This window comes from Strix aluco, chromosome 6, assembly GCF_031877795.1.
Source record: "Strix aluco isolate bStrAlu1 chromosome 6, bStrAlu1.hap1, whole genome shotgun sequence".
In the NCBI taxonomy this organism is placed as follows: domain Eukaryota; kingdom Metazoa; phylum Chordata; class Aves; order Strigiformes; family Strigidae; genus Strix; species Strix aluco.
In genome coordinates, this window is record NC_133936.1 from 22831961 (window position 1) to 23247428 (window position 415468).

Here is a 415468-nt window from a genome sequence, read left to right on the forward strand (position 1 = left end):
AGTGGGTGTCAGAATAAGGAACCAGGAAATCCTTTCTACTCTTGCTGCTTCTTAGCAGTTTATGAGAAAACTAATCCAGTTCTCCAATACTGATTTTTGGAGTAACTGAAGCAGAATTTCAAGTAATGTTTTAAGACAGGCTCTCAATTTTAATGCAAAAATTTGCCTTCCTCCCTGCATCCCCTCATTCTAAAGACTGTGCTGTGAATTCCTCCTCATTCTCTACTATATGTATGTCTTTCTCAAACCAATTCCCTCCCCTTTCTGCTTTCCTCTCCTGCCTCCAGGAGCCACCCCTGTTTCTTTCTCACCACCACACCTTCATATGAAAAAGAAGGAAGTTGGCTAGTGTTGCTGCAGGAGTGTCCGCATAGATGCAATCACCAAAGAGCAGCTACTACGTGCTAACTTAACGTAGTGGGCTGAGAGGGTAGATTTGGTACAAACTCCAACTCTTCTTTCAGTCCTCTGAACTATAAACACCAAAGGCTGGTAAATCTTGAAATTCCTGAAGAGAAGTGACAAGCATTAATGTAAAGCCATGTCGAAGCGAAACAAACACTGTCTTAATAGTTGATTTTTTTTGTCAGATCTTTGAGTCTATGATGTAACTTCTTACTGTCTTTGTTAGGAGTTTGTCAACGTTTTTGCTATATAACCAGCTTTGTAATCAGTGTGTGTCTACAGTGGATTAGCAGAATTGCTGAAGCATGTCTTGACATTGTGATCCAGACAGTTGTTACTCTAAAGGAAAACAAACAGTTATGTCTTGAAAGCAAAAGAAAATACAGGAGTGTGAACAACTTAAGCAACCTTTCTAAGGGAAGAAAACTAGAAGTGTGTAGTGTTACTTTTTAGCAGAGTAGTTAGTGGAGCTGCTGTGGAGCTGATTTGGCTATTAACTACTTTTTCCTATGTTTTAGTATGAATTTTGCATTGCAGTGGTCATTTTACACAGAATTTATAGAAATGTTTCCCAAGCCCACATGGGGGTGGATGATAGAGCTCTTACTAAAGAGAGCTTATAGGAGTGAACCAAAGACTTGCATAGGGGACCTGTTCTGTCTGAACTCTGTATGACTTTGAAGAGGTTGTAGTCCTATTTTGGGAGACCATAGTAAGAAAGAGTTGGGAAATTAGGCTTAAGAGAATTTTATGGCAGCTTGGACAAAGGCTTCCTTGGTGCATTTATGTGCTATGCATGCCAGGTGCTTCAGAGTCTCATTTAAAATTGTTCGCAGTGTTCTTTCATTATTTTTTTACAGAGCTGACACACAAACTTGCTGAAGTATGTTTGCACTACTGAGCATATTCTTGCCAATACCACTGAAGCTCAAATAAGCATGTGAACAAACAAAAAAAACCCCTCAACTATATTGACTCTGCTGTAGAAGAGGGGGTAAAAAAATGAAAGCAGTCAGCAATAAAGCAATCCATAGAAATTGCTAAAAGATGTTACTAAGTTTTTAATTTAAAATCTCGAAAGGGACATTAGATCGAATTGTAGTTTGCAGTTGTGTGTGGTTATTTCAAAAGATGCACTTGTATACACTTTCATACGGATTTTTTTGTCACAGTTCAGAAAATTATTTGTATAAATTAAATGAGCTCTAATTCTTTCATAGCACGTTAAAAATTCATCTGAGTTGGTGGCACAGCTCATTTTCTTGTTTTTAGTATACTTTGTAAGAAGTTGGTTACTTTTAATTGCACTTGGTGGGATACACTCGATCTCTTTGTGAGTGCATGCATGCCTTGCCTGTATCGTATTTGATGGTAAATTGTTTTAGTGTCAATCACTTTGTTTAAACTGAAACAACAATCGCAGACTTGTAAGAGGGAGGATTTGCCAGATTTATGCTTTTCTTTATCAAACTGGAAATTGAGAATGCTGATGAAAATTCAGTGGGACTGAAGCACAGTCCCATGGACGGGACACCAAGATGTCCCCAAGCACCAGTGAGCTCTTGCCACTGTGTGAGTCACCGACTACTGCTCTTGCTGTCCTCCATCTATTTGTTCCCTCAGTGGCAGAGCTTTCCTGTGCCCACCTCACAGTAACCACCTTGTGCTGTAGTCGCCGTGTAGCTCAATGCTGTCTTTGACAGCTGTGTCACAAGCTTTTGGCTTAGAGAACTGAACTGGAAGCATATTTGAAAGCAATAGTTATATGTACCAGAGATAATCAGAACAATGCTCGTGGTCTGTCCTTGCAAATGGGGAAAAAAGTAGGACGTTTGGAGGACAGCTTTTTCTGTCTGTACCCCAGAACTGACCTTACTCCAGAGAATCTGAACCTCAAGACTCAAGGTAAAATGAGGGCAGGGAGTACTGGACTAACTCTGTAAGCATACATTTTAAGTGTATGTAGAGGCCTGAAATAATTTCCAAAGGTTAGACATGCATTCTCTGTTGTATTGACAATAGATACTGACATTTTACTAATACCATACAGCCTATATATACATGGAATGCTGAATTTAGTCTTGGCGGTAGCTTTCCAAACTTTGTCAGAAAGAGACCGTTATTTGATGTTGGATTTTCTGGGTACTGCCATCAACTCAGAAGCACAAATTCTTACCAGGGGTGGGTGGATACAATGTAAGGTTGTGTAGACACTATTGCCTGTAAAACATATGTTGCTGTCTGCTAATGCTTTGACACAGCCATAGTGTTTCAATTGTTGCTTTGGTTTGGGAGTGGTTTTTTTTTTTAAGAAAAGAAAAAAAACAAAAGGCGATGGTTACATTTTAACCCTTTGTTCTGTCTGTTTGTCAAGATTTTAACCTGAAACTTCTCACTTGCTACTAGAAATCCCACACTACAGACTTCTCTCGCAGTGGTCTTTGTCAGATGCCGTGAAGGATTTGCAGTGATCCCTAACAATGTCTAATTTGTAATAATGTCAGTCTGGAAAGTAGATTTTAGATTAATGTAAACATAGAAGAAGCAGTCCTTTAGCCACTTTTCCTGGAACTGTTGATCTGTTGTTGATTTACTGAAGCAAATAAAGTATTTTTTGACACACTTTCTAGGGGCATAGTAGATTCATTGCTTGTCTGACAAAAATGTATATCCCTGCTTTTAGGACTTTCCTTATAATAGAAGACATACTATGCTTTATCAAAGACCTCTCTTTCAAATCATCTATATATTCTCTCTCCAATGCTTGAACAACAACTTCGTGAGAAAACAGTAGTATTTTAGCAGCAGCCATGAGTTAATTTTTTTTTTTTAAACCTGGAGGATACCAGTGACAAAATTAATCTTCACGCTTCTAGAGTCATGATAGAAATATAAAGAACTGTTACTTGCACTTTCCTTCTTTTGCTGAAAATAGTAATTTTCCTAATGCAATATTTAACTATTCAAGAAAATGCACATCAAAGTCTGTGAACTCTGCATTTTGCAAAATTTGTATTTCATACAATTCTGCAGTTGCCTAGCATAAAACTTTAGCTTTCCGCTTTGTTGCATACATACTTTTAGTATAATTCTTATTTCTTACCCTTGAACAATTCATGTCATTAGGAACACCATTCTAACAAAACTTGAGTTGCATAAAAGCAAAATGTAATATTCACCTGCTTTTTTAAAAAAAAAAAAAAAAGAAAAAGCTATCATACCAAAATAAGTTTTCTGATTTTAGTATGAAATGTCGCAAAAGGAATAAATAAAAGTGGTGAGTTTAGATAGTAAACCTACATAAAAGTACATTTTGTTAAATAATTAGTGTCTTTACTTAATCATAGTCATTGTTCAAATGAAACTAATAGGGCAATTAGCGTAAGTTCAGAAGATGGATCTTAAAACTGCTAAATAGGGATATGATTGGTTTTAAATTTGTATTTGTATTCATAAAAGTTCTACCACTAACAATAACAGGACTAAATAAACTGAACTAATGCAGCACCCTGACTTTCAATTGAAATTTTGCAACATGCAAAGCACATAGGAAGCTTGCTGGTTTTGGCAGGAAGTTAGACATTTCTTCATATCCTGTACACATCCCTGTAACTGTATATAAAAAGTAGTCGGTGTGTGGCTTCAGCCATAGCTAATGAAAAGAAATGGTGGAAGGATTGAAAAGAAGTTAGGCCTATTTATGATCAGTGGTAGGAGAAAGTAGCTAACTGGTTTCTTTCACCAGCTAAAAGAATTGTGGTTAATTATACAGGCAGCATTGTGCATGTAGTATTCAGCAGAGTATTTGGAAACCTCAGTCTTTTGGCCATTTTGTAATTTATAGTTCCCAATGGGGAAGATGATCCAGTTGTCAGCTGGGAGAATGAGTTCTTGATATTAAATGTACAACTTGTGTATTAAAAGTACTTCTCAGAAATAAATGCTTTTTTGCATATTTGTTAGTGTATTCTGTATGTCTGTCATGTGTGCTTCTTGCAGTATTACTTAGCGTCTTCTTACAATAATACCCACTTCTGTGTCATATGGTGCAACCTGTGTGTGTAAACATGCTTGAGTGTCAATCTCCAGCCTTTTAAAGGGGTTGTACTGTTTGTACAGATTTACGAGGTATGGTGATTTGACGCCAGGACACTACCTTTTCAGTTAAACCAAGATCTAGCCATTTTTAGTGAAGATGTGAATAGTCACATTTTTATTCCCTGCTAAATTGGATGACTGTTGAGTTATAGATGGAATTAGAGTTTCTACCATAGAACAACCAATGACAGTCTATTCACTATCTATATATTGTAACACATAAAAATGCAGCTATGTAATGAAGATGATCTAGTGTCTTACCACTAATTTTTTTGCTAGTTGCAAACTTCAATCTTGTACTTACACAAATACAACAGTCTTTGTGTGCGTGTGAAGGAGAACATTTTTCCATAGTTACAGATGAACAACCCTTTTGATGATGTGAATTTCAGTGTTGTGGTAGGACAGCTTACAGTCAGAAACCTGAGTGGTAGATACAGAGTCTCGCTGCAGACATCTTTCCCTTAAAGGATTAAAGACTCAGCCAGTGCCACGACTTTCTCAAGACAGTATTCCTATCTTCCTTTGCATTCTCCAAAGTAAAAGTAAAAAACTATTGCAAAGATACACTTAACACAGACAAATTGTTACAGGCAAATGTTTTTAAACAGCTTACTCAGTTTTATTATTTGCTCAGTAAAATTTTTTTAAGCCGAAACAGAAGGTTTGAGTTAAGCCTGGAAGCCCAGCACTATTCGAGGAATACTGGTTAATTGATAGTTTGCCTCCAGTTGTTACTTCTCAACTTCCTAGACACTGAATCTACTGCTTTGTTCTGTAATAAAACTAGAGTAGTTACAGGTACAGTTGCAAGCTATGGTTGTAGCTATGGTACTTGTTTCTTGAGCTGAAGGTGAGTACAGGCAGGTTCTGGCAAATAGCATGCCTTGTAACTTGCTCCAGAGTTAGCTTCAGCTGTTAGGCACTGATAGGTTTTGCAGGCACATACAACTTGTAAGGAGGCAGTGGCTAGCTTCTTACTCCTTAGTAGGTACTTCTGTAGTTGTCAGATGTGTTTCTGAAGAAGAAAGAGACAGAGTTTAAGTCTTACTCTCTAATAGTAACTACAGTTAATTGTATACGCACTGATAGGTTGTAATTGAAACTAATGCAGAAAACCTTGTCCTATAGCAGTAATGTAATACTAAGCTTTACCAAAGATCGTCCAGTTTCTCCCTTGTCCACTATGGCACTTCACCAGTTGCTGGATTTGCATTTCCCAGGCCTGGGTAGTCTCATCTCTTTGATCCTGTCTCTACTCTGCTCAGTAACTATTGCTTGCTTCTTCCAGTACATGTTGCTGCTTTCTAACCTTTCCCCATTTTCCCTTTACATAGAAAAGTAAGACCAGGTGCTATTCCTTTGAGGGGGGCAATTGCTATTATGTTAAGAGATGTAATGTTGAATTTTATTGGACCTGCAGTTCTGATGTTCAAGCCCTTCAGTACATAATAGAATTGTGCATTTCTCTGAATAACGTATTGGAGATAAACTCAGGGAAGAAGAAAATGCCATGCTGGTTTATGCAAGACAGTATCAACCAGCTATGAACAACTATGCTTTAAGACTGCTTTCTAGAGTGTGGTTTAGGAGATTAGAGGGCAGGTTTGAATCATTTATGTATCCATTTCAGTATCTAGTTCTTAATGCCAAAGGCCATGATACACCAAAACAAAAAGCAGCTTAAGATTGTAGCGATGGCAGAGCAGGAGTGTAAAGGGAATGACTACATGCATTACAAGTTTAACAAAGCCCATAGCACAACTTCATTTATTTTAAATAAGAGAGAATTAAAGATAATTCCAAAGACATCTCATAATGGTCTCATCACACCTCTGGCCTTCACTTCAACTCCCTCTAAGTCTCAGCCTTCAGAAAGAAGGAGGTTTTTTGTGCTGGGGTTGTTTTGGGAGGTTTTTTTGAGAGCTACTTATAAGTAGCAAATTTTCCTTCTCAAAGATGCACTGCCAGAACAAGAAGGAAGATTCAGCATCAGAGACAAGGATGCACTGCCAGAACAAGAAGGAAGAGTACAGACTAGTTATAGCACTCTTCCATTCAAGAGATGCCAGAAAGGTGTAAGTTAATAATGGGCATCTGAAATAGTTTAGCTGTTGGAACAGAACAAATTATTTGACCTAACATGACCAGTGAGCTTTGAAAAAAATTTTTTCTTTTCTTTTTCAGGAGCATACTGGGACATGAAAATGTCCATCCTCAATAGGCTCATGATGCCATCTCTTCATGGGTAGTTTGTCTCCAGGTAGGTGTCCTCTTCAAACTTCCTCAGAGCTGAGCAGTAGCAGACTGTAATGTTAAAAAGAACCTGAACAGAATTAGTAACTCCAACCTGGAACACTACCTCACAGTGAAGAGCTGCACAGTCAGTTAACTCAAATTCCCTTAGGATATGAGGCATTTGAGAAAGCTTCTCTTCATTTCCTAGTTAGGAGTTGTATTAGAACCAAGACGACAGTCCTGTCTTACCACAGCTACACAGGTACCAGTTGTGTTACTGCTGGCAGATACCATGTCAGGCCCTGGAGGCCCACATGTTCAAACTTCAGTTGCTGCTCTACTTCAAGAGTTGGGTGACAGGCTTGGAAAAAATGCAGTTTGATTGAAGGGCTGTTTCAGGCCCTCTGAGAGTTGCCTTGCATTTCTAAGGCCTGGGCCTTCTAATAAGGCCAATACCTCTTATGTTTCTCATCTGCTACAACCTCCTGAAGCAGCACACTGAGAGGGTGCTTTCTTGAGCAAAAACAGTAGTTAACTAGTCAAATTATTTCTCAAAGCATATTCTAATTTGCTTGCTATTAATTAAAAATTCAGCTAATAACTAATACAAGTAGTGACACTAGGCATTGGGTTCTTCCAGGTCAGCAATTTCCCTTATCAGCAGCAGCTGATCTCCCTATATTTTGTCACCATCTTTAAATGGTAACTGAAAAGGACCTCTGGTGGTCAGCTAGACCAACCTCCTGCCTTCACAGGTGGCGATTCTACTGCCTCTGGCCATTCTGATCCAGTGTCATCACACTATGCTCCTGGTGAAGGTTTTCCTGATGTCACAATTTGTTCTATCAAAAGCCTGACTCTGCCAAGAAGAGTGTGGCTTTGCTGTATTTGTAACTACCCTTTAAGCAGCTGTAGGCTGTTAATTAGGTCACTCTTTAGTCTCCTAAGGAGTCTCCCTAGCCAGACTCAACAAGACCAGCTTTCTCTGTTTATCGCAGTCTGTTCAATAGCTTTCAACTGCTTCTACTTGCATAAGCAGCTGTTCTCTTAGCCTAGTCCCTGTCTTTTCTTCCTGTGTTCTTCAACATATCAATAGCGCTGAGGGATATGGTGTAGTTGAGAACTGTCAATGTTAGGCTAATGGTTGGACTAGATGATCTTCAAGGTCTTTGCCAACCTAGACGATTCTGTGATAAACAAACTGATTTTAGTCTTCTGTATTATTCCCACAAGCAACTTTCCATTCTTGCCTTTCATGCAAGACAACTGTAAAAGACAAACAAATGTTACAAAAATACTTTGTTACTGAAAATTTTAGAACCTCAAGTAATTCTTCATGTTCTTAAAATACTTGAGGGGTATTTTACCTAGTTTTATAGAGTATTACTAACTAGGGTTAGTCATTTAAAGCAAGCACACGAAGTATCTCAAACTCAGTGGAATAAAGCGACATCATGATTCATGCTGGTTTTTTTCATGCTGAATTTGGGTAACTAAATCCATATTTAGCCAATGTGCTTGAAAGTTACACAGGATTACTACTTCACTCTAAGAATACTGAAAGGAAGAGTTGTTTTCTGGTACTTGAGTTTGATATTTCTGTAGATGTTCAAAGTAAAAGGGATAAGGCCCATGGAAGCAGGCTGTAGACTTCAAATGCAGACATCCATAATCTGCGGAACAGGGCATTTCTTGAAGCTGAGTAGGCAATGAGACTGCAGTCCACCTTGCTTCTTGCTGCTGTGGAGGTAGACTAAAAACCCATTTAACTCACCAATTGCATGGTAGTGAGAATGTGCAAATATGCACTTAGGGATGCATTTGGAGCATTATCAAGCTCTGCAGATTTCAGCACCACTTCTGTTGTGGTCAATGCTTCTTCTCAAGGCTCCAGCTTCTGCGATCAAAAGGCTTTAATAGAAGTTTCCATTCTTTCTGCTTGCTGAAAAAAGCTTGAAGTAGTAAAAGGAGCACTGGCTCAGAGAGAAGGGAAATAAATTTTTCATTAGTGAACTAAGAAAAAAATGTATTTAGAGACTACTTCACAAGTTAATTGCCATGTCTCTTTTTTTAAAAAAAAAAGTAATTTCCAAAATCAATTATTCCAAGATCATTGGAGAGAACTCTGTGCCTTTTAGTTGATAGTGCAGTAACATTAGCATTTTAGTTTGTCAGAAGTGAGTTTTTGAAACAAGTCTCTTGATTGTTCCTACTTACTGCGTTTTGGTTCACGTTACAGAGCAATCACCAACTGGACCCCTTTTGGATGAAACTTAGGAAGAATGTGCTTCAACCAGCAATGGGCATTCAGCCCTGACACCAGGCTAGAGCTATTCTGGGCAAAACCTCTGAAACACATGCATCATGGGGGTCAAGTTCTCAGCAGCAACTTCCTCACTCCACAAAACAAGCCCCTTATGGGCCATGCTAACTGCCATGGGTGCAGAGAGCCAGTCAGCTCCACCCAGCCACGTCCTGCTGTCCAAAAACAGCCCAGCAGCCCAGACCACAGCAGGGCTGACCAACCAAGACAATACCCTGTCTGTGCTGGCTCTGAGGAGAGTTCTTGGCCCTGCCCCAAGGCAGGGCTTTGAGGGGCACGCGAGCTGTAACACTCCTGCACAATGCCAAGTGTTTGCCAAGTCCCTGAACAAGCTGGGGGCTCATGTACATTTGGCAAGGAGGAACATGGATGGTGTTACATCAATCATCCTTCCCCACTCCCACAATTTTTTTTGTAATACTGCATATGTATACACCCTACCACTCTTGCAGTTGTCCTAGTTAAGAGAGGCCCACATCTTGTTCCCTCCTTGGATGCCAGGAAAATAAAAGTTACATCCAGTAATGGCACTGATTCAGTTACTCACTGTCTTTATCGCTGAAATGCTCGATTGTTACAAAAAGCAGCCTCTTGCTGAGCATCATAGTCCAGATCTGCTTGCTTTTCCTGCCTTTTTTTTGCCTGCTTTTCAGCCTGATGAGGAAAAAGGATGTTAGTTGATACTTGTCAAATATCACCCATCCCCACTCCTCTCCCCTGCCATAGCCCCCAACAGAAAGGGTACATTGGATAGCTGAGCTAACATCAGCATTTGCTGCTCTTTGGTGACCTGCTCGGATGATACAAGAGAGCAGTAGTGACACAGTTGAAAAAAATGGCATAATGACACAGGATGGGATGTCATCTGTCGTTACTGATTGATCTCTTTCTTATTACCAGCCCTTCCAGGTAATCCTCCCCAACCATTACAGACCAAGTTGGCCTGGAAGAGGCTTCTGTTCCACTGCTCTGAGAGGAGGCTGGTCCCCAACATCAGCACCCGCAGTGCACACAGGTAAAAAAACAAACAAAACATGCCCATCACACCTGCAGCAAGCTTCCGCTCTCTCCCACCCAGGAGACAGAGCACTATGAGTTTAGATGCATGTTTCTTTCTGAAGGGGTTAACAGGGTACAGCTCTTCTATTTACCATTTGCTGGATCTGAATTTTCTGTACTTCCATGTTTGCATCACGTTGTTTTTGTTTCTTGGCTTTTTCCATTTCTAAGTAGATCCGATCTTCTGTCATCCATTGATTACGATCCTTCTCGTCCTCTGCTTTTTCCTCTCTCTCCTTTTCCACTTTCATCTTCATCTGTATTTTATGAAGTACACAAAAAGAAGTTAACCAAGGAGCTAGGGTGCTGTGCTGGAAGTCGTGTCTTTCAGCAGAAGCAGCCCTGTGTCAGTGCTCTGATAAGCACAGTCATTGGGGCTGGCTGGTGTCCAAGCCCAGGGTTTTCAGCAGCCCTGGCAGATGTGCGCCCAACACGGAAGTGGGAGAGGGAAAGAAGACCCCAGGAAAGGTGTCAGCGGACCTGATGAAGCACACCTGATGCATGGCACCAGAGCCACCAGCTCTGGGCCAGGCTCCTCGGTTGGAGTAAGAAGTGGAGAGTCTGGAAAACGTTTGCACAAATTACCAATAACTATAGGGCCTTCCAACTCTAATTTTTTGAGGGGATCATCACATGTACTGCTTTCAACTTTAAGGAGTTAGTTCTGAAACTACAGATGGTAAATATGAGAGGCAGCTGCTAAGTGAGAACTTGCATGTGTGCCTCACTTAAGATGGCTCTGCTAGAATCTATGGTGTTTCTAAAAGGTATTCAGAAGTACAAGTATATATGACAGAAAGAGGATTAAGAACAGGCTAGGTTTCTTACCACAGTGGCTCTGTGTTCAGCAATCGATTCAATGGCAGCCTTTTCTTTTGCTTCTTTCTCTTTGTTTTTTATTTGGTATTCGTGTTCTACCTCTGCAGCTCCTCTAGCAAGACGATCATCTTCAATCTTAAATACCTCATTCATCTGTGCAGTTAATTGTTCAAAAGCTTTGTCCTTATGCTTCTGTATTTGCCTGCACAAGAACAGGAACTACCATAGCATACCAGGATATCCACTCAGATTACCTGAGGCACTGCTCCTAACAAAGCCAGCAATCCCACCTGCGACAGCACCAATTACTAGTGAAACTGGTAGGCATTTCTTCTGGACTTTCTACTTCTTTTTCAAGTTTTAATTACAGAAAAATTGCTTGCAGCACAACATTCTGATTTTACTGATATAAAAATTCAGAGTAAAATTTATCAAAAAATTAAATTGCAAGTTTGAATCTTAATGCTGAAAACTGTAGTCCTAGACCCACCTATTAGTCTCCGCATCTTTTTCTCTTGACAGATCAGCCATCATTTCTTTTCCTTTAATATAAGCCTCAATCCGATCATCATCATCGTCTTCTTTTTGTTTCTCTTCAGCTTTAATTATTTTCTGCTCAGCTACATACTCCTGTTTAAATGGAAAAGTACTTTTTATGTAGAATGAGATTTTTGGAAACATGAACTGAAAAAAACTCTAGCAAACATTTCAGGCCTAGCCTATAGTAAGAGTTCTTTGGTTGTATCAGTGGAGGAGCTATAGAAGACAGAAACTCAGAGATGGAAGAGAATTTTCATGACCTACTTACCACAAACTACCACAAAAGTAAAATTAGTATGTGGCTGCAGCCTCAAGAACAGTATCTTTAAGTTATATTCTTTCCTCTACTTCCCCACTGGCTCCAGCTGTACTGCTCTTATTCTGTGTATCAGTCACACAGCACTGACTTTGAAGGGCTCAAACAGTAAGAGTCTGTAGAACCATAAAAATGTAAGGCACGAGGCATTTTGTAGAAATGGCAGTTATAAGTATATATAGCTTTTGTTGCTTACACAAGGTTGGGGGCAAATGGGGTAAGATTTGTATAACTGAGATGAGGAGTATGGGAGGAAGAAAACAAGCAGGGTTTCACTGGGAATTATCTCCTCTTACTCTCTCCTCACATACCAGTGAATCATTGCAGTACCTCCACCTCAGACTCCCTGCTCAAGCAGGCATGAGGAGGGAAACAGTAGGTGTGGTAAACAGGTCTTGACTAATTTTCTAAACATCTCCAGTCATAAAAGGAAAGACAAGTTAAAAAGATACTGTCATGTTCAGACTCAGACTACTCCCTCTTCCTGACAAAGGAAAATGGGCTTAAAACAGAGCAGGTATGTAGAACTTGAATCCAGTTCTCAAGTCAAGGATAATCTCTTTGCTGTCTATAGCAGACTTTTTCCATCATAGACCAGTCAAAGCTCAGATGCCACATTACAACTTCCAAGAGACCTTTCTCAAAAGCACAGAGGAAAGACATGGCCTGCAACTAGCAAGGCAGGCATATGAGCCAATGCTACAGAAGCTGTCAGCAAACCTCCTGTTGCCAGTAGGCCCATTTAGATATATGAATGCTATTGTTTTACTCCAGGCAGCCAAGGTGAAACAAGCATTTTGAACTGTCTGCTTTCCTATTACTTACATGATGCAGCCTCTGGCGTTCAACTTTTTCCTCCTGTTCCTTTTCTTTTCCTCTCTGAATTTCCAATTGGTACAATTGGTTCAATCTCTGTATTTGTTCCCCTTCTCTTTTGTTTTCTAGCTTGGCCAAATCTGCTTGATGCTTGTGCTCCTTTATTCTGAATCAGAAAAAGAGAGTTGAATAAATGGGCTAGGGACTGCATGAAGTAATGAACAGATATGGATTCTGCACATCTGCAGGTACTTTAACAGTAAAAAAACCTGACACTTTCAAGCGAAAGTAGAAAGTCAGAAATCAAAACAGAATCAGTTTTTAAAAGGTAACTGCAAATCCTTTGGACTAAGTTCAGTTCTAGTGCAAGGTTAAGCCTCTACTAGCAAAAGCAAACATGACCAGTATATGGACTTGAATATTAGATTGAATTTGATTAGCCTGTTTATCTGTTACCCCAATCCCTGTAAAAGCTAGGCATTTGCCAGCTAGCTGTCTTCCTGGCAGCACCATGACACAGTGCAAGACATGGCCGTGGTCATCAGCCGGTGCTAGCTGGATGTGTGAATGATTCTGGGCTGGGGGAAGCAGCAATAATAAAGAGTTTTGCCTTAGGGCAACAAGCCACTTGCTCTCGGTGCCAGAATCTAGACAGTCTTGTTTCATTTATCAGGACAGACATAACTACTGGCAGCAAGGGGCGTTTCTGAAGCTGGAGAATAGTTATGGAGGAACCAGAGGGTGCGGTGACAGGTTTTCAGCCCAACCACAGAGCCAGCATGATGGGAAACAATGGTTCAAAAGCAGTGACTCATGCAGGCCCAGGCACGGCACCGCGGCGGCGCGGGCGGAGCCCTGCTCCCCGCAGCGGGGCCCCCTCACTTAGGGTCGCCCCCAAAACCCCCCGGCGCGTCTGGGGTGCGCGGCGCACAGCCGGGGCCTGGCAGCACGGGCCTGCCCGGGGAAAGGTTTTTTAACCCAAATCCCCCTCCCCCCACGCCTGAAGGTCCCGCTGCCGCCGTCGGGCGGACCCCGCCGGACTCACTGCGCCAGCTGCTCCCGGGCCACGGCCCGGCGGTCCAAGTACCGGCCCCGCTCCACCTCGGCCTCCCGGCGGGCGGCATCCGGCCCCTCGCGGTCCATCGCCGGCCAGCCCCGCGCCCAGCGCCCGCCTCTCTGGGAAGCGGCGAGGTCTGCCGAGAGAAAAAGACGGATCCTTACCGACGGCCCGGCTGTCCCGGGGAGTTGGGGTTCTTTCTTCCGCCCCCAGAGAGGGAACAAAGGCGGCCGCGGAGAGCGGCGCCCGTGAGAGAGCCCCGGCCCCGAGCCGCCCCGCCCGCCCTGACGGGGAGAGCGGCATTACCTACTGGCGGGAACAGCGGGAAAGGCGGCAAGCTGTGGGCCGCGGCTGTTATAGCGGCTCGGCACAGCACAGCGCCCCGCCCCGCCCCGCCCCGCCCTGGGAGCTGCCGGCCGCCGCCTCCCGCTCTTTCAGGCAGGGAGGTCCGGCTCGGCTCGGCCCGGCGGCTGAGGCGCCCTCCTGGCCTTCCCCGGCCCGGTTCGGGCAGCGGTGGTCACCGCGGAGGCCGCGCGTGCCCCTCCGCAGCCGCTTCGTGAAATACCCGTTTCCCTGTAGCGACCCGCACCCGATAAGAGGCTGTCACGCCCCGCTCTGCCTCTGTCTGCGCCGTCCTGGGTGGCTTTTCTTCCCGCGGGGTTGCCTCTGCTCTGCGCGGCCGGTGGTGTGGCGGCTCGGCTCGGCCTGGCTCTGTGGGCCGCCGCGTCTCTCACATAGCCGTCCTCCCGCCAGGCCTGCCTGGAGCTGGGCTTGTGGAAACTCGCCTTTCCCCGTCAGCCGACCTTAAGAGGCGGCCCTGGGCGCCGTTTTCCCAGAGGAAGACCCTTGGCGGCCCTGGGAGATGGTTGAGGGAGGAGGTTGGTGTCCCCCCTCCATCCAGAAGTTCCTCCCTTGCCCTGCCTGGAAGAGACTCCGCGAGGGGATGACTTGCTGCACTTGGGAAGGAGTACATCCATTTTACATCTAGCTGTTCTACAGTGTAGGGGGGGTAAACCCAGCTCTGCTTGGCCCTCAGTTTGCAGGAGGGACCTTGCCTTTGGGGTAGCCTCACGCCTTGCTCAAAGTCCCATGCTTTCTTCAGAGCCTGTTGCTATCGGAAGCCGGGCTCAGAAACTTGAAGGCACAAAAAAGACCTGTTTTCCAAACTAAAATATTGGCAAGCATCCTTTGTATAAGACTCTCCTAATTTGGTTCTTTTTTTTTTAGAACTTGCGTCATTTTCTAGTTTGGCCAACAGAGACAGGCAGCTGAGGGGCTAAAACAGAAGGTTGTGTGCACCAGAGCAAATCTTCAAGTTTCTTGGACTTTGTTTCCAGTGGACCCCAGAATAGGGGGATACCCCATTTAGACCCCATGTAACTGGTGGAGGAAGTCATTATAGGAAACCATAACTGTCCAAGGCAGGAACATGATGGTAAAATTTCAGCAAACTAAGCTTAAGGAGTGAAATGTGTGTGTGACTTGGGTATTGGAGAGTATGTCAGCTGAGGAAACTGACAAACAAATTTAGATCCAGATCTATTTCCTGCAGATTGAATCCTTGTTAGTCTTTTTGAAAGAACAGTCCAACTATGTTGTTTCTTGTTGCCATGCTCTTTTTGTAGTAGCTATTTACAGCTATATTAGGACCTATTTGCCTCCTAGGTGACCTTTTAAGGGCTGTGATCAAATCATGTTTGTGTTTTCATATAATAAAACTAATTTATAGCATGACATTTGTTTTACAGAGGTAGTTGGAAAATGCTATAAAATCTGCAGTACCGTAACTTGTAACTTCTGCATGTATTAGGTTGTTTTTAATTCCCCTGTAGATTCTGCAATGTTGTTTTGCTTTTTTCTATTATGAAGAATAGTTTTTGCACTGGAAATTTGTATCCCAGACCAGAAAATCCTGGGATAGTGAATTTTTAGAACAGTGAATAATAAAAATATAACAGTAATAGTGAACTTTTGGCTGCAATGGGTTACACTGATGGTCAATTATATATCATGCATTCCTGTGTCAAGTTTAATAAACTGACTTTCATGAAATACAAGCTGGGGATTTTTGAGAATATAACCAGTTCTCTGACAGTCTTTTTTCTTTTTTTCAAATGGACTTCCAGATTCATAGTATATAAGATCATTTACAGTTTAACTCTGCCTGTAAAGTTCAAAAAGATAATTTTTTTAATCACATGAAAACTGCTTCTGCCTTTCCTTGCTGGATAGTCTCAGTGTTATTTCATGTTTTAACTTTTTGAGCAGTAGTACAGCTACTACAAGGTAACTGGGTCCCAGCACCATCCTGTGCTTGAAAACTAGTATGTATTCCTGCTCTTCCTCTGGAAAATGGCCCGTGTCCAAGTCCTCTTCTATCTTTGGACACTTTGAGAAGAGGGTAAAGATGATGTGTAGTCTTGGACTCTCTTTCAATTAATTGCTTTGCATAGCTCTGGAATTCACGCTCCTTACAAAGTGCAGTAACCTCGGTCTGAGCATCGTAGTCCAAGTCTGCTTCCTTTTCCTGCTGTTTTTTTGCCTGCTTTTCAGCCTGATGAAGAAAAGTGAATAATAAAGCTTAGTATTTCTTTCACAATGTAATTATCCCTTAAAACTTAGAGTAAAAGCTTACAGGAGATCTGCAGTGGAGTTAGTTGATACTTGTCAAATATCACTTGTCCCCACCCCTCTCCCCTGCCATACCCCCCACAGAAAGGGTACATTGGATAGCTGAGCGAACATCAGCATTAGCTGCTGCTCTTTGGTGACCTGCCCAGAAGATACAAGAGAGCAGCCTTGACTTGCACCACTGCTTTTGAGAGGAGGCTGGTCTCCAACACCAGCATATGCAGAGCATACATGATTTAAAAAAACCAAAACCAACTAACAAAAAACGCCAAACAAAACACAGCAAGCTTCCTCTCCCTCTCAGGCAGGAGCTAGTGCTGTTGGTTTAGATGCATGTTTCTTTCTGAAGAGCTTGACAGGATACAGCTCTTCTACTTACCATTTGCTGGATCTGAATTTTCTGTACTTCTATGTTTGCGTCACGTTGTCTTTCTTTCTTGGCTTTTTCCTCTTCCAGGTAGATGTGGATTTTTTCCATTAATGCATGAAGTTCTTTTTTACCCTCTGCTTTTTCCTCTCTCTCCTTTTCTGCTTTCATCTTCATCTGTATTTTATGAAGTACACAAAAAGAAGTTAACCAAGGAGCTAGGGTGCTGTGCTGGAAGTCGTGTCTTTCAGCAGAAGCAGCCCTGTGTCAGTGCTCTGATAAGCACAGTCATTGGGGCTGGCTGGTGTCCAAGCCCAGGGTTTTCAGCAGCCCTGGCAGATGTGCGCCCAACACGGAAGTGGGAGAGGGAAAGAAGACCCCAGGAAAGGTGTCAGCGGACCTGATGAAGCACACCTGATGCATGGCACCAGAGCCACCAGCTCTGGGCCAGGCTCCTCAGTTGGAGTAAGCAGGAATAAGAACAGGCTAGGTTTCTTACCACAGTGGCTCTGTGTTCAGCAATCGATTCAATGGCAGCCTTTTCTTTTGCTTCTTTCTCTTTGCGTTTTTTTTCTTGTTCAGCTTCTTTTTTTGCAATATCTCTAGCAAGACGATCATCTTCCTTCTTTAATGCCACATTCATTTGTTCAGCTAATTGGCTAATGAGTTTGTCCTGATGTTCCTGCTTTAGTCTGCAGAAGAACATGAGCTACTATAACATACCAGGGTACACACCTGGGTCTATGTGAAGCATTACTGCTACCAAACTCAGTCATCCTGCTCCTAGTCTTCTCTCCTCTTGCCACACAGACCAGCCCACCCACCCAACTCCTTGATCTCCTTGTGTTCCTCATTTTATTTTTTTTAAATTAATCTGATTTAGCAAATAAATGTTCCCTGTACTCTTGTAACACTAGCTTTCTGTTGCAATAATGAGCTGGGTCACTCGGTGAGGAGTCTACCTAGCATCTTGCCATTAGGGGAGAAATGTTGGGAATATTGGCCAGAAGCAGGAAGAGAAGGAAACTCATTAGATTCCTCAGTGGTATCGTCTTGCTGTACCCTCAATGTTAAATTGATAAACCATCTTCCCTTAATAATAACCCAATGTATTTAATTAATATAGGTGCCGAATCAAGAAGTCAAAGTATTTTTCTTTATCTGACTCTGGGAAGTATAGCTTATGTCTAAAAATACTTTCATCAAGGATTTGAATTGTCTTTAATTGTTGAGGAGGTGGAGGCTTGGCAGGCCATGTGGAAAAATCACTATTCACAACACACTGGTGTAGAACTTTGCACTTCTACAAGTCTTGGTACTTGGAAGGGCAGAGAGGTCACTCTCCCACACACCTATTACTGCAGAACCTTTGAAAGAATTTCCTTTTTCTCCTGAATTCCCTAGTCTCCCTATCAGTAGAATTTAATTTCTAGAATAACTGTGGTTTGTGTTACATCATCAGTGAAAGATTTGAAAATGACTATATAGTATAATTTTTAGTTTATTTACTATTTATACTCTAGCTTTGTACCTACCTACGCATTTCAGCTTCTTTCTTTTTTATCAGCTTGGCAATAGTTTCCTTTGCTTTTAAATGAGCTTTAATCCGATCATCTTCTTCCATTTGTTGTTGTTCCTCTACTGCTTTGATTATTTTCTGGTCAGCCACATGCTCCTGCGTGGGCAAAATGGTCCTGATATAACAGATGAAGTTTTGAAAGAAACACAGAGAGAACAGGGAGTGATTCTTTTAAGCTGCTACCCCCAGGCTCAGATTTTCTAAAAGAGAAGAGAGGAAAGGGATTCTCAGTACTTCCGCTTACTTCTGCCTCCCTGTGCAAACATGCATGAAGAGGAGATAGTAGATATGAGGAAGGAGAGGGGGAATTGAGCATGGACGAGCTGCTTCTCCAGCCTATTACACGCATTGCTGTGCAATGCAGTGAGCATTATCCCTTGCTCCCACTCACACACATGGGAGAGGGCGATGTTGAGAGGAATGGGACTGTGCAACCCCCACCAACACATACACAGACCACTCTGCTGCTGGCCCACCTCATCCAAAACTATCCCAGTCTAAGAGCTTCATTGAAATCATAGCTGAAGAGGAGTTTTCTATACTTTTATGCAAAAAAACAACTGTCTTTTGCATGCTGGCCAGAACTGCTCTGAGGCATTTCTAATTTCTGTTTAGCAAGGTGCCTTTAAAGATGAAGGGAGAAGGCAGCAGTCTTGAGTAAATTTCTAAAAGTCTCCAATCATAAAGGGAAAGTCAAATTAAAAAGATACTGTTGCGTTCAATCTCTGGCTATTCCCTCTTCCTAACAAAGAAAAATGGGCTTAAAACAGCAGGTATGTGGAACTTAAATCCAGTTCTCAAGTCAAGGAGAATATTCCTTGATGTCTACAGCAGACTTTTTAATCATAGACCAGTCAGAGCATCAGGTGCCAATGTCCCTTCAGACAAGAGATGGGACCTGCCTCCAAGAGACCTTTCTTAAAAGCACAGAGGAAAGACATGGCCTGCAACTGGCAAGGTAGGTCAACTGAAGCTGTCAGCAAACCTCCTGTTGCCAGTAGGCCCATTTAGATATATGAATGCTATTGTTTTACTCCAGGCAGCCAAGGTGAAACAAGCATTTTGAACTGTCTGCTTTCCTGTTACTCACATGATGCAGCCTCTGACGTTCAGCTTTTTCCTCCTGTTCCTTTTCCATTCTTCTCTGAATTTCCAGTTGGTACAATCGGTTCAATCTCTGTATTTGTTCTCCTTCTCTTTTTACTTCTAGCTTGGCCAGATCTGCCTGATGCTTGTGCTCCTTTATTCTGAATCGGAAAAAGGAGTTGAATAAATGGGCTAGGGACTGCATGAAGTAATGAACAGATACCGATTCTGCATAACCGTAGGTACCTTGCACTGAAGAATGTGATACTTTGAACTGAAGGCGGGTAGAATATCAGAGGTGAAAAATAGCATCATTGTTTGTAATGGTAGCCCTCAGTCCTCTGACGAGAAATGAGCTACGTGGTATGCTCACAGTCTACAGTCTAGTGCTAACAAGTTTTATCTGGATGTCTCATTAGCACCACTGCATTCATAATGTTCTGGCCCATCTCTGCAGCATCCTCAGGGAACAAGCTTTCCCCAGTAAGTCCCACCATATCTATGCTTCTCCTTCTGGCCGTGCAGGCAGCAGCTTAAGTCAGTAGGGTTCTATATTAAGTTCTGCAAGGATTTACGTGTTGGACCTGCAATAAGTGAGAGCAGACTTTTCACCCTTCCTCTGCCTCAGGGAATTTGATTCCTTCTATCAGACCACCAGGACCAGTCCTATAAATATCACTGGGGATCCCTCCATAAGGTTTCTGAGAGAGCTGAGAGAAAGAATGGGGGTGGTAGTGATGCATTCTCTGGAATCTAGTTATGGGCAAATGGAAAATCTGGTTTAACCTTTTCCTTTTCTGGAACCAAACCTGAGTTCAAATACACTTTCAGTAACAACTTTTGAATACTGATTTGACTAAAACCTATTGATGCCTGTCAGAGGTGATTTGTTGTGCAGACTGCTGGCAACTAAAAGACACTGCGTATCACAGCTTTTCCCTTTAGTGCAAGGTCTTTTGTGGCACTCTGTATTTTTCTTTTAAAGTGTCTCATTTGTGAGTCAAATTATTAGTAAGTTTCTGTGAAAACCTTATAGAATATATTTGTGAAAAGAGAGTTTAAGGAAATAATGAAGTAGGGTTACTTTTGATTATTACTTACTGTTCTAGCTGATCTCTGCGTAGTGCCTGTTGATTCATATAACGCTGATGTGCCTTTTCTTGCTCTCTGAGAATAGCTTCTTTACGTTCATGTTCCTTTTCTTCATCCTTCTTTTTGTTAACATCTGACTTTAACTTTTTAAATTCAACTTGAGCATCTCTTTCTTTTAGGACCTCAACAAGTAGAAGTGCACTCTGCAAGAGAACATTTAAAGTAATTTGCATGTTCAGAAGTGTTTAAAGGCATTCAGCACAATTTGAATTTAAAAATTAAAAGTTGTCAACAAACATGCAAGCCTTTCACTCTTTCAGTTTGATAGTATAGGTAGGTTTTTGCATTATTAATAGCCTCCTTCCGTTTTGCCACTTGGAACTGTTCTTCTTCCAAATCAAGTAACTTTCTTTCTTCCTCTTCCCTTTCTTTACGTAATTTTTTGGCTTTAAGTTTCTGTTGTGCCAGGCCCTACAGTGCAGATAAAATGAGAAATCACATTTAAAGCCCATGGATTAAAAATGTATAAACCATTCTGAAGGTGATGCACTTATTCAATGTTTGCTTTTTTTAATTTTGCATTTTATTTTTAATTAAAAAAATCTAAATGTTGATGTTAGATGTTAAGTGTATTTAAATGGGGTTTAGTTACAATACGTATTTAAAAGCAAGTATTAAACAACGGGAGTACACCAAGAAATGTTACTATGAATGGTTTTGCATATATGAAAATTAAGCTCCTTGTTTACAAATGTATCTTGTACTCACCATAATGGTATTGGGCCAGTCTTTTACAGCAGCTTTGGAGCGTAAGTGCATTTCTTCCCGTTCTTTCTTCTCAGCAAGGATGCGTGCTGCTTCCCTAGTGGTGCTGCTAAGATTATCCTGAATCCTTTCCCATTCTGCTTTTGGCAATACAATTACCTGACGAACATCTATTTCATTTGGAAGAAAATATCTATATAGAAAGTTATTTTCTTCCAAATGAGGTGGTGCTGTGCAGAGGGAAGAAAAGATACGGACGTTACTTGATATCAGAAAATCCTATGTTCAAACCTGTATCAGGATTTAAATTATTGCATAGTAACAATACTAAGTTATCCTTAGTTACTCTCCCCATCCTCGTACCCCAGAGCTAGGACAGGGTGTCTGTATCTGTAGTCTAACTATGGCCAGTGCGTGTACTTGGGCTGTGGAACAGAGTGGCTTAACTGTTTGTATGTCCCCTTGCCTGTTGGTGTTTGCAGGTTTGGCTTGTGGTAACTGACATTTTCCAGGCAGTACTTGGGCATGATTCTGAGGACAGCAGGGACTGAGGAGCATTCCCAAAAGGGAGAATATTGGTAAAGCCATTCCCCTGGCTGGCTGAGGCAGCAGTTTGGGCACAGGCTGTGCCTTACCACCCTTGTCCTGTGCACTCATCCTATTTACTAAACTAGATCTGTTGTAGAACAGTTTCGTGATTTGTTGGAAAGATTAGCATTTCTTTGTTGTATTAGGCTTACATACACATCTGCATGAATAAATATAGGTTTTCTAGGTGATTACTAGTTTTTGTGAAATGCCCTTCAAACTGTCACCAGTATTTTTGAAGGAAATGGCACTCTGAATAGAGTGGCGGCCTGTTAGAAATTCTTCTTGCTCGTCCAATTTGCAGCAGGCTGACATGCTGTGTCTGAAATGTAAGGAGGCCTTCTCTTACAGCAATACTGATGGCAAAGCCTGTTTTTCAGATGCAGTTGCTAATCGGTTTGTCTTATGATAGGGACCAGACCTGGTCTCCCTCTGTCCAAGGTGAAGGTAGCCTTGCCAAAAGTAAACGGACACGGACACGGCTGCTCCCTACAGATAGGGCGCTGCCAGGCACCCAGTCTTCTCTAACTTCAGCTGTGGGATGATACCTCCTCTGGTTTCAGGTTAGTTCTTTCTAGGTAATTCTTAGGGAGAAACAATCTGTCTTGCTGGCTGCAGCTGGGAGAGTAGGGGGGAGGTTTGGGGAGAGTCCCCCCGGACACGGGGACAGGGACCACCCCTACAGCCTCCCGGAGCCGTGTACAGCCGCTGCGGCTCCGAGCTTGGCTCTGCCCTCCCCGCACTGCCCGGTGCCCGCGGGGGGAGTCCCACTCACGGGCGGGCTGCTGCTGCCGCCGCCGCCTCCCGCGGGGAAGCACAGTACCGGGCCCCGCCGCCGCCATTGCTCCGAGTCGCCTGTGTACGCGCGCTGTTGCCGGGCAACCCGGCGGCGGCGAGTCACGTGATGACGTGGATTTGAGGCACGTGGCGGGCGGCGGCCGGGACTTACGCGGAGGGAGCCGGAAGTGGCGCGTGCGGAGGTGGGCCGGGGGCAGCGCGCGGCTCGCGGGTGGTGGCGGCGGCCCCGCCGGCTCCGTCCCTTTCCCTCACGGGCTTTCGGTCCGCTGCCGAGACCCCCCGTCTGGCCCGGCCCGCGCGTCCGAGGAGCCCTCGCCGGGGTGGCTGCTCTGCTTTACCTCTCGGCCCGGTCGTTGCGCTGCAGACGGGCGGCGGCTGGGAGGGGCTGCTTGGGCGGCCTGCCGGCGGGGCCGCCGGCCTGGGGGGCGTCTGGGCCTGAGGGAGCGGCGGCGCTCGTCTTACGGGTGAGAGGACTTGCCTGTGAGGGGCCGGCATTGAGTACCGGATGAGGTGTCCCCGGCTCGCAGGAATTTCCGTAGCTCAGAGGTGGGCTTGTAGGTACTGAAGTTGCAGGACTAGAGCAAGCACAATTTTTTCACATCCACAAATGGCAGTATTTCTTTTCGTTGGCTGCTTTGATTTGGTGTGTCCTTGTTAAAAAGACTGACTCCATCTGTTCAGTAGTAGTTTCCTTTTGAAATACCTCTTAAGGTGTTTTGCCAGGAGAATCGCAGTTCAGTTGCATTAACAAGTGATGGAGAAATTTAGAACTGTTGGTCAAACTGATGATGCATGAGTACTGGAAGATTGACTTTGTTAGCAAGTATTAGTAACTGTGCAGTATGAGTTTAGATGCTTTCGCACTATCTATTTTAAACTGAAGTTTGATACTGAACTAGAACTTTGACCTTTGCAGACTGCTTTTTTAGCTTCAGTACAACTTCCCACAGCTGTAGTGGCCATAAATAGTTTACTTTGTTTAGATATTTGTCCTAATGCTTCATTTTCTTGCAGAATTTTTCTCTTCTGAGCACAGATCAGGGTAGGAATTCAGTATTTTTGTTTAGATAAGTAATTCTCTTCTTTTGTTTGTTTGTTTTGGAAGCTATTTTCTGACAGCAATGAAATTTCTGTTGGTTTTTGATTTTGACCATACAATCGTAGATGAAAATAGCGATACCTGGATTGTGAAATGTGCTCCTGAGAAAAAACTTCCTAACGGGTTAAGAAACTCCTATCGACCAGGACATTGGACAGAGTATATGGGCAGAGTCTTTGTCTACTTGGGAGACAATGGTGTCAAAGAAGATGAGATGAAAAGAACTATGACAACAATTCCTTTCACTGCAGGAATGGTAGATCTTCTGGGTTTTATTGGCGAGAACAAAGAGTTGTTTGACTGCATAATTGCTTCAGATTCTAATACAGTATTTATTGACTGGATTTTGAAAGCTGCTGACTTCCATAAGGTGTTTGATGAAGTGTTTACAAACCCTGCAGCATTCAGCAGTACTGGCTATCTTACTGTGCAGAACTTCCATGCTCACCATTGTGCAAAGTGCCCCAAAAACCTTTGCAAAAGGAAAGTTTTAAAAGAATTTCTAGATAAACAGTTGGAGCGAGGAGTAAGTTACACACAAATTGTGTATATAGGTGATGGTGGGAATGACCTATGTCCAGTAATGTTTTTGAAGAAGGATGATATTGCTATGCCCAGGCAGGGGTATACCTTGGAGAAGAAGATTTCTCAACTGGCCCAAGATCTGAGTCCTGTAGAGTGTTCTGTTTTGGTTTGGTCATCTGCTGTTGACATTATGTCTTACCTGAAACTGCTTATAAAGAAATAATTCAAATGATAAAAGGAAACATATATTTTATCTTTCTGGGAGAGAAAAACTGCATCTGTTTAAAAGCACAAAATTGTAAAATTGGGCTGTTATCTGAACTTACGTTTTCTAAACACAATATTAAACTGTTTATGTTCAATCTTGGCAGTAGTGGGAAGTTAAAGTGGCTTTCCAACATATTACACATTCCAACGTAAGTGGAGAAGGGGGGTTGCAAGAGGAATTGCCATGATTCTTTGTCTTCCCTGCCCCCCCCACTTTACCAATGACATAATGAACCTTTTCTGTTCCACGCACTTAGGGGAAGGAGCAGGACTGGTGCACAAAACAATGGAATTATTTACTTACAAAACATTAGGAGCCAGGAACTGTGGTTCTGGAACTGTTGGCTTTTATACTTCTTTGATCAGGATAGATGTTTAATTTTGTAAATTACTTGGAATGCTTGTAATCTTGTTGGATCTGAAGACACATTTATATTTTCAATATACTAAATATTTTAGCAAATAAAACTACTTTTTAAGAGTTTGTATTATCTTGTAAAGACAATAAAAGTTATTGTCACTAACAAAAGCAACACACCTGATTTGTGTAATATATTCTGCTGGTCTGCATGTCATCAGGCACCTGTTCTTGTAAGGGCCTGGAGAGAGGGAACACAAGTGTAGGGGTCAGCCTTTGGGTAACACCTTCATTTATTTTGTCAGTCAGACCCCTTGTCTTCTGGGGAGCAGTAAGGACATTGTTGTTCTGCTTAAAAAAAGTCACTCTCCCATTCTCCTGACTACCACCCTGACAGTGTGCTGCTGCCACTCTGTGTAGAGCTAATGTTGGTTTGATCTTCCATGCTGACAGCTCTGAGTCAGCCAGGTGCTTTTTTTCTTGCTGGGTTTCTGCTGCAATGCACAGGCCCACAGAATGGTGCATATGTATACGTGCTTACACTGATATTACCTATTCACACTCATCCATATCTATAGCATAATCCTCTATTACAGGCTGGAAGGGAACATTTATGTCCATTTTAACTTTTTAACAGAATTGTTCTGTCTTTGAATAGTTTAAAGAATCGTTTGTGAACGTGCAGTTTTTCGCTTTACCACTCAGTGAGATGAGCCCCAAGAGTTGGCTATGTGTATAGAGAGATTAAAATAAGTCTCATTAAAGTTAAATGATGTATTTTCATGCCACATGTTTTCCTTCTTACAGTCCCACAAAAGGTCCAGAATGATGCTGTAGTCTGCTATTGAACAGATGACTGTTTTAGCTTAAGTGCCTTGAGAAATTAGTCTGACTTTTGCCACACTTCAGTTGCAGATGTCAGAGGTGTAGCTCAGCGGCCTACAGATGCTGTAGCTGTCTTCCTCTGCTTTCCATGTAGCATTGTTCTCGTTTTCTTACCGACATTTGATGTTGTCACCACCTCCTTTTTCTCAGTTGAAGATTTTTAGGAGCAGTCGTGCCTGTTTTCAGGCTCATAATGTATATAAAGTAAGATTTCCTTCAAATATTTTCTTGTAAATGGTGCTGCTCTTAGCCCTTCACCTACTTTCATGAATTGTAGAAGGTTGCTTTGAACACACTGTTGTCTGAGATATCCAGAATAATATTCTTGTGTTCTCAGGAGCATTGCTTTAATGATGGATATTTGATAGGTGCCTGAGATGTTTGTATTGGAGATCTTACCCTGTTGTCTTGTGCAAGGGCATGAAGACAGCATCTGACAATCTCAAGTTGGGCAGGTTTAAGTTGTCCAATTTACAGGTCATACAAAAGAATGGTAATGGCCGTTGCATTGAACAATTCTGTATGGTTACTTTTTTTTTAAGTTGTGTCTCCATTTTAGATGTGCTGCTGAATGTTCTAGATTCTGTGCAGGTCTCTTTTGTGCTTTTCAGAACTTAGTTGTGAGACAGATTGCTTCTTGTTTGTCCACGCATCTCAGTTACTGCTCACTTAAAAACAGACAAATGAAAAACTAGTATATAATTATTCAGCTTTTTCTTCCACTTATATTAACTATTGTTCTTTTAGCCTTAAAGAACCTACCTTGTAGTTTGCTGTGAAAGTTAGAAATTCATCTTCATGCTCAAAAATGGGTGCTTTTTGTGGTTTTGATGAAAGTACCGAAGCAGGAGTTGAGAGTAGATTAAGTGGACTACTTGAAATATTAGCAATTATGATCTAATCACTTCAAGTAGAGGGTAGAGCTGGTGCTATTTGCTAGACAAAGTGCATGTTGGAGACAGAAGAAATTTTTCAATTCCAGTAGGTAGGCCATTAAGGTATTAACATGAGGTCTTGGGGTTTTTTCCTTTTAATAAAAGAAAAGAGAGAACTTTCCTGAAGCCCCACAATTATCAATTTTTTCCACATTTGTGTATAAAGGAGGGGAGATGAACATCTCCAAAGGGTGAAGCTGGTTTAAGCTGGTAACCCAGCCAAAAGAGAAAGAGAGAAGCTCCTTGACAGGATGCATGTTCAGTGTGAGTGTTGCTGACCTCCAGACTTGCTGGCGGTTTAAATCAACATGCTGTCTGCGAGGGAGATGACTTTAGGTAAAGATGTTATGAAAAGAAATGTGTAGTGGAAGGCGTATGTGTGTATGGGAAATGTTCTAATGGTTCTGCTATCATACACCAGCTACTATGCAGAGTACTTAGCCTTAGTGTTATGTGTTAGTAGGATGGCTGAGACCTGGGAGAAGTTTCTGCTTGTCTGTAGGAAGCTGATGAAATGGAAAGTACAGACCCACAGCAAAACAAAGCTGTTGGCATGGGGATGTATAAACAGACTGAGGGCTGTACAAGGGAGTGCTCTGCAGAAAGAAATGGAGTGAGTAATGTAGCTGAGGGACAGGCCTGGGTCAGAGACAGTAGGGCTACTGCTAATTCCTGGGTTACACCACAAAACTCCAATTTCCTGGGCTGAGGAAAGCTATCAAGAGTGGTTGAAAAACTGAAGGCAAAGATGTGTGAAGGATTTGTGGCTTTTTGTTTGGATCAGCTTATTTGTGTCTTATGTTACTGTGTAAAAAGTTTGAGTCCTGTTGCAGGGTTAGCATGGGTCTGGTTTGAGCTCAGAGGGCGAGCGAGCATCATGCAGCTGCTCGCTCACCCCTTCGTCCCCAGTGCTGTGAAAGAGAAAATAAGGCAAAAGACTCAGTAATCGAGATGAGGACAGGGAGGGATGATGAACTCATTAAGGTCAGGGGCAAAAGGCAGGCTCGTTAGGGGAAGAAAAAGAACATCAATTTAATTTAAACACTAACAACACCACCACTTAACAGAGAGAGTGGGACAGTGAGAAGAATTGCCACATCTTAAAAACACCTTCCCTCACTCCTCCCTGGGCTCAATTTTGTTCTTGATCTCTTTACCTCCTCCACCCCAGCAGCACAGGGCAGGGAATGGGGGGGTGCAGTCAGTCCACTGCTTCTTCCTCCAAAGAGGGGGGAAGCACTCTTCTGCATTGATATTTGGGTTGACATAGCGCTGAGGATATGGTGTAGTTCCGAACTGTCAATGTTAGGTAAATGGTTGGACTAGGTGATCTTCAAGGTCTTTCCCAACCTAGATGATTCTGTGACTCTTCCCCCTGCTCCATGTGGCTCTCCTCCCACAGGAGACAGTCCTCCATGAACTCTCTCTTCCGTGAGGCCTCCCCATGGGATGCATTCTTCTGGAGATGCTCTGGTGTGGGTCACTTCCACATGACACAATTCTCCCAGTGCCAAACTACAGTAGTGGGGGCTGCTTCTTCCCCCAGAGTGCTGGGGGTCTCCCACAGGCTGCAGGTAGGTCTGTGCTCCTCCGGTGACCTCCATGGGTGGCAGGGGTGTGGCCCTGCCCTCTCACCATGGAATACAGGGGGGCTCTGCTCTGGTGCACCTCCCCCTCTTCCTCCTCCTTCCTTCCACTGACCTCACCGTTCACATAGGTGTCCTTGCAACTCCTCCTCACAACTCCTCTTCCTCCTCCTAGGTTTCCCTTCTTAAATACGTTATCACAGAGGCACAGCCACTGTTGCTAATTGGTTTGGCCGTGGCCAGAGGTGGGTCCGACTTGGAGCCCAGGAGCTTTGAGAAGCTTCTCACCGGGGCTGCTGCTGTAGCCCCCTCCCCTGCTACCAAAACCCCAACACACAAACCCAGCACAGCACGAGAGGAAGGATGGCGGAGGGGTATGTCCATATACACTTTCCAGTTCAGATTCCTTCTTTAGTTCGTGCTTCTGGTGGGCATCGTTGAGAAAGTACCACCAGTAATTAAGATGAAAAAAATTATGCTTTTTAATCTCTGTAGAGCAAGAGCTCTCCTAATTTCTCCTTTTGGGTATTGCTGGCACTTGGCTAATAATAACAAATACCCTCCTCCTTTTGGTAGGGGAAGCTGCTGCCAGAGCTTTCAATCCAGAAGAGCTCTGGCAGGGCAGGGGGAGCCTGGCTGCTGGATTTCAAGGATCCCAACCCCGGTGCAGGTGGCAGAGGGCACACAGCTGCTTAAACCCAGAGGGTGCTGTGCTTCAAACACTTCTAAAGGTCTCCATTTCGGAAAATGTTTTGCTAGCAGAGAAGAGAAAGACTTCTTAAATTGTGAACCACGTTCTCAGAAGTGGTAAAAGCCAGTATAACCTTCTTCCTGAATAATTTGCTTCTAGTTGGAGCCTGTTTGGCAGCATAGCTCGTGCCTGTCCGTTGCACCCTGCCAAGGTTCGGGTGTTTGAGGGGAGCTCTGGCCGCCCCCTCTCCAACCTGCCCTTCTGGGGTGGGGGAGCCGCTGGTGCTTGCTGCCCCTCCCAGCCTCTGCCCGAGCGGGGCGGCTTCTGGGGGGGCCCTGAGAGGGCCCCTCGCTTTGTCGTGTGCCGTCGGGCCACCGAGCTGGTGGCGCTCCCCAGGCACCTGCTTCTGCCCCTGATAGGGCCGGGCCTTCCGCCGCCCCGCAGTCGGCCGTTTCACCCCTGCCCCGGGCGGGGGGAGCCCCAGGGCAGCAGCGGCGGCTCAGGCCGGCGGGCGGGGGCTGGGGCTCGCTGACCGCGCGGAGGGGCCGGGCCGGGCAGGCGGCCGCGGTACCGAAACAGGAGCTGTCGCGCCGGCCCCGCCGCCTCCCGCGGGCAGCGGCTCTTCCAAAGATGGTGACGGGGTCGCCGCCGGCCCGGCAGCGCCTCTCGCCGTGGCGGCCGCGCTCCGCCCGGGCGTAAGTACCGCGCCGGGGAGGCCGCGGGGGCGCGGGGCGGGCCGGCAGGCGGGGGCGGCTCTCCGCTCCGCGGGCGGGGCGCGGACAAAGCGGCGGGGAGCCCGGCGGGGAGCCCGGCGCGGGGGGGCGGACGGGCCGGCGGTCCCCGCGGCGCGTCCCGGCTGCCCGCTTTGGGCGCGGGTCACGGCGATGGCTGTGGCCGGGCAGGAGGACTACGCGTACCTCTACGAGGACTCCTCTCACCCCGCCGGCTTCCTGGAGGCGTTCCGAGCGTTTTACCGGGACGGGCTGTTCACCGACATCACCCTGCAGTGCGCGTCGGGGGTCATCTTCCACTGCCACCGAGCTGCCTTAGCGGCTTGCAGCAGTTATTTTAAAGCCATGTTCACAGCCGACATGAAAGAGAAATCTAAAAACCAGATCAGACTCCCCGGGCTCAGCCATGCCGTACTGGAAGCCCTCGTGAATTATGCATATACATCACAGATCCAGATAACAAAGAGAAATGTCCAAAGCCTGCTCCAGGCTGCAGACCTCCTCCAGTTTGTGTCAGTAAAGAAAGCCTGCGAGCAGTTTCTGGTGAGGCACTTAGATACCGACAACTGCATAGGGATGCATTCCTTTGCCGAATATCATGATTGCTCGGAGTTAGAGAAAGAGTCCAGGAGAATATTGTTATGGCAGTTTGAAGAAGTGTGGCAGCAGGAAGAGTTTCTGGACATTGGCAAGGAGAAGCTCTCTTATATTCTCTCCAGAGAAAATCTCAATATTTGGAAAGAAGAGGCAGCCATTGAAGCTGTCGTTAAGTGGGTTGCACACAACGTGGAGGAAAGAATAGAAGACATCTGTGAACTGCTGAGCTGCATCAAAGTAGACTTAGATAACATGTATTTGAGGTCAGCTTTAAGCCTACAAAAAAAATGCCGACTTAATGACAATAAGATAAGGTCACTCATATACAATGCCCTGAACCTCAATCCCAAAGGTCTTTCCAGAAGACCCACAGCAGCCATGTATGTGATCGGAGGGTATTACTGGCACCCCTTATCAGAAGTGCACGTTTGGGATCCTCTAACCAACGCGTGGGTCCAGGGAACAGAGATGCCAGATCACACCAGAGAGAGCTATGGGGTCGCTAGCCTGGGACCAGATATATATGTGACAGGAGGTTATCGAACGGAGAGCATCGAAGCCCTTGACACTGTGTGGATATATAACAGTGAGAGAGATGAATGGACAGAAGGCTGCCCCATGCTTGACGCAAGGTATTACCACTGCGCCGTTTCCTTGAGCGGCTGCATCTATGCGTTGGGGGGTTACCGAAAGGGAGCTCCAGTGCAAGAAGCTGAGTTCTATGATCCTTTAAAAAAGAAATGGCTTCCTATTGCAAACATGATCAAAGGTAGGTAAGCTTTTTGTGTGGCAGGTGCCTCAAATGTCGATCCTTTTGTGTTTGACACTTTTAAGTGCCATGGACACGTTTAGGCTTTGATCCAAGTTCTAGTGAAGTCCATGGGAATCTCCTGTTAATGATGGTGGGCTTTGCTTTGGGTATTTACTAGCCAAACAACTGCAAACATCCAAATGCTGGGCTGTGCCACAGAACTCTAGGATGGAAAAGCAAGTGGTAGTCTCAGTTTAATTTTGCCTTCTTTCAGAAGTAAAATTTCTGTTCAAATTAGAAAGAAATCGGAGAACTACCTGGGATTAGAGTCCATTCAGTAGATGGTCAAAAAACAAGCTCCAGTAACATGATTGTATTATTTTAATGTAAAATGAGATTACTAGGATTTTCTGTGCAATCTTTTATAAAGGTGTCATCTTCATTTAAAACTTCTTGCATTCAGTTTCCTCAGATGCATTTCAGTGCATCATCAGTCAGGATCCTTAGTTTAGTGTGAGGATAATGAAAAGCACTAATACCTGTTTCTAGCAGACAAAATAGTGATCTTTTAAATATGTATGAATTTGGATCACAGTCTAAGTAAAGGGTATTATTTTGTTATAAAATTTATAAACAATTATATATTTTATCATGCACTTGTATAAGTCAGTGCAATTATTTGCAATTAATTATAACATTTTACTGTAAGTTGATTCAACATAGTATTTTCCTACATATATGAAAGTTTTTGGAGGTATCTGTAACAGGGGAAAACACTTACCATGCTCCTAGAACTTTCTTCATTGTTTGTGTATTTTCCTCAAGCATTGCTTTTATTCTCTTTTTATTTCTTTTAAAAGTAGAAATGCTATGCTAATACTGTGAGCAGTTACACATTTTGTGCAGTTGTTGTGTCCCGTTTTCTGTGGGAAACTCCTTAGATGCTTAAAAAAACCCACAGTAATTTTCTAATTTTGGTCCATTTTATCTTGCCAGATCCCTTGTTTTATTTTGTTTTGTTCTCCTAGAGACGGAGTTAACATGGCTCCATTCTGTTTGTGTCCTTGTTTATACAATAGCATAATTAATAATACCATGAGAAAGACTAAAAGTATCAGAAAAGATACCCTGAGACACTGAATGATCGCAAGTCTTTGTCCTTGCTGTATGAGTGACTTTTAAAAATCTCTTTAATTTAGTGAAATATTGAAAGTAATTCCCTATTCCAAAACCAATGTGACAATGTATCTTTAATTGCTGCATAAAAATTCTGTGAAATATTGTGTGGCTGTATTATATGCAATATGTATCAGTTACAGCAGTTTTATCTAATTGCTCTTGACTTATGCTGATAAAATAAGGTGTCTTGACAAGTTTATTTAATTTCACATTCAGTTAAATACTTGCAAGCATAATTTCACCCTAAAATATTAATTAACAAGTCATTTGAAATGGGATTATGGATGGAAGTGACTGTGGTTATTGTGTGCAGTCTGAAGGTGTGTTGTGACTTTCACACTGTGTACAGGTGTTGGAAATGCCACCGCTTGTGTCCTGCATGAAGTCATCTATGTAACTGGAGGTCACTATGGGTACAGGGGAAGTTGTACCTATGATAAAATCCAGAGATACCATTCAGGTAGCGATGAGTGGAGTATAGTCACCACAAGTCCGCATCCAGGTAAACAATAATTTCTGTAACGAGCATAGAGCTTGGTTTGATTACTTGTATCTGGGAGTCTTTAAGCCCACCTAAGAGTTTCTGTCATGTTCCTAATAAAAGGAGCAGTTCCTGTAGGGCAGCAAGGGCCAGAGTGGGATCATCTCCCATTTCCAGACTCTGAGAGGGGAAGGGGAGACCCTGTTCAAGCATCTGTTCTATATAAATCACTATATAAATATTGAACTAAGGAATGGCTGCATTCTAGTAAATAATATCATTAACTAACTTTCTATAAAATCTATCTATTCATAGGCATTTAGCAAAAATCATGAATTTTTAAAAGGGTTTTCTCTATGTTCTGCATTTGGTAACAGTAAGTTTTTAAAGCAATCCTCACTAAGTACTGGTGCTCATGTCTCTATCTTCTGTAATGCCTTGAGCTTGCTTTTTACCTGCACTTTTACCAAGTGTAGCAGAAAATCCTGAGGTGTCTCCTAAGCTCAGTGAAGAAACTCAGCCACTCTCAGTGGTGCTCAATGTTTGTCATGTAGTTGCAGTTTAAGTTAAGATTATCATGCTGAGTTGAACTGTATTCCTTTCTTCCTGAAGAATACGGATTGTGTTCAATTACATTACAAAACAAGATCTATTTTGTGGGTGGACAGACCACAATCACGGACTGCTATGACCCAGAGCAAAACGAGTGGAAGCAGATGGCTCACATGATGGAGAGAAGGATGGAGTGTGGCGCCGTGGTTATGAACGGGTGCATCTATGTGACAGGAGGATATTCCTATTCAAAAGGAACGTATCTGCAGAGCATTGAGAAATACAACCCTGAGCTGAATAAATGGGAAGCAGTAGGTAATCTTCCCAGCGCTATGCGGTCACATGGCTGTGTCTGTGTGTATAATGTGTGAACATTGAATTTTCATATTGTTGTTACAGAAAACAGCAGATGCAGTATTCATAATAGTACCGATTACCTCATGAATGAGATGTCTAATACAATCTCTTAGTGCACATCATTAAAAATTAGGTATAATTTCTCTTTATTTTAAACAATTCAGAAATATAAATGTGATAACAAGACTTCCATACGTTTTTCAGTCCAATTGTTCTTTGTCATGAAAGTTTTCAAATTATTCTCTTATAATACTTTGTGCAGCTGTGTAGGAACTACTGTGAAAAACAGGTTTGTTTTAATTAATCATTGAGTGGAACTATGATCTGGCGCTAAGGTGAGTAAAGCCAAACAAAATACTCTGCACTTCTATGGACTACTGAGCTTAAAATGAAATCTTTGATATTCCAAAGATAGCTATAGAAATGGTTCATTGCCACAAGCTAACTGTGTGGTACATATAGAGCAATATCACTTGGATAACTAGGTTATCACATCCAGAAATCATGGGCGCTTATAGGATGGTTCTAATTCTACCTTCAGATGGCAGAGCGGAGAAGAGCACGGGTTGGGAATGAGGAAAGAAATGTCATGCTGTAGCCCCAGAGCACAAGCCAAAAGCGTGCATGAATTTTCCAGAAGAGTGCTCTGCAGTATGAGGCAGTTTGAGAAAAGTGCTCACTTTGCCATTCTCACACTGGCAAGGCCCATGAGAAATAAAAAAAGACTCTGCATGGCTTGGGAATGGGCTCTCTGGCCAATGCACAGGTATTGGTGATTTTTTTTTTTCAAAGAAAAGTCTTACCTAACTATTTTTTAAAATCAAATTTAAGATGAGTGTCTTTGTGGAATGGAAGGAGGAAATGCGAGAGACTGGAAAATTGCTAACATCCCCCTGAGATACAAACTTCTCTATTTTGTGTCATACCATTCGGTCTTTTCTAAAAACTGTGACTTGAGCAAAGGTGACAACTGAAGAAACTTGTCAAAATGTTATGTGTGAAGAAATTGAATCCAAAGTGGTCCACTGGATTTATTTATTATTTCTTGTAATACGAGATCTTCAAATTCTGTCTAGAAAGCAATTTGAGATGGGCAGGAAGGTCATCATTTTGTTAGCTCTTCACTGGGAGACTCCCATGGCAGGCTGCCAGCACCAGCAGAAAGCAGAATCCGTGTGTAGTATTTAATTAGCTGGTGTTCTGACCCTGACATCCCCAGGCTTCTCCCCAGTCCTTGTTCTGCATCCTGCCACGTAGGTAGCAATACAAATGCATTTGATTGAATTGTTATTGTAGTGACTTCTTAGGATTTGTTTTCTCCTCATAGCTTGTATAGATAGTGTAATGTGGGGCTTGTTATGAGCCTGGTTCCCTCAGGGAGCAAGGTGCAACTGTGTTGTCTTTCTGTGCATGTGTAAGCTCCCCTCTAACACTGGACTTGCTTGTCTGGGTTCAGCCATGTTCTACAGGGATGTATAGGCCTTAAAATTACACTTTTTTTTTTTTCAGGTTTTATGAAAATTGGTAACAGGATAGAGGGGGGAGGGAGAGACTGAAAGGGAGTACATGAGTTGTGTGGAAAGTAGAAGATGGCAAAGCCTTCCCAGTGCCAAGGAGGTGGCTGTGAGGAGCATGCCTGCTCCTGCCTTTGCTGCCCCTCAGCTAGTCCCGCTTCAGCTGCTGTGGGGCTGCGCGGTCTGATAGCAGTGATCCAAAAAAGAAATGCCTTGGGGAGCAGAGAGGCTCTTTTAGCCCAGATCAGTTCACCAATCCAGCTGATAAAATGTCCGCAGAAATAGCTGTTAGTCATGGGCATGAGAGGCAGGAACAACACAGGGCTGCTGTGGGGTGTGGTGAGAACTTCCCACACCAGCACGGCCACCTAAAATAAAATTTTGGTTTGATTGGATTGATCAGATATGATGAAAGGAGGTTTCCAAGCAGATAAGCCCTGAGTTTATAATATTTCTTTTTCCTGGTTACAAGTCTGTTCGACCTTTTTTTGTTCCTTCACATTTTTATGCTATTTCTCACTTGCATTTGACTGCTGGTAGCAGGCAGCACTCAACTCTGAGCTTTGATGTGAAGATCTATGGTGTATATATAGTTCTTGTTTTGATCTCTTTGTGTGTCACCCTACCATGTCAGAAGCTCATGGGTGTGTGGGTTCAGTGTTTTCCTTCGTTACCCATCCCACTGAGAGCTATTTAAAGATCCAGTGTAATTTGTTTAAGATTCTAAATTGTGAAGGGGTGTGAGGAATTGAACTCTGACGCTGTTTGAAATGCGTGGGCTGGGCAGGTGGGCAAAAGAAATAAAGTGAATTTCTTTCTCCTGGAAATCTCCACAGCCAAGAATTGCTCAAAGGCAGCTGGAGATTTAAAGGACAACGTCACAAGAGCATGAAGGTGATGTGCGCATCGAATGAAACCACCGTGAACTCAATGTGTGTATGTAACTTTTCAGTGCAAAATATATACCTGTGAAGTTTCATGTTTGTTGAAAGACATGAACATAGAACAGCTGCTTGTGGCTGGCCCTGAGGTTCATTCTGGCCCGTATCCTGTCACTGACAGTCATAAGTCAGTGAAAGGATGCGAGAACAAGGCAAGGACTAACAAAACCTCCCAGCGTACACCTGTCCCTCCCCTGCTTCTAAACTAGGTGCTTCATGTTGGTGGAAGACAGTGCCCTTCCAGGGTTGGAGCACAGGCACTGGAAGCTGGAGTCCACTTTCTCCCAGTGGGCACCCTGCAGGTGAGCCCTACGCTGCTCCTTGGCCCCTGCCTAACTGCCAAGTGGAAAAAAGCCTTTAGTTCTCACACATAGGAGAGTGTGTGCTGATCTGGAGTAGACAAAAGGCAGTGAGGTGACTGCCTAGGGCTTCAGTTAAGTCCTAATTTTTTAGAGATTTTTGAATGCGTTAGGATAAATGGAGTGTAGGAGTTCAGACGCGTGGTTAAATTTTAACTGGTGCTATTTTTTACAATAACCTATAATGCCCTTTTAAATTAGCTCATGTCCATAGCACATCCAGAGAAGGCATTGTAGCAATTGGGTCTGGAGCGCAGGTGGGACTAGAATTCAGTCAGAGGAGTAGGGATTCAGGCTTCTGGTCAGTAGCTTGTGCATCCTGCGGCAGGTGGAGAGCTCGGAGCAGGGGATCTTTTAGCCATCTCTGTGATATGTTTTTAATAATAATAGTTGAATGTGAACACTTAAGTTATTGTGCTATTGGACCTGTGCTATGGTAGACAGTTTTACTGTTTCACATGTAAATTAGAAAATTAACTAATACAGAAGTTGAATCAGTTGATGAGTCAGTACTATTTATTAAAATTTTTATTTGTCATCCCCATGTTCGTAGTGCTGTAGATGCCTGCAACGCATCTATAGTACTTACGCGAATGTTTGTAATATTGAATAAATGTAAATATAGCATCAGTGTGCACATATAAGCTTTTAAGTTACTTTTTCTGTTAACTGTGCAAGAGCATGTGAACAAAACCGCTGCGCTCCCGGCCCGGCGGCTGCGGCAGAGGCAGCGGCCTGTCGGTGCGTGTAAGGCCCCATCGCCCGGCCAGCCCTTCCCGCTGCTGCTGCCCGCGCCTTCTCCGAGGCGGAGAATAAACACGAAGGCGCTTCCCCCGGATCGCTGCGGGCTCAGGGGCTCCTCTGGCCGCCTCGAGGAGCGCCCGCGGCGGCGGGGCTGCGGGCCCCGAGAGGAGCGGGAGGGGCTGCTTGGCCCGGGAGCAGGGACCTCACAGTGGGGCCAGGCCCCGCCACCGCCCGGCTGCGGGCTCAGCCGCCGGGCACACGCACCGCCGGCCGTGCCCGCGGCGGGGGGGGGGCGTGTCCATCGCCGCGCTCCCGCCCCTCCCCGGAAGTGGCGCCCACGTGAGGGGCGGGCGGGCGGCGGCTGTTGGGCCGCGCGGCGCCGAGTGCGGCCTTTAAAGCGGCGGAGCGGGGCCGCGTGGGGGTTTGTTCCCGGAGCTGCAGCAGGTTTGTGCTCGGGGCGGCCTCTCGCCCCTGCGCCGGGCGGCTGCACCTGGGGGACGGCGCCGCCGCTCGGGCGCGCTGAGCTCCGCCGGGCCGGGGCCGGCCCCTCTGAGGAGCGGCGGGCCGTGCCGGGGCAGGGCGGGTGGTGGGGACGCAGCGGGAGGGAGGGAGGGATCCCCGGGGCGGGGGAGCACGTGCTGCGCCTCTTCCCCCCGGCTCGGTCAGACGCGGGGCGCGGGCGGCACCGGCGCCGCCGCGGCCGTCCCTCACCGGAAGCGCTTCTCGCGGCGGTTGGCTGCGTGCGAGGCGCCGCCGGTTTGTTGCCGCCGCGTGGTGTGTCCCGCGCGCCCGGCGCTGCGGGCACGGGGACGCTGGCGGCACCGCTCCAGCGCGCGCGGCCGCCGGCGCGGCTCCCGGCCCCGCTGCGGGCGAGGGGCGGCGGGCAGGCCCGGCTCCCGGGAGCGGCCCGGAGCGGCGGGCGGAGGGCAGCGCTCCCGCTGCAGCCGGGCTGAGGGGTCGGCGGGGCGGGAACGTTGGCCACGGGGCTGGAGACTGCCGGAGGAGGCTGCGTTGCCGCTGTGGTAATATCAGTGTGTCCTAGAGCCAGCCGGTGGGCTCTTGGCACGGACGGGTAAGTTCCGTCACTTGAGTGATTTCCTGAGACATTCCTTCTTCCGTTGCACCGAGTCTACTCAAAAACCAACGGTAAAGTAAAAGCTGTGATAATGAGTGGCGGCAGTTAATCCTTACCTTAAATAAAAAGCTGCCATTTGACATAAGAACCTGGTCAGAAGGCTCAGACTCTTACAGGTGGGTTCCCGAACAATGCACTGCATGAGTAACAGTTCCATGTTACTTTACTGGGGAAACTTTTTTTTTTTTTAATGAAGCTTTTGACTCTGTTGTACTAACGGTAAAAGCAGTTAGCCTGTAACTAAGCTTTGTCCAGACATTGAAACTAAATGGCTGGTAAGATGAAAATGCACTTGAGATCTACCTAATACAGCGTGGGATCAAATCGTTATAGTTAAAGGGCTTGACTGTCATTTTCCATTTGTAATTTACATCTCAGGCCGATTTGCATTATTTTAACTTGTTTTCATTTTGAGTGGTACTGCTGGCACGCAGAAGGAACAAGTCAGTGTGGTCTACTAAGAAAGCACTTAACATAAAATCTGATGTAGTATTCCACATGCTGTTCAGACTGCGATCATTGTTCAGTGGAGTGAGCTTTTTATCAGTCTTTATTGCTGCACAGCAACTGAAAACTATTGATCTGGAAGTTGGATCCAGAAGACCAGCTTCTGCCAAATGACTGAGCTAAAGAGACTGAAGTGAGCATGTGCAGCAAGACTAGAATTTCTCTTAAATTAGAAGGCTACTTCTCCTCTTATTCTAAATAGGTTAGAGGTCGATTCAGTGTCTGAACTGAATTCCCCATACTGTAAGCTTGAGTCTTTCTCAGTCTTGTCTTCAGCTTGTTGTTACTTGCAGCTGAACAGGTGATTTTTAGAAAAACTTTTCCAGGTGTAAACTTAATCTGAAGGACTTGTCCCGGGTCTTGTGTTGTTTTACACTTCTGTACAGTTTGGGTTTTGCCTTGAAAATACTGCTGACGGAAAACTTTGGCTTTCATCTTTTCTTAGCAGTGGATCTGAGCCTTATTGTGTGGAAAGTGAGTTGCTGGTTCTGGGTATTTTGGAGTGAGGCAGACTGGGAGAGTGGTGCACTGTGAGAGCTGGGGAAGCGCAAGAAAGACAGCGTATTCAAGGATATAACAGGGCTGAAGGGCTTTAACTGGCAGCAGCTAGGTGAAGACCAAAGCGTATGTTCTTCCATTATGCTTCACGACACTATTAACTTGGCATTTCTTAATGGCTTCTTGGGTATCCAGCGGTAAAAAGAAGGCTGTCCTGCATATTTCGGACTGGTGTGGTTTTTGGTGAGGCTAGAATAGAGGCAGGCTGCTCTGGACAGATCAGGGGTGTGCGGGGTGTTTCTCTAATTGACAAAACCAAAGCAAAGTCAACAGCTCTATGTACAGATTCTCTCCTAACTGTACTGTCTCAGACATGCTGCTTCTGCATAATCCTCACCTCATTAACTGGGGTAGAACTGGTGATTCGGCAGCACGCAGCCAAACGGCCCCAAGTTTTATTTTAACAACAGCTTGGATTAAGGGAGAACTTGCTCCAAGAAATCCATGCACTAGTCAGTATGACAGGTAAACAGCAAAGACCACTGAAGGACCAAGCAGATAGAGCCTACTTGGTGGCTGGGCTGTATTTCACACTACAGAGGAGTACAAAGCAGCTGTCTCCACTCAGCTCTTTCTTAACAGTGTACTTGAGACTGGCTGACCAAATAGAAGGTGGTGAGGGAAAATTCCTCTATCCTGCTCAATCTGTATTTCAGTGTGCACCAGTTCTGGAGTTCCAGAACATATTGTTAATCCATTTTTATTAAAATGGGATACATGACTAAAATCCAAATTATTTTTTTTTTCCTCAGAATATGCAAGACAGCAAAATTTTTCCCATCTCTTAGCAAATTAGTATGTCGTCTTAAATCTTAATTGAGCTGTTCTGTGAAAAGCACCCATAAAAAATAGTTCACTTAAGTATGTTGCCTTATGCTGAAAAAAAATCTGCCACACCTGGAGAAGAGACTTTGCAATGTGAGTTAAATCACCAAGCTAAGGTTTGAGAATATGAAGATTCAAGTAGCTGCCCTTCAGTACTTTTTGACCCTGAGGATATAGTTTAATGTCAAACCTAACTTGCTACAACTGCTTGCTGCCACAGAAGGGTTTTTCTGATTTTTATTCTTGTGCTCCCTGCCCTAACAGCTCCATCACTAGTGTTTTCTACAAGCTGAATAAAGTCAGTGATAAATTTATATCTAATAGAACTGTTCTTCCCTTTCTTCATTGTGGGTTAACTTTCTGTTGGATCAGGTGTTACAGTAGCACACAAGGAATGTGGTCAGTTAGTTCATCCAATGGAAAAAGCTGAGACTGCTCCATAGACTGACATTAAATTACACTGAATTAGGTATAATGTAAATTAGAACACTGGTTTCTCTCCCAGGTCCAGTGTTTGGGACAACAGAGCAGGGGAGTGTTAAGATAGTGCCAGCACCTGAATGTGGTGGTAAACTAATCAAGTCTCCTGTAGTTAGGGTTGCTAATGTGAGACACCTCTAAAGTAACTGCAACTCTTAGCTTGTATACTTGTGGCCTGGAGTTTTGTAAAATGCTTTATAGATAAATGGATCACACTCTAAGCATGGCTGTCACCTAACACTTGCTGAAATGATGTTTTAAAGAATGTTACAATGTTGGGTACAAGTGTAAGTCCAGTAGTGGAGACCTGGATGCAAATTTTAAGGCTGTTAAGTGGCTAGATTAAAAAGAACTACAAGCAAGTCAAAAGATGCAATGTGGCCTTGAGATCAGGAAGAGGAAATGGGAATACTGCAGACTGCAGTAGGCTGAACAATGATTGGTGAATTAAACTACTGAAATAAAAATATGGGGCTGCCAAGCAGGTGTTCTGATGACGAACGTAATTTCCTGTGACAAGGGGGTCCCAGGGGAGTTTTCCCTGCTTCTATGTTGTCAATCATCTTGATGCTCTGAAAGATGTTACTGTCCTGTGAGTGGCAGAAGAGCAGAATATACATGCTTAAATCTCCCAATAAACCATGCAAGACACGAGTGCAAACCCATCTTCACCAGTAGTCTTAACGATCACTGATCTGTGAACTGGTGTAACTGAGGGCCATGAAACTGCTTCATCTTCTGTAGCTGGATTTAACAAGTGTGATGGTGCCCAGAGGGAGAAAGAAGAAATCTGTACTTCATAGTCCAAAATAGAATTCAAACTGATTTCTGACAGCTTTACAAAACTGCATTTTTCCTCAAGGATTACTCTTCACGATACCCTTATGTTAAGAGCAACTAGATAGACGTTTCCTGATCCCAGTTAACTTTCTGGCCAGTAGCTGCTTGGTTACCAACCTTCTAGTGCATGTGGTAGTGACTGCATCTGATGTATTGGAATTACGCGCTTAATGGCAGTTAAGGGAAGAAATTACTTTCAAGTTAAAACATCTTACCTCTTATCAAAGATGCTTGATTCGGTATTCATGCAAAACTGCAGTGAAGACAAGTTTGTAAAGGAGAAAACTAGGCATCTTTAGGATGTATTAGTAAATGCAGATGTTTTCTTTCCTTCCTCCAGTAAGTTTCTTGAACTTTCAAAGATTAATTAGGAAGCAGAAACTTCAGAGAAGTTTCTAATGATGCCTATTTAGGAATATTAAATAATTTTTGTTACAGATGTTTTGCCTTGTGATGAGAGGTTGGATTTGACTTAAAGAACAAATGTTGTTGGCTCTCAGGTTTGTTGTTTTTAGGTACCAACTGAGGATCCTACTGTGCCTAGAAAAAAATAAATAACAAATAATGCTGTAAAGTGCCAGCATTTTTTTTACTTATCTTGAATGTAGAATGCCAAATGCTGCCTTAACAACCAAAGTATTTTACTTGGGCTTTTTTTCCATTTTTTTCATAGTTTTTCCTTGGTGTTCTGCAGTCATGTTCAAAGTTGGCTCATAAGCATGAACGTATGCCTAAAGAACTTGTCTGTTATCTTGTTTAGATGAGGCTGCAGTACAATGCAACACTATATGAATATAAGTCTGTAGAAGATACTATGCAATACTTAGTGCCTTTGCTTTATATTTTCTTCAACACAGCTGGTGAAAATGGCTGAAAATGGAGATGGTGAAAACATGTCTATTTTGGAAAGCAAAATCTGTCAGCAAATTGAGGTAAGTTCAATTTACAGTTTGGGATCTGGACTGAGATGTAGTTTTGGAGACATTCATTGGTAGGGACTTGTCTAATGGGAAGTTAACTTCATAGGGAGTTAAGACTTGAATTTTCAGCTCTTTAAAAAATGCCTGTCACAGGACTATGACTGGTATAATACTTTTAAGATAACTCATAATTGTAGTCTGAGTTAGAAGTTATACTTGTCTGTAAGACCATGATTTAAAACCACAAAAGGTTTAAGTTGCTAGCATTTTAGGTGCTATAGCAAGTGAATGCATCATTAAACAATTTATTACTATGTTCATTGGGGTTATTCTATCTATGCAAATGGGAAGATGCATTTTAATTCTATATGACTTAATGTTTTTGGGGAAAAAAAATCCTCCTACTTGGGAATTTGTGCTGGTAATTAGCACATTACATAACTTGCTTTTATGATTTACTGCTTTGCATTTTATTGTTACAAATTACAACTAAACTTATGTACCTACTTTAGATTAACTACCTCTCACTCTAGAGGCTTGGAGGTTTGTCCTGCAATGGAAAACCAAGCACATCACTTAAATTGACATCTAGAACAAAACTGCTTTCCCGAAGGACAAAAATACAGCTCATGTGAATCTTCATTAGCATATGGAGCTGTAGCCATTATTTGTGGGGAAAAAACCCAACAACCAGAGATTGAGGAAAAATAGTTGACAAAGCTAGACTTGTAGTGAGTTTGAGGTATACTAGAGGGGAGGGTATTGTAAAACTTGCACTGACTTCCTGAAGCACAATGATATTGGTGGAAACAGTCCAACTCATCCTATGGCTTCAAGTATTTGACCCCAGTTAGATGACTGCTAGTAAGCAAATTAACTTGTCTATCTTTAACTAAATTGTTTTCCCATGCTGGACATGATCAAAATGAGAACATAGTAAACTAAAATAAAACCAATTTTTCTATCTTACAGTATTTTCTTGAATGAGACCTAAAACTCTTGTCTATGTGTATGATTTCTCAGTGGGGCAAATACAATATTCTTGCTTATGCATTCCTTAAATAAGGACTAAAACCTGAATCTGTTGGTGACAAATTTGACTTTTGACTCTGCAGGGCTTGATCAGGTTGATGAATAATTATGTTAACAGAATACGCTTCGTGCCTTTCCTAAACAAAACTGCAGTCTACCTTTGCCTCATTAGTCCTATTGGATGAGGTGCTGTTTGTTTTTACAGCTTATGTGTTGCAGCTGACTCTTGGAAAAGTATCATGTTAAAGCAGCAAGTAATAACTTCAGAATTTCTAATTGTTCAGATTAATGAATTTTGGTGTGTCTCAATCCACTGCAGTAAATTGTCAGATGAAAACGGAGTTTTTAAGACTGAACATTCAAAGACAAATCTCTCTCCCTGCCTCCCCCGCTTCTTTTTTGCAGTACTATTTTGGCAATCACAATCTACCAAGAGACAAGTTCCTAAAGGAACAGATCAAACTAGATGATGGCTGGGTGCCTTTAGAAGTAATGATCAAATTCAACAGGTAAAATAAAGCACAACTAACTGGATGGAAGGGTAACTTTCAGCTACATATCTCTATTTGGGGCTAAATGTCCCTGGTCTGCATGTACAGCTCCTGTTGCTGATTTAACATTTGGCTTCAGCTTTGCCTGTTGTAATAACTGTGTCTGCTTACTCAATAGGTTAAGTCGCCTTTCAAAAGATTTTAGTGTTATTGTAGAAGCACTAAGAAAATCCAAGACTGGTTTAATGGAAATAAATGAAGACAAAACTAAAATCAGAAGATCTCCAAACAAACCACTTCCTGAATTAAATGACCAGTATAAGGCTGCAATTAAAAACAGATCTGTATATGTTGTAAGTAAACTTCTTCCTTTGCCCTGTGCTGTTCTGCATGACTTTGACTGAAAACCACCTAAGTAAAGCTTGAACTAACTCATACTAGATAGGTTATCGGGTTATCATTTCTGACTGAGTACCAGTTTGTTGCTTATAATTGAAGCTTGTTGCTATCTTGCAGAAAGGCTTTCCACTAGATGCAACTCTTGACGATATCAAAGAATGGCTTGAGGATAAAGGTCCAGTTGAGAACATTCAAATGAGGAGAACACTGCAGAGAACGTTCAAGGTAGCTCTTGTGATGAACAGTTAGACCTGGAACAGGGATTCCCCCCTGGACAACATTCCGTTCGATTACTCTAACACTGAATGTCTCTTACCACTTAACAGGGCTCAATATTTGCAGTTTTTGATAGTGTTGAATCTGCTAAGAAGTTCACAGAGATCCCAAACCAAAAGTACAAAGACACAGACCTGATAATACTTTTCAAGTAAGTCCATTTAACTGAGGTATGAACTAATAATGGTCAAGGGTAGACTTAGACATGAACCTGGCTTGACCTGAGAAGTGTAAGTTTCTACACTGTTGTACAGGTATTAATAGCTGTACCTTTTGGAGACTGACATCTCAACTCTGAAAAATAATCTCAACTGTTTCTTGGCTACTGCTGTCTTATAAAATAATTATAATGGAATACTTCAAGTGGTATTAACTTAGCATATATTCTATTGAAGGGAGGAGTATTGTACAAAGAAGAATGAAGAAAGGAGACAAAACAAAGTAGAAGCTAAAGCAAGAGCTAAACAGTAAGTCATTATCAATTGAAGTGTCTGGTTTTGCTCACCTGACCAAATTTGAACCAACCTCTTAACTAATTTAACTTTTCTACAGGGAAAAAGAAGAAAAACAGAAACAAGCAGCAGATGCTGAAATGGTATGGGTTTCTTAAATCTCTATACTTGAAAACTATGCAATGCTTGCTTTTGTGTGGATTTTCAATCCGCACATAACAAACAAGCTCCTGCAGCTACATTTTGTAAAGCTAACATGGGATATTCAGAGTTTGAAATTCTAGAACGTACACTTTCTCTAAGAAAGTCACTTCAGCTTTTCCAACTAACCTACAGTAAGACTTTGTTTTGTCATGGTATTTAATCTTACTTTCAAGAGACTAATTTTGTTTAAAGGATTATATCCTGAATTTAAATTATTAGGCATGTTTACCTGTTCAGAAGTGATCCTAAATGCACCATTGAGATGATCCTTCTTCTATGGAATGTACAGGATCCAATAAGGATTTAATCGGTATTACATAGATTTTCAACCTGAGGTGTCAGCCTTCAGAAAACTGTCTTGTAGAATGTAAAGAGCATAACTGTCTTACAGGAACAAATGCATCATAATAAGGAAAGAAAATTTTAAAAGGAATAAAAAGGAGGGGATACCATGCAAGACTTGGACATCAGCATAAATAAGCTGTGTAGCAACAATGCTTGGGTTACTGATAGTGCTAAGGGGGGTATAACTTCAATTTCTTATTTATCACTATCATGTTTTAATAGTTTTGGGATTGAGGGGAAAAAAGAATATTCAAGCTTGACTCTTCAACAAAAATGTGGGGTTTTTTTATTTCATTTAGAAGTCTCTGGAAGAAAAGACAGGATGCCTTTTGAAGTTTTCTGGTGATCTAGATGATCAGACATGCAGAGAAGATCTCCATGATGTGTTCTCTGATCATGGAGAAATCAAATGGATACATTTTGTCAGAGGTGCGAAGGAGGTCAGTAGAATCTTAAGACAAGGAATTAAGATATCTGTATTAAAAGTTTGAAACTGAATGATTAACTGCTTGTTCTCTTATGTAATCAAGTAAGAAACTATTTGACTGGTGGAATTGCAGAATATTTAGAAAATTAAATTATTCCCTTAAATTCTTTCAAAAGAACATAAAGATTCCAGCCTTCTCGGTTGATAAGGTCAGAACTGAGACTGTTTCTTTGGACAGTGAGGGTTTTGCTTTAGACATTTTACATCATGCAGGAGTAATGAACTTGGTGAGGTACCTAACAGGTTATGTTGTTTGTCATTCTAGCTGAATGTTTTCACAGTAAGATTCAAATGCAAATGCCCCTTTTCTTTTTAAGGGAATTATCCTATTTAAGGATGTTGCAAAAGAAGCTCTGGAAAAAGCCAAAGAAGCACATAATGGAAACTTACAGCTTCGGAACAAGGATGTGACATGGGAAGTGCTAGAAGGAGATGCAGAGAAAGACGCTCTGAAAAAAATATTGGAAGATCAGCAAGAATTGCTGAAACAGAAAACAAAAGGTCCTCCTTTTATTGGTTTAAGCATTTATAATGTCCTAGAAGTGGCACTGTGTGAAAATAACTGTAAATAGTGAATGCATACTAAATGCTGGCTAACTAAAGCATTCTTTTGAGCTTGCCAGTTAAATGATACAAAGTTCCTGACATCTTATATCCCCACAGGACGAAAAATTAAAGGAAAAGGAAGAGGGGGAAAGATACCTCAAGGTGCACACAAGGGAAAAGTACAGTTTCAGGGCAAGAAAATAAAGTTTGAAAATGAAGAAGAAGGTGGTGAAAATGATAATACTAAAACAGGTATGTCATTCTGTGCACTGTATGCAGCTTCTTTAGTACATTGAGCTTTCTGGAGAAAGACTCGTGTTTCTTACATTTGATTCAGATTTGGCCCTATATTTTAGTATTTCTGTCCTCTTGTCAGTATCAGTAAAGTAACTTTTAAGGGTCGTGTGCTTGATGCCTTCCAGAACTGTCCAAAAAGCATATTAAAATAATTACTAGATAGCTGAGGCTGTACTGCAGGGTTATTCAAAGCATTATGCATTGAAAGATAGATGGTGGTTGTCTGCAACATTACACAACTGAGACCCAGTCTCTTGAGTGGTGATTTTTTTTTTTTTTTTTTTTCCTTGAGGATATGAGAAGACTAATAGTTCTGCATATTGGTATTTAGCTTGGAGAAGATGAAGAGCTAAGTTTCTGTTCACTAGATAGGGCACCTGCTTAAACAAAACCCAGTGAAACCTACTCCTGTTAGATTATTTTCCTTCATCCTCTTACCCTCCTGCTGTGAAGTTGATATTTTAGAACATTTAAAAGCTTTAAGTCACAGTAACAAGTAAACCCTCTAGCATAGCAGTGGCTGTGGATAAACTAGAACTCATGCTTGAACTTACATGGTAGGAAGGGTTTGTTTTTTCAGAATATTTCAGGTAATACTGGAATGCTTTCATTTACCATAAATGACTACTTATTCAATCTTGCAGAACCAGCAAGTCCCAAGAAAAGACCACTAGAGGAAATGGAAAAAGAAGAACCTGCACCAAAACAACTGAAAACAGAAAATGGAGATGGAGATCAGTAATACTGAAATAAATTTTAAAAAAATCATTTTTATTGTTCCATTTTCAATAGGTGTTAAAGACATGCCTCAGTTCAGGAGTTTCTTGGCAGAAAATCTAATGAAATCCACTTCAATGTCAACCTACAATGAGAGGAAAGCTTCATTTTGTTGGGTTACAGCCTTTTTTTTTTTTTAAAAAAAAAAGCATGCTTGCTCTTAACATACCACCCTGGAAGACTCTTTTATTTTTATAGTTTTGTTTATACTGTCAGGTCCTCTAAACTTCTCTGGCACCTCATACACGTGTAACGGGTTCTGGACTTTGTAATCTTGCGGTTATGTTGAATAGCAGCTGCCAATAAATTCAGAACTTAAAATTGCTTACTACTGAAGCCTGGATCTTAATGTAGTAGAGAGTTGTAACCGTGAAGTAGCAAAGCTGAAGGGGACTTCCATCATTTAAGTTCAAGTCACCAAGAGAATAAAACTTCTCAACATACCTAACAACCTTCAAATCTTGCTCAGTCTACTTCAGGATTCTCTCTACTTCCCCTGTGGTAATGGGATACATGCCTTCTAGGCCAGCATTCAGCACCCAGGAACTTGGCTGTGGGCTTAAGCTTCCATACATTAGCATCCTGACTAGATCTTCTATTGTGGGATGAAGTGCACAGCTTCCTCCTGCCTCCCCTAAGATGGTTCTGTGAGGGTTTTCACTGGCTGCAGTTACTTGCAGTGCAAAGCATAAAACACTGAAATAATGCTACAGCTGTAAAACCCTAGTTACTCTGGCCTTCATTACTGAATTCAGTCTAAGTTCCAGTTGCAGAGAGGATCGAGCAAATAACTATTCAAAGGTGAGTCAAGGAAGCTACCCCTAGCTTTTTCACTCCTACTTTCGGTGCTGACTTTAATCTTTGTGTATAGCTTTGATTTGCATTACAATGATTCTTTTCCCTGTTCAACTATAAAATGTAGTAACAGCAATCAAACTTGATGCCATCACAGTGAACTTCTCTCAAGTGCTGTGAGTGTTCTTCATCCAGTATATACAGCCCTAAAACTTAAATTTTCTTAAGTAAAATTTATTTACCTGCCCAGTACAAGACAGCATTTTCTCAGTTATGTTAGGTTTTATACTTACTGATTTCTTCTTATGGAACTTGTATGATGCTGGTAGGTCATATCTAAGTTCTGTGAACAGTACAAAGAATACTTCTAACACTTGAATGATTATTAGTCAATTGACTTACACCCTACACCCATGTTCTATTTCTTCTCTTGCCCACCTCTTTCCCCCTGTGTTTTGACCTCTGGACTAGATTATGACTGAACCTTTAAGCTGACCACAGTAAGCGGCTGGCTGAGATGCAGTTGTGTTTCAAGCACTTGTGCAATTTCCATGTCTCAAGTTGTATGACTAAAGCATCTAGCTGGTGATATTTAAGAACTCAGAAGATACGTGAACAACTGTCAGAAAAATATTTCAGTGACTATAAGGACAGGATGCTTTTTTGTGCGAGAACTGACCTGCACTTTGCTTTTGTTATTCAGCATCAATCTTTTGAAGCAGGAAGGTAGGTAACTTCTGCTTGAAGGTGAGATCTAGTCCAGGAAGAAATCCAATTCTAATTCTGCACAGAATATGTATTCCTCAGCTTTATCAAGTGCCTGCTTCTATTCTAGCCAGGTAGTAAGGTATTAGGAAAAAAAAAAGGGGGAGGGGGGCATGCTGCTTCAAAAAATATCTGTCATTGTCAGTGTTAAATCACACTCAAATTTACCTCAAGCTCTTAAGACTGGCTAGTAAAGTTTTAGGTACTAGCCCCCAACAAAGTGGGTGTTTTTTCTTTAACAGATTAATTTTACCTGCTATGACTTCCATCTTCACTTCCCATTCATCTGCTTTCTTTTGAATGTGCTACAATAAATAGATGAGGTAAATTTAAAAGCTTGTTTCTACACTGTCTTATAAACATTTATACCCCTCTACTTATTTAAGAAGTCTCCTGTGCTTCTGTTTTTCAAGCTGAAACATTAGATTACATACTTAACTGATCTCACATACATCAAGGTATTTGACATGATTAGTATTTACCCAAAGCAAGTTTCATACCCCATAAAGGTGTGAAAAAAACAGTGAAGCTATAGACATCATTATTAAATACCAGCTCTTTCATTGCCTGGTTAATGCTCGCCCTACTAAAATGAAGGACTTGCCTGCCGTGTTGAAGTTTTGTGAAGGGAATATACAGCGGTTTTTGCCATTTGTAAAGCAGTTTTCAGAAAAATCATATCCATTCCTAAAAAAGATGAAATTATTAGCACTGTTAAATGCAAGCTTAAACTAGAGGATTTAAAGATCTGCTTCATGCTTCAATTTTTCTGGAGTAACAGCTATTTGAGAAACAGCACTGAATACATTAAGGTACAGGAAAGTAACTCTAAAACTTACTCAATTGCTTTTAGTAAAAAAAGTGATGAAATAACTAGTTTTATTTCAAACCCAGTGATTGTTAGTTACAATGCTAAAGTTGTTAATCTGTACTTAGGAAACTGATTCCAGGTCAACAAAACTCTAGGTAATTACAATAGAAAATTGTCATAAAGGAGGGAGATGTTTCATTAAAAGTGTTTCCCTTGCTATTTGATTCCTAATAATTTCTGACTTTCAGAATTACCCACCTTTATTATGCTTGGTACCAAACGGAGGGTTCATAATAACTGTGTCAAAAGTCTCTGACATGCTGTCAGATAAAGAACAGACATCGCACTGAACCATGTTGATGTTCGTGAGCTCAAAGTCTTCAATATTGCTATTAAATATTTCCAGTGCATCTGCATCTATGTCAAACCCCACACACAATCTATTAAAAGAGAGTGCAACGTATTAGTTTCCTGCCAACTAAAATGGTGTTTAAATTCTGTAGTAAAGTTTTGAAAGGGATCTGTGTACACAACTTGCTTTACCTAGGAAATGTAACAAACATACACTATAAATCCAGTGCTGATAAAAACAGGAGTAGCTCTGTTGCCCTTTCTCAAATATCCTTTTGAAGATTGTGAAGGAGGTTTCACGTGTTCATTTAGTGCTTTGGGGAAAGCAAATATAACTTCCAAATTCATGGCAACTGTCCATCTTTTCTACTATTTGAATGGTTATTGACTTTCTAAACATATTTAATAGCCTTATTATGCACCAGATTAAATACCTAAAATCACTTTAGTTCCAGCATTGCTATGTTCTAATCTTATTTTTTATCTTCTATGCCAGAAAAAAATACAACCAGAACTTAGTATTACTTACCCTGCTCCTAACATTGCACTTCCAATGCTGAGCATGCCACAACCACATCCTAAATCTGCAATTGTTTTGTTTTCAATATCATCAAAAGTATTGTGAATTGTATAAAGCATACATGCTGGGGGAAAAAAAAAGTCACAAGTCAATAATATCAAATATGCATCTGATTAATCAGGAAAAGCTACTTCTGCCTTTAGGAAACTGAACTAAAGGTTTTTTGTCATGCAGAATTAAGCTGATGTTCTCACTGCCTGTAATTTTTCATTTGTATGTGAGAAGTCAAAAACATTTTGATGAGTTATAGAACTCTAGATCTCTGGTGGAGAGAGTACACGTACAGCTGGGAGTATTGTTTGTGGAAAAAGTATGCCTCTAAATTTGGGGAAAAACAATAGATGTAAAATACTGGAAAAAATTAAGGTATGGGTGAGTGTCTGTATATACACTTTTACTGGTTTTTGTGTGTCATGAAATAAATCCATTTAAGCTTTCTCATTTACAGATTAAGATGTTTCTATCACAAATTATCTTTTAAATCAATTTACTTGATTTTTGGATTGTACATTAAAGTATATTTCTAATTAAAAGAAGTTAACATCATAAAAAAATATTAATTACATTCCTGCTGGTTACATTTCTCAACTGATTTTAGTGTAAAGGCTTCAAAGGAGATAATACATTAGAAAGACTTAAAATTTATTTTAAACTGCTGCTGAAGAACTAGTAAAAGAGACAACAGTGCTGTAGGTAACCTCTACCTGCGATATGAGGTCTTGTTGGATACTGTTCAAGGAGCAGTTTTGGACTTTCAAAAGTATCAACTTGTTGAAGACAGCTTTCCAGTTCTTTAAGCTTCAATTTCTTCATGTTTATAGGTTAACTAAGGAAAACAACGTGTAGTCAGTTTCAATTATATAAACAAACTACATATTATCTTAAACGATTTTACACTTAAAATCCCGCTGTACTCGGCATCTCCCGGGTGTTTTCATGCGGCGGTTTTCGGGGATCCAGCTGACGGCGCACGGATGACGCGAGGCCGTTCCCGGCCCGCAGCAGCCCCTTTCCTCACGCACCGCCGGTAACCGGCTCCCGCTCCAGGCCAGGCGCTTCGGAGGCCCCGCGCCTACGGACAGGCCTCGCCCGCCGCCGAGAGAGGTGTCCAGCTCCAGGCGGAGCGGGCACCGAGCCCCAGGCGAGCACCTCCCCCAGCCACACCGGCCGCTCGTCCGACAGGGCCCTCTCCGCGCCCGCCGACCCGCCCCTTGACACCGCCCGCACTCACCGCGGCCCCGGCGGGGCGGGCTGAGGGGCTGGGCTGGGCCGGGCCGATCCGTGGCGCTGCCGCGCACTTCCGCCGCGCCGCCCGGCCCCTCGCCGCCAGCCAGCCCCCGACGCCGGGCCGGACCGGGCCGGGCCGAGCCGCGGAGCGCCAGGCCGCCGCGCCCCGCCCCCTGCCCGCCCCCCAGGCGCCGGCGGCCGCTGCCGGGCCTGCTGCAGGGCTTCCGCCCCGCTGCGGGCAGGCGCGGGAATGCGGTGCGGCCGCGCTTGCCGCTTAATTTAACTCACAGCGGTGAGCTCTGGCTATCGCGTATTACAGCCGTGATACACGTTATCCCAGCCCTACGCGTTACCGCTGTTCGGTGTTTTTGAAAGCCCGGTCTGTCCCCCAGCGCTTTGTGGTCGAGAGTGCTGTGAGGGACAGAAAGCAGGAAACGGGCTTCCACCTGTCTGGTGAAAAGGACGGTCAGTGGGAGAAAAGTAACAGGTTTACTTACTTTTCTCACACTTTGCTCCCTCTAATCCTGGAGGGAGCCATACTGCGCGGCATGCCTCATACTGCCTGCGCTCGAGGAGCCGCCACGCAGGTCACCCGAAGGCGGACAGCCATAGGAAACAGAGGGGCAAAGGCAGCAGAGGGGGGGTCGCCTTGGGGACCTGGGGTTTTGTTGCTGTCAGGTAAAAAGGTTACTTTCGTTTAGGGACATTTCTTTTAAGGTTTTCCATTACACAGTTGAAAATCTATCGAGCTTTAAAGCTGTCGATCAGCATGTAAGCTCTGTAACTCACATCCAAACACGTTCCTCGGGGCAGGAGCGTGCAGATGCACTCCGGCTCTTCAGGGCGCGGGGCCGTGGCTGGTCCGGACACCCCGGCCCGCCCGCCGGTCCAGCGGCCGCCCAGCCGCGGGAGCCGCCGCCGAAGCCCGGTGGTGCTCGGCCACCTCTAGCGGGGCTGCCGACCGGAGCGAGCGCGCGACCGCCGGCCTCAAGTCTCGGAGGCGCCTCCCGGGCCGCCCGCTGTGTCCCTGCCCTCGGAGCCGCCACCGCCTCGGCCCGGCGGGACCCCCGCGGCCCGGACACACCGACGGCAGCGCGGTGTCTTCACAGCAGCCGCTTCGCTGGGGGAGCGGCTGGGTAACAAAGAGAGCTCCGCCACCATCGCGGGCGCCGGCCTCCACAGGCGGCCTCTTCGGTCCTGATCAGAAGTTTGAGGCCGGCGGGGGCGGGCGGCGACATTTTGTGGGGCGGCGGCGCGGGCCGCGCACCTGCGCGCTGCCGGGGCGGCGCGGGCCGGCGGGGAGGGCAAAGGAAGAGGAGGGGTAATGTCAGGGGAGGGGAGAGGCAGTGTCAGGAGGAGGGAGCGGGCTGGGCGGCGGGGAGGGCGCCGGTTCCGCGGCTATCGCGAGAGGGAGGCGCCGCTGGGAGGGGAGAGAGGGCGGCGGGGGGAGCCCCAGAGCCGGGAGCCCGGCGCAGCCGTAACGGCTCCTCAGTTTCCCATCATGGCGGGGGCCGGCGCCAGCGGCCGGGATAAGCGGGCGACGGCGGCGCAGCTGAAGACGGCGCTGGGCAGCGAGAGCGGCGCGGCGGCGGCGAGCGAGCTGCGGGCGCTGCTGGAGCTGGTGCTTGCCCCGGCGGCGGGCCCGGGCGGCGGCGGCGGCGAGGCGGCGGCCGAGGCGCTGGAGTGGTGCCGCTGCCTGCTGTCGGGCGGGGAGGCGTGGGACAGCTTCGTGCAAGCCGTGCGGGCCTACGACCCCGCCACGCTGTGCGGCCTGGTGTGGACGGCCAACTTCGTGGCCTACCGGTGCCGGACGTGCGGGATCTCGCCCTGCATGAGCCTGTGCGCCGAGTGCTTCCACCAGGGCGAGCACGCCGGGCACGACTACAACATGTTCCGGAGCCAGGCGGGGGGCGCCTGCGACTGCGGCGACAGCAACGTCATGCGGGAGGCCGGGTGAGCGCCGGGCGGCCTCGGCGGGGCGGGCGGGCACCTGCCGGCGGGGGCGGCCCCGCGGGCGAAGCGGCCTCCCCGCCGGGCGGCAGAGGTGTGGCCGGAGCTCGGCGGCGGCGCGCAGTAAGTGGGGCACCTGCCTCCGCCCGGGCCGGCTCCCGCCCTCCCTGGCTGCGGGTCGCACGAGGCTCTGTGGACACGGCGCCCGGGCCGGGCTGAGAGGGGGGGTCAGCCCCGCCTTCCCGGCCGCCAGCGCCGGCGGGGGTCCGGCGAGGTGGCTTCCTCCTTTGTTGATGTGTGCCTTTTTTTAGGACGCTTATGCAAATCTCGTTGCCCTCGCACCGACTGCCTGCCTTCAGGGAAGTTGATGAGGCGGAGTGCAGGGGAGGCAGTACCTGGCAGCTCCCAGCTCGATGCCTTGGCCTAGCACAGCTAACCATCAAGTGTGTCCAAAGACTTTTGGACTTCATGTGAGCAGATATGTCGAGATGAACAGATTGGCTCGGAGGGAGCCATTTTTTTGTGTGTTACCAGTCTGCAGATCATCTTGCCTTCTGTTTTTGCTATTCTCAGCTTTAAATCAAGGAATTTGGTGATTCTTGGATGGGTACAACAGGGCAGGGTTCTGGGGAAGTCAAATGCCCTTCGTATTCTGTAAGCGTGCAGACCTACTGGAGGTGAGACTTAAGTACCTGGTCAGAAGAAGAGGAATGTGGTACCTCATTAAACCCCCCTTTGTTCCCTTTGTACTCAACTGTAAAAGAAAAGATCAGTCAACCACTTACTGGGTGGAGGTGATACCTAGCCAGTAAACTTCAGATTTCACAGCTGGCTATCTTTTTGGAGCTCCCTCTGTTGCTGTTCATTCACTGGAGAGATAAAGACTTCACCAGAAGACAGTTTGGAGTGCCTGAGTGAGGCTTGTCTTCTGACTAGCTTTCTAGAATAGCCTCTGTCTTGATTGTCTTAGCCTTGGTGAGGTGACATGCTTTCATAAGAGCCGTCTCATCTCTTTCTAATAAATCCTGGGTTGTGGCGTACCTAGCAGAAAACACTAGAAATGTTAAAACATTTTCTTTGGTTCCTTTCATGTTTTTAACATTTACAAAGTATAATTCTATATCACTTGCTCTCTATCTTAAGATTCCTTCTCTTTTTGCATTTCTATTTAGAGATTTCACTGATTCTGGGGTTTTTTTTTGTTGCTTGAAGGTTGTTGTCTCTGATTCTTTGTGTCTGTAGTCACCATTCTCTTGCTTTAGGCCTTGAGGTGGCTTCATTCTTTGTTTCTTATGTTTTCCCCCCCTTTGTTTCACAATCTGCCGTCGCCGTTTCTTCATTCTTACTTTTTGGTGGAATCGTCTTACTGGTAGATTCCCTCCAATGGAAGAATTTTTTTCCTCCCTTTGTTTTCATTGATCTTCAGTGGTTTCAAGGGGCTACTCTTGAAGTGATTCTTTCTTTATCAGTTCTTGTTCAATTTCTGGTGATTTGCTTTCCTCGGTATCACTGAAGTAACAATTCCCCTTGATCTTGAGAAGCAAGAAATAAAATGTAATGTCACATCTTCCAGTGCTCAGTGTGGGATAGATTTAGGGCTCCTCTTAGTGGTAGGATTTTAATAGAGCACAGACAAATGGAACTCCTTTAGGAAAATATTAAGATGATAGTGCTCTCATTCTGGAGTTCATAGCTTTCACACGTGTCTTTTCCTATTTTAAACAGTTTTCTTCTTGAAGAAAGCTGGTTTAATAAAGAAGAAATAAAAAATGCTGTTAAATTTGCAGTGTAAAGAGATGCGAACCATGAGGGAGTAAGAATATTCTCCCCATTTCTATTTACCCTACTTACTTACTTACTTTTAACAGTAGAATTCAAGAGTAAATTGTCTTGAGTGTGAGGTAGGTCCCTTCAGGAAGTTTCATCATTCTAGATAAAGAATTCCATAGTATCTGTTCAGAGGCAACACTCTTGGGCTGAGTGGTAGATTTTCCAGTCCTTGTGAATGTACAGGAGGACAATATATGGCAGTATATGGGGTGCCTACACTCAACGTAAGGTCAGCTGCTTAGCTGAAAAATTGTTGTTAAGCCAGTGCAATTAAGTGAACCGGAAACTTCGTTTGCTGTGCAAGACAAAGTAAATTAAGCTTAAACCAATGTAAAAATATTAATGTGTGCAAACATGCACACGGTTTTGCCTATTGACTTGAATTGCTTCAGTGTAGCATGTTTAGATTAACTTTGTATATACAAATCAATTGCACAATTGCAAAGGTAATGCTTTACAGGTTAAAGTTAGGAGGCCTTCATGGTAGGTTCAGGAAACCGGAGTGTGTCTAGCCCGATATAACCTTGGCCACCACAGCCTAGGCTTCTATTAATAGCAAGGGAATCAAATGTGGAGCCTACTTATGAACTTTATCTACCATCTGCCTGCTCAAATAAAATTTTGTGTTGATACTGTATGCGAATATTATAGTCACAGTAGTTTGTTGGTTCTTGTTACCTGGTCTCCATGTTCAGAGTTTTTTGATTTGATACATCTTGAAAAATACTGGTGAAGTCTTAGTTAACTGATCGGCTGTAAAGGAAATCTCTCCAGCTTACCATCTGGAGTATCTTTTCATTTCCTTTAGGGTGGCTAATGTAAATCTAGAGATGGTTTGGTCTGGGGTATAAGGATGTGTGCTTTAATCTTTTGTTACTAATTAAATCTATAATTTACTTTTTAGAGATAACTGAGTGTTAATTTCTTATTTCTGATGCCTTTATATAAGGAAGCTGGAATATAGCACAATAGATGAATGCTCATTTGCTTTAGGTACGTTGTGTAATTCTCATTTGCTTTAGAAAAATCAGATTATCACACTTTTGAACCTTTTGATTCCCTTGCAAATTTCAGTGTTTTTGATGATTAAGTTAATTGCAGTTGGTCTGATCTACTAAAATGTAATTTACACTTTAGAAAATACACAAGTTTGTAAATATAGCTGCTTGTCAAAGTATTAAAAAACTCTAGTTGTGGCAAGGTTTAATAGATTTTAAGATCCAGTGATATGTCGGTAGGTAACAAGTTTGTAGCTGTCTCCCGTATGGTACATAGCCATGGGGAAATGACATTTTGCAGCTCCATCAGAGATAATTAATAATGTTTTGAAGAAGGCAAAATCTTCAGTTCTAAAGCATTTATAGTAGACTTGTGTTCATAGTTCAGCAGGCGAGTTCATCTGTTGGAGGAAAAAAACCCCACGCAGTTCAACAGGGGGAAATTAGACTGGAGTATTTTTTGGTTGGTAGATGATCTTGTGTTATAATGAAACTTGATAGTTTATAAAATAAGCTTGAAGAAAGCAATATGCCATGTGGTTATAATGAGAATAAAACTAGTCAGTAATCTGTTACTGATGAGTACCATCTCGTTTCTGTGGCTGTCCTGTTCTGATTCCGCTTTAAGTCTGTAGACAATAACCTGATATACTAGAGAGCCTCTACACTTTGGCTATTTCATTCTCCCGTGTCCTGTTTCTGAGTATGCCTCACTGTGTGTTGACTTATTTGTTAAATTAATCATGTGGGAAGCAGATGTTTTAGTGCTGCATTACAGTACAAAGACAATAATATCTCCATCAAGGGTTGCATATCCTGAAAGGCAAAAAGCCAGGCTAAGAATTTCATTAAACAGGCTTTTTGCATCGATGTTTGCTGTGTATTTGGTGGTAGTTATGGCAACCAGTGGCTCCATTGACATAAAGCATTGCCTTCTCTTACGACTTCTATCAAAGGATCTAAGAAATTACCAATTTCCACTTGCGACAGCGGGCAATTTCTTTATCAGTAGGCATGTCTGAAGTAAAAAAACCCTATAGTTATAAGAAAAGTAACTGTTATAGATTGATGTTGTATGCCGTGTGTTCAAAAGCACCTTCAGGTACCTAGCTCTAAGCCTTCTGCAGTCCTGTCTCTAATGAGCCATGCTTATCTTTCCAATTAGCTCTGTCTTAGAGTGTATATCAGCGTAGGTTTCATGGAGATCCTATCTGAACTGCACACTAGATCAGACTTCTCTCTTTCCTTTTTTTTTTTTTTTTTTTCGTTATGTCTCCTTGGGGAATGATGTATCTGTTGGGTGTACCATGATCCCTTAAGAAAAGGCTGGAAAATTAACCTTGCCTCCCCTCGCTGCCAACAAGTATGAGTATAATCTTAGTTTCTAGCCTGCTTATTTTCTTCTGCTTCAATTTATTTAGAATTGTCTCTGTTTTTACAGTGCATTAATATGTTTGCACTCAGTAAGTATTATTGAATAGTTTTATTTTAATTTAAATTTTGGATAGTAGATACCTAGTATTGATGACCTTTGCCGCTCTGTCCCCATATACTTCTTTCCCTCCTTCTGACTTGATTCCTTATTTTATCCCTTTTCATTCATATAGAAATGGCCTTGCTGTTTGGTTTGGGAGCTATGGAGGAATATATTATATTTCTTTTACTTTCTGTTGCTACATAAGAGTAAAGGACCTTTTTCATATTCTAGATATGAAAAAAACTTTAACAAATAGAGTGACAATAAAAAAACAAGCTTACTGTTGAGAAACCTATTATTAATAGTTAGCTTTGGATGTTTTCTGTGCATGTTCATCAGGCAAGGTCTCTTGTATCATCTTGGGTTGTAGTAACTGTGATCCACTTAAGATCAGAAAAGTCAGATCTGCCTGTGGCTGGGTTCTGGGACATACAGCTAATAACTATGTTACTGGCGTTAAGTAGATTATGTAGTTATTTTATGGAGTGTCTTGCAACAGTGAATCTCATGTGTTTAACATACATATAGCATGTTGCTGCTTCAAGGTTGTCCCTTCCACTGTGACTCTATCAATTGTGTTCTTTAGCAGTAGACAAGAAGGTTTCAGTTCTCCAGGACCTAGGCTAGGTTTGGTAATGCAGCTGCAAGGAGGGAAGGGTGGTCTTCTGGACCTTTCTTCAAGAAGTTGCTGAAACAGATGCTTTATCAACAGCACGAGACCTTACACATTGTTAAGGAGTTTAGCCTCTGAGCATTATGAAACTGTGTAAAAACACCCTAGCGTTGAGGATTATTGAGTTGGTACAAATGGCGTTCTGTAGGATCTCTATCAACTCCATACAGCTTCTCTGCTTTTGAAGTCCTTTGGGCTAGCAAGGACTTCTGGCTGAAGGGACTGAGGAGAATTCTGAGCTGTACTGCCTGTTAGCCTGACATGAGAGTCTGAATAAACCCATGACCATCTACTTCTGGTGGGTGTGACTCTTCAGAACAAAAACTCCGCTATCTGATCTTCCGCATACAAGGTGCAGGAGTTCATACTGGGATTCACACTGACCACAACATTTCAAGGAGCCACAGTTACCATGCATTTATAAATAATTGATTCCCTCTGCCCTCCTCCTTGTCTCCCCCAGTAAGGCTTAATATTTTGTATCGCTGCACAGTAACATTCAGTAGTTTTTGCAGAGCTTTATATTAGGTCTCACCCATGGAAAGCAGAAAAGATTTCAGATCACTGTGTTGATGAAGTCCATTATGACATACAGTGAGCTCACAAACCTGCCTGTCTTGATTCTCTTAAGAATGTCTATAATTAGGACTACATCAGCCTCTAAATTAGTTGCTGTGATGTTTTCCAAATGGTTAACAGCCAAGTGATAATTTTGTATTACTGCTTTTAGAGCTGTGGCCTGACTAGATGCCATGTACTTTATACATGCCTCAGGAATAATGTGCAGTTGTTTCAAAGGCATCAGTAAGATACTTGAGCGTATCAGTATACATAACTTTAAACATTTAGATGCCTGAACTCTTGCTGTATTAGTCACTGAACAAACTTAAAATAAGTGATGGTTCTACCCCAAAGCTTTTGCTGATAGGTCCGATCTGGTTTGATGGACAGAACAGTACTCTGAAAATTGAGCTCACAAGATATTACTGCTGTATGTCTTGTCTTGGCTTATTTATGATATGACTTGACTATCACTTTGTAATATACTTTGGTATATATTCAATTTAAGAAGAACTGGTGTTTTGGAGGTCTCTGGAAACAGTCTTGTTTAGATTTGGGCTAACCAGCGTTGATTTTCAGTTCCTTTGCTTTGATCCCATCAACTTCTAAAGCTTCTTTTATCCCTTTTGTGAAACTATCAGATGTCCCAGGATTCTAAGTTTGCTATGTCAGGGTGGAGTGTTATTTATCTGGTACGCATCTGACCTACATGGAGCTGTCAATGGATCTGTTGGCAACAGAATAAACATGATTTTGGATGTATGTTTGGGGAACACATTCCTAAAGAACTTTGTCTCTTGGATCTTTCTTAATGACAATTACTATAGGTTGATTCAGAGTTCAGGCTGTTCTTCCTTTTAGCTTGCAGAATATCAGGAATTTTATATTTTAAAAAAATCCTGGAATGGTATCTGACAACTGTGGGTGATTTTAAATTATAGTATCCTAGGTGCCTTCCTTTATACAGGGTTCTCGTTGTAAACTTTGAAAATAATATGGTTTTTCTTTACATCGAAGTAATAGAGATAGGTGAGTATTACAATAACAAGGACTATATAATGAACTCTGTTGCCTTCATCAGGATGTATCTCTCTGTTTCTGCACAGTGCCTGCAGTGATAATAGCTCTGGCATGAAACACGTGGCATGAAAAACTTTCCAAGAAAACTGGAAATTACATATATCTGCACCTTGTCTGTAGGAGGCCTGACCAAAGTGATATCTTCAGCTTAAGTTGATAGCTTTTATTAAAATCCATACATCTTACTCAAATCTTGAAGAAATGAGGGTTGTTTTTACATTTGTCTAGCACTGTGCAGTCACTTAGAACTTTGTCAGATGAAGTATTTGGGCCAAAATATTACATGCATTGTATGTTTGGCCTGTTTAAATTTTCTTGGGAAAATTTTTTTAGCCAGAAAAATATTTTTAACTCTGTTTTGGAAACTTGATTTTTGTTCTTTAATTAGAAGATATACTGTCCATGTGCTTTAAGGTAGATAATTGATGGGACTCTGAAAGCAACTGGGCAGGGAGACTGTATGTGAAATAATGGTTTGGAAAGAGTGAGGACCAAGCAAAGATGGCTCTGATGAGCTGGGACCAGATATTCTGTTTGCTGATCTGCTTGTCTCTCAGACATACTTTTGAAGTCACCTGGGAATTCTGCTTTGTGAATGCTATGTAAGGCTAAGAACTCTGAAAAATCGGATCCTAAAAATTATGAAATTAAGCATTCAGAGCTAGAATACACATTGTAGCTTAATTTCTCTCTAGGTCTGTATTTGAAAAAAATAGATGATACCTTTAGACTCCATACTGCAAAAGAATATTGAATGTAAATATTTTTCTTGTGGGCTTTTTAAGTGTTAGCCTTCATGAAGATTGCTATTTAGAGTTGGATTTAAAGAGGATTCTTGTCAATGCCTTCTTCAGTACAGTGAAATACTAAATTAACTGCTAATTTAAGAAGTACTGTTCCTTTTCTCAACTGAAAAGGCTGTAGTTCCCGTTGGACAGAATGGTTAGAGACTGTATTCATACATGCAAATGGATAAATTAAGATAATTTTAATAATCTTAATATTGCCATTAATGCCATAACTGAGGCCCTTTTAACTTCTAAGGGCTTCACTTTGCAATCACTGTGATATCTGAAAAAGCTGCACAAAGAGAATGGGTATTATATTTGTAAGTTAGCTAGCCGTGTGTCTGTTATTGTACAAACACATTTTAAACGGTGTGTAAATTGAGGCTTTTCGATCAGACTAGGTAAATGCAAGCTGTGCTTAGATGGAATTACAGTGCATCCACCCTTTTTATAAAGAGAGTATTTTTGCAACAGAAGATTGTGTTACTCTTGAATTTCTCTGTTGTCTATCAAAATGCTCAAATTCAACAATATTGTGGGTCCATTCAAACATAGGGTCAGCATCAGCTCTACTCAGAAGTCCATTCCTTCTCATTCTCACTGTATTTCTAAGGTCTTGCAGTTGAAACTGCCAAATCTACTGTTCCTGATTGATAGTGGGTACTTGTACAGTAGATAAAACTACAGTCAGTTTCATTAGTGTACAAGATGTTTACATCTGAGGACTAACAGAGAATAATAGAAACGCTTTTCTGCAGAGCTTGTTTGTCTGCTTTTTCTTTGAACTGGACAGCTTGCGTGGCTAAAGGGTGCTCAATATAGCACTGAGCACCAAGAGAGCGTCTGGTGACTCACTGCCTCTCTTCCTGCTGTTCTGCAAGGATTGGAATAACTTCTAAGAGTCTAATCTGTGATTTCTATCCTTCTAGCCTGGCCAAACAGCTTTGTCATGAAGGCTTGGAGCCATGAAAGATGTCCTTTAAATGTGTTTTTTTTTTTCTTGAGAGGCCATTAATTCTTCTGCTGTGTTTCATTGTCCTCCACTATTGACTCTAGTGTCTCTACTTTCGAGCTTTCCTGGTTAGAAGGGTTAGCCTGACATCTTTCCAGTTGGCTTTGCTTCTTGTCGCAGTCCTTAATAGCAGAAATGCAAGTACTCAGTTTTGTCTCTCAACTCTTCTGTAGCTTGCAGCTTTCTTAAAGAGCAGAAGAGCTGTCATTCCTCAGACCAGGAAGTCAGTACCACATTGATTCACTTCTGAAAGCCTGTTTTGCAGGTGAAATGATTTTAACTATTGAAATTTAATTACTAGGGTGTGGGTGGGAAACACGCAAAACTTAATTTTCAGAGGAACAGTTAGTTTGTTTCTCTGCATTTCTTCACAGTTACCATTGTGTTTGTTGTTGGTTAGGGACGGTGGATTTACATAAAACAAGGCTACAATATATCAAAGACCTTTTTCATCAAGAGAATTTTCTAATCCTCGTTATGCAACTTATATTTTGTTCTGAATTAAGATTTGTTTTAATGTGAACTTGAAACGCAGGAAAAAACATGTAAACACTCTTTACCAGTATGTTCACAGGAACTCTGAGAGACAATTGTAGCACACAAAATATTGTGTGTCTTGCATCTATTTTGTAGATTCAGTGTATATAAGAAAAGTATTTGCATGTTAGTTTTACAGTGGGGACAACATGCATACTCTCTTTAAATTGTGTGTTCAATTCTTATAAAACTTACTAATTTTGTTTGAATGCTTTATCAAATGTTATATGATATTGTCAGTCATGTGGTATACAGTATGAAGTGTACGTAATGTCTTAAATAAAAGCTCAGTTTAGATACGACTTACTGAATTGAAGAGTCAAATAAAGGTTTACTTTCTTTGCTTAGGAATTGATTTCCAGCAGTTTTCATTTGGGTCCTGTCACTTGGGCCCCAGCTTCTTATCCCTCAAAGCTTCTGTCAGGATCAGATACTCTTAGGGCTGTAGTACTGTAAGACTTGTGAAAATGGGATGCCTTCTTTTGACAGCTTTATGATCCAGTTTGAAACAAATGACTTCTAAACATGGGGAGGCAGGAGACAAAATAGAGAAAAGTGAGGGTAAAAATAGTCCCTCTGTATGCGTGAACTTATGACAAGTTTCTGGAATGCAACTGAAACTTGAGACGCTGCTAGGTGTAGCGAAAGGCGGGCTGAGCAAATGTTCAAAAGCTGTAAAGGTGTAGTCTGGCTGGTACTGAAGGCATTTATCAGCTGCTGTAATAACTGGGGAAGTTTAAAAAATCTCCTTTGAAGGGGAGGAGTTGGCTTCACAGTGAACTTTGCATCTACCTGATGTGCTGGTTAGCTAGGACAGCACCCTCCTGCATTGTTGGGTTTTTGGTTTTTTGTTCTCTGTGTTTTGCTTCCTGTCAGGTGAACAAGGAAGGGGATGATGGCAGGATGATTCGAGGATTTCAGTGTGATTTCAAAGGAGGCAAGTCTGTGAGTGTTGGTGGATTTAAGTTGGCCCAATGACAATTTTCTAATGTTTTTTTAAGTAAATAAATTCTGCTAGCTTAGCTTCTGAACTGGTTTAACACAAGATCAATTGAGTACCAGTCGAGAAGGGTGAAGACAGAACTGTGGCAGGACTGACCTAGTTCAACTTAAGAAGTTGTGAAACTGTAGCCTAAAGGAAAGAAGTTATTTTACCTGAAGGCACTTCTGAAATACATTTTCTAAATTCCTGGTAGAATTATTAAAGATGGAAATAGTAGGAGAGAATGGAACAAATCTGGAAAGTCTAAAGTGAAGGTTGCTCAGATGTTAATGCTCTAATGTTAATAATGCATGGCATTCCTTACTCATGTAGATGTCAACAATGTTCTTCTACATCTTACAAATTCTATTAATGCAGCATAAGAAATCTTAGGAATTATATTTGAAGTCATGTGGACAAGATGGCTTGTTAAAGCTCTTTTTTTTATTTAATTGCAAGTCACTGTGTTATTCTCTCCTTTTGCTAAAATTAGCCTTGTCTTTTTGTGAAAAAGTAATTTCAAAGGTGCGAAACTGCATAGAAAACAAAAACCAGAACATACTTTTGAATCAGAGAAAAGAACAAGGAGAAAAGGTGATGATTTTTGTCTCCCTGTAGACCTGTACTTTTAGTACTTCCATGTTAGACCTTCAGTGAGATAGGGCTTGAATATCTCTGACTAATGAATTGTCACTCTCACTGAAATACTCTGATTCTGAAAGCTCACTGTAGTATAATAATAAAAATATTTACAAGGAAGACTGTATAGCACAAGAAATAAGAAGTACTAAAGATTAAATAGGAACTACAGGCTTGTTGGAGAAAGTATTTTGCACTATTGAAATAAGGGAAAAAAAACTTAGATCAAGGTGAGCTGTCAGTTATCTAGTCGGTCTTCCTCTCCACAGTTATTTTTATTTTTGAGCTTCTTCAGAAAAAATTATTTCTTATCTTCCACCTTTCATTACCCCCTGTTAGAGACTTCTGCCTGCTTCAAGTGGTGAATTTCCAAGACTCGATGTTACCAGGAGAGATTTTGAAAATGCTCCTTTTTGTTGCCCATTAAATCCCTATTTTGGTAGTCTCGGAAGCATTTTGAAATGTACATTTATGTAGACAGACAATTCTTTAACTGATGCTGTGGTAAGGAATCTCTTAAAAGTGTAAGGAACTGATTATGGAATAGCTTTATCTGCTGTCTGTCCAGTGACATGTAGCCCATTGGAGAAGTTTGTCACAGGTGTCTCTCTCTGCCTGTGTAGGAAGTTTCAGCTTGTTTCTTCCTTGGCACAGCTTGGGCTTCTGTCCCTTCTTTAGTTAAAACAGCTGTTGTTTTAACTCTGAAGATCTTCCAAGTCACTGTCTGGTCTTTTGGTCAATATTTGTACAAAGAGTTGCATAGCACTCTGTAAAGGCAACAGAACCTTGAGTAGAACAGAGTATTGGTATTTCAGGATTGTGGTGGTACCGTACGGTGGCAGGACTGTTCTTCCATAATTCAGCATGAGTCTCATTGGTGAATATGGTAAACTTGGGCTCAGTAAGATTTATTCAGCCCAATTTGTAAATAATAAAATCTAAGCATTGGCTTTCTGGATCATTGTGGCTTAGATTAATTCTTGCCCTTGAAATTCAGTATGGCCAATGGCTTGTCCAGCGGCAAGTCATGTCAGTAAGGACATATTCTGGGATCCTTAACCATTTCTAGCTGTTAGTTAAGAACAGCTACACTAGTATATTGATTTCAGACAATGCTTTAATACCACAGCCTTTGAACCATAAATAAAGAATATGGCTCATCTCATAAAATTATATTGGCATTCTTACTTTAAGGTTTAGGGCCTCGTATCTAGAAATTGTTCCCTGTTTGGAACTGCTGTAACTTTTGCATGTGACCATGAAAGGATGTTTCCTTACAGTGGATTGAATTTGAGTTCTTCCTTTATTTTTTGGAACCTGTATTAATATCGTAATAATAGGTTGCTTTGTAAGTTAATAGTGCTTTCCTGGGAATCTCAAGAGAAGGCATGACTCATAACCTTCAGCTACAGGATACAATAAATTTGGGATAATTAATCCATAGGCTGATTCACAAGTGGTATGCTGGCATAGGTTTCTTGGGGAGCAGAGCTTTTTAATTTCTGTGAAGGGAAGACTTAGCAGAAGCTGGGATTCAAAATTGCTTTATGTGTGAGTTTTGCTACCGTGGTCCCTTAGCTTGTGATCATAACCAGTGGAAATGTCTTTGGCTGAATGTAAAATACACAGAGGGGACCAGTAAAAGATTTTAAAACATACTGCATAGTAATTCTCTCTTTGTGTGACTTTCTTTATTTACTTGTGATCTCTTCTTATAAGTGTAGTGGTGAAAGAGAAACCAAATACCTTTTAAGATAATAAATGAAGTACCATATGGCAGCATAGATCAAACCAGATTTGTGATTTATGGCAATTTAGGTTTCTGTATGTGGATGAGACAAAGGTGAATGACAAAAGTTAAAAGGTTAATGACTTTTCATAACTTTTGTGAATGTCATTTGCAAAAGTGAACAACAAGAGTGAAGACCATATGTTTGTGCATGAGTTAACAGAAAGTTGTCAGTCATCACTGAGCACTTTCTGTCAGGCACTTTTTCCCTCCCCAGGGATAGATAGGCTGTATATACAAACTGCAAATCATCTGGCTGTTACTGTCCTTGTTTACCCTTTCTTAATAAAAAGTGTCATATCTAATGTGTAAGATCAAAGGAGAATCTCTTAGTCTTTAGTCTTGTGAAGATGCCATCTTAATTGCTGGACTTCTATCCTCTGTCTTTCTTCCCCCTCCCCCCCCCCCCCCCCCCCCCTATTTGGATACTTCTTTTTTTGTGGCTTTCTTTTATTTCCTTCTTCTCTTGAAGGTATTACTTTAATGGTCCTCAAAGAAGAAAGGCTTATGTTGTAGAAAGTAGCAGGCTTCTTCTGGAAAATATGGCATAGCAAATGTAGTGAAGACATGAATAAATTTAGAATTTTCATATTCAAAGCTGAATCCATTTCTGAATCTTTATGTTGAAAAATTACTGGTAAAATGTAGTGAATCTTTCCAGTGAAGTTTGCTCTTGTATGATGTGTTTGTAGGCTCTTTATTCCTTGTTGGCTTCTTTTGTGACATGGGTAAATAACTCTTTGATGTTGGTAAATGTCCTTTCTAAAAATAGATTGGGAGCAGAAAAGTATTCGGTGGTTCTCGAGTCAGGCTCATGTTAAGTCAGTGGGAAATCATTCTGTCTGCTCTAATGGGGTTTGGCTCAACCTCATGTCATTGTGCATTAGCCAAGCCTCAACTACTACCATACAGGAATTCTCCAAAGAACAAATTTTTTCTTTTCTTTTTAAATTAAACAACTTGCACAATTTTTGCAGGGTGTTTCTATCATCCTTTGACAAGTAAATCTTGTTGCTATACATTTGAAATAAATACTGATCATGCAAACTCTTACGCTTTTGGAAGTTGTTTTTATTAATGTCAAAAGACATTTAAAAAGTCATTATCTGAATGAGGACTTGAAGAATCAGGCCAGCCTCTGACTATTTCACAGAAAAGAGAGGAACTGTTTTAGTTAGATATTTTCAGTTAGGCTGTTTAGCAATTGGGAAGTATGTCTTGATAAAGAAGAATTCAATGTTCTTCTGATTGTTCAATGGAAGATGCTTCCAACATGTATGGGAAGAAACTGGGATATGTGAACTTTGAGAAGGGAAAAAAAATGGCAACTTTATAATTTGCTGAACTTGGAAACAAAATGGCTTTGAGTATAATAGTCGGAATTTCAGAATACCATTTCTGTACCACCTTTAATGTAAAAGTATATACTCCCTGAAAAATGGCAAAAGTAATGTTTTTCTTAGTATATGAAGTATATTTTCTTAGTATATATTGGCTAACATTTTTCTCTTCTGTTTTATAGGTTTTGTAAAAGACACCGGATTAAGTCAAATTCAAATGTTCCATGTGTCCCAAAAGACTTGTTGATGATGTCAGAATTAGTTCTTCCACAGTTCATCTTTAGTCTTATTCAGCACTTAAGAGAGGGGTATAATGAGCCTGGTATGTTTTAAATTTGCATGTATCTAGCATATCTTACCATGCTGCTATCTATTGCTTTGCAGTTTGTGGAGATACAGTATGTGAATGCTATCTATAGTTCATATTGAATTTTGTGCATCTTTTCCTAACCAACTTACTGTCTGGCTAGCTGATATGATTTTGTTCTCTGCTGAAGAGCTTCTTAAATATGGTTTAAAGGTTACCTAGCACTGTGTTGAGCTCTTCCAGAAAACTAAATCAGGATTAATTTGAAACTTCTACATGTGAATTTTAGAGCATTGTGAATATATAAATTAAATTATTTTGTGGTAGTCATAATTGTTCTGCCTTGTGAAGGTCTTGGCCAAATTACATTACATTTACACCAAAAGTTCTTGTTATGTGGTTTTCAGCTCTTGATCTGCCATCAGAGAAGGACCTTCATAAAATCCTCCAGGTTTTGGAGCCTCATGTTTCCTTTCTAGAAGACTTGACCAAAATGGGAGGAGCAATGCGATCAGTTCTTACCCAGGTTTTGACTAGCCAACAGTTCTACAAAGATCTTAGCTCTGGTATGTTTGTGTTATTTCTAATAATTAAACTTTCAAATTATGAAGAATTTAAGGGCATAAGTTTTGTTTATGACCTCAGTCTCTGCATGTGTTTATTTGACCTCTCAAAGCCCAGACAAATGCATGTTTTTAAGGATATTTTGTTGTTGATAGAAGTGGGGTGGGCTTCAGGAGTGACCAGAAACATTTGTTATTAAGACCTGTAAGACCAAACCTCTTATCTTCTGTGTTCCAGATAACTGCATAAAAATACATCGTTTCCAAAGAGTTTTTATAATAAATCCATTCTCTTTAAAGTGAAGTGAACACGACAGCTTAGTTCTTCCAAATAAGGCATATCAAGCTTATTCAAAGTAGAATATATCTAACTTATTTTGGGATCTGCTCTCACAGAGGTTACTGGAGGAGACCTGAATGACAAATTAATAGTTAATAGTCCTGCACTTCTGTGCAAAGCGTTTTTTCATTTTTTTCTTAAAAACATGCCCCCCCCCCCCCCCCCCCAAACACCCGCAATTATTTAATCCATCCTGCACCAAGTCACAATGAATCTGCAAATGTTGGGCAGACACTATTAACCCAAAACCACCTAGTATAAATTAACTCCATCTCATTTCCTTGTGATTACAAGGTGTCTTTTTTGAGTCCCTTGCATACCTCCTTTGCATAGATATGGAACAAATAGTAATTACTGTAGATTTTAGTTGCCATAACTGGATTGGGCAGCAGCTAGTTGAACAGGCAATTTCCAAATCTTTATTTGAAAGGAGAAACACTTAGGAAAGCTGCCTCAGGGACAGTTGTCTTTATTCTGTTTCCTTCCTCTCTTTCTCTCTTGTTTAATAATATTTGAATGGGAGAAATGTAATGACTTCTCTTTTCCTATATGTGATGGATTTCCTGAGATACAGAAGTGTAGAGGGAATGGGAAGTAAGACATTCTTATCTGGACTCTTGAAAGGGAGAATATATGTGTCTCAGTAGGTACAGTTTCTGGGTAGGGAAAGCAAAGAAAGGGATTTTAGAGCAAAACCTGCCCTTCTGACTTTGAATGCAAAAGGTGCACAGCTAAAAAGATGCTGTCATATTTTTCATGTTTTCTCTTCCTTAAACACTTGACACAATTTGCTCCTCTTAATGTTTGGTTTTTCCTTATATAACAAATGTTTTGGGTTTTTTTAGTCCATTTCTTTGTGAAAATTTTATATCCCAAGCATGCGGTGTGACTTTGCTTCATCAAATAGTTGAAATGATCATATCTTTCAGCTGTCAAAATTTGGAAATATCAAAACAAATCCTTTTCTTGCTGTAGTGTTAATGGTGGCAGTGCTGGTAAAATAGAAATGAAGTACATCCTTTAGAAGAAAACATTGTGTTCGAGGGGAAAATGGAGGTTTCTGCTGTTTTGGATTTCAATTCATCAGTTGGAAAAACTTTTTAGCTTCTACGTCTCCTAATTATACAGCTTATTAAAACATGTTTTAGATTGCTTGTATAGAATATCAGGTATAAACTGTGTAGCTGTTGTACTTTAATGCTGTTTTACGTATGTGTTTAAGGTGTTGGAGAGAATGCATGTGCAAAGAAAAGTCATGAAAAGTACCTCATTGCTTTGAAAGGCTCTGGACTGGCATTTCCTGAGGATAAACTTGCATGTGGTATGCAGGAACAAGGAGCTGGAACTAGCACATTAGCAGTTCAAGGTTTGTTCGAGGGAAGACTTGATTATTGCTGTTTTTTATATAAACTGTTCTTTTTTAAAAAAACAAATCTTAATGAAACTTAAGAAATTACCTGTTATTTAGTGCACCATCAAATTACAGAACTATTTTAATTCTATCAACAAAGCTAAACATATTAACTTTTTGTTGCTAATATACTAAACATCACTTTCCAGTCATAACGTTAGTGGAATTTGAGTAGGCAAGATGAAATTGCTCGTAGTGGAATTTTGTCACTGCAACTAAAGTTAAGCCACCTATTCTTACAAAAGTGCTGTGGATTTTTTTTTGATCACTGAAGGCCGTCAAAGTGTTTTTGCAATTTCTGAAAGAACACGTCTCTGTTAACTCAGTATGTTGAAGTTCTGCAATGGAACGTACTTGCAAATCCCTAATTTTCTATTGTTTGGAAATCTTACTCCAACTTCTCAGTCCACTGCTGTGTATCTTTCAAAGAAAGTTACTGTAGTGTTTCATTTCATACTGGCTCATTAAATATCATAAAAATACTCTCTTTTCAGTATAAGACTTATGAAAGGAATCTCTGAATTTTTTTATTTCAAAAGGTTTAGCAGGTGCTACGGCAACATCAGGACAAGGGGATTCTTCAGATGAGGTGAGACTGTTTTTAAAGATTATAATGAACTGCAACTGAATATTAAATGGAGAGAATGCTTGCAGCCAAATCCCACAAACTTAACTCTTCCATCTATCACATATTCTCTCCATTTTAATAATTAGAAATAATGGAGATATAAAGGAATAGATCTCATTCCTTTGATTTATGAAGGACCTCTTGAAAAATCCTTATTTTTGCTAATACTATTTCAGTTTAATTTATGTATGTAATGTAGAAGAAACTTGTGTAGGTAGTTCAAAAGTCACTATCAAGTAAATTGAGCTTGATTAAAACAAAATTAAAGCATGTGATGCTGTGAATGGTGTTAGCATTTCTTTTGCACTTGAGAATCCAGCTGAACTGGTGATAGCAGCAGTGAGAATTTCTTTGTAGATAAATTCCCATGTGTAGACTTGACCAAACACATTGAGTGGGAGTAAAAAGGAGGGAATCTCCTTTTATATTGAGCTGTAATAAGAAAGTTGAATTTCATGAGGAAAGTTAAATTCTAATTCTGGTGGAGTTACTTTATCAATTTATCTCCCCCCCCCCCCCCCCCCCCCCCCCCACTATTTAGCACCTAATTTCAACTAGTAAGCTTTAGCAGCTGTTCTGGTAGGGTAGTATAAAAAACTTTAAACAAAATATAATTTTTTGTAGGATTTTTGCTTACATTGAATTCTATGTAAACAAGTATTGAAGTAAAAACAATTGTTCGTGTATGTCTAAAACAGTAGTATGACATGTTTGCCTCTGTCATGAGTAACAACATCTATTAGGCTTTCAGCAGTGCTATTTATACTTTGGCATTTTTCGAAGTATTGCTTGTTGTTTTTTCACCATCGCTTGACAAACAAACAGAAAAAAAAATCCCTGCAAAAGACTGCTGACAGTATCACTTTTAAGGCCCATGAAAAAAGGAGGCAATTCAAATTAATGTTAATAACCTCAAGTAGTGTTTTCAAATAAACTTAAGATGGCGCAGCATGCTTCTTTCTCTGTTACCCCTATAAGTGATGAGGAGAGGGGAGTAAACTGAAGCTGTTCAGAGTCCAAAGAGAGATTGGATATCGCTGACGTTTCTTTTGGGAAAGAAGTCCAAGATAGAGGTAGAGACAGAGATGTATTTTAGGGAGAAGGAATTTTTTATCATAAAAAGATAGTTTTTTTTCAAGGAAAAGATAGTTTATAAACAAGGGAGGAATTATAGCTTGCATTATAGCATATTCTGCATTATAGCTTGCCGGTTAAAGATACCTGTTTTCTAGAGAGATTTTTCTTTCTGATCTCCAGGATATAAATATAGATGTAGGTATTTTATTATGTTACCACAGATGTGAATTTTTCTAAACGGAAATTCTGCATATACTCACATACCTGGGATCAATTTTTAAGATACATTTTAAAAAAGCACAAGACCTTGTTTTGAAAGCTGTATTTAGCATTTTTTTAAAAGAATGAGGAAGTAACATGCAGATAAAACAATAAGAACTCAAAATTTAAATGTTCTTTAGTATATGTTTTCAATTCTGAATTTTCCTTTCATAACTTTAATAAAATCACACTGATACAGTGTGGGATGCAATTAAAAATAATGTCAAAAGTTTCTTGATTTTTTTTTTTTTAAACAAAAAAGCTCTCCGTTAGTGGCATCTACAAAGAGAGTTAATTTTTTATTTTATAATTTTTTTCTTAATCATGGTCTGCTTGACAAATATGAATTGCTGAAAAGAATGTCCAGTCCGTTCATCCGAAAGCCAAAACAGAACTGTGCAGGTAGAAAGCTGGAATGCTTGTTACAAAAACGGTGTTACTAGTGAAATGCTTCCTAGTGGAATGGGGAAGAAGTTACCTTGGTTTATGACTTCTCTTCCTCTCCCCTGCCCTCCCCTGTAAGTTACAAAGGGCATTTACAGCTTTTTTTATGACTTATAATACTCTCTTACAGCAGAGTAAAACTATGTTCTAATTAACAAATGTGGCAAGAGTACATTTTTAACTGGATTTTCTTCCTCTTGTATTTAAGATGAAGCTCGAAAGATTAATGTTCTTTCTTACCAAGTGAGTCTTAAAGGTAGCGTTGTTTCACAGATGAAAGGCTAGATGACAAAATTTACACAGGCTACAAATTAGAGCAGTGCTTCTACAGGGAACTAAATAGCTTGATAAGTTTTGCATAGCTCAGTATTTAGTTTCACTTCTACAGTAGTTCTACAATAGTTCTAAAATGGTTCTAAGCTAAAACTGAATCTGAAGGATGCATGTGTCCTGAGATACGGGTCATGGTTTGGTTTGGTTTGTTCCTCTCCACCCCGAAACAGTACAGACTCACTTGTGCTTTACTTCTCAAATGGTCTGTGTTCCGTCCTGTGGTATTTTGGAGAGAACTCAGCATTAGTTCGCTTTATTAGCTTCTCTTTCACATGTTTTCCTTTGTGCAAAAGGAGAAAAAAAGGCCTTCTCTAAACCTGTCCTCCTATTTAAGAAGTTTTTATGTTCCAAGGAATCAAATAAAAGCCGGTCCATGAACACTTTTGCCAAGCTGACAAATAAACCTTTTTGTATTGGATATCTCAGTTTGGCTGCCCTTGTACTTTTATGAGCACTCAATGCCTTAATCCTTAGTTATATAGTTATTGACTCCAGTTGCTGTTTAATGTGTTTGTACAAAAATCTATGTATAGTATCTAATATTACATAAAGTTTATTGCCTAAATTACAACAGATGCGGCACACCTTAGGCATATTGCTGAATATTCTATTACATAAAGTAAATCTATGTAGCTCTTTGCTGTTATCCAGTATATTTACACAGCATTATCCAGTGGGTTAATGTAAGGTGTTCTATATTTGCTTATTCGTTCTCTTACTCTTTATCCCTGGGCTTGGGAGACACCATGAGACCTAGCACTCTCTATCTCAAAGCTGTTAAAACTCCCGCACTTGACATTAAGATTTAATCCTACCTTACTGCAGCAATGGAAACCAACTGTCTAACATTATTGAGAAAAAGAAAGGGTTCTTGAGAAAACATTTCTCATTAAGTTACTCATAAATTTTCTTCTTTTTAGTGAAATCACTTCAGAAGTTGCAATGAAAACTGTTACATGTTTCGATTTTTCTTATACTGTGAAAGGGGAAGTGCATTTTATTTGCCAGAGCAGTGGTGGTGGAGGCTAGAATCCAACACGTTAATCATGATCTGTATACCCAAATGCATTATTTTCTGATTAAGGCCCCTCTAGCAACTCTGGATTAACTGAGACCACTGAAGAGGTCTTGAGACCTCCATCTATCAGCTTGCTAGCTCCAGGAATTTAGATTCCTTTTCTTCAGGGCGGGAGACTTAGATTGCAGAGTCCTGCAGTTCATAGTAATATCTCAGCAGGTCTGAGTTGTGCTTTAGGGTACTTGGCCCCTCTGATGGGGGAGTGGGCAGTGGCAACATGCTGCGAAGTGACTGGCTCCTGATTGAAGTACAAAAGTAGCATGTGTTCACAAAGACAACAGACTCTTAAGAGTTCGAATCTTAAAATGTCCATCTTAAAATGAATTTTCAGATGGAGGTGCTGAAAGGATGGGAAAATTCAGACCTTTCATTAACATGATACTTCAGTCAGTTCTTAAATACAAAATATGTATAATCTTTCTCTCCAAAAAGCATAGTCACGTCTTGAGTACCAGGTTCTTTATCATTCCAGTGAAGTTTGGAAGTAAAATATGGCATTTGCTTAGAGAAGGATATTGGTTACTTATTTTTAACAGTAGATATCTGCATTAATTATCTCTTATTTTTAGACCTAGTAGGATTCTTTCTTTATTTTCACTATTTCATTAGGACTACCATTGTTAGTAAAGATCCATGCAGCATTTAGTATAGTCCTGTAATGTCACATTCTTTTTTAAGACCTAGTGTTAGATTTTGTAAAGTGGTGGTGATGATGTTTTTAACTTGCATTGCATTTTGGAACCTTTGCTGCTCTGTTTGCAGAGTGCCTGCGTAAAGTGTTCCCATTATTCTGTAAGGCACAAGCAATTAGAATTCAGCAGTTAAATTGGTCTCTTAAAGGTGTCAAAAATACCTTACTCTTGGATCAAAATGTTATATTAATTAGAAAATGTATAGCTAATTGTCTGTGTTGCCAACTTTAATAGCCAATACGTTGGCTGATATTTATTTTTTTAGGAAACAAAAAACCCCAAACCCTACAGATGAATAAGGTGAAACCCTGGATGTGCAACAGTTAGAAATTTTGTAGTGTTAAACATTTTTGTAGCAATCAGTTTCAGAAATCAAAGCAGGTAACCTTACAAAATTAATTAAATAGATGAAAATGTCTGAACTTGCAGATGATAATGTTGCCTGTAGGGGAAAAAAAGGCATTTTAAAGAATTGTTTTTTTCTAATGAGTTGCACGGAGTCCATGGTTCCTGTAAATGACAAAAGTATTTTTCTGGTAAGAGAGTATATTCAGGGCTTTTCTGTTTTAGCTTGATAGTTAAAACAGAATTTTGAGAGCATACTGTCTCTTGACAATAAAATTCTAAGTATACGATTATGAATTTTTTAAACTCTTCCCCTACCCCAGGAGGACCAGGATGGTAGCCAAGGTGTGGGCAAGCGCAAGAGGGTGAAACTAAGCAGCACCACCAAAGGTATTTATAAAGTACTGATCTCAGTTTATCATATTTGCTTTATGTCTATCTTAAAAATGATCTAGGGATATTCACTTCCCAAGCACTGTAGTGCTGCATGTGACAGGTATTAAACATAGCAAAGTCTAAAAAAGGATAGTGAGTGAAATTGTGGTAATTGGCAACTTTGATTTCCCTTGAGTTGAGTACCACTGTCTGGGCTTCTGACCAGTCATTTTGTCACATTCATGTCGTAAGTTGACCTCTAAAAATTCATTTCATTTGCACTGTGTGGCTGACAAGGTTGCAATACAGCTTGGCAAACAAGCTTTTTATGTATTTGTTCTTAACAATTTTTTTTCATTATGCCTCTGTACAGTATGATTGTGTTCTCAGATAGACAAGAATGGTTCTCGCTGGTTCTGGTTGGTCTTTCTGTACTGTTATAGTAATGTTTAAGAAAAGATACTTTAATGAAGTCTCCTTTGAAACCACTCCATTATTTTCCTAGATTGAAATTAGTCCTCTGTGCAATTTCTAGTCCAACATGAGCAGCACTCACATTGAGATCAGTGCAGATTTTAATCCAAGAATGAACATAGGCTACAGACAAGGTAGCTTGTCCGTAACATGTTTTTGTGCTAAAAAGTGTTTATTTAATAATAAGAGTTTAAATATTATTATTTAAAGAACACTTGTTATTTTTTTAAATATGAGTATGAGGAAACTGACATAGGAAGCACAAAGAAATTGCAAGCACTGAGAAGAAAACATAAGGGTGAAAAACTGTGGTGAAAGTTGGAATAAAATTTCTGGAATGACTTTGGAGTGAATGTTTGGAACCTGAATTTGAAATGCAAGTGTTCTTGAAGTCAGTAAAATGGTATAAAGGTGTTGTGAGGAGTATGGGAAAGTAAGATTGATTGTTTCTAGTGGTTTCAGATTGCAGAAAAAAGATCAGGGAAGCTGGAAAAGAAGAGAACTAAATGTTTTGGTGATGGTGTTAAGAGGTGGTCTTAGAAATGGTGTGTGAAGGGTTGTGGCAGAGAATAATAATGTGGAAGAGGTGGTAGTTTTAGAGGAATGCAGGAAATTTACAGATTATCGAGGAAAGCTCTCTTGAATTTTAGAGGCTCTTAGTTTGTCTAAAAGATAAGTTAGAGTCAGGTAATGCAAGAAAAAATGCTGCTTCTCTGATGCATAATAACTGATTGTGGGAAATAGGCAGGGAGAAAGCTCAGGTTGAGAAGCTGCCAGATCTGAAAACCAATATCAACAGTGACATTTCAGGAGAAGTGATACTTTAATTCAACATTTCATTTCCCCCCAGGGTTGTAGTCTTCCCCCTCTGAGGCATCCCAACATGGACTGTGCTCATGATGTTGATAGCTCCTAATATCAGCCCCAGAGGAGGGAGTCTGCCAATGGGGGAAGGGTAAGTATCTGTTTTTATTAAATATTGAATAGTTTTCTGAAGTTTTCAGTATTCATATTTTATGTCCAATAGGGTATAAAATAAGAGTATGAAAAGAAAATTTTAGAAAACTGAGTATTGAATAAAAACAGATTTACCTTTTCCTTATAAGCAGACTCCCTGTCCCATCCTAGGTCTTCAGGGGTACTGTTTTCATATTTATATACTGGGGATATCTTGGAATGCTAAGACTCATATTCCAGAGAGATGTTTACAACGGTCTTTTGTGGCACTAGGAAAGAATAAAAGGTTTCTTTAAAGAAAATACAGGTTTTGTGCTGAGGTTCATTGATACAGGTATGGGACTGAGTAATGAGAGAGTTTTTATTTTGACTCTGTTTTTAAACCTGCATCCTGCACCTGTCTGAAATACCTGATGTTTAAGACAATTTTAAACCCACAGGCACTATACTTTTTTTTAATTTGTTGAAAGAAATTTAAAATCATGTGCTTTTCACAAGAGTGGGAACATTAGTCCCAGTGTTCTTGACAAATTTTCCAAGTTGGGTAAGAGCATTCTGCCTACTTAAATTCTGTAGCAGGTATAAGTGGATATATATTCTCCTGTCCCTGCCTGAAACTGCTGTATAAAGAATTTGATACATACTGCTCAACTGTGATACATGTCAGAGAAAGCTGCACATCAGCGACAGACGAGGTGTTATGTCACTTGTCTTCGTGCCCAGTGTTCTCACTCAGGGGCATTTGGCATGTACCTAAACCTGTGCTGTCTGTTCTGTGGACAGAGGACTTCAGTCTGCATGGCTACCAAGCTCTTTCATTGGCAGTAAAATCACATGCACAATTTCTTAACAAGAGACGAGGAAGAGAACATAAATGATCATCATATGTTTGCTGCAGTAGGTGACGTGTAATGCTTTACAAAATATTTTAATATTAAAATGTCTTTCATGACTCTGTGAAGGTAATTTTTTATTTCAATGCTTGTAGATTATATTGAATAAAACATTCTTGTCTTTGCGTGGCTTGCTAAAGTCTTGAGGAGATCCCTAAAATTTAAATCATTTGTTATTTCTCATTATCTTTTGCAATTCCTGAGATGTTTTGTGCTGATTGGTCACTTGGCTGGGGAACTCTGACCTTTGGTAATGGTGGAAAATGGAAGTAATTCCTGCTTAGGAAAAGCATAAACAGCTGTCCTGCTTAGGATAGTCCCTAAAGCTGTCATACTTCAGTGGAGAGGAGAGTCTTCAAGGCTAGATGATGTTCAGCTTGTTTTTGAATCTGTGCTGATGGGAGCACTTCATACAGTCCCATTGGAATGTGGGATTTTGTGTGTGTAGGTGTATCCTCAGGCCTAGTTGATTTCTAGGTATAAAGAAGCATTATTATTATTTTCTTTAGTCCTTATATGTTAGGGGAGTGAACAATGCCTGTTGTAGTTTTAAATCATAAATAATCAACCTCTTGAAGAATGATGATAAAGAGTCTGATAATTTTTTTTTAATTGGGTTAATATGATTTACGCTCTATCAAGCCTTCATGAACACTTCATTCTAGCAGAGGTCAGTTTACGCAGATTTGCAGTCAGGAAACTGATCTGCTTGAAAACACAGCAGACAGAATGGAAAGATGACTTGATTCCTACATAGGTATCCCACAGGAATGTACTGTCAGCATGAGTAAGGGGGCAGAGTGAATGGCCGGGAGTTGAATGGGGAACGATGAGACTGTCTCTTCTGGTACCATCAGGAGCCTAGTGCCTGATTATCTGATTATGGTAATTTTTGTTTGTTTGGGGTTTTTAATATAAAAACTTTGTTGTTTTTCTATCAGTTACGTACATTGCTTTAAAAATAAGAATGATTGATACATTATTGCTTTTATTTAGCTTGTTTAGAACTTTGCAAACAGAATGTAAGTGTTCTTAGGTGATAGAACTCGTCACTTAATCATAAATTATATTTTGTTGTTTTGCTATTTTAAATTCAGCTAAGTAGCAGTCTACATTTACAGTTGCCTTCAATTAAGTGGCTGTTTAAAGATTTTGCAAATTGCTGTGGCTCATTACAATCAGTGGAGCTATTACAGTAAGGCGATACGATTCAATGCAATCAATGAAGATTGGACTCTCTGTAGTAGAATTGTCCTGAAAACTGTCACTGGCTTCTCTGGGAGGTCCTTTTTACTGTTACAGGCTCTGGCACTGTGCAGCGTTGGCCATGTTCAGTTTCTGAGTGTTTTTGAAAAAAATATTATTTACAGAGCACACTAAGATGTTCTTAAATTTTTGTCACTGAATTTTATATGAGTGCAACTGCACTATCATTATTTTTAATAATTATTACATGATACATCCCCTCCTCCAACCTTTTATGCAGATCAGTCTATCATGGATGTTTTGAAGCATAAATGTTTTCTAGAAGAATTATTATTTTGGACAATAAAATATGAATTTCCACAGAAGATGGTGACTTTCTTACTCAACATGCTGCCAGATCAAGATTATAAGGTACTTGACTTACTTCATGCAAACTTAAATGTCTTTTCTTATTCACATACTTACTGTGTATTATGCCTTGCATGAGACCACATATGTTTATATTTGAATAATAAGAAGATCTTTTACCTTGTTTTGAGTATTTGGTTAGAAGGTCTAAAGTATTTGAAGAGATGTGGACAAAACAAGATGGGTAATTCTGGAGCAGCAGTATTAATTTTATGGTTTGCTTTTTTCCTTTTTGGCTGTTAGTGCTTATTTACATGTATTGAATTTTGGTTTGGTTTATTTTACTTTGTAAATTGGATTTTTATCAGTTAAAACATGTGGATCAGCACTAAATGATTCTGTGGTGTGGTATGACTAGTAAATAATTGCACTGACTTGATTTCTGTTGCAACTGTTGTAGTAGGCAGTGGTTTCTCCATACAGGCCATTACAGTATGAGTGTTCTTGCTGCAGCTATGCCCTAGGTGATTTTGGCAGCCTTCCAGCTGCTTCCTTACAGAGTTTTGCAGTTGTCCATACCAAGCGTCTCCTGGCCTGGAGTCATGGAGACTGGATGTCATCTTCCTCTTTTAAATCTTGGTGTGCAGCCAGGTTTGGTTGTTTGCTCTACATGTTCCAAGACCAAGTATACATAGCAATCAGGCTTAACATTTTGCTCTGATCATGTCATACCTTTGAGCCATGCAAATATTTTGGACCTTCTCAATCCCTTCTGGGAGGCAAAGATCAAGAAATCCTGAAGTCCAGCCATGCAGATTTCTTAAAAAATGACTGTTTATAACGGGACAGCCCTGTATTTGTGCCCCCTTAAAAACCCTGCTGTATCAAAGCAAAGGATATGAAGATAACTTGCAAGGAAGAAAAAGAGAAGATACGGGCTCTCAGCAGCACTCTGTCCATATCAAGACAGCGTTTTGGTTTGGGATACCAGCATAGATTCGTCTTGGTCTCAGATTCAGCTAATACATGAGGAGAAATGAAGACTTCTTGACTGATGATCCCTTGCCATGAAGCTTGAATTCTTCTTGATGTTTAGAGACCCATGTGGACATTCAGTTCTCCTGATCCATTGCCAGCTAAACTCCTGCCTGTAAAAACACCCAACTGCTAGCAGCACATGGAGGAATCTGGTAAGTGTTGCTAAGTTTACCTTTTTACTATACCATGTAATAACAGCTTTTAATGGTCATGGAATCTTTTTTGCTTTGACAAGAAGCCACAGTCTTCAGCAGCTTTCTTCCCTGTGTTCATAATCTTTCTTCACTGTGTACTCAGAATGGAGACCATGGTAAATTGGTTTCCCTACTGGCTGCCACCATTATCTGGAAGTAGTCCATCTTCCACCTACCAATACTGTATGTTCAGACAAACTGATTATTTAAACGTTCCTTTTTGCTTTTTTTTCTACCAGTTTCGTATTGTGTTTGATTAAACAGTTGATTCCTATGTACAAACTTTATTACTAGCACAAATCCTAAGTACTGGAAATCTTTTAGAATCTGTATTTAATTTAATTGCTGTGATTGTCTAAAAGGTATATTTCAGACGTAAGGAACTTGGAGCAGGAAATGTATCACACAGTAACACTAGGGAGGCAGTAGCACTATTTTTTCCCAAGATACCTGTGCTTTGTTGTAAAACTGTGTCCATGATGCATGGATTTTAACATGTCTGACAATTGTGGCTAATTTACAGGGAGTGTCTCTGCCTTTTCCATGTGTACAGAGAGAACATACTGTTTTGGGATAAATTATAAGAATGTTTTTTCTTTCAAGCTTCCATTTAGCTTTTATGAAGGAAAAGCTTGTTTGCTGTTTAATCACATTGTATTCTCAAACACTAGGAACACCTGTAGGGATATAAATGGTTCCAAGTGATCTTTCATCTTTATGCTGAAAGATTTTCTCCCATCTACACCACATGTACTGTCTGTATTTTTTCCATCTCTGCTGTTGTGCAATTTGTCTGATTCTTCATGAGCTGATTTAGCTCATTAAATTACCAGAATTCTGATATAGGTTGGTGTTCTGAGTGAGCTAGCCAGAGCACAGAGCTGGCTATTTGTGCATGCTCTGAAACTGTTGAAATCTCTGACCTCCAGTGTAAGTGTGGTAGAGCTGACTGAATCCACCATGCCCTATGCAGCAGTCAGCAACCAGCAATCTCTGTTTCACAGATTAATTTTTAAATAGGAAAGCAAACTTCTGTTTTAGGATTCCCAGTATAGAAGAAAGTTATTGAAAGGGGTTAAATCGCCCTTCTTTTCTTTCCCCACCCCCCCCACCCCCCCCCACTTTTGCACATGAGAGAGATGGTACAACAAACAGTGTGGTCTTTGCCTTACAGGATTTGTGCCTGAGGCATCCCTTCCAGCACTCTATGACATTTGAAGCTTGGAAGACTTGCAGGTGAAGAAAACAGGAGAGAAATTTACCAGAGCTTCGAAGAAATTAGAGGTGTTATGGTGTGGACAACTTTTCTGCAAGAGGAAAAACAAAAGGCCAGAGAAATAGGACTAACATTCCTGTGACCAAGGAGAAGGCAGAGGAGGGGTTGGCAATAAAGAGGAAGCTGATAGAAGAGTGTAAATCATCCAAGAGCAGAGCCTTGCTCAAATCTGGAATACAGGAAGTAGAGAAATGCAAAAGCATCTGATAGAGATAATGAATCAACAAACATAATTACCAGAAATGCTGTGCCTCCTCAGGCACCTCTCGTAGTGAATGTTGAGGCAGTTATTACAGCAGTAGGACTTCACTAACCCTGTATATGCTGTTCTACAAATTCTGTAGAACAGTTTTTCTACTGGAAACTTAATTTTAGCACAGCTTTCACCTGGCAGAATGATCTTTTTCTTTGCATTGAAAAGATAAACATGGAGGATGCAAGTTCTAACTGAAACATGAGGTTGATGTTAGGCTCCTAAAAGTTCTGGAATTGTTAAGTGGTGACCAAGAGGAAAGGCCAGATGAAAAAATTAATTTTGTTTTTGCATAGGCTAGAAATTGAGAAGCTGCACAAGATTATAGAGAGTAAGTCAGTGAAGGTAATTGGATATACAGAAAACATGTCTGTCTTAGGAAGCCACTTCTTGCAAATGGTTAGAAGCTGAGTAAGTATTTGGAGAGATGTGTTATGTCAGCATCTGCATTATTGCTCCAATCTGTATTTTTCCTCAGTTGTGTATACAGCTTTGGCCACTCAACGACAGGATACTGAGCTGGATGGACTGATTTGACCTACTATGGCTGTTTTTATGTACTACGGACTGCAGTTTACCGCAGTATTTCAGCATTTTAAGTTCTGGAAATGAGTTTATTTTCTTCCTATCAAAATTGGAAAGGGTTGTATTTGTTTAACTTCCAAGTGAATGTAAAGCTGATGTATTTTCTTTATTTAAGTGTATTACAGAATTTCTATCATTACACTGTATTAATAGTGAATCTACAGTACTTTCAGAAATTCGTTATTGTATATGGGTGAGGCACAAAAAGTTTTGATGCATGCTGATTTCAAATAAATTAAAAAATCCAAAATTTGTCCATAAAGGAGGACCATGTTTTTGCAATCAGCTTGAATTGAGTGTGCTGTGTAAAACAAGTAAAACGTAGTTCCTACATCACAGAACCTGAGAATCCTATTTAAGCATAGTACAATGTGAAGAAGTAATATATAAATATACTTTTTTTTACTAGCAGCATTAATATAATAACTTCTTAAAATATCAGGTGCGTCATTTGTGTCTGAGGCTTAACATTAATAGTGTAAAAGTCTTGATGTTTGTTATAAGTGTTATTGCCAGTGATTAAAGTTGTATCAAGCTTTAATTTAAAGGTAATTATGATAGGTTGTTCTGCCTTGGAATACCAGAATGATATTGTATTAACTCTGTGCAAGTATTGCGAATATGTTGTTCCAAAAAGGCTTTAGCTGAGAACAATTACCATTGTGCTGGCTTCTGTATATAGAAGACACTTGCAATTATTATACAGGTTTCCATCACTGTGAACCAGCTAAAGGAAGGCAAGTTAAGTAGTGTTTCCTGCAGTGACATCCCCATCCCGGTCCATTTTTTTGCATAAGCAACTTTATTTTTGAGGATATTTGCTGGAAGAAGCAATCTTTGTGCCCAACAGCAGCGTTACAGCATTATGACATGTTTAGAAATATTTTCTAAATGAGATTAACATGGTAGTGCAATAATAAAAACATGGGAGCGCTGAGTCTGAGGCAGGTAAAAAGTAGTGATTTGTATACAATCTGGTGAAGACACAGCTGCCTGAGGGTGGTTTTAAGATTCTAATTTTATGCTTATGAAAGATTAATACTTCCAGAAGGAATAGACAGGGGGTTTTAGACTTTGAGCTGAAAATTTTCATCACTGCACAGCTCGTATTATCTCTTTTTAATAAGCCAAGGAAGTCCAGATGGTGTTAATTCAGAACTTAAAGTACTAAGTGAGAAGTGATTTCAGAGCTGGCAGATATGCACACATGTATATGTAGGGCAGAAGGTTGGTTTACAATGCAATTTGAGGCTAATGGAGTGGGACAAGACATTATACTAAGATTTATATGTATCAATACATTTAAATACTGATCTGGTTTAAAAACCCCCAAACAGTTGTCTGAAGAATAGCAAAGCTTGCTAATTATTTTAATTATTTAGGAGAAAGTGCTAAAGATTTATTAAAAAAACATAGGATGTTGTGATATCAGATCAATTCAGTGTTGAAATGTCATCCTTGACAAATGAATGAAAACCTTACTCCATGGGTGGACGAGTGCAAGTAATAAGTTGAGGCAGCTTTATTGGACACCACTAATCTCATTCTTCATAGTGTATCATTTTGGGACATTGGTCCCTCTTTTAGGACGTAAAAAATTTAGGATAAATTCACTATTAGAACTTTCATGCTTTCACAGGTGTGCTGAAATCTTATATTCCTTGTTTCAACATTTCTGAGGGGTTTTTTTAGTGTGGAAAGTCTAGAATGAGAAGATTAGATTTTGGTATAAGGTAATAAAATTAGAGGCATAAGTTACCCCTCTCCATAGACAGGTTTTTTCATGTGGACTGTTTCTAGAAACAACATGGGATGAATAGACCATTCAATTTTGGTTTGTTATGGCACCTGGTGTTTCCTAGGATATGTTGATTATACTTTTGTAAAGAAATATTTTATAATGAAAGAAAGTTATAATTTTTGTGTGGTGCTTGTTAACATCAAAATTTCTTTATAATTTGCAGATTGCTTTTACCAAAACTTTTGTTCAGCATTATGCTTTTATTATGAAAACACTGAAGAAAAGCCATGAATCAGACACAATGTCTAATAGAATTGTGCATATCAGTGTTCAGTTGTTCAGCAATGAAGAACTAGCACGCCAAGTTACAGAAGAATGTCAGCTGCTGGATATTATGGTCACTGTTCTGTTATATATGATGGAAAGTTGCCTTATTAAAAGTGAATTGCAAGGTAGGTTGATTTGTTTGTTTGCTTGCTTGTTTCCATGGATTATAAATTGATTATAGAGGAAATTTAATCTCTTTGGTAGTCAATCTATCCCCTGACCCCTTCCCAAAAATGGACAGGATCTAGCAATATATGGTAGAGGCCAAGTTTCAAAATTTCCTAGAAATGTAAAGATAGTTATCAAGAGTGATACTGATGTTTTATCCTTTGGTTTGTAGGGTTTTCTTTTGTAGGAATGTTATCTAGTTTATACTACAGCGTGTTATCTTGCAGCTACTTCATTTGTTGGGTAAAGTGCATAAACACTATTTGTGAAGCTCATTTGAATGAAAAATTATATATGCAAATTGAGACCTTTATTTTAAAAATATTTTCAAAGTATTTCACAAGCTATTTGAAGTATTTAAAGTTGTTTTAATTTTTCTCCCGGTGATTGCCTTTTTAAAACTTGATATAATTAGAGGAGAATGTTTTAATACTTTGTAAATATAAACATTTGATCAAGCTTTTGGTTGACAGAGTGGCAATTTGAACTAGTGTACACTGTGTAACTCTTGCAGTGAAAACAGCTGTCCTATTTCTACCCTTGTTTTACCTGTCCTTATCTGAAAATGGAGGCATAATGAATCTTGCTGACACGTTTTTCACAGTTTCAAGTACCTAACAGACCAGACCTCTCAGCCCTCTTTATCCTAGTTTGAATTTGAAAATACTCTCTATATAGGCTGACTGCTGCTGCCAAATAAGTACTGTCAACTTCTGCATAAAATTGTAATTTTTCTTTTCTGAAGGATTGTATCCTTTGTCTCTGAGTCCAGTCACGTATAGCCTAATACAGAATGACTGTACTGAAATGGGAAATCCTCAGTCATCTAGCTATAAAAAGTGCTCTCATTCAGCTGCACTTCAACATAAGAAATTTTTCTGTTGCCCTACATAGATTGCTTTACAGAATTCAAAGAAAAATGTTGAATCTTTCTCTTTAACAGTTTATACATCAAGTGACTTTTTGCTAAACTAATGCCATATTGGTGGAATGTCATGTAAAACTATTTTTAAGTAGTTGTTTTTACTTGTTGGTCAGTATGGGATATTACTAGCATAGTGGTAAGGATCTGTAATGTATCAGAATTTGCAGCCAAACAGAAAAAGGCTGTGACTGTGATTAGACAGTCTCTGAAGAAATTTCCTGGTAATTAATTATGTAAGATGGAGCTGGTAAGTTAAATAACATCAGATATATTTGTCATAGATTTGTGAGAAAAGACTTAACCCCTGGAGCAGCTATCCCAAGACCTGAAGTTACCCGTTTCCCTTCTCCAGCGCCAATGATTTGTCTTCTTTAAGATTCCACTATGGAATCTGTCCAGTGCTTTTCAATGTTTTCACAACATTTCCTCCTCGCCGCTTTATATATGAGCGGCTGGGCATACTGTAAATTGGCAGAAAAATGTTAACAAAATACTTTATTGGGGTTTTTCCCCTCATATTCTTATTGGCCGCCTTTTCAGTTCTATGGGCTTGTATTTGTGTTCAGTTCAACGTATCTCTTGTGATGATGGAAACAGTGAGAAGTCTGTTAGAAATCTGTGCTTGTGAGATAAATTGAGAAGAATTCTGTTTGTGCAGCTAGTGCAAACAAGTAGATTGTTTAGTATCTGAATGAGACAAAGTTTACAAATCCAGCCAATGGACAGATAGAGAAAACATATTGGAGAGGAGCAAGGAGAACGTGGAGCAGGAGTTTTATCTGCTAGGGCACATTTGCATTGCTCACAGATCCTAATTGTCTTTTGGACAGCTGACACTTGTTGAAAGTACAGAGTTCATTAAGGTTGTTGGTGGATGCCAAGTCACAAACTGTGTTCCTGAAACAGAAGATGGTATCCACAGACCTCTAAAGTGTTACTAGTTCAGCTTGTCTCTCTCACACATGGTGTGAAAGGAGGAGGAGGAGAAATATGGGTGCAGAGGATAGAACTGTCTCCCTAGGAAGATTTATGTCCCTATGCTCTTAGAGACTTTTTCCTTTTTATCAACACTTTCCTCCTACTGAACTTTTCATGGGAGAAGAATTTATACCTCAAAGAGAAAGTTTTAGTAATGGTTCAACCTTTAAAAAAACCCCAAAAAACCTGCAAACAAACAAACAAAACCCCAAAAATCACCAAAGCCCCCCTACCAAAACCCCAAACCAACTCTTTCCTTTGGCTGACCTCACACTAACACTGGCTTGTAGAGTACTCTGAATAAGAGGCAATGCCACTGCCATTTGGAAGTAACTCTGGATTTGTCTGATCTATACTGGGGCAGAGAATCAGCAACATGTGACTGTTGGCTCTTTGCGGAGTTCTTCAGCGGCTTCAGGCAGAGCCAGCTGAAATGTTATCCCATTCTTGCATAGGCTGTGTGAGCACATGGGAACCAGGGAGCTGAGCAACAAGACCTAGTTTCCTTTCTTTGCTGATGTACCACATAACAAGAGAGAGATTAAAGAGTATTTGATCAACTGTGGCAGAGAAGTTTGAGAAGCTCTGCAGGGCACTTCTGGCTTCCTGTTCCTTCTGGTGCTTCAGTGTAATAGATAGGAGTCAGTCTTAAGAAATGGAGCTCTATATAACTTATGGTAACAAGAAGGTATCTGTTCATAGTTGTGTGCAACTCAAGCAGCATATTTTTCAGGATGAAATCTGATTAATTTTTCTGACTGTGCTGTGTTCTTGGGAAATACAACTTGTCAAGATCAAAATATTGTATGACTTCAAGTTAGAGAACCCGTTGACATAACAGGCAAGAAAGTAATTTTTTTTTCCTGGTACCAATCAACAAAATAAACAACATCAGAGAAAAAGAAAAAAAGTATTTTCTTCAGTAGTTACAACAAAGGGGAGGGGAAAAAAGCTTACAAAGGGAATCACTCCAGATACAGCATGCCTTATCAGCTGAACACTGGAGTCTCTTAATACCTGTGGTTTTTTTAGCTGTGTCTGTGCTGTACTGTTTATGACCCTTTCACTGTGTAAAGGATGACTACAAGGGTCCTTCAGTGCATTTGAACTGGACAAGAGCTGTCCGTGAGGCTGATCATCAGATGCAAGGTTTTCTTCTTCTGTTCACTTGAAATAAAATAGCAAATGACAGATGGGTGCTGGAAGTTATTCCCCTTGGATCATGAATCCAGGACCAATCCTGTTTCCCTTCTGGTCTTTCCAGGGGTGCCTCTTATGAAAATCAAATAAAAAGATTTATTTGACAGCTGTAGACAATGTACTTCTGTGATATAGGGAGGAGACTTCACACACACACATACACACACACCTACACCCACCCACCCTGATTTCTTCTCCCCTTCTTTTGGGAACCTTCTCCTGCCTTAGTCTCAGGAAGGCTGCCTAAACCCCTCTCTGTCCCTGATTCAGAGTGGAAATGCTTTTCTCTACTGTCCTTCTCAGACTCAACATGCCAGTGTAGGTTTTGATCAGCAGATTCCTGTTTGCATGCTGTAAGGTAACTTGCTCTGTAGAAGTGTGTTGTATTCAAAATAGATTTCAGATGTTCATAATAGAAATTGTATTGTTTGGTCTTTTTATACTTCTCAAGAATATTCAAAAAAGGCATAACTATGATGGTTTTACTAATGCACTGCTTTTCAAAGGTTGCAATATTGTTCAAATTATTTGTCTCCTACTGAGTGGGATCTCTGTTGATGAGTCTGTGATGAGAAAACAGCCTCAGGTACCACAAAATAACTGTTGTTCTTTTCTGCAGTTTTCTCTCTTGTGTGATTGCGATATTACAGTAAACACTAATTTTTATTTTTGCATTATCTTGTAACTTTATTTAAAAATTACAAGAAGAAAAAAATACTACTTTTTTAACTTTTTTTTTTCTTTTTTAAATCCAGATGAAGAAAATAGTTTACATGTTGTTGTGAATTGTGGGGAAGCACTACTGAAGAATAATACTTACTGGCCCCTGGTTAGTGATTTTATTAACATACTTTCACACCAAAGTGTGGCAAAGAAATTTTTGGAAGATCATGGTCTTTTGGTGACATGGATGAATTTTGTATCATTCTTTCAAGGTATGTGAATTTTATAATCAGTACTAATCCAAGGATGTTAAGACAGCTTAATGTTTGCAGTAGCAAAATCCTTACCCTGCTGTATGTAAATATTTAATTAATTAATATTCTTGTAAGTTTGTATTCCTGGAAGGGAACGGTATATTCTAGAAAACAAGTAGATTTGAAAATGATCTAATGGATCTTTGTCTTGTGTGGACTAGTTGAAGAGCAATTGCATCACACTTGACTGAGATTCATGGTGCCAAAATTCTCAGGTTGTACGTAAAGTACAAATCATAACTTGTGCTAGAAGTGTTTTACTGGTGAAGTTCTAAATTTAAATATTGGGTAAATTAATCTGATAAGTCTGGATCTCTTTCTAAGTGTTGCTGTGAAGAAACTATTATTTAAGAAAATCTTTAAATATTGTGAACTTTCCAATACTGATAAATGTTCTTCCTAGAAAGAGGACCAGATCTTTTCCATCCAAATGTTCTCATTGACTAAGTGAAGTTCAAAGTAGAAGGGCTGCTGTACGTGTTAATGTCATCTTAACAGCAGGACTGCAGTTACTAGCCAACCTAGAGATACTGTTCTTTTCTGCTCTATTTCCGTTCAAACTTTGATGCCTGTTCTGGTACTTTATCTTTTTTTCCACTGCTAGATAAGATACATTGTTACACTTTGTGCTTTTTGTTTTAATAGGTGTGTGAATGCATAACACTAAAAATACTGCATTGCACTTAGTCTTAGTTTAGTAATTGATTGTATAACTCTGCTTAAATCTTTGAAGGTATGAATTTAAATAAACGAGAATTAAATGAGCATGTGGAGTTTGAATCGCAGACATACTATGCTGCCTTTGCTGCTGAGCTGGAAGCCTGTGCCCAGCCAATGTGGGGTCTTCTGTCACACTGCAAAGTTAGGGTAAGACTAACGGTTTTCTCTGTTGTTGTTCTTGGGTTTATTCCTGATTTTTTTCTAGAGTTCTCAAATCTGAAAGGTCTGTCTGTTTTGTGTTTGAAAGGACTTGGGTTTTGCTGGGTTTGTCTACCATATATATAAAATTGTGATGAACTTGGATTCTGTGTGTAGTGAGTACAGGATTCATGCTTTTATCTATTGTCTCCAGAACTGGGACTACAAGTTCAGGATGTGTACAGTCATTCTGTATGACTATACATATGGATTAATTTCTAATCTGATGAAGAACTTGATAAATGTCTCTGAATCATTCTGTGGGAAAGGAGATACATACGTTGTCCCTAATGTGATTGTAATGTTGATTGTGTCTGCAAATAGACACTTCATTATGATGGGGGATGGAGTAATTTATGGTTCTGTGTTGTTTTCCTGACAGCCTGAGGTGAAAGCCTCTTAGGTTCTGATATCTCATGGGCTCCTAACTAGAGCAAAGAGTTGTTACTATTCGCTAGACTGTAGATTATATTAAGTTATAGTAGAATTCTAATCCGTCAGTTTATAGAAATACTTAACATGTGAAAAAGCTTTTTATGGGTTATTTTTTATGAAATAAATACTTATCTTTGAAATTAGCTTGTTCAGATATGTAATAGTGTCCACAAGATACTATACCTGAATTGAACTGTGCACTGAAAAAATGTGCACGAGCATACCCTGCAATTTTAAAAGTTTAAATTAGGCAGTTGCAAAAGCCTTTTTGTGATGTAAATTATACTGATACATTATGAATATATCAATTTAGGAGTCTAAATTATATTTTGAAAACTGAATTACTACTTACAGCTTTTTGAAGTATTCCTTCCTTTTTAATTTAGGGATGGGAAGGTCTCCCTTTTGTTTAAGGCCTGTATGATTCCTTGCTCTGCCTGTCGGCGTTATCAGTCATATTTTCACACCCATGTTTGAGCCCTTTAGTCATCCTCAATAAATCTGAAAGAGTTTTAGAAATCTCATAGCTTAATTGTTGTACTTGTTTAGTGAAACCTGATGGGTGAGAAGTGATTCCCGCTTGTGTCCCACAGGAGAGGGAAAGCCAGCGGAGCATGGCCACTGTAGAGGGTGGAGCAGCAGGGTGAGAGTGTGGCTGTTGTGTTTCCTGATGAGAAAAGGTGTCTGGCAGAGCCAGTCACCACTTGCACAGCTTCTGGCTGGCCAAAGCACTGCTGGCTTTTGCACAGATGTCCTAAGAGTGTGAGGCAGGTCTGGAATCTGTGTTTAGGGGGAAGGGAAGATTAAAGGAAAAGTCAGTTAAGAAATGAGGCTTTGTAAGTTCGGTTGATCACAGAGCAATTTGGTTTAGCTCCCCTCCTTTATATACCACAGCTTTGCTGCTGGAGGGCAATGCACATCTCTAGTTTTGAAATGCATGATTTAATCTGAAATATATTATAGTTTTAGGGCATTTTTATAGAGTTATATCATAAAATCATAACAAGGTTTGCTTATTCTTAAAATTATGCAGTATTGTGTTATAATTGCATTTCGAGTGAATTGTGTTAGCAAACTGTAAGGACCTTTCCATAGCTAAAACTTAGAGGACATTAGCCATTCCTTTTGATTGCATGGAAAGACTTTTTTTTTTATGCTTACATCTCTAAATTTTTGGTAAAAATAAATAGATAAATTAAACAACAGTAGGCACTAGGACCAGCTGACCATTCTGAAGGTACCTTAATTCTCACCATTTAAATTATCATCTTCAGAGTAACAATTAAAGCATCCTAATACTTATTAATTTCCATGTGATAATGGCATAAATTATGTGCTGTAACAATATTATTGAAATAATAATATTTATTTGTAGTAGGAAAACAGTGACACTTAAAACTGTGTTGGCTCGTGTAGTGCACTGGTTTCTGTTACTGCAGGAAACACAGGAATACACACGAAATGTTGTCAGATACTGCCTTGAAGCACTTCAGGACTGGTTTGATGCTATCAACTTTGTAGATGAGGTAAATACCCGTAGTGAATTTAAGCGAAGTACTGTGAAAATCTGATTAAACTTCAAAGGTGATACACTTACCCTCCAGCCACCTCACCCCCCCACCCCCCACCCCCATTAAATCATTGTTGTAGGTACTGATTGAAAAAAGGATTGCCTTGCTGAAATTGGAGTTTGTAGTTAATAGTTGGAATGTTACGTCCTAGGATCGTTTATTTGTAGACTCCTGATGATTTACATTTGCTGGTGCAATCTTAAGCTGTGTGAGTCTTAAAAGCAGTGCCATTAATATACTCCTGTTCACTGATGTCCTCTTCTGATATGGTAGTGGGGAGCAGCTTTACCACCTTAGCAAGCAAGACTCTCAATCAATTCAGAGTGTCATTAGCTACTGGAGGTTTAATAAGAGATTAACTACAGCAGTCTGAATCATTGGAAGGTGCAGGGGAATGAAGTAGCACTAGGTTAGTGAAAATTAAATCCATTGAATGAAGACATGCAAGATACAGTTCTTTGTGGTTGTGACAAAGACATTTGTAGGTTTGCTTTTTTAATATTATGATATTAAAATACCTTTATTTTACTTTCAGCCAGCTCCTAACCAAGTTACTTTTCATTTGCCGCTGCACCGTTACTTTGCCATGTTTTTAAGTAAGGTAAGCACATGTTTTAGTCATACAGAAAATGGAAATTCCCTGTTGAGTGTGATTGTTCAGTACAGTGTGTGCTTGCTTTGTTTCTAGGCTGTCAAATGCCAAGAACTAGATCTGGATACTATCTTGCCAGATCAGGAGATGCTGATGAAACTAATGATTCACCCACTACAGATTCAGGTACGGGCAGACTTATGACTTTGATGCAGATGTAGAGATATACCACAAAAAAAAGTTGCTGTCTGATTCTTTTAACCCCAGTCATCTAAATATATTTAGAAGTATTTAACAAGGGGGAGTATGTCTTAATTGTGGAATATGAAAATAAGCAATATGTGACAATAATAACTAGAATGTACTGAGTAGTTAGGATAAACTCTTTTTCTTTTTCCTTCCTATTTCCAAAATTAAAATATGTGGCATTAATTATACTCTGAGAAGTACGAGAATAATATTCACTATAGCACTGGTAGGAGGAACCAGCCCTTTGAAAACATGGAATTGCATGTTTGTGGAATAGCTACCAATGGAGCACAAGTTGAGAAGAAACCTGAATCTGAAAATTTCATATTTTAAATTGAGAATGAGTTCAAGAATGGGTGCATCCTGCAACATTTTCTTTATTTACAAATTTGTATTTATTTGTATGTAAGTGGTAGTGAACAGTATTTGTAGTCACTGCTTTTGTATCTAACTTCGTTTTAACCATGATGCCTTCATCTTTGGAGTACTTTTCAATATTTTAATAAATACATAGATTAATAATTTCATTGGCTTTGATCACTTTCATTGTCTGAAATATGCTCTCATATGGAATGGTATCTGTTTCATAAACTTGCTGTGGTTCCCTTTCATCCCTCACTCCTCAGAAGTATAGAGAAGTACACTTTTAGTACTTATTTAAAGGTGTAGTGTGTATGTATCTATATGTGTGATAAGGTATTGATGATCTGCTAATGTTGAACTGGATAGCTGAATATCCCTGAAATGTTTGTAAATTTTTATTTTATTTTATTTTCCCTGAACAGGCAAGTCTTTCTGAAATTCACAGCAACATGTGGGTTAGAAATGGCCTACAAATTAAAGGACAGGCCATGACTTATGTGCAGTCTCACTTCTGCAATTCAATGATTGATCCTGACATTTATCTCCTGCAAGTAAGTTATGTTTTCTGAGAAGCCAAACCAATGCTTGTTTACAAAAAAACTACTGAATCATATGAATTTATTCTATTTCCACAGGTGTGTGCTTCTAGGCTGGACCCAGATTATTTTATTTCATCCGTTTTTGAAAGGTAGGGTTAAAAGATGAATGCTCTTGTTCAGTGTTGTGCTAACTGTTGACTAATTTATGCCATGTAAGAGAAAAGGTGCATATCTGATATACATCTTCAGTGGTACAACTCTGCCTAGCCAAAACTAACACCTAAGGCCTCAACCAGAATAGGTATCTCAAGATATATCCTTGATTTTATACAGGATTGGCTTTTGATTTACAGTGCAGTTGTGAAGCTTCAGACATTTATTTTCTGAGCATCTTCAGGTTTTTTTAAGTTTTGCAAATGGTCATATGCAAGCTTTCAGGATATGCTAGCCTGAAGAAGTAGATAAATAGAGATAAGTAGAACTGCAATAGCAAGACACACAGAAAGGATATCTGCTTTTCTGGATAGAATAAAATCAGGGCTTGAAAACAGATTAATTGGCATTAGCTTTTATATGTTCATAAACATAAGGTGTTTTCATGTGGAGTAAATATCACTGGAGCGCATTCCATTGGTAGTTAAATAAAAATCCAAATTTCAAAATAAGATTTTCATGTATGTTTGCATATTACTGTGTTATATGCGTTTAATTTTGTATTCATTTTGGGTTCTTGTGAATGCTATCCTGAGTTTATCAGTACACTTCACATTGGTGTTTTAATGTTGGAAAATGGTGTTTCTGACTTTACTCTTTGCTATGTAGATTTAAGGTGGTAGATCTGTTAACGATGGCATCACAGCACCAAAATACAGTTCTTGATTCAGAGCATGAAAGGTCCATGTTGGAAGGAGCCTTAACGTTTTTGGTCCTTCTGTTAAGTCTTCGTTTACATTTAGGTAAGAATCACTGCCTTTAGGAGTACTTGTATGTAAATAACATGTCTGTTCATTTATATTCAGTGTTTAGCAGGTAACAAAGCTGATTAGTCATATAGTAACTTAAAGCATTCAAAGTTTGGTTTCATTTTTGCCAGTTACTGTACTGAATTTTAATCCCTTATGAATTAGAAATAGACGTAATACATAGAAATGGAGAAAAATAGCTTTAATGGAAGTGCCTGAATTGCGTATGTGATCTCATTAAGATTCTGTATCTTTTCCAGGAAGGCAGCAGTTTTAGTTTGTACCTGCCTTTTCTGATTGAGATTGTATCTCATAACATTTGCGTGCCCCACCCCACCCCCCCTTTTTGCTGTTTTATAGCATTGTATCATTACTTAATGTTTGTATCAAGTTTAACTTGTTTTTAGTGACTAATGTATGCTGAATGTGTGTTTTAAAAGCATGCTATTTTAACGGCTTTTTAAATTTTATTGTTCTAGGAATGACAGATGATGAGATCCTCAGAGCAGAAATGGTAGCCCAACTCTGTATGAATGACAGGACACACAGTTCATTATTGGATCTCATATCCTTGGAAAATATGAACTTATATGCGTGAGTGGGAATGACAGGTACCTGGATAGTAGTGGGATTTTGGAGCTTGAACGTGTTTTCAGCTTATGTAGTTACAACAAATTGTGTAAAGGTATGTTTGCATATACTTATTAGCAAAGGCATTTGCTCCAGCTTTGTTTTTTCTTACAAAATATGCAGTACTTTGTAATAGTTTTAAATTAGTTTTGATCAAAATGCTTAACTGACTTTTTATTATTTTTTTAACACTACAAAAGTCTTTCAGGTGTGAAATGAAAAGTCTGTTTCCAGGGATGTTGTAGAAAGTTTAGCCAAGCGTCACCTTTGTCTGGATTTGAGCCTTTGTTTATTGCTAGTTTTATGCCAGTGTAAGAAGAAGCCATTCTATGCTGCATTGGCTTTTGCTATCAATAGCTGAAAATGCAAATAATACCAATTCTGAATGGTACTTTGAAATTAGAGTGAAATGCATGTGTTATGCGGGGAAGTGTCTTGAAGAATAGCAAACTCTAGGAAGTCTTTGTGCCATGTTCATGTCCAGACAACTGAATACAAATATGCTGGTTTTACTGCTATCGGTGTATTAAGCTGTGTAGGCGAATCAGATAGCTTGTGGTGATCACCCAAAGGAGCTTGCAATCCAGGGGTAGGCATTGAGCAAAAATATTACGAATTTATAAAGATAGGAAAGGAGGAGATTGTGAGTTACAAATATGTAATAAGAATTATTAATTACTACAATGTGACCTAGTAATTCAGTCACTTTAAGTATGTAAAATAAGCAAATCACTTAACTGTGTAAAGTAAGTAATTCAGTCACTTTAAGTATGTAAAATAAGCAAATCACTTAACTGTGTAAAGTAAGTTAATCATTTATGCAAGCAATCACTTACCACTAAGCAGAAGTTTCTGTATTTGTCATAGCTACTTGTGATTTGGGGTAATGTCAGTAAGTCAATTAACTATCAGTACCAAAAATGAGAAACAGCCAATCCAAGATGCAGAATTACTTATTGTGTGTGGATCCCAAGCTAGTTACTGCTTTTTCTGCACTTAGCAAGAATATTTTGCATTTACAGTTTATGAGGAGAGCCAGTATTAGTAAATAAAGGCAAGTACTAAATCTTTACATACACTACAGATAGTAGTTTTTATTTCTCGTTTAATGCCTACCTCTTGAGCCAAGCATGTATCAATTGGCTTGCTTTAAAAAGTTTAATGTCCTGGCTAGGAGGCTTTGATTCCACTTAAGTAATAGTTATTGTTCCATAGCAGCTGGAGCGTACAGACCTCTTGTGGTAAACACAGAGCACTGCCAAAATGTAGCCTCTGAAAATGTCGAGAAGGAAGTAAAATGCTGTGTCCTGCAACTAAGTTAACTTTGCTTTCCTTAACACAAACATTACATTCCAGAAAACCCCAATCCTAAAAGTGGTATTATTCCAGGAAGCTTAAGCTTTGAATCAGTCTTATCAGCAGTTGCTGATTTTAAAGCTCCTGTTTTTGAGCCTGGAGGTTCCATGCAACAAGGAATGTATACGCCTAAAGGTATGGTAATCGGTGTCTTCTTATAACATACTCGGTGGTAAGATGCTTAACCAGAGTTTTTTTCTTAAAAAAAACCCCTAAAACAACAAACCAACCAACCCATGAAACAATGATAGAAACTCCACCCCACCCTCCCCCCTGCCAAAAACTCGACACCAAACCACCACCACTAAAACCCCATAAAACTTGTTTGACTGTTTCAGTATAGTCTATTGCTTATATTTAAGAGTATTGCTAAAGACTGTTAATAGTCTTCAATAAATTTATTTTCATCTAGAGTGAAAATGAGCTTCTCATATTAATCAGGTATTCTTAGAAAGCAAGGGGAAAATGCAGAACTGAAGAATTGTTATTTATATTTCACTGATCTGGATGCTTAATCATTAAAGTGATTTTAAAAAATCTGATGTGTGTTCAGTAGAGTTTAGAACTTTTTGCACTAGTGAAGTGTCAGTTGCAAAGATACTTTCTTTGAACTTCTTCACATTTTGATTATTAAAGATACCATGATACATAATTCTTTCTTTTATATTGCTTAACTATCTTAGTAGCCTGTAACATTTTTCCCAGTCAATAGTGAGGGTCTAAGAACAAAGTTCAGGCTAGACTGGTTGTAGAATATTGTTCTATAATTCTGCAATGCATACAGTGCAAAAATTACAAGTTTCTTGCCCTGACCAGCTTGTCATCTAAATTGGACTCCACACAGTGTTGGTATATCAAAGGAGAGGAAGAATTTAAGAACTCAGTGTTCCATTACTGTTTCCTACCACTGAGCAGATAAGCCTGTAGGAATTTGAAATGCTCCATGTGCTCTGGTTGTGCTTCAGCTCAGGCAAAGCTGAGGAGGTGTTAACTCCTTCTTCCCCCATGTACCTCCCTTGAGAACTGTCAGGGTTGGGGTCTGCCAGTTTTGAAACCATTTGGTTTTTGCTGTGTTCTTCTGTGAATTTTTTTGTTGTTAAAGTAGGAACTAATACTGTACTAACTTGTTTGCCAGTTTTTGTACTGGGAGGTTGATGAGTCAGTGAAGTTCCTTTGTACAAATTAACAGCCAGTGAAGTAATTTTGTGAAACCAGAGTTTTGAGAATTGATTCGTTCTGGTTCCTTGATGTGTAATTAGGCTTCTTAACACCTATGTATTTAAAATAACTTTATTTTACTGTTATGTAAACTGCATTTCCTGGTTTCCATGTCTGGTTTCTGGAACTTGTGACATACTGGTCTTTTTCATAACACAGTGTGAAGTTAAAAAAACTATAGATTATGGTATTTTTAATTATAACACTTTATATTTAGGTAATCTGATGCTAGATTATAGTGTTTTGGGGTTTTTTTAACATAGTTTACCTCTGGTATAGATTGTCGACATAGCGCTTAGGGATATGGTGTAGTTGGGAACTGTTAATGTTAGGTTAAGGGTTGGACTAGGTGATCTTCAAGGTCTTTTCCAACCTAGATGATTCTGTGATTCTGTTTATCTTGAAGATTTTTTTTTTAAGTATCTCATCTATAACAGTGAAATAAATTACTGAAGTAATTTGTTACACTGTACAGAATCCCTTTTTCTTAAAGTAATAAAAAACTGAAAAACTGCAGTCAGCATGGTTTTCTCATGTACTATAGCCTTTTAAGTGTTTATAATCTTTATAAGACTTTATAGGCTCTCAAAAAGAATGGGGAGATTCCAGTTGCTTATAAGAATTGTAGTTTGTGGCCTGTCACAGTTTAAGCAAGCATGTTGAGATCCATTCCCCCTAATCCCTTGTTTCCCTAAATTTAGGGGGGAAAAAAAGTCTATTTCATGATTGCAGAAACCCCAGATTTTGCTTTCCATTTGGTTAAAAAAACTCCAAAAGAAACAAACGAACTTCCAAAACCAGGACATAGTTCTTCTGGTTCTCTGTGGATTTGTGTGCTGAAGATGAGCTCTGTGTGCATTTCTGATACTCCTTGTATGGCTCCCTCACTTAGTCCTTTTTTCCTCATTGTGCATTAGCAGCCCAAACAAGCTTGGTCTGTGTTTCAGGCTGCAGTAGTAAACTCTGTCCAGAAAGAATGGATTTTTCTCAAGCTAAGTTTGATCATATTTCATACATAATGGAAACTATGCTGTGTTCTCTCTCAGCAGCATATGAGGGTATCTGTAGAACTGTTAACATTAGCAGGGGTTAATAGGAGTATAGACCACTTGTCTTCCCACCTGGGGGAAGTTAATCTCAGAAGCATGGTAAAGCTGCCTACTTTTGCCTGGGAAAACTTTAAAGAATGTTGTAAGTGCTTGTGTTGTGTTATGCCTGGTGGTGGAGCTAAAATTCTGTATCCGCTGGGTTTCTTCTTCCTTTGATGGGGCCATTGAATCTTGCCTTCATATTATTGTGTTACGAGAGCTGAATACTTCCAAACAATTAATAGAATGAACATCTTCATTTGGCTTTAGATTGGAAACTTAGTTTTGTTTTTTAAGAGGAGTAGCAGTTAAATGGGATTTTTTTTTTTTTTTTTTTTTGTAGTATGTTTAGACTTTTCTATTTGTGATTGTTCTGAAAAGCCACTCTGGATGTTACTTTAGAGCTACTAAATTAAACAGAGATAACTAAGATTTTAATGCCAAAATAAGTCATAGATATAAGTTATTAAAAAAAAGGCATGTTTGTAAAGGATTGATCACAAATGTTACTTGATAAGAAACTTAGTAATTTTCAAGACTGAACAAAAAATAGTTGTAGTCATTTGATTGCATCGATTTGCAATGACTGATTGCACTTAGTCATTAAATATCACCTACCTGCTAACCACTCTGCAGTCTTTATTTCCCATTTTCAAGAGGGCTCGTGCTTATCTTGCTTATCGTGCTTATTTTACCAAGTGAAAAACAATGTAAACCTTTTCTTACATATACTTGGAAATTAAAAAGAGCAAAACAAGATGCATATGGAAAAGTGGTTTTGGGGCTGCCTTTGTGTATTTACAATTGGATAAATAAATTTACTTAGATTTAAAAAAAAATAATTGGGAATTTTTTTAAAACTTTCCTCAGCATGTGTTACAACTGCTATTTTATCAGAAATGAATGATTTTTCTTTTTGTCTTTTATCCCACATTGTAAACTATTCTGTAACAGAAAAGAAAGCTAGAAGGCCCTGAAATAAAGCTTGTTAATAGAAAAGATCTGTTGCCTTAATGGATTGTTAATTTTTTGTTTTGGAACTAAGAAAAGTATTTTTGGTGAAATTTTGATACCTTGATAAGTAGCAGTATTTATTAGTATAGTAAGTATTATTGGTAAGAATTAGTAAAAAGTACTGCACTTCACAAAAAAATTATGTACTAGAAAATTACATAATTAAAGCTAGTTAAAAAGAGAATCTAGAATAAGTTGTAAGGTCTTTAAAGATAATTTTAATGTGTGACTTCTTTTAAACAACAGCTGAAGTTTGGGATAAGGAATTTGACCCTGTCATGGTAATACTTCGAACGGTTTACCGTAGAGATGTGCAGTCCGCAATGGACAGATATACAGCATTGTAAGTTGAATCATTTTTAGAAATGTAACATCATATTGTTGCTCATTGCACAATAATTTTTTTGTTTTCACTGTCTGGTAATGCTAATCATGTTATTGATGTTTTCAGGCTCCAGATTTGCCCTTGATTAAATAGTTTATATAAATTTACAGGCAGTATCAGGGTTTTGGTTAGCTTAGTCTATTACTCTTCCATAAATGTTTGAAAATGCATCTGAAGTGCCTCGGACAAAGTAGTGAATGTCATCACAGATAAAATACTTAACCAAAAGTTAGTGTTTAAAGATCAGTTACGAATTACTTAAAGAAAGCAGCCTTATCTATATTTATTTTACATTTACGTACATGAATCACAGTATTAGTGTTCTGTATTTTGAAATTATATTGAAGACAATGTGGGTTTTTCTATATATTCACCCATTACAGAAACCATGAGTGAATTAAATTCTGATTTAAATACAGGAAAAAACACTTGTGGTTTTAAGTTCTAAGAAACAAGATGATTTGGTCTTAATTCTGTCCCTTAACATTTCATCCCTCACAGCTTCTTACCCTTACAGATTCTTATTTCAGCTAATTTGATTTGGTTGTCTTTTATTTCACACCTTGGGAGTAAAAATCAAGTTAAAAAACCCTTATAATAAACTTAGTGAAATAATCCTTTGCCCCTGTGCTCATTCCATTAAGTCAAAGGGTCATCGTAAATGTATAATGTAAGCGATTTTGAGCAAGGTAGGATTCTATTAAGTAATTCCGTTGTCTACTGCACTGGGTTGCAGCTCATTATTAGAAATGTGGCTCCATGTTGAACTTAACACTTAATTTTTAAGTTCATAGATATGATAGCACTGGTACTGTCAACTATAGCTAAGTATATCTAGCGTTTCCTGGTGTTACCTGTAATTCATTCCTACAGGTGTGAGATTTTTATGTTGGATGTCTGACTAATATGTGGATTTGGGTGAAATGGAAAGTTTTCTACCTCTTCTATGTACCTCTTAGAATGAAAATGGAATTCTTAAATTCATAGCTTAAATTCGTAGCAGTAATTAAAAATTCACTTAACTATATAACGGTCATTTAAATCAGTGATAATCCACAGAAAAAAAAGACTGGATTCAGTTTGTGTATACATTCCAATTTTTTTGAATGCTACTTAAATAAATTAAATGGCTTAGATATACTCATCAATTCTAAAGTTATTCTAAATGAAAAGCATGCAGGATAGTTATCTGTAACAGTGGCAGTTGTCTACATTATTGTAGTGTTTAACGTAAGTCTCATTTGTTTCAACAGTTTAAAGCAAAGTGGTAAATTCCCTGGGAACCCATGGCCTCCTTACAAGAAGAGAACACCACTACACCCAAGTTACAAAGGTCTCATAAAGCTTTTACACTGTAAAACCTTGCACATCGTGCTGTTCACACTTCTTTACAAGGTATGGTCGTAATTCTCATTAAGTCCGGTATTTTACTTCCACTTTTTTAGAACACGAGTTCTTCAGAACATAATTTTTTAATAGGTTATTTAGAGTAGTCCGGTTCAAATTTGAATGTTTTTATTTTTTATTTCCTAACTCTAGTATGATGATGTTTTTCTTCCATTTCCATTATTTCAGAAATGATTATTTCATACATATGTACACTAAGTCAGGTACTCAAGTGGATGAACAGGCCTACTCGGAGAAACACTATCTTAACCATCAGAGTTGCCTTTTGAATTGTTGTTCTGTCATGGTTACAGTGAGCTTGGTGGTGTGAGTGGTGTTCCTTTGGCTCCCACTGCAGAGTTTTAAGGCATTGGCAGCCTGTTCAGATACATGCAACCTTGATGGTTTGGGGTCCTCAATGGCAAATATGTCTCATAACTGCAGTTGGTTCTAACATCACTTCCCAGATACATTCTGTTTTTTGATAATGCTACAGCACTTGTTTTTCAGGACTAATTGATATCTTTAAATTGTGTTTGGTTTTGTCTTTGATAGTTGTCTGCCCTCTTTAAGAGGAGTGCATCCATTTTGAAGAGTACATTCATCAGAAAATGCAACTTTGAATCTATCCTTGTACTTGGAAAGTGCTGTCAAAGTAGAGAGACAGATGAGGGACTATAAGAAGTGGTTTGACTGAGTAGTGCTTTTCCTGGGCAGACTTTCCTTTTGTGCTATTCTAAGTGCTCCTAGCTCCCCTAAAGCTCATGTTCTGTTTCACTGTTAAACTTCTGTTGAATAGAGAATATCTGTTGTTAAGTATAATAATAACTGTGGTATTCACAAAGAGCCATGCTTATTCCCACAGAGTTGTTTCAGCTGATTTCTTTCTCTAATGAAGTATTGTGTAAGTTGTCAGTATATTGTTAAAATGAATGAAGACTTAAGATTTTACCTGAATTCATTCAATAGATTTCACCCTTATGACAGAAAGTAACTTTTTCTCAAAAGCTTCATCAAATTAATGACTTCAGTAAACTATATGTTTTGTTGTGTAATTAGTGTAGTTTCAATAATTACTTTAAAAAATACAAAAATGTTACTGTTTTACTACTAATTCTTCCTTCTCCATAACATGTCTCATTCTATTATGCATAAGACTGAATTTCATGTGCAGAGACTATTGAATGAAAGTGTACCTTTTGTAAACTGAATAGTACATCTAATGGTTCAATTCAACTAATGACTGACATTTTTCATGCTGAATTGTCTGTTCCGGCATGAGTTTTCAAGACTGAAGCAAGGACAAAACACATCCACTTTCCCATGTTTTAAACATTCTTTTATCAAGATTCTGGATCTTAATTTAGCCAAACTCTAGACTTTGTGAAGTTAGGTTGTGTGCATCTTCAGTGACTGTTTATTTAATTCGGTTAACTGTTGCAAGTCCCAAGAAAGTCAGCCCCAGACCAGGCATGCCCCACACCAGAGCTGTCGAGAACTTTGCCTCAAGTGGCAGTAACTTGTTTCCCAGGGACTTCTGTAATTTTGGCCAGAGAAGCTGCTATGTTCAGTATGTTTAACCTTGCTTAGCCCTGGCCTGCTGCAGGAGCTGGGCTGCCTGATTACTGAAGGGTAAAGAATGAGGCTGAGATGTGGTAGTATGTAGTGGAGACTGGGGAAGGAGCGTACCTGGAGAAGGCACTAGACAAGAGATTTACATACAGGAAGGCTGCTGAAGGAAAGGAGAGCTTGGGATTGTTTAGAAGATAAAATAATGTTTTCACATGGAACAAAAATGGAGAATGTAGGGAATTAATGCATCATCTTTTACTGTCTTTTATTTTTTTTTTTGGTCTTTTTTTCTCTTACGCAGTTAACAAGCTTCAAGGACTTAAATCTTGAGAATCTTAAAATTTCTGGGTTGCTGTTTTAGCTGGAATGCCAAATATGTTTCTACCAGATTTATGGATGGTATAAATTACGTAGTGACTGCTTTTATGGGTTGCCTTAAATGGTGTTTTGTCTATTTGTGAAATTTTGCCAATTCATGACAGCCTTTATATCTCTTGACTTCTGGGACTGCCTGCAGAAGAACAGTAAGCTACATTTGATGTAGCTTTTCAGAAGTGCTAGTCAACACGACTTTTGATTCTGACTGGTACAACTCCACGTGCTTTTCATACTAATGTAATACTAAGTGCCCTTTTTAATTAAATAATCGCTGTAATCTCATATTTGATTGGGTTTGATTAAATCAGCTGCTCAAGCATAATTTAGAAAAGTTATTTTGAAACAATATTTGTTTTAAAAACTTTATGTCTCTGTTTCTAATGGGTGTATCTTCTTAGGAAATTTGGCTCATTCTAAACCAAGTCATATTTAAAACTTTACTAGGCTACACTCTAAAAATATTCATTTCTATAGTAGTCTGTCTAGAGTGAAATTTTAAACATATTTTCTCATCCACTTTTTTGGTAACTGGCAGGTTCTTGCCATTTTCTTCCCTTTAAATCAGAATATTCTTAAGAGGAAAGTTGGCCTGGTTTTTAATTTCAGCAGCACTGGTTCTTCCTGTAATGCATTGAAATCTGTGTTAGAAGAAACATATGGGCATTTATTAATTTAAAGATAAGTTTATTTATTATTTGTAATTAAAAAAGGTTATGTGAAGATGGTCGTGAACAAAATTCTGGCATTCCCAGTTATCCAGGTATCGCTTGTAGGACTAGGACCTCATGAGGCTTTGTGGTGACTGATACGTGAAAAAGGGAGGGAAGGCTAGGTGCAGCTCTCTGCTTGTAGCTGACAGTAGTGGTATCTGTGCAGCTTTACCTGGCACTTTGGTGTTAAGTAAATGGCAGCTTGAACTAGTAAAAATTTTAAGGTACAAGTTTGTTGACTGGTAAGAAGTAAAATTAAATTTTGCTTTTGAGGTGATGCTCAAAGGTTATTTTTTCCTAAACCTCAAAATAGTTTTTAGTCATCTTAAAAAGATTAAATAAGAACTGAAGAGTCCAAAGTGTATTATCCAGAACACTCTTTTTGTAAGTTTAGATATACTGAAGTCTTAATAGTCTGAGTGGAATAATTATTTCCTGTCTTTTAAATACAACACTCCTGTTGATCTATCACATCCAAAATTAAACATCTTATTTTGTAGTAGTGTTCCATTACTCTTATTGGAGAGCTATATTAATGTTATTGGTACTCTTCTTGGCCTATTTGGAACTTTTTTTTTATCTTATAGCATAATCACTAATCAGGTGTTTTGTTGGAGCATTCAGTCATAACAAGAGTGCAGTTTAAAATATCTTGCTGATGTTTCAGAGTAGGTATTCCAGGAACTTGAATAGGCAATTCACTGCTCTTGAAAACAATTTTTTTATAACCATATTTTTATGCATATGGTAGGACTTTGAAAGTGTTACAGTGCAACAAAAAGAAAACTGTTTTAAATGTTAAAATTGGTGCTCAGTGTATGCCAAAAATACGCTAGGGTAGCTAGTGCTTGTTACGGTGTTCTGCCTTTCTAGCCTTTTCTTTTTAACTGATAATCATATCTCATGATACAGCTCTTGCAATCACAGTGTTTAATTAAGAAAAAAAAATAAAACCAAAAAAACCCAGGCAAAAATCATGTATGTGGCTCAAGACTTTCTACCCTTCCTAGTGTGGCTAACCTGGAAGGTCATGCTTGGAGATAAAATTTGTAGCTATATCTTGAGCTTCTTCATACAAGACTGCTGGCTACTTTCTTTACCTTCCAGTTTAGGTTAGAGAAGTCCGTCAGTTTTTTGGAAGTTTATGGTTTTTTGTAATAGAGATTGTGAGAGTATCAAAGATAAAACCTTCTAAGGTTTTCTGCCTTCTTTTTCTTCCTAGATATTAATGGATCATCAGAATTTATCAGAACATGTGCTTTGCATGGTTTTGTATTTGATTGAGCTGGGGTTGGAAAATTCTCCAGAACAAGAGTCAGATGAAGAGGTAAGAATAAATACCATCTTTTTCATTGAAATGCAAATATATTGACTAATGATTCAATATTCTTTTAAAATAGATGTTTATTAAAATTATAGTCTTACCATAGAAACAAGAATAAAACATCTTTATTTACTTAAGCAGGGATCAACTAAGAAAAAAAAAAGAAAATTACATACTGTTGTGGAGTAGGGTATCTTGTTACATTTTTCAACAGTTTCTGTATACGTAACCTTGCAACACAGATTTTGTTAGATCTTTGCTACTGTGTAAATTAGTACTTGAAATTGGGTGCAAAAAAAAAGTAAATGTTTCAATCTAAAACGTGCATAAATTTCTAGATTTTCAACTGAAACTTTTATCACTGAGCATTTTATTGCTAAACCTCTGTATCTTCTAAAATATGTGAATTAGCCAAAATATTAATTGTGCTTTTGATGAGAAATTGGCATTAAAGAGCCATTATATTCATGATTCCAGTCCCTTATATGGTATATGAGTTTCATAATTTTTCCTAGTTTTCAACATTGCTTATATGACTAAGGATCTGCCACTCTTTTTTTCAGAGATTGACTTTTGTATAGTTTGAATTTTTTATATTAATATTAGATTGGATTACTCTGAATAGTTCCTTTTACTTCTGATAGATAGGACTGATGGCTGTATTTGATTATATTTAAATCAAATGTGTAGATTTATGTATTAGACCTGTAGTCCTCACTCATATCACAATTTTTAAGAGGTGTATCAGCTTGAGTGAGGTACATACTGTTCCTGTCTCATGGAGAGCTGATGACCTCTGTAACACAGTTATAAAAGCAACATGAATTACAATAGTAACACATAAGAGAAAGTATACTAATTTTTTTGTTGTTATTTTAGGAATCTGCAGGTGGACAAGAGCGTTGTCATGATAGTTGGTTTCCAGGTAGTAACTTGGTTTCTAATATGCGTCACTTCATTAACTATGTCCGAGTAAGAGTACCAGAAACTGCTCCAGAGGTGAAGAGGGAACCACCTGCAAGTACAAGTTCTGATGGTTTAGCTTCATCACAAGTAAGTATATACAAATACCAGTCCTTTTCCTAGATTAGTTTTTAAGTTATTGCCTGTTTTGGCTTGTTTTTTAGGATTTTTTTTTTTTACCATTTTGCTTGATTTCTTAGGGTATTTTTTTCTCCTCCAGTAATCTTTCCTAAGTGTACTGATAAAAAAATACAAGTTATTTAAAATGATACCTCCTTCTAAATGATGTATTTAATAACTTTTTTTGTCCTCAATCTACCAGAGTTCAAGGCGGAAGAGCCTCCAGAGAGAGGTAGATCTGTGTGCAGTTTGTTCTCTGAAGCGATTAACTAGCAATGTGGCTTTAATTGTGCTCACCTTAACATTCAGTGAAATCTTCTAATTTTCCTAAACTTCCTTTTAATTCATCTTGCAAGGGCTCATGCTTTTTTCATATTCTTGATTGTAATCTTAGGTAGTAGAATTTTAAGCAACGAAATGCCCTTACACTTTTAATATGTATTTTGAAATAAAAGCTTTCTATCAAATATAAAATGTCATTGATAGCTTACTGCTTGAGCTTTGTGTTTAGGCCTGTTTTGTCTTGCCAAGATACTACTAACATTTAATATGTAGAGTAGTCTTATCTTTCTCAAATCTAGGTAAGGTTTATCCTTACATTGAAAGTGCAATTGAAATTACTTAATGGAAAGTTTATTTGGGCTTTTTGGAAAAACAAAATTAATGTGTAAATGGTGGGATCCTGAAAGATTTATAGCCAGTAGGTAATATAATCTGTGTGTCAGGATTGCTTTTGTATCTTTTGTATACAGCACTTCAGATTACTGTATGCCAGATGTAGTGAAGTACAATGGATAGTTCTTTTGCATGTTAGTGTTAGAAAAATAGATCAAAATTTAAGGTAGGTGAGATGAAGTAGATTAAAACATAAAGAAAGTAGGTGAGGTGATTGTCAGAATCCCGTTTTTATATTTGATCTCTGAAGTATTTGGTATCTCCTGGCTGCCCAGCCTTCTGAGAGAGGGTAAAATATTAAAGCGTTCTGAATTTCATGTTCAAAATATTCAGGAAACATCTCTGCTATGGATTTCGGTATATGCAAGTTGCTTCCATGTATCCTTGATTTGGGACTGAAAGCAAGGGTAGCATAGAATAGAAACATCTGAATCGGCTCTGTCTTAAGTGTAACTGCACTCATATGCTCATGTGACCTGAATAGCAAGCTCTGCTTGCAGATATGGGTATGTGGCTTCTGGATGTTAGTTAATAAATCCACACAAAATGGACAATGCCTGTGGGCATGTGCGGGCTCACCTGTGTTCATCTGTGTGGGATTATGAGTTATGTTGTGCAACAGTGCTCAGTAGACTTTAATAAAGACATTTAAATGACATAAAAGTAAGGAAATGTTACTTGGAGAAGAGAATTCTAAATTTGACTAGAGCAAAGCCAGTTGTAGGTTGTTTTGATATGGGTGTTATTTTCATTTTGTACTTGGCTTTTTATGCAGCTGTGTATAACTGATTTGTATAAAAATGACATGCAGGCTTAGTATTTTGCTATACCAAATTTCAATATATTTTGGAAGGGGAGAGAAAACTTAAAATGTTTCACGCTTTTCCTCCTAGCTTAAAATATTTTCTATAGTTTTATAAATGTATGTTGTTTACATTTGTACTTTTGAAAATTAAACATCGTAATTTTTTCTTCCCAAGAACTCGGGGACAGCTCAAGTGTTCAGTTTGGTCGCAGAACGTAGAAAGAAATTTCAGGAGATCATCAATCGGAACACCAGTGAGGCAAATCAGGTGGTTCGGCCCAAAACATCGATGAAATGGTCAGCACCTGGTGCAACTCCACAGCTAACTACAGCCATTCTAGAAGTCAAGGAAAGCATACTGTCCTTGCTGATTAAATTGCATCACAAACTCTCAGGAAAACAAAACTCTTACTATCCTCCGTGGTTGGATGATGTGGATGTTTTAATCCACCCAGAAATTCCAAGATACTCTCACGGTGATGGAATGACAGCAGTAGAAAGAATTTTATTGAAAGCTGCTGTACAGAGCAGACTGAATAAACGTATAATTGAAGAGATATGCAGAAAGGTGACACCTCCTGTACCACCAAAAAAGATTAGTTCTGCAGAGAAGAAAACTTTGGATAAAGAAGAAAGGTAACATTAATAACAAAGTAGAGGCACTGTAGAAGGGCAGTGTGTGTTGTGCATCTGTTGATTGATCTGTCTCTAGGTCTTTGCATGAAGTACTTACTAAAAGAGTAAGTCTTAATTCTACACTTCTCATCTTTATCCACTTTGAATATATATGATTTACATGGGTGTTGAGGAAGAACCTGCACCTTGCTAATTTAGATCTTTAAATTATGTTGCCACCAGCTTGGAATGGACAAGAATACTCTTGAGTATTTGTCTGTGCAGTATTTTGATGTATTAATGGTTTATGTAACCAGACTATATGATAATGGTTCTAGAAATTTGGGAAGAAACATGCAGCCATCTGACTCAGTTGGTTTCTGGATTACTTTTATTTATCCTGCTATTTTTATTTGAAAATAAATTTTTCATTAAATTCTCTCTGATATGTCCAAGACCAACACTGTACTTTAAAATTAAACATAAAAAAACCCCCCCAGATTTAATAAGTTACATACTTTACAAAGTAAAATTATTTTTTTCTTGCAAGTGTTCAGTCAATGGTTTAATTTTCAAAATCCTTTGTAATAGTTCAGTAAATGAGAAAAATAGTCAAGATTTAGCATGTAAAATTGTCTTTCAGAAAATGCCGGACTGAATGGCTGCTTTAGATAGAACACAGCTATATCTTGGATACCTACTTGTTATTGTGGTATTCAGTAGTACTAGATTTATGCATGGGAGAGGCACAGGAATCTATGAATCAAGTAACTTTTCATATAGAAAAGGGTAAGATCATTCCTTTCCCCCTATGAAGGATATGATCTTTCCAAGGATCTGTTGTGGACACTTTTTAAGTTTTCAGTTAAGTTCTGGGGTTAACATAATGATGAAAATAAATGTTTCCACTTCTTTGTTGTTCTGAGTGACTATTTCCTTCTCCCCAGATCCATAATAGGATTGGGGACCCATAAAGTTTATTAATGGACAGTGTGATAACTTAAATGACTAATCTTATAGACTGACAGTGCTCATACATAGTCAGGCTGCAATTTTTACTTTCTTTTTTGATTGTATTTTTTTTCCCCCCAAGTCCAGTTGTATTAGTGAAGACTGAGCAGATTGTGAACGTTCCGTGATAACCCTTTTTGGTTAATTCAACATATAATGACACACTTGGCATCACTCAGGCAATGGGTTGTCACCATAGAAACAGAAATACAGAACTAAAAGAGAGCTTGAGCTGCTTGCAGTATTTTTTCAATTGCAGTGTCATACTCCCATGGGCCATCATGGAAAATTACTGAGCTGTACTGAATCTGTCAGAGTTAGTTTATGTCTTCTTATTAAAGGCCTCTATTTACAGTCATTCTGCTCTTAGTCAAGGAGTATATTGAGAAATTCCCAGGGAGAAATAAATAAAAACAGGTTTAATGAATGCCCTGGTATGATCCTCAGAATAATGAATCTTAGGATTGTTGTAAATAGAAGTTATTTTGAGAAATGGTAGCTGTACAATGTGACAGATAAATGGGCAGAGATATTGGGGTTTTTAAGGTGCCTTTAAGAAAACAAGTTAGAAGCTTTGACTTACAAACAGGCCACCTAAGGATAACAGGTTAAAGTATATTAGCTGCTTTGGGACTGTGCATGCCTGTTCCTGTGCCAGGACAGTGATAATCAGACAGTGCTGGAGATTAAAGAGGACTCACCCATCAGCACATTAGATGCCAAGTGATGATTTTAAATCCCTTGTTAGTTATCTGAATCATCTCTGAGCCAGGGAAAAGAATTCATTGTAAGTGCTGATGCACTGAGTTTGTAGCTATGATAGAGCTTCCCTGGCTGCACTGGGTAGGTGCTGTGTAAAACCCCCAGCCTTGGGGCACGTAGGTCTTTGCATGTGCCATGTGGTGAGCAGCTGTGATGTGAGTTTTGTTTGATTTTCCCACTTGTGCTCTCCCATTTCCTCTACTTGTAAACTCTGGTCAAAGTAAAGATCCTTGGTACCTCAGGAAGAGGAAAATCAATGTCTATTTTCTTTATCTTTTACATCCATCAGTATTCCTGTACCTGCTGCAGTATGTATATGTAGGGAGTTACGGAATAGCTGGTCATGTGGCCTTGTACAGATCACTAATATAGATTAAATAGAAGGATAAACAAGAATGAATCTCTAATGTCTTGCATTTGTAAATCCAGAGCTGTGTTAAACGATGAGGAAAAAGTCAGTGAAGTCAGCTTGGCTCCAGGGAGATAAGGGCCTTCAATCTGGAAGCAATCTCAAACTTCTTTAAGTCCAGGTATAAAAGCTGTTGGTGACCAGTATCTTGGGTGGAGATGGGGGAGAAGGAACCAGTATGAGGAGCCTGAGCTAGAAAATAAATTATTCATAATTGTTTCCCTTGGCATCAAGCTTGATATTAAAAGTGAGTGAGGTAGGCTTTAATTATTAACTTGTAAACATTGGTTCCTCTCAGGAGTACTTGTTTTTGTACAACAGTTGATACTTCACTGTGTTATTCTTCCCTTATGTAACAAAAAAAACTTCCAAGAATAATGCCTTGGGTTCTCTTCCTTATGATGCTGTGTCCTAATCTGTTAAAAGATCCTTTGGTTTTCTGAAGAGTTTTTTAGAACAGGATTTTATTCCTTCAGACTCAAAAGAGAATAACTCTTACTTCTTAAAAAAACTCTATTTTTAAAGCAAGAGACTTCCTTTTTAGGCTTGAAAATTAATCTTTTATTTAGAGGAATTTTGAATGATATTATTAAAGGTGGCAACTGTAGTCAGCCTGACACTATAAAGTATTTTTTTTCCTCCATTATATATACTCTTTTTTTTTTCTTTTCTTTCTTCCCCCTTCTTCTTTCACTCAGACGACAGAAGGCCAGAGAAAGGCAACAGAAATTGTTGGCTGAATTTGCCTCAAGGCAGAAAAGCTTCATGGAAACTGCCATGGATGTTGGTAAGTTTTTGTGTCATTGACTGCTTGCTTATTTTTATTTGTTATTTCCACATTAGTATTAGGGTTTTTACTCAAACATTTTAAAAACAACAAACCCAAAATAAACCCTCAAAAAAAAATCCCTCCCCTCAGATCCCACTACTGTATCCACTTGTTCACTAAATACTTCTTAAGAGGTTTAAAGTTGTGTTTTCTAGGACAGATAATACTGAATACATAATTGCTAAAGAATAGATTAAATGGTCTTGAAAATATTTAAAAGAGAACACATTATCCGGGGACATAATTTTATTCCTATTTTCTTCTTAATACACAGCAGATGAAATGATTAAATGTGTGTGATGTGTTTTAAAGTATTTACCTTTTAATATAAAATGTCCCAAAGTTAGTATGTCTTTTAAAGATTGCATTTTCTTTAATCTGTAATAATAAAATTTAAGATTATTTCTTCGTAGAGCCTCAAATTTTAATAAGGTAAAAGTTTTGCATTTTAAATTTATGTATAGAATTAAGGAATGCATCATTTTTAGATCATCTCAGTTGCTATAAGTGATAACATTGTATTCTATTTCATGTACAGGCTTTACAGCAGAATTGGCTCTTGTTTTTCCTGAGAATAAGTTCTTTCAGGTTCTGCTGTGTAGAAGCACATAATCTTGATTAGTTTGCTTGTTAACTGAGGAATGGAAAATACCTTCATCATCTGGATTACTTCATTGAAAATTAGCACTATTGAAAGATAAGAAAAAGCAGGAATCTATTTTCTTTTTTCCCCCTCTTTCAGTCAAATATCATCTGCTGTGTAGTTTTGATCTGAGTTTAAGCACTGGTTAGAAATATTTTGACAACTGTTTCTGCTGAAAAAGTCTGATTTTTTTGAAATTGTAAAATTCCCTTCAGTTCTTAGGTTGCTGAGATTTATCGCTTTATGCTTATGAAGGTCTTGGATACAGCAGTCATTTAAATTTCTTTAGCAAATAATTGACTATGTATATGGTGTTATGTTTGGAGGGTGTGCAATACAACACAAAGTTCACAGATAAAAATGGGATTAAGTCATGCTTATTAAATGGGTAGCTATTTCTTTTTAATCTATTTGTTGAAGTAAGGAAGAAGGCAGGAAGAAACATGCATTATACTTATTAAAAATTAAGTCTTTTTACAGTCGTTGCTAATTGAAAGTAACTGGGAAACTTTGATTCTGCAGTCACCTATATTTTGAATTCTTCATATTGCAACTTTAAAGTTGATGTTTTTATATATGAAATCACATGTATCTCTATATATTTACCTAATATATATATGCTAATACAGCTATATGTATGCATAAATACTTGCATGCTTGAGTTTTACAAGCTGTGCTTAAAGTAACTGCTTTGATTTGTGGATGAAGCATACTAGTTAAATCAATAAATTACACAGCATTTATTTGTGTGGAGTACTAGGAACAGTTAGCTTTTACTTAACTATGTATGTCAAATATTTTAAAGAACCCTTAATTTCTGTAACAGGCAGACCTGGTCCGTTGTGCTTAAGATTGTGCATTAAAAAGCTCTTGAGCATGCAACACTTAAATTGTTTGTTTCTGAGTATTTAAACAATGAATAACTTCAGATATCTCAACATAAAAATAGTGTTTGTTTTCAATTACACCAGGTCATGCACAGCGGTAGATAGAATCAACTTAATGGACTACATTTTCATAAAGTTGTTCTGCATGAAGACATTTCTTGGCAACAATTTAACAGAACTCCAGACATTTTGTTAGCTGATTAATTGCTTTGCTTTTTTACTGACTTTTTTCAGTGTCTTCTAGGTTGCCATACTGTTTTCTGAGTTCTCAAGGAAAATTCACTGAATTTGTACTATAGTCCAGTATTAACTAGCCTTTATTTTCTAACTGGCATTAAAATAGCTTGCAGAAAGGAAGTACATATTCCATTGTAGTGTGTAGGATTTATTTAAAAACCTAGATTGTTTGCCAGGAATATTTTCTTCAGTTTGCTCTCTTTTTTTTTTTTTTTTAACTTGAAGTAATCTGTGCAGCTGTGAATGCAGTCTCTATATGTTATAGCAAATTATTGCAAAAGTGGCAAAACTATTGTTACTCTAATTTTAAAACACAAGACATGGTAAGAATTCTGAAACTAGTCTTTCTGGAGTGATTCAATTTAAAACTACTGTAAGTATTTAATAGGCTTACCCTGAATTGTATCATAGCTGTGATGAAATAGTACATTTTAAAACAAAAATGTTTTCAAATGAAAACAAAAATTCATACTAAAATTAGTCAGTTAAAACGTGTTCCACTCTCACACATTCAAACGTTGTTACCTGTTAATTCTGTTATAGGTTGAAATTCAGCAATAGGTTTATTTCTTAATTTTGATTGTTGTAATAGTAATAACACTGTCAGAATGCAGGATGGTGAGGCTTCAGCTCCCCTGGCTTTGTCACTGATTTTGTTGGTGTCACTTGAGTAAATTATTATTAGTAATATCATCATCATAACCATCATCATCATCTTTTAAAACTTCTCTGTCTGTGAAATGTGGATGTGATTCAGTGGTAAAATGTGAGAACTGGTGTAATTGGTTTTGGGTATAACACTTAAAAAATTTCATAATAGCTTTCTCTTGACAATGTAGAAGACAGAAAATACTCTGAAAATAAATGTGTCTAGAAGATGATAGGAATAATAGAGAATAGCCAAAGCTTAAAGGTTATTTTATTAAAACCCCATAAACTTAATAGTTTCCAAACTGTTTATTAAAGTGCACAGAGCTACTGTTAATCCCCTGAAGCATTCCTCTTCTTTGATTTTTGGGGTGGTGCAATGAAACATGGCTTAAAAGGAACTTACCCAATTATATGTTCATTTTTCAATATTAAATGTGTCTCATTTTACCAGCAAAAAGTATTTATTTGAACTGAAATTCACAAATTCATCTGAGATTCTGAAAGTAAAGGTTGGCATTTTCTTGCATATAATCACTGTAGAAAAAATTCCGATTATGTAGCCCTTTCCATTTGTGCCCCCTGTTACTTTCTATTTATATTCTGTGACATCTGCAGAATTGCATTGCCGTTCAAGCTTGCCTGGAAGTAATTAAGTGAAATTTAGAAACAGTTATGTTAATGAACTAGGATGGAACAGAATCCACTGTGCTGTCTTTAGCTGTTTGACTGCAGGACAAACGTAAAAAGTAGAAAAATAAACCAAGAAACATCATTATAAGAGCAGCAGATAGAGCTCTTCAAATATCTGAGGAGAATGTCCAGTGAGTCAAAAATGTGTTGTCATCTAATCACATACAGTGTCAACTCCATAGGCCTTCCAGTCTCCTAGTAATCGCTACCTTTACATCTTTGTTTTGAGGGCACTTACCCAGTGAGGCTATGGTTTATATGTTGTGTTGTGGAACTCCATGCAAGAGATTTTTGAAACTTCACTGCTTTTCAGGCGGGACTTGATAAGAACAAAAACAAATCCCTCTGCTCCAGTTTAGTAGTAGCCTTTAATAAATTACAGTGATACTTGTAAAGATCTGTCTTAAGTTTTATAATCATGAAATACTATGGTCTATTACAGGCAAGATGCTGAACTACTTAATCAAATATATTTTAGTGAAAATTTGTAAATTGGTTAATTTGTGAATTATAAATATTAAGACATCTTGCATTCCTTCAATATTTTTGCTGTCTCTGAAGTGCCCAGTATGATTTTTTTTTTTATTTTGATGCCTCATGATAAGTATGCAGTATGATCTTTGTGTTTCTTTGCTATGATGTGAGTCTTGACAGGATGTAATTTTGTCCTTCAAGCGAATGTTCCCTAGCTAGACTTAAAAAAGTGCAGAGTTTTAATGCGAGGTGACATACATTTCCTAATGCTCAATCTTCTGAACCCCAGATAGAAAAATAAATTAGGTACTGATCTCTTGAGAATATATATGCTGGGTCAGGGCAAAGAATATTAGCATACTAATGGTTGCTTTGATGCCAAGGGGCCACTTTGACACACAATGTATACAGCAGAAAAAATGTTGACTACAGTCAACAGAGACTGTAAACTTTATTTACTGTGTTTATAAAGCCCTTTCAGTTCTGGGGTTTTGCTGGATAGGGGAAAGAAAGGGAGTGAATCTTTAACTCTGAAGAATAGAAAAGAAATAAAATTCAGGCAGCAATGCATTCTGTGATAAAACAGTATACTAGATTTTAGCAGACTCATCAGTATTTGCTAGGAGGTAGGAGATGCTAGGATTTTGTAACTTTGGGTCTCTCATTTGTCTTGGTACAAAACTAAACAAAGAGCTAAATAATTAACTTTTTGAAAACCCATGGGAATGATAGTGTTTGACATTACCCTGGATTTCTGTCACAGTTTAAATGTTTTCATTCTCCTTCAGTGTTTTTATCTTTGTTTTCAACGAGGTTCATATTTATCCAGATTTTGGAAATAAATCACAAGAACAAAGTCCCAGACCCCACTATAAGGGGGTGGAGTGTGTTACAACATTAGACAAACCTCATGAAAGAAACTTGGTGAATTGATACCAATACCATGTGTCTTATCTTGTATTTTCCATCTGCTCCTTCACACGCATTGACATCATCAGGATGAGTCTCTGTGAAATCAATTAGGTTAAATCTTTGGAGTCAGAGTTTTAATATGTAAGCATCCTTGGTTGTATTCCAAAGAATGCTTGACATAAAATACATTTGCTGTCTCGTATGACTGCTGCCTGACTAGCAAAGTCATGCTTCAGCCTAGCAATTAAGCCACCTTGATCTTCCTTGCTCTCCTGTTGCTGCTACCTACTTTCTGAATCTCCAGTGGAGTGACGAGATGTCTTGTTTTGGGTGTCAGTGGTTTTCACACAGAACAAAACTGCAGGCTCCTACAAAACCTGTTAGAAAAGTGGAGGAATAATTTGCCTTGAGATCAGTATCTTAGCAAATAGCTTGCAAAGGATTCCTTTGGCACTCAATAAGGCAGTGTTGTTCTGGGACATAACACACAAGTGCTATTTTTCATGGAAATATCTTCCTAGCATTGGCAAAAAATGTTGGGAGTTTGTGCACCAGTGGAAGCAAAATAAGGAGATTTAGATTATTCTTCACCTTTTAGTTGCAACTGATGTGGCTTTGTTCACGTGACAGTTCTTGGTGATTTGTCTGGGGTTTTTAGCCAGAATGGAAGGAATTTTATGTTATATTACAATCAGTGTTTAACTATAAAGACTTTTCATTAATATAAAAGGACATTTAATAAAACTATTTCTATTAAGCTATCTTTTTATAACTGCATCCTGGGAGCTAGGAAATGTTAGCTCATGCTTTAAAAGTTGGTAAGAACCTATATTTTCTAAATCAGATTAATAAAATGGCATTATAACTCCAGAATTTTAAATAAATGTTTCACAAGTTGCCATGGAAAACACAAAGCAATTCTGTACTTTTGTTTATATGACATGGAGAAAAAATTTTAAAAAAGGTGCGGAGCTACAACATTCTGGGGATTTTAAGCTTCCATATGAGTACTATTGCAGTAAAATGCAGTTTAGTTTTATTTTACCCCATGTGAAATAGGAAATAAGTAGCTGAAAGTGAAGTAGAATGGAGACATGCCAATTACTTTATAATCAAAAGTATCAGTGCATTAATGAAATATTTTAGAAGGCAGTTTGCAGGAAAGAGTGTCTCATTTTCAACAGTATTTGGAGTTTAAACATGAGGAGAAACATGTCCTTGACGGTGTAGGTAGATCATGTATCTGGTGAGGCAGGGTCTGTTGCTTCCACAGGAGCTCCACAGAGGCAAAACTCAGGGAAGCAAGACAGACAAGACTGAGATCATTGCTATATGCATAACTAATGTCTTTTTTCTGGACTGTTAACTGATATCTTTTCACACCAGCAATTATGCTGCCAAAAATGTACTCTCTCAAACAAACCATAGCCCAAGGCATCTCTTCCAAAGAAGCTAACAACTAGTTTAAGCCAGTAATCAAGGTTTATCATAGTCCATTCAAAAAGAATTGGGAGGTTTTGGTTGGTTGGGTTTTTTTGGTCTGCTTAATTATTTGACATTTTAAATTCTTGCCAGTTTTTCTTATCCATGGATTTTGTGTAAGTTGATTTTGTTTTCTCTCACTAGCTTTGGGGGAAATTATTTTATTAGGAAGTTTTCCTTGGTGCTAGAAGTTTAGTTCCCTTGAGATTTTATTGTTTGCCACAGCAGCCTAGCACTAGATCTGAGTAGTTATGAAGGAAACACACATTTGATCATTGAGTTCTAAAATTAAATTAGCCTGATTTTTATGTGCCTGTTGCACATAGGCAATAGAAGTATAGCTTGCATATACTGAATTGCTTTGAAACACCTTTTAAATACTAAGATCTGTATTTTTTTCCTTAAGGTTTAAAATAAGCAGTTTATGATGAAGAAATGGTATTTTGTAAATTAAATGTTGACTGATTTTGAGGACTTTCATTGAGTTGTTCAAAATCAGATTGCCACACCAGATTCACTTACTACACTTAAAAATATTGAATAGATGCATATTTTATGTTGTATTGACAATATTTTAGAAAAAGATCAATAAGAAGGCTGGAACTCTAGTCGTGTCATGTGCTTCTGATACACAGGTATCATACATGAGTGTGTGTTACACAATTATGAGGTGATGCTAAATATGAAAAATAGCTTTAGTATTTACTTCCTTCTGTGCTACAGCTGCTTCTAGGTTTTCTGGATGTTTGGACTTAAAAATATTTGCAGTTGATTAATTATTTTTCTTTCATCGTACATCTGTCTGCCACTAGATGGTGATAGACGTGTGTTCAATATTAACAACTGCATGTCAATGAAGATCGGAGTTCATTTTCATATGACCTTCAATAACTGACTGGGAAAACAATAGTTACTAAAACAGTGTAATTTTGATTCTGCCCTGTGAGTGAGAGCATTGTATGGGGCTTTTCATAGCAAAGAAAGATGTCGCCTAGCCTCCAACACGCTCTCCTTGTAGCAGCAGGCCTCCTGTGCTGAACTTGTAGTGGACTTTCAGAAGAGAGCAGCTCTCCTAAAAGCAGTTCTGCTGGTTTTTGGATTCTCTATCCAGTACCTTGGCCTACTTAATCAAGGAGATAAAAGACATGGTTGAAGGTAGGGAGGAGGTGTTTTCCTTCGGAAAAATTGTCTTCTAAGAAATAATGCACCCTTATATTCTAGGTCAAGAGGCTGACTGTATGTGTTTCTGAGCAGTCGCAGAATCACAGAGTCAGGAGAGGCTCATTCAGTCCTAAGGTGTTTTTCTTTCAAGCCAATAAAGAAGTCTTACCTTTGATTGTAACATAACATAAAATTGCTTCTGTTTTGGTTAGCCTCCTGCTCTGAAACCACCACCACCGTCATGTGAACAAAGCTACATAAGTGCATTTGCTTCACTACGTTGAAGCTGGTCCTTAGCCTTGAACACTTCTGTCTGTGCACCTAGGAAATAATAATGTGGACCATTAAAAAACCAGATCTTTGATACATCTTGTGTACAGTAAATGTTAAACTAAACATCTGCTGCATAGCAGCAGGTTACTTTCTTAATGCACCCCAAATTATTAAAGATTGTCCGAGTTTCATATTAAAAAAATTTTTTTCATTTTTAGTTGTACGTTTCATTCACCTTGTCTAAGCATCTTTAAATTATTTCTAAGGTCTTCAGATTAATTTTTTCCTTCTAATTGTTGTTAAGAGTCAGTTATGAGCAAATCTGGTTTTAGTAGCAATTCATATCCATTGCCCTTAATCTCTCTCTGTTCAGAGTTTTCAATATAATGAAATAGAAGTTAGATCTCTGCTTTATAGAAGTTTTAAAGAGATAAAGTTTAATACAAAACTCAAACTAAACGTTTAATTCCACTGGGAATAATTTTGAATACGGTAAAACTTGTACTTCATTGTGTAGGTGTCTTTCTGTTTGAAGCAGCAAGGTAAGTTTTAAGCAAGGGTCAATGTTTTAGTTGTAGATAAACTAGAGAGATTATTTCGGAGTTTTTTGTCACTAACTCAATGCAGATGCAATTGGATTTCTTTCCCTCTGTTTAATATCAAATTTCTTATCCTTTTTTAGAATCGCCAGATGCTGATATTGCAATGGAGGTAGCTACATCAGAACAGCACGTTTCTGAGGCAATATACGATTGTGTTATTTGTGGACAAAGTGGTCCTTCTACTGAAGACAGACCTACGGGTCTAGTTGTACTGTTACAAGCATCCTCAGGTATGAATGTGTGACTTGGACAAGCAGTGTTTCTGCAGCTTTTAATATGTGTGCATAAATACTGTTGTGTCTCCTGGAAAGACACAGTCTTCCCTTTTCTGTGGATGGTCCTCCATGAGGTACATGTGTAGGTCTAAGGGTACTGAGAAAATTTTTAAATGTTTGGGAAAAGAGTGAACAGTTTAATTCCCTCCTAGTTCCTGTTAGCTTTTGCAAGCCCAGCAGTATATAATAGACCTGCAGGAAAATAGGTGTTGAAAGAAAATAAAATAGCCATCAGTGTATCAATATGTATGTGTATGTATATATACACTTTATGTACAAGTGCAAAAGCACAACTTTCAGTATTTAGTTTCTTTAATAATTTTTTTTTTTACGGTTTAACATCATCAAAGCACATTGTAGTTACAAACCAGGATTTCCTGATTGTTTTCTTAATTATTTAGCATATTGTTATCCATTGCATTCTTTATTGCTTCTTTTCTTAATACAGTCTTGGGACAATGCCGCAATAGCACTGAGCCAAAGAAATTACCAACTACTGAAGAAGAGCAAATATACCCTTGGGATACCTGTGCAGCACTGCATGATGTGAGGCTTACAACTTTACAGCGATACTTTAAAGATGTAAGTATTTCACCTGAACAATACTACCACTTACAAAAAATTCATGTAAAAAGGTAGATGAAATGACAACTCAAGAGTCCTCCTAGTTTAATTTCTGTGTTTAGTGAACACTTTGTCATGTTGCGGTAGTTATGAAGTGTTTGCATTTGAAAGGGTCCTTGTTTTTAAATAGCACCTGGCTTTTCCCTAGTTCTATTTCTGACATAGGCATCTAGTATATCTACAGGCTATATAGTCATTAAATACTGATGCAGATGTTCTCTAGAAGAAGGTATTTCACAATTCAGCATGACCACACAATTGAGATGTGATTTTGCTGTCTTATGCGTCACTTACATAACACCAGTTTTCTTGTGGCTGTTCAGAAAACCTGATCAAGGAATTACTCTTAATCAGTTAAAAGTATTTTTGGGAGCACAGAGTGGAAAGAGTTGTGCTAATCTGTAACAGTTTTCTGAGCCACTGCAGAGAAGGGGAGGATGAATGGATGGGAAGGAGGGACTAGCAGAAGACTTAATCCTCTTCTGCTGAATCCTCAACTCTGCACAATATTACTGAAGTTCAATTTTACATTAATTGGTATGTTATTTTCTATTTTGCACTTCTGTTAGCTGTTCCAAGCAGAGTTTTGCATTGCTTCACAAAGCCATATTACAGTTTTTTATATTTAATTTTGAGAGTCAAGTCTTGTTGCTTAACAAGACTTTTTCAGTTGTAGACCTTTGTGGAAGTGCTGCCTGTGACCTTCCTTGCTAGTGTGTAAAACACCCATGTGAGATAATATATAACTGTTCTGAGAAATCATTGTGGGGGTGAAGAACGTGTAACCTATGACCCTAAAGTAGCTCCTATAGACTAGTCCCAGGTGACATACCAGCTCTTAGGCAGATCTAAGTAATCAGCCTTTAGGAGCTTTACAGAGGAAAAACTGGCAATTTTTACTCTGACATGATTGCTACCTTTCTTGTAATCTGTCACAACAGATAACTGAAATTTGCCAACTGCAACCAAGTTTGCTTATGTAGAGTAGATTAATTTAGAGTAAATTTCATAATTGTTTTTATATAGTTTTAAAAATTGGGCAATGTTTTTGGAAAAATGCCTTCTCCTGAGGCAAGTATTATATATTTCCTTGCTAGAAAGTAAAACTTTTAAAGACATAAGCAGGAAATTATTTCCAAACAAAACATAATTTAGTTCAGAAAGAAGCTCTGGGAAAGCTTTTCTTCTTTTGACATTGATGGTGTTTGTTTATTGTTTCAGATAGTTAATATTTTTTTCCTACTGAAGTGATTAAAAGTGAAGCAATACTGTAGCTTTATTTTCACATTTGCATACTACAAGTGGAAGGAGTTCCAAGGAAAATGTTACTCAAAAACTTGATCTCTCTGAAGTGTGTATTTCCCTTTCTGTTCAGTAACGCTACTAACAGATTAGTCTAAAATATACTGTAATGCAATGAGCAAATGGATCCTTGCTTTCAAAAATTCCAGTCCTGATTCAAACATTAGTTTGAGTTAGCTATTTTTGCTTTCAAGTTTCCAGGTCGCTACTGTGCTAAAAAATGTCTCTGCATGAAAGAACTAATCCTTAAATTTCTTTTGGCATAAAAATGGAAACATCTGTTAGTGTCTCAAGCATCTTGTTCAGCTGAGCTAAACAATAAGAAGTCCTTTTGTTTATCAACTGTGTCCTTCCCAGTAAGTGTCCTTCATCTAATAACAGATTTCAGGAGGCAAGAGAATAACGTCACTTAGGTATGAAAATTTATGTTATGAAACATGATCTAGCTTATTCTATTGGAAGAAAAAAAACATATTCAGAAGCTACATGCCATATACCAATTGGGCAAAACAGGCCAATTCCCTCCATAGAGGGAATTGGGCTGAAATTTGATGCTTGCTGTCAGTCAGGGAGTAGCATTCTTGCCCATTAAAGGAAAAATCACTGCAAGTGATTATTTTTAATATGGAGCAGTATGACTGAGGATTAAGAGGTAAAACTTCATATACTAGAATGATAGGACTGTTTTCAGAATCACGTAGTACTCTAACCAATAACTTGATATAGGTGTGCTCCATCCCAAGCCTATGGCTTTCTTGGGAATCTCTTTTATTTCTGAACTCAAGAATAATAGAGTAAAACCTTTCTGCAAAGACTTTGGAGTTGGTTTTTTTTCTTATGCAAATGCTACTAAGTAGCCTTGTTAAACACATGCAATAAATACTGCTTTTCCTGAGTGAAACATTTGTCCTGTGGGGCTTATCGATGTATATCTTATGACTGTGCCTTACTAATAGTGCAGTCTATTAAATTATGCAGGAACTAGTAGGAAAAAAAGTTTTTCTTGTTCTGTGGCCTGAGAGGGTGATAGAACATTGCGAATGTCAGGTTGAGGCAAGGTAAATAGGAGCACATCTTGTGGCTAGAACTGTAATTCTATTTTGATTTCCTGCTCATATGCAGGAAAAAAAGTGAGATGCTAGGACTTCCTTGGAAAATGCAAATATCAGGGTTGGTTATTCACAGTACACTGGTTTTGCATCATACATTAAGACCACTTTAGGGTGAGTCTACACTAAAAATGGTTTTCAAAGTCTGGTACCCATAAATATTTTTCTGTTCTTCAAATGTATAACTGGAATGTACATTTCAATTTGTATATGAAATTATTTTTTGGGGAAATTGAGATTTAATAATTAAACTGACTATAGCTAGGTGTTGTGCAAGAGAATTTTCTACAGTTCCTTATCATAAGTTTGCCAGTGGTGACTTTTTTTTTCAGTTCATTATTTTCTGAGAACTACCAGTGAGGGAACTTTATTTTTGACATGGGGGCTATAAGTGCAGTCTTTGAGTAAGGCCAATGTTTTCAAAACAATCCTAGCATAAGACTCGATTCACTAAACAAGAATTTTTTCTCTTTTTCCTGTATGATGTGTTATATACAACAGTGCATTAAAAGCCTTAAGTGTTTACACTGAATTATGATAACAGATTGGGGTTTTATTATATAACTGTGATCTTGTTATTTTGGTTACATACAAAACTGAATGAAATGTATTGGAACAGATTATTGCTGTTGGACATGGGATAACTAGTACTGTTGGAACAGATGGTAGGGTTAGAGCCATCTTCATGCTGTAATACAAGAGGTTCTTTAAAGAAGTCATTATCTTAAGTGACAAGAATTGCAGAAGTTTATCTTAAGTGTTTGGAACTCTGCTGGAAAGAATAGCATAATGGCAGCCATGTAAGTTAGCAGAAGTAAGTACTTTATAAAATAGAATTTTTCTTGATTTCCACAGCATATCTTTTAATTAGATAGCATGTAAACAAAAATCTCTATATTTTTTAAAATCTTAAAATAAGTTGTGGTAAATACCTTTATACCTTTATATGTATATTGTTCTTTTTTCCTTAATGTTTTTGCTTTGTCTTAGAGTTCCTGTCTGCAGGCAGTGTCAATAGGTTGGGAAGGAGGTGTTTATGTACAAACTTGTGGTCACACTTTACATATAGATTGTCACAAATCTTACATGGAATCTTTACGGGTAAGTAAAACTAAAGATAATCTTTATTTGGATCTGAACTGTTCGTAGTGAAGTCAATTGGATTTATGCTGTTCATTTCAGAGAAAGAAAGATTGGGTTTACATGAATGGACAAGATGTTTTTATTATGTTTCAAGAACTGTAGATAATAAATAATCTTACTACATCTTGATATTATTAATAAAATTACTTTGGTTTCAATTATTCTGATATATCAGAAAAAATACTAGACTAAATGAATCCTGTTCTTAAAAAAAATAAATCACTGGGTTTTGATGGGGGTTTTTTCTGATGTGCATATTCAGGTAAAGCATTTCTTACACTTCTGATTTCTGTTTCATAGATTCTTATTTTGATATTTAATGTGTGTTGGAAATTACAGAGAAACTGAAGAAAAATTTACATTTACATGACAATTTTAAATGGAGGGGAATTTTACAAATATACTCTTGTGCTTTTGGTTAATTCCTAATATGAAAATTCAGTTACAAAAAGTTAGATTTTTATCTCTAGTTATGTATAGTATGTATTATGTATATGCATACAGTTTAGAGAAATAAGTTAAAACAGCTTAACTCTTGTGAATTATGCTTTTTTTTTTTTTTCCTTGGAAAATACTGTTGGGAAATTACTGCTGTATATGGTTTTAAAATACAGTTTGTTAGTCAAGCTTCAGAAATTGTTGGCTACAGTCCTTATTTTCACATGGTCTCAGTAAACAGGGTAGTGTTCCACCAGTGTTGCTGGCCTCCTTCACCCCCCTCGACCTCTTGCAGCCCAATTGCAGATCTTTTGAATGGCACTGCAGAATGTTAACACAAGCTCAGCATTGGTAGAAGTCATCAGATTTTATGCAATAATTTCTTTATGTATTATTTAGTATAACAAAGACTAAATGATGATTACTCAAGTCACAAGTGGTGTTCCTCAGGGCTTGGTGTTGGGACCATTTCTGTTCGACATCTTTATTGATGATCTTGATAAGGACATAGAGTGTATCATCAGTAAGTTCGCAGATGACACCAAGTTAAGCAGGAGTGTCGATCTGCATGAGGATAGGGAGGCTCTACAGAGGGACTTGGATAGATTGGATCAGTGGGCCAACGTTAACGGGATGAGTTTCAACAAGGCCAAGTGCCAGGTCCTGCACTTGGGCCACAACAACCCCCTGCATCGCTACAGGCTTGGGGAGGTGTGGCTGGAGAGCTGTCTGGAAGAGAAGGATCTGGGGGTTCTAATTGACAAGCAGCTGAACATGAGCCAGCAGTGTGCCCAGGTGGCCAAGAAAGCCAACGGCATCCTGGCTTGTATTAGAAATAGTGTGACCAGCAGAAGTAGGGAGGTGATAGTCCCCCTGTACTCTGCACTGGTGAGGCCACACCTGGAGTATTGTGTCTAGTTTTGGGCACCTCAATACAAGAGAGATATCGAGGTGCTGGAGCGAGTGCAGAGGAGGGCAACGAAGCTGGTGAAGGGCCTGGAGAATAAATCTTATGAGGAGCGATTGAAGGAGCTGGGACTCTTCAGTTTGAGGAAGAGAAGGCTGAGGGGAGACCTCATCACTCTTTACACCTACCTGAAAGGACATTGTAGAGAGGTTGGTGCTGGTCTCTTCTCACAGGTCATTAGTGAGAAACCTCCCCTGCAACAGGGGAGGTTTAGACTGGTTTAGACTGGACATTAGGAAAAAATTTTTCACAGAAAGAGTGGTCAGACAGTGGAATAGGCTGCCCAGGGAGGTGGTGGAGTCACCATCCCTGGATGTGTTTAAGGGTCATTTAGATGAGATGATGGGGAATATGATGTAGGGGAGAACTTGTGGAGTAGGGCTGATGGTTGGACTCGATGATCCCAAGGGTCTTTTCCAACCTGAATGATTCTGTGGCTCTCAAACTTTATTGGGATTTGCTAGAAAGAGACAACACATGTGAAATGTTCAAAATACCCTGTTGAAGTATTTCTAGTTTATTATGGGGATATTATTGACAATGAAGAGTAGTTAAAAATTAGGAAAATTAGTTGACTTGGAGGATTGTAAGATAGTCTTTAGCTTAGTAGTTAAGACCTTTTTCACTGAAATGTAGAACTATTCCAATTATTCTTTCTTTACAGTTTTTTGGCTTTAGATTTGGTTCTTTAGTTATACACCTGAAATGTCAAATTAAAAATTATAATCTATAAATTTCTTTATTTTGTTTTAGAATGACCAGGTCCTCCAGGGTTTTTCAGTGGACAAAGGAGAATTTACCTGTCCCCTCTGTAGGCAGTTTGCTAACAGTGTTCTTCCTTGTTATCCTGGAAACGATGTGGAAAGAAGCCTCTGGCAAAGTCATAGTAACAAGTGTATGCAAGATCTTGTACAAGAGGTGGAAGATCTTCAAGAACAGCTGGGAACTTTCCCAGTAAGCATCAGTGTAAGGCAGAAAGATCCTTGTTAATTTGCCTGTATCTTTCAGTTTTTACATTATTTTTCATTTGTGACCTCTGAGAAACTCGACAGCCTGGGAAACTTCATTTTATTCTGATATGGAAGATAGCATACTATTTTTTTCGTATGAAGAAATTTAAAATATTTACAGCACTTACTGAATTACCTACTAAAAAAAAAAAAACCAATTAGAAAGCTATGAGAAAATGTGATTAATACAGTTTTTTATGGAGTACATTTTTACTTCTCTCCACAGTAATTCACATAGAATTGAGTCATGTAATATAAAATTCATTTAGCATTTCTTTACAATGTAAAAACACCAGTATCCTTGTAACTGGAAGCTATTTAAAGGATGTCTATGAAGAGCATTTTAAGGTATAGATTACTTGTTTTACAGAAAGAGCAGTTTGGAGATGCTCATGTATTACAGAGCTTCATGAACTCTTTCTGTATGATAGAATTAATTCTATTAAATTTTGCTAGCCTTCCAGTCTTGATGGAGATACTTTGTGTTATTTTCATGTACTTGTGCAATGCAAATATACTTTAAAATAATGCAAGCAGTGAGATTCTTGATCTCAGCAGATGGACAGAACGGTGATGTTTTCATATTCAGAACAAATCAGAACCACTTTCAGAATATTATAACACTTCCGTGAGACAGAATACTGGCTTTTAATGCGTATTTGTTTCATAACCTGCAAATGTGTTTCTATAAATATGAAAGTGCTACGCTTTGCGATCAGCTATTGCATTTCTTCAGGTAGAATTAACTAATCTTCTTTTTTGTCTTTGTTCATAGTCTGAAACCAATCTCAGTAAAGAAATGGAATCTGTAATGAAAGATATAAAAAGTACCACACAGAAGAAGTACACAGATTATAGTAAGAGTCCTGGATCACCTGACAATGATTTTCTGTTTATGTACTCAGTAGCCAGGTGGGTATGTTTTTTCTTTTTATATTTTTTCTTTTGTGTTTCTCACTAATAGTATTATTGACCAGATAGTTTTCTTCAGTAAAAATAAAATAAAAAATTCCATCCTTTCCACAAAGTACTTTTTGAGTACTTAATACATCAAGGTTACATTTTCTTATTTTCTTATGCAGGCATACGCAAGATGTGCCTTTTGGTTCATTTTTAGTACATGCAGCAGTAGCACAAAACCTGGAGAACATTTTGACTTCTGCTTATTTAGTTTTCTTCTTTATTCAAGTTTTTGCTTTCCATATAACAAAATTTTATGTTGAATTTCTTCTTCTACCTTTTTTTCCCAAACTGTCAAATCTTCTCTACTACTATTTAGCGAATGAAATTATTTCTGTATCACTGCTATATTGCTGGCTTTTAAATCACAGGGAGTTTTTAATCTCTCAGTCAGACATTAGTTTTATTTATTTAAATGGGGATCACAGATGCAGTTTTGTAAACTCCAGTTGCTATGTGTCTTTAGTATATGAACAGTGGAAATATTCAAGACTTGGCTCAGCAGGACTCTGGATAATCAAATCTAAGGTTCAGCTTTTGACAGAAGGTTGGACCATCTGATCTCCAGAATTCTCTTCCGACCTAGATTATTGTATAATTCTATTAAAAGAAATAATACTATTAAATAATACAGATATCTTAACTGTGATATAAAAGTATGATTACTTGTAACTGTAACTTGACATGCCATTTAAAGTAGAAAAATGGTGTTATAATTTATTTCTGGGTGTAATGTTATATAATTTAAAAAACGCTAGCTAAACATACTTTAAATATATCTATATTTTATTGGTTTTATATTAACACCCTAAGCCCAAGATTTTTGTTTTCATTCCAAGAATTCAAAAATACTTCAAACAAGAACAGCATTTCATTGCTGCTTGCACTGCTGGAGAGAGAAATCATGGTTGACCACTAAAATTAGGATTTGCCACTTGTACTCATTGTGACCTCTTCTTGTTAGGTTAGACTGGTGTCAGCAATTTTCCATTTGTCCATGGCTGAAGGATTCAGGTGTTGGATCCAGCCTTGCCTATTGTTACTGTAACTCATAAGGTCACTTATGAGGGTGCCTGGCAGATCAGCTACAAAACGGTTTATTTCAGTTGCCTTTCAGTTCAGCAATCCAGATTTACAGGCTTCTACTACTTGATAATTGCATAGGAACTACAGGTTATAAAAAAAAAATAAAAATCAAAGTTTTAAGAAGATATTTTAATATAACCTTACAGTTTGTATTTATGGAAATAAATATGTAAGTGAGCTTGTCATCTCCCAGACTCTGTATGATTTAACATGTATTGTTTAAGTATGCAAACAGTGGACTATCCACAATTTAAATTACAGACTGAAGTAGCTTGCTTTCTGGAAGTTATTCCTGTCATTCAGCCTGTTTCTTCCTTATTTCCATGCAGTTCTTTCTGAGGTAATGATATGCTTGTGTTCCTTACCAACTAGTTACCTTTGAGCATTTCTAGTTTCATGTATTTTGAAACATTTCATTGCTTTTGTTCAGACCATCTACAGCTGTTACTCATTTCTTCCTGGTGTTTAATCTAGCATACAGGTAAAGTGGTTGGGATGATAAGTAGTCCCTGTTTAAAGAAGTATTTGAATGCAACGATATTTATATTGATTCCATATATTTGCAAGTGAATTAAACACTCTTAATCTTCTTAAGTCATGTTCCATTTTCAATCAGAAAATGACATCATCATCAGTCTTCTTAAAAGATGATAGTTTACAGCTAGAGGCCATCTTTGAAGTGGATTTCTGCATGCTGGAATTGGAATGTTACTGGTTAAACAAGATGTAGCCACTTGCTGCAGCTTATCCTTTCTGCTTCAGGAAAACGGGAACTTTCCTTACTTTACTTTTGCTTACCCAGACAGATGTCACTGGTAACGGAGAAGAGAAATTACAAGCAAACTTTCTACCACCTAGTGGGAGAACTAGTCCCTGTCTGTGTTCCTAGCAAGAGAGGCACTCAGGGTCTTGGCATCCTGATTTCCATGCACAGCTGGGAGAGCAGCTCATTAGCTCCCCCTCCCCCGCCCTTTCCCTGCAGTCTTACCTTGTTAAATTTATGCCCTCTTTGTATGCATGCCTCCTTGTCTTTGCTGACATTTGTGAGATTAGTAAAGTGTGTCACTCAAATCCTGTGTGCCTAGCTTTAATTTTAATAGCCCCACATTCATAGCACGGATGGCTGTCATTTGTGGCAGTAACTTGGAGGACTGTTTCTGTATTGCGTAGCAATAGTCTCGTGCTTGTTGGCCGTATAAACAAAGCTTTTGATTTTGCTGTCGGTTATGTATAGAGCAATATAGGAACCTTGTGTTCTTTCCTTCAAGTCTGTGTCTCGGTATCTGTTTGTTTTCATATATGTGTTTTCTTTGTAAAGTGAAGTGAAAAAAATGGTAGTGCTTAACTTGAATTTTCTGCCCCAGTAGAAAGAGGAGGTCCATCCAATTATGTTCTCTTTCTTGAAAAAGGCATTGCATTTGTACTTCTCCCTACTCTGTCCTGATATGAATTCTGAGAAATATGCAGTCACCCTCCCTACTTCCAGTATGTTCCTTTAGTGAAATCCCCCAAGAATGGATGAAGTAGGACTGGTTTTTAATGAAGAGTCTGTATAGCTGAGCAAAATCCATCTTCTCATTTCTTTTTTCTGTGAGTGAGGAAGATAAAGCTAGTGTTCTACAAAATTTGTTGCTCCAATGAATGATGCAAAGATTTCTAGATAGAGGAAACAGTCACTCATATAGATTTTCTTTCTCCCTCTCATTCCTTCATGTTGAGGGGGCTGAGATAGCAAAAGATGCTTTCAGAGACCACTCTGTGTTCTACTGTTCTATCAGATGCCCCAAGCTTTTCGTCATTGATGAGAGCTCTGCTTTTCTTCAGTAGAGGGCAGATGGTACTCAGATCCTCAAGGCTGAAGAGAGCTTGAATTAGGGAGAAGATACACTAGTCTCCTTCAAAAATTATTTAGGGCTGTATCTGATGTAGAACATTTTATAAAGGAAGTGTTCTGTTTCACAGAAGATGCTTTCTCTACTGTGCACCGTTATGTGAAAGTTTAGGTATGTTTTGAAAGAGGTGTCTTAGAGGAAAAGGCTAATATTTATGTTTCCAAGAAAGCTGAACTATAAGCTGCTGTCTTTGAGGAGCTGGTGGCAATGAAGTAGTGTGAGAGGTGAGAGTTAGTATATGTGTGATGGAGTATATGTTTCCAGAAATCTCTCTCCTTACATTCCTTACAGCAAAAACTACTATATAACACCTCATATGTATCACAAAGAGTTTTTTTCAGAATTGTCTCTGAGGTTTGTTTTATAAAATTGTACATATTTCTTGCTGAAAGGGAGATTTGAAATTCTAGATCTAGAAGGTTGTTCTTAGACATTCAGGTAGCGGTTTTGATTTAAATCTTAATTATTTTGGTTTTAATGGAAGGCTGCCATTAATTTTGTTTTACAAATTAGTTATCAGAAGCTTTGTAGAAATAAAACATACCGGTTTCCTTTATATTTCCATGATGAACTAGCACATACTGATCTACAGTTGCTATTTTGTCCACTAATATGAAATCCCTGTCCCTGCCTCCTTGCTGGTAGATTTTTTAGAAGTTCAGTGAGCACTGCAAATCGCCCGAAGAGTGGAAAATTCCCCTGTCACACAGATGCCCTTATCAGCAGCAACCAGATGGAGCTCTGAGCAGGCACATTATCAATGTTAAATTGCCTTTTCTGAGTAGAGAGGATTAAAGCATTCCTTCAGAAATGGGTGGCATAAGCTGCAAACTTAGGGATAGTAATATTCTGAAATGTTACTATTTAAAAAACATATAAAAGTATCTTAACAAACACTGCATATCACAAATGTATTATTCTTTCAAGCTGATGGAGCTGAAATTCTTAAAAAATAATTTGTTTCCAATAAAATAGTCATCCAGTAGTTTCTTCTTAAATATATGTGGGTGGGTGGGTTGGTGGGCGTTCTTAGCTTAGATATATTATGTGCCTAAAATTCTAGAATAGATTTTAATATGTATTCAGTCACATTATATTGAACCTAAAATTGTTTGATTTTTAGTTAAAGGACAAAATATGTTAGACTGAGCTTTGCAGTTTGGATTAAATTAACAAAACAACATTTCAGAATAATAGAATTATATTCGTTTATTTTAATTAAAGAAATCTATGCTTATTAAAACAAGCTCTCAGAGAACATAACATAAATTGTTTGCTCCAAGTCTTGGGGGTAAAAGATAATGCAGTACTGAAACATCCAATTCCAAAGTTAAACAAAGCTATTGAATTTGGCCTAAACAATTGATGCCTACGTATCAGATTACAATAAACTAAGAAAGAAAGCATCAATGTGGCATGCAGAGATTTAGTGACACAACACCTGTTTCATACTAATGAGCTGCAGTGAATAACAGTGTTTCATTCAGAATTAACCTCCAAGGCTTTTATTAACTTATCTATAAAGGTCAGTGCTTCCATTATAATTTAGACTGTTTTCATACTTAGTTAGTTGATGGCATATCCATTGTACTGCCTGTTTGTTTAAAACAAAACAAAAGCCCTGCCAATAAAGAGAACATTTTTCAGACATATCTGATTGATTGAAATTTAGCCCATCTGTGTATTGTCTTTTCAGATTTGCACATAAATTCCCTTATTATTAAGAAGTTGTGTGTTCATACAGAAAAAAGCCTCAGAATTAACATTTTTTACAGTCACAACTGTAGCAGCTCTCTTAATACAGTACTTGTTAATCAAGCCACTTAAAATCACATATGGCAATATCTTGATAAAGTTTGTTTTATTCTGAGTCATATTTTGTCAGTATCTCACACTAGAGATCAGTTCACAGCTTTCTTTTATTTAGTGTATGCTGGGAGTTTGTGGTGACTCTTTCATGTCTGTAGAAGCTTGAATAATGCTGTTCCATTCAACACTTATGTTTTTCTTGCAGAACAAACTTGGAACTTGAGTTGGTCCATCGAGGAGGCAACTTATGTTCAGGAGGTGCAAGCACAGCTGGGAAAAGATCATGTTTAAGTAAGTTTTCTGTTATGAAGTGCAGTGTAAATTACTAAAATATTTAATAAAGATGTCTAATTCTTTCTAACATTTTCTAAATTATGTCAACTTTCTTCTTTTAAGTAACTTTTTTTTTCCATAATGAGTCTTTGTTTTTTGTTCCAATTTGAGAAATCTGAAATCTATTTTGTACAAATTATTCATTAGAGCTGTTCATGTGTTGTGGGTATAATCTATTTAGAAATCAATGGTCATGTTATCCATGTAATATTTTTTAATAATTTGCCATTTTTATGAGTAAAATTAGAAGTATTTTAAGGGTAAAGCAGGAGAGCTTTGTTTCACCCTGGCTGTTGCTAATAGTAGTAAAGAAATTGGTTTCTCTGAGTGCTAATGTAGCTCATGACTATGTCTCATATTTAGAAATCTTCAGCTACCATTTCCCATGTCTTTAATTTCCCTAATTCTTTCTCTGACAGGAGAGTATTGCAAATTTTCTTTTTTAGAAACTCTCAAATCTTCATTGTTCTGAAACCTCTAATATTTGGCAAATAAAGCACTTATGATGGACAGAAGTGCTTTTTTTCTTAACATAAAATCTTTTAATCTTTTACTGGAATATAAACTGTTGGGAATGGACATTTTCTTTTGTCAGGAAAAATTGGAAAGCCTGCTGGAGTACTACTACTACTAATGCTTGTTTAAATCAGGCTCACGCAGCAGTAGCAGCAGAGTCAGTAGTAAAAATGTCAGAAAGCTTGGAGCCACCTCTGCCTTTCCGTACCTGATTTGTGGGCGATGCTTTCCCTATCATTTGAGGTGATGAGCCGCTAAAGAAATCCCATCATGTGCTATGCTGTCCACATCCCCTCTAGGATAAGAGCCTTCTGTTACTGCCAGGAAATCTAGTTCAATTGATTTCATTCATGTGTTGTGATTTGTGAAAAGTAGTTTTAAATCCTACTGCACATTGTCTCCCCTCACCATCATTACCTCCCTTTCCCAGCATAGCAAAGTACCTGAAAAATGCATGTGTTAAAAGAACATCGCTAGATCGCTGTTTGCAAATTGGGAGCGTTTAATAAAATCAGGCCTCTACGGATAATTTCTATTTGGATTACGATACATTTTTACTTGTATGCTCACCTAGTAAGATGGACAGTTCCTTTCTGAATTTAAGCAACTTACTGGACACGTTACCTAGTTCACAGGCATGTTATTTGGAAGACCATGATGAGCAGCCTAGGGCGGAGATTTCAGCTTAAAATTGAAAAGCCTTTGAAATACCTAAGTGAAAAAATTTATAATAATGTTACACATAATGAGAGTGTACCCCTGTTTTCACATGACTTTATTAGCCATGCAATATCTTTGTAAGTCTTGACATTTTAAAGTTTAGAGAAATGTGTGCAGGGAAGTGGCCTGTAATCTGTAAGGTCATAATTTTATCTCGTGGATAGTTTTTCACAGTCAGGAGATGTCGGCTTCTTTATATATATATATATTTTTTTTTTTTTAACCTAAAAATGGAATAAAATACATTCATTGCATCTTAAAAAACTGGGAAATGATTGATGTTATATCAGTATCGAATTTGTGTTGCATGTACCTATTGAAAAGCTTAATGTGCGTGTGTATATATATATAAAAGATAATGTTTTTTCTCATGGTGCTTCATCACCAACTAATGTCAGTAAGTGCTGGAAGATTATGACTTTGCAGAGAATGGTTGAACCACCAGAGTGCTGGGCAGCTTCCTCAGTGTACATCTCTATAGCTTCTATTTGAACTGTATCAGTTGACACCAAGGGCGGAACTACCTCAAAGTTGGTTTTGTTTGTTTGGGGTTTTTTAAAGAAAAAAAAATCCACCAAGCTGAGGCCTGATAGCTGACACTAACTGGTTTGTATAATACATTATTTAATTTTTTTCTTATACTTACCACACCATCTATTCAACCTCATCTTGTCCTTGTAAGGAGGACTCTCACATACTTGGGACCTGACTTTAAAATAAAGCATACTTCTTCATGACAGACAGTGAAAAGATCATTCAGGATTTTTAATGCATATTCCTCAAGTCTTGAAATACATGGAGAATACTGTAATCATTGCAGAAATTACTTTTTGGAGAATTACAAAATTGGAAACGGTACATGGGGAACGTATTTCCACTGGAGAATTGTCTTACGGTGGATTGTTGCTTCATCAAGACAAGACAAAATTAAGTCCTCGTTAAATTCATACATCATACTTACCTATTTTTCTAGCACTTTTACTATTCTGCCATTAACTCGGTATGTCTCAGAAAATGAACCAATTTTGTCTGGTCATCAAAATAGATTACTGGAACAAACTGAATTTATAGAAAGTTGATGATACTTCTCACACTTGAAGTATAGAAATTGTCTTCTCAACGAGAAACTTTAAGACTGTATCAACTATTGTTTTTAAAAATATGTGTTAGTTTACAAAATCTAAAATGTTAATGAAATACATCACTTTTTGGTAGCAGCAGATGTGCTGTTAAACTGTGCATTAGCTGTCTATATAAAGAGTAAAATAGCCCAGTAAGGAAAACTGTTTTAAATCCTTGTCTTCAGAATTGTACATATATTTAGAGAGAAGATTTTTCCCCCCCCCCCCCCATGATGTGATTTAGCTGTTTTCGTGTACTTACACACAAGGACTTAATCTGAAATTGGTAGAGTATTTCCTGTAATTGAAAATTGTGTTGATGGTTATTTTTTTAACATAATAACATTTCTTGATTTTGTTTTGTTTTGTTTCTACTTACAATACACTGCATTTTGTTTATTGTAATATTTTTCTGTTCCTTTCTTAAACTGTTATGTAATTTTGTTTGAGTGTGATGTACATGGAATTAGCTCTTTTTCCTTTAGCAGTGGCATTACTTTTAAGGATTCTAGTGCATATTTCTGATGAAGGGGTAGGGACAGCATTTAAACACAATGCATTTGCTTTCTTCCACACTTTTGGGTAGAATGGTAAATTTTCTTATTTAGATCCAGATCAGTCATGTTGGTGTCTTCAATCTTTCTGAAGTGCAAGATAGATATTAAAGAAGGCCTTGAAAGCTTTCAGGTGAAAGGCACCATGTATATGAATGTGTTGTTGCTTTAAACAGCATGGAGACATAAATGTCATAGATTCATTGTTAAAATGGTCACATGCTGTTTATGTTCTGCATTGGCACTTATTTTGTAAAATTGTTACATAGCAAACTAGTCATATTTAATCTTGCATTCGAATAGACTCATTTCATATGTAGGGTAATGGGGTTGTCCTAGAACAGACCTGTACAGTGCTTCTACTTAGTATTATTATATTTAGTATTGGACATTAGGCTAACTATGACTAGTGGGAGCAGAATTACTTTTCCATATATAGCAGGGTTTGTTTTAACTAAACCATTATGTGGGTTTCCTTCATTACCCCTTCCATGTTGGTGCATTTAGAGATAAAAAAATTACAGTTCTTTAGATAGACATTCTACAGTAGATTTTACTATCCTTTCATACTCATTTCTTTTTCCAAGAGGTAGTCCTGTTTTTAAAGTTTCGCTTAGAATGTACCTTCAGCTTTTTCATTATCTTACACAGGGAGAAAAGAATAATTTTAAAAATCCATACCCTATCTAGAACTTGAATACTGTTTTGTTAGTCTTGCTTACACAGTACTGAAACTGCTGTTGTTTTTTAAACATCATTCATGTAAGGTCCAGCAGAAACAATCTAAAACATAACTCATTTTTGTTTTTCTTACATATGAGATAATGAGGTGTCTCTCTTGTGATTAAGCATACCACTCTGTATTAGTCTTGTAACAACTGTAAAGTTTGGTGATTAGATAGTGCAGAAAACAGAATATGTTGTCCCAAGTGAGCTGTTACAGCAGCAAGTGTCAGGGAAGATGGTGGGAACAAATAGGTCAAGAGCTGTTTTAGTAGATTGCACCATGAGGGCAGCTGCTCTTGGGAAGTAAAATTAAGAATGATTAATGTAGCTGTTAGTGTTGGTGATAGAGTCTGTGCGAGAAGAATGATGAAGATAATGTGGCTGTAAAATTGCCATTTTAAGGTTTAAACTTTTTTCTGTGTGTTTGCATGAGTGTATGTTACTAAAAATGCAACCAAAAATTCAAATAGAGTCCTATTTATTTATTACTTAAAAATCATATCCTATTTTAAGGACCACAATACAGTTTTAGAGTCTATGGCCTTGAAAAGTCTCTTGCATTTAGGGGATAATTACGATATATAACAATTGTACAGGTCATATTTCTCTGTTTTACAAAGTTTAAGAGATCTTGCTTTTTGTTTGCATTGTTTTGTATTTATACAACAGCTTCAGAACACAATATTAAGGCTGCATAATTAGGACTTCTCTGTACGACTTTTGTATCTCTAATTTGTGTATACGTGTTTTTTCTCTGTTGTTACTGTGGTAATCTTGCAATAGTGGGTGAACAATTCCACAAAATTTAAGTTATCTATAAACGAATTTGTAATCTAGTCCTTTCTTTTAACTTTTAAATAGTTCTTCTTTGTTTCTTTCTGGCTACTTTCTTTTCTTTTTTCCTTTTACCTTTGTGATAAGGATAGGATTAAAGTTTTTTGGGGAAGGATTAAATATTCTATCACCTTGTCCTCTGGCTGCAGTTTCCCTGTATAGGAGCTCGTTATCCTTATGCTTCCCACAGATAGCGGAGTTTGGCATTTCAGCATCAACTGCATTAATTGGAAGGGATGTTAATTTACAAGTGGACATCAAAAAAGTCTTTAAGACTTGTGTAAGCTCGCCTTAAATAAAATGTCCAGCTCCTTCATAATTTCTGTGATGGTTCTAACCATTGAGAAACTGTATTGTTCCACTGTGGTTTTTTTGTTTGTGGGTTTTTTTTTTCCTCCTCCTGTTCATTTGAAGCCTGTGTTTTGCATTTGTAGATGGCTCAGCTGTGTCATCTGTCTTGATTATGATGTTAATATCAATTTAATCAGTGCTTTTAGTGCTTATGAGCACAAAAAGGTCATTTTTGACATGAAGCATTTTCTAAGCTCTTCATACTCCTTCTGTATCAAATTCTTCAACCATGTTGATAGTAATGGCTGTCTCCCTTTTATCAGTGTGGACAGTCATATTTGGAACCACTAAGTACAGTTTATTCCTGTAGGAAGAAAAATCTAATTCTTTTATGAATTGCTCAGTTGCAACTGTCTCCTTCCTGTAATCTAGTAATGTGAATATGGTTGCAAAGAATCCTATCCAGCTCTGTGCAGCCACTGAAAGTAAAAAAAGTAGTTTCCAGGAATGCTTTTTGCCTTGGTACACCGGGCTTCTGTGGTTGGTTGGTTTGGGCTTTTTGGTTTGGTTTTGTGGTGTTTTGTTTTGTTTTGTTTTTTAGTTAGAAGCTGGCAGTCTGCAGGTCTTTGGTACCTATCCACTCATGCTAACTTTGAAAAAACAGTTTTTCTCACCAACGGATGATCCTAACTATTTCCTAAAAACCTAGGTATGCCATTCATACCTAACATGGGAGAGGCAAAGATAGATACTGTTAGAACTCTAGTGCTAAAGTTGATGTCGTACACTAGCAAGTTTGTTATTGAGGATAATTAGCTGCTTCATCAGCAATTAAGGCTTAAGATTTTGTAAAGACTATTCACATCTTAATGCCTTAATAGGCTTTTCCTGACCTTCATGGGTTTTTTTTTTCACTGATTCCAATCTACTGGATCAGTGATGAATGGGAAGATGCTGTCAGCAGGTCTTTGCAGCTGCTGTTGCTACATGGACTATATCAATCTCTACAAGGAGAAAAAAATTCCTCAATCTCCTTATTAACAATCAAGTCCCATCTGGTTCTATCAAGGTTTTTTTGTTATAATCTACATTCTTCTTGATAGTCCCAGGAAACTTTGGGAAAAGAAGGGCATAACGTCTCTAAGTCTGGTAAGATCTTCACAGAGTAGTTGAGGCAAGGATGTTTTCAATTCCACTTGTGGTGAACTACTGTGTCACTGTTTTGTGATCTTTTGACATTGTAAATATGAATACTAATTTACAGAATGAAAGAAGACTGGATTAAAAGAGCAAAGTAGAGATTTTCATGACAGCAGTATGTGTTGTTTATGTCTTCCTAAAACATAAATATGAGAGTGACTAGGGAATAAACACATAATCTAGACTTTTGCAAGCAAAATAAAGCCAGTGAATCCCATAATTTTCTTTGTCATCATTATTACAGCACATTTCTATACATTGTGGACATGGAATTAATAACAGAAAAAATCTTCTGATTTCAGCTTTGGTAATTTGAGAGTTTACTTTACAGTCAAGAGACCAGAAAAGAGAAAGAAGAAAAAAAAGGCAGCAAAACTCATGTAGAAATTTGAGATCACTTTGGCAAAGACCAAACCAAGATTACTAGTGAGACCAAAAATAACACCTGCATGTAACTTTCTGAATTATTTGTGTCAGTTCAGCACTGCATTTTTGTAAGTTCTGTTATTCATCTATCAAATCCTTGTTAATTTCTCTGAATTTAGTCTTGTGCTATGCATACTATGCCAGACCTGAAAAGAGCTCTGAAATCACCTTTATAGACTCCTGCTTTATGCACTTTGGCATAGCAGAATATTTTGAAGAGCTTTGTCAACATCTGTAAAATCAGTGTGCTTTAATACTAGAAGTAGTAAAGAATGCAACTGCAGGTGCTAATGCAGACAGTGTGGATATGTAGACAAAATACCCATTATCTTTGGGGTTTTTATGAGAGGAGCAGCATTAAAACACTTCCTCTAATAGCTTCAGTCCCAGTGCAAAGACAGGGTCTTATCCTTTGAGCTGCTCTTTTGAAAGTACCAATTCCAACTGAGTTTATCGTTCCTCTCTCACAACAGGATAAGCCTGAGAAGTAGAGCTGGTGTAGGAGGAGTTGAAGAGAATGTACCCAGAGCAGCAGTGTATGAAACAATAGATTTATTTTTGTAATTTTTAGAAATGGAATTAGGAAGGCTAACATGAATCAAAGTTAAAGCTAATGTCTAACTGCTAATCTAGATGATTCTATTAAGTGTATTATATAAGCTTTATATGTATTCTGTGAAAACAAAGACCATCTAAATAAGTTGGGAGAATTAAGACAGTGCTGCTTCAATGTAGGTAATATTTGAGTCATATGAACATGTTTTAAAGCCAGTAATAATCTTGCCCACTTAAATGTCTTAATCTTGGAATCCTGACAAGTACCTGATGACTTGCAGCAATAAGTTACATTGTGCATTCAAATTTTGTGATTTTTCTATTTATTCAATTCAACTGGATGCAGCTTGTCTCAAATATTATGAAATTATTAGGAGAGGAGGACCATATTGAAATTCTTTTCACTGTTTACCTCTCATGATTTGTTATCAATAAATCCGTAATTCTCATTTTGTTGTGACTTCATAATTACAATTATCTAATTTTATTGCTGCTGTGCTTTCTAAAATTAATATTCTTCTACCAAATTTTGTTAAGAATGTTATTTTGGCGACTCTGAGCTACACTTAGATTCTGTCTTTCCCACTTAAAAAGGTGGGCTGTCCTAGAGAAAATTGGTCATAAAACACCCTGTGAATGGTGGAGGGGTTTGGGATGCCTGGTGGGGTTATGGCCACCTTTTCCGTTCTTCACGAGACTAGGCAAAGTTGTTTTTTGAGTGTCATTGTCATGTTAATGTTTTGCTGATACTTGATTAAAAATTTTTTTGAAAGTGTATTTTAAAGCTTCTAAGTAGGGTATAAGAAAATGGGAGGCTATTCTGTATTTTTATGTTTACATTTCAGAATGATGTATTCACATGAATACACAGGGGAAAAAAAACCTCTGGTATTCGTTTGGCCCAAGGTATATTTCTGCCAATCCCTCAAGGGGGAGCAGTAAGACTGGTGGAACACTAGGCACTTTGTGCACAAAGTAGTTCCCAGTTCTAGTTTTCAGTGTTCTGGTGTTTTCCTTGGCTTTCTCCAGTAGCCCATAATCATAGTAAATTTGAGGTAAAGCAATTGGAGCCACTGTGATGTAAAACAGAAAAATGTTTGTGAAGAAATAAACCTTTGTATCTTCCTCTGTCTAGTGCTTAGTTTTTGCTAATTGTTAGAAATACCAGAAATGCAACTGCAGAAGCAATGGACAAATCAGAATGCGATTTTACTGCCTTGGCAGGTGGCAGCCATCGGGCCCCTTCTGCTGCAGCGTTCCCATTGGGGGGGGCAGTGTTGTTCCTTGCTTAACCCGGGTCTGGAAACAAGCATGGCTGTGCTGCGTTGACTTGGGAATAGCTTAATATTTTTAAGTCAATTCATAAAAAATAATAAAAGGTCATTGTAACCATATCTTACTACCTGCTTCCTACCTTTACTGTTACATGCTAAACACATTTTCTTGCAAAGGAGCAATAACTGCCCTAATCACAAACAAAAACTATTGTGTTACGGGACTGCTAAACTGAATTTTTCTGTTCAGATTCAGTCGGTGTTAGAATATATCTTGATTCCGTAAATCTTACACATTTGGAGATTACAAATAAATTCTCCAGTGCTAGCCTTTGATGCTCGCCTGCTTAATTTCATATCAGTAAAAGCTCAGGAAAATAGCTATTAGAGGAACAAAGGGTTAATTAATTATGGTAAGCATTTTTTTTTTATTGCATAGTTGCCCATTTCTGTTTGAGGCAAGAAGCAGTTTAGAAAATAATGGCATTCCTTTTAGTAGCAGAGAGGCAAGAGGGAAGGCTCGGATACCTTCATGGGTTTCATACCAAATAAAACTATACTGTGAGGGCTTTTTATTATTATTTTGATGAAATATCGGTATATTTTCAGGGCTTTGAAGTTTGTCAGCAGAGCAATATTTTGCTAGAATCTCTTGGCAGAAGAAAAGATGACTTATTTTGTCCTCATTGACTGTTTTTATTCAGAAAGCAGGTGACAGCAATCAATTTCAATGCCATCTACATCTCCAATTATTTTACAAACCCCGGGAGCTAATTACAGCCCTCAGGCTCTGGCAGTCAGCTGACTTCATCATGAGACTCTTTTGGCCATTGCGTACCTCTGAGTAATTGTCTATTTATGGAAAATAAATTAATAGCTGCTATTTCTGCTTAAAAAAGGGACCTGTGAGTGAGTGTAGGTTTAGCAAGTGGGTTGTGAAGAGAAGGGAGAGAGATTAAGAGAGTAGGAGGCAAAGGGATCAACTGAAAGAATAAAAGAGGGGTGGGGGGAAAGATGATGGCAAGATACTAATGGAAAAAGTTAAAATGAAAGGGAGGAAGGAAGCAGGACCCCAGAAAATTGAACAGGAGAAGCAAACGTGGCAGCAAATAGCAAGATAGTGTGTGACAGGAGGGAAAAAGTGAGCAAAATCGTGGGAAATAGTATTTTTAAAAAATGATTTTAATACATACCTCTGAAGATAAAAAGGATTCATTTTTCCCAAACTGTAACTATTATAAACATAGAAAAATTAGTGAAGTCTGAGATTCTTATTGCACATACCTCTCGAAAATGCTGTCAACATAGATGCTGTCTGCCTTCTTGGCTTGCTTAAGGGGAGAAATGCTTAGATGCTATCTCTATTTGTGTTGATCATATGATTCATAGAGAAATGAAAACTGCATTTTAATATATGATACTGCAATAACGTGCATGAATAATAAACTAAGCATCCTTTGTTCAAAAGGTTCTAGAAGTTTTTTGTGAATGCTGTTTTTGACACAGTGGCTGTACAGAAGGTTTTGAATTGATGAATATCAGCAAACTCCCTGCAGGTTATATAGGCAAATCTATGTCATTATAAAGACCCTTGCTACTTCAGTGTCATTGTGGTGTGGTCAGAAATTTGGGGTTTCTTCTATTCCAAAAATTACCTACAAAATAACCTTATGAAGGCAGAAAGAGTAATAACCTTTTAAGGATGAAGAGCTGCTGTGGGCCAGAAATTCTGGCAATTTTAGGTTAATTTGAAATATGTTGTGCACAGAGCTTAACTGTGAGAGAGAGGAATAAAAGCTGTGTGTTAAAAGTTTATCAGTCTCTTTTAGAAGAGATGTTTAGGAAATCACAGCTTCTGGTATAAGCTGGAGAGGGAAGTGAAGGGACCATGCAACCTTAGCAACATAACAGCATATGAAACAGGATTTTTAAAATGACCTGTAATTAAGTATGTGGAGCTGCTCTTTTACAAGCACTAAAACAACAGATCTGGTTGAAGGTTTCTAAACAGCCTTTTTCGCTTTCAGAATTTCAGGACAGAAAAAAAAAAAATTGTAATAAATGCATATGTTCTTCTATTGAAATCTTACTTCAAAATCTTTTTTAAAAAATAATAACAAAAAGATGCTTGTTAGGGTACCAGCTTATTTGGAATGAGATGACAGATTTTTTAGAATCTTGTAAAATAAATGATGACAACTTAATGTAAAATACTTTGTATTATTGTACATAATAATCAGCAATCTATCTTCTTCACCTTTCAGATCAGCTGTTCCACGTGCTGGCCATGCACATGCGCCTCTACAGTATAGACTCTGCATACAATCCCTGGAGAAAACTAACCCAGCCAATGCAGGATAAAAATTCAGAGCAAGTATTTTAATTTACCAAATATCAGTTTTACGTTATGAAAGGAACATCCTTGCAGAGGGCCTTGGGGTAACTCTGTATTAATTTAAATTCTCTGTGAGGTAGGCTGATGAACTTAACATCTAAAAATTGTATGTATGTATTTGTAAAAATAAATTTGCAAATTTCTTTTACATAAAATCTGACACATTCCAGTTTTGAGTTGAAGCTTAAATGCACCACTTCCAAGCTTAAGCACATGCAAATTTAATAGTATTGGGTAAGTGGGGAGGTGCACTGTTGTTCTTGGTACGGATGCTAGACAAAATTTACATCAAGATGAAGTTCATAAATCGTTTATTGAAAGTTGAGCAATGACTAATAACTGTTACAGAAATAACATTAGTTGAAGCTAAAAATTTTCATAATGCTTGTTATTTTAAACAAATTATTTAACTGAGTTTGCTTTTAAAACATTAGCCTTACATATACAGCTGTACAAGGATTAAAAATATAATAAATGGAGCCATGTATCTGTGTTCTGCAAGGACTCATCTCTCAATTTAAGACCCTTCACTTTTCAGATTCTACCCTGATGGTGGGAAGAAAGGGTTTCTTGCCTAAAACCAGATGATTAATTTTTCTCATAAGAGGAAAACATATGGTTTATTTTGTCTTGTACCTTGAGCATCATCTTCATAGCTACATCTTCTTCATAGCTTGCAGTAATGTTGGAAAGACTGCTTTTTTAGTGCCTATTCAGCTGTGTATTTGTCAGTGTGTTTCAAGGAGCCTGACGTAGAAAGCATCATGGGATTTCAAAAATTTATCTAGGATAGGGATGCCCCAATCCTAATCTGCAAATTAGGAAAAATTATTAAAAAGTTTGTGCTTGCTTCTAGTTTGAGATTTTACTGTGTGTCCTCTTGGACCCGGGTCTTCTTTTGCAGTCAACATTAGGTTATTGCAGGAATTAGACCAGATTAACAGATTAGTTTTTATAAACCATTAGCAGAACAAAGCATCAAAAGTTTTATAACCTGAAAAGCTATGTTATTCAGCGTGCATTCAAATCTCTTTGAGAGTATGTTTTTGTGTGATTCTGCCCTGGCCTAGATTGAGCAGTGGAGCAGTATTAATAAATTTGGTCTATGGTTGACTGAGTTATACCAGGCAAAATTAAGATCATGTTGATAAGCTCTTGACAGTCAGAATGGCTGTGTGTCTGATCATGCACTTCTCATTTTGATATTTGAAGAGCTTGGTGGCTTTGGCAGCAGCTGTTAACAGACGGGTTGCTGTTTCTGCACAGGCAACTTGTTTTTGCCCTTACAGGCTTGATGGAATTCACCATGCATTGGTCATATCAACGTTAGATTGCTGCAAGTTAGATTTCGTGAGGCAGTATTTTGAATCACCTAGAAAGGAACAGTACTGTAGACCATAACGACCTGCTTTGCAGGAGGTGTTGCGGATTGGGAATGCATTTGAGCAGTTCTCTCGTTTTCTGCACTGGTTCTCAAGATTTCTTGGTAGACTTGCTGATGTTGGTTTGGCACTAAGTCATAACTGGTTTAGGAAGCTGTAACTGAGAAATCATCTATTTTGCCATGATACAGTTTACTGCTGAAATGCACATATGCAATCAAGCTGGAATTTTTTTGCTCACTCCTTGGAATGTTTTTTCCTACCTGTCTGCAGGCCCCAGAAAGCTGCAGAGGAGGCAACTTGGGGCATGTGTTTTAATGCATAAATTAGAGTATAAGATGAATATCCGTAACTATATATTAGAAATTTGGAGTAGTAGTTTCACTGGAAGATGGCATTTCTATGATTGGTGTATATGATATAATTGCACACTTTCTTAGAGTCACACAGCCTTTTGAGAAATCCAGAATAGCAAATTTTTTCAGGCACAGGAAGGAATGCTCAGAGCAGTTAGAAGGTGTTACACTGCTGTAAACTGAAGGAGATTAAGAGGGTGGTGGAGAAATACCACTGCAGAAGTCAAGCAAATTGTTCTACTGGGGACAGATCTGGTTTCAGTGGTGATCAAATAAACAATTATTGTGGTGTAAGTGGGGAATAATAGCTTCTGGCAGGGGGCAGAGAAGGAGCAGCTGGAGGCAGTAATTGTTAAACCCAGATGTGAATATAATGGACTAGTCCAAATAGCCAGAGTTTCAGGAACAGCAAACCTGAAATAAAAGGATATACAGTTTTTTTTAATCTAAATCTCTACAAAGGCTGAAATTTTTGTATCTCTTGACAGACAAAATGTGTCGGCAAAGAATGATTCGGTAAAGCATGAAGGATCTTTGCAGTAGAAGCAATTGCAGGGGGGGGAACTGCCTGATAAACAGAAATGCTGAAATATACTGGGTTATTTTTACTACAGTTTTTTGCTGTTGGTTTGTTCTAAGCAAGATCGCTTCAGTGATTGTTTATAGTGTCATACTGGGGCAACAAACTGCAGCACAAGGATGGGAATGAGCAGCTGCGAGTGGGAACCTCTTAAGTCACATCTCCATCACAGAAACTGTTGTGAAATGGGAAAAATAAAACAGTTTTTATGAAGATAGTCCAAGGTAGACAGAGAATAGGCTGATGGGACAATGGGGTTTAGTTAAAGTTTGTGCAAGAGGTGGTATATACATACACATGCTGCAACAGGATTTACGTGATCTATTCAGTAAACACACAAATCCGGCCTGAAACACCAGTGTCTCAGGACACGTGTTATGATACGGAGGTTTTGACAGTAATGCCAGCTTCAGGAGTACTTGCTCTTGGCTGTTTCTTCCTTCCTTTGTACCATCATCTTCAGCTGTGCTGATGTAACTTGAGCAGGCTGCATCATGAACAAAGTCAATGAACTAATCCATGCTTTTGAAAAGGTTAATTTGAATAAGTTTGGGAACAGGTGACAAGGGGGTGCTGGGGGCACAGTGGTGAAAGAGAGAATGGGAGATGCCTAATGTTAATACCGTTAGTGAAAGCCTGTGTTGTATAATGAGAAAAACTGATCTGCTGTAAAATCTGCTGTGACGCAATGAAGAGCAAATATGAAATTGTGATTATATCCTAGAGTGTAGCCAGAATAAATAGTAGAATTCTACTTTCTTATCATGAACATCAGAAGCTCTGTATTACTCTGACCTTTCTGCAGGCTGGGATTTGTGGGCTGTATTTCTCATCCTGCAAATACTGAAGAGAATATAAATTTGCCCTAGTTGATTAAGCCTTTGTTTAGCTGTATCCATATTCCTGTGTCTCAGGTTTTCTGTATCTGACAACTTGAAGAGGTGTGAGGCTCAAAACTTCCACTTTATTTATTGAATTTCGAGCTTTATAATCAGGTGGAGTTAGCACCAAACAAACATTCTAAGTGTCTCTAGCTGAGAGGAGGGGAAAGAGAGCCTATATGTAAGGAAAGGCCTTAAGCAAATGCTGCTCGTTTCGGAGTAGAACAGAATTTTCTGTTCCTCTGTATCCATTCCCAAAGAAGTGATTCCTGTATAACCTCTGTCAGGAGGAGGATGCAGAATACAGAGGCAGAGTTGCTTAGCTGTCAGCTGATGGACAGCTCTGGTATTGGCACAGAGAGAGGTGCAGCCCAATTACCTTGGTCTGGAGGAGAGGTCAGTTCCAGAGTGAAAGTCGAGCAATACATTTTTTCATTTTGGTACGTGTTTATATTGCACCATGCAGTTTATTTCCACTTCCCCCCCCACCCCTTTTTTTTTTTTTTTTTTAAATGGATACAGTATACAACTATAATACATTTCAATCATTTTATATTACTTTGGTCCCATCTGAAATTGTACTTGCTCTTATTTTATTCGGTGCTTCTTGAGGCACAATTTTTTTGTAAAGTGAGATTTATCAAGCTTTCACATATGCATTGAGGATTAACAGGATGAGCAATTTCCATAAAACACATTTCTAAACACATTTTATAAATTCAGCTTCAGTGTCATAATGGAGAAGTTGCTTAGGCTCTTAACAAATGACAGAGCAGTTTTTAAGTGCTTCATATGCTGCAGTACTTGACGTAAACGGAAGCAGCTTATCTAAAACCCTGACATTTAATATAGCTTTACTTCTCCAGTTCACATGAAATGCATAAATTAGACAAAGAATTCAGTTGGTCCTGCATGTGAAAACGGGTTCATTTATTTGTCATGTTGCCAGCCAAGCACAGTATTCTGTATATGTAAGAATACTTCCTAATTTTGTCAGAACTGATATTTGACTGAACTGTTACATCACTGTTAAATGATATTGATGTTGATATCCCTGTCAGAAAGACGTGTTCAACTAAATGTGACCAGAGGTAGTTGATCTTTTTTTTTGTCTTAATGTTATTCCCAATATTTTTTTTCCCGAATTTATGTGTAAATTAAAAATTCAAGGTGAGAAGTAATTTTAAGAGATGTCCATAGCTTTAAATCATTACATAATGAGGGTTATTTTAAAACTCAGTGTCATAGATCATCAAATAGAACTAACCACAGGTAAAAGTACAATTGAGACACTTAGTCAGATTAGCATCTTCATTGCCTGTATAATTTTGAAAATGAGACTTGGTAGTGTGATACCAATTTTTGTCCCCTTTGTCGTCTTTAGAATTCAATATACTGATTTTTAGAATATTTGGTTTTTGTTTAGGATGCTGCCATATAGAAATACCTATATATTTATGTATGTTTCAGTGTTTTAAAACAATAATTTTCTGAAATGATTGATCATAGCAGACAGCTTTATGGATAGTGTTTATTCTGTAGCTGTTTGGGTTCATTAATTCAGAAGGACCAGTTAGACCATGTTTTCTGTGGCTTCATTTATGTGACTGATCAACCAATCCATTTGTGCTCATTCTCACAATTGAGAGTGGTGCAAAAAATGACCAGAAACTTTAACCATTTATTAAAATTATTGCTTCAGAGTAACATGCCTTACTGAGCTAGGAGAGAGGGGAAGGAGAATAGTTAGAAAATATGTAGTTGGATAACACACTTAGTAGGACCAAAAGTGTTCTTTTAATCCTCCTCTTATATGACTGCTTTTGCATGTTAGAATTTGTATCACAGATGACTTCTAGCAGTGCCTTTTGTAGAGAGAAGTCTGAGTTTTCATGAAATCAATAGCTATATAGGGGGCTCCTTCCAAAAGCAGCATCATGTTTATGTGCCTCAGAGATGATGAACTGGTTGGATCCCCAAAGCTTTTAGAAGGCACTAAGGATCTTGTGCATGCATCCACATCGCACTGCCCGTTGCCAGCCTTTTCCAGTACCTGGTCTGCAAGAGCTCAGTTTGTCAGCTGTGTGTGATAGATGGCACCAAGGGGTTTTGTTGCCTCCATGAAGAGAGGCTTTAACTAAGCTAATGGAGTAGCCAGTGCCAGCTGAGTTGGGTCAGAGGAAGAGTTTGGTGCTCTTGAAAGAGACACAGTAATTGGATCCAACAACAGTTCACCAGTTGTGCTCTGAAAGGGCAGAGCTGGGACAGAAGAGGACTTAAATGTCTTGTCTGTAAGTTTCTTTCCTCAATCTGATTCTGTTTGTATAGAAACCCTCTATGCTGCAGGGGTTAGAAAGCCTCACTGGAAAGCTCTACAGTCCACAATGTCTTGCAGAACAACCAAAAGGAGGAGAGTGAGGCTGTGCTTTTGTGGGTAGATCTTAATAAGCATATATGTATATTTTCAATACAACTATCTAGCACTTCATCAGTTGTGGTTTACCTGCAGCGCAGTTAAGACTGCTGGAACAAAGCATGATGCTAACCTTGAAACTCTAGGAGGTAGATGGATTTTGATTTCCTGACATTCTCAGGTGGTTTTTATGGCAGGCCCAGTGAAGTGCCACATGGCTTAGAGGGCTATAGCTGCCCTAAGTAAGGGAAGCTCCTACCAGGAAAGGGAGAATTTCTTTTCCTGCAGTTTCTGACCAGTGAGAAGAATTACAAAAGAGGAGTTAAAAAAGATGAAAAGGCCTAAGGAGTGATGGAAAGAAAATGCCCTTCCGGAAGGGCAGCATTTTAATCTCAGGGCAATTGCAAGGAACTCAATAGCATGTGATGCCTTCCTTTGCCACATTTGCATCCGTTTGTAAGAAGCTGTTGAAGACTTTCTTTTCCGTGGGAGATTCAGGGTCAGTTATAGTAGGGCCTCACGATATAGCTCCTGTAGTAGTAATACAGATAAATACCTCGAGCAAACATCTCCTCCTCAGTTACTCCATTGGCATTCAACAGCCGACCAGCTAGCACCACCAGTGTTTGGGAATGGGAATAAGAACCCAAGCAGCACTTTCTTCTGTGCATGTTGCTGAAGGGGAAAAGTGATGATGGAGGATGCATATCACATTGTACCAGCCTCTCCTGCTTGAGATCTGCTTTGCACTCTGTATCAATTAAAGAGAGAAAGGAGAATGATTTTTTTTTTTTCACGGTTTTGATTTTTCACAATTTTGACTCAGCTGTTGAACTGACAGAATATTGTTGGTTCGAGTACTGTTGGATATGGCTACACAAAGCTAGAAAAATACTACCTTGTACCTGCAAACATTTTCTGCTTTTAAGTATAAGACTACAAGGTAATGTTATGTCATTCAGTGAATCTGAATAGTTCAAAAGTTTGCAGTATCTCTTTATGTGTTTATTTTCTGTCCTTCTAGCCATATGGGGTTTTTAATAAAAACTGTGTGTAAGATTGCATAATCCCACCTGTGGTGGCTGCTTGAGTCTTCATTTCCTTACATAAAGGAAAACAATACTTTTTCTAAGGTCTCAGTGTTTTCCCATAGGAGCAATGCCTGTGACATGAATGTAATTTGAGGATTCATTGTTGTTACAGCATGGATATATGTATACTTGTGAAATGCCAGCATGTTACTATGCAGTATATCTTCTTATTTTAGAACATAAATTCTAAAAGGGAAATACCGAATGTTCCTTGAGTCTTTTCATAGAAATAACTAGTTCAGGCAGTTTTGGAAAGTTATAAAATACTTTAAGAATCGGGTACCCAAATGGTAACTTCCTCATGAGTTATTACAATCCATTAAACATTAAATGATTTTAAAATCCAGATCTGTTAGCAAATTGTCAGGTTCAGCTTCTGCAAGCTTGATATCAAATATAATACTATTTAAAATAAAATGCAAAATAAAATACAGAAATGAGAAATGGTTTTAGAGTATCAGAAGTGATTTTCTTTGGGTTTTCTTTCCAGGCTGGTAAGTGAAGAGCTGCCAGAAGTTCCTGTGCTTTACAGAGATGTCTCATCCCTTTTGCTTATACAGATTTTAACCATGCCTCAACCATTGCACAAAGGTATGTTACAAAAATATGTATATTTAGATGATTATGTATATAAGGCTGCATTCATGGTGATTTCCAGGATGGTAAATCATAGCTGGTCTACTGTGTATTCTAAAATAATGTTTCTGACTTATCTACAGAAGGTGGCATTGAACAGAAGTTTTTTTTGTGGGTTGACAGGCTTATCTGTGTCCCCTGTCTTCTCACCTTATCAGTCAGCCTATTCAGTAAAGATACAAGAGCTGAGCAAAACCTATTAAGTACTTTTACTGAAGGAAAGGAGTCCTTTGTTTGACCTTCATCTCTTTGCTTAGAGGGGCAGCTCAATACTTCAAGTTGAACTGAGCCTAAGGGTGGAAGATTGTAATTTAGTTTGAATTTCAGAGTTTAAATTGCAGCAGTCTTACGTAATAGGAGGTCATGTAAGAAGATGGTAATTGCTGTAGTGCAGAAACTTCAGTGGAGACATCATATAGTATAATTTGGAATAAATATTAAATAGGTATTTAAGAACTAGATTTTTCATTACTAAAATCAAAACTGTTTTAAAACCTACATGTCTTTGTTTGTATAAAGGAACAGCTGAACCTGTTCCATCTTGCTAATAGACAGTGTATGTTCGAGCAGATGGGGTAGTTCAGACCCTCTGGTCTCTGGCTTGATTATTTATAGCTATGCTTTTATTTTAAACTAAGAACAAACAAGTATCTTTTTACTGCTTCACTGACAGTGAACAGAGTATCTGCGTTGGGGTCTGTGTGACAATTTTGAGTTTTGGTAACTTGTGAATAGTTAAATACAGGGACTGTTCTGCTCTTGATGCATACACCTAACTTGTGAAGTACAGTAGAAACTCTGTTTTCCCTTTCCCTTGTTCAGTCCTCACTATTGAATGTTCAGATTCAGCTCATGTGACTCTCTCTGTATCTGCTAACATTGTGGGTTGTGGTTTTTTGATTCAGTGTATATGTTTGCGGATTAAATATGTCCAATAAAATATTAGAATATGAAAATACCAGGAGAATAAAGTATTTTTGAATAGGAAGCCTATTGTCAAAACTAAATCTCTTCTTCTTTTTTTACTACAGTTTAACTTAACTTTTATTGCAAGAACTTCATAAAAGCAGTAAACAAAAGCTAATGTCTTCTGAAATACAGGGAAGGGAGTGGTGAATCCAAACTGTGGTCTTTTTGTAGTTTATATTCAAGCATTGAAAAACATCATTTATGAAAGTATACCTTATCCTAGGAAAGGCAACATTCAATTGCTAGTAAGGCATCCTGTGGAGAATTCTGTAAAATACCACATATCAGCAGCATGTTTTGCCTTTGCTCTTAGGTTTCATGTATGTTGCAGTTGAAAGGGAAATGGCAAGTGGGAGGAAGAAGATGAATGTAACCACTTCAAATCTATGAAGCATTAAATTGGAAATAAATTGCCATTTATCTTTCTAATTTTTGTTTCATCAAAATGGTTAGGCAGAATAAAAAGAAAGTCTTCATGATTTCTTTGTCCTGAGGTGTAGAATGCAGTTCAGAAAAATAGTTAAAAACAAATTTGTTTAGAACTTTTGTAATGGGTATGTAGGTCACAGAGTTGAATTCGATATCATTAATTCTTGGTGGAGACTGAGGCATGAAAAGGTGAAATGGCTTGTGCAGGGTCACATGGCAGGTCAGTGATAGGGGTGAACAAAATCTACATTTGACCCTACTGCCTCCTGAATTTTCTGTGCTGCTTCGGTGCTATTGCAGCATGCAGGAGCCGTGGACTTGGCTGGATGTCAGTATGCAGACAGAAGGTTGATGTCTGTGTCCACTGACAGGTGTTTTCAGTATATTCCTTTAACGGTAGACTTAACTACGTTGCAGAAGAGGTGGTGTTGCAGTCTGGTGTAGAATGCCACAGTAATGGTCTTAGAACACTAATAATGAAGGGAGAATCTGTAGGGTTTAGAATCCATGAAAGATTTTCTTCCTCTTTTAGCATGGACATTCTCCTGTAATGGTACTGGTTTTGCAGTATCATTTATTAGGTATGTTGATGTATTCAGAGAAATCATATTTGTATCCTTACAGGAAACTAAAACTGTTCATCAAGTATTAAATCTTTGTGTTCATACTCAAAATCCTTTTTGTTTACACAGTGTTTTTTAAAAACACTGAGTGGTCTGTAAGGAGGACCCAAACTTCATCTCTTACCCTCCAGATATAGCACGAGGAATCACATTAACTACCCTATTATCTGTTGGATGGGTGTTGGTATCTTTTTTCAATCCAACATCGATTAAAGCAATAAAAATGCCATTACTGTTCAGCCTCTGAATGAAGATTCAGAGAGGAAAATTGATCTGAACACATCACAAAGAAAGAACACTACAGATTAAATCTTTTTTTTTTTTTGTTAATGGGGGAAACTTTGTGGTTGGAGGTCAGAGCATCTACAAGCACTTACCAATTTACAAAGAAGGGAATGAGGAAGATAGTGTGTACCTCCTGTATAGTATAACCAGGAAAGTAAACACTGTGTTCAAGATACTAAAACCATTTGTGAATATGTTGTTGTTGTTGTTTGACACTAGAACATGGGCAGAGCTTTTATAGGATTCACATACTCAGCATTTTGAAATTGTGCAAGACTAAATACATAATAATCCACGTAGTCATTTCTGGTTTAATTCTGTGGCAGTTGTGCAGAGGATGGACAATGAGGATTTTGTTTCTAGAACCTCTAGCTCGTTTCTCACAGAAATAGAAAATGGTGTTGCATATGAAGAAAGGTGGTACAGAAATGGAGACAGTGGCTCAGTAGGTAACAAAACTTAAATCTGTTCTCATAAATTGAATTCAATACCCTCCACCACCCCTTTCTGCAGCACAATTTCTGTATACTGAACAAGTAATTTAATTCAAATTGGACATTGTTCTTTGTTACCACCAATTGTAAAAAAATTTATTTTCCCGGTACCTGGCTTGGGACCCCTGTGGCCAGATTTCTAGAAGTGCAGAGTGCTCATAGCTTCCAGTGATTTGTTTCTGCTTTGCATGTAAAAAATATCATACTCTTGCAAAGTATTTAAAAACTGGGGTCTGGATGAGCAGCGGTGAGCCTGAGCTTAGTAGATGCATGGAATTTGGTGGTCAACTGGCCAGCAGTGGCCTGGTGCTGTGCTTGGTGCCACACATGCAAGGAGGGCCATGCAAGTAGCATGGGGGTTTGCCAGCATGCTGTTACACAGCCAGGCACTGCTCTGGCATAGGCCACAGTGCTGCTTTTACAAGATCCATGATTTGGGAGTGATGGATGTGCTCTAACTTGAAAGCTGGTTTTGAGAGTTTAACGCAACCTCTGTGGACTGTGGGAAAGGTTTTCTTCTCTCATGTGTAACACCTAAATCCAGCCTCTTTTTTTTGCAATTCTGATAGGGCCCAGATGCTGAAGAACCTGACCTGGATGTTCTGACACATTCTTTTTCTATTAAGTTTCAATGACATGCAACAAAAATACAGCAAGCAGCGCTCGGGCGAACACTAGCACTTTTCTTTAATGACTGGATAAGGATCTTGACTAAATATAGAATGAATGTAATCAACTTGAATGGTATCCAGTTTCAACGTGGAAGCTGAAATATTTATCTGTATCCTGGAACTTTCAGTATACCTTTCATGGATTATCTGAAGTTCAGTGCTGTCTCACTTTGTTCTGAAGTTATTTTTTCAAATAACTGTTCAACCTTTAGATCGAGAAGAGTATTTTTAAAGGTTATTTATATAAAGATGCCCTTCAGAATCCAATAAAAAGGGTCCTAGGTCCTTAATTTTGCTTTTGGTTTGCTTTGTGGATTCTTTCTGCAGCCATTGCCTGGCAGCATATATCACCTAATTTAATACTGAAATTAAAAGATGTATAGTTAGTAATACACTTATTCATCTGCATATTTCTTGCACTAATGTTAAAATTAGATTTCTAGAAGTCTTTCTTGTATAAACTTCATTTTTAAGGGAGTTTGTTTAATGCATATAATGGGATGGGATGCTGTGAAGTAATTTGGTTCCAAAAAGTTTTGTTTAAAAAAGTTCTAAAAAATAGGAATGTAAAAGCATTTCTCAATATTATTCAAAAATAAGTACAAAAATTCTGCATTAACCTGTTTTGATTATAATGGCCTAGCCATAACAATACAACTTTTAGACTGTCAGAATATCAGATTAGGGTTTTTATGTACAAACACAGAAGTCCTAACTGCATTTTAGCGCAGCACGTTGCATAGTATATCATCTGCAACAGAAGGGAATGACAGCATTTACATAGTTTACTCCACAGCATACAAATATACTAGCAATCTTTAGAATTATTAAATTGAAAAGATGATATAGCAAAACCACAGCCTCCACCAGGGGGGCAGCAGGAACACACCATGCAGGCCCCACACGCGTGTTGTGGAAAGGCAAATAAAATCGCTCTTTGCAGTAGACGAGAACGTAACAGCTCTAGTGTTACGGATACCTACAGCTGTCAAATATTTTGCATTTTACAAATAAGAGGTGACACATAGTAATGAAATGATAATTGATCCTCTGACTGGTGTGTTTAGTATGTGTCCCATGGGATGTTTTTGTGACTATAAAATACTTGTTTTCAAAGCCTTGGCACTCATTACACAGCATGCCGCCTCTAAGCTGCTCCCATGATATTTTCCTAAAAAAAAAAAGAAGAAAGATGGATGAAGTTTGTGTGGAAGTCAGGAATTCTTAAGGGTGACTCAGATGTGGTAGTGTGTGTTTTTTGTCCAATTCTGGATTCTCCAAAAATGTAATTCATAGTCATGAGTCACATACATGTAACGTTATGTAATACAAGAACGTTAGTTTATTTTAAAGAACATAATATACACTAGAGATAACATTTCTGGTGAATTGAACAATTAGTATGAAGGTGGGGATACGGTCAAGGAATAATTATATTTAACATAAACCAGATTTTTAAAAATGTAACAGGGTGCTAAGACACCCAGTGTTGAGCACTGTGTCATCACCTCAGCAGAACTGAATGAGAACTAAAAGATGAAGTGGGCTATGGCAGATTGGCGAGTGTTGACCAGTGGTCTCGTTTTGCTGCTGTAAGTGCAGTGGTTTTCATTCATGCTTTCACAGTGTAAAATTGATCTCTATTGCTTGTACCTGCTATTGATGGAGATAGAGCGCAGTGCCTGAGTTCAGTTCTAGCTACGGTTATAGACTGTAGCTCAGGCCAAAGAGGCAATTTTTACAATTCTGTGAGTGCATGTGGTTTAATCTTGTAGATCTCAGTCCCAGAAAATTTACTGAATGCTAGCCTGCTATTATTCCTCAGGAGGAGGATTGCTAAGAAAATGGGGGCTTCAGCAGAGGAAAAAAGTAGGGCCTAGACATCTAATGGGATCTGGTGAATTCTCCTTCTGGGGAAATGTGGAGAAGAAAAATCATTATAATGCTACCTGCTCTAGAATGGAGCGGATGAAGTATAGCAGCATTTGTTTTCATGTTTAACATAAGCTCCATAGGAAGATAATATAGAAACCGGTACACTTTTAATTACATAGTTACAAATGATCATTTAGGTACCTAAATTGTGCTTATTGTATATACTCAGTAACATTAAAAAGTTTCAAAATCCATGTCTGCATTGATTTATAAACAGTTGTTACATAAAAAAAGCAATTGTTATTTCACAAATTTAATTATGTACTCAAGTCCTGGCTGTGTTTCTTTTAGAACACAGTGGTGGATTTTGATATTAGATACAAGAAAGGAGAAGCAAGGAGTTTCATCTCCCTTACCTCCTTTTCATTTTCACATACGAAGCTTGTTTAAATCCTTTGGGAAGAAGGAATGAATTTAACCCAATTTTTGTGAGGTGCTTATGTAAATAAAATCATTTTGTCTGACTTCAAAGCCTGAGAGGACTTTTTAAAACCCTCATTTTTGTATACATTGTTTTAGATATATATTATGGTTATATTTGTGCTTAAGGAATGGTGTAAGTGATGATAGAAACTTCTTTGATCTGCCTAGATTGAACAAAAAAGAGATTGTTTGGGATAGGAAATACAACCTAAAGTAAAAAGAGAAAAAAGGACTGCTATGACATCTTCATTTCAGAGAATGATCACATTCTCCATTTTTCCTGTTCCAATTTTAGGAAGTCTTATTTTGCCTCTCTTGCTAGATTCCCCAAAGAGAATTCAAAGCCTTTTTCCTGCAGCCTATATGTAGGAGATAATAGTCCCTTAACTATTACAAAAAATTGTTTACAATAAAGATATTTCAAAAGAAGGTAAGTTCTAAAATGACAGTCTGTCTTTTGTCCTCCTGTATTCACGAGAGGTCCAATAAGTAAGTACTCGCTAAAGAATGATTTGCAGCAAGTCTTGTATGACTAGATCCATATCTGGAAGTGAAGTATGCTAAGCATTCTTCTTGCAGTGATTTCTTTGGAAACTTAGCTTTTCCAGTATTTGTATGAATGTAACTTACCCCACATGGTTTAATCATTGCCAGAAGAGATGGTAGGATATGCATTTGCTTACATCTACAGCACCCAATTAGTTGTAGCTATCAGTAATCAGTAGCTTACCTTGATGTAACGTTTGGACAAAATAGAATTTTGTAATATCACCAGGTCCCTAGGAAGTCACTGCTGATCAGGATTAAGATGGACATATGGAGCAGTGGAAAATTACTTGCCCTGTACTTGTTCCATTCACTATGGCTGCCAAGTAATTTCTGAAAGCCAGTAAATATATTATGTTGTTTTATATGTTTTGGGGGTTTGTACTTTTTATGTAGCACTTGCTTTTCATTTGAGAAGCATCATTTTCATAACTAGAGACTCTGTAATCAGTATATTTGCCAAAAATACCAAGTGATTAAAAATTACTTTCGTTGTTTTACAGAACACTTCACCTGCATTATAAAAGTGCTGTTCACTTTATTGTATACTCAAGCCTTGGCGGCACTTTCTGTTAAATGCAGTGCTGAAGATAGGATGGCATGGAAAGAGTCAGGAGCTCTCAAAAAGGTTGGTTAATTTATTAAAACATTTATGAAGTTTTGCTTATGTATTTCTGGTAGGAATGTAACAGATACTTCTGCTTTGCATATAATAATTTGCTTCTGCTTCACAAAAATCCAGTTTTTGCATGTGCAATTTTTGCAGGTTTTGGTATGTGATGAGACTTAAAAGCTTCACAATGAATATCTAGTTCCAGAACTGAGTTTCAGATTTGAGGCTGTATCTCTATAGTTTCAGTCTTGAGTTTGTTGCAATGGTATCAAGTAAATGCAGCTTTCCTTCCTGTGAAATTGAAGCCTTCCTAGAGAAGCCATGGGTTGATCTGATGCACTCCTTTACAGGAAAAGCAGGCAAGCTTGTTGGTGGGGAAAAAAACCTCTTGTCTTTTTCTTATTTGTTCATGCTAGTTGTGGCTAGCCTATAAATTTCTCCCAATAACGTGGTCTAGAGTGCTCATGTGATGAAGAGGCAGAGAAGGAAATTTGTATACTAGGCAGGTAGATATTTCAATATCGTTGCCTTGCCTTTTGGTAGTATTTACAAATAAAGTGAAGGCACATCTTGCTATTTCAGTTCAGCTGATTGAATGCCAGTTCCCACCAAAAGACACAGTTCCCTGCACTGGCATTCATTTAATCCTTCAGTTAGTTTTCTGCTCCATGGATTGATTCCCCAGAAGGTCAGAAGAGTGCCAGTGCCAGACCAAGGGAAAGGATGGAAGTGTCAGGGCCAGGAGAGGAAATGGGTGGAGGAATACCCCTTTTTACAACAGCTGGGCCTTAGATTATGTTGGCTGTAAAATGAAATGCACGCTGAGAAGCATGACCTGCTTTTCACATATAAGTTAGATTTGTCGTACTGGTCAGTCACAACTCCAAGGTATTAAGGACAAATTGTCTGCTGGAGAAACTGCTACTACGTGGGATTTTTTTTTCCCTGGACTTGGATTAAACATTTGAGATCACTGGGTGGTAGTGCATTTTGTTAGCTCCCTCTCCACCCCCTTCTTTCAATATATTGTCATTTCCTTAGAATTTCAAGAACATTTGCTTGAGATTGTTGCTGATGAGGGTTTTTTTCCATTTTTCTGTTTACTTGTTTCCCAAGTGACAGATAATTTTGTAGTTTAAAGTTTGTGGTAGAAAGCATATAAATAGATTGAAGTGTAACCAGCTTATATTCTTTCATAGTCCATATGATAAGCATGGACTGCCTTTTTCTTAGTAGCAAAGGTTGGAGTTTATCTGAACGTATATTTACAATGCTTTATTTTCTGTCTACAGTGAGAGATTTTATTGTATGAAAATAGACTTAGGGCATGTGCTTGGTGGGCTTGATACCTATTAGTACTAATATGTTTTCTTATAGAAGCATGTGAAAGCATTTGCTTCACATAAAGCACTTTGTACTTGAGGCTTGCAAATTGTGATCATGGATCAGATAATGGATTTCTGAAGTAGCCGTCTCTCTTGGTATTAGGGACAGTCCATTTTAGTGGAATTTTCACTAGTGGTCTTGGCTTTGGATGATAAGACCGAGTGGGAAATAGTTGCACATTAAACAGTATGTTACTGTGAAAGGATGTTGTGATTTGGTGTAATTTAAATAACACAACAGATTAACTTCTGTCAGTTTGAGAATTTTGACTTTTCTTCTGCAAAAAGCCCGTTGAAGGTTGACAGTTTTCCAAGTAGGAGAGCAAAAGAGGTAGGAGGTAGCTACGAACACTGCTCCCTGCTGCATATGTGCTGTACTCCCTTGAAAACATCCTCCTTCTTCTTGTCCGTCTCGTGTAGATCATCTGGGTACAAAGGTCCAAGTTCTGACAGCAGCTTGGCAGAGTGTGCTTGGGGTGATCTCTGCATGATCCTCAGGCTGTCAGGGACTCCTACACTTGCTTCCTTCTTGGCTCCCATCCCACCCCAGGGATAATCCACCCAAAGCGCAGAGGCTTTGCGGAAGTCCCGCGTGCAAGTTTGCCCTACCCTGGATGTCTTTCCATTTTCCTCCTTCTCCTGCATAGTATTGTTGCCTGGACCCTGCGTGTGTGCAGGAGACCTCTGAGCACTGAGGACCAGCCGGTGGCAATTGCACAGCTCCCTGTTCTTCTCTCCCAGCCCTTTGGCAGCTCTTTTCTTCTTGAGCATAGCCACAGTCCTCCGATGAATTCTTTCTCTTTGCATGTCACGAGGGAAGCTGGTTTTCAGTTCAGGAATCCAAGTTCTGTGTTTAAAGTTTCCTGAGGCCCAAATGGTTTAAAATGTATGGTTCTGGCTGGCTTTTTCTTATGTGCTGATAATATTGACCTTTTGATCCCAGGATGACTATGCAGATCACACCTTATTTAACTTTTGTCTGTGGATAATGTCAAGAGAATCTATTTCAGTTGTATTCCAGACATGAAACACGAGCAGAAGTCTTTCCTCTATATTCCTGCCAAATGATTAAACAACATTAAGAGTTTAATTTCTCAGCAGGGCGGAGAGGTGGATATTCTACTTTTAATTCCCAACTTCAGTTTCGTTATCTTTGCAAGGTGCCTTATGGTGTCATAGGAAGCACACTGTAAACTTCCAGGAGTAATGTAGACAGAAGGTTTGTCCTAACTGCCAATTTAAGTATGTGCTGCCTTCTGGTTCTTAGACTATGAGCATAAACAGCAAGTCTGCCTTCCCGATGCCCAAAGGTGAAGACACCATCTATTTAAATTAACAATAATAATTGATGTAAAAATGCACTAAAGAAACCAGCTGATGAATTATATACATTGTTATGTATTGAAATCTTTATATATTTAATCTCACCTAGTTGCTTTGGAATTTTTTTTTTAAAATCCCAGCAATGTTCTACTCCTTCATGGTTTATTATGTTGATGATATACTAATAGAGCTCAAAATTCACATCTAATTATGTTTTTCCTGGGTAGAATTTATTATGACTTAGAAGAAAAATATTTATGGGATTACTGCTTTCTATTTCTGATGGCTTTCTATAATCATTGCCTTTAAATGCAAATGCTGTGGCACAATGCTAAGTGGATATGTATTCTTTCCACTAAATATTTTTTTCCATCTGCAGTAGATATTGTTCTTTCCAAACACAACCTTCCATTTTTTAATAGACTCATTTCAACTTAAAATACATAGCAAGTGTTTTGTAACTCATTCTGGTTGGTACATTTTAGAAAATGACTATATATTTTTTTAATTAGTTGTATTAGAATTCGAATTCTGTTGGTACACAATGTATCCATAAAGTGATTCTTCCTAATTTTAAAATAAGCATTTTTATACTCAAGAAAAAACATGGGAAATGCCACATTATAACAGTGTTTTCATATAACACTCAGTTTAGACATACGTAATTGAAGTAGCAATTCAGATTTCACTCTGAGCTAAATGCAGTCCCTTTCTGTAGAATTATACATTTTTTTTAAACAATGTGTATCCTTGTAGGTCAAAATTCGTGTGTTGATCAAAAGGAAATATACTTCATTGCTGTTACTTTTGCAGGAACTTTTTCTCCTTTTCATGACCAGTGCATTTTGGATTTCTTTCCTCCTTATTTACAGAATACATCAAGTGGAGAAAAATCTTGGGAAGTATTGCTGGGCCATGTGATTAGTGAGCTGTCTAAGGGGAAGATATATGAAGAAGGAGAGACTGAAGAAATAACAGTGGTATTGGCAGATCTCTTGAGACTTTATTCAGCATGTCCCCTTTCTGTCTCTTAAGTTTTTCATCCTCGCTGTTATAATGATTTTTCTCTGATCTTGCTAAAGACTGCAGTACAAATCTTTATTTTTCTAGATCAAAGCACATCCCTTTGGGACAGTTTGCCTGTGCAAATCTTTCTTTTACTAATATCATATGTGGCCACTGCTGTGTTGAGAAAGTTATTGACAAATACTTCTTATAATTGTGGGTTTTAATCACATGTATGAAAGACCTTTCTGAAACTTGGAAAACTGAATATTTAAGTAGAAAAAACATTTGTCGAGGGGGAAAGAAAACCCACAGAGTTCTTTCAGATTATTAGTGAAATATTTGCCTTTGGAATGTATTTTGATGCAGTGGTTTATATAGTATGCTTAAAAACCATTTGGTTCATACTGGAGTTTCTTACATGGGAGACAATTATCTGGGGCAGAATTTAGAAATTGCTTCCTTTCCCTGTAGGTAAATCCTGACTCTGTAGAGTGCTATCTGCAGCAGTTCTGCCTGCCTTTCCTCAGGATCACAAGCCTTCTTCAACACCATCTTTTTGGAGGGGATTTACCTAGTTGCCAGGTACAGGTTGAGGGGGCCATGCTCAAATGTTACCGTTTAAAAGCTAGAGATCAAAAATTAGACTTTTAAGCTGTCTTTTTCATGGTATGTATTTTCTATCCTAAGATTGTTTTCTTAAAAATCATATTTTATAGCATTGCTCTGCAGCATTGTTTGTCTTCTATAAATTTGTTTTCAAGGCAGTTTCCCTGAAAAATGGTACTATATTCTTAAAATTCAGCAAATACATGCTTATTTTATCAAGTCATAGATGCCTGTCTCATAAAATACCAACATACTTTTAAAACTTGTCTGGCATTTGCAGAGATGGCATAATCTCTGGAATTCAATCCTGATTTTGTTTAATACCTGTTAATATTTGGAATTTCTTCTGAGACATTGCATCAGTTTAAGTTCCATGACTGATTTAAGTAGTCTGCTGCACGTCAGCTCCCTCATTTCCTTGCCTCAAAATCATTTTAGCTCTAAAACAGCTACAAGCCAATTTGGGGTGCTAAACAGGAAGAAAATTATTGGGGATTGTGGGTTTTCCTTTTTTTGTTTGTGTGTTTTGGATCTGTGATTTTGTTTGGGTTTTGGAGGTTGTTTTCTGACCAGTTTTCTTGTATTTTGAGGATCCTGTTTGAGGTAATCTTGGAAAAAATTGAAGCTTTTCTGTGTCTCTGAACATAACTGTTAGCATCATTGTACTAGAATGTCTTTACTTCTTTTATTGGAATAGATAAATTTTTAATAACCTATTTAAAAATTCAAAGTGTATGTATTAATCTAAACTTCCTTGATTTCATACCTAAAAGGAAGATGAAGAATTCACAGTTCTTGCAAGCTGCCTGGGTCTATTACCATCTTTTCAGTCGGCTCATCAGTTCACCAGTGCCTCTTGTCTCGATTGGCCAGTGCCAGCATTTGACATGATATCACAGTGGTGCTCAGAATTGGCTTCATTTGCAGATAGAAATCCAGATCAAGTAAAGGTATGTAGCAAAATTACTTCTTCCAAAACAGTCCTGATGTGGAAGCAGCTATTTATGGCTTGATTCACTATGCACATACACTGTCGTTTTGGATAATGATCTGAGAACCTGACATGTAAATGAGAACTTGTAATCAGAAATATTAGTTAGTGGATGTGGCTTGAATTGGTTAAAAACAGGAACAAGAAAACCTATCTGGTTTTTATATGATTCGTGGAGACAGAAAATAGAAACACTATCCTCAGATGAGACTAAGTGTACCCATATCTTCTGCACCTGAAGCCTGTCAAGGGCATGTAATAGAAACTTTGTCTTTTACAAAAATACTTACCAGAAGTTTTTCTTGCCTGCTAGACATTATTGGTATTTTTGAGCATCTTCAGTTGCAATGCTGAAAAAGATCAAAAGGATAAAAGCTGTTTAATAGTTGATTGATAAAAGATAGTACATCTTCTCTGAAGGTTAAAGAAACAATACCAACACTTGAATCAATGCAATTGGAACATCAGTTGTGAAATAGAAATGTTTCAACATTACTGCACTGTTTTTATGAAGAAGCTGCATCTCAACAATTCAGGTCCCTCTCTCCTAAGTTTATGGTGTCAAAGAGGCAAGCCAGATGCATTCTTCCCTCTGCAACATGATCTGCACCTGCCTTTGTATGTTTGCAGGCATTCATTAGACTATTGTGAATGAAAATTTGAATACTCAGATTAATCTCGAAATACAGGTGCTGCATATCTGATAGGCATTAGAGAGAGATTGCAGTGAAACTGGTAGTGTTCTTCCCATGATTAAAAAGGAACTGGGTACAAATGCAATTTCCCCCCCTCCCTTTTTTTTTTTTTTTCTTTTTGCAAGTTAGGTTTTGTGGTCATGCACTTTTCAAAAAATTTTACACTTTGCAAGAAAGATCCCATCTGACCCCTATGCCCATCAATTATAAACCTAGTAAAAATGAGTAGGTTGAAGGAAAAGCACATTACTGTCTTAAAAAACAAAATAAAGATTTGGACAGTGTTTTTAAGAGCAAAAGAGAAGAGTTAGGCTTTGAAACCAATATTTAGGTAGTGCCTGCTTTATCAAAAATTTACGAGTACTGGTGAGTTCTTAATCACCTCAAAATTGATGGGTGCAACACAGTTTTGAAAATCAGGCCGATGTCTTCAAGTGTCATTTACAGAGCCTAACTTCAGTTCTGGTTTTGAAAGTTTTAATCTAAGTTTTAGTAGGAGACAGCTTTCATAGTCAGTGCCAGTGGCAGCAGTGTGTTGATGTTCCCAAGATAACTTAGTGTAACGTGTGGGAGTCTTCCCTGTAGATCACTCTTCATAGCTAAAACAAGAGGATTAAGACTTTTGCACTTAAAAAGTGTCACATTTAGAAAATGTTCTTGGGAAAAGGTTAGTGCTCATTTTGCACCCATTAAAAAAGATGAAATGTGACCACAGTTGGGGAGGGTGTTCAGGCAAGTGACTATTGCACGGTGACTTTTGACTTACAAATTTGTGAAATGCAGAGGAAGAGAGACATTTTTAAACTGGATGCTTCCTTTCTTTCATATTCTCTTTTCTTATAAATGCATAAATCAATGTGCAGAACTGATACATTGTTCTTCTCTTATTTGTAGGCTTTGCTTATCCAGGAACCTAAGTGGGACTTGCCACGCCTCCTTCAGTTGCCTGAGAATTATAATACCATTTTTCAGTATTATCACAGAAAGACTTGTACTGTTTGTACCAAGGTTCCTAAGGATCCTGCTGTTTGTCTAGTTTGTGGTACTTTTGTATGCTTGAAAGGACTGTGCTGCAAACAACAGAGTTACTGTGAATGTGTTCTGGTAAGAGAGAATTAATTCAAATTCTGTAATTGATTCTCACACTCGTGGATAGTTTTTAACTCCATGGCTCGGTTTTGATGGTTTTCTTTCCAAAAATGTGTTTATATAATTATAGAATCATAGAATAGTTTGGGTTGGAAGGGACCTTTCAAGGTCATCTAGTCCCAACACCCAATAATAATATTTACTGCTTATTTCTGATAGGTGGATCTAGACTGGATTATAGAGAATAATTTTATTCATCTTTTTAAGACCATAGCCTATTTCACCTGTTTGAAAAACTCTTACAAAGCTATTGTGTGTAACGTTGACACATTGTTTTGATTCATCACCAACTGAAATTTGTCTACATTCTGATTGCTCATATATTATTTTATTTTTCCTCTATTTTGTTTCCTTGCTTTCTGTGTACATAAGAATATCAATGTATGGGGTTTGGTTTTTTCCCTTTTATAGAGTACTTTCTGATATACCTGACTATCTACTAGTGATCTGCAGACTATAGCTAGATAAGCATCATTTTTAAGGCCTTTGACTTTTAATTCAGCAGCAAAGTTTTCTAGTCAGCATATATATAAGTTCTTTCAGGAACCTGAGTTGGGCAGCATCTAGTATTGTTTTCCTGTCTATGATAAAGTTTTGCTTTGACAGCTGTTATGTTTCCTACCATAGAACAGTTAGTAGAAGGCTGGAACTACATGGGCTTTACACAACTATAAGGGGAATTTGTTGGGGAGATATTTACAAATGGGGTATAAAATCAAACCCAAAGAAATTTCAGAGGAATCTTGGACCTTTTTGATAATGTTTGAACTCACCTTTCTCTCTCATACTGCTAATATGGTGTGAGAAGGAGGGGTGGGCAAAATTTAAAGTAAAATTCACAGTTATTGTTAAGGTGTCAAGCTTCATGAAAACAGTTATAAAAAAATTAAAAATCTATATAATTAATTACATTTTATTATAGTTGATGGGGTTATAGCCTCTAATTGTAATAAAATTATATAGGAAGAGCACATTTTTTAATTGCTAAAATGAATTGATTAATACAGAGATGAATGACATACTAAAGCAAGCAAGAATTATTAAAAACTATTTTTTGTATTAGGTTTGTAGAGCTGTAGACTAGATCTGTGAGCATAGATAGAGAAAGCAAATGTTTAGCAACAGAAACTCTTGTAAAAGAGGTAACATTAAGTTTTTCTGAATACTTTCTCTTATTTTTGCCATCTCAGAAATATTTGGTCATGCTATAGAGTTTGCTATACAACAAGAAATTCAAAATACTGTAGAGAATATTTTTGTTCATTTTTAGGTAATTCTGTTTTTACATGATAACGAATATCTTCCTTTTTTAAGTGAGGAACTATTTTTGTATGTAAGTGTTGTTATGGCAGCACAAGGCATGGAGTTCTAGTTTGCTAGGATGATTTTAGGGCAGGCTATCCTTTGTTAAATTGTTTCTTAGTAAATAATGTGTGTATGTTATTTCAAGCAAAACTAATTACTATTTTTTAAATACTTTTTGTTATAAAGTTGACAGACAGTAACAGAATCTTTGCACTCTTCTCTTTCTACACCCATAATATTACAGCATTCTCAAAACTGTGGAGCTGGGACAGGAATATTTCTTTTGATTAATGCATCTGTAATCATCATCATACGAGGCCATCGTTTCTGCCTTTGGGGTTCTGTTTATCTAGATGCACATGGTGAAGAAGACAGAGATCTTAGGTAATGTTTGCATTACAAATATGTTTCATTATTGCTCCTCTGGGTAGATCAACTTTATGTTATGCAATACATGCATAACGGATAATAATAGATCTATCTCTAACTTCCTTGAGTGGAAAATCTACATTTACTGCAAGTTGGACTGACTTTTTTTTGGCCCAGAGGTGATATAATTATGATCATTGAGTTACACACACCAGGCACCCAACAGACAGATTCCTGTGTTGCCATTGCCAGTGACAGTCAGTTCTCCCCCAAAGTCATTGTTTGGTCTTTGATCAAACGATGCAGTTGGATTGATTCCATTGTAGGGAAGGAGTGTAACTTCTAACCTACACATGCCTGAGAGAACAAGAGATGTTTTTGGCATTCTGCTATCCAAAAGGGAGGAAGGGGAGTCTCAGCAGTTATCTTACTAAAAGCAAAACCAAAAGCCCCTCACCAATAAAAATGCATCCTTTCCCTGGGAAAAAAGTTATATGAGTATTGTGTGTTGCAGTTTTCCATTTATTTGACATATTAACTATTTATGGGTTGTTTCTTTTTTCTTTTTTCTTTTTTTTCCTACAGGCGTGGTAAGCCTCTCTACATATGCAAGGAAAGATACAAAGTGCTTGAGCAGCAGTGGGTGTCTCATACTTTTGATCATATCAATAAAAGATGGGGGCCACATTATAATGGCTTGTAAATCATCATCATCTACACACCATATCGTTGCTGTTACCATGAATGAATGCATCTCGACTGACAATAGCTTTAATTGAATGGGAGTTTAGCTCTTTGGCTCGGGGTGGAGTGGGGTATGGGCATAAAAGGGAAATGGAACTTTGTCAACATGTGAAATTTTTGCAAAATCAGCTGCTGTTGCTAGTAAATAATGATACAATAATTTGAAATTAAATCCTCAAAATGGTGTGAGCAAACTGATTGCACTCAATAGTCCATTTTTCTTTTGTTTTTTAAAGCCCGTTATTGTTAAGAAGCACAAATTTTACTTACAGTTTTTTAGAGGCTGCAGGGATAGCTGTCAGGTTTTTATTTTTCTCTGCATGGAGTTGAGTTTTTAGCAGTTTTTGCTGAAACAGTGTATATGTCTACTACATCTGCTAAATATGTTGGATAAAATTTCTTTGCCTTTTTTGTGTTGGTTTGAGATTTTTGCTTGATACGCATTTGTAATTAGACAGGATTTGTAAAACAGTTGTGAGACTGCATGGTAACAATAGGTCTGAAAGTTGAATTTTAAAGAGTATTTCACTTATGATGAGACGTCTATTGAAATATTTCAGGCATTACTGAAAACTTATGCATTCTCAGGAATTTCATTTTTTTCTCCGTAAATAAGTGAAATAGCTGTAAATTAAGTATCTTACTGCTCTTATTGTAATCCAGAACACATATTCTTTCCTTTTTATTTTTTCTTTTCCAGAAAGGAGATTTTTTTTTTCCATATCAATTAAATAAACTGTCAGTGATAACACATACAGAAATTGCTGTATATAGAGAATTTGTATGGCGCCCAACATAGCAGATACCAGTTACAAGCGTAACAACCATAAGCCTGCCTGTCATTTCAAACCAGATGTATGTTTCAGAATGATTGGATTGGAAATGTGCAGGCTATTCTGCAAATGAAACATAATTTTGTATCTTTCCTGTCATTTCAGGAGGTTCCTCTATATTGTATTTGTTTAGAGTAATCAATGTTCTTTCTGCTTGGTTTCCTAAAAAGGAAAAAAAAAAAAAAATCAACAGAGATAGCCTAGGTGAACAACCAATGCATGTGCAGCCTCACTGGATGAATGCCAAAACAGTTTATGCTTAGAGGGCTAAAAAAATTCATGAGAACAGGCATGACTGGGCTAAACCCCACAGTGTAAGTAGGTAGGAAAGATTATAGTTAAAATACTGGTATGTAATATATTGCTACTAATGTTTTTCACAAGTGTTGGACATTTCTTGGCTATTTCATACAGTACTGCCAAGCAGTTCCTGATAGTTTTGACTTTCATAGCTTGCGTGTAAAATAAAATTTATATGTGTAAAATAAAAACAGCTTATGATAAAACCACATACACAATGAAAACAGTTCCCCAGTGGAAGTCATTATCTAGTGAAAAGTGTATAGGGGAAATAAAATGACTGTATAGCAACCAAGGAGAACGGACAGGAGGAAAAGTAAGTAAATACAATGAGTTTTTCTGGATACCTGCAATTCAAAAAAACCCACAATAAAGGATGCTGGTTTTTTTACATACGTATAAATATATATATATTTCAAAAGTATTACAGTACTTCCTGTAAGATTAGAATTACTCTGTTTCACCAACTAAATGGCTATGTCTTTTCCAAAATATTACTTTTTTGATACTGTATTATAAGTTCTGCCTGTAATATTTTTGCATTGCTCATTATGAATATCAGGCCATTTTGTAAGTGTGGTTAAAGAGCAAAAAGATTCTTTACATCTCCAGCATAACATTATTACAGGGCTCATGAACTTGGGTAATCTGTAGTTTGAAGCTCCAATGCTGTATTTACAAGAGATGATGTATCCAGAATTTGATTACTGTGTTTTATTTAAAATGGAATGTTCTCTGGTTGTGCATATGGATGTGAAGTAAAACTATTAGCCTTAACTTTAACATTTGGGTATTTCATAGTGTTTATTTTAGTACTGGTGAATTAGTCACCAGTCAATTTAAAAACAACAACAACAACGAAAAAATCACTTGGTTGAAAACTTGTACTTGAATATCCTTGCATGCTGCTAAACAAGACTTTTGATTTCCCCCATAACTTTTTTAATCCTACTTTATTAAGCTAACCTTGAAAAATAACAGGTCCAAACTAGAGTGGTGTGTGCGTGTATTACTCAAATGTTCTGGTGTGATATCCTGTATGAATGATCATTTAAGTACAGTACATTACTGTAGAATCCAAATCAATCTTTATAACACATCAGAAGAGTATAAAACTAGGAATACAGTAACTGACATTGTAAGATATGTTAATAAAAGTCTACTGTCAATCTGTGTGTTTGTGAAATTTTTTCTCTACCCCAGTCATGTAAAATGTAATTATTATTGAATTCCACCCAATAGCCACGCAGTTATTTAAATGTCAGAAGCTTATGTATGCTAAGTACTTCGCATAGAGAGTAAATCTGGTATGTCTTTTTGTTATTCACACAGTCATGCATTTTTTATTAGTAATTTGGATTATTTTATTTTACTCGTAACTATACCACTTGAAGTTGTGCTGCTTAATTTTATGCCAGCTTTTACAACATTGCTGCTGCAAACTGCTAAAATTAAAATGCTGGCTTGAGAAACTGTACTTCTGGGAAAACCATGCTTCTTCATCTTCCCTGTTAAATCTGTTTCTGGAATAACTATTACTTCAATTTGATGAATGTGTATATCTATGTATTAAACTTTTCCTTTTCTTTTGATCTTGGAGAAATTTGGTGAAACGGTCTTGTTTTGACCTTGACCTTTGGCTAATAGCATCTTTTTTTAGTGGTGGCCTGAAATTTTCAGTGAATATTTTCATCACCTCTGCAATAGGAATCTTGCATAACTCACAGCATTTCACAAGCAAATGACATTTTTCCTTTGAAAAGAGGATTTTTGCTACAGTAACCAACAAAAGTTATTCTTTACTTCAGCATCCCATGGGATTAGTTTGTGCCATGTGTATAGCTGCCAGAGGAGACAGTCAGTTTTGTGCTGATCTTGATATGATTTAGATTTAATTTTCATCTAACCCAGATTCTGCAGTCCTGCTTTTCACTTTCTTTTCTCAGAGGTGGGGGTAATGATGAATGGAACCTGTCTGAGCATTAGCTTAGGTAAGAATGAAATTACGCTGTTTGCAAAGTAAGAAAACCACAGGAATGAGCTGACCCAGTGTATGGAGGCTCACAACTCTCAGTTATCAACTGCGGGACAGGGGGGAGCACGTGCAGTCTGAGGAGGCTGGCTCTGTGTGACAGTTTCTGTTGCGAGGATTGTTCACTGCCGTTAGTGAGACCCATACTGCTGGTGGGAAGGTCACGCTATGTGAATGCCTCCTTTGGGTAGGGCACAGTGCCCCCAGCACCTGCTCCCATGTTTTCCCAGACGGGCAGTTGTTTGCCTGCAAGTGCTCTTACACCAAGAAGAGCCCCAGCTGCTGCGGGTTCAGCCTCGTGACTTAACTTGCCTCTTTGGCCACTGTCACTGCGGTTGTAATCTTGCTAGGTTGTACTAGCTATCAGTTCCTGGAAATGGATGTCCTGAAGTAGGAAAAGCATATTCTCAGTGAAGTCAAACACTTCATGAATTATTAGCTGTATAAATGGCCAGGGTGTTTTAATAAATTAAAAAATCCTTTTAATTGATAGGTTTTATTTTTTTTTATTCACTGTATCATTTATGCTTTCTTACCACTAATATTATTCAGATTGAATGCCACATGTTTCAAATACTGTGTTTCTTTGAAGCTACCAATAAAGCGAAATTGAATCTTATTAAATAAATTATAGTTTCAAAAAGCTAATCTTACTCCCCTAAAACATGATTTTTGCAATACATGTTTTTGCATGGTACAGGAAAATGTGAAAAAAATAAAAAAAAAACACCAAAAAAACCCCACTCTTTTGAAAAGCATTTCAGATTGAGCTCTGAGTCCCAGTTAAAATGTCTCAAAATGAGCTTTCATGAAAGTACCATTATTTGAAAAGCCATTTCCTGTAATTCTGTCACTTAATGTAGAGCAGGCTGGTCTCTTAATTCGTGAAAATGGGAACTGGTTCCATGGAAACCCCTCACATCACTGAATGATTTACTACCCAATAAACAACTTTATTATTCCTTTTGTCTTTATCCCTTGGTTTATACCACATGGATGGTAAACCTCTGCATTCCCACTGAGTATGGAAACAAATGTTTTAAGGAAGGGAGCTAATTTTTTTTTTTCTTCCATTACCTGCTGTCATGGAGCAGGAATTTTCTGGGAGAAAACTTTTCCTGTAAAATCAAACTGTCGATTTCTTACGCTGCCCATAATGTCTGTATTTTGGCTATTGGAATTGCTTACATCCCCTGTTGTCTAATACATTTCCCATTGTAGAACTGCTTTCAACTCATGACAACCAAACTTTTTAATAATTTTGACTGAAAATTATTATGCTGGGCTTATTCCTCATTGGTTGGATTTTTAATTTTTTTAATGTTTTAACAAAAAAGCAAGATAGATTTCAGCGATTAAAACAAAAAAAACCCAAAGGTATTGTTTCCTTCATTTTAACAATAATTTTTATAAGTGTTGGGCATATCTACTGTTTCTATGCTTTGGCCTTAAATGTGGTGACCAAATGTGTATGGGTCACATGTTGAAGTAGAATGGAACTGTGTACTGGAACACTTACCAAATCCGAACAATGTGTTCTTGGGGATTATGTGTAAGTACTAGCAAATACCTAAAGCAGATAATGAGCCTTTGTCTGTTTTTCAGGTGTCAAGGAATATCCTTTGTACCTGGCTCTTGAAGCCACCTTTGCTGTGGGAAGTGTTGATTTCCTTCTGTTTCTTTGAAAAGCTGGGGCGCTCTCCTTGTAATGCAGCCACTTGTTTCATGCCTTAGTTGCATATATAATATGGAGACAACCTTGTTTGTGTAGTGTTCCACAACAAAAAAACCCTAAAACAGCTGGAGAGCCCCCTCCAACTGTATTACAATACTTTGCAAATAAGATTGCATTCTCTCAGAGCACTTTATGCAGAGATAGCCAGGGGGTACAGCTTGAAAACTAGTTTGTAGAGGCTGTGGCTGCCTTCTTGCTCTATGGTGCTAGTCATTTTAGATTTGTTATACATCAGCTTTGAAAACTTAAAAACTAACCACATTTTTTTAAGGTATCTCCATAGGCCCCAAAAGATACTGCCTGTGTTCTAGGAAGAGAGAGTGTAGTGCAGAACTGCTGTTTTAATTTGAGATCTCTGTAACAAGGTACTTAGCAAGAACTGCTGGTGTAAAGTTATGCATCATATAAACTATAGACATGCAGGTTTCATTAAACTAAGATTTTCAGAGCAGCAAAAGGGACTGTTAAGTATTGCTTCATTGAGGTTCTCTAGCCCTCTGCTTTATCTTATTGGTTTTGTCTCACACTTAACTTGTAAGCTCCTTTAAGACAGTGAACACTGCCTGTTCGGTTCAGTAAGTAAATCAAATAAGTGCTACTCTATAATGGTAGATCAACTGGTGTTAACAGCAATCCAGGCAGTAGGATCTGCCATCATGAAATAAATATAAATGTGTGCACAGCCCTTTCATGCTTCACTTTCATGCTTTCTGCATATTTTCATGCTTTGCTGCCTCCAACCTCAAATGTCATTCCTTCCCACACAGATATTTTGGCAGTAATCAAAATCACCAGGAAATTAGAATTGGTTTGTTTCCTATAGTCAACTGACTCTGGACATAATGACACCTCTTCAATATCTCTACATCATTTTTTTTTTTTTTTTCCTGCCAGAAGCTGCTATCTCAAGAAACAAATATATTCTGAGAGTTAAAGATGCTTCTTGCCTTTCATGAGTCTAGTGCTGTATTTGTACAATTGATACTTTCCAGCAGGTGACTGATGTCATTCAAATAACCTCCAGATACCTGGCCATTCAGAAATGGCTCATACTTCCACTTTGTCCCTACTTGGATTGGGGTTTTTTTCAGTCACGTAATCAATAAGAGCAACATTTCATACAGAAAATGTTTCTTATACAAGGAAAAGAGTATTTAAAAAAAAAAAAAAAAGGATGCTATTTTAGTTACATTTGTTTCACAAACTGGCATTCTTTGTGTTTAAATTGTAGGCAGAATTAGGGAATACTACTCAGGTTATTACATACAATTTTACAAATTTTATCTGTCTAAAGAAACAAGTAAGAAACCCAAAACAATCTAAACCTAAGGTACTACAATAATGCTGCACTTCTGTGTGAGTATATTTTCAAGGACACTGCAATACATTTTTTCACTGAATGCTGCAGAGCTGTGTTGCATCTGGTCCTCAGAAACACATGTCAAAAGACATGTTACGTTGGTGAATACCAACAAGGTGGTTCCCCTAGCAACAATAAATAGAAGAAAGCTCAGCCCATTCAAGTGATTTACCTTTGTAAGTGTGTGGCAGCAAAGATGGATTTTAAGCGCTAAGGGAACTCATTAGCTGTAAGAAGAAAAGCAGCAAATAAAGAACTGTAGATTTCTCTTACACAGCATTGCTAGTTAGAATTGTATACAGTGTAATTATTGGGAATTTGCATAGGATATTCTTAACGTGAAGTATCTCATTTTACTTTTTCCTTCTGCAGCTTTTAATTTTCTGTACTACAGGGGAAAAAAATACACTATATGTGGGGAAAAAGGAAGGAAAAATAACTTTGAGAAAGGGAAATGATTATTTGGATAAGTTCACCTTCCAAACTTTATTAGTAATGTCCTGCATACTTACTTAGACCTAGCATTTGAGCGACATAGGCCACTCAGTGGTTCAGATGTTCATCCACTAAGGGTAAATTCAGAGATTTAAACATAATAAATATGCCAAGTCTGCCCAGCAATAATTCTTAACATAGCCATGAGAGGTTGTAATGGCACTCCCATATTACTGCTGCCCCTGTGAAGAAAGCTGTACAAAGCAAGACTAAGGATTACTCTTGGGAGCATCACACTCCAGCTCTGCAGAATAAAGGGTAAGTTTATGGCATTTGGGTAACCTGACATGTTGTGGAAGAGCTATGCATTAGGTACCGCTCACTGGTACACATCGCTTGCTAGAATGTGTGTGGATCCTTCTCTTGGCAATTGGTATATAGTAATACACAGCATGTAGGCTCTTCTATGTGTATTGTTTGTTGTTGGCTTTTAAGTCCTCTGAGTCACCTTTCCTCTGGAGTTTAGAGCTGGGAATGAATCCAATATAATTCTAACTCACTATAGTTCAGCAATGCTATTTACATTTCAGTGCTATCTCTACATCAGGCATTCCATCTCCCCCCTTCTGTTTCCAGCAGTCTGCCTGAGGTCTGCAGTTTGTGCTTATGATTTGTAAGGGCTGGACTATGGTTATGTACCTTGCACTTTAATCTTGGCTAGAACTGTTATATTGTTGAACTGCTTCTTCTGCTCTTTCCTGATGCAAGTGTAATTACTCTTTAATGCTGTGTTGCTACCTACATAGTTTTGCTGCACTTCTATAGCCCTTATCTGACTACTCTGCAGCTGCTGGCTTCTAGTTTAAATCATCTTTGAATACATGCGTAAAGTTCCAATATTCTTCTCACTGCTTCCATTGATTTCAGATGCAGTGGAAACCACTCTTACATTAACATTGCTGGTATTTCATTTCCTTCATTGCTGAAGAATTTTTTAATGGAGGTTCTCTCTCCTTTTCAGTCCCCTTTGCTGTTTTTTGCTTCAAATCTACACTGTAAAACTCAGTTGCTTTGCCCTTGCTGCCCCCTGTATTCAGGTAATGCAGTAGTTTTGTATTCTACCAGTGCAAATGAGAACAAAACTAGATGTCTCTGCTAGAGCAACCATCTTTGTACGCAAGTATGCACAGACACATTAAAGATAGTTTATAAAGAGCTGCCGTTTATTTAGATGTCTGTCTAAATAAAGGCTTAACTGCAATAAGACATTGGCTAATAAACCCCTTGGACACAGCTTACTGTCTCTGTACCTGCACATGTACTGCTTTTCGTCTTGGGCAGTGAATGGAATGGGGGGCACTCTGGGACGGGAAGGGCTTTGGGATGAAATTATGATTTTGAGACGAGAACTTTGAACTGAAGCATTTTGCTTGCTCCAGGACAGAGCAGACACAGAGAGTCTGGGCTTTGGCTCAGCAGGCTGAGAATTGGCTGCTGTGTTTCCTTCTGGGACCCTGACCTAGGCTCCTGCAGCCTGAGCCCTGACTTGGGACTGGAGATGGGCTCTGGGACTCTCCCAGGGAGCTATTAGAAATGACAGTACACCACAGCCTCTGCACACCTTGTCCTTCCCTTTACCTTATTCTTTTGCCCTCAGGAATACAGCAACCCTGCTCTTAGGCAGAGATGCAGATGAGGAAAGTAGCAGGTAGGATGGGATGTTTCCATGTGAACAAAATACGACATGATTTGGAAGAGGAGGCAAGCACTGATGGAGGGAAGTCTTAATGTGAGCTCTCACTATTAATGAAGCAGAAGGCTGATGAATTCCTGAGGTAAGAAAGGGACAAACGAAGAACTCGTTGAACCAGAGAGTTTTTAATGTTTGTTTTCTCCAAGATGGTGGCAAACCTTCAACAAGGTGCATTGCATTTACTTAAAAGCTAAGAATGGAAAACCAAAGCAGGACCTATGTGACCTGGTACGATGAAACAATATGACATAATACGCATTAACTCAGATACTTACAGTTCAGAGTGCTGTATCTGTATTTCCACAGTTGGAATTTAAAGCTGCCTCAAGATTTTCACAGAAGTACTACACATTTCAGCAGTGTCCTTAAAGTCTTCACGAACTGGTTTTTTCCTTCCACGAACCTGTTTAGGATTATTACATTAACTTCTGATTCACCAGTGTTTATGATGTGTGTAGATTAATGCAATCATGCATTCTGTTTGTAATCACAAGTCCATCTCCGGGCACAGAAAAATGCACACAGAGATGAAAAGGCATTTAAAAAGCATGAAGTCCCCCTGACATTTAAACGGATTTACTGTAGTGAATAATGTTTGTGTATATCCATTTAAATAAGTAGATTTTAAGATTATAAATCAGAGTAAAACAGTGCATCTCCATTTTTTTAATTACAGAAAGAGTAGGTTCTGTTATAATGGTATCTTTTACAATTAAAACAGTTGCCTTTATAATTTGTTGGTTACATCTTTCACTACAAGTCAGTACTGTATGTCAATTTAAACATTAACAAATTCACAAAAAAACCCCACCCCAAATAATGTTCAGCAACTGAACATTTCCATAGAACACACTTTGGAAAAGCTCATCAGTTAAATACTGTTGACTATTTACTGCCTAAGACATACTCCATTCCATTCATTTCTCTAGTCTATAGCATTCTATAACACTTCCTTTAATAACAGCTTTTCACCTTTTGGCATCTAGCCATGGCCATACAAATGACAAATTATTTACTTTTCAAACACAGTCTAAAGAAAGGCTAGAAATGGCTTGATCTCCCACTGAGTGTGCATTAGTGGAGCCATTATATAAGGGGTCAATCATGACTGCACGTGTAATCAGAAATATTACAACAATTAAGAGCTGTTCTTTTCTACCTGAGATTTGCAAGCAATAACAAAAAATAATGGCTGCACTTAAATATGGCTTGTTTTGGTTTGGCTTCAGGATAAGCAATGTTCATGTAAATCGTAGTTTAGGATTGACAACTCTTCCTATTACTGCAAACAGTAACATTAACAGTCTGGTAACAAAGGCAAACCTTTGAAGTGCAGGTTCCAGTAAAGAACATGACTAAAAATAAGCCTGTTCCTTTAACCTGTATAACATTGCAAAAATGGAAGGGTTATGTGATCTGAAATTTATTCCTGCTGAAATGGGAAGGGGTTTTTTGGGGTTGTTTCTTTTTTTTGTTATTTTAAATTACAATTAATTAGCTGCCTTTTAAATTCCACATTACGGTATTTCTGTGATTCATGGATGACTCTACTGGCAAGTTGTGAATTCTAGTTGCACTTAGAAAGCCACTGCAACAAAACCTGTTGCACCATGGAAGACCATTGTCTGTTTGGAACTCCACCATGGGATATGAAGTCTGTAAGCATACTGCTCAGTGCAGCTCCAATACAGTGTAGTTATCCATCGTGGCTGTACCCTGACCACAAACAGGTATATTGAACAGGCTGGCAGTGTTTGGAAAAGCAATTCTAGCTGGCCTGCAAGGACCCAGTGAAAAGGGAGTGAAAAACCATCAGCATCAAAACAAAGCAAGCAGGTAGAGGGAAATATAAAGAGATTGAAATAAAAAAGATTAATATGTGAGCTTTTGTAAGAGAGCTCACAAAGGTCTAGATTGTACGAGCCAAAATTATTTAGTGGTAACTGAGGAAATTTCTGTGGTTCAAAAACCAACACATGAATCTGGGAGAAATCTGGAATTACCCAGAGCTCCTAGATTCTGAATATCAAAGAATTCTTGAGAATACTGAGGAAAAATGTGCAGAATAGGGCATGTAGATGTTATTTTTGCTTGAGTCTAGGTGCTTCTTACACAACTTGATGAAGAACAATGACATTTTAGAACCTTATGCACAACTGATAGGGATGTTTTGTTATAACATAGAACAACATACAGAAGTATGTTATAACTTCTGTAAAGTGAGGACATGTAGATCCCCCTTGGGCAAGCCTGTTGATTGTCCAACAGGGTCGGCTTGACCAGATGTGTGTCTACATTACTATTTGCTGTCTATGTTACAATTTGTTGTTATAGTGTTTATACAAACCTGTATACTACAGGATTTTACAGTTGCAGACAACCAGAGAAAATAATGGCTTGTGATTTGTATAGTCCAGTGTACAAAAATTCAACAAAACAACAATAGTGTGAAATGGAGCACTGCTCAGCAAAACTTCTGGAGACTCTCCTATCACCTCGGTTTCTTTCTGATGTCATGGGCTAAATTCAGAGAAAATGCTTAGGATTTATATTTCTTACTGACCATCTGAATCAAGGTTTGGCTTCAGTTACTTCCAGTTTTGACAAAGGATTATCTTGATGTAATTTACTAGAATGTGGATGTTAGAAAAAAAAAGTGTGTCTATAGGATTTCAAAGCACAGAGTTCACTAATCAAGAGAAAGGTAACAAAAATCACTGTGCTTTAGGCAGAACGATGGCAATTTGACTGTTAGAAGCTACTGCCTTTGTTAAAAGTGGTATAGCAATGGATAAAGGTGCTGCTGGAAGAGTTTTGTGGAGAAATGCAGTTGCTCCTCAGTCTTTAAAGTTTTCACCTTAAATAATTATTAAAAGATATATGGATATAAACCCTCCTTGTCATTTTTTTAAATGAAGATTACTTACAGACTACTTGTTAAATATAGATGAGAACTGATCTAGTGCTTTCATATTTGAAGTGGTACTGGATGCTATAGAGTGAGTCAGATCTTACTGAAGCTGATGAATACAGCAGTTGCTCTTTATCTGTAACATTAAATTAGAATGATAGGAATTGTCACCCAAAACACAGCCCCTGGGGCAAGGCTGTTCAGTGCCCAACGGCGTGTTTCTGACTACCAAAATAGAGATCTGCTTATCTTATGGATGAGCATGTCTCATTATATGAGACAGATACAATTAAAAACTGTGTGGAAGAAGCAGAGGATGGTCATGATGAGCCGGAAAAATGCTTGTAGAGTGCTGTGGAAAGCTGAGTGAGGAGCCCTGTGTGACATGCTCACTTGAAAAAAGCACTGGCATATTGAACAAAGAAATAGCCTATGAAGTGTTTCTCTGAGATTTTTTTGTAAACAAAGTGTGTAAGAGTAATACCTATCTGAATTTCTTCTCATCAGGCAACCAGAAACAACCTGAAAAACAGTTCTGCCAGAGCTCAAATGAAGACTAATATGTACAAAAGGAGAAGCATAAAGATGGAGGGACTACTCCACACTCACTCCCAAAGGGGCAGAAGTGCTTTATAAAATAATTTCCTTCACCAAGACCCATTTCTCAAAGCACAGATGGAGCTGCACTCGCAGTTCGTTGACCCGGACAATGAACCGAATCCACGGAGACTAGTGAGGCGTTTAGTCTCAGCGAAAGCTATTTAATACTAACTGTGCATGTATACGCATTAATGTTATTTCTTCTAAAACTCACTAAACATTACTCCCCTTTTACGCTGTTTAACCGACCTTTTCTGAGACACTCGCAGGCAGCAGCGGCCACCGCGCCCGCCCTGAGGTAACCGCGCGCGCCGCCGGACAGGCCTTAGCGCCGCCCCGCCTCCAGCACAACGCGGGGTCGCTCCCGCCGCCTCAGGGCGCGGGGGGAGCGGGGCGCTTCCCCGCTCCTCGGCTGTGCCTCGTACCACACCGCCTCTTCCTGCCCCGGCGGGGTGAGGTTCCGCTCCCGCCAGGTCTCCGGCCCTGCGGGGCCGCCCCGCCGCCGTGTGAGGTGGGGGGTCCGCCTCAGCGGAGAGGGGCTTCGAAATGGCGGTCGCCATTCGCCTGGCTGTCCGCTGGCCCTCAGAGGTGGGCAGGTGCTGTCACCTGAGAGAGTCGGTTCTGGCAGGGCTCGTTGCTGCCGCCGGGAGCTTGAAGTCTGCCCTCAGCCCCGGGGACTGCGGCGGGGAGGGGAGGGAAGGCGACCTCAGCCCCGGTGACAAGCCGCGGCGCCCGCTGCGCTGAGGTGGGGTCCTGGGGCCCGCTTGTGCAGGGCCCCGCAAGTACTGCTGCTGAGGCTGCGCGAGTACCCTGCCTCTGCAGGTGACGACCAGCTAGCTGTACCTATTTTTCCAAAATCTATAGGTAAGCAATACTCAAACAGAAAAAACCTCCACGATTAAATGATTACAAAAGGCAGAAGATACTACAGGGCAAGAAGTAAGTAAGCTTACAGGATTCAGGCACATCAGGACAAAGCCATGAATAACTGAAGAAAAGTCTCTGTAAGTTCCCTAAATACCAAAATAGACCTGGCTCTAGTATATAGTACTTATTTAAGCAACCTACTAGTAACTAGTGAACCATAATATACATTGCAAATACTATAATATTTGATAAATTCCTTTAAGCAAATATATGGTCCTTTTCTTCCTCCCTAGTACATACAGGTATGCAATTATCAAAAGAAAGGAAAAGGTACACTTATCTATAGACAATACTGCACGCAAATCAAGATGAAGAAGCCGACTTAAAATGTCTTTCTAGCTATTTCTCTGAAGCAGTGCATTGAGTTCTGTGTCGATACAAAATGTTTTATAATGTTTATAGTTAAAAGCTAGGGTTTTTCACTTCATTCTTCCCTTCAAAATCTGCACTCTGGAATTCCAATTTCATTACACTGTGAAAACCAAGGATTGGTGTTTTGTTTTGAGGTATTCTGAAATTAAGTGGGAAACTATGTTCTTGTACAAAAATTTCTGTTAGTATGAAGATGTATAATCATACTGGTTCAGTGTCAACAAATCAGTTACTGAAGTTTTCTAGCAAAAGCAGCGAATTGGTTATATCTTAACCTACTGTGGAGTCTTGTGGGATACATTCTGAAAATACACAGAATCCCTCTTTTAGACCATTTTTGTACACCCAGTTGAAGTCCAGCTCAGTTCTTAATGTGCAATTTCAAACTGTACTGCATTTATTTTTCTAACATTATATCCTTTAATCCGCTAGAGTTAATCCGAGTTGGTGTAAATGATTGACGATGTGGCACATAAAGTAAAAATAGAAGAGTTCACCCAAGTTTTATTCCAAAAATTAAAATGTGACCTGAACCAAACAGAGCTATTTTTCTCCTAGGCTAAGATTTTCATACGGTAGTCTGGCTAGAAGGCAAGGTGGATATAGTTTTCGAAAAGCCATTTCAGACCCTTTTAAAATGGAAGGTCGGTTTAAGTGCAAATGGATTGTTTTGGAAACAGGAAAAATAGGATTTCTGTGCTGGTACTTACTGCTCCATGGTGTCCCATGGTTAGGAAGCTGTAGGAACATTATCTGCAGCAATACATTTGTGCATGTTGAAGAGTGAGGACCACTGTGTGATTCCTTCCACAGAATTACATGCTGCCGAGTAAGTAATTTATCCAGTATCGTCCAAAATCCTTGATTAGAAGAAATATTGTACCTGTATTATTGTCTTTCTAACTACAGGGAAGAGAGATTTAGTGAGCAGTGCAGTAGCTGTTTGGTTGTTTTAAGAGCTGCCAGGACCAGTTTTGCAGTGTTTTTGCCAAATGTGTTCAGAATAAAAAGTTCATTGGACAAAGACAATGATTCTTGTTGTGCTAATGATGGAGAGGCTCACTAACAAGGAGCTCCTGAGTGCAGGCTTGTCTGAGGAAGAGAAACATTTTGTGTTGCAAAAACAAGTTGCTGTCAACCAGCCTTCTGCTGCTGAGGAAGTGGAGGAAAAGGGAATAATGAACAAAGTGCTGATGCACTGTGCGGTGCTGTGAGAGTAATCAAAGAGCCTTCGTGTTTAGGAAGGGGTTTTGAAGTACTGAAAATTATGGTATAGGTTTGCTTTTGTTCTGCTTTAAAAATTGGTTGGTGATTTTTTTATTTTATTTTTTTTCCTTGCCCTATTTTTAAACTATCATCTGAACACACTTAGTGTGATACATTGTGTGTCTGTAGCTTCTCCTTCATTAGTGCTTACAAACTTGCCTTCTCTAGAGGTGAATTCTAGTGATCTAACCCAAGGAAATACAAGAAAGGAGAAAGTGAGATGAGAGGAGAGCCTATGGATCAGCAACGGAAAAGGAGAAAGGGAAAAAAAGCCTCGTAGAAACCCTCAGCATAACTGGCCAGGTGAGCACTAAACTTTTTACCAACCTATTCTACAGCTGAACTTTGGTGATGTAGAGCCAGAGAACAGAAAGACACCTTTGGCTTGATTGTTTCAGGGAAGTTAGGAATGCTCGGTGACTGTAGGAACAATAAGCACTTCATTCAGTAGGAATTTTTCTTTTTTTTGTTGTTACTGTTTAATTCCTTTTCATGAGATTGAACTGAGCTGTATTGCAGCAGAACAAGCAAGCTGCAATGTACCGGCAATAATCCAGGACACAAGTTCAGAGTGGGTGTTTTTAGTAATGACTTCTGCATTACAGACTAAAATATGGAGCCATATTCCTCATGGTGCTAACAGGAGGAATCAAATATGTGGACTTGTTTGCTGTGATGGATTATCACTGTACTGTTTGATAAAGCCATGTAGCTCCTAAAATGGGGAGGGGAGGTACATAGGAAGAAGGTGAGGGAGCTGCAGCAGGAGAATCTACAGGACAGAAGAGTGCACAGTGAAGGTGGTGGTCACCCAAGGAGTTAGTGTGCAGCTGAGGAAAGCACCTGTTCTGCAGTTTGGGGACTGCTCTGCAGGTAGATATGGAGAAGAAGCAACTACCTAATGCATGAAATCAGTCTCCTGCTAGTTCCCTCCTAGCTTGTCCTGCCTTTCGTGCATCTTTCACATCTTTGCCCAGCTCTTGTTTTGGGAGTTGGACAAGTGACATAAATAGTGGGGGAAGGGTGGTTTGTCTGGCATGAGGAGATCGGATTGATTTGTGTGGTACTTCAGCAAAAGGAAACCCCACAATGAACCTGATGCAGCACTAACAAAGTAAGGCCTTGGGACTGACACACCACACCAGAAACCTGAAAAATAACTTGAGAAACTGCCATAGTGTAATTGTGCAAAATCTTTGCAAGGAATTTTCCCCTCTCTAGGGAAGAGAAGTTCTCTGAATAATGCATTGTGTAAGGCCACATATGCTTTCCTTGTGTAAAAGCTGGAAAGCTGAATGGCTGTGGCTAGAATGCTACTACTCTGGGATAAATGTCTGACAGCGTAATGCTGAGCTTTCCTATCTGAATGCTGCACAGCAGGCAAGAAGCTCTGCTGAACACAGCTGAGAATTGGCCTGTGATAATGGCACGTGATGGGGGGAGGAAGTAGGAGATTTTTCATTCTTTGCTGCTGCTGCTTTGTAAGGAACAAAGCATGTCAGTAGCCTCTTGCTGGCTGGTTCTTCTTCACCCCTCATCCGGTTGCTCCTTCCTCAGGCACTGATTGTACCCTGCTGTGTGGAGAGGGAGTAGTGATACTGTATGTGGAAAAAGGAGATGTTTGCAGAACTGTACATTTGAAAACACTGGACTGAGTTAATTTAACAATGTTTCTTATGAAATAGATGAAATTTCAGGAAAATTAACACATCTCCTGATATAGTATGATATGAATTAGTGAAAGCAGTAGCCTTTAGTTGTAGAGCATGTATGAGATGAAATATCTCGGAATAAGGGAATAGTTAAAGCTAGCACATGTCCTTTTGCATCTTTCACTGTCCTCTGCCCTTGTCCCCTTTCTTGGTCAGAATGTCAAGAGAAAGTGTAAGGCTGTGGAAACCAGATCTTTCTTTGCCTGCTTATCATGATGGCATTATGGTTGATGACAATTAAAGTAGCTGGAGTCAGTTTTCTTTTCCTTCTTCCTGTGCTGATGGTAGCATATTAACTGTGGAGAGAGGTGGGTTCTGCACACTGGTGAGTGTGTTCAGCCCATCTGAGATAATGGCATAATTACTGCTATCACTCTATTCAGGCAGCTGTTGAGCTAACATTCTGCACGGACACTATATTTTTTGCCTTGGCATGGACCTTTTTCACTTTACACCCAATTCCCATGATTCACAAGAAAATTCCATCTCCTTCAGTCTCCTGGTCATGCCACTAGTGCAGCAGAAACAATAGGGAATCATTTACCCCTCCAGTTCACAGAGCAATGTTTGCACTAACCCCCAGAGATTTCTGTGGTAAGCAACCTGAAACACTTGAAAGGGATATAATTTCCAGGGTGTCAGTGTTCATGGCTGAATGCTTCAACAGTATATTAAACTGGGTGTTTTGGTGAAAAAAAAAAATCAGCTTGTATTTAATCTGTGTTGGATTATTATTCCCACATGGTATGCAATGACTGAAAATTATGTTTTCAATAGCAAGGTCAACTCTGTAAAGCAGATAACACCTCTATTAATAAATATATACTTCCTGCCTTGTATTTAGCTGGGTTTTATTCATAGAAGACAGGAACTAGTTGTCCATCTTCCTTTGTGTCTAAATGTGAGAGCCAGCCACTTGACTTTTGGCTTCCTGAGATTCAAACCTGGAGGGAGTTCAGAGCAAGGTAAAAGAAAGGGGAATTCCAAGTGGGGGGAGGTACTTCAGTGGAGCAAGCAAGTTAAGGCTCTCGGTCCCAGTTTCACAGAGGCACCGTGCAAACAAAGAGAGTTTCTGATATGTCCTTTTCCTGAGTGATGCCCCCCTCCTGGCTCCACATGCTGGTCCTGCTTTCTCATTGTTGTGAATGTCAGTTTAAATGTCCAACTTCCATGTGGATATTCACATTTGAGGACTTGAGTCCTGTGTCTCCAACCCTTTAGAATTAGGAACCTAGCATTTAGATGGAACAGTGTGAAGTGTCCAAATAGATAATGTTGTTTTCTGAATGCTGTACTGATCATTAGTGTCTGCTGCATGGCATTGCAAGCAGTAATAAGAATTCTGCAGAACAGAATACAGAGGAACTAGAAAATTCTCCCTCTTGAGAGGAGAAATTGATGTCAGTTTTTCCTTTCATCCTGGCAAGGTTTCTTATGTTGGTTGGTACTTTCTAATTGCTATCAGCAGTATCAAAAGACACAAAGTTATGTAAAAGAAGTTCCAGCCTTTGCCCAGAAATCTGTAGATTTCATTCCTGCTGTGCTGTGTCATATTCAAAGTTAATTGGATGACCCAATTTTAAACCTGAAATATTGTATGAACTTAGAGACTGTATCAGTGCAATTGTAAGTTGCTTGAAGAGCACACCTACGGTCTTAGGTACAAAAAGCTGGAGGCCAAAACACAGTGTCGGAAGCACAGTAGCAGTTAATAACTGAAAAGGGAGGTGACCAGTGGAATGGGAATGTATACAATGACCCTATGATAAGAGCCAGGTATTTCCATTTTAGTCAAATTCTACTTTGTAAGAGACTGGTATGAAGGCAGTTTAAGGGACTGTGTCCATCATTCCCCTGTATTGCAATAAAGCATCATCCTGCTTCTTTCCAGATGCCATTTAGTGTTTGAAATAGATCAATTGAGCAAGAGTTCAGGAAACTCTCTTAAGTTCCCTTTACAAACTAAATCTGTAGACTGTAGACTGTAAGTTTTGAATTTCTGTTTCATTCATCGTGTGCTTTTGAGACCTCCTCATGTTCTTGTTAATAATTCAGCTTTTGCCTATTTTAGGTTTATTGCTCAGAGAGACAGTACCTTTTGCTGAGTCCACCATATGGCCAACAGGAGCTATGTCAGGTAAGGAATGCAACCTTTAATTTTTCACCTTATTCTCTTTTGTGGTTAATCAGCTTTGGAATAGAACTATAATGCATGCAGTTGGGTTTGTGTATGTCAACAACTGTTAGCTTGGGTAGCCTGTTACTTTGAAACAGCTGGAGAAATGCCAAAGATCTCAAGTGTCTTGAAGGCTGTCAAGCTTTTGCTTTTTATGCTTGTTCTTGCAGCAGCTGAGACCACAGCAAGTCCTGAAGCAAACTGGATTAGGTAAGAAAGAATTTTTAAATGTCATCTTCTATGGCCCCCTGGAGAAAAAACAAATGTATTGTGTTGTTCTGACTCCCTTCCCACAAAATAAATAAGTCCTTGTCTCATTCTGCTAACATCATAATTATCTTACAGATGGTCAGCTGATATCTGTGAAGTGTTGCTCTGCTTGTAACTGTATTTGTTAACCTTTTTCTTTTTTTCTTTCTCAAGTAATGAAATTAAAGCTATAAAGCTAGGCAAAATAGCTGACTCCTGATTTCATCATAACACCAAGAACTTTGTGAAAGAAAGTTACTCACTGAGAACATATACTTAAAACTAACGGTCACTGACTGTTGTTGCTTCTCAACGTGGCCTTCATGCATTTGTAGCAGTACAGCTGTATTTGACTCAGGTTGCACCAGAAGTGTTAATTCCATTCATGAACATTCCTGAACAGGGTAGAACTGCCCTTGTGATTGTGGGCTTGTTCAGCCACTTCTTTTTATACTGCTGTTCAGAAACTACTTACTAGAGAGAGACTTTTGAACTGAGTGGTGCATGGCATGATAAAATACAGATCTCTGTGACTGCTAAAATTCTTCATTATGTTTATTAGGGAACTCTTCAGCCTCATCTCTGAAAGAAAATACAGTGCTTAGTTTCTATAGGCCTTACCTGTTAGCTTCCTTCAAAAGAGTGATTGTTATAAATCATACCTTAAAAGCTACTAGTCTTGAGTTACGAGTTTGTAGTGTTGGTGGTTTTGATGATGGGCAGTGCCTATAGTACTGGATGAGGAATAAGCTTTTACAACCTTGATACTATAAGAAAGAATGGATTGTGAAGAGTGCAGCCTGTACTGCTTTCATTATAACTCCTGTCTGAAGAATTGACTCATGGTATACTTTTTCCTGCTTCGGTTCTTTGCCAAAAAAATAAAATAGTAACTCTCTTTCTCATCAGGATTCATGGCACCATCAGTGTCAACCTATTGTGAAACAAAACCCAGGGATCTTGTTATCAAAAATTTTAAAAAGTAGTTCACTGAGAATATTAATGCTGTATCTGACACATTTTCCAAGTAAGGATTTACATATCTAAATGTTAGCTCTTTAAAAAGAAGAAAAAAAGTTCTTGCATGGGGTTCTTATGCATGTGTATAATAACAAGAGTAGTTCTTTTTAAGTCGTTGTGATAATGGAGCTAATGACAAGACAGTTGGCGCTGTCGCGCTAAGGTGATCTTCACTCTTGCAAGACAAAATATAGTTAGATTAGCACATTTTTGCAGAGATACGCAGTTACCCATGTGTATAAAAGATTTGACTCCTATTAGCCAGCAGATGCCTATGTCCTTGACAAAGCTGTCTTTGCAAGATAGATGTATCAGTAGAATGCACAGTGATCTGTACTATATGCCACGGTTTCCTCTCCAAAATGCTTTGTGACTTGCAAATATATAAACATTTGGGGGACTAGGTGGAGGATCTTGGAGTGTTGCAGTGATCTTTACTCTGGTAAGGCTGTGCTAAGGCCCATGTGTATCAGGTTGCCGTAGCACCCTCTACTCTGTCCTTGACACAGTTCCAGCTCTACCATGGCAGCTGTACTGAACTTGTAGGTCTGCAATTTTTGTGCCTTATCTTTGCTGCCTTCCCAGTCTTTCCTCTTTCTTGTGTGTGGACCCAGGTGTGCAAGTCTCAGAGCTTGCTAACTGCAGTCCCGCATCTCCTCATTCCAGGTGTGCGACTTTCATGAGATAGAAGTTTTTTGCAGAACAATTGTTTAGGAATATGTTGCTAATAAGCAGCATACTGTAAATGCTTTGGTAAAGGCTTTATAATGTCCTGCAGTGGGGGAGGTATCCTGCAAAGGGAGAGGGCATTTGTTTTACCATGGGCTGCTTGAGTCCAGGTGCAAGGCTGACACTAAATAAAGATTTGAGATTTATATGGAAATGATGTGTTGCATGCAAAAATATACTGGGCTCTTATTTAGGTATAAGAAGGTAGAGGTATCTCTGGCTTTTTTTTTGTGGATGATAAAGGAAAATGTAGGAATATTTAGGGAAAATTTTCTTCCTGGCATTGAAATCTGAAACAACAGAAAGTGCTGCTTTTGAAACTGAGAGAGCGCTGTCTCTGCTCTTTTTAATTTCCTGGGTAGGCATAGAACTAGAAGAGTGATGCTGATCCCAAGGTGGACCTTGTCTTTACATCTGACTACTACTTGGAAAAAGAAAAATTCCATCCATTGTTTCATAAATATTTCCCTGCGCAAGCAGAATTTCACTAAACTCTGCCAGGTGGAGAGTTTTCTGATTCATTGTTCTCTGCTACTTCTATCCTCAGCTTAGGCACTGAGCAAATGTCCGGGAAAGAGAGAAATGCTTTACGATAGTTCAGCTATAAGAATAATTTGTTCTGCTATTTTTTGGTGACCAATACTGTTGCCAGCTCTTGTCTCTTCAATAGTCTCCCTACTTCTACTCTTCTCTATTATCCAGCCTAGCATGAACTGAAGGATAGAAGGGAGCTGTAGTTGACTGGGCCTGAAAGACAAGCAGGGCTAGAGGTTTCAGAAACACTTCTTTCTTCAGGATCTCTCCTTTTTTTTTCCTGAGTAAATGTATCCAAAATTGTCTAATCAGCAGTAAATTTTAACATAAAGTAAGAATTACCATAAACAGAGAGAAAATGGAAATGGACAAGTAGCTTCGTGTGGTGCAATGATTTCCAGAGAAAGGGTTGCCCTGTAGGGTTAAGAAGGCCTGAGGGTCAATCCACTGAACACACCAAGACTGGCTGGTAGAAAGCGGTTTGCTTTCAAATACTCAGCAGCTCACCCCAGATTTTGCAGGATCTGTCATCTTATCGAGGCATTTGTTTTAAAAACCATTTTTACAGTTGTTCTCCAGTATAGTTGCCCTTTGAGTTAGAAAAAGGAGAATTTATTGGAAAGTTCCCTGTGCCAGTTATTGCGTACTTTTTAATACATTAACTTTGAGATTAGCCAGCAAAACCTGGAGGTATAGGGAGAGCAGAAGCTGTTCTCCTTCAGATTCCCAATCTCTAGATATGTCAGCTAGGCGGTCTAGATACCACCTATGTAATCAGTATCCAGTTACTTCACCTCTGCCGTAGGACAACCCTGTCATGTCTGTAGCATGTCCAAACAACCTGTCACTGAGCTGTTTGTCACATGGTTGCATTTGCTCTAAAGAATTGGTATAAAACCTGTTCTGAAAGGAAAAGATAAAAATATTAAAAGCTCCATTTCTGATATTGAAAGTAGTATCGCTGTTGCTAGCAGTTTTCCTGGATATATGAGGCATAAACTTATACTGACTGCATTAAGCAGGAGGAGTAGTAAAAAGTATAGAGTGGGATGGCAGTTTTCATGTATCTTTGTATGTTTTTAACACTATATTTTAAATTTACTGGAGGGCTGAATAATAGATGTGATTAATTCTATCTCACTTGTAAGAAGAGGGCATGTTCGGAGTACATCTTGTTGTCTTCACTTGTTCTCTCATCATTTCTGTCAATAGTTACATGGATGATCTTTACACTTTGTGTGTAGCCTGTGAAGTGGATATAAAGACCTGTCAGACTACCTTTTCTGATACATTTTCTTCTGAGGAAACAAACCTCACATAAATGTCACTTGCAGTATGAGCAGCTGTAGCAGATGGAGCATTGAATGGCTCTGAGAAGCAAGGCAGGAAAGATTGAGATGAGATAAATATGGTAGATATGTAACATGATTCAAAAAATTTCCTGTGATAAAAATGATTTTAAGAAAGAAGAGTATATCTTCAAAAAATTACAAGGTATTTAAAAATCACCTATCTTTTGTACTTTTGGAGAAGTGTTAAAAATTATTTGCAGTTATGTTTATAGGGAAAATCACCCATTAATTTAATTAAAAGGTTATTTTTCAGCTGTGGGTCTTAAATTCTTTTGTAACATTTTCAATATGCTGAAAGGTATGGAATTTGCTTATAATATATATCTGGTATGATGCCTCATGTTTTGTGGCAAGATCACTGTCTCAGTGAAAAACAGTTATAAAGCTAAACTGATTGCTGTATGGAAATAATCTGTCATCAAATGTCATCATATTGTCATCAAATGTAGAGGAAGGACCGGTGTTAGTCAAAGAAAGTGACTTCAGTTTAGCAACAGATAATAAATAGGAAGGTGATGTTAGTGCAGCTCCCTTGCTGGCATTCCTTTTACAGGTCCAGGGAATGGAAGCAATATATATGCTGGCAGAAGGTTTGGAGGGTCTGCAGAAGTCAGCTAACAATAAACTAGAGGAGTATGTCAGTGACTCATGTAAGTAGGCTAAGTTGCTTCTCACTAGTGGTAGTTTGGCCTCTTTCCAGTTTCAACAGTGAAGGATTATCACAACCGACTGTCATAAAGTATATGTTGTAATACAGAGAAACTAGCTGGTTTAATAACTGCACAAAAGGTGGTGGCATGGTGATTTATGATGGCATAAGGTTGCTCAGCTGAGAGCTTCACAGAGTTCAGCAGCGCTGCTGAGAAAATGTGCTTGCTTTCACACTCCCTCATAGCAGTGAAGTGGCTGCTGTGAAATGAACACCTTCTTTTGACCAATCTGTGAAAAGGCATTTGGAACAGAAAATTCATCCAATCTCTGAGCTGGAAGGCAAGTGCTCTTTGTGCCAGGCTGAAAGACTGGGGATGCAACATGTACAAGGAACAGCTAAGAATGCAATTTAGAGTACTTGTTAATTCAGATAATGTTCTTTCAGCTGTAAGCAGTTGTGGGGACTGCTCTCCCCTTCATAAATTAGAGTGATCCTTCCACATGTAAGAGTCTGTGTGTCCAGAGCACATCTTTTACAAACTGATTAGCTTCACGAGAATCAAAATGGGAAACACAAGTGTTTTAGCCCTCAGGGCTACAGTGTGGACAAGGAGGCTGCAATGCTGCTGCTTCCTCAAGGTATGATTCTTGGTACAGCTATCTTAAGGTTTCCTCATATTTGCCTCCACGTGCTGCAGTCATTCCTCCTGATTCCTGGCAAGGTGTTCCTGAAGTGGGAAGTCATGGGGGTGGCTGTAGCTGCCAAATACTAGTAGGTTCCAGTTTTCGGAGAGTTCTCTGGAGATAGTTAATCTGAGTTTCTCTTTTGATTGGCAGTATCAGCTCACTCTGTCATCTGATTAACCTGTACATACTGCTGATCGCACATGCATGCACAAACTCAGGTATTGCACAGACTCAGGTATTGCAGCAGAGTTTCTGTTCGACTCATTTGCAGTTTACCATGAATTGACTGAAAGAGAATACAGGGAATATTAACCACTTGTGAAGGAAGGACTACAAACAGCTCCTCAGGGAGCAATGACAGAAGCTCTGATAACAAGTATGTGAGGCAGGAAACTGCTAGTATAATCTTAAACCAAAGTGAAACTGGAAACCCCCTGGGTCCAACAGCCAGCAATCATCACTGCACAGCAAAACAACACGAGGGCCACAAATGAGGTCTTTGAAAGTCAGGAAGCTGGCAGTAGAGTGGGACCTGCTGAAGCATCTGAAGAGGTACCCAGCAATCAGTACCCCAGTGCTGCGAGGGCTCAATAAATTATTTTTTTACTTGATGGGGCTCTGAAGAAGGTGTTTCCCTTAATTACTGTAGTCCTTCGGAGGCACAGAGGGAAAGAATTCACTGCACACAAGTGTATCTCTAGATCTGTAAAAAGTCATGCTACACTTTTCTTCTGAAACAGATTTATTGCTGTCTTCCTTACCCCATGCAGTAGCAAGCTTTTGCAGTAACATACCATTCCTGGGGCTTTCACCTTTCTCTTTCTTTTCATCATCCAGTTGGCTACTCTCTCTATGCTCACGATCTTTCATAAGAGGGACCGTGTTCAGTGGTGTGTTGTTGTGTGTGTCCCCCATTACCCACGTGCTTGAAGTGGTTTGGAGAGCAAGTTTTATCTTTTCTTGTAAGAATTCAGCTTTTTTGTCATGCTTTCCTGTCTGCTGAATGCAGTCAGTTACAGATACATACTCTGCTTGTTCTAAGCCAAATAATTAAGTAAGGGTCAGAAAATTAATGGAAAAAATACATACAGTTATGCTTCTGTCTGTGTATCAGTAAACAGTGCATGGAGTGCTGCCACAAAGTTACACCAATATCTTCATAAAAAGAAGTTGCTAGAATTGTTGCTGCTGGGACTATTTCTTGTAAGGAATGTAATGAAGATTGTACTACCACTATGAGAAATTTATTATAGTCTGGTTTTAATAGTTGTAAAATGGCCTATGGTGTAGCTTTCTGTATTTAATCTGATTTTTCTGCATCTTAGCAATGGTACATCTGGAGAGATGCAGAAAACATAGTAGTAGCATGAAGTTTTAGTAATGAAAACTTCTGTAAACTTTGGATGGTGCAAATGTATAAACCTTATTTCTCTACCTGAAATATGGAGTCATATTTCTAAGTAAATTTTCAATATCTCCTGTACTGTGTTGTACAGGAAAGGGAAATTATTAGGAGTGTTTCAGGAGGCATCTTACTCTAATATTCAGAATTAAATGAAGGAAAGGTCTTTGCCAGTTCTTTACTGAACAAAAGTGAAAAGGCTATATTCCTCCTTATTAAAGTCTTGATGACAAATGGGTATGAATATTTCATCAGCCAGAAGAATACTCTGTTACCGTTCAAACCTAGTCTTACGCATTCATGAACTCCAGAGATTTACAGATCAGAATAATTTTATAATCTGTGGCAAAGACTAATTTTGTTAAACAATATATACTAAATTGCCAAAATTTTGCAAGAGCTGTTTATTTAATAGAAGGAAGAAAACTATTAAATTTGAAAATAAGTTTTGGGAGAGACGATTTTTTTAAGAGCAGGTCCTGAAATATGGTTCTGCCTTACAGTATGAGGTTTTGTGTAATTAAATATTGGTTGTCTTAATAATTGCTCAGTTAAGAACAGTGTGTCCTTATGGCCTCAAATGCTTGCTTACTCTGTGTGAAGGAAGAAAAGAAAAAGAAAAAAGGCAAAGAAGAGTTTGTTTACTTTAAAATATTTGCCTTGCAAGTTCCACACCACACTCCTTTTGATTTCAGTGAATGTTTTCTATGTAAACAGTATCTAGCATGAGTTATGAACACCAACGATTATTAGCAGGCAATACTGTAGTATGCACATCTTCATCTGTCTTCCTTTAAGGATGTGAAAATAGTGACTGTGAGAAAAATGTATCTGGCTCATCTGTTAATGTGTCGGATCTCACTGGTTTTGCCTCTTGATATACACTCAAGGATCTGGAGATCTGTAGGCCTGGGTACTCTTTGGTTTGGAAAGTTTTTGCATGTTCTGAGGGAGGCTAGCCTGAAAAAAGACTTGGCTAAAGTGGCAGTAGGCATTCTGCAGTGAGGACTGGGCTGCCCTGCGAGAGCAGGTGAGCTGGGAGCCGCGGGTTCCAGCGAGGCAGCAGGGGCCATGGCTGCACCGAGCAGGGACATCCTGGCAGGGCCCCAGCCAGGCGAGGGGGACAGGCCCAGGGATGGCAGCCAGGGTTGGTCCAGTGACTGCCAGGCGAGTCTGTAGCAACAAGGCAGTCTCGAGGTCTGGCCAGGAGATGAAGTCCACGGGTTAGGGTTTGAGCCTGGATGAATGGGGGTTACATGCTCAGGCAGAGGCATGGCTGTAGGATAGCTTGGGCAGGGACCAAGGGTGATGGCCAGAGATTACACACAGCTCCCAAGAGAATCAGATGCCCTGACATTGCAAACTTTTGCAAAATTAGATAATCCACTGTGCTGCTTATGTCTCTCTGCATGTGCTGGGCATTATTCTGTGCTGGTTGTTGCAGCTGATAAGCAGTTTTACATGCTGGTCTTGCTTGAGTCAGAGCTCATGTGCCTGTCTGCTGCAGGTCTGTTTTCTCCTAATATTTTGGATTCCGAAAGACCTTTGTTATGTCAGAGTAGAGCCCACTCACGAGTCATTCTGGCATGGATGACTTCAGTTGCTGACACAATCTAATTGCCTTGTCAAGGATTAATTCTGTGGTGGTTTCCTTTTGAGTGATCATGATAAGATCTTTTATCAGGGACTTACTTTACTCATAAACCAACTTGCATGATTATCTCTTCATCTTTTGACAGCCATATTTTTAAGTGTTTTCTTTGTACACACAGCAAAAACCAAACCTCTAATGGATTTAATTTTTACATGGAGTACAGTATCCCTTTGGGTTTTTTTGACATTGCACTGTATTTCCTTTCTACATCTGAATTAGCAAATACATCAACTGCTTCAGAATCTGACTGCATCTGAAATTTTTTCTTCCTTCTTCACTGTCATCCAGTAGCTGAAGATACAGAACGAAACAGTGGTTTACAACTCCTCATTTTTCCACCTCCTTTTTTGTCCCTGGAGCCCAGAAGGCCAGTGAATCTTTTCTGAAATTGCTATAGGTCTGAGGTCCTTAAAAGAGAGAGTTACTGTTCAGAGAACAAGTCCAGCAGAACATGGCTTTCTCTAACCTGTCCTTGTCAGATGGGTATTTTATTTTTTTTGCCCTAGAAGCTAAGATATACGAATTTGCAGTTTCAAAATCACCAGTCTTTGTACTTTGTGGCCTTTTTCTGGCTGACCTTTCTCAGTAGTGATGAGAGGAAAGCAGTGTTCATAGTCTGTAACATTGTTTTCTAGGGTTTGCAGTAGTACCTCTGCTTCCAGTCTCATGAGAGCAGTGTTTTCTGTGTGTTCTGGACTGAACTAGTCAAGGGATCTGTAGTCTTACCTTGGAAATACTTTGTTTCAGCATCTGTCAAAAATAGGATTGGATGCTAAACCAGTATCTAACTCCAGCAACATTGATTATTATCAAAAGACTCAGTTAAATGAGACACATGCCTTGATCCCATTTATGTGTCTGCTTAAAGTATGGTTGTTAATTTACAACATAACAAATACATAAAAACGTAAATGTTAACACATAGACTTTGTTTCTGAGCTTTAACCATTTTCCAGCTAATGTTATGCTTCACAATGGACTAATAGATTGTGAAAAGTTGAGCCAAATGTGAATAATCACTAAAGTGTGTTAGGGGGCAGGTGAGAATCTTCACATAGGGCCTAAAGCCATCAGCCTCTCCAGAAGGTGGCAAGCAATAGTTTGATGGAGGAACAGATTACTCTCTTCTTAGATAAATGACTAGTAGCTTGTGTTTTAGGGAAGTGGCCAAAGGTGAATTGCCCTAGAGATGGGGATGGTTCATAAAGCAAAAATGGTTGCCAAAGTAGGATTTCCTTCTGTGAGGGGGATATGAGCTGAAAAAGAGCTGTGAGTTTATTAGATAAGAAGACTCTTCAAGGCTGATCTGAGTCTAGATGGATGTAGACTTGTTTCTTTTAATTTCCATTCTCTTGTAACTTTATAAACCTTGGTGAACTCCATTGTCTATTGTGGATGTAGTAAATAAATTCTTCTATTAGTCATTTATGTTGACCTGATTTGGTCAACATAATAAATAAATACATAAATAAATACATAAATGTATCATCCCTGGGAGGGATGGTATCAGTACAGCCAGATAACTTCAAGGAATTTGTGCCTATAGGCTCATGCAATCCATAGATGGTACTGAACTACTCTCAGGCAGTCAGCAGCCCAAAGCATTTCTTAGAGGCTGTAAAGGATAGTGGAGTTGCGCAGGCCAGTGCACAAGCCAATAACTCAGTGCCTAAGAAGAAGAGGTATTTCCATTGCTGAAGAGGAAATCTCTCTGGACTGCTAGTGAGAAGCCCAAGGATTGCAAAGGAGTATAAGGGTAGAGGACATTATTGCAAATTTTACAGATTGGGAAATTAGAGAGGGAAAAGTGAGATAATATTTCTCGGGTATGCACAAAATTCTTCTGTCCCAATACCTTAGCCCATTCCTATATAATGCTTTCAAGATCAGGTTTCTTCCAGCTCCTGTTAGTTGCTTCCCATATGGTGGTTGCCTTCACTAATGTAAAGGTTGAGCAGACTGTTAGGTCAGCATGCCTCTGAGATAACATCCCATTTTAGAATTAGTTCAGTTTTCATTAGTGAATTAACTGGACATATAAATATTTATGACTATCTCAGATGTCTGATTACAACAGGAAATAAATAATTCATTATAGAAAATTACCTTTGTACAATTGATACCACAAGGATATAAATCAGATATGGCAATTTCCAAAAAAGCAGCACAATATATTGTTTTTGTTCGAACACCCTGAAGTGAGTATCTTTTCGGTGCAACTGTTGCTGTTCTGAGTAACAAACCTTCCATTGTGTGAATAGGAGTGATGTGAGAAAGTCTATTTAGAGAAATGTGCAGATAATATAAGTATGTTGACAGTTGGGACAATTTAGGGAATCTATATACAGCATATGATTCCTCTTTGATGTTGGGAAGTTTCTGTGTGTAAGTCTATCAGTCCACAAGCACCATTTTGAATGGGGGTGTATTTGCCTTGTCTGTTGTACTTTTGCTTCTCTAGGTTGGTTGAAATAAACTTTGCACCTGCCAAAAGCTAACAAAGAGTAAAAAATAAATTTTGATGAGTGAATGACATTAAATAAAGAATTGAATACTCTGTGTGAGAAGCCAGTTATCAAGCTTTAAACTTAAACAGGGAGGCTAGACTTCAGTGGGAGGTTTTGGTCACATAATGGATTTGAAGAGGAACCAACCCAACAAGGAAAGCCAGAAGATTAAAGAAAAAGGATTCTTATCAGCCATTTTAAAGGAAAATCAGCCTCTCTTTCCATGAAAAGGGTGCTTGCTGCAGAGATCAGGAGGAATGACTGTGAAAAGAAGAGCAACTGTGTTTCAGAGTAAATGGCACAAGCTTGAAAGAAGAGATTGAGGACTCCTGGTTGTGGTGAGTTAGAAGCTGAAAGAGTTTGAGATGTCAGGAAACTGAGACAGTGAAGTCCTAAAACAAGATGTTTATTGTTTTGACTGTTCATTTATGTTCCTTGTAACAGCTAAAGTAAAGAGGTTTTCAGAAACCCTCTTAGGTCTGTGCATATATCTATTATACCTCACACATATCTTTAAAAATACACTTGTTGTGGAGCTCTGAGAGAGGGTTTCAAGGCACTGGAGAACAAGGTGCCAGCATACCTCTGTGGCTAGCTGAGCTGGTCCACAAAGTCATGTGTCTGATAAGAGAAGCCAAAATGCACATGCTCTGAGCTTCAAGGGATGCTTATAAACATAGCAATCCACAGGGATGCCTCTGCACTGTTACCTGGGGACAGCTGATGAGATTTCTGTGAGGGCTATTGCAGCAGAATATTGCTGTAATGTTTAGAGAGATGTAGCTTGGGATGCCTGTCTTCCTGTCAAATTACTATTTGAAAGGTACTAGTTCATCCAGTTTGTAAACTGAGAACCTGAAGCATGTATAAAATATGATTTCTGAGGTACAGGAAGTGAGTTACACTCAATTATATCTCTTGAGTTCTCCTAACTCCTAGGATTCTATTTGAAGTGTAAACTGTCCTTATAATGCTATCTAGTAGAAGGAGCACCCTAAGTCAGTGAAATCCTTACACTACGTCACTTATACGTGATATGAGTGATATCTTTCTTGAATGGATGATGTCAGTGGTGCTTTGCTCATTGTGCTTTTATTCTGCTTCAAGCTTTGCTCTTTTAGTAGGTACTCCCAGCTTAAACAGAGAGGTAGGTGCTGGGGTTATTTGCAGAGTATCCTCACTGAGGAAAAATGACCCATTGCTATATGGCATGATAGAACATAATGTCTGTAGGTTAAAGTATTGTTAAAAATTTGATGCAAACATAGTGCTGTAGATCCTGCTTCATATTGTGTGTACAATCTAATTTACTTACTTTTATGGTGAAAGCCTTAACTGATTTCTCAGTTCAGTGCTGCTTGTGGTGATATACGAGTATGTTATTTATTCTCTCTCTCTTTTTTTTGGTTTGTTGAAAGGTATCACAAAATGTTTTCCTCTTTCAAGTTCTGAAAGCCCACAGTATTGAACACAGAGCTGTTCCATAAACTGAACAATACATAAAAGAAAACTGAATAGCTGCTAATGAACTGCTAAAGGCTGGTTATTCCTGGTCATAGTTACTGTACCCCTACATAGATACTGTACATGGCACAGCATCGTTACCTGTCATGTTTTCTCTTTGTACATTAAGTTCAGGCATTCTCTTAATTTTCTTCAGGAGCATCTGCAGCAGCCCAAGAGTTAATCTGGGAAAAGAGGCCAGTTTATTAATTTATTCTCTGTTTGAATTCTATTCTGAAAGTTCATGGACGATTTTTTTTGTTGTTGTTTTTACTAAATTGTTCTCTCTTCAAGATCACAGCTCCTGGAGGTGTTAATCTCCCTCAAATCCCCTGAATCAGTAGGAATTGAAATTGATTAGTGCTTCTCAGTGTGAAATACCTGGCAGGAGCAAGCTCTGAGAATTTTTGCTTGTGTTCATATTGGCATCTGTTGTTTCTCCTGGGATGCTTGCACCTTTTCCTTCAATGGGATAGCTGAGTACATCGGTAATGCGTTTTTGTGTTAGTGGACATCAGGCCTATATGTAAATTGTGTAGACTTTCAGGCATCTTCTCTTGTGCAACAAAGACAAATGAGATCTTTCTTACTGATGACCATATATCAGAATGTATAGTAAAGCATACCAAGCTCTAAATTACACTTAGAAGTTACAAAGCCAGGCTTTTTACCGGATGAATATCTGAGAGAATCAGAGTACTGCAGCAATGTTGTTTGCTATGCAAGTCAGAATATACAAATGCATAAGTCATGAAGATAAGAAAATGTCCATCAGTTATTATATTTTACTCTGGAAAACTATTTTCACTCCCCCCCCCGCCCCCGCCCTGCAAACTAGCTTCCCATCAGAGTTTGCTAACACATTAATCTTTCTGCTTGCCTTAAATAATAACAAATGGTAAGGTCTTTTCTGGGTTCAGATCAGCAAAAAATTTGTTTTTGTTTCTCTCTGTAGATTGCAGCATTATTAAATAATGTATACAGGTATTACAGCTCTGAGCAGCTTCTATGTGTATCACTCTGTCCTTCTCTTTCACCTATCTGTACCCCCAAATCCCTAACTTATTTTCAAGCTCTATAATTAACTGTGAGCAGCAGTGGACATTGGCATTGTTCTGCCACTTTTTGTCAGCCTTTTCGGCTGGGAAGATGTCAAGCCAATTGCTTGTGGATTTGCCTTGGTCTTTGTTAGTGAACTCAGCTTAGATGGATATAGGCCCAGATAGCATAACCCGAATAATACATTTATAATTTATTAAACTTAATTCTTTAAAGGTTCTTTTGATAACTGCTCCATGAAGATAGCTGCTGAAGGAAGTTTAAAATTAATGGATTTTATCTCGTATGCCTATTATTATTTTTGAAGCCTGTTAGAGAAGAGAAATTATGCAAATTGGTGTCACGCTAGGCTACTGCACACATGCTGGTAATGCATAACAACTAGCTCACTGATGAAAATACTTCATCTTAAGCAAGAGTCATTGTCAGCACTGAGATGTTCTTTGTATCATGGTTAACAGTTTATTATTATTTTTCTTATGGATAAAAGAGAGTGTTCTCATTTAAAATCCTCATTAGAATAAAACTGCTGTAAAAGTAATGCTGGAGAATTATAGTAATGAATTATGATTGATTACATTATACAATTAAGGTATATTGTGAAACAATAGGAAGATCCCTTCAAAAAAATTAAGCAGTTGTTGCTCACTCTCTGTGAATGAGAGTGGCTTTAATTCTTCAGCTCCTGCGTGTAAAAGACTTGATAAATAGATCAGGCTCAGGATCAATTAGTGTCACAATGATCTTTAGTATTAATGAAGCAAAGCTGCTAGGATTGAACTGGTTTATCTGTACCCTCTTATGACAGCATCTTAAGCTAACACACACTGCATTGTCTGTCTAGTACTGGGCATAGGAACCAGTACGCAGAACATGCAGGTTTGTGCAGCACTGGCTGATACAAGTGCTCCCTGTGAGGAAGCTATCTTAGTCCTGAAGAATTCCGATATCCTTAGCGGGACAAAAATCCAATATCAGATAAGCTGGTTTCAGAAAATAGGTCGCTAACGTAAGTTTGCTGTTATTTTCTTCCCAGGTTTATCCTACATCTGTCTTAGATTTCTTTTTCCCCATCTGTACACAAAGCATATCAAGCTTTTCTGATTAGACTACAGTGAAGAGCCTGGTTTTGGTCTAAGGGTTATCATTCTGTTGTAGCCGTTCATCCTTCCATTTTAACATTAACACATGCATTTTGTTTGCCCTGTTAAATTGCTGCCAAAAGAGGCAGAGAAAACCTTCTCAGGTATTGATTTTTCACACATGGGGACTGTAGCTCGTAGTCACTTGGTTTGCCACCTGCAGTTTATAACTGAATGGGCTCATGGGATGATAAATTTCATTTTAGTGCCAAGTTCCCAGCCTGAGGTGAAATTGATGTGTTAGCTGTTAGTCATTTGTAACTGCTTTAGTGTATTTTGCTTTTTGGAATTCTATTTAGATGACTAATATAAATGGCATTTTTGCAGTAGAGATGCCACTGATCAGAACTTCCTGTTTGAGTTGTTGATCCCAACTGGCTTTCAGATATTTGGATCTGGTCTTGGATATTCATTTCTGCTTAATATTTTTTTCGGTCTTTCTGGTTTTCATTGTTACATTTATCATATAATAATTATGAACTATTATCATGGTAACTGACCAGGTTGAATTTTATTCCACATTTGGAACTTGGAGCTGTATATATGGAGCTGATTAATTAGTGATCAAACAAATGAAATGTATTATAGTTCCTCGTGAATGAACAGGGGCTTTATTTTCAGTGGTACTCAAAACTTCACTAGAAGTTTTTGTTGATTTCTATGTTAGTACCCTTTACCTCACAGGATAAGATAACTCTGCAAAAATACTTGGTTTACCGTGTGCAGGAAGCAATTTTTTGCAATAATTTGAATCTCAGCAAAGCATTCAGTCTTTCATCACTGAATACAATTTTTGCTGTTGGTCCCAGCTTCCATTATAGGTTTTCTTAAATACACAATGCCACCCAGAAACCTTGGAAGTGTAATTTTTCAATTAGTAATACATTTTGCTAGTTTTGGGAAAACAAAATAAAAATATATTTCTTGCACATTAGTGAGAAGTGCAGGTTTGCTTTACTAGTCATCTCTGAGGATTATGCAGTCTTTATATGCCTTGGCTTGGCCATTTTTTTGCTTAACTTCCAGTGTCAACACTGATTTTAGGATATTTATGTTGAACCTTAGTGAAACAGTCTTTTGAAGTTTTGTGAGAAAATCCTTTCTCACAGAAGATTGCATCCAGATTTGACGGAAAATTAGAAATCCTCCAAATAAATATGTTTCCACAGTTTTCATAAAAATCTGTGTCAGGCTAGAGGAATGAACTGTAAGCAGTATCTACCCTGAGTGGGATACAGGTTGAATTTTGTCCTTGATACATTCTGCTTTGGTTGTTCCACCCATGTGCTAACAATTCCACCTTAAACACAGCAGATGTTGTCCTTTTGGGGTATCAGAGGAAAGAAAGAATCATAATTCTTTATGATGGTAGAAAATAAATAAAAAGATACAGATTTATCAAATTCATTAGTTTCACTGTTCATGAAACAAGTTGCTTTGTGGCTTTCTTAGTTTTGTGAATTACTGTTTACAAATCTTTTCACTTTAGCTACATTTCAGCTTTTGTGCATATTCGATTAGAGAAGTTCAGCTATGGTAAACCAGGATAAAGCATGGTGTATCTATGAAATTCTATGAAAATGAGTGGGATTGAATGATTCTAACAGAAAGAAATTTGATTACTAATATAATACCACTGACATCAGTGAAGATTAGATAGAAGAATCAAAGCACCGAGAAACTTTCTGAAGTGCTAGTGATCATTTTTATTAAATAAGATGGAGTGGCTTGAGTTCACCCTCATCTTTAAGACCTTCCTACTCTAGAAAACCCTATTGGTTGCTTGTTCTGTTCTTGATCATGCAGTAGATTGAGGCAGTGTTTAATTTAACTTAAAGTTCAGGGCCCCATTCTGTGCATGCTAAGCAGATCTCTTTAAGGCTAGTACTACAATGTCTGCAAGTTCCATTCAACTAGGAAATGGCTTGAGGTGAAACAAACTGGTATGACTGTTGTAGACAGCAGATGACACAAAGCTATGAGTCTGTGGTAAGAGAGAAGCAACTTCAAAATGAATTACTGGGAAGCAGGAGACACTTGATATTTGAGGGAGATGCAATTACGAAGGACCCAAGATGCCAGTAGTGTTACCTGGACCAAATGAAAAATGGAAGTTTAGCAAGACTGTTGTGGCACTTGCTTGGGAGTTGCAGGATGAGGTGCTAAATACTTCTGGAGTAAAATAACTTCTTTGTGACCCAGCAACAGAGTCAGCAGTGCATCCTGATCTGACATGGGCCTTCAGGAAGGGCTGAAAATGCATACCTGGTAAGAGCAGCATTAGATTTGCAGGGTAGCTGGTCAGGGGCCAAGCTGTCCTTCACATTTGCCTACATGCATCCTAGATCTGTTTGTTTATGAAACTGGGTGATTGTGAGGATGTATTTGCCCACCCAGAGTAATCTGCTTTTCTGTTTGATTTATATGAACAATACAGAAATGATCAGTCATTGGACAAAGGTTAATGCTTTACTCATAAATATAAGGGTGCAATAAGAGTTCACTTATAAAAATTTGTAATGCAACAGATTATGATGCAATGAATCTAAATGGAAACACGCAACTGGATTGTCTGGTCTAGGCACATACATCTTTCCTACCATGCATATTCCAGGATATCAATAGAGAGATTTCTGGTTTAGACTCAAACATTTGATCCAAGAATTTGAATTAAGTTTATAATCTTATAAATGTTTGTGGTTCAGAACTGCTTTTGGAGTGGTGGTGTGAAATTTTCATTTGACTAGTGTTCAAAAAATCAAGTTGTTTTTTCTCTTTATTTCTAGAGGAGGAGGTGACACCTACATTTCTCTGCCATGACATCAGTAGCTGTATTGTGGGCAGTTTGCTGTGGTTGGTCACACAGAATCACACAGAATCATCTAGGTTGGAAAGGACCTTGAAGATCATCTAGTCCAACCTTTAACCTAGCATTGGCAGTTTCCAACTACACCATATCCCTCAGCGCTATGTCGACCCTACTCTTAAACACCTCCAGGGATGGGGACTCCACCACCTCCCTGGGCAGCCCATTCCAACACCTAACAACCCATTCTGTAAAGAAATGCTTCCTAATATCCAGTCTAAACCTTCCCTGGCGTAACTTGAGGCCATTCCCTCTTGTCTTATCACTCATTACTTGGTTAAAGAGGCTCATCCCCAGCTCTCTGCAACCTCCTTTCAGGTAGTTGTAGAGGGCGATGAGGGCTCCCCTCAGCCTCCTCTTCTCCAGACTAAACAACCCCAGTTCCCTCAGCCGCTCCTCGTACGACATGTGCTCCAGACCCTTCACCAGCTTCGTTGCCCTTCTTTGGACACGCTCGAGTAATTCAATGTCCTTTTTGTAGTGAGGGGCCCAAAACTGAACGCAGTCATTGAGGTGTGGCCTCACCAGTGCCGAGTACAGAGGCAAGATCGCTTCCCTGTCCCTGCTGGCCACGCTATTTCTGATACAGGCCAGGATGCCATTGGCCGCCTTGGCCACCTGGGCACATTGCTGTCTCATGTTCAGCCGGCTGTCAATCAACACCCCCAGGTCCCTCTCTGACTGGCAGCTCTCCAGCCACTCCTCCCCAAGCCTGTAGTGCTGCTGGGAGTTGTTGTGGCCCAAGTGCAGCACCCGGCATTTGGCCTTATATTTGATCTTAGGAATGGGGTTGTGTTTCATGCTGTGATGAACTAGAAGCATAGACAAGACAAGAGGCTAAACATTCACAATGCTTTCCTCAGAACTAGTGTCCAAACACAATCCATTGCCACTGGTTATCGCTCTATCTGGCCCTGTGGCTGATATTACAAATCTAAAATCTTAGATTATCTAGTCCATCCATATAAAGGAAGCAGAAGGAAAGAAAGTAACAAAGATACTCCTGAATTTAAAGGACTTTATGTAGAGATAGAGAGTGTAGGTAAGCACAACTAGCAAAAAGTTAAAAAGCTTTAAGTTGAAGTATGTGGAAGGGCAGAATATGTTTCCCAGTTACATCCTTTCCATCTCCACTTTGAATACCCACAGAGTCAGTTTCATGGTTTGTATATTCAACAGAGACTTGTTCTGTGAAATGAATTTAGTAGGAGTGTTCTCAGGTATCTACCATATAAATAATAGCACTTCTATTCCTGATTGTCCTATTTTTCCCTTACGTCAGTCTAGTGAAAAGATGTGATCAGTTAAAATATGTTTCTTTTTGTTTGTAAGTTGTGTAGCATCAGTAACAGCTTTTGAACATACTTTTATCCTTCTCCTTCATCTCCTTCCACCACTGACTTTTATCCTAGAAAGAACTATGCACATCACATTCTGCAGTCTCTCTTTCTGAGACCAGTTGAGAACAGTTATAGGATGGTGTGTTGATGGATTCTTTTGTATGCTTCATTTGAAAATATTGACATCCTCTTTGTTTTAACCTAGCCAGTGAGAAACAGCAAGAGGAGGCTAGCAGAGGAAGCTGTTCTGACTATTGATTTTCTGGTGCCTTTAGGTGGTTCATTAATTCCTCTAACAATTGCTTCTTAGGTAGCTGTCTGGGTGTGACCATTACTGGCCAGCAGAATAGGGGCTGTCATGGCTGGGTGAAGCCATAGCTGATAATGTCAGCTTCACCTACTGAATTCTTCTATGAGTTATTCATTTAGTATGGAAGCAATATTGAACTGCCTACAAATAGTGAAATACCTGCATTTTGAATATGACATTCTTATTCTTCCACAGTATGTGTAGATACCAGAAGAGTGAAAGCCAGCTGTTTCACAAGAGAGACGAGAGGGGCTAGACAAATAGAACATTGCAAAAATTAGCCCTGTGCACGAATTCTTTATGTGGAAGCAGTATGGTAAATTTTCTTTCAGTAGTATTGACTGGTGTTGCTATTATGTCCCTACCAGTGATATTAGAATTCAAAACTGTCTAGTACTGTATACCATGTCTGTTAGAAAGCACCAGGCTGGAGTGAGGCTTTTACTAATTTCAGAACCTCTACAGATGTCCCATTTTACTGTGAGCTAGAAAAGGGTGCATGCTGGAAGGCAGTAGGCAGATCACTGTTGTATAGAAGTTGAGTAAGGCAGTACTGAAAATAGAACAGTAATTGTAAAGCTATTTCTGGCACTGTTTTTCTTGCTTATGAGTCCCTCTTGTCCCTGTAAGTTCTGAGAAAGCTGTGATAATAAATTTTAAGAAAAAGTTGCTGATTTTATTCCAGAAGTAATTATAACATAAAAAAATCTTCATGTAGTTACTCTATATAGGGTTTGGGTTTTTTTGTTTTGTCTTCACAACCCAGGTGAAGATCACAGTAGAACTTCTAGGACACCACATACTTTTCCAGGTGGCTATTTTGAGGCTATTCAGAGCCATGGAATGCAATTGGAAGGCTAGTTCACAGAGGGAAAAATGATTTATGTCCATAACCCATATTTCTTTTATGTTATCTTTTATATCAAACAATACTGTAGTCTGTCTTAGAGATACTGTTAAGGGGTGATAATATGCAATCACTGATTCTAATGGTGACCTCACAGCAAAATATTTTTTTTTAGATGTAGATAAATGTTATTTGCACATTTACCTGACTGCAGTCTAAGTTAGTCTGTCATGCCTGGTCTGACTTAATTTGTTCTGATTATTAAAGGTTTTCAAAATAGAAAAATCAACAACTAAAACATCAGTGTGTTATCAATATTATTCTCACACTAAATCCAAAGCACAGCAATGTACCAGCTACTAGGAAGAAAATTATCCCAGCTAAAATCAGGACAAGGTGATATGAAGAATTCTTGGCCCAGGTGGCCAAGAAGGCCAACGGTATCCTGGCTTGCATCAGAAATAGCGTGGCCAGCAGGGACAGGGAAGCGATCTTACCCCTGTACTCGGCACTGGTGAGGCCACACCTCAATGACTGCGTTCAGTTTTGGGCCCCTCACTACAAAAAGGACATTGAATTACTCGAGCATGTCCAAAGAAGGGCAACGAAGCTGGTGAAGGGTCTGGAGCACATGTCGTACGAGGAGCGGCTGAGGGAACTGGGGTTGTTTAGTCTGGAGAAGAGGAGGCTGAGGGGAGAACTCATTGCCCTCTACAACCACCTGAAAGGAGGTTGCAGAGAGCTGGGGATGAGCCTCTTCAACCAAGTAATGAGTGATAGGACAAGAGGGAATGGCCTCAAGTTGCACCAGGGAAGGTTTAGACTGGATATTAGGAAGCATTTCTTTACAGAACGGGTTGTTAGGTGTTGGAATGGGCTGCCCAGGGAGGTGGTGGAGTCCCCATCCCTGGAGGTGTTTAAGAGTTGGGTCGACATAGCACTTAGGGATATGGTGTAGTTGAGAACTGTCAATGTTAATGATTGGACTAGATGATCTTCAAGGTCTTTTCCAACCTAGATGATTCTGTGATTCTGTGAAGAAACCCATGATATTTACTTTAATGATGGAGAATATATCTTTTTATGGGTAAATGAAAGAAAGCCTGTCAATGACTGAAGCCTGTTAATAAATTTTTGTCTTACCCTATTCTTTGTCTTGGTTGGTCAACTTTTACAAGATTTATTTTAAGTTAGCATATTATCTCTGCTTTAAAAAAACCCCATGCTGTTTGATCCTATTTCAGTCTGAGAGCAGTTTGACCAGAATACATCAAGTTGTCCTTACTTTTGCTTTGCATTCTGTCTCTTCCCAAGTATGCAAAACAGGGTTTGGTAGAGTGCTGTGGGCTTATTGATGGCATGTAGTCATTCCTCAAATAGCGTAAGTGTGTGGAGTCCCAAATAGCTTTGTGTAAGATGTTCCCTATCCAGTAGAGTTAATTGCCGAAGTGTAATTTTTCAGCATCTGGTGTGGGCTATTTTGCTTGCCTGTGTGGCACAGATTTAACCACTGAGAAACCTTCTCCAGCTGGTGGCAGAAATCATGAAATACTTGTAATCAGTAGATTCTCTAATAGGTTGAGGCTCCCTCTGGGGAGGGCACAGCTAGAAGTCACTCTTTGTACATCATTTCAAAGCCCAGAGAGATGTGGGGCCTGATGTGGGGGGAGCGAAAGGAGAAGTTTCTTCCTAAAGAAATTTCAGCTGCAGCATTTTAGTGTTTCTTCTGAATATGGGGTTGTTGTAAAAGTGGTTGCATTCATATGTAACTTTTCATTGTAGAAATAAAAAGGAAATGGCAACCCTTGTTTAAAAAAAGGACATTTTGTTTTCTGAAGCTCAGCATATCAGGAAACAGAAAAAGAAAAGCACACATTCACTTTACAACTTTGGCTTTTTCCTTTAATGTTTACATGGATTGAGAGCAGCCCTGCAGAGAAGGACTTGGGAGTAGAAGCGGATGGAAAACTGACTATGACCCAGCAATGTGCGCTCACAGCCCAGAAAGCCAACCGTATTCTGGGCTGCATCAAGAGAAGTGTGGCCAGCAGGTCGAGGGAGGGGATTCTCCCCCTCCACTCCACTCTCATGAGACCCCACCTGGAGCACTGTGTCCAGCTCTGGGGCCCCCAACATAAGAAGGACATAGACCTGCTTGAGTGTGTCCAGAGGAGGGACATGATGATGATCAGGGAGCTGGAGCACCTCCCCTATGAGGACAGGCTGAGAGTTGGGGTTGTTCAGCCTGGAGAAGAGAAGGCTCTGGGGAGACCTTATAGTGACCTTCCAGTACTTAAAGGGGCCAACAGGAAAGATGGGGAGGGACCCTTTATCAGGGGGTGTAGGGATAGGATGAGGGGTAATGGTTTTAAACTGAAAGAGGGAAGATTTAGATTAGATATAAGGAAGAAATTCTTCACTGTGGAGGTGGTGAGGCACTGGAACAGGTTGCCCAGAGAAGCTGTGGCTGCCCCCTCCCTGGCAGTGTTCCAGGCCAGGTTGGACGGGGCTTTGAGCAACCTGGTCTAGTGGAAGGTGTCCCTGCCCATGGCAGGGGGTTGGAACTAGATGATCTTGAAGGTCCCTTCCAACCCAAATCATTCTATGGTTCTATCACTTTGTGGGTTTTTTTAAAAAAAATCCAGATTTTACAATATTGAAGATAATAGCTATTAGAAGATAGTATCCATAATAGATACTGTTCTTTTGCTCTTTTGTGCTGTAAAACATTCACATCTATCATGGGAATGTCATAAGGGTTACTATGTTGTGTGCAATGGGCACTTTCACTGATGGCAGCTGTAGAACCTCATTTGGATATACTGCTTGAGTTCAAGGAGAGGGTGTTTTAGTTTAAGCTGAAGATGTTTATGGTATGAACTTGGCAAATCTGATTCCATGTAATGGAATGCTGCCTGTAAATGCTGCCTTGTTATCACAATGCATAGAAGTGCTCACTCACTAAAATTTTTCTTCAGTCCTCCACCAGGACTCCATCTGTAACAATTTGTTGTTAGATTTTATTCTGTGAACATTGTCTTCTGGTATAAAGAAATGTTAATGTATTTTGAAAATTTGGAGATACCAAAGGATTAATTACTAATCAGAACAAAAGCAGGCAATGACACTAGATTGTTTTGTTTTGTTTTCAGGAAAAGCATATTTATCCACAACAGCTGCTTGGAGGGAGGCATCATAATAAATATTACATTGGTACAATGAGTGCCATGCATCATTTTCTGGACAATTTGTGTGATAGGGAAGTTGTTATAGGGACAGGGAAATAAATATCAGTCTATTTTTTTTTTTTTTTTTTTGTGAGGTTGCATCAAAGCTGTTTGCAGTCTATTCTTCTCTGTTTCTTTGCACAGGAACGTCTGTAGCATTTCTCCCAAAGCATTAAAATCACAGATGTTCAATATGGGTTTTTTTAACCTGAGATGCAACTGTTCCAATTTATGTTTGTATTCAACTCCACCCCCAAACCTGCAAGCAAACCTTGCTCTTAAGTTTGGCTTATCAGGAGCTATCATGTGGCTGCTGTCTTCAGTGCATGTAGTACAGTCTCTTCACTGATTTCCGAGAAATTTTTCACCTGACCTGCTTCTCTGTTGAGGTGCTAACTGTATGTGTTCAGAATACTGTTATTTGTTTGTGGTGTGCTATATTGGATCCAGGTAGTGAGAGACTGTCCTAATAACTTACATTATTGACCCACAACCCCAGATAAATGACATTGACTCTAGCTTTTTTTTTTCACCCTTCTTTTTCTTTCTTTGCATTTTTGTGGTCAAGAGACCAAAGCAATTTGCTATACTATTTGGTCCCATCTTTGGTGCAACTACAGTTTTAACCAAGGAGGGAAATAGAGTTTTTTTCTAAATGTGCCTGCCATTGTTTAAAAAAACATTATACTTCTAACCTGACTTTGGCAACAGCCATGTTTTGTGCCTGCTATATGGTAAATTACTTTAACACGTTTAACAACATGCAAACGTTTTGTCTTAGGATCTAAAGGAATTTAAAAATCTCTTCTGGAAAGGAACAAAGCATGCAAATGAGTTTACACACATGCTTCCAATTTGCGTATTGCTATACAGACCTGCACTGCATGTGAATTTGCATACAGGTTACTTTCTTCTCTATCATGAACAGAAAGCACAATTATTTCTTTAATTAGATTGAAGAGCTGCTGCTTCATTTCTTATTATTTTACCAGTTTCCTCAGCCTGGATCATGTTTCTTTCTGACTAAATTGCTCATGCCAAATAGTTGTCACTGATGCTGGAAATAGTGAAGAGGTAAATAGGACAGCAAGTTTTTAAAATTATTTCAAGCAGGTTTGCAGATATCAGACATGCTTAGAAAGAAATGGCTCAAACCTTAAAATTGAAGTGTATGTTTGAGGTGCTAGTTGATCCATCTCCAAAAATCAAGAGCTTTTGCAGTCAGTGATGGTGTTGTCTTCAATTGCTTTTGTCAAGATCATTTTCTTATTTTTCTGCTTCGGCTTGTTCATTGATCTCAGACTTTACATCTCCTAGTTAAATGTACAGATAGCTGAAGTGGTCTACCTACTGACAGCTACCAAATGGGCAAATAATAATTTTTCTTGGAGAAATCATGACCCCTAATGATGAATTATACAAGAAGATTTAGTTAATCTCATCTTAAACTTCATCTTTTGTTTCTCTAATTCCAGTTCAGGGACAAGATCTAGGTTCTCACTACTTGAAATGAAATCCTAAAATGGTATTGGCATTTTCCTAATCACCAGAACTTGCTCTCTGTGTAATTTCAAGGGTGGGAAGGAGCCTTTTGCATAGGTTGCAGTGATCCATACATCACTCAGGAGTGTTTGGGGAAACAACTCCCCTGACCAGATCTCCTGAAGGTGGAGGTGTAGTCAGCTAGTGTAGCTGACCATAACACACTCTGACTGAAATATAGAGCTAGAGACAAGTGCAATTGTTGAGAACATCTCCAGTGATGAATGTCACCCCAGTGGTGTACCTGTTGCCTATTATCAAGTTAGTTTGTGTTTTATGATACCAGCCAGCCCAGTCTTAATTTCTATTAAGCTAGTTATACATAGCCCTGTTGTAGATATGGCAGATATGATGAGGTGTTACACCTACTGAATGTCTGTCTGGCAATTATCTAGGGGGCATTAGACAAAAATACAAGTATGACATGGCTTTTTAATGCATGAGAAATAGGGCCATGCATCATGAGCCATGTTAAACCAATTGTGTAAAATGTCATTAAAAGAGCATGCAGTAGAGGGAGGGATCAGATTTTGTCAGAACTTGTTAAAATCTGTTCAGAATGATGCCGTGTATGGGGCAATGTTTGACGCAAATAATACATACAGAAAAGTAAGTAAAGAGAAGTGGTCTTCAGAGTTTTCTTTCCATTCCTTCATTTAGTGATCTTATCTTTCTGTCTGTATCACAATCAGTTGTGATTCTGTCTGTATTTCTTCTCAAATTAGGATAATATTTGATTTCATTGTCATCACATTCCTTCTTTAGTACAAAGTTATTTAGGGCTTCCCACTGTATGTGTGTCTGCTTTGTTTTCCAGGAAGCCATTGTATGGATTGTTTCAATATAAATCCAGTATGATTGGACTAGAATCATTAGCTGATCCCTCAGATACCTGGGAAATTATAGAGACCATTGGGAAAGGCACTTACGGTAAAGTCTATAAGGTCGCCAATAAGAAAGATGGGAGTCTGGCAGCAGTAAAGATTCTGGATCCTATCAGTGTAAGTAAAAAATATTAAACTGTACCTTCATTGTTAATTTTAAAGAATTCTCAGAGTTGAAAGGTAAATCAAATGTGTAAGATATCGAAAGTGTCCCAAAGGGAACAATTTTGCAAAATGCATTGACAGAAGGAGTTTGGTACCAGCACCTGAAAGCTGCAACTTACAATTTCATCATCTTGTATGTTATTTGAAGACAGCATTTGCCTAGTTTCTTTTTTAGGTTTATGTAATTCTTCTGGTACAAATGTAGGTGTCTGTGCTTGGAGCGTGGAAATGATAAGAAGGCACAGAGGCATTCCTCTTAGGGACCTGCTATAGCAGGGAAAATACAAGATGCTGTTAAACTTAATGTTCTTATTTTATTGTGTATACTCCCTAAAACAATTACTTTTCTTACCACAGAAGTACTGTGAACTTTAGGACATTTTATAGTTATCTTTTATAAGTGGGTAATACTGTGAGGCAATAGTTAAGATAAAAACAGAAGAAGAGCACAGCCCAAATTCTCAGAGGTGGTTCTGTGCCAGCTCCAGTTTTAGTGGGTATTAAATGCCTAGCTTCCCTTGGGAAGCAAGGCCCTCATTTTCAATGGAAGATTTAATTGACAGCTGCTCAGGTTGGATCAAGCTGGAGTTTAATCATGACAGCTGGGCTAAAATACTTGCTAAAAAATGTTATGCTGCTGTCATATATCACTACTGAAATTCATCTTGGTATTCTGTTGTATAAATATGAAGGAGGTAATAAATAAGATGATATCCTTTTTAGCAAAATGCAAAAAAAAAGGGAAAATGCATGTAAGAGCTTAGATTTTCTAATAGTCACAGTCGGTGCAGAAACAAGGAAAGATTTGGTGCCTAGGTACTGTTCTGAGTGGTGGCCTGTATGCTGATATTAAACAGTATTTTGTAATTGTCATTCATTAACAAATATTTAGTAACATTTGCTTATTTCATGGGTTTTGGTTTGTCTCTCTTTAATTGTTTCCAGTGTATGTCTTTTTCTCATAAAAATGTCTTTGTTTCTATTGAGGTCCCCTTTGAGGTTTTGTGAAATTGTTCTTTGTTTGGGTCCTGTCTGATGACCATAGAAAAAAGAATGAATCAAAGGTTCATGTTTTTACAGTTAGCTTACACATTTAAAATATGCATGTTTAAAAACAGGTTAGAAAATAATACATGTGTAAATTTCTTATTTAGACAACTGAGCAAAGTTAAGTATAATTTTTTTTTTTCTGGCTAAGTATATTATGCACTGAAACAGTATTTGAAGAACAACTGCTTGCTTTACACAGACTTCACATTTCTGTATGTAAAAAAAGCAGGAGGGGCATGATTTGGTGTGGATTAAATTTACAGTATTGCATGAGTAATTTCACCTGCATTAAAGTAAAACCATTTAAATGTGCAAACTAAATAAAAAATAGTTTTTTTTATCCGTGAGAGGTTGTTCTTGTTTCCTATGAACTTATTGTGTTTATATGTTCTCTATGTTTGTGTTTTTTATTTAGGATGTAGATGAAGAAATTGAAGCAGAATATAATATTTTGCAGTTTCTTCCCAATCATCCTAATGTTGTTAGATTTTATGGGATGTTTTACAAAGCAGATCAATATGTGGGAGGACAGCTCTGGCTAGTACTTGAGGTAAAAACATTTTGATAACATTACATCTTAACTAGGAAATGTTGGGGGGGTTTTTTATTGCTAGAAGAGTCACAGACTTTCATGATTCTCTGATTAATCGCTGTTAATCAAAGGACTGGTGATAGGTGATGTGTGGTAGCCTACTGTTGAAAATCACATCCAAACTACCTCCAAAGCAAGCAAATCTTTTTGATAAGAATGGTTTGCCTAAAAACGGCTTGATTTTTTTTCATGTTGGAGGATACATTAGATAAAACATTCTCTAAACTTTTGGAGAGCTCAAGCAGTTAAGGGGAATGGAAAAGATGATGAAGTAGTAACATGGAGGATGGTTAACAAACATGCTGCCTATTGCAAAAGTGAACAGAAACAATGTATTGGGAAAATCTGTTTTATGGTAATTTAAAACTAGAGGCTGGTTGTTGTTGAAAACCTAGCAACAGAAATGCCTTCTATTAACTCTTCTTGTTCAGTGGCAATCGGTATTCTTGCAATGAAAAATGTATTTTGGTGGTCTTGTTGCCAGTTAAATGACCGCCAAAGATTGTTGCAAGATGATAATTTCTTCTAGATATTTTCTAGGCTTAACTGATACAGAGCTTTGCACAGACTGATGGGCAGTAACAGACCATTCAAACATTTCTCTCTAGACGGGTGAAAGTTAGCATTCACTTTTAAATTACAAATCATTTTAGAAATTCCACTCCCTGTTCTTGAATGGTGACTGAAATCAGAATAGGGAATCTTTATTTCCACCTTAAGTTGTGGAATCCCAGCAATACATCTAATGTCTGTGTACTGCAGAATTATGGAGCTTGAATAAAAACCTTTGGCTGTGCTTCATCTTAAATTTCAGTAACTGTCAAAAAAAGGGGCTTTAGTATTTATCTTTTGGTGTTGTTTTCTATTACAGTAGAAAACCTGCCTGCTGACTTTGTGTTGAGTTTGGGCTTGGTTTCCCATGTGTTTTCTTTTTTTAATACAAGTGTAGCATATCTGAAAGATGTGTCATATGTGGTATTCCATATAGCAAAATTTTATAAAGCGAAATCGTAACATATTCTATGTAAGAAAATTGAATGTAGAATTTGAGAGAGTTAGGTGTTTCTACAGACCTTATCAATTAAGTATGTTCATTTCAGGTGGCTTTTGGCGCACATTGTTCAAAGTTTTAAAGAAATATGATATTTTAAAAAATGTGTTTTCCTTATACAGATAAATTTACCAGACAAGGCAAACTTTTTCTTGCCTTGGAATTTACATGCAAATTTATGTATGCATAGCAGTTACTTTTTATATTATAAATTAATGACACTTTTTCAGTAAAAGGGAATATACAAAGTATGCAGACTTTGATCCCTGAGTCTTTGAAATATATTTTGGATGTGTGACTTCCAAAATTTGTAACAAAAAGGTGGATTTTTCTTTTTTTTCCCTTTAGGCACAATTTTGCCATGTTTACTCACTACAAGCAGGACCTCACTTTGATAAATGTCTAGGATGAGGAAGGGTAACAGAAGTGGACACCATATATATTTTTATGATGATGCAATTCTTGGATAGGTGTAGCACAGACAACTGTAAAGCAAGCTTCCCTACTTTTCCATCTAAATGTCCACTTTTTAAGGTATTACCATTAGGTATGAAGTGGTAATGAAGTTTACAAGTTCATTTTGTCCTAGATCTTTGTTGACTGTCAAGAACAGCGTCACTGACAGCAGCAGTAGTGTTTGTGGGATATATTTATTTTCAGAGTCAGTCATTCGTTTAACGTATGCTACCAAACAGCTGTCAGTCTGTATAATTTTTCAGTCACAACCAGCTTGGGTGTTTTTTGAAGTGAGGGCATACTTTTCTATATTTTATTTCCAGGCTAGAGATAAGTTTAGTACAGCCTGTCTCAACAAAACATTTAGCACAATGAAAGCAATAAATAAAAATCTTTGACTTAATGTCTTGTCAGCAAATGGTTAAACATGGAAAGAAAAACATGCAGATTCTTTCCTGAGATGTTGAAGTTCTCCTGTAAATACATTTGATGATTGATATTGAGCTGAATGCTCCCACCTTATTGATTAAAAAAAAAGATCCCTAGTAATTAATTAAAAAGCAAAGTAAAATTCCTGCAGAACTCATCAATGTTTTCAGTGATGAAATTTTGCTTCAGGATCTTATTTACATAAAGGATGTCTTATCATGTGATCTCGTCCTTTCCACAAACTAAAACTTTTAGTCTAGTGAAATTTTTTGATGCAAGGGGAATTTAGTAATAAATGAAGGAAAATATCAACATATCATAGAAATTAGTTATTGAACTGATCCACAACTCAAAAGCCATTTGAGAGATGCAAAACTTGAGAGTTTGTAGAACATCTGTTTTCATGCCATTCTCCTGATTTATAGTAGTATATTCAACTTAATACTGATAACATAAAATGAACTTGTGTTGAAGTGCATGAGATTTCTGTATGGCAGAAAGGATGGTAAGGGTGCTTGCTACAAAAACAGGTCTAGAGGAGAAAATTCAATGAAAGAAAGGCAATCAATTCTCCCATGATTTTTTTTGTTGAACAATTTTGTATATTTAAGAAAAGGACAGAGAAGGAGGAGTAAGGAAGGAGGCAAATAGCTGTTTAGAAGGGCGTGGACAGTAAACTAATGGTGTGGGTGAAAACGTATTTACAAAGATTCTAATTTTACTTTTTCCCTTGCTCTTTTGACGTATGGCAGCACATTAGTGGGAAATGCTTGCAAGAAGCTGCTTTTCTGGATCAGAATGTTTCATCTCAGTTGTTGGCAGCACATGCCATCAAATCTGAGTATAGAGATATGGCTTCTGTCTACTTTATATTGCCTGCCAGCAGGAGCATTGATGGAGTGAAAGTTTAAAATGACTGTAATTTGTTGCCTTCCAGTTACCAAGAGCATCAGTCTTTTCTGTCTAGCCTTTTCCTTGCACAAAAGCAGTTTTTCAAAAAGGCAATGCACGTATTATTTTACAAATACTCAAATAATGTAAATTTGACTTATAAATCCTCTTTTAACAACAAAATACAGTCCTGTTCATCATATTTTGATTTTTAGTTACATTTTACAAATGATACTTTATAATCTTTGTTTTTTGCTTCCCTCCCCCCACCCAGACTGCTGTGATTTATTATTAGCATTGCTAATAAAATATGTCCTAAGGTGGGGTGACAACATAAATAATTGCAAGGTAAAAATCTAGTTGTTTCCAGCCTTGTGTTGTTGTGCAGTTTTGCACAGTAGGCGTTTAGAGCCTAAACAAGTATATTCAGTAACTGAGGACTTGTCTTGCTTTTTTCCCCCCTTGCAACTCCCCCCTTCACAGCTGTGCAATGGAGGTTCTGTCACAGAGCTTGTCAAAGGCCTGCTGAAGTGTGGCCAACGGTTGGATGAATCTATAATCTCATACATCTTATGTGGTGCTCTCTTGGTAAGGATGTTCATTGGGCTTGTAACGACAGCAGAGGGTGCAATTTACTCATCTCATACATACATTTTCCATTTATAATGTATGGTAATGTTGACAATATTATGTGGGCTATTATAGCAGCAGGGGTTGTATCAAGCATGTAATCCGGTGGACAGATGTTTCTATAGAGTATGTGCAGATTGTCTTCATTACATTCCCTAATAGTAGGGTAATTGTTTTTAAATAAGGGAGTAAACTTATTTTTGTTACTGCTGGTATATAGGGCCTTCAGCATTTACACAATAACCGGATCATTCATCGTGATGTGAAAGGGAACAACATTCTCCTGACAACAGAAGGTGGAGTCAAGCTCGTTGACTTTGGTAATGACCACTTCCCATTTGTTTTCCTGGTACATGCAGTTTAGTCAAAGGCATCTGTTTACTTTCCCCCGGGAAGGCAGAATGCCATAGCGAGAGACTTTTTCAGAAGGATACGCAGAATTATTTTAAGAAAAAATGGAGAAGGAACCTGATACAGCAAGAATAAAAATTCTAACAAAAAAATCAGTAATAGACTTTTAACTTAAAAGCTTAAACATAATAATTTAATAATTAAAAATAGTTCTGAAGTTGCCATTTTATCTGAAAAGCTCTTTTGCATTTCACAAGGAATGCCAGTTTCAGGGCAGTTGTCCTCCTAATTTAAATTTAGATATTCTATCTTTTGCATATGAAAAGGAAACATTCTTCTCTCTGAAATGGCTTTTGCTAGCCTTAAGCATATTTTTTCCCTCTGAGCAGAAGGTAAAATGGTCCCTTGGGTCCAAAACCCAACATCCATTTAATTTGTGATTATTGCTGTTAGATTTGAGCATCGCCAGTCTGGATACATCATAAGAAACAGGAGAGAGAGAGTAGGTAGATAGAAAGGGTAGGTAGATATATAGGTAGATAGAAAGGGACTTGACAATAGAATTTAACTCAGTTCAGCAATTTTTTTCCCGTTAAACATGCACTTAGAAAAACAAGGCAATGCTGTGGTCCCTCAGATATGTATGCAATGGAATGGACAATTTCATTAAAGGTAGCAGAAACAAATTATTAGTAATATGATTTATTAATGAAACTATATAATGCATAAGGTAATCATTGAGAATAGTGTTGTGTGAATAACAGATGTTTGTTTAGCAGTGCATGAAGGTAAAAAAAACTTCACAAAATGAGAGTAGTGTAAAATGGCATGCCAAAAAATTCTGCAAATATTTTTTTAAAAATCCCAAAATATTAAATTTATGCAGTGGAAAGAAAATTTAATACTGATGTCATGGTATTATAAATTTAACATAAAAATCTGTTGAGGTAAGTTGGGAAACAGGAGACTTCAGTATCTTCTAGGGACAGAAATTCATTATGTTGAATGGTAAAGGCAACAATTAAAATAGTGCTGGGAGAAACATATGGCCTGAAGCAAAACTTGGAGTCCCTGACCTAGTACAAAGGAGGAAGACCCCTTCTCATTTGGGAGAATTTTGACAGTATGGTCTTTGTAACTACTTCTTTCTGGGAAGAGCTGGCTTTTCTACTCAAAGCAAAATGTTTTTATCAGATGTATCAAAGGGCTTAGCTGCAGCAGAAGCTTAGCTTTGAGCTCTGGCTTCCAAAGGCAGATCAGTGTGCTGCAACTCCAAGTGGCAAATTCAAGGAAACTGAGAATCCCAACCTTTCTGGTGTCCCATGGGTCTCTCTGATTCCACATTTAGGTTTTAGAGATTTTTTTCTACTTCTTAAGTTACAACAGTAACACTAGAAAATTACAACAAATATGACTACCTCAGAAAAAGACATGAGTTAAATCTCTAGTGTTTCCTAGCACTCGATGGTTAGGAAATGCCAAGAAATGCCCCTATATCTGTGGACTTCCTGACTAAAGAAGCATCAGGCAGCAAGCTTTCATTAAGCTGCTATTTTTCCCCTCTAGGCCACTGCTGTAGTCATAGAAGGGACTCTGGAAACAAATTAGGACTGTGTCACAGGTGATACTGTTTGCAGAACTGTTTGACTCACTTGTTGCAGAAAGTGGAAGATATAGTGAAAAATGCAAGAAGTTCAGGAAGAGAAGGGACTTGCAGTTCAGACAGTTGAATAGCATCAAATTGGGTACTATTCTTGCTTCTGCTGGTATTTCTGTGACGTTGGCAGGTCACTTGCATCAAACTTTTTAGAAGTGGCCACTCTGTTCCTCTTTTTCCTGATAGGCAGTTTGAAACATCTTGTCCTCTGCAGAAGAGCTATGTATTCTTGAACTGCAGCTGAGATCTATTACAGTTCTACTTGAGGCATGTGGAGTGCCTGAAAACTGAAAGATCTCAGATTAAGTACCCCAAAACAGTGGATTCTTTGGATATTTTTAGGTTAATCCCTGGAACTAATAATCCTTTCCTATTTTGCAGGAATGTTAAGGAGATTTATTGTTTGATGATGAGGGAAGGAAACATGTCAAAAGGAAAATAATAATTTTAAATTTAGAATAGGAATGGAAATACTAAATAAGTAATGAACTCAAGTCAATGAGGATAAAAAAGATATTAAATGACTACCTATTTGGTGAATGCTATCCATTCTGTCCACAGAATGAGACAGAATCTTGAAGAAAAAACAGTTACTTCATATTCAGGGCTGTACATACAGATATTAGGTCACAGAGAAGATTACACAAATATCCTTAATGAGTTTGGGGTTTTTTTTGCCTTTATTGCATGACTTTACAACTTGCTTTTTCAATGAAACACACATTTCTTCCCTCAACTGCTCTTGACAGCATGATATATTTGAATAAATGTTGGTCATGGTGTAAGTCAACCCAAAATGTCTGCAACTTATCATTCATTTATTCTCATGCTTGTTCACTCTCTCACACTGTCTCCCTCTCTCAGCAATTTGATATTCTGCATAGTTTTGGAGTGTCCGTAGATAACAGCTACAAATTAAGCTACCTGAAGAGGGATCAGAGTTAAATGCACAGAGGCTTGCTGTAGGTCCTAGCCATTAACTATTTCACAGCAATACTCAGGAAATCACCAAAGACTTGCAATCACACTGAAAGATGAAAAATAAATAAAATTTAATTTTGGAGCCAGCAATCAAATTATTTAACTTATGAATTATGAGTCCAAGTTTCTTATTTATTGGCATCAGGCAATGTGTATTTATGTGTTTCTGCCCATTTTTGTCTCTGGGTAATGCCATAGGAGCAGACCACTGTGGTTTTTGTTTCTAAACAGTGTTACGGTGAAATATGTTTTTAAATCAATATTGGTTTTGTGTCAACTTACTGGAGTGCTCCTGAATTCTACAATTCAATTATATGTTGACCAGAACAAAGAAGAAGATATGCTGTGAAAGTTCATTCTGATTTGTTAATGTTGTTTGATTTTACTCTAGTTCTTTCTTCATTTTTTCAGCTGTGCTTCAGTAGTCCAGCCCCAGTCAGCAAAGCACCGAAGCACAGGCTTTGTTTTAAGCATGTGCTTAACTGCCTAAATACAAGCTGCAGTATGAGCTTGAGCTTCTGTGCTTTTCTCAGTAGGGAATGATTAAAGCAAGTGCATAAATGTTTTGTTGAACAGGAGCCTCTGCAAATACTCTAGTGAACTGCTTTCTTGCCAGCAGTGTTCGGGAACTAAATTTCTGAAACAGAAGTTTTAAAGTCAAGTTGTAATTTGAATAGTTCCTGTTTATACTCATGAAAATAGCAGAAAGAAATATGTGATATTTACATGCCAATTGCATTTTTGAGTTTGAATGAAAGTGCTTCAAACTGAGAGTCATTCACAAAAAATCTCTCAGCAATTCTGAACAAAACCAGCAAGCTGAAATTAATCAAACAAGTAACTTAGTACAAATCCTGCACCTATTTTGGCCAGGCATTCCACAGCTGTACTCCTAGGCCTGGGATTTGTTTTTCAGGTACTTGAAATAAACTGACTGAAATGACAGAATGAATTTGAAGCCAAGTTTTTTGGATCTGTTTTATTGCAGGTGTTTCAGCCCAGCTCACCAGCACACGGCTGCGTAGAAACACCTCAGTGGGAACACCCTTTTGGATGGCACCTGAGGTAGGCAAACATTCCTATCTGGGTTGTCTCCATTCATTGCGACACACACGTTGTTGCCAAACATAATAGGAGAAAAGGGTATCTTTACTTCTCTCCCCTATGGCTGTGTTTCTACTTTATGTCTAGGCCCCTGTTCGTAAAATGAGTGTACCATTAGAATATACAAAATGGATTTCTAATAATCTTTATTATTTTCTTCTCTGTAATGTTTCCATAAAAGTACAGATAATCTGCAAATAATTGAGGGTCTTCCTGAAAACTTTATGACTTTCCAATCAAATACTGTATGTTTTGATGTGCTTGTCTGCGACTCTAAATATAGACTGGGAGGAGAAGGAAGAATTCCCACATTCCTGTCTTGCTATAGGACCCTGCAAAACCCTGACTCAGCTATGTGTTCTTTAATCATTGATTGGGCACCTACACCCTTAGACACAAAGAGTAGCATAGATTAAAAATGGAGAAAAATAACCTACAGGCAGCCTAGCCAAGTATCTTAGACCATATTTTTACATACTACTCCCCAGATATAGCCCTTTTCCTTCTGTTTCATGAAACTCTAGAAAGTTTTAACACACTGTTGAACAAAAGTCCCTTATGTACTTTCCCTAAATTTGGGGTGAAAGATGTTAATCTTTGCCCTCCCTGCTTTAAGAAACAAAAAATACTTTTGTAAGGTATAGATTATGAAATAAAAAAATGGGAAATGAAAAGGGAGTATCTGTTTATTTGTAAGTTGTTAAACCTTCTTAACAGTAGTAGCCTCATTTCTGTTGAAGTCCATCAGACTTACTTGAATTTTGGGGAATTTGGGGTGGAATTTGCATCTGTTACACATGTACACAGGTCTATTTCTGTATGTCAAACAGTTAAAAGTATCGTGGAAACATTTGTGTTAAAATTTTATACTTTTCATACATCTATTTCTGTTGCTAAGGAAGGCTGATTATAGCTGAGCAGAGAAAAGAAGCTGCTGTAACGGATCCAAAATTGATCTTGCACAGTCTCACAAAGAATGGTTGATATTTTACCATCTCCATAACAACCAGTTTACGTCACAAAGGAGACACAAGGTACCTTAGAAACCACTGTGCAAGCATTATTTATGGAATCACCTTGGTTGGAGACATTCTGAAACCCTTATAAAATACTCCTCTAGACAATAATGGACATATTTTGAAATATTTTATTGAATTCAGATTATTAGAAGTTATTTTAAGGTACTATTTTTCTTGAACAATTGCCATCAAAGGTAGTAATCATACCGAATTTATTTTCACATCCTGGTTGAAAATATTAATTCTTGAGGCAAAAAGCCAAAGAAATAAGCAGAGATTTTGATCTGAAAGATTTTGACCTGAAAATACAACACACGTGTAACCAAGGCGTGTTATGTGCACAGCACATCAAAACAGCAACAGACGTAGCTTTGAATGCTTCCTGTTTTGAAAAGATTTGTCAAAATAACCAACCCAGTCCCATAAGCATAGTAATTCATATCACATTTACATGCCTGTGAGCCACGCTGATCAGGCTTCATAGATGTACCAGTCTGCAAAACAGCTGTAAGATGCTCAGATACCTGTTATGCTGTTGTTGAAATGGCTTTTAAATGACAAGTTGTGTAACACTCGTGCTCAAGTCACTACAGTTGCTTTCTTTGTGTTCATATGAATGACATATTTCAACCGACGTGTGGGGTGCAGTTTATCTTACTTCTGGGGAGATCTTTCTGGTATTTTTAAAATGTGCAGCCAAGTTTTTATGTGAAAGATGAAAGATTAGGACTGCAATAAGCTGAAAAACTCTGCGTGGGTAACAGCTTATTAGGAACTGTGTTTTCTACATGAGATTGTTGTGGGATCAGTAAAAACTAGAAAAGCACTTAACAGTTGCAAAAATCTTGCTGCCTAAAGGTTTTGACATAGGATAGAATCTATGTCAAACCCCAAAATACCATAAAATAACTGGACAGGAAGGAAATGTTACTGATCAGAGAAATAGAAAACATGAAGACTAGGAATATTTTATTTTTTTTAAATTGGACTTTTATTATCTGTGTGTGAAACATAGGAGCCTCAGCATAAGGCAGTCATGGGACCTTGTCTTATCTAAGGGTGAGAAAGATGGATTTAATCTGAAGGGTGAGTGGAGCTGAAAAAGCTTGCCTTGGAGGGAGAGGCTACGGGAGTGTTTCAGAGAAATGGACCTTGTGAAATGAAGCTGACAGGGAATATTTTCCAGGGTAAACCCCAGGAAAATAAAACCTGGAGAAGAATGATGCAGGATTATTCAAGCTGACAGTTAGGAATAACTGGTGATAAGCAGGAGACAAATATGCTGGAAACTAGAATCAGTAGATCAGCCAGGATCAGGAACAGCCTGTATAACGAGGAAAACCAGTGTCTTTTAAGATGAAGTTTGCAAAATGTATCAATGGGATTATATGGCATGGTACTTGCAATAGCAAAAGTTCATAGGAAAATAGTGACTGAGAGTGGCGTGAGGTGTTCTCTTCAGCTCAGTGTTCCTACTGGCAGCACAAAAAGCAGCAGCTTAACTGTTTTGAGTGACTTGAACATCTTAGAGGGCTTTTTTTCCCTTGATGACTGTGAGGCTTGTTTGGCAGCAACAGGACAAATCTTTTTGATTTGTCCTTCAGCATTTGTTGTGAGTAGAGCATGTGATTAACAAAAATTTTGCTGAAAAATGAAAATAGAGGGAAAAACTAGGCTGTGTGGAAGCAACAGAGGAACTTGGCAAGGATGAGTCAGTTTGAGAGCAGCTTTAAAGTAGACTCACTGAAAATCAGTCCCTGCTGTTTAACCTAATTAGGATTGTCTCACAGTTACAAACATAGACATGCAGAAACTGGAACGCTGAATACAGGCATGCCAAAAAAAAGATAAATAAGGCAGAGTAGTTTAAGTATGGTGAATGTTTAAAGCTGCCTGTTGCCAAACAAGTTACCTAAAATGTGCTTCTATTATGATGAAATAAATTGTGTTAAATGCTAGCAGGAGGAATCAGATTTGCAACTTTTGAACTTGGCTGCCTTCACATTTCTAGTTCCAAACCTTTACTTGTCTTGTTTTCAACCTCTAGTGCAGAACTGAACAAAATCTAGTTCAAATAGAATTGCAATTTTCATTTTTGCTAAATATAATTATGTTATCATGATTTAGCTGGAAACCTGACTCCGGAAACAAGCTCAGCTAGAATCTGTACATGTTTTCTTTGGCCCAAATCTAGATTTAAGAACAGAAATAGAAAAAGGTACTTGAAGTCAGAAAGAACTGGAGAGATACTGAAGGTAATTTAACACCACAGGGAGTATGCTCTTATATTTTACTGATAACTGCTAAAAAATTACAATGGTGCATGCATACTTATGTTTTAAAAGGAACATAATTAAAACAGTTGATCCTTTGAAGAACTATGTGTTGAAATGTGGCACATGACAGTAGGAAAGGCTAAGATATTGGTAAAGGTAATGAGTTCTGTAACAATGAGTTAACCAGAGGTAAAATCTTGGCTCTGGTTTGCTATTGATTTCAGAAGAAATTCACGTGTCACAGGATTATTTAAAGCTCTGTCAACTCTGTATTTTGGATATTTGTTACCATCCTGCCAAGATGAAGTAATGATCAGTAAGACTGCCCCAGAGACAACAGACTCTTTTCCTTCCCCCTGCTGAATCAAGGCATACTTCCTGGGATAAAAGTCAATACATCTGAGCATCAGAACAAATTTCAGAAGTGTTAGAAAAATAGGTGACTAGTTTAAATTGTCTTTCTTTTTCCAATGTTCCTTTGTATTTTTTTAAATCTGATCATATGTGTGTGCAGTAAATCTAATCCAGAAATGATGAATAGTATTTGCATTGTTTCAGTATGAAGCTGTGTCTTTGCATAATCTAAAGAAAAATCAACCAAACTGGTAAAAAAAGCACACCAAAAAGTCATTTGCATTAATGTAGTGGAAAAATAAAGGGAAAAATCAAATTTTTCAAAGACTCACATCACCTTTTCCACTGAAGTCAGTATTTATTACTGACTGTATTCAAGGCCTTAGAATTTGGTCCAAAAGAAAAATCTTCCTTTTGGTAGATTAGGGCTGATTTGTCTTATTTACCTCTCTATTGTTAGAGACATGAAAATTTACAAAAAAATCCTTTTAATAGTAAATACATGTGTGGTTAAATACGCAGTTGGAAAAGCAGCATAGAAAAGATAACCCCATCACTAACCTGGGATTATGTTTTTAATTAACTCTAAACAAGTACAGTGATGCATTCCCCTGAAACTTTTGAATATATTCTCGTTTTATCACACTTCAACCTAGCTTATTTGCCAGCCCTTTGCTTACATCAGAGGACTCAAGGTCAGCATCCTGTTAATAGCTCTATGTCTCTTCACTTTAATTCCTTATTAGCTACAATTAGCTCTTTTGATATGCACATTTTTGCTACACTTTTAAATGCAAACTAAGTATTGAATTTTGTAAATGCTAATTTATAATGAACTATAGGAATCCACTGCTTAGTATAAATAGGATGTAGATTTCAAGAATGTATATACACTTATTTTTCTCCCTGAAAGCCATTTAAAAACAGTTGCACAGTGAAACAGTATGCATATTTTGTGATAAAGAAGCATAAGGAAATATGTACCTTCTCTAATAAGGAAAATTTTGAAAATATTTCCTTATAACATCTTCCATGAAGATGTAATAGCTATTCTTTTATAGCTAATGATAAAACAGATTACTGAATTAGCTCTTACTGAAGCTGTGGGGTATTTTTTACCTCATGAATTACAGTAAATGAGATAAGATGGAAAACATAATTTTCAAAAAATAACTGATTGTCCTTAGGAAGAAACTTCACAGATGCAATTTCCAGAATTTGTGTTTATTTGGCATCATGATTAATTAATAGTGAAATACTTGAAAATCCCACACATGTAGTGGATAAAAATAATAAATTCGATAAATAAATGGTAAAGATAAAGAATGGTAGCATTAAATCATTCATAATGTAGATTTTTGTTACACTGTGATTTGAACAACTGCTTGTTGTTTAACATTACTATATTTATGATAGTATATTAAGCCTAGGGTGTAAAGGAATTGCCCACTTGGCATACATTTTGAAATGACGTCCCTGCTTTCAGGAGGTTAAAGTAGTGGGACACTGCGGTGTGTTAGAAATTATTTTTAGGGAGTATTCACTCTTGAAATGCAGCACTGAGTTTGAGTGCGGTCCTGTGGTACATGTGGTAAAAAGGCATGGCCATGCCAGAGAGGAACTGCTACAGTGTAAGTGTGGGAAGACAGGGCAGGGAAGAGTGGGAACCATTGCTCTAAATAGATAGGACAAGACTGGAAGAACTGAGGGTCATAGAAGTGAAATGACTTACTTAAGGGCTTACAGCAGGTCAGTGGCAGAATGTAGAAAAGAATTAGGTCTTTAAATGGCTGCATATGACTAAAATGCCTGTGACTCTGAGATGCCACCTTCTGAGAATCAACTGGCATGATTTAAAGAAAGTTATCTTTTTGGGAACATAGATCTTTAGGAATTGAATAAAGAAATAAAAAAATAGCAGTTTCTGCACTGATTGTTTTTTCTCCCCACTTCCTTGATTTTCTGTGGTTCTCAAACCCAAGCTTTAATAAGCTGCAGTAGTAAGGAGTTATGCTGAAGTTGCTTGAAGTCCAGAAAGAAAGCAGTGGAATTCAGAAAGCTGAAATGGAATACAGAGGTCTCTTTAAAGGAGATGGCACATAAGAGAGGCAGAGCGCGCAGCAGGACAGCACCAGTGAGCTCCCCCTGCAGAGCAGGGCCTGGCAGAATGTATCACCTCCTCCTTTGCCTCCATGGGCTGGCATAGCGGGAGGGGGTTGAAAAGGACGTGGCAGCTGGAGGGAACCTTGGGGAACCTTGCCAGTAACCTTGATAACATGGCCATAATCTTGTGAAGGGATGTGGGGGAATATGGAACCAATTTCAATCACAAATTTGCTCTTTTTTTAATTATGTGAATGTGCTTGAGGGGAGGGAGAGAGGGAAAGAGAGGTGAGGGAGGGATAGAGATAGATAGGTATCACTTTGGTCTGGATAATTTAGTGTCCCCAGTGCTGCTAAATGCTATCATGAAAGACTTTTTTTCTTTATCAGTGTATAGGAATTAGAACTTAATATTTCCTATGTAGATAAATTAATTGGGTTATATAGTGTCAGGTGGAGCACAGAAGTTCAGCTGGTTTCTTTCATTTGACTTGCATAGCCAGCAATTTTGTTCTCCTTGCAGCAAGGGTAACAATTTTGTGCCACATTCATTTTACATACGCAGTGCTTCTCAGCATTGTGCTCGCACACCTCATAAGCTGCTTAGTTAGTTACGTCAGCTAAGTACAGCACCGCCTTTCTTCAGGGGCATCAACCTTTTTAACTCCAGACTCCTTTCTGCAGGTGGGTCTCCAGCTCTAATTGTGTAGTAGTCGTCTCCAGGTTGCACATCTGTACTGCTGTTATTGGTATTGTGTATGCTTGCAGCTATACTTTATATGTGCACTGTATATACTGAGGCAAAATGAAAGTAAGTTCTTTCACTTCCAGTAATTCTGGGTAAACTTAAAAGGATTTGATGTATTTTGCTTCAGCTAACCATATGTATAGCTTCCTCTCTGCCCACAAGTCAGTATGACCACTGTACAAATAGCAGCTGGTTCTATGTATTACCTGTTTTCCTTCTTTTAAATCCACCTGTGATCTACTTAAGGGCTTGCTGAAGTTCAAAGAGACCTTTGCATTGATTTCAGAACAAAAATAATTATATCCTTGAATTTAAAGTTGTCTTCTCAGGGTGTGAATCATCTTGTGTATCTCTGTGAAGTTTTGTGTTTCTGTAGAAGTGATGTATCACTCGTTGGCTTCTCTAAATTCCCTCCAGTTAGTGTCACTGATTTGCTCATGTGCCATCTTTGCCAGTCCAGTGAATTCCCCCCCCCACCTCACCCTGCCCCAGTGCGACCCTCAGCACGATTAGTGTTGGCAACTGCCATCACATTGTCTGTTTCTCTGTGTGGTGTTTAGGTGCTTTCCATCCTACCACAGTATAGCTGGGCCTGAAATCATGATGAAATTACAACTAATACAAAAGGTGACAGCCTGTCTCCTTGGAAACCTGGGCCACTGTATGCACGTAACCAGTCCGTGCCGAAGTGAAAGACTTGGCGCTTATTCCCATTGTGTTTACTGGCAAATCTCAAGATTAACTGCATCACCCCCTGAAGCATTGGCATGAACGTAGTGTTTGCAGCAAAGCAAGCTACCTCTTCTTTTTTGCTTGTACAAGCAGGGGAGGATTTTGCTGGATATAAAATAGGTACAGATGTGATGATGTCTTTGCACAAGGTAGAGAAAGGAAGTAGCATTTTCTTCAGTTTCAGATCATTTCTTCTGGGCTCTGTCTTCATGCCTCACTGGGCAGAGCAGGCATCAGCAGTGCTGAGAGGCACGCTCAGCTCCAGAACTCTGACCACAAAGGACAGATGTTTCAAAAAAATGAGTATCTCTGAGTTCCAGTAGGGACAGGGACATAATAAAAGATAAGTCAGTGGCATTTTTCCTTTTTGTATTTGGCTTTTAGAGATTTTTGCTTTGCAGGGAGTTGCAATAGTTTTCAAGGCAAAACAGGACTGGGGCATTCCCAAGGACTTAGCTTGTAAACTATGACTGAAAGAACTCTTTCTTCTTCAGATTTCAAGGTCGAGTGTTGTTTGCTAGCTGGCATATAAATAAAACTGCCAATGTGCACCTTCATCAAGGAAAAAGCTGTAAAATATGATTCTTGCTTTAAAAATTAAAATTAGTGGCATTTGTATTTCTCTAAGTGGTGCATAAGTTGGTAAGATTCTAATAAATCCTACAGAAAATGAAAACTTGTTTCAAACCAAAGTGATCATTAAAGTCATATAAATGCTGCATACTCAGTGTCAGAAGAGCAGTTCATTTTGTATGTTTTCTGTGAGGCTGATCTCACTGTAGTCAAGATAACTGTCTAAAACATACTGGGTTGCATGGTCCACTGGCTGAATTTTTGTAAACAAAGAGAATGCAGATTAAGGGGAATATTTTTCTAAAAGAATCACTACAGTCTCTTGATATTAGAATGGAGGACAATCTGATAGTGTTTAATTCCCCGTGGTTAGAATGCCAGTATTTTGCCATGTTATTTTACTGCCATGAACCATATTTACTGGAGCGGTTAGCTGTGGAGCAGGAGACTTACAAAGATGCATTATACATTCCTTTCTCTTTGGTAGGTGATACATTGTGAAGCTGAGAAAAGCTCAAAGACTTTCTTTTTTAAAACAGCAGTTGCAGTATACTCTCTTTTCCCCATCCATTATGAGTGCAAAGCCCTCTGATGCTCATATTATTTTAGTGTATCCTGTTAAACTTTCTAAGACTGAGATACATAGCAAGTTTTGCTATTGGCCTGTAGTTAGGAGCAGTTGTGATGTGCTTATAGAGGCAAAAGTGGTGGTGTCTTTGAATGTGGAAGACCAGCTCTGTATGTGGCACTGCTGACAAAGTCCAGTGTGACCTTGAGCAGGTCCTTCTTTTCCTTCCCTTGAAAATGAAAATATATTCCTCTGCATCTGAAAGTTTGAGAACAAATATACAAGTATTTGAAAAGGACTCAGCACACTGATGAGAACCAGGCAACTTCTGAGGTAGTCACTTCCAGGAGATGGACTCTAGCAGCTTTTTAATCAAGCAGATAAATATTTCTCATGTGTTAAAAAAGGAAAGAGAACACAGTGCATTTAATTAGTCACATATGGATAAGCCACTTGCAACTTCTGAGTCATGGCCTGGGAAGCTGACTTGCATGGGTGGTGGGGTTTTTTTTGAGGAAGTGTCCTTGAGTGTACAGATTATTTGGGAAACTGTATAAAGAAACAAAAATAATCAAGAAATTCAAGCTTCCCTTTCTGTATCTGACCAAAACTGCAATGAAGGAAACTCAATACCAGATATGGGCTCTTTAGAATGTATTATTTAAGTATCTCTGATGGATCTTCACACTGAGTTTCTGACAAGTTTTTACATCAAATTTGATTTCTTTCCTTCTCTCTAAGGCATGTGTTGTGGTTTAACAGCAGTCAGCAACTAAGCACCTCACAGCTGTTCGCTCGCTCCTTCCCCCTCCCAGTGGGATGGGGAGGCGAATCAGAAAAAAAAGTAAAATTTGTGGGTTAAGAACAATTTAATAAATAAATTAAATAACAATAATAAAATATAATAATAATACTAGCAATGAAAAGGAATATAATAAAAAAGAGAGAAATAAAACCGAAAAAAGACAAGTCATGCACAATGCAATTGCTCACCATCCACTGACCAATGCCCATGCAATGATCCACCCTAGCCAATTCCCCCCCCAGTTCATATACTGAGCATGATGTTCTGTGATATAGAATATCCCCTTGGCTAGTTCAGGTCAGCTGTCCTAGCCATGCTCCCTTCCAGCTTCTTGTGCACCTGCTTGCTGGCAGAGCATGGGAAACTGAAAAATCCTTAACTTAGGATAAGCGCTACTTAGCAACAACTAAAACATCAGTGTGTTATCAGCATTATTTGCACACTACACAGCACTGTACCAGCTACTAGGGACAAAATTAACTCTATCCCAGCCAAAACCAGGACAGCATGGTATAAGGAAATGAAATTATCTTATAGGTCTCTGAAATAAGGGTGGTGGTTTAAAGTGCTCTGCTTGAGTTGCATAGAATCTATCTACTGCACAGTAAAACTCATCTTTTTCAAGAGCTAGAGGGATCTCTGGGATGAGATCAAGGCTATAATGAACTCTTTGAAGAACTAAGAAATATTTCAGAGCTTTCACTTAAGACATTCTGTTGAAGAGAAGGGAGATGGAAAATGGTCTTCATGTGACAACTTTGAAAAACACCACATTATCTAACAAAACCTTGCCTCTTCAAGTTAAAGAAAAAAATCCCTGAACCCTCTTTTGCAGTCCTTACTTTCATTTTTCCCCATTCTGTTTATTTCATAGTTTTGTAGGGGAATGTGTATGTATGTTTTTCTCAGATGGTTTGCAGACATTTTGCTGACCACCTTATCATGTCATAGTTGAGAAACACTGGTCTAATACTCTATCAGAAGATTCTTTGACATTACAGCAAGAAAGGGGAAATACCACTGCCAGTAGGGTATGAAAAGAAATTTCTTTGGCATACTAACCATAAAAAATTGAGGAGGAAGAGAGAGTTCTCAACACTTCTCAAAACATTGATAGAAAATTCAGGAAAGGTCTTAATTTTTCTGGACTGATTTGCTCTAGGAAAAGAACTGAACTATTAGTATATAGCAAAGGAATTAACTAATGTCCAACTTTACTGCCAAAAAAACCCCAAATCATTTCAGTATTATTTTAACTAGTATGTGTGACACCCCTGATTTCTGATAAAATAAATGATGAGTGCTGTGTGATGGGGTCATGAGTCCCAGAGTAAGAGACGGACAGGTCCCATGGGCCTGTTGGATAGAATCTCTACCAGAGGCAGCAACGCCTCTAGGTGCAGCTTATGGAGAAAGTAACCAAGATGTTAAGCTGGAATCAGCAGCTTCTCTAGGAAAGATTTTCTTAGAGCAGGCTGAGAGTGGCTCTCTGCCAGCAGCTACCTGGGTTGCTAACTTGCATGTTGGTATCACTGAAAAGCGTTGTCCCAATTTGAAGCCTGAACACAAGAATTCAGAAGTAAAAAAAAAAAAAAATTCTCTTCTAGAACCTAGATACAGCCACCCTAGGACATGCTGTCAGAAGTTCTGTTTATTTAACTACAAATTAGTAACAATACTTAAAACTCTGAGAAAAATCATGGAAGGCAATACTAGCAATGTGTGAGGATCTGACAGATTTTCAAAGCAGTTGGTCTGTTTGATGAGATTTGAGAAGACAAACTTGACAGGATTCTAGATCATGATAGAATAAAAGGCAGTAAAGCTGTGATTTTTGTCTTGTCCCTTTGTAAAGATAGGGGCTAAATTAAAACTTTAGTTTGAATCTCATGTTTAGATGCAGAATTGTTTCCAGCTTCTATGAATAGTTAGCTTATGATTAGAATGCAAACAGTGGGTTAGCTGGAAGTGTGCATCAAGTTTGTGATCTAAAAGGGTTCTGATGTCCAAGGAAAGATTCCTGTTAACTTCCATTTTTCTTAGACAAGGTACGTGGTATGTTAATTAAGATTTTTTTTTTAAACTACTCAAATCTAGTAGAGACAAGCTGAAAAAAAAAAAATGGCAGAAATGACTGATGGAATATTCTTATCTGAAAAACAGCTGTGCAAATCAGTCTATCCCCATGAATAGTCATAGAAGTTAATAAAAATAACATCAATATGGGGTTCTCTGCTATTGTAATAGGTTTTTGTAAGAAGTGCTTTCAAAAACAGAACTTAGTAGAGTGATGTTCTTCACATCAATATTTGAAGCATCCCAGTGGAACTTAACGTATTGGAAAAAAAGAGGGAGATTGTTTTTAAAAAAAACAAACCTAAGAGAAGTTCTAATTTACTGTTACATTTTTGTGGTGTTTTTCCTAAGCGGGATATATAGGCAAAGATATGGATTTGAAAACTACATAGGATTTTAGACATGACTCAAAAAAGTGCTTTCATGTCACATTAGGATGGTGTGAATTGTACATTAGGTTAAAACGTTGTTTTCTCTGCTTTTTTCTGATAGGTCATTGCTTGTGAACAACAGTATGACTACTCATACGATGCTCGATGTGACGTATGGTCCTTGGGAATAACAGCTATTGAACTGGGGGATGGAGATCCTCCTTTATTTGACATGCATCCGGTGAAAACCCTTTTTAAGATTCCAAGGTATGGCACTAGATGGCTCTCTTCACTCACTAGTTTATTCAAAGGCAATCTAGTCAAAGGAGAAAGAATATTTAGTAAAGGCTTGTGCTTGAAATCCTAAGAATCCCTCACAGGAAAAGACAGCAAAAAGGTGTAATGTTAAAGACTTTTTTTTTTTTTCAGCCTGACTTCTACAATAATTTATATTTAGAGCACCTTGAAATGATAAAGACTTAGGTATTTATTTTATTCTTATCTTAGAATATAAAATCATATAATATCAAGGTACCTCCCTTCAAAAGTACTTTTCTTAGCTACTATTGATGAAACCACTCGTTTCAAAAGAGGAAGAAGCCAACATTTGTAACTGTTGAGTAACATTTTAAAATGTTATTTTCCTAGAGTCTTAGGCTTGTTTTACTGCGGAAGAAAATCACACAATTTTGACAATGCTGTGAAGCAGTCTGGCAGTTTCAGCAAACTGTAGTCATAATTTATTTTTTTTCATTTACCCAAGGATGTTAAAATGTGAAGATTTGGATTGTCATACATGGATATGAAAAAGGAATAGAAATTCCTTCTATATATAGTCATGTAAATTAGCTGTATTATTTCATGCTATTTTTGGTTTCATTTTGTTATCATTTTGTTGAGTCTTCCTGAATAAGTTAAGATGAGATTGACAGTGTAAAATAGAGTTTAACAACAGAACGGTTATAATAATAGATGAAATATAGAAATAATTTGTCCGTCATTGATTAGACTGGCATATACTTGTCTTTACCACATTTTGCTCATAGAGAAAGAATCGCCACTGACTGATAACAGTTTGAAACCTTCAGCAATACAAGTGTTTGACCTTTTGTTATCTGCACAGTTATCACAGGCTTTTAAAATTTCTTCTGATTGCAATTTGCATTTCTGATTAAGTCTATTTATATGCAGATGCAGTTGTGCTGGGTTCTGTGTCATGCACTTATCTCCTTCTACCCAGCCCAGACATGAACTGCCACCACTCTTTCCAGAGTTATTCATACTGAAGCTGTGGTTCATCTTGCCTTTGCACAAGTGTAAAACAGGTCCTGGCAATTAAGGCAGCAAGGGAGGCTTCAGATTACTAAAGCAATATCTATAAATGTTATCAGTGCTCAAAACAGTTTAAAAGGACAGAAGTCATACAAAAAGTAACAGAAAGCAATACGAAGATATGTAGAATAGGGCATATAGAGGCTTTCATTGCTATCTATATTTCATCTCTTGCCCTATTTGCTGTTATGTCTCTTTATGACTTAGCAAAACAAATGTGAAGGATCTGTCTGATGAATTAAATAAGTACATTTACTAAATAGAATGGTAGCAATTTTTAAGTCAAGAGATTTCCCTCTGCTTTGTATTTTATGAGCTATAACCCTGCTGCATTCATATTAGATGAAGTGGACTATGATGAGTACTAGATGGCATAAGGGCCTAGGCTATAGGAGATGGAGATTCTCTCCTGGTACTTGTTTGAAGTCAATTCAGAGGAGTAGTAAATATGACCAAAAGGTGCCTTCCTCTCTTATAGTAGTTTGACAGTTTAGAAGCAGTCTTAGTACAGTTCCTGATATCTGTGCTGCAATTCACACATTTTTAACGCATTTTTAACATGAGCATTGGGGCTCTTCTCAGGTTGAAAGTGGTTCTTCCAAGCACTGGCTGTTGAGTGATCAAGCAGCAACCTATAGAAGCATTGCAGCTCAGCTTCTGAGATTGTTCAGTGCAGAATCCTCTGAGCTCGGGGATCTGGCATCTTTAAATTTTCAGCTTTCTTGATAGTATCTGTCTCTGAAGTTATAAATGCAAGTATTAAACCATTTGGTCATTTTTATGTAGCTAGTATCCTTGAGTATCATCTCTGAATTTATCCAGTACAAATTCTCACCTATTATAACATCTGGTAGTGAAGAAGCCTACAGGGTAGCTATATTTTACTGGAAGAACTCTCTCCTTCTGTGTGCCACTCGCTAGCTTTATTTGGTAATACTTAGCCACCTTGTGAGAAGAGGAAAGGTACAGTCAATCCCTATTTCCCCTCTCCCCAGGACTTAATGTGATTGTAAGATCCAATCAAAACAAATGGAATCCTGCTGTTTCTTTTTTTTTTTTTTCTCTTCTTTTTCATTATTGCTTCTCAGTTTCTTGCCCAACACTTTCTGTGTCCATTGTACATTTGAGCCAAAGCTTTCAGCCCTAGTTCTTGGCTTAGTGAGACTCTGGACTCAACAAGTTACTTAACTGAGACTAGTACTTAACTGAGACTGGTCACATCTCCAGAGGCATATGTGCTGGGCACAGGGGTCTTTATGTCTTAAAATTGCTCTGCTGATACCTGCAGTCAAACAGCTTAGGGTAGAGTGAATGAGAGACAGCCTATTCATGCAGCTCGAATTCTTGTCTCAGATGAGGGCTGGTAACCACTAGTGCCTGTTGCCTCCTGCTTTCTGTAGGAGGCTGCCTGCCTGAGCTTTCCCTACAGTGGGCTTGGCTCCACCCATTGTTTAAATCAAGATGTAATTCTGCACATCTGGTGAGATGGAGGAAGGGCTCATTCATCTGACTGCCCTCAGTTCATGAACGGTGAGAGCACTGCTCTCAAGTGAAGCCTGGAACTTACTGCTCCGGAGGGATATAGTGAGAAAGAACTTGTTCAGTTAGGTTTTGCTTTCACCTGGAAAATGGCCGCTAGGAGGTTAGCAGTTTCCAAAACTATCTCACAACTGTTATTTGTCGTTCAAGCCACATTAATGTTGGAGTACCATGGAGCTGAATACTAAGGTACACACTTCTAAATCTGGGATTCTGGAGGTAGCTTCAAGACCTGCGTCAGGAATCAATATAACCTTATATAACTCCAGCCTTGTGTATGTACCCATACTCTAATTTCTGACAGAGACATAAATAATTTAATTTGTTGATAACAGCTCCTCTTTCAGCTGTGGTTTCTTGTGGTTTGATGTGAAACTGGTAAATCAGGCTTCAGCTATTGGTAAACGTACTAAATGCACTAATACTAAATGACACCAGAGTATGTTGCACAGTTACAGTGTGACTGTGGTACTCTCCAGTCAAGCTCCATTTTATCTTATGTGTAAAAAACTACTGTGAATAATGAGCAATAAATGTAATGGGCTACAGATTTACTGCATATATCTGACTTCTGTATGTGTTCTTCCAGGATAATTTTTGTCGATTAGGCTGATTTGACTTTAGTTTGGGGAAGAAGAGGTGAAATTGCTATTCACGGTAAATGGCAATTGGACATCACTCAGGCAGAGTTATCAGGAGTTATTTCCTTGTTCCCTTACATTCTTGACTACAGTTGATCCATATCTTTCTATTTATACTGGCTTCTGTGTGCTAGACTGATCTGTTTTGCGTGCTGCTGATTTCTTTACATTAGCAGAAAACTTTGCAATAGTTTCCAAGTTTTGTTAACAAGCACTGAATAATCTGTTCTCATGAATGTACTTAAAAACATTAGTAATGTTGAAATTGCCAAAGCTAGATACAGAAATCTGTGTGTGTGTTTCCACAGAATTCTTCCATTCTCAAGTAGGGAATAAAGTAGTTAAGTTTCTATGTCAGTTTGGTCATTGGCTTTTTTCTAGAGACAGACAGTAATTGTGCTCTTAGCCTTGGCATTGAGTTTCAACTTTGTGAGCTGTGGAGCTAGGCCTTAGTCTTAAATTAATGTAATTGAAATGAGTGAGTCTTTACTTTGACTTTATAGGGTTTGAATCAACCATTGAATGAATGACTTTGTACTAACAGTCACAGCAGTTACATACCCCCAAGATCTTTGGAGTTATATCTGGAGCGTAGAACTCAAGCCAAGGATTTGGCTTTTACTGTTTTCATGTGCTGATTTAAGCAGGAAAATGGGAGAAGCTAACAGTACCCAAACATCCTACACTGTTTGTGTTCTCTAAACAAGAAGCAATTAAGATATTAAATTCAGATGGTACTAGTTACAAAGCCTAAATGTTCTTCCAGTAGGTAAGAAATTATACTTCTCTATAGCTTCTATACAGCAGTTATAACCATGGAAGGGAAAGTCAGTGACACTGCTTTAGAAAATTAAATATTCAGCAAAACGTAGTCAAAATTTCAGTACCCAGAAAACTCTCTGGGGGAATGAAAACTTTATTCCCAAACTTAAGACTTCTGTTAAACTTAACACCTCCAACTAACACAGGTCCATGTCTGAATTATGTAATTTGAACCAGGGATGGACTAAGCTCCAGGTTGAATGGCTCAGAGGTCTGCAAATGAGCATGTCTGTGGATACATCATAGGACCCCAAGATGTTTGGGTCATATGGCATTGATGGCAGAGAAGGCCCCTTATGCCCATTTAAATCCAAATCTATCTTCATCATTTCTATCTGAAGTATTTTACATTCCCCTCTTTGGAGGACATTAACAGAAAACAACAATAAAACATTCCTGTTGCCATGAGCATTCTGTCCCATCCTAGGTATATATCTCATTGGAAGACACTTGAAATTATGATTTTCCCAGTTATACTTCTCTGTGCAGGCTAGTATTTATATAGAAATGACAGAACTTGCAGTGAAAGCCCTGTGAGCTGTTAAATAAGACTAGAGACTGGTCTGTAAAGCAGGAGATGATAATATGGAAAGTTCTAATGACTCTAAGATGTTTGATTTTTGCATTCTCCATTAGTGCTCTGAGGTTCCTAGCTCTGTCTTTTTGTAACTCTTTTATAGTTTTCATATCTCTGTCCTTTCAGCATTGCTGTAAAAAGATTCAAATACTTTTGTCTCCGTTCTGCTGAAAGTGTTTTGTTTGAAGATAGTTCTTAACAGGACATTGTAGATAACAAGGCCTCAATCATGTCTTTCTGCCTCTCTGTCTTCTCCATCTCTAACATGAGCAGCAACTGTCTTGTCTGATTGCTGTGCCTTGCTAGATAAAGAACATGACTTATCCTTTCTTATTTGCAGTTCTCTTCCTCCATCTTGTTCAGGGTAAGGATTTTATTATGAAGATTCTAGTGGAAGGCCAATAAATGCTTCTGTTAAATCAATAGCATTAGTTGAAAGACAGCAAACAGATGTGTTGCTCCCTGTCCTCCATTTTCAGTGTGTTTTAAACTGTAACTACAAACTGCCTGCACTGTGAAGTGGGTGACAAACATGCACTGGTGATCTGACATTTTTGATCCTTGCCCTGAATCAGACACACACTATTTCTCACATCTAGAATTCTGTCTTGCAGCTACTAGAAGACTGTTTGAACAGAAAAAGAAAAAGGTTTCCTTTAATTGAGTCAAGCAACATAAAATGTTGTCAGATGTTGAATTTATCTCAACAAAATAGCTGATTTCCAGAGGGCAGATGAACCCCCAGAATTCACCAAGTGTCTCAAGTCAGATGTGGAAAATAGGTAATCCCACTGTGCTGCACTCCCCTGAAAACCTGATCAGTGTTTCACAGCAGGAGATGCTGGATGCTGAGCACTTCTGAAAACACTGATTTTTAAGGTGTGTAAGTATTAACTTCAGACTTTTGATAATATGGCCTGATGCTTAAGCACTTTTCTTGACCTACAGAAAATGTAGTGTCTGCAGCAAATATAGTAAAAGTGAAGAAGAAAATTCCAGTTAAAATTTAAGTCAGATGCTTCATTCAACACTAGCCTTCGGAACCTTATTTCTGTATGTATTATGTAGCTTTGGAAGAGAAGGGGATACAAGTTCATGGACTAATGCAAATTTAAAATACCTCTTTCATTCATGAACATTTTATTGTATGAATGTGCAGTGTCTTGGAAACAGTTGTGATATCGCATGCATGAGACTTATTCTTAAAACTGCTAATGAGAAGGAAGCATTGTCTTAGAGCAAATGTTAATGCTCTGTTTTGCAATGATGCACACATTCTCCCTCATCAAAATGAATTTTTGGATCTAACTCATAAATCTCCTGAAAAGGGACCTCCAGTGCCTAGAGATAGAGATAAATCATACTGCGAAGACACTGAACCATGAAATGATTCTGTTAACATGTCATCTGTCTAGAATATATTTTCAAATCTCCCAACAGAAGGGTCTAAATTATGAAGGGAAGGTGGCCTAGCAAAGTTGGTAATTTGGGAGTTGCTACTTTTAACCTCTTCCATCTGCTGCCACTACTTAGGTGTGTCTGTTTTGGCAAAATATTACAAAGTAAAAGATTCTCAAATACCATTACACTTAAACTTTTTAAAGTAAAATAGATCCATAAATTCTTCAAACTATGACTATCTTGTGAGAAATGTTACATCGTATCAGTACTGTCTCTTAGGGTAGCAGTGATGTAAAATTTTGAAAAGAAAAGTAATGGCTATGAAAAGAGCTCAACCTGGATACAGCTGTTAAAGATAATAAAAAATGTTTCTATAAATTCATTAACAACAAAAGGAGGATTCATCCTTTATTGGATGAAGAGGGAAACATAGTAACAAAGGATGAGGAAAAGGCTGAGGTACTCAACACCTACTTTGCCTCAGTCTTTAGCAGTGGAACTGGCTGTTCCTGGGACACCCAGCCTCATGAGCTGGGAGATGGGGAGGGGAAGCAGATTGAGATCACCACAGATGAAGAGGAGGTGGTCAGAGACCTGCTACACCACTTGGATGCACACAAGTCTGTGGGACCGGATGGGTTACACCCAAGGGTGCTGAAAGAGTTGGCAGATGTGCTCGCCAAGCCGCTTTCCATGATTTACCTGAAGTCATGGCTAACTGGGGAGGTCCCATTGGACTGGAGGGTGGCAAATGTGGCACCCATCTACAAGAAAGGCAGAAAGGAGGCTCCAGGAAACTATAGACCTGTCAGTCTGACCTCAGTGCTAGGGAAGGTCATGGAGCAGGTCATCTCGAGTGCCATTAAAAGTCATATAATGGACAACCAGGGGATCAGGCCTAGTCAGCATGGGTTTATGAAAGGCAGGTCCTGCCTGACAAACTTGATCTCCTTCTGTGTCAAAATGACCCGACTATTGGACGAGGGAAAGGTTGTGGATATTGTCTACCTGGACTTTTGAAAAGCATTTGACACAGTTCCCCATAGGATTCTCATAGAAAAACTGACTGCCCATGGCCTGGATGAGCGAACAGTCTGCTGCGTCAAGCACTGGCTGGAGGGACTGTCCCAGAGAGTGGTGGTCAATGGAGCTAAATCCATCTGGTGGCCGGTCACAAGTGGTGTTCCTCAGGGCTCAGTGTTGGGACCATTTCTGTTCAACATCTTTATTGATGATCTTGATAAGGACATAGAGTGTATCATCAGTAAGTTCGCAGATGACACCAAGTTAAGCAGGAGTGTCGATCTGCATGAGGATAGGGAGGCTCTACAGAGGGACTTGGATAGATTGGATCAGTGGGCCAACATTAACGGGATGAGTTTCAACAAGGCCAAGTGCCAGGTCCTGCACTTGGGCCACAACAACCCCATGCATAGCTACAGGCTTGGGGAGGTGTGGCTGGAGAGCTGTCTGGAAGAGAAGGATCTGAGGGTTCTAATTGACAAGCAGCTGAACATGAGCCAGCAGTGTGCCCAGGTGGCCAAGAAAGCCAACAGTATCCTGGCTTGTATTAGAAATAGTGTGACCAGCAGAAGTAGGGAGGAGATAGTCCCCCTGTACTCTGCACTGGTGAGGCCACACCTGGAGTATTGTGTCCAGTTTTGAGCACCTCAATACAAGAGAGATATCGAGGTGCTGGAGCGAGTGCAGAGGAGGGCAACGAAGCTGGTGAAGGGCCTGGAGAACAAATCCTATGAGGAGAGTCTGAGGGAGCTGGGACTGTTCAGTTGGAGGAAGAGAAGGCTGAGGGGAGACCTCATCACTCTCTACACCTACCTGAAAGGACATTGTAGAGAGGTTGGTGCTGGTCTCTTCTCACAGGTCATTAGTGACAGGACAAGAGGGAATGGCTTTAAACGGCAACAGGGGAGGTTTAGACTGGACATTAGGAAAAAATTTTTCACAGAAAGAGTGGTCAGACAGTGGAATAGACTGCCCAGGGAGGTGGTGGAGTCACCATCCCTGGATGTGTTTAAGGGTCATTTAGATGAGATGATGGGGAATATGATGTAGGGGAGAACTTGTAGAGTAGGGCTGATGGTTGGACTCGATGATCCCAAGGGTCTCTTCCAATCTGAATGATTCTGTGATTCTGTGAAAAGTAGCGTGTCAAAGAGGAGATAAAGATTGTGCATTGTAGTCTGGAAAGGGTGGGTGTGGATACTGGTGTAGAATGAGGATTTCAGATCATGTTGCAAGGATCCTGTGTTTCAGGATCTGTCTCTTTACAGTCCTGTTTACAGGGAGGTGGTAAATTAAGAGCAATTTTCTAGGTTACACTGACAGCTGACACTAACAGAAATTGAACCAAATTCTCCTCTCATGTCTGTATCAGTCAGGTGTTGCTCTTCTGAAGGCAGTAGAAGGCACCTGTTTTAGAACTGATTGGCAATAAGAAATGTTTTTTTAATTTTCTAACCCACAAAACCTGAGAATTAAATGAAATGTCATTAAAAATTATTATGCTTCATTAATTCATTTAAATAGCCAGGAGTGGGATGGAGCTGAGCTTGTGAGTACTCATTGAATAGTGTAGTTTTTCACCTGTGGTGGAGAGGTAAAGCTCTTGAGAGGGCTTATTAGTTTGAATTTAGTGATGCTTGACTGCTTCAGGAGCTCACCTGGCTCTAGCAGAACCAAACCTGGTTGTCTCCACCTCCTACCTCATCACAGTTTCAGCTTCCTAGTAGTTTGCATGTAAGCAGTATACTTATCTTTGTACTTTCCATGCAAACATACACTTTATCTTTAATGCTGGTAATGATCTCTGAAGAAGTTCTTTAAGAGTAGTCAGTTATTGTCATTTTTAAGGTATGATCATGTCAAGAGAGAGAACAGACCTGTTTCACTTCAATAGATAGTGTGACTGTGGGCCAGCCGTATGAGGTAGAGGAGCCAAAACATTTGCACCTTCACTTTGCTTTGTTGTATACAGTGTGGAGCACCTGGTGTACTACAGGTAGTTTCATCCATCTGAACAGGTAAGAACTGTTGTGGGGACATTATTTTTTTGGAGGTAGCATTTAAATATTGACATTTTCTAATGTAGCCTTTCATATTGCAGCTGGCTTTACCACCTTTTTTGTAATTTTGCCATCTGCATTAGTACTGACATGATAGATACATCATGTAGCATAAACTTTTACTGTTGCTTGGAACAGTAAAGAAATACAGGTATGTGTTGTAGGACAGTAAAGCTTAGAGTTGATTGCTTTTGTGAAACAAAAGCCAAAAGAATTAATAGGATTGTATTGAAAATTAATTTTGAAAATGAATTTTGAAAATGAAGTGTTTAAAGTAATTAAAAGAACATGCTTAATATAGTCTTATGATTAATAATTTGACAGCAGCTATGCAAGTTTCAGAGCACAGTATTGTTCATTTCTTAATAGGAAATGCAGTTACAGCAATGTGACTAAACCACTTCAAAAGACCAGATTCTGCCTATGGTTATAGGTAGGGCATCATGATAACCATAAAAGCTATGTATACTTGTCTGAGGAATAATTTGACTTTTACACATTATTTTATTGTCTGATACATTGGACTTTCATGACTTTGTGATTGTATTTTTATAGAAAATCCCAAATACTAAAAATGTAAGGTGACGTGTTACATCTCAGAGTACTGTGGAAATACCTAATGAGCAGAAATACAAAGTCATCGGGATCCTCCTTGGTTGGTATATGAATAGCAAAGCAATTCAAGGATAGAGTCTGTCTGTAGGTGGAAAAGAATACAGATCTATAACTGAGGATCGGGAAGGCTACTACTAGTTCTTCAGCAAGTTACAGACTCCTCATGTGACCTTGAACAAGTCAAATAGGACTAGATTTTCAAAATTATTTAGGTCCCTAGATAAGTTATTAGGTAGTCAGTAGAATTTCCAAGCAGCACTTCTGTGTTTCATTTTTATTACGGTTCTTTTAATCTCCATTCTGTGTTTGATTTTTCCAAGGAGTTCAGGATCACTGATTTCACAGTAAGTGAACCACTGATGTGTTTATGAAAATGTCAGTGTGTGTGTGTGCTTGACAATATCTTCTTCCACAGAATGACAGGATGGCTGAGGTTGGAATGGACCTCTGGAGGTCATCTTGTCCAACCCTCCTGCTCAATCTGGGTCACCTGTAGCAGGCTGCCCAGGACCATGTCTAGACAGTTCTTAAGTTTTTCCAAGGATGGAGACTCCACAACCTTGCTAAGCAACCTGTGCCAGTGTTCGGTCACCCTCACAGTGAAAAAGTGTTTCCTGATGTTCAGTCAGAACCTTCTGGTTTTCAGTGTGTGCCCATCACCTTTTGCCCTGTCACTGGGCACCACTGAAAAGAGCCTGGCTGAGTCTTCTTTACACTCTCCCTTCATATATTTATATATATTGATAATTTGAATATTGAATATTTCTATGCTAAACAGTCCCACCTGTCTCAGCCTTTCCTCAGCTGAGAGGTGTTCCAGCCCCTTAATCAATCGTAGTGATTCTTTGCTGGACTGTATCTCTCTGGTATCTCACCTGCCCAGAACTGGACACAGTACTGCAGGTGTGGCCTCACCAGTGCTGGGTAGAGGGGAAGGATCACCTTCCTCAACCTGCTGGCAACACGCCTCCTAATACAGCCCAGGATACCATTATCCTTCTTTGCCGCAAGGGCACATTGCTGGCTCATGTTCAACTTGGTGTCCACTGGGACCCCCAGTTGCTTTTATGCAAAGCTGCTTTCCAGCTGGTCAGCCCCCAGCATACACTGGTGCAGGGCTTCGCACTTCCCTTTGCTGAACTTCCCGAGGTTCCTGTCGGCCCATTTCTCCAGCCTGTTGAGGTTCCTTCCTTCTGGATGGCTGCACAGCCCTCTGGTGTATCAGCCGCTCCTCCCAGGTTGGAACGTGAGCAAACGTGCTGAGGGTGCACTCTGCCCCATCATCCAGATCATCAATGAAGGTGTTGAATGGGACTGGGCCATTTTGACCGCTGGGGTACACTGCTAGTGATGGATGAATGTCCTGGCATTTTGTTTGTATAATCTGGCACAGCATGTATTAATTCCATGGGGAAAGAGTTTTGTGCTATGAGGACAAGATATTTTCATGTTGTCACTATCACATTGTTTCACAGTTTGCAAAGTGCCAAAAGATGCCTGGACAGGGGCTCTGCCCTTATAAAGGTATATAGGATTTATTAATTACTAATTAATTTTTAACAGATATATGAACTGGTAAAAATCAAATGCATCCTAGGATTTGAATATCAGGCTTAAATAGATTTGTGCCAGGGTTGAACTGAGTAATGAGTGGCTGGTAGTAGTGTTACCTTCATTACATCATCTGTGTCTAAAAAGCAGAGAGCTGTTTGTGTCTAAAACCATACCAAATATGTATGGATAACTAGTCTTTTTAGTCTGGCAGCAGATCTAAAAATTGAAGTGTATGCAGTTAGCAGCCATATTGTAGCAAAATGGAGTCTTCTCCCCATTACCTTATGACATTTTAATATATTTGAGAAAGTAGTGAGATATTATTTTTATATACTACATAAGACAGTAGAGAATCAGTCCTAAAGTTAAATCATCTTGGTGCAATTTCCCTCCTCTCTTTAGTTATTCAGTTATCACATAACTTATATACAGCTACATAACTATTTCTCATTGATTTTTGTCTTTCTATTCCTTTTCATAAGTTGTGTATGGATAGAATTTGATTTTTGCAGATGTATTCTTTGTTCAGATGTATTCATAGCCTAATTTCAGCAAGTAATTCATGCTCTGTGGCTTGTTGTTGAATAGTCTGTGGTAAGCATTTACTATTTCAGCTATTAAGGAAGACTTTGCCTGCATAGTATGTTGCTGGTTTTTGATTCGTTAAGAGTCTCTCCTCCAACTGGCTTTGTCGTGAATACATGCAATTACAAATAGAAGGCTATTGTTTTATATGCATATTCCTCAGTGCTTATTTAAAACAGACTGTTTCAGCAAACATTCCTGCCAGTATATTTGTTGCTAGAACATTTATGGGAATTACAAACAGAAGAGCTAAAATGTATGCAGCTGAAATGAATTCCTTCAGAAACTCAAATGAATAATCATGAAAATAAACATGCTCAGCTCTCAGCCATTTTCTGAGCAAACAAAAAAGAATCACCTCTGATACTGTTTTATTCTCTGTGCTGCACTCTAACCCTTTCTGAACTCTAGGTAGAAGCTGAGATGCCTGACATGTTTTTAGTGATTCTATATGCAGTTCATTTCATGCATTAAACGCACATAAACTGTTTTAGTCAACCAGTTTCTAAAGTAAATTATTACTTTTCAAAATCCATTGCATAAGTAATAACATACTGCTAAGATACAGTAAGTGCCATTTTGTTTTGCTCTAGTGGAAAATTTCATGCTGACAAGGTCAAGCCCTTCAGTCTGAGAGCAGTCAAGTGATGAAAGGCACATCCAGCAGGAGGAGAGGTGGTAGATGGACATCTACTAACTGTTGTCTCCTTCAGAAGTGAGGATTTGAAATGTGGCTTAGTTAGATTTAGAGGATAGAGCTGAGCTACAAAATCTTGCTTTTATTATTGTAGACTAAAAATACATTTGTTTTAGTGTGTTTTTAAAACTGCTCCCCATTTCTTGACAGAACTACAGTAGTTAACAGCATTGTCTGTAGTTGTCCTGAGGCAGGAATACTGTGAGTGTAGCAGAGTAATCCTTACATGTAGTAGTTACTGATTTTTAGGGAGATTGATGCTATGGTGTATGGTACACTGGAGGTTGCAATGGAGCGTGGCTGAATTTTTTTTAGTGCAACAAAATACTTGTGCTCTGCATTTAAAATGAGTTTGAAGATGGTGGGAAAATCAGTCAGTTATAAATAGTTAACAGCCAATTTTCCACCATTCAGCCAAGAGAACAGCTTCCTTCCAGGTAGATCATTCACATGTAATATTGCTTTGCAGTAAGACATTTGTTGTTCAGATATTTTTATATGATTGATTAATATACTTTGTTATGGAAATAGATTCTTAGGATAAAAATAATTGAGATAATCTAGGAGTCAAATTGCTCAGTAAAGAACTAGGTAGCTACATTTTCAACATATAAATCTACATCATTATCAGAGGTTGCTGAGAGGCTGCTGATGCCTTATTAGATAAGGTTTAGATAGATTACCTGCAGCACTAAACAATTTACTGAGAACAGAAAATTGGCTTCCAATACAGTCTAGAAATGAAACATCACAATTATTTGAGGTACTCTGTAACCTTGGAAACAATTGGGAGCAGTGACATCAGCAACAATTATGTGCAATTTTTGTCTTTAGTTTATCACCAAGGTAACCAGAGCAGGTTTCCCTGCTTGAAATTTTAAGAATGTCTTGGTTCGGTATTAAGTGAGCATGCATGAAGCAGACTATTTAGGGTCTGTTAAAATTGCATTCTGCTTCACTTTCAAAATGGTCTTTCACAATTTAAATTGTGTAAACTCATGGATTTGGTGGGGTTTTTTTGTTTTCCTTTTTCCCTTCTCTCTCTGAAACAGCTGCAGGCAAATGAAGCCTTAGTTACTGTGTTAAATTCTCTGAATAATGAAAAGAAGGAAAATTGAATTCCTTTTGCTGGCCTCAAATACCAAATACTGCAACTGCACATAGAGGCTGCAAACTGCACTACGTTGTTTTTGGGGATGGGACTCGCCCACTGTTGAGGACACATGATACTCCCACATCTAACTTCCTTGAGGGGAGCTTTGCACTAAAGTTCAGGTTCACAAGAGACTTGCAGTCAGTGCTGCCTTAGGAGTACGCTGGGTGAGTGATTCCCTTAGACTTACTGGCTATGGAACATCCTTAGTCAGCTACCTCACCTTGTGGTTGTGCCAGTCAGGAATGGCCTAGCATGATATCCATCTTCATGCTTAATCCAGAGAGTTTGGGTTTTTTCTGCAGTGGGTTTTGGGGGAGGTGATGTTTGAATTAAATAAGCCTTGCTGCTTAGTGGAAAAACCTGTAGTTCCCTTCATAATTGTTCTGTGATGGGAAAGTTATGTGGAGTTGGAGCCATAACACTGACAAGGAGGATGTTCAGACCACGCAGTCTCTCATCAGCATGCGACTCAATTTTAGAGAGAGGTATTTTACTATGAAATAGTGATAATGCTGTCCATCATTCAGGGAGGTAAAAGGGGGTGCTGCAAAGGAGTTGCTTCTTTGTTTAAGTCTGGAACACTATCTCAGGTTAAAGCTACATCAGTTGCCAACTTAGAAATGCATGTATAAATTTGCATTCCTAAGACTTGCATATCTTACCTGTGATGTCTACTTTGTCAAACACCTTTTTTGGGTTTTTTTGCATACATCTTTACCCACAGGTTGCTGCACATGCAAAATACACACTTGTGTTCTGTTGAGTTACTGCATGTTCAGCTTATGATTTTGTAGGGTAATTGGTGTGCAGGCAACTTGACATACTTGTGCCTTGTAACTACAAGTCAGAACTTGATGTTTGAAGGAAAATAATAAAATTCTGTTCCTGTTTGGAGTGCAGCCCCGAAGCAGTGAAACTGCATTTCAAGCCATTAGCACTGTGGGTTTCCAAAACATACTCTATAGCCTATGGTTAATGTTGGAGTTCAGTAGCCCACATCACTTATAATGAATTGAGCCAAGTAAATTAAATTAGATTTTTGCATAAAAAAGATAATTCCTTCACATAGTTTGGTATTGCAGGGAGAATAAGGCACCTAATACATTTCATGGTACCAGGGACTTTCATGGGATGTAATTGAAAACCAGATGCTTTTCTTGGAAATAGAATATTGATGTTCATATTTGTAAACAAATTAATTCACTGACTGATAGAAGCAGAAGAAAAAGACAAACTTTTTAGATACTAGTCACATTCTAGTAAGACTGTAATTATCTTTAAAATTATAATGAATGGGCATTGGTTATTTTATTTTTGTAATAAAAATTCACCAAATGCCTTTGTGCTTTGCCCTCTGAAGTAATTTGCAGAAATACACAGTAACAAGTAATCACACTATTTGCAAATGTATTTGGTGAAAAGGAGCTGTGCTTTGAAAGGAATCGATTTGCTTGTTACAGTTATCAGTTTGATTAATGTTAAAATTCTATGCAGTATATTTAATCCTTACTCATGATTAGTGCAGTAATAATGCACTACACATCTATGCATTTACTATTAACAATTAGTGTCTTATATTTCTTTCCTATCACAGGTGTAATCATAAGTTAGAACTCGTAAAAATTTTAAAGAAATATTTATTGGAGCAGACATTGGTTATAAATCTTTATAACTACAGTATTCGGGGAGTTAATAATGATTTCAGTGGGTTTATTTTATGATAATGAAAGGCCATTTAGATTACAGTTGTATTACATCTTCTCTCAAGAGTTCCTCCAGGAGGTGCAAGTTTTCACCACTGTTGTGAGTCCAAGAAAAACTCCCAGGCAAGACAACAAATACTGCATTCTGTGTAGAGAGACCACACTTTACATATGAATAAACAGAAACTAGTCAGATTAAATGACTGTGCGATGCTAGGTTCACAAAGGTTACAGTAGTAGTGTTTGGAGAAATAGGAGAGACGAAATGGAGAAGAAGGGGAAAAAGAAGAGGAAGAAAGTGGTAAATAATGGTGAATTGGTCTGTAAGTTCTGTGATAACATCAGTATTAATATAGAGCTAAATGTGATTTGCAGCATGTAGGGATACAAAAAAAGGCCATGTTCAAGGGATGGGTTTCAAAGTGCTGACTTTGATGATAACTTAAGAATCCTTTTTGAAAATTGACTGAAAGTGAATTTGCAGTGTGAAGACCTGAGTGGATAAAGCCCTGAGAAACCTGACCTGAACTGATAGCTGACCCTGCTTTGAGCAGGAGGTTGGATTAGAGACCTCCTGAGGTCCTTTCCAGCCTGCTGTAGTAAAGTTTCCAGTTTGTGCTGTAGTAAAACAGTTCACTTCATCCATGCAGGTGTATAAGGGGAAATTCAAATAGTAAACAGAATAATTCACCCAGTCTGAATGAGACAATCCCTGGACTAATTTGTCCAGTGTTGTTAGTAACCCTTCAAAAATAGCATTGAAAGCATAAAAAGGGTATAAAACTAGGTTAAAAGACTGAAAAAGCAGCTGGTAAAGCTGATCAAAACCAAGTAAATTTTCCAGGAGAGGTGTACTTATTTTTAAAGAGAACTATGTTTGTTTAATTGAAAAACAGTGACAATATTTTTATAGTATATCCATAAGAAAGTTAGAGGCAACTGGAGCATAGCCCTGGTTATCTCTAGGTGTATAAGGTATTTAAGGCTGGCATTTTAATCTACTTGTTAAATAATTATGAGATCCAATGACTGAAAGTTGTATTTACAAAAAAATTGAGAGATAAGTCTATGGGAACAGGAGAAGCAACTCTTGTGCTTTTGGGAAGAGAGCACTTACGTTTTTTTTCTGTGCAAACCTTGCCTTAGTAGCTTGGGGAGACAGGAGAGAGGAACATTTCTTCTCTTGAGGGAGTTGGTATCTGTGCTTTGGCATCCAGCACCACAATCTCTGAGAACATTAGGAAAAAAGTAAGTAGTTACAGCTTTCATCTTTCTACCTGGCTGACTAAAGTAATTTGACTTTATGCAGTTTAGTTTGGTTAAATTAGTCAAAATGTAACTTCTAGGTTTCTTCATTCACAGTATAGATTCTATCAGATTCCCTCTTATCAGACTGTTTGCATATTAGAACGAGTGCTGGGTAAAGATGTTCTGAATTACAATAAAATAGCTTTATTGGGCAACTTGATGATCCATGATCTGTTGCTAGCATGCGAACACGTCAGACTTTTACAGGTAGCATCTGCTTGAACCGTCTGGGGAAACAAAAAGAACAGAACACATCTTACATTGGAACAAAACCAGAGATCTGACTTGATGAAAGTGTAATTTTCTTCTATGTTTAGCCATTCTACGTGTTATTTAAAATTGAGTGCTTATGTCATGTCAACATGTCTATAATCACTTCTTAGTTCCTCATAATTAATCACTGAGAGGAAATTCAGGAAGGAAGGAAGAATTGTGTTATAAGCTGTATTTTTATTGGTGTAAATATATTTTACTTCTTAGCTGGCTTGTTTTAGTTTTGGATGGGTTTTGGGGTTTTTTTGGTTTTGTTTTCTGATTTCATTGTTTCTTATATGGGATATTCAAGTCTTGCAGAACCTATTACAACTTTTTAAAGACTCCACAGATGCATATAGGGCCCACCAGCTCAAACTCCTTTTGAGGACAGTTTACATTCTTGGTCTATTCAGTTGGGAGTATCTCAGTAGAGCTGTGTCAGAACTCTGCGCTCCAGAAAAGTAGGGAAGACATGACTGTATAGTTTTATTTTTGTTAGGTGCCAGAAAATTTCAGTCTTTCCAGAATGACACAAATGTGTTTTTTCCCAGATTTGTTGAGGAAATAGAGTGCTTGCTTGTTGATACCACCTGACTTTATTTGGAACATATATAACTAATATTTTTGAATGTTTTAAAGGTAAAACAGTGTTGTGATTCGGATTCTCATTCAGTGTCTTAATATTTACTACAGAAAAATACAGCTAAAAGACATTTGTGTATCCTCAATACTTACTGCCATCACATTCTATACATTTTTTTATGCCATGGTTCTGATCAATGCCCACAAAAGATTAAATCCTTTCCCAATAGCAAAAATCTAATAATTTTCAGGTCACTCAAATTTCACCTAAGTTTTGCTTTTTGTTTTAACAACATGCTTTTCTCATAGCTGCTTCTTTATTCTAATGTATTCCTTCTGCCTTCCTCCACCACCAGCTACTTTGCAGTTTTTACCCATTCCTGGATATGCAGACTATCATATGGCAGCGTGCCTTCTGTGGTAGACACAGTCTGTCTTCAAAACATACTTTTTTTAAAGGTCTGTATTGTATTTCAGTTTCCTAGATTATATCCTTGGTTATTTTCTTGTTTTATCTCCCCATGCCAAATGTCAATGCTCTCTTACCCACACAGAATGATTTCTGTCTGCTCTTTTCTTTCTTCCATGTTTCATTACTATCCTACTTTAAATATTTTAATTATCTCTCTGCTAACCTTGCTTTCTCACTTTTGTCCTCTTTGGCTCTCTCTAAGTGTTTAGCAAATGGTGCTTGTGGGGTTGGGTTTTGGGGGTTTTTTTTTGAGATTATCCTATTTTTGCCTTTGGGGATTTTGGTTTGCTTGTCTTCATCTTCTTTTTTGTGTCTCATTTTTACTTTTTGCTCTTCTCACTTTTTTCCTCCTTTGATATTTTCCCAGTCTCGGCATTGTCTTGTCTTTCCTTTTGCCAGGATGTTGCCTCCTACATTCAGAACAATCCCTTGTCCTATGCCTGTCATTTACCATTGCTCCTTTGAACTCTTCTTTTTCTCTGGATAATTTGACTTACCCAGGAGATACTTCTTTGCGAAGCTTATGCTAGAATATTCAACATGAGGTGGTGGTTAAGTCTTGCATTCAAAAAAAAAAAAATCATCCCTCTTGATTTTCACATGTTCCATGATGTTTTAGTATTTCAGCTCTGTAGGGTTTTTTTGTCTGTCATTGCATCACTAATTGCTTTGTTGCACATTACTTGCACCATTAGTGTTTCTTGCCTTAAATTTATTTTAACTACCTTCATTCTTTCCTAGATTCCCTACTTGATATGAGTCAATATTTTACCCAGGGTATTTTCCACAGCCTGCCCACTTGTTTCAAGACACTCATGAGTTTTAAGATAGCATCTTACAGGCTTATTGGGCTACAGTCTTAGTGATATTATTGTCATTTAGTTCTGCATAAGAGAGAATTTATTTGAATTACTGTCATGGGACTTTTTTTATAATGAATAAATTAATCATGTTTATCATACTGTGTTTATTAGTCTTCACTCCAGTTATAATCTACAGGGATTCCTAAATCATACACTTCTTTTTAAAAAGAAGACAAAAATTCAAGTATTTTAAAATCAAGGTTATTGGATGGAATAGGAGAGGGAACAAATAAATTCCATTCCACATACAGTCCTCATGCTCAGAAAGCATATTACCTTAAATGATAATTGCTTTTTTAAAAAATGGTACTCTTATACTTCTTGTACATTTCTTTATGCTTCAGCATTTATTCAGTCTATTACTTCAGAATTTTTATAATGATCCTCCTAATGGTCCATTGGAAATATGCCACCATTAACTAATGTATTCCCTCTATAAGTATTCATTTCTGAACCAGACTAGTAGGGCTATCAGAATAATACCAGTTCTTACAATACTATGAACCAGACTAAAGTGCAAACAATAAGGTTTGAGTCATAAAGTACAACTAAGGAGTAATCCTTGTTTCCTGTCGAAAATGAAGAGTTTAAGTGCTTGCCTTTGTCAAGCATAATGATTGAATTCCATGTTCAGTACCGGCCATATCAAGCATACAGTAATAAACTTCTTTTATGGGATTACTGTTAGGTTTATTTGTATTTCTGTAGAGCATCAATTAAGAGGAGGCTCCCCTCCATGAAATGGAAGGGTAAGAAGGTGTCTTCCTCTTTGAAAATAAGAGCTAAATTAGTCATACAAAGAAATAAAGGTAAAGAAGAAGCACAAGTGGCAAAAATGCTCCTGTGGTTCTGTGAAGCAAGTCCATCTTTTCATGGGAGTAATGTAGTGAAAACGTTTTACTCTTGATGGAAAGAAGGGCCCCCAAGAGCATGTCTCAGCCAGTTGGAAAATCACAGGTACCCTGTGTTACCTTGTGTGTCCAGGACAATATGAAGCCTGTTGGCAGACAGACTGTGGTATGACAGGGCCTTTGCTGCTGTCCTGGGCAGAGGCAGGTCTCAGCAGGAGTACAGAACTGTGGGACCAGGTTCTGTGTCAGACTCCAAATTGTCTAATTTTTACCTTGGCAATCTTCCTCCACTTCCTAAAAGAAAGTTTGTGGCATCCCTCTAAGTCTTCCTCTCATTGAGCCAACTTTAGCTTTCCAAGAGCGGATCTGCTCCGCTGGGCAGTGCCTTCAGGCAGGTGGCCTCCTCAGGCCTCTTAAAATGGCTGATGTACAGTGAAAGTTTGAAACACATACAAGTCAGGACTTGCCCTTAGATATTTATCTGTGGGATTTTCACTTTCAGATTTTAACACGTATATTACTTTCCCATACAATTCTACAAATGTGCAGTGTAATTGCAGTATTTTAACATTCCAGCTACAGAAGTGTAGTGTCTAGACAATACCATATGTATTTCAGTCAGGCACAGAAGTATTACTGTCCCATTTTTATTTCTTTGGCAACTGACATTCTCCTGCTTTGCAAATTCACAGAGCAATGGTTTTAATAGAAAAGCAAAATACTACATTGCAGTAAAGATGTGAACTGGTTATAAATAAAAATCTCTACTATTACTTCCTCTGTTTCAATTGCTGTTAATTTGCTAGTGCCTCTTCAGCTCTCTGAAACTTTTGTGAGTAAATGAGATGACAAAGCATAATTATAATTTAATTATGCTAAATATTTGTTTTGAAGCTTGACCACTGGAATGCGAGGCTGTATGTTTTCACCTCCATCCAAAAGTATTTCTGAAATAAAATACTTGTTTCTGTCTCAGTGAGGCCAGAAACTGAAACTGGAAACTGAAGAGTAAATGACAGAAATAAATGATGCCTTGTCAAGTCCTGAAAAAGGCTAATGAAACCTTGCAGCTGCCAAATCTGACTGAAATCAGTGGCCTGTGAATTGCAATGTTCAACAAAGAAAGTCAAAGATAATCCAGATGTTCCCAAGCAGAACACTTAGCAATACTTTTTCATCCATTTTCTTTCTGTCTGTATGAAGTAAAAAATTCTATAATTGAGATTTGGTGTAGTACATTTTTTTGAAGGTTATTATTTGACCTTCAAAATAATTTAATGTGCTTAGCACGTTATTTCTGTCTGTACTCATTACTTTAAAGGTGACTTAATTTATCAGATATATCATTTTGAAACACAGGATTGTTCATGTGAAGGAGGTTTCTTAGAAGGTTTCTTTTGACAGCCTCTTTATAGTCTTCTTGAAGCGCTTTTCTTTTGGCAATGCATAAAGTGAATCTTGAAAATCAAAAGGAGATTTGTGCATAATTCTGGAACTGACTACCTTTTACCATTTATTTTTGCTCATTATTATGCTGGCTGATGAAATATTCTAAGCTGGAGACTTGTGAATAAATCTTGATTTAAGTGTGTTTTAAAGAGGTAGTTAAAATTTTGCTCATTTGTGGATTTGTATTTGTTTTGGAGCTGAGCCCATATCTCACCGTTAATCTGTTAAGTATTGGCAGCAAAATAAATAAATAGTCATGTAAAATCACAAGCAAAAGGGGGAAAATGTGTGTTTATGTGTTACAGGATACATAGCCATCATTCTCTTCTGAGAAAGAGCGAACACAGATAACCCAATTTTTATTTTATTAGATCAGGACCCTTAAAAACCTTAAAAAGTGGATTGGTACCCTCGACCCTTTCATGTAATTAGGATCCTACAGTCTAGTAGTTATAGTTGTCTGTTTAACTTTCAACTCAATATAAATTTATCATATGCTGTTGGATCCCGTCCAGACTTCTGTAACTGTGTATGGCCTATGGAGAATAAAGAGCATCCATTCCATTAAAGAGGGAAATATCAGATAACTCTGTAATTAAAAGATAGTAAAATATTTAAACAAGAATGATATTTTTGTTTCAGCAATGAGGTGGTAATGTCTTGTGTTCTGCTTCCTCTTAACTGATTCTTTTCCCTCAGCAGATTTTGATTGTGGTTTAAAGCAGCATATCCTTGTTAGAATTAAGACACTTACATATTGTTTGAATAGATATATGCCTTTGGTATTCTAGAAGATAAGAAATTGAAGATGTATGTTAGTTTTGAACTAGATATTTACACAAGAAAAACATCCTTTCAGAGAAAAGGGAGGGGGAATGGAAAAGGAGAAACTATTTAGAAGTGCATCAGTTGCTAGTGAGAAGGTGTCTGGAGAGTGAATTTGGCAGGAGCATACTCCCCCTTCCCCTCAAAGCTTCTCCTAGGATGTACTGTACCCGTTGTTCTCAGAATAAGGGTAATTTTGCTGGTGCTCCCTAACTGTGTAGTTAGAGTGCTATGATCTGACTGCTTCCTTGCCTGAGAAAGTTTATGTAACTGTGCTGGGCACTAAGAAGATAAAAATTATGTGAGGAGCTACCACCTTTCCCAGCTGTCTCATATGCTGTGATTTGGTACATACAGTCTCAACAGACGGTTCATGCCTTGTAGGCTGGATAGGGATGGGAATGCCTTGCTCATAGATCTGGTTAAGAAAGACTTAAGGGAGATTGGTGCCCAGTATGGTCAAGACTTGCACAGTTCTAGGCACATTGAGGAAAGGGTGTTCAATTACTTTTGAAGCCCCCTAGATCAACTCAGTGGGTAGACAATTGCTTTACACCTGGAGCCATTTTGCCATCCCATGCTTCTGACATTGCTTCCAGTTTTATTGTAGATCATGTATTCTTTCTGATCTTCTGGTCTCTTGAGGCAATGCGCAGCTGTGGTTCCAACTATGGAAGCTTCATGCAACAGCATTCACATTGATGACAGCTTTCCACTGATCTAAAAAGCAACTTCAAAGGCCTGCCTCCATATACACAGAGGATTTTGTGTTGATTTTCTGCTCCTGCAGGCACCTAAACTCTTACAGTTTCTATCTTAACCTTACAAAGTTGAATATAGTACTCTGCTTCCTGCCAAGTGGACTTTGGTGAAATATATTACTGGAAGTCAGCCAAGCTTGGGTAGCCTTTAGTAGGAGACAGATGAAAGGGAGAGTGTTTAGGATCTGAATTTTTCATTCAGATCAGTGGAAACCTCTTATTGATTTGAATGGGCCACAAACTGAGTGCATTACAAAATCCTCTGAGCCCTGTCAAGAATTGCCTGGTTATTTTTGGAGGATTAACCAAGGTGGGGATGCTCTGGAGTGGCAGGACTTCATATTTGTCTGAGAATTTATCAGCTGTTAATTAATGCCAATTACCTATTTTAATAGAAACCATTGGTTTTACGTAACCTTTTTTAGCAAAATTTCGTTAGTATGCTTGGTTGACTTTGTGCTTTCTCTATGGTTGTTTCATTTAGTTTTTTGAAATATGCATGAATGGTTTAATGTCATGTAAAAACTGTCTATGTATAAACCTAGGCAACTGTCAACAGAACTGCTGTCTCTTCAGTCTGCTAGAAAAACAATTCACAACATGCATGTATAAGGCTGTGATTGCCAGAGCCTGTTCATGGTGGCAGGTGTTGGATGTTCATCTGCTAATTTCTCATTAGAAACAATGTGGTAGGCTGCTGATGCAATTTGGTCATTGGAGGCCCTGTCTTGATTTCTGTTTATAAAATGTATGGCTATGTTTACTGAAATAGTTTAAAAAATAGTAGATGCGGTTTTAATTTTTTAAAATTTGTCATAGAAGTATTTTGAGATGAAAATATTTGTTTTCTCATTGCCAACAAATATCTATTATCTGGGGTCTGTAATTAGACTCACAGTTTAAAGAAAGGACGAGTGGTGCTCGCTGAGCTGCATCATTGGCCTTATTGTGGTAAAATGACCAATGGTGTTTTACCAGCTGTGACTTTGGAGGCAGGCTGAATGACAGGGAACACATAAAGCTCAACAGATTAATATATTTCCAGCACATAACTGTGTGTGTCATTCAGAATTCAGCAGCAGTTCTTGCTTGATAAGTTTGCTAATGTCTTCATGTTCTAAGGAACGTTGTGCTCCTGTATGGGTGTCTTGTACAGGCTCAATCCTGCAGTCCTCACTGAAGCAAAACTCTCAGTGAAAAACAGCATCAGTATGACCATGGAGAGCACTGAATACAAGGGTAGAAAAACTCCTCACGAGCAATGCATCTGCCTAAGGAAATAGAGCATGTAGTTCTGTGACTAATTATGAATTACAGAAAGAACTAAAGAAAAGAAGACACAAAATCGAGAAATAAATAGTTGATTACTCATCTTGCATCAAAAGAGGACAGTTTCAAGACAAGCCCAGTTATACCCACTTTTTGCAATAATATTCTTATCTACTTCTCAGAATTTCCATTGCTTACAGTAGAAAATAAGATTATATTGTCCTTCAGATTCTTATATATGTGGCAAGGGTAATTGAAAGGTTGCATATGCAGAGCATTCTAATTTTACATGACAAGAGTAGAATAAGTTATGTCAGCAAGTTAACAAGAGGTAGCTTTTTTCTATGAATGTGTTCAGAGTACTGCAGAAACAGCCAGATGTTGGTGAGTAGTGATCCTGGCTGATGCAAATATACAAAAGTCATAGAAAAGTCATGTGTTGGATTTAATGTAGTCTGGAATTGCAAACAGCCCTAGTTTGATCTTGGAGCTGAAGTGGTAAGACAAGTATTGCTTCTCTGTGGTTTAGCATCTGATATGTATGTGAGTTGTTTTACCTTTTCTCTTTAATGTGATTATGAATTGCAGGATATGAATTGCAGATGTCTTAATGGATTATTAATTTCAAACTGCAAAAGACTTAGTGTGCTCACAAAAAATGCTTAAAGTGAGTTACCCTTGCATATGTGTTTTTGTGTTACTGTAGAACTTGAGTTTGAGTCCTTACTGCAGCAATCCACAGCTGGAGGTACTATGGAAGCAATAGTGTTTTCTGCTGTCACCATGAAACAGTTTGTGGTGTCTTAGGCAAAGCAAAGATAGGAAGCTGGCACTCTTAGGCCCTTTTCTGGAAATCATTTATGGACACGATGCCAGAAAAGGGTGAGCTGATTTTGTACTTTGTAGTTAAGTAACATCTTCCATCAAGGGGAACCAATGTACTTTATAGATGCTGATGAGTTAAAGTTTTGTCTATCACCTCATTGTAATAGATGGAATACCTGAAGCATCAGTTTAGTGACTTAAGTACAGAGGACCACTAGTTCTATGTTTTTACTACAAAGGCACTAAGAATAATATAGTATCTTCTGTCAACAAATACAAAGTATCAAGCTCAAGAAAACATCTGCAGAGTTAGATTCCTTGGTTGTGTTGATTTGGTATGTGGCATGCTTAGCCATCTCTAAGAAGGTAGCTTTCAGTGAGAGCTTAGTATCTTAGTAATTTGTTGGACAAAACATGTTCTGAGTGGTTAAAAACATGACTTTCTCCATTAATCATTAACCCACAAATGACTAAATGTACTTCCTGAATGACATCTGCTCTGCTGGTCTGTTCTTCCATGATGAAATCTCACCTGTTTCCATCATAACACCTGCAACTAATACAAGTATCTCTGTGTCTTTTTTTTCAAGGAGTTCCTTGTGAGATTATTAATAGAGCCTCCAAACCATATGATTTTTGTAAGCAGTGTTGTTACCACCATGGAAAGACTTTAAGAACAGTGTGAACAGAAAAAACAAAACTACATATTTCATGAATAGTAACTGAGCTTTTGAAAAAACAAATTACTTTGCAGTGAAACTCAAAACTTCACAGCAAATACTCAGTAGAGAGTGCTGGTATTATTCTAAAAAGAAATACACTGTACTTCACAATACAATAAAAGTTGATCTTACCAGAATCCAAATTGTCAGATAGAGCACCATTCCTGCAAAGTAAAGACTAAAAACATATACTAACCCCAGCTGTCTGTCCCTTGAAGCTGTTAGCAGAGTTCATGCATGTGTGATGTGTGGACTGATAATAATTTTCATTGTAGAGAAAGAGGTTCTTAAGAATGTGGCTTCAGTATGAATGAGGTGATTCATGATATAATCCGGAATATTAGTAAGTGTTCTGTTGTAGAAAAAGTCTTTTTTTTCTCCCAGCTCAGTAATATGTGACCCTTTGCATTCAGCCCTCAAATGCAGTAAAAGACAAATTATTAAGGCTTCATAAAATACAAGTTTAATCTTAAAAAGTTAAATAGACTTCAGTACCTATCAAATCTTAAATTACAGAAGAAACCTCTGGAAGATAGCATAGTATATAGTACAATATGTGATTTGTGAACACTTCATGCTATAAGTTTGTACACTTAAATTTGAGCCACTTAAAAATTGGTCCACTTAATAGGACCTATAGGCCTTGCTCTATATGTTTATGTAATTTAACTGTAACAGTACAATCAGAAAGGAAAGTAATTATATGCCAATTAACATGGAACCCATCAGAATTTAAAAGATTATTCTTATGGAAGGCCATCTTACTATGTAATATAAAAATAGTCTGCTAAATGTCACTTTAACAATAAGATCTATTTGTAATAGTTTTAGAGTTTACAGTGTCATCCAAACTGAATACAGATTGAAATCGAGACTGAAAATCCTACAGATTGTTGGCAGTGATCTGGGGTAAAGGGCTAAAGTGGTGTGATGGCTAGGTTAATATTCCAGTGTCAGTCAACCCTTTCTGAGTCAGGCTGAATTGAAAGGGAAATGTTGGGAAGCACACTGTGAGCTATGCTGACTACCAGCTTCAAAGGTATTGACATAAAAGGAGAAGGACATGAAAAGAAAACTGTCAGTGAACAAGCAGCAGCAAGAAAAACCCGACAGGCATCTGAAGAGGACACATAGACAATTTGAGCATTACTTTCTTGATCATCAGTGTCTCCCTAGTGGAACCAGTAACATCTTTGTTGACTATCTGTGAGATAATTCCAGTAAACATTAACATTTTAAACCCCAAAACTTTGTATTTTTTCAGGAATCCTCCTCCTACTTTGCTACATCCTGAGAAATGGTGCAGAGGATTCAACCATTTCATTTCACAGTGAGTTTTATTTTCTTTTAAAAACAGCTAATTCAGCAAGGCCTACGTGTGTCAATCTGAAAGCAGAATTTGTTGATGGAGTTGTTGCTTTTGCAGGTCTTTAACTTCAGTTTTCTTTTCATAGACTCTAGACCATGCTTCACTTTTAAAAAGCTATACAGCACAGTTTGATCTTCTCATGTAATTTACTTTACAGCTTCTCTGAATGGACCTGGGACAGGTTTATAAATATGCCTGATTTCTTTGATGGTTTTGCAGTGAAATTTTGTGTCAAGGAGAAAAAAGGGTTAGTGAAAATGACTACTGGTCAATTTAAAGTAAGAATTGGAAAGACAAGGAAGAAAATAGTTGCCTTTTTTCACTCTACTAATATTCAGTAGGTTGTATACCCAATATATGTAATTGACCACCAGTTGTACCAAGAGTGTAATATATTACCTAGATGGTACCAACTTTCTGGATGCAGCTGTCACTGAACTAAAATACGCTTTTGCTTTACTTTCTGCGTTTTACGGTGAAACTAAGAAATCACAATTTAGTAGTTGCTAGCATTATATTCAAAAGTCTTACAGCAACTTTTATGAGTGATTTGTAGGGTTCTTCAGGACTTCATTGTGACCTATTACAGCCTAAACTGTGTAACATAGGGAATAATATTATCAAACCCTTGGGAAGTTTACACTGATCAAATAACCAAATACTTTGAACACCACTCCTCAGTATTGACTTTTCAAGATAGATTTGAAAATATGCACATCTGCATTTTGAATCTGTTCTGTATCTAGTTACTTGTGGAGGAATACAATATCCCTACCTGATACCTTTTTCAGTCAGTTATGTAGTAGTGTCTTCCCATTTTTAGAAGTTAAAAATAGAAAGACTAATGCAAATTTTATTAATAATCCCTGAAAAATATTCTTATTTACTATGCTGATCAGACAGGAAGGTGAGGTACACTGTAATGGTTGGCCTACAGAGGAAGGCCATTACTATCATTACTGCAGTGTAACTCAGAATCTCTTTCAGTGTAGGTAGTAGAGTACATTCCTCTAGAGCAGATTGACCCAAGTTCTGTTTCTCCATAATGCATGTACTTGTTTACACAGCAGTGTATATCGTGATCTGTGGTGGAATCGATGTTATTACAACAGTCACTGAGTGGTGGATTAATTCCGTTCTGTTAGAGAGAAACATTGCTTTTACAGTATTTATGGACTGTTGCCTGTATTCTGGGGGACTCTAGCACTGGTGGGTTATGTTCCACTTGTGCTTTAGAGAGTCAGTGCACCTGGTAAATAAGATTACATTCCTTTCTCAGAATCATTGTACATTAACCTTCAGCATTGTTATACAGATTTTTCTTTTTAGGTATTTTCCTTTTTAGAAGCCCCTACTGAGCTTGATAACAATATAAAAAATGAAGTTTCTTAACATTTGTTCAGTGCTTTAGTTCAGCATGCACTGTTCATAAAAAAAGTCAGATGTTAGTACTTTATGGCTATACTAGTTTTTAATCTTGTCCTTTGGGTTTTTGATATCTTCAAACTGTATATTTTAATCACATTGATTTTTAATTACTTCCTCTCACCAGCAACATCTGCAGGTTCTCAAACCTTGCTTTTCATTTTTACAGTATTATGCACAATGAAGTAAGGAAGTATGCTCACGTGCAGTCTCAACATGGAGAGATGCAACAATTGTAATAAATATGCTGGTTCTATAGCTACCTTCAAGAGAACACTGAAATGGAGTTCTCTGTGATGTTCCTTCATTCTCGGGCATGTGTTAGTAAAGTTGTTATGATGCAGAAGTTACAAGCAGTTTTTATGGAGGCTTGGATTTACATTAGTGGATTTTCTAGAAAAAATTAAATAATGTAACACTGTATCATAGAACTGCAACCCTTTTAGGCGTTACTGATAATTGACTCATTTATATGTGTTAGTTAAGCCTTTGTTGATGCCCACCTTGTGACAGCTTAGTTAAGATAAATTAAAAGCAGTGATTTTATAAATTCCATACTGCCTTTTATCCATATGTTAGGACCTTGCCTGATGTTTCTGTCACCATTGTGATGAGTGGCTAGCTTTTGAATAATTTCATTATCTACCTCCTTCCTGATGGCTAACATCATTTGCATAACAAGCTTATCTGGTTCAAGTTGTGGGCCAGACCTGTGTACTGACAAAAACCAAGCATGCAGCTTTGGCTAAGCATACTTTTTACTTCAGTTCTGTTTACACAATAATTCTATTTATGCCAAGATTGCCAAAACTGGTCATTATAGCTTTTTTCACCCCACATTCTCATCCCTTGAAATGCCACTGGCTCAAGAGGCATTTTTGTTGAAGTGTTCTCTCCTGTATTATAGTCATTTACAACATGCTTGAGCTGGAAGTTTCAGTGTACTTTTGTAGGTAACTCTTTGAACTGTTAAAATAGTAATCATATATTTTTCAGAAATGAAGTCTATATTTTTAACTATGATTCTACTGCCCCGAGAGATATGATTTTGCAGCAGCATTTTAAAGTCAGATGCATTATTTACAAAATCTTCATGGAGAGAAGGTCAAGATAGTTCTTAGCTTGGTGAATTTATGTTTCTATTCTCAGCATTGTTGGCCTTGATTTGAGATAAAGACTGTAATCTGTTGTCCTCATAAGGATTTTTACAATGAGATAGCTAATCTGAGTTAGATGTTTGGTTTTAAAAAATTATGGACAAAATACAATTTCAGCCAAGTCATCTCTAGCAGCAGTCTAATTTTGTATTTGGTATCTACTGAGATACATGCAGCACATACATCCTTGAAAAGGTTAGTAAAAGTCTATGTATGCCTGTTTATCTGTACTACTGTAATTGTCCATGAAGAACTTGGCTGCTCCACTCATAACGTGAGAAATAATTAATTGTTTATTTTATCTACATATTAATAGGGTTTACCATTCCTATAAGGCCATGTAAACCACCACATCAGTTGTTGGAAGATTGGCTCCTAAAAATAATATACTTTTTTCTGTGTTTATTTCTATGTTGAAATAAAATACCAGTTTTAAATAGTTCACTCTATTCATTGACCATGAATGTTTGTGAATATTTTGATAGCTACAGCATTGATGACATTGCTCTCAAGATAGCAATTTGTGCCCACCACCATTTTAGACATAGTGCTTCAGAATTTGTTCATGAAATAGTAGAGGATATATGTTAAAATGAATTAAAAAACCTTATTCACTAAAATTATCTCACATGCCGCAAATAAATTTCTTGGCAGTTTAAACCTTGACTGATCTCTAGGGGTAGATAGAAGAGTTAATATGTTCTTGGAGCAGAAGGATACAATAACCTTTATTTACATTACATCACAAAATGGTAATTTTAATTAAAATGAGCAATGGTATCTCCAGGGACAGACGTTCTCCTTTTAAATTTATTTAACCAATGATTAGCTATTATGGTTCTTTGAATTAATTAGTCATTCTTGCACTGGAGGGAATTAAAGAATTAAGAAATTCAGGAAGTACTAAAGTCAAAATGTGAAGTTACAGAATTTGTGGTCACATTTATCATCAGAATGTAACTTCTATTTTAGCAATGACATTGCAAATACAATACAAATACAATTTTTAGTCTTGATAAACTCAATTTTTGGTACTCAGTTTAAACACAGACTTGCAAGCTGAATTTCATATTGATGAGTCTACATTCAGAGTTATTCAATTAATAGATCATTTAGATTAATGCTCCATTTAGGTTTAACTTTTCTGAATGCAGATCAATTTTTTTCACAATCTAAGCAATTGTTTAGTGACATTCTGTGCATATTACATAAAGAATATTTTATTGTTTCTGTCACTGAGATCATGATATGCGTTTGACATAACTCATTAATTTCACAGCATCTAAGAAGACAAAGAGGTTTGCAAATGTCAAAAAGATACAGATTGCAATGTGTAAGGTTACCACCAAATCTGTAAGTTTTCATATTTTATTCATTGATGTAGACTCGGAGAATCTGTCTACAGATGAACTTGAAATACTGAATTGTAGTACCTGACAAAAGATCTCCACCACTTTTGAGTATTACATGACACGTTTTTATACAGATGAATGGGCATTTATAATGGATACAGTTATCTTCAGCTTTCTAATCAGCAGTTGTAAAAAAACTGCAATTTTAGGTAGAGGTGGGAAACTCCCATGCAGGTTTGAAGTCCTGACCCCATAAAGAATCATGATAGATTTTACAAATGTCATAGTATCAAGATCTTTCACTCAGTAAAGCATTCTGTTGAGTTCCTTACCATTAGTAATAAGCACTCATTCTTCCCTTGGTTCCCATTGGCTTGCTGTTCTCAATTGTAAACACTAACATTAGTAAGTATTGTGTAGTGAGAAATATATGTATCCATGGTGGAGTGACAAGTCTATTTGACAAGCATTGGCAATTCTAGGAATAGTATGCTGCATAGAAGATTATAGTGTCAGAGAGAACATGTGAGCATCATTGTCTGATGAGAGTGTTTCCTTACTCCATTCTTCAAGCTCCTATTGTCATTAAGTGCTAGTATTTCAATTTCTCAAGTAGTGTCTGCCTGTTTCTCTTTCACTGGGATGCTTTTAAAGCTTAATTCAAAGTTTAGATGCTTCTGGAGCTCTAAGTTTATCACTGTTTATTGGAAGAAAAGCCTGTTGTAATAGCTAATGTTTGCTATGTCTCAGCTTTACTTGAAAGGAAATGTAAAGGCAGGATGTTACCACCTGTTACTACATGGTTTTGACTTCCATAATATTTAGTAAAAGTAAAGACTAAGCATGGCAGAAGACTGAGGACGGTAAGAGAGAAGTGGTAGACATGAACACTAAGATGCAGGGTGGGAAGGAAGGAAGATAGCAGGAGCGAAGAAATATGTCTGTGCTGATCATGTAGTAGTTTGTTTTTAGGTGTGTATTTATTCCTTCCAATTAAATTATTCTAGTTCTTAAAGGATGTGTTCTAGATGATCCAGGTTTGTTTGGAATACATTTTTGATGGTATGAAAGGCAGAAGTATGGAAATAGGAAAGCAGTAAAAATTGGGGTTGCAAAAAATATAAAATAAATAGTGATCCACCATTTCTGCCTGATAATAGTACCTTTGCATTGGACTGATGGAGCAACAGTAGAATAGTAATGCCTTATTCCTGTCAGTAGATTTTTAAGTCATCTGTATTTGTAGAATAGAGACAAGAGTTGAATTCCTTCTTTTACAACTGAAGAAACTTGAGATGAAGGGCATCTTGCTCAAAGTCACTCAGAGCTGGGAATGAAGCAGTCCAGCATACTTTTAGATAAAGGAAATCTCCACAAAGCACTGATGCACTTGCTGTCCTCTTATGGGCCATGGGGTATAGATCAGGTCTGGCACACCATAATGGGAAGAATGTTGTAACTGCCTGTGGACTCCCAACTAGTAGAACTAACCTGATCCCATCTGCCCAGGTGTTTGTGAATTAGTTCAAATGAAGACATCATAGCATGGCTGGATTTGGGGTTTCACAGCAGAGGGCATCAGGCAGTCCACTTAATGGTGTATAAGTGAGAAACTTTTCCTAGCTGCTCTGTGATTATGGCACAATGGATCTACAGTTGCCTTTTTAGTGGCAGTCATTATTTTCTGGAAGATAGGAAAGAACACACCAAACTCCAAAGGAGAGAAAAATAATTATGTCCTTAACTACCTTTCCAGCTATGACATAAGATGTATAAGAAATAAACTGTCAGTATCAGACTATGCTTTCCTTATCTCCTACACTCTCTATGCTCCAACTGCCTCAAATCAACTGCATGCTGTAGTGTCAAAGGGGGATGGATACCTAAGCGAGAATGTTTTGTACAAATGCAAAACATACTGTTTCTAGTAAAATCTTCAATTGTAAAAGGTTCTGAAGGCCCTTTGTGTTCCTGAGTCTTCAAGGACAGGCCAAAGAGATAGAGCAGACCCATTCCTGATAAAAGGCTAGAAACCCCCCATTTTCAAATAAATAAATGTGTTTAATATGTATTTTGAGATGCTCCCTGGAATTGTTCTGACTGAATTTCTGTTTTCTCTGGTAAAATTTTAAGGGTTTCAACATGAACAAAGTCAGACCCATTCTAAGAGCTGCAAGAGGTGCCACTCTATAGAGTTTCCATTGTTCTCTGAACCATGTATATGAGCTAGAATAAATTGTTGTGTCTACTCAGCCCAAAGCAGGCTGGGAAACTTGTAATTTTTGGAGCTTTAGAAGAGGTAAAGCTATTTACTACACCTAATTTTACAATTTCAGTGTGAGTGAACCTTTGTTAGGTTTCAGATGTGTGCTCTAAATTACACTATGTGATGCTTGATGTTAAAAATTAAACTGAAAGAAGATTTATTAAGAAAACAGGTGCTGGTGACATTTCAGTGTTAGAATATTTCTCTTATTGTTAGGGAAGATCAGTAATTTACAGCATTTGCTAACAAAAGGCAGATCAATAAAGATATAAATGTGTTCTGACCGTGAGAATTTATGTTAGGCACGTGATGATTAAGTACTTTGTAATAAATTCAGTCTTTCATCCTGATATCTGATTGTAGCAGAAGGAACAGTAAAGCCCTTGTTATTTATCATGGAATGCTGATTCAAGACAGGAGACCTATTTAACCTATATACATATCCTTAGTGCTCAGCATTGGCTTTTCCAAAGGGGCAGCTATATATAGTTTGAAGATAAGGTTATTTGTATCCTGTATGTCCTGTTGAATTAGGACTGAAAACAGAAATGCTCTTGGCCAAGCTGTCACAGATTTTTAGTTCATTTTTGCAAACAAGTGATCTGTAGCAGTGAGGGATGGGCACGCCTGGGAATAGAAGGCAGGGAAGCTTCAGGGAAGCAGACCCATCCCTGCATCATTATTTCAAACATAATACATGAAATGTCTTTCTTCTCCACCTCTCTGCTGCATGTGACTGTCCAGTGTCTTGACACAACAACATGTACTACAAAGGTAGGAAGAACAGTCAGAGTGAGGGATAAGAACAGAGCATTTTAACCAGTTAAAAACAATCTCAGAGACTGTTATTTTTCCTTCCTTAACTGGAAATTTTCTGACCTAAAGTACCTGGCCTAGATGATCTTGCTTGTCAGTGTCTGTCCTTATATTTCTCTAAGCAGGGGGGTCAACCCAGTTGGGGTCATGCTCTTGGTTTCATTAATCTTCCACCATGAAACAAGCTTCTGATGAAAGTAGCTGGGAAAGTATGAGGAAGAAAAAATAAGAATCTCAAAAGCTAGAGACCTCCTTCTCCCTGCTTAGGGAGAGGATCAAGAGAATATGACCTTACTCTTTCTCCTCTCCCTCTGGGAAATCTCCATTCTAGATCCCCAGCTGAGCCGTCTCTACTTTTGGGGGCAACCTGGTAACTGTTTTTTTCTGGGTTTGGGAGAAGAGGATCTCAGCACTTCAGGATGACCTGAAGTCCTGTTCAAGACCCTGGAAAGCTCTTCTGTCCCATTAGGAAAGTCCTGGCAAGATTCCTCACTGCTAGGCAGGAGGTACTTGTGCAAGCAGTGAAGTATTTGGAGGGCAAGGGAGAGCAGTGTAGAGCTGTGCAAGAAGGAAATAATGGGGAGAGCACCCTGATGAGCCGGGGAGCAGCAGAGAGAGAGAGGGACCAGAGGAGTGGCAATGAGGACTTCCGTTGAACAGGTCAGAGACTTTATATCTCTCTTGCCCAGAGGCTGTGGTGTGGATTCCCCAACTCTATTAGAGTTTGATATACAGTCATCATTTCTTCCAAATAATAACCTATGCTTCTTCTGTGCTTGTAGATGATAAACAATGACTAGATGTCTGGTTGGATATTTGGTTTATGAGTCAAAATAAGTTCCAGCAATTCACTGCCAGCAGATGAGAAATCACCAGAAATTGCAGCATTCATAAAATGTAATAATTGAAGAAAACAAAATACTGGAGATAAATCATAATGTAACTAAGCTATAAGGGTTGGAGCTGCTTGATTTCTTTATTTTTAAAGAAAGTACTTGTGGACAAATAGATCATAATAGATCTGATGAAAGAGAATTTCTGAAAAAAATGACTGCTACTGCTCTACTTAGGCTTGGCTGCAGTAGTGAATGATGTTAGTAATTGTTTTCTATTTCTGAACACACAGGAGACTTAGACCGCCATTGCAGTTCTTGTGAAATCTATTTCTTTCCATTTATTCATTAGTAAATATTAGCCTTTGAATGCTGATAAATATCTCTGCTTTTCAGTCATCTGATTCACTATGTACAAAATGGCAGCTTACATTGTTGAGATATAGCAATTCCAACAATGCTATCGTCCAAGTGCAAGCAGCCAGTGAATTTTTAGAGACTGCCTCAGATGGGCCTGCGTGTATGGGAGTCTGCTCTTATCCCCTGCTAATAAATGCTTTATCTTTGCCTGTAATTGTGGCAGAATGGAAATGGTGCTTAGGAGCCTGGCTGTGAGATTGCAGCAAATGGCTGCAACCTATGTTTAATGTAGTGACACTAATGAATTCTGAGAATTAATTTTCAGCTAAGAAAGCATGATGGAAGATACTAGAATTTCAAATTAGGTAATGGATTGACTTTCATCAAGGCAAACATGTACAATGTTTGTTTCCTTTTCAATCTCTTACTTAGCCTTCCCATTATTTTAGATCCAAAAAATAACAGACCAAATATGATCATATTTTCATCATACCTTATATGAAACCTATCTTGGAGTAGATTTGCTAGTCAATTTTCTCAGTGCAAGTCAGTCTCACCACTTTTTAAAAAAAATATTTTCCATGGGCCAAACAAATTGGCTTGATTTGCAGGTGCAGCACATTCGTTGGTTTTATATGTAATTGCAGCATGGTTGATGTTTGACTGTGCCTAAGCTAACTGTCCAAATTGGTCTTAAATGAATGCTCAGATGAGCACCTGAAGATATTTTAGTTTTCTCCTTTCCTCAGTGATTCTCCTTTCACTGATATGACTTCTTAATATTGTTTTTTTACTTGCACAACGCACACTGATTTCTGTTGGCTGCATTGAATAAGAATATTTTCTGATAAGTGACATTATAAAAATAGTTTTGTTACTGTACTCTTCCTCTTTAAAATGTTAATCTTACTGGATTTTTGTGTATTACTTCCTGATTTCTTTTTTTCTGGCCTTCACATGAAATACATCTCCTGGCTGAATGTACTGGCAACTTTCGACCCAGGCACCCATATAATTAACTTTTTCATACATTATTGTTCTATTTCAGGGTACAGGTCAGTGGAAAACACTGTGATAATGCTCACCTTCATGCAGGCTTTAGCATAGTAAGAGGTGATATTCTATATTAAATTATTTTTTTCTGAAGAGCAGTATAGTGTCAATACTGCTTCCAGTGTAGATGATACCTTGCTGAACACCTACAGTGACACTGGCAGTCTGATGCATCCATTTTCACTAGCACATATGTGGTGGTGGCCCAAGAATTGTTATTTTACAGGTAGTGTTGACTTAGTGTTGACTAAGAACAGTAGCAGCACCCATTTAATGTGGCACTAAAAGCAACACAGATGAAACAGTGTGTAGAAGCAAAGCATGTAAATATACCTCAGAATATTAATAGGTCTTGTCTACATAGAGAGAAATTAGGACAAAGGAATATGCACCAAGAGGAGAAACATAAGGACTATCTTTTCAGTGTCACGTGACAGCTCTCCATCCTGCACTCCATCACAGCAGGCCTGCTGATACACCAAATTGGCACTGAATATCTGAGTATGCACTGAGCCCACAGTACCTACTGTGACTAAGCTGCAAGCTGGTTACTGGCACTTGAAACATAATAAGGAGTAATTTCTAGAAGTGATTATGTCAACACTTCTGCTGTTTCAGAGCAGAAGGAGAGTGTATATGCCGTCACACTGCAATTCCCTATGGCCTGCCTGGTCTTTCTGCTGCTGTGTTCCTAATGTGCTAGGAACTTGCCATTTAACTTGATGGATTAAACCAGCTTCAGTGGAGATGTACATTCTCCTGTCAGTCTCTTCCCTGAACTGGAGTAGAAGTGCTCACACAAGAAGTTACAGATGTGGATTTAAGCAGCTGTCCCTCACCCTTGCACAGCTGTTAGTTACTAGCTCTCTGCTTTGTTGTGGCATCTCACTAACCATCTGAAAGTGCTCTGTTCTTCTGATATAGGCACAAACTTGGCACCATAGTAGGTGTGCTCTGTCTGAGCTTGGAACAGAGACTTTGATCACAGAATCATGTGGATGTGTCTTGTGTCATTAAGAAATTCATTAGAGAATGAAGGCTGCATATAGATGAAACTATATATAAACTTTGATATTTGCACAGCGGAAGAGTAGCACACATGCAAGGTGAATAGTCAGCAGGGGATTGGCAGGAGTATACAACAGAAGCAAAGGTTATCCTAAAGTAGTCTTCAAGACCATCTCCCTGACAGAACTTACCTATGCTTACTAAAACACACCTGCCTGACCTAAACAGCTAGCATTTCAGGCACATAATAGAGAAGTTAAGAACTTTTTTCCCTAAGATGTGTTTCTTCCATCTCTTGGACATTTGGATGTTTCACCTAGGGGCCATCTATATTGAAAAATTTCTCTTGCAACTTCTGAATCTTGTTCACAGAGTGTCCTTGGAGTGCATTGTTCCAGAGCTCAGAGTAGAATTCATATTAACAACTACATACCACCAGGTAAAAGATTTGTATATTCTTCACACTTTTGGTAAACATGAGATATTCTCTCTGGAACTGTGTAATTTCTTGAAAAGAATCCATTTAAACTCTAATGTTGTTATTATCTGAAAAGTAACTGCCATGACATTAGGGCCTGTTGCGGTAGGATGGGGTAATGGTTTTAAACTAAAAGAGGATAGATGCAGACTAGATATAAGGAAGAAATCTTTACAATAAGGGTGGTGAAACACTGGAACAGGTTGCCCAGAGAGGTGGTAGATGCCCCATCCCTGGAAATGTTCAAGACAAGGTTGGACAAGGCTCTGAGCAACCTGGTCTAGTGGAAGATGTCCCTGCTCATTGTAGGGGGGGTGGACTAGGTGACCTTTAGAGGTCCCTTCCAACCCAAACTATTCTGATTCTATTATTCTATAACATAGCTTCACTTCGATTCAGTTATATTACTGAAAAATTCCTGATGTAGTCAAATTTAACAAGAAAATTTATATATTAACACTATGGCATAAATATTATAAATGTGTAATTATTGTTAGAATGGTAAAAATCACATGAGTGCATGAGCTTTTCAGACTGAAATCTACACTTCAGATACTTGCCATTAATCTGTGGTTTTGTATACTGCATAGCTTTTGTTGTTTTGGGGTTTTTTTCCTCTTCCTTCCTGATTAATGTTATCTTTCTTTTCAAATGCTTTTTTCTTTTTTCTCAGGAAACATATAAATTTAACCAGGATTGGCATGGACCATGTTGTCTGTGTGGATGTATTGACTTTTAAAAACCATGGATCACAAAGGAAAAGCTTGGAGGGGGGTGTTGTCAGAACCTGTTGAAGGCTAATGATGGATCTCTTCGGGGGGGGGGAATGACTGGTATTTATAGTCTTGCACTCAGAGGGATGAAGATAAAGCAGGTTCTGTTACTTCAGTCTTTCTATCAGGAACCTACAGTTCTAGCCTATAGCAAAATTCACCAAAATAGTTATAAAACTGGTAGCACATTTTACAGACTGTCCTTTCTGGACTAGATGTACCAAGAAGTTGGGAAAATGGTTTTCAGGAACCTGAAGTATTAAAGTTATGTTCAAAGATATTTCAGGATCATTTTAAGACCAGACTTTAGGCTTCAGAAAAGTCTTTGAGGTGAGGCTAAACTTTAATCATTTGCTAATGTGTTTGGTAGTATTTGAAATCAATCAATGTGTATGTTTTTTTTAATATAGTTTAAATTTTGCAAATTGTTATTCATACTGCTAGAATATAAATTATTCTAAAAGGTGTTAAAGTTTCATTGAACTTTTGGCTAAAAAGATAAACTTTATTTGTGATACTTGGCCCTGCTAAGGAAATACTTTAGGTATATCACTTAATATCAGCAAATATGAGATGTAATTGTAAAGCATGCATCTCATCAAATAAACTCATCTTGGGCTGTAATTTGCTGAAATGATAGGTGCTAGAAGGGAGGTATATACTGAATTGCAGTATTTCTTTTTCACATTCTCAAATAATGTCAATATTATTTGAGTAGAATACTTTACAGAATACTTTAATATAAAGACTTAGAGAGTACTTTAAAGCAGTCTAATCCTGTTAGATCATTCTTCTGTTTGGACTGTATTATTTCAGCTTTACAGAAAATAATTCAACTGTAGTGATGGCTTCCTCAATTTTAAACCTCGATTATATAAATTAGCATGATACTTTATGTTCATTTAATAGGATGTATCTCTTTACTCATTACTGGATCACCTGTTCCTATCACAGACAGAACTTTGGTACCCTGGCTAGCATTTAATTCTGACTCATTTATTTCTCTTCCAGTCTGAATTACCTAGGTTTGCAGAATTTTCTATGATTCTTATGCTAACACTTATCATTGCAACACAGAAGATCTACCTGAAACATTCATTTTAAAAACAAAACAAAGCTCTGTATCAAATCGTTCTGACTAGTGTATCACAGGTTTCACTTGTGGTTTTTAATAGGCTATATCCTACAGTTCTTAGTCAAATTCTCATCAGAGAATAGGTAGAAAATTAAAGTGAATTAATTATTGTCTATTCATCTTAGGCTATGTTTAATGCATATTAACTGTACAGCACTTACAAGATGCGATGCCATTTTTTCATATTAAGCTAGTTACAGTTAAAAAGAGAGATTAAATAAGCTCAAATTCATAGCTTTTATGCTAGTATACTTTTAAGATGAATTCATTTAGACAAGTATTTTATGCCAGATTTATTCCAATGTAGAGGAAGAGACTTGATGCATACTGAGGAACTCAATTTTGTGGGAAAAGAAACTACTGTACAATAACAGTCACAGTAAGCCAACTCAAATCATACTGTAATGAGATATCATCATTGCCTGAGACCACTATTTCTCTGTCACAGGTGTCTTATCAAGGATTTTGAAAAGCGTCCTTCAGTCACCCATCTTTTGGAGCATCCATTTATTAAACAAGTACATGGTAAAGATATGTCTCTGCAAAAGCAGCTGGCTGAGCTAATCCAAGAACAGCAGCAACTAGGCTCCATAGCCAAAACAAGGTACTGTACAACATATATGCTGCAGCCCTCCTTCCCCACCCTAATCATAGAAGCACAAGTTGAAACTTTGAATGCACAGACATGTACTGTTTCAAATGATTGTATTAATGCATTGACTAGCAGTATTATTAGCAATAAGTGCTGCATGCCATGTGAATGCAAGAGATATGTTTTCCCATTGACAGTTTTTAAAGCTAATTTGATCAGCCATAATGCAACCTTCTCCTTAGCCTTCTTTCTCCCACTGAACTCTGTTCTATATGTATTCACTTTTGGCTCAGTCAGAGATGCTAATTATTCCAGAATGTTCTGGTTTGTGGAAATACATATTGGCATGATGAAAAATTATGTCATATTTTGGTAGCAGATCTTTAAAAATACAACTGTGAACAATGAAGTGACTGCTAGAAAAGGTTAAGAACAGAACACTTTAAAGTTTGCTGTTTGATTAGATGCTATTAGTAAGACAGCTATTCAGTACTTAAAGTAATTGTTTTGTTTGTTTAATAGTATCTGCGATTTTTCATTCAGCCTAGTAATTAATTTTAAAATGTGCTTAAAAAAGCAATGAATTATCAGCAGCAGTGGAATTTTTTACTGTTGAGGCTGATTGTAAATATGTCTTAATTTAGTTGTTGTCCAGAGGGTGGCAGAATTTCACTGTTTCAAAAGAGAATTAAATGCAAATGAACACACCTTCCCAAGATCAGCAATCATTCTGTAATATGAGATTTGTCTAGAGTGATATCAGCTCTGTCCCATTGTTATAAACAAGCGCCTACTAATTTTGATGAAGAAAATGAAATGTCATGATTCATAAGTCATTAACATGTATATACTTATATGCCATAAGACTGTACCTAAAATCTAAAAGCCCAACAAAAATGTGCATGTTAAAATAAAGGAATAGCTGTAAGTACAGTTTCAAGGTAAAGTTGACTTCTGTGGGGCTTTTTTTTCCTAGTTTTTGGAAAAGTATACCAGGAACTGCTTACTGTGGGTGAGGGAGCTATGCCAGTGTTACAGTAGAAGTCTCTAGCCTCCTAAGCAGACCTCCCCCATATAACACCTCACAGATCAGATTGCCTACAGCTATGGGTTGGCTGGCCTGAAAGGTATCAAAGTTTTCCCAGCTGTTGACCAAATAGAAGATAGAGGCAGAGTGAAATGATCCCTGTGCTGAGAGGAGCTCTGAAATGGATTCCTCATGGTATTCCAACACATTCTTCTGGGATCTATCTCTATAATGTGGAGTGAGAAGGAATCAAGACCAAGACAGCATTTCTTTCCTCAAGCCTTTACATATATTAACTGGGAGTGCTGTGACAGACAAGCTTCTGTACCTTATACTTGACTGGAATGTAGGAAGGATTTTGCTTCCCAGCACCGCCATTATGAATCAGTGCGCACCTAAAGGAGTTTAACTCCTTGTCAATCCTGTCACCACCTAACCCATCTTAAATATTTTGTTTGCCAAGGGTGATTATTGGCAACTTGTGTGCAGTAGCACTTGCAAATTGCAGTGGTGAAGTGGACTCTATCGCAAGGGGTTTAGTCCTAATCTTATCCTCCCTACCACTCTAAGTTCTATTATTGTCCCTGATGCCCCCAAATTTACTTGGCCAACTAGTCCCAGGTTCCCTGTCCCAGGTCGTTATCTGACCCATCTTTCCCATCAGTCTTCATTCACTGTTCTCTCTTTGCCCTTAAGGCTTTGTTCTCCTGTTAGTCAGCTTCTTGTGTCTTCTTCCTCTACCACTCTATTAGCTTCTGTTTCTAATCTTCACCTTCTTCAGCAAGTCCTATTCCTGGTTCTATTTTTCCAGCCATTTCTCTGTTCTTGGTGTTCCTCCTCACCTGATAATGTAGCTCACAGCCCTCTTGTGCTTTCTCATCACTGAATTCACCTTTCCCAGGTCTGTTATAGTTTCTCTTCTACCCTTAAAGCTCTACTCTTAGCAGACTTTTTGCATCCATCTTGTTCTTTCCTGGACTCTTGGTTTGCCTTTAGCCATGCTTCTGAATTAGGTAGCTTCTTCCTCTGCTAGTGAACGATAGGAGGGGAGACATGATCAGGTTGCTGGAGAAATAGTCATCTTTACCCTCTTTGAACCCAGTGGGCCTAACTGCTATTAAAGAATGTGTTTCTGATTGTTGTAGCATTATATAATGATATCCTGTGTGGTGTAGTCAACATGGTGGAGGGAAGGGATGCCATCCAGAGGAACGTTGACAGGCTTGAGAGGTGGGCCTTGCAAATATCACGAAGTTCAACAAGGCAAAGTGCAAGGTCCTGCACATGGGTTGAGGCAATCCCATGCACAAACACAGGCTGGGCAGTGAATGGATTGAGAGCAGCCCTGCGGAGAAGGACTTCGGGAGTGCTAGTGGATGGAAAGCTGAATATGAGCCAGCAATGTGCACTTGCAGCCCAGAAAGCCAACTGTATCCTGAGCTGCATCAAGAGAAGTGTGGCCAGCAGGTCAAGGGAGGGGATTCTCTTCCTCTGCTCTGCTCTCATGAGACCTGTGGTGGGTTGACTTTGGTGAGGTGCCAGGTGCCCATAAAGCTGCTCTATCACTCCCCCTCCTCAACTGGGCAGCGGAGAGAAACTATAATGAAAGTCTTGTGGGTGGAAATAAAGGACAGGGAAAGATCATTCACCAACTAACATGGGCAAAACAGACTCAACTTGAGTAAAGTAACTTAATTTATTGCCAATCAAATCAGAGTAGAGTAATGAGAAATAAATCTTAAAACACCTTCCTCCCACCCCTCCCTTCTTCCTGGGCTCAACTTCACTCCTGCATTCTCTATGTCCTCCCCTCCAGCAGTGCAGGGGGATGGGGCTTGTGGTCAGTTCATCATACATTGTTGTTGCTGCTCCTTCCTCTGCAGGGGGAGGACTCCTCATAGTCTTCCCTGCTCCAGCATGGGGGTCCCTCCCACAGGAGACAGTTCTCCACAAACTTCTCCAACATGAGTGCTTCCCATAGGCTGCAGTTCTTCATGAACTGCTCCAGCATGGGTCCTTCCCACAGGGTGTAGTCCTTCAGGAACAGACTGCTCCAGCGTGGGTCCCCCACAGGATCACAAGTCCTGCCAGCAAACCTGCTTCAGCATGGGCTCCTCTCTCCACTGGTCCACAGGTCCTGCCAGGAGCCTGCTCCAGCACAGGCTTCCGCCGGGGTCACAGCCTTCTTCAGGCACATCCCCCTGTGCCAGTGTGGGGTGCTCCACAGCCCACAGGTGGATCTCTGCTCCACTGTGGAGCTCCATGGGCTGCAGGTGCACAGCTGCCTCACCATGGTCTGCACCACGGGCTGCAGGGGAATCTCTGCTCCAGCACCTGGAGCGCCTTCTCCCCTTCCTTCTTTACTGACCTTGGTGTCTGCAAAGTTGTTTCTCTCACATATTCTCACTCCTTTCTCCAACTGCAATTGCTCTCCCATAGGTTTTTTTTTCTCCTTTCTTAAATATGTTATCACAGAGGTGTTACCACCACCACTGATTGGCTTGGCCTTGGCCAGCGGCGGGTCCATCTTGGAGCTGGGTGGCATCGATTCATTTGGACATAGGGGAAGCTTCTACAAGCTTCTCACGGAAGCAACCCCTGTAGCCCCCCTGCTACCAAAACCTTGTCATGCAAACCCAATACAAGGACGCCACCTGGAGTACTGTGTTGAGCTCTGGGGCACCCAAAGTAAGAAGGATATAGACCTGCTTGAGCCAGTCCAGAGCAGGGCCACAAAGATGATCAGGCAGCTGGAGCACCTCCCTTATGAGAATAGGCTGAGAGAGTTGGGGTTGTTCAGCCTGGAGAAGAGAAGGCTCTGGGGAGACCTTGGAGCAGCCTTCTAGTACTTAAAGGGGGCTACAGGAAAGATGGGGAGGGACTCTTTATCAGGGGGTGTAGGGATAGGATGAGGGGTAATGGTTTTAAACTGAAAGAGGGAAGATTTAGATTAGATATAAGGAGTAAATTTTTCACTGTGAGGGTGGTGAGGCACTGGACAGACTGTCCAGAGAAGCTGTGGCTGCCCCCTCCCTGGCAGTGTTCCAGGCCAGGTTGGACGGGGCTTTGAGCAACCTGGTCTAGTGGAAGGTGTCCCTGCCCATGGCAGGGGGTTGGAACTAGATGATCTTGAAGGTCCCTTCCAACCCAAACCATTCTATGATTTTATGATCCTTACTTGTTCTTTGAAGCACCAGCCCCCTGATCAGGGCTGAGAGCATGCTCAGTGAGGACAAAAATTCAGTGATCACTTACCATTGAAATCTACCAACATACTGTTCAGAATGATGAAGTGCTGATTTTCCAAAGATTTGAAACTTGGTCAAATTGGTACGAACTTTAATGAGGTTGCAAAAGCACATCCCTGTAAAATATCAAGTCTGTGTTAATACTGGGCTACAAACATAAGATTATTACAAGAGAACCAACCACCAGGAACATCTAATTATAATTTCCCCCAGAGAATAGACATAGTCTCATAAGAGTAAAGAGCTTGGCTCTTCAATAGGAAGATGGTACCCCTAGGAAAATTGGTACCAATTAAGAGCCTTTAAAAGCTCTGCAGTGCATTTATAAAAAAAATTTCAATACAGTATCTGACATGCAAAAGAACACATGACCAGATGGTACTGTAAAACAATTTACTGGCATTCATTTGTGGTGATCCGTGGAAGTCATCTGGATCTATAGTCACCATGTCAAAGTAAATAGGCCAATTAAAACCCACATTTACAAAAACCTTTCTATTATACCATTGGATATATGTGCATGCTTTTTCTGTTTATTGATGTGCCCATGACAGGCACAATGAAATGTACATTAATTCCCTGGTGTTCAGAGAGAAAGAAAAGTAGATGACCTTTTATAGAAGTACAGCAACACTACATGATCAATCCTTTGAAAGATAAGTAAGAGTTTTCAGAGCACAGGCTGAAAATTTCCAGAAACTCGAAAATCATCAGGATGCTGGTGTTAATAGCACTTCTACTGTGAGGGAACCCAGGGAGTCACTGATGATGACAACTGATCAGGAGGTATCTGGGTTTTGTCTCATTTGAAAGTCTTCCAGTTTCAGTGCTTTGCATTTGCATCTTTTGATTCTTTACTGACTCAGCACCTGTGGGTTTTTTAGTAGGCTTCTCTTTCCAGTTGAGCCATGCCAGTTTTGCCGATTTTGGGACATCACTTAAGGTTGTTGTGCCTGAGAGCAAGCCTGCAGACTAGAAAGTCAGTATTACTGATTTAGAAGGTATGGTGGAGAGATGTGGAGAGCTGATCTAGCAGTTCACTGCTACTGAAAAGGCAAGAACTGGCTTCTTTCATTTTACCACAGCTCCCAGGAACAAGCTCATGATACTGTTTTTATTGCAGCTTCAGTGATTGTCAAAACCTCCTGAACTAGAACTTCTAAAGTAAGAGAAAAAACTAAGCTGGCAGAAACACACAGATAATTTTCTACTCTCTTAGTGATTGCAGAGGAGTGCCTTAACTGATACAGCTGAAGTAAAGGAGGGAGTACTTCACATGACCAGGAATAAGGGGGAGAGGGGTAGAAAGAAGCAAGCTGTTCCCTTTTGGCAGGATCATTGCGGTCGACTTCTGGAGCCGCAGACTGAAACATCTCCTTAATTCAGTTTCTTTCATTCTTCATTTATAAACTTTGTGTGCAGTATAGCTAGGCTTAACATCAGCACAGCTCTTCATTGGGGCACTTTATTGACCTTGCTGAGCTCAAAGGAGCCTACTAACACACACATTTGTTGCTATCATCAGTTTGTTTCTGACAAACATATTGTTGTCACTTTTCCATGAGTTAAGTTACTAAAGAGCTTTATACTCTATTATTTCCTTTAGGTTAGAAAATAATAATAAAAAGAAAAGGCTTATGCTAGTAAAAAATTACTTTTAAAATGAAAAATGGCTCCTGTCATTGCTCCTGCTTTTTTTACTGAAAAAGTTGCTCTTTGAAACTTTTCCACCAGCTTTATTTTTCCCTAAATTGTTTTCATCAGTGAGATGCAGATATCTCCTGACATAGCGCTTAGGGATATGGTGTAGTTGAGAATGGTCAGTGTTAGGTTAATGGTTGGACTACATGATCTTCAAGGTCTTTTCCAACCTAGATGATTCTGTGATTCCTATCTTTATGCAAATAGGTGTTTTCAGTTTTAGTAAACCCAGCCAGGATACACCTCTTTCCACACGTGTAATGAGAATATTCTTTTTTCATCTGTTGCCATCTTTTAGATTGAAATCCTTGGGTTTTGCCATGGTCTTGAGTGAAGCTGAAATTTCAGCATCAGCACTCCGCTCCTGGATTGCCTGTTTCTTATACTCTCATGGGGAAAAACTTTGTGAGAAAGTCCAATGTCATGGCTGCATAAGGATGAGCTCTGGGTACTATCTTTATCTTTTCTCCATATATCTCTCCAACTGATACTTATAAGCTATCAGTTAACTGTGTATGTTTTGTCTAATAATATCAGGGCATAAATGCTAATTAACAATATACTTTTAATTAACAGCTTTGCCACAGAAACAGTTACATGAAGTTTAATTTTGAGAATTCTATTCAGTGGTAAATAGTCCAGTAGCTCTATTTTTATTAAAGTTCTTTAATCCTTAAAAAACAGAGATTAGTACATCAGAACATTGTTTCACATATATTAGTTCCAGCAATGCTGAATTTTTCTTTCCCATCTATTCTAAAGTCAAACACATCATTACTTTTTAACACATGCATACTGATTTGAGTTCATTTTGGGAGCCAGAACACTCTTATTCCCATCAATATGTAGCTGCCTCTAGGCAGGAAGCATTTCTTAAAATCAAAGAGGATGCTGTCACAGGCTCTCACTTGGTTTTTTGGGTTTGGTTTGGTTTTGTTTTTTACTTTTATGAGTCCTGTACTCACACAAAAACTGTGAAATGCATTTAGGTTATTCAGTGTCCTTGTGCCTAAAAACGTTGTGAGAACAAGAAATGTAATTAATTCCTAAAGACTTGTACCTCATGTAGCGTTAAATTGCAGAACTGGAAAAAAGTAGGAATCTAAGTCACAGTAAGGTGTGGACAACAGAACATGCAAACATTGGTCAGGAATGATAAGCAGAATTATAAAAATGTTTTTGGTACAGTAATAATAACTGAGTGTTGATGAAGACTTCATGGCTAATTCCATAATCTCTAAGTAAAGAAAGGTACACAAGTCAAGTTGATAGTAATCTTGCTGTATTTCAGGGATAAGTTCTTCAGGATAGAGATTCATGCAACTGCATGTAGGTAAAATACCAAGAATGTTTAAGCACCCTCTGAATTATAATACAAAAACATGGTAGAGGCTTGTGTTTTATTCCTCATTCTCTCTCTGAGTTACTGTGTAACCTCTGTTATATCACTTACCCTCAATATTTCTCTGTTCCTCCACTTATGAAAGTGTTTTGAGTTTTGAAAGCAATTAACTGCAAGAAACTTGATTGTGTCCAGCCAGTAATTTCCTTTGGACTCAGAGATAATAACAGAAACAAAACCAGAAATAGTCCTCTGATGCTATACACAGTGTAATTTAATTAATTAAGCTTTACTTAATACATTATACCTGCAAAAAATAGATAGCAGTTTGTCTGAGCCAAGAACTTTGTCTTTTACTTATTCTATAAAGCCATGCTATACCTTTGGTCACTGGAAACCTGTTAATGAAGAGAAGCATGCATAATGCCTGATGCTTGAGCCATTTTTTCTTTCGTTCTTTCTGCCCTAGTGTCTGGGAAGACTCTAGGCAAAGATATGTTACAGATTATGGATATTGTTAACTCTCACTTAACAGTAAACATTTGCTCTGTGTAGATTATATTTTTGTTAAACAGTGTTTGGGTGTGTTTGATAATCCATTAGGGGAGATTATAAGAGAGAGCTGCTCACTTTCTAAATATGCCTTTTGATATCTTGAACTCATTCGTGTGGTCAGTTGCTTTTTTGATTCATAGTACAAGAGATTCCAATATCCAGGCTGGTTGCCAGCCTGATGAAGGAATAAGTCAGAAGGGATTTAGTCTGTTTCCTAATATTCCTAAATGTTAAATGTCTCTTTGTGCTGTCTACATAGGCAAAATATACTGCAAAAAGTGGGCATGTTCTCTGGAGTTTGTTTATAAACATCAAATATTATCCCTGTTTTTTTGTCCTTGTCATGACTTAATCTAAACCTGGCAAAGCTGGCAGCTGGTTCAGTGTTGAAAAAGTTGAAAAACATACATCAAAACTTCCAGAGTCCTTTAAGCTAGGCAGTATCTCAAGTACCATAAATAATGTTTAAAAATACCACGGAGCATGTCATGGAGACATTTAAAACAGAAACTCAAATTTGGAACCCCAATGTTCTGTCTGTTGTCCCAGCCCTTCCTTGAATAAATTCTCATGATAAAATCTTGCATCCTTTAGGAAAACTTTCTCAAAAAAGTAAACTTTTCATTTTATTCCATTTAAAAAAAAAAAAAAGTTTTAGTGGTTTGTGAGTAGAAGTAATGGAAAACTGGAGGATTTTTAATGTTTAACTGAAGGTTTGAAGAGTACTGGCAATCAGCAAAATTGAATGAAATGAAAATTTTCTGGGGTTTTTCCCCCCTTTGAATGTACAACAATTAAGAAGTTATCTATTTATAAACAATCCTGAAATAACAGGTTGCTCTATCCAGTATAGCATGCAGGAGAAAATCTAAAAAAGCAAAGTCACAACAGCATTTGATATGGAGAAATTCAAGTGTAGTAGCAGATCTATTAACTGCCTTTTGATAGCAGAACATCAGGGAGGAAAATACATGATTAAAAGCTTAGAATTGGAAACAGGGAAGAAGAGTCTTCACAGAATACATTCTAAAAATTTTGCCCTTGGTAATATTCTTATAAGCCATCTTTCAGAATTTTAGATACTGTGGGTCCCTGTGTGGCATTTGGCTGTTTTTTAGGGAGAGTTAATATGGGACAACTATATGAAATGCAGTAGATAAGTCTGTAATAATTTTAAGGTAACAAAAATATTTAATAATCACCAGTTGCCATGTATGTTTATTTTGTTAGCCCTATCAAATGTCACAGTAGCTGAAGTTGAGCAAAACCATGGTCTTCTATATTTCCTCAAGTGATTAATAACTCCTGGCCTGAAAATTGTATACTGGATTTGATGTCTGAGAGTTAATGTTGATCAAGTATCAAACAATTTAGTTATATGGTTCAAAGTGGCAGTTTCATAATTATCAGCAGCTTTGAAGAGGCAAACTCCAGACATGGCTCATTCTCTCTTGGATGTTTTCCTGCAGACTAAGGTAGCTTATGTTCCTGTCTGTAAATAGGCTTCTTCATAGGAATCAACCAGAAAAGGTCTTCTACCAACTTCTGGTTTCAGTTTTTAAAAGAATGAAAAAACTTTAGTGTTTGCATGGATAAGGTTTTAAACAAGTTTGCTGAGGACAGTAAAGAGTTCAGAGGTTACTTTTTGGGTCAGGCTGGGTCAGTGTGCTACTACTGGTCATCATTTAGAAGTTTGTTTCTGTCATGGGGAACAAACAGTTATGAAACCTTGCATTTTGAAGGATAAAATGCAAATCTGTATATCAGGAAGAATCAAACTTGAAGAAGCCTGGAAAAAAAAGGAAGAAATGAAAAGAAAGCAAAAAGAAATTTAAACATCTAATAGTTTGAGAAGGGCAGGTATGTTCAAGCTACATTGTCAGATGTTAGGATGAGACTACGGTGGCTTGGCAGCTTCTCCCTTCTTATTAGCCAGCTGGATTACAGCAGCAGTCCATCCAAGGAAGTAATTCTTATAACCAGATATCTAAGTTCTCTGCCAGTTCACATTTAGTTTTGAAAGCAATTAACTGCAAGAAACTTGATTGTGTCCAGCCAGTAATTTCCTTTGGACTCAGAGATAATAACAGAAACAAAACCAGAAATAGTCCTCTGATGCTATACACAGTGTAATTTAATGCAATTCTTCTAGCCTTCATCTATATGAATATTAGGCAAATTAGTTTAAAACTTTTTTTTTTTTTACTTTTTTTTTTTAAATCACAAAGCTAGTGTGGCACCCAAAAGTGATCCTTGGCCTGTGTGTTTTTACTTGGAGGTTGCACAGATTTTCATTATAGCTGCAGCGTTTGTATTGTAATTAAGGCTGTGTCAGTGTTTCTATTATGACCTTGCTTCAACAAATTACTCCAGGATGGAACTTGATGTACAGGAGCAAAACTCTTTGCAATGCACAGGAAATAGGCTGTGTCTCTTTGTGTGGCAGTAGCACGCTCTCCACTCTTTTTTCATTGTGTTGAGTATTTTTCTTGTAAATTTCAGTTTGGGTGCAATTCATTTTAAAATTGGCAATAACATAAAGAAGAACAAGTACAGAAACAGTATTTCCTATGTCAGTCCTAGAAAAAAACCCACAACAGTAAATGTAAATGCTTAACTGCACCAAGAGGCCAAAAGGCATTCATAAAAGAATGTTAGGACTGGAGGGGAGATACCAGAGAGCAAACTTCCTAACGGACATAAAAATGCTTGGTCTGTGCTGCTTTCTTCCACAGGTTGGACCTGTGAGCAAGATGACTTTTCGATCTAGAAGTCTGTGTGGTCCATCTAGCTTTTCCTTCCTTGTCCTCAGCTTGTAGCGGGGTCACAGGAGCATATAGCTATTTGCACTTCTATTACTATGGCTGGTGTCTAGTACAAAAAGAGGTTATTTTATTTCAAACTATCTCTTCCCCACAAGTAGAACAAATGAATGTTTCCTGCCCTCTTCATGAAATTGTTCTCCCAAGGGAGAAATGCTTCTTGCCTTTTTGCTCCTCCTCCAAAATCCAAGAAAACCCTTTCCCTTCCAGCTATTCCTCCCTGATAAAAAGGCAAAGGGAAGGTGCTTGGAAAGATAGAATCTTTTTCAACAGACAGTGCTCGTCACTAGAGTTCTGGAATAAATCTAATGATGCTCTTGAGGTTTGATAAGGTTAGGTACCTTGAGTGACTGGCCCTTTATGCCACTTCTTTTGTCAGTGAAGAGACTACATCCTCCAGGGGATGATTCAGAACATTGCTGGAACCTTAAGGCGGATAACCTAACACCTTTGATATTCCTTTTGCTTAGAATTTGTACATTTTGTATGTCATAAGAAAGGAAAGGTAATTGAAAAAATGGCTTAATATTCTACTTTTTATGCAAAAAAAAAATACTGATAATTATTTCCCCAATTAAGAGTGCTTCCTTCTGCTTTTTATTTTTTTTTTTTAAATTTAGTTATTTTAAAAGCAGATTGTCTTTCTGATGTAAAATTGTGGAAATTATTAAAAGTTACTGTCTGTATTCTTTTTTCCCACTCTGCCAATATATCAGTAGGACATAGGATCAGTAGAAAACTGATGAGGCCAGCAGGAGATTTGAAGCTAATGTGATGTTATGCTCCTAATATCCTCTTCCTAATCATGTACTTAGGAAAATGAGTTAAGCACAAGAAAATATATGCACAAAGGTATATATGTTTTACTTATATTTGACTAAGGCCAGTTTCCTTAGTTATTTAAATAATTTAAATTTGATTCCTTTATTACTTAAGGAGAACAAACGTGGGAGTTTAATACACAATCAGATAACAGGTTAGTTTACAAAGCCATTCTGCTTGGGTTTGAATGTGCCCTCTTCCCCCTCCTCCCTGCACCTCTGATAGATACATCCATACTTGCAGCTTGTTGTCATTTAGTATTGTGGCCATGATGGTTTGCTCCAGAAACAAAAATCTTCATAGATGAGTTATGTTAGCTGTAATGTCTAGCCATTGCTTTGTTGGTTACATCTCCATGAGGTTAAGCAACGGTTATAATATTTGTGTCATTTGTAGACTGATGGGTGCTTCCATCTCTAAATGATTTACATTATTTACAATAGCATTTTTCTCTGCAGTGAAGTAGGAGGTTGAATTCTGGTTTGAAACAGAAACAATTAGAAAAAACAGTAGTACATTAGGCCACTTACATGTATTCCTACTCCTTTGAGGATCTGGCTTGTCAGCAAAGCGTAATGTTCTTGAATATAGCGACTGCTTAAAAAAAAGCCAGAAGGAACCCACAACCCGCCACCTAATCAAAGATCTGAAAATAGAAAATTTAGTTGAATGGAACTTTGAACAAATTCACAATATATTGATTCTGACCAGTAGAAATAATATCAGCTGTAACAATTTTTCTTTCATAGCTTCTTACTTGTGTTCTTTCATTTCTTCATATGTACAACATCAAGCAAACTACCATCTCTGGGAATGTAGGATGTAAAATGTAAGTGGGACTGTCAGCAAAGCCTGTGTTTCCACTATTTTATTTCCTAGATGACAAAACAGTTTGCACAGTTTTATTTAGTTACAGTTCAAGTAAACCATTACAGCATAGTTTTCCAGAGCTCATTGAGTAGCCAAAAGTAAATAAGGAAAATGAAAAAAAATAGACATAAAAAAAATAGGATCTTTAAATGTGATTCACAGTTATCAGTGAAGCTGTACTCATAGCTAACACTCTTCTCCTCCTTCCTCTTTGGAGAGGCTTTCCATGCAATAATTCTTCTGATGATATAAAAGCTCTTGGATATGAAAACATTCTCTTTACTGAATGAAAGCTGACTAGCTTCAAATGTAGAATTCTAGGTAAAGGGGAAAAAAGCAAAAGCCTCAGTGCTCATTTTTGAAACAGGATTCCATGAGTTTATGGAGATATGATTAAAGAAAAAAAAGACTTGCTACATCTTCATATTAACCTGCAACATTATAGATGAACAGTGTTTCCTGCCAAGTCATAGTACCATTCTGTTAGTGCTTGATACAATACTAAATGTTGTTTTGGGATGTGTGATCATGTGATTCCTACTTTCTACATGGCAACCAATGCAGAAACAATCTGTCAGGGACTGTCATTGAGGATCAATGCTAAATGTTACTCAGCAGGATGCAGACTGTATCTCAGTGGGTGTCCTCCTACTATGCTTTGATTATGTTTGTTGTAAAGAAAAGTCTAGTTGTGCTTACAGCATTCATATTTTACCCCCTCTGTGGAAGACATATTACAGCCTCTTGATTTGTCCCTGTTTCAACAAGATGTGTTGTTTAAAAACATATACACAGCATTTTCAAAGATTCCTTCAGTATAATCTGATTATAAAGGCGGGTTATGTGACAGTTTGTCTCTGCTGCTTATTCTGTGGCTTAAACCTCTGAGGACAAGCTGACTGAACATACATACAGTTTAGAGTCTGATGGCAGCTGTGGTTCAAAAATGGTTTTTTGGGCCAGATCTAGGGTCATCTGAGGAGGCACTTTGGCATACACCAAGGTAACAGAAGGATTTTATACTACTTACTGCTTCTTATAACTTCATTAGATGACAATACTATAGACTGGGTACATGTGGGGGAAGATTTAATTAAACAAAGTAGTAGCTTATTAACTTAGAGGGAGAAGGGAAGAGAAAAGAGGGAGAATTTTTTTTGTACTTTACTGTGTGAGTAGGGAGTAGTAAGCCTACAGATAATTCTTCATCTCTGAGCATTGATAAATAGATAGGGTTATATATTGTGAAAGAGAAAACAGATATTACACTGGACAACAAGCTGACATATTGCTTTCAGGCAATATGTATTTCAAACAAAAATAGTATTTCAAACAAAGAGTGTGTCTGTGTTTTTCACGTGACAGAAACACTCACCCATGACTTCCCATTGCCTCTTCATGTTTGCTGTCTTTGATACAGTTTTATAACACTGATGCTCTACTAACAAACTTCCAGGCATGAACGAATACATACTAGAAGACCTTACCATGTGGATGGAGCTGACAGGTACTCTCTAGATGACGATCTGGTAAATCTGGAAGTTCTAGATGAGGTACTGTACTGTTTGAGTACCAGTTTCTGACAATTGTGTCACACATTTTGCCTGTTTCTGCTTTTTAGGCTTCTTTTAACAGAATGAGAAGAATTCCTTCTTACGAAGTTTTGCTCACAGTGGCAAAGGAATTGTGATGTGACTGATATGCTATCATCAATTTGTTAATATTCTTTATAGTGACATAAAAGCAGTAGCAGTGAATCCTAATATGTAGAAGAATTTAATTATGAGTGATACTAGTTTAAATTATTTTGTGAGCTTTCTAAAATGTGAAGTTTAGTCATGAAGATCTATATTTAAGTGATTTTTCCTAAAATTGATGAATTTATATAGAGTAATATGGTATTTACAGCTTCTGGATAAAAAGTGATAAACCATTATCAGCTGTGTATTTCACTATATCACCTATATTCAAAGGATCTGTAAATTTTTGTTTTGATGATCCTTAAATTGCATTGCAGCAAGAAAAAGATAAAATACTAAATTGTGCTAGTGTCCTGTTTAAAACAGTCTGTCACTACCACTTAATGTAATCCTTGAAAAATTATTATCCTTATTTCATGGTCAAATAAAAAATTAAATGGAAATGTACGATGAAGTGCAGCAATAATATGCATGGCCATTTTCTGTTCAGAAGGTTTGCTTCTCAGGCTGGCTATGTACTAATCTGGAAATAGGAGTTGCCATTTAACTTAATTTTATGGCATTAGCAAGAATTTTGAAAATATTTGTTTGGTTTATGGTGTTGGCATTTGAAAAATAATTAGTAACACTATAATAAGTATTTCTTAGTCAGTGTTCTCAGTATATTTATAAAAATCTTCCTAACTGGGAAAATACTGTTTAACTATCAAACTTTTTGTAATCTTCTTAGGATACAATTATCCATCAGCTGCAGAAACGCTATGCTGACTTACAAATTTATACTTATGTTGGAGACATTTTAATAGCCTTAAACCCCTTCCAGAATCTCAGCATTTATTCTCCCCAGGTAAGAGAGATTCCAAGCTGTGGACAGTACTCATTTTACCTTTTTTATTAACACCACTGGCAAAAATACTTAAGTGATGTTGGAAGCTAGGAGCACAGACTAAACCCCAGCATTTTCTTTTTCCAGAAAAGTGTGGCTACAAATCTTTTTTTCTTTTTTTTTTTTTTAAAAAAATTCGGTCTCATTTGACTTCATTCCTTTCTGCTTGGTGGCACAAATTCCACAGGAGGGATGAAGATTAACCCAGCCACAGCTGTGCCTCTTGTCTGACATTTAGGGCTTTGTTCTGGGAAACACAAGATGTTATATGAACCTCCTCATGCTGAGGCTGTTGCTTCCTGAAGAATTGCTCTGGCTATTGGGTTATTACATGTCCTGTGCCATCAGCTGCTGCTTAAAAGAAACAAGTGAACCAAATGCTGTAAAGACAGAGGCAGGTTAATTCCCTACAAATGTGAGGAGAGGTGGAGCCATAAATCTTAGTCTCCATGGGTGCCTAAATCAGGGTTGCAGGTACATGGGCCAGATTTCAGATTCACTGTTATCTTTAAAGTTTTTTTTCCCTATAGGTTGGGTATTTCTGTGGTTGACTGCTTGTGTTTGAACTTCTGTTCCTTGTGATACAGTTCTCTCCACTGTCTTGTGCGGGAAACATCGGAGTGCAATTTAGGTGTTGTAATTTGTATTCTGGAAGTTGGGCAGTGCCAAGAATTACCACTCTTCTTCCAGATGATTCAGTGGAAATTTTGTGGTAAAACAGGCATCTACCTTCTGTTTAACTGGCAAAAGATAGTCACTATCCTCTTTTCTGTTAATTATGTAGCTAATTGTGTATTTTTACTATCGTGTGCTCTTTTTAAATTCAGTTCTCCAAGCTTTACCATGGTGTGAAGCGTTCATCAAATCCCCCCCACATATTTGCCTCTGCAGATGCTGCCTATCAAAGTATGGTTACCTTCAGCAAAGATCAGGTAAGAATCTGTTCATTTTGGTTTAGATTTCATGTTAATCATACTGCAACTATGCTACATGGCTATGGCTAATATTCTGTTATGTTGTACTTTGGAAAATCTTTTCTTTAATGCTTTTATTCCTACATCAGGAAAAATGGAGTAGAAATCTAGTCAGGTTTGGGAATTCTGAAGAGGACACAGTGGCATAAAAGCGACTAAAAGGTCGAATAAGATGATAGAGTTACCTGACCAGTATAGTTTCCTGGATATCCGTGAAGTCCCGGCAGTTGACACCAGCTGCAGAGTGTTGCTGTACACTCTGTAAATTATTGTAATAATTTACACTTGTGTAAAATAGGAGGGTCTCAATGCCATAGCAGATTAATATAGTTTGAACCACTTTTCCATTGCATAAAGACACCATCAAGCAATGGATAATCAATTCCTTTAACTACAAGTCACAAAAAATAGGGACCATTAACTGATTTTTTTAGTAAAAGATATTAAGGATAGGTCTAATATAAATGTAATAAGGACACAAATCCAGTTATATAGCAATGATTTTAATGAGAATGGAATGCCATGCTGTAGAAGCTAGATTTCTTTTTTATTCCATTTGTAAGATTGTAACTTTGTACTCTTTCTAATTTGATGTGCTGTATGTACATGAATATTGAGGGCTAATAATTATTTTTATTTATAAAATCCTCCTGATTTTACCCTGCACACAATTATCATGATTTTACCCACATCACACAATAATCCACAGAAAATGCTTTTTTAAAATCACAAAAGCAGAATAAAATAATAAAAAAATGTGTAATTAGAAAATACCAAACAAAGAAGACAAATAAAAGGGACATTGAAGATGAAGAAAAAAGGAGTTCTACTCAGTATGTGGAAGTACATTGGCCTGAGAGATGGTTAGTACTTCTTTAATGACTTGTGTGCTTGTCATGGTTTAACCCCAGCCAGCAGCTAAGCACCACGCAGCTGCTTGCTCTCTCTTACCCCCTCCCCACTGATGGAATGGAGCGGAGAATCGAAAACGAGTAAAACTCGTGGGTTGTGATAAGAACAGTTTAATAATTGAAATAAAAAATATTAATAATTGTAATAATTATAATGAAGAGAACAAAAAGAGAGTGAAATAAAACCCAAGAAAAGACAAGTGATGCACAGTGCAGTTGTTCACCACCCACTGACCAACGCCCAGCCAGTCCCCAAGCAGCAATCCAGCCACGTCCTCCCAGTTTATATACTGAGCATGATGTCATATGGTATGGAATATTCCTTTGGCCAGTTTCAGTCAGCTGTCCTGGCTGTGTCCCCTCCCAACTTCTTGTGGCCCTCCAGCCTTCTTACTGGCAGGGTATGAGAAGCTGAAAAATCCTTGACTTAGTAAACAACTAAAAGCATATGTATGTTATCAACATTATACTCATAATAAATCCAAAACACAACACTATACCAGCTACTAGGAAGAAAATTAACGCTATCCCAGCTGAAACCAGCGCAATGCGTTTTGATGGAGGCATTAAAGAAAACAAGTACTCATATAGAACAAGTTATGTGAGAGCTTGTTATCTGGGGAAGAAAATTAGTTTTGACACACCCTGTCAGGCTAACTTTGTGCATCTTTAATATTATATGTTTCATACCCGTTTAAGAAGTAATTTGCATTTAGATCTAAATCGGTTTCCTATTTTCTGTTTGCAGAGGATTACAGGAGCATGTTTATCTTCATTACCTGGCCAATGTTATGTTGGTTCTTCCAGTAAAGGTGCATTAGATAAACACTGTAGCCAGATCAGAAATGTATTGATTCTGTTTGGTGTATCCAATCTTCCCTCTTTCAGTGTAAGACTATTGCCCCTTGTCCTATCCCTACATCCCCTGATAAAGAGTCTCTCCCCATCTTTCCTGTAGCCCCCTTTAAGTACTGGAAGGCCACTCTAAAGTCTCCCCAGAGCCTTTTCTTCTCCAGGCTGAACAACCCCAACTCTCTTAGCCTATTCTCACAGGGAGGTGCACCAGCCTGGTGATGATCTTTGTGGCCTCCTCTGGACCCGCTCGAGCAGGTCCACCTGCTGGCCACACATCTCTTGATGCAGCCCAGGACATGGTTGGCTTTCTGGGCTGTGAGCGCACATTGCTGGTTCATAGTCGGTTTTCCATCCATTAATACCCCCAAGCCCTTCTCCTCAGGGCTGCTCTCAATCCACTCATTGCCCAGTCTGTATCTGTTCTTCAGATTGCCCCAACCCATGTGCAAGACCTTGCACTTGGTCTTGTTGAACTTCATAGTTCTACAAGAACTCATGGGCTTTAACTGTATAAACTGTTGTCTAGTCACACAAAGGCAATTAAGTTAGGTATCTGTCATGGTTTGAGCCCAGAGGGCAGCTGAGCACCATGCACCCACTCAATTACTCCTTCGCTTTCAGGGATGGGGAGGAGAAAATAAAACAAAAGGCTTGGGAATCAAGATGAGGATAGGGGGAGAGATGGGTCACCCATTATGGTCATGGGCAAAAGACAGATTCATTAGGGGAAGAAAAAGAACATCGATTTAATTTAAACACTTAGTTTTCCAATCAGAGTAGGACAGTGAGAAATACAACCACATCTTAAAAACACCTTCCCCCCACCCCTCTCTTTTTCCTCAGCTCAACTTTGCTCCTGATTTCTCTACCTCCTCCTCCCCCGTGGCATGGTGGGACAGGGGATGGGGGTCACGGTCAGTTATCACCCATTGTCTCTGCCACTCCTTCCTCCTCAGGGAGGACTCCTCACACTCCTCCCCTGCTCCAGCGTGAGGTCCCTCTCACAGGAGACAGTCCTCCGCACGCTTCCTCTGATGTGAGTCTTTCCCATGGGCTGCAGCTCTTCACGATCTGCTCCAGTGTAGGTCCCTCACATTGCAGTCCTCCCAGGGATGCTGGACTGCTCCAGCATGGACTTCCCTCAGAGTCCCGGCCTTCTTCGGGCACAGCCATCTGCTCCAGTGTGGGGTCCTCCACAGGCTGTAGGTGGGCACCTGCTCCACTGGTGACCTCCATGGGCTGCAGGGGCACAGCCTGCCCTCTCACCATGGGCTGCAAGGGGGGTCTCTACTCCGGTGCACCTCCCCCCCTCCTCCTTTCTTCCACTGACCTCAGTGTTTGCATAGGTATTTCCCTCACAACTCCCCTTCCTCTCAAGTTTCCCTTCTTAAATACGTTATCGTGGAGGCACGGCCACCATCGGTAATTGGTTCCGCCTTGGCCAGAGGCAGGTACAACTTGGAGCCAGGGGAACTTCAAGAAGCTTCTCACAAGGGGCTGCCACTGTAGCCCCCTCCCCTTCTACCAAAACCTTGCCATGCAGAAACCCAACACAGTATCTTAACCCTGTAAATCCATCATTGGGTTACCCATTTTCAAGAAGAACAAAAATACCCAACAAGAAACAAATAAATGAGCTGAAAATGTCATATTGCACACATTGTTCAGAGTCAATCACTGCACCTGCTGTCAGACACCACAAGACACTACCAGAGAACTGCTACATCTTTCAGACCTTTTCACAAAGCTCAGTTCTATATGAAGTGTCATTGCACCAAGTATTTTAGGCCCTTGTACCTTCTCCCAGCCAAGAATCTTGTATGTTCACAGTGTGGTGCAAATAATTTTCAGGTGTTTGCATAAAAACACATGAATCTATGCAACTGCTCAGTGTTAACATTTTAATTATATGTCAGCTGATACTGTACCTTAAGTAGACTAATATTTGTATGGGTGATTTGTGGAACACATGAAAAATTAGGAAAATAATACATGCTATTAGAATTCTTACTTGCTGTGACCTGAAGTGTTCATTCTAAAGTGTTCAGATGTGAAGTGGCCTTCAGGGTGTACTGGCCGCCTACTTCCATCTTGTCTGTGAAGCATAACAGCAGAAAGGAGGATACCAAGTGATTTAGACCATTCTAGCTAATCCCTGAGTCTGGAAGCTATTTGGATACCATGTGTTAAGGACTGCTGACTCAGGAAGAAGATGGATATGTTCTCCCAGAATCATGCAGTGAACACATGCATATTTTTCAGAAATATTTAGATGCTACTTTGTTGTTCTAGCTTGAATATCAGCATCACTTACAGAATAACCTCTGTACATAGCAGCAATTATTTAAGATTATTTTTAAAGCCAGGAGGAGACTTTTGGTCAGTGTATTAAATACAGCTTTACCCTGTGCTTCATGTTAATTCGTATGAAGTCAATGCAGTGAGCTCAGATGCAGGGTTGAATTATGTCACATCAACTGAACTGTGGAAATTTTCTGAGTTCTCATCATTTGAAACAAGCTGCATATGTGCATAGCATGTGTTAGCCTATAGACATGGTCACTCATTTATGTGTCATAGCCCTTAGAAATTCAATCACTGCTTCACACATATGCACATTGCTATCAGGCATTGTGAGACACATTTTAGTAATCTAGGGAACAAATTATTTCACTGAGCCTTTGCTGATCTTTCCTTTCAGAAGGGAGTTGAGGGAATAGACCCTTAAAGTATTTTCTGGTCTTGGTACTAAACATTAAATAACAGATAGGAGCAGTAACAGCTGAAAGTGACTATGTGGTGAGCTGTGCACTTTTCTGTTTTGTTTTGTGTGTTCAGTGCATTATCATCAGTGGGGAAAGTGGTGCTGGAAAGACAGAAAGTGCCCATCTGATCGTCCAACATTTGACCTTCTTGGGAAAGGTATTTCTTAGCCAATCATGTAAAACTATGTACAACTTCTCCTAACCCCACCCCCAATTTCCGCTTTATTTAATCTTTAATACTTGTTCATGTGAATTGTCCTACTTGAGTTAGGGATGGAGTAATCCTGCATATGAGAGTATTGAATTAAGGTACTAGAGTATGACCCACACCAAGCCATTCCATATTTAAAGAGAAGGTGGCAGATCCTGAGTGTTCAGTGCCTGTACTTATCTACAGTGTTTATCACGTATACTGTTGTTCATTTATACAATAAAGAATGACAGATCTTGCTGTGGCTCTAATCTTAGAAGCTCTTACACATTTAAATGTTACAAATAATGCTATTAATGCACAATTATGTGAAAATCAAGTGTGTAAGGTTAACCTTAAGTAGATATGCTTAGTTTTTGATGGGTTTGGTGCTCTAACAAATTATATGACACCTCAGAGGCAGAACAATTGCAGAGAAAGAAGAATCTGTTTTTTCCTACTTGTGATCGACTTCCTCATCAATTTGTTGGCCCTGTTGTATAAATAGAAAGGTTAGCACAGTATCTAAGGCCATACAAGCATGAGAAAGGGATGCTATGCTTCTGAAGCAAGAATTGAATTGTGAGTAAGCAATATATTTTTTAATGGTCCTTCTGATCTGAATATGTTCTGTCAAGGCCAATAACCGTGCTTTGCGTGAGAAAATTCTTCAGGTGAATCCTCTGGTTGAAGCATTTGGGAATGCCTGCACTGCCATCAATGACAACTCAAGTCGCTTCGGAAAATACCTGGAAATGATGTTTACACCTACAGGAGCTGTAATGGGGGCAAAGATTTCTGAATATCTACTTGAAAAATCAAGGGTCATAAAACAGGCTGTGTAGGTATATTAATTGTCTGTTCACATTTATATAACGTTTGGATTCTGTTTAATTCTCAAAAATTCTTTCTTTTAAATGCTTTTGTGTCTTCTGCTAAAGCAGTGACCCTTTGTACAGTGCTATGATGACAAGAATAGTCAGTTAGGTTCTTTTGGAGTGGAAGTCAGAGCTGCTCCATTCTTTGGAGAAATATTGTGGTTGGCTGGGTTTTCTGTGTTTCACAGTTGCTGATCCTACACCATTAAAACACATGGGAGATTTGCTACCTACTTAGTGAGCTCATGATAAGAACTTCTTTTACATTGTACAAGACGCCACAAGAATAAACACATGTGCTTTAAAAGGATACTTTTTTTTTCCAGGGGAGAGAAAAATTTCCATATATTTTATTATATTTATGCTGGCCTTTATCACCAGAGGAAACTTTCTGAATATAGACTTCCCGATAAAAAGCCTCCTAGGTAACTATAACTCACTTGTTTTAACTGCCTGTTATAATTAGCTATTGATCAGCCCTTGCTTTCAGTATGATGCCTTAAAATCTCTCTTAATCTTTCTCCATCCCTTAAGGATCTTTTTTAATCTTCCCAAGCAAAGAAGAGGATGGACAATAAGGCATTACATTATTTGTATTTGTTTGAGAACTTGAACTATTTAAAGAGGAGGAGAAGGAAGAATCAAGCTTCTTATTACGTAGATATTCTGTCGTACTTTCAAATCAGGACAATCACCTTATGATTTCTTACTGTAATGCTTCAGTAAGAACCCAGAATATGCTTTGGAGTTGTGTTTTTTAATCGGTATTTTTACTTTCGGTGCATCTGATCTGGATTGGGTGAGGGGATGTGTGTGAAATATTGGTAACACTCTAGTAGATACTAACAAAGAATAAGCAAAAGTTAGTGCAACAGAAACAAAAACTTCTTATGAATTAGCACCAAAGTATATAATTGGAAGATATTGAAAGAAATGTTCTTTCCAGTTACTGAGACACTGGGGATTGTACTGGCGTATCTGCTAGTATGGTGTTTTCTTTCTCCTACTCTATTTAGATATATTGATAATGAAACTGGAAGAGTCATGCATGATATTGTTACTAAAGATTCCTATGGAAGACAGTTTGAAGCAATTCAGCATTGTTTTAGAATTATAGGATTCACTGACGAGGTAAGAGATCCAGTTGCTAAACCATTATTGACCTTTTTTATAAAAAACACGTCCAGTGCTGCCTGTGCACAGGCTACTGTTTGGCTTTGTGGATACACACCCGTGCCACAGAATCTCTCTTATGGCAGAGCTGAATTGTGAAAGCATAACCACACACTTGGAAGCCAAGACCAGCCTAAGGTCTCAGTTGATACTCAGGCAAGTCTGATCACAATTCTGTATCATACTGTTTTCTGTGTCAATAGGAGCTCACTTGGATTTGTAGAATTTTTTCTCAGAGCAAGCTACAAGCTTTAATAGCCATTTCAGTGCCCACCTTTTTCTTTTATAGCCTAAATATGATCTATATATCTAATTGGATTCCTTAATATGCTTCTTGTCATCTTTTACAGGAAGTGTACTCAGTGTACAGAATTCTGACTGGAATCTTAAATACTGGAAATATTGAGTTTGCTGCCATTTCTTCACAACATCAAACAGATAAAAGTGAGGTTCCCAACCCAGAAGCCTTAGATAATGGTAAATACATTTTAGCATTGTCAGTTCTGTAAATGCAATTTGATTGTATTTGTAAGAATCTCTAACTTGTGGTAGCAGTTGGGCAATGCTGGTGACTTCCACTGCATAATCAGTCGTGTCTTTTTTCTACTATCTTTTAGCTGCTGCACTACTAAGTATTGGGTCAGAAGAACTTCAAGAGGCCCTAACCTCCCATTGTGTTGTAACACGAGGGGAGACTATTATCCGAACAAACACAGTGGACAAAGCAGCTGACGTGCGAGATGCCATGTCTAAAGCACTTTATGGCCGGCTCTTCAGCTGGATCGTAAATCGTATTAATACGCTGCTTCAGCCAGATAAAAATATATGGCAAGTTACACATCACTGAATCATGTGTATTTACTGTGCATATGTCTTTGATGGGTTCATCCATTTGTATATTTTTGATTTTGCAGAAAGGGTGCTGTGTTTATTTTGGCTAAGGCTTCAAAATGTCTTTCATGCTGTGATACTGAATTCTGTTTCCAGGACATTAACCCCAACATTTTCAAAAAGCTCAGTGGATTTTAGCTACTGAAGTCAATGAAAATTGGGTGGTTAGTGCTGTACAACTCTTTAAAAAGATGCTTCCTGCGTAGTTAATGTTAAAAATCATACCAAAGTCTGGTAAATAATTTGGGTACACTGAAAAACTTTATTATGTATTCACAGTCCTTACAGTCTTTCTGCTTTTGTAAGCTGGTAATAAATACAGATTTTGGATTATTATTGTGCTGCTGCTTGAGATGTAGGTGATGATTTTTTGTTTTTCATAATTACAGAAAGGTTCACATTGTGCATCCTTACGATTTTGTTGCCAGGTACTGATCTAGCTGCTTTGGTCTTCTCAAGCAGCTGTAGAGATTTTTAAAAACAAAAGAACCCCTCAGGTGGTAAGAAAACGCCTCTGATCTCTACTTTGCACTGCACTAGATCATATAGACGTGTCCTCATCCGTACTTGTAGTTCTAATGTTGACTGTAGTATGAGTATACTTAGGCTAGCACATGGACTCTTAACAGTCCAGCTTGTATCAGCAGAAGACTTGGTAATTACCCTTCTGACTAAGCATAGCAAAAACATACTGTTAAAGTGACACCTTTTGTCTACCTGGAGGAGCAGACAGATTTTATTTGGGTTCTGCCTATTGAAACCACTTGTTTTAATACAGCTACTAAGTGTCTGTTACTCTGTACCTATGATTCTCCTGCCTTTTTCATGGAAATTTGCAAGAAACAAGTGGAAAACAAGTGTTAAAGATGCTGAACAAATGAACAAGTCATCCTGGGTTCAAACACACTTTTTTCTCCTCTCTTTTTGCAGCAGATTGAATAAATTATGCAATCTTAGTTACCATGTTTATTTTGATTTTAACTTGGTGTTGCCCATGATGAATTTTGTTTATATTTTCACATGCAGCAATGCTGAAAATGGGATGAATGTTGGAATACTAGACATATTTGGATTTGAGAACTTCGCAAGAAATTCCTTTGAACAGCTGTGCATAAATATTGCTAATGAACAGATCCAGTTTTATTTCAATCAACATATCTTTGCACTTGAGCAGGTAAATTCAGCTCTGATGAGATCTAGTTGAATCAGCTGTCCTGATCCACAGATTATATTCAGGAGTACATTATAAACTATAAAATGGGTATGTGATTTAAATGCAAGACAGTGACTTCTTTCAGTTGAAGATTTGCAAATAATGTTGTTGGGGCCTATAGAGTATTGCTGTGCATCAGAAATGATGATGTTGCTTTTACTGGTTCAGTATTAAAACTGTGCTGGTGACTTTGTAGATGGAATATCAGAGTGAGGGAATTGATGCTGCCGCAGTGGAGTATGAGGACAACCGTCCACTTCTAGATATGTTCCTCCAGAAACCCATGGGTCTCCTGTCTCTACTAGATGAAGAAAGTCGATTTCCTCAGGCAACAGACCTAACTTTAGTTGGTATGTGCAAACAAAAGTTCTGGGAAATAACAAATATATTTTGAGAGGGTGGAATGACATCTTTACTCTAGTTTTACTAGCCTAGTTGTCCTGCTGAGGCTGTGCCATTTCATTTGACATTTTAAGTGTATTTTTTCATTGTGCTTCATTGTTTTTCTCTGCTTATGTGTTTTCTGTTCTTTTTATATTGCAAAAGTTATCTTATGTATCAGGTGTCAAGGGCTTACTGTCTTTACAGCATTACAAGGAAATAACCTGTGTCTTGTCCCTATATGCGAGGTACATCAAGCAGCGTTTATCCCCATTTACTGAAGGGAAGGCTGAGACATAGTAGAATCTTGTGTCTAGGACCACCCTGTGAGCAGCATTAGTGTTGAGAGTAGAATTTAGATCTCCTAGGCTCCTAGGCCCATGTTTATCCAATTAGAAAATACTGCTTCGCTCCAGATTATCTCATCATAAATAGAAAGTGTGTGTTATTTCTGGAGTGCCATCTGTCTGAATATTTGCCTTCCTTCATGCATATTTTACGTATATTTTAACAAATCTTGGTGCCAACTTTAAAACGTGCAGCGCTTGCCATGTTTAAAACTGTTGTCTCGCTTTTATTTACTAGAGCTGCATTTTTCCCTGCACTATGAAAGTTCCAGTTCCTTCAATGGAATGTGCAGCAGAGACTCAAACTTAGTCAGAAAAAAATAACAGCTGCCTGTTAAATTGCACAATATATGTACAAGATTTTTCACTTCTGCTAGGCTGAGTTGAAACTTGAATTTAGGTCACCAATAGAATGAATGCTCTGGTTTCATTTCAGTCCTCATACGTGTACTAAAGCTTTGTGCCTCCCTGTGGGTCCTATAAATCAGTTAATACTGAATATTGAACTTACACCTTCACAGAGGCACTTTCCTTGGTCCAGTGCAAATCAGTCTTACTGCTGATCTGTACACAGTACAGCAGGATCCCTCAAGGAGACAGCAAAATGGGATATTTTGCCCTCTCCAGATGGGCCAGACAATCATTCATTTCACCACCTCCCCCCCTGCCCCCCTAAATTCCAAGCTTCATTCTTTTTGCTTTAAAAAGAAGCTTGATTAAACATTAATAGAAAGGAAAACCTAACACAAAATATTAATGGATTCTAACGTTAGAAAAAACATTTTGATAATATTTTCTGATGAACACAACATGACAGAGAATTTTATCAGTTGATTCCTACCTCAGGTCTTTAGTTGCTTGTTCAGATAAAGAAATATAATAGCAAGTTTTACAGTATCAGCACTAATTTAATTACAAAATATTAAAGAGCATACAAAATATCACAGGGCATAAAAGACATTTTTCATAGAAAGTGGTGTTTCTTTTTCTGTCAGCTCTTCAGAGGTAGTCACAGGAAACAGAAAGCTTCTTTAGAACAGGTTTCAGATAGAAGCTTCTTTTTCTGTACAAGTCCAAAGGTAAATGAGAGATGGTCCCAGCCTGAAGACATTAACTTAATATACTTAATACAAAGCTAAACGAATGGAGAAAGGAAGATAGGGAAAATACAAATAATACGCATTTAAACAAGTGAAGTATATGCACAGCTTTGAATGTGCATAGTTGAAATAAACCCATGCCAAACCCTATATGTACATACAAGCAAATGCATATCAAAATATGGAAAGTCATCACACCTCCTCATTGGCCTCTTTTATTTGATAGTTTTCCATGCACAAAACTATCCACAAACAGTGGGATTTGAAAGACAGTCTTAACTGGTCTAGTTTGGAATGAGCTGTTCCATTCAGGAGTGGCAGCTTGGAAGAAAGCACAGAGAAGCTGGAACACAGCTATTTCTGAGCAATCTGATAATATATGTGTTTATAGTAGTTCTGGCTTCTTGAGCAGCAAACCGTCCCTAATTAGGGTGAAGATTTTACTTAGTTACTCTAAGTCATTTATATCAATGTCTCTTCTCAATGTCTAGATAAATTTGAAGATAACTTACGATGCAAATACTTTTGGAGACCAAAAGGAGTAGAACTGTCATTTGGTATTCAGCACTATGCTGGAAAGGTAAGGTCATATGATTTTTATTTAGTTCAAATAACAGTGGTATAGTAATTATTTGTTTTATTCAAAGTTTCTGCTTTATGAATTTTTTTCCTCATTTTAAGAGACAAAATGATAAAGTTTACATAAACCTAGAATCTGCAATAAAATTTTCATGTGTAGTAGTCCATTTTAGAATCTATCCTTAGGGCTGTTTCACAAATTGTATAGGCAGTAACCACCTTTTATTCTGAAAGAAATCTGGCACTAGAAACACCACCACTATTTCAAAGGAGCAACTCAGAGGAGTCGGAACAGGCTTATGTGATTGTTAACATCCTGTGAATGCCACAATAGTTCTTTGTGTGAGTGTATATAAGTATATGGATAAAATGCAATGTAAACCAGTGTCTGTAATAGAACTTAAAATCCTATTTTAAGTATCCAGTACAGAGCACTGGAAAGGCTGGAGCTAGCTGGCACAGATGTTTTCTTGTACTCTGTAGCACCAAACTTCTTTTCTTCTCAGCAGTTCACGTATTATTTTATATGGGAAATAACGATCCAGTTGTTTCACGTACCATGAACTTTGCTTGTGATTTCAGGTCCAAATCTTTGTTTAAACAAAATCAGAATGAAATAGCAGTGTTTTATATAGTTATGAGTAGTCTCCTCTCTGGCTCATTATAAGACTCCAGAATTTCAAGATATGTTCTAATAAACTTCATCCAGCTTTCTGGCTTGTTAAGAATAACTGTAAAATGTCACACTGGTTTAGTAAATTCTTTGTACCCAAATGGCCAAGTCATAAAAATGCTACTGGCCAGTTCTCTATTGCAGGAGAACATTCAGTTTCTGTGGAAACTACTAGACTCCAGTGGAATTAGGCTAGAGAGGAATATTGCTAGTGATAATAAAACAGGTCTAAAAAATTACTGCACTTAAAAAAAATAATAAAAAGTTAAGCAAAATTGACTGATTCTTGTATGAATACAAGTGGCCAGTCATTAATTTCACAGAATCACAGAACCGTCTAGGTTGGAAAAGACCTTGAAGATCATCCAGTCCAACCATTAACCTAACATTGACAGTTCTCAGCTACACCATATCCCTAAGTGCTATGTTGACCCTACTCTTAAACACCTCCAGGGATGGGGACTCCACCACCTCCCTGGGCAGCCCATTCCAACGCCTAACAACCCGTTCTGTAAAGAAATGCCTCCTAATATCTAGTCTAAACCTTCCCTGGTGCAACTTGAGGCCATTTGCTCTTGTTCTATTGCTTGTTACTTGGTTAAAGAGACTCATCCCCAGTTCTCTGCAACCTCCTTTCGGGTAGTTGTAGAGGGCGATGAACCCCAGTTCCCTCAGCCTCCTCTTCTCCAGACTAAACAACGCCAGTTCCCTCAGCCGCTCCTTGTATGACATGTGCTCCAGACCCTTCACCAGCTTTGTTGCCCTTCTTTGGACATGCTCGAGTAATTCAATGTCCTTTGAAATAGATGAATGTTTTGTTTTCCTACTTTTTCAAAGCAGTGAGAAGCCTGTGCAACCTACCGCTGTTCCTCCAACAGGTCTAGTTATAGATCACATTTAGTGCAGACAACAAATAGATGATGATCACCTGAGAACCATTTCTTATTTCCTACGTAAACTGTCAACTTAAACTTTAATGAGGTATCTCTGTTATATTGTATCATGCATACCATAGTTTGACATGACAAAGCATAATACATGATTTAAGCCATTTAACCCATTTGTTGTGCAGTGACATGCTGTGAATATAGGTGCTGTTTATAACCAGTTCACATTCTGAAGACACAGCTGTTGCGGTGCTCTTCTAAGTCCTTTGCAGATAATTCATTGGCTTCTCAGAGCCAAACTAGCTGGTCTACTTGGTCATCCTGACTGTTCACATTTTAAAGAACATAGTAGTTTTAGGGTAACCCTTTTTGACAACTATTCTGATTCTGTTTCCCATGCTAGGTTTTATATGATGCCTGTGCATTCCTTGAGAAGAACAGAGACACTCTTCCTGCTGATGTAGTAGTGGTGTTGCGAACCTCAGAGAACAAACTTCTTCAGCAGCTGTTCTCTAGCCCATTAACAAAAACAGGTATTTTCTGCACAGCTTTGCTAACATTGCAATCTCTTCAGCTACCTATTCCTCTAAAACTCTAATTGTTTCTGGGCAATTTTTTAAAATTCTTTTTCAGCTCTGCTGCTTAAAGTTTCCTAGATATCTAAAATGCTATGATCATATTTTTTTAAAATATGTGAACATTAATTCTTATTCAAAAAACCCAGGCAGTAAGATTCATCCCTCGCTCCGGAGAAAGGGAGATTATCTGATGTGTAGGTCAAGAACTCTTCTTTCAGAGCAGGATGAGAATATGGGAGTTTCTTGGTTCTTAGTCCTTTACTAAGATCAGTTCTCAGTTGATAAATTCTTGTATAACGTGTCTTATAGTTCATAAATCATGTAATGTAGATGAAGTTGTTTTGGAGGTAATACCCATCTAGTTAGATGCATTGATCCAATATATAAAGTTTCTTACAAATTATAAAAAACACATACTGATCTGCTAGAATTATTCAGTTGATTTAAAGCTTATTAACACTGTTTTACATGTAAGTGCACAGATCTATAGCTAAATAAAACAGCAAGATGCAGTTTGATTACTCCATGGATAAATGCCAGAATACCATTAAGTAACCTATACAAATGACAGTTCTGCAGTACACATGCAAACAAGCCAACAAATATACACATCTCTCAATACGTTCTACATTTTTAAAGTATCTTTTTCATAGTGGGTAAGAAAAGATGTAATACTAAGGAATAATCTAAATATGATGGATTGTATTAGATTACAAAATTCTTATGATCTGATATGACATGCAAATGACGTGGTTGTATTTTTAGGTAGAAATATGTGTACATGCATTAGGTAGTGCTGTGTAGGCTTATTGTACATGGGCTGTAGATGCTATTCTGTGCCTGTGCAGCAGCTCTGTCTGGGATTTCTGGACCCTCAGTAGACCAGTGATAGCTTCTGGTGATGCCTTTAACCTCACTTGAGATTTCTAGGTAGAAAAAGAACATCTGGAGAAAAACATATATTGGGGCCTTCTTTGCGCGTGTAACACTGATAGCAAAATATCTGTTTATATTCTACATAGGACAGATTCCTGTTACAATGTCTCTGTTCTTTTGCTGTAACTAGAATTCTCTGGATTACCCCCCTTCAAATTATGCTTTTAGAGGTCCCTGAGAGGTGAGGATCCAACGAGGAATCTGCCTCTCCTTTTAGCTATGACAAACTTAGATGGAGGGGGATATAGTTTAAGGTAGAGTAGGATTGGTTTCTGCCCAAGTGGGGAACAAAGAATCTATGTCTACTTCTGACGTTTGAGTCCATGTTAAACTGGTAAAAGAGATTCTTTTACTCATGGATCAAGCAAAGCAAAAAAGAAAGGTCACATCTGGTCAAATGTGCCTCCACACCCCTCTTCACTAGCTGTTTTATACCTTGGAGCTATTGTCAGAATGAAACAGATTAGGTGCTTTGTCCCAGTTACCAGTCCCAATTATTGTAAATATTATACTTTTGATTTTATTGCTATTTTTAAATCAGAATGCTGATGCTTTCATGCAAACTCATCTTCCTCTGGCTTTTTAGAGATACTTTCAGTGATAGCAGGACTGAACTTGGGTATTTTGCCCAAGATGTATAAAAGGTTCAGTAAGAACATACTTCTGATTGCAATAATGTATAGTTACCGTGTTGGTGTATTTCCACTTTTTTTTTTCCTCTTACATTCCTTCCTTATTTCCTATTTACATGAATTGCATGCTTTCTGCCTCCCCACATAGAACATATACCTTTCCATGAAGAGCACACAGCAAGTTGAGTGTTGTCTGTATTTCTGTCAAGTTGGTACAGGACATCCTGTTCAAAAAATTATTGTGCATATGCTCCTGTGCATGGTGTTATAAGAATAGCTTAAAACCCTTATGTCATTTTTATTTTTTAAAAGTCTATTTTAAAGCTCTATTTTTTCCAGCTGTCTAATATAATTGGCACTCACATCCTGTGTTGGGGCCTCTGTGTTCTAAAATCAGATTGTTGCCAGGTTTAGTTTTGGCAGCTTGCAAGATAAATGAAAGGTTTGGTTGAGAACAGAAGGTATTGCTGGCAATGCTGCTTCATCTCCGCTCAGTGAAGAAAGATAATGCTATTCTCTTAACTTTCTTACAAAGAGGCTTTTTTAAACAAAAAATAGTGACTGTGTCAATGTCTCACCATACTCTGTCCTTGCCTTGTAGCCCTTTTCCCTCCACTCAACACGTACTTCATTCCTGAAACAAACCGGAAAAAATACAGATTAAGATTAATAATCTTGATACAATTTTCTCCAGCTTTTTGTAGATTACTGACTGATGTGAAAGTTAATAATTTACATGGAAGCCATACTGCATCTTTCCAGGTAACCCTGACTTGAAATGAGCCTTCTGCCAGTATCTCTGGTGTTTTCTTTGAAGATGAGTGACAGCACATTCTCACATCTGCTTGCAACTAGCTCTGGAATTTGCAGCGTAGGTGGTTTTTGCCAAGCAGCAATCTCCAATATGTGTAATAGTCACTAGGTGGTGCTATCCCAGAAGCAAGAGGGAATTTCAGACTGGTAGCATGAGTCTGACAATTACTGAAAATGTAGTTCTTAAATACCATTAAGAACAAAAAGATGCCTTTCCCACCCTGAGAAGATCTTCTGTTTGAAGTATATTTATATAACTGTCATGTCTTGTGCTGTCAAAAACTGAGCAGCAGCAAGAAAATAAATATTAAAAAGACTAAATTCTTTTACTAATTTAAGATCATGTTAATCCCTGTAATTTATCAAATATACTTATCCCCTCTTAACAAATGCTTCTATTTCACGGTAGCAGACTGTGTAGTTTAAAGGGCCAGAAATTAATAGCAGGACATTAAATATACGCTTGTAATTTATGGTTAAGAGAGTGCACTAATTTTGTAGTGTGTACAGCATGTTTTGTCATCTTTCAGTGGAAACTTAGACACATTCTGGAATCTGTTTGCATTTTCTAGGGACCTTTAACCTCAAAACTGAATGAACATATTCTGGTTTAACCTACCAATTCTCCCAATTGCTTCCATATTTGACACTTTTTTCTACAGACACAGCTTCTTGTGCTGAGAATTCTTTATATTCTGAAATGAAAATAGAATTTACTCTAAATACAAGAGAGAAGTAGAGCATTTAAAAAAAAAATTGCCACTACTCCAGTTGAGTATGCATGTTCCCATTCAGACATAATGCATTCCTGTTTGTCTCTAGTTTTAGTTTATCACTGTTACAGCTAAAGCATCAGAGAGAAAAGGAATCATGTGATCTAAAAAATAGAGTCCCCTTGTAAGAGAAGAGGGCTTTAATTGGAAAAATTAAGGAGAACCTCGGTACATTCACTGGTGGTGTCAGTGAGGAGTCAGACCATTTGACTCACTGTCCTGATATTCAAGAATTTTTGCAGCATCACCTTTAAGTGGTGGTACCATTGGACTGCTTGGGCAAAGCACCACTGGGGCTTTTTGAGACTGCAGCGCTCTCTTCCGCTTTTCCTCTCTCTTACGTTGTATTCCCCAGCTAACCAGATCATGCTGGCAGAGTAGGGAGGTGTGCCAGAGAGACATAATCTTCTTAGAAAAGCTTCAACACATTATTCTCTACTCTTGAAACACAATCTCTGCAGACATTTTCCCCTTCTATGATTCACAGACCTTTAGAGCTTTTGTCAAGGTTTGCTCTGGTCTGGTTGTCCTTGCTGAGAGAGGGGAGAGAGTTGCCACCTGGAGGGAGGAAAGGGGAAATCCTCCAGCCTTCCCACCACCAGAATGGAGATGCTGGGAAATGTCCCTGTCCTAGCTCTGAGGATCTGTAGGGGCTGGGCTTGGCTGCATAGAATAAGTACAGAGTGGAGTGCCATTAATGTTACAGCAACGTCATGTCTAAGAATTTTGGTAGCATTGGCTATTGCTCACACATTCGAAGTGATATAGTATCAGTTATCATCCATTGCTAATAAACACTCCTTGTTCATGGTGCCTAATTATTTGAGCATAATCTGTCAAAGAGAACTGGGATGAAAGTTTTCATAACCTTCATTGAAGAGTTAAGATAGTAATGATTTAACAAGGAAATTTTTTTGTCCAAAATAGGAGGAAAATAGATTTTTTTCAAAACCAAATTAATTATAATTAGCTGGCCTAAAGGTCGTTTCCTTTCCTCAGTATTGATTTTTAGTCTGTGTTCTTTTTGCCTTTGAGTCTCCAGCCCTGCTTATAGCCCTCAGTCAAAAAGTAATTACAAACAATGTATGTCTGGTATAAAAAAAACCCACCAACAAATAATTAATGGACCATGTGTGAGAGAGAATGTGAAGAAAATGTCTCAGGGTTTCTTTATGCACATTAAAGAACACAAGATCTAGGGCCTTTTGCAAAATCACTTTAAAGAACTGCTTTTCACCACTCCTTGGTGACAAGAATACTATCTCAATACTAATTGGTCTGTAATTTTGATAACAGCTGATTCCTCATGAAGAGCCAGAAACTGAGGGAAAGAAATGGATTTTCTTGCATTTCAGTCCCATGAACAGGTACTACTGGGCATAGAGTGAAATTGTGGCCAGTTGAAATTGTAGATGCTTTGCCATTGTTTTCAGTGGAACCATGATTTGTCCTGTCATGTTTGTCACTGTGCACTTCTATTGAGTACAAGCCCTTCCTCTAGTGATAAGTAGTGGCAGGTCTCATGGCTTGGTGTGTGTCTTATTTATGCACTGAAATATAGCATGTTTCCATTTGGGCTTAGCGGATTTTTTCTGTTAATTCCACACATGACAATAGAGCAAAAGACTCAAATACGTCTTAATTTTACTAATTTATCCTACAATAAAATCTTTTTATAATGGTACTTTTGTGTTAGTATTTTCACCTCTAAGAGATAACTGCAGGCACTCTAAGTCAAATGAATTGGAAACAAAGCCATTGTAATTATAATCTCTCTACTTGAATCAGAATTTATATTTTTCTAAGAATTTGGGTCAAGTTAGTGGAAGCTGTATATTTTCACTCTGGACACAGAGGCTTTCCTACATCTAACTGGTCCATATGTTAAAAGCGTATAAAAGTTAATCGTTTTAGCTTTGCTGCCAGTGTGTTGTGTGCAAAGAGCAGCTTTAAACCACAGCTGTGCAACGTAACAATTGTGAACTTTACTGGGTTGCAGATGTGGGACATCAGTAAACTAAATTAAATGTAGTTTAACTGAGTTTGAGAGGTAGAGTGTTGGATTACTTTTTATTTAGTTTTTCAGTTGAGCATTTTACAGTTCAGTGTTTCTTTTTCTTCATATCCTAAGGTTTTGTGTCATAGGACAAATGCAGTACACAGATACTCCGAAGACTTGCTAGCAGTAGGATCCAAAACATTCCCTAAAATGGCCCTAAAAATGGAACTCATCTAGAAACAGAACCATCTATCAGATCAAAGTTAAGGTCTCAGTCTTGCTAAAGCTTTATATAAGACATAACAATTATTTACTGTTGAGAATAACTCCCTGTAAATAAAGAGTGTCAGTGAATCTCTGGAATTGCACATGGTAGTAAGCACAACAGCTGAGAAGGGTCAAGTTAGATTTATCACGTTTATGTTTGGTAAAGGGTGTTGCCCAAGCAGAAGTCCACTGCTTTTAATATGAGACTTCACAGATTACATTGTAGTGAAAATGGGCAAAGGACATAGTTTTTTTGGTCTCCAAGTGCCTGCAAATTGAAGCCTAAAAAAGGTACAGGTGGGCAAGTTTATGAACAGATCTTGATGAGCTTACTGATTTGATTCATAACAGGCCATTCTCTGTAGAACAAATCTTGAAAATAATTTTTCTTTACCTTTTTCTCAGAAGAGAGGAGATATCTTTTCAATTTTCATGTTTCTAGCCTAACTTTTCAATTCTATAATGAACATTATCTCACAGTAGTGAAGAATAATTAATCTTAACAGTTCATTGTATACTAATTAAATTCAAAATGTGTTGATATTGAGGAAGCAAAAGATGTATTGCATAGAAGATGTTACTGTTTTTAATATTAACTAGTAGATTATGGAATCTCACTGTGCAGCATATACAGAATTTAAATAGAAAAATATTCAGAGAACATTATACAATAGTTGTTTTAATGAGCAGTTTACTAGGCAGTTTCTACAGGCACTATGTGCTGTAAGGTCAGATGCTCAGTATGTCGTTGGAAGCATTCAGTAGCTCTCAAGATCTAATCCTAGAAGAGTAATTGTTTTTAAATTTTCTAGTGAGTTTGTAGAGCAGATAAATTTGTTGAATATTCAGATAACCTTGCTGGTTTGAATATCCATAATGGGTTTTGGTGTGTCCTTTGCAAAGAATGTGCTTATATTTCCCACTCTTTCAAAATAATTGAATTAGGGGTTAATGTATCTAAGAGGTTAATGTAATTGATGGAAAACTTCTGAGTCTGTGCTGGATTTTGTGTATTTGTTTTTGGTGTATTTCATATTCCTAAGTGTGCTGTCTTACTGTGATTTTGTGCTTCTATTCATTTTCATCACAACAAACTGTAAAGGTCAGCACTTTACCAAAGCAGCATTATCTTTTCTCTTATTATTTGACTTTGTCTTGCTTATTCCAACCTGACTTGGCTTGATGTAGGAGAGCTTGTAACTGAACTGCCTGGACAGCAGGTCACAGTGTGTGTCAAAGACAGAAAATGCATTTGTGGGTGTTTGTATGAATGGGTATTTGTTTAATTAAGTGTGGAGAGATACAAATATAAATCAGAATAATGTTTTGAATTGCCACAAAAATAACTGATTTTGTGGTATCTGTGATAATATATGGAAGTGCTGAGATCCAGAGGAGCAAACTTTCAGTTGAGAAACCTTTGAGACTTGATTAAATTAGTATTCAACATTATTAATGCCTAGATTTCAAAAATGGGGAGGCCTGGGACTTTCATAAAATTCTGTAACCATGTTTCATCCTAAATTAAGACTTTTAAAAGACAGCTTTTCTCTTGAAGTTTCAAAACCTGGTTTTGACACCATTTTTATCCTGTCTAGCTTGGGGTCTTAACCACTGAGAAGACTGATAGTCATAGTGAGGTCAGAGAAAATGTTCCTTCATTTTATTCCATGTACTTTCAGTGACGTCTTTATACCTGAATTTTTACCACTGAATTCATTTGGAATCTTCATTGGGTTTATTAGGATTTTGATCAGACTCTGAAAATACAAATAGTGGGCTGGAAATCACAGTTCTTGACTTCTGGGTTTCCTGTTTATTCACTGTTCTTGTAGAAAATTATTTTGGCCTCAGGTTAAATGGAGTATTGTGAAGCTTAATTAGTGTTTGAGGACAGTCCTGAGATCATCAGAGACAAGATGGTGAGGTGTGAGCCAACAGAATGCTTATTGTTGGTTCATGTTAGTGAGGGAGCATAGATAAAATATTGAGGTAATTACCATGTTCTTCATAATCAAGCTTTCACTTTTCTAGATGAAGCATATATGATTCTGGGGAAAAAAAATTCTTACATAATATGCAAGAGAAATAATGTCAATTACATAAAACGGTGACGGACACCAGAGCTGAATCAGCATGTATGGTAACCATATTTTCAACCCATATATGTTTTTAGAAGTATTCTTCCACATATCTTTGAAAGAAGAAATAAACTTGTTGTCTGTCCTGGATAGAGGTAATTAGAATAAGGGGGTTTTGGCTAATGCTGAAAATTAACGGAGAATTCCTCAACGGTGAAATCATCACATAAATTACACCTCTGTAGTTTTCTTCTAATCTCAGTTACAGATGTGGTACAGGAAGCAGGGCAAGCTGCTGGGGCAACAGAAAGCCTCTTGTTGATGGTGAGGTACTTTGCTGATGACACAGACTGCAGCATTCTGTACTGCCTGCAATTCCCCAGAGATTTCAAGGTTTGTTGTCCTGAGTTGATTACATACAACAGCATCAAATTGTACGCTACCAAAGATGTGGATGGAAGTTGCTAAGGACCACATCTGAAAGAAATAGCCCATGTCTTCTGACATAAAAAGCGGAGCCACTTTGTTCTGTAATGCAGCATCTGGAAGACTGCCCAGATCAGGCTGTGGCCAGCCTGTCAGTCAGTCTCCAGCCAGTTAGTCAGGTCTCCAGCTAGTCAGGCTACAGGCCTGACTAAAGAAAATGCTGGGCATCAAGCAGTAGAAAACTCTAGTCTTGTTTACACTATAACTTCTAATTGCTTTTTCCAAACATTTTTTCATTTTTTTCATCGTTGTCTACAATGCAACTATCTATGCAGCTTCAGATAGTTAGCTCTCAGCTGTACTTAGTGTGCCACTCCAATCATTAGTCCTGTGTTTGACCAGAGGTGCCTGACCTATGCCCACCTGGCTGTGGCCAGATAAAGAGTTTTTCCAGCAGGTAATCCACTCCCCCTCTGCTACCCTCTTTTCAAGAACCACATGACCCTCCCTCGTCCTGTGCCTGGGAACTTCTCTATCATGAGATCAGGCTATAGCATATGTGCTTTGCCTGCTGTCTGTAAATTTGGTCACGTCATGGGACTATGATGTTCTGAGAATCACATAAGGTTTGCTTGTGTATCCTATGATCACATATGTGCCTGTGATATTTGAGGAAATGTCTGCATTTCAGTGAACACACTCCCAATTGAGTAGATGGCTACACGTCTGATTCAATTTAGCTGGAAAATTGGCCATGTTGCTTAAAGTAGCTGTTAATACACAAGGTTGTGTTTTAAACATATTTTGGGCACTACCACTAAGTAATTGTATACCATAATCTGTTCTTCTTTACTAGGTAAGGGCAAAAATTAAGACCTTTCTTACTGAGATCCTACATTTACATATCTTGGAACACAGTAGGCAGTTTGACTTTCATTACATCTCAGCTGCTGTCAGTGTCTTTCTTCCCTTGCATTCTACAAGAAACCCACTAACCTACTGTGTTAAAACAATATTAAACATAGCAGCAATGATGCTTACAAGCAGAGTTTTATTTGTTGCTGTAAACATCACGCTGTGTGTTTGGCAGTGTGTGCCTTACTAACATGGGAAGTGACCATTGACCTGTCTGCAATGTATACAGTAGAAAGCATAGCAGCACTGAATTTACACTTGGGTTCTTCAGTCCCAGTCTAGCAATGTAAAGCTTTTAAGTATCTGTAAATATGATCTGTGTCTACTTCATGCTAATAAGACTAAAGAAACCTTTAGTCTGAGAATGAGGATCAGAATTTGTCAGTTCACTATGGCATGGATTTTTCATGTCAAATAATCTGGGCCAAAATGTGCATCATCTTTGCTTCTGAAGCAACTACTCATATTTTGGTTATTCCCAGGTGGACCTCACTATTACTAAGTTCTAATGGTTGTCAGATTCTGTTTTGTAATATGGATCTGATTTTGGAAAAACTATTTCTCATTTACTCCTTTTTTATTTACTTATTCTGAATAGAAAGTAAAGTGGGGGTTCTAATTGACAAGCAGCTGAACATGAGCCAGCGGTGTGCCCAGGTGGCCAAGAAAGCCAACGGCATCCTGGCTTGTATTAGAAATAGTGTGACCAGCAGAAGTAGGGAGGTGATAGTCCCCCTGTACTCTGCACTGGTGAGACCACACCTGGAGTATTGTGTCCAGTTTTGGGCACCTCAATACAAGAGAGATATTGAGGTGCTGGAGCGAGTGCAGAGGAGGGCAACGAAGCTGGTGAAGGGCCTGGAGAACAAATCCTATGAGGAGAGATTGAGGGAGCTGGGACTGTTCAGTTTGAGGAGGAGAAGGCTGAGGGGAGACCTCATCACTCTCTACAACTACCTGAAAGGACATTGTAGAGAGGTTGGTGCTGGTCGCTTCTCACAGGTGATTAGTGAGAGAACAAGGGGGAACGGCTTTAAACTGCAACAGGGGAGGTTTAGATTGGACATTAGGAAAAAATTTTTCACAGAAAGAGTGGTCAGACAGTGGAATAGGCTGCCCAGGGAGGTGGTGGAGTCACCATCCCTGGATGTGTTTAAGGGTCATTTAGATGAGATGATGGGGGATATGATGTAGGGGAGAACTTGTAGAGTAGGGCTGATGGTTGGACTCGATGATCCCAAGGGTCTTTTCCAACCTGAATGATTCTGTGATTCTCTTTGCAGTATAAGTAGCAGTGAAAGTGTGTCTGTATTGATAGTTGTATTCTACAGGCAGTATTTTTATAAAAACATTCTTGTGTAAAATGTGTGGTATATGAGAAAATTGGTTTCTTAGCTTTTTATTGCACAAAATTAGCTTAAATGACTTCAGTGACTCAAAAGAATAGAGTTTTGATAGTCAGTGACCAGATCAAATTAGTACCCAATAAAAAAGTACATGTATTCATTTATAGTCAAGCTAAGAAAAGCTTAGTCTTACCAGTAGCAGAAGATGAAAATGCATTATGGAGATAAGCAGTCGACTTCCTTAGGCTAGAGAAAATGTACTGAAAGGAAAGACAGAGAAGAATCTGTGTATGTCAAAGACATTGTCTGACTCTGTACCTCTTCTGGAGTGCAAGTGCTTAGCTGTGATTAGAAGTAGTGTCAGTGAAATATGAATGCATTGTAGCATTTCTGACCATATTACACTGTATCTACATGATGTTTCAAGTAACCCCTCTTTATCTGAGCCAGAAGCATGAAAGAAATTAATAAAATATATGAGGATAAGAAAAGAGCTTGTACTGTGCCCTCTATATAATAGTAATATTCCTAGTACAGCTCGTACAGTAAGGTGACATTGTCATTACACTTTTTCTCTGTAAGTCATTTGCACTTCACAAACTAGATGTTGTATCAAAGCTTAATGTAATTCTTACCTGGCACGCTCTCACTTTGGGAGGAGTGATCTATTGCAGACATAACCAAAATGAGGTTATAAATACAGTGCTAATATTACTAATATTTGCTTGATACTACTTACAGAACCCATCACCTAAGAATAATGAAGCACTGACAAACTGTAACATCAGAACATCCAGCCAGAGAGTGTACTTTTCTTAATTAGTATGGAAAGTCAATGGCCAGACAAATCATTAATTCGGCCAGATCACACAGTGAGTAAGTGCCAGGGATGCACGTGAGAAGCCAGGAATGCTGACTAGTCCTTTCTGAGATCTAAAGAGCACTTCCAAAGTCCAACCTGAAAAAAGAAAATCCTTTTCTTCTTTCTGTGATATGTAGATACTTGAAATACTTTCAAAACTTCTGCTTGGCTTTGCACGATAGAAGAGATACAGTACCTTGACAGTATGGTCTTTCTCACCTAGCTGAAATGGGACATCAGTGAAGAATATGTTTGCAGAAATGTGAGATCTTCTATACAGCTTCAAGACTAAAGGAGTTTTGCTGAACATTGGCACAGTGAGCTTAGCCAGTGAGTGCATAGATTTTTGTGCTGCTACTTCTCTTCCTGTTGGAAGCTCTAGACCATTTCACAAACTTTAATGACTGAAACTTCTCAAAGCATTAATGACATTCCTAACTTTATTGAACAGAGGGAAAAAGAGAAACACTGGGGCTGACTGACTCCCCCACTGACACAAATGAATCCCAGAGACCTTAGTTTCTGATCTGGCAGACACATAGGTAGGAGCCTTAATTTTTCAGATGAGCAGTCCTGTTGAACTGAAAAGGAAATGCATGTGAATAAAATTCAACATGTACATGTTTAAAAGATTAATCCTGATTTTAGCCATTAACTTCTCTCCCCTCTCTCATGAATGCCGTTTCAAAAAAAAAAAAAAATTTTGAGAGAATTTTAAATTGCCTTATTGGTCCATTTTATGGAGTTGTATGTAATATAGCCAGTATTTTACTTAAGTCTACATGGATGTCACTTGTATTTTCTCTAAAGTGTTGACCATATAATAGGTGTGAAGCTAGACTTCTGAAAGGCATAGTGCAGTCTTCTAACCTTTAACCAGTCTAACCTTTCAAGGAACCCATGGCAGTTTTAACTGGCTATGTTATTATCTAAAAACGTTTGTTCTTCAAATATTGATGTTCTTCACAAAGTGGAATAACATTTAATTATTTTTGGTGTGTAAAGTAATAAATGACCTTGTAAATGAAAATCAAATGCAGGGACAAGTACCAAATGTTTGCTGACTGTAAACACCATGCAAACTCTGGGTAAAACATTTCTTGTTATGTGGACTGATTTTCAAACCACATTTGTTCTGTTCATTAGTTTTAATGGATTAGACATGTTAAAGATAGATAGTTATTTTCCTGAACATGAACTACTTGAGATGACTAATTCACAAACTTTTATTGAAGCATCATTTTGTGTTTAATCTGGAAAAGAAAATCCTAATAATATTTTTTTCTACGGATTTCATCTGATGCTATAATTCAGTAGTTAGTAATTTCATAGGAATTCAATTGACACATGAAATAAGCACTGATAAAAATCTGTTCCTAGAAGGAAGTAACTAATGAACAAAACAATGATATGTAAAGATTTTATTTTTTTAAGTAGGAACATACCACTTTGGGGTTTTTTTTTGCTTGTGAAGTCATTAAAGGTTTTTGTTTAATAAAAAGGTTTATTTATTTGCTTGGTTTCCTAGACCAGAAATGTTAAGTTTAGTTTTAGTTTTGCATGAGGAACTAAGGGAGAGCTCAGGGATATTAATTCTGAACCCTTAGAAACCTAATGCTGGCTGTGAGTGTGGTGAACCTTGAGCAACTATATTATCATTCTAAATTTTATTTGCTTATTAGAGCTTTGTAACTTGTTATAAAATGCAACAAAATTTTATTCATTTTATACAATCTGATTCAAATCTGTTTCTTCTCCCAACCCCTTCTTTCATCCCATGTTGTATCATCAGTTCTCCAGTGCAAGGCTTTCAAGCTTTAGACTTGCTAATCTGAAGCCTAGCCAAAAACAACCTTTCCAGATTGTCTACTTTAGCCAAAAAAGGCACAAAAGTGTAATTTCTAATTACAAAAATATCAAAATTACAGCTAAGAAAAATTAATTCACTAGCTACTTACTCATTAAAGTCTTCATTTTAACCTTAGAGATACACATGTATATACCATATGTGCCATGTGTGCATATAGATACACAAGACTTTCAAAACCGAGTTGCAGTTCTTATTAACCTACACAGTATAGCCTAAAGCAGTTTCCAAAAACGTGGACATACCTTGTGTTCTCCACTGTGATTTAGATTGTCAGGTAACATACGCTATTAGGTCTGGAAATGATGTGCCAGTTTTGCGGCATCGTGTCAATCCCAATGCCAGCAGCTTAAAAGAGAAATACTTTTTAAAATGAATACAGAATGTTTGAATCACTCCAAAGAATGTCATTGCTGTGTTTGAGTGCTGGCCCCCAGATTGTTTTCAGGGGATTGGTATTTTTCTTGTTCAGAGGAAAGTAAGAGCAAAAGTTCATTTCAGTGTTATATGGACACTGGGTTTGCTCTGCTCCCTTATGGAACAATTACTAGCGATTAAGTGTTCTTGGTTTTCCTTTTTCCCATCCTGCCTCCTTACTAGTTATGTAATGCATAGTTTAGCAAAACTCTGAAGACTGTTTAGAGTTACTGGCTTTCTGGAAAGCAAACAGCTAAACACTTGGAGTTGATGCAAACAAGGCACTTAGCATCTGAAAGAAGTGTTAACACTTTATTTACATTTAAATTAAAATGGACACTTATTTATGTGTTCTGGTTCTGAAAGGTGTGTGGTACATCTGCAGAGGCCTATTGTTTATTCATGCTGTAAATCCTTTGAAATGTGTTAAAATGCTTCCCACTCATTATAAAAATCCTGCCACCCATGGATTAGGGCTTTGATGTCACCAATCCTGCTTCAAAGGGTTCTTTCAATGCTATTAATCACAGTTTAGCCTCTGAAGATATAGCCAGAGAAAACATTTGGACATCTTGTGCTAGACTTGCTAAAACTTTGAAATATACAGAGTGTCTTGCATATGCACAGTCCCATATCACTTCCTCTCTCTTCTCTGAGCCTTTATTTTGAAAAGCTATTTTGTGATGACTTTGGCTTTCTACAAGTACAGAGGAAAAAGTTTAGGACACGTCATACTGTACATTTTAAAAAAAGGTACTTGTCTTTCAGTTGACACCACAATATGTTTTTGCCTGAGGAATTGAGTCAATCTTTAAAAACCCCAAGGGACAATAAGATTGGGGATTAAGCAGGCCTATATGTCAAAAGGTCAAAAAAAGATACCGTCTTATCATTTTCTCATCTCTTTCATTTGTTTGTGACCTTAAGATGTTGTCTAAACACTTCAGGATCCACATGATTTCATAGAAACAAGATTGTTTCTGCTGTCTTTTTCTCTTTTAAATCTCTCAGTGAGTCACAGAGAAATTGATTACTAGTGATTGAGCTGTATGCCTTTGTCCTGTCGTTGTTTTCATCAGCTCAGTAGCTAAGGTCAGTGACATACCACCTTATCACTGACTTTTTCCTCCCTTTTAAATCAACACTGCACTCTGTCATGCCCGAGCTGAATGCTCTGCAGGCACAATTGGTAATGAGTAGGGTGTGGAACAAGTGTGGTGGTGTCTGCTATTTTTAGTACTGTTGTACAAACTGATTTTCCACCATACAAATGTTTACCTGCTAAGCTTCTTGAACAGTTTTTGCAGTATATATTTCTTTCTTTTTGAACAGGTAACTTGGCACAAGCAAGAGCCAGAGTGACAGCAGCATCTAGGTCTTTGCCTCCACAGCTTAGTACTGGGCGTATCAAGGTTAGTAGTGTTCCCTTTGATGACAGGCAATTGTTTATAAAATATTACAGCGAGACTATGGACTCGACGCTTAGCTGATGTAGGTATATAGTGAGGTTCTTATCAAATGAGAGTCTGCCTTAATATCAGAAAACATGCACCTCTTCTGGGAGCACTGTTTCCAGTTTTAGTAGAATCCAGTGAAGAATCAGTTTGCTACTGATTAATCTTTAAACTTTTGGAGTGAAATCTCAGTTACATTGATATTGATAGCAATATTCCTCTTTATTTCAATGGGGTCAGTGTTTTCCTCTGGCAGTTTTGACCTAGAAAGAGATTTAATTAGGTAAAATTTGAATAGTGTATTTAACAGTATGAAAGGCAAAATAAAAAAATGATCTGTTCATTTCTTACTCGACTTGCAAGTGAAACACCAGGGGACATTTGTGACTGATAGATGACCAGGAAAGAACAACTCGGCAAACCCACTAGTCTTTAAGAAGAACTACTGTGGAATTTAAACGCTGCTGAATTTTGCCATAAAAGTATGTGGCAAAATTGCAAAAGGATGAGATAATTTTATGGCAGTTAATAGAATGTGTTGCCAACTGAATACACTTAATTTGTGAGGAAAACTCTTGTGCCTCAAGCTGACAGCATGTACACCCCCTCCCTGCTTCCTGAGTAGTACTGTTAGAGTTAGCTTAGTTAAGACTTTGGCAGGGGGGGAGGGGTGCCTCCAAAGCAAACAATAATAATTTTTAAAAACAAATGTCATAGCAGCAACTGTTCAAAAGTCTGCAGAATGTTATGTTCTGGGTTTTCTATTTCTTTTCTTTCTCTCCTGTTTGTTAGGAGCTCATGATCAAATGCTGATACAGTAATTCATGTCACCCACACCTATATCCTTCACTGTACCTGCAAATACAGATGTGGATTTCAGAGTTTTATTTCCTCTCTGGTATAAACACTTTCAGTGCTGAAGGACAGATAATGGCCTTTCCAATTTTCTTGTATTATACACTCATTGTCTTCCACATCCAGCTATATTCAGCATAAGCTTTCTAAGCATGCATTTTATTGATACAGCTGGAATGGAATACAGCGTTAATAAACACAATCAGTTATGAAATAGTGTTTAAGTGGTTTTTACTCACCCTTCAGATTTTTAAAGAATGAGCTAAAAGGCATGCATAAGTGCAGCACTATTCAGAAAATATTAATTGAAATAGTTATAGCTGTAAAAAAAGATTGTATGATTTCATAAAACTTCTAATTTAAACAACTTCAGGAAAGAGATTTTAAATTACTATTTTACAATTTGTTTAAAAAAATCCAAACAATAATTTTGTTAGGAAGTTTGGAAATTTTCATTTACTATTTAATTTATGAGCTTTTTTGCTTAACGTATTTTTTTGTTTTACAGTATTTCATACCATGCCAGCAGCAGGTGTGGTCAATATGTGAAAGTAATAATTTCCAGTGACTTCATAAGGTGACCTGATGTCATAAATAATTCTTTTAATATTGATTCAAAATTATTATAAGCAATTTTTTTTTGTGATGGAACAGTTAGTCTTTTATAGGTCAAGCTGTTTTCCATTTCAGCTGTAATCGTATAAATGTATACTGTACGTCACTACTACTGTCATGTAAAAATGTGACTTAACAGTTGAAATATTCTTCATTTTTGTTTAAAAAGAGTAGCTAGTGATTTAAAACACAAGATTATATCGTGACATTCTTATAATGTTCTATCATTTTCTACCAGGCTAGTTGTGATAAAGCCTATTGTCTGTTATACATGCGATTATTGCCCTACCATAAAACTGCATGGCTTCATAGACACACAGTGTTATAAATTAACCAGAGACAGAACTTCTAAAAATTCTTACAGGAAAATCTCCCTAGCTTCAGGGTCTATCAGAATTTTTCTAACAGAAACTTCAAATGTTTCTTGTCAAAGAAGAGTTGGAAATTGATCCTAGTCCTTACAGATTGCACAGTTCTGAATTTATAACTTCATCCATAGAAAAAGGAATTTCATGATAGGGGTTTTACCCTGATGTTCTGAGAAAAAGTGTATTACATCTTCTCTGTGAGTGTTTCTGACCATCTGTCTGTGTGTTCACTCCCTTCCCCCGCAAAAAACCCAAACCAAACCAAAACCCTTTTGAACCCAGCAGGCTGTAGTAAACCATATTTGACAGAGTGGCAGTCTCAAAGATCATAAGATTCTACAGGTTTGGTGAAAATAAGCAGCTGTGAAAAGGAGATGCTTACAGTATCCTACTGCCCAAAAGGTAGAGCGTAAGCTCACCCTTTATTGGCCAGCAAATATTCCAGATATGACTGAGAGATCATGAGTGCTGAACCTCCAACAACAATATCACTAAGAGTCTCTTTTTCTAGACAGACAAGAATACCAAATTAATGGGCATTTGAGCTTCAGTGCAGTCCTCAAACTATTTGCTTTTGCTCTTGATTTGGTGTTCTTTATGATTAAATTGTCTGCCTTTTAATATTAAATGTTGCCACTTATTCTGAACTTACTGTCAATATTCACTGGTATGGCTTTTGTCTTCTATCCGAACTTTACTAAAGATTTAGATATCAATTCTCAAAAAACAGTTGTTTTGCCAAGATAGTTCTGAAACATTCCCCTATCCTTCCCCATGGACATGTCTGCTGTTCTGATTAGGTCATTGATGTTTACTTTTTCAGGTGACCTCTGAAGATGTTTGATTTTATCTGTGCTAATAAGGCATTTTTTCCTGGGATGTATTACAGTTTTCTGTTAACTAACATCCTCAAAACTGAAATCAAACTGAATCTTTTTTTTTTTCTCATGTTATTTTGAGATGTGTACTAATGCATCTACACCACTCTGGGCTAAGAACATCACAGATTACAAAAACATACTGAAATTTTTATGGTCACCCTTATGGAAATCTGTCTCCCTTTGCACCATCTGTATTCTGAATCTTGTCTTCACAAGTTTTCTTTTGATTTCCTCCCCAACACAAAATCCATTTTCTTGATCTATTACTACTTAGTGCTTCATTTCCTTTATATTTTGCATGCAGTCTCCTAAATATCTCCTGAAGGTAAGAGACATGGTTACTTTATTGAGAACTGTAGTCTTTCAGCAATTACTTTTAGTGTTCAGAAGTGTGGTCTTAAGTCAGTGAGTGTTGGAAATGATCGTGTGGAGCAAAGTCCAGGAAGTGTAGCACAGGTGCTGACAACAGCATTATCTGGTTTATACAAATGCCACCTGGTCAGAGCAGATGGTAAACTGCCACAAAGCAAGTGAATGCTAAAATGTTGTTAATGCTCCATGCAAACAGGATGCTGGTTGATTTTCTTTAATTTTGTTGAGCTGTAATACAGCAACACAATCTGCTTGTGATTGGTAACCATGGTTATACTCATTCATAAATTCTGGTTTCATTTTGATAAGAACAGCTGTACTGACAATATAACTAAAATATACAAGGAGCAATATGTTTGCTGTCCATGTATACCCTCTAAAAATAACTCTTCTGAAATGCTGAAAAAGCGGTATTTGAAGCTATGGCAGTTCAGCGGAGTAAGACTGCTGAAATTCTTGGCATTAAAATTGCAAATTAAAGTAATTAATAGTAACCACAACAACAGAAAGGAGAAGACTTATACATTCTGAGATTACCTACTTTGTTTGCCACGTGTTATCTGACAACAGCATTTTTTCTGCATGTGAGCAAAATGAGGCAGCTCAATTTACTTCTTGGTCATTACAAAAATGATAGCTCTTCTTATATAGAATATAAGACCTGATGGAGTTCATGGTAGTGGTGATAAGAGGAATGCTTTTTAGAAATTCGTTCATAAGGTATTGCATCTTGACAGCTGCTTCATTGGCGGAGTGTTACACTATCATAACAAAAGTGTGAAATCATTCGGAACACTTACAGCTTGCTCTGAAATCAGTGTGTGTCCTGCATCTGTTAGAAGCTGGCCTTCCTACCTCTGATAAAGTACTCACACCTGAAGGAATGACCATAACAAAAACTGAACTCAGCTTTCATGGGTGAGGTGGGGTGGATCTGCAGTGTTTCTGGAACAGCTCTAACATCTGAGTTTTGTCTTCCAGGTTGACACAATGGAAGTTATGCGACACCCTGAGGAAACAACTAATATGAAGCGGCAAACTATGGCTTCTTATTTTAGGGTACAAAAGTTAAATTGTAAACAAACATTTTGGTGATAAGAACAATAGATATATCTAAAATATTTGTGGGATTTGGAGATCAAAAAGAATAATAAGAGGGTTTTTTTTATTCTGTTTTAAGGCCTTTGTAGACTCATAAATTTTCTTTTGCTGATTTTCTTTTTGTTTCCTCACACTTGTACTTTTATAATTTCACCAATTACATTGATAACAGAATCTGGAGTCTATAGACTATTTCCATCTAAAATGCTGAAGGTCTAGAACAGGCCTCTTTGTAAACAGAAAACTGATTTGTGCAAATAAAGTAGCTGTCATTACTAAAGCCTTCATATTTTTTCACAAGCTCAGGCATACATACTTTTAAAGATTAAGATTTGTCATTTGTGCTAGTAAGTAAAAACAACCCATCTTTTGGAAGTACTGTTATAAATCATATGGATTACCATTTCATCAGTAGTACTTCTGTCTGGGGTTATGTATATTCTGCATGTGTGTTTAAATCAAAACAGGTAAGGAAAAGGCATTGAGAACGTTGGAATGGGAAGGTTAGGAGTCAGGAAACCCACATACCAATCCAAGGCTGTTGGTTAATGGTATTTTATTTGCGATCGTTGCAGAATGGGAAAGTTTTGAGCAGTTGGTCCTTGGGCTGTACTTGTACCATGCAGAGCAGGGAAGTTCATAGTGCTGTGCTAGCCAGCATGGGTCAAAGCTTCATGCCGTGTAGGAGTACCTGTTTTCTTTGTCATGCAAAATAGTGTAAGGAAAGGCATAGAGGAAGCTGATGTATACTGAGATGTTGCCCCAGTGTGGGGGGTACCAGGACTCATTGAGTACTTTCAGACTTGTCTAGTAATGCAAGTGTGGATTTAGAGTGCTCTTGCAAAGAAGTACACAGATGTCAGTTGTATAGAATCTGTAAAAAAAAAAAAAAAAAAAAAAAAAAGTGGAGTGTGAGGGAGTGAGTGTGAAAGTACACCATAATATGGATGCAGCCTACAGCAAAGAGATCACAGTCAGCTTGGAATTGTACGTGATTCTAAGATTGAATGTATTTGCAACAAATACTTATACAGTGGATTAATGAGGTGAGGATGGATACCAGAAGTATCGGCATTCAGAGGAGTCATTAGAAAAGCAGATATATATGATCTGATCACACTTTTTTAATCGTGGTATAAAATGCAATGGAACAAATTGTTTTCCGTGTCTAGGGTGGACAGGAAAAGAAGTAATGAGCCTACGTTTCAGCAGGAAAATTTAGGTTAGATGTTAAGAACATTATGAATAGTTATGATAATGTAGCACTTCAGTAGATTGTCCAGGGAAATTGTGCAGTCTATATCCTCGTGATTTTGAAAAATACATTAAACAGAGATGTCCCTGAAGTGGTACGGATACATCTAGTGTTCTCTTTGGGCAGAGGACTGAACTTCTTGCAACCATTTCCCCATGATTTTCTGTGAATTTGTGTGATTGTTTGTTTCACAGTAAAGCTTGTTCTTCTGTTGGGGATGTTTGATTGGTCAAATATTCCTATAGTAGAATTATAGTTAGGACATTTTTCAATTTTATTTTATTTTAATATGGGCCTTCTTTAATTACAGAAATGTGGTATAAGGAGAGACAAAAAGAAAGGTGTAAGAAATAAGAACTAGAATAATAATTTTTTTTACAGTTGAAAACTTTTATTAGATTCTGGGTTTTAGCCAAAAGCTTAAAAATTAATAAAACATCAATGGAGATTAACAGTACAGATTAAAATATAATAAAGCATTACATACTGTTTACAAATACATATCTCCTGCTTAAGTAGTTACATTGTAGTTTTTTGTCTGTGTGTGCATCTTTTTTATTTTCCCCACTAGTATTCCCTCATGGATCTTTTATCCAAAATGGTTGTTGGACAGCCTCACTTTATCCGCTGCATTAAACCTAATGACGATCGAGAAGCACTGATGTTTTCTCATGAGAGAGTTCTACTGCAGCTACAATACACTGGAATTCTGGAAACTGTCAAAATACGTCAAAAAGGGTATTCTCATCGCATCCTCTTTGAAGAGTTTGTGAAAAGGTAAGAGTTCTGTATCATGGCTGTTGTTTTAAAACAATTCAATAAAATATATTCTATGTTTAAGTACAGAAAATTCTACAAACATTGGTTTGTACATGTATGGTCTAATTCTCTAATGAAAGCAGTGACTATCAGAGATAAAGACTACAAGAGATGTCTGAGTTCTAATGGGGAAAAGTCAATGTGAGACCAGCAGTGAGCACTTAGTGTTCAGTAGCAAGCCTGTCCCTATTGTTCCCTCAGTAGAGGCAACAAGTGGAAATTATGCATCATGCTCATATAATACAAGAATTTGAAAGGTCAGTGACCTTCAGCCATCATATGAAGAATGTGCACATGCTTAAGAATTAACTGATATAAAAGCTTTAAATTTAGAAATATTCCTCTTAATAGCTTTGTAGCCTCACAATCATTTATCTTGGAGATACAAATTATAACCAGATCTCTGTACACCTGAACCCTTGTCGTGTCTACTATTACTGTCTTTAACACTATTTTCAATCTCAAAATGTTATAAATTTGGTTCAGGAATTGCTATTGTCTTTATGATGGCAATATGCTTATATGATCACTGTGGTTTCCTCTATATTAAAAATATGTTTTTGTGTAGTATTTACTGTTTTCCAGTCTGTAGGATTGATAATTCAATAACGGAACAGAAGCAGTACCATTAAGCAATCAACTACTCAATAGTAGGAACAAGTAGTGAATGACTAAACAAGCATTTAGTGATATTTTCTGAACTGGAGGTTGCTCATCCAGACAATATAGAGTTAATGAATCTACTGAAAGCAAGTAATTCATATGATGCTAGAGGGAAGGAGCTGATTATGCTTTTGAGAAGAAAAGATGTAAACAGTTTCACAGACCTTTCTAAAACCCAGATATTGGGTAAATTTACGTGTGTAAATTAGTCATTTGGGCTTGGAAATCTGTCGTCCTTGCATTGAGAGATTCTGAATGATAAACCATAGCTTAATCAGTTCATTCTGAAAAATTAAAAATTTTTCTGATTTACAATATATTAATATGCCAAATGAATGTGTAATAGGAAAACACTAGAGATATATATCCCAGGAGGCATAACTAACATGTTCATTTGTCCATCAAAGTAATTTAATTTTCAGACATGATCTCCCCCAACTTTTTTATGTTACATGACTAAGTTTAGTAAGGTAACACCATTCTAAAGGAGGTTTAACAAAGAGATTAATTTCTGTGATCACTAACACATCTTTGCAACATCCTGAAGAGGCTGAAGCCAGAATTATTAACCTTAACCTTTATCCAATTTACACATAAGTAAACTAAGATTAACTTCACTGAAATTAGTCTAAATTGAGAGTAAATTAGGCCTCCTCTTATCAGTAGATTCTTTTCATTGAAAAGTGCACTGAATTTGAGTACAACCTTGAAAAGTAATGGTAATAAAAGCAGCGCTGACTGTAGCTTTCCATTCCTGCAGATAAGAGCAAGTTGTGTTTAACATCATGTCAGATACTCCCCAAGTTTTTAGTCCAACTTGATGTAACTCTTTCAGGAAAGAAAGTCAACACAACAAGGGAAGTGAGGGGGAGATGGGGAGATTTAGCAATTTGCTCAACAGCATAGAATACTTCCTGAGTTCAGAATATAAATGAAGGGTGGGAGAGGGGATGTTCTTTCTCCTTTGTTCAGTTTATTTTTAAACAAATTCTATTCTGTTTTGCTCTTGAAAAAAAACAAACCAATGCTTTAAAAAGCTATCAGTGGAACAAGAAACATTTTTCTTCAACTTACAGCCATGACTAGTCAAGTGTTTTTAGGAAGTAAGTGGTTGAATACATAAAAATGTTTGAGAAAACAGGTCAAATGCTAAACAGATTGGCACTTCTTTGTTCATAATCAAAAAGACATTAGGCAAGTATGAACAAGAGTTTCAAAATGTCAGTAAATGTGAGGATATCAAAGATTTTCTAAGCCAGCAAGTTAATTGGTATTTTGATCCTTTTGAGCAACTGAACAACAAAATGGATGAGCCAGCACTTTTTCTCCCTTGATGTTATTAAACAAATAGGTGTGCTTCTTATCTTCCTGTTCAATAATGCTGTTTTGTAAACTCTTAGCAGGAAATATGAGGACAAAACAATCAAAGGCAGGGAACAGAACTATTCAGGTTTATCAGGCGGGAGGTAAACAAAAGATAAAGCTCTGTCTAATGTTACTCTTTACTGTCTTCTGTTTTCACATAGAAGAGATTATTTCAGTGTTGCAAACCTGGAGGTAGTTTATTGGGTTAAAAAACAGATGGTGAGGAGAGAACTTAATTATAACTCATTCACACAATGTTTCTTCAGCCAAGTATACAACCATCTGGTTTATGTATATAAATATACATATTCTTTTACTTAAAGTAGGAAAATGTAATCTGCAGCCCCTGTAAACACTGTAGACCTGTCAAGTCTTAGGCACTTGGTCTCTGTTGGCCTTGTCTCGCACCCCGTGCCATCATGTGTCTGTCTTACATGTTTGCTGTGAAGCAGCATGGCCCCTTTCTCAGGCTGGAATCCCAAATTTCAGGCACAAATTATTAACCTGATCAAGCAACCAGGTGTGCCTGACTTGTGGGACCGCATAGTGACCGAGCACTGCACAGCAGCCAAGGGAGGTGTGCACTGAAAGTCCCACTGGGTGGGACACTCCTTGCTATATCCGAGTGCCCAGGCCCATGGAGCTTCACATGACATGGTGTGGTATGCAGGTGTGTCCTCACTACATATCTCCCAGCTGAATACACCTTTTATACACTATGGGTTGAAAGATAAGGGACTTGAGAGTCTAATGAAGCTGAATGCTGTCATGCTTGAAGTGCCTCATAAGCACATAGGAATGTGTTGGCAAGTTTTGTACAAGTTTCATTTAAGGATTGTCTGCCCATTTAAGTTCTTTGTACTGCATTGGGATGCAGGATACACTTTTTCTATAAGTGCTACCTACTCCACAGTAGCCAGATGATGTTACTCAGATCATACGCTCATGGCAATACCACTGTTATTACTGTAACAGTGATCCCAGTGAGGTTGGTTCTGCTTTTTCAATCCCACAGTGCAAATTTGCATAAGGTCACTGTTGGTACACCTGGTACACACAGGCTCTAAACCATCAGTGTTACATTTCTCATGACTGTATAAAGCCTCATTGACCTTAATGAGTCACATTCTGTATTGAGTGGAACTAGGAATAAAAACTGGTCAAATATTGCAAAATCCTGTAAACTGTGTTACCTCAGTACATGTTTTCTTCTAACCCCAAAAATTCAGTGGTGATAGACTTGTTTATTATTCAAAAGCAGAGAAGCACTGAATTAAATTAGAATTCAACAGGTTTGCTACAGAGAAAAGAAATGCTTGATTTTAAAATTATGCATTTTTAATGCAAACTTACTTTTAACACTGAATCTGCACTGTATCAAAGTCCCGAAGTTATTTCTGGAAATGAAATTGTAACATCCCCCATATCTTGATTTTACTATTATCCATGAAAATGTTTGCTGTTTGTTTTAGTGGTTTTAAGATTTCACCAGATCTGTATAAAGTTCCTGTACATTTTAATTTGGTAAACTACTGTACCTTCCACATATACTTTCTAGACTCTTGTCATTAACAGAACACTGGTAAACAGTTGCAGGATGGCAAAGACAGCAAACCACTAGGAGTGAAAAGTCTGCTAACCCCATGTGAATTGTATATGAAGAATAGACCAAATTATGCCTTTCTGAGAGTATTTCTATGATTCCATGTTTATCTCATGATCTACAGCATTACTGAATTTCAAGAGCATCTTAGATATTTTTCATTTTTCATGTACAGTTTTTCATTCATACTCTCTATAGAGTCAAATGTAATTAGTTGTATGAATTCACACGTGAAAGTTTCTGAAAGAGGTGAGATACAACCAATACAAGTTTGGAATTTTTGAAAGTTATTTAACAGCTCTTTCAGTGCTAAAAACATGAATTTTTTCAACTTTCCAACTCCAGGACTGAGAAGGAACAAACATCTTTTGGAATGTTGAGAATCTCCCTACTATTGCTGGGGGTCTGAGTAGAAAGGGATTTTGCCCTCTTGCACCTCATACTTTTCACATATCATTATCCATTCTCCACCTTAGGCCAGTACATTTTAGTACAAAGATTTGTTTTAAAGAGAAAAAGGGCTAATCATTACATTTTTGAGTTAATTTTGTAGAATTGATGCTGCCATTAAGTCTGGAATGTGAAGGGAAGTTTAGTAAGAGACACTGGTGTATTAGTTAATGATGCTGTTTAAATGCTATTTATTGAACAGTTCCACAGTTCACCCTTTAAGGAGGGGAGAGAAATTGAACCATTTGTTTACAATCAGTTTATCTAATCTAAACCCACCAACACTAAAATGCCTTAGCCATAATCAGATAGTTAATGCATAGCATCATTCTGAAGTTTTCCATATCTTAGCATACTTGGATGCCTTTAATGTTTAACCTTAGCTCTGCATGTCCTCGCTTTGCAATTGTTTATTTGGGGATAAATTCAACTTTTAAAAGATGTTGGTTTATGCCTAATGACTACTAAGTACAGATAATCCCATTTTAATATATGTTTTGTCTGGAATACTATTCATGCCCATGAAGGATAGTTTGTAGTGCAGTGTAAGAACCACTGGTTAAGAAATACATAATTTCAGAGTTTCATCAACTCTGAGAAATTAGTTCTTCTGAGGGAAACTTAGTTTTCTCTTACTTAGTCTTACTGCTACTGAGACTGATTAGTCAAGTACTTTTAGGAAACATGTAGATGAATATGTGTCATGCTTAGGAAATTTTCAAGCAAGATCTATAACTGAAGAAAATAATGTATTTTTACACATATATGTGCATGTTTATGAAACAACACATGAAAGACCATAAACTTTATTTTTAAAAACAGAAATAAAAGTATTGACTTAACGTAGAAGAGCACTGAAGTATTCCAGACTCCTACATTTTCTACTGGAATACCAAAGAAAAATGGTCATTGTTTTATTTATATCTTTTTCTGGATACCAAAAGCAACTGCATTCTACATCATGAAAGAGAGCTAATGGAGAGGATACTACATTTGAAAGATATTGAAGTTTGTCATAAACAAAATGGTATGATCAGGTGTGTAAATTGCATAGCTCAAAAATATGTTTTAGTGAGGCATTTGTCACAAGCAAGTCAGCTTCTCAGTAATTAGAATGTCATTGATAAGATAGTAAGATTCAAAAATTATGAGATCCCCCTTGACTATTTTATTGCATCAGTGCTATCTAAAAACTGTTGTGTGATTTTAAAATTCCCAACTACAACATGCCTTAAGAGATGTATGAACAACCAGAAGACTGATATTATCACTCACTTGAATCCTTCCTTCCTTCTAAGGAAAGAAACTGCTTAAGTTACATACATGTGTAAATAACATGGCTATCTGAACTGGCTTTTGAAGCAAACAGCAGTTTACTATTAGTGCAACTTCCCCGATATATGTCAAGTATCTGTTGAAATTGCATGCTATCACAAATTATTTGTGATATGTATATTTTAAATCTGAGCTTTATTAGTGCAACTCATAATACTGTTTGTCTTGTGAAAACTGGCATTATTAAGTTCAGTAATAAGGTGGAAGAAATGCACTTTTTTTCATTTAAATGCACCATATTTCTCTATACCTGTGAAATGGCATGATTCTTAGGATTTTGAAAGACTTGGCTAAAGAATTTGCAGTATCATGTTACTGAGAAAGTCACTGCCTTAAAAATAACTCAGTAATACATAATCTCCTATCATTATTCAGAGTGGGCAATGTCTCCAGCTGGTGAATATCTATGTCTCTGGTCCAGGACTCATTCCAATGCTTCTGCCTTCAGACGTCATTTTGTTCCCCTTTGATCTTTATTGACTATTTTAGTGGTTCTTTTTTCTTTCTTGTGACAACTGGAGCGAATATCTGGAGATTAACTGGAGCTAATATTTGAAAATCATATTCTCCCGATTAAAAAATGAAGTCTTGCGCTATTCCATATTTTCTAATTGCTTCTCCATATTTTTTTCAGTATGAGGTGGGATATTTTCTTTTCTCTATGTGACTACAGAGAAGTCTGGCTTTTGAGGTTCACTGGTTGCATTCTTCTCCTTATGTTTTAAAGAATATCTGATGTCTCTTCCCATGCTAATAATTAGAAGAATCATTTGCTCAACCTGCCAGTTCCTCTCAAACACAATGTAAATAGAGTAGCATCTGTAGAAGTATAAGTTAATAAAGATCAAGACAACACATGGAGGTTCATAAATGAGAGCTGAGGTGGCAGTTGCTACCATCTAACAGCATACTTATGCTAAAGTAACCTTACATTTGTAAACTAACTGACACAGGATCTTGCTGTCACTTAACAGAATCATTTGCAAGTAAAGTTACTTTAAACACTATAAAACCATTCTTCATTAATGCATTGTGGCTCTATAGGTGGGGATTGGTCCACTCATTCTTAATTCAGTTCAAACATGTTTACATCCCTTTTTCATAAAATATTTGCACAATAATGTTATTTCACATAATTTTTAGGGGCTGTTCTTTGCAAGGGAACATGGACGAAAGAAAAGTCAATGTTGTTTGGTATGGGCCTGCTCCAAAGGCCACTAAAATTGATCATAATCATTCTAATTAATTGTTTATCCCAATCAAACAGAAAAAAGACATCATGCCTAATGACTTACAAACCTAATCATAATCACAGAAATATCTGTGAGTAAAGAAAATTATTAAATTCATATGAGGAGTAATTCACTTGTTTTTTCTTTAAAAAGCTGCTAGTTCTCTTTAACGATCAGCACTTATAAAATCCTGGCTGATATGATAGCAATGCCAATTATTTTAATTTTGCATATATATATGACCTCATCTGGAGGTGTGAAACACACGTGGGTATTCATGCAGTCTGAGCAACTTGCTGTCTGTAAATTAAGATTGATAAGAGAGTTGTTTTTACTGTAAACTAGTCTTTATTCTTCACACAGTGCCACCCTTTCAGCTTCAGTAACTAGTCAGTATCATTGTATGATTGTACTGCCTACCCTCTTAGTGCTGGCCTTTATCTTCGCTGATTGAGAACCCTTAGTCTTTCTACTAGGGATACTGAAAATGGGAAGCTCCCCTGAGTTCCATTGATGGGAATGATCTTGCTATAAGCTCAAGAGAGTTGGACTTCTTTTGTGGGTTTATGCTTCCCAAAGAATATCAAGGCCATTTATATTTCTTTGTGAAAAATGACTGATATCAGTAACTAAAATATTGAAAGAATCTGAAATGCCTTTTTTGGCATTTCTCATTAGAAACAGGCATCAGGTCATGAATAACTTACTTTTAGCACTTTTCTCTTTCTTTGTTGCTAGTATTTGTCTTTTCTCCCACTCAGAAATCTGCAAAGGTCCATTGACTGCTCTTCAGGGAGCACCTGCTTATTTAACAGAACTTGCAGACTTGCAGTGAGATGTAGCTGTGCCAAAGTATGTTACGTAGCTCTGTAGATGGTGTACTTATTTTATATATTTTGCAAAAGGTTTTATTTTGCTTTCCTATTACTCTGATTTCTAACATTTTTCCTCCTTCTCCCTGCCATTCATTCACTCATTCATCTGAAAAATTCAGAGCAATCTTGGGTGTTTCCTGAGTTGCACTGGTTTGTGAAAGACCTTTATGGATGATTACACCAACTGGGCATTTCTAGAATGCAGTAGATTCTTGTCACCATTATGGTACCACTATTTTCTTATGTTGTGTATATGCTCAAATATCTGTTCATGACAGCTGTGTCACGATTTATGAAAAGGACTGAGTATAAGGGAGAATTTGGCCAATGAGTTCTAGAGATAGAGCTGGAACTAGAACTCTAGCTCTGAGCTAGAGAAGAACAGTGAAAGTACATGTTTATTGTCAAGTCAATTCTTTCTTTGTCATTTGGTTTTGCAGGTATTATTACCTTGCATTCAAGGCACACGAGACTCCCCTTGGTAGCAGAGAAAATTGCCTTGCCATTTTGGAGAAATCTAAACTAGACAACTGGATTCTTGGGAAAACCAAGGTAGAGGGTGATAACATTTTCTCAAGGGTAGTATCCTTTTAGCAAATGTCTAATAGTGGTTTGAAAAGTATTGCATGAATGAACAAAAGAGCAAAGAATTTGTTGCAGTTAGTCTCCCTAGTTATGGAGGTGCCCTCCCAAGCCAGCTGATTTGGTGCTGCAAGAGGAGGGGTGCATTAGGTACCTCCCCAAAGTGCATTCTGCACATGGCTGCCTTGATAAGGACAGTACCTCTGTCAGTGCCTGCTGTAGTAGTGCCTCCCTGAAGTTCTTCTTGCTCTTAATCATGCCATGACTGAAACTTCACACCGTGGCCCATCCTGTGAGCCTGGTTAGTACACTATCCATTTGTGGAGTTTCAGGTGAGATCCTTCTGGCTCTGTCAAGAGCCTTTGTTCATGGTTTAAAATGGAGTGAATGACTTCTGTAAAAAGGATGTTATACAGTATCTTGAATTGTTGCACAGTGCACAAAGGAAAACCAAGAATTTTCCTGCTTAACACCCAGATAAAGTGTGTGCAAGCACCCATAGGATTTGCCTCCTGAAGCAGAATGCTCTTAGACAATATTATGTCTAAAAACAAATTCAACCCAGGATTTATCTTCCCACTGTCAAGAAAGACTATATTTCAAAATTGTTGATACCTGAAAATATGCCTCTGGCCAATTTACTTTGTAAAGGGGGTAAATATATGGTTTATTTTGCAATGGGGTGATTGTAATCAGTGGAATAATGAAATTCCACAAGCACACTGAGAGCACATATTTGATTCACAAGATTGCTGTGATATCAGCAACCAGTATTTTACCAGTTTTCTCAACAATGGTGCCCTAAAATAGGCTGATGTAAGACTAATGAAAAGACAGTATACAAGAGGTTATGTTACTGCCTGCATGTAATACAGATTTTTTTGTTGTTGTTGTTCCATTTTAGGTTTTTCTAAAGTATTATCATATAGAGCAGTTAAACTTGTTCCTGCGAGAAGTTATAGGGAGGGTGGTGGTCATGCAAGCCTATATCAAGGGATGGCTTGGAGCAAGGAGGTACAAGAAAGTCAAAGAGAAAAGAGAAAATAGTGCTGTTACCATACAGTCAGGTAAATGTTCACATTCCCTATTTCATTGAGTGTCTTTGCGTTTCAAGCTGTTAAATTGCATGTACATTATTTATTAATTCCTAATAGTTTATTATGAAATCAAAATAACTGGAGGTGTTTTTCTCTCCAGCTAATTGATGCAAATATTATTGATTTACTTCTAAGGTGTCATCTTAGTATTTGGTAATGTCTATTTAAATATTTTAGTATTTTGGATATGATGCCTGTTCACAAAATGAAAATGTTTTTAGGTATGTCTGTGCTAGCATGCAGCACATAAATGAAATGCAGTGGCATGCCCTCCCCATGTATATGAGAATTCCAGCTAACATACGTTGTGGGGTGGGCCTCAGAGGCTGATTACCAGTAAAGTAGCAGGCTTCCTTATATTGAATCTGGGGAGCTGTATGAGGAGGGGAGTTCCTGTGCTGACATGATCATGCACCTTTGCCTTTTGGGTTAGGACATCAGCAAGCACATGGTGACAATTAAAATTTGGATGAGTAAAGCAGTGTTTGAAGTTGTGGGGATGTGAGTACTGCAGTTGTGAACCCAGAGTTCAACATGTGGGTGGGTGGGAAAGAGGTATTGGGGGTGGGGGTTGGAGTGGTTATGGCAGGAGGGATGAAAGTTTGAGCACATCTCTGACTCTGTAGACTCTGTAGCACTTCCTTAAATAAATGTAATTTCCAGCACATGGTTTTGTATTTTTAGCCTGGAGAGGATATGAAGCTCGCAGGAAGTACAAGGAAATAAGGAACAGAAGAACTGATGCTGCTATACATATTCAAGCAGGTAATTATTTCAATTGCCAACACCTATTTTGCTGTGGGTGATTTCATGTGTCAGTGTTTATATCCAAGAGAAATACATACAGTCCAAACAAAAGCTATCAAAAACATTACTTCTGATCATTTGTTCTTCAGTATCAAATGACATCAATGACAGGTATCACGCACTTTTGGGCTTTTTCTAAGTACTTCTCTGGAAGCAAAACATACTGATTAAAAGCTGTTATGTTAATTCTTTAAGATGCTTCTGAACACAGTCAGTATGATTCAACTATATGTAGAGCTGGTATGAAGCACTGGATTGATTTGACTAGAAGTGTGGTTTGAGGCACTGGACATGCATTTCTCTGTCTTTGTGTCCAGCCCTGATCTTGACAGGTTGCCAGGTTTTTGTTTTGACTGCTTGCTGGGTTTGCCAGCTTTGGCCAATCTTTTGACTCTCTGCCAGACTCCTATGCAGCCATATCAATATGAATTTGAATAAACTTTAAAGAGATTATTGGAGGAACAGGCCCATAGGGCTGTGTAGGTCTCTAGTAGAGAGCAGTGTACCATATGGCACAGAAATCTAAGAACCAGTGCCGTGAACTCAATGGTGTTTTCAAATGCTGCCAATATGAAGCAGCCTCCATATGATGCAGTGTAATACACCTTTCCTGTCCGACCCCAGGTTGAAAGACTCAAAAATGAGTTGTGGCAAATGTGTTTACAGATAAACCAAGGTACCACCTTTATTCTACCAGCTTTCTGTGCTATAATTCCTTAAACTTTGTCTATTCTGTATCATGTCGTATAAAGTCAGTCTGAAAAAGATTTATTCTAAATATTATTTTACTTTGTTCTGAAGCCATTTCCAGTAAATTAATGTTTTTCTTTTGTCTAAGTTTGCTGCTCTGAAATTAAGCATCACTGTGACTTTCAGTAGAAAACAGAATACCAGTCTAGTTACAGAAAGGAACTGTAGGATATAATAGTAATTTATAGCTTTGTATGCACACTGTTATGTAGCTCTAGGGTCAAATGCAAAATATTCTGTGAAATGGAGAACTGTTGTGGAGAAATTTTTTCTCCCATTACAGCAAGCACTGAAGGACTGCATAAGCATTCTCTCCCCTTCTTTCTCCCCTCTGTGTTGTCATTTTCTATTGTTTTCATGATAGTACAGAGACCAGATCTTAAAGTACCCCCCTGCAACTATTTTCTGGAGTGTATTCTACATTTACACTTGGCCATACCTGGACTTTGATTTCCTGACTTAGAACAGCCTTTTGCTCTAAAATGGAAAGTGAAACAGTTGACCCATCACTGTCCCACTATCACCAGTTCCTTAAAATGAGAGTTATCTCAGGTTCTGTAGGAAGCTGGTGTGTAGCAGTATCACCTGGAGACTGTAGAGGATGTTCTGCCTTAGAGTTTTATCCAGCCAGATTTCTTAGGCGTGTATGAGATGCGTGCTCATTACTAGCTCTTTAGAGAAATGGAGTATGATCTATTCTGTTGTTTGCACACATGGGAGAGATTCAGAGCTGTGTTCCTCCCTGCTGTCTCAGATGCTGCGTTGAACATGGTAGAGCAGAGGTAGTGGGAGTGTACACATACCATTGAATTTGGACACTTCTGTTGAGCCCTCTGGACCTAATGGTGGAGAAATGCTGTTAGCACTCTTCTGACTAACATACAGACTGTCTTCCTTTGTAACCTGGCACTTGACAGTTTCAGTGATCAGTCTGGGTGAATAAGCATTAGGACTATAGGGTTAAGAGTGACACAGTGCACCTTTGTATTAATTAGGCTGTCTGCTCCTCCTATCTTTGGTGCTGCATTCAAAGGGGTATAATAATAATAATCCTCAACACATTTCTGTGTGCCTTTGGAAACCTATATCTAGGACTTCTTATTTGAAAACTATTCTTGTGCACATTTTCTCTTCTCCACATACTAATTATTCTGTGTTTCAAATGAAAGCTCATGCTTGCTAATGGTGGCCATTTTCCAGGTTTTAAAATACAGTGACAGTCTTTCTGTTGTTTACATTACACTGTCCAAATGCCTAGTGACATGGAGACAAAAGCAACTCCAATCTCTTCCTTTCTTGCACATCTTATAATGTGAGTGTGTGGTTCAAGGCAGCTTTTCAGTAAAATGGAGTATGACCACCTTTGTATTTATTTTTTTTTTTAAAAAACAAGCCATTTCAGGCAGTGAGATAGATTGTTTGCATTTGTCATCCAGACATTAGCAAAACCATATAATTAGAATATATGTACTTTCCTCTCCTTTCTATCCCCCTCCCCTGCCGGCTCAAGCAGGCCTTGAAATTTAGGAAGCATTTGGCTTACATGTTTCTACAGAACAGCGCATATTGAAATTTGTTTTCCTTTCATCTCTTTCCCAATAAAAGCAGCCGCTCGGCTTATCCCTTTAGCTTCCTCAGAACTTCCTTTCAGAATTCCCGATCTATTACAGCACATTCACATACCAGAAACAAGATGCCTTTTCATGCTGTCAACCTTTTTCATCTGAAATGTAAATTAATTCTTGCTGGTACGCTTTGACAGAGATCAAAGTAGGGGTATTAACCTTATTGGGCCTTCTCTTCATCAGAATCAGTTCCAAAGACTGCGAGGGTAGTGTTAGGAGGCCAGTCTTCACTGTTATCTATGGCCCTCCTCCAGGCAGTCCTCTGTCTACAAGTCAGCATTTCAAAGGCACTGATTTCTTTTGTAAATGACCTTATCATTACTTTAAACTGTGTGAAAAATGATTTGCCTGAATAATTCTTGCAGGATTATCTTGCTCATTTTAATTGTGGGGGGACTTCATTCAGATTCCAGGATATTGTTTAAGTGGTTTTGACAGCAAGTGATCATAGCCTGATATAAAGGAGGAACACAGCTCCTGATTGGAAACCTCTTGACTTGTTCAGATTGTTCATTTCTTGCAAGTCAGTCTTTGAGGTAGGCTACATTTGCATTTTAAAAATAAACAGATGCCTTTCAAATACATGAGCTGGTGGTCTGGAGATCTCTGTGGGCCCAGCAGTTCACTATCCATTGAAGAAATGTTGGAAGAAAAAACAAACTTAGAAAAAAACAACCCTCACAATATACATGAGGATACAATTCCTGAGTGTATTATGTTACATGAAAAAAAGTCATTATTTCAGATGGGGGAAAACACCCTTGCTAGGAAACAAAATATTTGTGAATTTAAATTAGGTGGGGAAGAAAAAGCTACCCTACTTCAGCATATCTACATCACAGGTTCTCAGAATACACAGATGTTATTAGACTCATGGCTAAAATGGTACACAGGGTACACAAGGTCTTTCCTACTTCTTTCAGTCACACTTTCCCAAACAGTGAAGGTTAGAAAATGTTCATTTTTAACTTAGAGACAAATTGTAAAGAATGATTTTGTGTAAAGTATTTGAGTTAATAATACTTTGCACTTCTGAGTATTTCTTTGTAATTGGGATTTGTATTTTTTGATTTACGTCTACATGAAAGGAAAAATATTTTGTTAAAATAAAGAATTTTTTAAAATTATGTTGCCAGATTCACAGCTGGTTTAAATCAGTGTATATCCACTGATTCATCTGACTGAAATGTTGTTGCACTGATTTACCTCACATGCAAGTCTAATTTAATGTTTCTTTGTATTAGAATAATGCATTAATTAGAATTTAAACCAACAGATAATACAATTATAAAAGTACGTTTTCAGTTATGATAGCATGTATTTCCATGCAGTGTGACTGTTGTCCCAAAAGACTTAAGGGAGGATTTTAATCTGGTTATTTCATTTGTGATCTGACATTGCCAAAATGCCAAATGAGTGGTGCATGCGATTCACTTAGATCCGAGGTGACATCACTGAATTCATTTTAATTAGGCTCACTTTAGCCATCTGGAATATACTGTGCAGCTCTGGTCAGGACTGAGTTTAACTATGCTTCCAGAGGTGAAAGGCAAATGACTAATCCATTGAGCCACCATCTCCTCCTCCAACACGTGCTCACACACTCACCATATGTCACATTGTATTGGAAAATTCTTTATCAAGAACTCAAGATTTGAGCTCTTTTTTTTTTAAAAAATAAAAAGTGGTGGATGTTCAGAAGGAAACCAGATGAAACATCCCTTTATAAATTGCTTTCTTTCTGTAACTTCTGCCCATGCAGTGTTGCTCACTATTTACATATCTTGAACATGTGCTTCTGGCAAAATTTACTCCATTATAATAAAAAAAAGAGGGCCTGAGAACAGCTGTAATTTACTATTTTACATTTATAATAAATGTAAGCTTTTAATAAAAGTGTTACCTTTGGTATTTTCAACAGCAAAGATTTAATGTTGGCTTCAATAGAAGACAAGGGGGTATTTCTTGAAAACCCTGTATTTATCCATCTATTTATATTACTGTGCACATGGATGTGTACATGTATTCGACTAATACTGTTGTATAGATCTAAGAATTACATGAGTAAAATGTTCCAAAAACTTCTAAGCACTTTATAAATATATCTAAAAATATTTTTTTTATTTTTAGTTTCCTGAAAATAACAACTGCTAAGTAGCGGATCCAGTTTTACTTTTTTATAGCATTAATTTTCTTCCATTTAACTATATTGTTTGTCTAAGAACCATTGAAGAGATGTATGTTTCTCGTAATGGCAGCTGAACTGACTCATTGTATTACCTTGATTTCACATTCAGGGTAAACCAAACTGGTTTGTACAGGCTGCAGAACTGTGGTTAACTTTACACTTCCATCTCTTTGTGTTCTGTACTAGCTTAGGGCATCCAGTAATTCTTCACTTTTAGTATCTATCTCTAGTAACCTAAAAGCCTGCTGCTCATGCGCAGGGAACATGTTAGGAAAAAGGAGAAGGCCTTATGAAGTATGAGGTCCTATATTCTATGCCCATCTCTGAGCTAAGCTCTGTCGATGTGAATACATTTGCATTTCCTTTTGGTTTTCTCTCCTGTTTTTGAGGAGATGAAAAGGAGACCATTCTTATTGGATTTCTGCCCTTGCTAAAATCAGGAAGGGACAACAACATACATTGTCCGACAATACATTGGAAAACCTATTGCTTTTCCTTGCTCATATTGACAAAGAGTTTCAGAGTCATCTTCACTTCTTTTTCTTAGACCTAGTCTTAAGATCGGAGACTGTAATGCATGGTAATTAAAAACCCAATGTGTAAGTGGTGATGTACATCAGTGACACCAGTCCTGATGGCAGCCTTGGTGAGTCTTCCTAATAGTCACTGATTGTTACTGGTAGTTACTGCTTGTATGTGAGAACTTGTGACTTGCTTTCTTGTAATGCTTCTGCTGGACAACTTAAGACAAGCGTTGTGTTTTTCTGCTATTAGAAAGGCATCACCCAATATCCATCCAGAATGAGAGGTGAAAGAGGGGAGGTATTCATGGGACCCAGCAAAGGATGTGACTTTCTATCCCTTTTACTGTTCATTAGAATTAATTTGACATGAAGTGAAGAATCAGATTCATGGATTCCAAATCCTCTCAGATGTTGTTAGTTAAGCTGCTGAATGCTCTTTTAACTAGGCAAGTTAAGAAAGTGATGTGCTGTTCATAGCAAATTAACTTCTGATTACAAACTACCATGATCTCTTCAGCAAGCAGGAACTTTGATTTCCAAGTTGCTGTTATATGCTATTTTAGGTGATATTATAGATTAAAAATGTGTCTGTGCAGAAAATGTCTGCTTAACATAATTTTTTATGACTGAGAATGAATCCTTCTGCTGTTTAAAATACTAGTTCATCTCCTTTCTTTATCCTTCTTGTATAGACCCGTGATTGTTTAGCTTTGATCTTTCTACATTGTGCTTCACAATTTGCTCTGTAACTATATATTTCCTATGGGAATCAGAGGAAAAATGCCTGGACTTTTCCTATCTGGAATTGTGCAACGTTGTGTGTAATGTATATGTTTTCGTACTTAGACCTTAAAGGTTTTTAACTGCAAGACACCAAATTTCAGACTCCCTGAGGTAAATATATTCTTGATTTGCTAGGTGCTGGAGCTGACAGAAAACTTGCTTTGTGTGAGAATTGATCAGTACAAGAAGTGAAAATTCATGTCCTAAATTGCAGCGCATAAAACATTTAACACCTAGTTACTAATAGAAGTGCTAAAATTAAGTTCAGTTCCTATGTTGGGTTTCAGATCCTGTCATCTTTGGCTATGTAAAGATCAGGGTTAAAGATACTGTTGCTGGAAAGTTTGGAATATAGACTGGATAAGGTGAAAATGAGGTGACAGCTGGTAATCATTCTTCTTCAATGATGCAGTGATTGTTCATGGAGCAGTAGCAACATGAGTCTGCTAATTTCACACTCTTTGAGCCAAGTGCTTAGTGTCAAAACCAGCACCAGTCAGTAATGCAAATTGCTGTGATGGAGCAGCTTCCCAGCCTCTCAGACTCCCCCAGTAGAATTCTCTGCATATGCATTTCTTTTGAAACATTATAGATCCAGTTAATAAATGTTGAAAAGATGCAGTCCTACTACTGCTCGATGAAGCTTTCGAGAGAGAAACGAGTTTGTTTATCCTGCCACTTCAGTTATCCATGAGTCAAAGAGAAAGTAGGAAAAATACAGCCATTTACCTGTCAGATTCTAGGTATTCTAGAAGAATGTTAGAAACCAGCTTGCGGAAAGGTTAAGTTGAAGAGGAGTTGATTCTGAAAATATGTATGAAAACAAAAGACAGGGTAAAAACTATGTTTATTAAACCAGATATAGCATGTTTTATGTAGTGAATGAAGGAAAGAACAAAATAGTTATAGTGACATTAATAAGAGTCTCTGGGAAAAAGAATTTAAAAAAATAAAATCACAGTAGGTATCAGGATTGATTTTATAGACACACACACACATGCAAAGAGCTAATAAAAGTTGAGAAATTACTAAGGATAAAACTGGAGTTTATCTTATTAGTTCAGTTGTTTTAGTGCTTCTTTATAGTAGTCCATTGACTGATACTCAGCATGTTTCAGCTGCAGAGATGTGGCTGCTGGCCAGCTGTCTCTGCTGCCAATATTGGAGTAGGCTCCTTGTCTGGTCAGTGGGGGATAGTTAAGGATTGGAAGCCTGATCACATGGGGCAAGTGAATGCTTGCCTCATCTCTGCCAGACAGGCAGACTTTTCCAGTCTGATTATTAAGGGCAGAAAGTTTCTCAGCCTCACGATACCTGAGCTCTGTATTCGGTACAACACCTCAGCAGGCCCAACTTCTGTCATGCCTTCTGTAAAGTGAATCGTTATTTATTTTAGTAACCTCTCATTAAAAGGCAATTTTTGCTGCTTCTTACTCTGGAAACCTCAGTAGCACTGAAATGCTTAGACTTGGGTGCATTGCATACCACAGCTTGAACTGTTCAGATGGTTTTCAGTTTCTTATATTGCATGAACAAGTGCATCACCACATATATTTGTGGAGGTAGGTAGCTGAAAAGATGGTCATCAACACTATACAGGAATTAAAATAGGAAAGAAGGGATAGTTACAGCCCTTCCCTAAGGGAAAAATCAGATGCAATCGAGGTAGCTCTATTTTGTTTCCTCCACCATCTTTTCATTATGCAAAAAAACCCCCCATGAATGGGGAGCTAAATTTATAAGAGTAGTTAAATGGAAGAAAAGGGAAATCAATCAATTGTCTCGTAATTTGGTAATAACTGCAAATTCTACAGGGTCTTTATTCTCTTTTGTGTAGTTAATGTCTACTTCTAGTGTTTTTGTAAAGGCAGACATGTGAGATACTGTATATGAGATACAGAACAGAATCTTCTGATCAACTTCTCTGTTCTCAATTTATTCTATATTTATTCTACCTCCTGATTTCCCTCTATAATCTACAATGTTATCTTGACACTGATCCTACATGAGGTTGCCCTAGACCCCGTTTCTATGCCTATCCTACACCCCACTGTAGTATTTAACCCTGGACTCTAGGAACACCAGTGAGAGGGCTTTTCTCCTCCTCCTTTGGGTGCTTAGTCCCAAGACTGACTATGCTTTTGCGTGTGTTTAGTGTGCCTAAAAGCTTTTCCTGGACAGGGATTTTTTTTTTCCTCAAAATCGTATTTCCTGATCTTGGCTCCTATTTTCTTTTACATATTGTCTCAGTGTTTAAGTTGCAGTCCTGCTAGACTAATAAACAGCTCCTTTCCATCACAACCCTCAGACTTATTCAGCAACTGCTTGTTGTACATTTCAACTATGGCATTGATACTGTGCTTACTCTCTTTGTTAGTCAACCCTTTCTCCCCTTTTATGAAGGTATTTCTACTTAAAATAATGGTTGAAATAAGCCCTACAAAAAATAAAATTTAAAAATTTGTGGGTTTAAGTGTACATTGCAGTACTTTTTAGTCTTTTGTCCTAGTATGTATCGCTATCTGTGGTTTGTGCTGTAGCTTTATTACTAACTGCTCACAGATGTCAAGAATTCAAGCAAATTCAAGTCAGATAAAACTACAGAAGTAATTAAGTTATTTAGGTACCAAAATCCAGAGACGGTCCATGGAAATAAAGGATGTAGATATCTTTAAAATATTATTCATTGCCATTTTCTTTGCCATTTTATTTCACTGCATGCTTGCTAGTTCGTTTAGTATTTTTAGTGATTGTTTTGTTCTGCTCTTTTTCTTATGAATGATATAAATTCCAATCTCTGTAGATTTTTTTTTCCTGATTATTTGTATGAGAGGTATTTTAAGTGTTTTATTATGGAGAAGACACCATTAATTTTTCTAGTTTTAACTGAATATATCTGTCCCTGGCTCCTCATCCTCCTACCCTACAATAAAAGCAGGTAAAACTTCCAATTCTGTAAAATTCTGGCTAGCTCAAATCATGGGAGTTGTGATTAAAGAAGGTGTTTTGGGAGTGATTTTCTACCGTGTATTTTAATACATTCTAAGCTGGATCCCTATTTAAATTAGACATATTCTCATTTCGAGGCCTGTTTTCCTTGTCTGGGCTGTGCCAAGTGGTCACTATAACAGTGAGAGTGTAAGGTGCTGTATAATTTCCAGCTGTTGTTAATGTTGCAGACATGGGAGCCACCCCTCTGAGGTGCTAAGTGTTCTTTCTGTCCACTGGTTCAGTAAAATTTGAGGGCATTAAGCTCTGCACTGCAGAGCCAGGTACCAGTCTGTGTTTCAGGCTCCGCAGATTTTTTCTCTGATTCCTAACTATGTTTTTTAGCTTTCAGGGGATACATTGTTCGTAAAAACTACACAAGATTGAAAAACAGCACTGGCTGTGTAGCAGATCCTCAACTTACGAGCAGTTGCTTTACTTCTGATTTTGGCTGTGAAGAGCACTGGTGAGTTGAATCCTTTGCTGTCTATTACCTAACAGAAGTCATTTTCCACACAATGAGATCTGGAAGGAGTAGGCATGTCATCGTGATTCAGTCAGCTCTTAGGGGATGTACCATTTTCTGTGAATGAGCACCTGTAGGTTAGCCAGTCCCCCCACCAGCTTAGTCATCTCAATGTTCTCCCAGTTAGCAGAGTTAGATTTACTTGTGGTGCTGTTTGTCCTGGGCTGCTGTCTTGTTTCTGTGCACTTCTCAGAAGTACTCAGAATACTGTAGGTTGCGGACAGGATTGCAAGTGCACAGGATTACAAGTGCTCAGCTTTCAGAATGCAGTGCATGTTATTAAATTCTCAAGAGCAGAAAGTTACCCTTCTGTGTCTGTAAAGCTTCATGCAGATCAGCAATGAGATAGGGAAAAGAGCTGTAAAAAGCAGATGGACAAGTCACTGACAGAAGGCCTAGGAATACTGTAGACCATAATAGTGGTGCCCTCTTCTTTGTAAAGGAAGGGTATTTTAACCTTTCTTACCAATGGAATCACTCCGGATAAATGTCCCCCTGACACTTCCTTGGGTATGAGAGGCAAGAGGGATCTGTTACATCTTTAGCTGTTGTCCAAGTCTGTCTCTCCAACAATGTTCTAGGCGAGGTGGCTGCATTTGCTGGATTAATCCCTTTGATTAGCAAGTTTCAGTGACTAACAGTTATGAGATCTTTCCTGCTATGGCATGGGCATGAGGATATCTCAGTGCTTCTTCCAGTTCTTATTTGTTATTTTATATGCTTCCTACATAGTATGTAAATGCAGGTTCTGTTACACCTCTTGAGAGCTTTCTGAGGAAATCAATAACTTGCTTGACTGTAACTAGATGATATCTAGTTAAGGAGGTTTGGGTTTTTTTAAATAACGGTTAACTTTTCCAAAATGGTATTTCTTTCTGTGTGTATGCTTATAACATTGAGTTATGTTAACTTCCATGCTAACTTTGGTTGATTTAGATTGAGTAGTGCCTGCTACATGCTCTGGTCCATTATCATAGGCTTTTGTTCAGGTGTAACCACCTGCATTCGTGTAGGTTAATAGTGCTTCAGAATCTCTCCGTTGCAGTATTCTGTTCTCAGCAAGAAAAAGATTCAGGCCATTGGACAAGGACTAAAATAAATAAATAAATGGTTTTGGTAATGATTTTCAGGTAAAAGAATGAGCCCACTGCAATGTACCATCATAGCTGTGTCTTTGGGTTGCCTCACTGCTCATTGGGGCAATAAGTCTCCTAATTTATGATTCCCTCCATATGCATGCAGCTCCTTCTGTCTCTTAAGTACTTAAGGGGTATGTGATCTTGTGATCGCTAGAACTACTGATGATCACATGGTCATCATTGTTCTCCAGTCTGTACCGATGGTTAAAAGCAAGAGCTAATAAGCTATTATTCGTTTTTCTTTGGCATCCCAAATTACAATTATTTACAATGTAAATGGACTTTTTTTTTAATTTTTAGTGATCTAGAGCTTTCACCTGGACTTGCTTGAAGACACAGAGCCTCTTTAAACTTTTTCCTTCACTGATTTTATGTGTAGTTAACCAAGAATGGTTTGCTTCCCTTTTTGCATTAAACTGTTTCTAGAATTCCTTATCGCTCTCCAAACAAATGTATTTTTCTGGGTTAGGTGCAGCTTGCTTAATTGTACATAGTCTCATAAAGTTTTTATGGTTCAGTAACTGTTGAGGTGAATTTGGGCTCTATGAAGCACAAATATACAGACCTTTAAAGATACTCAGCCACCGAACTTACATTGAAATCAATGTCTAAATGCCTTTAGATAGCTGGCCCAAAGGTGCCCATGTAAAATACATCAGCCATTCAGGTCTTTCACCCACTCCTGATTGCTATGCACAATCAGACAAATAAATAAATTCTTGCCTTCTTTTGCCTGGAGTTGCTAAACTGCCATTACTGCTGACAGTTTGTGAGTTTAACCCCAACAAATATTGCAGATTATTTGCCTAATCCTATATATTTCTCAGCAGTGGGCTCAGGTTCCAGTGAATTCAGTGAGACTTGAAAATGTTCAACATTTCACAGGTGATGTTCAGAATCTTAGGTCTAAATCCGATAACTTCCATAAATCAAGCCTCATTTCTACATGTAGCTGTTACTGGGCTGTTGTGTTTTAAGCATATGGCTGTTCAGTCATACAGGAAACTTGTAGGAAACAGGAAAGCTGCTGAATAATAGTGCAGATGTTTAACACAGTAGCTGGTAATCTGTCCCTAGAGAAGGCAGCCTCACTGTGGCTTCACATAGTGTGGAACTGAAGTATAGAATAATCAAATATTATTTTCTCTTCATTTCCTTTCATTTCTTTTAATTTCTTTTATTTCTGGTTTGGTTTTGGTGGGTTTTTTTTTTAACTGGTAGTTATGAAAAATTAGCTTAAAGGTATTCAGGATCAGAAAGCAAAATCATGTACAGTTCTGTTGTATGCACAGGATATAAGCATACATTTAAATGTATGACAACCTACTGCTTTTTCAAAGATCTGTTCAAAAAGGAGTTGCAGTATTATAATATATATATAAAGCACTCAGTTTTACAAGTAAAAAATTTCAAAGTGTTCAGAAGAAATGGGCACTTCAAAAAAAATTTAATTCCTTCAAGGAAATTGAATCTCTACACCTAGTTCACGCTCTTCAGTCAGTGAATGCAGGACATAAGCAAACTCAAGCTAATAAATGATGCAGGATGCTAATTAAATGCACACATTAGTTCATTTAACATTGCATGTTAAACGTTTCCTGCATTTATATGCTTGACTTGAAAACCAGTAGTAACTGTGTTCAAATGCAAAAATCTTTCCTGTAAGAAGCTGATGTCGCAAGTAACTAAAGACACATTGAGAGTTGGCAAATATCTCGGATAGGAATAGAAATAGGTATAAGAAAATAACGTAAACGTTAGCAGTGAAGTCTCATTGAAAAAATGTTTTTCATTCCGTTCCACAGACTTGTAGAGTTGCCTGTGACTCCTTCTACTGAAAAAGGGTCATAGATTAATTGTACACCTGGGAGACTGACACTAAATCTGAATTCCTTCCCAAAACCCAGTCTGTGTATGCAACACTTGCCAAGCCTTTTCTTGACATCATCAGCCACTGAGAGGAACCTGCAGGCCTGCATGGAAGGAACTGAATCACAGGCAAACCCTTTCCCAAAGTAGCTCATTCATAACTTAAAAAGGGCGGATTTAAAGAGCCAAACATGATCAGGACTAAGTTCAAATGAGGAAAGTGAAAACCTTTCAGAGCCCTTTTTGCAACCCTGATGAGTAGCAAATTTACCCTCTGCAGAGAACCGAAAAGGCAGCAGAGAATGGAGGAGTGTGACACAGTCTCCCCTCTCATGAGGCCAGCACATACACCAGCCTTGCCTCATGTCTGCCTCCATTTTACAACTGGTCATCGCATGAAATCAAAGATGATGCATTTTGCAGTGGCATAGCTACAATTTCAAGTTAGCATTAGGGATCTCTTAGGAATAATCTGTGGAGAAGGAAGAAGTAATTTTCTAAAACGTCCTGTGATTTTTAACTAGTTAGACTGACAGGTCTCTAGTGAGTGTATTTTTCATAAATGTTCTTGTTCTTAGCAGGATGATCTACAGTTCAGTGACTAAGGACCTTAATCTACACTATGTTGTTCATGTTCTTCTTCAGACAGAGCTGTCATCCTCAAATATCTTTAAATCCCTTTAGAATCTCATCAAAGCATCTGTAACCTGCATGTTCCACCATCTTCTTATCCACTTCCCTCCCAAATGAAAATTGTGTTAAATAATACTGGTCTGATCCTTACCCTGGAAAATACTTCCTATATTGTTCTTTTTCTCCTCTAGCTCCCCGAACTGTAGCTCGCTGACTGATAAATATCACAATATAAGTTAGCAGCTATATGTACATGATCAGTGGCCTTATACTATGTAGTACAGCAGAAAGCATTGTTTCCACATAGTGACTTTGTTGCACATCAGTTATGTCTGTAACCATAACTGCTGTCAGTGAGTATCCCTTGCTCCTTTGTTTTCTTATGGAGCTTTGTGTGGTAAGGACGCGTGTTAGAAGATACCTGACATCAACAGCAGTTTATACTCTTGAGTCAAATTCATTGTGATTTTTCTCCTTACATCTTTCTCTTTTTAGTGAGTTGGTAGCATGTTCACATTTTGGTCAGCATAGGTTCTCAGAAGCCATTCATTTTAGTAAAACTCTTGCCATTCACATGAGACTTAGGTAATCAAGATTGGATAATAAACCCTGAACAAAACTCCACAGGCACACCAACATAGGTGTTTGGAACATTACAGACAAATAATAATTATCAGCCTTTCTCTGTTCTGTAGGAAGGATGTATCTGAAAGTCAAGTTCCAGAAATGGGTCTGTTTCTACTCGTTAATGGCTTGACTGATGAAGCAGAATCTGTTTACTAAATTTATATCAGTAGGAAGTGAATAATGGTTAAAAGGATTTAAGAGGGCAGGATTAGAATTAGAAACAGAGGTGCATGGACTGTAATGAACCACAAAATGAATGTCAGTCAGTAATGGCACCATCCTCCAAAGTTTACATTGAGTAGTAGCAATGCAAAAGCATTTACATGGTAAAAGTCCAAATTCCACGACTTAACACTCATAATGGCCAGAATAACTCCTAAACTAGGTATTTTTCTCCAGCATAAATTAGTCTGCGCTACTAGTTTTACACTGCTATGGTTTGATTGCTTTCAGTGCTAAGGATAGTATGGCTATACACTATACAGATATGTAGACAGACCCTAAGAATCAATGTTTTGCTTTTTGTTAATGTTTCTTGCAAATTGAGTGATTTATAGACAGTCCCTATGTGAAGACTGAGGCATATTATAGCTCAGTAGCTGAACATTCAGCAGCAAATCATTGTATTACCTGACTGAAACCAGGCACATGAACCTGGATCTCTTGCATCCTTCCCAGGCTCACCGGATCTCATCTCTCTGACCCAAACACTGCTTTCCTGCAAATGTGGAAAATAAAAATTCTTGGAAGCCATAGGACAAGCAGTTTCCTCAAAGATACATGAAAATATCCTGCACCTAAAAATCAGCCTCAGATGCCACATTTGAAAGTGTTAGCTATCATCACTGATTGGTTCTCATAAACTAACTACTGCTGAGCTGTCCTCCTGTTGCTATTGCATTTTTCATATTGCATACTAGCCAAATTTTCAGAATAACTCAGAGACTGATTTCAAGGTGCTCAGCATCTACAGTTGATGCCATATTTTCAGAAGTGTTCCCTGCCAGTTTGACATTGTGGTGGGTTGACCTTGGCTGGCTGCCAGGTGCCCACGAAGCTGCTCTGTCACTCCCCCTTCTCAATGGGACAGGGGGAGAAAAATACAATGCAAAGCTCATGAGTAAGAGCTAGTAATCATGAAGTACATACTTATATCAGCAACAGTACATTCTGTGAAAGGATATGGTATCTTGTGCCAAATACAACCCAATTTAGGATTGTTCTAGTCAGAAAGACAGCATTGCTGGGATCCTGACAGAGAGTTGGTGTCTAAGGGCTTTCAGAATTCCAGAGGCTGATTTTTGCTAGCTTAAGCTGTACGGAAAGCATGTTGCTGAACTTTACTTTCATGCTTTAAACATTTAGACAATGTTCTAGCCCTGGCAAAACCATACTAAATTCTAGATTTTTTTTTTATAGAAGATAGAGATTAGTTCAAGCTGCAGACTTAGATCCAGATCCAAACCACCCCTAAATCCAAATATTTAAATTTAGATGATGATTCAGTCCATTTTGGCATTGTAGGCCACTTGCAACATACTGATTCAACAGCAGATTTTGATTTTGACACCCACCACAGTGATATTTGAGGATTATACATGATTTTTAGCTCATATTGGGCTTATTTTCTGCAGTATAGAGGGGTGGGGGAATGAATCATCTCAACAAATGCTTAACTAATTTTGAGGAAAAGTGGCAAGGTATCTACCTAATCCCACTAAATAAATGGTTATCTAAGTACTATATAATATTAAATAATATTTATACAAGATAAATAGTAATGAAGAACTACAGATAATATGGTACATGCACAATTGCAATGTCAGATATAGTCCTAGACATATTTTATACTTTCCTGTACGAGAAGTGTACCAGTACAAAATGAGAACGCATTTTTGAAATGGATCCCTCCATTTCCTTTGAGGAAAACACCAGTTTAAATTCAAATTACAGTTTAGGCAGAATGTTTTCCTTCTCTTTCTTAGTGTCGAAGAATAAAGGGGAATTTAAATTCCCCAAGCCTGACAAGCAAATCCAAATTTCATTCACGAAATTGCAACATTACAGAAAAGTTGAGTGTTTACCATGTTCATGAATGCTTCATTTTGTTCCCACGGCCTGAGGTAGCTTATTGACAACCATGATGCCATCATTGTTGTGATTAGTTTGAAACAATTCAAGTCAATGCTCTTGAGCTGGCATAACACATTCAGACAAACTTAATTAACCTAAGAGCCTAAACCCTATTGCAAATAAAGCTTGAAATACTTCAGTAGCCTCTGTGGATGTCACAGAATAAATGTATTATCTAATACATGTGTATGGTGACATACAGCTATCAAATTCAATACATAGTAGTCTAAAATGTTTCAAGTCCTTCACTAGTGTTATTTCAGTCTGAAGTATTTTTAAAGGGTACATTTTAAAGGTGCATTTTGAAAGGTAAAATGCACATGTGGCCAGACATCTTTTGAAGTCCAACATGTTGTTCTGTTGTTACATGAGTAATTTATAACTAGTGTAGCTGACTGAAACATAAGTATTGACAAAAAATTAAATCTGAGATAACATACATCGTATTTTTTAATCAGTAAAGCAATTTTTATTATTTGTATTCCCCCCTCCCACTGTGACTGAAAGGGCTGAAATGTATCCAGTTGTAATAACTGTAACACTGAAAGAGCTACTTAGTACCTTGTAAAGCTTTTCCCCATCTATGAAAAAAGCTATGATATATATGTCTAGACCAAAATTTATGACTGAAACTTAGATTTCAGATGCTTTCATCTATAAGTAGAAATGCAACTAGCATTAATTGTATTTTCAGAAAGGTTGTGAGGGGATTAGAGAGTAATGATGCAATGGCTGGGATGTGTTTGACAATCAGAAAATCTTGCTTTTAATCCCAGTTTTAGGACCATGATCATATCAAGTAATATCTATGAACCTCAGAGGTTTTTTATACATCCAGTGAAATTGGTAGCATCTTTTTCTGGTTTTGCATAGCTAAAGATTCTGGAGCAAGTTGTGTCTGGGCGGACTTTACTATTGAAGAGTTCCATTGATTTCAAAGGCCTGCCAACAAGGATAAGGGCCTGCAGAAGGTTTTTATGATACTTTAATTAGCATTAATGAGATCAGGAGTTGGCCCTTAATATTTTTATGGTGACATAATGTGATGGTAAAATAATAACAGATACAGACAAAGAATCTAAGAGTTCTTACTCCTTGCTCTGTGCTTAACCCAAATGGCTTTAGGAGAACACAAAGCCATGTGTTTCACTTCTTCCTCATCTGTCAAATTTTGATTGTCTAAGTTTGAGTTCTGTGAAAACGGCTTTTCACAGCCCTGGAAAAAAAAGTTTAATGTAAAATCTTGTCAAATTAATTTTAATACATGACTTCAATTTCATAGAATTCTCATAAACTCATTTTACACATATGCACATATCCACAAATTTTTAATGACAAATTCATTGCTTGTAGCCGCTTACTGTGTTTAATAACATGCACTCCCTTATAAGAAGGAAAAGGGACTGGTCTGTGTTTTCTCTGAATTGATTGTATGTGCATATTTAGAAATTGGGGGATGGGGAAAAGGGAAAATCAAAAATGTGTATGCCAGTAAATCTTCTATAGGAATGAAGAAATTACAACCTTTAAAATACAAATTTTATTTTTCTTTGCCTTTAGGCAGCAAACCAGTAACCTGTCTTTTCCTGAGGTGCCTGATTTTCTTCGCAAACAAACAAAAAAGGTACTACTAAGTTTGTATTCTAAAATAACAACACATTATAACTTCAGATTCCTGAGTCCACAGTTCTGCAATGTTCATGGCTGCTTGGCATAGCCATCTGAACATGAAGCCGTTAGTGATGTTTTGAAGTCTTTGAGACAAAAGCCTGCTTGCTAAGAACTTTAGTTCTGTAGAAAGACAGGGAGGTACAGTGAACAAGAGAATCAAAAGGCTGGAAATTTGCTGCTGAGAATAAATGCTAGCTGCTCCCTGAGGTGATTTGTCTGTGCACTTCACTTTCTACAGATGTTAGAGACTCTTTTTTAGTAAGGACCTGAGGTTCTTTGGTAGCACTTTGATATCCTGCTCGAATTCAATATGTGAAATGGAGGAGTCGCTCTGTGACTTGGAGCACAGCATAGTCTTTGAAGTCTGATCCAATTTTTGCTGCTTACCATTTGATGTTGAAAGGATGAAATGGAGAAAATGTACAGTTTTTGCCAGTAACTCTGCTGAGCATATGTAAGATTAAAAAAACAAAATCCCTTGGATGATGTACTTAGAAATGTTAAGCAGATTAATACCTTCCTATAGCTTTTTTCTAAAGATACAAATTAACTATGAGAGGAAATCAGCATACAGTGCGTGCTATGATTTAACTGCATGAGTAAAGGGGATAAATAAGTTAAATGGAAAAAGTAAACAAATGTTTGTGACATGGGTGCTAAGTCAGTGTTGCTGAAAGCCACAAGAATCTGTGTAACTTAAATCTAGCATTAGATGTTTCACAGAGTCGTAGAAAATAAAAGTTGCTCTCTGTGAGATCACAACTATAAGTTATCATGGCAGAGCGGAATCAATACATTTCTTATGTACCTAAACCAGCATTCTTTATTCCAGAAGGATTTGGATGAGATTTCTGCTTCTCCATTTATTCAAAAACATTCGTTGGAAATGAATGATTCACAATCAATTAGCCAACCCCAGACAGTTGCAGACCATCAGTTGTCAAGTCCCTTGAGATCCCATCAAAAAGGAGGTAAGAAATATAGTGAAGTAACAGAGATCTTTCGTTTGCTATTTATAAGCTACATGTTGTCAGCATGTAACTTGCTTTATATGTTGATGAGGTCTTTTAACAAGCTCTTAGAACAAGAAACATATAGGAACTAACTTTCTTCTACACATTTTCAACCTGGAAATGTAAAAAAGTCCTTAAGTACCTGAATTACAGAGGCAGAAGTATAAAGATTTTTAAAATACAGTTTCTGCTAAAAATGTGGTTAATAATCTCAAAATACCCTTTTAATGAAACCAAATTGATGTTCAGGAGCTTGAGCTTTCCTTTGCCTTCCAGCCTGAAAAGTGGAAGACAGTAATGAAATGTCTCATGTTTGGCAGAATGAAAGACAACTTGTTTGTTCACACGCACAAAGATTCAGTCAGCAACACAGGAAAGTATGTAATTATTCTACAATCTATGCAATGTGGTTTTTTATTTTATTTGCTGATAACGTTATTTTTGCCATGGTCAGTAAAAGCTTAAAAACTTGAAGTAAAACATTATGACATTATTTGAGTTTTAGCTGACATACCTTTGAATATTCTAGGAAATCATTACCTATCAGAATACTTTTCTCTGTTATTGTAGTCACTGTGTCCTTGCAAATCCATGAATACAGAGTTCAATACTGGATCATAGATTACCTTCTACAGTTTAAGATTAAGTAGGTTGGTGATGTGATATCTGTAACTAGAGCCAAAATATAAATGATAATACACTAATTTCCAGGTTATTACTGAAAATTAGTTGTTTATAGTTTTGTGCCCTCATTAACATTTCTGCTTATATATTTAATGGGACACCTTTCATCTTGTAATATTTACAAATATTTATCTGAATACTTGAGCTCTAATCCTGCAATTTGTGTGCTTAAACTTTACAAAGTTCAGTTAAACAATTTACAATGTAAAAGTAAGAAGATAGGTGTTTATAGGGAGATCCTTCTGTTACAGGAAATAATGCAAATTCAATGCTTTTAGTCTTCTACACAGGCATAATGTGCTTTCCATGCTAAAACCAGAATAGTATGTAAACACAGCAGGTTGAGAAATCCATTATTCTCTCTTCATGCATTTCTGTCCATATGGGTTTTGAATCCATAGTGTGGGACTGCAGGGGATGTATGCATTACTATCTTAAATTATTATATGTTAAACAATAAACCTGTCAAACAGAAATATCTTCATTGCAGCAAATCCTCTTGAGGAAAGCAGGCAGGGCCCGAATCTGTCATCCTTATTCTCACTGGATATTGTCTGTTACCCTGCAACTAGTTTCCTTGAAATCAAAGACATTGTGTCTGAGGTAAAACAATTAGAGAGGGTAAAACTGGCAGAATTACACCCATATCAAGCCAATAGTTTAGAGAGACTTAAAAAAATATGAAGTGATAGAAGAATAGAATTTGAAGAAGAGATAAATGCAACATTGTCCTGAACTATTTAAGAAACATATATGTGTAAATGAGTAAGCATGCAAATACAGAGAAGTAAGGACTTTTCGTAGTTAAGCATGAAGATATTCAGATAGATGATCATATAAATCACACTTCAGTGAGTAACTGTTAAGGAAGTAAACCTGCTGAAGAATAATAACTTCCTTGGGTGCTTTTAAAAGCACGGCTTTCATTCAGAAATTCAGATGCTTTCACATGCTGCTCAATCTGTATTCAGTCTTATTGTGTGAAGTATACTTTTAAGAAGAGAATACTGTTAGACCTATTGTGAAAACCAAGTGAAATAGCAAATATCTTTTTGGAATAAGAACACTTGTATAAAATACATGGGTTTTATAACGTAGGGATATACTTCATAAGCTGTTATTCACAAAAGGAAAGCTGTCCACTAGGTGGTCCAAACAATGTGAAGACTGTTATTTTTCATAGTGAAACATTATGCTGCAATTTTATAGATTGATTTTGAATTCTCTTTAAGTTACGGTACAGGCAAAACTAGTCTGTCAGCCTGGTCTGTCAGCCTTTTATCCTTTGGAACACAGAGGCCAACGGGAAAGTGAATGTAACAGGTTTCTGCACTGGTCTGTGATCCATTTATGAAGCAATATTGATGTTTGCTGAAGGAGGGAGTCTGCATCCAGGCTTAAGCATAAAGGGAAGGACAGGATGCTTATTTGTCTTGAGGCCTCAGTAGATGAGGCTCTAGTGCAGTCAAGGGGGAACAGAACACAAAAGGAAAAAAATGGTTGATATGAATTTACATATTTTTGTATTATTCAAGCAGACTATTCACTCACATACTTATCCAGCTGTTTAATAGCACAGGTTGCTCATTCTCAGTAGTAGATTGGCAAAAGAAAAACAGACCAGGAAATTTCCACAAAGATCCTGCAAAGACTGTATTCTGTCATTAATGCAAAAACAAAAGCCTCTTTTTCACTTCAGAACACTTTACATTGTAGAAAGTCTGAGCAGTATGGTCAAACTGCATGCAGTGCAGGTTAAGTGCATGCATGTGCTATGGTTGCATAGTCACAGGGGCTGGCCCTACACTGCCTAGGCATTCCTCTGGGCTCTGCCAGAGTGGTGGGGCAGGACGAGTAGCAAAGCCAAGGATTCCCTCCTGTGTCTTTGCTGTGACACGCTGCCTGGGCGGAGAGGAGAGTCCAGTCAATAGTAACAATTAAGTTTGAATTTAATTATTCTAGTCACAATAAAGTAATACTGAAAGAATCAATATAATATAAATATAATCTCCAGAGGCCAAGCAGTGGTATTCCCTTAGAGGAGAGAGATAGTGAGAATGTCTGAAACTATTAATGAGAAGCGACTGCTTCATAGGAAATGGACCAATGTAACTTTGCCTCAAAAATAAGTATGACAGATTTTCCGAGATGCAAAGGAAATATGTTTGTAAAAGGAAAGCTAATAGTGTCTCTGCATTGACCAGAGGATGACATAATTCTTAATGCTAGCACAGACATTTTGAACAAGTGAGAAAATATGCAGAGTCTCTGGGCATGGACATTCTCTTGTGGGAGAACAGTATATGTCTTCTAATGATGTTCAATTTATGCCTTGCACCTCACACTGTTGTCTGCAAAGCTGAAACTTTGTGAGAGGCAGAGAAATTTGCCAGGGTACTGAGAGATCTGGAATTATGCTATCTACAGTGTCTGTATCCGCGATCTGCAGTGTCTCTAGCCACAGTCTGAGGCTGAGGTAGTGAAAATTGCACTATAGTTGTAGAAGTAAATAGGCCGTTTCCAATATAGCCTTTGATTTTAGATTCCTTAATATTTTATATTCTCGAAACTAGTAGAAATTAGGGCCTGGTGTGTTTCAAGCTGGACTCTCACTAGCCAGTGACCTATTTTGAGTGTTTTCTTTGCAATATGTATCTTTAGTTTTATGTTGCTCATTTTTCTCTTCCTTTCTGGCAAACCAATTATAGAAATGTTATTTGGTGAATGTAGATGTGTTGGGGTTGGTTTGGAGAAACATGTAAAAGTAATCATTGTTTTTCACACTGATGGAAGGCAGGTAGATAATGAAATGTGTTAAGTTATTGCTTGATGGGGAGGAAGGCTGCTGCCCACCTCAGATGGTACAGTGGACAAGTTTTAGTAAGGGGCATTCAGAGCATGGGAGACATGCCCAAAAAGTTACTCTGTGGTTGTCATCACACAGACAATATTTACAGGTTCATCATCCTAACACAGGAAATTTAAAATAATGATGCCTTCATTAATTGTTAGGGCCTAACTCCAGTTTTAAAGAAGTGATCCAACTTTAATTCTATCAGGGCTATAATTGTATTAAAACACCCAAGCCGCAGAGAATATACTTAGGTGGTCAGTCCTTGCTTCAGAGTAGAGTTTTCTTTAAGTCAGACTTTGTTATTGAAAATACTCTAAACCGGCCCAATCTCAACCCTAGACTACAGTCTTGATTCAGTGTCTTGCACTTGTAAGTGAAAGGTGCTTAAATATGGGGAACCATCTTACCCTACATGGTAGTTTAACATCGTAGGATAATTTTAACACTGATCTTCATTTAGTTCCTGTTTGTACATTGTTTTAAAAAGGATAACAGCTACCACAAAGCAATAATCATTTGTAATTTGGAAACAGGGGCACTTTTTATCCTTTGATTCACAGAAAGTCAATATCCCAGCATGACTGTAATAGGTATTATGGTAAAGAACAGGCAGTATCTCACACTCACAGATGTGGTATCAAGATCTGGATGCCTTGTAACCAAAGATGCCACTTCACTTTCTGCAAGTGAGAGAGAGATCAATCCAAGGCATTCAGCTGTTTCTCTCTGTGTAACTCAGCTTCCTGTTTGATTCCATTATACCAAACCTTCCTTTCTAAATGAAAAACAACACCACTGCTGCATAATGTAGCGTGAAATGCTGCATGGACTTTCAACTAGTTCTCATTGACAGATGGGATGATACTGACACATGGATGCCATTCATTTCAGAATCCTATCATTCAGGATTTTAAGTGAAAGAATTTGTAATCTATTTAGAATTATTTTTGGTTGTTTAATCGGGAGTTTCGCTTCATCATTTTTAAGCCCCCCACTGAGACTAATTTTATGTCGAAGGAATGTAAATCATGAAAAACTTGACTGTAGTCAGTAGAATCGTATCAGTGAGCAGAATTGGGTCTCTTGATTATAAAAAATTGACATAAATTCCCTACACATCTGGGGTTTAAGGTTTTCTGGGGCAGAGGATTTGGGGTGGGTTTTCTGAGTGGATCAGGTTTGAGTTGATCATTCTTTTGCAAATAAAATAACACAATCATGGGACAGTCTGAATGTTGCAGGAAACACTGAAAAGGCCAAGATACTGTTACATAGTATGATCTGATTGTACTGAGCATGCTGTAGCTATGTGCGAGCCTATGAGATCTCCACAGTATTCTCCTGCTATGTGCCACTCTATAGCAGAGGAATTACTATTAGCTATGTTGCAGTTGAAGCCTCAGGCAGAGGAGTTGCTGATGTGGTATGTTGTATAATGAATATCCATTGAAAGCATCCTGCTACAGTAGTGTTCTGTGGCTTTTGAGCCAAAATCTGACTGGGCATGAGCAGGAGAAAAAGTAGCTTCTTTTTCTTTTTTCCTTAAAAGAATATCACCTGTTTACTGACCTCTTCACACCTCAGATAAATGCTGGGCTTTGGGCTTAGTAAACAGAAATCATGTTTCCAAGTAATTCATTTTAGTTTACAAATGTATAAGTAGAAATCATAGGAAAGAGAAGATATTTTTTAGGATGTCTCAAGGAAATAAACTGGAAATAAAGCCACTTCTCAAAGCAATCATTATTGTTTCTACCATTATAAGAAAGGATAATCACCTTTCCAGGGCTGTGAGACTGCATATTTACGCAGATGGGTTTTGGTAGGCAGATGGATCTTTGTGGTGCAAGTAAGCCTGTTACTGTGCCTTGGATTGCACATGGTGGGACCCTGGAGGAGGCCCCAGGAGGGACCATCACGTCCCATCCCATGGAAAGCATGAGTTTCTGCTTTCTGGATTTGTGCTGGGCCGGGAGCCTGTTAGCTTCACTAGCCATTCAGGTGAGAAAAACAGTACCTCAGTTTCAGTATTTCAGTTCTTCAACATATAGTCCCAGTGTGGATTCACCAAATCTGACCGCAAATGTAAGTGAAGTCAGTTGAACTTTTCTCAGCCTTATGTAAAGTTTTCAGCTGAGACTTGTACTGGTGATGTTTGTATTCTGAACTGGTTCACCCATAAACACTTTCTGTTAAACCTTTTGCTACTCTGTGATGGCACGGTTTGCAGACTGCATTTTGCCAAAGTAACAGACCAACAAATCTGAAAAGAAATTGGTCTGTTCTTAAGTTTTTCTTCTCAGAGCTTAATTGTTTTTCCCCTCCAATAGACAAAGACACAAACAGTGTCAAGTGATAAATACAAGCTTTGATTTGTTAAACACATGTTAGCTCTATGTTTAGCCCTAGGCAGTGAATTTCATTATAGGCTGGTTTACGTCTGGATCGGTTATTGTGATTGTTTCCAATGTAAAATGATTTGACCTGCAGCCATGACTGATTAGTATCAAAGGTGAGAAATAAAATAAGATGCAAGTAAACTGCACAGATAAACTTCAATAAAGTTCTCCAGAGACAGCTCAGTACTTGTTCTATAGAAAACAAGTTGAAATTCAGCTTGTAATGGCTCCATTGCCATAAAAAGAGACTGCAGATCTCTCTCATTGAAATCTTGAAAAATAATAGAAATACGAGAAATTTAATAAAGTTGAATAATATATGCATGTGCCAAACCCCCCAAATTTTAATAGGGGTTCAGTTTCTCCTCTTAACACATAATGTCTACCACTGTCTTTCTGATCCAAGCTGCTGTTCACCTGCTCTTTCTGTCTTCATTTTCTATCTGTGGCATACAGGTTTGTCTGAGCACTTTTTTGCCATTTCTTTGTTGGTATTTAAGCTTTTTACCATGCAGTACTTCACCGTTCTGTTTGTTATTGCTTGAAATTTCTCTAAGTGTTCTCTAGCAGACTTATTTTTATTATTTTGCCACCATTACTAGTGCTCTGAATCAGCAGCATATCTCAGATGGCTGATCTACTCAGGTAAATAGTGTGGTTCTTAATTCATTACTCTATTTCTGAAAAACTGCACCATTTTATCAAAGTACTTTGTTAGAATAAGTACAGTAGGTACAGAGCTCTGAGGGTGCACACAAAGTTCTCACCTAAGAGAATAGCTATAATAATATTTTCACAAATTATATTTTGTGTTTTGCAAAGAAAGAGACAATTCAGAATTTTTTAACTTTTCCCCACTATTGGAAAACTATCATCTGCTAGCTGTATTAATTTCTGGATCTTTGCTGACATTTAAAAATGTGAATTCACTCTGCTGGATTCCCCGCAGCTAAGTAGTAATAACTGGATTTCAGATCTTTCTTTCTAGAAAGCACTGTATGTTTTCCTTTACACTTTTACAGTTTTTCACAGATATTGTGAAGAGAAAATATGGTGGTAAAAGCAGTAACATAATTAATGTGATGGTGACAGAAAGTACCATAACAAATTCATTTCTGAAAAAAATTTAGATTTCAAAATCTTATATACTTTGCATGTGTTCAGATTCTTTTCTGTATTCTAGTTTGGGTAATTATTCTAGTGGATTGTGGTTTCACTGTGAAAAATCATATACAGCTTTATTAGAAACCCAAACTATGGTATATAATTTGTATTGTTGATCAGTGTAAATTAAAAAAAAAAATGTCTCTGACAATAAAGGATAGATACTCTGGACAAAATATTTGCAACCGCATATGTGAAGAGTTAGATACTACAAGTTACTCATAAATACAGTTTGATTAATAGGTAATCACAGAATCACAGAATCATTCAGGTTGGAAAAGACCCTTGGGACCATCGAGTCCAACCATCAGCCCTACTCTACAAGTTCTCCCCTACACCATATCCCCCAACATCTCATCTAAATGACCCTTAAACACATCCAGGGATGGTGACTCCACCACCTCCCTGGGCAGCCTATTCCACTGTCTGACCACTCTTTCTGTGAAAAATTTTTTCCTAATGTCCAGTCTGAACCTCCCCTGTTGGTAAATCATGAACTGACTGTGAAGTATTTGGGTGGAAATAAATTACCTTATATCAGTTATTCATTAGCTCTGCTCATGACAACGATTATATTCCTTGGCTTTCTGGCATTACTTCTCTTTACTCACTAGTATTTTTTATTTCAGTTCTCTCATGGATAACCTCAGTTGATTATAATGATTAAGCTGAATACAGCAATAGCAAATACTAGCTTGTAGCAGTAATTATGAGCTTACAGAGCTCATTTCTGTCTCCAGGCAAGGATAATCTTTCTCGAGGATCTTCCTTGCATGTGGAGAGAATTATTGGGAGACAGTTGTGCTCGTGCGTTGGCTGACATTGGCAGTACACCAGAAAAATAATGCCACGCTCCCACCTTCCCTGCTTATAACACCTTTCCCCCAAGGGAAGGTAAGAATACCAAAATCACAGGAAGAATTGTTCTTGCTGGCAATGGGAGAAAGAGAAGCTGCTTTCCTATGTGTGCTCAGGCAGGCAACAAGCGTATCTTTGCCATAACACAACATGTATGGAAGAACTGTTTTATGAATTCTAATATTTCTTTTCCTAAAAATATCTTTGTACCTGTTCTTTGTCTTTAAGGTTCGTCCTGCCTTGTACAAATCAGTGTTCTATGTAGAAGCATAAGCAATGAACAGCGTGAGAAGGCAGGAAACACAGCTATATAATTACTGAGTATCACCTCTTGCTTGCCGTGCTGGTCTGCCCTAGCAGCCAGGCTAAGTCTAATGGCGAGAATGCAGAGATAGCTAACAAGCTGAACAGCATCAGGAATACCCATGGAAGACTCGGTCATCTTTAACATGTCATTCCTCATCTGACTCTCCCATTTTGTTGGAAATCAAATATAGAGAATGTGTGTGATTGCCTGGTCTTTAGGGTGGAGAGCTATACCAGCTCTTTACCTTCAGCTGCAGCTAGTTGTTTTCTCTAAAGGCTAGGAAGTACATCTCTGGTTCTTTGTCTGTGGCTTTGTGAGTGTTGTGCTATTCTTGGGACTCCCTCTCACTAGTGTGTTTATGTTTGTAACTTTTGTGTGTGTGCATGAGGCATTCAGAATAAGGAAAAAAATATCACATTGTTCCAGCCTCTTTTTGTATTACTGGGATTTGAAACTCCAAAAATACCCTCCAGCGAAGTGGTGCAATTGTTTTTTCTACATTCTTTTAATGCTGTTCTTTACTGCATATTCTTAGTTATGATAAAGAGCATGACTATCAAATGAATAACAGTAAGCTTGTGGGTTTTAAAAGGCTTATTTGCAAAAAAAAAAAAAAAAAGTTTGCTGCAGCTCTACAAAAAAGCTGTGTGCTAATTTGAGTAGCAGCATATATGGGTGTAGTTTTAAAAAGTCAGAACAACCAGCTGGTATAGTTGAAATAGGTAAAATGGATATTTGTGTAACAAAGATCTTTGAGCTGTTGATTTGTTTTCAGAGACAGGTGAATATATATGTGAAGTTCAGATCTGCATCCTGTCTCCCCTAATGTCCCAAAAGGACACAGGTATAAGATTCCAGTTTGGGCTCACCTCTCATATTTTGCGCATCAGACTTAGAGATGAAGTGATATCAATTTCTTTCATCTGTTGTTGTCCATGTGCTTCCAATTAATTTTTCATTCATAAGAACCTGATAAATTGGAAGTAGTACTGCTCTTAATCTCCTCATAAGGGTCTGCCCCTTGCAATGGTATTCAGAACAGCTGTTAGGTCGACTCTATAGTATGTATCAGTTTTCTGTCTGTTGTATCAAGGTTCATGCTTTGTGCCTTTTGATCATTGATTTAGGGCTGGAGAAGGCTGAATTCCTCAGCTTCATATCTAAAGGAGCTTAACTGCTTTAGAAAAATTAAATTTTGCATGAGCATATTAGATATTTTTATTTGCAAGCGGTAGTCTATTTTAAAACATTCCCTGGGAAGAACATAGTCACCACAGAGAGCCGCAGGCAGAGATGTTTCAGGGCATTGCAAATGAAGCAGGATTTGCATTATTACATTTCATCATCATAAGCAACTTGCAGCCTTAAACTTTTTAATTCAAAGATTTCCTACATGGTAGTACCACACAGCACAAGCTAATCATTGACACACACTGAAGAATATCGCTGTTAATTCACAGAACTCCCTTTTCTCTTCTCAGAAGAGACATGAAGAGACAGAAGAAACACACACAGTCAGAAAAGCAGTATCAGTCACTTTGCACCCTAAATTCTGTAACTAGTTAGTAGAATTGTAGTGGTTTGTGGTATGACTTGCAAGGATGGGCAACTGACTTTTTCAGCTTACTTCTGTTTATTTCAAAAAACGCAACAAAACAGAAAAAAAAAAAAAGAGGCATGTAGGAAAAGAGGAAAGGAACCACCAACCTAACCTTTTCTTGGAGAGAGAATATATCAGTAGGGCAGAAGACACTGTCCATGACAGATGAAACCGTGCAGAGCTTCACATATAGGGAAAATGGGTGAGACATGGATGAACGACACTGAGTAAAAAAAAAAAAAAAAGCAAAAAGTGGAGTGGAGAAGGAATATACCACCAAAGAAAAACCAGGCAGAGAAGCTGCATAGAGAAAGGAGAAAGAAGAGGATGAGAAGAAAAAGTGATAGAGGGGAGGAGTTTAGTTTCAATAATGACAGAATGCTTAGTGGCCTTAGCAGTGAAATGTACTACTGCTTTCTGTAGCATTGCTTTTCTCTTATCTAGTTAGTTGCTGAAGTTTTTCAGGGAAAAGTTTAATTCTAGCTTTAGAGCATTTGAAAGGATGGTGCTCTGTTTTGAAAGGTGAGATCTTTTTGAAAGGTAAGTAATACTTACCGAACTATTTCCTTTGCAGTAGTGCCCATATCAATGCATCATTACTTTGCAACATTTCACCTTGTTATTTGCAACATAGTTTTTCGTTATGCTTAGGAAGTGTGTGTGTCTGAAAGGGTGGAGCATTAATTTGTCCAAAGACTTTGAAGGTAAAGAACAGACCAGATGAAATAAGGGAAATTTTCCCTTGTGTAATACAACCTTTTCTTCAGTGGCCCTTTTTTGAATTGGCCCCAAATTTTTAATTTGGAGGCTATTCCAAACAAACAAAAAAAAGAGCAATGTTCATGCATAATGTCTCATCGGGAGAAGAGACAAGACTCCAGATAGCACAGTCAGTTAAGCAATACACTCAGTTTTAGAACAACATTCCAGAAGTTAACTGAGACAAGAGAAATTGAGATTACCCCCACTGGACTTCTAGTACTTACAGTCTTACATTCTGTACTTCACTCTCCCGTCCAGTGCAGCCATACAACTATAATGCCCTCTACCTTTTGGAAGTTACCTTTGTAAAAATGTTGATAATCTCGACAGGGTCTAAATAAATCACTCTTAAACTGCTAATGCACACTGGGTTAAATTCTGGCATAATTTTCTTTGTGGATTATATGAGGGTCATTGAGAGCATAAATTAAACAGTTTGGTTTTAAGTCAGTGAAGTTTAGCTGAAGGCAGTTTTTGTCTTTGCAGAAAGACATTGAAGAATTTTTCAGGTTTTTTTCCTACCATTAATTTTTATTCCTCTGTTTGCATTCATCTCCTCATTCAGTGTTGAACCTAAGCAAGAGCTTAACATTTTTTAATTTAGGTGTTTAGAGTCAGGGCTGAATTCATTAACCTATGACTTTCTGCATCTTATCTACCTTTCCAAATGTACTGGAATTTTGGCAAGAGTTCTAAGTCAAGTTCACACTCTTCTAGAGCTTCTTGTGGTGGCTAGTTATCTCTTCTTGAAGTCCTATGACTATGCAGGTTCATCTGAAGCAGAACAAGATGTGCCTTGCTTTCTGGACATGATTCTTTAAAACAAACAGCTTTCAGCTGAACTGGTAGTTGCTTTTGAGAACCAGGGCCAGATTTTTTTGAGTTGGCATACAATTTAAGATCAATGTTTAAGGTCAACCTTTATCAGTGGGTTATCAAAATCTTTTATCCCTTGTTGATGAAAGAGGAAGTGTGTCCCAGATTGGTCTCTGGTTAAAGCCTGTAGCTAATGAAGAAATAACACAAGAAGACTTTGGAAGAAACCATATTTTTGTGTTCTTGCTTATGCTCTGTTAAAAAATAAAGTAAAATAAGTGGCAGATGACATGCATGTTCCCTCAATATTGTCAAATGAATTCTCCAGATAAGAATTCTGAGCAATACGAATGTCATTGGCTGCCTTTGAATTTGCAGTTCAGTTCTACTTACTGTAGTCAGAAAAAGCTAAACTCAGAACAGCAAATATGCTTAAAGGGGTGATGAGAAGGAAAAACTGAGCCAAAGAAAGTTTGGAGGGGTTCTCTAACATGGAAATACTGAATTTTTACTGAAAGGTAAAAACATGTAAATTTGGGTTGACTGGAGGAACATTACTACCAGTAAAATAATAAGCGAACATTACAGGGTGTATTTTCAGTAGAACTGTGGGTCAGCTTATTAAGTCATTTTTGGACAGAAAAATAGAACTAGTTTCCAAAACATTCAGTAACTCCCTAAATGACTAGGGACTGTTATATATAGTCCCTAATATCCTATGGACTATATAATTCCCTAAATGACTATTTCCTGGTGAGTGTTTCAAATTTTGCCTTGAAAACCTGGCTACTAAGTTTGATGCTTGAGAGCTAGCTGAGTTCTGAAAGTTATCACTGGTACATAGGATCTGTAGGAGAGCTGAGTCTCACTTTAAAAGAGGTTGTGTCCACCATTTCCTTTGTAAGCTAACTGGAAGACTGCAGGTGCTGGGTTGGTGCAGGGCAAATACCTCTCGTAACCTCTGAAAAGGTGTGCCAGGGGAAGATGTCCCCATATCTGCAGAGGTTTCTCCAGTTCAACATCAATAACTGAAACTGGGAAAAAGGAGAGGATATGGGAGAACAGAGAGGATTTTTTTCTAGAGGACTGCAGCCTTTATCCTACTGGCTTTTGTTCAGGTTTGTGCTGCCCTGCCTTAGAATGATTCCTATCCAGGGACAAGTAGGAGCAAAGACACAGAACTGGTTCTGCATGCAGCAAACAGGCCCTTCTGTGCTAGGGGTGTTCTCTGAGGAGGCCTCAGGGCAACTGTAAATTGGGCCTATTATGCTCAACTTCATCATGCATCCTCATGCTACACCATGAATAAGCATGGCTGGTCTGTAAACCTAGCCCATTGTATCTGGATTACATTTGTTAAACTAATGCTTGAGTTTTTGTCTGGCTTTATTCATACCAACATCAGAACATTGAGTAAGAACAACAAATCAGAAACAAAAAACACAAACATTTAAAAATATTGGTCCCACAGATTGGAGCCCCAAGTGTGTTTTATATAAACAATTTGAATTGTGGCTGGATTTTTGACCAGATTCTTTCCCCTGGAGGACCTTTTGAAACAAAAACAAACTGAGCAAAACAAGTTTTGGTGGGATGGGCCTATGCCTGTTTTCCTGTAAGCTGATGACAAAGCTCAGAGCAGAAAGACAGCAGTGTGCTGGAATCTGGTGTACATTGTGTTCTGCATGTTCCCAGCTGACTTGCCAGGAGTGATCTAGAACTGAAACAAGGCCCTCTTTTTACTAGGACACAGGGAAAGAAGTCATCACTAATCTAAAACAGTTCATCTGTTCGAAAACAATAGACTTTGTTAATATGATATCCTGATTGTGCCTTATTCTCATGTGAATGTGCGGCCTGTGTTGCTGGGCCGGGAGGGTGAGAGCTTTTGAGAACTGTCCTTTCTGTTATATGGACCATTAAAGTAGTCTATATTCTATCACTATACCCTCTGTCTGCTTCAGTGTGGGTATATAACGTCACGGAGGAGATGAGGAAGTGTTTGGCTTCAGCACTTGTCTACCGGGAGAACTGGCCAGACACGGGAGTGTGGAATAAGTTATAGCCCACCCAGCTGTTCAGCGTGACTCCACTATCACACAAAGCCTACAGAGTTCAGCTGTCACTTGCAAAGGTGCTTACAAAGCTTTTTCCAGTGGGATAGTCCAAGATTATTTTCATGTGAATGTGCCATGTGTCATGGGATTGCAGGGAAGGAGGCAGGAGGTTTCCACATCCTAATGATTAAAAAAAATGGAAGGTGAGGCAAGGTTTTGCTTGTAATGGCTACTTGAATTTATTTTAATGAGGTCACTTTCATTAAATACACTAATGCAGTTTCTGTAGGTGCTATATCATTGAACAAAGTAAGTCTCCTGCCTGGAGCAGAGGTGAAAGTGAAGCTGAGTCCCACTGTGGAGTACTGTGCTTAAGTTTCAGGAAGGGAGACTGGGTAAAACTGATACAGATTATTAATGGTATTGCTTGTCAGGCTTTTTATTTAGCCTCAAATTTGAAAGCTACTCCTTTATTTCTAAACCTTCACATTTACATCCCTTTGATATGAAATACTTGTGAACTAACTAGAGAACAGAGCTGTGAGTTCAGTAGCCAAGAGATCCTTGATTTATTAACAGAGTTTCACAGGCTTGTATGCAGCATCTCCTCCTTTTGCATATAACAAATGCAGCAGTCAGAGGCAGAGGTTCATGATGAAGGGCTAGTACTTCAGGGTGTAGCAGTGGTTATCCACATATCTTGTTTAAAGTCAGTAACAATCATTGCCTACATAAGACTATTCAATGTGGAAAAAGATGGAAATACGGATTCCAAGTGACTGCTTAGAATGAGTATTTTATAGGATGACTTGAAAAGTAAATTGGGTTGAACAGTATAGGCAACTGCATGGCTGTGAACAGACTTTCCTATTTGGTATGTTTCACATTTAAGACAAAGATAATATATAATATCTGTGTTGTGAAACAGTAGTGAGTCATAATTGTGATGTAAGTACATAAATCATTTAAGCTGCAATAACTAAGTGCTGCATTGTCCCCTACAGTGTCATTAACAAACTTAAAGGTGAAATTTAAATTGCTTCTAAGACATTCTGTCACCGGTATTCTAAACACAATTATGGATGTACAATTGCTGTTTAGATAAGTAATAGCCTACTAATGATGCCTTTGCAAATAACTATGAGAAAGCATTTTCATTTAGTTGCATAGGAATTTCAGAATAATATTTGTGGTGCTTATCAGATTCCTGGAAGTTTAAGGACACTGATATGCCTTCTTTTTGGTGTATGACTACAGCCTGCATATTTGTCTGACAGAAATGTTGGATTTTTAGCGTAGTCTTATGCAGGAGAACATCTGCAAAAAAAGCTTTAATTCAGCAGAGTTAGCAGTCTCTTCATTGGAGAAACTACCATGCACAGAACTGTCCAGTTAGGCTGTATCTGCAGTTAGAAGACTTTGAAAATGTAACTGTACTGCAGATGTATGCCAGCAAACCTCCTTGCTAGAAAGGCATCTCATCACAGTAAAGCAGTTCTTAAAACAGCTTGCCAGATGGAATGAATTGTTCTGCTCAAAAAAATGGCAGTATTTCGAGCTGAAGACTTTTATCAACCCACATAATGGTAAGAAATAAATGTACTGATATCATTTGCTGGTGTAGACTAGGCCTTAAACTAAACTGTTATTCAGAGCAAGGGCCAAATTTCAGTTCCTTTTACTTATGAAACTTTCGTTGTCAGGAAGTAAGCTGTGGACCTTCGGCTTGATGTGCACCCAGAGAAGCCATGGTCTATACGCAACCATTGTACCATAGGATTAAAGAGCTCAGGCTCAGGTTTTCATTTGGTATGAACCCTGCTAAACATGGTCTCATGTGATTAAATTTAAGGAGGAGTGCTCTTTTCTCTTAGATGACATTTGAATAAACACCAGTATTTAGTCCTGTAGGTTCCTAAGATGGCCAGGATAAAAGCAAAGTGCTAGAAATATATCAGGCTGCTAAGCTGCTGGACTGTATGGAGAGCTTAGTCAAGACAGTGAAGAAGGTCCCAAGGACTCAGTGAGATCAGAAAAAATAAAAATAAGAGGGACTAAATGGACCCAGCAGTGCCTGATTTCTTTGAAAATGCCTTTTCTGATACTGAGGAGCAAATTTTTTATTTTTTTTTTAACCAGAACATTAGTTTTCATGTGGTATTTCTCAACAGATACAGATTTTCCAAGGTAGAGAATGGATACCTCATGCAGGCACCGCACTCATGCTCTGGGGCATGCAGTGTAGTTGCAACTGCACAGTGTCCTTCCTCCACTTCTGAGTCAGAGCATGGCAGGAGTCAGCCCTGTTTTTCACAGCTCTGTTTTCTTACTTTCTTCTGAAAACTCTCTGGCATTCGCTTCAGCTGTATAATGTAGGCAGAGAGATTTAACAGGCCTAGCTACAAATATGTTATTATATATTATAGGAAGATCAAATGTAAAATTATTGGATAGGTTTTGTTTTCAGACTAGCACATTCATGAACCATGTTCATTCAACACTAAATCCAAATGCTTCCCATGTCATCAGAGATTACTTACAGTGTGAACAGAGAGATCAGTCCCATGTATCCTCTTTGCGTGTTGTTTGTATTGATGAGTCTCATAAGTTTCTCCTGTCTGCTTAACCATAGTATTCAGACAAATTGAAATACATACCTATGCAAATCTATTCACGAGCAGTTGGAAAAATAAGAGATGAATTAAGGTAACAGTATCTTCTGTATACTTGAAAACACTTGGAAATGCTTCATTTTTAATGTCTGAGATTAAAGGTAAGTTTTTCCAAAAAGTATAGTATTCTTCTAAGGCATTGCATCTGGAATTAGCTCAACCTGTGAAAACATTCTTCTTCTTCTTCCAGAAATTAACTTAGTTGATCCCTTTTAAGTACATGTTCTGTAATGGTCTTTGGCCACTTTTAATATAATTTTTAGGTACACCTGAATCTAAAGAACTGCAGTTTACTTGGTCATTATATAATTCCTCTAGATTGATCAGTGTAATATGCGATTTTTCAAGATTTCCTCACAATTCTGGAATTTTAGCAATGCAGATATTTTCCTATTGCCCAAGGCAATAATAGATGTGGTGTGCAAACACTACTTTAAAGAGGGTGTCTGTCTGCTGATTTACATATTTTAAAAGTATTAAGATCAAAAGTAATGAGAATTTAATCCATATGGCATGTAGAAGATAAATAGGAATATTAATACTGTATCAAATACTAATTAAAGGAAACACCAGTCCTATTTTTAAAATCTTGCATGCAGATGAAAAAGAAGTCATTGCAAAGTTAAGATCTGATTCTTAAAGAAATTAAGAATTAACAGTTTTCAACCACAGATTCTAACTGTGAGACTGAGTTCACATGCTAGGCCAAATTCTGGTTTTGCAGTACTTCGCACTATCCCTGCAGTATCCCTTTCTGTCAAAGCATCTCAGATGACTCTAAAACTGAAAACTACCACCAGCCCTAGTACCAGCTTTTAAGATAGAAATTGCCTTTCATTATCCAAGAAGTTGAAATACAGATGGTTTCCAACTTGCCTAAGCATACATGTCTGCAACAGTGCTAGGCCCTAAAATAGATCGATTCATGGGAACCCTGTTAGATTTTGATCAACTCTCATATGCAGATTGCAACAGAGGGTGAATAAAATGTTGTCATCTGCTTCACAGAAAACTTTAGACAGGAGTGGTCAAGATGAATCATAGGTTTGTCCTGTCTTTGGGATAGACTAGATTTCTGTATTTCACTGTTGTGGAATTTATAGGTGAAAGTACCTTGGGATGTGTGCCCCTAGCAGGGTAGCAAGTACTTAGAAAACTGGCTCCAGATGCACTGGAACTAGAAGCTTTAGTGCAGTGTCAGCCTAACACTCCATGCAGACAAATTAGCCCTAGCAAGACATATGAGATACAGTTAGTGCATCATGATCTCTAAGACTGTAGACCTTCAGTTCTCCATTAAGTCTTTGTTATAAAAGGGTAGGGGGTACACTCTTAGCAGAGGAGGAGTGAGCTTGCAGTGAAGAGTTACCTTTGAAATATGAGAAAAATAAAGAGGGAGAGTTTAAAACAAGTTTTGCTAGTACTGCAGAGTCTTGTAAGTGAGAGAATAAACTACATCATTTGCTGTAGCATCCTGAAAAAGACCCGAGGATAACAGAATGTTTTTTCTTCATTTGTGCCTTGAAGGTTATGTATACACTAAAGCTGTTTGAGACACAGCTGATCCTGCCAGAGTGGAGAGGAAAGTCTAAAATATTGTATCTTGCTCAGTCTTGTGCACTACTCAAACTCTTATTCTTTCCTGTAGGTCTATGGTTCCTCTGTGTTTCTATAGTAACTGCAGCAAGTAGTCATCACTATACAGCAAATCTTGCCCTCCACAGGTTGAGAAAACAGGCTCTGATCAGTGGACCATCTTCCAGCTTAAGGTGGTAGTGATTCTGCTGTAGAAGGCAGTAAAACACTCTGAAGATTGGATAAACCTCCACCCTTCTGCCATATCAGAGCAGTCAGGAAAAAGTTGTTTTGTCAGTGGATCAACAAATCACAATTATTCTCCAATCTTCCATCTGCTTTTAAAGTTCTACTCCATTCTAGAGCAAATGGAGCAGCAACACATCAGGCAGGTACCAGTTGTTCCACATATACATGGAGACAAGTTATCCAGGACCTGCCCTCTCAGTGCAAGAGGAAATTTGATGTAAGATGAAAAATGCAGTCACTAGAGAAAGAATGTTAAGGAGAGTGCTATAAAACATTCCCAGCTGCATGTATGTAAAGCCAATTTAGCCAATCAGCCAGATGATGAGTGGGGATACAGACCCATCTGCTTTGTGTTCTCTTCCAGGAAATATTAGGTAGATGCAGTAATTGCACACTGTGCCCCTTCTTTACAGTCAGTCTAAGGATGATTTCACACAAGTACCAGCCCCAGTTCATCTAGAAGAAGCTGAGCTTTTTCTTGGGTTAATTGATGCTTTTTTTTTTCCTCAGTCATCATTTCAAATATCTGGCAAGAGTGTGTTGGCTCTGTGCTTTCTGTGGTGAATGGCCTCCCTGGGAAGGAAGGATGTGGTTATGCTCACCAAAGTTGTTTTGTGGACTGCTGAGTGGCTGCAGGGCCTTGTATTCCAGCCACGTTTGTTTCTGTTCCCTTTCCTGCAGAATAGCCCAGGTAGTGTTTTTAATAGTTCTGTGTATTTTGTAAAAGACCTTTTAAATATTAAATAGAGTTTCATTTTCCAGCTGGAAAATTAAAACATAGAAGTATTTCATCAGATCCTTCATCCAGTCTTGAAGCAATTTTGAAATGTTAACTGAAAAATATCTATCTGCCTTGGAGCATTTTTCTACATCAAACATTCCATGAAAATATTTTCCTCAAACTCTTTAAGTATTTCCAAATATTAAATGAGAAGAGAGATAACTTTTCCAAGTATTGGTGATGGTCTAATGCAGCTAGTGTCAAGTTCACATATTTTTTTTACAACAAAAAAGTAGTGTAAACATTACAGTGGGGGGAAACTGGCAGGCATCACTCTTGTCACCAGCACAGACAGACAAATTGCTGATGCTGATTCATGTTCTGATAGAGGTGTCATAGACACCAAATAAACAGAGAGTGTGTCTGTTGGTAAGTGTTTTGACCTACAGAGACAAGAACCAAAGAGAGGCAAATAACTAACTCACTAACAGTGAGTTGTTCTGGGGATAAATATACAGGAGTTATCATTCCTTCCTTCCCCATACCATTCCCTCCTCAGCCCCATCTTGGTTGAGCCTTTGAAATGGTTCCTACTAGCCATTGAAGAGCCTTCATTGCCCTTTTCAGAGATGGGGAAGAGCAAGTGGTAGTGATTGGAAGAGGGATAATCACCTTTTCCCTTCAAGACAGGATTATTTCCCAAAGAGGGAAGACTTTTCATTCCTGTAGCATAGTGTGTATAGTACCTGCGTGTGGGTATGTTTAGGATGTACTGTGGGCTCTGTATCTATCAGATAATAAAACTCATCTTGGACCAGCATTAAGGTTAGCTTAGTGCCTTCTAGAAACTTGCTGGGTGGAAGTTTATTCTGGAATTTTATTGTGGTTCTGGGACTAAATACTTTCTTTGCATCCTTCCTTGCCTTTTGAGGTTTTTGTCTGGGTAACCCTTGTCCCTGTCCTCCAGCTGGAGAAGAAAAGTCAAGTACTACTTAATCTCTGCCTATGGGCTTAGAAAGATCTCTGCTGCTTTTAGTGGGGGAATCAGAGATCTGAAGCCCTCATCCCCATCATATACATCTCTGAGTTTATGACAGCTTTCTAACTGTCTTCAAGGAGAAAAATAAAAAAGCATTCTGGTGGACTTCTACTTAGAGCTGAACTCAAATGAGTAGAGCTGGATTGAGAAGATGCTCATCCTAGAGCACACACTACTTCCCTAGGATACCTGCCTTTCCTTAGGGTTATGGTTTCCAATCTGGTTGCAAGATAAGGTCAGTCTCCCAACAGGTCCAACTCTGTCTGGAGACATCTTTGTGTAGCAGAAATTCCTTCTGAAAGCCTGGGTTGTGCAACACCTCATGTTTAGAAGTTTGCACGCTAGGCTCCAGTATTTGCTCTAGATCAGCATCACTGGGACAGCACTACTGAGCTGAGTCAGCAGTGCAGCTAAGGTAGGAAAGCAGAACCTCAGAGTCAACTCAGATAATACTCAAGAACAAAAACTCATTCAAAGTAGTGCTTGACACAACCATCTTGTCCATACTCAGCCAGATCTTTTGCAGCACACGCTCTCATTTTATTGACCATTTTTGCACCTTTCCTGAAGCCAGGATGCTCGGTACAGGCACATTCTGAATTTTTCTGCCTTTGAGAAAACAAACTTCCAGAAGTCTGTGGCAAGTAGCTGATAGCCATATGTGTGATACAAGTATTACTGACCATTTGTAGAAGTTAACGTGTGCAAGACATAGTATGAGAGTCTTTTCACAAATCTTTGAGCATAAAAGAGTTTTTTGAGTGTTAAAGTCTTGAAGGGCCCCTGAGGTTCAGGTGCTGTCCTGCGACATTCAGAGGATATTGTAGCGGGTGTCTAGTACTGAGAGATGTCTTTCCCAAATGTCGCATGCTTCCAATTTCCAGACTAGCAGCTCAGAGAAGCATCCTGCAATTTCTTCAAACTCTTTATCTTATGCCTAGACACTGCATGATGCCACTGTGTATGTTTAGGTTTATTGATTTGTGGAGGATGAAATGCTTGAGAATGCCAGTTCCCCAGAAACTTCTCTTAATGCAAACTTTGACGTAAAAAGTAAAGAACAAAGGTATCTTTCAGGAATGCAGGAAACAATGAGCCTGTGCTTTATTTAGTCACAGCTAAGGAAAAATAAAACTAAAAATTTTAGTTTGATTTTAGTATATTGTCTTAGTTTCCTTGACCTACCAAATTGGGGACAAAGGCTTTTCTGCTTTTATTCCCATTTCACAGCAGGATTTTTGCTAAATGATTTTTTTTAGTGAGTTGATTAATCTCATTTCATATCTGCCACACTTTTTTATCTTTCTCTGATACCAGTCATGAACATACCTTTTAAATCCCCCTCCTTGTTGATGGACTTCAGCTGAGCTGAAGAATCTAGACATCATCTCACAGGTCATTTTTTGGTGGAGGTGCCAGTTACTGCAGTGTTACTACCTCCAGTGTTCACAGGTCATTCCTGTAACTACCAACACATCTGGGTAAAACACAAAATCATCTTTTCTTTTTTTAATCTGAGTTATATATCACCCAGCTCAGTTGCATGATCTAGTCAAAAAAAAGGAGGGGAATCAGCAGCAGAGGACCTAGTCTGCCAAATTTGGCTGAATGTGTAAAGATAGTCCTAGTGGGCTGTAGAGATACCCATTTACAAAATGCAAAGGTGTCTCTTCCCAGCAGACAGGTTGGTGAGACCATGGTATTTAACACAAATTTTAAAAAATATTCACAAGAATTCAAATACATAACTTTCTAGTAACATATAATTTCAAAACTATACATATACAAAGAAATTAGACCAATTAATACAGCTAATTACTGCCTCCTGAAACAGACTAGATATAGTGACAAATAAGCAAATTAAAAAACAGCTTAAATGGCCTATAAAATGGCCATTGAGCTGCACTTTAATGACTAGGCAAATAGCAGTATATGTCATCTTTGGAGCATCTGAAGTTTGGAACATCCCATCAATAAGGAGCGTAAGAGTAAGGATTGTGAGAAAAGTTTCCCCTTCATGTGCAAACAGAGGTATTGCAGTGCAATGTTACATCCATAAGGGTCAGTGATGAAAATTGCAAGTGTGTACCTTAGCTCTAGGTAGCCTGGCTTTCCAGAGCTGTGAGGATTCAACAGAACTGTGGCCGCTTTACTATCTCCAGTAGTTTGTTAACTTAGGCAGTTGCCTATGCCTTCAGCTGCTCCTGTGAGTAATGCAGCCACCCCAAATGTGCCAAAATTCCAGTAATTTATTATTATATCACAATCTACGTTAGAGCATTTAGATATGAGACATTTCCATAGGTGTTTGACCATGTGTGTTCAGCACACATACAAATCTGCTCTGTAAGAGCATAAAAAACCGTTGCTAGATTTTGAAGGCCTTTTCCTCTCCCACTCCCTCCTCCAGGGATTAGTGAACTGCATAGGACCAGGAATCATGAGTAGAAATCATGTATCTCAAAAAACTAAGGGCTGTAAAGGCATCACCTGAAACTGCTGTAGAACATAATTGCACTGGACATGCCTTATCAGCACCAACATGCAGCTTTCTCTACATGAAACTTTTAAAGCAACTCCAGCTATTCTTCTGTCCTACTATGATTCAGAAAGCTGAGCACATGCTCTCTTTATCATGGAGCACCCTACAGGGAAAGCATTCCCTGAGCAGACTTGACCAGGTAGAATAGATGAGGATGACCCTGTGGATCAGCAATTATAAATATCCAGAAAAGGATCAAAAAACATTACCAGTGCTACTCCAGTCCAGGGGTAAATGGCAACTGCAGAGAAGCTACTTCATAGCCATGTGTCCTGTCTGTGTATGGAGGGCAGATTTTATTCCTTCCTTCAGTGCTCACAGGCAAATCCAGTTACTTGGAATTTGTTCAGAAAAAGGGTGAATTTTACCCTGAAGGCATTAGGAAGCATTATAGATTCAACATATGGGACCATATGTCATTGTATTGTTTCCAAATGTTTCTTTTTGAGTTCTTTCCTTCCATTGCGGACAGCTTATTTCACCACACATTGTCTAGAGAAGGGAGTTTCATATTCCCATTTCTTTCATTAAGCCACTATTAAAGCTATATCAATTTCGTAATACTGTTTGTCAACATTATTTCATCCTTTGTTTCAAACATGCACACCATAAGTGTGGTTTGAGGCAAGTGCTTTGAATATGTTGTTCAGGCACTGTCAAAGTCAATGGCAGAAATGGAGAATACAAGCAGAGATGGTCCTGCACCATCCCTAACCCAAAATACTCTATTTAGTTATAAGGCTGTTCACAATCAAACCAAGCAGTTTGCTTGAGCCTTAATAGAGGGAAACCAGCATTGATGTTTGAATGTGAGTCTAATTAAACTAAAATTGGAGATGGGTGGATTCCGCCCTCTCCTTGCTATGCAGATCAATATCCTCATGTAATGTAAATTGAGCTGCTCTGTACCTCCCTCTTTTGCTGTGATTTTCTACTCCAGCCCTGGAGAAGAGCTCTGGTGTCCAGTGACATCTGTTCCAAATCATGTTTTGGAAAAAATGTAAATACAGAAAATTTGAGGTCAGGCCCAGACAAAATGCTGGGCTAGCTCCCAAGGCCTCTCTGCATCTGGGATTGTTTGATGTCAGGAAGGCCCTCCACAATCAGAGCCATCAGTGATGGTGGCAAAAAGAGACCCTTCAGATAAGGCTTTCTGTGGATTTGTTAAAAGACATTGTAAGTATTAAAGTCTTTTGCAGAGCTCTCTATCTGTAAAAATCTGTGGCTGGCTGGCTGCTGGCCTCCTGGCTGGGCTGGGGAGTACAGAGGCTCCACCCCGTTCAAATGAGTAGAAGTGGGTCTTCTGTGAGCTTTAGAGAGGTGTTGGGATAGATTGCTCCAGCCTCAACCACTCTCACTCTCGTCATGTTTTTCATAATTAGTTTTTATTCATGTCTAATTCTGACAGTGTCAGAATGTCTGTCTGCACAGACCTGCATAGTTCCTGGACCTTTAATTGATCCGAATTGCCAGATTTGACTTGATCAAAGTTTTGCTGAGCAATGATACCTTCACGTTGGATTAGTTGAAGGCAACATTGCAGAAGCAAGTGCCAAAGGCCACATTCGTAAAGGAGTTGCAGTGCCTGAAAGAGTCTACTGAAATGTGCACAGCTGGCATCAGCAGACCTTACATTCACAGGTACATTAGAAAATCGCCCTAGACACCAGGACTAACTCCTTAGACTCTGTAAGCTCAATAGAGTTGCTTTTTGTTTTCCTATTCTAGGTCCTAAGATCTTTTGGCACCGTTCTGGGCATTGTTGTTTCCCTAAGACCCCCATGAAAATCAAGCTCTGTTGGAAAAGCAACTAGGAAGCAGAGACATCTTAACTAGAAACCAGTTTTAAAATGTGGAATTGGCATACATTTTACATTTTTATCAAGTGTGTATTTACCAATTAGTCAGCAGCCTGAGCCAGTGGATTTAATGAACTTTGTGTGATTTATGCATAGTTTTTATTAATTGTGCCAATAGGGATAAACGCTGGATACAAATAGATGCAGATGTCTCACTTCTTTCTCCTTTAAATAATACTATTTCTTGTCATTAAACTACTTTATTTTTACCTACTCTAAATGTTGGAAAGTGATAATTTTTTACCTTCGATGCTACTGTCCTTCCAAAGGTAAGGCTCAAAACTTTCACCGACCCATATTTTCATCAGCCTGGGCTATGCCCAAGGCAGATACAGAAGTTCAGAGAAGAAAACATTTTCTCCTTCTCCCCTTTCTCCCGTCAGTGGAATGTACATTAAATAGTAAGTAGGCTACAGAAACAGTATGTGAATGACTTGAGATCCTGGTAATTTGAGCAGTCAGAGGAAAAGGGGGCCAGCACCTGGCTTTCAATCTCTGTTTCAATGAATATTTAACTACTTTATGCAAAATGGGACACTTTCAACAAATGAGACTGAGAGGAACCTACCTAAGAATATTTTCTAGCCCAGCAGTTGGGTTACTCTCCTGAGAAGCATGATGTTTGGGTTCAAGTCCCTGTACCAAATCAGTTAAAGGAGGTGTTTGAAGCTACATCTTTCACAACCTAAGAACATGGCCTAATCACTGAGTTTTTGGATATCAGGGGTGGCAGCACTACCTCCTCTGTTTTGGGAAAGGAGCCCCTTGTGACAAAATCAAAATGTTCTGTTTTTGAGATGCCAGAATGAATTGTTTCAACATCTCTGAAGTTTTTTCATGTTATTTCAGCTGAAACTGTTAGCTAATATGACCTGAATTCAGGAAAAAAGTTTCTGTTGCCCTAAAATTCCAGTATTAGTGAAGAAATAATTGAATAAGAAAGAAGTCTGACTGACTTCTAACTCAGGTGCAGTTACAGTTGTCTGGTCATGGCACTTCCTGAAGAGGGCCCATTAGTGACTGTGCCTTACAGTTTTTATTGGGGTGCTCCTCTTCTACATAGTTGGAAATCCCTCCCCTTTAAAAATAAGGAAGGCTGTGGTCTTGAGTATCCAGAACTGAAAGCAGATCTAAATTATCCTGGCGTGACATGCTAATGGCCAAGAAGTAGGAACACCTTTCAGAAATCTTTAAGCATTTTCACCCATTATACACCATTTGAAGCTTATACAACTAAATACTAGGCTATTTTTAAAGATTAAACCCCCTATGCACATTGGCAAGTCTAATGAGATCGTTTTATTGACTTTGTGTGCTACTTTAATAGTTTCCCATGTTCGAATGCCAGTAATCTAGAAGAGACTTCTTGATACCATTTAAAAAAAAAAAAGCATAGACACTTCTTGTGATGTCATTGATGGATTCTTTTTTCCCATTGAGTATGGACAGCACATTTTTCTGATTGCCATAGTTCTGGTTTTACTAGATGTTAGAAATATGGCTGTATGCCATATTAGTTACCCTTGGCAGCAGCAGAGCACTTCTTATCCACAGGTTTGCCATGAGTTCCTTAAAAGGATAAGAGAAGTGCAGTTGCAGGTAGGGTTACTGGTTTTGTCCCTTTAGTTCTACATGAAGTACAAATTTTGCCTCCTCTTCAGTGATATGATACATGGCAGGACATGAAACATTTACTTCTGACTATTTTCATTATCCACAAATAAAACTAGAAAAGGTAATCGGGTGTACTCTCTCAGCTCCTTGGTCCCCTTGAACCCTCTCCTACCATGGTGTTTCATTACAAGGATGAACCCTGATGGGCTCACCCTCCTTTCTGCGGGCCCAGGTTTACAGCTAGTGTTTGGGGACTCATGTCTTTCTTGAATAGTAGCACAAGCTACTGCTCTTTCTTGTGTAAGAGGAGCAATACATCATGTAGCTCTTCATAATATGATTGACTATCTCTTCCCCTGTGTGCATTGAGCTCCAGTGAAATAAGTAATGATGATGTTTAGGATGTCGTCGTTAGACATCTGAATTTAACACTTCAGCAGAGATGACTGGGAAATTTATCCCTCCCAAGTCCAATGTTGCAAATTCTCTGTTTTCAAACTGTTTCAAAGTCCTGGCTCTCTGCAGCCATGGGGGAAAGAGAAAGAAAGAGTTTGAGATTTTATATTTTTAATATTTGAGAACATTAGCCCTTGGCTGGCACTGTCAGGTGGTACAGGCACCTTCTCATTGTAGGCCACACAGCAGCTGTGTAGCCTGCCTGCTCACATCCAACCCTGCAAGGCTTTATTTTGAAACATAGTAACCCAGAGCCCTCTTTCTCTAAAAAATAAATACACAAAATGCATAAAGCTAAAACTTCATTTGCCAAAACAGCTACCTAAGGTGTTTTGTATCTCTGCATAAACTTTCCAGATCAAGTCCTAATAGCAGAGACTCATGCAGAATGCAAAGAAGTATGGTAAGTGTAGTTAACCTCTACAATGTATTTTAGAAACAAAAATAAGGATTTATGGTTCTGTGTAAATAATGTTACCCTTTTTGTACCATGGATTGTTCTGAACAAAATCATGTCAACTTAATGATGAAAGAACAGTAATGTGTTTTGAACAAATATGTATTATTGGTTGCCAGTAATAAAAAGGGATAAATCATTAAATAATAACATATATTTTAAAGACTATTGGTCCTGTCCTACAAGGCCTCAAATGATCCATCATTATGCAGTGGCATAACACATTAACTTCACGAAGATTGCTGGCATGAGTGAGTGTTTGCAGTAAAAACTGAAAATCTTATTTTGCTGTATGTGGTGTTGTAGACGGTTTTCTTCTAGAAAATTGCATCTTCAGAGAAGAAAAAATATCTTTGGCACCTCATATTTTGTGGCTGCTTTTTGAAGTTACAAATAATGCAAAATCACCTAATCAAAAATGAAATGTGTGACGAGAGGGAGATAATTTCCTGCCACTCTACCTTGTGAAAGCAAACAATGAACTGTAACTTATGGTCCAGAAGTCATGTGTCTTTGCTTTTTGCTATATTATAATTTAAATATTTTTTTCTGAAATGATAATTTTATGGGCCTCTTTGAAGTGATTTATGTGTTTTGTACATTATTTGAAAACATAAATTTTGCTGATTATCTTCAGTTTGCCTCCGTCCACCCACCAGTCTCATATTCATTTAATTTAAACAGCAGCTACATGTGGAGTTGATGCTTTCCATGAAAGAAAAAGTTATGCTTATTTTATTGAAGAACCTAACATAAGAATTTTTCATCAAAGATTAGCTTGAGCACTCCTACATGTTATTGTGTATTTATAGAAAGTGTATGGCTCTCAATTATCTCTGAATTAAAACTGCTTCATGAGTTAATTCAAGTATTGTGTAGATAGAGTACTGGACTTTTAAAATTTATTATATCTTCTACAAATGAAGAAAAATGTGTATTTTTCTCTGCCCATAGCCTTTTACTTCACAGGGTCTTTTAATATCAAATTAATTAAGACAGTCCTTTCTAAAGGGAGGAGTTTAAAATTGTTAGACATTTCCATTTAAATCATATTTCTCTAAACCATATTAATATCAATGTGTTTTTCTGATACTTTCTGGTTTTTCCCTTGTATTTATATGCTTAGTGTGGGGCTGGCTTCAGAAGAACTAATTCTGGTAGTTGAAGGCGTGCATCAGTGTTAGCATTTTCAGGATATGAGCCTTTCTGCTGGGGACAGGATATTATTATGGCATTACTTCAGTAGGAGATTTGATGAATCTGTTCACAGTTTTTTAGGTTTTGCTCCACAGAAAAGTTAGTATAGAATAAGCCATAATATAAATTTATGATATACCAACCCAGCGCACGCCAGTGCTTTGCAAAGCTGCTCAAGCTAGATGTGAATCAGACCCTGGAGGCAGTATAGCTGGATGAGTGCAGTGCCGTGCCTAAGCTAATTAGTCCTAGTGAGAAGCAGGATACGTCATGCAAGAGAGTTATATTAATATGGCCATACTTCTCAGCTGTCCCAAACAGGTGAATCGGAAGTGGCATTCCGTGTCAATAGGTGCACTTGCAATGCACTAGTTTATTCATGTTGTAACTCTGTGTGGTCCTTTGTAGGTCATTCACACAAGGAATTAGTGCACAGTAAATAATAAAGTGTTAATTCACAACTTTGCATGCTCTGCAATACCCACAGACCCAAGTACAGAATCGGGACACAAACAGAATATGATGTTGCTATATCACAAGCTATTCTATAGGGATATATTATTCAATTACCAACCAAGAATCTAGTACTGAGTTGTAAGAAGGGGGTTGAAAAAAAAAATCAAAGATCTATAGTAGTTAAGAGGTGGAAAACATGTCCAAATCAACTCCCCCCAAAAATTTCTGAAATCACTTAGTCTGTATTTTCTGGAGTGACAAGAAATTACATGTACCTACACTAAGTTATCATGAAGAAGCCTGATTTTCCAGAAGGGCTGAGCTGTAATGGTTTAAAAATCAGCCCTCCTAGTGCCTCAGTTTGAACCCTGAAATCACCACTCACTTTGGTAAAGAAGGGTTTGTTAAACTCTGAGGAATAAAATGTCATCAAAGTCACTAGAATTAGTCAGGTATTTATGAGAAAAACTAAAAGTCTAATTCTGTAGAATTTACCAATTTAAAATAAGTGACACTCAAGTACAAAGACTGTGTTCAGAGGGGAATATGATACAGCGAGCTGATGTACTAATGCAAGCTGTGCCCTGTCAAGAAAGGTGATTTCAGAACAAAACAACATATTGTCATATAAGCAACTCATTATAATATCGGAAAGTCAACTCCCTTTATTTGTATATGTACACATATGTGTATGTCTTCCTCTGTTCCCATGAGCTGAAGTCTTTGCCAAATTTTTCTTTAAATCTTTTAGGAAGGGCTAGATGAAAACTACACATATTCTATATGCTTTGCACTCCCCAAACTTTTACTCAGGTGTTGTGGCTAGGTATCATGAAACATATAGCCTAAAATTGCTTTATTAGGATTGAGATCCCAGTGTTGAAATTCCTTGCAGACCTCCCTCACTTTTCTTTAAACATCTTTTCTACATTTTCTGAATACAATTTACTACTACTGGAAGCTCCCATCTACATTTTCAGGATGAAAGTTAATGAACTACCCCTCTGGAAATAATGACCCCACATTTTATGCATGTCTAGTATTCTACCATGAGATTCATAGTGTAGGTTGTCAATAAAAGGTTTGTGATTTGAATTTGGAAGAAGGAAAAAAAACTCTAGATATTCTTTCACAGGATACAGACATCTTTAAAGCCTGAAGGGTTTTTCTAGTCCTACTTATTTTTCTAACTGTCATCAACTGAATAGTTTGCTCATGCTTCTTCAGTTTCTCTTTCAAAATATTCTCTCGGAATTTACTGGCCTGAGCTTGATTTGTATATCACTTGTCAACTGTCACTAATTGTAGGTCTAATGTTAGGAGTCCCATCAGCAATTAACAACCCCTTAAAGGAATGGATCACTGTAGCATGTAGGTCAGCAGCATTGGTTTCCTTTATGTAGCCAAGATACCTTCTTTACTTCCAACATTTACAAATGTCAGACCAAATCACTGTAGCAACACTGTGAAGCAAATACCTAACTAGTAGCATTTTTTCAGGCTTCAGTCAAGCTTTCTTTAATACTTCCTTTAAAAGTTACTGCTGCCAACTACCTTGAATTCTGAAAAAGAACTTCTTTCTTAATGAAGAAATCTACTGAGAGTTTTATCTTGAGCTTCTACCATTTATTCTTTGAAATATATGCTGAATCTGCTACACTCAAATTTGAGATACTAGTTGTATCAATATGGACCCATGGTTTCAAGCCTTTAGATATGCAAATTGTGTTTCTGTAACGAACAAAACCTTAGAGACCATGCTGTTGTGGTTCCACAGAGCCTTTATTGCGCCTCATCATTATGCTAAATTAATACAAATTTCCTGTGTGTCCAGAATTCAAAGTCAATCAAGTGGCTTAATCTCTGAGGGTATGGGATAAAAATGCTACAGTTTGGAAGGTGAGGGATTACCTTTAAAAGCATTCAGGCTATATGCTAGGACAGCAACTCTGAAACATAGGCTGGTTATGAACCACATCCTGACTGAGTGTGAACTTACAGATTGCCTCCTGCCCTACTTTTGATTGCACAGACTAACTCCCCACATTTCTGTGATGCATTTTTGGCGACTTCAGTAGTTGGCTCTGTAGAGAAGCAGTATTAGAAAAGTATTTATGATTTGTTACTATTATCTAATGCACTGAATGTTTTGACTTTTTATTTTTAAAGTTAATCGCAGTGTTTACTTTTTATATGTTTCATCTTTTTCCCCATATGCTTTGCTTTTCCTAGCTAGAATCCACAAGATGAACCAGTGCCAAGTGTCCAGTTAGTTTTCTGAGGCATATTAACACATGATATACAGTTCTTGGGATCCACAGTCTGCAGTTTAAAAACTTGTGCATTAGCAGGTCCAAATGTCCAGTCTAAAATTGGTGATACTGTCATGATATTTAGGATTCCTAGTTTAAAGTTGCCAAAGCTATTTTATCAGTCACTTTGACTAAATTATCGTCCTAATTCTTCTGTGAAGGAATAGCTGTCATCTCATTGTGCAGAAGTAATAATGAGTGGCTCCATTGTTGCTGCTGTTTGTGAGGATTTTTTTAATACCTTTTGTTTTGGAGCAATTTTGAAAATTTCTCATACCTCCACACAAGATGTCATTTTACTTTGAAAGTCAGGGAAGGACAAAATAGTCAAGGTTCTTTCTAAACCTATTTTCTTTAACTTCACTAAATAAATAAACTGCACCAACAGGCTGAGTCCCAACCATGACATAATGTGATGGGACAAGCTGTCATCATGGCAAGCCTCTGGGTGCACAGTGCCTGTGTAGGTCTCCCAGTGTTTCTACATTAAGACTAGTACCTTGGATGAATACTTACAAGAGAAGGAAAAATGGGGCATATCCAGAAAATTGAAGAATGCCTGGCTTTCCTTTGTATTTGTCTTTGCATGGGATTTCTACTTCTGCCTTCCAGGAGCTCAGGCTGATCTGATGCAGTGCTAACCAAAAGGCAAGTGTAATACAGCTGTCCTGTTATAAGCAGTTAAAGTTGACCTTGAAATGATCTTTGCATTGAAGACTCTGATATGTACCTTGTGAGGAGTTACCTCAACCTCAGGTTCAGGTGTCTCTTGGGGATTTGGTCTGCTTGAATTTATTTTAAGTGGATTTCTTTCCTGGTTATTTGAATGTTAGCAACCTCACAAAAAAATGAACTAACAAACAAACAAAAAAACCTACCATAAGAAAGAGCATTTCCAGTCCAATCTAGGTCTGTTTAGCCTAATTTCCTCTCTGGCAGTAACCAAGAGCAAAAGCCTAGGGTATAGTACAAAAGTAGGGCAAGCAGAGATATTTTCCCAGAACATTCCCCAGCCTTGCATGGTTTGTGGCGCAGGGATTTCCTGATCCGGAAGTGATCTCTTTGTCTTTAATTGCTCTCAGTATATTTTTCCCATGCAAAATTCTTCATTCACTTGTATTGATTATACAGCATTGCTCAAACAGCAAGAGAGACATCACTTACCTCACATGATAATGTAAGATAGCTATTTCTTATCACCTGGTGGCTATTGGATTAAGCAAGTCTTCTGAAACCAGGAAATATGCTGTGATGTGTAGTAAATCCAACATACCTGAAATGTCCTGGTTTTCATCAGTAACTGTCTCTTCTGAAAAGATCACAAGAGTTAACCAAAAAGCAGCTTCCACAACTGCCTTGGGTCAAGTTGAAGGAGGGGAAGAAAAATACTAATCAGTTAAGTTTTCTTCATTGTCCAGAAGTAGTTTCTACCATTCAGGATGGTTTGGCATGACTTTTTTCCTTAAATTAAAGTTGTAGCTGTGCAAACCTCTTGGGCTTTGACTAGTTAGTTGACTAGTTGCCACACCTCTGGAACCTACTATTAGGTGTTATTACACGCAGCACGTATGACCGGTAGAGTATATTCAACATGTATAGGAAGACACATCTTCAGGACCATGCTTGTAGAAACATGCTGTTTGCTGACAGGTTTGAATCTTACCTGTGTTAGTCACTGACAGTTTAGTTCTTTGGTATGCTTTGTTTAATGTCTGCCTTTTCCCTTTACAGTTAAATCACTCACAATAGAAACTGAAAGAACTGACAAATACTGAAGGATGAGAATTGTGTTAGAAGGGAAAAAAACAACAAAACCCAAGGTTCTAACTATTTATAGATCTTGTTTCCCAACAAAATGTATCTAAAAGCCATTGTCTCCGGGTTCAGAGACAGCTAAATGATTGATTTCACATAAAATATTTGTTGTTCTAATTACAGTATCATCTGGGTCGTTGGCAACAAACAGATGCAAAAACAGCCTTTACATACCATCTTGCAAAACTTGTGATTTGCTTAGTGTGCTTTATAATCTAAAGCATATGGCTTTGCATAGAACTGCAGTACCCAAAATGAAGCCGTAAGTAATGAATCACTGGGTGGAAGAAAACGCATTGCTTCTGTTACGAGTTCTTTCAGTGTGTGTATTCAAATGGTTCTGTTTAGGGTTATAAACAAAAGGCTGTGCTCACAGTTTTAGCAGTGTGTTACAGATTCTGGGATGCACATGACATCAAAGAGGCTACACTAATTTCCCTAGCAGTCTATGGCTCTTGGCACTATGAGCACACTCCATCTGAATCAACAGAATTCTAGTTCACCACAGTTGTGTGGGGGATCTGAGGTGATCATGAAGCTTGGTTTTGTTTTATTCTAAATTTTTCTATTATAGGACTTTTTACCCCTACAGATTCTGTGTTTTCTGTGAATCTGGTAACTACATTTGGAGCTATAGACTTAGACTACAAAACACTTGACACTGAAAATAATTAAATCTAACTTATTATTCTTACCTACCAAACCCAAGTAAAAACTTTGAGTGCCCTGGAGTTGCAGGATTTGCTAAGGATTAATCACTCTTTCTAAGCATTAATATATATTTTTAAAGTAGTTAACATCCTTTCCCTTAGCAACATTTATGTGAAACTCCAGTAAGATACTTTGTGAGAGTTAGCAAGGGCTGAGGCCTTGTAACTCCTCAGAGGACATCTGATTTATCATTCTTTCCATGCTTGCTTGTCAGTAGCAGCATGAAGAGCACCAGCCCCCATAAATATTCCTGGACACTCTTCTGTAGGGGAAAGGACTGAGGGAATTTGGTGGCAAGAATGGTTCCCGTCATACTATACCTCATTATATCAACAGAATGGATGGCCTTATTGAACATTTGCAGAGCTCTGAAGCTACTGCTAGGTAAGCATGAAGTATCCTGGAGAGAATTACAATTGTTAATAGTACTAAATATGCCAATAGGCCCCCAGGCTCCTGATGTTACTAGATTAATCAAATCCTCTGATGCCAGGACTTAGCTTCTGCTGCTTCACCATAAATGGTTTATTCCCTTTTCTTCTTTTCCTTAGTTTCTCAGTATCTTACTTGATTGTTTCATTTTTAGTCTTTTTCCTGTCCATTTCTCTTTCCTGTAGTTTTCTCTTTCCCCCCTCATTAACCTCAGAAGGGAAAAGAATGTATTAGAGACATACCTAATTACTTTAGTCACCAACTAGTCTTGCACTTTATTCTCTCCTACCCTATGTTGTTGTCTCTTGGTGTGGTTTTGCCTGTACTAGATTAAAATCTTCAGAGACTGTGTTTATTTTCTATCAGCCTCCAGCATTTTTGCAGAACTATCATAATATAATTAAATTTATAGCATATAGCATAGACCTGATAACTTCATTATTGCCAAATAAAGCTACACATTATTCTGTAGTTCTTGTTCTGTGAAGCCTATTAAACCTGTTATCCTGTCCTTGCTTCTGATGCATTTATAGTTGGTAGCATTTAACAGGCAGTGTACAAATACCCTGTGATGTGGGCCTGGTATCTCTTAATGTGTGCTCACACTAAAGTCACAATGACTCTAGTTTAGTACAGGGATGTGCAAGGTAGTTTGCGTTAACTGGCTTGAGTGTGGCAGGCAGGCAGGCGCAGCAGGTGCTCAGTGGGGGCTAACTGCCTGAATATTCACTCTGCTTCTCAGGCAAGTTTTTTATTTTACTCCCATTTTGTATTTATGGTGTGATGCAAATTTGTGCAAATGGTGGAGAATCATGGGAATAAGAAAGGAAGGCAAATATGTTTGTATGAACACTCCTGGCGAAACAGCATTATGTGCCCTTTGTAAATCTCTCTTTTTAAAAACAAAGCTGAAATAATAAAAATCATAAAGCCTAGTTCAGTTACAGCATTTTTACTGCATGAGTAACATTCAGTCACTCCCATTTAACACTGATATGAATGGCACCAGAATTACTAGCCCCTTGAGTCCTCTGCTCAAACAGACTTGTATGGCACAGAAGAAAATGTAGCTGTTCCTTGAAATCAACATGCTGCACGTAATTATCCACTTAGCATCCAGTCCAGGAGGAGCATGTATTGTCTGTGAGGTCATTTCTGCATTTGCCTAAGACTTCAAGAGAAAAAGTGAAGTTAACTTGCTGCCTTGAAAAATGATTCAAAACTGGAAAAGCTTGAAAACATCAAAATACATATAAATTATCAAAGGAGAACAAAGACAAGTTTTTCCACAAAAGTCTTCTCCCCAGGCTATAACAATGCTTTACATAGGCATGATCAATATATCCAGGCTTGAGAACCAAAGTCTTTTGGAATAAATTAGACTGGCAGGAAAAGAAACAAACAAAGAACAAATTAACATGATTTTAAACATTGCTTAAATTTTCATGAATGTAGACCTTGAGATGTTATGATGAGATCCCATGAGTCTGTGCTAATATTTGCTTATAATTAAGGGTTGCACTTTCATGTTTCATCTGATATTATAGATTGGAAATCAGCCACATGCTTACTATTTTTCTTGGTCATACTGATTTATCTAATTTATTTGCTTACTCTGCTATAATAATATATATGATCCCCTAAATGGCCTCATTACCTTTCTTTTAGCGGGCTGCCCCTTCTCGTACACTAAATCTCCCTGCCTGAGTAATTAGAGGAGGACTACCCTTCCTGTGGTATTAGGTTTGTGTTCACCTATAACAGAAAAATAGGCAAGACTAACCCCCTCCAAACCTTCTTTGGGTAAATGGCTTCAGAAGGAAAATGAGAGTACTCAGCTCCACCCTTCAATATGTGTTGTAGTGGATGGAGTCTCTTCAGCAAGGGAATTGGCGACGCAGCCTTCTTTGTGACACTGACACATTGGCAAAGATCCCTTCTGTGCATTCTTTGCTAAAAGTAAGATGTCATCCAGAGTTTAGAGCCCCCCTCTGTGCTGCACCAACCTTAAAATAATCTGACACATCAGTGGATTTTACAAGTTCCAAATGCAGTTGTAGCTGCCTCATCACCATTTTCTCTACAGAATTCTCCATATAGGAAAAATGAGCAATTTTCCACAAAGTTATCAACATCAAGGGGTTTTTGAAGCAAATGTTTAATCATGAACAGTTTATGAAGACCCTAGCTTCATTTCAGAGAGAAAAATCTGATGACTCTCAGTTCCTCTGAAGAGCATGCCGAGTGCCTGGTCCCCAAGTTTTCAATACCAAGATAAGCAGGACAAACAGAACATCTAAGATGAGATCTTCACTGAATATCAAGTGAAGTCATCTGCCTCATGGGAGGTCATTAGAAAAATACATATTTGCAGGTACTATTTTGAAACTATTGGTCAGGGCCCAAATCCTAGATGCAAAAGTCCTTGTGTCAGTGCTAAAGAGCATTTTGAAGTCCTTTGTTAAATCTGACTGTTGGCAGTTTGTGCATTTCTGAAAGAGTCCTTTGCAGCTTATGGAAATGATGGCTTTTTAAACAGAAAAATCATCTAAATAAGATATGGCATAAGAAATGTGCTAATCATCTCCAAGCCAAGAGATGTCATAAAAAGTGTCAGTATGATGGATATGATGTCTAATTGAAGAAAAATATTTCCATTTCAGCCATAAGAAAGCAAAGAAGAAGAATCACATGGAAATTGGGGAGGTGAAAGTGTATCCCAGAAATCAAAAGATCAATATAAAATCTATTGCAGATTGAGACTTATGATAAAAATCACATTCGAGAAATGAATTCATATTAAGCTAGAAGCAATCTATGTCATATCTTGAATAGTTTTTAACTTTAGCTTGGGTCAAAACATACCTTTTCTAAAAGCTTCCAATCTCAACCTGAGCTTCCATCATACTGCTAATTTTTTTTTTTCTCCTGACTGATTGCTTTTACTACGTGCTGTATTTCTGGTCTGAAATTTTCTTCCACTTCTGACCATTAGACAGTTCAGACTTCTGTTTCTGAAGGTGAAAAACTCTCCACCTTCTATACAGGAGTTTAGACTTGCTTCAAATGACCTCTTAACCTTCTTTTGAAAAAAAATGAAATAGAACAGTCTTCTTAAATTTCTCGCCATATGGTAGGTTTTCCAGATTTCAGATTGTTCTTATTCTCAAAACATTCTGCAGTTTATGGCATCCACTTTAAAATAATTCTGCATTCAACGATAAAACTGTTTTCCTATTTCTGTTGAGTAGTCCTCTGCTTAGCACCCAGTCCACTTCATATTCAGGATATTCATATCCGTTGATATTCATATCCATGATGATTCCCAAGTCTCTCTTGGAGACACTGCTTTCCAACTATGCAATTCCCAGTTCTTAAAAATGTAACTCGGATGTTTGACTTGCATTTAGTTGAAAACACACATCTTTTTAGTCTATTTGAGCACTGCAAGGTCCCTGATCTATTGACTTAGTCTCTTATGTATCAGAGAAATAAAAAGGATAACCAGTAGTGGTAATAGAGGAATAAACAGAAATGCCATTTATTTATTTATAAATACTTTCTACTCCAACAGATTTACCCATTGGCCAGTTTCTAATTCCTTTCACTGTAAGCAACATCAATTTTGTGGTAGCTTTAGGGAAGCATCCACATGAGCCTGCTCACCCATGTGTATCAGCCTTTCTGGGTTCGAGTGAGGAAAGGAGGAGGATGCCCAGAACGTCAGCTACCCTACACTTGCTGGATCAGCTGACATAGTGCACTTGGCAGAAGGCATTTTGCCTAATCTGTGTTATTTCTGCACTACAGTAAGGAACGTACCAATAAAGAAATTGTAACCTAAGGAATTTCTGCTCTTAGAGTTAAAGGAAAGGTTTTCTTCAAGACAAAAGGGGACCCGGTCTCTTACTTCAAACGTGGTGCTAAAGGACAACCCGAAGGAAGTGCATGTGCTCACTCTCTCATCTGGTCTCTAAATTTGTAGCAAATTCAGGAGCCTGGACATGCCAGAGGCACTTGGCACAATTTGGGTGCAGTGTAGATGATACCCTGTTAACGATACTGCTGCTGCTGCTGTTGCTCTTAAAATGACAAGTGACTTTTTTCTTATTGGTGGCTTTAAGTTTGTCATCAAAGCAAAATATTTTAGAACAGCATTTAAAATGCCTATTCAACTGCTGAGTGTTGAGCATATGTTAATACCGTTTTCTCCAGATATGGTAGTTTATGATAAATGTTACCAGATTTTGTACTGTTCGTGTAGTATGCTACTAAACACTAAGACAAATGGGCCCACTGAAAGAGTATTTCCTTTTGAGGACACAGGCTGCAGACCACCCATAGAATACACAGAAATAATTAAGTGTCAAGATAAAAAGCTAGAGCAAAATATTAGTGTCTCAGAACACTAATGAATAAAAGACATTTTTAAAACAAAAACTATACATATAGGTGTTCTGAAAAAATAGCATGAAGGCTACAATAGCATTTGGGGAAAGGAAAAAAGAATACCCACCATATTATCTTATGTTTGAAAATTTCTAAATATTTGTGTGCAGTGTTTTTACTTCTGGCAAGCTGCAGGGAGGTGTGTGAAATTATGCAGAACTGTGAGGACCCGAGTCTTTATGCATACCAGCCTCTTGCTAGAATGAAAAAATTATTTGTGGAGAGGTATTCAAGAACTACATTGCTGTAAAAAGGAATTCATATGAGCTTGTGACTGAAAACATTGCTTGCAAAAATTGCAGGTCCTGCTGTCCTGAGACAGAAAGCTCTAAGGTCAATTTGAATAACTTCCAGAGCAAACAGAGAGTAGAATGTAGTCATGGCAGGTCTTCCACAAAGCTTCCAGAGACTTCAGAGAACAAAATTGCACCGATGTCCTATCTAAATATTAGAGAAAAAACTTTCCAAAGACGTAGATATCACTTGGACACCCAATTTCCCCAGAAGTATTTTCTGGAACAGCTTCTGCCTTGCCTGGCTATATACAATGCAGGTAAGTAGCAAAGGTTCAGGCTCATCCGTCACAGTCTCTTTAGCAAAAATATAACGGTTTACTGAACTTGAAAGTATAAGGCACTGAAGCTAACTTAAATTAGAAAGCAGCACGAGCATGTTATTTAAAATGTTATTTTGTATTACTGGAGAAATGTAGCCTTTCTCTATAAAATTGGGTTTTAATTTTAGACCCAGCTCTGCAGTCAGTTCCCTGGTGGCCATTTAACCCACCATCCCTCCCAGGTGTTGTGAGGGAACATGACAGTTGGCACGAAACAAGTGCTCCCCTCCCACCCAGACATTGCAGTCCCACACTGAGAGGAAACTAACGTCTTTCAAATTCTGCTGTTGAGAGGGAGAAAGACAGTGAAAGAGAGAAAATCTCCCAGAACAGTCAGTCTTTTGGCTGAAAAGGCCAAAGTTCAACCACCTCCTCTACCTCACTCAGTAATTGCAGAAAAGTACAATAGTTGCAAACTGTAAACCTAGCTGTATAATAAACCTCCTTTGTAATATTACCTGCTCCTTAAGGCCTGATCTTACAAGTGGATTTGTGAGATTAGAGCCCTGTATCTGCACAAGCCATATTGACTTCAGTTTTGAAGTGTTTAAAGGAACTCATGTGCTACTTGATCTTTGTGCTGGTCTTCTGTGTCGGAGCAAGCTTCCTGTGCAGTATGGAATGCAAATGTGATAAGGTGTATAATTTTCCTACAGTGCCACCAAAAACTGTTTTTATTCATACTGTCACTAAAATAATTTTTAACACGGAGGTATCAGAAAATTTAAAGGCATGGGGAGAATTATTTGAAAAGTAAATTACCTTTCCTTACCCCACACAGTGTCTTTTAGTGACCTAGTGATTCTGATTTATCCTGAAAATAGTTTTCCTGGTAATCTAGAGGATGTGCCTGGTAAAATAAAGTACAGCACACCATAATGTCTTTTTTCCTTAATACAAAAAGAAAAAAAAAAAAAAAAAAGGAATAAAAAGGCTGTTAGTTCTTCTCAAAATTCACCCCTTCTGAAATATTTCCTTCATCTTTAAACTCTGCTTTCCAGATGACTGTAAGCAACTGTTACTTTACAGCACATCACAAATTATATTAAGAAAGCATAATTCCAAACCAGTCCGATTACTCTGATTAAAGCAAGCCGTGTCAGGAAGGTAGCCTTTTTATATTTAAAAATGATTATAACAGACTAAGTCTCATCAGTCAAAAGACTTTATTACTGTCTACTGTAGAAAAACGGTTTTGCTGCTGCTGAATGATATATCCCTAGCTAGTCACAATATACCTCATTTCCTGCTTAGATAACAGCAGATGCTAAGATAAAGTGTGAAAGGAATAAGGAGCTGTGTAATATAGATATATGGAAGAATAAAAAATGTTATAAAAGTAAAAATGAAGTTTTGCTTAAAAACTTGTGTTTGAACTGAGTTTCAAAAGAGGAAACAAAGATCCCCAAGTTTCTGTGTGCTTACTTTGGATAGGACAGACTTGCTAATAAATCCAGGACCAAATAGGACAGAAGAAAAGACTGTTTACAGACTAAAATACACTAAGACGTTCACAGCACCTGGCACAGCTTAAAACTAAATTGTGTTATCTTACTGTAGGTTCAGAAAACTGTCTTGAACAGAAGCTGAGAACACCTCGTCGACGATGTCAGCAGCCCAAAATGCTGAATAGCCCTGAGGACAACATGTACTATAACCAGTTAAACGTGAGTTCAAAGTGGCAATAAAGCTGTTTTACTGGCTTTGTTTCCAGTTAATAATTCTGTTATTAATACCTGTTTCAGCCCCTCCAGCCCCACCCCCACGTTCTTCTGCTCTCGTCTTGAACATGTGCTTATGCTCTTTATCTGTTGCTTTCATGTCAGGATGTCTGCCTTCACGGTGAATAATTGATGTGGTTTATCAAAGACGAGCAAGATGCATGCTTCATCAGGCTCACTTGAGCCCTTTGATCAAAAAAATTATGCTGTGACTTCTGATATTATCAGCATCTGCTTGCATTCAACACAAAATCACTTTGAATTAAAAATTAACGACTTGCTGCTTTGCTTTGACTGTGTGTTCTTGGCCCTCTCCACAGGGAACTCTAGAATATCAAGGGAGCAAGAGGAAGCCAAGAAAACTTGGGTAAATATCTATCTTCTTAGTTCTAAGCAACTGTAAACAGAAGAAGTCCTTTGTGATATTACAGAATATGCAAAACTTTCTAGAGAGGTTTCTAAAAATAAACGATTAACATATTTCTGCGCATTGACATTGGACATTTTCTGCAGAAGCAAATGTAAAACTTGCATGTACTGCTGTCTGCAGACACTAGAACTGATTCTTACAAAATATGCTCCCCAGCTCTCTCTGAGTACTACTACTATGAAAAAATAGCTTTCTTCATGTTTTTAAGTGCATTATACACTCGTGAAAAGTGCCAGATGAAGGGTGTTGAAACTGAAGTTCTCTGACCTAGAACACAGGCAGAAGCCCAGCCAGTTTTGCAGCAGCACACTCGCAATGGGCTTCAGCCCTCCTGGAGGAGCACATTTTAAGAACTGACAGAGAGGCCACTCAGCCCAAAAAACTCCTCCTCTGTTGAACTGAGTCAGTTCTCATTGTCACATGAACAGTTATCACCTGGTGATAGGTCGAAATCACTGAAAACTATTTACAAAAGCCAGGCTGGCTACTGTACAATTGCCAAAATATTCATTGACTGATCAATCACGTGGACCAGAGAGAACTGATGGATGCTTGGTTTTGTAAATGCATGTACTCCAAAAATATACAAGAACTTTCTGTATTACTTCCTCTGGTTTTTATTGATCTTCTGAATATAATTACATGTATAGGAGGTCTTTGAGTCAATGTTAAAGCCCAAAATTTTGCACGACTGCGCAAGATTTGGTTTGGTTTATCTCCCTCCTCTAGTTTAAAAAAGCCTGTATCCTGTTCAGGGAATAAAAACACCAACATGGGTCTGCAGTGCTCATCATACATCACAGGAAAATGAAAGCCCCTTGATGTCAATAGGGCTTTTCCCAAAAATCGGTGATGTGGTCTTTGGCTCATATTCACAGTCGAACCATCAGCTGAAAGATGTTGTCAAAATCATGCCCTACTTGTGGAACATACACAGACAAAAAAGCCACATTGCTCAAATGAAGTGCCCATTTGATGCAAATAGTTGGTCTATCATTCTGTATACCCAAACTGAAAGACTGTATTTCATTTCACTGATCCTCAGAACTATTCAAAGTATAATCATAATAGCAAAATAAAAGTATGTATAAGAGCTATGTCTTTCTTATCAAATAATCCCATCTTTTTTTCCCTTTCTTGTATTAGCACTCTTCATTTTCACATCCACAGAGAAGTTTCTATTTCTGAAGATAATGACAGAATTAATTTTTTAACTTAATAAATGTTTGTTTTCTTTCAAGCCAAATCAAAGTGCTGGATGGAGACGATGAGTATTACAAATCATTGTCAGCCATTGAATCCGTCCCTGAAGATGACAGCTTTCTCAGTTCCCCATCTTCTTCTTCAAGAGGTGTGTCTTTTGCTCAAAGCTGAACCTCACTTACTCTATTGACCAATACTGGTAAGAGTATTTTCATGCTGGTAATCTCTTCCAATTAACTTTGTGTGTGTGTGTTTATATATATATTAAATATATATTAAAAATACATCTATTAAAAATACAGTTTCAGCTAGTAACTTTCTTTCACTAATTTATACCTTACTTTGCAGCTGTAAATTGTCCCGTTTAGCTGTATCTCTATAAGCAATTCCAGTAAAGGGGAGCAGCACTACCTGCATGTGTTGATATTGGTAACGGACACATTTCTTTAGCAGCAAGGTTAGTTCATACAGTTCTGACCCCTTCTTCCCTGCTCCCCCTGCCCCCGGCTGCTGTTCCCACCCTGTGCCATCCCTTCTGTTGTGCTGGCACAACTGCTGGTAGAGCTGTGTGAAAAATAAGATCAAGGAACTGAACTGGATTAAAAGAACTCTGTACTAAAAATTTTTGTTTGGAATCATAGTGAAAATGTTTTTTATTTCAGTAGACTGGTATTAAACATTATCCTTTGTAAGTTTCTGTGCTGCGTATGGCTTTTAACACTACAAAAACATACAGAGTAAAATAATCTAAAATAATAATTGTATCTCAATTTACCTTGTCAGTATTTTTCTTATAAAGTATTAGTTTCCCATAAATTTAACTTGAAGAAATATTTCAAGTATAGGAAGCAAAAGAGTTTTAAAGCTAATATTTCATGCACTGCTTCATATAGTCCTTGTGACTGAAACCATCATTATGACTAGTTATTCTTGTTATCCATTAAACTACTTAATTTCTTTCTTAACCTGTATCTCTGGGCTATAGGGATTCCTACATTTCCACAGCCCTCTTGTATGTAGCAGAGAAAAAAATTTCAACTGCAAATTTTTCTATTTGCTTTTGACTCTTTCCAAATCCTTAATGAAACAATATGTAACTTTCTATGGAGATGCTTTGCTGGTAACCATTTCCTTCACAGAAGCTGACAATTTCATCTTACTTTTTGCTTTCTGTTTGTGAGCCACAGTTATGACCTGCAACAATTCTTTGCTTCTTTTCCATACAAGCTCTGGTCAAAAACTTTTGGAAATAAAACGTTCATGTGGACTGCCTTACAAATTTGCTCAAAATCATCTTTTTTTTTTTTTTTTTGAGAAACCATGCTGATTAAATCTGACCACAAATTATATAGACCTAATTATGATCCTTGTTTTTATCTCCCCTCCAGTGAGTTTACCCTGATGTGTGCTAACAAACCTTCTTCCTTGTGGAGGTGCAGTTCACACCTGTTCCTTAAGCTACAGAATTTCTTACTATCAGGGTTCACTGGCAACTGTCTTTTTGACCACAGGACAAGGAAAGATGGCATGGCAAATGAGACCCAAAGGCAGTCAGGGCACCCCTAAAGCAGAATAGGGTTTGAAAGGAGAAAAGGTAATGAAATAGATAGTTCAGCAAATCTTTGTCTCTCCTAATAAACATAGAAATTAAGCCAGGCAGAGCAGATGAGGATGAGAGAAGGATTCAGCTGTTCTAGGAAGAACAATCCTTTACTCATTCTTCACCCAAAAGGTGACAGAAGGTTGAAACTAGAAGTTAAAATCCTGCCAGAGATAGAAGTCCTTCAGTTCACTCCTCATTCTCCTCTGCTCTACATCTGGGTAGATGTACTTTAAAGGCTGTTTAGAGCCTTTAAAATTTAGGGACTCCTTAAACAACAGAGAATTGGTGAGTAGCTGCAGAGGAATTAATGATATTCAAAAATGCAGTGCAAATATGAATGGCAACTAATATGCATGCATGTGTGCAGATCAGTTTCTTTACATTTTTTCAAAATGTAACAAGTATTTGTTATGATACCTTATCAAAAATAACATAACTTTTCCTATGCAATATATAAATTCTCCATTAATTTGTAACATATCTGGACAGAAAATAACATTATTTTAAAAGAGTCAAATTACTTACTCTATTCTTATATTGGCATAGATCACACAGAGTTCTAGCAATATCGATGCTTTGCGGTTTCATCCTTCCTTTTTGAAAACTATTTGGGAAAATAAAGATTTATTATTACTGCACTTCATATCATTATTATCACAGAATAATCAAGGTTGGAAAAGACCTTGAAGATCGTCTAGTCCAACCATTAATCTAACACTGTCCATTCTCAACGACACCATATCCCTACGCTATTATGTGTAGTTAGAATTTATCAGTTGTTTTAGTTAAATGGTAGTGAGGTTTCCAGTTAGGTATTATGTCACCTGTCTAAAAACAGTTTACCTTACACTGAGTAATACATTACTCTGATAAGTTCTATTAATTTCATAAAGAAGTAAAGGAAAGTTAAAAATAGTATTTAATTCATCATTTAAGCATTTAAGCCAAAGCCTAAGTCCCACTGAAATCAGTGAAATTTCAGCACATGATTAAGTGCTTTGCTGAATGGGGGCCCGAGATAACAAGAACAGCTTCAGAACATTAAATAGTAAAGCACAAGCAAAATGCCAACACTCCCTAAGTACATTCTTTAGGTTTCTTCTTTTTTCTTCTTCTCAATTGTTAAGCTTGTATCAATCTCAGCCATCAGAAATGGACTTCAAAGGGATTTTAAGCAGTCTTTAATTGCATGGAAAGGGTAAAATAGTAAAATACAATATTTTCCTTGTTATATGTAATGCCACTATCTACATCTGCTATAATTTTTCAAATTAGTTTAATGTCACTAATATTTTTATACTGAAATTACTATTTAAAAGCTGCTGTTGAGTAGTATGTTTTCATTCTTGCTACTTCTTGGCTAAAAACTGTGCCTGTCTGTGCATTTTTTTATTTCATAACTTATCCCCCTTTCCTCACTTGTTTTTGATCAATTCACTTTACTCTCACCAGATAGCCCCTGTGAGGTGGCCTTCTCTCATCCTCATTTTAGAGCACATATATGCCTTTAGATTATTAAAAGCCATAGCATCAGCTTGCTGTAGAGCCATACAGTCACATTAAAACTGGCCAAAGCATTGAACTTCTGTTCCCACATTGATAGATGTGTGTGTTCGGGTTGATTGATTTGTGCATGAAAAGGAGTACAGGAGACATATCAGTGTGATGATCATGGTCAGTGGGAGCATATCAACGTGAATTGCTTAGATTTTCTCATTTGGTTTTGATGCCACTGAAGCATTGTTCTGATTTATTTCCTTTCATGTATATTATCCTGAAATATTAATGTATTTTGCTTAATAGTTCATAACATATCCTGTTCTTAATATTTTATAAAAGTAAAGAGTTTAAATCCTGTTAGGAAGAAGAAAATTTCCTAGACATTGTGTAATATATTAAACAGTTTTCAGCAGATGGGAGAGAAAAGGGTGAAGCTCAACAAAGGATTTTAGTGGATTTCTTCTGTAGACCTTAATGGCAGTAGAAACCGGTCTTGCTGAGGACAATTTCTGCCTTTCAGTTATGGCAGCTTAAAAACTTCTCTCTGTGTCAACAAAAATCGGGCAGGGAGCTTTTGGAGATTAGCTCCTTTCATTTGGTAATTTTAAACGTACTTCTCACTTAAACATTTACATCACTTCAGTAACATAAAGGGACCTTAGAATAGGGGTAAATTGCAGCCATCTTAAATTTGCCCCCACTGTGACCTCCCTCACCCATACACTGTAAGAGTGGTGGAAAGGGCTTTTGTGCACTGAAGGTCTTTTAAGTGGCCCCTATCAGACCATCCAAGGAGTAGTTGTTACTTAGAAGCTTATAAAATATGGCTATAAGTAATGTAAAGCTAAAGACTTGGCTAAGTCAAATCAGACCAAAAGTTGATTTTCCTTTTGGTGGTAACAATCAAAACCAAGTTTTTCAGTGGTAGGTACAGAAAGTAACCCACACTGGACAATTACAAAGTCATCTTCCTGGAAGGAAAATTTTTTCCTAATAGTGGGCAACTACTGATTATCTTATGTCATTTAGTATATTTGCTAATATAAGCATAACGCTTATATAATTATATACTTATATTCTTCCTTATTTTATATAACTGTGAATGTTTATACTTCCAAGCAACTGTCTCATTGTGTTTTAATTCCACTAAGTTCCTGACTTCTGGGATACTGTGGTACTAAATGCTATACACAGCGCACACATGCACACAAACACAAAGTGGATTTATTGTTTCAGTTTTAAACAAAAGGAATGTATTTAAATATGGTCCTTTTTAATTGAGTTGGCGACCTTCTGACTTGTGCTGTCAGAGGGTAAAAAGGAGCTACCAGTTTACTTTCTTGATACTACTTCTTACATGCCCCCAGTGCACTTCTCATTGAATATAAATGGTTGCACCCCATAAGGTTTGTAAGGAATCTCCCAGTGTTGCTACTTTCTATATTTAGAACTCTTCAATTTTTGCTATACTTTATTTAAAGATAGTCTTGACTGGATAATCTTTCACCTTCATTGTCATAACCAACATCCATGATTGTGAAGGAATTGGTTTTATTTATATCTTCTATCCATGAAAAACAGGTATGGTTTTAAATATAGAAGATATTAAAAATAAATAAGAGATTGAAGATATGTAGTGTCTTTAGGCCTAATCTGATACTGAATTCAATAAACAGTAGGAAAACAGGATGAGTTTCCTATGCTTCGTTATGTGGTTGTCTCTGATAGTGCAAGACATGTATGCCTAAAGCCTGCAGTTTTAATACACAATGGTCTCTTTTCAGTATCCATTGGTCTTTGCTTGATTTCATGCATATGAGGACAGATGATCAAATTTCATGTTTTAGAACTCAGGTCCATCACTGTAAGTAGAGTTTCTTCACAAGTTTCTTCTTTAGTGAAAATTAGGAAATACATAATTTGGGAAAAAAGTTATATGATTTCATGGAGAGGGAGTAAGAAGATAGTTTTGTGGTGGAAGCAAATGTCTGGAGGTCAAGATGCCTGGGTAGTACTAATAGCTATTTTACACCAAATTTAAATGGATGTAAAATGGGATTTAAGTCCCAGTTTTAAAATTTCACCTTTTTTTTAAAAAAAAAAAAAAAGTAATGTTATAATTGAATAATTTTTCCCTCCTTTTGTAAGAATTGTAATTGTATAGGGGCATTGCTTTTTTATTGTAAAATAGTTAGCAATGAGATAAATAACTGAACTCTACCATAGTCTTATTTCTCATTTTTGGTTTTTTTCTCAAAATGGAAGGAGAATTTTGAGATACAACCAACCTCTGGCATTTTTAAATGTCTTCTGGTTAACCAGATACATATAGTACATACAATTAAAAATAAAGCCATATGGCACAAAAGTATCATCCTATAAGAAATAGGTAAGTAGTTTTAGTACCAATATATGCACAAGACATGGCATGTAATAAATTTATCCATCCTGCTTTTAACTCTGACGAAAAATATGAAATAAATTTCATTAATGTGCCTTTTCTTTAAGACTGTTCACCCTGGAAGGAGTTGTAGCAGAACACTTACTTAACAGAAAATGTTTCTGCTTGACAACAAAGCAGGACTCCCAGACTGACAGAAGTAGCACAGGATGCTGTGAAAACCAAAGGCCGGAGAGCAGTCCTCTGGTCCAGAGCTAAAGATTACAGAACTCAGTGAGACGCTTTGTCTCCAATGTGCTGGGCGCTGGAACTGGTAAGGAAGGAGGCCAACAATTCATAATAATAGTGCACTGTGTCTTTAAACACAGGCTGATGCCCTAACTCATCTTAATGGATTTCTCAAGAATTATTGGAAATTATTTTATTACATGTATAAATCCAGTATCAGTCAGAACAGTAAATATATACATTGTGTTATCAGGGAAGTGTTTATTGTAGTACGCATGTGCTATGATGCTAAAGGACATAGGAGCAGATAAGTGAAAAACACATCTTGGAGTAATGTTTCCAGAAACCAGATTACATATTATTGATCAGGCCAGTAATAGATTAAATTCCTTGCTTTTGTTTGGCAGGCCTATTTTTTTAATTAAATTGCAGAATGAGATTATTTTTTCAATAATTTAAATAGTATTTTATAAAATAGTTGGCAAATGGAGATGGCAAGTAGGTAGATCAACATGTTTGTATTTTTCTGCAAAAGACCCAAGTCCCAATTTCTGACCCATTACCAGTGAAAAGTAGGCTTGAAAGTCTAGTCTTGACCTCTCGGTGAAAATAATATCACCACAACAAAGACTGGATGCCATCCATTGGGCTGGAGTACAAGGGAGGGAGGGAGGGTGAGAGGCCTGTCAGGGCTGTTTCCAAAATATTGTTGTGCTACTGATCATGGCAAGTCTCTGATGAAGACCTGTCTAAAACTGGAGTGGCAGAACTGGGGCGCCATGCTGTGTAATGCACTGGTGGGGATGGATGAGGCCAGGACAGGGATAGCAGGGTCTTGTGGTTCTAGTGGAAGTGATGCTCAGAAAGCTGGATGCTGGAGTATGGCCTTGCTGTATAGCTGGGAAATGGCAATATGGAGGTGCTACATTGGGGCCCCTAGCAAAGGGAGAGGAAAGCAGAGGAGGTACTTCCACAAAATTATGTGACATAGTTCATTCAGTGTTTTTTGTTCTTGCTGCTGCTGCTCCCTGTTACAAGCAACAAATTAACAGTTAATGCAACAGGAGAGATTATGTAAAGGCTTCTATGACAGAACTCTTACTGAGGTCACAAAATCTTTGAAACAGAAATTTTCAGTTTTTGTAATTTCTGTCACTCCAGGAACTCAGTGTTATTGCAAGAAAAATAATTAAAAATAATCTGTTAATTTGATAAAATAGTCAATAATCTAAGATCCAGGGTTCTCATAGACATTTCTAAGACAGTTGAATGCTATAGATGAAACAAGAGAAGGAGCTCAGTCCATCAATCCGTACAGCTGAAATTTGGGACAAGACAATATATTAAATACACTGTTCCTAGTTTGCCTTTACGCCTCAAGATGAAAGTAAACTGTAAAAGAAAAAAAAATATGAATGTAACCACTGTTCTTGTTCTGTAGGATTAGAGTGATGGAAGTTTATATTCAAATTCAAAGATAAGTGCTGTACTTCATGCAGACACAGACTTAATTTATTTGATTAAATTGATCTGTTAGAAATGAAGTTTTGAAAGAAAAACAAAATGTGAGGCTTCAGAAAACTGTATCTTTTGATAATTTGTATTACAATCTCCAGCATTTTTAGCTCAGTGCAGATTTACAGCTGAATTCCAATTGGAAATTGGTATCGATTGATTATGTTGCTCATTTAACATTCCAGCATGCTGCAACAATAATGCAACAGACTGTGATAAAATGGGATGTGATCTAACAGGACATGACCGATGGGATGAGAGCAAAATGCTGGGTCTGCTGGTAGTGCTGTGCAGTAGTTCAGATTGGCATCTTATGTGCTTTGATTGTTCATTTCATTTTACTGTCATCCTACTGAGTTGAACATTTTAAAAGACACAGCGTTTTTCCATCTGTAAATCATGGAAAGACAGATGGATATGGAGATACTCCACCTACAGCGCCTTGACTGAATGCCATTGCCCACTTAGTGGTAGAGAAATCCCTTCTGGAAAATTAGAATGTCCTTAAATATATTATATTGTTAAAGGCTCTTTAATATAGGAACTTACTGGTATTTGTAGTTCTTTTTTTAATGAGTACAAGTAAAACAAGCTGGTTCTTATCAACAGAGCTGCTATATTATAAACACCACTTCTGTTACACTGAAGTTAATCCCCAGTCCCGTTACAAGAAACTCATCCTTATTAAAGTAACATTAAGAGCTTCTTTTTATTGATCTGCTCCTTTCACTTAATGATAGGAACTTACTGATGTTTTAATAATAACCTTGCAAGCTTTATCTCATTTTACTTCAATGTGTGTTACAGAAAGATGCTATGGAAACTAACTTAGCATAAACATTTTGCAGATGTCTTTAAAGGTTAGGGGAAAAAAAAAATTTAGTTGCACTGCATGTTAACAAAGATGGCTGAAAAACTACAAGATAAAAGAGAGCCTCGAGTATGAACATCAAAGAATTGTTAATGACAAGAAATACCATTAGGGTTAGCATCCCTTTTGTTTCAGCCCCCTCACACCTGCAGTGTGTTGCAGATTCTGTCTTTGTTGGCACATCTGAATTACTTCCATTAGCATTTATAGAAAAGTGGCTGCAAAACAACAGAAATGTACCCCTCGTTTTCTCTGTTGCTCCAAAAAGTCAGATATTAGGTTCTCTGTGGGTTTCCTTCAAGGTACAGTATCTTATTGTAAAGGAGACTATAGACCCAGGATTCTGTTGATTGCAAATGAGCTAGGTTGAAAGGAGAGGAGATCTTTTGTTACTGCTAGAGAACTAATATAAGCGACTACAAGAAGCACACATAAGAAGCTCAGACATTAGCAATAGCAAAATCAGAGCGTGAAATTCAGATTAGCCCTCCACAGGCTGTGAGAGGGAGGGGGTATTGGAAGACTTGGCATGGCTAAAGGTGTAACCTGTTTCATTTGGCCCCTGAAAATTTTTAACAGATGGTGGGACCAGCTGTCTTTTTCAGCCATTTAATAAACTCTTCGGTGGTAACAGTTTGGGAAGTGGGGGGTTTTGAGTTTTAGGCCAGAGGAAAAAATAAAGAAATCTGTCCCAATTGTCTTTGCCAAATAGTGAAGTCTGGAAACATTATGAAAAGTTAAAGTGAAAAATCTAATTGATGATACTGTCCTGATTATCCATTTCAACAGAAGAGGAAAAAAAGAATTGCCTGTGCCCAAGTGGACCAGTGCATGAAAAAAATGCCTATTATGTTGTTATCTTTATCTGTCATTTTAATTTCAGCTCTTGCAAAGGAGGCACATAATGAGAAATTTTAAATGAGCTGTAGAATGAGAAACTGTCTTACTTTTTGAGACATGATGCTATGTCAAAGTAACAGAGTGAGTGATCTCTTATATTAAGAGCAAACCCAAAATATGTCTTGGAGAAGATCAAGTTTACATGGTCTGCTCAGGTGAATACAGCAGTCAGTGAACTTATCCTGACTTGCTTAACACAGTGTTATAAATTACAATAAACTGCCATTTTAGAAACACAATGTTCAACCTCTAATAAAAACCTTAGTGATATGTGGGATTTTGTTTATTGTGAGAGTTTACAAAAAATACACTGCAACTCTTCAGTTAAATTATTTTTTTTTAAATTAACATTTCCAACACAACACTTAAATGGCAACTCTCAATTATATGAGATGTTTTATTTAAAAAGCATGTCTAGTGTCTTTGAACGGAACAGTTCTTTTTGCACATTTACATGCTACCCAGCTGAGCAGCCAACCCTTCCATTTGACAAGGGCTTTGTTCTGCCTACAGGCCTATTATAAGCCCTAGATTGTTTGCCCTTAATAAATTGCAACAATAAGACAGAAACCTCTTTCAAGTTAAGAGAAATAAAACACGTTGCCTACATAGCAAAGCATATGAAGTTTAATAATGACAACAGAAACATATCTACTAAATCTCATTTGCTTTGCTTCCTGATCACTGCGGTTAAGATAGCACAGAAAGGTTAGCATCTTTCCATGCATCGAACAAAAGATTAAAGAAAACAACAGTGGGACAAAACAACTCTAGCTACAGAATTTTTTTTTCTTCACAATATAAAATCATACTGGATGCTATGTAAAGAGTAGTGAGAGCTAAACTGGAAAGAAATGTGAACATGATTAAATATAGAGCAGAAAAATGTTTTTAACTGAAACGAAACATGATTTCATATTAGTGAGAGGAAGAAAAAAGAGTGGAAATTATTCAAATTGAAGAATTTATATTACTCTCCAGTGTATTGGTGTGTGTCTCCTTGTGTGTGCCTTTCAGGCTCTCCACTGAATCACAAAGCCCTACCAATTTTGCTTTTATAGCAGCTAATGGACATTCTTCTGTGGCTCAAGTGTTGGTTGGGAACTTGTGATCTTAAACAAAATTGTTAAGCCCTGTTTCTGAGGCCCCATTTGTGACATTCAGCTGTCAGCTGTGTTGTGTTTGCTAGAGATTGTTAGGAACGGCTACCTTTGTTGAACTTAGTTCTGCGTATTTTTTCACTTAAGATGGAAATTCCCAATGATTTTTAGAGTATGTCTGCAAATTATGAAGAAAATAGGAGGTAAAGTGCAAAACGGACAACACTCTGGGCTTCCTGTGCAACAGTAAAATTCAAGAAGGTGGGCATAGCTGTCATTAAACCACTAGGTGTAAGTAATTTGAAAGAGTTTTCTCTCTTAAAAACTCATTAGTAACTCAATACAGTGTTTTCGGAAAGAAATTCTAGTCACTGTTTCATTTATAGTTTACACTTTTTAATTTTATTTTTTTTTATTTGCAGATGGGAGTTCGGAGGATATAAGTATTTCTTTGCTTTGATAATAAGAGAATTACACTTAGTACTTGGAAATGTTGCTGACAAGCTAGAAGTACAATCATATAAACTTTAAAGGAAATGTAGTGTTTATGACAGGTATTGATTCGACTGCGTTAAAGGCTACTTTCTTTCTTTTAAGGTATTTTTGAGCTATAGATGATACTCTGAGGACTAGTAGGTATTTTCTTGGGAATGTTCAGTATTTCTGATACAACTAACTTTTCTGCTCAGCCACAACATGCAGGAAATATCACTGTCATCCTGCTCTCACAGGAAGGGGGAACTGAAGATCAAGGTGGTCATGGTTTTTCTCTCTCCTGTCTTCTTTTGTGTCAAAAAGAATTAGAGGCGGATTCTTCATTGTCTCTGCCACAGTACAGTGACAAGGTGCCAGCTTCACTGCTTCTTCCAACTGCTGCACAGAACCAAACGGAGAGCACATAATTTGTTATTTCTGAGAGGGCAAAGCTTTCCTGTTTTACCCTGTGGCTTCCTACAGTGCTAATCTCTGTTGTATCCAATTTCTGGGTGACACTTGGAAGAAGAATTTTAAAGGATGGATGTAAAGAGAGAAGTATTAATGATCTTTGATGAAGGGAAAAATTAATGGACTTGGGGACAATGGAGTAGAAAACTATGATGAGGGAGACTTAGAAGAAAAGAGAGGAAGCTACCTAAGAGAGGGGAAAAAAAATACATGAACCATCAGGTTTCGTGGAAGAGGCAACCTTTAGTAAATTTTTAAGATTACCCTCATCATGTAGTATGATAAAGCATTAAATCATCTTGCACGGTGTCTTAAGATGCATGTAACACCTATGGTAGAAAACCACTTTGAGATGCTTTGGAAGCTTCTTGAGAAGGCAAGTTACCGTGACTCCAAGTAATTTTTTTTAGAATGCAAAATTGCAAATGGACTAGTAATTGGAATTCCAAAACCAAAGACAAATAAAATGTATCAGGTATAAAATTGCTAGCTTTTCTACAATAGGAAATTGCCATGATATTGAAATCGGTATCTTGGGATCTGATTCCCCTTTCAAAAATCCCAAAAAATCTTCACTTTTTGATGGTTCAAAGTAAACCATCTTTTTTTCTAGGCCTGCAGTACTGCAAAGAATCGGTTTTTTAAACCATTAAACCCATTATCTTTTATAAATCTGCTGTAAACTTTGGAAAGAATCTTTCATGTCATAAGTGTACAGAAAATGCTAGCACAAGAATAGGAAAAAAAATTTCTGGGTTTATTAATTTTCAAAAATAGTAATTGTTCAGATTGCTAGAAATTCAGTAGTTGGAAGTCCAGAAAGATAGCCTACTGGGTAGGTGATAAAAATCATAGGTAGGTGATAAATAGTATATTTAATTAGCAAATACTTCTCCAAACAAACCTCCATAAATATGCTATTAGATGGCTTGATGTAAATAGTTTTGCTGTGATTTATCCGTCATATTTATAAGCATATTTTAGCAAAAGTAGTTATAATCCTTCATCTGAGGATGTATGGATGGTATAGTCTAAAAGAACCTTATTTTGGGGGATCCGTTATGTTGCAAGAAATTATTTGCTTTTTCAGACAAATTGCACAGAGATGGATATCTCTGGATATCTCTAACATACATTTATATTTTCACCTTCAAATTAATCTGATCAAGAGATACCACAAAAATACCAAGAGTTCAAAATATATCACTTTGATTTTTCCAGCTCAATTCTGTAAAAACCCAAGCTTCACTCAAATATCTAAAATCTCGATACTATTATTTTCTCCATACGTAAAGATCTCAGATGTTTACAGCCCATTTACAATCAAATACATAATCTGTCTGCTCAGACTGACTAAATCTGGGTACTTTCATTAAAATCACACTGGTTTTGTTTTTGACAAAATAATCAGTAGCTGGAAAACCGTGTTTAACAATAGCTCACATACATTCTGAGAGGCAGGATTACAAGCTTGTTCTCAATATCCTGTGAGTCTTTGTTTAGCTCTTTGTATATCAATGTATAGCTGTAAATAACAAAACCTTGATTGAAACTCGGGACATACAGGAAAGGTGCTGAACAAGGGTTAGATAGAAATAATTTTCTGCATCCTCAGATTTATTCTGAATGGCCAAGAATGAGAATTACCCTAAAATTTTATTCCTCTCTTGAACCCTCCAGACCTCCATTATGTGAACACGCCAGTTACCTCATCAATAATGCCTATAAGACTGTTAGAGGGAACCAGACAAACATGGATCAACGAGGAGCTGGTAAGGGAAAAAACAATGTCCCAAAACTTGGCTGATCCAGCAATACAGCTGTGTTGGTGCCTCGTGTATTTGCTGAGCATCAGATTCTTGATAGCCAGGAAACCGAGCGATGGCCACAAAACTGTTCACTTTTTTAAAAATCAAAACCTGAAATTTGTATTGCATACAATGTTAGAATAGCTCAGCTGTTCTGCAACCTGCATGCCATAGATCTACATTCACTGTGTTTGATTGTACACGGTGGTAGAAGAATTCACTGGAAAAGGTTGGTGGAACACTGGCTGAGGTGAGGAGAAAACTGGCATAGAGAGAGTGTCTACCTGAGATGGAGGAAAATTAGCTCTTCTGACTGCTTCTGTGTGTGAGATCAAGGAAATATAGATGGTAGCATTACTGAATTCCCAAAGTTGTGTCAGTAACAGAGCTTTCAGGTCTTTCTGCAGGGGAGGTTGACACCACTGAGAGTGGTTGTTTTGATGGTTAGCAAGTGAAACTAGAGCCTTGGACAGAATCCTGTACTGAAGAGTTCTCTAAAGCAGAGAAAGGATGGGCTGTAAAAGTTAGCAAGTATCTGGTTATTTCTGCTCAGTATGTTCAGTGTTTGAGTTAGAGAGGCACATTTGACTGTTCAGTATAGCCCACCTAATATGTATTTTGTCTTTGTAAAGCAAAGGTGTTAGGCTCTGGTTTTTTACTTATCATATGCTCTAATCACTGTCCATCAGGAAGAGTAGAAATGTATGTGTTGTGGGCATGTTGTACTTGCTGTACTTGCATAGGCTGCATGTTTGTCACCTAACTGCCTCCACACAGTCTCATTGCTGCCTCTCTGCCTGCACAAGGTTATCTGGGCTTTACCCCTCAGCTGTCTTTCCCACAGAAAGATCAGTATCTGCTCATAATTCAAAGTTGCTGAGAGATTGTACAAGTGTCAGAAGAGACTGACATGAAATCAGGGGGGTGGGAGGGCTTTAGAAAAGAGCTTGGATTTTGTAAGGGGAAGGAGGTGAACATCATATGATATGGTCCCAAGCTGTGTGCCTCTGCTTTTCAGTTGGGCTGTTCAGTCCAACTCCCTGCTCTTCAGTAGGGTTTACCTGTGACATAGGACAAGGTATGTGGTCTCCCTCTGTTTCCTTTGGTAAGAATGGAATAATAACATACTACTTCTTGATAGAGGAGTTGTGAAGATAAATGCTTTAAAGACAATGTGCTCATATTGACTAAAGCTCCTCCCAATACCCTCACTGCACAGTTTGACCTTCTTACTCAGGGTTGTCCCAAGATTTTGCTTGTTGATCCAATTCCCATATTTTCCCCCAGCTCCACAGCTGCACTCCTGTTACTCAGAAAAATATCTTGAATATGCCCCACACACCTGGGTGCCGTTCTCCTTCCTTACATACCCTGTCACTGGTAAACTTAGCAAGTTTACAAAAAGAAGAAAGAGGAACTGTGAAAAATAATTGTGTTACTGGTTGGTGGCAGAAGAGAACAGGGAAATGGAGACATAAAATTTCCAGTGCTTATCTAGGTTGAGTATAAATGCGGGCTGAGTGTCAGAGGAGGCTGTATATGCCTGTGTAGGAGAGTTCTCAGTGAAATGTTATTTTAGCCAAAAAAGAACACCCCACAGAGATGAAAACAGCTTCAATCAATCACTCAGAACAGAGTGAACTGCTCCATTCATCTTGGTATTCTCATTACCAGTGACCCCAGCATTGGCATGTGTGAGTGGACTCATTCTTCGCTTCTCCAGCCAGTCTCAGCACTAATGTGGTGCCTGCTCAGATGTTACCTTTTCAGTCTCTCCACTTAGAGGGTTAGCCTTTTGCTTCTGACCCTTCCCAAAATGCTGGCTTGGACAGGAAAAGAAAATCAAACATATCCACCCTATAACACACACAAATAGGAGCTCAGATCCTGGTCAGTCAAGGAACTGCAGGAATGTCAGTGGAGATGAAGTTCTGCTGCAACATAACGAGAAAGTCCTGGTCTCCAGGCTACTCCCTCCCAGTTCCAGACATCTGACCAGTAGTGTTAGTTCAGAGTCTGTGTAGCTCTGTTCCCTCTTTCCTACATCCCTCCTCTGCTGCTTTCCAGTTCTTGATGCTTTACTTTGTGCACTGCAAACAGTGTATAAATGGTAGTGGAGCAGCATATACCAAAGGAAAGAACAAAGCTGACTAGATTATGCTGTTTGTAAGTATGTATAAGAAAATACCAATCAGCTGGGGCTTGTCTAACTGGTAAAGCAACAGTAAACAGAGGAAGTTATTAGTTTTATAGATAGTGTGATCAAAATCCCTGTGAGGGCTATAAAATAGAGAACAACTGAATTGATGACCAATGAGGCATATGGTATCTAAATTAACAGAGAGCATAGGATCTCCCAGGAGGAGGTCATCAGGGTATCAGAAAGCTGAGGCAGAAAGTTCCTTTTGTCTCTTCTTACATTAAATTCCTGAGATAAGGAATGCTATACTAATATGGAAAACTAGATAAAACTGGAAATGTAATGCCTTCTCTTGAGTCTTTGCTGTAGAGTTTAATGGATAAGACTATGCACATTGCTAGAACTACCTCTGACCTCACTGTGTACATTTCTAAAACTTGATTTAGGGGGGATTTTGATTACTCTGTTCTCTTATAAACACTGTTTTACTACTTGAATGCAAATGATCTTATCCTTAATTTAGAGCTAAGTAAATGAGAACAGCCAGGAGAAATTCATAAGTCAACTGATAACTATATCTCATTAAAGAGAATCACTGGCACTATAGAGCAGCTTCTTTCTGAGTCACTCCATGTGCCAAGTACACTTAGTATGTGTAGCAATGGTAGTGAAAAAAAGTAGCAAATCATGAGCTTGGTTCAATTTTATGGGCATCTGTTCCACTGACTTCTGTAATAATTTTGACAGAAAAAGAATATTCTTTTTTGACCCCATACTCTAGTGCATTGATAAGGATGATGGCATTTTATGAAGTTAGTCTGATGACACTGAAGAAATTGCATGTCTTTGCACTTGTTTTTTCTCCAGACTTTCTTATTTTAGGATGAAAAATTTGGAAAATTGTTCTTTGTGGTTTAGTGCAGCCCCTGAAGAAGCAGTCAGTGGTTGTCAATCACAGATTTCTCCTGAATCCACTTACTTGGGTTTACAAGTGACTCATGTGATAGAGCTGTATCATTTGGGCATTGGAGTCCCAGTACTGCAACATCATAGTCTCTCTCTCATTCCCCAGCATAATGTAGACTAAGAATGCATTTCCATTTTATTGCATTACCTGTCCTTCACCATGGACTGTTCTCTCATATGTAATATGTGATTCTCTCACTCAATTCTAGCAGAATATGGGGCTTCCTGCATGTAGTAGGAAAAATATGGATGTAAGATTTACTGAGAGACAGAAGCCAAAAAGTGTACCCATTTAAAGGTCATTTCTTTTTGCCCTCCATCTCAGAGGTTCCAGAAGTGTGAGAAAAATGACACTGTTCATTAGACTGGAGCAGGAGTCATGGCCATGCTGACACCCTTGTCTTTGAGGGGAATATACTTTCTCCTCTTCTTGTCCTGGGTTCTGAAAAAGCTGGTCAAGCTGTTTGCCCCTGAGCAACAGGGGCTGATGGAAGAATTAAGTGAAAAGTGATTTATTCCCAGATTAGGATTGCTTACTTTGGTTTGGCATGGCCAGCCAGCCAGCAGGAGGTACATGCCTCAGCCGGTGCTCCTGAGGTTTGAGCTGAGCTGGAGTAATTTGTTTAAGTGTTTGGTGAGGAACAGTCTGGTAATCTATGTGCAGGACTGAGACAAGGAGCTCCTCTTTCCAAACCTGGAGTGGTTGTGTGTATGGCCATGGTTGTTCCCTTTGTAAAGAAGGGGAAGGAAGCTGACTCTGCTGCATACAAGTATGGTGAGAATGACTTCACATTTCTATAGCTCTGTGAGGATGGAAAGCATAAAACAAGCATTGTATACGTTTGAAATAATTTTATTGATGGTATTTTTATTTTCAGAATTGGAAGGGGGAAAATTTATATTTTAATAGTTCACATAATTTATGCATTTACCTATTTATGTATTATTCTGCATCACTTAAGGCATCAAGGTATGAAGTGACACAGAAACATACCATGCACTGCATTCCTAAAAAGACTTTTCTGTCAGTCTACAAGGGCAGTATTTTAAGTCTTTATGTTCAGCTAAGGAAAGATAAGTAATTTCAAAATTGTAATTGAAGTTTTCCCCAGTCTTCCTTGTGATCCTGGACCTGAGGTGGCATCCAAGACTGGCTTTTTTTTTAAAAGAATCCTCTCAGTTTAGAAACTTGGCTTTTCTAGGTCCTTTTCAAAAACTCTCCCCATGTTGGGGGGCACTTACCTATGTTGTAGTTGATAGGCACAAGAAGCACTGACTGCCTTTCACTAATATGCATGTATTACTGGAACAAGCTACCTTAAAAGCATTATACATAGAGAGTCTGTAGAGAGGGTCTTCCGATTTTTTCCCATGGTGTGGAGACAGTATCTCTTACCCAACACACCTTCAGTGCCATAGTCATGTCCCATACCTGTGTCTGTGTTTTGACCCTCACAATCGCACTATTGGGCTTTTTCCTCCTGCCTCTTTTTTTTTTTTTTCCCAGCTGAAGTAGCGTTGTTGAAGACTTTGTGTAAAGCACTTGCATTTTGTAAGAAAGGTTATGCCTTTTTTATACACTCTTGTTCAGTAGTCCCTGAAGAATGGGCTATTTCAAAAGTGATTCTTGAAATATTGGAAAATATTGTCATTAGAAAATACTTAATCTTTTCTGTACCAAAGTGTTCTAAAATTACAACACAAGTTCATTAAGTAACAGGTGTATTTTTACAGCGTTGGATTAATCCATTCAGCCAAATCGATAGCAATGTGGCAGCCATATGATCATCCAATATTTATGTGTAGGTTGAACAATGATCTTTCTGGCTAAACTTGTGCTGTTTCCAGTTTTAACACACTATAGACACAGACAGCTGTTTAATTTGTCAATAAATATCCTGAGTAACTAAAATTAATTACCATGAGACCCAGTTTTTAGATAATATGCTCTCTATAGTTAAAAGGATATAACAGTTAATAACAGTTTAATTACCTTTTCATTCCATGCTGAATAATTACAATGCAAGAAAAGAGCAGCTATATGTAGCTGTACTCAATAAAATAAAAGGTTCCCATCCAGTCTTCCCCAAATAAATGCATTCCACCAAAAATACACAGGCTTTTTTTTACCTAATGTTTCCCAAATTGAGAGGACAAGCAGGGTGCACACTGCAGTTCCTTTTCAGCTGCTCACCAGAGTCTTGGCTTGCTTTCCATTTTATAGAAGTCCATTTCTAGCTATTAGAGTGGTGAAGAGAATGCAGCCGTGTATGCCAGAGGCAGAAAGGCGTTTCCAGAGAGTTTGAAACGATCATTTTGAACTGAAAGGTGTCCCAGGCATTCCAAGTGAAGCCAAGAATAACACTTTCAATATTGATGTAGTTAAGAGTCTGACTCCTTTTTAAAGTATGGAAGCAAGGGGAGGAAGTATATCCCAAAAATGTTCACCAATGTTCCCAAAGGCAGGAGGAGGAGTCACAAAGGGCCAGCCAAGGAAGGAGCAGAAGATGAATACATTAAGATATTTAAACCTTTGACAACAGGCAGTAAAACTGTAGTGAGGCATAAAATTTGTTCTACTTTTCTTAAAGGGCAACTCAGCTTTCAGAAGTTTGGGAAATCCTGTATTAATCCTTGTGAAATCCACACCTAGACTGGGAAATGTTGAGGCAAGCCTTTAAATCCTAAATATGCCTTTGCATGTGCCGATCTTGTCTAGGGTTTTGTGTCTTTCCTTTATGCACAGAAAAATGCAGGAGGTGCCATAGCAGTTTTTAATCTTTCTTTTCATCTACTGATGTTCAAATTAAACTCTGTTAAAACTTAGGAGATGTAATTGTGTTAAAACTGTTTGTTGGTAATCTGAAGCCAATTAACATACCATATGCACTAGCATGTTAAAAAAATGAACTGGTGACTCCTCTTATTATGCCAGTCATGTTACCTACTGTAGAAATGTGAATATGCTGAAGTAAATAATAATAATATTAGTGGCACATAACTCAGAACTGTTGGCAGTGTACCCACACATGCTTGGAGCTATATACGTAGGTTAATTTACCTTCTGCTGAAACTTCTTGCTGTTGTGGATAGATGGTTTCTCTTAGTAAGGCTTTAAACCAGACAGTTGTTTTAGTAAGGCTTTAAACCAGGCAGAATGAGGGATGGTGTGAAGACACTGCCTCTTGGAGCAAGCTTGTTTAAAGCCTGCCGCACTCTCATGGAGAACTTGACTAGGAGGCTTGGCTGAATGATAATGCAGCTGTTCACTTCAAAATGCTCTTGTTTCTGATTCTCACAATTGCTAATGAACAGTATTTCATTTAAAGCAACCCCAGATCCCCAAGCTGGGGGCAGGCAGGTGGCCAGAGCCCGTCTGGGCTCCCAGGGTCATTCCTGGCTGTGCTGGAAGAGCTGAGGGACTGGGGAGATCACAGGAGGGACTGGGGGGATCATGGCAGGGCGCCGCGAAGCTCTTGGGAGGGACTGGAGGTGTCATGAGAGGATCTGGGCAGGGAGTTCATGGGAGGCTGTGGCAGCGTGAGCCGCTACTGGGACAGGCTCTGGGGTAGGCCTCGGGGTGGGCTGCTGGGGCCCAGGAGGCAGAGGCACAGCAGAGACCACGGAAGGGACCGCTGGAACCCAAGCACCTGTTATTCCCAAGTATTTTTTTCTCTGCTACCTGCATTCAAACCAGGGTCCAAAGAGCCCTGCACGGTGGGCAGTCACTCTGGGATACCTGAATTTGAAAAATCCTGATTTTGAAGACACCTGTCTATGACGATGGTGACGCATGATTTCTGCCCACTGCGATTAAATCACCAGTTACCGTCCAACCCAGCATAAACTGAGCCCCTCTGGCCCCGGGCTGCGAGTTGGTTTCCGTGGCGGAGGGTGTCCCCGCCCGGCGTGGCAGGCAGGGGTCCCCGGAGGCAGCGGTGCTGGGGGAGCCGGGCCCCCTTCGCGCCTCAGCCCCGTGGCTGGAGCTGTTCAGGCTCCAGCTCTTCCTGCATCCGGGCCGCCGCGCTCCCCCCCCCAGCCCCGGCCCCGGCCCCGGCCCTGGCGGCGCGGCCGGGCGCCCCCTCCGCCGGGCGCTGCGCCGCCCCCCGCGCTGCTCCTCGCCTCCGGCTTCTCTTCGCTTTACACTAGGATGTAGCGGCAGCCCAGTTCTGAGGGAAGTAGTGCTTTGTGTAACTCAACTGACATTTGGCCTTGATACCTGTATCTCCTGATAACTGAAACAAATTTCTAAAATAAATATTGTACTTTGATCTTCCGCCCTGCATTTTTAATGACAGCTCTGAACATCACATCATTAAGAATACATTTCAGGAGACTGAAATGCTCCGAGTTTGAACACTAATTATTTGTACAGAAAATTATGACTGCAACATTTCATTATTCAGCCCATTGGTTTCTTCCAGAAGTGAGAAATTAGTCTCGATTTTTAAGTAATGTGCTTTCTTGGATGCAGATTTATGGCATTTGTGTTATGGCATCTGTATAGAAACTTAACGAGCTTTCCACGAACTCTTTTGTAACTTGACAAATCATTTTGGTTCATCGAGATATCTGGGGTGATAATGTACCTTACAGGTTGGGGGGAACCTCGGGATGCTCGGTGTCTCCTGAACTACCTTTCGACTCTCATTTCGTTTATAAACATTGTTCAGGTTATTCTCCTGGCAGTTATTAGATAAAACGAATTCAGAAAAATCCAGGAAGGAATTAAATCGGGCACCTCGCAGAAGTCCGGGGTTGGCACAAGTTTGGGGATGTAGAAGTTTAAGGACGACACGAGTGCGAGAGCCGCCCTTCTGCTTGTCTGGGGCGTTATTGCTTCTCCATGGAGCCGATGTGCAGGTCGGGGTCCCCCCGTCGGGGTCCCCCCTCGGCTCCGGCTGCCCTGGCCGCAGCGCGGCCGGGAGGGGAAGGCGGGAACGCTCCTGCCCCGCTGCGGCTCCCGTGGCGCGGCTGGGGCTTGGCCGGTGAGCCCGGGGCACCCGACGGCTGCGGGCGGGGGTGCGGGGGGTGCGCGGGGGTGCACCCTCCCAGCCGTGCCGCCGGCCGGGGCTCGCTGCCGGTGCCCGTCTCCCGCCACGTCCTGTGTGGACGCGGCGCAGCCCGCGCCGACCGGCGCAGCGGGGGTGCGGGGGGGTTGGGGGCGGTGCGGGCCCCCCCCGAGTCCTGCACCCCGGCGGCGGGGTGGTGCGGGCCGGGTGCGGGGCGCCGGCCTCCCCGTCACCGGCCCGGTGGAGCAGTTACCTGGCACGGGGGAAGAGCTTGAAGTGGCCGCTGCGTAGGGGATCAGTGTTGCACGGGGTCGAGCTTTTACTACTCCCTAGGACTCAATATGGAGCCGTGGGAGAGGACTTGGCACTTTAATCCCTTCAAAGAAACCGATCTAATTCAAGCCCTACAACTCTTGAAAGTCTTTGAGCGGACAGCGATTGTTTCCACAGGAAAGCCAGATAAAGATCTCTGTGTGCTGGCGTTTAAAGAGACTTCAGTGGCGGTGTGAATACAATT

At 38.2% G+C, this 415468-nt stretch overlaps 8 protein-coding genes and 1 long non-coding RNA gene across 27 annotated transcripts; 5 read left to right on the forward strand and 4 right to left on the reverse strand.

The window, feature by feature from the left end:
• Positions 1-5101: 5101 nt before the first annotated feature.
• LOC141925250 (cilia- and flagella- associated protein 210-like) lies at positions 5102-14047 on the reverse strand. The gene is made up of 8 exons (XM_074829061.1): positions 13982-14047; positions 13660-13807; positions 12624-12780; positions 11433-11572; positions 10952-11144; positions 10216-10380; positions 9612-9718; positions 5102-5521 (listed from the first exon to the last, which is right to left on the reverse strand). Exons 2-7 carry the CDS (start codon positions 13755-13757, stop codon positions 9617-9619), a joined length of 855 nt encoding a protein of 284 aa, XP_074685162.1. The 5' UTR covers positions 13758-13807; positions 13982-14047; the 3' UTR covers positions 5102-5521; positions 9612-9616.
• A 1635-nt stretch (positions 14048-15682) lies between these two features.
• On the reverse strand, positions 15683-22621 carry LOC141925248 (cilia- and flagella- associated protein 210-like). 2 transcript variants are annotated; one of them, XM_074829057.1, is made up of 9 exons: positions 22555-22621; positions 21195-21421; positions 20724-20897; positions 20436-20629; positions 19339-19495; positions 18205-18344; positions 17169-17361; positions 16682-16846; positions 15683-16225 (listed from the first exon to the last, which is right to left on the reverse strand). In XM_074829057.1, exons 1-9 carry the CDS (start codon positions 22619-22621, stop codon positions 15917-15919), a joined length of 1626 nt encoding a protein of 541 aa, XP_074685158.1. In that variant the 3' UTR covers positions 15683-15916. The 2 variants fall into 2 exon arrangements, with proteins under 2 accessions (XP_074685158.1, XP_074685159.1); XM_074829058.1 differs by lacking the exon at positions 20724-20897.
• An 8-nt stretch (positions 22622-22629) lies between these two features.
• PHOSPHO2 (phosphatase, orphan 2) lies at positions 22630-25001 on the forward strand. 2 transcript variants are annotated; one of them, XM_074829063.1, is made up of 2 exons: positions 22630-22759; positions 23683-25001. In XM_074829063.1, the coding sequence occupies exon 2, from the start codon at positions 23699-23701 to the stop codon at positions 24422-24424; it is 726 nt and encodes a 241-aa protein (XP_074685164.1). In that variant the 5' UTR covers positions 22630-22759; positions 23683-23698; the 3' UTR covers positions 24425-25001. The 2 variants fall into 2 exon arrangements, with proteins under 2 accessions (XP_074685164.1, XP_074685163.1); XM_074829062.1 differs by lacking the exon at positions 22630-22759 and adding an exon at positions 22903-23123.
• A 4724-nt stretch (positions 25002-29725) lies between these two features.
• KLHL23 (kelch like family member 23) lies at positions 29726-36327 on the forward strand. Of its 2 annotated transcripts, XM_074829076.1 has the most exons (4): positions 29726-31020; positions 32531-32683; positions 33275-33529; positions 35922-36327. In XM_074829076.1, the coding sequence occupies exons 1-4, from the start codon at positions 29808-29810 to the stop codon at positions 35975-35977; spliced, it is 1677 nt and encodes a 558-aa protein (XP_074685177.1). In that variant the 5' UTR covers positions 29726-29807; the 3' UTR covers positions 35978-36327. The 2 variants fall into 2 exon arrangements, with proteins under 2 accessions (XP_074685177.1, XP_074685176.1); XM_074829075.1 differs by lacking the exon at positions 35922-36327 and having other exon boundaries at positions 33275-33933.
• Positions 36328-37451: 1124 nt separating this feature from the next.
• SSB (small RNA binding exonuclease protection factor La) lies at positions 37452-48028 on the forward strand. The gene is made up of 12 exons (XM_074829078.1): positions 37452-37573; positions 42332-42406; positions 43832-43935; positions 44096-44270; positions 44434-44541; positions 44643-44743; positions 44988-45059; positions 45145-45187; positions 45893-46033; positions 46398-46581; positions 46744-46878; positions 47568-48028. Exons 2-12 carry the CDS (start codon positions 42341-42343, stop codon positions 47663-47665), a joined length of 1227 nt encoding a protein of 408 aa, XP_074685179.1. The 5' UTR covers positions 37452-37573; positions 42332-42340; the 3' UTR covers positions 47666-48028.
• Positions 47674-53489, reverse strand: METTL5 (methyltransferase 5, N6-adenosine). Of its 7 annotated transcripts, XM_074829083.1 has the most exons (9): positions 53019-53489; positions 52727-52900; positions 51707-51828; positions 50952-51066; positions 50330-50511; positions 49865-49947; positions 49514-49565; positions 48789-48838; positions 47674-47785 (listed from the first exon to the last, which is right to left on the reverse strand). In XM_074829083.1, the coding sequence occupies exons 3-9, from the start codon at positions 51813-51815 to the stop codon at positions 47732-47734; spliced, it is 645 nt and encodes a 214-aa protein (XP_074685184.1). In that variant the 5' UTR covers positions 51816-51828; positions 52727-52900; positions 53019-53489; the 3' UTR covers positions 47674-47731. The 7 variants fall into 7 exon arrangements, 5 of the variants coding, with proteins under 5 accessions (XP_074685184.1, XP_074685182.1, XP_074685180.1 ...); XR_012623788.1 differs by lacking the exons at positions 52727-52900; positions 53019-53489 and adding an exon at positions 49175-49249 and having other exon boundaries at positions 51707-52227; XM_074829081.1 differs by lacking the exon at positions 52727-52900.
• Positions 53490-53722: 233 nt separating this feature from the next.
• On the forward strand, positions 53723-169934 carry UBR3 (ubiquitin protein ligase E3 component n-recognin 3). Of its 10 annotated transcripts, none has more exons than XM_074829065.1 (40): positions 53723-54182; positions 68068-68207; positions 68600-68758; positions 70318-70461; positions 71046-71095; positions 75688-75754; positions 79550-79680; positions 84928-85156; positions 89058-89237; positions 90013-90146; positions 92072-92158; positions 92739-92804; positions 92892-92981; positions 93830-93958; positions 94043-94095; positions 94769-94902; positions 95388-95472; positions 96887-97029; positions 100461-100557; positions 101853-101994; positions 105868-105972; positions 106849-107022; positions 107255-107284; positions 108708-109168; positions 112028-112116; positions 120251-120400; positions 120894-121027; positions 124471-124581; positions 126782-126994; positions 127814-127950; positions 132991-133076; positions 143600-143705; positions 150924-151024; positions 157948-158072; positions 161638-161745; positions 162245-162355; positions 163153-163329; positions 164960-165169; positions 166764-166903; positions 167474-169934. In XM_074829065.1, the coding sequence occupies exons 1-40, from the start codon at positions 53731-53733 to the stop codon at positions 167589-167591; spliced, it is 5598 nt and encodes a 1865-aa protein (XP_074685166.1). In that variant the 5' UTR covers positions 53723-53730; the 3' UTR covers positions 167592-169934. The 10 variants fall into 10 exon arrangements, 9 of the variants coding, with proteins under 9 accessions (XP_074685166.1, XP_074685167.1, XP_074685168.1 ...); XM_074829066.1 differs by having other exon boundaries at positions 126782-126982; XM_074829067.1 differs by lacking the exon at positions 107255-107284.
• LOC141925258 (uncharacterized) lies at positions 155613-176476 on the reverse strand. The gene is made up of 3 exons (XR_012623790.1): positions 176356-176476; positions 163661-163720; positions 155613-155711 (listed from the first exon to the last, which is right to left on the reverse strand). It is a non-coding gene; the product is annotated as an uncharacterized LOC141925258 (long non-coding RNA).
• A 3392-nt stretch (positions 176477-179868) lies between these two features.
• On the forward strand, positions 179869-394264 carry MYO3B (myosin IIIB). Its single transcript, XM_074829074.1, is given in 38 exon segments — positions 179869-179889; positions 185940-186005; positions 186215-186254; positions 211483-211666; positions 213180-213314; positions 216667-216771; positions 217034-217133; positions 220791-220867; positions 232653-232798; positions 259683-259748; positions 272892-273047; positions 286879-286975; positions 287853-287969; positions 288836-288940; positions 293587-293670; positions 294342-294544; positions 294908-295006; positions 295598-295712; positions 296105-296231; positions 296372-296582; positions 297672-297819; positions 298055-298208; positions 300178-300266; positions 302229-302358; positions 317070-317149; positions 321264-321341; positions 323210-323415; positions 331421-331532; positions 332467-332629; positions 333344-333424; positions 342670-342790; positions 350812-350875; positions 351755-351893; positions 378521-378542; positions 378544-378566; positions 392169-392275; positions 392650-392696; positions 394001-394264. Coding segments are annotated over 37 exon segments (4071 nt in total). The 5' UTR covers positions 179869-179889; positions 185940-185998; the 3' UTR covers positions 394134-394264.
• Positions 394265-415468: the final 21204 nt, after the last annotated feature.

Bases quoted from the DNA above. Each gene is read 5' to 3' on its own strand.
- UBR3 (XM_074829065.1), top strand. From the start codon at position 53,731: ATGGCGGGGGCCGGCGCCAGCGGCCGGGATAAGCGGGCGACGGCGGCG. The intron at 92,805-92,891 runs GTAAGCACATGT...CTTTGTTTCTAG, and splicing joins TTGCCATGTTTTTAAGTAAG to GCTGTCAAATGCCAAGAACT. The intron at 107,285-108,707 runs GTAGATCTGTGT...TTTCTTCCCAAG, and splicing joins GGAAGAGCCTCCAGAGAGAG to AACTCGGGGACAGCTCAAGT.
- METTL5 (XM_074829081.1), bottom strand. From the start codon at position 51,815: ATGAAGAAATTGAAGCTTAAAGAACTGGAAAGCTGTCTTCAACAAGTT. The intron at 50,512-50,951 runs GTAAGTAATACT...CTCTTTTAATAG, and splicing joins AGTGCAATGTTAGGAGCAGG to ATTGTGTGTGGGGTTTGACA. The intron at 49,948-50,329 runs GTGGGTAATTCT...CATCTTTTTTAG, and splicing joins TGGTACCAAGCATAATAAAG to GAATGGATATGATTTTTCTG.
- PHOSPHO2 (XM_074829062.1), top strand. From the start codon at position 23,083: ATGAGGTGTCCCCGGCTCGCAGGAATTTCCGTAGCTCAGAG. The intron at 23,124-23,682 runs GTGGGCTTGTAG...TTGTTTTGGAAG, and splicing joins GGAATTTCCGTAGCTCAGAG to CTATTTTCTGACAGCAATGA.
- LOC141925248 (XM_074829057.1), bottom strand. From the start codon at position 22,621: ATGGCGGCGGCGGGGCCCGGTACTGTGCTTCCCCGCGGGAGGCGGCGG. The intron at 21,422-22,554 runs GTGAGTGGGACT...CCCTCTGCACAG, and splicing joins GCGGCAGCAGCAGCCCGCCC to CACCACCTCATTTGGAAGAA. The intron at 20,630-20,723 runs GTTTGTTGACAA...GTTCTCTTGCAG, and splicing joins AAAGAGTGAAAGGCTTGCAT to AGTGCACTTCTACTTGTTGA.
- SSB (XM_074829078.1), top strand. From the start codon at position 42,341: ATGGCTGAAAATGGAGATGGTGAAAACATGTCTATTTTGGAAAGCAAA. The intron at 44,542-44,642 runs GTAGCTCTTGTG...ACCACTTAACAG, and splicing joins CACTGCAGAGAACGTTCAAG to GGCTCAATATTTGCAGTTTT. The intron at 46,034-46,397 runs GTCAGTAGAATC...TTTCTTTTTAAG, and splicing joins TTGTCAGAGGTGCGAAGGAG to GGAATTATCCTATTTAAGGA.
- LOC141925250 (XM_074829061.1), bottom strand. From the start codon at position 13,757: ATGGACCGCGAGGGGCCGGATGCCGCCCGCCGGGAGGCCGAGGTGGAG. The intron at 12,781-13,659 runs GTGAGTCCGGCG...TTTCTGATTCAG, and splicing joins GCCCGGGAGCAGCTGGCGCA to AATAAAGGAGCACAAGCATC. The intron at 11,145-11,432 runs GTGGGTCTAGGA...GTTCTTGTGCAG, and splicing joins AAAGATGCGGAGACTAATAG to GCAAATACAGAAGCATAAGG.
- KLHL23 (XM_074829076.1), top strand. From the start codon at position 29,808: ATGGCTGTGGCCGGGCAGGAGGACTACGCGTACCTCTACGAGGACTCC. The intron at 31,021-32,530 runs GTAGGTAAGCTT...CACTGTGTACAG, and splicing joins TATTGCAAACATGATCAAAG to GTGTTGGAAATGCCACCGCT. The intron at 32,684-33,274 runs GTAAACAATAAT...TTCTTCCTGAAG, and splicing joins CACCACAAGTCCGCATCCAG to AATACGGATTGTGTTCAATT.